The 576,716-nt window shown below is 34.2% G+C and overlaps 2 protein-coding genes across 8 annotated transcripts; both read right to left on the bottom strand.

Annotated features, from left to right (window-relative positions):
* Positions 1–10,144: 10,144 nt before the first annotated feature.
* Positions 10,145–443,938, bottom strand: NTNG1 (netrin G1). Of its 7 annotated transcripts, none has more exons than XM_051993193.1 (8): positions 443,751–443,938; positions 434,211–434,981; positions 220,960–221,600; positions 109,503–109,675; positions 96,692–96,718; positions 71,467–71,634; positions 63,843–63,977; positions 10,145–11,464 (listed from the first exon to the last, which is right to left on the bottom strand). In XM_051993193.1, the coding sequence occupies exons 2-8, from the start codon at positions 434,454–434,456 to the stop codon at positions 11,241–11,243; spliced, it is 1,614 nt and encodes a 537-aa protein (XP_051849153.1). In that variant the 5' UTR covers positions 434,457–434,981; positions 443,751–443,938; the 3' UTR covers positions 10,145–11,240. The 7 variants fall into 7 exon arrangements, with proteins under 7 accessions (XP_051849153.1, XP_051849152.1, XP_051849154.1 ...); XM_051993192.1 differs by having other exon boundaries at positions 442,983–443,938; XM_051993194.1 differs by lacking the exon at positions 443,751–443,938 and adding an exon at positions 442,645–442,818.
* Positions 443,939–546,615: 102,677 nt separating this feature from the next.
* On the bottom strand, positions 546,616–547,937 carry PRMT6 (protein arginine methyltransferase 6). The gene has a single exon (XM_051993199.1). The coding sequence runs from the start codon at positions 547,845–547,847 to the stop codon at positions 546,708–546,710; it is 1,140 nt and encodes a 379-aa protein (XP_051849159.1). The 5' UTR covers positions 547,848–547,937; the 3' UTR covers positions 546,616–546,707.
* Between the last annotated feature and the right edge of the window lie 28,779 nt (positions 547,938–576,716).

Below are 576,716 nucleotides of genomic sequence, written 5' to 3' on the forward strand. Positions count from 1 at the left end.
TAATGGTAACCTTACTGAAATATTGACAATAGCTATTATTTCTGTCCTGCCTCTCCTGATTCAAATGAATTAGAATTATATTTACTAGGCAATAAGAAGGCACTAAAGATTTCTGAGCACTAACATGGTCATATCTGTCTGTCAAGAATAAAAAATTTGCAGAAATACAAAGAATTAGAGGAGGGATTGTGTGGAGGCAAGAAAACTTATTGGTGTCCCAAAACATTTTTAGGTTCAAAAAGGACTTACCTTACAGTACAATCAGAAAAAAAAAAAAGGTGAGAAATATGCAGAGAAGTTGCTTTTATGGAGAAAGGGAGTTGAGGAAGTTCACTCTTTGTGTTAATCTTGGAGGAAAAGCAGATTCTCTATGGAGAAAAGGAGGGAATAGAGATGGAGTTTATAGATTGGGAAGAGTAATCAGATTTTGAAAACTCTCTGGGGAAAATGTGATAGAAAATCATTAAGAAGTAAAGGTCAAGAAGGTAAATCTAAAAGGAATATGTTGAAATAATTGAGAAAGGAGGCTGATTGTTCTAGAAAACAGTAAATTGAGGATACCCAGGACAATAAATGACAGTTGTTGTTGTTATCCAACAGCATAACATCAGGGAGATGAGGTCATATCATGCAAGTGAATTGGATTTAAGTGAAGGAAGGCTGTGCGAGGTCACCTGCTTCACTTTCCCCTCTTCCGAGTCCATTGGCAAGATATAGATCACGACAACTGGAAATGACTCTGGATTCAATGGGATGCCTTGTACAGTTGTACAATTGGAAGGAATGAACTTCAAATTAAGAAAAGTTGTTATATTATGGTGGCAGAATTGGGGACATCTTTTCCTGGCCTATAATTTCTATGCCCTACTTTCTTCTTTTTGAAATACAGAACATTTGCCTATTTTCAGTTTTGGAGCTAGCCATCATATTCAAGCTTTTTCATTAGCTTTAGCTTCAGTTCAACAATTTAATTCAGGGATTTGAAACCAACCGCAGCAGCAGTTGTTAAAATTATTTAGACATTGGGAGACCCACTGCAACCCAGGAGAGACATGGTTGTTTCCTTCAAATATTTGAGAGTTGTCATGTAAAAGAGGAATTGCATTAGTCTTGCCCCATGTATCAGAAATAATAGCAATGGATAAAGGCTAAGATGCTAGGGGGAGCTAGATTTTGGTTAAGTAGAGGGAGTATCTTTTTAACAATTAGAGCTATTGATCAATGTGTAATAGAGTTCCTCAAGGGGTAATAAGCCTCCAGTCATTGGAGGGTTTCAAGTACTACCATCCTACAAATACCTAGGCTCACAATCTTGGGGTCATTTACAAAGCCTCCTTTACTTTTCCTTTACCACAAATATCTAATTAGTTGCTGAATCTTGTTGATTTTACAACAATATTTCTCCCATTGGTTGTCCTCTTTATAGTCACATAACCAATACCTTAGGTCAAGCCCTTATCAATTTTTTCATGGCAAATTGTCTCTCCCTTCTCTAAACCAATTCTTAAAGCACAGGTCTGATATCACTTCTTTGCTCAACAGTCTCCTTTTGGCTCCCTTTTTCTTCTAGGATCAAATACAAACTTCTCTATTCAGCATTTAATACTTATTGTAACTAGCTCCAACCTATCGTTCCAGACTTATTATGCATCAGTGCACACAGTACATCAAACTATTCTTCTTACTATTCTTTATATTCCAGGCTTTTCAATTTATACCTCATGTTAGAAAGGCACTATTTCCTTATCTCTACCACTTAGAATCTCAAGTTTCCTGTAAAGTGAACCTCAAGTGTGACCTCTTCCAGAAAGCCTTCTATGAAGCCTTGAATTGCTTCTGTTCTATTACCTTATGTTTATTTTGAATATACATACATATACACAAATGATGGGCATATATATGCAAACACATACATATGCATATAAATAGTTTCTTCTATAGAAATTAAGCTCTTTTAGGGCAGGAATTAATTTTTTGATGTCTTTGTAGTCATAATTCTTTGAACAATGCCCAGTATCTACTAGATACTTAAAAATACTTACTGACCATTTATTTGTTGAGGAACACATTGGGGAGCTGAATTCATGTTTTGGGTTAGATTAAGGTCCTTTAGGATGCATTTCTGTGATTCTAAGATAATCTTATGTTCCTATGTCTCAAATGTACAAATGAAACTGGAAACCATGTACTTTTTTCAAACTAAATTCACCACAGTATTTTTATCAAGTTAGAAACTAGTTACTATCATTTTAATTACCCCCAAATATTCCATCAGTTCTTACTTTTTCTCTTGAAGAAATATAACAGTTGCTAGAATGTTTTCATTCACATGATAACTTCAACTTGGGAAATTTTCTATTTTATTTCATTCCTGTCTTTTAGAACAAATGTGAAAATAGTAAACATATACATTAATAGAGGCAATGTATTACAGTGGAAAGAGTCCTGAATCTGGATGCCTGTAACATGGATCAAAACCTAGCTTGTTTATCAATTTACCACTAGTTTATTACCAAAGGGAACTCTCTCAGTCTCAGTTTCCTCATCTGTAAAATGTTTAGATGATGTTTATGGGTTTCTCCATTTCTAGATCTGTGATACCCATGTTACTTGGTATATAAGATTTGATGAACACAGATATGGTAGGGAAGAAAATCTGGCCTGAACCAATAATTATTCATCAGGGAATGCAGGTCTAAAACATATGGAAATTCTCTCTCTCTCTCTCTCTCTCTCTCTCTCTCTCTCTCTCTCTCTCTTTCTCTCTCTCTCTCTCTCTCTTTCTCTTTCTCTTTCTCTCTCTGTCTCTGTCTTTTCTCTCTGTCTTGTATAATGTATACACATATATTTGTGTATAATGAATACATATATGTATGACATAAATATATAATTATAATCCACTTGTTTTATTTGGGTATGTCGAGTGCCATTTTGCATTTAGGTATAGAATCTTACTGGGGTAGATGAAACATTAACAAGAACTAGGAGACCTAAGTTCCATTCATGTCTTTGCCTTGAATTATCTCTTTTTCCTTGTATGAGTTCCTTTACCTCTCAAGACTTCGATTTCCTCATCAATGAGTGGATAGAACTAGATAAACTCCAAGATTACTTCTAGTTCTGATATCTATAGTCTTCAGATATACCAGAATTTGTTCAATAAAATCTGACTTGTCAATTTTTAAAAATGATTGATTGCCTACTATGTATGACACTGTTTATCCATGTTTAACTAGATTTAATCATATCTCCAATTACACATTACATTTATATATTCTATAAATGACAGCTTAAAAAGTTTTAAAGGTGGCAGCTAGGCATCTAGGTGAATCAGTGAATAGAATCCAGGATATGGACTTAAGAAGACTTGAATTTAAATCTTTCTCTGACAACTACCATGTACAAATCGCTTGATCTTTCTCAGCCTTAATTTCCTCATCTGTAAAATGGAGATAATTACAGCATCCACCTTATAGTGTTGTGAGGAACAAATGAATTAAGATATGTAAATCACTTTGTAATTTTTAAAGTGCAATGTAAATGATAGTTATCATTATTGTAAAAGTTTCCATATCTATCTATTAATTCAATAAACAATATTTAACTGAAGTTTATAATTATAATTTTATAATTAGACATCATCTTTATAATTAGATATCATCTAAAAGATGTTTACAAATGCTCTCTCATACAATATTTGGACCTCTATTTTCAAGACAAAGTAAAAGAGACAGAGAATGATGCTACTAATCTTTCTGCCTTGAGGTATTCATCAGAGCATGAAAACAGAAGACAATTATTCATGTCTTCATGGGAGGAAAGATGACTTGTAAACAAGTCTCTATTTCCCTGGAGAATGTTTCTTGCAGTGTTTCGGATAGACCAAAGGAAAACCATTCCCAGCATGGGCTACATTGGCTTCAAAGTCCAAATATAAACTAATAGAAACAACATTATGTTTTGGCCTGCCTGGGGCAAAAAGGATCACCCATTCTTAATAGGACTTCAATTGAGTGATTCTCTTCCATTTTCCTTCCATTATTAGGTTAAAACTATGGAACTTTATAAGAGAAAAGCACTGTTGTTGTTTAATCAGACAGTGCCACAGATACATACCATAGTACAGACAGTATGTCTTTGACTTGATACATTCTCACCCCACAGGAATTTCAAAGAATATTTAGACAGATGTAGGTGGAAGAGTAATTATTTTCTCCATTTGCCAGGCAGTATCTTTTCCCTACAATTCACAGTTCCCTAATTAAATAATACTGACATCTCTATTTAAAAAAATGAGACTAGGGTAATATAATGGATGTTATTTTTATTTCTAGCTCTCACAAATTTTCTTTAGACCAACTTGTTAAGTCTCCAGTGTTGACATAATTAGGGTTAATGGAATAATTATCTATAATGATCTACTTCACCAGCTATTATTAATAGATTGTGAAAATATCATATCATCTCAAATGTTACCACTGAAATTTAATTTATATATCAATTGACAACATCTTTTCGGTTTTGGTAGAAAGTAAAGAGGAGACGTCATTGATCAAATACTCCATCATTAGGGCTAAATGCCTATAAACATGGGATAAATCTTGGTTTCTTTGGGCAAAATGTATTCTAAGATAATTGTTCTACCACATTGAGACACATTGAATTATGTAAAAGAAAAAAAACACTAAGGAAATAACTACACTTATATATGATATTGATATAAGCTTCTTACAGAAATCATACTTAGTTATGATATGGATTCCAAGTTTGGTACTAAAATATTGGAACCCTTTGGTTTATTTTATTTCTTCAAATACAAGATAGAGACAGTGGAACTTGTGAAAAAGAAAGGTTTGGCTCACTACTTCCTAAATTGCTGGGTAATTTTTTCTTTTGCAAAACAATACTGACATTTTGAAGGCTATAGTATTTCACTACTTCCAATTATGTGTCAGAATGATTTTTGTCCAATATGATAAGGGATTATGTAATTATATGTTTTAGGGTTCTCAAAGAAGAAAACATTTTAAAAGCACATAGGAGAAGTAATAAAAGGAGAGCACACAATAATAATTCTTGGAATGATTGATAATTTCTCAAAGGAAAAATCTCCCTCAAAGATATAAACATTCATAATAATAATATATGTGTTATATATATAAATATATATGTAATATATACACTATACATATACATATATATACATATATGTATATGTAATACACACAAATATGGAATCTTTCCTAATCCTTCAAAGATTCTCATGCTTTTTATAACATATTTCCTAAGTTTGCCCACCTAAGTTTTCCCAGAAATATCTTGCCCTTTGTATTCATTGCAAAGTGTATTTCCTTTTCAAGGCATAATGTTCATCAATTTGGGATCAGCAATGGATCATTCCCATTGTTGTTGTCATCATTTAAAAAGGCTGAATATGAATGTGGTAGATGAGGAACTATAGCTGAAACTTTTGCGGATGAAATTTTCAGACATCAATAGTCAAGAAATATATAGACCATTTTAGAATGATATCTTATAGAAAGTATAACCAAAACTTCTGCATTAAATTTACTGAAATCATGAGCAGGACTAAGGTTCAAACAACTCTTTAATTTTGTTCTAATGGCAAGTCACTGATTCCTAGAGGGAATATTGGGAAATTGATTTTTTTAACCCGATAGCCCTTCAAATGCTTGAAGAGAACTATTATATTTCCTTAAGTTTTCTCTTCTCCTGGTAACACATCTCCAGTTCATTTAATTAGTCTTCATGTGGCATATCATCACCCTGGTTGCTCACTTTAGGATACTCTCTAGTTTATCAATATTCTTTCTAAAATGTGCTTTCTACAACTAAACATGGTAATCTAAGGAAAACTCAAGGTCCCATGAAATATATTGCTGGTAAAGAGGAAATTGTCTTGATGTTTAAAATATAACATCATAGTACTCTCACCTATACTCAATCTTCCTCACTCCTACCCTTCAAATAGGAGGAAAAGATAGAGAGAGCTATGTGTCTATTGATCTGTCACTGCTGCCTTTCTATTATCTGATCAGTTGCATTAAGAAAAACTTAATTGTCCTGAATGAAAAAAGCTTAGACTTGATAATAGATGATTTTGTCTGAAGTTTTGTGTTTAATTTTGGCCATAACAGACTATAAAGAAGGACAGTGAGAATATATAGAGGAGAGAAACCAAAGTATCATTGAAAATAAAAGGAATACAAGAAAATAAAGATATTTCATTTGGAGAAGGGAAGACTTAGGGGGAAGTTATAGTAGGTATCCTATAGCATTTCAAAACTGATCATGCGACCAAGAGATCAGGCATGTTCACATTGACTCTAAGGCAAAATTCCGAGCAATGAGTGAGTATTATAATAAATTTTATTTAATCTTGATTTTAGGATATATTTCCTTAGTTATGCATATTTAGAATGATCTGCCTTGGGAAGAAGTAGTTTCCCTTTAATTGGAGGTATTTAAATTAAGGCTGATTAATAACTTGTCATATTATAATTAGAGATTTTTTTATGGGAAGTATGTGTTGGACTAGATAGCTACTAATGTCTCTTCTAACCCTACAATAGTGTGATCCTATCTGACATTAGTTTGGGCACACAGTGATAGCTCATTGGTTGGAATATACAGACTGCCTTTAAGGGAGAAATACAAGTCTGATTGAATATAGAACATACTCAGATTTAAAGGTAAAAGAGAACTGAGAGATTATTTAGTCCAATCCCCGTATTTTGTAGAGTTATTTGTCCAAATTCACACAGCTAAGAAGGGTGAGGCAGGATTTGAACTCAAGTCCATCCTTTCTATTGTAGTTTACTGAGAGTTTTTTACTTATCATACTGGAATTTAAATTTCATTCTATTTCTGAAAGAAACATACTTCTTCCATAGCTGGATATTTAGTTCCATTCATTAGATTTCATTATTGTTGTTCATCATTACATGTGAATAGAGGTAATTGGCAATAAAACCAGTGCCATCTTTTTACTAGATAAGCTCTATTTTCATATATAGAATAAAAAGTGTAATAAATTTTTGCCTACATTTCTAACTTAATGAAAAAGGGGGGATTAGAAGTAACAGCTTTCAAAAGGTTGCTCAGAAATAGATACTCATAATCAACATTCATCAAGGGCTTACTGTGAGCAAAGTGATGTTTTAGGCCTTGGGTATTCAAAGATGAAAAACAGTCTACTTAGAAAATTATAATGAATCCTGGATTCAGAAGAAGGGAATTATCCAGTCTAATTTTCTAATTTTCCAAATTAAAAAAAAAATCCAAAATCCCAAGAGGGAAATTCTCTTCCTTAATATCCCATAGGTTGTAAGTACTAGGCTAGAACTTAAAATGTTGGACAAAGGATATGTGGTTGGGGATGTGGTATAATGTTTCTGTTAAAGGGAGCATAATATTGTCTACACAATAGATTTCAAACGCTAGAGTGATTTGTTAGTCTACTCATCTTTGTAGTATTTAACATAATTGTTCAGGGTCGTAAACTAGATTTTGTCCATCCTCAAACAAAGAGTTTACTCTTAACTGGTGTGATCAGGAAAGACTTCATGGTGGGAGTGTCACTTGAACTGGGTCTTAAAGGAAATGAAAGATTACAAAATGAAAGATTCCAATGGGCAGAAACTAAAAGGCAATTGGCTTAGGTGTAGTTTATGGCCTCTGCTAATAAATGGAGGTGGTAGAGTTCATGATTTGATTGGAGAATTGGTAGGAAGCTGCTTTGGTTAGAACAGAGCACATAAATGGGAATAATATGAAATAAGACTAGAATCAAGGATTGACTTCAGATTGTGGAAAGTCATAAATGATCAATTAAGGGATTTATATTTGATAGGACAGAAACCATGTGACCTCTAGCATCCCATTCATATCTAAATCTATGAATCAATGTTCTTATTTTATGCTAAAGACAACAGGGAACAAATGAAGATTTTTGAGCAAAAGAATGACATTTTCAGTCCCATTGATCCTCTCCTAATTTTGTTAAAGTGATTCAATACAATAGTTTGGTAATTACTCTAAATGATTTAATAGGCAGTCAAACAAAGGATCTCATTTTGAATTTTTCAAAAAGTCATGTGCTTTTAAAAAGGGATAGATTGGGGCATCTTGGTAGTGCAGTGGATTCAGCACTGATTTGAGTCAGTAGGACCTGAATTCAAATTTAGCCTCAGAAATTTAACATTTACTAATCCTGTGGCCCTGGGCAATTCACTTAACCCTGATTGTCTTCTAAACTTAAAAAAAAAAAAAAAAACTAAAAGCATGAAGCATTAGATCTAGGAGAAAAAGAAAATTCCATTTCATTAATTATATACCTAAAATTGTATTTTTATTAAATGCAGATTGCATCATTTCTGGAAATGCAGAGAACTACATCTAAATTTGTTGAAAACAATGCATTCCACATTCATTTAGATGATGATACCTGCATAAAAACAAAACTTAGATGAATGATTTGCTATAAGACATTCATTCAACTTTAAAATTAACTTCCAGGATCTCTATATAAAATAAGCAGTGGATGGCTCCTGAGCATTTCAACAAAGTCATGAATGGATAAGGATTGTTAAAGTGCATCTTCACCAATAATTACACAGTCTGTCTTTGGTTTGTGCTAATAAACTTTAAGACAACTGAAATTCCAATTTTAATATTAGAAATCCACTTAATTATAAGTAATCTCTGGTTCCATATGTCATTTGTCTTTGCATTTATTTTCCTGGGTGAGGGTGTAATATAATTTTCTGTTTATTTTCATGATTGTGCATCTAATGTAAGTCTCCAATTTGGGGCTAGTCCTGTTGGCTCTCATCCAAAGCCCTAATTTCTTTCATCCTATTTTATTTCATACATTGACAGAGACTGCTGTTTTGAATAACAAACATCCAATGGACTTGGAAGTGGGATTGCTGGCAGCACAGACATTACCTGTTTACCTTTTATTGCCTCTTTTGAATTGACTTTTCTGGGAACAAAACCAATAAAACAGCCTGTTCCCTTCCATAGTGTTTATCCAGAGCATTTACCAAAAGACATCTCTAAGACATCTAACTTTCTCTCCCTCTTTCCTACTTCTTCTCCCTCTTCTTCCCTATCCCTTCCCTCTTTGCCTCCCTTCCCTCCCTCTGTCTCTCTCTTTGTATCTCTCTCTGTCTCTTCCTCTTTCTGTCTTTCTTCCTCTCTCTCTCTCCCTCTTCCTCTTTTTTCCCTCTCTCCCCCTCTCTCTCTTTCTTTCTCTCTGTTTCCCTCTCTCTCTTCTCCCTCTCCCTCCCCAACTCTACCTCTGTCTCTTCACTATCTCTCTCTATCTCTTCATTGTCTCTCTTTGTCTCTTCGAATTCTTGGCTAGGTCAATTAATCATTTTTTTTTTAATCCCTGTGATGATATTGATAATTTATTGGTCGCCTTCTGGAAATGGAATCCACATTGTTTTAACCTCCTATGAATTTTCATGTCTTTAAAACTTTGTAAGCTTCTGTCATTCCCCTCATCTTTGTCTTAATATCATATAAGATAACTGGCCTAACAAAAGGCAGAAGCAAAAATTTATTTCACCGTGAACACTACTCAAAGCAAACTTTATTTGCCAGAGTATTTGTAGCTACTTGTTGCAGGATATCTTGCACTTGATCTAAATGCTAAATCTGAATTTATTCTGCGTAATGGGACTAATGGCTAATTTCTCATTTTCTTGCAACTTTCCCAAATCTCCAGGTTGCCTCTCTCATGGGCACTAAATGTAAAACATTACATTTTGGGTCTCATAGTTAACCATCCCGTATAATCATGTGCCATTGTCAATCTGGAGAAATCACATGACCTTAAAAAAAAAAGTCCCTCTAAAGTGCTGCCAAAAAGTTTTTATGTAATCTAGGCAGAACCTTAGAAGTTTTTTCATTTGTTTTTACAATTTTCTCAAGTGAAAATGGTCTCATATTTTGCCGACACTGTCCAAGATAAAGAACGACAATTCTTCTTGCTGAGTCCTAAATTCAGCTGCTGAAAATACGTTCGGTCCACATCACAAATAGTAAAAATGATTGTAGATCTGCCAAATAGAGGCTTCTTTTTGTCTTAAGAAATGGCAATAACAATTCCTGATATCATTTATGCAGGAATTTTTATTCTTTAAATCTTCCAGATTAAAGCAACAAGAAAACATTGAGAATGTCCTTTGGTGGAATCTTATTACACTTTTTATATATGTAAACTGATATTCTTTGATGCCAGCACGTTGCTCATACAGAGGGATCTCTGCACAATTAAACAAAACAAAACAAAACCAAATTAAAAAAAGGACAAAGAAAATGTAACCATCTTCTTATCTGATTAGAATCAAATACATTAACAGATTGTCTTGTAACACAAATTGGCAATAATACAAAAAATCTACATTGTACATTATTTCAAGAAAAATAACTTCATTTGAATACAAAAGGATAGATACACTTCTTTTTTTTTTTTTTTCTTTTTTCTTTTCCCTTATAGCCACTCTTGTACGGTAGGTGTATATCAGCACTGGAGTGATGTAGTGCTGCTAAGATACACAAGGATATGACTGTCTTGAGATATTTTTGGAAGGGGCTGTAACACATGTGCATCACTAACATCAGACAAAGAAATCTTTCAACCAACAAGGGTTACTTACAGAGCAACGGTCACTATAGCACAGATTGGAAGGGATTCAGGGACTGAAGCAGACCAATATGGCAGCTTTGACCAGATTTCCTTATACCCACAATGCACTGACAGCAAAGAATGCTTCTATTTGGTTGGTCCACACACTGGGCAGAGAGGTACAAGAGAGCGCACCAGATTAGAGGCATAAATGTTTATGTGTGTGTTTCTAGGTTGTTGGTTTTTTTTAATTTTTTCCCTGTTTTGGGGTGAGAATGGGGAGGGCTTTTACAGCCCCTTCAATCCACAGTAAGTCCTGCAGCTGGCGTTGTGATTTGTAGTAATAATATCAGCAGCTGCCAACTTGTCTGGAGTCAGAAATTAACAGTCTTGACTCGGAATTGCTGTCCACAATTGATTAATATGGCTTAGTTCAGTTAGGCCGCCTTAGTTGTTTTTGTTTTTCAACATGTGTGTGTGTATTTTTCTATGTTAGTAGCAAAAGCTTGTATTAGTTTAGCTTCCCCATGGTATAGTCCTATCAGTTGGCTGAACTTGAGGCCATAGAGTATACTTGAGCCTAAAAGAGGTGTGGGCCAGTTATTCCTAGCAGAGCCACCAGCAAAGTAAGAGAGCCCTGTGCCCTTGCCCCATGGCCAGAGTCTGAGCTGCAACTTCCAGCCTCCTCACACCGTAGCTTCTCGCACAGGATGCCAGTGTAGCCAGCTGGACACTGACACTTCACGTTGTTGTGACACGTCCCTCCATTTTGGCAGTGCAGGAATTCATTGTCACACACATTGGCTGCAAAATGGGAAAAAAACAAAATCAACTTAAGTTCCTTTTGTATGGAAAGCCCTCAATCAATTGATTTTCTTTTTCATCCCCTTCCCCTCATACCCAACATACAAAGAATATGACTTGAGTTTCCAAACAATTGAGATTTGCTACTTTTGATCAAAATTTCTATTTTTAACAGAGATCTTTTTTGGGGGGAGGAAGGATGATAATCTTGGAAAATATTGTTGTTCATTCCAGGCTGCACAATGCAAAATAATCTAATACCCATTGTTTGGCAGTGTCTTCTCTTCATGAAGCTGGAAACTTTTATGAATGCCTGATTTTTCCAAGGAGAAGCTTCTGCTCTAAGACAGCAGGAGTGCTTGAGTCAAATGAATGGAAAAAAAAGAAATGCAAAGTAGCATTGCTAGAATGATTAAACATATATAGGCAATGACTCACACTCCTGTCTGGTTTTACTGACTGACATGCATGTGTATATGTATGTGTCAGAATAGAAACAAAAAGTATGGAGGAGAAATGGTATGGGAGAGCTAGCATGCAACCAAAGTGGGTGTTAACATTGCCTTTTAATCCAGATCGAAAGACATAAAGTATATTTAATTGAAGGAGCCTCAGAAAGAACATTCACATTTGTTCCTGACAGTCTATTAGGACTTTTATTGCCTTGTAAATATAGGAAGTAGAATCCAAGGTTACCTTGATTCTATGTTTCTGTAATATGCTCACAGCAAAAATCCTGATTATCTAGATTTTGCGATTTCAATCAATTAATAGAATCACTTTTAATAAATCAGCAAAACAATTCAGGGGATCTGAATTTTGGTCATGCCCTTCATCAGGCTTCTTTTCCCATCTCAAGACTCCTCATCCTGATATCCTGGTTATCCTCATTAATTCTAAGTTTCCAATTCTTTCAGATAATCAAGGTTCCACTGATTAAGCAGAATATTAAATAGGACCCAGGGAAATTAACACAATAAGAAATAGGAAAAGTCAGGAATACTTCCAGACAACATGTGCTGCTTAAGCATTTAACATATAGGAGGGGGACTGTACAGAAGGGGAAGTAAAGAGTGGGAAGCAGATCAAAGCAAGTCAGTTTTTAGAAACCACTATGTTTTTTCAATATTTCTCAAATCTCTTAAATTCCCTAAAAGACAGAGTTCTCTCCATTTACCCATTCTTCCATCTATCCATCTATATGCCTATCTGTCTGTCTATCCCTCCATCTATCTGTTCAACAGAGAGAGAGTGAGAGAGAGAGAGAGAGAGAGAGAGAGAGAGGGAGATGAGAGAGATGTGAGAGAGAGAGAGAGAGAGAGAGAGAGAGAGAGAGAGAGAGAGAGAGAAGAAAGGAAGCAAGGGGATAAAAAGAGGTGAGTGACCGATTGAAAGAGATACAGAGAGTGATGCAGAGAAACAAAAACAAATAGAGGTAAAAGGAGGGGGGGGAGAGAGAGAGAGAGAGAGAAGGAAGGAGAATGAAAGAAGACATTGAAGAGAATGTGCAAGATCCACTGAGACAGTGTATTTTAAAAATACAAGCTAAACCAAAAAAAAAAAAAAGAATGAAAAATAAAGAAAACATCCCCCCCATATATTACTTCCCAAGATATGATGACATATGACCTAATTCAGTTCATAAATCATGTTTCTTTCAACAATATGTTGCCTTAGAAAAGCAGATTGTTCCCACATCAACTCCTGTTTACTCTGTGTGGGCAAATGAACTTGAGAAATGATGCCTGTGCATAGATACATAGTTAATAAAAAGTGACCAATAAGCATCTTCCCATTTTATTGCCTCTCTCAACAGTTCCTTTCTAGTTTTAAATGAAGTTTTATAACTCATTGGCATAATTCTGAAATGTACCCACACTCAGTAATCTATAAATGTCAACAGAGAATATTAATGGGTCCTGAAGATGAAACTTTTGAAATTCTGATATAACACGTGCTCTTTCAAATTCTAATGTGTACTACTGTGGCCACCTCTCAATGGCAACCCTTATTATTAAGTTAAATCCCCCTCCTTCAGCTGCTTTGAGATTATGAATATAACACTTTGAGATTATGAATATAGAACATGAATTCTATCAGCTCATGTGATACATTTATGCATTTTGGAATTCACTTCTGACCTAGATTAACAATAAGTATGGGTCCCTTACTAAAGTGATGATTTGTTTAAAAAAAAAATCTCTCAGCAGTCAGTACTTTGCTTCTGTGACATATCAGAATATATTTATCTACATGGTACAACCCAGGATAATCAAATCAGACATTAGATGCCAGAATTTAAAGATAAAATGTTCACTGTTTATTCTTTAAGGAAACAGGTCTCTAAGCAAGACATTCCATTTCATTTGCACAATAGTCATGGTGAAATATTTGTTTCATCAATATTGATAATTGCTGGCCTTGAGTAATTGAGTACAAATCAATAGCTAATTAAATGTCTCCTTTTAAAAATCAATTTTTTTCTTCTGATTTTGGTCCTGAATATTAACTATTTATCAGAATTTTTTCTTCCAAGTCTTTCTACACTGATTATAAAAGTAAAAATTCAAAGATTTTTTATATTTAAAAAGTATCCATGGATTAATTAATTTGAGAGTTATACTAAATCGAATAAAATAATGTGCCTAAAAAGTTATCTCAAGCTGCATTATCTTATAAGGTTCAGAAGGAGAGGGATAGTTTTTCCTGTAAAAATTACATGAGAGAATGCTTTTCTCTTCTTGAAAAAGGTATGTTAGACTAGAGGTGTAGAAAGAAACACCCATTTTCAGACATGGTCAATGAATGGATTTGTTTTGCTTCATTTTATATACATACATATATATTATATAATATAATATAGATGTATAAGTTCTGAATTCAAACACCATTTTTAGGAAGTCTTTTCTGATTCTCCAGGTATCACTTTACTCTTTCCCCATATTATCTCTTATTCATTTTGTATAAATTATCTATATCTATATCTATCTCTCTATTATCTATCTCTGTATCTCTCTCTCTCTCTATTATCTATCTATCGTATCTTTCACAATAGAAGGAAAGCTCTAGGAAGGCAGGGGTTTTTTAGTTTTGTCTTTGTATTCTTAGTATTTGGCATATTATAGACATTTAATAAATGGTGACTGCTTGGTTAATTTAAAAAAAAACAAAAATATAAGATTTTTTTTTGAAATTGGGTCTATTGTCTTGCCCAAGATGGAAGTCATTCCTGGGCCTGATTCCATTTCTGATCAAGATGGGAGCTTTGACATATTTCTTTTTTCCATTTGGGAAAGTTTACTCCTCTTTAAGGTAGCTTGGTGGCTTCTTACTCTCTGAAGCTTACACAATCTTAATATTGATATTTTATTGTGTCAGAACTCCCAATCCAAGTGATCTATGAGCTGTATCTTCCTACAAGTACAAATATTCTACTCATGTATCACAAAATGCATCTTGGAGTATTCTTTATTTCTACTGAACTTATTCTAGCATCCTCCATAGAAGTAATGCCAAACTCAAATGAATCCATATAGGCCACATATTGACTTGGAAAACCACAAATTAACATTATTAATGTTGTATTTTAATTTATTTGTTGAACATTTTCCAGTTACATTTTAATCTGGTCTGGGTGGTATTGAGAAGTTTTTTATTTACAAGATACCAAGAGGCCTTGAGTTGGACACTTTTGCTCTACAGGATATATGACTTTTTGTCCCCCAGTGGTTATATTCTTTCTAATCCAGATGTAATATGAACACAGGTGACTAGCCCTCTTGTAATTAGAGAACTTTAATGCTACTGAAAGAACCTTATCTAATCCTAGCACAATGTCTTATTCAATCCTCTAGTTTTCATTCCTCCAAACTCTCTTTAAACATTGAATTTCTCTGGTTGAATGAATTAGCTAGTTGACTGACAAGCGTTTTTCAAGCCTTTCTTCTCGTTGTGAAACTGTGTACCTGCTCTGGATATAAAACAAGACATAAAAGATAGCATCTCTGCTTTCACAGAATCTGCAGTCTAGGTGGGAAGACATAACATCAGACAATAGCTGACATCAGACAGGGAAGTAATATAGCAATGGGAGAAATAGAATTGAATGTGGAATTTCTGAGAGTATACAGATCAAAGAAAGGTTCTTGGAAGGTAATTTTGATCTGGATCTGGAAGGAGGTGATAGGCATATGTGGAAAAAAAGAGGATTCCTTTTGTTGGGAAAGGACAGTGTATGGCAAGGGTAACGAACATACTGGCTTGACTATAGTAGAGAGAATTGGGATTGAGGGGATAAATTTGAAGTGTCTGGGAGTGGCTATCATGATTAATGGAGGAACTGGCTTCAGTTTCCTTCAAGTCTCAGCTAAAGTCTTAGGTTCCACAAGAAGGCTTTTTGAGTCCTCCTTACTTAATCTTAGTATAGTCTCTCTGAAATTATACTGTATGATATATATATATATATATGAAGAATTTTGCAACTCTTAAGTGATGTATAAATACCAATTCTTATTTTTTCTTCATTCAGGCTGAAGAGTTGATTAAAAAGGAGGACACAGGGGCAGCTAGTTGGTATAGTAGATAGAGTACCATCCCTGAAGTCAGGAGGACCTCAGTTCAAATCTGGCTTAAGATACTTAACACTGCCTGGCTGTGTGACTTTGGGCAAGTTACTTAACCTCAATTGTCTCAGCTAAAAAAAAAGACAGATTTTTTTAAAATTCTTTTTTTTAAACAGGAAAATAAATTGATAAAATGATTTTTTTTGCCACAATGAGAAGAAACATAAAAAAAGAGACTGATCTCAAAGTTCAGATCAAATACCATCCCTAACATTTAACATTTAATTACCCTGAAAAAGTTACCAATTTAACCTCTCAGTGTCCTAGGAAATGCTTGAAAAATATAAAGTACAGGACAATTGTTAATTTCCTCTCAATCTTTCACTAGGGTTCTTTCACTAGGGATTCATTAAACCAATGAAATCACATGTTTTGGGAAAATATCCAATAAAATACAGATGTGGGTAAAAAAGAAAAAAATAATATTTCTATAACAAGGATATAAGCTGGTGAAGACCTGGATGAAGTTAGTAGATATAATGTATCTGAAGAGAAAAATTATAGTAAGAATCATCAATATTTGGCAGCTAATTGGAAGATGAATCAATGAATGAAATCAGATTTATGAGTCCAGAAGACTGAAAATATTCTGATATCATTGATGGTCAGTCCTAGTAATGAAGTACAAAAAGCAAAAAATCCTGATTTTGTATTAGAGAAAAATCTCACTTCTTTTTCTTGGTCTATGTGTCAAAGTAAACAATGAAAAGTCTTTCTAGACCTCAGTTTCTTTATCTGTAATAGAAGGAGTTTAGACTAAATGGATGACTTTTAAATTCACACCCATCTCCAACATTCTGTGATTCATGTATGCATTTTCCATTAGTGAGTTTTATGATTTTACAAGGCACAAAAAGTTAGGTAACCTACCTACTGTCAAATATCTCAAAACCTTAACTTCCTCTTGTGCTGATGATTTTTACATCTGATTTTTTACATTTACTTGCTTATTCTCAGTTGGCCAAGTAGGTTGTAAAAGGTTTCCCATGTGCCTGCCCTAGGATCTGACCTTGAATTTGTTGCTGAGTAGTTGTGTGACATTGGTCAAGTCATCTTATTTCATTGTGCCTCAAATATTTTCATCTATCTATGAAATGAGGATAATAAAATATGCCCTTGAGATTTTCTTTCAGGGGCATTCATTGTGAAGATGACATAAAGAAAGCAATATCAGTCCTTTGAAAAAGTTTAGCGCACAAGATAACCACAAACTATTATCCAAAATTCTCCTGACATCCTATCTTATAAAGGAAACTCACAGTAAGTAGGTTAGATGGGTAGATTCATTTCTTTCAAACTAATGAGTAAAACACTGCCTTTCCCTCTGTTCAATTTGAGATGCCTAATTAGAAAGCAGAAAATAAACAACACCTTTCTGACTACACCTCCATCTAGATTAGAGAGTAAAAACAAAAACCCAATAACAAATCTGATTGTGTGTATGTGATCTGTGTGCTTGTGATCTGTAGAATATGTATTGCTAGATGGTTTATTGAATCTTTGAAGGTTCAATGCATTCAAACTGATTATACCATGATAATGCTTTAAAACATATGATTTCTCAGGGAAATTACATTTATACCCAGTCTCAATGAGCATTCTATTATATTAATTATAATATGAAAGAGTGATAACAAAGTGGCAATTGAGCTAGAATATAGGAAACTGTTTATATGTCCTCACACCAAAGGAAAAAAAATGATTTGAAGACAGGAAGAATGGGATTAAAATCCCATCTTGGTCATTGATATACTCTATCGTCAGTCCATGAATCAATTGACTAACAAACACATATTCATTCAGTACCTACTTTGTAACAAGTCCTATTCTAAGTGTTAGGGATATAATTACAAAAGAAAGATAGATCCTGTGTTCAAGGACCTTAAATACAGGTCGAGTCATTTGATTTATTTGAGTTTTAATTCCTTATCTATAAAATGAGAACAACAATAAAATACTTGCTCACAGGTATTAAATAAGAAAGAATGTACATAAAGTACTTTGTAAACCCCAAAGACCTCTATAAATGTCAGTTTTTATTAATATCATTATTGTTTTAGTATCAAGGGGAATTGTGACTTGGTCTGTCTCTAACAAATCTAATCTTCAAAACCCAGGACAAATTTAAACTCTCACTTTCTTAGACAACTTCCTAATATACTAAATTACATTAAAATTGAAAATCTAGGCTAATAGAAGGAGCTTTCACACCCAGAGAGTTCCCATTACTAATGAAATCTTAAGTCAAGATCAAAATATGTATATGTACATGTATGTATATAACATATAGTATTATCTATCTTTCTGTCTGTCTATATGTATGTATAAATGCTACATGCAATACAGGATAAGAAAAAAATGATAAGAAGCAGTAGTATAAAGAGAACTTGGGAAAGTCTTTCTGTACAAGATAAGATTTTAGTTGTGACTTAAAGCAAGGAAGCTAGAAGATAGAGGGAGAAACAGAGAAGTCCAATCATGGGGGACAGGCAGAGAAAATGTACAGAACTGAGACGTGAAGTGTTTTGTTTAAGGAGGTCAGTGCACATTGTAGAGAGTAAAGTGCAACTAGACTTGGAAGGTTAAGTGCAGGGCAGAGGAAGAAAGATAGAGCATGAAAGGCTTTAAATGCCAAATAGAAGATGTTGTATTTGATCTTGGAAGTGATATGAAGCCACTGGAATGTACTGATTGCTGGGGAAGGTGTGAGGTGACATGGTCAGACTTGTGCTTTAGAAAATTCACTTTGGTGGCTGAATGGTAGAGAGATTAGAGTGGGGAGAAAGTTGAGATAGGTAGAATCATTAATCCAGAAATGAGGTGATGAAGGTCTAAGTCAGAGTAACAGCACTATCAGAGGAGTGAAAAGGAAGTATTTGAGAGATATTGCAAAGTTGAAATCAATAGGCCTTGGTAAGAGATAGTGAAAGGTTGAGGATGACATCTAGATTGGGAATCTGAGTGATTGAGAGACAGGTGTGTCTTTTGATAATAATAAGGAAGTTAGGAGAAAAATAATGCATTCAATTTTGGACACATTTACTTTAAAATGTCTACAGAACATCAGAACTATCCAAAAGACAATTGTAAACCCAAGATTTTCAGAAGTCAGCAGATGAATTCGATTTAAAAATCATTAGCATAAAGATGGTAATTAAATCTAAAGAAATTGATGAGATCCCAGATGGAGTTTTATAGAGAGAGGACAAGAGGGTTCAGGACAGAATCTTGCCCTGGAACACCTTCAGTTAGTGTGTGAACTCATTGAAGATCCAGCAAAAGCAACTAAAGAGGAGTGATCTGATAGAGATGAGGAAAAGCAGAAGAGAATGGTGTCCCAAAAAACCTAGAGGGGAGACAGTATCAAGGAGAACAGAGCAATCAATTGTATAAAAAGCTGCAGAGAGGTCATAGGGAATGAGGACTGAGAAAAGACCATTGAATTTGGCAACTAAGCAATCATTAGTCACTTTGGAGAAGTAGTTTTGGAGGATTGCTGAAATCAGTCAGATTATAAAGGGGTTAAAAAATGATTAAAAGGAGAGAAGTGGAGGCGCCTATTGTAGAGAATTTTTTCAAAGAGTTTGGCCACAGAGGGCATAAGAGTGTAAAATGATAACATGGATGAAATGATTGAGAGGTTTTTTTGGGGGGGAGAAGCCTGGGAAAACAATGCATGTTTTTAATAGTAGGGAAGGAGTCAGTAGAAAGAGAGTTTAAAAAGAAGTTATTGAATGGGGATGACAAAGTTGGGCAATCTATTGGAAGTAACATGATATATTGGGATTGTTTATGCAGTTGGATGGGTGGGCTTTAGTAAGGGGTAAAAGTTTTAGGGAAAGGCAACTCCATGTCATAAGATGAAATCTTTATGGTTTCTATGTAATGAACATGTCACACAACTTAAGGAACTGAACTGATGAGAAAGATAGAAGTTGCCAGCTGGACTATCAGATACAATAGGAAATGCAATGTGATAAGGCTTACTCCCAGAGACCAGCTATCATATTCTGATTTCTCTATTATCAATGAACCTCCAATGGCACAGTTCCCATGAGAAAAGATACTTCCTCTTGACCACTCAGTGGAAACATCATTCAGCAAAATTTATGTATTCCAAACAAAGGCAAGATGTAGTCAGATGACTTCAAGGTTGGGATGACTTAAAGATGCAGAAAGTTTTCAATTTTCACTGACCTTAGGGTTAAAAACCCTACAATTATGGAAGAAGAATTAATGCACTTTGAAATGCTACCAGATAAAAATAAGTAAGTTCTTTCTTAAAAGGGATTATTTAATATTGTATTAAAATCATATTTAGACAAGAGTTTCCTAAGTGGGATGCTGAGAAATCACTAGTTTTTTATCCAATATGGTGGGAAAAACATATTTTGAAATTAAATCTTAGAAAGTATTGCTTTCTTGATTCTTTTTTCTGAGGTTAATTGTTAAAGGGATAGGTGGTATAGTGGACAGAACAGTGGGTTTGGAATTAAGATTTATCTTCATGAGTTCAAACCTGGTCTCAGATATGTACTAGTTATATAATCCTGGATGTCATTTGCTTCTGTTAAATCCTTATTTATAAGTGAGCCAAAAGAGGAAATGGTGAACCATCAAAGTGTCTTTACCAAGAAAATTCCAAATGGGGTTAAGAAGAGTTGGACACAACTGAAAAACGACTGAATGTCAAAGTAATTGTCAAAATGGTGAAGGGTGGAGTATAAAGGAAGATACACTCAAGCACAATCTTATATAGAGGATATACTGGAATCAATAGAGAGTTATCATCTGGTGAGATAATAACAGTGCTATTATTTTAAGCAATAATATAATATATTTTGCCATCTTATTAAATAACTGTTATCATTGTATATTTTTCTATTTTAACAACAATTATATTATCTATTTTGATGTAATGTAAACTATAGTCCTTCAGAAAAAACACAAATGATCCAAATTGGTCTCATTCCTAAATCTATTGAGGCCTAACTAAATAATGTCAGTTTTCTCTCATTCCCACACCTTATTTTCAATGGAAAGTCATGAAAAGAGTATTCTAAAATTGACAGTTAAATACATTAATTTTAGGCTTGGATTGCCATAGGTTATATTCTACATATATACAAACACATTCTTACAATGAGGAAATAGCATGTCTAAATTTGAAAAAAAGTATACACAGATGATATTTATATTTTGAAGAGGCTAAAAGAATCAGAAGGAGAGAGAGGGAGAAAATAGAGGGAGTCAGCTTCAGAACAGGATGACCTACTTTCGAGTCCTGTCTCTAATATGTACTGACTGGTTAACTGAATGGCCTATCACACGGCTAGTGTGTGAGACTAAACTTGAACACAGGTCAGGTCCAAATAGATTGGAAGCTTCAAAGAAAACTTGACCCATTTGCATTTCCTTCCTCTCCTTAGATTTTTTTTTTTCTGCTTGCTTACTCATCTTGAGCTAGAAGGACATTCTGAGTTATAGATCACTTACTGTCATAACGAAACCAAGAAAATGTTGACAGTTAGTGGGGCTTGAGTGTTAGACTTAAAGAGTTAGGAAACTTGTTTCAGATATTCACTATCTACTATTAAGATATCCATTTCTCAACCTAATTTTTATAAACTATAAAATAATAATAATAATAATGATAATCCTTATTTTGACTGGTTGTTGTGAAGATTAAATGAATAAACATTTGTAAAGCAGTTAGCACAGTTACTGTCATATAGTAGATATTGTAAAAATGCTTATTCTCTTCCCCTTCTTTTCCCTTTCAATAAAATACCTTTCCTTCATGCAACATCCTATACTTCTTATGTTGTTAAGGATATTTCAACCATAAATATACATGAAATAAATATACATATGTATTTATATGATGGAATAGAATATCCAAGTGGAGATGTCCTATGAACAGTCTGACATTCGGGCCTTAATTGCTTATGGCTTAGAGTATAAATAAGGCAATTTTTAGTTTCATATTACTTTGTCGCTCTTTCAATTTCCCCAAAGTGCTTTCCTTTGTAGAATATAAGCTCCTCAAGAGTAAGTACTTTACCATTTTTTATCTTTGAATTACCATTACCTGGTACAAAGTATTTACTTATTAAATACTTCTAAATGAGTTCAAAGAATGCTTCATGTTGTTATATGCTAGTGATGAAGAGAAACCTCCTGAAAATTTCACCAATAATGATAGTGGCATCACAAGCATCCAGTCACTGATCTCTAGCACTGAAAAATGGAGAGAGGCATGTGTATAACATGAAAGGAGACAGATATATCACCACTTTATATGTGGTTATTGTTTGTTCGCTACAAAAAAATCTCATATTCAAATGCTTAAAGTATTTTGTAGAGTGAAAATTTAATTTTCCCATTCTCCCTTGTCAAGCTATAGCCAAATATTTCCTTAGAGACTTAATTTTTTCTTAAATGTACTTGGCAGGAATAGCTCTAAATATAGTCTAAGCCCTCTTAGGATTTTTAAATTTTAAGTATGAAAAATAGCTACAGAACTCAGCAATAATTTTTTCTTATTTTTTAACCCAACAATCTATTCCAATTCACTCTTGCCTTCAGTAGGCCACGGCATTCTTCTATCTCCTGTTATTGTCAAACCAAGTCAAGGGAGATGCTTTTATGTTAGAATGAAATGAAATTATTTCCCTGGTAATTCAAGTACTGAGGTAAAATATATTGATGTCAATAACTCCAAGGTTAGAGAAAAAAGTAAAAAAAAAAGAAGTTAAGACAATTAAAAAAATGCTGACAAAGTCAGTTAGGAGATGCCTGAAGCCCATATTAAATGTTTTGTTTATCCCTCCTCTCCCCATCATTAGGAAGTACAGGTGGGAATATTCTAAAATGTGCTAGGTGTGGTTAACTCAGAAAAATGGAACTGAGGCTAGATATGATTCCCAGTAATAGCCTCTATTCAGAATTCCAAACCACTTTTGTCACATCACTCATTCCTTCGTGATAGCCTGGATTCTAGAGATCATGATAGCTTCTTCCTCAGGTAGAATATTGATGCCATGATCATAGAATACTATTTAGAGTTGGGAAGGGATTTTGCAATAAAGGAGCAAGAATCTCTTCTATAATATTTCTGGTCATCTAGTTATTCTTGAACATATAAAAGAGAATTCACTGACACCAGAGTAAGCATGTTTTGGTAGATTTTGGATAGCTCCAGATGATTTCAATGTTTCCTGACATTAAGTCCCAATTTGCCCCTCTGCAACATCCTCCTATGATTCTTAGTTCTGCTCTTTTGGGACAAGCAGAACAAGTCTAACTCAGTCTCTCCTTCTTTTACTATCCTTCAAAAACTTGCAGACATGTAGACTCTTAAGTCTTCTCTTCCTTCTGTTCTATCAAATCTTTATATGTCATGTTGTCTTCTTCTGTCTAATCTCCAGGCTATTAACATCCATTCTAAATGTAGCATTCAAAATGGAACACAATTGTTATTTCATTGGCGGTATCTCAGAGCTGTGTAAAGCCAGCCTAATTTGATGCTAATATGACTTACTCAACATGAATAATTGACATGTGCTCCCCATTTCACCCTGGATAGTCATAAGAAAGATTCTTCTTTCCTGTAAAACTTAGAATTGACCTTTTACTCCTTAGACCTAAACCCAAATGGAATGATTCTGTCACAGAAGCAGAGTGGAAGGAAATGAGTTAGTTCCAATGCTGGATTCCTCATTTTTACAATCTAAGGAATATGTACTCCAATTTTCATTAATAATATGTAGCATGAGCAAATTTCCTCCCTATTCTTTCCCTTTTCTAAATTCCTTATTACTGTTAAGATCACCATCATTTTCCTAGTTATTCAGCGTCACAGCCTAAGTATTACCCTTAATTCCTCTCTTGAAGCTGTTCCACATATGTTGCTAAATCTTGTCATTCTATCTTTTTTTCTCTATTCATACAAGTACCACTCAATTAACAAGTGCTGACCACCTCAGGCCTACATTATAGCATTAGCCTTCTATTTGTTCTTGTCAACTCAAGGCTCTTTCTACTCAAGTCCATTCTCCACTAATCTTCCAAAACAAAACTCTAGAATCAAATATAAAATCTTTTTAGGCTTTTCAACTCTATTTTTTCCATGTCCTCTATTCCCAAAACACTGAATCTTTTGCAATTTCTTACACACAAGTTATGTTGGGAGTCCATGACTTTTTTTGCTATACGTTCTGAATGCTTAGCATTTTCTCCTTTTTCTCTCTTGGCTTTTGTGATTTCCTTCAAAACTCAGTTTAAATTCACTTATTTGAAAGAGATCTTTTCTGGTCCTCTTCACTCCCCTCTTCCCCAACCAAGTGCTAAAACTTTCCCTTTCAGTTACCTCCCATTTACACTGTACAGATCTTGTACATACTTCGGTTGTAGTATATAATCTCTTTTGTTAGTCTGTGAGCTCTTAGAGGCCAGAGACCCTGTCTTTGTTTTCCTTTGTCCCAAGCATCAGACATACATTAAGTGCTTAATAAGTGTTTATTGACTTTTTTAGCTAGGTGAGAATTCTGTCCTTGAACTTTAGTCATTGTCACCGTTTATAGGTAACTGTTCAAAAAAGAGAGAAGGACATTCTCACTGAAGACATTTTGTGTGATTTTGGCTGCTTATCTTTCTCCAGTAGAAACATTTATGTTTCTCTGGCATGATTTATTTTGACAATTTCCTCTCTGACACACCTCTCTCTCCCTTTCTCTCCCTCTTCTCTCCCTCTCTCTCTCTCTTTCTCTCTCTCTCTCTGTGTCTTTGTCTCTCTCTTTCTCTCTGTCTCTTTTTCTCTCTTCTTCTTCCTTTCCTTCTCCTTCTCCCTCTTTCTCTCCTTCCCTATTCCTCTCTCTTTCTCCCCTCTCTCTTTCATTCCCTTCTTCCTTAACCACTCTCCCTTCTTTTCTTCTCCTTCTTCTCTCTTTTCCTTCCTCCCTTCCTCCCTCTCCCTTTCCCTCTTCCTGTCCCTGTTCCTCTTCTTTTTCTCTCTCCCTCCCTCTCTCCCTCATTCCCTCACCCCTGTCTCTCCTATCTCATTTCTATTGTCATCAACTTAGATTCCTATAACTTCATGCCTGAAAGTCAACCAACGAGTATTTGTTAAGCACATATAATGTACCATTGTGATTAAAAAGACAAAAGTTAGATAGACTCTTGCCCTAAAGGAAATTATATATTCTACTTACTGAATGAAGGTAACATGTTAGAAAAAGTAACATGTAGAAGAAAATGCAGCATATATACAAACAGACACATGGTGATTGCAAAGGTAGTGATTTAAGAATTAGGGGAGAGAAGTGAAATTTGAGCTGAGACTTAAAAAGATATCACGGATTCTAAGAGACAGTGGTAAGAAAGACCACTCCAGGAATAGATGATAGTGTAGGCAAAGATATTGAATGGAATGCTATATCTAAAGACTAGTATATAGGACAACTTTAAGTGTAAGCAACATAAATAGTGTGTAATCAGCCTAGAAAGTAAGTTGAAGAAAGACTGTGAAGGACTTTAAAGGTCAAATGGATGGTTCTCAAAGGCAAGAGGGAGCCATTAAGCTAGATGAGGACAGGATTGAAAAGCTCTTTCCTATGCTTTATGAATTTTAATTTGGTAATAGGATCAGGACCTAGAAAGTCCTTAGATTATAACAATGAAGAAAGCATTGAAGATTTTGGTGACTTCCTAAGGCCCAAAGTGGCCTACATGTAGGTCTCCCTACACAATGTTCTATCTCCCACCTTAGGGACTTTGCATAGACTTTTCCTCATGTTTGGAATACTTTCCCTCCTTACCTCTGCCTTTTAGAACACTTAGCATCCTTCAAAACTCATCACCTGTTACTTTCCTCAAAAGGCCTTGCCAATACTGCCCAGTGGTTAATGCCTCCTTCCTTTCCAAATCACTACATTTATCTTGCATTTATTTATCAATTAAGATATTGAATCCCCTTATGATACATAAGTTCAGTGAGAGCAAAGACTATTTCATTTTTGTGTTTATATACCTTGACTGTAACACAATGTGTGGAATATAACAGGAACTTAATAATTGCTTGCTGCTTATTAGTTGGAAAGAATAGTTTCATTTGGAAGAAATTAGAATTCAGATTGCAAGAAGATGAAAAATGGTACCTATGATTTTACTGGTGTAGGGAATTATCTGGTTGAGGAAACTTTTCCTTCAATATATATTGGCACGTTCTCTGCAGCTTATTCTTAGAAATTTGTCTAGAACACAGGGAGGTTAAATGGCTTGCTTCAAGTATGAATCTGAAGTTAATTATCCGTCTATGGCTCCCAGACTATCTACTGCCTGCGGATATATACATATACATATGCTTATACATATGCAAATATCTATCTATCTATCTATCTATATATGTGTGTATGTATTTTCATACATATGTACACATATGTGAATATTTTATATATCCATGTATACATATACATATATAACATAAGTAATACACACACATATATATTATATACATATATGTATATATCTACTATAAGGAAAGACACTGGATGATAGCTTACACCTGAAAAGGCTAGTAGGATCAAATGGAAGTTTGGTTTTATTTTGATTTTGAAGAGAGAGACTTCGTTGTACATGACATCAGAAGAGGAGAAAATAGATAAGAAAAGATTGAAAATGAGGGAGAAAGTCATCAATTGAAGAGGCAAAAAGAGAGATAAGAGATATGGGAAGGTATAACTTGAAAGCAATCATTCCAATAACTTCATAACTAATTGATTTTATTCTACTGTCTCCTCCATTTAATTTATCTTGTATATCACTACCAGGTTAATCTTTCTAAAATTCTGGTTGCACCATACAAAATAACTTCCCATTGCCTATAGGTTAATATCAAAATTCCTTTACCTTAAATTCAAGGTCATTTTTATTTTTCCTAACCTTTCCAGTTTTATTTCTTGCCATTCCAAACATGGTCTCTCTATCCAACCCAATCATACTCCCTTGATCATATGAACACTCATTGTACCTTTCCTCAGGCCACCTAAACTATCATGGCTAAAATTTTGTATATCTTTTGCTATGATTCTGATGTTGTGACTCCTTTTATTCTTATCTTGGATCTCTTGTGCTTGTGGTTTTGGACTATCTACCTGGATATTGGATTGTTCTACCATAGACTGAAAATTAACTTTTGTTTGAATATCTTATTTTCCTAATTAGATTATAAATTCCTTGATAGGAAGGACAGCCACAAATGTAATATCCTTTATAATGCTACCTATATTGTAAGACAATATATATTTGCTGATTAACAACACTGTGGGACTGAAGCATTGTATATCCTTAAGTGAGCAATTGAATGGATATGAGTTTTATTGCTGACTTTGTATGAGGTTTAGGGACATTTCTTAAAATCTTTTTTTAAATCAACTTATCCAAAAAATAAGAACTATAGAATTATGCAGAAAAAGTTTCTTATGATAAAGCACTAGAGCAGGAATCCGAGAACATAGGATGACAAGATATTAGATTTACAGATGGAAAAGATTTTGAGGTAATGCAGTTCAATCTCTTCATTTTGCAGTTGAAGAAACAGAGGGCCAGAGAGGTGGTCATCTGTACAGATCACATAAGTGATGACAGAGGCCAGGATTTGAACCCAATTTCCCTGACTCAAATCAAGAAACCTTTCCATGGCACTATGGGTTCTTAGCCTCTGCTATTTGTTACCCATGACTTAGGGCAAGTGACTTTCCTTCTCTAGACCTCAGTTTACTTATCTGTAAAATTAATAATCTTCATTTTGAATGATTTTTATCATTCCTAAGGAGCTCTAAAATTCCATGACCACTTACTACTGATTTTGCGAGCCTATTGTAATAGTTAATAAGCTGCCAAGAAACATTTAAACCTCCCAGGGAAATTCTTTTATTAAATACAAAATATGCTAATTATTAATATCAATAATCTTGAGAATTCTAATTCTTATGTCACACTTTGCTTTCTCAGTCTTGACAAATAGTATGACATAATCTATGTAGAAATGACCTTGAAGACACAAGGCCTGATGGGAACTTTAGTTGGCAAAATGGAAAGAGCATCAGTCCTAGTCCGAAGGACTTGACTCCTAATATGGTCGCAGACTCTTACTAGCTGTGTATCTCTAGTAAAGTCACATAATTCCAATTGCTTCAAAAAAAAAAAAGATACAAGTCTTGGACTCAAGTCTTACCTGACTCTACCTGGCTAATAAGTGTCAAATCACTTATTTCCTCTGTCTTCTAGTGTGGGCAGTTCTCTGAGATTATAATTGACAGAGAAGATGCTGAAAAGTGCTGATTTGAATTGGTAGAGGAAAGTTCCTCATCTGCTTCTTTTCATACTAAAGAAATTTTAGAGCCAGTCCTTATCCTTGAATCTTATTTTTAAAATATCTTGTTTATCCCAAAATATATATAAAATAATTTTTAACATTCATTTTTAAAATTTTTAAGCTTTTTAAAAACTTTTAAAACTGAATTTGCTTCTCTCCTCACCCACCTCATTGATAAATTGAGAATTTGTAATAGGGTAAAAATGTGTAGCCATACAAATATATATGTCCACCAAAAAAAAAATCGCTTAAGAAAAATAAAATAAAAAGTATGCTTCAATTTGTATTCAGATACCATCAGTTCTTTTTCTGGGAATATATAGCATTTTTTCATCATAAGTCTTCCAGAATTGTTTTGGATTATTGTACTGATGAGAATAACTAAGTCATTCCAAGCTGACTATCTTAAAATATTGCTGTTACTTTGTACATAGTACATTTCACTTTGCATCAGTTCATATAAGTCTTTCCAGGTTTTTCTAAGAGCATCTTGCCAATCATTTCTTACAGGACAATAGTATTCCATGACAATCACATACCAGTTTGTTCATCCATTCCTCAATTGATGGGCATCCCATCGATTTCCAATTCATTGCCATCAGAAAAAAAAAAACTGCTAAAAATATTTTTGTATATAGAGCCTTTTCATTTTTAAAATCTCTCTTTTTTATACAGAGCTAGTAGTGATATTGCTAAGTCAAAAGGTATGCATGAGCATGACGAATATGGGTATATATTTAGAATTGCACATGTTTAACCTATATTGGATTGCTTGCTGTCTTGGGAAGGGGGGAAGAAGGTAGGGAGGGAAAAAAGTTTAGAGCAAAAGGTTTCCCAGAAGTGTACGCTGAAAATTGTCTTTGCATGTTTTTGTGGAAAAAAATACTATTGGGAGAAAAAGGTATGCATGGTTTTATAGCCTCTTTTGCATAGTTGTAAATTGCTTTAAAGAGTGATTTAATCAACTAGATTCCAAAAGTCCATTAATGTTTCATTTTTCTCATATTCCCTCGAACCCTGTCTCCTTTCACCTTGTCCCTCCTCCACAGTGTTTTACTTCTGACAGTGTTTACACCCTGCCTCAATTTGCCTACTTATTACTCCCCTCCTTCTCATATCCCTTTCCTCTCCTATTTTTCTGTAATCTAAGACAGTTTTCTATAAACAATACGTAGGGCATTCCTTTTTGCAGTCAATTCTGATGAAACTAAGGTTCACTCACTTGCTCTCTCATGTTTCCTATTTTCCCTTCCATTGTAAAGGTATTCAGAAAGTTTTTGGGGAGATCTCAAGGGAGTCCATGCCTTTTCTCTGCCATCTTGCTTCAGCTTTTTGATTCTTATCATCTTAACACCAGAAAGCTTTAGCATGCTCTCCCTGAACCCAGGAGGCAGAATTAGTAGTAATGGATAACAGTTGCAAAGTAGAAAAATTCATCTTGATGCAAAGAAATCTTTTTAACAAATGAGGTATCTTGTAGCAACATTTCTCTGAATCTTGATCAAGCATTTCTCTATGTGTAAGTACCTTAAGGGCAAACTTATTCACTTTTGTATTTGTATTTCCAAAATCTAGCACAGTGTCTGGAACATAGTAGAGCCTTAACAAGCATTTGGCAATTGATTAGAAACTATGACTAGTATAATCCACAATTTCATTATTTTTCTTTTTGGCTGACATACCTTACTACTGACATCCCTGGATCTTTCTCATACTGCTATCTAACCATGTCCCCTCCAACATGTATTTGGGAAATTATTTTAATGCCATTTTATTTCTTATAAACTTATTCATGTCACATCCAAGCTCTTTCTTGTAAACTGGTATGTTAGCTATCCCTGTCAGCTTTGGCCTGTCTACAGATTTAATAAGCATTGCATCTCTTTTTTGATTAGAATCATTGGCAAAAATGCTCATATTCCAAGTACAGATCCCTTGAACACTTCACTAGAGATCTCTTGCCAAATTTCTATTGGCCCCCTGAGGATTTCTCTTTGATGACAGATATTCAGGCATTCTTAAATCCATCTAGTTGCATTATTGTCTTATCTATAGCTCTCTAACTTTATTTCTACAAGAACAATATGAGATACTTTATCAAATGCTTGGTGAAAATACTGGTAAGTCAAATTTCCAGTATTCTCTTGTTTTATTATTTTAGTATTCCTGGAAAAAAAAGGAAATAAGATTAGTCTGGCATGAGTTGGTTTTGAAGAAGCCATATTGGCTCTTTGTAATTTGCTTTCTATGCTAAATGGTCATTAACCATCTCTTTAGCATTTTATGTTAAGGCCTCAAAGATTTCAAGTTTAAAACTTATTATATTCTAAATCATAATTTTTTATCTCAGTTATTTAATGTGGTCTTATTTTTATGGATCAAAATGGCTAAGAATTTTGATTCTTAGGAAATGCAGAGAAACAAAGTGCCATTCCCCAGCTGATAGATGGTCAAAAGAGAACAATAGATAATTTTCAGAAGAAAAAATCAAAGCTAACTATAGCCATATGAAAAATACTCTAAATCACCATTGACTAGAGAAATGCAAATTAAAACAACTTTTAAATATGACCTCACACCTATCAGATTGGCTAATATGATTGAAAAAGAAAGGATAAATGCCAAAGGAGATGTGGGAAAAAAATGGGACATGAATGCATTGTTGATTGAGTTGTTAAGTGGTTCACCTATTCTGGAGAACAATTTAGAAATATACCCCAAAACTTTGACAATACCAGCAATATTAGATAAATATTCCAAAAAAGGGAAAATACTTAATTGTACAAAAAATTTTAATGCACTTTTTGTGACAGCAAAAAATTGGAAATTAAGAGGATGCTCATCATCATTGAGGGAAATTGAAGGAAGAGCCAATCAAATTGTGATATATGATTGTGATAGAAAACTATTGTGAAATAAGAAATTATGAGTACAATGTTCTCAGAAAAATCTGGGAAGATTCATATAAACAGATGCAAAATGAAGTGAGAACTAGAAGAACATTATCCTAACAATAATATTGTTACAATGATACAATGTGAAAGACTTAGCTATTTTGATTAAAACAATGATTCAAGACAATTCCAAAGAACTCATGATGGAAAATGTTATTTAATTCCAGAGCGAGAGAAGGGATTAACTCTATGTGAAAGCAAACTTGGTTCACTTTATTTTTCTTGTTATGTGTGCACACATATGTATATGCTTTTTCTTTCTTTCTTTCTTTCTTTCTTTCTTTCTTTCTTTCTTTCTTTCTTTCTTTCTTTCTTTCTTTCTTTCTCTCTTTCTCTTCCTCCCTCTCTCCCTCCCTCTATTTCTCTCTCCCTCCCTTTCTTTCTCTCTCCCTTTCTTCCTCCCTCCCTCCCTTCCTTCTTTCCTTCCTTCCTTCTCCCTTCTTCTTTTCTTTTCTTCCTTCCTTCCTTCCTTCCTTCCTTCCTTCCTTCCTTCCTTCCTTCCTTCCTTCCTTCCTTCCTTCCTTCCTTCCTTTTCTTTTCTCTCCCTCTCCTTCTCCTTCTCCCTCTCCCTCTTCTTCCCTTCCTCTTTCCTTCCCTCCCTTCCTCCCTCTCTCCCTTCCTCCTTCCTCATCTCTCTCTCTCTCTTTTTGTCTCTCTTGCTCTCTCTCTCTCTCTCTCTGTCTCTGTCTCTGTCTCTCTCTTTCCTCTACCCTCCTCCCCACCTCTCTCCTTTTTATTTTTCAAAACATGCATGGATAATTCTGTGACATTAACCCTTGCAAAACCTTGTGTTCCAATTCCTTCCTACCCCCTCTCCTAGATGGCAAGCAGTCCAATATATGTTAGATATGATAGAAATATATATCAAACCAATATAAGCATACATATTTATATAATTATTTTTCTGCACAAGGAAAATAAAATCAGACTAGAAAAAATTGAGAAAGAAAATAAAATGTAAACAAATAACAACAAAAAGAGTGGAAATGCTGTGTTGTGAACCACACTCAGTTCCCACAGTCCTCTCTCTGGGTACAAATGGCTCTCTTCATCACAAGATCATTGGAACTGGTCTGAATCATCTCCTGGTTAAAGAGAGCCATGTCCATCAGAATGTGTATTTATTTTTGCAACATGGCTTATATGGAAATATTTTATATGACTTTACATTTATAATTGATACCATGTTAATTGCCTTCTTGAAGCCAAAGCAGGCAGGAGGGACAAAATTTAGAATTCAATATTTTGAAAAATTAATGTTAGAGCAGCAAAGTGGTGCAGTTGATAGAACACTGCCCCTGGAGTCAGGAGAACCTGAGTTCAAATCTGGACTCAGACACTTGACACTTACTAGCTATGTGATCTGGGGCAAGCTACTTAATTCTTGTCCTCATGAATGTTAAATTTTAAAAAACTAATTAGGAAATATTTAATTAAATAAATATGAATACTTTTTTTAAAAGAAAAGAAACATTAAGTATGCACTATGTGCCAGATATTGTGCTAAATTCTTTCACCAATAATATTTCATTTGATCTTCATAGCAATTATTGCGGATAGGTGCTATTATTATGTCATTTTACAGTTGAGGAAATAAAAACAGAAAGAGTTTAAATGAATACCCTGTCACACAACTCTTCTTAACTTCGTTCCTTCCTTCTTTCCTTCTTTGCTTTCTTCCTTTTTTCCTTCCTTCCTTCCTTCTTTCCTTCCTTCCTTCCTTCCTCCTCCTTCCCTTCCTTCCTTCCACATTGATATTCCTTAATTGAGGCCCAGAGTTGTATCTTCTGCATCATTTAGAGTATATGTCTTCTAATTTCATAATTTTTACTTTAATATTTCCCCTGAAGGTCAGTGTAAAACCTACAAACTTTTTCATTTTACTTCAATGATGAATTTACTTCTCTATATAACAGGGGAAGTAGCTTGGTGAGACTATTTCAAGAATTTTCTCTCATTGTATCTTTCAGGGTTCTAATTGATTTTCTGTTTCCTGGAAGTCACTTGGTTCACTACCATTGTCAGCAATGCACTTACATAACATGCTGTGACCCTTGTCCCTTCAGAACAATCAAACACACCAAATTACATCCCCTTTCATGTTATTTATTGATTTTCTATACCTAGAATCCCCAGCTAGTCAATCCCAATTGGCCAGTTGATTGTAAGTTCTGATGTGGTTAATATGTGTTCTCCAATCATATCCTTATTCTTGTTTATTTATGAAATTAATAGATGTGAGGAAGGAAAAAAAAAACTTTAGAGATTGCCAGCAGACTCTAATCTGTAGTCTGAGCTCCCTTTTGGTGCATAGTTTTGAAGCAGGGGAAAAGGATAGAGGTGACAAGGAATCACCCAAGTTGAAGTACCAGAGGTTTTAGCACTACTCTTCTCCAGTGATTTCCTAGTAGAATTTTCCTTCCAAGATACTTTTTTCCTCCTTTGCTTTTCACCTATAGCAGATGAATTAGGAGCTGACAACAGTTAATATTTTAAAAATAGTTACTGTAGTAACTATATTACTTCTTGAATTATTTCTACATCAAGAATTACAAAAGTAACTTGAAATGTATCTCATGGCAATTAGCGAAATGATTCTAAGAATTCAGATCAAAAGTAGAGAAACTTTTTGCAACAAAGAGGTGGGGGGAGAGATCATTCAATGAGAATATTATTTAGGTATAAATAAGTAAGAATTTATTAATTACATACTATATGGCAAGCACTATGCTAAATGCCTTACAAATATCTCATTTGATGCCCACAATAACCTTGAGAAGTAGTTATTATTATTATTATTCCCATTTTACAGTTGAGAGAACTGAGACAGAGAAAGCCTATTTAAGTGACTTGTTCAACCTCAAATAGCTACTATCTGAAGCCAGACTTAAACTCAGTTCTTCCTAATTCCAGACCCAGCGCACTATCCACTGTATTACCTAGCTGCCCAAGTATATCCAAAGTCAAATTTCCTTTGCTTTTGCTCCTTTCTTAGTTTATTTTAGTATATTAAGCCATTCTAGCTGTACCAAATCTAAAATTATATTATAAAGCAGCAGTTATCCAAACCATTTGGTATTGGCTAAAAAATAAACTAGTTGATCAGTGGAATAGGTTAGATTCAAAGGACAAAACAGTCAATAACTTTAATAATCTAGTGTTTGACAAACCCAGAGACCCTGGCTTTTGGGATAAGAACTCACTGACAAAAATTGCTGGGAAAATTGGAAATTAGTATGGCAGACACTAGGCATTGACCCACACTTAACACCATACACTAAGATAAGGTCAAAATGGGTTCATGACCTAGGCATAAAGAATTAGATTATAAATAAATTGGAAGAGTATAGGATAGTTTACCTCTCAGTTTCTACTCTCTCAGAGCTATGGAAGAGGAAGGAATTTATGACCAAAGAAGAACTAGAAATCATTATTGATCACAAAATAGAAAATTTTGATTATATCAAATTGAAAAGATTTTGTACAAACAAAACTAATGCAGACAAGATTAGAAAGGAAGCAATAAACTGGGAAAATACTTTTACAATCAAAGGTTCTGATAAAAGCCTCATTTCCAAAATATATAGAGAATTGACTCTAATTTGTAAGAAATCAAGCCATTCTCCAACTGATAAATGGTCAAAGGATATGAACAGACAATTCTCAGATGAAGAAATTGAAACTATTTCTAGACATATGAAAAGATGCTCCAAGTCATTATTAATCAGAGAAATGCAAATTAAGACAACTCTAAGATACCACTATACACCTCTTAGATTGGCAGGGAAAGATAATGCGCAATGTTGGAGGAGATGTGGGAAAACAGGGACACTGATACATTGTTGAGGAATTGTGAACACATCTAGCCATTCTGGAGAGCAATTTGGAACTATGCTCAAAAAGTTATCAAACTGTGCATACCGTTTGATCCAGCAGTGTTACTACTGGGCTTATATCCCAAAGAGATTTTAAAGACGGAAAAGGGACCTGTATGTGCAAGAATGTTTGTGGCAGCCTTCTTTGTAGTGGCCAGAAACTGGAAACTGAATAGATGCCCATCAGTAGGAGAATGACTGAATAAATTGTGGTATATGAATGTTATGGAATATTATTTTTCTCTAAGAAATGACCAACAGGATGATTTCAGAAAAGCCTGGAGAGACTTAACATGAACTGATGCTGAGTGAAATGAGCAGGACCAGGAGATTATTATACACTTCAACAATAATACTTATGATGATCAATTCTGATGAACATGGCCATTTTCAACAATGAGATGAACCAAATCAGCTCCAAGAGAACAATAATGAATTGAACCAGTACACCCAACGAAAGAACTCTGGAAGATGACTATGAACCACTACATAGAATGCCCAATCCCTCCACCTTTGTCCGCCTGCATTTTTGATTTCCTTCACGGGCTAATGGTACACTATTGCAAAGTCCAATTCTTTTTGTACAGCAAAATAACTGTTTGGACATGTACACTAATATTGTATTTAATTTATACTTTAACACATTTAACATGTATTGGTTAACCTACCATCTGGGGGAGGAGGTGGAGGGAAGGAGGAGAAAAATGGGAACAAAAGGTTTGGCAATTGTCAATGCTGTAAAATTACCCATACATATAACTTGTAAATAAAAAGCTATAAAAAAGTATATTAAGCCATTTCAATACTGTAACACTATCAAACTAGATCTCTTTTTGCTTAGGAACCTAGATTCATAGATTTAGAACTCAAAGAGACCTTAAAACTTAATTGGCCCAACTCTTTTTCATTTTATCAATGAAATCATTGAGAACTAGAGAGATCCAATGGCTTATTCAAGGTCACTGCAGCATATAAATTTCTTGAATATTGGACTGTTGTCACTAATAGCAAGACCTTGGTTCTCAAGTTGCTGGGCAGGGCTACTGCATCCATGGGAATATGAATATTTTTCCATAAATGATTGGAAAATTTTGGGAAAAGATGCTTATGGTTCTGTTCTTAGAAAGGTTCTCTAGGGAAATATGTGGCTTCATGTGACCTCTCTTGTAGATGGACACAAATGTCTAGCATCATGTTACGGATTTTGTGTTTGCTGATTTAAACCACTATCCCATTTACTGCTGACTAGGTTTGGTCAATCAACAAACATCCATTAAGCACCTACAAGGTTCTAGACACTATACTAATTGTTGGCACACCAAATTAGAAAACTTCGACCCTTCTATTTTAAGTAAGTCACAAAAGTTCTTATGAAAATGGCTAACAGTCATCAGGTGACACTGGGCATGTCAATGTTTTAGGCAGAAATGAATTTGTATGGTGAAGTCATAAACCACTTACAGCAAATTGGACTGATAATGCAAACATCAATAGATCCTTACCTCCAGTTCATGAACAGAAAAACCCCAGTAATAGAAAAGGATTGAACTCCGAGTAAGGATGAAAGGGTTTTTTGATGATTTGTCTCTTATTATACACAGGGCTCCTATCAAACCCCACTCCTGGTGATGACAGGTCCATGGATAATATTATATAAAGGAGATGATGGATATGGGCTCAGGATGATTACATGGTGAGCTTGGATAAAGTTTTCTATTTTAGGACTAAATTTGTGAGCGCAGGACTAAGAGAAAGATCTTTATAAGAAATCATACTTCTAGGATCCATTGGCAAGATCAAGAAATAAATGACAAAACTATTAAGTACTTTTACAAAATGACACCAAGGAAGCAAGCACTAATATTCTCAGATTCTGCCTTTGATTAGTACCATGATTAGTTTGGGTCCCATTAATAGTTGCTCACCAAACAATGTGTCGCAGGTGGTACAAGTCTTAATGTTTCCATTTCATGGATAAAGAAACTGATGCTCTGAGAGAGTACGTGATTTGTCCTAACTAATCACTAATAAATGTCTCAGACTGGATTCAAACACAGGTTTCCTCATTCCATATTTAGCATTCATTTGATTAAAAAAAAAGTATGGTGGTGGGAAAAATCCTGTTCCTGTGGCATGGAGAAAAGCATCATACTTTAGAGCTAAAAGGGACCCCACAAATTACCCACACCAATCTTCCCTGTAGAGAGGAAGAAATTAAACCTCAAAAATTTGAAATGATTTGCTCAGAGTGAGATATCCAAACTGAAAGATAAATGATTATGTTTATTTTTACCCTTTCCCCAGCCCTCAACCAGTGTAAGTAGCATTTTAGCTAAAAAACGCTAAACATTATCAAATTAGTTTGATGTAGCTAGCTGAAAATGGAAATCTTCTGTTTTTCAAGTTTCCTTAAAGTCAGATCAAGTTTATAAACTTAGAATCACTTATAAATTTGAGTTGAGTGCTATATCACCCAACAGACTTACCCAGGGAAAACTGACATTTTCCTACTGCCTTCTTTCCCTGCACCTGTACATAGAATCTAAAAGATAAATTTAGAGAAGATTCTAGCTTGATGCTGAGTTTTAATTGATGCCCTTCTCTTATGTAAGACTATACTGACTATCTGAGCTTTCCTGTATCCCTATAATACATATAGAATAAAATAAATTCATCCAAGGACTGGGCTGGATAGCTCCTCAGAGTGAAACACCAGCTAATATTTCACCAAAGTGCTATTATAATGCAACCTTGCTTGAGGGAAGCTTTATGCCCTTTGCAGTTCAACAGAAAGATCCCTCTGGAGAAAGGGTCATTCAACATGATCGATGGACACTTTCTGGCATGTATTTCCACTGCTAGGTTACCTCCCAATTTCTACTGCAGTAGGGAAGTGAAAGCTGAAAGATGTATCACTGTTTTAAAAAAAAGAACCAATCAAATAATCACGCTCAACAATATTTCATCCTCAAGCTTTGCGCTTCCTTCAAGCCAGAGAAACTAAGGTGTTAGGTGTATAAATATTAGGAAGAAGTCGATACCAAACCACAGACTGTGGGATAGGAAGTCATTTCTTATTACAAATAGTTATCTATATTATTTCCCTAGGAGATTTCATTGCATAGATCATTCCTAAGGGAAAGGAACAAAATCTCCCAAACTCCTGCCTTCCTGTCCTGTCTAGTAGGAGCATTTTCTTTTTAGTGTACAGGAGGGAATACCAAATGGAAAATGAATCGCACATTTTTATAGCAAAAGAGTGGAAGAAACATAATGTTTTAAGAAATTGCTGATGACCATAACATAGCATTTATGGTATTTGGTCAACACTGCATTGGGAAGTCTATGGAATAGCTGGTTTTCTGTACAAACTGCATTTTATGGCATAATAGCATATTAGGCTCTAGTTGGGACAATCAATAGCTCCTCTGTGACTTCCTAGAATTTTATTTTTTTAATGAAAAGATTCCTATCCTTTATTACACATAATTATTCTTCCAGGAATTTATTCTGTTGGCATGATACAGTAACTTATGGTCAACTATCCATTTTCCACATTAACAGAAAGAAGGAAAGGACAAATAATCTTAATGCATGACAATTACATGATGTTGCCTTTCTTAATGTGTCAGTTGGGAGAATGATATAGTGGATAGGCAGCAAATCTCTAAGAGTGAGGGAGATATAGCTTCAGGTCCAACTTCTGACCTATACTAACTGCATTGACCATGGACAAATCACTTGGCTTCTCAATGCTCCAGGGAATTTTCTAATATTATAAATTACCAAAATGTTGGCTATCTTCATTGATGGAGGGATGTTGAGGGTCAAATCTCATCTAGAAAGTATACTATTTGGGTGATCTTAAGAAAGTCACTTAAGAAAGTTCTTCATCAAAGGAAGAATTCATTCCTGGATCTAAATGTGGTCCCTGACCTACTATTAACAAGTCATTTAATCTTTCATTGACCCCACACAACTCAGTTTGCATATTTCAAAGGAATTATTGACTTCTTATGATGGAGGCATTTTCCACCTCAAAAAATTATGAACATGGGTGGAATCATATCTCTGGCCCAAAACACGATTATATTAGGTAAATATTAAAATTCATTTGTATTTTCTGAGTGTATATTTCTGGGTGGCTCAGGAATAAGGGTGCCAGTTGCCAGTTTGGGATTAAAAATTTACTGAAGCAATCTCCCAAACAGAATTTTTGTTTCTGGATATTTTAGAGCAGACTACAATTGAAACACTCATCTTTATAATGCCTTCTGCAAGGGGTGTTTTTCACATCATCCATCCTGCTGGTCATCTGTCCCTTTCCTTGCAAAATGTATGTGGGCAATGTAGAAGTCATATCAGTAATTTCAGTAGGGATGCTGAAGAATCTCCTTTCCCATCTTCTACCTCTCGGGAATGCTTGAATGCAAATACTCTCTAATTAAACAATGATGCCCTTTTCTTTGTCTAATATCTTTATTTATTTATTTGCAAGGAAATTGGGGTTAGATGACTTGTCCAGGGTTACACATAGCTAATAAGGTGTCGTGTCTGAGGCTGGATTTGAACTCAGATCCTCCTGACTCCAGGGCTACAGCTTGGCTACATCTCTTTTTTTTTTTCTCCTCTCAGTCTTTTCCTTTTATTTATACAAATAAATAGGTAGACAGGCACTGATATATTTAATGAGTCTTCAACAATGATGCAAGATGAATACTAGCATGAATTGAGAGAAAGTAGTCATTTTAGTGAAAAGCTGATAGAATAGCATAATTTAACATGTGAGCTGTCAAGCACTCAATCCTTGATACTGTAAACTAGTCTCATGGCATGTGGATAAAGGGAAAAATATAACAGTGTGTGTGTGTGTGTGTGTGTGTGTGTGTGTGTGTGTGTGTGTTTAGTTCACACCCAGGCTTGAAAAATTAATCAAATAGTTCCCCTTTATCCCCAATGTAAAAAACAAAAAATCCATTAGTACTAGTCACTATTCACTGCACCAGGTAGTGCAGTGGCTAACTGCTGAGGTTGAAATCAGGAAGACCTGAATTCAAATCCAGCCTCTGACACATTTATTGTATGACCCTGAGTAGGTCATTTAATCTCTGTTTGCCTTGATTTTCTCAAATGTAAAATGGGAATATTATTAATGTTTATATATATATATATATACATATACATGTATATATATATATAATTCATAGGGTTGTTGTGAGAATCAAATGAGAGAATATATATAAAAATAGGTTAGGACACTATTTAGCATATAGTAGGTGCTATAAAAACTTTTTTTCCTATGTAGTGTTAAATATGTATCTATCTATGTATATATATGTACATGAACATATATTTTAATTTTTGATGAGATAAAAACAATATAATAAGTTTAGAAAAATGATTTTTTGGGGATAATCAAAAGAGAGCTGGTTATATAAAAACTTATTAATGCCATGTTTCAAAGGTAGAAGAAGGAGATAGTTATAAACAGGAAACCAATATGCTTAGAAAATGACAGAAATAGCATCTGCCCTGCTCCCTTCTTTCATGGCGCAGATTCATTCTCAAATAGCAGGAAGTGGAACAAAATTAGGCAGGAATTCAATTAGATTCCTTGCTGAAAAAAAAAAAAAGGAATCCAGCTTTAAAACTAAGGGGCAGATTGAACCTGTAGGAGGATACATATAAAGAAAATTGGAGAAGTTGAAATGATAGATTTGGTCCTTTGGTTATCTGTCATGATAAAACTGTTAACAGGATAATATCACATAGAAAAATAACTATGGAAATTATAAGTAAGATTCATTGTGTTGTGTCTCTACTTTGTGGAAGAGACTCTATATGATGTCATTTGGCTCCTAGTAGATCTGTTTTGCTTATATGCTGTTCCTCTACCATTTTAATAAAGATTGTTGGGGTGTGAATTAACTGAAGTCTTGGACTTAGAAACAGGAAAGTATTCCCATCTTACTCATTTCTGCCTATTTGCAAAAGATTTCTCTATTTTAGATCAAGCCAAACGACCAGTTGAAACAAGAACCTCAAAAATACTCTATGTAATTATAAACCATTTCCATGGAAATTGAAACTTTATTGAAAATGATTTTATCTTGCCATTTATTTATTATGAATAGTGCCTTTTACCTTTTGAACTACAAGACTATTGGGCTGAACATAATGTCTGGAGATATCCTTTAATAGCCTTTAATGGCTTCAAAGCATGTTGGATTCAAATTTAAAATAATATGGAGTTCTTTTGCTTCTTCCAGATTTGCAGCTCCTATTTTCAGAAGGCTGCCACTGAAGGAGAACAATGGCACCAAGGTGTCATCTCCATTATTTTGGCTAATTGAGGAAAATAAGAAAATTTTCAACTATCATTTTATTGTAGTGTGTTCTTAATGTTTATCATTAGACATATGGCCCAGATCACTTCCAGACTTTCAGATGAGGTAGTGTCTGAGATGAATAAATCAGTAACTTGGGCTACTGAAGCAAAAAAAAAATAACTTTTGATGGTGAATTAAACTTTTTTTTCATCTTAAGGAGAAATAGCATCTTGAGGGCTTGCCCATTTTCTTTTATCACCAACTAAACAGCTTGGAATATATAAAGGTGGGGGCAAGAGGACTTCATATAATTTCCCCTTACATTACTCCTAACACAAAAGACACAAAATTAATGTTCAGTTTTCTTAGATATTATGGTAAAATATTAGATTCATAATTCCCGAATATTTCAGGAAGCAAAAACATCTTCACACTATGAACTCATAAGTCTATTGATGTAAATAATTTATCCTGGCTTATGTATGATTCAAACTGTAATATTTATATAAGAGTGTTGTAATTTTCTTGTTACAAAAAACTTAATAAAAAATAAATTAGGGTTAGACCAAAAAAGAAATGAGTGGTATTTTTAGATCACCAAAAGAATATGTAAAAAAAAATCTATTTAGCTATCCAGTACTTTACAAATATCTGGGACAAAACACACAAACTGTGTTATTAAATATGATGCCCTTAAAACAATGTTATAGAATTTTCTGTTGAGTGGGCACAACAAATTATGCTCTGATTTTTTATACATTTCTTGGTGCTCGAACACTTTTCCAAATACAAAATCTTCTGTAGCATATGAGTTTGGATTGAGAAACTAGTAACTTAGAAACTGAAAAATAGATTGAGATAGGTGAGTAACATATCACATTTTATTGATGCCTGTTGACCTTTACTCCTAATAGAGAATTAGATAAAGGTACACAGGTTGGGAATGCAAAATACATGAGGATGTGGTTTGCAATAAACACTTCATGTGGAACTTACAAAAACATGGTCTGAGTTATGAGATCTTCTCAAATAACCCATCTTGGTTGAATTATCTATTAGGTTTGTGACACTTCAAGGGAAACTAAGTCATTTCTTCAAAAATATGGGTGGTTCTGAGTGTACCATCATGTTAGTAGTAATAAATGAGCCTGTATATAGATGTTTTTGAATGCTATTTTAGGAAGAACAGATTAGGGTGAGCATAGGAGAATCTGGGAGGAATTCTTGTGGGTTAATATATAAATGCCAGTAGGTATAGAGAACAGGGACAATTCTGTAGTAACTAAAAACTGATTTTATATCTTTTATTTCTGCTGTGTTCAAATGATTGCTTTGTACCATCAACCAGCAGATTGTTCTCTTCCTTAGAAGACAAGGTAGAGGGCTCAAGGAATGTCTCTGCCCTCTCAAGATTATCACAGAGTATAAATAGAAGAATAGTCTCTGTGAAGACTGAGTTAGCACCCTGGATACTTTAGAATCAGCAGGAGTCAGGATAAGCAAAAGTCCTTGGTCTTTATTCTTGGTCTTTAGGGGTAGAAATGAAGGGAATGGACACAGGATCTCTGTGACCTTCCTTTTCCACCTCCACCGCCCAAGTGACTCTGGCTTGTCTTATTCCACCCCCCCAATCCTTCCCACAATTCTCTGTATACATCAAAAAATTGAACCAGCACAGAATAGCAGGAAGGGCCATTTTCCAAGCATATATAATAAAGTATTGTCCAATCAGTAGTTAGCCTTAAGTGCTCGGTTGTTCAACCTCAGTGCATGAACTCAAGAGTTTTAGCCCTTTACACGTTTCAGTGTGAAAACAGGGGGGTAGAAATGGATGTGAAAAGACAAAAGGGAATTCTAGTCTGTGTCATATAACTGGATAATGGATATGTGCCAGTTAGAGAAGAAAGAATGAAAAAAAAGATCAGAGATATGAATTTTGCTCATTGAAGGAAAGATCCACTTTGATGATATTATGAATCCACTGAGGCATCCAAGTATTACCACCCTTTTGAGGAAAAGGCAATATGAAAGAAGAGGAGGAATGACTGCACAAGTGAAGGAAAAAATGATAATTCTTGGTAGGAAAAAGTAGACCCAGGGTTTAAAAGTTAATGAATGGTTTGATGTTAATTAGGAAGATCTCCAGTGTGATGCCCTAAGTGTCTTTGGATTACTTGGACCTGATAGTTTGAGTTTTAGCAATGACTTGACCAATTTCCTTAGAAACTGAGAGGGAGTTGTACCAGGGAAAGTAAGGCCAGATAATTAGTTATAATTAGAATCACAAAAGCACAAATTGAATTCAAATGTTACATCTGAAACATTTTGACTGTGTGACCCTGAATAAGTCACGATCTATCAATGCTTCCAGAAAATTCTCTGAGACTTTTAGCTATAGAATAGGTACTGATTTGCATTTGATAAGAGTTTTCTTACCCAATTGTTCCCTATACTAATGAAATCACAGATTCAGTCCTGACATAATATTTGATTAATGGTTATGTAATGGAGATTTGGCTCCCTCTCATTCTGAGTCACGATGAAGCTGGAACACATGGTGCATGCAATGGGAGAATGGTCAATGATTTCAGTCTTTATTAGTGCTCCATTGATACAATTCTCATATGAATTTTGTAGATGTATAAACATTCTGTAAACAGTTCAGATTTCTTAAGCACATAAAAAGTAAAATTATCTTTAGTTGTCTGAAGTGGCAGAGTAATAACTGGTAAGCGTGGGGATAAATTCAAAAGTCACTAGCTTGCTTCATTTTCTCTTTTGGTGTTGATTTTTATTGTCTCTATTCTAGTGGGAAGCAGTGTTTTAAAGCAGAGAGACTTTCCTTGGGCAGACATATGGATTGTGAATATAGACCTGGATGCTTGATTTTAGCAATTATTCTTTCATTTTGGGGAAAGGAAATTAGAGGCTTCAACATTTTGAGTTTTTCAGTCAGGAAAGCAAATTACTTATAGATCCTAGAATGGAGTCTTTGCTACAATTTGTGACAGTTGGTTCAAGTTGGAGGTCCTAGGGACTGATCTTTGAGATCAAACCCATTGGTAGCTGATACTTGGATTTATACAGCAGGAATGCCACATGTGGATGTAAAATTGGTGGGGCCAAGATTATCAACAAAGTCAACTAGTTCTCTCCAGAGTCTAAGGTAGAATAGAAGAGGGTGTGTTCCTGAAGTGCTGACAGAGATTTGAACCTCTGTTCTTGCTAGACAGATGAAATCAATATCACTTTCTAATAATTTCTTGATGGCAATTAGTTAAATAAAACTTGGATTTATTTACTGGTGGAGTAGAACACATACAAACAGGGTTTGAGGTTTGATCTCTGATAGCATAAGAGGAAAGATACCCCTAAACCCTGAGGGGGTAATCCTTGGAAATTGAGAGGGAGGTGTACCTAGTTCAACTCAGGGAAAGTAAGGCCAGAGAACTAGTTATAATTAGAATCACAAAAGCACAAAGAAGCAGAATCTTAGAGTAGAAAAGGATTTCAGCAAGACCCCTCCATTCTCCAACACAACTGGCATAATCTTTGTTTAAAAAGTCTCATATGAGACCACAATCTTCTGAGGCAGCTAAAAAAGACTATGAATGGTGGCCTTTTATGATTATCCTTAATTTTAAAAAATTCACTCTGGACAAATTACATGGAACAGCTTATCTTCTTTTCTTTGTTTATCCCCCATCTGATTCTTCATAGAGATCTACCCTAATGCATCACAGGGGCTGTGGTAGCTTTCTGCCCATCATGAATACTCAGGAAATGTTTGTGAGCCATCATGATAATAAATCCAGTTCTATTCAAAAAAACATTTATTAAGCATCTGCATAGTACCTATCTCTGGATTAGAGGGAAAAAATAAAAAGCAAAAATTAATTTGTTTACTAAAAAAGAATTATTGCTTGTTCTGACTCTCATTATATAAATTGCTGACACTGACACATTGTCCCTTATTCCTGAGCCAAGGTTGTACAGCCAGTGATGATGATGTTAGTAATGATGATGATATGGTAATAATAAAAGTAATAGTAGTAATAGTATTTAAGAGTTAGAAAGCATGTTATCCTCATGACAATTAGCTATGAGGTAGCTAATGTCAGTATCATTATCTTATTTTACAAATGAGGAAACTGAGGCACCAAGAAGCTCTGGAACTCTTCAAGGATGACATGGTTAGGCAGTTTGGAAGCAAAGAGAGCAAAATTGGAATATTCAAAGTCTTTTACCTGGGCAGCTAGGAATAACAAACCTTTCCTGACTCCCTCTGGGCACAGCATCACTGAAAAACAGGGATTTTCTTCAATTTTATGGGCAACAAAAGGATTTTCCATTCTTTTCCTGGCCCACTCAAATCCCAAGTCAAGTGTAAAGCTGAGAGGAAGCCATTGCACAATCTGTAATAGAGGATAGCTGCTCCATACATGATATGTAAGAATTGGAGTCACTTTAGCCTGCAACTGCCAAGACTTCACATCCCATGCTAATGCTTTTGAGGGCTCTGAAGAAGGGGATATAATCCTTGTATCTTCTGCTTCCAAGGCCATTTGGGTATTACAGGAATGGGATGTCATTACTTGATGAGATCTCACAACTTTTTCTCCTATAGATAATATCACCATCAAATCAAGCTGTTCTATGTTGCTGCTTACAATTAGCTCTCTCATCTCAGATTGTTCTTAACTTCCATTGTGGCTTTCATTACAAATGCACTCAAAGAAAACACATAAAAATAATATGAGACTCTATTGAAGGTAACGTGACAATAACTTTAGTAATGCTTTCTTCAACATTTCCCCATAAGTCTGATTTCAGTGAATCTTTCTGTCCCTTGATAGTTATTGGTCAAAAATACCATAATGCTTTAAAATGTCATTGCTCATCAAGGGAGAAATAGAAATTTTGTCTCTCTGTGGTCTTCAGTGTCTATTGGCTCAGTATGAAAATTTAGACAATTCTTTAAGGTCAATGTGACATATGGTGAAATTGTTACTTATAAGATTTTATTCCTTCTTCTGTTGGAAAAAAACCCACAATTGTAGTTCCTTTACACTAAAAAAAATCAGTTCATTTCTCTTAGGCTTAAAAAATAATATCTTCTACACTGAAAAGAGAAAAAAAATGAGTTTGATAACCTAAGCTGACAAGGATTAGAAGACTACCCCATGAGACAATTTTCTATGGAGGTTTTTACCTTTTCTCATTCTTTTCCTCTCTTTAAAAAAATGTTGTAATAGGATTTACTTCTTGTATGTGAGCTCCCAGAACTGTCAGAAGTTGAAATACATACAAATAGACAGGTTTCATAGTCACTTAATTGATCTCTCTCAAAAATGAGTGAATAAATGATTAGTGCTCAACTGAAACACAGTCTAGCTTTTTTACTTTTTCAGGGATCCTCCAGTTTTAAGACCTGATTGTTGAAAGTACATAAATCCATCTCCAAGATTTAGAACTTTCTAAAACTGACATGGGTTAACTTTTTAAGATTCTAAGTTGCCAAAGTGTGGTCTTTATTGTTTCTCATCAAGAGTATTCTATAGCAACAAAGACAGAAATAAGATAAAAAAAATAAACTTGATAGACTTTTGCTGCTGAGATCAAGTTTGTTGAATGGATAAGAGCTTGTCTTAAAGACTTTTATCTACATTTATTTACACTATAAAACACAATATGCTTTTTTAAAGGAGAATCTTTACTATTCTCTCACCTTTCTACACACACAAATTTGCACACATCTAATACATACACGCAACTGGATTATCATACACATAACAAGAAAGTCAGAATATTGGTTCTATTGATAACTTAAATTCTACTTGTCTTTCAAGTCTCTTCTCTACTTCTACATTCTCCATGAAGTGTCTCTTAACTGCTTTGGCTCTCAGTGAACACCTTCATAAAACATTAAGGCTTCCCCCACATGACTGAACAATTCAATATACATCTTGCATTATTTTCTAGTTATTCAATATATGCTAATCTGGTCATCCAGGTAAATGGCAAAGTTTGTATCTTATGCTTTTGTCTTCCTCAGCAGAGTACTACACACATAGAGGACATTCAACAAATATCTTTAAATTAATTGATTGGTGTCTATTACAATAAATTTTGAGGCCCTCTATGCTAGGATGTAAATACTACTCTCACTCTCACACCCTATGAAGAAAGTTCTGATTCCATTTTCTTGGTGTTAATTGAAACTTCTCCTGGAACTTGCAATGTCAATATAAGCTGATCATCAGTTTGAAATACCTTTCTTTCTATTTCTATCACGACTCAGCTTCATTTCTTTTAAAACTCCCTAAGAGGACTTTTGTTCTTTTCATCATTAGTGGGTAAGGTTGCAAAATATTGTAACTTAATTATGAATGAAGATAATCAACATAAAAATATGATGATAATCATTAACATGAACTTCTCTCTACTTTGGGTATGTATTTTTTGAAAGAAATACTTAGCAATATCCACAATTCTAAGTCTCATTCTATATCTGGAGCTTCTCAGGGGAGTAAAAATACAAGAAAAAGAAAATCAATGTTAATTAATTAAGATACATTTTAGTTAAAGTGCAAAAAAAAATACTTAAGCAAAAAACTTAAGTAAAAAAGGATTAAAAACAAAAGAAAATGCCATAATACAAGATAACGAAAACATGGGATAAAGCTAATCATGTGGGTTAGCATAAAGGAAGCTAAGGTGGCTTAAGTTTTCAGTTCTTTTCAGAAAAATCAATTATAAGGTAGTTAGGCTGCTCACACTGAACAGCAAATCCTTGGGTTTAACTAATAAAAAAGCATTCTTTTTTGGAAGAGTCTCTTCCTACTCTCACACCCTATGAAGGAGTATATAACATTGATTTCTGAGAAGGAATACAGGCTAATTAAGTCAAGTATTATCCAGTAGTCTCACTAAATCAAAATCCAGGTACATACTTAATCTTCATGGGTTGAGATCAGGGATCACATAAGATCTCAGGATTAAATCCTTATAAAATGCTTGCATTCCAAGGTCTAGTTCTACTTTCTTAGTATCAATTGAAACTTCTGGAACTTTCAGTGCCCAGCATAAGCTGTTCATTGAATCTTAGGATCACCGAATCATCGAAATTGATCATTGAATTATCAAATGATAGCATTTTAAACTAGAGAAGACCTTAGAAATACTCCCTTTGAACGCACATTTCCTGCAACTACTTTCCTTTCCTCCCATTTCTTTCAGAGTACAAGATAGCTTTGGGCTGGTCATCAATACAGGAAATGACCTGATGCAGTGGCGGCTATGCGAAGTGGTAAATGTCAAAGCAAAAAGGATACAGGACATGTGATTTAACACATTTTTAAGCACCTACTTTATGTCAGGCATTGTGCTAGGAGTTCAAAATACAAAGAAAGAGGAATGAAACAATAGCAAAAACAGTCATTGCTCTCAAAGAGCTCATGGTCAAATATGGGTGACAACATGTCAACACTCATGTACCTGATAAATTGGGAAATATCTGAGAGGGAATGCATTAAGATTAAGGTTGACAGGGAAAGGATGTTACAGAAGTTTAGCCTTACTTGAAAGAAGCCCAGGAAGCTAGAAAACAAAGATAAGAAGAGTATCAGAAATGTAGGGCAGTTGATTAAAAGTGCTCAGAGTCAGGAGATGAAAGGTCACAGCAAGATCAGCAAGGAGGCCAGTACTATTGGGTTACAGAATGCATGGTTGAAAGTCACATATAAAAATGTAGGAAGCAGTCAGGTTATGAAGTGTTTTAAAAGTCAAAGTGAATTTTATATTTGATCCTGGAGTTTATAGATAGCTATTAGGGTTTTTGGAATAGTGGGGTTGAATTGATAATTAATTTATGAAATTATGAAATGAGAGTAAGCACGTTTGGTTCTTTACATATTGTGGGAAAAGACTCATGAAAGTGGGAAACCTGGTAATAACACTTTAAAACTGTGCAGAAGATATTGGGAAAAATAGTACAGAAAGTGTTCAGACAGAGAGCAAAAGGCACATGTAGGAGAATGACATGTAGGAGCTGGCAAGGGGAGATTAACATTCGCATAGTCAAATTATCCAAGTTACTGCTAAACTCTAAAGTTACCATGTCCAGATAATTTCAAAATTATTAGCTCCTTTTGTTGTTCTCCTGATCTTATTGTGATATCTGGCACTTGGCTGAGTGCCAGATTTATATATCATGATCCAGAAGTTTTTGATAGTAGCACCTACTTGGATTCTATTGGTTCAGCACATACTTCCAAGATATGAATTTGGATTAATATATGATGCAATTTATAAATGATGCTCCTTTGATCTTTAAGAAGATTTGTATAAGACTGCTGCTTTTTGTAATCTTATTTCCTGATGTTACCCCTTTATACTGCTTACTGATAAACTTACTATGCTGACTAGATGGGAGAGGTGGTCAAAAAATCAGAACAAGATACAATTTTAACAGGAGTAACATGGTCAGATGTACTCTTAAAAAGGTTAATTCGACAGCTGAGTGGTCTGGATTAGAGAGTAGAATCATAGAGATCAACCAGCAAACTATTGGAGTAGTCTAGGTATGAATTAAGGTTGAATTAAGGTAATGGCAGTATCAGAGGAGAAAATAGGGAACATATATGAAATATTATGAAGGTAGAAATGACAGGTTTTGGTAATTTATTAGATATGGGGCAGTAGAGAGGCAGGAATTGAGGATGGCACTTAGATTGCAAGTCTAGGAGATCAAGAGCATGGTGGTACCCTTAACATTAATAAGAAAGTTAGGAAAAGAGGAAGATTTATTGAAAAGATAAGGAATTTAGTGTGGGACATGTTGAATTTAAGGTGTCTATGGGATATTCATTTCAAAATACTCAATCAGTACCTGGAGGTAGGAGATTGGAAATAAGGAGAGATTAGGTCTGGATAAATAGTTTTGAGTATCATCAGAAGAGAGATTATTATTCAATACATGGGGAATGGATAAAATTACCAAACAAAAAAGCATCAAGGAAAAAAGAGAATCCAGTTCTGAGCTTTGGGGTATATCTTGAATTAGTAAGCATAACCTGGATGAAAATCTAGAACTGATGGCAACGTAAATTCTTGCTTGGTCTTGCTGCTAATTTGATGTAGCTTGCTATGTGATGGGTTAGTTGTTTCTTGACAAAACCTCTTAAAGAAGTTTGAGTAGAGATGAGGATGAAACTCCTCTAAGTTTCAGTTTGAACTGGAGCCTTCAAATGATGTTGTACTGTGAACATTCCAGGATTCCTACAAATGTTCCTGAAGATCAGTTTGGTAGGAAGAATGAGGTGAATTTCTTGTGGAAATTCTGTTCAGATATAGTCTTTTCCTTACTCAATGATGGACTCAAATTGTTCTCATTCTCATAATCATCATCATTATCATAAAAATACTAACACCTAACATTCATATAGTACTTAAAAGTATGCAAAGTGCCTTACAAACATCCTCAAAATGCCGTTAGGATGTAGGTGCTATATCCCTTTTTACTGCTGAGGGAACTGAGGCAAACAGAAATTAAATGACTTGACTAAGATCGCACAGCTGTGAGCATATGAAGTTGGATGGGGTAATACACCTGTATCCTATATCTGAGGACATTATCAGAGTCTAATAGAAGCAGGATTACAGCTGCTTGATAAATACATTGTTTTTATTGTGGTTTTTTTTTTGTTATTAGATACTATATCCTTTTCTTTTCTAAGAGTAAAATGTTACATGGAACATTTTAACATACGCTTCTACTTCCATGATGGATTAATTCCATGTGTTAAAATGTACCAGTAACTAGCAATCATAGAAACAAAACATTTGTAAAAGAAGGCAAAGTTAGTTAGTGGTTTGTAGATTGAAGTTATTGGTAGATGCACAAATCCATCTATCCTAGACAATGAGTGGCGCTGAATATACTGATAAATGTTTAACAGTAGGCTCTTCAAGTGAAAAAGAGCAACCTATACAAGGGCTCACTTCTAAGTTTAGTATGTATGATCAAAATTTTCTCTATTGCATTCTTAAATGTAGACAATCAACAAAATGATAAATCAAACCCTAATGTGTAGCATTTGCCAATTTCTAAGATGTAAATATTCATGCTGAAAATTTAACAAGTGGCTCAGCCTATTTGAGTTGGCTGCAGTAATTATCTCAAAATAAGAGGCATCAAAGGTTTTCGGACTCTCTAGTAACCATAGGGATTATAGCATGCAGTCAGCACTTCTACCCCAGTTAGCCATGTGCAAACCACCAAGGTAAGTATGAGACATACTAATATCAACTGGTGAGGAAATAAATTTTCTTATGTTTAAATTTATCTGAAAACAAAGGCACTTCCTCCAGAGTTCAAATTCCTTCACAGTAGTGATCTTTAAATATAGATTAAATGAACACTTAAAGAACTTTAGAAATTAGAATCTCACTGATTCTTGAGGAGACTTATTATGTTTTTAAATAGTCTTAATTGGTAGGAAGCTTCTTGATGTCACATCAAAAACAATTCTTTCTCCCTGAAATACACAACTATTGGTCTATAGACTTGGCCTGCAGGGTAAAACATAACAAATTAAATCCTTTTTTAAATACTTCAGTTATTTGTAGCAGACATCTTTTTTTTTTAACTGAATTTTTATTTATATCAAGGTTTTAAGTGCCTATACATCCTGATTAGTTTCCTCTGATTCCAGTTTGTTAATGTATAATGTGCAATTTGTAATGGAGCATCCAGAACTTGATATGTAGGACCAAATCTCTCATATTGAATATATCTACAAACCTGCTTTTGAGGAATGGAAATATTTAAGTCAATTATATTTCGAACCAATATTTTCAGAGACTACAATTTTGTGGAACATTGGGAGAAAATGTCGACAATTCAATTCTTTTTTTTTTTCCCCCTTTGCCAATTGGGTTTAAATAACTTACTCAGCATCACCCAGCTACTAAATGTCTGAGGCTGGAAGTGAACTCATGTCCTCCTGACTCCAGGGCTAGTGCTCTGTCCATGGTACTACCTATATTCCCCTAAATTTCAACAATTCTATTGTAAAAACTAGAAATAAATTAGTGTTCTAGAAAAGTTGATTAATATGACTTATTATAATCATTTGAGTATCACTCTGGTCTTGAGAAGAAACATTGATTAATAGCAAGAACACATTGGTTCTAGTCTTGGCTCTCCAAAGTAGTTAGCTATATAATATTGGAAAAACCTATTAATCATTTTGGATTTGTATTTCATTATTGAGAAAATAGAAGAGATGAACAAGGAGATTTCCCCTAAATCCTTCCATATCTAAATTTACGTAATTTCAGGAAGTTTCAAATGATCAAATTATGTGATTGATAATTTGAGTAATTCAGGTTTTTATCAATATTCATGCTTTTCGTTTAAGTTTTCAGGGAGGCAAGTTGTTGAGTGTTATTGCAAGGAAATGAAAAAACTTTTCTCTGGGTACTATTGACTTGACAAAAAGCATTAAACACCTTTCGATTAACTTAGGGCCAAGATCTTTTCAATTCTAATTAAGCTGGATGATTATTATTTGATTTCCATTTAAATTACCCTTTTCACAAGATGTTCTCTGTTTTTGTCGAGCTGAAATTTAAGTGGCTGCTCTCTCATCTCCATCCCTATTTCAAGCCAAAGATATATAGGTTAAGACTGTTGAGCAGGACACGTTTTCGCAACAAGAGCAGTTTAGCTCATTGCTTCTCAAATGAGCAATTAATAATTCAGAACAATTAACTGAGTTATGAGTTCCTCTTTCAATACGTTTTCAAACATGAATAGATTAAATGGTAATTGTCATCAGATTTTATGTTCTCTTTCATGTGCCCAATAAAAGTTTATCTTTCGGAGCTTACTTTGTATTTCGTTTTGATGTATTCATAACTGAATGCAATATACTATATTAAAATATTTATTATTAACATATAAAATATTAACCACTCTTAAATTATACTGACTAAAGAAAACAAATAGGCTACTTGTTTAACTTTTCATGAATTTCTTCATTTTAATACAATTTGGATCTGTAGGATACATGCCGATAAAAATTGATGAAGCAAGAAAGTTGTTTGAATATTTGCCCACTGTATGAATTTCTTTGAAAAGTACTTCTTAGAAATATTTTTCTTCCTTCCCTCTTAGCCATTATTTTTGTATGGAAAAATATTAGGTGGTGTCAGAGTGACTTATAGTCAAGAAGATATAGGTTCAATCCTGTCTGTGACATGTGTAAGTCATATGACTATGGGCAAATAACTCAATCTTTTAGAGCCCATATCCTTATCTGTAAAATGGGGATAATAATGCTGATATCATCTTGGTCAAAGGATTGTTGTGTGGCTAATTCCTGTTAAATACATTATAAATCTTAATGTGCAATGCATGTGTCACTTTCTAGAATAAGTGGACATCTATATTCATAGATTTTTAGATATGTTCTATGAGCTTATAACAAGAATATTAATACATTTAGGCTTGAATGGATCTGAATCTATTTGGATAGTCTATCTCATGTTGCTGGGTACTTAGATGGTACAGTAGATGGAGTGTCAGGAGTCAAGAAGACTGATTTTCATGAGTTCAAATCTGGCCTCAGATACTTCTTAGCTGTGTAGCTCTAAGCAAATCATTAACCCTGTAGGCTTCAGTGTATTCAAGTGTAATATGAACTGGAGGTGAAAATAGCCCATTTTCACGTTTGCTAAGAAAACCCCAAATAGGCTGCAAAGATTTGCACATGACTGAACAATCACAAAAATCCACTGATGCAGCTCATACACATTCCTTATCATCACCTGTGATTCCTTTATATTGCCACCCTCACATTTGTGAGTTCATTCAGTGTAACTGAACCCTTTAAAAAAAGTTCTCTGGACATTGAATGGATATTAAGGCAATGGAAGATGGCTCTATAAAACTTCTAGAATTATGACTGGCCAATCATTTTTTTTCCAGTCAAGTATTTCTCTGGTGTCATACTTTTGCCACTTCTCCCGAGTACTTTTTTTGCTTACAAAGTAGAAAAACAAAAACAAAACAACAACAACAACAACAAAAGGCTAGAGGTAGGAGAGTAGACAATTAGAAAATCAGATTAAGTGTCAGTATTTTCAGATATTTGTTAACTGAGTTACCCAAGGGATAGAATATGCTAGAAGAAAACCCTTGCCTGCACAGTCTCCTAAGGAGAAGGACCAGAATATTTAATCACACAACCCCATTTTTACCACTTTATAGTCTAATGAGATTTAGTTGCCAAAGGAAAAAGCAAAGTTTTCCTTCCAAGACCATTGTATGGTAATCTAGCAGTCTTACTTTACAGCATATGTTATAGAAATATAACTAAAACAAAACATGACACCAGGCTTGATTGAATGGGCCTATGCATAATTCTCCTAAGTCTCTTATGCATAAACTTCTCTTGGCAAAATCATGAATGGTCCACTTAACCTATTTCAGACTTTTCATGATAGAGTAGAATTAGGTGAACTTTTTATAATGTACTTACAAGCAGAAAACTTTTAATGTTCTTGCAACAAATTGCAAGTTTCATTTTTGCTTTAAGTAGAAAAGGGGATGCAACCTGCCTAGAAAGGCCTATGTATTTCATGGTCCTTGAAAAGGAGTCGTTATTGCAATTTGGGTTATATACTCGGAAATATATTTATGTGTATGTACATATGCATATATATCTATTGAGAAAAATTATTTTACCATTATAATAATAGCCAATTATTAATTTGGGATTCAGGCTTTTTTTTTTTTTTTCTTTTATATCCTCATTTCAGGCCTAGTCACTTTAAGTCAATCTTTGAAGGACATGGCTAATTGATGAGATCATCCAAGTCCTCTAGGTACATTCTAGTTAATTTTGGATGGGATCCCACCCAATTAGAAGACCTTGATTTTGTATAAAATGTAAACAGTATTCAGTCTAGGCAAATTCTTACCCTGAATAAAAGAGTCCCTATCTTTGTATTTCCAGGGTGACCCATTTCTTGAAAGGAGAAAACCATCCAGAATAGATTGTATGGGAATCGATTTCCTGTCCAGACTGCTCTGACTCTCCTGATAAAGCCACATTGAGCTGGAGAAACTGAGACCTTCCAGCTTATCCCACTGTCATTTACTGTCAGAGGCATTCCTTTTTATAAAGGTATTTACTTAAGGCATTCATTGTCTCCACTGGGAGCTCTTTTATTGTGGAGAGAAAACATTGATCATCAACTTGTTGATTGTGAGATAACCAAATTAATAAATTGATTATTAATTATCCTAAAACTCAGTCTCTTGAGATTTTTTTTATTTGTAGCACTGTTTGATATATATATGTATATATATATGTGTGTGTGTGTATGTGTGTGTGTGTGTGTGTATGTGTATATATGCTTAACAGTGTTCATCTACATGTATTAATAGCTGATCATTGATAAAATGTCATAGCCTGAGATCACTCAATCCCAAGTGGGGACACTATATATGCATATATATATATACATAGTATTTATTTACCACCCATGTGTATATAAACAGAGTGAATGATATAATGTCATAACTTGAAATTATTCAGTATACATATGTACACATAGTCTTTCTCCACATCTATCTATATTTACCTAGATATAGGTATACTTATGATATCTAATATAGATAGATATAGATATGTAGATTATCATCTGCATTCTAAAGACATAACTATATCTAAATGTGTATATAAATATATATATTATATATATATTTATATACACAAAACTTATATATACATAACTAGAGGACTAGGATGATCTCATAAATTAGCCATGTCCTTCAAAGATTGACTCCTAACTGTGGCTAGGCCTGAAATGAGAAAATAAAAGAGAAAAAACCTGAATTCCAAATTAATAATTGGCTATTATTATAATAGTAAAATTCATTATTTTACTCTCAATAGTATAGTAAGTATATATAATTATATATATATGAAAGAAAGAGAGATTATGTGTGTGTATATGTATGTATATTTGAATGCATGTATATAGTTTCACTAAGATTGAGTGATCTTAGGCAGATACAATATTTCAGTGATCAACTACCCTAGTTTTCATATATAGAAACACTATATTTTCCATATAATGTGTTAGCATAACATAAAATATGATTTAGCTTGAATACTAACTTCATGAGGTTACTAAGCACAACTATTGGCAATAATTAATAAATTATTATTTTAATAATTTCTTCAGTGTTTTTCTTTATCTGTATACAAATATTATATTCATAATGTGCATAATAAACAATTTCCCTCCAAACGTGGCTTGCAGAACACCTGAATACAACCTAAAATGGGTATTTTTATTGCATTTCTCTATGAATTTTGTCATATTCCATCTTATTTTAAAGGTATAACATATATTGGAAGGTGGGGCACCCAAGCTTAAGACACACACACATTTAACAGAGCACTGTATGTTAGCAATAATCTTTCAAAGAATAAAAGAATAGATGGGGAAAAATCAGTGATATTTTTTATTTTCAAACGCTTGGTGAAAATTTCTTATCACTATGTTTAAATTAGACCAGGGCATTTTCAAAAACTTTGTACCCTTTTTCTCGGATATGAAACTATTAATTACAGAGATGAATCAGTGATAGAGACTGTGCACAGGAAAGGTAAAATATGGTTATATCTCAGTTTATGAACTGCCCTTCTATTTGTCTGGAGAAAGTACAAGCTTAACAGAAATTATTTGGGGAAAATCAATTATTGTGTATTATCTGACGTTCTTTTCATATTAATATGAACATATTGGACAGAATGCTTTAGAAGAAATAAACTTCAGATGAGGAAACGAAGTCCAGAAATGTGAAGCAAGGGAATGATTTCACCAGATAATATGTGGTAAATTCTGGATTCAGATCCAGGTCTGTTCACTCTAATTCCAATATTTTTGCCATTGAATGCCCATAGCTCAAACATAGAAAATTTGAAGATAATTAGAACCAAATTAAGTAGACATTTGACTAGTAACTGAGTCCTGACTCACTCCTAATGTCCTTAGTTTTAGTTGGATGTATAAATGGTATACTCAATTTTAGTCAAGAAAAGTGACCAAATGGCTAGAAATTTCATTGTTTTGCCCAGTATTAGAGCCAGAAAATATAGTTCCTGGTACATTCTCTCTCTATATATTTTCTCAGTATCCATTATATTAGATTATTGGTATACTTAGATTTCTCTAATTTACTATAGGCAGAACTCTGTATTGCTATGTTCCCTCAGTAGTGACTCATATAGAATACAGCAGGGTCATTAGTCATACTGACTTGAGCAATCTTGATCATATTATGACCACCCTGACTTCTTTTTCATTAGCAGCTGATTGTAACAAATTAATGCTAAATTGGTTTTGCTGAAGCTTAGTGTCCTCAACAATCAATACCAGTTTTTCCTGTGGTCTTTTCCTTATAGATTGATCTAGTCATAGTATGCTCCTGGAAGTCCCAACATTTTCCTTAGGGAGATTTGGAGCCTGGTATGATATGGCCTAGCATTTCCAGTTTTCATCATATATCTGTCTATAAACATCAGATACTTTTAAAACAGAGCAAACCAAAAAAACTCATGATTTCCCCCTCACATTTTTTTTTATTAGCCTTCTTCTTACATTCACTTGTACTTTCTCATTCTTTTTATTTAGTTAGTTCGTTTTCATTTCTTCCTTTCCAATTGATATGTGTGATGGAATGAGGAAAACACAAAGAAACATTTGATATGGAAGTACTTAAAATGGGGATGGGGGATGGGGGACGGGAGAAGGGATATGTTAAGCCTTGCTGAGCCACTTAACTACCTTTCTCTAAGATCAACTCTAAGGTGAAGGAGTTGAACACAGATGATCTCAGAGTTCCCTTAGAGTTCTAAATTCTATGAAATCATGTCGATCAAAATTATTATTATTTCTTCTAAAATCAAAATGACAAAATCTAGAAAATATTTTGCTTTCAAATATAACCTTTGTTTAAAATATTATAAAAGTTTATGTGTGTGTGCATTTGTGCACAAGTTATGGTTATAATCATAGATCAATCTATTTGCAAAGGAACCAGGCCATCTACAAATTTGTAGGTAGGATATAGAAAAGTAAATAAAGAACCAGAAGGTCTTTTGGCTATGTTTTTATATGCCCATGTAATCCATATCTCTTGAATTTTATTCATTTAGCTTAGCAAGAAAGATTATCTTTTGGTCTTGGGAACCAAAAATTTTGGTGCAATTCCAAATAAAAGTAATTAACTATTTATTAAATTCTTCATTTCTATTATCCATTATTATACTCACCTTTCTCCTAATCTACACCATAATCCTCCCTCATAAAACCAACAACTTCCCATTACTGTGCAAGAACACAGTTAAATTCGTCTTCTTTACCGGCATATGAGATGTATATGTGTGTGTGTGTGTGTGTATGTGTATACTGGAATATTCCCAAGAAATCATGTAAATTAATAGATATGCCATAAGAGAATATATGAATTAAAGCATGAAGCACTTGGATTATTAATCTTGGGGGAGAGGAGGTTGGGTATTGGGAGAGGAGTAAACCATGAAAGAAACTGTCAGATATTTGAATAACTTTTCTGTGGAAGATGTGCTAGAATTTTTTTTAACCTTTGGATCATGAGAGTAGAGAAGACCAATGACTTAAAGGATGGAAATTTTAAGAATAGTCTTTCCAATGTATTATATATCTGAAGTTTTTCAACTCACCTGTCTATCACTAAACACATGACCCATTATGCCAATTCCAGACAAAGTGGTTGGTAGCATGAATAAATTTTGAGAATGATTTCACTTTTAGAGAGAAATATTGGTATAGAATTCCATCCATCAATGCACAAGGCAATAATGATTTTTCAAAGTGCAAAATCTAATGATATCATTCCACTACTTTAAAAAAATCTAGTATTTCCCCATTTTCTTTAGAATCAAAAATAAATCATTTTTTGGTCCTCAAAACTCTTCAAAACATCATTCCACACTATATTTCCAGACTCTTTACACATTAGACTTTCCCATCCACTGAATAGTCCATTTTAAAAGGCATTCTGACTATTCCTCATATATAACACCATATCTTGCATCTATCTTTCAACCTTTGAACTGTTTCCACATCTGAAATATATTCTATCTTTACCTCCACCTCTCGGAATTTCTGATTTTCTTTAAGAATCAGATTAAGCTCCATCTTTTAAGTGACAGTTTTCCTTATTTCTCCCAGATACTATTGTCTTCCCTTAAAAAATAATTTGTATTTATTTTCTTATATGTACACTTGTCTCTCCCTATAGAATATTAGCTCCTTGAGGTCAATTTTGATTTTGTACCTACAATGCCTGGCACACAAGAAGTACTTCAAACATTTTGTTGGATTGCTATATAGTCTTAAATTGTTGCCTGTGGCTCTTAGAAGTGACATGTCTTGAATCATATAGTCATTATTCATAAAAAAACCTCACATTAGTGAAAGTTTCTCTAATTCAAAAACTAACCATCTGTCTTTTGTTTCAAACTGATGATCTGAATATAAAGCCTGGTCTTCTTTTCATTGATGGGGTCTGGTCTCAAATGTGCTACTGGGGTGGGTTTTTCTTTAATTGTCATGAAAAATATAACAAACTATTTAGAGTAAATACCATTGAGAGGAAAGAAACAAAAACCAAAAATTGGACACCACCACCACCTGTTAGTAAGACAGAATGGTGCATCATCTTTCTGATTCAACTAATTAGATGTCAGAGGAAATTCATTCTTTTAGTTGACAATATAGTCTTTTCTGCAGTTCATATTGAAGCATTATCTGACACATTTTAAAACTAGGAGGCTTGCAAGATTGATGATTTTCAGCATTAGTTTTGATAATATTTTTCTTTAAAACCACCAATAACATTCTTCCCTTGCCCCTGTGACTTAGGAGGTCTCATACAAGCTGTGCTTAAAGGGCTCTTGGAAGGAATCTCTTGAGTAAATATACAAAACATTACAATGCTTCTCAGAGAAGTATGTGTGTCTGCATACCCAGACATATATAGATACACATACATATATTTATATACACATATATGCAGAGAGGTATATATTTATTCAACATAATGCATATATAGTATACATTTGAAAAAATATATTTTCAAAATCCCTTCAGAGGGGGTGCCTTGAAGCTATATAAATCTAGACCATAAATTAATGAAAGGCATTAAACCAAGAAGATGATAAGGAAATTTACCAACATTTAAAAAAAATCAGGGTGAGGTGGTATCATTAATGCTATTAGTAGAGACTGACCTATGACCTTTCTCTTGGATTATCAAGATAGTACTCTCCATAGCTTGACATGGCAGGCTTGGAAATTTAAACACTAAATCATGCTTATGGTCAATATATGTTATAATTGCTGAATCATTCCAGTAAAGCACTAAACACCAAATACAGCCTGGTGATGATAAATACATCTTATACACTGGAGAGATGCTAAATAAGCATATTAATGAAACATGAAAATGATGTGTAAGTGACAAGAAGCAGTGACTGTTGGTAAATGGAAATTACAAGAAGAGTTCACATAGGCTAATAGGCATAATGTAGTTTAATTAGGCTGTTCTGGTGAAACTAACTGGTTAGTTCTTCCCTATATGCGGTATTACATCTTCCACATCCAGACTTTTGTAAAATGTTCCTATGTAATGCTGCCCTCCTCTTTACAGAAAGTTGATGTTAATATGAAGAATGAAACATACAATTGTGAACAATGTGGGAATTTGTAGTGTTTTGCGTGATTATTAGTATTTCTTATAAGGGTCTCCTTTTTCTCTTTTTGCAAAGTAGGAGGGGAGGAAAGTAAAATTAATGATTTCTGATTTTTTAAAATGTAATTAAAGAAAACAGTTCTAAATATCTAGTGTACACTATATTTGCATTTCTGCTACCTAGAATCACTCACTTCCATCAAAGCACATACTAGATTTTGGCTCCTATACGGAGACCTCCTTGATCATCTCATTATTAGCTAATTATTGTTTTTACATTAATCTTATTTTTCATTTATTTGATATTTATTTCTTTATATGTTTATTGCCCAGGTAGAATGTAATGTTCTGGAAGGCAGGGGTTGTTCACATCTCTAAATTCTATGGGCTTATACTTGCCTACATATCTCTAGCACCTAATATTTCACACAGAGAAGACATTTAACAATTAATGTTTGTTAATTGACCATCTTCCAGAGAGGCCCAAGGCTTAATTTTAATTAATACAACTTTGAAGGCCTATGTAAACTAATATCATCCAAAAGATACTGTCTCCAGCATTATAAGTTTTATATGGAAGGATTATTAGAAGGACTAATGTTCTTTAAATATGCTATCAAACTATTTAGACTCTAAATTTTGATTACCAATCATTAAAACTGAAAAAAGCTCAATCTTTACAAGAAATTAAGGATTAAACATCATAAAAATAATATATAAGTTCAGATGAAAAATAAAGAAAAGTAGGAAATTAGGTGCAGACATTTTATTTGAACAATAAACAAAAGTCACAATATTTTTTTTCTGATCCCACAATCTTACTACACATAGGTTAGTTAATATGTGACTGATTTACTCTCCTCTCAAAGTACTGAGTTTTCTACGAATTTATTCATTCATTACCATTGGATCAGGCATTCTATAAAAGAGTATATCTGAAGTAAGTTGCTACATTGTAAAGGTCAACATGAATCTTGTTCTTTGTTCCTCCTCTGTCACCTAATAACTGTTCAAACTACCACATTTCCTTGACTCTTTCTAAGTCGATAGACCCAGATTTTTAGCTTTTTACCAGGTTCTTAACCTATTGCCTCTTACCTCTGATATATGTGTGTTCTTTAACACTTGAGGAATGTTTGTGTTTTTTTTAAACTACTCTCTTGCCCAGATAAGCTTGGCTATTCAGGTTCCTTTGCTGAGTTGAGTGATAATTTTCTACCTCACTGTTTCATTCTGACTTCTTGCATACTCTCTGACTTTTATTCTTTTTCTTGGCTTCTGATCTCCAATCCAGACTAAAGGCTTCCAGACACTCTTTGAATCTGTCCCTTTCTCAGGGCTGTCTTTGCATTTTTTATCTTTACCTTGACCCAGCCACATTCTTATTTCCTACCCTCCTTAGCCAACCCATTGCTGTCCATGGTCCTGATATAAATCTCTCTTTTCAAAAAAGACATTTTACTTTGTTTCATATTGTGGAGAAGCACAAATTCCAAGTCAGTAAAATTGGTGTGGGCAGGATCGATGAATCTGGCAACAATCAACTTAAGATAATTGGTAAAATAGTTTTAAAAAATCATGTGTGAAGGTTGTGCCTGTCCTGAAGGGTTTAAAGTTTGAAGTTCTGAGAATTATTATAGGCTCAAAGATTATTTAGCATAGAATTCAAATACCAAAGAAATTTTAAGGGGCAGAGGAAAACTTATTCCAGCATTTTCTTAATTCTTTAGTCTTTAGTATAATATACTGCATCATAGGGAAGTTTTAAAGACTTCAAAAATATAAAAAGAGATAATATTAAGCCAAATAACCAAAATCTGTGTAAAATTTCCTGAATTGTATGTAGCTTTAAAATTTTTAGAGCTAATATTGATTTTTTTCCGTTTAATTTAAACAAAGCATTGAAGTAGTATTTAGATATTGCACTTTGATATTTGGTTAGAACTTGATAGTGATAAAGAATAAGTGCAGCAATATATTATTCAGTTTTCATTTAATTTATTGACTCCACTTTCATGGAATACTAAGGGGTAATTCAGTTTTAGAAATATATTAACCACATCCACATCAACTTTCATCTTGTGGTGAACATTTCAGTTGAGTCCCTACTATGTCACATAATTTATGTCTGGCTACATATACACACATGTCTGGATTTAATGTGAGCTGCTCTGGATATCAGAGAAGAAAGGTATAGGACTTTCAAAAAAACAAAACAAGAACTAAATAAACCAGCCATGCCATTGATTAATTCTCTTCCTATACATAGATTGGATCCCTAAGTAGCTTTTAAAACTTATTAGCATGTTGGATTTTCTGCTCCAAGTAGTTGCACATCCCAGCAGAGACATGCAGAACTAGCCAAGCTTCAAGAGGCAAAGGTCAGCTCTCAGAATTACTTACGTTGACAGCCGTAGTGCCAGGAATTTCCTGGCAGACACTCATCACATTTACGCCCTGTTGTTCCCGTCTTACACTCACAAAATCCTGTGCCATTACAACGGTCATGGATTGAGCCCAAAGGGTTACAAAAACACTCTGTAGAAACAAGACAACACACATACTGGAGACAGGTCCACATAGCTCATAAGTTACAAGCAAAGGGAGCATTTCCATCCTATTACTTAAAGAGATGCTGACCACTAATGAAATGACTATTTTAGATCCATTTAGGTACTTACTTAGCCTTCTCTAATACTGTTTTATTAGAGGGGAGACAGTCAATTGAAAACTAGAGGGCATAAAACATAATGTACTTTGACTCTAACCCACTATAATGGAGATTCCATTTTAAAGTACATTTTTTTCACTTAGATTAATGAATATTATAGGAGGTTTGTATGTCAAGGATACATCTCCATGTGTGCCATCAGTGGAAAATCTGTTTTAAATTATTTAAATGGGCTTCTCCTGTAATACTTAATATGAAGTTCTTCTGAATATCTTGAAGATACACTTTTCTAGTAGTGAGTACACTATTCATTACTTATTACAAATTATTTTGTAATAATTACTTATTACCAAGATTCTCTTACTTTTGCCTTTGGAACTGTCCTTAGTTAAAGTATTTGTTATTACAATTATGAGTACAGGTTGTACTTATTAGGTGACTTGCCATAGTTTTTACTGATCCCAAAGTAACAGCCTTAATAAAGAAGTATATTTCCCAACTCAAATTAATTACAATAGATTATAATTTATAAATCATATTTTTCTTATGACTCTTTTTATATGACCACTATTAACATGTGAAAGGGAAATGAAATTGATCATTGATGAGGCACTCATTGATGAGATATGTTCTCACTACTTGGGAAAAACTTGTTTAAGTTTAAAAAGATGATTGGAAATTACTTAGATTTCCACAAGATACTTAGGCAAAGTCAATTAGAAGATAGTTTGCCACACTAGGAATAAGTAGCTTAAATATTAGCCCCCCCACTTTTTTGTAACTCTAGGCAAGTGCTTTATGCTTTCTGTAATTTATTTTTCCCTACTATTATAATTATGTATGCCTTATGATTAATTAGAATTCTTTAGATAATAATATACTTAAGGAATATTAATTTAAGTTAGCAAAGCCACTGATAGGTATAACCTGAGTTCCTGTATTGGAGCTAGATCTGAAAATCATGAAAAGAAGAAAGACATGAAAAAGATTGGATGGTAAGACTGTTATCTACAAGTTTATATTTGATCCTTATAAGTATTTTTCTCCTCAACACTGGAATTGTTTCAAAATATAAACTTAAACCTTTTTAAAAATAAAATATTGGCATTTTATATGTCCAGGAGCAAACTGATCATCTGGTTCCTGTTATTTATAATCTATAAATTACAGGTAATATTACTAACATTCTGTCTATTTAAGAAGTTTCATTACCTCTGAAAAAACATGCTTCCATAATAATAATCCAATCAATTAAGTAACAACGGTAATTAATGACTGTAAGGACCTGAATGCCAACTTTCCCTCCCACCCCCAACCCCCTCCTACTGTGAAACATTTGAGCAGCAGAAGGCTTCTCAGTGGGATCACAGGAAAAGTTGGTTATTTGGATGTTACTCAGACATTCTTAGAAATAACTTATGAGTCAAGGTTCAGTATAAAATGCACCTTAAAAATTAAGAATTTGGTTATCAGTAAAATATTTAACTTAAAATTCATATAACACAGTCTAATGGGAAAGGAGAAAAGTCTATTTCTCATTTATAAGTCTAGAAAGGAGAAATAAAGTTTACATTTGATTGGTGTCATACTGCTTTATAATTCCTCTCGTTTACAAAAATAACACTTTATAGTTTACAAAGCACCTTTCATACATTAACTCACTTGATCTCCACAACAGGTCTGTGAGGAAGGGATAGATAGCTGCTATGATTATCCCTCTTCCCCCCCCCCCCATTTTAAAGGATGATGAAACTGAGATTCTGGAAGTTTTCTACTACCATGAAGTTAGTAAGTGTCAGAGATGGAATTTGAACCCAAGGTCTATATGATTCACAGGTCACAATTTTATCCATGATACCATATTTCTGTCTGTTACTCATCTATGGAGGTCACAGTTATTTACCTTACTTTAAAATATTTTTAAAGTGCTTTGCAATCTCTAAAGTGTTATATAAATGTTAGCAATCTTCCTCATAACATTTTAGTTGTTTACTTGACAAGATACTTCGAGATTATGAATAATCTGATTTTTGGATTTTAGGGTAAATTTAATAGTTGATGGTATACTCATGACTTTGAGATATGCTTAGCATATCAGAAATGATCACACATTAACTTGCTGGATATCTAGATCACAGCATTAACAAGACATACTCGATCACATGGATCATGTAGCTCTTGTTGCCACTTTAACTGGATGATATATACATCTGAGAAACATGTGACTATGCCATTTTCATGTAATTACTGTGTCACCACAGGGACATTACATGCATCTTTGAAGATATGATAGTTATGTTTGGGACATGTATGAAAATGGAAATATATAATTAGTGATCATGAAGCATTTATTTTGGTCCACTGTGCATATGAGGTAGCCTTAAAAATTTATATTCCTCAGAAAATAAAAAAATACTAATAATTTTCTATGTATATTTCACCAAAGCCTTGGTTTTATTTTATTTATACACATGATCATATGACAATTGAGGTAAATAAACATTTGGCAAAAAAAATTGCTGTTGATGGACAGCACATAGCAGAAATTCTGCTGTGGGAAAGTGATGGATTTTTGTTTAAATGTTAAAAAGGTGAGGAGTTAGATGGGACTCAAAATTTCAAGCCAATTGATTCTTTTTTAAATGTCTAATTTTATAATAGTGAATTGGATGAATTCCCATACATTTTCATCAGCTCTTTCTTTCTAAGGTAAAATTAAATTTAACTCTCAAGCACTTTCACACAAACACACTTAAGCCCAATTGGCAAATTCCTCTTCTTTTAAGGAAAACCCATTCTCAAAGGCCCTCCAACCTCAATTGGAACTTAGATCATAAATATGGGAAATGCTGGCAGTACATAGGTATTCCTTTAGGTCATTATTTTTTTTTTCCTGATGGGCTACAAGAGTCACTTAGAACTCATATAGCTTCTGAGTGAATCTTTATTTAGAAGGTTCTGTGTACACTTGCTATGTAATGGTCTACATATAATAGGTATTTTAGATACACATAGAAAATATTCAAACTCAGATATGTCATAATTATTCCTCTTTAAATGCATTGATTCCAATAAGAAATAATCCACTTGGGGGTTACATTGGAGTTATGCATTTTTGTTTAGAATGTGTCAACCTTTTTAAAAAAAATTTGTTTTTTAAACAAAATTGGGAGTAGAGTAATAGCATCACTGTCAAATTTCAAGCATACCTAAAAGACACTCTTAATACTTACCAAGAACTAGAGTTGATTTGAATAGTGTCAGACTATGAACAGAAACTTGTATGATTCCATAAAAAAGATTTCCCAGTTGTTCAGAATTTTGCTAAACAAACTTCTTTTGCAAATGTTGAAAACAACTTGCTCTTGAACAGTGTAATTTTCTTTAGCAAATATCATTGTAAAAAGACATGTTAAGCTTTCCATATTGCCATCACCAGTAGAGGTGTTTAAACACACACACACACACACACACACACACACACACACACACGCACACTTTTAATCTCAGGGTACTTAAGTGAGGTTTCTTTGATAGAGACAGAGGCTTTGGCTTGATAGTCAGGCAGAGGTGTATTGTATAGTTCATCTGCAAGTTTGGGGTGAGACCTAACTAAATGATAAAATAGATTAAGTAAAACTAGATGAAATCACTTAACAATTGAAATTGAGAATTAATTTAAGTAAAACCCACCCTAAGTTATTCATGTTTTTTTTCCCTTTTTAACCTAGAAACTTATGAAATTGCTTGAAAAGTTTTAAATTTTACATTTATTTAAAGTGTTTTAATTTGGTTCCTGTTTTATTGACTATCTTGCAAATAAGATGTTTTTTGACTATGACATTTGGATGATTTAACATGAGGCCCAATACAAGTGGAATTCTGGAGATAAGGCTCAAGAAAGGCTCCATTCTTTCTGGTTTTCTTGAATACAAATCATACATATATATATATGTGTGTGTGTGTGTGTGTGTGTGTGTGTGTGTGTGTGTGTGTATCACAAAATATTTGTGAATGTTATAAAGACTATACTTTTGCCTATTTCTAATAGTTATTAAGTAGAGTTGGTTCTGTTCAAAGATCACGTAATTCAGAGTCAGCTTATATTTAAAAAATAATAAAAATGTCTGAGAAACTCAATCTGATAATGCATGTCCCTGAAGTATAAGGAAAAGAGCTTTGGAGAAATGCTTCTTAAGCTGAATATGCTCTTTAGGGAAAAAAATAATCACTTAATTACACTGAGCCTTAATTTTCACATTCTTAAAATGGGGAAAGCAGAAGATCATAACATTTGTTGTGAGAATAAAAGTTAAGAAATAAGAAATGACAGAGAAAATTAATGTAGAATATCATATACTTCAATATTTCAAGAAATCCTTGATTTCAATGAGTTTCCTTTTCATGCTTTCCAGCTACTGCTAACCAACAAACTTCACAATATCTCCACATATTAATAGATAATATTCATGAATTGTGGAAAAAATATGCAATAACAATAATTTGTGGGCAACCTTTTGAGGATGAAACTCTTCAAATTGATTTACATTCAGCATTACTATATTTCTATAAGATTTGTCAGGACTTTTGATTTACTGGAATAGGTTTTTAAGGTCCCAGGGCAATCTCCACATAATGATGAGATATGTTTGAAGGACTTTAATGAAGATCATATGTTTTTGTACTAATTAATTTTAAGTAAACTATACCTTTTATGTTCCTGATTTTAAGTATAATTGAATATTGGAAATGGAAGGGGAAATTAGAAGTCATTTAGTAAGTAGAATTATAAGATTCTTGAAGACAGAAAATGTAATTGCCTTTGTATCACTGTGGTTGGTATAGGCTTAATAAATGCTTAATTAATGGATGAATTAGTCTATTATTCATTGAAGGACTGGTTATTACAGATGTAGAAATTTAACACAAGTGAGATGAAATGATGTGCCCAATGTTACCCAAATGACAAATCTGGAATTAGAACTTAGGTAGGTCATCTGATTCCATAAACAAAGTTGTTTTCCTTACCACAGTGCCATTTCTAAATGATATGTACACTCCAGAAGGACTATGGTGGCCATGACAATATGGATTGATGATTTTTAGGAAAGGAATTATCTTTCTTTTTTCAGCTTGTATGAAACATTATAATAACCTAATTTATAAAAACCTCTCAGAATAAATTCCTTCATCTATACAATAGAGACAATAATATTATGTTCCCATAATAAATCCTACATGAATCAATATTTTTTTCGGAACTTCTTTCTCGACATAATGTTGGCTGACTTCATGTGAATGTTTTTCTTGGAGAAGCTTTTGATTTCACTCCTGTATCTTAGCCACTTCCTAGGATTTATCTGGAGATAAGCCACTTTCATTTATATTTGACAAAACCAATGACATGTGGTTACTACCAGCCTTTATTCTTGCTCATTAAAGTGATGCCTGCTTTTCCCTGAAAGTATTTTTCTAGGTTCTTAACCTGTTTTCCTGTTTCTTAGGTGCTATGAGAATGTCTATCAATTTCTCTCTCTCTCTCTCTCTCTCTCTCTCTCTCTCTCTCTCTCTCTCTCTCTCTCTCTCTCTCTCTCTTTCTCTCTCTCTTTTTCTCTCTCTCTCTCTCTGTCTCTCTCTCTCCCTCCCTTCCTCCCCTTTCTTCCTTCCCTCTCTCCCTCCCTGCCTTTTTTCCTCTCTGTGTATGTATGTGTGTCTTTTCTCTTTTTCTCTCTGTGTGTAGGCATGTTTTTCATTTTTCTGTAACTCCTTTGGCTTATTGGGATATATATTTCATTAATATTATATGACATTTTATTATGATATTTTATCATGATATATTTTTGTTATGATATGGTCCATTTTATAGTTCCAAAAATATACATTAGGTTTGTATTGTCTAAGCGTTTAAGGCTTTAAATATGTCCTTCCAATTTAACTTTGATTTAAAAAAAATATCTGTTACATAATAATCCATTGGAATTACACATTTATGAATTGGAATAGATGTTTATGGAACACTTATTTTATGTTATAGTCTATAAAACAGCCCATTCTATATATAAAATAGATGGATTTCTAGAAATTGAAGTTTAAAGTGAAATTCAATTTTGGAGATATATTTTTTTCTATCCTAATATCTTATCATGGTGTGGAGATGACTTTTAGATTTAGCTGTAACAGTTTTGAGAAGGAGCTTACTTAATGATGGAATGTGACTCTTTTCATAATTTTATAGTTTTAGTGTAGGTTAAGTTAATAGAGTCATAGGTCATTAGATTAAGAGATATTAGGATCCTTAGTAACCATCTGATCCCACTTTCTTATCTGGAAACAGATAAGGGGATCCTGAAAGGTTTTAATGATTTGTCAAAGGGCAAATAGGTTTCAGAAGGCTGGCTCCCAGGAGATTTTTTTTTCTGCCACAGTAATTCACAATGATCCTCATTGCTTTAAAAACAGGGAAACATAGCCAAACTACTAAAATCATATATCTTGACCATATCATTAATCTTTAACATTGGTGGACACTATGAAATAAGACCTTCATTCCCCTATAAAATATGAACAGTGACAGTGATATCTGAGCAGTGCAATGAGCAGGATAGTAGTAGTGATACTTCTGGTATGGTTGGTAAGTGAATTGGATTTAGAGGACTCACTGCCACCAGGTTCTGTTAAAGACCAAGCAATCAATGTAGAGGCAGTGGGCCACAGTTATTCAAGTTCCTAATCCGGCTGTACTTATTCTCTGGCCATTGAGGGAAGGAGAGTAATTTTTTTTGCTTTCTGTCACAATAGTGAGAATCCAGAATCCACATTCATATTTTATAGCAAACCCCAACAAATGAAATTTTTGTCATCATAGATCAATAAACCAAGGGCTAATTATTAATGAATTCTAATTTCAGAAACTTAAATGTTAATTCATCCATATTTATTAAGGATCAATTATGTACAATGTGGAATTGGTTCCCAAATGCATTCAACCTATTAAAGCAAACATTTGCTAGAAGACTTTTCATATCTTGAACTAAATTTAGAAGGCATCATATGAAAAAGTACAAGCAAATTATTACAGAGTTCTAAGATTTTAGGGAGAGCAGGGAAGAATGAACTCTTTACCACTTTTAACCATTATCTTCCGCATAATCATTAAAATGGTTAAAGCACATCTCTCAAACTCAGATTTCAACCGTGTGAGTTTGAAATCTACCTCAGAGATACTTGCATCCAAAGAAAGAGCTCATTCTGGCTTGACTATTCAACAGTTGTGTTGCACATCACTAGCTTCTGATAAGCAGGTCCCAACAGCTCAAAAGGGCCCAGAACAAAAGCCAGAATGAGAATGAAACTGACCTATGCATACATTTTCATCGTCCAGCTGTGCAGAAGCATTTCTGAAGTAGCCCAGCCTGCATAACTCACAGTGTTGCCCTCTAGTGTTGTGTTTACAGCTCACGCAAATGACTGTATTGAGCAACTCGATATAACTGCACCGTTTGGAGTGGCCGAAGCATTCACAGTCTTTCAAGGAAGAACAGAAATGTATACACAAAAGTATACAATAGTAGAGTCATTGCACATCACATGCTTAGATCAAATGAAGCATGAATAAAAGATGGCTGAATGGCAGGACAGATACGGGAAGTGATGAAGCACATGAGGACATATGTTTTGACTGGCATGGAAGGAGCATCTGTTGCAAGCAGGATAGAATAGTCAGAGACATTCATAACATGACTGAGGAGAGTTCTTAGCAGAATAGATGAAATGGAAGCATTTGCAGTTGTATACCTTTTAGGATTTGGGAAGAGTTCAAATTCCAATGATGCAAATGCCCATTTATTTATTTTTTTGCACACTTAAGACAAGGATAATGACTTTAACAACCCCTTTCTCTGGTTTTCTCAGTTTAAAACAGAGAAGGGAGAGAGTTTTGTGAGCTTTGGAATCCTGAGTATTTTGTCACTCTCTTAGCAAGCTCACAACCCTTTACCAAAAAAAAAAAAAAAAAAAAAAAAAAAAAAGCCAAATTTAATTGGGATCTGTACTCTGAACATTTCTCCTTTCTTTCAGCAATTTCTCAATGACTAGAGAAAGACTACTCTAAGTGAGAACAATACTTTATGTGTCTTTATAACAACTAGGAAAAGTTGGAGAATCTTCAAGTGAAAATAACTTTTAAATTAAATATTCATTTGTCTTTCAAGTTTCAAGTTTGGGGTTTAAACTTGTCAGGAAAAGGAATAAGCAGACATTGCAATTCCACGTTAGTGGGGGTTTTGGCTCTTTAGGAGATCTGAAGCACACTGGGGTACTAATAGTCTCATACTCTAAAATAAAATGAGGTAGGGAGACAACCAAAAAAGATAAAATGGATATGATCATAAGACAAGAAGAAGGAATATCAACTCCCTTCCTGTTACTGATGAAAAGTCATGATTTAGTTGAACCCTGCCGAGGGCAACACATGTTTTATTTACAGGAAAATTTATTGGTAGAAATAATTATTGTTAGAAAACAGAAAGATATGTGTATGAAGAAGAAAAGATGGAGAGTTTATGAGGGTAGAAAGATTTCTTTATTTTTTCCCCTATGGTATAAATAAAGGCAGGTGATTCTTCCTCCAGGTAGGCAGAGTATTTGTGTATGTGGGGAAATACCTAGAAAATATACTAATAGTCTCACTTGTCAAACATATATATTTCCCAGTAGTCCTCTGGTAGCCTTCTACTATCATACAAGTACTTTACCAACTAGGATGACTAAGAATGTAAAGCAACAGTTTCATCTTCTTTACAGGGCTGAAGAGGCCATTTTTGCATTCACTTCTTCAGATTAGTCAACAAAGACAAGGCCAAATAGCAAATTGGTTATTTAAAATGCATACCTTTATAGAATCATGTCCATAGAGCTGGAAGGGACATTACACATCATTTAGCCCAAACTTCTCATCTTATTAAAAAAGAAACTGAGGCTCAAAGAAGTTAAGTGGCTTGCCAAATATCACATAAACAGGAGAACCAAGATTAAACCCATGTCAACTCTAAATTCAGTGCTCTTTCCATTATACCACAATAATCTTCACCAAACATCAATACTCATTAACATAGTTCAGGTTAGTTTATTAATAGAATTAGTTATCATCTTAGAAAGAAGGAATCAGAGTCCTGAAGAAAGAGAATATAAGGAAAATAAGGTTTTTTAAGGGTGGTGGTGAAAAGAGAACACGAGGGGTAGGTAGATAGATGGTCATTGGGCAGAGGTACAACATGGGGTCACTAGTTGCTTGGAGAAAAATCTCACAGAAAACAAATAGACTACTTGGTAGTTATATTTAGGATCAACTTATTGGAGATGAAGGATAGAGAGATGAGTATATGCATATTTTGGGGTTGATATCAGTAAATAGACATTTCTGATCTGTTTAATTTTCTAGAAAATGGTATTAGAAATATAAAACATAATGCAAAACATTTGTATCACTTTTTAGGAATTTTTCTAGTGCTAGAACTGCTCCTAGGAAGATTGCATTTTTTTTTTTAAAATGGTGAACTATCCATGTTGCCCTGAAAAGGCTAAAATTTTCATTTAGCAAAAGTTGTTTCAATAAGGAGCTCCTATTCCCTTATTCCTCTCTGTTTCTTACTGTGAGTCTGCAGAGACATTTTATAAACAAGATTACCACCTAGTATATAATATGCTTTATATTGAATTTTTGCATCCTGAAGGCTCCATTATGGTGTTGATATTATCTATAAAGAACTACCTGATCTTAGCAGAATACTGATTAGCAAAACTTGAAAGGAGAAGTTTAATTACCTTAGGAGACATCAATCCTAATCAAAACTTTGTATGGAGTAGGAACTCTGTAAAGATCTTTGAGGTTTAAAATGTTCCATAATTTAAGATGGGAAACAATACCAACAATGTTTTGATAAAATTTGAGCAACACATATACCTCTTTTGGCTCCCAAATAGATCAATAATACACCTCCTGAGGTAAAAAGAGGATAAGAAGGTAAATGTGGAAATGTTTTGGGAAAAAAAAGCAACCTGCAACTGCAAAGTACTAGGTATCATTTTTAAAAATAGGGAACTTAGAACATAGGATCATAGATCTTTATCTGAAAGGGATTATTCTTTCAACTAACTGAACCCTCTCATTTAACATTCACTATATACTCTAATATAACCAGGACAAACATTTACAGTCCTCAAGCATAGTGTATATTAGTTTATCAAATTAATTAGTTACCATGTTAAGATACAATGAGAAGGACCCTGAGGAGATCAATTGATATTTATAATAATGATTCCCATGGTGCTTTAAAACCTGACGCAGAGGAAGACCTCTCACAAGGCATAAGCATCCCCTTAATTTTGCTGTTAACTTTGTTCCTTACTTCCAACCATTCTAGACTGAATTTACAAAGAAAGATTAAATTGTTAAAACTTTGGATGTTAAGAAATCATTCCTATCCTGGCAAATCACCTCTAGGACTGAATTTTGAATTCTTCATAGTTTCTTTAAGTGTAATATGAGAATAGCAGAGAAAACTACTAAAATGGACTTAAATGGTATGGAAAACTAGAAAGTATGCTGTCATCTTCATTATAATCATCAACAAGAGCAATAAATACTTTTTGAATTGCTGCTATGTCTAAGACCCCATGCTAGGCACAACAGGAGATATATGGCCCTTGTTTGCTGGATGCTTACAGTACAGTAGGAGAGATAGAGAATATGAATACAAAGACAAATAACAGAAATGTAGCACAATACTATATGCCAAGTGAGTCATGTAAACCCAGGAAATCAGAGGAGAGTAAAAAAAAAATCCGACAGTAGACAGAGAAATTTTGCAGAAGGAAGATTGGAAATGTTGATTTAATTCAGATGATTAGAAATGAATGTGTTTGGAAATGATTCAGAATGAGCTCAAAGAGATGTGGAGTGAAGAAGAGTATAAGAATAAGAAAGTTAAAAGGTAGCTAACAGTTGGAATCAAATTTCTGTTTTACATCTTTTGTTGTTTTTCTCCCCTTTGGCATCTGGATGGTGAGGTATATGTCATAATTCAGTGGCATATAATGTTTTAAAAATAAACACTCTCGGTTTTGGACAAATGAGGAAAGGCTAGAGTTCTCTCATTTGATCATTTTGATAAAGGAAAAGTAATATTGGTAAGAAGTAATTAGTGCAAATAATGAAGACAGTGTATCACATTATTTGAATTCTAACAATATTTTCACTGGATTGGAATCAATTACCATATTTTTTATAATTATATTTTTAAATAGTGTGAAATTTAAATATATGTAGTCACTTCATGGGATTTGTTTGCACTAATTTGGAACTAGGTGCAAGTAGGGGTCTTAAATATGACCCCTATGATGAGACATCATATTTTCCTTTTCTCAGAGGTTTAGTTTAAGGAAAAAATATATGTTCTTTCACTTTTAAGAACCATGTTCTGACTTAAATCCATGTTTCTAAAATGTTCAAAAAGCTAGAGAGCACAATGAATTATTATTTCATGGAGATGGAGATGTGAGTTGCAGAAATATATTTATCTGGAAGTAATAAAAGGAATATCCTCAAACTCCTGATTTAAGCAGAAGAAAGAGATAAAATTAGGAGTATTGTGGAACCAGCTCGTAATAACTGTAGAGAGTCACTGTTAAATTTTCATTGTGAAGGAAATTGGCAAAAGCTACAAATAAACATTTGATTTACTATTTTGTTGATTGAATAGATTTTAAAAAGTGATAAAATTATTCCTAATTTAGATTTAACTTAAAAGTGTGTCATGTGTACATGTTTTTCTTGTGGAGAGGCAGATATTAAATATTTACTGGCATAAAACTGACGAGGGGCATTGTGTTCCAGGGGATCTCTCTTAGTATTGTACAATTGTACCTGAAATATTTTCATAATAATTTAAAATAATTCTTCCCAAAATTCAATGAAGTGAAGATCTAGAAAAAGTCTACTCCTGAAACCAAAAATTCTATTTTAACCAATTACAATGAAAGGTTTGTTAGAGAGACTTTAGATAGATGGAATATCGTTTTGTGTCTCTGTCTCTCTGTCTCCATCTCTCATCTCTCTCTGTCTCTGTCTCTATCTCTCTGTCTCTCTGTTTGTGTATCTCTTTCTGTGTCTCTTTCTTTTTCTCACATCTCTCTCAGGAACTTTGGATACCCATTGTCTTGTTTGCACAAAGATTTATCATTGGTATAAAAGTCTAGAAACTCTTTGCTAAGGACTATGATGAGCCCAAAGACTCAAATTATAAAATCATTTAGATGTGAATGAATGTATCTATAGGAAAAGTGTATATCTTATTACTCATTAGATAAAGATTTCCTATTTTTGATAGAATGTTAGGATATTCTAAGTTCATTTTATCAAGAAAACACTGATTAAATGACATAAGATCAAAATTTAGGTTAAAGCACCTCTGACAAATACAATTTAAAGTAAGCTATTGTTCTGAATAGAGCCTAAAAAAGGTAAATTTTTAAAAATTCCTTTTGTGCACTTAGTTTTTATTCTGATTTCATAGATTTAAATATTATTAGAGTGATGAGGAAAATAATTTCTGCTTTATTCTCAGTGTCTTGTTTGATTCTACTTAAGACCCTATATTCTCCATGTAACACCAACATCTCACTTATCACATCATACTTATATACATATCCACATATTTATGCCTATGTATATGTTCATATGAATGTGAATTTCAATGCACATTTATCCCATTAATATAGAATTTTAAAAAACTTTCGAGTTTTTGAATCCAGTTAGATTTTTCAAAAATCTCCTTTTAATCCTTCTTGATATTTAAAACTCATGTTTTGTGGAAAGTCAAGAGATGTATTTTAGACAATTTTGGCTTCATTCTCTCTCCTCAATATTTCTTGACTAATGTTTCTGTACAAAACACAAAGGGACAAATTCTGTTTGGATTGGATCTTTGGAAGCAACTTGATTAAATTTCACCACGAATAGTCAGGCTTGTTTTGATCATTTTCACTGACTAGGTCAAATTTTGACAACGAAACTTATTTCTCTGTAATTGGTATTGCATGAAAGATGACACATGCCCAACAATTAAGTATGAAAAACAAAATGCACCTGTCATGTACAACACATTTAAAGGGAAATGGTGACACAAAGGAGAATGTTCCCTGAAGAATCTTCAGCCTATGAGTGGCAGATGTGAGCTGAGCTTGAATGGGCTGCCCATGAGTCACAGATGAGAAATCACTATCTATCATTTAAAGCAGGCAAAATAACTCTTATATTTCCAGAAAATGAAGCAATTATGTAACCTGAAATATTTCTATCACTAAAGTGCCCCAAAGGCCAAAATTATTGGAAGTATAAATTTGATCATTTCCAATATCTCATGGGGAGATAATTCCCTTTTCACTGAATAATGTTAACAAATGGAATTGCATCTATTATTCTTTTCTAGTAAGAGAAAAAAGAGTACATGAAACTCATATAAGTGGGTTTCTTTATTTACCACATAAATGAGTAACCACATTAAAACTCAAACATTCATTTTCAAAACAGGAACCTAAACTGTTATATTCTTATTCACACATCAATCCCACAGAAAACAAACGTGGCAGCATTGTTTTAATTGCAAGCAAATTTAAGTGTGAAACATTTTTTGGTGGGGAGGGGAATGTATGGTTGACATTCTCAGTGCTACTAGATGCATCTACTGGTATCATCCACATGCCTCACTGAGAAGCTGATGAGAACACTTCACAGATATTCTAGATTCATACAGTGCAATGTTTCACAACACATAACACCATGAAATCACTGTATGAATCCAAGAATTCCTACCTCTCTTGTGGTTTGCAACTTGAACAGAAGAAACTGTTGACAAAGCTAATTTGGGAGCAACTGGATAGTTTAAAAGAATGAACAGCAAATTAGAAAGGTACCACATAAGAACAAAGGAGCAACTTTCAAAAACGTAATCATTTGGCAATGAAATTTTAAAACTAAATCAACCTGAAAAGAAACCCTACATAAGTATACTATTTGTAACTGTTGTTTCTGGGTTCTTTTTGTTTATTTTGGCTCATTTGTTTATTTTTTGTTTCATTATTTGGCTTGCTATTATTTAAAAAGATGGGTGCTTCTTGGCTGAAAACTGTTAAACATTGTCAGTAATGAAAATTAAATAGATGGGTATTGTTGAAATTGTGCCATTAGAGGTCAAGAGGAAACAGGATGGTTTAGACATATAATACAGATAATTTAGGACCGTTAGTAGGCCTGTTTTCCCTTAATAGAAGGACTTTTAAAAATTTGTATTCCTTTTATTCCATTTCATCATATTATTTGGTTTGTGAAAACAAAAGCTTAGTATACATACAATCAGTTTGCTTATCTCTGATTGAATAGGCTAGTTACAGAGTTATGGTGTAGCTTCTTAAAAGCTGAATTGAATGGATTGAATCAACTCAGTCAAGATCACCAGGCCAATTTTCCCAGTCCCAGTATGATGGGTTCCCTAGACATTTAGATATTAATTGCAGAAATCCAGTCTTTGACGTCTAGAAGTTCCTGTGACTATTAGACATATCATTTTTGTGGAAATATCAGTCTCAAAATGATGACCTATCTCTTCTCATTTTTTTTTTTCTGGTTACTAGCTGTTAACCAATTTTTCATGAAGGATAGTTTCCACAAGGATAAAAGGTCCCATTAAGATGACAAGACAAAGTACAACTAAGCTGAGATAGTTCTAAAGCAGTGGTGAGGAACCTTTTTTTTTTTTTGCCGAGGTTCATTTGGATATTTATAACATCATTTGCTGGTTATACAAAACCGTCAACTTAGAAACTTAAGCATGGGAGGTTGCTATACATAGCTTTCAGCTTATAATTGCCTATAATTGTTTTGGCAGGACCAGACCAAATGATTTTGAGGGCCTTTTATGACCCATAGGTCAGATATTTCCCATTCCTGTCCTCAACTAAAGTTTCCAATCAAAAACTTTATGCCAATTGGTCAATTTTGAAATAAACCCATTTGTACTCAGCCACAGCAGTGAACAACAACAACAACAACAACAAAAGAACACTACATAACAGCTACTATAGAAGGGTTTTGTGCTGTGACCCTTACAGAATTGAAGCAACATTATTTAAATAGTTCTTTTGGGGATTTTGAACAATATCTAATTTTGGACAATTGGCAATAATTTCAGAGGGTTAAGTGGATTGTAGATTCTCTTATTGTATATTTTATTGAACTATAAAATTCTGTGGAAAATATTCAATGGTACTATATTGAAAATGGTATCATTTAAGTTGCTGGGAAATAACACAACTAAATTAGTCTATTAATCCTTATAGAATTATCCTAAAAGGGACAGAGCTTGATCTGTATTTCTCCTTACTTGTAAACATGTGGAAACTTGGGGAAAATTCATTTACAGTAGATGATTAAGATAATTCTATTTGTTAGTAATATATGTATCTAGGGCAGTCTCTGTTTCATCACTGATCAAGGACTGAAAATGCAGTCCTTCCAATTGAATTCTTCAACAAATTGCTAATATATTTTGTTTTGCTGAGCAACTATTTCCTGGTTCCTCCTTTTGCTCATTTCCTTTTCCATCTGTATTCATTAGAGTTTAAAAGGAACATCCTGTATATAAGAATCAGGCCAAACTGAAGGCCAAAGATATGAGTTTATTTATTTGTCTGCATGAAGGGGAGATAGGGAAGAGGAAAAAAGGGAACTAATGTCATAAAAAAGTCTTCATTTACATTTGTCTACAGACAATGGAACTTAAAAGTTAAAGTGAGACCCAATGCCAATATATCTTGTCTATTTATTACTGAGTTTTAAACTGTGGTTATATTTCATCCCATGACACTAATCACCAAACAGGCTGTCAATAATATTGTCTGAGTCACTGGAATTGGGCAAAAAGATATATTGTTCTGAGGACAGAAGACAGTTTGCCATCAGTACTTTAATAAGTAAGGGAATGCTTACTTTAAAAATATCAAAGACAGATGGTCATATGCTAAACACCTTTGTTAAAATCTACTTCAAAGGTCATGTGTTAAACACCTTTGGTGAGGTCTAGTTCAAAGGAGGAAGACAGATCCAAATTTCAATAATACAGTCTAAAATACAGTATGAATGATCAAGAAATCACAAAGTTGTTTTCCAAAATTCTATTCCACTCCCTGTACAAAGTTTTATAATTTCAGTTCATTTAAAAATATAAAAGCAAACAAGAAACATTTAAAATGGATTTGATGTAGACAATGAAGCATCATGAATTTATCATGTTACTCATAATGTATATGGTACTGTGATAGCTGCATAACTCTGTCTCTTTCTGTATAGATATATTTAAACTGCTTTTTCTAGGGGCAGATGTTCTGTGTAAATATGCTACATGCTTATAATTTTGGTAATAATTTTTTTCTTTAATACTATTGTATATCCAAAATCTTCTTTGCCATAGACAAAGCTCTGGCTTCAGGTTCTTTCTTGTATTTGATTATGCGTTTGTGTGTGTGTGTGTGTGTGTGTGTGTGTGTGTGTGTATGTATGTGTGTGAATGCTTTTGAATGCCAAGGGAAAAAAGAACGCAAAGGAACTTCAGTGATTTTGAGATCAGGAGGAATTTTACAGGTTCCTACCTTGCTTTGGATTAGAAACCTCAAGGGAAGAAATATTCGGCCATATCCTATCAAACTTTGGAGGATCTGCATACGTCAGGAAAAATTAGGATTGTTATTTTCATTTCTAGGATATTGCTGTTGGGTCTAAACAGAAAATTGTATGGACAAAGACACAAACCACAAACATCTGCTCCTTAACTCGTCCATGGTTCACTTAAACCATACATGACGTCCACACTGAACAACAACAACAACAACAACAACAACAACAACAACAACAAGGGAAAAAAAAACAAGCAATTGATGATTCCCAAAACATCAAATGGAAATTCAATATATGGCCTCTTCATCACTAAGGCTATATATTGGTTGTCATGTTTGGATTATGCCAACTTGGAATAAGTTTTATTGTTCTTTTATAATTCAACTGCTTATGGAAAATGTCTGAAACAAGTTGATAATATAATAATTTCTTACTAATAGCTTCCATCTCAGGCAATCCATATCTATGGATATGGACTAGTCTTATTAGTCTTTTCTAAATAAGACTGTTACAGTATATTTTAAGTGTGAGCCAGTATCTTTTAAAACATATGAATCTAGGGAGTACTTCTTAAAAAAGCATACTCTGACAGGGAAAAAAAAATGATTAACCAAAGACTATTGTAATGTGTTTCAATATACTAATTCAATATACTAATACTACCATTTTTCCATGAAAAAAATTTAACCTCAATTTACGGGTTAAAAGTCACAAGTTGCTATTTTAGAGTTGTTTTCCAAATCCACTTGTGTCTGTCAATTCTGAGAAAATATATGATTTGTCAATTTAGAGAAAGTATTAGGAAAGGAAAGTGTACATATTCAGAATTAGAGTTGTAAATCCCTTTAATTGGGGTGGAGAAGTCATGGTTACTTCACTGGATAACCTTGGATTCGAAGTCAGGAATCATGTTTTCAAAAATGGATATGACTCTTCCTAGCTTTGCAACCATGGACAAATCACCTAATCTCTCTCTGAAACTCAGCTTTCTCTTCCATAAAATGAGGCATAATAATGCTTGCATTATCTACATCATTGGGTTGTTGTGAGGAAAGCATTGAATATACTCTGAAATGTTTGTTAAATAAATACAAGTTGTAATCATTATATTCCATGTAGGCCCAGTTCAAGTCCAGCTTCCTCTAATGAAACCTTTCCTAGGCATCCCAACTCACATTTATATCCTTCTCCTCTTCATTTCAATAGCACTAAAGATCAAGCAATAATAAAGTGTCATAGAAAATGTATTCTACTAGCAGATTAAGGCCTAGTTCCTAACCTTGGTTCCATTTTTGTTGTTTGTATTTTCCAGTCATTTTAAAATCTTTAAGACCCCACTTGGGGTCTTGGAACAGATACTGGGGAGTGCTTTGCCATGTCCTCCAAATCATTAAACAAAAGAATGAAGAAACTGAAGCAGACAAGATTAAACGACTTGACCAGGGTCACACAATTAGTATCTGAGGCCAGACTTGAACTCAGGAATATGTCTATATCTTCCTGACTCTAGATCTGGTGTTCTATGCATGCTGCCATTTAGCTGTTCTGTTACTTCTTTGTTATACAATTACTTAGATAAGTTAAAGTACTTGGCACATAGTGGATAATTATTTATTATATGAAGAACTTTTCTTGGAGCTTAAATTTTCTCATCTATAAATTGGGGATGATATTATCTTTGCATGGTTTTCCCCTCAGAACTGTTTTTTGTAAATCTTAAAGTATTATAGACACAGGAGTTGTTACTATTATAAGGGACAAATTATATAATAGGCTAAAAGTGGTCTCTAACCAGGATCATAAAGACATAATGGTTCATGGCTAGATGGCTCATTTAATATATATCATATATATGTGAGTTAACTAGTGACATTTATAAAAGTTAATTCTCCATGTAGATTGGAAGATCCCTGAACGTAGAGAGCAAGCTCTATTCTTTCTCATACATAAATAGTGCAGAGTATAGTGCCCTACTGAGGAGTATAAGGCAAATGGGGTGCTTGATTTGGAATTAGGAAGATCTGAGTTCAAAATTGTCTTTAGACACTTTTGAATGTGTGATCCTAGATAAGTCACTAAACCTCTCTCAATCTCAGTTTTCTCATATATAAAAAGTATTCATATTTACATGAACATTAAAATTATATAAAATGTCCTATTTGATTCTAGCCAATGGAAATATGAAATGAAAATTTGAATAACATGACCTCTTCAGTGGGTTCATTTTTTTTCCACTAATAGAGACTTAATTATAATGGCATTTACTTCATAGTATTGTTTGAGATAATGTGTGAAAAGTGCTTACTAAAGCTTCAAATTCTATATGCATGCTAGCTATTTGTATCATCAATAAGCTCAATAAATACTTACTGTATAAACCAAAAGTTACAAATTGAATACAAAAACAAACACCCACATTTGTTTTTTAGCAATATTCAGTCTTTTTTTTCTTTGCAAAAAATTGTTGTATATGGAATGGGTCTGGTGAAGGGAAAGGAGTACTAGAAGAAATTAGGCAATGCAACAAACTATATCAATAAAATTTTACGAGAAAGTGTTCATCAGGAAAAAAGTACTTATTGTTAGTTCCAAAAAATATTCATCAAATTATTTTTTCCACTAATACGATATAGAAGGCAAACAGGATCATGTCATAGGTATATCACAGGGTTTTCTGTCTTCTGATATTCTTTTACCATTACAAAAGCATTCAAAAAATTGATCTACTAATGTTGTAATATTATCAAAGACTGTATCTATCTATTGTCAAAATAACTGAATGAGGTATGAAAAACTGATCACATTATATTTTGCTTGCCCAAACCTGAAGATCCAGAAAGTGTAAATTATCCCTCCCCTTTTCCTTTATCTTGTTCCCATTGTTCTCAACTGAATCTTGAACATTGTAGAGATAAAATTCCTACATGATATCTGGAAATGTTTAATTTCACATAGGTTTTGATGAAATGTAATCAGTCAGTCAACAAGCATTTTAAAAGTAACCACTATGTGCCAAGCATTGTGCTAAGTAAGCACTAGTGATATAATAATAAAAAATCCTTCTTGCTTATAATGAATATGCATTCTAATGGAAAGTAAAACATATAATAACTAGGGGATACAAGAAAAATATAAGAGATTGTTATCTTTTACTCTTCATTTTTGAAGAGGGCCAATGACATGGAATGTTGTTTGGACTTGCGAGTAAATTGGATCTACAGTTGAAAGTAATATGACAGAGAGGGCAGCAGCAGCTGCCTCCTGCAAAAAAAATAGAATTTGAACTGAGTTTTAAAGGAAGTCAAGGAAACTAATATGGGAGACACACAGTACAAAGCATGGAGATGAGAGTGGGAAACACAGGTGAACTGATGTCCCTAGATGGTAGAGGGTAGGCAATTATAAAGTATATGAAGACTGAAAAAAAGACAAAGTTATGAAGAAATTTAGATGCAAACAGAGGATTTGATATTTGGACATGGAGATAATTGAAAGCTACTTAAATTCAATGCAGAGGGAAGCTGACATCAGGAGGTCAACTCTTTAGAGAAAAATCATTTTGGTATCTAAAATAGAGGCTAGATTGGAATGGGGAGAGACTTGAGGCAGAGAGATCTGTCAGAAAACTATTGCTCAAAAATACTTTGAAAACTTGGGCATGATACTAATTAAAACAAGTACTCTTTATAATAGAAAATAGGTGACAGCTTTGAATAAAGTACGAATTTGCATTTTGAGTGAAAATTGGGAATTATTTACTTAAAGTATGTGAGTGTGTGTGTAAGCAAATGAAATTCTATCCTCCGTCTTAAGATGTTCAAAGAAGTAACTTCCTTTCTGTAGTAGAATCCAGTATAATGTTTAAGTTGGCATAATATTTGCAGCTAATGAGGAGACTCCTTTATCTTAGTGAATTGACAGTTATACAGGATCTCCTTGCTTCTAAGCTTCTTCTCAGAAATGATTCAGCAAAAAGTCATCCTATAGTTAAAGCAAATCAATCCATACATTAGTTCATGCTTCAATTAAACAATCACTCAGTTGAACATTATCTGAAGAACATCTTTAGAAAGTCTATATTTTAATGATGTCATAAATTTATTTATGTTTGTTTTTTATTTAAGTTGTGTTATAGGATGTTGAGGAGCCAATTAATTTTAAGTGTCTTCCAGTATTTGGTCCAACCTGAAGGTTGGGTAGATATTCTCAATCTCTGAGATAGAATATTACAATTGGAAGGTACTTTGAGGCTTGTACCCAGTACATAAAGTTTGTTCAAGACACTTCATGAGGAGTCATTCAATCTCTGCTTGACAATCTCCAATTATAGGAAACTTGCTTTTTCAAGGGGCTATTGACTCCATTTTGAAGTAACATATGAGCATTAGGAAACTTTTTAAGTTAAGTCATAATCCTCCTCCCTGAAACTTCTACCCTCTTTTATTCTTTAGGAGTAAGCAAACGAGGTTTAACCCCTAGAATGACAAATTTGCCAGCAAATGATTATAAAGGCAGAAATTTAAGTTGAAACTTTAGATGATGCTTTTAAATTATAGCTTCTCTATTGGTGTGTGTGTGTGTGTGTGTGTGTGTGTGTGTGTGTGTGTGTGTATAGATCAAAACACCCATATATATATATATATATATATATATATATATATATATATATATGGGTGTTTTGATCACACCCATGGTTATGCAAGTACTCCTTGTTTTGTTACTGTATTTGAAAACAAGATGATCTGCAATGAAACTTTACTCTTATTAAATGTTTATGAGTAACATTTTTGGACAAGTAAATGCCAGACCTGTGTGGCTACTTTGTCTTCAAAGCCTTCCAAAACCTCTGTTAGAACTAACTCTATGTTGGTTAGATAGTGATACAATTTTACAGTGTATTTTGTAGCACTTTTAGGGCATTATGTCCCAGACATGATATCCTAAAAGAAGAATAAAAAATTGCAAAGAAACTTCATAAGTCAATATTTGTATATTATGGGATGCTTCATCCCTTATCTCTCATAAAATTTTATTATCTTTTAATAAAATGCCTTTAAATGAAGCATTTTCTCTTTCCTAAGGTACAAAATGATGCAGTGGTCAAGACAGATTGAATAGAAATTAGAAATTCTGAACTTAAACTCCAGATTTGACATTAACTACTTTGTGATCTGTGACAAATCCTATGACCTTTCTGGGACTAAGTTTCCTCACCTTCAAAATTAGGAGGTTGGACTAGGTGAATTCTATGGTCCCTTTTAATTTCATAATCCTAGGATATTTTGGAGCTTTATTTAACTCTTGGAAACTGGTAGAGAAATGCGGCTTTCTTAATTAATGCTTCAGAAAATCAAGGTTAAATCTAATTATAATGATAAATCTTTTTATAATCAAAAGATTCCAAAAAATATTAGCTGGTGATCCACTATCAATATGATGAAGTAAACTATCAAGAAAATAAAAGTATTTAGTAGATCTTTGGAGTTTTGTTATAATGGGTTTTGGCCTTGGAGATAGATCATTTATTTCTCATCTCTATTACCCCAGTGGATATAAGAAATCCTTATATTAATCAAAGAGGACGTAATTGAGAGTGTGTGCTTCATCCTGTCTCTATTTGTCCATCTGTCTGTCTGTCTGTCTCTCCCTCCTCTCTACCACATCCCTCACATATATACACATGCCAAAAAAAGGAGTTTTTGGATAACCTAATTTGCAATAATTTGATACCAATGAAATATAGTGAAAGGAGCAAGCATTAGATTTGGTGCAAAAAGACTGATCTCAAATTCTGCTTCTGGTGCTTCCAACTTGTGTGATATTGTATGTCAGCTAACATCTATGGATATCATATTTCTCATCTATAAAACAATCGAATGAGATAATTTCTTTAAATCTATAATTTTATTATTCTATGAATTATTAATGATGCAGACATTCCCTCCAAAAATAATTTGTTAACATTAAAATATTATATAACATATATAATGAGTTCATATTTCTGATCCTGTAAATATGGACAAACATAAATATGCATATTATATATATATATATATTATACACATCAAATAAGTCTTTATATTTGTGTGCATGGCATATATTTTTTATTGCTGTTTAATGTTTGAATTGTGCCCAACTCTTCGTGATGCCCTCTGAGATTTTCTCAATAAGATACTGGTGTGATTCGCCATTACCTTCTGCAACTCATTTGACAGCTGAAGAAACTGAGACAGTAGGTTAAGTGATTTCCCAAGGATCACACAGCTAGTTTCTAAAGCCAGATTTAAATTCTGGAAGATGTATATGCACATATATGACCTAATCTTGTATATGTTTGTATGTGTGTATATATATGTTCATGCATATATATGTACATTGTATGTTTATGTATATACATATTATACGATATATATATACACACTAAGGAAGTATAGGTGTGTCTATATGTATATATACTCATATATAGATATTTATATATATGTTCATATATAAATAGGTGGCAAGTAGATAGAATCTTAGATATGGAGTCAGGGGGACTCATTTCCTGAGTTCAAATCCCTCCTCAGACACTTACTAGCTGCATGATCTGGGGCAAGTCACTGAACCTTGTTTGCCTCAGTTTCTTCAACTGTCAAATGATCTGGAGAAGAAATGGCAAATCACTTCAGGATCTTTGCCAGGAAAACTTCAAATTGGATCATGAAGTTAGGCACAACTGAAACAAATGAACAAATGCATGTGGTGTGTGTGTGCGCACGCATGTATGTATGTATATATATATGTGTATATATATATACACACACACACACATACACATATATGTGTGTGTGTATATGTGTGTGTGTGTGCATATATATATATACACAAATGCATACACATATACATAACCATTCATGCATATATGTGTGTAAATATATGTATGGATGTATATATGTATTCTGTGTATGGAACAGCAGAAATTTGAAGCAGTGGGAATTAGGAAACCTGAGTTCTAGTCCCAGTCTTGCTATTTTTAAGATGGATGAGAGTGGACAAATAGAAGGCTTATTAAACTTTAGATTTTTTTTATGTAAAAGAGTTGTGTCAAACAAAATAAATTCTGAGGTCCCTTTAGCTGAAATTACATGAGTCTAAACAATAGCTGAAAAGAGTAAAAGTTCTCATGTAACAAAATACAGAAAATATAAATGCATTCTGAGATACTTCATTATTAAATAGTATTTGCTTTGTGTATAACATATATATGTGTATATTATACATATAATTATATATATATGCATATATACATATACATATGATTTATTTCTTTGAAATTATACATCAAAATATCAAATTAGAAAAAGATGATTCCCATAATATAAGCAGCCTCTGGTTAGCCTCTGGCTTCTGCAGGACTCTAGCAAGTTGAATTGATATTTTTTTTGAAATCATCTGTTCTTAGAAAACTTGACAGCATCGAAATTTCTCTATCTTGTCCTTTATTCTGAAGGTTCCCTTGGTTTGAAGCTCAAAATCAATTAATCTGAAGGGAAAATGACAGCAACTGCTTCATCCTATACTGTGAATAAAAATAATTTAAGGCATTAATGATGAGGACCATGAAATGTCACACCCAATGCTATCAGTCCTTTCTTTTCTATAAATTTTCTGAATGACATATCTGTAGGGGAAAGAAAGATCTCTTTCTTTGGGGGGGAGGGGTTTCATGAAATAACATTCCAAAACTTGCTATTTTTGAACTATAGTTGAGATTAGTCCAAAGCTTTTCTTCAAATTCAATAACAGAAAGTATCTTCAGAACAATGTCTGAAGAGCTGTCACTGAGTTTGTTGGTCAAGAAATGTGTTCAATGACTGTGTTGTTGTGATCCTTAGCTATACATATTGTTACTAGCATTCCATATTTCCCAGTGTTATGCATGATCAACCTCATGTATGAACATGTTTGTGTGTGTGTATGCATATATGCATATATGTATATATATATATATATATATATATGCAAGGGCAACTCACATATGTGTTTTTACATATATATATATGCAAGGGCAACTCACATATATGTTTTTACATCTTCCAGAGTTTAAATCTATCCTCAGACACTTACTAGCTATATGACTCCTGGCAAGTCACTTAAATCAGCTGGCTCAGTTTCCTCAACTGTCAAATGAGTTGAAGAAGGAAATGGCAAATTTTACTTTAATGGAAAGTCTAGTCTATATACCACATTAACTAATATACTTAGGCAATGGTTTGATGGTATCATGAGGAAACTTAAACTTATTCATTTGAATCCAATGAGATACTGTATCAATTTAGCAAATTTTCTAATTTTGAGGGTCCTTGGACACAGTAGCTTCAACAGCTTGCCAAAAGACATCCTTTCTGCCATTTTTTTCACCTTGAAAAAGGACCCTTCAGAAGCACTATTGAAGGGTCTGTGAGTTAGGCTGAGGGAGCTGAGATGTATTTTCATGAATTAGAAAATCACCTGGTCTAATGCTTTTCACATGAAAGTGATTTCATCCTAGCAGAAAAAAAGAAGCTCTCTACCCTTTAAGTTGCAAAGAACCATTTCAGAATTGTAAAAACTCACTGCCTAGTGCTGAATCCATGGAAAATCAGACTAAAACATGAGCCTGAAGTAAAAAGAGAAAGGCTTTTTATCAGGAAAGATTCAGAGAGTTAAGCCTGCTTTAGGAAATTCAGTTATCTATTGTCATACCCTAGAATAGAGCAAATATCTATGAGTCTCAGAAAAAAAAGAGGCAAAATGTCTGGTAGACATTATCCAGGTGACTTTTTGTATCATTCTTGAGGATTCCGAAGGACAATAGTTCAACTGGGCACCATTCCACTACTTTGTGCCACACCGAAATTGAATCAAATTTTTTCTATAGTGTTCCATTTGTTATTAACTCAAATGCCTTTACTAATTATAACCATATAGAATCTAGAATTGTCAGAGTTCTAAATGAAAAGACAGAGAAACAGCTTCCATTATGGACATATGACAGGTAGCAGAGATTATCACAAAAGCATCATTTTTTTCTTTTTTTTTCTTGTCTGAAAATTAAAGAGAATATGAAGCAAAGGTAAGCTTATCACATCTCAAGTATTCTTTTGAATGGTCTCTATCTTCTGGTCAACTAGGAATAACACTAAGTATTCAAACCATGCTGAACTTCACTGGAGGGAAACCTTGAGACCTTGGAGATTCTTTTAGGTTCTTCCTAGACAACAGTAATAGTAAGTATGAAGTTCTCTTTTGAAGCTCTAGGTATCAAGGAAAGAATCTGCATTAGTGTCATTCCCCCTATTATCACTAGAGGGACTTTTCTTAGTCATGACTACATGAAAGAAGACTCCCTGTGATGTATATAAAAAACTTTTGAGGAGAGTCATAGGACTTCAATTCCGCTACATAATAATACATATATGGTCATAGTAAGGTGCTATAACTACATAACATATTTGCACATAGTTGTACCTAAGTTTGCTTATCTTTCAAAATTAAAATGATGCTATTAAATGACCTACTTATCTTAGATCCAAATTAAATAATAGATATGGAGAGAGAATGGAAGTTCCTTGAAGGGCCTGTAAGCCCTCGTGTAACTGTATTCTTAATACCTAGCACTTAATACACAGACTTCATTCCCTTCTTTGTAGAGAAAGCATACCTTAGAATGACACATAGTAAGGATTTAAAATTGATAACTGATCAATATTCCAAAAAAATATACACATGTAGTGAATTATAATCATCAGTATTTGACCTCTGATAAAGCCAGCTGCTTACATTATTTGATATTTTGACTCCAGATCTGTAATTTCACTGGCATAGGTGATTTATGATATGAAATTTCCCTTTACCAATGAATATTGGTAATTTTCTCCAACTTAGAGAATTTCCTAAGACCTTGTGATATTATGTGACTATCCCAGTATCACATTGGGATGTCCTAGGGAAAAGACTTATGCCCAAGTTTTCCTGATTCTGAGGCTAGATCTCATTCCAACTTTCATTTGGATCCTTACATTATTTTTATTTTGGCCTGCATCATTATAAGTTCTATATATTGCTTCTCTGAGATTGTGTAGCTCCTTAAAGATGGGAATTATGTAGTACTGAATTGATTTGATACTTCTCCATAATCCCCATTATATATAACATGGACAAAACACAAGCTACTCAATAAAATTTTTTTTTAGATTATTCCTTGGAGTTTGTAATCCACATATGGGAAGTTGTTAGGATTCAGTCAATGAAAAGATTGCTGAAAGTTGCTTCCATATCCCAAAGTGCAGCTTGATTGATCCATAGATATTATCTCTTGGGAATCTCTCCTTTAACTTTCTGGGAATCTTAAAACAACTCTGCACAGCTTCTACCTCAACTTTTCTTTTGAGGTGTCTGGGGTCATCAAAATATATATCTTACAGTGTCAGCTACATCAAGTAGAAAAATGCTAAAGAGCCAAGTTTTGGCCAGATGGGAATACCTCTCCCCTTCCCCCCTAGGAGAATACTGAATGTCATCCCTGGTTTGATATAGAACTGAAGTGGTAGTTTGTTTGTTTGTTTGTTTGTTTGGTTTGTTTGTTTTTAATCAGTTCTCCACATTCAGCTCCATAATTTAGTATATACTCAGCTAGATGGCTCAATGGATAGAGTGTTGAACCTAGAGTTGGGAAGCTCTGAGCTCAAATTCAACTTCACTAATTGTGTTATCTTGAGTCACTTAATCTCTGTTTGCCTTAATCCACTAGAGAAGGAAATGACAAATCACTTTGGAGTGTTTTTCAAGAAAACCCCATGGTCATTATGGCTCAGGGGTTCACAAAGAGTCTGTCATGAGTGAACAAAAACAACAACCTAAAGTATTAGAATCCTCTAAGGCCTGTCAGAGGTCATGGAAGAAAACCTTTCAAATGAGTTATTGGACTTAGACTTCATTCCATTTCTTTGTAGAGAAAGCTAACTAATGCCCAGATATTGACTCACACTTAAAATTTTTGCTTTACCATCTGTGTTAATTTTTGAATTATTTGGCAAGAAAGATTCTTGACCCAAAGACAATCACTGGCATATCAGACATAGAAAAATTATTTTTTTGTTAGAAATATTTTTGAAGGTTTACATTTTGTAGTCATACCATATATTATCCTCTTAAGTCATGTAGAAAATTTTGGGGGGACACAGTGTCAGCTAAGCCCCACATTCATTCAATTTTAGGAAAAATACAAAGTCTTTGTGAATGTGAAATGTTAGTTACACAAATGTGAAATGAATCTGTGACGATGGTCACTGAGCACATGATAAGACATGATTCCAAGGAAATCTCACCTGGGACTTCAGCCTCCTTTCTAGATCTTTGGCCAACAGAGCTTAAAATGAATGTCATACACAACACAGACTGACATCAGGCTGTACTAGCTCAATGATTTTATTTCTTCCTTTTTTAACATTATAAAAAAATCTAATTAGTTAAAGGGCAATTCAAATTAAACTTTTATTTGGAGGATTGAGAAGCATTAAGGCAATGGAAGACAAAACAAACCCTACAGCTTTCCGGATGACATGAACATGATTACTAATAACCCTTGGGCAGTAAAATGATTAACCTTGTTATTTTACTCACGATCTAGTTTATATGAGAAACCAGGTTGAGGAAAAATATTTAGAGGCTGCTTGGAAGACAAAATTTACAAGGTCTGGAGCTAACATCAAATATTTGCAAATAAAAGAACATCTCTGGGCTTTCCTGACAGATTGATGAATACCTGTTCGATTTCTCTTATTTAATATTAGTGACAATTAAATCATTTAGAGGTTCTGCTAATTTTATGATGAAAGTAATGCTAATTTCAAGAAAAAAACTCAAGAAAAGAGATATATATCATGGGTGAATTACTGCTACAAATAATACAGGAAGTTGGCAAGCCTGGGGGTTGGGAGATTCAGGGAAAAAATCATCCCCTGGCCACCATCATCATTATTTTTTATTCACTGAGGGTAAATAACATCATGTTGGTCTTTTTCTATTTCGAAATAATTTAAGAAAATAATGCACTGCCAGCTTTGTCCAAAATGCTTTATTTATGTCCTGTTTGGCTTGCTATTCAAAGAATGAATTCTATTTATTTAAAATGGCCAATTTTTATTTTGGAAAAAAGTGTTGATTTTTTTTTTGATAGACCATCTACTGAAGTTTAAGATGCAATCTCTAAACTCTGACTCATCTGCCACCAGCAGGTTTCAGAGGTGATAATCACCCACACAAAGCTATTTGCACATCAGGCCAATCCTTCCCAAGTCTAATTATATACTTTATAACATACTGTTTAGCATAATTAGTGAAATTATGCTTACAGGACTAAAGATCAGATAATATGGGTTAGAAGGCAGTGATTAACTTTAACACTAGAAAACCAATACAAACTATTAATTAGATCATCAGTTACAACAAATAAATGTTTTGATAGGACTTTGCTGTTTACAAGTGCTCAGCAAGCATGATATAAATCAAACTTAATTGAATGGTCATTATACTGAGTGAAGAAAAAACACAGATCATAAAGCTCAGAGAGTTGTGGAATTATTTGGGGATTCATTAATTGCTGACAATATCACCAGTAATCTTTCAGCCATGTGGCCAAAACATGCTGAAAAGATCAGCATTAGAATCAAGCACTCTTGGGATGATTGTAAGCCCTGCAACCTAATTGATAGACAACAGCAGGTACAAATGACCTTAATGGGAAAATTGTTACATTTTTGTTCAGATGATCAGAAAGGATGACTATTTTGCATTTGATCTTCATTTACATTTTAAAATCCCAGATGTATATTATAATCACAAAAGATATAAAATCATTTTTGCACGTATATAAAGTGTACATCTACATAAACATTGTATATACATGCACACACATATATACTTACAATATATACCCCAATAAATGTAGATATTATTTATTTCCTTGAGGATATTCTTTGATCACCACATACTCATAGGTTCTACACCTCTTGGGATGGCATCTTCTTTGTACGTTGGTGAAATTCTGTTTATTGATTCCCTCTTCAGGCTAAAGGGGAGAGCACTGGAAAATACTCAAACCTAGATAAAAACCAGTCTCTTTCTCTGATTCAGCCCTTAAAAACTCCATCCTTGTGCTTTCTAGGATGATAATTCATTATCTGAATTATCTGAAAGATATCATTATCATTATCTAAAGGAAAGAAAGTTATATCTTCCTTGCCCTCCTCTCTAACCCAATACAAGGAGAAGCATTTATTCCCCCAAAGAGGAAGAAATGTATAGGAGTCACTAAAGCAGCTTCAAAGAATTTATTCTTTGTAGGATGCTTGAATTAATGAATTAGATAGTTGTAGCCAGGTTGCTTAAAATATGCCAAGGGTATGGGCTTTGGTCTTATCACACAAGGAGATTCTCATATTTTGCTCAGAGGGAAAAAAAGTTGGGAGATTCTCGAAATGTCCCTTACACTATAAGGAAATGAGCTGGGATTGAACTGAAGACTTTGGGAATAAACTGGGTAGAAGGCTTTAATTGTCAGGAATTCAATTTTTCTAAATTCTTGATAATAAAGGTTCATAAGCTTTCCAAAGTCACAACAAACCATCCTTTCAGGTCACCATTGGTTACAAAAAAAGGGAAAAAAAAGAAAACGTTAAAAAAAATTCAGATTTCCCATTTAAGTGTTTATCAAAAGGCCAACATCTGCTGATGCTCAGAGATGGTGAATGTGGTGGAAACAGCTTTATGGAGTGTAAAGCGAGCAGTACAATCAGAGAGCCCATGCAACACATAACTGACACCAAACAGAAAGAAACAACAGTCTACCTCCCAAGAGCTACTTTTCCATCTCTCCATTTCTGAAACTTTTGACAAGCTGATTACAAGTCCTTGTAATAGTTTCAAAAGCGTTCCTTTGCTGGCTCCCTTTTCCCATAAAAGGCATGTGTAAATGCAATTGTTAAGGTCTGAAAGCAGCATAGAGCTGTGCATTTGCAGTTAGGCAAATGCCGAGGGAGACAGGAAAGCAGAAAAATTAGGCTATTAAAACCAAAGGCTTCCATTTGCAAGTCTGTAGCCTTGATGTTGCGCCACTTAAGGTTGTGGAGGGAGATACCGTGGCATTAGGTTGGTATCTAAATGGATGTGAAACACTATTCCGATTTACAAGTAGGCCAGTTTTGATGACATTAAACATGGTGTCTAATCCTTAACAAATCCGGACCCAGGCCTATTCACAAGCTTATGTACACTGGACATATTTATAAACGGAGAGACCTGACTATTCATCTAAAATTAAAGCAACTATTTAATCCAAATTATTGGAGTGTTGCTTTTCAGCTGAATATTGGATGCAACCAATCTTCACCTGCCACCGTTTACATGTTGATCTTCTTTGCCCAACCCAGAGCAGTGACAAAAACCAAAAAAGAAGTCAAGGCCATGGGTTGAAATCTTTAGTTCAATTATCCTGTGTTATCTTAGCATTCTAGGTACTTTATTTCTGATCAGCTATTCAACTCTTGTATAAGGATTGTAGACATCAGCAAGCTAGACAGTGTGATATCTATAAAATACACAAGACACTGCTTTGAAAACCAGCTAGATATTCCCTTAATAAACTCTGCTCTTTGGGAATTGGCCTGTATCCATCTCTTTAGATGTAAAGGAATTGAATAGCCTGAATCTCTCGTGCGAGGTCCATGAAGTCCAACAATACATGCTCTGAAACTGAAGCAGAAAAAATGCTTTTTTTTTTTTTTTTTTGGCAACCCGGTTAGGAGAAGGATTGGGGGATAGAAATGGGAAGGAAAATTTTTCCTTTCAATCTTACACCTGTGTAAGGCTTCCAAAAGGATTTCTAGCACTTTGCCTTCTGAAAGTCAGAATTTAAATTTTGGCTACTTCATTTAATTTTTAAAAAGGGGAAAAATTATATTCAAATCATCCCCTTCTCCCAATACTAACTAAGATAGTGAATAATATCAGGATCATTGTGGCTTTATGAACCGGACATATAGATCATTGTGTTTTATTTGCTTGTTTGTTTTTTTTTTTTCTGCCTTTAGGCATTCAAAAGAATATTAGGCATTAATGTGTTCTTTTTTCTTTTAGGCCTCTTCAAATCTCAAAAAAAAAAAAAAAAATAAAAAAAGCCTACCTTTATAAAATGCATCAAAGTCCTTTGTTTCATAACATTTTCCTTTTTATCTGACTAATAAGTTTCAGTTTTTCACTGGTAGCCAGCTATCTATATAATTCAGACTTTAAAAATAAGAGCAAGAAAACTTGTTTTTATTGTTACCTTTAAAATATTACGAAAACAGCTAAACTTATATCTATTGGCTTCCAATAAATAAGGAGGACAATTTAGTTCATCAAAATGACTCCTGACAGAGATAATTTTTTTAGTTTTGGTCTTTTATTGATTATGAAAAATCATTTGTAAGATTATGTCCTTAAATTCACAAAACTATTTTTATTATATATGTAAATATCTTATACTGATCTCCTCTATCTATTTAGATATTATACCCAGTGAGGGCAATGAGTAAAACTTATTCAGTTTTATTCCCCTTCCCTTTTCCCAGTGTCAAACAGAATGCCTTTGAATTGGATTTATTTAAATTGAATTATTTCACTTGGACTGTCATAAGGACTCTCAACAAAAGTTTAACTGAAAAAAAAATAACAACTATGACTATTTCAAGAAGATAATATCCTAAAATCAGAAATGGATTCTGGGAAAATAGACCTGAGGAGTTAAACAATAAAGCAAAGCTATTCTAGACTTGTTTCATGTTTTTTACTTACTACCAATACTGGAAATACTGGGGATACCTGGGGAGAAAGAAGAAAACAACAGCAACAAAAAACCCATTAGCCATATATTAACATAGGACTAAAAATCATTAACATTATATCAAGAACATTTTCCTTATTCCTATTTTCTTATCACATCCTAAAAGCAACCCTCCCCTGCCCCAAAACCCCTCCCACAGAAATAGGAAATAGAACTATGCAAAGCCTTTATTTCAGTTTTAAAGTACTTATGCGCTTTTGAGGGAATTGGAAGCCAAGAGCCAGAATTCAGCATCAAGTTGTTCTTCCCAGAAGTGAAATGGGCATCCAAGTGCCTTTGGGACTTGTGTATTAATACTAAAAAGCCCATTAGGTCAGTAGAACAGATTTATTAGCTGGGTAAAAGACATAAACCATGTATGTAAATTGGTGGGGTACCTACCCAAATATTTTAACTCAAGTTATAGATTTTTAAAAAATGTATTATAAATTCCATGAGTCAGCTGTTGAAAATCATTTAGGGTTTTATTTGATTAACTACACAAACTACCATTCTTATTTCACTTTTACTTGTCAGTTACATGGATTAAGCTATGTAATAGAAATTTAATTGAGCAGAAGAATACAAGAATGCATTAGGTTGCTCATATTGATCATCCACTTCATTGATTTTTTTCCAGCTCTTACTTCAATTCTTGAGTTGTATTACAGAGGTGGAACCACTTCAGAGTGTGATTGGACTTGGGATCAGATTTGGACCAAATCTAATCTTTATGCTGAGTAAAACTCCTGATGAGATAATGTACTAGTTCAGCAAAGTATACTGAGCAATGATTGGTAACTTATATCATCCTCATTGGTTTTGACAGCTCGTGGCATTGTAGATAGAGCACTGAAGTCAGGAAGATCAGGATTCAAATTGAGCTCCAAATTTTTACTGCTTAGGTAAGTCAGAGCAAGTCACTTAATTTCTTTTTATCTCAGTTTCCTTGCTGTAAAATTGGGATAATGGTAGTATCTTTTTTGCAACATTGTTGCAGAGATCAAATAAGATGATATTTATAAAAAGCTCTTGGCACAAAGTATGTATTATAAAAATGCTTGGTACTTTCCTCTCTTTTCAGTGTTACAGATGCTTGACCAGAGATGGGTATTATGTGGGATTTTTACTGGACTTCTATCTGATTTACAAGTCCTTTTCAAATCTATTTCCCCAAAAGTATGAGTATATGTGTGTGGCTAAGCACCCAGATCTAAATATAAACACACACACATATATGTCTGTACATACCATGTGTTTATGCATGTCTACACATTTGTGTATATCTGTAGGTTTGTATATAATCCATAATATTTACACACGGGTATATATACTTGCAAGTATATTGTGTATACATACACATAAATGCAAACCAATAATATGCATTTAATGTATATGGGAAGAGATAAGACTAGATGGATGGATGGATAGATAGATAGCTTTATGTATATTTCATGAAGGGTACAGTAGGCTTACTGGCCTCTACAATGCTTTTCAGTGCTTAACTTATGATGCTTTCATATATTTAGTCTGGACCTATATATTATTGGTATTGAAATGTCCTGTTTAGAAATGTCCTGCACTGATATAAGATGGCAACTGGTTTGTAAATTACAATCTTAGAGAGTTGCCTGGTCCACTGACTATTTAATAAGAATGTGGACTTGCCTATAAGACTGTCTCTCAAGTCCCCATTCCCAAGTTCTCTAAATATTTCTTTTAAAAGTAAGCATTTGCTTCGCCTGAATAAGATATTTACTTTATGCAATGTATAGATCTATTTTTCTTTGGACTGGAATCATAGAATGTTAGAGAAAGAGAATAATTAAAAGTCCCTTAATCCAACCCATATTTGTCCATGAACTCTACAATGTCTATAGCCAGTAGGTATTCAGTCTTTGTTTGAAGATATGCAATGAGAGGAAACAAAGAGCCTTCCAAAGCAGCCCATTATACTTTTGGAAAACTTGGACAAAATATAAGGCAGTGGAATTTAACTATTAGACATCAAGTGATATCTAAGATTAACAATTATTTCTGAAAGACTTCTAATTTTTTTTTCTTTCAAACTAAGAGACGTAATTCTACTCATTTTGAATGTCACTTCAAACTCAATGCCAATGCACACAAGCTTTGTGGAAGAGATGTTTAATTTCAGATACCTGGCATATGTACCATGACTTATGTCCCAATTAAGCCTTGGATTAATTGCTGACCATTATTTAACTGAAGTTAAGTTTGGGTTAGGGAAAAAAAGATCCTTTCCCTATCATCTAAAATCTCCAGGTTGCAGATTTGAACTCCAGTATATAAACTAAATTTAGACTTGTATAGATTTCTATGGCAGGCTGCTAAAGTCTCCAGCTGATGCCTTGGTAGAATATCTCTGCAGCAGCATGACAGTGTGACCTCGTATTGGGTCTTTTTCCCCCCTTTGCAAATCCCCTGGTGAGGTATGATTGCAGCATCATAACTCCAGCATCAATGGCTAAAGCTCCAAATTTCCCAATGATTGAAAATCCTGCTTTGCTGCAAAGAACAGCAAGCCTTTTGCAATCCTTCAAAGGGAAATGGTGTTACAGTGGCAGAAATAAACTTTTCATGTGTCTCCAACTTCTATGGAGTTAGAGGACTATGCATAATGGAAGACAAAGTTCTCAAGGTACTTTGTCAGATCCATTACAGTGCAAAACTATGAGAGTCTTTGCTATAGCAAGTACTGCAGTGGAATCCTTTATGAAGATGCACAGGGGTTTCATTTCAGAATGGTTACCAGTGCAGATAACAAATGCTGATCATTCTATCCTTGCAGACCTTACCTATGCAAGATAAAAATATATTCAATCATTACTAATAATTGGCTGCTAAGGACTATGTCTTCTGACTTGAGCTTTAATTACAGAATCTTGGGCACCAGAAAGGATCTGAGAAAACATGTAGTCCAATAACTCCTATATATAGGGAGAAAACTGAGACCCAGGATTATATCTAAACTGATATAACTGATCCCTGAATCAGAACCATAGACATACATAAAGTTTAGATAAGTTGGGCAGGCGTACCTTGATACACTCAGCCCATGGTCTATACAAATCTACAAGCGGGAACAAATCCACATCTGTGCTTTGCCCAGTGTTATTTCCATGATACCATAATGTATTACTTTGTGGGCTATGTGGGAGTCATTTCAGTTTCTACTATTATAAATTGAGAATCAGTCAGAAAAAATCAGGATTTAAATTGTTCATGTTAGTACAAATTTTCATAAACCCCCCCCCAAAGTTATTTTTAAAGATCCCTATTTTGGTTATATGAAAATATATCTGGTAAGAACTCAATAGCCCCACTGAATAGTAGACTGTAAAAAGAATCCCTCAGGCAGGAAATAGCTTTCAAATATTTAACAAGCCCAAACTTCTCCGGAATGCCTAATAAATCATGTGATAGTTATACTATACTGGTTCCCTTTAAAAATGCTAGATTTGTTCTGGACCTGTCACCAGTTAATGGATGAACTGAAATCTACCCCCACTACAGTAGCTGTCTCTCTAACCAACAACAATGTAGATCAGAGGGGGTTCAAAAATATTGTATAGATTGATGTTAGGCATTTGGGTGGGGGTGACCACAGTGAATTTTAACCACCATGTATAATTGAAAGAACTTCATGAGGGAAATGACCATCACAATTGATCGCGATAATTAATTCTCAATCAGAGATAGATTGGGGTACTGGCTGTCTATATTGGGTCCATGGCCTTCAGAGATATGGCTATCTTCCCTGAGAGTGACTGAGATAATTCAGTACAGTGCTCCCAAAATGGGAGGATACAAGAATGTTAGAGTTAAAAATTCTGGTTAAGATCATCTAGTTTAGTTCTATATTCAAATAAATGAGTAGACTGAGGCTCAGAGACACTATTAGATTGCAGACTCCTTGTGGGTAAGAAGGATCTTTTGACTCTTTTTTGTATCCTTATCTCTTAGCACAGTCCTGGGCACACAGGAGGCACCTAATAAATACTAACTGACCAAAGTGTCTTATCCAAGTCTCAACTCTTTATGATGCAATGTGATATGCCATTTGCTATTCTAGGTGTTCTCATAGAGAAACTAAAATATGAGTGCTCACAGCTTTGGATCAAAGGCTGACTTTCAAATCTTGCAAAGCTCTAGTGCAGACCTGGTGCATAGAAATGTCACATCAGTTCGTGACATTTGTACACTTTGATCAGCTCAAGTGAACTTTCAGCTTTTGTTGTTGTTGTTCTTGTTGTTGTGTGATCTAAGTGACCCCAATTGGGATTTTCCTAGCAAAGATGGAGTAGTTTTCCATTTCCTTCTCTAGCTCATTTTATAGATAAGAAAACTGAGGCAACAAGGATTAAATGACTTGCTCAGGGTCACACAGGCCAGTAAGTGTCTGAACACAGATTTGAACTCAGGTCTTCTTAATCCCAAGAAGTTGGGTCTAGGTGCTCCATCCACTGCACCATCTAGCTTCCCCTTTCAAATACTTTGTTCACTAAAAGAAGAAAAAAGTTATGTTGTTAATAGAAGCATGAAATTCCAGTTTGGTTTTGTTTTTCAAAAAAAAAATTTTAAGAAATAAATTTTAATACATTAGGTTACAGCTAAAACACTGGAAATGGACTAATGATGGCTTATGACCAGTCATGTTATTGTATCCTACAAACTGTACCAACAAAAAAATGGCAGCAATGGACATATTCAGTCTTAATGAAGTCAATATGATTGTACCCTCCAAATAAACACTGCTCTTACAGAAGGAACGTCATTCTGTTACCCATCACAACTCCCTCTGTGAATCAGTGAATGTTTTAGCAGCTTTCCATCTGGAGAAGAGCAAAAGAGAAAAGCTTTCCATGTTTTAATTTGGGAAACAAAATGATCCCTCTTGCAGTAATTAGATACACAGTCAAATAGCTGGATTGGTCTTTATTACTATCCTGGTAGTTAAATGGTGACCACAGGGAACCTAGATCTTTAAAAGGTCTTTCAGAGTTAGTGAGCACAGCGGAGGCATTTGTCAAGGAGTGTGGTCTAATGGGAAGCTTGCAGGACTTGGAGTCAGGTCATTGTTCACATTCTACTTAATCCCTGTGTGACTGGGGCCAAATCTATTCTTTCACACTCAGTTTCTTTATCTATAAAACAGGAATAACGGTGCTACTTTACTTCTAGGATTGTTATGAGGAAAATATTTCCCAACTCATAGCACCATAGAACTATGAATTATTATTGTGTTATTGTGGTGGTGGTGATCATTATTGTTATCATAAAATCCAGCAGATTTGCAATATGAAGGAAATCTTTTTAAAGCTCTTTCACTGCCCATTCTGTGGTCCAAGTCACAGTTAGCTTTCTTCTGGGTGAAAATTGAATATTCCTGAGAATTGAATTGCTGAAGATTCAATGACAAGAAGCATCTATGAGACTGAAATATCACAAAGTTAGACTTGGGAGTATTATGTTTCTAAAGATTATAGAGGTGAAGAGGACAAATCCCAAAAGAGGAGGATAAGAGATTCATCTCGCCATTTTCCAGAATAGATATATATTGTAGATATTGTGATAGATACATATTGTGAAATAGCTGGAGACACAATTAAGAACAACAACAATAACAACAATAATAATGCTAAATAACAATAATTATACATTTAAGAAAGAAAATTTAAGAGTAATAAAAATATTTCATATTGTACAGTGGGGAAATTAAATATTGGAGAAAATCAATGAATAAGTCATCAGATTTTCAAGCACCTGGTTTGGATAACAATAAATATTGTAAAAAGCATGATAGTTTGATTGATAGGATCATATTTTTAGAGATATCACATATTTAGGTAAGAAATTGAGGGCAAGAGAAGTTAATAGACTTGTCCAAGCTGATGTAGCCAGTAAGAATCTGAAGTGGCATTGGAATCAGTTTTTTCTTTTTTCAAATCCAATATACTAGCCACTACACAGTGCTCCTTCTAAAAGCTAACCCTCTTCATTCATGGACTTTGGAGTAAGGGACAAGAAGTGCATATAATATAATTTGACTAGTATAGCTTTTAGCTCTGTCTCACATGACATCTTTATCAACAGGACTGGAAGAAATGGGAGATCATATTACTCTTGGGTGGTATACATCATACTGAACTGTCTCATCACTAACCTGGAATACAGCGGGCTGAACTTACCAACTGTTGTATGGGGGGAGTAAGGATATCAGAATTAGAACTGGTCTTACTTAACATCTTAATATCTTAGTATTCATACTTAAAATTTTACTTAATACCATGAACTGGGCAATGGAATTTAGGAAATTATGATTAAAAATGGGGTGATATCAATTTCATCTATTATAAATATTTAAAATAATGATTATTAGTAGCATCTATATAGCACCTATTATGTGCCAGATACTATTCTGAGTACTTTACAAATATTATCTCATTTAATTTTTACAACAGAAAAATGTTGAGGAAACTGAGGCAAATAGATGTTAAATGATGTGATAGGTAACATAGTTTTTAACAAGGCAAAAATAGAAATAAAATGGACAATTTAGATAATTGGCCCATCAAATATGGAAGATAGAACTGTAACTCAGGAGAAATTGTGGATATGTTTATAAACTGTTTGATCTTGGGGAAAGTCACTTAATTTTAATGGACTTATTTTCCTGATTTCTAATGTGTAAAAGTTGAACTAGATAACAACTAGATAACAACTATGCAGCTTTAGAATGATCTGCTCAAAATTTGGGAGTCTTCTACCAAAAAAAGTACTAGGGAGAAAAGAAATATAGAGAAAAGGGTTAAGAATAGGGCCTTCAGGAATACTTAAACTCAGAGCAGAATAGTCAATCCGAAAAAGAAACTGAGCAGCAATGAGATTGTTGTTTGTCCTTAATTTTCTAAAATGACCAATGACATTTCAGGTGATGACTTATCTCATGGGTGAATTGGATTTAAGTGAAGCAGAGTTGCACAAAAGTATCAACTTAACTCTTTCAGAGTCAAAAAAGTTCAATAGTCAAGATAAGCTGTCAAGATTGCTGATGATGGCCCAGGAAGCAGAGTATGATTGGCATCTTTGATATCAGCAGAATGAGCAAATGAAAATAATTTGTTCTAAGGAAGTTGAAAGAATAGAGCCATAAATTATTGTGCTATAAAAAATGATGAACAAGCTGATTATAGAAATGCCTGAAAAGATTTACATGAACTGATGTTGAGCAAAATAAGCAGAACCAGGAATACATTGTACACAACAACAGCAAGAATGTGTGATGATCAACTATGAAAAGCTTGGTTCTTCTCAGTGGTTTAGTGATCCAAAGCAATCCCAATATACTTTGGACAGAAAATGGCATCTGCATCCAGGAAAAGGTCTAAGGAGACAATGTAAATCAACACATGCTATGTTCACGTCTTTTTTCTTTTTTCTTTTTTCTTTTCCCTCTCTCATGGCTTTTCCCTTTTGCTCTGATTTTTGTCTCCCACCATGATTCAAAAAGTAAAGTGTATTAAAAATAAATAAACTTGCTATAATAAAGGAATAATTTGGAGCTTGAGGAGAGAGGTTGAATAGCTGCTGTGGAGAATGTGATAGGGAGTCATTCAGAGATAAAGACATCATAATAGTCAAGGGAAGAATGAAGAATCAAAGAAAAAGGAGTAATATACATAATATGCCCTAGATAAGGAATAGAATAAAGTCATTGACTCAGGAAGTAAAAAGGGGATAACGGAGAAAACAGTTTCAGTCAAATGATAAGGTCAGACTACAGATTGTCATGACTCCAGGAGTGAATAGATGGTGATAAATAAAGGTAGTAAATGTAGCTTTCCTTCTCTTCTTAAAAGTATAGCAAGTACAAGAATTATACATTGAGAACTAGATGGTGAATTGGGGGAGGAAAATGAGACATTCTCATATATTAGAGATCAGGAAAGGAGTGAGCAGATGGGAGGAGAAAAACGAGAGAAAGAGGTAGAAGGATAAATGGAGAAAATTCCAAATGGAGATAAAGAGCATAAATGGAAGTCTTAACAAGACAAAAGAAGAAAGCTACCTCTTATTCCATTGCCAAGGAGAAGACAGTTGAAGACATACATAGATTGTAATGTTTTGAGAATAGGAAAAGAGGGAGTTTCACAATGCTTAGTTTCAATTTTCTCAAGATAGTAGGCAGAGACATCAACTCAGAGAAAAGAGAGTCAAGGAATAATTTGGAGCTTGAGGAGAGAGGTTGAATAGCTGCTGTGGAGAATGTGATAGGGAGTCATTCAGAGATAAAGAAAAGAATTGTCGAATACAAGTGAGGGCCTAATTGCTTATCCTTGCCTCCCTTACAGAGCAGTTAAAGGTATCTAATGGGATAATGTATGACAAAAGGTTTTCAATACTGTAAAGTGCTATATAAATACAAGATATTCTCCCTGTATCCCTTTATCTCTTGTACTATATTAAATCTATATTAAAGCTTTGGAACTAGGAACTGGTCCTCAGCTTCCCAGATGTGTGCTGGGTGGATATATATGCTTAGAAATATAATATGCAAAATAATCTGAATAAAACTTAAGGTCATAGTTTCAGTTTGAAGAAACCTTAGAGGCCTCTTAAGCCTCTATATTTTGGCCAAGAAAAATTAAGCAACGAATTCAACTGGACAGAATCACAAAATTACAGAGTTAGAAGAGGCCATTTAGTCTAGCCCACATATAAAAGAAGTCCCTATTCCAATATCCCTGACAAGTGATCATCCCACCTCTGAGGGAGGGGGAAGTTTGGAAACTCATCAGCTCTTGAAGCAGCCCATTTTTTTTTTTTTTTTGATAACCTTACTAAGTAGGTTCAAATCTGCTTTCTCCACAACTTACTACTACTATTTTTGTTTTCATCTGAGGTCAAATAAAACATATCTAATATCTTATCTACATTGGATCCACAGATACAATATCTACCATCTACCTCAAATCTGTTTTCCTGTCCTGAATTAAATCACAGACCTGTAACTGATGCTGATAATAAGGATTCAAGGCCCTTTGGACCTTTGTTGCTTTCTTCTGGATACTCTCCAACATAAAAATATTATTAAACTGTGATGCCCAGAATTGAATATGATATTCCAGAGAACTTCTTGAGAAAGCATAGTAGAATAGAGCTATTACATCTCTATTTTTGAAAGCTGGGCCTCTCTTAATATAGCCATACTTGGATAATCTTTTTGATGCCAGATCACATAGCTATTTGATTGAAGTGTTGGAATTAAAACACAAATTTTCTAAGTTAATTTGTACTCTTATTTTTTTAATCTTAGAGGACAATATGATATCTTGATGTTCTAATATTAAGAAATAATATAATAAGCTAGAGTTAGATTTGATGTTCTATTTGGGGGGTTATGTCATAAATAGAACACTGGCAAACTAAAGGACATTTTGAGGGGAGTGAACAAGAAAATAAGAGAACTGGGTAAAAGAAACCAGCATTTTTGATCACAGGGAAAAAAAATGACTTTGGAGGACTATACAATTATAGGATTTGGGAACTAAAAGGGATATTAGCATCAAAAATCCATTCTGTTCATTTTATTGATATCATGGGCTCTGCAGAGGGTCCAAAATCCCACAGAGAATTAGTACCAGAAAAGACCAGAAGAGAATACAATGATTTTTCTATTGGGATGGGACTCCAAACAGACTAATAATTGTAACACTGTTAACCCTTCAATTACATCATACTCCTCTTTTCAAATATTTGAGGGATTCCAAAGTGGTATCGAAAACACCAAATTAGGACAAAGTAGGGCAAAATATGTGTGTGTATATATACAGGGATTGGGGGGGAGAGAGAAAGAGAGAGAGAGAGAGAGAGAGAGAGAGAGAGAGAGAGAGAGACAGACAGACAGACAGACATAGAGAGACATAGAGAGAGACAGAGAAAATGATAGAGACATAGAGACATACACACACACATGCACACACACAGAGACAGAGACATAGAGAGACACACAGAGAGAGGGATTCTGGCCAAGGCTTAGGAATCATTATTGTCAGTGCTATTCAGCACTGGAATGGGGGCCTCAAAAATAATGGGTTTCCCATCACCATTAGGTATCTAATTTGTAGCAGAGGAAACTGACTTAGAAAGTTTAATTCCTTCTGAATCATACAATGTAAATTGTATTCTTCCTGGACTTCCCAATTTCAACTGCAGTTCTCTATCCACTACCCTTCAGTGCCTGGTGGAGGGTAATTGTCTACCAGGATTCTATATATAAGATTTCTTCTTTACTATAGGAGTATAAAAGAGCTGACTCTAAGATTTTTTTTTCAACTGTAATATCCTGGAGGTTGCTTCTACCCTACTGAGAAATAAGATATTATAGACCCTTATTATATACTTTGTCATCTTTTGATCTCCACATTTTAAAGAAAGTTCATGAAAATGCTTGAAGATATAGAGTAACAGCAAATACTATTGAATGTATAGGAGTTATGGTTTTTTAAGTTAAAATAACTGATAATGATCAATAGATCAAGAGAAAATATGGTTAAATCCCCATAAAATATTCTGGCTAAAAAAGAAAAATAGTGACTCAATTATCAGAATTTGAATTAAAGAGTTTGAAAAAGAAACTGAGGCACATGTTTTGCAGTTAAAAAAAAAAAAGACCCAGGGGTTACAATGGACAAAATGACAAATCCAAAAAGCCCCATGCTGGTGGATTTAATCCTCTCATTTTGTGCTAGGAAGACATGCCATCTTCCCTTCTGTTAACACAATTGAGAATATCAGTGTGCCCTGAAGGGGAAGACTATTCAATACTCTCCAGAGATTTTAAAATGCTGGGATGAAAAACTTGTGTTAAAAAAAAAAAGTCAGTCTGCAACCACAAAGGGTTTCATTAAATAACCTTTTGAAGCCCTTATAACTCTAGAAAATTTTGATGCCTAGCCATTTAAAGATTTCTGAGCCACTATTAACAAACAAATAAATAAACAAATATACCATTATCTCCATCCTGAAAAATCAACTTGTTTGCTCAAAAGAGCTTTAACTAAATTAATTCCATGAACTGAGCTATCAGTTTTTCTTGTTCACAAAAGAAACAAAATACTATTACAGAGTAGAGAATTTTTTTTTTACTTTTTGAAGATTCATCTTTTCTTGCCTTGTAGGACTTTAATCATAATTTCATGCCCCTGCCCTTAGCAGTTTATTACTTGGTCTGTTAAATCTCACATTTAAATTAATAAGTTTCCAGTTTCTATAATATAAATTTTTAATTTAATTTATTATTTTTTAAAGTTTTGATTTATCACACCTGCTGCTTTGAAGTTGATGATAACATTCTGAGCCTGGCCTATTGCTGGTAGGTTTTCTCAATTTCTCATTTAACAGCTACATCTGCCACTTCACACTTGTTAAATATCTTTTTTTCCCCCATCAAATGGGGCACCTTCTCAAGCTTGCTTTTTCTTCTCATTTTAGCAGGGTGAACCTTTGATTTTTGGAGCTACTCAGACCATCTAGACAACTGGACCATTCTGGATGGTACTCCTTTGCTTCCTGGAGCTTCTGAACACCTATTTTCCCATTAATGTGCAGGGAATTGAATTACTTGCCCAGTAATTAGTTGTAATAGGAGTTTTGATGGGACTCCTATGAACATAAGGGCAGGAGGAGCTGTCATTTCTACTTTCCTTTTCCTCCCCAGAGTGCAACAGTAATGTTCTTTATTCAAATGTAGTTTTTAATGACATGATCAAGGTTACATTGTAACCTCAACAAGTTTTGTGTGTGTGTGTGTGTGTGTGTGTGTGTGTGCGCGCGCTGATTGTGGTTGTTTTGGGGGTAAGAGTCTGATCCTATAATTTTATCTATGTAGAGAATTCCCAGAATGGATACTCCTTTCACTTATGTGGCAACTACTCCATAACTGATTCTATTTCATAATTCCATGAAGTTGATAATTCCATAATTCCATGCCTCAAACAGCTGGTAGGGGTCAGAGGCAAGTTCTGAATTCATATCTTGGTTTTAAGAAATCCTATTTCATCCACCAAGAAACAACTAGGGTCTGAAGAACAGTCGTATCACAGGGACAATATAGTCAGTAGCTCACTTCAGAATGGGGCAGAAATGTGGGGAATAAATGTGGCTCTAATTTGTGAGCAGGCAAAAAGCCAGTAGTTCAGGGACTCTTTATCTCAGGTATATGAAAAGGGATTTTTTTTTGGATTATTATATTTCAATATAATTGGTTTCCTCTGAAATTCTGTCTTTTTTTTTTTAATGAATTTAAAACTTTTATTCTGAAAAAGAGTTTCATAGGTATCATCATACTGGCAAAGCAGTCTGTGAAACATAAAAGGTTAACAACCTTTGCCTAGAGGATTTTGGGAGACAAAAATGGATTAGATTGAAGCAGGACTTTGGGAAAGAGCAAATGAGTTTATTTTATTCCCAAATTGAAGTTTTGAGAAAATAATATTTTATTTATATGATATTTTTAAAAATCCCCCCATGATTTCAGTCTTTTTGAAGTGAGTTGGCTGTGGACTAGTTGAGAAGAGCAAAAGGCCCTGAACAGAGTACTATAGTGATGAGATTTTGCAAGGGCCTAAAACTGAAACCCAGGGTTCATGTGCCCTTTGTAAGAGAAGGGTTCAATCCACAGAGTGAGAAGGAAATAAGAAGTACCGTATCTTAGATTATTTCATACTAATAAAGTCATTACTGAGCAAATCTACTCACAGGTGTTGGCCGTGCCTTTGGGGATGGGGAGGTACGAGCCGGGGCTCCAAGGTCTGCCCTGATAATTCTTCTTGCATTTCCCACAGTCGGGGCCTGTAGTGTTGTGTTCACACTCACAAGACAATTTATTGTTGTCAAAGACACACACAGTGGCGTGAAGGTTACACTTGCACCTAGCAAAGAAGAGACAAAGGTGTCATTTCAAGTCAAGGTGTCATTTTAGCAGTCAGTATGGCTCCACTCAACTACCCCTTTTATAATAGACATTTCCTCTATATTTGGGGGGAAAAGGGATAGGGAATTAAAACACTCTCCCAACAGCATTTCTAAGTTGGTGTCTATACTTATTAACACCTTAGTCTTGTAGGTTTATAGATTTAAAACCTGAAGAGACCTTTGAAATGATCTAGTCCAATTTCCTCATTTTACAATGAGGAGCCTGTAGTCTGGAGAATTTAAGGGATTTGCCAAAGGTCAAAGATAAATTAAGTGGAAGAACCAGAATTTGAATCTGTTTTTCTTATTCCAAATCCACCAACCTATCCACAGTATCTAACTTAAAAAGTTTCTAAGTTTGCTCATTCCTGATTTAGGAGGCACAAGGAAAGCAATGATGTCATCTAGATTTAGCAAACCTGGAAGTCAGATTATCCAGGATTATTCTGATGGCTTATTTTTTAAATCAATATAAGTTAAATCGCATATTCAAACATTATTACAAATTAAAAAACAATCACAACAACAATAGCATTAAGCAGCCAATAAACTCAGAGTGTTGTCATTCCAAGCTGTGGGGAGTGGGTGGATGGTTGCGTGGGAGAAACTGAGTCTCAGAATTCTCTTTTCAGAAATGGTTCATTTTTCTATAACATCTCAAGTGCACACAACTGGCTGGGAATCTGACTTCTTAGTCTGACAAAGTGGGCAATTGCAGAGGACTCCAGAAATTCAAGGACTTGCTCTGAACGAAAATGCTTAGAACCCTGAAAAATCAAGACATAAGCAGTGCATACGTTTGGGAGTCTTTAACAAAGGTCTTGCCTTTTTTTTTCCCGTGAGCAAGCTGGTGATATATGAGCAGTAACAATGGAATATGCAATTCCCACAGAAATGGTACTATATCTAACATCTTTGACTCTCAAAATTGCAAAGGCCAACTTGCTATTTGTTGAGGCAGCAGGCCATAAATTGCAGCTCACTGAGTGGTTGGCCAACTATTCAGAAGGAAAAAAAAAAAAAAACTACATTTTACAGAATTATAGAGACTGGGGGTCAGAATAATGAGTGTGTGTATGGATGTGTACACAGGGAAAGAAGGATGCAGCTGCATCTTTGCATTTGTGAATATAGGTGCTCTTAAGGGAATAAAAATACCCAGGACTGTCAAGGCCAGAAACAAAAATGATTACTGGATTTTTAAAAATTCATTTTTTCTTCTTTCTCATAGGAATCTAGGTCACTGTTAGAGTAGAAATCTGAGTTTCATATAGACCAAGCTGTGTGCCCCCTCCCCCCCACTCCCCTTTTGGTAGATGCCATGACTGGGAAATAGCAATATCTCTTTGTACAATGAGGTTATGTATCAAGTACTGGAGTGGATTTCTTTAATGACTCCCCTCCTGGGGCCCTGCCACCTGCTCAGAAAACTGACCAATAACTAGCAGCATGAAGTACATACCAGGCTGAGAATTTTATTGAGGCTTGAGTCACAGCTGCCTAGCTGACTTTTAACTAAAAGGAAGAGGACCTTCAGTGGTATATACTATTGTTCCCTTGGGTAAACCCTAAGTTGCAGTTTTTTAAAGGGTCTGTTGAAAATCACTATACAACTGAGTGCATCCTGTCTATTGTTTGGTGATGAAATCTAACAGGCTGTAATGGTGACAGTTAAATAATATTCACGCTGTTTGGAAATGTAATCAACACTCAAAAAAAAATAACATTTGGAATAATCATTTTTAAAATATGCCTAAGTACTTTCTTCCCTTGACTGTTATACTTGCACCTAGCAGGGAAAGACAGTTAGTTAAGAGACAGAGATACAAAGTCAGGGATGGACACAGATGGAAACAGCAAAAACAGAGACATAGAGAGGAAGATGAGAAAGAGAAGAAGAGGAGGGAAGAGGAAAGGGAAGAAGAAGTAAGCTGTAGAGAGAAAAGAGAGGGGGGAGACAGAGAAGAGGAATAGAGAGAGTCGGAGATGGGCAATGAAATAGACAATATTCAGGAATAAGTAACTCTGACTTATAGTCAAAACTCTGTTACATATAGTAAAATTTCTCTCTAGTCAACACTGACTTCTTTAATTTCCTATGACTCTGACTATGACTGAACTCCTAGGGGGTAGAATCACAGATTATAATGATTTAGCATCCTATCTAAGTCCAAAATTCCCCAATGAGGAGAAAGCAGTTTAATCCCAAAGGATTTACTTGTGACATATTTGGAGACAAAGGATAGAACATTAAAGTAAATAGAATTCTTCAACTTGTAACTGCTAATGTTATTTCTAATCCAGGAAATACTTAGAGAAGTGACTAATACATTGCATTCTAAAACTGATAAGGGTGAAAGAAAATTCATTCTACCTATTGTTTGCTTCCTTTGGCTCTCATTCAGCCAAAATTAACCCAGCCTTTAAGCCGTAACTCAATTTCCACCACATTCATAAACAAGATTTTTCCTACCTACTCCAGCCATGTCAGTTTCCCACTTCTGAAGCCTCTAGGCTACTTAGTGACTTAAAGTAACTTTCAGTGACTTTCTGATCATAAATTTAGAATTAGAAATGAGTAGATCTCACTTAGTCTAAACCCTTCATTCTACTGATGAGGAAAATGAAGCTCAAGAAAGTGAACCAATTTACATAATTTCACACAGATATTAAGTTGAAGAAGATTGCTCCCAGTTTACAACCTTAAAAAGGAGAGAGAGAGAGAGAGAGAGAGAGAGAGAGAGAGAGAAACAGATTTTCAAAGAGACAGAGACAAAGACAAAGAGACAGAGACAGACACACAAACAGAATTCTATTGTAGAAATTGCCTTTATTATTTCCTTTAAGAAATAATTGAAAACAACAACAACAACAACAAAAGAAATTATTATAGAACTTTGTTCCTATGAACATTGATTAAGAGTTGGGAAAATTGTTGTAGATCATCTTGAATAAGTTCCTCATTTTAAAGATGAAGAAAGTGAAATGAGAGATATTGTTTGATGTGACCAAAGCCAGCTAGATGTAAGTGGGAGAGCCACACAAGTCTCTTAACCCCAAATCTTTCACATGCTTCACTCTATCATGTGGAATTCTCAGTCATTGAGATTCAGTCACCTGACCTTTTCACCAGAGATTAGAAAATGAAAGTCCAAGAAAGAAAGATGGAGGATGAGGGTGTAAAATATAAGATGAAGGGATTGGCCAAGATGAACTCTGTGTTTTCTCTTGGTTCTAACTATGACTTCCAAGCAGGTGTGTGTTTGAGCCAGCTCACACTTGCTCCTGAGAACTGATTGTTAAATTTCCAGAGCAAATATTTATACTTCAAAAATCAGCAAACACTACAAATCAGTGCTTAGTTTATTTTCTTCTGGATTGTCTAGACTGAGAAAATGATGTATAGAGAAAATAATGATGCAGATTCAACTTTAAAGTATGTCTTCTGGATATTTTTGAGAACTGGTTGTTAAACATTTACCAGTATATTTCTACCCCTAAACTGAAGATTACAAAGTCAACCTTTTCTAACAGCAAATCTGTGACTCTAATCTAAGTCTTTGAGTTTCAAGAAAGGGCATTTTGCTGTTTGATCATGTCCAAATCTTTATGACTCCATGGAGTTTGCCATTGCTGTGGAGTGGTTTGACATTTCCTTCTCCAGCTTATTTTACAGATGAGGAAACTGAGGCAAACAGGATTAGGTGAGTTGCTTAGGGTAACAAAGATAGTGAGTGTCTGAAGCTGGATTTGAATTCAGGAAGATGAGTCTTTCTGACACTAGGCGTGGCCCTCCATTTACCGTGCTACTTAGTTTCATCCCTCAAAAGCCATAAGCAATTCGTATTTCTGGGCCACACTGACTTTATTATCTTTAATAACTTATTTGAGCACTTACTGTCTGACAAAGCCGTTAAAGTGTGTGTGTGTGTGTGTGTGTGTGTGTGTGTGTGTGTGTGTGACAGAGAGAGACAGAGATGGACTACAAAGACAGACAAATATACACAATAAAAGATTCTAATCACATTATAAACTCCTTGAAAATGGTGTTCTGGCTTAGACTTCTTTCTCTTCTGTACAAGTTTTAGGTACATAGCAACTGTGTCACATAAAATAAAGGAATTGAATACCCCAAGATCTCATATGGAAAATGAAATTTGTCCTTGAATTTTATATATAAAAACCACCTAGTATGAAGTTGGCAGATTCTCCAAGATGGGTGAGATGTCAGAAACTTAATTCAATTCAGATTCATCCTAAGAGTTTTCCAGCTGCCTAACATGTGAAATTTGACAATTATGTTTATTAAAAAAAAAAAGTTTGGATGATCCTAAGGATAGCATAGGGTCATAAAAAGGTTTATAGGAGAAAAAAAAAGAGAAACAAATCATTTATTGATTTCAGATTCTCTCTGAATGGCTTGCATCTCAATGAATATTTAATTCATTTGGAAGGAAGGATTGTATATTTAAAACTAGATGAGATGTTCTACCATCTAGTCCCAATTCCCATATTTTACAGATGAGGAAACAGATTCAGGAAGGTTGACTTGTCCCAAATGAAACAATCAACAAAAAAACATTTATTATGTCCCTACTGTGCGCCAGAGTTTGTGTGAAGCAGAGGGGATACAAATGTAAAAATGGAAATAATGGCTACACTCAAGAAACTTCACACAGGCAGTAAATGAGATTTAGACTTGGATACTGTGATTCCATAGAACACTCATTCCATTGACCAATCTTCAACGTACCTTCCACTATGCTGGATGTTATAAAAGATATAGAGCTACATTAGGATTTGTTCCCTGCCTTCAGGAAACTTGGGGAAGGCAAACAAGACACACATAAAAGAAATAAAGTTTATTGGTGTTTTTTCCAGCTTGAAGTCTACCCACTCTGTCCTCAGGCACCAAAGTGATTTACCAAAATACCAAAGTTCCAAACATGTCATCTTCTCACACAAGAAACTACAATGACTCCCTATCACTTCCAGAATCAAATACAAAATTCTCTGGTGTCCAAAACTCCTTTCCTTAGTCTTCTTACAAATCACTCCTTTCCACATATGCTGATCCAATGACACTGACTTCCTTGCTGATTCCTGAACAAAATGTTCCATCTCTCACTTCTGGACATTTTCTTTGTCCGTTTCCCATTCTTGGGATGCTTTTCTTCATCACTTCCACTTCTTAACTTCCCTGACTTTCTTCAAGTCCCAACTAAGATCACAGGTTCTACAAGAAATTTGTTCTAACTCCTCTAAATTCTAATGTCTTCCCTCTATTAATAATTTCCTATTTATCTTATATATAGCTTGTTTGTATATACATATATACATAATATATACAATAAAATATATTGTTTATAATTATATATAATATATACAAGATGATATATATTATGGGGAAATTATCTATCTATCTATCTACACACAAAATATAGCTTATCATCTGCCTGGGTAAATCGTGAGCTTCTTGAAAACAGTGACTGTCTGATGCTTTTTGTATCTCTAGTACTTGGTACACTGACTGGTACATAAATAGATGCTTAATAAGACTGCCTAATAGAGCAAGGCTAAGCAAAACATGACTAAATGTGGGCATGGCCTAAGAGATTTTACAAGGAACCTTAAAAACCAAAGCTCTTTCACTTTATAAAGTAACTAAGGCTTACTGAGTGGATGTGGCTTGCCCACAGTCACAAAGATAATAAGTAAGAAGCGAGGACAGGAATTGAACCCACATTCTCAGATTCCAGAGCTAACACTTTTCCTGATATACTGCATTGCTTAAAGCAAAAGATAGTATGAGAAGCATGAAAGAGTCAGTTTTCAAGGTTTGCTTCATGGAAAAGGAGGAACATGAAATGGATCTCAAAGATATGAATAGGGAAAATGTTGGGAAATTTATTCAGAGGGAAATAGGTGAAGGCTACAAACAAAAGTGGCCATGATGTATTAGGAGAGCCTAAGAAAGATGCACTCTTCTTCCCTAATAGCCCATGAGTATTAAAAAAAAAAACAAAAAAAACAAAAAACCCAGAAAGGGTTTGATTTTACTCTTGAAAGTTGGCAGTTTCATCGGGTTATCTTTATACCGGAAAAACTCCCTCTAATTAATTAAACTGGTGGCCAAGGTTGCTTGAACACTAAAGTGTGATTTCTAGAGAAACTGTATTTGCTGACAAAGCCTGGCTTCCCAGTTCACTTTCTCAGTCATCATGATGCTGCCGTGTCAGAGCTGAGCATGTGAAAGTGGACACCAAGGTTCTACAATATTGCTCTATATTTAGAAATATTCTCCTTCCATTTCCCCCTGCTCAGTTGATTGCCATCATCCTATTCTGATCACACACTGAAATCTTTTATTGAAAGCATTCATTGGATGCCCCCTCCTCCCCCCCCCCCCCCACTCCAGTGATATAGTGGATTTTGTGATGCTAGAAATTGCTCTAATTTCTTAGTATGGTAAAACCTGCTCTTATGTGGGTGGAGGGTGAATATGTTCGGCTGGTCTCTTGTCTTTTACAAATTCATAATTCAGTCATATGACTATTATTTCCCCAGGCACACAATTCAAGAAAGAAAATCGACTCTGGAACGCCTGCCCTGTAATACCCAATTGGGTCTGGAGAGAGGAAGACCTGAATTCAAATTTGATCTCAGATTCTTATTAGCTGAGTGATCCTGGTCAAGTTATATAATCTGTTTCTTTAACTCTAAGTGATATAATTGTAATAATTGCATTTATATCATAAGATCATTGTCAGAATTAAATTAGATAATTCCTACTGGAAAGAATATAACAAATCAACTCTGCTATCATTCCAGTTATCATTCCTGTGACTGGCCAAAACAAAATCATCAGTCATCATTAGTCTTTTCCTCCTTATATGAGTCCATAGCATCATGAGATAATAGTTTTAGAGCTGGAAATAGCTCTGGAAATAACCAAACTTGAAAAATCAAATGACTTATCCAAGATGACATGGCAGAGAAATCTCAGAGCATAGATTTGACTAACTCATCACTCTCCTAAACCACGGCTGTCTTCTGTATTAGAATGCAAATTACTCAAGCGCAGGGACTTTCTTTTTTTTTTTTTTTTAATAACTTTTTATTGATAGAACCCATGCCAGGGTAAGTTTTTACAGCATTATCTCTTGCACTCACTTATGTTCCGATTTTTCCCCTCCCTCTCTCCACCCCCTCCCCCAGATGGCAAGCAGTCCTTTACATGTTGAATAGGTTACAGTATATCCTAGATACAATATATGTGTGCAGAACCGAAGTTTTCTTGTTGCACAGGGAGAATTGGATTCAGAAGGTAAAAATAACCCGGGAAGAAAAACAAAAATGCAAGCAGTTTATATTCATTTCCCAGTGTTCTTTCTTTGGGTATAACTGCTTCTGTCCATCCTTGATCAATTGAAACTGAATTAGCTCTCTTTATCGAAGAGATCCACTTCCATCAGAATACATCCTCAAACAGTATCGTCGTTGAGGTATATATAATGATCTCCTGGTTCTCCTCATTTTACTCAGCATCAGTTCATGTAAGTCTTGCCAGTCCTCTCTGTATTCATCCTGCTAGTCATTCCTTACGGAACAATAATATTCCATAATGGTCATATACCACAATTTACTCAACCATTCTCCAATTGATGGGCATCCATTCATTTTCCAGCTTCTAGCCACTACAAACAGGGCTGCCACAAACATTGCACAGGGACTTTCTCACCATTTTTGTATTTATATTTCAAGTGCTTCACATGCTAGCTATATGGTACATAGTGGTTAATGCAAGCTTTTCATTTATTCATTTATACCTGGGTGTGCAAAGAGCATTAAATTTAGAATCAAATGGGCAATATTTGTCTTCTAGCTTTGATATGTCCCAGCTGTATGATAATGGATGCAACTCAGCCTTACTTTCCCTGTTTGTAAAAATGGGACTAATTAGAGTTGCATTATGAACTCTACAAGGCTATGGTGGGAAAAAGTAATTCAAGCACCATAAAATATAACATTATTGGTAGACTGATTATTTTGAGCAATCAAATCTTTCATAACAATAGAATCTTAGCATTCTGACATCATCTAGTCCAATTTTATAACATATCTGAAAGGTGGCCATTCAACTACTTTTCTTCTTCTTTTTTTAAATAGCTTTTTATTTAAGTTATATGCACGGGTAATTTTACAGCATTGACAATTGCCAAACATTTTGTTCCAATTTTTCCCCTCCTTCCCCCAGCCCCTCCCCTAGACGGCAGAATGATCAATACATGTTAAATATGTTAAAGTATAAATTAAATACAAAATAAGTATACATGTCCAAACTGTTATTTTGCTGTACAAAAAGAATCAGACTTTGAAGTAGTGTACAATTAGTCTGTGAAGGAAATCCAAAATGAAGGCAGACAAAAATATAGGGATTGGGAATTCTATGTAATGGTTCTTAGTCATCTCCCAGAGTTCTTTTGCTGGGTGTAGCTGGTTCCATTCATTACTGCTCCATTGGAACTGATTTGATTTATCTCATTGCTGAAGAGGGCCACTTCCATCAGAACTGATCATCATATAGTATTATTGTTGAAGTATATAATGATCTCCTGGTCCTGCTCATCATTCAACTACTTTTCAAAAATTTCAAGTGACGGAGAATTCTTTCTTCCAATGACAGTTTATTCTACTTTTGTACAGTTCTTATAGTTAGTCAGATTCTCCTTATATTGAGGCATCAAAATACTGTTACTATGACAAATGATTAATAGTCCACTTCTTTGGTGCAAACTTGTGATTTGAATGGAGTGAGGAGCTTTTATTCTGGAAACTTTTCCCATCAGTACAGATCAGTCAGTACTGACAGTATGCATATGGGCTGCCCTAAAGGAGAGTACATTCTAGTAGGGGAGAGACATAAGAATAACCAGACAAACCAACTCATTTGTAATTTATAAAACATTTGCCAGAGTTTGCTATGTTGTTGTTCAGTTATTTTCAGTCATATCTGACTCTTTGAGACCCCATTTGGAGTTTTCTTGTCCAGGATAGTGGAGTAATTTGCCTTTTCCTTCTCCCATTCATATTACAGATGAGGAAACTAAAGGAACAGAGTTCAGTGACTTGACCAAGGTCACAGAGTTAAAAAAAAAAATCTTATATCAGATTTGAACTCAGGAAGATGAGTGTTTCTGATTCCAGGTCTGCTGCTTTTTGCCCAGAGTACTTACTGAGGAGTTAAACAATTTGCCCATATATTAGATCTTGAACCTAGGTTTCCTAACTCCAACACCTGCTTTCTTTTCTGTATCACTTCTTTTATACATTACCTTGTGTCAATTGGCAAAGGGGTGGGGAGCACTGGGAATTGGATGAAGGGTATCATTACATGTCTATATAACATGTCTGTCATATGATACCCCAATAAAGAAGATCCATATGCTCTTACTCCTAATCCATGTTGTATTTAATGAGTAGCTACAACCAGTCAACTTCAGACATATATAAGAATCTACAGTCTGTGTACATGTTGCTGAAGTTGTAGCTTCTGTCTCAAGATCAAATAACCAGTAGAAAAAAAATGCAGGCAGGCCATGAACACTGATTTTCTGATTTCACATTCCACTCATCCTGCTGTGCCATCTCTACCCCACAATTTTCTGACTACTAGAGGACATCACAGAGTCCTAGAAGTAGAAGGGACTTTAAAAGTCATCTGGTTCAACTCTTACTTGACAGCATGAATCTGTCATATAATATTCTGGACAAGAGGCTGTGCACTTTCTGCTTGAAGGATCTGGTTGCCAAGAACTCAACTAGCTCCCGGGGCAATGTAGTCTATTTATCGACAGATTTGAAATGATGAGAGATTCCCAAGCTCAGCAAAATCAACCTCCTAAAACTTCCACCTAATGATTCAAGTTTTAGTCATTGGAATGAAGCATATGATACCTCAGGCATTTTGGATAGATGAACCTTTCAAATATTTGCAAATGTCTGTACTGCTCCTTTCACCCAAGACTTCCTTTTGCTAGTCTATGAATCCCTTCAAGTGTTCCATCTAGGACTTAATTTTGAGTGCTGTCAATATCCTTTCCAAGATATATTCTAATTTAAAGTTATGGAATTAGAACTAAAAAACAAGGCCTTTACGGTTATTAGTCTTTTGATTACTCCTTTTTTCTAGACTAAAATCATATCAATATTTGTTCTAAATATGGTTGTATTCCTTTCTTCTGAAAGAAATTGCCCTATATCAAACCTAAGTATCTTACAAATATTGCTAATTGTAATAAAGATGGAGATGGGGATCTACATTCAATGTAGTAGAAGACTTGGGTTCCAGATTTTCCTTGTGTCCTTCTATCTGCTTAATCATGCATGTGTCACTTAATTTCTTAGTGTCTTAGGTAGCTCTTTAAGAACTGATGATTTTGAAATTGAGGAAGAAACTTAAATGAGAAGAGAGAGATTTCAAAAATAAAATCCATCTTGAGCAGTTTCTTTCTTTATATTTATCATTTTGGCTCTCTTTAAGGATGTTTGAGACAACCTTTTAGGAAAAGGCAAGAAAATGGGGAGCAATGTTATTTTTATAGTTTTTCACTTTGGAAACAAGTTTCCTTTAACCTCTATTCACAATACAGATCCAATGATCTTTTGAATAAGAAATTTCTTTGTCTGAAGGAATGATGGATTAAGAGTCTTGGAGCTTTCTGGGTAGCCCTAAGCAATCTATTGGCCAGGCATCCTGAAAAACCTTAAACATATGCTAATAGTTTCCTTAAAATTTCACAATAAACCTTAAAAACTCTGCACAGAGAGATATTACAGAAAACAATTCACTGAACTACTGATTCTTTCAAATATTACTAAAAATATTTCTTCCTAATATCCAAGAATTCCTGGAAGTATAGTATGAACTGAAAAGGGGAGAAGAAATTCAAAATAGGAGACAAGTTCACTCTGAATCAATGATGTTACAGCAATCAGTAAAATTCATGGGAACTGAGGTTTCATTCATAGAGACAGAGCTTCTAGGAATATGGAAGTGATAGTTTTAGGGTAACATGCTCTGGTCAGAACTTATTTAGAGTATCGATTTTATGTATCCTCAGTCTTAGAAGGATGTACATTGACATTTGGAAGTGTCCAAGGAGAGTAAAAAGCCTTGAGTCTGTGTCTTCTCAGGTTTAGCCTAAGAAACTGGAGATGTTTAGCATGGAGAAGAAACAACAGGAAATTGTAGGAGGCATATCTTTGTTCATATATATGAAGGACTGTTATATGGAAGATGGGTTAGGCTTCTTTGGTTCCCAATGGCAGATCTATGAACTAATAGTTCAAAATTACAGAAAGATCAGTGTAAACTGATGTAAGGGAAAACTTTCTAATCATTAGAACTTCCCCAAAGTGGTATGGGCTGCCTCAAAAGGTTAGAGACTCCCTCCCCCTACTGCTTATCTTGCCTTGGGAAACTTCTTTTGTGTAGTAGCTGGACTAGATGGTCTCAGTGGTCTCTTCTGTTTAAGATTCTGTGATTCTGACATAATTGGTAATTCAAGGCTTATTATCATGTTGAAATATTATCATGTTCTTTTATGGTTTCTATTTGTTATGGAGGGATCATACTAAGTAATTGAGATTGAGTAATAAATGCAATAATGGAATAATCATGGTGCAGGAGATCACTTTATGACAAGACCAATCAGGATTGAGCTCATGACAAATGTTGATCTGTCCAGCCTTGATAAAGTAAGGGCATATTGAACTATTATATTCAAATTCTTTTAAAATAAACTGATCATTCTGTGTTCCTCCTTTTCTAGAATTTTAATTGGAAGTGTTCTAGCAATCTAATGTCTAGGAAGAGATAATTAGGAAGACTATTGATAAGGCTAAATTCTTTATGCATATTCAGTGTGACTTGTGGTGACTTGTTAGTCACTAAATTTCTTTCACTTTTCCTTCTGTGCAGATCCACTTGAGATTAGCTTTTGTCCTTAAAATCCAAGTGGTAAAATGAAATAAACATTTTTGATTTCTCCTAAATATGTTTGGGAGTCCAATCTGAAGTGGAGAAGAATTCTAAGCTTACTTTTTAAACTTCATACCACAAAATAATGCTCAAAGAATTGGGAACATATATTTTCTCTGCCTTTTCCATGAAATTAAGATTTTAGCTCTGGAATTAGGCATGATCTCATCTAGAACATAAGGAAACTAAGTGAGATTCAGAAAGACTAAATGATTTATCCTTTTATTATCACAAAGGTAATGAAAGGGGAAGTATCAGAATTTGAACTTAGGTGCTGTGACTGTGAAGAGGGGAAAATGACCTCTTCCATTAGAAATACATATAAACATTATTTCTTAGTAAAATGTTCTACCAAAAAAAGTGCTTTATCATTCTGGGGGAAAAAAAAACCCATAAATATGGCCTTTCATACCCATTACCAAATTTCTAATGCTAACTAACTAATCAATGTATGAGCTAACCATCTTGAAGTATAGTTTAAAATCACGTGACTAGCAAGCTTTTTACACCTCTAAAGAATACATCTCTCCATTTAAACATAATATTATTTCCACATTAGGTATAGGTTGTTAATTTATTTTTTTCTTAAGGATGCTTTCAATTGGATTGGCCTAAAGAAATAGTTTTTTGGCTAGGAAAGAAGTTGAATGTGTGCAAAATAGTCTCTTTCCACTAGGGTAATGAGGAATTTGCAAAACCATCTTCTCTTTTATTCAGTACTCTTTAGTTTTCATTACTAAATTCTGGAGGAAATTGAATTAGATTCCCATGGGTGGTATGGAAAATTGGGGAAAATAGCTTCCCTCCCCCAATTCTCCTTTTTCTGAAGAAGAAATAGATAATATCTAGTTGGGAATAGCAATAGCACACCTGATAGACCACTTCACTGCTGTACTCTTTTTTTTCCCCTTTCAAGCAGCCTATTTTTGTTAACAAGCTCTAGAAAAGAGATGAAATTTTAAAGAAATTTCCTCCAAATTTCCTAAATGAAAGGAAACAGTTTCCAATTATAGTGTGTGATACTGCAACTGTGTTGCTAGAAATGATCAATAAAAGTTATAATTGTCACAATCACCAATATGCTGTTATTCTTCTTCATACATGAAGATTAATATAAGTTTCTATGAGCTGAAAACATAGAAAACATGTAGAATATGTGAGGATACTATTTTTTATTTTGTTCTGGACCTTTAATTACATCTGGATGAGCCCATTTTCTTAAACTATATCTATTATATAAAATATAACATTACAGGCAAATATGTGGCACAGTGGATGAAAAACAAGAGTTGGACCAGTTCAAATCCTGCATCAGACACTTACTAGCTATGTGATCCAGCTAAGTCACTTGACCTATTCTGCTGCAGTTTCTTTATCTGTAATATAGGGATAAAAATAATATTTACCTTTCAAGGATAGTGAGAATTAAAGGAGAAATTATTTGTAAAGTACTTTGCAAACATTAAAGAATTAAATTCTTATTATGTAAAATTTCTCCATCCAATTATGTTCCCAATTCATTTCTGATTTGGGTGATTGTTGTCTCTCATTCTTGAAGAGGACCAAAATGACATCCATCACTATTAGAGTGTGTCAGTATGTCCTATGGTGGCTGATCAGACCAATACATGCTTGTAATGCTCTACCATAGGTTGGACACAAGTATTTCAGATGAACATTTGGGGATGGAATCTCTCAATTTGCTCGTCTCATGTTTCTTTTGAGCTGTTTCAGTTCAGCTTTGCTCATAGAATATAACACTTTCTCTGACGAGGGCACACCATGCTGGGCAGTCCTGTGCCACTGTCACCCCATGCCACATAATCAGTTCCAAAGTTTTTAAGAGGGACTTTGAGAATGCCCTTCTGACCACCATATGAGTGCTTGACAGTTTAGCCAGTTACTTGGAGGCACTTAGAGGTTGTTTACTTGCCCATGAATGTCTAGAAGCAATATTTGAATCTAAGTGTTCTTGATTTCAAGACCAACTTCTATGCCATACTATATAAGAATTCTAAAAGAACTATAAAATAATTGGTTCAACTGGGCTAATATTAAGTAGAACCTATAAGCAAGAATAACATATATTTTTGTTATTCTTTAAAGTATATAGGAGCAGACAAAAAAAAAAAAAGTATATAGGAGGGACTGGCTAATGACAGCCCAGTCCTGATAATATGCACAAAGGAACTCACCTGGATATTCAAACATTTGTGTGGGTTCCCTGTATATCCTCTCAGGACAGGCTCTCAGTGTACTATTACATATACATAATGTAACACTATGTTAGGTATACACAACATAGGGCTTCTCCTACTTTGCAGCTTCAATGAAAAACAGGCCCAGATATGTTTTGATTGATTCCTATTGGCCAAGAGATTGATGATGAGCTGTAGTTTTGTGGGTATAGTAAAAGGGCAATCTTCTTTGTGTGAGAATTCCTGCTGACTTCAAATTGTAAAGAGGACTCTGATTTTAGCAGGTTTATGGGAGAGATAGTCATTCCCTTATTAGGCCAGACACCAGAAGCTTGTGGCTTCTTAGCCTATGTCTGGGATGGGTCCACTTTCTGTTTGTGTCTTTTTTTCTTTGATGTAGGACTTTTGAGATTTCTAAAAACACTTTGGCTGTTCCCCTACTTGGACAATCATCTAAGAAATAAAGTCTTCCAAATGCAAGAGGACTGACATTTGACATTGAGAAGCTGTCCCTACTCAATGGAGGCAAAATGTTAAATAGATGATATGCATCCCTTAAAAAGAAAATGTTTGTGTAAGTCCAAAAGAGTTTTAAATGTTGTTCTCTTATTTGACATTCCCTTTATGGGGACAAAACTGCCTGTTTCATTCTTGATTCACATTTGGATTTTAAAATTTTCTTCTTCCCTCTCTACCATAATAGAGGAGCCTCAAATAGAGTCAAATATAACTGTTCCTCAGAGATTAGTGATGGGGATATAATTGAAACATTAGAATCTTAGTGTCCCTTTGAGAAATCAGGCTTGTTTTATTTTTCTTATCATGGTTGATATACATAGCAAAGGAAGCTATATGGACTGGAGGTAAGCATGTGCTGGAGTCAGCTTAAATCAGTTTGTGAAAGTTGATTAAGTTTTCAGTGCAAGCATATATACTTCAGAAATATACAAATGCTACAGATAAGAGCTTGGTTTGTAGTTTTGTTGATTGTTTAGACATTAAAAAGTGATGGGGAAAATGTTAATAATAAAAGTTAAACTTAAAAGTGCGGAACATTAACTTTTTTATTGTTTTAAGGCAAAAATGAGTTCAAAATTTATCACTGGCCAGAAGTATGAATGACCTTGAACTTTGATACATTTGTTTACCTGATCTGAATGTTGACCAAATAGAATGTGGGTCATAAATGGGCTTCCTTACCTATTATTTGTGTATGTGTCTGGGTATACACATGTGCATATTTTTTTTAAGTAGAAAACCAGAAATGGGTTTTGAGGACACAGTACGCTTATAAGGGGGAAAAATGATCTTGTCTCCCCAAAATAAAACAACCCCCCTCACAAAAAAATCCAAATAAATTACAAGGAATTTTCCTAATTCTAATTTACATGGAAGTACCATGATGTAATGGAAAGAAGAACTGCAAAGAAAGAAAAATATGGGTTCAAATTCTATTTTTGACATGTACTAACACTGTGACATTAGGCAAGTCACTTCTCTAGGTAAATTTCTAAGACTATAAAATGCAGAGAAGGTTCTTATCTACACTAGAATAGGGAGTTTCTTTTCCTGGGAGTTCCCAATAGCAATGAAATCCCAGATCTAGTAACTGCTCCAAAAACAAACAAATCTCCAAACCTCAGCATGTCTTCTTCAGGTCAGATTTTTTGTAGTAGTAATAGTAGAAAATGGGAATAGAAAATGGCAGCTCGTAGTACTAGTAGATGGTAGCACAGAGCAGCCTAATTACCAGGTACTTTTGACAGAGATACAATGCTCTGCAGAGTAGTGATATGTCTAGCAAAGACGTGGTATCCAATGGAGATTAGAGGTTGAAGAGGGATATGAAAAGCCTTGCAGTATCAGTGAGAGTTGCCCTAGTTATGGGTATGGCCTGGCCACAGGTTCTTACATGTGTATACCTTAGTTACCCAAGCTCCGGGCGAGCATTTCTTCATGTTCCCTGAACATGTGTTCCCAATATATATATCCCTGATAAACATAACTTGGTAACCAAAATTATTTGTGTGCTTGCCCTCCCTCCTCAATAGTGGGAGAGTATATTTTATATCTCATGTGGGAGGATATGCCTCATACCTACGGATGCATGGAATGGGGATTATGTTTTGTCACTATGTTATTAAACTTTTTTTTGAATATATCCTCTGACTAGATGGGAGCAGTAGAGCTATGTCAGTGTTGATCTATAGACTCAAAATTGGAGTAGATTTTTCTGGTTCCTGAAATTTGAAAGAAAGTGTGATAGATATTACTTACATAAAATGAACTGGTGCTTTTCTCATGGTTCATCATCTATTTCTTAAGCCAATATCCTTTTCTATTTTACTTATTCATCCTTTTCCCTCCTGTTAAATGTCTGAGATCTTTTAAAGATCTTAGTTTAAAAAGGACAAAGTCTCCCACTACATACAAGGCCATCTCTAGTCATCTTGATCTATATCAAGGATCCAGATGGCTCTATAGGAGAAAATGAGACCAGTAACTTAGCACAGCTTACCCTCATTTAAATATGATTCATTTGCATGTCATGGTACTACTTTCTTTATGTCATGGTTCTCTTCGAGAACAAACAACAAATAGCAACAACATGATTATTAAAATCTTGCCTTTGACTGTCCTTTTTTCTCCCTTAACACTTTATTCCTTGGAAATCTCTTCTACTTATAAGTCTTCAAATATTATTTTAATATAGATGATTCATGAATCCACTTTTTCAACCTGACCTCATCCCACATTTCTAACAGCTTTTTCTATATTTTTACCTGAATACCCTGCTGGCACCTCAAACTTTCAAAAATTGGATTTGTCACCATTCAGAAACAATCCCTCTTCCAAACTTGTCTGTTATTAAATACATTTACAAAATAATGTGTTATTGGAAACCTGGGGGAAGGCATGTGTTGGAGCTAGCTCTGCTCCCAGAGCTGATTGTTAAATTTTCAGTGTGAGAATTTACACTTAGAAATCTTCAAATGCTATAAATCATAGCTTGGTTTATTGTTTTGTGGATTTTCTAAGTTTGAGGAAGTGATGGAGAAAATTTTAAAAGTACAGATTAAATTTCAAAATGAATTATGCATAACAATCATCATTATTAATATAAATATTATTTCAGAAGGCAAGCCAATTGGGGAAGATCATTAGTGACTGGAAGATTCATAGGATCATGAAAATGGCATTTAAAGGGATCCAAAGGCAATCTAATCTTTTGTTTGAAAAAATGAGCAAATACAACCATAAGGGGGGAAATGACTTGTACATTATTAAATGACTAGGATGGTGTCTAAATACAGATGCCATCAATTTTTTCTCTGGAGATGGACAGCATTTTTCATCATAGGTCCTTCAGAGTTGACTTGGATCACTAGTATTGCTTAGAATAAGCCATTCACAGCTGACCATCTTTGTACACAGTACACAATACATTTCACTTTACATCAGCTCATATAAGTCTTTCCAGGTTTTTCTGAGAGTATCCTGCTCATCATTTCTTGTAGCACAATGGTACTCCAATATAATTACATACCATGGTTTGTTCAGCCATTTGATGGGCATCCACTCAATTTCTAATTCTTTACTACTAAAAAAGAGCTGTTATAAATATTTTTGTACATATAGATCCATTTCCTTTTTAAAAACAATCTCCTTTTTAGGTACAAACATAGTAGTGGTATTACTAGTTCAAAGGATATGCATGTTTTTATAGCTCTTTTAAACATAGTTCCAATTTATTCTACAAAATGGTTGAATCAGTTTTCTGCTCCATTAACAATACATTAATGTCTCATTTTCCACAATCACTTCTATAAGGGTCTACTTAGTACTAGGAACTTTGCTAGGCTTTGGGATATAAGTACATAGAATAAAACAATTTCTACTCTCAATGAATTCATGTTGCCATGGATTCTTCCTCTTTCTAAGTTAATTACCTCTAGTTCTTTCAATTATCCTTGTATTGTGAGGTCTCTGGTCACCTCATCTTTCTAATAGTTCTTCTCTCCAATTTGTTGATGTCTTTCTTAAGATGTAGCAGTCTCAAATTCAGCCTTAGAGGAGATACAATTTTGTCTTATTTTCATTGTAATACTATCAAGGTTGCAAATGTAGGGACAGCATTATGGCAACTTTACTGTCTGTCCTATGACTTTTATTAGAAGAAAAACAGATCGCTTCTCTACAACAGGCCATGTCAGTATTCAGGGCAATGGGATGGAAAGAATAGGAAGAAAGACTTTAATATTAGGAAGAATGTTTTAATAACTATTACAGTTGTCTGAAAATAGAATATTGGACATTGGGGAAAAATGTTAATTAACAGTGTGACATAATATTCAAAAGAGTTAATGTAGTGGAAAACTGAATGAAAAAAGTTATAACGCTCATATAAGGAATATAGATAATCCCTCTGGACTCTCCTCCACTCAGACCATTTTGGTCCAGAGAGATTATCAATATTCTGTTTTTATCCTAATAAAAATCATAGGACAGACTAGCTAATGGCTGTAATGATGCATGAGTGTTTGATGATCAAGCATAAGCTTGATGCCATAACACTGACCCACCATTTGCCACCTTGATAGTAGTATTGCAATGAAAACAAGACAAAATTGCATTTCTGAAAATATCAAATGGGCAGCACAGTGCAGCCTTTTAATTCACAGTACAGGGAAGTAAAGGTCAATTATCTCACTTACAGGAATGAAAGACATGTAGTAAAAGTCAAGTAGATATGCCACTGCATAATAAATATATTTCAAGCATAAGAATGAGGATATCCTACAGCAAAACAGATTTAAGGTTATGCTTAATGCACTGGTAAACACAGCGACTTTAAAGAATAATGGAAATAATCAGAAATATCCACTTGTGACAATGAAACAGGCCCCTAGAATCCATGAGGTGATATATGTAAAGTGCATTGTACACCATGAATAACATTAAAGAGGCCAGTTATTTTTCTTCTTGTAATTCTTATCATCATTATTATTGGAGAAGCATGGTGTTGGTATTAACTGGCCAATCACTACTGATTATTATCAAAGCTCTAAAAGAAAATAGCAAGTGGGAGCTCTCTGATGGTCTGACATGCAAGTCAGAAGAGTAGCCATGAAATCTAGTACCCAAAGAAAGCACCCAAAAATTCCTAGGATATGAGACTGGAATAGCACGCTCCATTCAGCTGTATCAGATAGATTATTTTGATTTATGGAGGTCAGGAAGGGATGTCAGTCCTTGATTGCAAAGCCACAAGGGAGGAGAGACCTTGAGACCACTCTTTGAGATAAGACAAGTGTGGGAGAAGAAGCCAAAAGTATTAACAATCAAGAAGACCTGGGTTTCAGTTGCTTGCTAACCGTGGTAAAAAAGGAGGTCCTCAATAGGCTCTGTCCTTAGCTGTCTTTTCTTCTCCTATACTATTGTTTTTGGTGATTTCATCAGTTTCCATGTCTTAAATCATCATCTTTATATTGATGGGTCTCATGTTTCCTTGCTCAAATCTAATCTCTCCCCCAATCTCCAGTTTTACATTTCCAACCTGTTCATTGGACACCTCACAATGAATATCCTGTAGACATCTTAAACTCAACCAATCTAAAATTCATTATCTTTCCCCCAAAATTGTTTTCTTTCAAAACTTCCCTGCTACAGTTAAGGACAGTACTGTCCTCTCAGTCACCCTTAGGTGTCATTCTAGGCTCATTATTTTCTCTTATATTCCATATTCAATCTGTTTTCAAGTTCTATCATTTCTTCTCTCCTTTGACACTTGAATCATTCTGGTACAGGCTCTCATTACCTCATGGCTGAAATATTGCAATAGAGAGCAAGTCGGTTTTCCTCCTTCAAGTTTCTTTCTACTCCAGGCTATCCTTCACTCTGTGAGTAAACTGATCTCTTTAAAATGAGGTCTGACCATATCCAGTACTACCACTGTTACCACTGCCACCACCACCATTCAATAAATGACATCTGATCAAAAAACTACTAATCAAAATATAAAATCCTCTTTTGGGCTTTTGAAGCCATTCTTAACCCGATCCCCTCCTACCTTTCCAATCTTTTTCCTCCTTTCCCCCCACAGATTCTTTTATCAATCCAATGATCCTGACCTTTGTGCTGTTCTTTGCACAGGACACTTCGTTTTCCAACTCCTAGTGTTTTTATTGCTTTACCCCAGGCCTACAACTCTCTTTTTCTCATCTTGGCAGGTAATTTCCTTCAAGTCTCTGATTTCCTTCATCTCTCAGCTAATCTCTCACCTTCTGCAGTGCTCCTTACACATAGTGAATTCCCTCTGAGACTAACTCCTAATTTATTCTATGTGTGTATACACACACACACACACACACACACACACAGAGATACACATGCATGTACATTTCTATAAATATATACATATCATTCACATTTCTCTCTAAACACACATAAATATATAAATAGATACACACACATACATAAATACATGCCCTTGCCCTCAAAGAGCTCATAGCACAAAGGAGAGACAACATGAAAAGAACTATACAGAATATGTGTGTGTGTATTTCCATAGAGATAGAAAGATACACATACCCCCTATATATATATATATATATATATATATATATATATATATATATATATATACACACACATACACATGCATATGCACAAACCATATATACACATTCATTCATTTACTCATCCAATCATTCATTAATGTGACAGATATTGTGATAGCCAATAGATATATGGACACAAAAATAAGATAATCTAGGTTCTCAAGGTTCTTGTATTTTTCTAGGGTCTGTGATGTGCAGGAACTATTAAACACTAAGGACAGAAAGGCACTAATGAAACCAAATCTATGCTTATGGAGCATTCACATAGTCATATTTTACAAAAAAAAAAAAGAGTAGATTAAATTAAAATTAAATACAGATAATTTGAATAAGAGCACCAGCAATTTGAGGCATCAGGGAAAGTTTTATGTAGAAGTTTTATTTGAAGGAAATCAAGAGTTTTAGAAAGGAGGGTTGAGAAGGGAGTACATTGGAGGCATGGAAGGAAACTGGCATAAATGATGCAAAATGGAATATGATGAGCAACAGGAGATAGATACTTGTGTATCATATGCATGCTATATTTTTCTATAGAGTGTAAGTTCTCTGAGGGCAGGAACTGTTTTAGAGCTTCTCATGTAGCAAGTGCTAAATACTTTTTGATTATTTAATGAATCAATCAATATTTATTAAATATCTATCTACTAGGCATTCATTGTGCTAAGTGCTGGTTAATTGATATAACTTACTAATTGGTGTCAATTAAAAGTTTGATGATTAAAAACATCCTTTTCTTGCTGGTATTTATGGCTATATCATACACAAGATCTGGATCTGCCACTAGGGTTAGCTGCATGCAAATGCAAATGGTATATACCACTGTGCCATAATCGAGATAACTAGCTGCAATAGTGCATAGAGCACTGGGCCTGGAGTTAAGAAGACCTGAGTTCAGGCAACTCCAGGCAGTTACCACTTGTGTGACTGTGACTCTGCACAAGTCACTTAATTCCAATTTGCTCCAACTACCTGAACTGGAAAACTGGGATGATAATAGCATCTATCTTTATTGCAGTAATGATCAAAGGAAATATTTGTAAAGCACCTGGCATATATCAAGTGCTATAGAAATGCTTATTTTATCATCTTTCCTTTTAGGGTCATTAGGAATATTAACTGGAAAATAGGAGGTGGAACCAAGATGGTAGAGAAGGCACACATGACTTTCTAAGCTCCTCTCATGCCCTCACGACCAACTATTAGATTCAGCCTCAAAAGTAGCACTTGACTGCTAAAATTCATGAAGATTAGAAGCACACAATTTACCAGCCAAAGATAATCTGGAAGATCATCAGGAAAGGTTTGTCTTGAGGGGCCAGGAACAGGCAGGGAGAGACTAGCTTCCGGAGCAGACCAGAGATGAGGGTGACCTCTGAGGCTAGAGATGATTGTCCCATAGGCTAACTGCTCTGCCTTAATTATAAAGCAGTAAACCAGCAGAGAAATTAAAACCAAAGACTTGAAAGGGTACTCTCTAAAAAAATGCCAGAACCTAACAAGATCTGGTTATAACTATCCAAAACCAGAAGTGACTCAGTGCAGACTGTAACACAACCCTGCAGCCACATCCTACAGTACAGGGCTTTTGTGGGGGCAGTTACAAATCTGCACGACAGGGGGGCACAGCCTAGGGCAGCCTCTAATCTGCCCAGAGAGGGGCTTGGCCTGGGACAATAGAACTTCCCCAGCACAACTGTGCTTCCGGGGGCAGGGTATTCATTGCTCAGCTGCTAATACTCAGCTTAGTTGCCCCACTTATTGCAGTAATGATCTGCACACAGGGTGGGCTTTGACTTGGGGTAGTGAAACTTTCACTGCTCAGCGTCTGGGGCAGTTGTTAACCCACACAGCAGGGTTCTTTGCAGGGCACTTTCCCAGCTCAGCCCTGCAGGCCTGAGTTAGTTCCCAGTGGGGAACTCTTTCCCAGAGCACTTCCATGCCTCGCTGCTTTTTTTAAGCTGGTTGGCAGGACAGCTACCCATGCATACACCTATCACTACTCTACAGAGGAAGCTGGCAACCTCCTGCCTCTGAAGGCAAACCCTACAGGCTTTAAAAAACAATGGCTTCTATATAGAAAGAGAGCAGCTTTTCAAACCTGAGGAGACTAATAGCAGACAGTCTCCAGACAATTGTTGGTCCCCAACATAAAAGACTCTCCTAGAAGAAAATATTAAAAACCTTAAAAGAGAACTAGAAGAAAAATGGGGAAAGAAAAGAGAAGCTATTCAAGAGAGCAACAAATTCCTGAAATGTGAATTGGAAAAGGTAAAAAAACTCCCAAGAAGTGCAGGGAAACAGAATTTGTGAATTGGAAAAAGAAAATAACTCACTAAAAAAAAAAAAAATAGTGAAATGGAAAAAAATTCCATAGGAGCAAAACAACTCATTTAAAAACTCAATTGGACATATACAAAAAGAAGTAAAAAAAAAAAAAGCTAATGAAGAAAATAACTCACTAAAAATCAGAACTGAACAAATAGAAATGACTGATTCATTGAGACATCAAGAATCAGTCAAGCAAAACCAAAAAAATGAAAAACTAGAAAAGAAAGTTAAATATTTACTTGGAAAAACAACAGACCTGGAAAATAGATCTAGGAGAGATAACCTGAAGATCATTGGACTTCCAGAAAATTGTGATAAAAAAAAGAGCCTAAATACTATTTTCCAGGAAATCATCAAGGAGAACTGCCCAGAAGTAATAGAACCAGAAGGTAAAATAGGTGTTAAAAAAATTAATCAAACACCTTCTGAAAAAGACCCTAAAATAAAAACTCCAGGGAATATTGTGGCCAAATTTCAGAACTATTAAACTAAGGAAAAACATATTCAATATTATCTTAGAAATGCTAGCTTTTGCAAAAAGAGCTGAGAGATGAAAGGAATTAGAGTTAATGAGGAAATCAAACTATCACTCTTTGCTGATGATATGATGGTATTATAGAGAACCCCAGAGATTCTACTAAAAAGCTTTTAGAAATAATCCACACCTTTATCAAGGTTGCAGGATACAAAATAAACCCATATAAGTCATCAGCATTCTTATATATCACTAACAAAAGCCAACAGAGTTACAAAGAGAAATTCCATTTAAAGTAACTACTGACAATATAAAATATTTAGGAATCTATCTGCTAAGGGAAAATCAGAAACTTTATTAGGAAAACTACAAAACCCTTTCCATACAAATAAAGTCAGATCTAACCAATTGGAAAAATATAAAATGTTCTTGGTTTGGGCAAGCAAATATAATAAAGATGACAATACTACCTAATCTATTTATTTAGCGCTATACCAATCAGACTCCCAAAAACCTATTTTGATAACCTAGAAAAAATAACAACCAAGTTCGTATGGAAAAACAAAAGGTCAAGAATTTCAAGGGAATTAATGAAAAAAAATTCAAATGAAGGTGGCCTAGTTGTACCAGAACTAAAATTTTATTATAAAGCATTGGTTACCAAAACCATTTGGTACTGACTAAGAAATAGACTAGTTGATCAATGAAATAGGTTAGGTTCAATGGACAAAACAGCCAATGACTTTAATAATCTAGTGTTTGACAAACCCAAAGACTCCAGCTTTTGGGATAAGAACTCACTGTTTGACAAAAATTGCTGGGAAAATTGGAAATTAGTATGGCACAAACTAGGCATTGACCCACATTTAACACCGTACACCAATATAAGATCAAAATGGGCTCATGACTTAGGCATAAAGAATGAGATTATAAATAAATTGGAAGAGCATAGGATAGTTTACCTCTCAGACCTATGGAAGAGGAAGGAATTTATGACCAAAGAAGAACTAGAGATCATTATTGATCACAAAATAGAAAAACTTGATTATATCAAATTGAAAAGTTTTTGTAGAAACAAAACTAATGCAGATAAGATTAGAAGGGAAGCAATAAACTGGGAAAACATTTTTACAGTCAAAGGTTCTGATAAAGGCCTCATTTCCAAAATGTATAGAGAATTGACTCTAATTTATTTTTTAAAAAAATGTTTAAATAACTTTTTGTTGATAGAACCCATGCCAGGGTAATTTTTTTACAGCATTATCCCTTGCACTCACTTCTGTTCCAATTTTCCCCCTCCCTCCCTCCACCCCTTCCCCCAGATAGGTTACAGTATATCCTAGATACAATATATGTGTGCAGAACCGAATAGTTTTCTTGTTGCACAGGGAGAATTGGATTCAGAAGGTATAAATAACCTGGGAAGAAAAACAAAAATGCAAGCAGTTTATATTCATTTCCCAGTGTTCTTTCTTTGGGTGTAGCTGCTTCTGTCCATCTTTGATCAATTGAAACTGAATTAGCTCTCTTTATTGAAGAGATCCACTTCCATCAGAATACATCCTCAAACAGTATCGTTGTTGAGGTATATAATGATCTCCTGGTTCTGCTCATTTCACTTGGCATCAGTTCATGTAAGTCTTGCCAGTCCTCTCTGTATTCATCCTGCTGGTCATTCCTTACAGAACAATAATTTGACTCTAATTTATAAGAAATCATTCTCCATTCTCCAATTGATAAATGGTCAAATGATATGAAGACACAATTCTCAGATGAAGAAATTGAAACTATTTCTAGCCATATGAAAAAATACTCCAAGTCATTATTAATCAGAGAAATGCAAATTAAGACAACTCTGAGATACCACTACACACCTGTCAGATTGGTTAGAATGACAGGGAAAGATAATGTGGAATGTTGGAGGAGATGTGAGAAAACTGGGACACTGATATATTGTTGGTGGAATTGTGAATACATCCAGCCATTCTGGAGAGCAATTTGGAATTACGCTCAAAAAGCTATCAAACTGTATATATCCTTTGATCTAGCAGTGTTACTACTAGGCTTATATCCCAATGAGATATTAAAAAGGGAAAGGGACCTGTATGTGCAAGAATGTTCATGGCAGCCCTCTTTGTAGTGGCTAGAAACTGGAAACTGAGTGGATGCCCATCAATTGGAGAATGGCTGAATTAATTGTGGTACATCAATATTATGGAACATTATTGTTCATTAAGAAATGACCAGCAGGATGATTTCAGAAAGGCCTGGAGATACTTACAAGAACTGATGCTGAGTGAAATGAGCAGGACCAGAAGATCATTATTTATTTCAACAACAATACTATATGTGATCAATTCTGATAAACATGGCCCACTTCAACAATGAGATGAACCAAATCAGTTCCAATAGAGCAGTAATGAACTGAACTAGCTACCCCCAGGGAAATAATTTTGGGAGATGACTAAGAACTGAAATAGCCCAGGCAATAAAATTCAGGACAGCAGCAATGAGGAAGATTTAGGATTTATTTGGTACCGAGCTTGGGATGGAATGGTCAAAATTCCATACTTTCACAGCACTAAGGACAGCTTTTATAAACGTTTTTCTTTGTTTGGCTACGTTACATTGGAATCTGTGATTAGCATTTTACAATAGGGTGGGAGTAGGTATTCTGCATAAATAGATCAATCTTGAGCACCGCCCCAGCACCTCCCACCTGGAACAGATAACCTTAAGGGCATTGTTGACCTGGTCTTTTGAAATACAAAAGAAATCCCCAATCTAACTAAGCAAACTTTCTTCTGCTGGCCCAAGGCGGGAAGGAGGGATTTGTCCATTTCAGAACCACTATGTAGAATTCCTAATTCCTCTATTTTTGTCCGCCTGCATTTTTGATTTCCTTCACAGGCTAATTGTACACTATTTCAAAGTCTGGCTTTTTTTATACAACAAAATAGCTGTTTGGACATGTATACATATATTTTATTTAACTTATACTTTAACATATTTAACATGTATTGGTTAACCTGCCATTTGGGGGAAGGAGCAAAGAAGTTAGAACAAAAGGATTTGCAACTGTCAATGCTGAAAAATTACCTATGCATATATTTGTAAATAAAAAGCTATAATAAAAAAGAATATAAAGAAATAGAAAACAAACAAACAAAAAAGGAATATTAACCAATTTTCAATATGTAATCTATTCACTTTTAAATTTAATTTCAGATTCATTTTTCAGTCTGTATTGTTTCTCCAAGATAGTTGAACCAAATCAACAGACTATCCATTGAACTGAATGTGTGTGAACTGGTTAAAACTGATTTGATTGATATGGCCCTAGGACACCAGAATGCAGGTATGCAGAGGCCACTAAACTCAGAAACTGAGCTTTACATCCTCCTTTACCCTCTTGCTGTAGGACTTATATTTAAAATTTTAGGTGTCTTTGCCCCTCAATTCTTTTTTTCTTATTAATCCATTTACTGGTCTTAACCACCTTCCCTTCCTAATGATAAGGCCTGTTTCTATTGGTGTCAAGCAGTTCTTGTCTAAAACTTTATATAATATTGGGCCTTGAAGGTCTCTGGGCTGTCAAGCAGAATGCAAAAGTGATTGCATAGTTCTCTATCTGAAGCTTCCTTGTTACATCTTGTCCTTGCCTGAGGACAATAGGGCCAGTACATTAAGACTATTTTCTGTTGAAATCTGTTCTCCTGCCCTGGTGAGTAGTAATACAGTTTGTTAACTGCTCTCCTTGTTAACTGCTCTGCTGCTTTTCATCTTAGCCCTTTTGCACTATAATATGAAAGACTGGACAATAGGCAGACTTCATCCATTTGGTCTCTCTTATGTGAATTCTTAGGCCAAACTCTTTTGAGTAGTTTTGAATCATATCTAAGAAATTCTGTAATAGACACAAAGTTATCTAAAACACCAGATAAATCTGCAAAATTTTACCATTCAGTGTATTGGAAATTCTATTTAGAATTTATTTTGGCCTTCCCTCATGACAATGTTAAACACTGTGGAAAAGCATATGCCTCCTTGTTTACCTCTATTATCAACTCACTATCCCACTCTCCACAGTGATTCTTCCAACCCTTTTCATGCCTCCTTAAACTTTTCATAACTTTTTCCCCCTGAATTTTTCATACAAGAAATGAATGAAGTAAACTGTGAAAGCTGTCTCACAAGATGGAGACAGTGTTCTAAAAATTGAGTGAAGGTCAGCTGTGCTTTACAAGGAGTGGGATCTTTTCTTTGTGAGACTAAATTGGCGCCACTTTGGCATTGAGACTCCTATATAAGGTAATTTAGTAATCTTAAAGATATGGTTGAGTTAGAAATTTTTCCTCATTTATGACTTAGAATGTGAAGTCATTTGTTCTGGCTAATCAGGGCAAAGATCCATCCTATAGGAAGTGTTATCCCAGGCCCCTATATATCTGTTAACTGGGTCTTTGCTTAACTCTTGTGGGGAGGGAGACACCCTTTCCCACAAGATGGTAATAAAATTCCTTTCTGCCTTGAGAAATTTCCTTAATTTATTTGATTTATTTGAGCAGGTAGTCTTGTCGCACACAGAACTTTGCCTCATATTTTATGAAAAAATAAATTCCCTCTTCCCTCTTCTTCCTCATCTCCTATAATATTCAAATGATTTCTGCTACTATCTCTTCCTGTCTCACATGATGTCTTGCCATTTACCTATTCAAATGATCCTATTCCATCCCACAACAGAGTATTCCTTATCTACATACATGTCTATGTCTTCCCTATCCTAAAAACAAAACAAAACAAAACCCTTACTTGATCTCTCCACTGCCTCTATCATCTTATATCTTTTCTGCTCTTTATAACTAAACTCTTTAAAAAGACTGTTTATAACAGGTGCATGAACTTTTTCTCCTTTCACTCTCTTCTTAACTCATTACAATCTGGCTTCTGACATCATTCCACCAAAACTTTCTAGACAAAGTTATTAATGATCTCTTGGTTGCCAAACCCACTCCTTTTCTCAAGTCTCATTCTCCTTCTTCTCTCTGCAGAATTTGATGCTTTTGATCACTCTTTCCTCCAAGATACACTCTTCTCTCTAGTTTTTCAGGACACCACTCTTTTCTAGTTTTCTTCCTACCTGACAGCTTTTTCTTTATCTCCACTGTGTCCCTCAGGATTCTATCCTAGACCCTCTCCTCTTCTCCTTTTATACTACCTTACTTGGTAATCTCATCAGCTCTCAGGGATGTAATTTCCATCTCTATGCTGATGATTCTTTACTTTTCTGCTCCAATCTCTCTGCTGACCTTCCGTCTCAAATCTTCAACTAACTTTTAGACATCTCAAATTGGCTATCCACTAGATGTCTTAAAATGAGTATGTTCAAAACAGAAGCCATTATCTTCCCCCCTAACCCTTTTTAGTTTCTACTGTCTGCGTTACTATAGAGGGCAATACTATCCTCCCAGTCCCTCAGGTTCATAACCTAGAAGTTATCTTGTATACCTCATTATCTTTCACTTCCATATCCAAGCTATTGTACAGACTTTCACCTTTGCAATATGTCTCAAAAACTCCCCCTTTACTTTTCTGAAGCTGCCACTGCTCTAATGAGGGCTCTTATCACCTCAAGCCTTGATTATTTCAATAGCCTGCTGGTATGCATGCCTGGCTTAAGCCTCTCCCTACTCTAATTCATTCTCCATTCACACACTAAAGGGATTTTCCTAAATTGCATGTCTGATCAAGTCACTCCCTCTATTAAATAAACTCCAGGGGTTTCCTATTTCCTCCAGGAGCAAATACAAAATGCTCTATTTTGCATCCAAAATTCTTCATTCCTCCTCTTTCCAATATTCTTAGCCCTTACTGCTCATCACATACGATTTGATCCAGAGACACTGACCTCCTGGCTATTTCACAAATAGAGATGAAGGATGTCTGCCTTGAACAATCTCTCTGGCTGTCCCCCAAGACTAGAATGCTCTTCCTCCTCTGCTCTGATCTCTTACTGATCTCCCTGGCTTTCTTTAAGTTCCAACTAAAATCCCACCTTCTTCAGGAAACCTTTCTCAATTCCACTTAATTCTAGTGGCTTTTCTCTGTTAAATATTTCCTACCCATCTACCATATTACTAGCTTTGGATATAATTGTTCCCAGTCTCTACCCATTAAAATGTAAGCTCCTTGAACATTGGGATTGGATTTGCTATATACAGACAGTGAGCATTAGGAATACCAGTAAAGTCAACCATAAACAATCCCTACCTTTAGGATCTTACATTCCAATAGGGCAGAAGTTCTTAAACTTTTTCCACATGTGACCCTCTTTTTCCTCTGATAAATTTTTATATGACCCTGGATATATAAGTGTATATAGCTAAGTATATATAGATGTACAAATCAAACATTTACTGATAATCTTATGACCCTCAAATTCAGTTAAGAGATCCCAAATAGGGGCATGAACCACACTTTAAGAAGCTGGGCAACAAGGGAAGATAATACACAAAGAAAAGGGATCTGAAATGACAGAGTAAGGAAGTAGAATTCACATGCAAGGAAAATGGGTGTACAATTTGCAGGAACTTGGAATTAAGCAAAGTAAGGTCAAGGCTGACTTTTCTATGCTCAAAGATGATCCAGGAGTGGAATTCAATATTCAAAAAGGGAGAAAATAGAAAAGATGGCTTAAGTGGAGAAGGCAAAAATATTGTAACTATCTAAAATGAACATTTTAATTAAAATAAACATTTACCATTTAATTCAGAGTAATTTTGCTTATCTCTTAGAGAGCTTTTAAAGGGATGATTTGGATATTTCATTGTCTTCTAAAAATCTGTTCAAGAAAATTTGAATTGCTTCCTTGTCTATATTTTTCCATAATTACTCCATAGGGGATCTAGTCAACCCATTGACCCAGCAAAGAAACTTCTTAGGTAAGCTTTCTCTTTAGGTAGGTCCCATTCCTAGAGCTTAGACTTATAAGAGTATATTATCATTTACTGCAGGGACTGTTTTTGTTGTTATTGTCTTGCCTTTCTTTGTAGCTTTACCATTTGGCCCAGTGCCTGGCATATAGTAAGTACTTACATTCTATTCTGAAAGAAATATAATCTAGCTCTTTAGAATGAGTGAGGTATATTTCTAAATGATCTAAATATTTTAAAATACTTAGTAGGATGGAGAATACACTTATGTTTTTATCAGTATTGAGATCTCCCAGATGATGAAACTCCCTCCACCAAAGCAGGTTAATTTTAGAGTATTGAGAGTTGAACAGTCTCACACAGTCAGTTATGTATTAGAAGCCAACCTTGAACCTTAGCTTTCCTGATTTTGAAGGTTCCCTTTACCTTATGCTGCCTTTCTTGTTAAATTTGATTTAATTTTAATTTGATAAATAGATATCAAGTATTCTGAAATGTATATGTCATAGCCATTTTAGATATGTCTCTAAAGTTTATCAGATAAATACAGAAAAAAACTATGCTTTTCTCTGTTCAGATGTCTCATTTTGTATGAGGCCTATTCTCTACCCACCCCCCAAGCAAACAAACAAAACAAAACATTTTTTTACTTATTTTATTTACTTATTTGTACATAAGTTGTTTCCCTTGAGTAATTTCTTTGAGGTCAAGGAATACTTGTTTTTTGTCAATATATCCCAAGCACCTAGAACATAATACAAGCTTCCTAAATCTTTGTTACATTGACCTGATGAGACATGTTGCCTCTTTGGGATCACTGCTTCCCTTCTTAAATTTTTCACTAGTCATATATCATAAGACATTGTAGAAATTTGCCAGGAACCAAAGCCAATTTGTCTTAGTCTGTATATTTTATCTACTTCCCTTTTATCATGGATAATATCACCCCTTTTTTCTAATTTGAGGGTCCCTCTTCCATTCAGAAACTTTTCAGAGCACTGAGGATGGTTTGGCAATTTGAGGTGCCAGTATTCTGTGTACTACAGAGCTTTGTTCTTCTGAGTCTGGCAATTTGAACCAGTGAATAGCAGCTAGGTATTTTCTCCCCACTAAACCTTAGTATCAATTTCTTATTAACTATTCTTCTAGATCCTTCCAAACACCAGTGCACATGAAAGTAAAAGCTCCAGAGTGGAAACTAACATCAGTAAATGGTGCCATTGTACCAGATTGCAATCCTCTGAAATGTCATCTTTTTCTTTATTCTTGTCTCCTGTTAACTTTAAATTTCCTGTTTTCTGGGCAGAAATATCATCATCTGAACTCTATTTTGAGGCAGGTTTGGGGGGTCTGTTTTCAATTAACAGAAGTCTTACAAGTGCTCAGCAGCAATCCTCAGAAAGCTCCTTTAAGACAGCAATGATTAGCCATCACTTTCTATCTTTATGTGTAAGTTGTATTCCAAAAAAACTACCACCAGCTGATATCCTGCACTTTCCCCCCACTGTGCCACTGAAAAGGAACAATTTGTTGTGTGGGAGGTCTAAAATTGTGAAGATTAAATTACTATGTGAGTGGACATGGTTACAATATCATTCAAAAACATTACTTAGCTCTCAACTACAGTAAATTTTTTTTTCACACATGTCGAGCCACCCAAGTGAGTTGTTGCAATTCTTTGTCACTAGCTATTGTTGGAGGAAAGTGACTTAAACAGCAGTCTAGTTATGTGTCATCAGCACACTGCTGAGGCAAATCACATAAGGTACTTTTATTCATTGGGGAATAGGATACATTTGTAAATATGTTCCTTGTGGATTGTTTTCTGCAGCTTCAGAAACAAATGAGATTAATTTCATAGCATTTTTTAGAATTTCAAAAGGATGCAAAATAAAAATACTATTTGAAAATAATAGTGGCATTATCTAGATCCTCCTATTTCTCTATCACTCCCTTGCTTTGATTAAAGTTGAAAGAAAAAAAAATCACTGTAGTTTTGGTCTCTTCTATCTATAATTCTGTGATCCTAAATAGATTTTTAATGTTTATGAATATGGATCCTGAGGAATTTTGTTAAGTGTGCCTTACAAAGAATACTTCATGCCAAGTCTCATGTAGGGAATATGCAAAATTATGGTTTTCTTATACTGAAAATTCTGCATGACTTCTGTTTTTAATGAGAAGTAGAGTTAATATACACTATGGCATCACACATTGTATAGATCTGTAAAGCACATAACCCTATAAATATACCAATTATATATGCATAAGTCTTCATGATTTCTTATTATCCTTTGAATTTTCAAACTTTGCTGGTAAAATTGAGCTGTAGAAAGTATTATTACCAGGAGCACCAATATGGTGAAAGGACTACTATGTGAGGAAGGACAAAAGACTGATGTGTAAGGCTCTGCCAGAGTAAGTTGAAAAGACTGATTTTCAAGATCCGTGACCACTCAACAACACATTGCTTTTCCCATAGGTATTTTATCAAACATAGTATATGGCTGAATCAAACAATACTGTGGACTTTTGCATAATAAAGTCAAGGTCCAAAGCCAATAAAATCAAGATTGCTTCCTTAGCTAGATTTCCAAACTGGCTGATTAGCCAGTTTCTCAAAATTAGTTTCTCAAAAATAAAAGGAAAAAAATAAACTCAACAACTGCTCCAGGACCACAGATGATACTCCTAATACTGACAAGCTGTTCTATGCATGTGTGCCACTGACCAAGGCAAAGGTTGGTTACATAAGTAGGGATGAATGGCTCAAAAGAAATCCATTCCAATCACTTAGATCATCAAATAATAACCTCACTGACTTATTTTTATTGTTGTGTTTAGTTAATGATTTTCCAAAACGAACCATTTTCCTTGTGACTGTTTAATGACCATGATCTGCTGTCCTTTGCTATTCATGTGTTTCTGATATTTCCCTAAATGTGCATCAAAGGTTGTCTCCTTCTACCCTCCAATCAGATATAAAGAAAACTTGCATCTAATCTCATAATAACTTAATGATAATAACAATTTTCACATTCATATAACATGTTTAAAGTGTTTTACATATATTATCTCTTTGGTGCTCAAAATAATTCTGTGAATTAGTTGCTATTACCAACTCTTCTTTGCAAATGAAAATACGAAGACTGAGAGAGGTTAAAGGATTTGCTCTCAAAAGGTCACAGTAAGAAACAGTATTTCAACACAGACACACACATACCACATCACACACACACACACCACACACACACACACACATCACACATACACATTCACACACATACACACATCACTTGATCTCTGTGTGTAAGGAAGGTTGTAGTGCAGATATTATTACCAACATTTTATAGATGGCAAATCTGAGACATTACAAGATTATGTGATTAGTCCAAGATCATACAATGAACAAACAGCAAATCTGGGAATCTTAACTGAGGATTTTTAATTTCAAATTTAAGGTCCTTTCTACTCTATCATATAATATTTTCTATATTTTCTATAACTTATCCAATTATATAATAATAGTCTCTCAAACTGGAAGGGACCTGAGGGATTATCTTGATCCATTCTTACTTGAGTGGAAATTCCTCTAAAACTTTCCCCTCCCATCTCCAAAAATGATTATATAGCTTTTACTTGATAGGGACCTCTGAATATCAACTTTTCCCTGCCTAAATTTTTTGTCAAAATGGTCCAATGTCAGAAATAAATCTGATTTTGTTAATAGAAATGAAAGAAAAAAGATGTGCCCACATCTTCCTGGTCACTACTCTAAGGAACCTTAGACCTTACCATCAGTCTCAAGACTGAATCATTATATACATCTTGTCTCTTATCATTTGAATGTGTACCTTTTGAGAACAGGGATGATTCAATTCTTTGTACCTCCAGCATTTAGTACAATGTTTTGTACACAGTAAAAACATAATAAATGCTATTTTTTCATTCATTTAAGTTAAGAGATTTAATGATAGGGAAGTTCCTGAAGAAATAACAATTATATCAATAGAATTAAACCAATGGGTCAGTTAGATGAAAGAGTAATCCAATTCAATTAAATAACTTTTAATAGTGCTTTGGATGCACTACTAACCATATTTTAATTACTAATAATAATAACTAATATTTAGAAGTGTTTATAGTAGGCATTGTGCTAAGAGCTTAACAATTAACTCATCTGATCAGCACAAAAACCATGGAAGGAAAGTCTTATTATTATTACAGAAGAGAAAACTGAGGCAAAAAGAGATTAATTGACTTGAGTCACACAGCAGGTAAGTATTTGAGTCTGGATTTGAATTCAGATCTTCTTGACTCCAGGCCTGGCTCTTTATTCACTGTACCAACTACTTGTACCTAAGTGCAATTTAATATATATTATCTGTTATATTTATATGTGAATACATTTTGCTTTGTTCTACTAAGAACAAAGACAACTAAGTCAGTTAGAGGCTTCACTGAAGTCAGGGAGTCTTTCTAATCTTGTATCTTCTATTGTGCCTAGCATAGTGCTTAATAACCAATAAAAATAATAATTTATATTTCCACAGAAAATTAGGCTTATTAAAATGCTCTTTGTATAATAATCCCAGGAGATACAAAGCATCGGTATTGGCTCCATTTACAAATTGGGAAACTTAAGGAGAGGTTAAATGATTTGTTCAATATGTGATAATTCTAATTAAAAATTATATTGTTTGATGTTGTGATTATAAATGATAGCACTTCAATATTGGAACCACTTAGGTTAAGTGGTCCCAATAACCATAAATATAAGAGCAATGGCAAATAACCTGCACTTTTCTATTCTCCTACCCTATTCTTACATTGTCAAAAATAAATAATCATAGTTCCAGGATTGAATAAAGTGCTTTGACCATAGTAAATACATAATATATATTGGCTCCCAGCCAATAGAGCAACTATGAACCAAAATCCATTCCTGGAGTCCCTGTTTACCAATCCCCACACATTTTTGACCAATTTTTAGTCCCAGTTAGGAAACACTCTTACCTGAGTCTGGTAAACAAATTTCAGAAATAACCAAAAGGATTCTGGCATTCCATCTTGGTCTCATCTGCCTCATCTACACTGGTACTGATTACCTATTATCAACCCTGTTTATCTTTAAGGTATAAAACTTCCCTGCTCAGACCCTAATTTGAGTATATACTCCCACTGAGATCTTTGCCACTATTCATTTCTCCTTCCCTCTAGTGAATGATTCTGTTTCCGTGTAGCTAAATATGTATAGCCACAACTTGCATGTGTGTATGTGTGTGCATGTATGTGCATTCTGCCTGTGCTCTATAAGAATAAATAGCTCATATTTGTACTAGTTTCCCAAGTACCAAATTCCTATAAATCCTCGAACCCAGATCCTCACTCTAACCTGAGCTGTGAGGCCAAGAATAGCATCATAGCTATTTGATACACAGAGTGTCAGAGCTAAAAAATAGAAAAAGCAGTAATTATATAGTTCCAATACTAATTACTGCTTTTTCTACTACAACATGCTACTTTTCTTGCCCAGAGGTCTGAGACCTACCTATAAGACATTACAGTTTGACAAGTCATTTTGGATCTGCTATTAGATTCTTTTAAAATGAAAAGTCAGTCTTCAATTTCACTAGCGGTGACAAAAATCTCTTATAAAAGTTACAGAGAGACAACATTAAGTCATGAAAACATGGCTTCAAATACTGTTTCAGATGTTCCTGAAATCCGCATCTTTGGAAAAATCCTTTAATCTTTCTGTGCTTCATTTTCATGATATCACTTGTTCTAGAGCTGGAAGAGAACTCAAAGGTCAAATATTCAAACCACTTTATTTTATGATGAAGAAACTGAGACCCAGATAGTGTAAATGATTTGATAATTTTATCTGTAAAGTCAACAATTATTTTAAAATAATTGGTATTATTAAATATGTAATTCAATATTATAATTTTTAAAATGACATATTGAGTTTATTATTAATGATAAAATTAAACTAAATTTACCACTTTATATGAATTTATAGAAAATAATTATTAAATTTAATATTAATATTAATAATAATACTTATTTCTTGCTACTACATGCCCACCAGTATGGCTAAGTATTGCAGATGCCCAGAAAGAAAAATAAAAAAAATAGTTCTTATTCTCAAGAAGTCCATAATCTAACAAACAACTCTAGAAACAACACATATGTAGAATAAATTGGGGATAATTGATAAAGAGGAGGCATAAAGGGGAGTCCCCTTTTTGGGACTTAAAGGAAGCCAAGTTGCAAAAATGAAGAGAGAGACAGCAACAGAAATGGCAAACAGCCAGTGAAAATTCTAAGAATCAGAAGATAATAGTGTTTTAGGTAAGGAATGGCAAAGAGGACTCTGTTGTTAGATCACAGAAAATATAAAGGAAGTACAAAAAGACTAAACACAAAAGAAAGACACATTATGAAAAAGTTCTGAATGCTAAGAATGATTTTATATTTTGTTCAGAATGTCCCCTAGGATGCAAGTTTGGTTGATTGGAAGGATAGAAGTCCTTCACACAAATAAGAAAGACAGGAAGAGCAAAAGATTTGGGGAAGAAGGGAAGATTCATTCAGTTTGTCAGGAGAGCAGGACAAATTGGCTTTTCAGGGCCTTTTCCATTCTAGATATGAGCATATTATTTGGTGAACTGAACTGGTTTGGACTAATAATAATATTTCTTCACAAAAAAAGGTATCACATATCATGCTCAGATGAATGTCCAAGTATTCAATTTTGTATTTGGTTACATTGCCTTTCAAACACTGAAATATGGTAGGTATAAACCTAAAGATCTATGATTCTGTGGAAGCTTTTCTCACTTTTTGGCTCTCTTTCACCTTTGATCATTCTCACTGGGGACAGTGCATTAACGAGGAACAAACCCATCCTGAAGGAGTAGCTATCTTCAAGTAGTGAGAAAAGAATATATAGTCACATAGTAAGTTACATAGTAACATAGTAAGTATTATGAAACTTACTTCTCATGAGGATCTGTGCTAGGAACTTTACAAATATTATGTCATCTGGGCAAAGTGACTTTCAATTATATGGAAGAAAGACTGAATTTTGACTGTCTGATCCCAGACAGCAGAATTTGGAGCCATGGAGAAAGTTGCTCTATAAGCAAATTTAGTCTTCATATAAGGAAAAAAAAAAAAAAACTGCCTAAGGGAATACTTAAATGTGGAATGCAACTCAGGAGATAATGGGTTCTCCTTTAGAATTATTAAGACAGAAGTTGGAGATCACATGTCAGGGAGCTTTTAGTGGGAATCTATTTTGGGTGTGGGTTGGAATACATGACTTCTGAAGCTCTTTCCCCTCTTCATAAGATTCTACAATTCTCTGATCTCCAAGTTTCCTCCACCCCTAACCTGACAAATTGATTAGCCTATTGCCTAATTCAATATGGTGCATGTTTATTAAAGAATGAATGAATGAAAATGCATGTAATTTCTACTTATTATGTCCAAAGCATTGGACTAAGTGCTAGGGACACAAATAAAAAAATTGAGACTTTCTACTCTCAAGAAGTTCACCTCATCAAGATAGACAAGATTTAAAATAAAATTTAGCAGCAGGCTCCATGGGAAAGTGCAAAATTTGTAGGGATTCAGAGATGGGATAGATGATATAGTTCAAAAGTCCTTAAATTATATTAAGAGATCTGATGAAAGTTCCAATGGACTACAGGTTAGAGAAAGGGTAGAAGTAAGTCCTTGAGGACCTTAGAAAGAAATGGCAGGCAATTCCAATAGTTTTATGATGAAGAGAGCCATCTGCACCCAGAGAGAAGACTGTGGGAACTGAGTTGGATCACAACATAGTGTTTTCATGTTTTTTAAAATTGTTGTCTGCTTGCATTTTGTTTTCTTTCTTATTTTTTCCTTTTTGATCTGATTTTTCCTGTGCACCATAACTGTGAAAATATGTATAGAAGAACTGCACTTGTTTAACACATTGAATTACTTGTCATCTAAGGGAGGATGTGGGGGAAAGGGAAGGGGAAAAAAAAATTGGAAAACACACACACACATACACACACAAGAAAGAAATGGCAGGGCAAATAGTCTTGACTGCTATTCTTCAGTCTCAAAAAGGAAGGGAGTAAGTGATTTGTTTCATCTAAGCTCTGAAAACAGTTAAGCATCCTGAGCTAAAGGAGAAGCCAAAGAAGGATAATGCTTGTGATTCTGGCAAGTTTGAGATGAGTTCTGAGAAAATCTGGGACTGGGGGAAGAGAAGAGGGAAAGGAAAAAGGGAAGACAACTTTGTTGGTGGCAAGTCTTCCATCAGTTTAATTAAGTCAGATTTTTTTGGTCAGCCAGGAATTGAGGAAAGAGGTGAGAGAATAACAAATGGTGGCAACATATTTAAAATATATACAAGCTGTTTGAAAGAGAAGATTGAAATATACCAAAGTTGGCATCCCTAACTCATTATTTCTTGTTTTGGTTCAGTAAGAGCCAAACACCCTTAGTAACATGGGAAGAGGCAGTAGCTACCAGATGCTAGTAGGGTACCCCCTAGCATTTTTAAAGTCACTTTGTGGCACCCAAGAGAACCATAAAAACATCTAGACATATGGTATTACCCTAAGGGCTTAAACTTGCTCAGATGGGAAACATACTTGGATAGGCAAACAACTCATATCCATTTGAAATTGCAGTATCTGAATACCCTATAATAGTTGTTGAGCTCTTTTGTTCCCTCATATCATAGCTTTAATCACTTTCCAATAAGTTCTAGTGAAAAGGAGTGGAAATCCACTTATGGAATCCTCTTCTCTCCAGTTACTGCCCAGGAATTACTTTTCCTTAGGCTGGTATCCTTTTCTTTCCTCAAGATTCTGGATTTTCTCTCCTCTTTTCAGAATTCTGGGCTACCAGCAAGTTGGAATTATACTCTACCTGTTTTCACAATTCTCTCCACCTGAAATCACATGGCTGACAATATGTGTGTCTTTGCTACTGCTTCTCCTGAGTTGTTCGCAGGCATTCTAAGATCAGGGATCCAGGAAAGACAAACTCAACATAAATTTTGAATTTGCTGAATCTTCAAATTGAAACATGGACAATTGGAGACACATACCTGGAACTCAGAAGTGATGTGAACTATGATATGAAATTGGGAGTTAACTATAGGGAGTAATTGAAAACAAAATTAAATGATATTGCCAAGGGAAAACATGCAGAGAGAAGACCAAATTCAGAATTTAAGAGGATTGTTTGTTGTGACTGATTGTTGTCCTTTGCTTTCAAAGAGGACCAATAACATTAGAAAGGTGTTATCTTGAGTTGAATTTAAGTGAGGCAGAGATGCACAACATTATCAACCTCACTTTCCCTTTCCCTTCCAGAGTCATAGAAATCCAATGGCAAGACAAAAGTGAAGATGATTGGCTATGGCCCCACCTCAAAGGGCTTTCAGGAAAAGAGAAGACAACAGAAAAAAAAAAGTTAAGAGGAAAGAACCAGGAGATTCTTTTATCTTTGCAAACAAGGAATGAGGATTTATCCAGAAGAGGAGAATATTTTGGATTTTTGGAGAGGTCATCAGAATATTTTTGTTAACTTGTGAGAGAGCAATTTCAGTGTGTATATTTAGGGGGAACGTGGCAAGGAAGAAGCCTGAATCAAGGAATATGTGTCACTCACTGTCAAGAAGACAGTGAGAGGTGAGGAAGTAGAAGCTGTTTGGCATTGAAGATAAAACTGTTGTGGCTGGAGAGATTAGAGAGAATAGGACTAAGTAGGTATGATATTTTAAACTCTGATAGATAGCAGAGGAAACACAAGAGAACTATAAAGATATGCCTTCAAGGAGTTTGACTTTTCAGTAGAGACAAGAATGATACATAGAGGGGGAAAGACATGAAAAAGTCACATATAAATTGAGTGCGAAATTATGGAATACAGACACTAAGTGATATATTGGTTCAGGGGTTAGAGAAATCAGTATCAGATAATATAATTGGAGGGGGAGGGGGGGATTTATGAAATAAGTCAGACCTGAGCTGGGAGGTTGGATTAAACAAAGCTAAACAGAGGTGAGAACAAGTCTCAAGACACAAATATGATGTTTGTGGAACTAGGAAGAAACCAATTATAGAGTGAGTTATAGAGTTATAGAGTGAGCATTGGAGAATAGAGGGTGATAACATTGACATGGAATATAGGGGGCAAATTTACAAATTATCTTGATAAATAAGTAGGAATGAGCACTTGTTGAATACTGGATAGAAAGCGACCTCTGAAGCTAGAAAGACCTTACTTCAGTATTGCTTTGAAAACATACTTGCTGTGTGACCATGGGCAAATAATTTAATTCTATAATCGATATGATCTTCAACCACAAGAAATGCATTTCTGGAGTAGAAGTGATGGAAACCTTGGGGGAAAATAACCATTTTCTCTCTGCCTGTTATGAGAGGAGAGTAAATCTGGCCATAACCTGTCATATACTCTAAATTCTGGAAGAACAGATTTCAAAGGTTTTAGAGGAAGGATAGACACCCATGGATTAGCATTCTATTGGGGAAGCTAGTCAAAAAGGGATAGGAAGCTTTCAAGGATGAAATTTCATGACACAAGGAGAAAAAAAAAATCTTACTTGGTGGAAAAAATAAGACATATATTGAGACCGATGTAGAAATATGGTTAATTTAACACCCAAGTGGCATTTCTAAATATGTACATAAAATGAAAGCAAGGACACATATTAAAAGAAAAATACAAAAAACAAAAAAAAAAAAAAAACAACCCTCAAAAAACAATGACAAGACATCTTAAGAATAATGTCAAGAGTGTTAAATGTTAAAAAGAGCTGGGACTTGTGACAAAAGATTTTTTTAAAAGTTAGGTTTTTGTTGTTTTAAACACTATACTGGAGGAAGAGGAGTGAAGAAAGGAAAAATGCACTGCATAGGCATGAATGAGGTGTTGATAACTGACCACAGAAAGGAGAATTGTTTTATTATTATCTTACATCTTTTTTCTCTAGAAAGAAGAATTATCATTGTTTGGAAAAAGAAACAAAATGCTTGTTTAAGGTTACACTGGCATCAAGTCACAGAGTTGAGATTTGAACTTGGTCTCTGACATGAAATTGACAACTTTTCCACCATACTGCCCTTCCTCTATCTGAGACATAATAAGTAGAGTGACAGTAAAAGATCTCTAAGGAGCTGCCCTCAAAGAATTCAAGTCATTTGCCCCAAATGAGATGAGTGTTTGGGTACGGGGAAAAACAAAACAAAACAAAAACAATCCAAATAACCAAAAAACAAAAACAAACAAACAAAAACTTGAATGATAAGTCATTGTCAATGAGAAGTGAAAAATCATGGAAAAAGGATAAGGTACTTCAGTATTGGAAAAGAGGCAAATGCTTAGCTTGAAAAAATGAAGGAAAATATCTATGTAAACATTTGGTCGATGATCCTGAATTTAATTTCTTGGCAACATTTTAGGGTATATTAATAAAGAGATGGTTAGTGAACATTTATAAAAGAGAAATAGAGAGTTTCATCTATAGTAGATGACACCATACTAACTTTATTTCCTTTTTGGCCAGGGTTATTAAACTAGCTAATCAAGGAAATCTGTGGATATAGTTCACCTGAATTATAATGAAACATTTGATAAATTGTCTCATGCTATTCTTATAAAAAAAAAAAACAACTAGATAAATGTAGGCTATATAATTATAAATTGAAATGGACTTGGACTCAGTGAAATGGCAAAACTGAATACTCATTAATGATTCAATGTAAACTTGGAAGAAGGTCTCTAGTGGGTTTTTCCAGATGATCTATGTTTTATTCTTTGCTGTTTAATATTCTAATCAGTGACTTGATGAAGGTATTATATGACCTATAGACCTATATCATATGAAGTTCAAGGGAAGCTAACACATGACAGAATCGAGATCAAAAGAGATCTTTCTAAGCTAAATGATTAGACTAAATATAACAAAATGAAATTTAATGAGGATGAATATAAAAATTTTATATTTCAGTTAAAAATCACCTTTGCCTGGATAAGGTATGTGTTGGGAGATATGCTAGACAACAGTTTGCCTGGAAAAGATCTTTGAGAGTACGATGAGTCAATGGTTAAATATAATAACCAAAATGTTTGTGTCATATATGGCTATATTAAAAGAATCATCTTCTATGAATAAGGGAAGAAAGAGCATCTATACTAGTTAGCCCACATCAAGATCATTGGGTTCATTTCTGTATTCCATAGATTGAGCTAATAAATTTATACATTTGCAAGTTCCAGAGGAGACAAGCAGAATATTTAAGGGCATTGAATCTTTGCTTTTAAGGATAATGTGATGGCAATGGGGATGTAATCATGACAATAGATTTGGATAGAATGTGGTGACTTTCTTCAAGTATTTGAAAGGTTGAAACAAAGAATTATACTTTTTCATTTGACCCCACAATTTGGAAGTAGAACCTATGGGAGGGAGATCTTTCTCTTCTTTTCCTTATCCTCCTTCTCCAATCTTCCAAAAAGAAGAAACTGAACGGTGGTTGGGGATTGCCTACTCTTTAGGCACTGATCACACTTGCAAAAATGTATATCAACAAGGCTGTAAGACATAATAAACTGGAGCTCTTTTCACATTCTATGAGTCTCCAAGAGCTCATAAGCCCCAAGCTCTTAAAAGATGGCTGCAACAATCCAAGAGTTGTTTGAAGTAGAATTTGAACCCAATTCCTCTTGACTCCAAAGCCAGCACTCTGTCTACTATGCCATAAGTGGCTCTATATAGCAGATAGAGTACTCATTTTCTCATGCTGTTATTTATTTTTCTCATGTAACTGTAGTAATCTCAGACCCAAACAGAACACAATGCTCTTTCTATAAGCTCCAGTACTGGGCTCAAACAGAAGAGCTTCAATCTTAGGGAACCTGACCTCAAAGAAAGCAAATTAAGTTTTTTTTGACCTTTCTAGCTCATTATGCCTCAAATTTTGGAGCAAACAGAGCTTATAAGTGGCCACAATCTAAGATATTTTCAAAAAGGATTAATTAAATGCCTTTATAATAAGATTATTTGTGACATTTCCATGTCAAAAATTATTATGACATATTAATAAAGGAAGACACTTTACACATATTATGTCTATCCTTGAGGTATATAGACTGTCTCACTTATCTGTATATCTCCTTCACTACCTATATACATTTCACAGAGTTTGATGCTAAATACAGTTTTTTAAAAATGCAAATTTGAATGATTGAATATTGCACAGAGATTGCAGTCTTTCACATTAACCTTCCTTTGTGGTGCCAAATATCTGCATTTATGACAGTGAGAGAGAAGAGAGAGAGAGAGAGAGAGAGAGAGAGAGAGAGAGAGAGAGAGAGAGAGAGAGAGAGAGAGAGAGAGAGAAGAGAGAGAGAGAGAAGAGAGAAGAGACACAGACACAGAGACAGAAAGCAGAGAAACAGAGACAGAAAGACAGAGAAACAGAGAGTGAGAGAGACAGAGAGACAGAGAAACAGAGAGTGAGAGAGACAGAGAGACAGAGACAGAGATAGAAACAGAGAGAGCAGAGTGATAGAGAGACAGAAACAGAGAGAAAGAGAGAAAGACAGAGAGAAAGAGAGAGAGACAAAAAGAGACAGAGAGAGAAAGGAGAAGAAGAATGGTGTACCTTAGAATGTTAGAAGAGACCTTAAGACTTTATTATATCCTTACATGTTGTAGAAGACAAAAACTGAAGTCCATTGATTTGGCTGGTTCTAAATTATAGCAAATCCAGGTCATCTGATTCCCCATTCACCACTCTTTCTGCTCCATTTAAAAGATAAGGAAGTCATAAATCCCCTTTCCTAGTTACTATTATTTTTCCTCTTTGGACTAGGAAATAGTTTTAATTCTGGGATGGGGGAACAATGAAAGGCACTATATCTAAATTTATCTCTGGCATGGACCCTAAAATTACCACCATTAAAGTCACTTCCTTTAGTATAAAGCAAATATGGCACTTAGGAGGAGAAATATATTACTACTTATGTTTACTAACATTTAAAGCACATATTAATTTATAGACTTTGATAGGAAAGTCTCAGAACATAGGAGGTAAAACAGTGAAGAGGTCCTGGATTCCTAACAGATAACATAAGAGGAATTTTGTATTGGTAGAGAGGAAGCCAAAGAGCCTGGGGAAGGATACTATAGACGAGCTTTTTCTGCTCATAATTACAATCCTCTGTAGAGCCTGCCTTTGCATTCAGCACACTTAAATCAGCATCCATTTTCTTGCTAAGACTTCTACAATCTGTGTCAGCAACACTGTGGGATCCAATGTAAAAGAAAATAACAGAAGCCAGCATGATAATTTATTATTAACTCAACAATCATGGAATGATCTTCAGAACTGAAATAATAGGCACTGTCTTTCATTTAGTTCCAGTATTAGGATGAAATCTGATTTATTATTATTTTTTTATATAGCAGCCATAGCCTGAACATCAAAATTGACATTAGCCTTAAGCTAGATGGGGAATGCCAACCATAATTAATAGTTTTATTTATCAAACCCATTTAAAAGTTCATTGTAGCTGGAGCTGGCTTTGTTTTTAGAGTTGTGTGCTGCCACAGGGCAAAATCAGAACTGATTTTTCTTTACAGTTTATGCCATAGTCAATAAGCACAAGTGAAAAGAGCCAATGTGGAGATGTTATGGTCCTGCACTACTCCTACCATAAGGAAAGGATCTTTCAGTATAGGTTCTGAGCATTGAAGCAAAGAGAAATGTTAGCCATCAATCTCTGGGCAGCAAAAGAAAGATTTAAAGTAGTAGATAAAAGGCAGTGCTGGGATTAAAATAGTGATGATAATCATTAGATTGGCCACACTATTATGGAAGTTCAAGGCATGATATCATGTCAATGGCTTCCATTTCAGAGACTATAGATTAGCACCAGTTCCTGTCTTGGCTTGCCATCCTTTTAGTTGTCTGTTCCTATGTGAATTTTTATGGCTTGCTATGGTTTTATTCCATAGTATAATAATTTTCCTGTGTTATCTAGGAGGTTGGAACACAAGAGAACAGATATTCTATTGTTCTTTATGGATAGTGAGAATGAGATAGTAATATGACTTGGACTAATTCACAATGGGAAATCACCTCTGTGAAGCCTGACTCTAGGTTCAGCCAGTTACCAAAAGGTATCTTTCTTAGCTGGAGAGGGATAGCAAAAGAAAAATAGTAATTACTTGCAGCTTACTAAATTAACTCAAATAATATTTCCACACTTTGATGGATCTGTGATTCCATCAATGTGTATATTCTATCCAGGGGTATGCTATTAAATGAGTTTTCCTCTGGGGAGTAGAGGAAGAGAAAAAAAAATGCAAGAAAAACTTTTTAAAGTTTAATCTTCATTAACTTTTTCTCCCATCACTTTTTAGTCTAGACAATCAACAGAGCAATAAATTAAGCCTTGATTTAATAGGCATAAACTGCTATGACTCAGCTTCCAACAAACTCTTGACTCCAAACATCAGTGTAGATCACAATCAATTCATACTTTCTCCCCCTGGGCCCCCCTTTCATAAATTTCCCATGAGATTTCAACCATAAGGTGTGAGGGCTTCCACTTCATTACCCTGAGGTTATGGAGAGAACAATGAAGCATGTAATCTATCTCTCAATTATTCTTAGTACTTGCTACATTGGCCAGCCTATCTCCTTTTCCAAGTACACATATCTCTGAAAACATCTTTTCTTCCATAATTCTTACGTAGTTCTTCACCAAGACTATGTTGCAGCTTATAAACATCCTCCATATGCCTTTCATTTTTAGGTTATTCAGGCCACCTATAATCAACTTTTTGAGGAATATGGTATGATTTACAGATATACTGCATTAGGCTAAAGATAAGCTGTTTCAGATAGAAACTTGGTACCATTAAATGCACTACATAATATCCCTAAGGTATTCTATCTAACCCATGGCCCCACTTCTACCTGGTTCAGTTTGTGACACAGTTTATTTATTCTCTATATGCAGTGATTAACATGTATACCTTGAAAGACCAGTTTTATAGACAGACTCTTTGAGTAGCAATTCTTTATTTTTCCTGGTATGGAAAGGTTGGCCAAGCTGTTCTGAATAATTGTGATCTCATTTGGTTGCTGCCTATGACGTTTCTGACTTGATGACATCATCACGTTGTCTTTTAAAAACAGGGGAATATGGAAAACTTTGCCATCGATAGACAAACCCATTTGGATTCTATGCTACACATCATCCATGACAATGGAAAACAGGTATGCCCTGAGCCCCTTTTTAAATCTTGCTTGATATTTATAATCTGATGAACAAAATTATTTCTGTTGCTAAATTTGCAACATCAGCTTCAATAGCCCCTCCTAAAGAGTCTATGGATACTATTTCTGTATCTCTAACAGGGAGCGAAATCTTGGGGAATTACAGTTTTGCTATCTTCTGTGAGAAGTCTGTGAGAAAACTGGCAGTTTAACTGTCATTTCTGTTAACTACAATGTGGGGGAGAGACCATGTGAGGACAGAAACAAAGAAATAGAACTTCTTTCCTGAGAGACTGAGTAATTTAGCTGTCAGGGAGAAAGAGTCTAAAGAGACATTTACTGAGAGAAAAGCATTTAACTTTTGTCATGCAAAGAAATATTTTGGAGAGAATTCTTGAGAGACTGACTTACAACCAGGGAATGCTGAATGGTGGGACTAGGATTGTAGAGTTGAGAAGTCAGCAGCAGCAATTGATGATTAAATGTGATACATCATTAGTATATGAAAATATGGGCTTGTGTTGTATATTTATACTGCTATTACATTGTACAACCAGCAACACTTACATTTATTGAATCCTAGGAGATTTAGTCTGCGAGAGAGAAGATAAAAATTTTGGGAAAGATAGTTTCTGTATTTTTTTCCATTTTTATATAGCATTTGATGGTTACAAAGTACTTAACAGATAGTATTTCATTTAACCACCACAGCAATTTCATAAAACAGGTGATACTAGTATTATTATCCTCTCTTTACTGAAGATGAAAATGATAACTTTGAAAAAGTTGTTCTGATTAAGGGGACAAAGCTACTTAATGGCAAAGCCAATATTCTCACAGTCCAATGCTCTCTTTTCTCCAATATTATGTTGCTTCTTAGACACTCAGTGGATAATCATTTCATTTTTCTGCAGTGTACTTAATAAACTCACAATGGAGTTAAGTACTATGATTAGTCAATGATAGAAGTTGTACATTTCTACTGACTTATGAAGAAATATCAGAACATATACTTTGATTTAGAATCAAAAATAAGAATTAATAAGAAAAATGAACTAGTATCAGCTAAAGAGAGAGATGGTCACTCCTCCTTGACTACACATCAGATCAGGCAGTATTCTACCTTGTGTAATTTTAACTTATGCATAAAATATACTGTCTTTATCAAATCCATTTTTAAATACTCAATCAGCATAGTTGGACACTGCATTTTCTATATCCCAAACTCACTTACCTGATTATAAGAAATGATATATTGCAGAATGTTATTTCTAAAACTCTTTTGGTTTCCATATGAAACAATTATTAAAGATGCCTTCAATGTGTGTGTATAACTTCTTATTTTTTAAAAATTAATAAACGAAAAAGTACTTATTATGGTTTGCTGGTCATTGATTCTTTTTCAGTCTTTTTTGGGTAATATTTTGATACACATTTATTCCAAGTATTTGCTATATCTCTCTTTCAGAGAGCTTGAAAACTGATCTCATAACATCCTCAGAATTGCATGTAATTCAATACATAATATAAGGAGCTGCAATACAAAAACTGTATATTAGCATCAATAGAACTTTTATTTAAAGGACTAAACAACCAAATCAACACAAAAAAATTCAGTCAGGCTAGAACGATAAGCTAAATGTAATAAGAAATTTAATGGGGAGAAAATTACTTGGATTAAAAAAAATCTGGGCAAATAAAAATAATGTGTTATAAGATAATAGTCTTGAGAAAGAGAGTTGGGATTTGTAGTGAATTACAAGTTCAAAATATATTACTATATCCTGGAAGCTGAAAAAAAAAAGGTTAATGTTACTTAGGATGCATAAATTGGTCAAATAGATTGCTTTAAAAAATACCCCAATGATAGAAATGCCACAATAACAAAGAAGGCATTTGTGCCAAAGTGGTAGGTTCTCATCTATAAAACTGTTAATTTCTTTGGAACACATCTTGGGAAAGCTATTGACAAACTGGAACATGTCTAGAGAAGATTAACAAAGATTGTAAATGACATTAAACAATGTTGTGTAAGAGTTAAATCACGTAGCTTGGAATGGTTAGTCTAGAGAAAAGAAGACTATAGGGAGAGAAGAAAAGGAAGATGGTTTCTATCTTCAAGTATTTTGTGTAGAAAAAGGATTAGACATCTTATTTATCTCTAAAACTATAACTAGAAGTAATGGATGGAAGTTGCTAAGGTAGATTTTTCCTTAATGTAAGGAAAAATTTCCAACAGAGTTATCCAAAGATAAAATGGTTTCTCTCAAATGATTCCTTCTTATGAGAGACTGATTGATGACTAGAGTTCTTCCTTTTCAACTCTCTTTTCACTTATTTCTCAGTCCTTTGCACTCTAGTTTCCAATCTCATCACTCAACGATAACCGATCTCTCCATTGTTGACAATGATTTCTTAATTTTCTAATCTGAAGATCTTTGAAATCTTCATCCTTCTTGACCTCTGCAGCATTTGATCTTATTGATCATCATCTCCTCCCAGATATTCTTCCTTCAAGGATTTTTTGTGACATTACTCTATATTGATTTTCTTCCTACCTGTCTTTTGGATTCTTATTAATTTACCTTTGTTGGTTCTGCCCATATTATACCTAAGACTTTGTCTTTTTTCTCTACTTGGTGACTCCATAACCTCTCATATGTTTAATTATCAGTGCTTTGTAGGTATCTCTCAGTCTATATAGCTATCCTTAATTTCATGCCTGAGTTCTAATCCCAAATGATCAAATGCCTATTGTCAGCCCGAAGCTAGATTTCCCAGTTATCTCACAGTCACCACATCCAAAATAGAACATTATTTTCCCAGGTAATCCCATTTCTTTTATGAACTTCTTCATTTCCATTGAGAACGCTACCATTCTTCTTTCCTTCTAAGTATATACACAGTATAATTCTTAGCTCTTCCCTTCTCTCAAACTATCTTCACAGTATTCATTTACTTGCTAAATTTTGTCATTTCTTTGTATAAAATATCTCTTGCACTTGACCCTTTCTTTCTGTTCCAATGAACACCACCCTAGTTTAAGCCTTCATCATTTTTCACTTACAATATTACAATAACCTAATTGCCTCCGTGTCTCAGATCTCTCCCTTTCTCAATCCATCCACACAATTGTTAAAATGATTTCCCTAAATTATGGATTTGATTGTGCCACAGCCTTATTCTATAATCACTAGTAGTTTCCTGTTATTTCTAATATATAATATATACCCCCTTTTCCTTCTCAAACACTTTTATACCACACCTCAATCTAACATTTCCAGCATTATTTTATATTTTTCTTCTTTCTACACACAGCTGACCTTGCTTTTCCTAATACATGACATTACCTCTCTGATCTCCATGCCTTTTTCATTGATGGTCTTCATGCCTGAAACATCTAACATCTGAATTTTATAATCTTTTTTTTCTATCAATACTGAGATCTAGTATACTCCTCTACAACTTCTTTCCCCATTCCTCCAGCTTCAGGTAGCATCTCTCACAAAATTACCTGGCATTTATTTTGTATATACTTTTCTTAACTTTATTTATGCACACGTTTTCTTTCCTAATACAATGTTAGCTCTTTGAGGGGAGGGATAGATTCATTTTTTACTTTTGTATACATAGTGTACAGCATCATTGTTGGAGCTCCATAAATTCTTGTTAATTGATTGATGTTGGTTCTTTTTCAAGTAAAACTTAGCCTAGATGACTTAAGAAATCATATCTAACTCTGAGATTTTGTGATTCTATGAAGATATTCTGAACACATCATTAATGAGCTTCTTCAACTATGTTACCACTAAAAGTTGGTGAATTCTGTTTCAATGGGAAACAAACACTTACACTGTACTCAGACCCTAAACGTGGTTGCTGTCTTTACTTGGGAGATCTGAATAACTTTAACAGGCCCGTGCTTATAAACCACTTTTTTTTTAAGTGAAAATACTGTGTTTTGATCCACATTCAGTCCCCATAGTTCTCTCTCTTGATTCAAATGGCTCTCTCCATCACAAGTTTGTTGGAATTGGTCTGAATCATCTCATTGTTCAAGAGAGTACAGTTCACCCCAGTTTATCATCACATAATCTTTTTTGCTCCTTCTATGATTTTTTTTAGTTTTATTCACTTCACTTAACATCAGTTCATGTTAGTCTCTCTAACTCTTCCTGAAATCAGTCAGCTAATCTTTTCCATTACAATCATATACCATAACCTATTCAGTCATTCCCCAACTAATGGATATCCACTCAGTTTCCAGTTCCTTGCTACTACAAAAAGGGCTGCTACAAACATTTTTGCATATATGAGTTCTTTTGCCTTTTTAATGATCTTTTTGGGATATTAGTAAATCCAGTAGAGACACAGTTGTATCAAAAGGTATACACAGTTTTGTAGCCCTTTGGGCTCTCCAGAATGGTTGGATCAGTTCACAATTCCACCAAAAATGTATTAATTAGACAACTTGTCCTCAATAATGTTATTTCAGATATCTAAATATCACTTATAGAGAACTTTCTTTTTGTCTTCCATGTAAATTTTAAGTGATTCATAGAAATACTGCTTTCTAGGCTTCCAGGTATGTGGACAATGATCAGAATAATTAAAGGTCCTCAAAACCATGCTGCATGAAGATTTGCTAAAGAAAATAGGGATATTCAACCTAGAAGAGAGACTTAAGGAGACACAATAGCTGCTTTCTAATATTGAAAGGATTGATGTATACAAGGATTAGATTTGTACTGTATAACTTCAGTTATACTTGGAGGCTATGGGTAGAATTATAGAGGCAGATTTCGGCTTAGAAGGTATCACTTCCTGGCAAGAAAAAAGATGTTAAAGTATAGTGGACTGCCTTGAGAGATAATGGTTTACCTCTCACTAAGGAAAAGTCTGACTGACTTCTTGTTAGAAATGTAGGGGAATTCCTTTACAATAATAGGTTGAATTAGATGGCATTGAGTTCCCTATAATTATATTCCAGGATTCCATGGTCCTATTGCTCCTGTACATGGGATAAACTAAAATCTTCCCCAAGTCTAAAACAATGCATAAAATATTTAGTGAAAAAAAGGGAACCCATGAAATTGAAACTCCAAATATTATTTTCTTAAGCAACCTCATTGCTACCCCTATTTATCCACCTACGATAAAGACTGAAGTTCCTGATGGCCTGTTCTCCAAACTTCAACCCCCCCCCTTTTTTTTTAAATTTCATAATAACTTTTTATTGACAAAATCCATGCCAGGGTAATTTTTTTTACAACATTATCCCTTGCACTCACTTCTGTTTCAATTTTTCCCCTCCCTCCCTCCACTCTCTCCCCTAGATAGCAAGCAGTCCTATATATGTTAAATATGTTGCAGTATATCCTAGACACAATATATGTTTGCAGAACTGAACAGTTCTCTTGTTGCACAGGGAGAATTGGATTCAGAAGGTAAAAATAACCTGGGAAGAGAAACAAAAAATGCAAATAGTTTACATTCATTTCCCAGTGTTCTTTCTTTGGATGTAGCTGCTTCTGTCCATCCTTGACCAATTGAAACTGAGTTAGATCTTCTCTTTGTCAAAGAAATCCACTTCCATCAGAATGCATCCTCATACAGTATCGTTGTTGAACAAACTTCAACCTTTTTTAAGGCTACTCTACTTCTTTCTTTTTCCCTTTACTGTTCCTGGTACTATTAACATGCCCTTTCCATTACCTGCTAGAAAAAGGCATTCTTTGGAATTACATTTACAAATACAAGTAACAATAATAGAATGGTGATTGTGATACTAGTTAACATTTGTATTGTGCTTTAAAGTTTGCAAAGTACTTTATATGTGTTATTTCATTTGATCCTCATAGCAACCCTGTGAGGTCAGTGTTATTATCACCCCATTTTGTAGATGAGGGAGCCAAGGCAGAGAAAAGTTAAATGATATACCTGGATCACATAACTAAAAAGTATTGCCTGGAGGCAGGATTTGAATTCAATTTTTTTTTTTCCCTAAGGTACCTAGGTGACATATTGAATACAGCATTCAGCCTGGAGTCAGGTTAATTTTAAGTTCAAATCTGGCCTCACTACTAGCTGTGTGATCCTGGGCAAATCACTTAACCCTGTTGCCTCAGTTTCCACATCTATCAAATGAATTGGAAAAGGAAATGGCAAACCATTTCCCAAGAAAACCCAGATGGTGTTACGCAATGTTGGAAACGACTGAACAACAACTTTTTGACTACAAATCCTGTGTTCTAGCCTTTAAGAAGGATGTGTATGTTTTTAATCAGTTATTGATGTCCAAAATTGTTATGCTGAACATAAACCATGCTTCTTACCACAAATATTTCATCTTTGACCTACCTGTACTGAACATATTCTTGGCCACAAAGTACCTTAGGCATCATCCTTGATTCATTTGCTAACTGTGCATCTACAGAATGGGACTAAATAGGAAAGAAAAACACTTGATGAAAGAGTAAGTGCTCTCGATCGGTTATTTTCTACTATCAAATTTTCACCCACAATCATTCCTCTCAAGACACCTGCATTTATATCAGATAATTTTAAAGAATTTGTGGACAGGTACATTATCTAAATTGTTAACATCTTATCTCAAATACAAGGATGCTGAAATTCAAATGAGCTTATGCATTTAAAGCACTTTGCAAAACATAAGTGCCATATAAATGCCAATTATTATTATTATCTTTGTTGTTGTTTTTATTGTTATAATCATTATCATCATCACCATGGACTGTTACTAGACCCCTAATCTGGTGATAATTTAATTCCTTAAGCCTTCCACATACTCATGCCCTACTTATACAACATTTATAAAGCAATATAGATATGTGTAAAACAGAGTAAATAGTTAATATATAAGTTCTTGAAAATTTGTATATACCCCATTAAGTATAATCTGTATTAATACTTTCCTAAGTCTATATCACCAACAAAACGAGTCAATTCCTGATTTATAAGAATTACAGATTTCTGAGGTGTAAATATTCACAATGAAAATTTAATTATTGGCTCTAAGATATTTTGGTCAATCTCCTGGTCCCCATGCTTTTGCATTTCCAGGCCTTCCCTCCCATGTCTGAAATGCTCTGGTCCTTTCCCTCCATTGCTTAGACTCTTTTTTCAAAACTTAATTTAAATTCTACCTCCTACAGAAAGACTTTTCTGATCTCTACAACTGCTGAGGTCTCCTCTTATATCTTCACCTCAGCTATTTACACATTATTCTCCCATTAGAATGCATGCTTCTTGAGAAAAGGAATGGGTTTTGCCTTCTTTGTATCAACAGGATTTAATACATTTCTTGGTACATAATAATTACTTAATAAATACTTGCAGACTGATAGAGTTATCACCCTGAAGTAAATGTCCAGCTGAAAGAGTGAAATAGATCATTAAAATTCTCTGAAGAGATTAGTGGAAGGAAATGGGTCAAAAAAGGTTTGCTAGATTTCTCATCATTTGGCATGTAAATTATAGGGTAAATTCTTCTTAATTACTACTGAGACAAGTTCTTAAAATTTGTTATTTCCAGATATAACTAAAACCTTAAAAAACAAATGTGTATCCTAGGTGAGGTAATGTTTTTTCATACTCTTCATTTTTTAATAAAAGTATTAATCATTTCCTAGGTGACAGAGTAGATAAGAGTGCTGGGCCTGGAGTCAGAAATACTGATCTTTCTGAGTTCAAATTTGTCTTCAGATACCTACTATCTTAGTGAGCCTGGAAAAGTCATTTAACTTTGTTTGCCTCAGTTTCCTCATCTATAAAATTAGCTAAAGAAGAAAATGAGAAATCTTTCCAGTCAAGAAAATATGGGACAGGATGACACAATTGAAAAAACTGAACAAATACAAAAGAATGCTGTAGCTGAATCAAAGTGGATTTTTTCACTATGATTCAGCCACAAGGCTTAGGGCCATATGGGTTGGGTGGCCATCATTATGTTCAACTCTCTAGGATTCTCTCTAGGATGACTTGACAGTAGTAGAACCATTTTTTCTAGGGCAAGGGCTCTCAACCTTTTCTTTGTGTCCTAGATCCCTTTGGCAGTCTAGTGAAGCCCATGGATTCTTGATCACAGAAAAAATGTGAATTATATAAAGTAATTCTAAATTTCAATTTGTTAAAAGAAAACATTTCTCTCCTCCCTCATGCTTGAACCTAGTGAAATCTATACACATAATGTTCTCAGATTCTATAGTTCTCAGGTTAAAAACTCCTGTTATGGGGGCGCCTACCACCAGATTTTTATTTTGTTTTGTTATTTTTCCCCCTTTATTTATACTTATAAAGTAAAAGGCTCAGGAATTATTTTCTGACTATAGCAAGTACAGAAACAATTACCTGGCATTTCTATACTTGATGTGAGAGAAAATAAGTCACACAGAAAGGTACTCAGTTTTATTAAACACTATAACAAGGTAAGGATATTCCAGTTTCTAGGAGAGTACTGTGGGTTAATATTAGTGATTCCATTTTTTCTGCTTTTGTGTTTATGGAATTTGCATGATATAATGCTTTAGAGTGGAGTGAACCTCCAACTGTTTAGCAGCAATCTATTTAGTTGAAATTTCGTTGTTCAGTTTCAGTTGCATCCAACTCTTCAAGATCCCACTTGGATTTTCATAGCGAAGATATTGGATGGGTTTGTCATTTCTGGCTGCAGATCATTTGAAAGATGAGGAAACTGAGGCAAAGAGGGTTAAGTGACTTGCCTAGGGTCAGACAGCTAAGAAGTATCTGAGGCCATATTTGATCTCAGAATAATGATTCTTCTATCTGATGGTATTGAAATTTACTATAAACAGAGAGAGAAAGGATTTCAGAGGTTGTTCAGTCTGAATTTTTTTCAAAGGTAAGAAAAGAAAATAACAGGAAAGAAATGTTATTTGTCCAGGGTAACACTAGTAGAAGAGCCAGAGGTCTTCAGATTCAGAGGCACTGTTTCTTCCATAGTCAATATTGCTTCCTTTTACTTATTCTTATTCCATCTGGTGCTTAGCTTGGAAAAGCTATGTAGAAAGAATTTGTCAAGCAAATTAATAGTCCAGAAAAAATTTCAGGGTCCACTTTAGCTAATAGTTAGTATTTAAATAGTTTGAGGTTTGCCAAGTGTTATGCATAAGCTATTTTATTCAATCCTCACAAAAACCCTGTGAGGCTGGGTCTATTATTATTCCCATTCAGTTGCATTTAATTGAGTATATGTTATTCATGTGCTAATTATGAGTATTACTCATGAATTAAAACATTTCCTATAATACCTTCTTAACTGGTAGTTGGAAGTAATGATTGCATTTTGGAAACTCATCTTTTAATCCAAATTCTATTGTAATTCAAACTGACCTCCTTAGTCCAAATTAGTGACATTTTAATGTTTTCTGGGAAAATGTTTTATTCTTCATTGCTTTGTATTATTACATATCACCTACCCAAGAATACACATGAGGCCATTAAGTAAAAATTATCATTTTCTAAAGAATTCATTATTTTTTGTTCCTTTTTTCCTCCTTGCTTCACACTTACATCCAGTGATACCCACAATTATTCTTTCTTACATCAACATTTCCATCGCACACATCTCATTACTGTGACTTTCACAGAACCTTTTTCAACCTTCTATCTCGGTCTCTCTGTCTTTCTCTCCATCTCTCTGTGACTCTGTCTCTCTCATCTAATTGCTCCCTCCTTTCCTCTCAATATTCTTTCTTTCCTCCTTCTTCCCTCCCTCTTTGTTTCTCTCTTTCTCTCGCTGTTCCTTCCCTCTTTTATTCTTTCTGTTTCTTCCCTCTACTTTTACTCACATTCATGTAGGTTTTCTAAAAATCAAAATGAGAATAGCTGTATTTTAAGTAGTGCTTTAAGTTTAGCAAATCAGACTACAAATATAATCTCATTTGGTCCTCACAATAGCTTAGGAAGGTGCATGTTATTTTAATCTCCATTTTATAGTACACTGAGTAGACAGAGTTCAAATGACTAGTCCATAGTCATACAGTTAGTAAGAATTTAAGACTGTATTTGAATTCAGGTCTTCCTAATTCATCATTCTGAATTCAATATATTATACCATCTAGCTACCTATAAGTTTTGTTATACTAGAGATCTGATTCCAGAAAGTAATACTGATAATTACTTTGGTAGTTTATGTGATGCTGACTATTCTTATTGTCAATTGATTGAAGAAGTTTTCAATATTTATCTTGGAGAAGAGAAAACTTAAGGGGAATCCAACTCAGTACTAATAAAGGTTCATTCAATTTGATTGGGAAATATAGTGTCTATCTAGAGATAAGAACAAGAAACAATTCAATTAAAATACATTTATTAAATGCCCACTATGCTCTGAGATTACATAAGCAAACAGTTCCTCAGAGAACTTATATTTTATTGGAGAGCATCTGGGATATAGATACAAAAGGTCCACAGATTAAAAACAAATAATGTGACTCCAAGAGAAAAGGCAATAATAATAATTGGATAAAAAAGTCCTAATATAGGTTGTAACATGTAACCTCTGTTTTGAAGGTAGATTTTCTCAGTCCAAAAAACACTAATAGAAAGGGGGAATTTGGAATACATCATGTTTGCAGTCTCCTTTCCCCCTCCCCACTTTATATAACAAATTCAGACAATGCTCAGTACACACACACACACACACACACACACACACACACAAATACATACATATATATATATATATATATATATATAAAATCATTCTTTAAAAGATTTTCATTCTTTCCAAAACAGAAGGATTAAAAATAACTTAAGAAGCCCTTGGGGATGTAGGGAAGAAGTGGGAAATTTTCACACAGAGTTAAGGAGAAAGTGCATACCAAACATAAGGGACCACTTCTACAAAATCATAGAGATGGGAAACAGAGATTGAATGTTGTAATGAGGAAGAGCCAGCATTACTTTTTGACTGGAATGAAGAGATAAGAAGATGGATAATATTAAATAAGGCTGGAAAGGGCTGGGGAATCCATATTTATAGAGGTTTTAAATTCCAGACTAGGTAATAGGGAGCTACTAAAAATCTTTGTTTACAGAAGTTGGTGTTGTGTTCTAAGAATATCAGCCTGAGAGCTGTGTCATGGATAAACTGGAAATGGGAAAGGGTCAGAGAATGGAGACCCATCAGGAAATAATTATAATCCTTCAAATGAGAGCCTAGATTAAGAGAAAAGTTATGAACATGGAGAGAAGGAAAGATTTGATAAGACTTAGTAAGTGATTGAATATCAAAAGTGATAGCAAAAAAAACAATAACTCAGGGATGACTCCTATTTTGCAAATCTGTGAGACTGGAAGGAAAGAGATGTCCTAAACATAAATAGAGTAGTTTGGAAGAGAGAGAAAATTATAAGAAAATCCAGTGTGTCCAAATAGTCTTAGTGAAGTTTTAAGCTATATATGCTAAAAAAGAACCCTAAGATTTTGTGGAGATCTTATGTAGATTCTATATTTGGACATCGAGTTTGATATGCCTAGTAGACATTCAGGTCAAAGTGACCTATAGGTAGGTGGCAAATTTGGGCTGGAGTTGAAGCAAGGGATTGTTGGAAATTACAGGATATTCAGCTCAACATGAAGAATAGTTTCATACCAATTAGAAGTATTTAAAACATACTAGAGTATGTTGGGAGATGATGATTGCCTTGCTTCTGGAATTTTCAAATGCAACCTGTCTGATAATTTCTTATTGATGTTTTCTAGGAGTTTCAATCTTTGATCAGATATTGGACCAGATATGGTTTTAATTTCTCTCAGCTCTGGAATTCTATTATTCTTATTTGGGGGGATTGCCACTATCAGGACAGAGTTGAAGGGGCCAGAATGGGGTACAGAAGAATCCAAGTTATATACCTTTCATTGGTCTTTAAAATATAAATGTCTTTAAGCTATATCTGATTGCTTATTATTTTAGGGAGGAGGAAAGGGGAAGTAGAGGAAGAAAAATTTAGAATACTAGATTTTGTGAAGGTGAATGTTGAAAACTATCCTTGTATGTATTTGGAAAAATAAAATACCATTTAAAAATAGGGTAAAAATTGTGTGTGTGTGTGTGTGTGTGTGTGTGTGTGTGTGTGTGTGTGTGTGTGATTGTTTTACATCTTGGCCTAATCCAAAGATATCATGAGCCTCTGGAGAATTTGGCTCCTTACCAAGGGTGAATAAGGAGAGCTAACATATGTAAATACAGATAGGCATGCATTTGTGAAAAAGCATAATTGAGAAAAGCAGCATCATGAGAAATCATCTATTTTATTTTTTAGGAGTATATGCCTCTCTATGACTATCTTCAATGCAACTTCAACCCTAGAAATTCATTCCTTTGTATTAAAAATATCATTACTAAGAGGCAAATATCTGTGTAAGTGTTAATAGATTGAGTCAGTGAATAGATCATCTTACATGGTTGTGGATTAATGACTGTTGAATTAAATTCAGTCACATTTCTAATGTAATTGTTACTGAAGATACTCATTGAACTTCTATTCTTTGATTTGATCAGTATTCATTAGTCACTTAGTAAGTTGTTTGCTTCTTCCTTAGAGCTAAATAAAATTAATGAGATGAAGCCAAGGGGATTATATTTGGGAAGGGAAAGGAAGTCAAGGGAACAATCTTGAAGCAAACTGAGTTGAAGCAACTCATGAATAGAATCTACTCATAAGTTGAAGGGGCATAAAAGATATTTCCCTAAAAAACATGTTAAGGAAATCATGGGTCTCAAAAAGCTTATGGTTTATCAGTAAATCAGATGGTGTAAAGAGAAATGAACTTGAAGTTCAGGAATCAGTTCTATGTTAGAATAATTCAATTCTAACATTATTACCATTTGTAATTAATATTATGGCCTTTTGGGCAACTAGGTAGAACAGTGATAGACTTATCTTTTTAAATTTAAATCTGACCTCAGACACTTACCAGCAGTGTGACCTGGACACACTGTTACCCCTGTTAGTCTCCGTTTCCTCATTTGTAAAATTAGCTGTAAAGAAAATGGCAAACCAGAATCTCTGCCAAGAAAACTTCAAATGAAATCACAAAGATTTGAACATGACTGAAATGACTGAAAAATGGCCTATGCAAAACTGCTTTCTTGGGCTTCATCTTTGTGATAAGGAGATTGGATCAGATGTTCTTTGAGATGCATGCCATCGATCACTGGTCCTTAAAGAATATAGTTTTGGATTCCTAAGACCTCAATTAAACAAACTGAATGGAGCCAGTCAGCAAGTTTTTCCATCACTTGATTCCAACATTCCAAAAAGAACAATGAATAAAAATAGTGATAGTTGGATTGAAGGTAGGGCAGAGTGAGTAAAATTTTAGTACCTCTGTTTGACAATCATTCTTGATTCTGTGGTCTGCTAATCAACAGAAGTTAAGTTTCCTTTGAAGTTTTAACTCCATAAATCTCGTTTATTCTCTCTCTAGATATATATGTGTATATGTTTATCTATAAATATATAACATATATGTTAATATATGTATATATATATATATATATTTGTATTTGTATATATCTATGCACAAGCACACACACATACACATTTTGCCATTAGCCCATCCCATTGGGCTCTTAGTCTCTACAGAAAGAGTTAAATTCAATTTCTAATTTGAATGCTTACTAGGTTTCACTTGCTTAAGCTCTCAGTAATCCAGTCACCTGTCTAATAAGTTGTCTCACTAGGAGATCCTTACACAAGTAATGTCACTAGTCTACTCCCCTCCCCTACTCTTTACCCCTTTAAAAAGCCTTTCCATAATAAAGAAGTATATAAACAGTCTTGTGGTTTGAAATTGTGCCTGCCATTTATATTGCTGTCCATTTGCCACAACTGGTCTGCCAATATGGTTCAGACACAGTCACTCCATTTTCATTTGCTGTTTTTATGCCTCAGCAATCAATGGCTATCCACATTGCTTGGTGTTCTGATTCATGATTATAAACTGTGATTTACGTCTATCTAGTTTCAGTTAGGAGGAAAATTGGACAGAGGGAATACAATTACTGAGATTGCCATTAAACCAGAATGCCAAAGCCAATGCACATAATTATACACAAGTCACATGCTCTTCTTACTAGAGATAAATGGGAGTTTCTGCCTCTTGACTGGGAAACCAATATTGTGGGAGTTGTAACCACCTGGCTTTTAGATACCAATTCAAGTTTTTACACAATCAGAATAATATATGGGGCAGGGAGGCCAGAATTGTGAGTCTTCCTTTATGGGGCTATACAAATTTGGCTTGCTATGCTGTCACTTTGTCAGTATTTTGTTAACTTACTTTAGAACCAGTTAATTTTAGAATTAATAACAAAAATTTGGAATGGAACAAAACCCTAAAAACACAATAAACTTCTGAGTTCAAGGGGAAGAACTTAGTCAAACAATCATAGCTAAAATTCCTATAGTTTTGATATTCTAAAGCTATTATGATTCTAGGCAAAGTTTAAGGACACATTTGCAATGCCTAAAAATCTGCTGAAATGAGTGTCTATTACAATGAAGGATGCATTGTTAAAAATTCTGGCATGGTAGGGAGATTTTTTTTTTTTTTTTTACTGGAATGGAGTTAAACATAATTTTCTGCTATTATTCAAAATCCAAATCCTAACATAAGTTTATAATCTCATAGATTATACCAATTATATCTGAATTTAGAATAGGATTTCCAAATTCTAAATCATCTGACAACTAAATCTATTAATGAGATAAAAGTAATTTGATACTGGACTGGACAAAAAAAAATGTAAAAACTCAGAAATACGTGGGACTACACTAACTCTGGTCCCTTTCTACCTTATTGTACATTGCTGCTTCATTCTCCAAACAAGAGCTCCAGAAATCATGTGGAGTTATCCACTTGGATCAGTATTCCCTGTAACCACAAAGCCTATTCTTCATTCAGACATTTTCATTGCTGCCCTGAATCATGGATTTCTCCTTCTCTTCCCTTCCACTATTCTAAGAATTCCATTCTTAGAATAAGAATTGAAATTATATTAATAGACTCAGAAAATATTGGGTCAATCGATGGTCATATTCCACTCATTATCTCTATGATTTTCCTTTCAGAGCTCTTTCCCTGTCCCTATATGTTTTGTTTCCTCTAATAGAATGTGAATTTTTGAGGACAGGAACTGTCTTTATTTTGTATTTGTATTCTCAGTGATAAGTACAATACCTAGCACATATTAAATACTTAATAAGTACCTGTTGGTTGACTTTTTAAAAAGGGAAAGTATGACTAGCTAATCATTAATATGAAAATATGTAAGGAGTTTAGTATACAAAAACTGATTGTTAATCAAAAAATAATAAACACACACAAAAAAATACAATGTTAGACAACATCATCCAGGCCTATAGTTACAATCAGTGATATGTTGGAGCCAGTTCATAATGGCTTCCAAGAGCTATCTGTTAAATTTTCATTGTGAACATTTTTACCTTGGTTATCAGCAAACAGTGCAAATTAGGGATGGATTTTTTTTAATTGATTGTCTACATTTAAGAAAATGGTACAGAAAATATTAGTAATGCAGATTAAATTTAAAATTGCCTTTTGTTGGAGGGGATGCAGGAAATGTTGGAGGGGATGTGGGAAATGTTGGAGGGGATGAGGGAAAACTGGGACACTAATGCATTGTTGATGGAGTTGTGAACGAATCCAACCATTCTGGAAAACAATCTGGAATTATGCCCAAAAAGTTATCAAATTGTGCATACCCTTTGATCCATCAGTGTTTCTATTGGGCTTATATCCCAAAGAAATACTAAAGAAGGGAAAGGGACCTGTATGTGCCAAAATGTTTGTAGCAGCCCTGTTTGTAGTGGCTAGAAACTGGAAAATGAATGGATGCCCATCAATTGGAGAATGGCTGGGTAAATTGTGGTATATGAATGTTATGGAATATTATTGTTCTGTAAGAAATGACCAGCAGGATGAATACAGAGAGGACTGGCGAGACTTACATGAACTGATGCTAAGTGAAATGAGCAGAACCAGGAGATCATTATACACTTCGACAACGATATTGTATGAGGACATATTTTGATGGAAGTGGATTTCTTTGACAAAGAGACCTGAGTTTCAATTGATAAATGACAGACAGAAGCAGCTACACCCAAAGAAAGAACACTGGGAAACGAATGTGAACTATCTGCATTTTCGTTTTTCTTCCCGGGTTATTTATACCTTCTGAATCCAATTCTCCCTATGCAACAAGAGAACTGTTCAGTTCTGCAAACATATATTGTATCTAGGATATACTGCAACATATCTAACATTAAAACTGCTTGCCATCTAGGGGAGGGGGTGGAGGGAGGGAGGGGAAAAATCGGAAGAGAAACGAGTGCAAGGGATAATGTTGTAAAAAAATTACCCTGGCATGGATTCTGTCAATATAAAGTAATTATTAAATAAAAATTAAAAAAAAATTGCCTCTTGTATGCTCCCCTTCCTCATTTCCCCAGCTCCTTCCTAATCATTTTTCTCCTTGTATGTCTAGTGTCTTATACAGTACCTGGCATATAATGGGTGCTTAATAAGTGTATATTGATGGATGCATTGTATACAAAAAAAAGTTGATACTCTGATACCTTTATCCAGATCAAACTACACCCAGAATAGTGTGTTACTTCTGGAATCATAGCGCAGGAATAACATTTTAAAATTTTAGTATATCCACCCAGTGGGGGGGGAGGAGGGGACAAAAGAATGAGAGGCCTATAAATAATGTCAGATGGGAATCAACTAAAAGAACTATGGCTATTTAGCCTTAAGAAAAGAAGCCTCAGGGGGAACATGATTGATGTCTTCAAGAATCTGAATGTTGAAGAGACATGAAGCTTATTTTATTTGAGGCCAGAGGGCAGACCTAGAAGCAATAGGTAGAAGTTACAACTGGGCATAATTCTATTTCATATAAGGAAAAGTTCCCTAACAATTAGAGTTGCTGAAATGTGAAATGGGCTGCCTTAAGCAGAATTAGGTCCACAATTCCTGGAATTTTTCAAGTGAAGGCTGGATGACTACCTATGAAGGATGCCAGAAAAGCAAACACTTTACATGTATAGATATATATTATCTATATAACAAATCAGACTGAATATCATTGATATTCTAAGATTGTGTTAGGAAAAAAGCAGATTGTAAGTTGATGATGCTGGAACGGATCCTAAAGAAGTAGAAGCAGCAGTTTTAGACAGCTTGTTCAAGAAGTTATAACAATGAAATAAAAAAATGAAAAAATAGATTAGGAACAAAAGAATGTAGTTCTGTTTGTATAAGGGAAGTGGTAACTGAATCAGCTGATCAATTACCCCATCCCATTTGAAGTAAACTGCAATCATATCAATTGCCTCAGCAGAAGATTGCTATAATCAGTGGTCCTATTCCACTCATTATCTCTATAACTTTCCAATTACAGGTCCCTTCTCTTCCCTGTATCTTATATCTTAACCAGGTGACTACAAGTATTAATCAATCAACCATCCAATCTATCAAATGTTTTAGACTAAATATAAAAAGCATTTGAAAGTCTTTGGAGGAACTGGAGTGATGCTGACAAAAAGTTCATGCTAGTTAGTTGAGGGACTTGTTGATGTCTTTGAGAGACTATATAAAACTAGAAGTTAGTTCCAAAAAAAGGAGTTAAAAGTGAGTGATGAGCAAGGAGAGATCATTCCATACAAAATTCAGAAGAAGAAGCACTTGAGGGAAGAAGAAAGCAAATCCATTTCTCCCCGATCTTTTCAAAGAAGTATCTTGTGAACAGTGTGTGTGTGTGTGTGTGTGTGTGTGTGTGTGTGTGTGTGTGTGTATGTGTGTGTGTGTGCGCGTAGATGTGTGTGTATGTGTGTTTGAAGGATTTTGGACTTCCCATCTTCCCACTGATATTTCAGCAGCATACCCATAATATCAGTATCTGTATAAGCAACCAAGAACAAACTACACACATCCAAAATTCTACAAAGAGCCCAAGGTGAAGACACAGCCTGATGCCCAAGGTGAACATCTTAAAAACTACATTGAAAGGACTTTTAAGAATTGTCAGTTAATCCTCTCGCACATAAGTTCTGAAAATATTATCCAACTTTCTCTTATATTCATTATGTATTCATGGAAAGATATTTCTCAAATTTTGGGGAGATTTTTTTGGAACCAACTATTCCTACTATGCCCCATTAATAGAATATCACTTTCTAAAAGCTAATTGTCTGAATGACAAATTGACATCAATCATGGGGGAATGAAGTAATCCATTGGGAGGCTCATGAGCTATTGCTTTGGAAAGGTTATTCCATACGCCTTAGAGCTAACCATAAGAGTCCTAAGAAAGATTACAACTAGACATTGGAGATCTGACTTGTGAATGAAAGTAGAGATTAAAATAAAAGATGCTGGGCAAGTACTTTATTATTTTGTTATTGTTATTAATAGTAGTAATTGCCATAATTAGTATTTAGAATGGGAGAAATCTGAGCATATTGATAAGTAGACAGGATAGAGACAGTATCAAAAAAAAAGAGATTAAAATGCATGAGAGGCAATTTTAAGATGAAGAAATTAAAGCCAATACTAGTCATGTGAAAAAATGCTCTAAATCACTATTTATTAGAAAAAATATAAATTAAAGCAACTCTGAGATACCATCACCCACCTTACAGATTGGCTAAGATGACAGGAAAAGATAATGATAAATATTGGAGGGAATATTGGAAAACTGGAACACTAATACATTGTTAGTGGAGCTGTGAACTAATCAACCATTCTGGAGAGCAATTTGGAACTATGCCCAAAGGGCTAATAAATCGTGATCCAGCAGTGTGTCTATTGGATCTGCATCCCAAAAAGATCATAAAAAAGGGAAAAAACTCACATGTGCAAAAATTTTTGTAGCAGCTCTTTCTGTATTAGTAAGGAACTGGAAACAGAGGATGTTCATCAGTTGGAGAAGGCTGAATGGGACATGAATGTAATGGAATATTAATGTTCTATAAGAAATGATCAGCAAGCTGATTTCAGAAAGGACTGAAAAGACTTACATGAACTGAGGCTAAGTGAAGTGAATAAATACAAAAGAACATTATACATAGCAAAAAGAAGATTATGTGACAATTAATTGTGATAAACTTGGTTTTTTTCAACAATGAAGTGATTCAGGCCAATTCCAATAGACTTGTGATGGAAAGAGTCATCTGCATACAGAGAGAGGACTATGGGATTGAATATAAATCATAACATAGTATTTTCACCTTTTTGTTCTTTGCTTGCTTGTTTTTCTTTCTCCTTTTTTTCCCTTTTGATCTGATTTTTCTTGTGCAGCATGATAAATGTGGAAATATGTTTAGAAGAACTATAAATGTTTAACCTAGGGGAAGGAGGAAGATCATAGGGTGGAAGAAATTATTTGAAACACGAAGTTTTGTAAGGATGAATGTCAAAAACTCTTTACATGTATTTTGAAAAAAAATGTATGTATATATATATAAAGCTTTTATAAAACTGCATGAGAGATAAGGGATTACTTCTGGGCCAAGGTTCTAGGGGAGCCAGAAGATAATAAAAAAAGAAACTCAGTATATAAAGATATAAAGAATTTTTTCCTTCTGAGATAGAAGGAAGGTGGCTGAGTATGATGATGATGAGAAATCCTGAATTTTGGAGGGAATGCAATTGAGGAAGCTAATTTCAGATAGCCTCAATATAATTAATGAAATGGGAAACTGTTATTTGTTGTGAATGCAAATACATAATATGAATGGATTACTGAGCAACAATATGGATCACAGTTTCATAGATTAAGAAATAAAGTGGAGTCAAAAGTCATCTAAAAACAGCTCATTTTGCAGATGAGGAAAATAAAGTTCAGGAACCTTAAATGGTATTGTAAACATCAGATTTGATCCCGGGTTCTTTTATTTTCAAAGCAGAGCTTATTCTACAGTATCATAAGATTTTCAATTCAAAAATCATTTTAAAAATGTGTAGAATAAATACAATGCTCCTTTTTATCTTAACTGTCATCAATGGAAGCAAATTGATCTTCCTGGTAAACTTAGATGAGATATTCAAATTCTTTTCTGGTTACTTCTAAATATTATTTTAAATATAAAGAAGACACATTTTTTTTCAGAAACTTCGACATTCTTAATACCAGAAAGACTGAATGCTACCATCTATATTTCAAATGTTTACAATCAATATTTTCCTTCATTTTGTATCATCTTCCCATCATAACCACATATACTTGAAAAGTTAAGGACTAGATTGCCAAATATGAATAATTTAGTCATCACTAAGGAAAGTGAATTGTGAATTCCTGCTGGCAAAAAACAATGTATTTATATTCATATATAAAGTAAATCTTCTTTATTCCTCCTTTCTTTTTAGGATTCAATATCAGTCTTTACTATTGAGACATTTTTCTCCCACTTATTTAAGTTGATGATATATTTAAATTGAAAAAAAATTAGATTTAAAATAAGGATATGATTTGAATCCTAGGTCTATTATATTATTATATGTGTGACTTTGGACCAGTCACTTACTAATTAGGGCTTTAGGTCATCTCTTAAAGGACAGAGCTGGACAAAAATAATGTCTATGATCCCTTTTAGCTTTAAATCATATGAACCCAAACTTGTGTTCTGTTTGATCTCAGTGGAAAAATAAGGAATTATGGTGTGATTATGCAGATTATGCAAATTATGGGCTAACTTCTCTGTGGGCCTAGTTGGGAACACCTATTTTGGTCATTAGGAATAGAAAATTTCCATGATGTTGGCCTTCCTAAGCCAACAATTGAGAAGCAAGGAAGAAGTATTGAAACTGATTTACCTCTTCATATCCAAAGTTGGCCTTATTTGTAAATTGAGTAGGTAATCTCATATTCTCTATGATTAAAGGGGATATTTATTTACTTAAACCTAAATACTTTGCCCTACTGATGCAACCTTGAGATCCCCAGTCACTCTTGGAGGGTCATCTTAAAAGCCTTGCTTTTCTTTTTAAGTCTGTATATTACTTGAATATTGCAATCATTTCCTAAACATCTTAACAATTTTTATTCTTTGTCTGCTCTTGTTTGTCTTAATCATTGCTAGACTAATTTTGCTTATTCCATTATTTAGCTATGCTATTCTTATGCTGAGCATTTGCTTTCTAGATTGAATACTATCTCTTGTCCAGATGATATAAATGGGATGGATAGCTCACTAAGTTGCTATATCAGTACATCTATTTGAAATAGACATTGTATTTGGACAATGATATGAACTCAGAAATGAATAGAAGAAAGAAAGCAATCTGTTTTTCATCCAACAAACTTTGCTATTCCTTCAGCTTCTTATTAAAATAAAAGCATATTCTTTAAACACTAATATTCTTTTAGTGATATTATATGGCCACGATTCTTGATAAACTACAATCTCCAAGATTTCTTATACCAAACTTCACCAAAAAAAATTACTGGGCATCATGGAAGCAGGTCACCTAAAATCATGGACCATTTAAAGGTCACTGGAGACACATATGGTAAGCCTAAATAGGCTGTAGCATATTGCAAACAAGAGCTTAGGTACAATAAATAGTCTAAAAATGTCACCAAAAATATAGGTAAAAATGAAACAGTCAAAAAGGGAGAATGAAGGAGAACAACTGTACTGTACATGGACTGAAGTTGTACCTCAGCAACATTAAGAGACAAATGAACTCTCAGGAGAGTTTTTCTTGGAGAAGATAGACAGGAGAGATAATGCCTAGGTTTTAGAAAAATATTATTGGAACAGGCACCCACATTGATGAGCCTATTGACCCAATGAAGTATTTAAATATGTAAAATATGAAAAATTAAATATGAAGAGACATATGTAATGAAATAGCAACAAAATCTGGGAAATATATAAGAAATGAGGTAGGAGGATGATGTAAAGCAGTAGTTTACAAATTACAGTTCCTATCTAGATGGCCTGCCACCTGTATATCAGTTAGATAACAATGGTTTTAATATTTTTAAATACAATAACTTTTCTTAGGCCACAGACTATATAAAAACATAACATGAGGAGGATTTGGCCTATGGAATTTAGTTTGTCCACCTTTGACATAAACCAATAGGATGAATTTGATATTACTGTTATATAATATATATATAAAGAATTAAAAACAAAGAAATTCAATTTTATAAATACATCTTTATATATTTTAGTTTATAGTTTCATGTACCTTTTTGAACTTTCTTTTGATGTTTCAAGGTTTGGCCTTACTGAAAATAGTTAAAGATAAAATAAATCACTTTTATGTAAAAGTAAATGTTAAAATAACCTCAATCTTGTGTTATTCCCATTTATTTCCACAGTGATGACTCTAAAATGGTAGAAAATGGATAGGAGGTATGAAGAGTTAGCTAATTAGAATAGTGGCTACAAATATTAATTTAGTTCTTGATATTGACTGTATTTTTGTCCAACATTCACCAAGTTATTATACTAGAACAAACAAAACAAATTTATTTGAATATGCTTTATAAATGCACAAGAAACATAAATAGTGTGATGATACACAGATTCTTCATAGAAAGGGGGAAGGGAAATGAAAATATTGGCAGATTGGATTTTATTTTGTGCTCAAAGACCAGAAGAAATAGCTTTTTGTAGGAAATTTGATCATTTCACCATACTGTGATCATAATGAGCACAAGCAAATGTTTAGAACACCATGAAAAAACCTATAAACTGAGATAAGATTAATAAGATTAGAGAATGGAAAAAATGGAAAATTTATGAACTACACTCAATCACCACAGACCAGAGACTCACAGATCCACAAATAGGAGAAAAGTCAGAGGCCATGTAATCTAACTTTCCCATTTTACAAATGAAGACATTAAGAACCAAAGAGATTCAATTATATGTCTGTGTTCATACAGATAGTAAACACTGAGAAGTTGGATTTAAACTTAGGTTCATTGTCTCTAGGACCACTATTCCTTTCTGTATCTGAATTTCTCCTAAGCAAGGCTTATGGTAACAGTTCAATAAATAAATAAATTATCCGCTGCCTAGTGATTTCTTTGTGAAATTTGGTATAAAAACATTTTGAGGCAAACGATGTTAGAAATGGGATTTAAGAATAAAAAAGTAAAACAAATTTTGTAAATCATTCAGAAGTTTCATACTTTTACCTAGTTATAATTTTATACAAGAAGAGAATTTGCAGAACATCAGATTGGAATTGGAAGGGGAAGTAAAAAGCTTCTAGTCAAAGATGCTCACCCTTTTAATATATGAAAAAACTGAGGCCTGTAAAGGGTAAGTACTTTGCCTAAGGCCAAAGAGGTCATTACTGTTATAATTGTTATATAAAACTAGGCTTTTGACTAAAGAACCAATTTGTTCCACTCTTATCATGTTGTTATATACACATGGTTTGCAGAAACATAAAATCAAAACTAAAACCAAAACATCTCACAAAGTTAAAATGATTAAATCTTAAGTCAAGAAATGTAGCCATGATTTGAGAAAAGCTATACGTGGTCAGTCAAATCACTGGTTAGAACAAAAGTCAAAATATTTACCAACTAAAAGAAAAAAAAAAGAAGATAATATGCATTTGGTCAGAGAAACTTGACTAAACAATGTTGACTAGAACAAAAAAGGACAAATGTATAGACTTTGATGCTATCATTACTTATTTGAGAAATTTAAGCAATGCAATCACCATGATGAGAAAGCCCAAAGTGTCTAGAAATCACCTTTTTTAGTACATCTTTCATCTCCTTTCTAGGAAGAAAAACAAGGAAGCCATGTAGTAATCAAAGCTTAGAATTAATTTTCAAAATGTCATGAGGGAGGAGAAGCTAAAGGATGCAGTAGATAGAACACTGGATCTTGTGTCAGAAGGACCTAGGTTCAAATCTGGTATCAGATATTACTAGCTGTGTGATTCTGGGAAAGTCACTTAACCCCAACTGCCTCAAAAAAAAAATCACGAAGAAGGTTGATGGGAGATTTATAAGTAGTATTGTCTCAAACAATGGAAAACAGGTGAAAGAGGTGTCTGAAGACACTATTCTTCATCATTATACTTGATTTCCTACATAGAGTTCAAATAAAATATTGGTTCCTTTAAACAGTTACATTCTCCAAAAGTTGTTATGTCCAGAAACTTTTTAATAATTGCACAGATTCCTGGGATGTTACAAACTCACCTCAATTAAATCCATAGTCATTTGAAAGCTTACCCTCAACTAATAACCAAGGTAAATGAAAAATATCTATATTGCCTAGAGGAAAACATATACTTCATTGAGTTATCTATATTAATATCAATATCAATCTATTAGAATCTAATAAGTGATACAGATGGAAAATGAACTAGGTTCACAACTAAATGGGATGAGGAGACATTTGAGAAATTTCATCACAAATTCCATGAACCCAAGAGGCTCAGTCTCAGAAAACAAAACAAACCATCTTTTTAAACAAACAAAATGACTGAGGAAGATATCTGATCTCAGGAAAAACTTTCAAGTATTTATCAAGCATCTATGAAGCAACTACTATATTCCAGGAGATAAGGATACAGTGACAAAAAATAAATTTTCTCTGCCTCCAAGAAACCTCCAAATTATTTGGGAAAACTACATATATAGACAACATGATTCATACTAATGCATGTTCAAAATCAATTCTTTTTTTAAAAAAAAGTTTTTTTTGATATGTGCTATTTTTACAATGCAAACATTTACAAATTATGCTATTTTCACAAGTGGTCTCGTAACAAAGTAGAGTAAAACACCAATGAAACCAATATAGATGGAAAGCAAAAAGCTGAGAAACAAACCTTATAGCAAGTATTTCTGATAAAAGTCTTATTCTCAAATATACAGAGAATTGACTCAAATTTATAAGAATACAATTCATTCTCCAATGGTCAAAAAATGGTCAAATATAAATGGTCAAAGAAAAAATGCTCTAAATCTCTATTGATTAAATATATACACATTGAAATAACTCTAGGGTACTACCTCACATCTATCAGATACACTAATATGAAAAAAAAAAGGAAAAGGATAAATGTTGGAAGGGATATGAGAAAACTGGGACACTAGTGGATTGTTGAAGGAATATTGAACTGGTCCAATCATTCTGGAAAACAATTTGGAACTACAGTCAATGAGCTATAAAACTGTACATACCCTTTGACCTAGCAATATCACTCCTCGATCCATATCTCAAAGAGATTTTTTAAAGGAAAAGGAAAAAAAGAAAATATGTATAAAATATTTATAGTAGTTCTTTTTGTGGTGGAAAAGAATTGGAAATAAAAAGGATGCCCTTCAATTGGGTAATGTCTTAACAAGTTGTGATTGTGGTGGAAGAATATTGTGTTATAAGAACTGACAAACAGGATGCTTTCAGAAAAAAAAAACTGGAAAAAAGCATATATGGACTGATACTGAAGTGAGTAGAATCATGAGAGCATTGGACATAGTAATAGCAACATTGCATGATGATCAATTTGAATGACTTAACTATTCTCAGCAATTCAATGGTTAAGACAATTCTGAAAGACTTATGATGAAAAATGATATTGACCTGCAAAGAAAGAATGATGGAGTTTGAATGCAGTTAGAAGAATACTTGTTAAAAAAAATCCTTATTTTTCTTTTTTCACAACATGACTAATATGGAAATATGTTTTGCATGATTCACATGTATAACCTATATCTAAATGTTTACTTTCTCACTAGGAGGATAAGGAAAGAAGGAAGGAGAAAATGTGGAAGAAAATAATGTTAAAAAATGTTAGATGTAATTGAAAATAAAAAAAAATCAAATAAAAAAGGAAACAATCATTTATTAAGTACCTACAATGTTGCCAAGCACTGTGCTAAGTGCTTTACAAATATTCTTTAATTTGATCCTCATAAGAACCCAGAGAGGTAGGTGCTATTATTATCCCTATGTTCCAAATAAGAAAACTGAGGCAAATAACTATTAAGTGACTTGCTTAGGTCACACCTCTAAGTTCAGATTTGAACTTAAGTCTTCCTTTTTTTAGACTCATCATTTTGTCTACTGCACTTAGTATTTCTTGAGGAATGCCTCCATGATGAATTTACCAAATGAAATGGACATGAAATGAATGTGAAGATTGTAGAAGAAACCCAATGAAAATCGACATTTATTTATTTGGGGGTAAGTGGGTTGGACCCAAGTCTTCCTAACTAAGTTTTGTTTTATTTTGTTTTATTATCCCTAAAACCTTGTACATATTCAGCACATAATAAATAATCATTTGACTGAATTGAATAATGTCTTTTCTTGGAGCAATCAGTCTCAGATTTGGAATGGACTTTAGAGGTCATCTATGCTAACCTGTTCTGAGTCCTCTAAGACATTGATGAAGAGCTTAATACCTTACAAGGCAGCACATTTCCACTTTTCAGAAGCTTTAAAATTAAAAAGCCTTCCCTTCTATCAAGCTAAAACTTGCCTTTCTCCAAGATTTCTTTAAAAATAAAACACAGAATTTAGTTTTGGAAAAGACTTCAATTAAATTGCTAAACAGTTTTCAACATTTTCATTATGTCCAAGCTTATTGGCATAAGGGTCAGGATCATTCTGGGGTTATGGAAGTGTATTAGGGAGTAGGGATATAGAAAACTTGTTGTAGAACAGAATGGCTTCACAAAATACAGATACAAAAGTTCTTAAACATTTTTTATGATATGTTTCTTTTTAGAGTCTGATAAAATCTATAAAATCTTTAAAACAAAATATATCTTTATATTTGAAAGGAATTATAAATTTCATTTAGTGGTTAATGAAAATAAAAAGGTAATTCTTTTTACATTCAAATTCACAGACCACCAGCAGTTTATCCATGGACTCTATGGGGTATATCCATGAACTAAAGACTAAGAATACCAGGAAAGAGGGTTTTAGGTGATTTAAAAAGGAAACTATTTCTGTATAGTTGGATGTAAATAGGAATGACAATAAGAAACACAAGGATTGATTGATACCTCATCCTCTTTGTTCCAGACTATCCCATCTTTTCAAAGTAGGAGTTATATCCATCCTCAGTCTTTCTTTTCTTTTATTACTAGAATTGCTGAGATCTTGATGGTATTTTTTTTTGTTGTTGTTGGGCAAAGCTGATATTTGTGTTTGATTGCAAACTTTACTGATAAATACTTATATGAGGGAGGTACTTATTAGGGCTTTCATGCAATACTTAATTTTATAGGAAAAGAAGCAAAGAAATACTTTATTAACTTTCAAATGCTTTAGAAAAAATGTATCATCATCATCATCAAGAGCACTTTAAGATTTATAAAGCATTATATATGTATTTCTTCATTTGCTCATCATCACCAATATTACTAACACTACCATTATCATTATGATCTTCCACACCATTTTCATTACCATACATATCAGTAAAGGGAGTGAAGTTGGTAATAGACTCAAGAGATGTTCTAAAAGTAGGATCAATAGAACTTGGTGACTGATTTGATCTAGGGATTTGATGAGGAACAGCAATGGGTTAGTCAGTCAATTTATTAGTAAGTATTAAATACTTACTATATGTCAGATATCGCTATACCCAGAACATTCAAAGATTTATATGAAATAGTCTTTGTTCTCAAGAAACTTACATTCTATCAGGAAAAAATATGGATACTTACATACACACACACACAGACACACACACACACATACACACACACATATAAACAAAACGAACACAAATGTAATTGGAGGGGGAAAGGTACAAGCCCTCTAGGGAGAGCAGAACAAGTCTCATGTAGGACTTGGTATTTGGGCTGAGCTTTTAGTTTATCATCATTCTCGCCTGCCTATACTATTCCAATAGAATCCTAATTGATTTCCTTGAGGCTCCTTGAAGAGCCTCAAACTCTTGCTATTTCAATCTACCCTCTATGCAGCTTTTATGTCACTCCCCTGCTCAATAAACTACAGTAGCTTCCTATTATACTTTTTATCAAATATAATTAATCTGGTTTTTTAATGTCACAATCTATCTTCAACCCATCTTTCTAGCATTTTTACATCCTACACTATTGATTTAACCATATTACTCACTTGCTCATAAACTCTGTTTTTCTATTATATTTTAGCTCAGTTACAAATTCCTGTCAATTAGTCCTTCACTATCTACAACCTATCTTGTCAGCATTTTTATATATTACTAAATTTTATTCCTTAATCAGGGGTTTGACCATATTTTTCCCTTGCTCAACATACCTCGAAGGTTCCCCATCACACATCTTGCATCAAATACAAACTCCTTTGATTTTTAAAGTCCTTCCCAATGTTTTTCTAGACTACCTCTTTAGCCTTATTATAGATTATGACCCTTCACATGTTCTTCAAGGCAGCCAAACATTGTTCTTGCAGTTGTTCTCACGTAACATTCCATCTTGTATTCTTGTATCTTTACACAAAATGTGTATCTGTATTGTGCTCAATGATCTCTTTGTGATTGTGAACACAGTCAAGTAGGAATTTGGCATCATTTTCAGAAATAATGAAATATTGTGCTCAAGCAGCTAGATGGCTTTGGAATCAGGAGGACCTGAGTTCAAATTTAGCCTTAAATATTTCCTAGTTGTATTACCAAGTATGACCATGGGCTAGTCACTTAACCCTGTTTACCTCAGTTTCTTTATAAAATGAGCTGGAAAGAAATTGGAAAACTATTCCTTGCTAAGAAAACCCTACATGGAGTCACAAAGAATCAAGATATGATTGAAAGACAACTGAGCAAGAAAATTATGTTGTCACATTTGCTGTTTTCCTTCTCAACCATTCTCTTTCCCCACCAATGCTGATTTTGCTACCATGCCAAATGGGATCCTAGGAGTATATTTTTTTTCTTAAATCAAGGAGAACATTACTGACCATTAAGAAAGGGAGGATGGTTGAGTCAATTTTCTCCATTCATATTTGAAGGAGTTCAGTGACTTTTGCTCATAGCATCCAGTGAGGGAGCATGCATGTACAGTGGTAACCAGAGTAGGACTACAACCCATGACTCCGCTGAAGAATATAAACTATCTTGAGTAAATATAAACAGAAAAAGAACCTTCAATACTCCCATGGGAAAACTTGCACCTGATCCTGAGTCATCCCTGGCATTATGATTTCTTTGTTCTGTTTCTGTGTAATATCTGACCTGACCTGGAGTGGATGCAGGGATATATTTTACCATTCTATCCTTTTGCCATCAAGGACTGGGTCTTCTGAGTAAATTCTCCTAAACAGCATAATTAATCTAGCAAATGCTAAAAAAAAAAACCTATCACTAAGATGGCATGAGTCTCTCTTTTTTCATATTTCATTACTGTCTTGGAGGATCTGCATTCCTATGGGCATATCAGGATAGAATGGATCATTCCCTTTACATTTGGTGAAACAATTGGTGTACTCTGCAATATAGTTTGTCCCCTGCAAATCTTGTATCCTAATAATACAATAAGGGAAAAAGGACTTATTAAGATTCCCTCAAAAATGAAAAGAAGCCTCCTTGTACTATTCATTTTTTCACCCTAGGTGGTTTTCATTTAGAGGAATGGAGCAAGAGAACCCAGACTTCAGAATTCAGACTAGGTTTGGTAGCGAGCACAATATTGAGAAACAAAATAGTAAGAAATGATTTTTTTTTTGTGTGTGTGGGAATAATATTAACAACTCCAGTCCTGTGAAAGATCTTACCTGAAAGTCACGCCATATCTGGATCTGAACTTGGGGTGAACAAGGCTAGGCAGGAACTGAGCAATATTTTGAGTTTATTCATTCAGAGGCTACAGTGATGTAAGGGAGAATATGCCTCAGAGATTTTGGGGGGAGAATGTATGCTTATTCTTGCTAGGTCATTGAAGTAAATACCCTTTAAGACAGAGGAGAGTAGATGGAAGTGGACCTCTTTGATAAAGAGAGCCTTAATTGATCAAAGATGGACAGAAGCAGCTACACCCAGAGAAAGAACACTGGAAATGATTATAAACTGCTTGCATTTATGTTTTTCTTCCCGGGTTATTTATACCTTCTGAATTCAATTCTCCCTGTGCAACAAGAAAACTGTTTGGTTCTGCACACATATATTGTATCTAGGATATACTGCAACCCATTCAACATGTAAAGGACTCTTGCCATCTGGGGGAAGGGGTGGAGGGAGGGAGGGGAAAAATCAGAACAGAAGTGAATGCAAGGGATAATACTGTAAAAAATTACCCTGGCATGCATTCTATCAATAAAAAATTATTAAAAAATTAAAAAAAAAGAGGAGAGTAGTAAAGAATTTTGAAGTTAAAATCCCAGATTTGCGAATTACTGTGTGTGTGTTACCAGATAAGTCACTTCTCTAGGCCTCTGTTTTCTCATCTATAAAATGAGGTGATTCTTAATAACACCTTAGATCAATTTTACTTTTAAATTCATAACTTTTGATCCCAAGAAACAAACAGGCAAAGAAAACAGAGGCTCAAGAATACAGTCCTGGGATAGGAGACAGATACCACCCACCTTGATGGGATGAATAAACACTTCCTATATTAGGTGATTACAACCTCTTATGAATGGAATGCTTTTAAATGAATTACTCTATGCAATTGCAGTCTCCTAAGTTCTTTGAAAGTCTTTTTTTAAAGTTCCATAAACATTATATTTTGAATGTAAATTTTATATTCATTTTGATATTTCTCAAGATTAAAAAAAAAAAAAAACTTGCCATAAATCTATTTTACAAGTGCACCTTAAAAGAAATGCATTCTGGATCCAGAAAAGTCCTCACACTCTAGGTAGTCATGCTGTCACCTGCTGATGTAGCTGTTGGCTGTGTCCTTGACACCATCTATATAGGACACTCCCAGGGTTAAGCTTCACCTGGCATCTTTGCTCCTCTCAAGGGGGTGGGGGAGAGTTATCTTCTTGCTGTCTGTAGCCTCCTGGCATGGAATGCTAAAATGCAATTTTGCCTCTGGCCAGCTGTGCTGAATACATATGTAGAGTCGAGGAAATGCACTTTGTCTATAACCGTCCAGGGAGCATCTCTATAAAAGCTTTGTTCCCTCTCTGGAAATTATTGACTGTATTTTTTTTTTTTTTTTGACATTCCCTTCCAGCACCTGTCCACTGTCTAGCATATCTCGGTGTCAACATCATGCCTTTCCCCTTTGGACGTTCTATGGAAACTACAACAATATTCAGGACAGCAAAATTATGCAGGAAAGTTTGTTCCATATAACCTGAAAATCGACCTTCAATGAAGTATTATGCTAAACATGAAATAACCCCAAAATAATTGGCAGCATTTCACAAATTCCAAATTAGTTTGTCTGGCCATGGCATCTCTTTTAGTTAGGTGAGTCCATTGGACTTTTTGTAACCCCAAGTACTTTTAAGTTGAAATTCCCAGAGAGTGTTTTTTTTATTTTTTAGGCAAATGAGTTTAGGTAATTTGCCTATGTGAAATAAGTTTTTGGGTATCTAATTTGTTAAAAATTCATAGGACCAAAGATTTAAAGCTCTGAAAGCTCAAATGGAATTTTCAGATCATTGTCATCTAGCTAATTTCCCCACACTTGACAGGTAAGGAAATGGAGTCCCAAGAAACCAAAGTGACAAGCACCAAAACCAGAATTTGAATTAATCTCCTGACTCCCAAGTCTAATACTCTTTCTTTTATATCAGATTTTCTTTGGACTAGAATTGAGAAGGTGTTATATACTCCTAAGAGTTTTTCAAATCAGAAAATTTTTACAAGGAAAAGATGAGCAGAAATCTGGGGTGGCCAGAGTATACTAAATAGGGGGTTGAAAGGGAAAGTCTACATGGACTATAGCTGAATACAAAATAGACTGACTATTCTTTGGATTTTAAGAACAAGAATGAACAATTGAGAAAGTTTCTCTCTATTAGCAAACTCTACTACTGTTCAACTCCTTGGAGCAATTTTCATCATAGAAAAAAATATGATTTTACAATAGAAAGTGAGATTGATAAATTGCCTTAGTTCAGCATTGTATCTGTGACTTTATAGTGGTTACAATCTTCCATACCCGACACTTCTCATCACCCATGGAGCACCTTGGCACCATAAATAATATATGGAACTTTAAGAATCTTTCTGTGTACTCCTAGGAGGTATGCAAAGGCTAAGACTTTCAAAATGCTAAGTAATCAGAATTTTAGTAACCAAGGCACAGAATGTTAGTACCTTCTTTGTTCCTTAAATGAATATATACCCACACCCCTTCACTCCCATGTATACATGCATACATAGATATATGTACATATGTATACAATACATATGTAGTGTCCCTAAAGTCTGTAAGTGATATATGACCACAATAACTATCTACTGTCCCCAAAGTCTAGCTTTCCAACTTAAAACTGCACAAAGATTTCTAGGATATTCTCTCTGTCTTTGTCTCTGTCTCTGTCTCTCTCTTTTTTGTTTCTCTACTTCTTTCTCTCTGTCTGTGGTCTGTTTCATTGACTGTCAGAGAGAGAGATCATAAATGATAAAATAGGCATATAGACTATATGCTATATATGGAAGGTTTAATACATGTGTATTTGTACAAATATATTATGTGTATTATTTATGTACCTCTATTAATATTATATTATATATGTGTTATACATACATGTGTAAATACTCATACCTTTATGTACACATGCACTTGAATATTGAGTTAGCTACTTGATCCTCAATGGCAACGAATATCATTTTCATGTTTTCTCTGTCTTCCCAGTGATGAGGAAAGTCTCTTGTACCACTTAATATATACTTAGTGCTTTCAACTCATTTTCCATGTAGTTGATTAACTTATTTAAAAAGTCATCTTTTCTTTTTTTTTCAATTTTCCTTTTTAAAAGATTGTTTTTGTTTTAATAGTTTATTCTGCTAAGAAATTTTCAAAATTCCAAACTGACATGTAATAAGCAATGTTGGTTCTCATAAACATTTGGAAATTACTCATTTCTAAAATTAGATGATTTAAACCAGCTTTACAATTATGTGCCATAAATCACAGATAAATGATAAAAAAACAAAAGGTGTCATTCTTTCCTTTCTATAAATTGGCCTGATCTTCATTAACAGAATTATATACATCACTTTTTTTTTTCTCTCTTGGAATCTTCCCATCCTGTGCCTCTTACAAGACAAAAATATTTTAAGTGACAGTTCTACTTACACACTGGATCCACTCCAGGAATTTCAGTGGTTGGATGATGCTATACTGTCTTTCCCAATAGGAAAATAAAACATTTTGTTTTGATTTGTTTGAAAGTGGATGAGAATTTTTAGACATAAATCACATTTTAGTTGTCTTAATGGAGGGTATTAAATCATAAAGGAGAGTTTTTTCTTGCCCCCATCATCACAAACAAATGCATTCCTCCATTCAAGATAGCTGCACCTCTAAAAAAGTTGTGTAACAATGATAATGTCACATCAATAATTATATCTAACAAACCTTTTCAGGGCTGTATAATTTGGCTTCTATATTCTCTTAGATAGCTTTCATTCTCACAATTTCTAAACAGAGGGATTTTAAAAAAAATCCAAAACTCAATATAAAATTGCACAGCATGGCAATATGGTTGACAAACAGTTTGATCAAGGGTTTTTTTTAAATGAACAGATGGAAAGTGTCTAAGTTCCCTCCCTGCCGGTGTGTATCACCGAACATCAGCCTGTGCACTTCCAACCCCCAAAAGGATCCTGAGGTGGAGAAAAGTGATGTACTATACTTCTCTATAGAAAAGGCTCAAGATAAATTCTACATCTCACAGTTCTTTGTTTGTTAGCTGTCTAGTTCTCCCTGAGGTCCCTACATTGGCCAAAGGAGGGAAACAGATATAATATTGAATCAAGAAGATACCATTTATAATCATAAAATGATATTGATGATATGTTTTCTGAAACACAGTCTCTAACATTAAAACATCCATTATCTTGTAGTCTGAAATTAAGTTGAAAAGTGACTAAATATTCTAACAATAATTATACAACTAATAATCATATAAGTATTAATTTTTATTAGGAAAGAGAACAAAGAAGACAGGAAGATATGGAGATCAGGACAGGAGGAGTGAAAGGGAAGTAAGAAGAGGGGAAATAGAGAGGGATAGTAGAAAAATAAATGAAGGAAGAAAAAGAGAAAGGGAGAGAGGAAGTGAGGAGAAATAAAGAGAGGGAAAGAGGGAAGGAGGAAGAAAGGAAAGGAGGGAGGGGAAAGGAAGAGAGGGAGAGAGGGGGGAGGATGGGAGGAAAGGAGAATGAAAAAAAATGGAGAGGTAAAGAAAAACAAAAACAATGTTTTGGAAACTGAAGTATTACTAAGAGTTCAGCAACCTAATGAAGTGAGAGGAGAGGAGAATTCTTTTTCCTTGCTTGCAACACAATAAAAGGGCTAAAGGTTCACAATTATTGTTAGAATGGATATCTGTGCTCCAATTCATCAAAGTCAAAACCATCATGCTACACCTTTAAGGTATTCCTCATTCTTTTACTGTAGCAGTCTCTCTATCTCTAAATAGTTCCATGTCACTTTCAAGTGCAACAACTCCATTTTGAAACTGGCAAGAGTGTTTTGAAATGGAGTCATCAAATGCAGACAGCCTTCAGGAAGCTCTTCTTTTCATTCGAGCAAACAAAGAGAAATGTTTTTAGTACAAAATTCCCTTTTTAACAAATAAAAGCATGTATTGCACTGCAGGGCTGCCCACCTTCACAAAGCCCTGGCTTCCGTGGGCCCTCAGAAGCAAGCTTGCCATTGTAGAATTTGTCCAGGGACAGAGCATCTGCTGGGCTAATGAGCTCTCCTGCAGCCTCTTCTCCTGCAGGCGAATCCCCTAAAGTACAATCTTAAATCAGATACTGTGAATGCCAAAAATATCAGGGTCAAGGCAGGCAAGCTAGCGGTGCACCGGCAATCAAACCTAGCATTTGGCTTCAGCCGTTATGTGCCTTAAGATTTTCATTCACCTGGTTAATTTCTAAACATGTTGGTTCATGGCCAAGGCTGCATTTTCAGCATTACATCATCTGAGTAATACCTCCAGCTGGATATTAATGTAATAGATCATCATGGCAGCTTTCTCTTAAATACCCTGCTAGTGACCCTGAACCATGAAATGATTAGAGAGAATAGGATGAAGAAAAAGAGGTCTCACCCCTTTGTTAGTACCTAAAACAGGACTCTGAAAGCCTGGGTCTCCTATTTCTCTCCTGTTCTTAATTCCTTCATGTGCCATACCACTACCTGTGAGTCCAGCAGAGGTCATTAGGAAGATGGCACAGCATCTGATGGAGTAGGTTGGCTGAAAAATCATAGGTCCCTCGTGTTGGTAATCTTCCCTAGAAATACAGGATTGTAGATGATGGGAGGTGGAAAGGGCACACAAAGATGATTTTTACAGTTATGCATCACCAGCCAGCAACTTTCCAGTGATCTATAGCTAGGAAGAAATATCATTCAAGATAAACAGGAAAGGGTCTTCAGTCTTATTTATGCTGGCAAAGATGTCCTAAAAAGGGAGCGTGGTCATCAGGTTATTTATTGATTCTTCTAAAGCAACCATACACAATCACAATTTCAAGAAATAGCAGGTCACAGAGGAACTTGATGCAACCCTTGAAAATCTTGACATGAGAGGTGGTGAGCAAAGGAGTTGAACAGTGTTGTTGTGGCTGAGGGTTTCAGTTGTGGAAATGTAATATATAAGGGTAGTGTTTTGGTAGCTGAGAATAACAAAGGAAGCTGTATTTTTTTTTTAATAATTTTAGCAAGGTAGCATTTGAGCCATTTTTGTCCTGATCTGAAAGGTTTACCTTATTCCTTTAGCAAACTCTCTGGCACTGAGCAGATGGCTACCCTATTAGCAACCATTTGCATTTAACATATTGCAATGATTTATGTACCACATGTCACTGAGCAAAGTAAAAGCATCCAGTGGCAACTCATTAGCTGAGTGTAAAGACACATACAGAGCTCAATGTACAGATCTTTCCTGCAAACACATTTTATCTTTCTTTTATTTTTTATAGCTTGCTGTTTTATTTGTGTGGTGCAATGGAAATACTTGCAGTGGGTAGTCATGCATATGACATTCCTCTATCATTAGAGAAACACTGCTATAATTATAGATCTATTACATCCCCTTAACATAGATCCTTCCCTCCCTGCCTTTTGAAACTGTTGTTCACTAGCCTTTTTTCCCTTAGAGTTTACAATGGATACTGATATGGCCACCATGTTTTATTTTTATCTTACTGCAAAATGCTTAGAAATGGCACAAATCCAAAACAAAGTTCTAGATACATATTTCAAGAGACTGATTAGTTTCTGGAATCACTAGAAAAGAAAGTGTATAAGAATTTCACACAAATTGAGGGTTGGAATGGTCTTCCATAGCCAATTAATCTAACCCATTCATGAAAGCCATGATTCTCAAAGTATAGCATGAGGATGCTGGGAGAGATATTGCCCACAGATCCCTTTCAGGGGATTAGTGAGATCAAAACTATTTTCATACTAATACAAAGATTATACGCCAATAAAAATGCTTCTTCCTTTTTCCAACCACATATCTGAATAAAGCTGGATCTTCTTCATATTCTTCACCCAAAATAACATATTGCAACAGACTGCATCCAGAAGTGGATATGACAATCCAGTTGTTTTCTATTATTCCAGATGTTAAAGAAATTTGAAAAATGCAAAAAAAAAAACATGTAATAGACATAAATTATTTAAAATTCAGTAAAAAACAAGTAACATTTTTAGTTTCTAATATGGAAAGCATATTATCTACATAATAATCTACAATAATAATAATATGTAGATATAATCTACATAAAAGTTTTGGGGAGGCACCAATAATTTTTAGGGTATATGGGGGTCCTAAAATCATCACATTGCAGAACTGCTACATAAAAGGAATGTTCATCATAGCAAATTCAATAAGTGATCATCTATTCTCTTTTGAAGACCTCCACAGAGTGAAGACCCATAACCTATCCAGGAAATTCATTATGTCACTGATACCACGCCTAATTTGCTTCTTTGAACCTGGGTGGCACAAAACAAAGAATATTTCTGAATTCAGGGGTGGGAAAACCTGAGATCAAATCCAGCTTCAGATATTTGTTATTTAAGTGTCCTATATCCCATCCAGGCAAGTTATTTAACCTTTTTGATTCAGTTTCCTTAATCAGTAAAATAGGGATAATAATAAGACCTAATTCACAGATTTATTGTGAGGATAAAACAAAATGAGAATATTTGTGAAGTGCTTTGCACACCTTAAAGTGCTATATATTCAAGTTGTTACCATCATCATCTTCTCTTCCTCCTCCTCCTTCCATTTCTCCTCCTTTTCTTCCTCCTTTTCCTCCTCTTTGTCTTCCTCCTCCTCCTCTTCCTCTTCTTTCTTCTGATTCTTCTTCTTCTTCCTCTTCCCTTGTCCTCATTCTCCTTCTCTTTCTCCTTCTCCTTTCTCTTCTTCTTTTTTTGAATTGCTTTTGGATCTGGGCCAAACAGAACAAATCTAATTTCCCTCTATGTGGCAGTAATTCAAATTACTTGAAGACAGTTATAGTGTACTACTTGAATCTTACACAGCTGAAACATGTTCTACTTCCTTGAAATAAGCCTCTAGAAGTTTTACAACAAAGTAGAATGGGATTTCAGTAGTTGAGGACAATTAACAGTAACATCTTTTCTGTGAAATGAGATAATGGTCAATAGTAAGAATGCAGAGAGAAAGCCAGAGGCTGTATGAAAAGGCACAATGGTGGAAAGATCACTGGATTCAGAATCAGTAGTCTTGAATTTGAATCCCTGCCACTTAGAATAAGTGACACATTCTGGACCTCAGTTTCCTCATCCATAAAATAAAAAGATTCATTTATTTAATGAGCATTTATTAAGCACCAACTATATGCCACTATGCTGGATTTTTTTCCATCCCTCTCAGCTCTAAATCTAGTATATTACAACTTCAGAGTTCATTGAGATATGAAAACAAACAGCAAGATAGAAATGGAGTATACAACAGCTCTTTACAAACAGAGAAGTTAGCACCCAATCAAGAAAATGTTTGCAAAAGCTAGTGGTGACTATTGATGAAGTTATCCATTTTCCTCCCACAACTACCAAAAGTTTATTTTGTATTCTTTTCTGGGGTTGATGTGCTGGCCATATCTCCTTCCTTAGTCCTAAGTCTATGTAGTCATTGACCATTTCCATGCCACAATGGAATACAAAGTTGTAGCCTGATGTGAAGGTGTCAAAGGAAGACCTCTTTTGGGGGAAAAGGACCCTGACATGTGCAAAAATGTATGTAGCAGTCCTTTTTGTAGTGGCAAGGAACTGAAAATTGAGGGCATACCCATCAGGTAAGGAATGGCTGAATAAGTTATGGTATATTAATGTAATGGAATATTATTGTTCTATAAGAAATGATGAGTGGGCTGATTTCAGGAAAACCTGAAAAGACTCATATGCTAAGTGAAATGAGCAGAAACAAGAGAACATTGTACATACTAACAAATTTCTATAATGATCAACTGTGATGGACTTGGCCTCTTTCAACAGTGCAGTATGATTCAAGACAATTCCAATAATTTTGGGATGGAAAGGGCCATCCTTATCCAGAGAGAGAACTGTGGAGGCTGAATATGGACCAAAGTATAGTATTTTTACCTTTTTGTTGTTGTTGTTTGTTTGTTTGCTTGTTTTTTCTTTGTTTTTTCCCCCTTTGAGCTGATATTTTTATGCAACATGATCGATATGGAAATTTGTTTACAAGAATCTTGCATGTTTAACCTATATCAGATTGCTTACTGTCTTGAGAAGGGGAGAGAAGGGAGAGAGGGAGAAAAATTTAGAACACAATGTTTTACAAAGGGGAAAACTATGTTTGCATGTATTTGGAAAATAAAATACTGTTAAAGTTTTAGAAAAGTAAGACTTCTTTCAACTCTGGGGCATGCATAAACTTTGTCTGTTGGTTCCCATTCACTTCTTATTAATTTAACTTTGTTGTGTACTAGAGGTAGCCTTATTGCCCCACTGGAGTACCAGCTATGTGCCATTAACTGTGCTAGATTTCTCTGATTCCTCTCAGCTCTAAATCTAGTGTGCTGGAATTAGATTCTTAAACTAACCCTAACCCTCTGAGGTTGGAATGTAAGAATTTTATGGTTTATCATCAGAAAATGTTTTTGTATACCTATTTTGTATACCTAAATGCTTAGAAGTTGAATAAAAATTTCTTGGGAGAAAAGGAAATGGAAATGGAAATGGAAAAAGTTTAAGAAGCCCAATGCAAGAATACTTGTTGTGCTAGGGGGTTTTGCTTGCCCTAGCAGGGGATTGTGATTAAATAAGGGTAATTCCAAAATTAAACATGTGACTATCTCTGGATATAAATAAGTTGAAGTTGAGAAGTTCATGGCTGTTACATAACTTGAAGAACTAAGAAATGAGGCTATTTGAAGAAACATTAATACTATATAACCTAAAATAAGGATAGGAGGAAACAAATAATAGGAAGATAGGTGAATAAAGGCTACAAGTCAGGAATTGAACCCACTGAAATATAATTATGTCTTGATAATTGGCTAATACTATCCACAGAGATTTGGATTCAGTGATTTGTCACAATGAACTTCAAGGAAGGTAAGATTGTTAAATCATAGTATTGAAAGGAGAGTTTAATTATGGAAATAGGAAACAAGAAGTATTCTAGTCTCCCTGTTCAGACAAATCAGTTGAGAACTGGGGCTGTAGGCAAGAGCTAGTAAGGATGGCTATAAATGTAATATCATCTAGGGTAAGCCTATATGGATATGATTATGGTGGTAGCTTTGTTGCAGTAGGTGGGGGGGGACTTGCATTTTGGTAGAAGATATGCATTTGCTGTTTAGTTTAGCTAGATATATTTTTTATTTCCTCACCAGATTTTCTGTTCTGACAGCACCTCTTGTTGGCCTAATAGGGTAACTTAGATTTTCTCCCAACAACCAGAGATGGATGGCACATTCAATGATATCAAGAACCAATTTACCTTGATCTCTTTCATGATCTAACAACATATGCCAAGAGAGTTCATTGTAGAGGCTGAATCAATCAATCAGTATCCATACGAGGGACATCATCTCAGAAGCCGCACCAGCACTTATTGTCTCTTTCCCTTTTCAGCTAAACTCCCTGGGGGGAAAAATCATCTCACTGCCTCCATTTTTGAAATCTTCTCATTCCAGCTTTTGACTTCATCATTCAATGGAAACCGTCCTCTCTAAAGTTTTCACTGGTCTTTTAATCACCTTTCCCAATAATCTTTTTTTTTTCATTCTTATCATTTTTTTGATCTCACTTAAGTGTTTGAGTCTCTTGACCAACTTCTCTTCTTCAATAGTCTCTCTTTTCTAGGTTTTTAAGACATCACTATTTTTTGAGAATCCTTTTACTGTGTACTCCTCAGTTCCCATTGCTAGAACTATATCCATGTAGTGACCAATAACTTCAGTATCCTTCAGATCCAAGCACTCATCTCCTTTTGTTTTTCCATTCTCTCTTTGGTGATCTATACCACCACCCAGGATTTTGATGATAATCATTATGCAGTTGAGTTCCAGATCTCTGTATCTAGTGTAATTCTCTCTCCTGAGTTCTAGTCATACAATACCAACTTTCAATTGAAATTTCTAGCTGGATGCCTTGTAAGCATTTCAAACTTAATATGTCCAAGACAATACCAATTTCTAATACACTCCCAAAGAGCAACCAGTCCTTTAAACTTTTCCATTACCATCAAATGCATCAATTGTATTTACAGAGGTTTGAAAATGTAGTCATTCTTGACTCTATACTCTCAATCTACACTCATAATCAGTTGCCAGATCTTATAAATTTAGTATCCACAGCCCTTTTTATATATGTTCTCTTTTCTCTACACACATAGCTACTATCCTATTTTAGACATCCATGATTTCTCTGGATTACTGGAGTAGCTATATCATTGCTATCTTAATCCATTACTACATCCAGTTTTTCCCCCTCCAATTCATTCTCTATATAGCTGTCAACATTATTTCCCTAAAGAACAGGTCTGATAATGTCATCTTCCTACTCCATAAAATCCATTTTTCATAATTACCTCCAGAATCAATTATAAACTGCTCTTTTCAGTATCAAATGGTCTTCTCACCCTTTTCCTTTCCTACCACTTTGCATGTTACTCTCTAAACAGATGGTACAATACAACCATATCGGCCTAACCTCTTTTTTGCACATATAATTATCCATCCCCATTTATATGCCTTTGCAATAATTGTCTTAATGCCTGGAGTCTTCTTCCTCTTCATCTTTGCTTCTTAGAATCCCTGGCTTCCTCTTCAAGACCACCCAAGCTGAATTTCTGCAGAGTGTTTTTTAGTCTTTCTCTGATCCCCCTAATACCCTCCCCTGCCCTTTTATCTGTGATTCCTTAACTATCCCTTGTCTTCTGAAGTTACCTTATACTAATTTTATATCCATTTTGTATACACCTTTTTAGATATATGTTGTCTTTTTCATTAGCATATAAATTCCTTGAAGGTGAGGCTATTGTCACCTTTTTTTTTCTTTTAATCCCCAGTGATTAAGTCAGTGACCACAAAAAGGGAATATTTAAAAATTTCTTATTATATGCTTGATAATTGTTTTTTATTGACAAAATTCTTGTTAAGTGAATGATTGGCTGAAACTTCATATAGATGGACATTTCAAAAGGTATTTAGTGACTTCCCAAAAATGTTTTAAAAAATAGGTGACTTTTCAGGGCAATTTGATCATTAATTACTTAATTTGATCAGCAAAAGGACTTGGATCCAATTCTTCCTGACATTAAAAATGGCTCTTTTCACTGTCTACCCAGGCCACAAGAAGTATGTCATGGTAATAATATGGTAATATGGTAATAATCAAATTATGGAAGTGTTATATAGTAGCAAAATTGTATATAAAGATGGGCTATTATCATTAGAGAAATGAAAAGTTATACAAAATGGAAAAGCAAATTTACTTTGTTTCTTTCTTATATGGTTTTGAGACAGCTCCTTCCTGTTCCCATTCTTTCTTTTTCCTCCTACTTCTTCTATGTCAAACAGAATCCCACCTCTGCTTCTATGGATCAAGGTAACTAGGTTTGGCCTGGAGCACACATACAGGGAATTGCCCTGAATAAACCAGTGAATCTTTTCTATCTGTGGTTTTCATCTCACAGAATCTATCAATACACCCTGTCAGAAGATTCTCTCAGGCAGTTGTGAAAATAAACATATGTCCAGGTCCTATAAAAAATTAGGGCTTGTGTAAGTGAACTCTCTAAGTCATGCCTGAAAATTAGTCAATCTGCCTCAGGGAACATTAACATTCCAATTCTCCTTCCTATTCTCTTCTTGTCTAATACCCACCAAAATCAGTGTCAAAGGAGAATCCTAGAAACATGGTGTAGGCAGATGTTCATGCATTTATCTGATCTAACAATTTGCAGAGTATAGGGAAGAGAAAAAATTATACTGGTCCACTCTGAACAGAGCTAATGCTAAATTTTAGACTTGTTAAAGGAATCCAGAAAATAACCCAGGGCTGATTATTCATTTATTCATGCGTTTATTCAATTATTTTTTATTTATCTATTTTCCTTCTTGATAGTATTTTATTTCCCCAAACACAAGTAAAGATAGTTTTCCAACATTTGTTTTTGTAAGACTTTATGTTTGAAATTTTGCTTCCACCTTCCCTTACATCTCCCTACCCAAGACAGTAAGCAATCTGATATAGGTTAAATATGGACAATTCTTTTAAACATTTTTCTATGTTTGTCATCATGTGCAAGAAAAGTCAGATCAAAAAGGGAAAAAAAAACATGAGAAAGAAAAATAAACAAAAGCAAGAAAATACTATACTTTGATCCATTTTCAATCTCCATAGTTCTCTCTCTGGATGCATTTTTCATCCCAGGTTTATTGAAATTATCTCCAATGCTGATTCTTAATAGCAACTGAACTTGGATGGTACCAAAAATCTCTGAACTCTAAAACATGTTTAAGCATTATAATTTATTCTATGTGGATTAAATTGGGGTCAGTAAACCTGCTTAAGGGCCAAATCTAGCCTGTTGCTATCTAGTTTTGTTTGACCCATGAATTAAGAATGGTTGGCCAAGTGTGGTGATTTTCTTCTTTTAAAATAATAGTTCTTTCTGGGAGAAAGCAGGTTTCTCGGGAAAGTTTTCTGGAGGCAGCCTTAGTTTCAGTTAAGAGTAAATAATCACCCAAAATGCAGCCAGGAGATAAAAGTTCAGATCTTTTATTGCCTCCAATATAGCCCAGTTAGCTTAGAGGCCTATCTCTCTGCATGGTTCCAAGAGCTCCCTCCGAACGTCTCCAAATCCAAAGGTTTGTCCTCCAGTCCTCCAGCCAGCCAAGTGGAAAATGGAATGTATCTCTCTTGCCTCGGAGAGAGGGCTTCTGGCTCTCCATCTCCAATATAGCCCAGTTAGCTTTTCTTAGAAGTCTCTCTCTCTCTCTCTCTTGATTCTAAGAGCTCTTGCAGCTTTGTCCTTTGCTTCTGCCTCTGCTTTCTTCAGCCTCCAGAGCCAGCACCAACTTGAATCTATCTTGCCTCTGAGAGAGGGCTTCTGGCTCTCAATCTCCCAGAGTGCTCCTCTCCGACCCCAGTCAATGTTCCGAAGTAAAACTCCTCACTCAGAGAGGGCTTCTGGCTGAATTCACTTGAAGCTCCCCTCTCAATCTAAATTCAGCTGAACTCCCTTCACTGGGCCTCTGCTTTCTTTTTATATATCAGAAAGGGGGATTGTGGGTTTTCTCCCATAGTGCTCTCTGACCCTAAGAGCTTCAAGGGAGTTGTGAATTTGGATATCTCATACTAAACCCTGAAATCTCTCAAATGTGTGAACTCCAATGAGTAAAGGTGTATCATTGTATCAATTAGTTCTACTTAGTACCTTGTTTCAGGTTCTGTCCCAAAACATCTTCTTGTAAAATCAGATCAATAATCTATCAACTCTAACAAGTTAACAGTTTGTAAAGATTCCAACAGCCAAGGATTAAATCATATGTTGCAGTCTATTCTTGAAACTACAAACACAACTCCCTTCTGTGAGTTTATTTGGAATATAAGTTCCCTGAAGGTGAGACTGGCTTGTTTTTGCATTTTTATCTTCTGTGCTTAGCATAGTTCCTGTCACACAGCAAGCTCTTAATAAATGTTTTGTCATGAATACAGAGTGATCTTTTCTCCTTGCAGTTGATGTCAAAGCTAAATTACAATAAGTAATTTCCTCAGTACTCCATATTTCACATAGTAAAATCATACTGTAAATCTTTACATACACAGTGGTTAGTAGGCAAAAATCTAATAGAATAATCAATACTGAGGAAAGAAACAATCAGATTGCAGAGGCTTCTTGCTTTAAAATCATCAATGTTAAGCAAATATAAGATGTGTAACCCTAAGAGAGATCCTCTTGCCTCTGCAGAACTCTTATGTTCCATAAATAACATTTATATCTAATGAAAGTGGGATTAACTTTGTATTGAAAATTGAACCTGTCATTCAATCTGATTAAACAACATGGGGCCCTACAAATCTACAAATTTACTCAATTTTTCAGCAGAGCTGGAGTTAATTTTATTGTGTAGAATTCCCATGGCTTATTGCCATCTCCCTTTTACCTGTGCTAAGGAAGAAAGGGTATTTTCTATTGGACTGATTTCCTTTACTATAGTATATCATTGGAGGATTCAAGTAAATGATAAGAGACCAACAGTGATAGAATTTGTCATGTGAAACTCTTCACGCTTGACTCTAGACAACCTTTCTAGTCTTCTAACCTATTACTTCCTTTCAGACAAGCTATATTGTGAGCAAAGTGGATTGTTAATTGCTTTCCTCCCACCTCCCTCCCTCTCTTCCTTCTTCTCTTTCTCCCTTCCCTCCCTCCCTTCCTCCTTTCTTCCTTTCTTCTTTTCTTCCTTCCTTTCTTCTTTTCTTCCTTCCTTCCTTCCTTCCTTCCTTCCTTCCTCCTTCCTTCCTTCCTTCCTTCCTTCCTTCCTTCCTTCTTCCTTCCTTCCTTCCTTCTTCCTTCTTCCTTCTTTCCTTTCTTCCTTTCTCCTTTCCTTCCTTCTTCTGCACAGTACTCTGTTAACCATTTCTTAACTATCCAATAACTAGAATGTACTGCCTTCCCACCTATAATCTGTAGAATGCTAAGCTTCCTTCAAAATTCATCTCAAGTGCAATATACTATGAAAGGATTATTTTGTTCTTCCTAGTTGCTAAAGCCTCCTCCAAAAATTACTTTGTGTATATTTATGATTGTAATCATATGCACACATGCACATACATATGAACACAAGCTTATGCACATATACACATAAATATAAGCACACATATACACATGTGTGTATGTTATATACAATATATGCATGAATAAATGTACACATTCAAATACTTTATATGTACCTAGGTATATATGCGTGTATATGTGTATATACTCACATATAATATTTGTAAACATGTTATTTCCCCAAAATAAGATGTAATTTCATAGAAATCAAAGACATTTGTTTTTATCTGTCATCAAAAAATTACATTTAGGGCATTTAGCCCAGTGCCCTATATATAGAAGTCTCTAAATAAATGTGTATTGAATGAATGAATGAATGAATGAATACCTTGGAAATGATAGCCCTGCAATTGTATTCATTATGTTCCTTTTTTACAATGACCATGGCACTTTCTAATACATGGTAGATCACTGTTTAACTGTGCTTCTTTACCAATTCATGGATTCTTAGGGACAAAACACTAAAAAGATTCTTTGAATGACTAAAAATAATTATTCACAGAATTTCAAAGTTTTCAGAAACACAAGAGACTATTTAATGTAGCCAATACCTTACTAAAAATTCCCTTTATAATATCAATCTATCAATCAGTTAATAAATTTATTTAGCATTTACTATATTCAAGGCACTTTGCTAAGTAAATGGTTAACTCATCTTTGTTTGAAGACTTTTGGTGGGAAAGAAGCCCCTATCTCATGGGTTAAGTAGTAGATTTCTGAAATCATGAAATGTTAAATACTAAGAGTTTCTATAAATATGGTCCAATACTTACAGTGTGGACCCAACTGAACACATTTGTAGGTGAGATCTGATAATTTACTTTGCCTCCCTAAACATGTTTTTCAGGTTTTAGTACGTCTAGTATTTAAGATATTTAGTGATGGTTGCTATCCTGTGAATTCCTGAAGTCAATAAACTTCAATCCAACATTTATTAAGTACCTACTTCTGCAACATACTGTGGTTCCAAATGTTTTTCCTTCTAGACTTCTTTGCTATTTGCACATTTCTTTATATTAGAGACATATTTCATGTACTCAAAATAACTTGTAACTAGTGAGCCAAGATCTGTAGTTTTTTCTGTATCCTCAACAGATACATCTGAATTTTCATTCTTAGTAGACTGAAGGGTCCATGTATCCTATACAGATGATCACCTAACAAGAATCAGGATGGATGTAGAAAAGTCTGGGGTAAAAAAGAAAATCTGAAGACAAAGCCCTGAGGGGAAGCTGAGGCCCTGATTCTTGCCACTGTCTGAATTCTTGAAATGGAGAGGAAAGAAAATGCAGATAATCAGAAGCACTCAGGTACCTCTCTACTCCTCTAACCTACAGCAGTAACACTCCAGTCAATGTATTTTTTTTTTCCCAGAATTATGGGTCAAATATCCTACCTTGTCTTTGTATACTCTGTAGCCCTGTGGAAAAGATAAAGGAGTATAGAATGTGAATTCATCTTTTTCTTCAAATTTTTTTATAGGCAGGAATTTTTCATCTTTATTATCATCAAAGAGGCCTTCATATTTTCCTTTTCATTTTAAACAAGTCAAACAGTTCACAGGATTTGGCCTCAGATCTTAACCTTTTATAAAATTGATTTTGTTATTAATAAATTAGCAATCATCAATAAACATGAACATTTCAATACGTAAAAAGGATTATGTCTATGAAACATGAACTTAGGTTATAAATCTTTATCTTTTCTTCCTTATTCCTAAGATCTAAACTCACGTTGCAATAATTTTTCTTTTTCTGGCCTAAAACATCCATTTATTCAACATGGCAGATGCCCTAAGATAGACAGATGCTAATAGTATGTATAAAAAGATTAAAGTCTAAATAAAAGTTCAGAAATGGCTCTTTGTATTTACTTATATTGTGTTTTGGGGTCATCCAATGATAATATTCCTGCTGCTGTTGGAGAAGAAGCTAATACTTGCCATCTGCTAATTTCTAAAAAAGCTAAAGAAATGATATCTGAACTTGGATGGGAATTAAAAATGCAAAAGAATAATATATTCTTTTGAAAGTGTCTTCTTATGAAGTTTCATTCATTCATTTACTTAACAAGGATTTGTCAAATTTACCCCCAATCCTTTCTTGTCCAACAAGTTCAGTTATTCCTCATTTCTGAGAGTTAACATATTTCCTCACATTTGAAATAAAGAGTTGTGAACTAGATGACCATTAAGGTCCCAACTAGCTCAAAACCCTGAGATTTTATGTGGAAAATAAAGAATTCAAACAGGCAACTCTTCTTAATGTATATAATGTGATGCACAGGCACATATATGGGGTATAGTAGGTTTCCCCGGGTCCACCCTAATGACTCCAAGAAATTTTGTTATTTTTTTGTATCTCATTTTCAGAGTTTGTATTTTAATTCAATTTTATTTGTCATTCTAAAAATAAGTTGTTTTAGTTTCTTTGGTTTGGTTGACAAATGAAAAAGGATATCCTCTAAGACTGTTTTCCATAAATGTTCACTTTAGAAGAAAATTCCCTATCTATACCTGGTCCTGTTAGTCTACAATTCAAATATTATCATGTTTTCTGATGGTTTATTCCCACAACCTAAGAATCATCTCCCCTTTCTATAAATGTTATTTTAATGTAGATATTCATCACCTTATCACCTAAATCTCTGTAATAGCCTTTAAGGTGCTCTCTCCCTGACGCTCTGTCTCTTTCTGCCTCTCTGTCTCTCTCTGTCTCTGCCTGTCTCTGTCTTCTCTCTGTCTCTCCCTCCTTTTCCCTCTTCCTCTCCCGCTTCCTCTCATTCTTATTTCCAGCTCTCCTATTCAAAGTTGATAGAAGAACTATCAGTTACACATAGTCTCTGGACACTTAGCATGCATATCATTTTTGAACCAGAACGTAAGTGGTTTTCCCATGTTAACCTATAATATTAAATTGAATTCTTTATCGTGGGGTTCAGTAGAATGTAAGCTCTCTGAGAAAAGGCACTGTCTTGCTTTGTACATATATCCCCAGCATCTAACTCTGTATCCAATTAATTCTTTTTTCCTGGAATATTGAAATAGTCTGCTGATTGATTTATCTGATTTTGCCTTTTCCAATCCATCCTTAACCCAGATGCCAAAATAGTGTCACTGAAGCATAGGCCTGATTGTATCAATTTTTCATTCACAGACTTTCAGTGGCTCCCAATCACATCTTCTCTCTCAGCTTCAGTTTTGTTATCTGTAAAATGGAGATAAAACCTACCTCACAGGGTAGTAAAAATTAAATGAAGTGTAGATACAAAATTCTTTGAAATTTTTTTGGTGGTTGTTCAGTCAGGATTTTCATGGTAGAAATTCTAGAGTAGTTTCTTATTTCTTTCTCCATTTGATTTTATAGATAAGAAAACTGAGGTCAACAGAGCTAAGTGACTTGCCCAAGTTACACGGAAAATAAATGTCTAAAACCATATCTGAATTCATGAAGATGAATTTTGATTCCAAGCTCAGTGCTCTATCCACTGAGCTACTTAGCTGTCCAATTTTTAAAACCTTAAAGTATTCACACACACACACACACACACACACACACACACACACACACCTGCACAAACAGTGATTTGGGGGGGGAATATGGGAATCCATAAGTTGATTTTTACCTGCTTTTCCAGGCTGGTATTCCCCTTTCAGGGACTATATATTCCAGGTAAACTTTTAATTAAACTTCCCTAGTTTACTACTATTTAGCCCAGCTGCTACATAAAGCCATGACTCCCAGAAATACTCAATTCCCTCCATTCTGAACCTCAGGAGTATCTTATAATCTAATTGATAATATGCATTCTAATAATACCAAATTGACCAATCCTTGAAACTAAGGGCTGTCTTGGGAACAGCAATCTTCCCTGGCTATCTTGTTCTTTTCAGTATAACAAGAAGGCATGTCTCCTATAACGAGCCAAAACAAAACAAAACAGTTGTAAATTCTAGCAAGGAATACTGATGCAAAAAATGTTTAGAAAGTCAGGGGATCCAAAATAGGGGGACTTCAAGAGGCCTTTGACTACTAATTTGTCACTAATGAGTAGAACACAAGTTACTTAGGAGACATAGAATAGATTCCACAAGTACCAGTCATTATTATTTTCTGTACAAGATGAAAAACACAGATAAATAAAATATGAATAAGTATTTAATATTCAGTCATTTCAGTAGGGTCTGTCTCTCTGACCTCAATCATTTCAGTAGTGTCTGTCTCTTTCTGACCCCATTCAGAGTTTTCTTGGCAAAGGTACTGGAGGGATTTGCCATTTCCTTCTCCAGCTCATTTGACATAAGAGAAACTGAGTCAAATGGGCTTAAGGGACTTGTTCAGGATCACACTGATATCTGAAGCCAGATCTGAACTCAGAAAAGTAAGTTTTATTGGCTCCAAGTGTGACACTCTTTCCACTGCATCACCTAATTGCCCATTAGTTAATATTTCTTTTCTCTTATTATATGATACTATTGCTGTAATTAGAATTTGAGAACCTTCTGTATGGAAGGAATAAAAATCCTTTAGCATTTCTATTTATCTTCAAACTGCAGCAGATTGTACCTCTTGGCATTTCATTTTTCTCAACTTTGCTGACAGTTCCACTACAATTTTTCCTGCTTAAAAAGAAAACAAAAAGAAAAATAATCTATTTCAACACAATTTCCTATAATTCTTAAAGAAAGATACACAACATTTCCCAAGGTTCATGAGGAAGGGATGAAAAATCAAGGAAAAAAGATCTCTTTCAAGGCTACCCTTTCCCTAAGATAATCTTTCAATTCTGCCATACTTTGTACCCACAGTGAAAGATGATGCTAAGACTGAATTAAGTAAGATGCATTTACTGATATTTTGCCAGAGAAAAGTGTAGTGTCAAAGACACTACAATTTTCTCACCCCTCTATCATTGTCTGATTTTTCAAAACTCATTCAATTGCCCCGCCAAAGAAGGAAGTTACTATTGATTTCATTAATATGAATTCTTTGGCTTTTTTTTTTTTTTTGAAGGTAATCTCCTTGGAATTACTGCATTCCCTATCCTAAGACAGACAATTAAATTGTGATTTGGCATGTGGTATCCACATGGAATCTCTTAATCTAGAGGATACAAATGATCATGTCATTGATCAGATACAACTGCCAATAAAATGGACATATTCCCAAATGGATCCCCATGTCTGTAGAAACCCTAGGAAAATAGACTCTTTGTTAAATCCAAGATTTGATAAGTGCAGGAAGGCTCTTGGACTCATGGCAGTTAATCAATGTTTTTTTTTTTGTTTGTTTGTTTTTATTTGTTGTTATTGTTTTTAATAAATCTGTTGGTCCCTGCCTTCAAATCTAATGATGGAAATAAGAATTTTTGAAGTTTCCATTATGTAGATTATATATAACTTGCCCTATAGAATGAAAACATAAATCTGAGGGGAAATATTATTTAATTTTTTGGTTTTGTAACTCTAGCAACTAAACAACTATCTCTAGCAACTAACTTTAACAATCAATTAATATGATCTTCCTAATTACAAATGTCCTCTCAGCAAAATATCTTGTATTTATTTGGAATGCATGTATATGTGCAACCATTGACTCTCCTTAAAGAATGGCAGATGTGTGAGGATGAATTTTATTTATTTTTTTTATTTTTTTTTTGTTTGTGATGCCAGTACAGTGGTTCTTAGTAGTTTGGCATTTAGTAGGTTCCTAATAAATGCTTATGGTGGAGGGCTAGATGGCTCAGTGGATAGAGAGACACACACCTAGAGTCAGGAAGACTAATCTTCCTGAATTCCAATTTGGCCTCAGACACTTAACTAGCTGTAGGATCATGGGCAAGTCACTTAACCCTTTATGCCTCAGTTTCCTCATCTATAAAATGCTGGAGAAAAGCATTTTTTAAAAGCTAGGGGAAAAAATAGCAAACTACAATAGTATCTATGCCAAGAAAACCCCAAACTAAGGTCATTGAGAGTAGGACACAACTGAGAAAACAGAACAACAACAATAAATACTTAATGATTTGTTGATTAACTAAAAATACTTTTTAAATTGACATTTATTGACATGCAGAATCTCTTAACCTAGAGATACAAATGATCATGTCACTGGTCAAATACAACCATCAATAAAATGGATACATTCCCAAATGATCCCATGTTTGTAAAAACCCTAGGAAATAGTCCCTTTGTAAAACCCAAAATTTGATAAGTGAATGAGTGCTATTGAGCTGATGAGAGCTAAGACATTGTTTCTTATTATTTAGGGACCCAGATGCAACCATTTCTATAAAATGTTACATTGAGAGGTTAAAAATCATTTCACTATTCCTTGTATGATATTTTGACTAAAAATCCTTTTGTATTTTTTAAAAAAGCCTCTTCCTTAATGACCCACTTGCTTAAAATGAATAAATATATACATACATGGTGTTAGCCCAGGAGAATTAAGGATAAACTGACAAGCTCCTAAGTACTTTTTGGGGGGTACTCTAATGAAGTTTATAATTTATTTTCAGGAATTATTAAGTACAATCACACCATACACTGGCACAAATCTCAGAGGTAAACTAGTTGCTAGTGCTCATATTCTCTTTATAAATCAAGGAATCCTAAAGGATTTAAAAAAAAAAATATGCTACCAAACAGAATGGCCCTCAGTTGTCCACTTAAAGCTTGTGTGCATCATAAATCTTTATTCTAAGGATTTCAACCAGAGTTAAATAGTAACATTTAGGTTTATTTTTAATCACAGTTACTAAAGTCTATATTTATGCAGTCTTATTTGCTGGACATCATTCTTCCCATGGGAAGACAAATCAGTCGCATCAGTTCTTTCAAAGTATAAAGTAATTGCAGGAACTGGGGATTTTAAGGGCGGAAATGAGAAAACACAGGAGACACTTAGCTTTGCCCTGTACTAGATTTCAAGGACTGAGTGCTGAAAAGAGAGTTGCTGAGGTCAGGGGAGAAATAGCCATAAACTTGGAGGGGCTGCTAAGGGATGGGAGGCTTGTACTTTAAATACACAGACAGTCTGAATGTGGGCTGAGCTTCCAGAAGCAGGACATGGGGAGGCGAAAATCCCCAGGGAAAACTATAAGTAAAACCAAAGATAGCAGCACCAGGTGAGGGCCAAAAATGTGAGTGGGGTTTTGGGTGCCAGGAACAGGGGGAAGAGAAGGGAGAAGCATTTATATAGCACCTGCTCTGTCAGGCATCATGATAAGTGCTTTACAAATATGGTCTCATTTCCTCCTCACAAGAGCCCTGTGAGGTCAATGTTGTCTCCATTTTTCAGCTAAGGAAACTGAGGCAAAGAGAGGTGAAGCCCACTTTCACACATCTAAGAAGTGTCTGAGGTGACGTTTGAACTCATCTTCCTGACTCCAAGCTCAGAATTCTATGGATGAAGAAGGGGAAGAGAAAAATGAGAAATAAGGGAGAAAAGGAGAAAGAAAAGGAAGAACAGGAAGAGAAGGAGGAGGAATGGGAAAAGGAGCTAGCATATATATTGTATGTTAATCTTGAAACTTTTGTGTGTTTTCAGTATGTTACCCCATTTGATCTTTAAAACCCTGTAAATGGGATAATTATTCCTATTCAAATTTAGTTCCAGCTTGACTTTTCAAGAGGTTTCCATACCAACACATTAATGATAAACATTTATAAAGCACCAACATTGTGCCATTATTAGTGTGAACACTAATCGAATAAATGAAACAACCCTTTGCATCTCTCTCTCTTTCTCTTTATTTCTCTCTCTCTGTCTGTCTGCCTGTCTGTCTTTCTGTCTCTCTTCAAGTATACAAACTTGTACATATATGAATATATATGTATATATATATACACTCATGTATAAATATATATACATATATGTATTAAATATAAATACACATAAAGAATAAAACAAGTAAAAATAATTTAATTCAAGATTATTTGAAAGGAAAACCCTTAGCATTTGGAGGATAAAGAAATCTTTCTGCAGAAGCTAATACTTGACAAGAGATGGTAGAGGTGAAAGTAAAAGAAGGTTCATTCTAGACATGAAGGCCAATCAATGCAAAGATATAGAAAGGGAACAGGGGATTGTTATGCATGAAGAAGAGGGATAAGGCTGATTTAACTCAACTGCAAAGTGTGAGTATAACATATGGTCAGGTTAGAAAAAGAGGTCAAAGTCAAATTGTATAGAGTTTTCAAAATTAAACCAAGAATTTCTATATGATTCCCAAGGCATTAGGGAGCTAATAGAGTTTATCAAATAAGGAGTAAGGGAAATGATCAGATCACTTTAGCAGCAGTGGAGGACACAGTCCAGACAAATTGGCCTTGTTCTTTCTTATACACCACACTCTAGTCAGCATTTCTGTGTCTTTGTGCCAGCTTTCTCCTATGATTGAGTGCTAGAAGGAACCTCTGAAATCATAAATTTACAGATGAGGAAACTGAGGCAAAGAAAAGTTAAATGACTTGGTCAACATCACCAAGATAGTGAGTTTCACATGGGGATTTGAAATTAGATTTTCTAACTTTGGAGACTTTTCCACTATATCCTACTCTTTTCCCTGTTCATCTCAACTTCTTAGTTCCCATATGCACTATCTCCAACATGAGTCTTTTCCTGATCACTCCTTTCTTAGTTATCAGCTCTTCCCCAAATTACCTTGCATTTGTTTTATATGTGTGTGTGTGTGTGTGTGTGTGTGTGTAAGTTCATATTTCCTTAGATACTTACATGTTATTTCCCTTTTAGAAAATAGTAGACAAGAGTAGTGGGGAAGGGCTTTCATTTTTTTTTTTTGTCTTTTATCTCTATCGCTTATCCTATTGATTGGTTCATAGTAAATGCTTTCTTATCAAGTATTTTGTTATTGGATGCTAAAGAAAGCAATACTTTCTAATTAAGCATTCTATCAAAAAAATGGAATTATTTTCCTTATGTATGACTGAGAACTTAAAAGCCCCTTCTAACTCTGAATCAATGATACTATGATCCATTGTTGGTACTGTTCAAATAGAAGGTGGATCTATAGGAGATATTGTTTGTTCTGGGGAGGTACACATATTAGAAAGGAGATTGAATAAGATGATTTCTGAGGTCCTTTCATATGATTAAGATTTCATTTTTTTAATCGATCAAGATCCCTATCATCAGGAATTACTTTTTAGATATTGATGCTATCATGGGGCAACCTATCAGCCAAGGGTTGATATTTTGGGTTTTCATGTGTCTGACAATTTGGAGTTAGAGTTGTTCAGATAATAAAACAATCATTAGGTGACCTCATTATTTCATTTGGAATTGAATTATAGAGTTTTAAGAGTTTTGACAAACTACAAAATCATTCAGTCTAGCTCCCCTTCTTTTACAGATAAGGTACAACCTGAGTTTCACAGTTCAGGTAGATAGGTACAAAGATTAATGTGAAACACATAACTTCTTCAGTTCTGATCAGCAACTAAGCCCAAAAAATGGCAATGCCAAAAGGATCCTAGAGGATAGACAATTTCCTTTTTTGTGTTATGATATTTGATAAATGGTTTTTTTTAATTGAATTGAATTTTAACTTAGTTTATTTCAAATCATTATGAATTAAATCATGGAAGAATCCAAACTAGTTAAGGTTTATAGTATTGAATTTAAGTTTCCCCTAAGTGTAAATGAGATTCAATTACTAGTATACAGGCAGAGTGCCTTTGCTTATGGGATGGTCTTCCCATATGTACCGAAGTCCAAAGAGGGAAGCACACGTTCCTAAGTTGATAAGGGCAAAATCTGTTTAAGAAAGAAAGTACTTTGGATTATGTTGAAATAAATATTTAATGGATAATAAGCTAAAAGGTAAGGCATTTAAAATAATTCATAATAATTAAATTAAGGCAGTGATTGCAAAAGAGATAAGCAATGGTAAACAGCTATTGTTGCAAGCATGAGCTTTCCTATTTATCAAGAAAAAACAATATGCTTTTTCTTAATTCCTTGGTCAAACATAATAACTTTCCTCTAAATCAATCCCTCTAACCCCATGCTTAATACAAATTAAAACAAACAAAACAAAACAAATTAGAACAATGATGCAATGTTAATAACGGACAGGGATATCTGCCAAATTAAGCGAATACTGACAATTTGTCACTTTCACCTTTCAGATTTAACAATTATTAGAGTTATTTTCAGATGGTTTGAATAACAGTGCCTCTATGGAAACTTTCACTTAAACAAAATAATAAATCTAAGAATTATTTCTTTCAATTATATATTTCTAAATAATTTTTGGTCCAAACTTTTCCATTGAAAGTTTTGAAAGAGAATGAAACAAATTACAAACATCAAGAAAATACCTATTTTTAATGCATCACACCTTTTGTATTCAACATATTCTTCCCCTCTAAAAATAATGCCCCCACAAACATGTACCTTGCTTATCTTTCTTCCTTCTCTTCTCTATGGATTTTATTTATGCATTAGTCGACCTTTTTAGCCATTAGGACCATCTTGCTTCTGCAGTTAATTAACACAAGTACCATAATTTAATACAGTTAATGCTACTTGATGCCCTTTAATGTACCTTCCATTAGTGATATTTTTGTAGTATTACCCTGTAAATTAAAATGAGATCAAGACTAAGAGAGGCTCTCTGTAATTAAGGTACTGGCACATTGCAATCCTTTATTATTCACCAGAGAAAATCACCCTGATTTAGTAGAGCAGGACAGCCATAAGTCAGGAGGAGTTCATGAGGATTATTAGGTTTGTCAAATAATGGAAGTACGGTGGAAATGCTGAAGTCACTGCCAGCTGTGTTTCCTCCCCTGTCCTCACATTATCTTAATAAATACACAATGAGAAGTGAAAACAGTGATTGTATCAATAGCTGCCAGTTGAAGAATGAAAATGTTCATGGGAAATTTAGCTCTTGCCACTAGGAAAATAGGTCTTAGATGAATCTTAGATCAGTCATATGGTGAATTAATTTCACAAAATCTTCTAATTTCAACAGTAATGTCTGGATATAGTAAGAAAAGTGAGACACACTATTGTATCTGCATGATGGCATTCTTCATTTAGGTCTGGAAAGGACATGAGACATCATCTAGTCCCATATTCTCATTTTCTAGCTTGAAGCCAAAGACTAGAGAGGCCAAATCCAAGAGGCTATTTAAGGTCATATGGGTGAAAATAAATAGATCTAAGAGATGAAATCAGGTCTGATGACTCTTCATTGCAACATGCTGCCTCCCTCCCATTTAGCATTTATCAAGGGTTTTAAACACATTTAGCAAGACACAAGGTGACCTCTCCACAACAGACTTCCATCAAACATTTTTTCTTTATGTGATTCAATATTTGCTCATGAATCAACTCCAAAATACATACAGATTTTTTGCAAGTAATGAGACAAAATGGAGACAAAATGTGCTTTCCTTATGGCCAGAATGACTAGAGTTCATTTTGATGTTTACTGTGCGACCTTTGAAGAGATTATGTAGACACCCCAAACCTCAGTTTCTTCATATGTAAAATGGTAAAAATAATGCTACCTGAAATAATATGTCTAAAGTATTTTGCTAATCTTAAAGTATCCAAAAAATTTAAACTAAAAATATTGGGCTTTGTACCAGGGTGTTGACTGAATGACTATTTCTAAAATGACATCCTAAGCTCAGCAATTAGTTACTGATAAAAACCATCAGTAATCCATTCATATTCTGTATACATATTTATAAATTTAACAAGAATCAAAAGAAGAAGAAAAAATGGAGGAAAGTAAGGAGGAGAAAGATGATGACAATGATGATAAGAAGCATGAGGAAAAAAGGGAAAGAAAAAAAAGGAAGAGGAGAAAGAAAAAGATGAGGAGGAAGAAAGGAAGAGAATAAAAACAAGGAAAGGAGGAAGAGAAGAAGGAGAGAATGACAAAGAAAAGCGAAAGGAAGTAGAGAGGGAGGAGGAAGAGAAAGCAAAAGGGAGAAAGGAAAGGAGCATGAGGAAGAGGAGGAGGAGAAGAGGGGAGAAGAAAGAGAATGATAATTTCTGCCTCTATCCCCAGCAAACATAAAACAGCAAAGGATACTTCTGCACATGCAAAGAAATGAAGGAATGAACAAATAAATCATTCTTATATTAAAAACCATTTATTAAATGCTTACTATATTCCATACATTAGGCTAATGCTCAGGGATATAAATACAAAAGCAACAAGTATCTGCCCTCAACAACACATCATGAAATTGTAGGCAGGGACAGATCCTTTTTTTCCATAAAGTTCCTCTAAAGTGAATAGATTACTAGACCCCATATAAGAATGGTGATAGGAATGATTTGAACCTGGCTGATGGGGTGGGTGTGGGAAGCAGGATTTAAAAGAAGTATTTGGGGCAGCAGACAGTGAAATAAGGTATGGATAGGATCTGAAAAGGAGAGCCATACCAGAAGTGAAAGTTCCAGAATTTAAGGGTTTAAAACATCCATGACATAATCACTGGTCCCAGTGGTTGTTGTTCATTTTTCCTTTTCAGAGAGAACCAATGATATCATGAGTTGTGTTTTCATTTGCACATGAATTGGATTTAAGAGATGCTGGCTTGCAAAAAGTCATCAGCCTTGCTCACTCTTTCTGAGTCACAAAAGTCCAGTGACAGCACACAAATCAAGCTAACCAGTGATGGCCCAGGATACAGTGGATGATCTTGGTACCTTTGATGCCTGCAAATTCTAAGCTCTCCACAATGACTGCTTCAGCTACTTTCATGGCCATTAAGCAAATTTTTCTCATCTGCCCATTCTACATGTGAAAAGGCTCCATATGTTTAGGGTAGATAACCCCCTGACTCACTGATGGGTTTGAGACTGTGTGCTGCTCTCGAAGAGCCTTGGGTGAGAGTTGGATGAAGATGTGCAACAAAGTTAGAGAGCAGTCCTGGAAAGGGCTGGGCAAGCCCTTACACAGAGGTGCTAGCATTCCCTGCATGTTCCAAACACCCAGTGATAAGGCAGCTGTGGAAGATGTTAAGAATGTGATAGGGGAATAAGGAGCATGCCTGAGGATGACCTGAAGCATTGAGTGATATGAGGCAGTCACCCATAAAAGGGGCTTTGGAAGAAAGGGCAGAGCAAAATTCTAGATATAAACTAGGATTTACAAACTCCAGGTTTATGAACAATATCAACCCTTCAGTCTCTTGAGTATAATTTGCCATGATCTAATCTACTTTTTAATCCTTACTTCACATTATTTAATTTCACTCTATTTAGCAATTAAACTGAAACACTAGTTTGCCCTAAAACTAAATATCCCATCTCCTTTTTTGATCACTTACAGAGAGGTCCTCCATGCTTGGAATGTACTTTTTTTTAAATAAGTCTCAAAAACATTCTCTTCCTTTTAAAGTTCACCTCAGATTGCTGCTCTTCTATGAAATCTTGCCTGACATCTCCAGATAAAATGATTCCCTCTTTCTAAGTTTCCTAGAATGTTACTTGTCTCCTTTCCTTTGTCCCACCATACCAAACTATATTACATTTGAGCATATATATCCATGTATACATCAAATCCCAGAAGAATAAAAACTTCTTCAATTGAAGTTAGTAAGTTAGTTCTTTCCAGGACCTCCATTTTCTGGAAGAACTCAGGGAAACTATTCTGTATTCTTCTCTCAAGTCAGCTTCTTACTCTTCAGACTTTACCACCACTTCAGCTTCCTTCTCACTATGGAAATTCCCCCAATACATGTGATCATCTCCTCCTGGATTATTCTGGTACTCTTGTGACCTCTTTTTTCCATGGGTGAGGAATCCCGGAATCTGCCCTCATTTTGTGGAATGACTTAGAATATGTATCCTTCTTAACCAAACTTGATTTCTTTCTCCTTGTTTTGTTTTTGACTCTCCAGACTTAGTCATACCTTTCTTCCCTTCTTCAATTCCCTCTTATGTGTCGTCTTTTTTCATTAGATGGCAAGCTCTTTGAAGGCAGGAACTCTTGTTCCTTTTTGCTTATATTACATTTCCAGTGCTTAGCATAGTCCCTAAGCACATAGTAAGCACTTAAGAAAGACTTGTTGGTTTGACTTGACTAACCTCTTTGGGTCTCAGTTTCCTCATCTAAAAAACCAAAGGGTTAACCTATATAATCTCTGAGGTATTTTTTGTTAAAGTTATAACACAGTTTGGAAGTAACTGAGTGTAATCTTATAGATGTTTTACCAGAATTTCATCTACAGACTACCTGGCTTTCAATTGACTAGTGAAGAATAAAGAGCAAGGAAGTCACATAAAAAAATTATTGAAATTGTATTTTGAATGACTAGTTTGCCAAATTATAAATTCATTAAAAACACAAAAACAAAATTATAAACATATCATATATTTGAGTTATTCACTTAAAAAGTTCCACAGGATTATTCTTTTAAAAGAAGACAAATGAGATTTGTTGGAATGGTTGAATTCTTGGAGCTTGAAACCTGATGAATTTCTGTAGTTATTGCTTTTGTTCCTAACTTAGGATTTCATTCTTGTGGTGAATTCTTGGTGTGAAACTCCTAGATTAAATGTCTTGCCTCTAGTTACACATCTACTCTTCCATATACTACACTATATTATACTCTGTCTTGATAAAATGGTTTATCCAAATCTATATATATATATATACATATATATATTTTTAAAATTTATTAAGCATTAGTAGTACACCATGCAAAGTTCCCATGGTTTAGCGTAGTGTACTACACTTCAAATCCATACATTTGAATTCAAACTGTGATGAAATTTTTTATTTGGGCAGATAGGTGATATAGTGGATAGAGTGTTAGGCTTGGAGTCAGCAAGATACATCTTCTTGAGTTCAAATCTGGACTCAATCAATACTTATTAACTGGGTAATCCTATTTGCCTCAGGTTTCTTATCTGTAAAATGACCTGGAAAAGGAAATGGCAAACTACTCTAGTATCTTGGTCAAGATAACCCAAAATAGGATCACAAAGAGTTGGATATAATGGAAATGACTGAACAAGTATACTATGTATACAAAACAGAAATGAACCTGGCCCGGTCCTCAAGGACTTAACATTCTAATTAAGGAAAAAACAAACAAATAAAATGTAGACAAATGAGTAAATACTAAACATATATGAAATATATGCTCTAGGACTACTAACGCAAATTATGCATAATGGGAAGTTGAGTCCCCAGAGGTTAGTCACTCCATCTCCCCTTCTGGGTTTTGGGAATAACCCAAAGAGGTATATGGGTGGTTTTCTAGTATGGTAGTTCATGAGACTTCCCACTGGTACACTTCCCCCACTGATTATCAGTTGATATCAATTAGCCAGACAATTAGCTTTTAGAATTGAGTATTTACTAAGATGGTATAGTAAGAATGGTTAGTACAAAAGGTCACTCTCTCCTCTTAGACTGGGAGACACATTCTCCTACAAATTACATATAGAGTCAAGGTGAAAACAGGTTTAGATTTGAGAGCATGATTGGCAAAATAATAATTCATAGCTTTTAAAAGAGGAAGTCATGAGCTTTAGCTGGAGATCATGAGCTTGAAATCTCTCTCTCTCTCTCTCTCTCTCTCTCTCTCTCTCTCTCTCTCTCTCTCTCCATCCATCTATCATTTATCTATCTAGATTTAAATATAAAAAAAATTATTTTAATACAAGTTATTTCTTTGGTACCTGACATTTCATTTTAAGCACTTAAACATATTCTGAGAAGGGGTTCATAGGCTTTAACAGCCTGTCAAAGGGATCGAAGACACAAAAATAATGTTAAGAACTCCTGTCCTAGAGATACACCTTTAATCTGATGTCAATGACTGACATCAACGACTGACAATCTGATTTCATAACTGTCTGGGCAATCAACTAGTTTTGAATTCCATCTACCCACTTTTACAATCATCAAGACCATAGGAGCCAACAACATTCTTAAGCAAAGTCCAAACTAGATTAAAGTGTAATATTTAACATTATAAATAAAAATACAATAAAATTTAGATGATGTTAATATGTTGGGTTTTTTGCCAATATGTTGTCCTAAAAATCCTTATATATAGTTGTGGTTTTGATTTTAGTTTAATACCATTGAACTAGTTCCTCCTTCCAACTTTGTCATAACCATGTGGAGTTTAATTCCACATCAGGCTTTACTTATGAAGTGGAAGGTGCTACTCAATCATTTTCAGATCCTGCCACCTATACTCCGAATATATTCCTTATCCAGTTCTGAATGGATTGCGCATTCTGACCCTAGAAATCTGGACATCATTACTATGTAAGCTTTTGAGGCCTGTTTTTGCTGTTTTCAGTTGTGTCCAACTCTTTATGACCCTATGGTCATAGCATTTCAGGCTTTCTATCCTGTTTTTTCTGGCTTTTATTTGTATTCTCAAATCTTAGCACATATGCAGTATGTGTTTAATTAATGAATTATTGTTTATTTATGTTATTACTATTATTTCATAAATTTAAAAATACTTGATCCTAGAATTTATCTGAATGAAGAATTTTTCCATCTATGAATTTTCAGGATCCTAGTAAGTAGTTACATTTACACAAAGCAAAAAAATGATGGAATACTAGGTCATCCAAATTCCATCTTAGCTCTTGGTTATTTTTCTATCGTTACTATCTTCACTGCAATGCCAGTGTTTCCTGCTCAATGTAGGCCCATTGCTATATTTCTTCCAGCATCATATCCACTTAAGAGAAAGGCACCATAATCTTGTTTTCATCCTGGTATAGAAACCAAAATGTCATCTCCATCATCAATTCTCATATAAGTCTAGGTATTATTTCATACCAGTATTATTAATATGCTCAATCGCAAAATCAAGAAAATGATAGGTATCTCATCTCCCTTAGTCAGAGGTTTGCCTTGAGAGACAACTAGATGTTGAGAAATCACAAAGATCTAAACTTGGAAGGAACATTAAAGGTCATCTAATCCAAACCCTTCCTTTTACAGATGAGAAAACAGGCCCAGGAAGGTCAAATGATTTCCCCAAGATAACAAGTGGTAATCATTAGAGATACAATTTGAACCCAGTCCCTCTAACTATACTGTACTTTATGTCCCTCTGTTTCAATTGTTTTATATATACAATACATATCAATACAATTTATGTGCCTATCTTTATTTCTTCTAACACAGATTTCAATAAACTATAGCTCAAAGACCAAATCTGGTCTTCTGCCTGTTTGTCTAAAGACAAGCAAGGTAAGGATAGTTTTCATATATATGCATTTAAATATGATAAAATTTTATTGAAACATTTCTCAAAAATTTTAGTTTGAGATCTGTACAAAAGCAGGAAGCAGGGGGCTTGTAGTTTGCCCACCCTGATTTAATATTTTAATATTTAAGGTAATTCATTTTTTTATTCTTTAAAAATCTTTTTTTCTTATTTTTTTGCTCTTTTTGCATTTGAAACTAGATCTCCTTACTCAGGTTGAAAATATATCAGTGCCTAAAGGAAGAGCCTGATCCTATTACTGATTGGCACTACTATTATAGCTATGAACTGATCTCTTTCTGGACCAGGTGGATTCACTCCTTTTTAAGTAGCCTGGTGACTCCCTATTCCTGGGAGTTCCCCATATAATTGCCAAACTCAATTCCAATCCACTTAGCCCAACAATAACTCAGAATTCCCAAGTTCAAATGATTCACCAGTTTCACAGTCTCCCTGGCAGCATGGGTCACAGGTATACACCCATCACAAACCTGACTCTTTTTTCTTTTGTACTTCTATACCTTGACTTCACCCTTCAATTCCCTAGCCACACATACCGCATGCTTTTGCTCTTGGTTAGCTCATGGAAATATACGAATGAAAGAATAAATGAATGAGTGAATGAATGAATGAATGAATGAATATATTTGGTAGATAGCGATGGCTCTAAAAATTGTTGTTGTATTATTAAGCTTCTTTGACCAAATTTTTGGTTCTTATTATAGATGACTCTCAAAAGATTTATTTTTAACTTTATATTAAAGAAAATTAAAAAACTAGGAAGAAGCCATTGTCTACTCAGTCTTTGGTCTATTCAGTATGCTTGAATTTCTGTATAAGTGAAGATGGGTATCAAGTCAATAAAATGTTAAAAACTTTAGAAAATAGACCAAGGCAACACAATTAAACCAGAAAAAACAATAACTATTCCTTACATAATAAACACATTACTTTTTCCTACATGGTTTACTCTTTTTTTAAAAAAGTATCTTAAATGAAAGATAAAAAGTGAGGAAAGACCATTCTTATTTCATGTCTGTTCAATATATATTAAAAACAAACAAACAAACAAACATGAGCAGGGAATGATACAGATGTATGATGTTTTCTTATGCATTATTTCTGACTTGAAAGCAGATCTTATATCCTAAATATCTGTCTACCATCCAAAACACTAGCAAGATCTTTATTTTAAAAATTATTCCATTGTAGATTAATTGACCCCATCTCCTCGTCTTCACTGCCTTAAATGTCTAAATAATCTCCTGACATGGGAAGATACTTTGTCTTTTGTGAGATATCCTCTCCATATGTGTGTATTTCTTTGTCCTGTTTTAAAAGTACAAAAAAATCTATCAAACTTAGTGATCAAAGGACTTAGTTTAAACAATCTTGCTAAATTTGAAGTTTCTCAAGTGCATTCAGAAAATAACTTTGAGATAGCTAAAAAAACATTTTGGAGGAAATTGATCACTGTCACTGGTTGCGGCATGAATATACCGCCATCCTATCTGGAAGAGACAGACCCATTCAAGTCAGTTATTCTCTTACCTTCCATATACCTTTATGTCTGAGATCGCATAAAAGTAGCGGGCCAGGTGTTGCTCATCTACAAATATTTCCCCAGTGGCTGGCCTCAGTAGTCTTATCCTCAGGTCTGTGATGGTAAAGAAATCTTTGAGTTTCTTGGTGGTATCCAGCTGTCCATACAGGGAAGCCATGTTGCGAAGCCGGGGTCCGGCAAAAAATGCAAACCTATCTTTGATTTCAAAGTGGATTATTTTGCTATTGGTCATGTACCCCGTGGAGTACTCTTCTGTGCAAATGATTTCTAATATTGTGTGCTGCGATAAGTCCTTCACGGATTTAGGATCCATGTGGAAAGCATCTAAGCAGTCTGTGGCATAATACTGGTAGGGTTGCCATGTCCGTCCATAATCAAGCGATTTCTCCAAGATCATTTGGTCTGGACGCCCAGATTCAAAGGTAATAACTATGTTATCTGTGAGTTCAATGGTTTTGCTCCAAGACAGAGTAATGTTAACCTGGAGAGGCTTGGGGTACTCCTTCCAAGTAGCAGACTGCCAAAATGTGGAGGGATGTCTTCCTTCAAAATCAAACATCAGCTCAGGGGGATGTGCCAGCTCAGGGGTACTTGCATCACATTCATTATTGCACATGTAGGGGTTGCCCTATGAAAGAAGAACAAAATAGCTTTACCAGGGGGGCACAGGGAATGGAGCATAACATAACATGGCTTTGACATAAGCACTGTTGGACTACCATGAAAAAAGAAAAAAAAGAAGAAGAAAAAAAAACATTTTCAGTTGAGTGCTTTATTTGCACTAACTAGATCCTCCTCTTTAATAAGAAAAAATGGGCAAAATCACCATTTCCTTGCTTTTCCCCCCTTCTGGAGAATTTAAGGGAGGGAGAAAACAGCTCATTTATCCCAAATGTATTTGATTCATAATTTGGTTCCAAGAGTACCAAGACATTGAACAACTGCCTAATGATTAGATAGCTCTGATTCCTTTTAGAAAGATACTACCACAAAGCAAGAAACATTTGTTCCTACCTCAAGTAAATTCTTCAAGAGCACAGTTCATTAGAGAGAAAGAAGGGAAGGAGAGATAGATGGATAAACAGGCAGTCATATCATATATATATTTAGAGAGACAGAAAGAAAGAGAGAAAGAAAGAGAGAGAGACAGAGAGAGAGAGAGAGAGAGAGGAGAGAGAGAGAGAGAGAGAGAGAGAGAGAGAGAGAGGAAAGAGGAGACAGGGGAGAGGGGAGAGGGAAGAGGGAAGAGAGGAGAGAGGAGAGAGGAGAGAGGAGAGAGGAGAGAAGAAAGAGGAGAGAGAGAATGGATTACTTCTTTTGGGGCAACTATATTAAAATTAGTAAACTATAAAATACTTGTGTGCTGCTATAAGGCAAGACTCTCAATGGTGTTTTCATGTTTCTTACCTCTGTTCCTTAAATTTATCATTCTTACTGAGCTTACATTTATACGATAATAATGTCTTCTTTTAAAACATTTATTTTGAAATCATACATTTGACATATCAGATTGCTTACTGTCTTGGGGAAGGAGAGATAAAGGAGGGAGAAAAATATGGAACACAAAGTTTTACAAAAATGAATTTTGAAAACTATATTTACATGTATTTGAAAAAATAAAATAATATTGGAAGAATAAATATTTACTTTGTTCACTAATAAATCACTGGGCATTATATCTATTACAAGCTCTTGGGTTTCATGGAGGTATGCATCATAGTATACTAGAAAAAAAAATTAACTTGCTCCCATTTATGAGGGATCTACCATATCTTTGAGTTTGATAATGGGATTATTGGTTCAGAAATGAAAGAAAGCTTAGAAGTCATTTAGTTAATGGATGAGTAATCTGAGCCCTGCAGAGGGTTTAGGTCATCCAGATAAAAAGGGACAAGGGTACAGACTCTGGATCCAAAATGAATATTCTTTCCATTGACTAGGTCACAACCATCCAAAAGATTACCGAGGTAGGCTGGAGATCAGAGCTATTTTCTGAGAGGAAAATATTACCAAGGATAAGAATGTCTAGCTGCTTGCTTGTCTTCTATGGCAAGGTAAAAGTAAATTATTCTACATTCTTTACTTACTGATGCATTAACTTGTATACTCCCTTCTTATAAAAACTGCTTCATCTTGGATTGTCCAAAAGGAGGTCTATCACCTCTGGTGTGTATACCCTTGCAAACCTCAACATACCAAATGTCTATTCTTAGCTTTCATGAATAAATTAATAGCCAGCAACTTAGTGGTTTCCAGGTTTTTGTTTTTGTTTTTGTTTTTTTAGTGATTGGTGGTTTTTTTTTTTTTGAAGGAAATAGTCAATTTTTAATTTCGAATTTTCAAGTCAGCTACTACCTATTAACATGTCTAATGTCCCACCTCTTCTCCAGTCTGCTAATTAATTATAAATATGGATATAGAGAAAAACCCATCCTGTATTATTGTTCTTTTCTTTTTCTCTTAGAAATACAATTATGTTTCCTCTCCATTACAGGAATGGAAACATTTCCATCATCATGGCAGGGTGATAAGTTGGGGCTCCAATAATTAATTTACGTTTTGGACATTGGCACTTCGTCACAAGCTTGCCCCTGTGGAATGGAAGAATACTGAAATCCTTTTTTTCTGGCCTCCCTGGAGGCAACTTCCTCCTACCTGCTTAGATAAATACATCTAAATACTAAAGCTGGCAACATGTCTAGGAGAGTCCAATATTATTGATGTAGAGTGGTGTTGAGAAAGGGACATGCTATTTGGAGGGGAAAATGTCAGTGTTAAGAATGAATACATTCAAGCAATTGGTGGCAATGGGAATGATTCAGCACCTCTGTCTCATATTTCAGTTCAGGTATTCCCAGTTCTCTTTTCTTTATTACTATTTATAGGTATCCTCTTCAAAATAAAACAAAAGAAGGGGATAAAATTCCATTCCAAGAGGAATAAATCACCCACCTTATTATTATTTAAGGTCTCTTAAACATACCTAGTAAGCCAAACATGAGGCTGTGCAAATCCTATGGAGGCTTTTTCTGGAAAACCATAAATATTATAGAATCTGTTAGATTTATAATTCTAAATTTATGTAAATAAATGCTTAATAAGGAGAGGTCAGATTCACACAGATCACACCTTCACTTGAAATTTACTGGAAGAAAATATGGTCACTTCCAAATCTGTCAACACATAACCATCTGCACAGCCATTATTTCACATCCTCTAATCTTCCTTCTGACAAAAGCTTCTTCAACTGGAGGTCAGGAAGATCAGTTATTTGATTTACCATGTGAGTTCTCAGACATTTATATTAAGTAGGGCTGAAGGATGTCTTTTTCCCCCTTATAAACACAGATGCTAAGTACTAATCAGATATATATTTTGGGGTTGTTGTGGAATTGGGATGGAAGAAGGAAGAGGCACTGGATTCATAGGATTAGGATATCAGAGGCCAATCAGTCTATCCCCTTTATTTTTCAGATGAGGAAATAGGCCCATAAGAGAAATGGGCTTTGAACTTATTTAACTCCTGAGAAAGTACTCTTTCCATTTCATTATTCCTTGAAGGAGTAGTTAATAACACAGGCTAGTTATTGTGCAAAATGTAACTTTAAAATACATGCTAATTTTTTTTAGGAAGGTATGTATTAAATGCATATTCATTTTTTAAATATGAGTTAATTATACAGATTATTTTATCTGAAACTATTCCATGTCATTTATAAAATCCATATACTCAACAGTTGTTTTGGGTCACTTGTGTAAGATGGAAAGTCTTTGACAAAAAGCATTTCATTAATACACAAGTGTTTGTTGGCTTTTATTTCTGGCTTAGAATCTGGCATAACTAGGAAATCCCCAGAATCCTCCTTGACTGAAAAGTTTAATGTCTGTGTCTGGACAGATAGTGTTCTTTCTTTACCTCTAATGGCAGCAAGAAGCCATCAAAACAGGTAATAACAAAGTGAATAAATCTGATTTGTGGCACCCCAAATTCTAAGATTAATACATGGGAATATAGCTAGTTCTATACTAGAAGACAAAAGATTTTGCAAAGACACTGCATATTTTCATATTTTGCTTATTATCATATTTTAGATCATGAAAATCTCTGGTTCCAGAGTAAAATGCAAACATCCTTGGACAAATGGATCCTAAAATACAACACTAGGTGGGGTATGACAACTGGAAAAAGTATATTGTCTTACTTTTGTTTGGGTCATAGATGTTGTTCTAGTAATTACTGATTGTTGCTATTTTTTTTTAAACTTGGAAACCAATCTGCATTGCACAGTGTCAGCTTTTGTCTTAGAGTTTAGACAAAGGCATAATAAGTATGTTTCTCCCAGCTTTATACAAAGTAAACATCTTTTCAAAGAAAATCTAGAGATGTAGCTAGCTGAAAACAAGTGTTTGCAGTAGAATAAACACAGTATAATATTGAGAATTGGAAAGGTGTTTAGGGATTATTTCTTCTAATATCTTCATTTTACAAATGAGGAAAATGACATCATGAAAAGTTAAGTGTTTTACCCAAGGTCACTTACGTCCTTCAAACCTATCACCTTATCCGTTGTAAGGTCTATCCTTGAGACCAAGGCTTCTTAAGCTGTAGATTGTGACCCTATATGTAACTCAATGTGGGGTCAGGAAAATATGATTTCTTATCAGCAAAAGTTTGTTTCTATATCTGTGTTACATACCTATATACCCTTAGTTGTGTCAAAATTTCTTGGGCAAAATGGGATAGCAAATGGAAAAAAGTTAAGAAATCCTTCTCTAGACATCTTATTATCAACATCTTCTGTAGATGACAGAACAATGAAAAAATGTCAGTTTATGTTGTCTTAATCTTATATGCCCAGGAATAAAAGAAGAAAAAGTGAAAAACCCAGTGAACCACTGACCATGAGAATGGGTTCCATTCTTTTTCTCAATTTACATTGGTAGGAATTTTGGTAGCATAACACTACTGAAATTTACTTTTCAGCTGATCATTTCAAATGAACGCCTCTTCAAATGACTGCAAATATACTAAAAAAAAAAAAAAAAAGTGAATAGAAGAGGTCTCCTTTATTTCATTGTGTTCAATACTCTTTTGGGAGATTAATGTTTTGATGACCATTACAATAAGTTACTGAAAGACAGAAATTAAAAGGAAAATAGCTAAGGGAAAAAGGAAACTTATTTTGTTTTCACAAATTAAAATAAACCCCACAATTTTAGTTTGATAACTAAAAAATGCACATGTGTATTTTTGAGAAAAAGAAAGAATGAAAGAAGGAAGGAAAGAAAAAAGAAAGGAAGAAAGATATGTCCCAAAAGAAGAAATAAACTTTGACATTCTCTACAGTTAAAGATGATAAGAAAATGCATGTTGAATATTTTTACTAGATGTGTGACCTTAGACAAGTCACTTAACTCTGATTGTAACCCTTCCCCCCAAAAAAGAAAAAGTGTGTTGAAATATTCTGTGTAAATGTGGGCAGGATCTATCTTATTATAGTCATAGATATACCAAGAAAAGCAATTGTGATTTTTTTTAAAGAGTAAGATTAATTAAATTTTCAGCTTTTTCATATCTATAGTAATCTCTTCTATATCAGCCACAATGACATTTCTAAAAGAAAAAAATCAAATTTTCCAACTTAAGAAAACAAAAAATCTCCCCTGCTAGTTAAGTCTAACAGACTTAGGCACTAGCAAGTATAAGTAATTATTTTGTGGCCAGCAGGCAGCCTTAAATAGATCTTAATTTAAGTCCTAGAAGCAACAGATCTTCAGCTGATCATCTCCAGACCAAGCTGAAAATATTTATTGCAGCACCACTAATATTTACACCATTAAGAGATTTCTAAATAATTCAACAGACTTTGCTTTGAAATATTTTTTATGACAATTAGAAAAAAGAAAGATTTGTGATATTGCTTTTTATTTAGCAGAATATATGACTTTACCTCTGGGACAATCCAAGCTAGCTATTAATTAGCACATTGTAACCAGTGTAGAATGTTGTGACTGCTAAATATGCTTGGGGAAGTTGGGGTGAGAAATGAAAATTTAGGGCATGCTTGAAAAATACTTATTTACAGAAGGTGAGTTTTTTCACAGATAGCACTTGAGTAAAATGATCCCTTTCCACATCAGATCTTTACTGTAGTTTTGTCTATTCTGTCTCTCCTTTTTTCCCCTCAAGTTCTCTCTCCCTCCCTCCTTCCCTCCTCCTTCTTCTTCTCTCTCTTTCTCTCTCTCTCTCTCTCTCTCTCTCTCTCTCTCTCTCTCTCTCTCTTTCTCTCTCTCTCTCTCTCTCTCTCTCTCTCTGTTTCTCTCTGTCTCTCTGTCTCTCTGTCTCTCTGTCTCTCTCTGTCTCTCTGTCTCTCTGTCTCTCTCTCTCTCTCTGTCTCTCTCTCTCTCTCTCTCTCTCTCTCTCTGTGTGTGTGTGTGTGTGTCTGCCTCTGCCTCTGTCTTTTTCTGTGTCTATCTTTCTGTCTGTGATTGTGTCTCTGTTTCTCGTACACACAGGGACACACATACATAAGTACGCATTCTTTCATTAACTATATCAAATTTAATTATTGAATTTGAACTTTGGTTGAGATATTCTTTTTTTTTTCTATGATTCGCCTATTAGATGCCAACAGCATAGAATGCCAGTGGTACCTTAGTGAATTCTCACAGAATAATCATTCAACAATTAAAGGAACTACATATCAGAGAAGCTTGTGCTTACAAGTGGTTGTGAGAAGCCTGGGTGTCAACACACATGAGCTTGTAAGTGATTATGAAAAAGTGAGACCAGCAGACAGCCTCTCGCCCATTTGCACGTGGCTGGTCTAAGCTTGTCTGCTTGTGAAATAAATCCTATGTGGCAATGTGGGAATAAAAAAGACAGCCACAGATAAGATGCCCATTGAAAGTGCCTCCTCAACTTTTCTCACTTAGTCCTAAACTGTAACAACAAAAAGATCAGGATGCTAAACCTAGAAAAGAAATAAAAAAAGCAATAACTATTTTTGCCCCTCTAATTTATTTTAAGGAACAACAAAAATACCTTCAGGATATGGGCTTTCCACTCTAGCAGAAAGTGAGGTAGGGACAGGGTCACCTCATGATTTTGTTCTGTTTTCTGTGTGGTTTTCCTAGTATACTTTCTGATTCTTTGTGATTCTAATCGTAAGAGCAAATGTTCTAATGTTCTAATCTATCTAATGGATAGGCTGAGGTCTTATTGCCATGTAGTGTCTATTCAGAAGGGAGAATGGTGGGTCAGAATGAGCTGGGACTGGAGAAGGGAAGGAAGAAAGGACACTAATCATAGGTAAGGGGAATAAAATACATGTCAGAGCCTGATGATAGGCCCAGCCATTAGCAGCTATCATATTATATTTGTGAAAAAGGCGGCCAGAAGGACAGCTAGGTTGCTCAGTAGATAGAGCACTGACTCTGGAGTCAGGAAGACCTGAGTTCAAATCCCATTTTAGATATGTGACAATTGCTAGCTGTGTGACCCTGGGAAAGTTAATGAATCTCGATTGCCATGAAAAAAGAAAGAAGAAAGAAAAAGGTAGTTAGGTGGCACAGTAATTAGAGCACTGGGCCTGGAGTCAGGAATTATCATCTTCCTGAGTTCAAATCCGGCCTCAGACACTTACTAGCTGGGTGAGCCAGGGCAAGTTACTTAACTGTTTGCCTCAGTTTTCTCACCTGTAAAATGAGCTGGAGAAGGAAATGGCCACTTTGCCAAGAAAACCCTAAATGGGGTCAGGATGATGAGACAGAACTGAAAAACAATTGAGCAGCAATAACATACTTTATTTGTGCTTGTAGCAGGAGGCCATGCTAAGATGTCGGGCAAGAAGGACAAACACAAGAACGTTAGAAAAATAATAACTTATGGAAACATATTTATTTTCAGTAGCTCCCCTCTACTCTTTCTGCATTCCTGTCAAACTAGCCTATTTGCTTCTGCTGCCTCAGCTTTAACTTAAGCAGTCTCCCAAGTAGCTACAAGGCATAGTGGACAGAGTCCTGAAGCCATGGTCAGGAAAATCTGAATTTATATTCAGTCTCAGTATAATCTCTGTTTGCTTTAGTTTCCCTAATTGTAAAATGGGGATAATAATAATACCTACTTCATAGGGATGTTGTGAGAATCTAATGATATAATATTTACATTATGCTTAACACAGTGTCTAGCACATAATAGGTGCTATATAAATGCTTAATCCTTTCTCTTCCTTCCATGCCTGGAATGCTCTCCCTCTTCACTTCTGTCTCTTGCAATATTTAACTTCATTCAAGGCTTAGTGCACCATATACTTCTTTCACAAGACCTTTCCTGATTCCCCTAATTATCAGTGCTTCTATCTCTCTCCCCTCCTCCCTTAACAAATGCTCAAACTTTAAAATATTTATTTAGGACAATTTTTGTGTTTACTTATTTGTGAATACCTCCACTTTCCAATATCTGAATTCTGCAATAAAAAAAAAAATTAGCTAGGATTATAAAGTTTGCAAAACACTTTGTATATGTTGTTTTCTTTGATGATTTGATTATTATTACAATAATCTTGTAAATTAGGTGCTATTATTATCCCTGTCTTACAAATAAGGAAACTGAGATTAAAAGAAATTAAATAATTGGCCTAGGATGATGCAACTAATAATTTCTTCAGCAGGATTTGAACTTGGAATTTCCTGGCTCCTGTTCACTGTACTGCTCTGGATACCTTTTAAACTCCTTGAAGGCAGTAATTCCTTTAATTTTCCCTTTTATTTCTTCACTGTCTACTGTCAACTTTTTTTCAGAGTTTGGTCTAAGAGAGATAGAGTTAGATCTGCAGAAAGTTTCTGCTTCTAAGTGAATGACAGAATGGTCCAGGTAATTCAAAGGTTCATCTAGTATGAACCCAGGTCAACTTTCAGATGAAACAGCTGTCCCAGACCAGTTTTTTCTCTCCTTTTATTATGTGCCCAACCACTAAGGTACTTGATTCAGGTACCTGTCAGTAGTTTCTCCCTCTATATTCTGGCCCTTCTCCTGTCTGAGTCTCTTTCTTGCCCCAAAGCACATGCTTTATCTCTTGGTCACTGGGGTGCTGTTAGTTTGCTTAACTTACCTGATTCCTCCCAAATGGCCTTAATACTATTTTTCCTTATAATTATCCTTCTGGGTCTCTAGGGTGGCCTGGTCATAACTTCAGAGCTCCATGTTCCACACAGTCATTCCTTGGCCTTTGGAGATCATAAATTCCTTTGGCCAAAAGGAGGAACTGTGAAACTGAGGCAGTTAATGATTTTTACTAACCATTTTGATTTGCTTAAGCTCCCCTACCATCCAGAGAAGGTCAGATTGACCTTGGAAATCAGAAGCAGGAGACAAATTGAGCATTTTTTTTGCAGTATTTGCATGCTGAACCTGGAACTTTTCTTGAAATGGCACAGAACTAACTGGCTCATGTTGACCCTTGCCCAGTGACCAAATTGAGATGGCCAAGATAGCCTTCTGAAAAACAACCCAACCTAGGAATAACCTGAGGCCCCTATGTGATCACAGTCCCTTCCCCTTGTGATTTTTATCTTTATAAGTGCCCGCCTGCTTATGTCCATCCTGACTTCAGTTCTAATACACACACACACACACACACACACACACACACACACACACCTGCCTTCTGAGGAGGAATAAACTCAACATATGACCTAACTGTTTTTCTTAAACCAAACTCTTAAAAAAAAAAAAAAAAGTTGACACTAACCTATTATATAATCTAAGCCCACAGTTTAGTGAGAAGGAAATGAGTTGAATAAATCTGAACTGAATTGAATTGAGTCTGAACTTGTTAAGTATAACTTAGTAGGAATTTTTCTTATATATTAATTGGACTATATAGTTTCCAAGGTTCCTTCCAATTGTCAATGCTAAATTCTATGATTCTGTGAATTGTACTACATATAATAAAATGGTAGGAAAAAAATTTTGATTTTGTAGTTTAAGAGTTAAAAAGGAAAAAAAAAATGCTTCTTTTTAGATTGGAAACAGCTATACACTCCCTCCCCACTCCCATCACAGAGGTTCTTTTCTGACATATACAAAGGCTTGTTTCAATCTTCTTCCTGTCTACACCAACACTTTGTGGACTTTTTTACTCAAGAACAAAGATAGCCCAGCTTAACCTTTCCCCAACCTGAATATTGGAAGCAGTATCACAGATTATAGGCCATAATAAACACCTACATAAATCCCTACAGAGGATTATGGTTAGGATTTTCAACCCATAAAGGCCACTGAGGTCAAGAAGGCCAAGATGCTTAAAAGGAGCAAAATAAATTCTCAAGCCACAAGCCACAGAAATTGCAGAGCTGTCCAAGTCATTAGTGGCTACATTCTACACGAGGATTAAATATTAACAAAATCAACAAGGCTTAAAGTAAAGCTCTGAGGTAAAGTTTGTTCTGAGGCAAAAAACATAGGTGGATGATTGCTTTCAAAAAATATAATTCTCCCTAAGCAATCATCAGCAAAATATGTCTAGCAACGCACTATACTTTAAAGAAAGGATAAAACCTAGTGGACCCAAGACACTTGGCTATAGTAGACTCTAACTGAAGTAGAGCTCTTTAAGGGAGAGTAATTCAAGTAAAATAATGGGACTGAAATCACTATGGAGGCTGGATGCTCCAGGCCCTTATCCTCCCAAGTATCATGAGCGATAGGTGAACATTTCAAATCCTAAATTTCCTAATCCAGAGTCACCTAAATAGGAAATCTTTGTTTTTCTTCTAACATCTAAAGCCAGCCAAATCCAAAGGCCAGTTTTTGAAAGTCAACATCTTTGTTGCAGACTAAAACTGTTCTTTGAAGAAGTGAGCACTCACTTAAATATGGATACCAAATAGAGCTTTCTAAAATCAGTGACTTTAAAGGGAATTATTTTCTGTTATTTCCTTACATTTCAGCATTCCCCCAATCATTTTTTCCATCTTCTTTCTTATTGCTCTGCCTTTTTCCTAGTTTCCTTATTATTATTATTTCCTTATCATCATCTGATACCTATAGAGCTGAAAATATCTCTCTCCAATCCAGTATAGTGTTTATTACACATAAAGTATTCTTGGCTCCCAGAATAAATTGTGAACAAAAAATATCAGAAAAGGATTTAGAAATTAAAGTTAGGCACTAGTCCATTTGATAGAGCTTTACGGGGTACAAACAGTTCAAGTTTGAAATTTATTTTTGTTCCTTTGTTGTTAGGTGGGGTCACGGATGGAATGGGAGTGGGAAGAAGGGTTTAGTAAGACCCATGATTTTATTGTAGTAGTAAAACTGTTGATAAAGAAAAATTTTTTCCCCCACTGAAAATTGTTCTTCAATTTAAAGGCTCAGCTAGTAACAGGGTACATTGACAGGTTTTGATAGTCATTTATATAAATTATTAGGGTTCATCTGGTCCATTTTAAAGACAAGGAAACTGCAGATCCAGGAGAATACATACGTTGCCCGAATCACATGTATATGTCAATCATAGTATTTTAACTGAGGCTATTCTCAGCATTGAGGTTTGGCCTAGATGATATTTTTTTCTGATAGAATCCTTCTTTGTTAAAAAGAGGGGCAATTAATAATGACCAAATCTAACAATGTATCCTAACCTCCATTGTTACAATGCTGCTCAGAAAAAGATAGATGAAATTAAAAAAGTATATTGCATTAAGTAATATTAAGTCTGCTTTGGAAACAATTGCTGACATTCAATTCAGAACATCTATCGATGTTTCTTGGGTTACTCATGAGAACAACCCCAAGTTGGGCAACTGAAATGTGGAAAATTATCATGCCCTTTTGCTTTCTTTCTAGAACTATTTTCTTTGATGTTGTTATTCAGTTGTTTTCAGTAATTTTCTATTCTTAAAGAACCCATTAGGGATCTTATTAGAAAAGATACTGGAGTGGTATGTTATTTCATTATCCTGTTTATTTTATAGATGAGGAAACTGAGGCAAACAGGGTTAAGTGAGTTGTTCAACGTGACAGAGCATCTGAGGCCAGTTTAACTCAGGAAGGTAATTCTTCTTGACTCCAAGTCCACTACTCTACCCTCTGTGCCAAAGTAGCTACTAGAACTATTTTCTAGTTTATCTTAGAAAATAACAAATATTAATATATTTAACATCTACTGCTCATCCTGCCATCTAGGGGAGGAAGTGGGGGGAAGGCGGGGAAAAATTGGAACAAAAGGTTCAGCAATTGTCAATGCTGTAAAATTACCCATACATATAACTTGTAAATAAAAAGCTATTTTAAAAAATAAAAGAAGGAACTTCCAGAATAAAAAAAAAAAGAAAGAAAGAAAAGAAAAGAAAAGAAAAAGAAAAAAAGAAAATAACAAATATTTTTGGAAAGGAACATGACAGGTCATCATTTCATTTTATACCTACTTAACCAAGAATCGTTTCCATAACATGACAAGTAACCATTTAGACTTCACTTGAAGATCTCCAGAGAAGGATAATCCCTAGCTTCATTCCATTTTTGGAGCACTTTGTTCATTAGTTTTTTCTTTGCATCAAATCAAAATTAATCTCTTGGAATAATGATCCTAGATCTAACCTCCTGAGTCAAGCAAAACAACTCTAATATCTTCTTTATATGAAGACCTTTCAGGTTCTGGAAACACAACTGTCATATTCTCTCTACCCCACTCCTTCCTATTCCCCCAAGTGTTTGTTTTTTTAAGGTTTCTCTTTAAGACTCTTCCTTCAATGCGTCATCATAAAGCATAAACAAAAAGCAATTTTAAATCCTAGTTCTTTTTTTGTTTCTGTTCCCTTGTTAATTCTATAATCAACAGAGAAAACTAGTAACATATACTTTGAGAGAATTTTGCTTCTTAATTAACAGGTACACCATCTTTAGGCTACAGCCAATAATAATATCTTTTCTTTTCTCCACAAGATTAGCCCACTAAAGTGGTCAAGATTACTCTTATAAAACAAACTGTATATCAATCAATAAAATATTATTGAGTGTTTACTCTGCCTGATACTGTTCTAAGTGGTACAATTTCTCTGAAAAACAAAAAGTTCTTAGATTATTTAAGGACATAAGCCAAGGAAATATGGATATATAGTAAAGTATAAAACAACATGTAATAAAATAGGCTGTAAAATATTGACAAAGAATAAGAGCACATAATAGTGTTTTAGTTTTTATTGATTCTTGATTTTACCATTGTAGATTCCCCTTTATCCAACTTAGCTAGGTGGTATAGGTGGTAATTTGATGAATTCAAATCTAATTTCAGATACTTATTAGCTGTGTGACTTTGGAAAAGTCACAGCTTCAGTTTGCCTCCTTTTTCTTTCTTTTTTGCCTCCTTTTTCTTAATTCTAAAGGGGATAATAATCTCCCAGAGTTGTTGTGAGGATCAAATGAGATGGCATTTATAAAGCATTTAGTGCCTGGAATATAGAACATACTAAAATAATATAAAATTATATGGCATATATTCAAATTTTTTTTCTTATAGGTCTTCCTTAGTTAATGGGTTTTGTTTTTAGTTGTTTGGTAATAAAAGAGTACTGATATGAAAACATAAGCATTTATTAGACCTTTGTTTCTATCTTTGACTTCCTTGGGTTATGATTAGTGATCAAATTCCTGGGTCACAGAGTTCAGATAGTTTAATCATATTTCTTGAATAATTCTAAAATCACATCCAAAACAATATTAGTTTGTGTTTCCATTTCCAATCTAAAATCAATTTATCCTTTTTATAATTTTTATCTATTTGCATTACTTGAGGTGAAACAGCAGAGCTATATTCACTTGATTTTATTTATTTATGCTGTAGTTTATACTTTCATGTGGCTTTTTATAATTTGTGACTGTTCTTTTGAAATTATTTATTCAGAGTTTATTTGACCATTTATCTGATACTGAAGAATGATGTTTTATGTTTATGCAAATGCCATATATACTGTAGATCTCAGACTGTTATCCATGATATTTGATGCAAATATTTTCCCATTATATAATATTCTTCTATTCTATTTTACTTTATTCACATAAAACATTTTAAATGCTATAGAGTCAAAATTGTTTATGTTGACTTTTATAACCTCTTCTATTTTGGGGATAAAGAATTTGATTCTGAGTCAAAATTTGACTGTGATTAAAGTTATTCTATTCCTTAAAAATATCTTTTTGTGTTTTATTTTCTAGTTGGCTACCCTTTTTGAAATTCTTATCATATGTAGTATAAAATCATGGTCTAAATCCAATTTTCCAAACTGCTATAAAAAATATTCCAATTACTTCTTGTCAAAAAGACAGTAACTTATGTTTCTCTACTGTTTTTCATTGCTTTTGATTCTTACTGATCCTGTCTATTCTGCTGACCCATTTTTCTTTTTTAGACTGGTACCAAATAGACTTGCAGATTCCTACATAATATAGTTTGAGGTCTGATAATGCTATTTTTTATTCATTCATATTTTTTTCTGATTACTTACCTTGAAATTTGTTACACTTTGTTCTATCAGATAAATTATGTTGTCTTGTTTAATTTTAGGTAATCTAATTGGCATACTACCCTAAAATCATTTTGAAAGTCATAGCTAAAGCTGGAAGGCATTCAGATGATGATACTCAGAATAGTTAAGGATCTTGAAATCATGACACATGAAAATTTATTGAAAAAATTAGAAATGTTGACCTTATGGCAGCCCTTTTTGTAGTGGCAAGAAACTGGAAATTGTGTGGGTGCTTCTCAGTTAAGGAATGATTGAATAATTTATAGGATATGGATGTAATGGAATATTGTTGTTCTTTAAGAAATGATTAGCAGGCTGATTTCAGAAAAGCCTAGGAAAATTTACATGAACTGATGCTAAGTGAAGTGAACAAAACAATGAGAACATTGTACATAGTAAAAACAAAATTATGTGATAATCAGCTGTAATAAACTTGGTTCTTTTCAACACGAGGTGACTCAAGGCAATTCTAATAGATTTGTGATGGGAAGCACCATCCACATCCAGAGAGAAAACTATGAATATTGAATGTATATCAAAGCATAGTATTTTCACCTTTTTGTTACTGTTTGTTTGCTTGATTTTTTTCTTTTTTGTGTTTTTTTTTCCCTTTTGATCTGATTTTTCCTATACAGATGACAAATATAGAAATATGTTTAGAAGAATTATAGGTGTTTAAGCCATATCAGATTGCTTGCTGTCTTGAGAAGGGGGAAGGAGAGAGAAAGGCAAAAAAATTTGGAAAGCAAGTTTTTGCAAAAATGAATGCTGAAAATCATTTTTGTATGTATTTGGGAAAACAAATATATTTGGAAAATGTACTATTAAAAAGAAAACAAATGTTGAGCTTAGCAAAAAAAAAAAAAATGGAGGAGACATGATGGCTGATTTCAAGTATTTGAAGTATTCTCAAGTGTAAAAAATATTAAATTTCTGTTTTTGTTTCCAGCCAGAATTAGGAACAATTGGTAGAATTTTAAGAGATACAAATCTTAATGATGATATAAAAAGACCCTCCTAAGATTAATGCAAATTGTTGTTTTAGGAGTCAGAGTATATATCCTCACTTGAGGTCTTTAAGTAGCATCTGGATGATCACATAGTAAGTACATTTTAAAGATTTTATTTTCAGATACAGGTTGAACTAGTTGGCTTCTGAGGCTACTCTTCCAATTTTAAAGATTCTTTGATATTCTGATTCTTCCTGCTACTCAATCATCTTCAGGAATGACTACAGGAAAACTTTCCCCTTCCTTTAGCACTTTCTAATCAAATTAGTATTTGTAGATTCTAACTCTAGGTTTAAATTGAGGCATTTGGGGATATTTCTCATGATTCAGGAACATATCGTGTAGAAATCAAGTTGTCCTAGATAGATTATATTGGTCTGCCAAAATAGTTGCAGAAGTGGAGTCACAAAATATCAAATTTTAAATATTGGATTACTTTATATTGCATCTGGGATCTAATATGAGATATTAAAGGATAAAATTTCATTGTGCTTATTGCCAGGATTCTTTCCTGCCTTGTTACAGGACATAGAGTTCCAGTTCAAAGAACAGAAGTTTGCATAGTGAAGGAAAACACTTCACTAGAAGTTGGCCAAATCATGCTTGAAACGAATGATAATGAAATTCTAATGAAATATTGACAGTTATCATTGATCATAAGAAAGAATAATTAAAGTTTAAATGCCTCAAAGAGAATGTTATTGTTGAGTCATTTCATTTGCAGTTTCTTGGCAAAGCTACTAGAGTAATTTGCTTTTTCCTCTTTGCTTCATTTTATAGATGAAGAAACTGAGGCAAACAGGGTAGGATCACAAAACAAGTCAAAAATAGGGACTGGATTTGAACTTAGGTCTTCCCCTCTCTAGGCCCAGTACTCTCACTAGCATCACCTAACTACTCTCCCAGAGAGGATAGATTTAGATTATATTGGTTGTTGATGATAACAAGTGACATCTACCTAGTGCTTTTAGGTTTACAAAGACCTATACATATATTATCTCATTTGAAACTCTCAAAAATTTTATGACCTCAAATCAAAAAAATATGCATTTTATTATTCACCAGTTATGTTCCATGCATTGTATTATGTTCTGAGGATACAAAAAAATACAAAAATTGTACCTGCCATATTGTATGTGAGGCAATTGAGGATAAGAGAAATTAATTGTTTTACCCAGTTATAAACAAAATAAAACAAAACAAAAATGTTACAAACACTACTACATCATTCAAAACAACATTGTATTCTCCCAGAATCTCAGCTTTAGAAGGAATTGCAGAATATATCTAGTTCAAACTGTATGCAACAAGATTCACCTTTATGTCATACTCAAGAAATAGATCTCATGTGCGAAATCTCCAGGGAAGGGCATCCATTTCATCCTGAGGAAGTCTTTCCCATTTTGAAGTCATTCTGTTTCTTAGGAATTTTATATTTTGCTTATATTGATTCAAAATCTGCCTCTCTAAACTTCTACATTCTATGACTAGAACAAATCTGATTTCTTTTTTATATATGAGATTTTTTTTCAACTACTTGAAGACAGCTATCATGTACTCCCTGTATCTTCTCTCTCCTTGAATAACCAACTTTAGTCCCTTTAATGGCTATTCCTATGCTATGACTTCAAGACTTCAGCATCCCAATTACCTCCTTTGGATTTTGTCCAATAATTGTGACACTCTGAACAAATTACTTTGGTCCTGACCAAGTGAAGAAAGACCATCATTATCTTAATCCCAGTTATTATTCCTGTTTCAAAGCAGCCTAAAATTATATTAATTTTTGGTTGTCATATCACACCAACCATTTTTGAATCTAAGTAGATATGCATAAATTTTGAAAGTTGGTCTTTGATTATTCTGAGATCCTCCACTACAATTCCATTTTACCAATAAGGAAACTAAGATAAATGATTTCTTAAGGTCACAAAGCTAGCTGAAATTCCAAGAAATTGGGTCTCTTTATCCCTATGCCAGTAGCCTATTCACTATATAAAACTTCTTTTCATTAGGTTACTATGCTTAATTAAAAATATGGCAAAACTTCAAAATTGGTAAATTATTTAATGCCCTGTTTCTTAGACCTTGCAGAAGTGGTTTCATGAGATCAATATGTGGCTTTAGTTGAAGGGACAGGAGCTTTATCTGCTGACTTCAATGCCTTTGGTAAAGTGTGACTATTTAGTATTAACCCTTTTTTCCTTCCCTTCAAATCTCTGGCCCATTTATTTTTGGTTACAAAGATAGGATTCTTCAGAAGTAGAAAGGCAGTGGATATGAGATAACTTTGAATTCAAACTTCAATTTAATTAAGAATGCACTGTTATTATTGTTATTGCTACTGCTCATGATAGTTCACATTTCTGTAGTGCTTTAAGATTTATAATCTGCCCCCTAGATATTAATTGACATTTTGTGCCTCTTCAGCACAAGGCAATATGCTTAGCAATAAGTTGCTCTTTCCTGGTCACCTTGTGATTTGCTTGGGTATAAGACTTTGGGTATAAGGAAGGGAATGGCATGAGTGAAGGGTTGAGAGCAGTGAGAGATTGTGGGGATTAAAAAAGAGAACAGGATTTCTGGGTGTTGTTGGGTGGATAGTGCAAATCGATTGTAAATTAGAGACAGAGGTCTTCCTGAGAACAGATGTCTGGGGGAAGGGGATCCTGTTGGGGATGGAGGTGGGGGTAGAACGGGTAAGTAACAGGCAACAGATGGTCTCCAACAGAACTGGTTAGAATGATGGTGACCATGTCCTTCTACAGCTAGTAGCTATCTACCCCCACCAGACAACAGCTTTTTTCTACTCAAACTTAAAGGATCTTACTCATCCTTCAGTCTAGTTTTGTTTGCTTGGTATTGGTCCAGGACTGAATATAGCCTCCCACGGTATAATTTTCAGTCCCTAAAAACTGTCAGTGGTAAGCAGCTGAACATACTTGAGCAATGGCATATGATTACTTTCAAGACTGATTATATTACTTTCCCTAAAAATAAAAATTAAAATGCATGCAAAACATTTTTATCTATTTACTTGGCATCTTTTTTATGAACAACAGCTTACTTTGAAACTTAAAAATGTCCTACAAACAACTCATCAATAACGAATTTATACATCACTAATAGCACCTTTCCCCAATATTCAAGTCAGTCCCATTCAACATTTATTAAGCCGTACTATGCAGAAAGCACTATGTTAGGCACTGTGCAGAGAAATATATGGAGTTGGGATAGGAAGGTGTTTCATGACACTCAAAATTAGTGACTAAGGAAGTATTTTCTATTATACTTTAAAAAGGCATTCTGGATTCTGAATGCCAGAGGAATGGGATCTTCTTATTGGCTATCAGGTCAGAGTTTGTTGAGGGGAAGTCAATCTTAGAATCCTCGTCAACTTCCTTTTCCCATACCATGGCATACCAAATCAGTTTATTTTCCTCCAAAAAATCTCTTGCATCCCACCTTTCTGTCTACTCTTCTAGCCCAGGCCCTCATTACCTATTGTCTGGATTACCTCAATAGCCTCTTCATTACTCTCCCTGCCTGAGGTCTCTTCCCACTAAAAATCTATTCTCAATTAAACTGCCTGAATGATTTTCCAAAAATGAAGGTCTGACCACGTTGTGCCTCAATTCAATAAAAATCACTGGCTCTTAATTACCTCTAGAATAAAATGTAAAGTCATTGTTTGGCATTTAGAACTATTTGCAATGTAACTGAACCCATCATTCCAATCTTAATACTCCTCTTCTTTATCCAAGGCCAGTCTTATTTTTTATTAAATTATTTCCTTTGTCTGTGCCTTAGCAGAGGCTGTTCCCCACACTTTGAATTAATTTCCTCTTCATCTCTATATATCTTCTCTAGTTTTTTTCGAAATTTAACTCCAAACAATATTCAGATTTCCTAATTGTCCAGCAGCTTATGTCTGCCATACAAATTACTTTGTATCTATTTTTAAAATCAAATTCACATGTATATATGATTTACACTAATAGAATGTAAGCTCATTGAGGGCAAGGGGAATTTCAATTTTGTCTCTGTATTTCTGGCACAATGCCTGGCACATCCTAGAGGCTTTAATATGTGTTTGTGGATTAATAGACATGATTATTGAACTATTTTCAGGGGCTTTGCAAGATGAAAGAACAGAATTTCTGAAAACTGGGTAATAGTAAATACAATTCTGATCTTCAATAAAGGGAGGAGTTTTCAATGAGATAATGAACTTCTTTATGATAAAGAACTTTGAGTAAAGAAAACCAAGATTGAAAAGACTCAAAATGACTACATCATGAGCAAATCAGGATAAATGAGGGTTTTTTAAACTTTATTTGGCAATATTATCAAGCTGGAAGACCAGGAAACACAATAAACATAGTTGATCTAAAGCTTAATAAAGCATTTGATGATGTCTATCATGTTGTCATTTTAAATAGTTTGGAGCACATCTTGGTAGATCCAGAATGGGTTGAATGGTTGAATATCTCGAAAGTGGTTATAAATAGCTTGATGGTAACATCAAAGGATGTCTATGTTGGAGTACCAAAGAACTCTGTGCATGGCCTCTGCTATTTGACTTTTTTATTGAACATTTACAGAAAGGTATTAAAGGTATGCTCATTAAATCTTCAGAACACCTTTAGCTAGGAGAAAAAAAAAAAAAAACTAACCCATTGATTGAATGTCAAGAATCAAAAAGATTTTGGTGAGCTAGATCAGTGAATCAAATCAAATAAAATGAAACAACAAGGATAAAAATAAAATCTCATACTTGAGTTGAAAAATAAAACTTTACATGTATGGGAGAGGGGAGGTATGGCTAGATAAGACTATCTAGAAGAAATTTGTATTTAAATGAACTGAGGTACCACAGTGGACAGAGTATTGGGATAAGAGTCAGGAACACCTGAGTTTAAATCAAACCTCAGATAATTACTGGCTGTGTAATCTTGGGAAATTTAACTGCTGATTGCTTCAGTTTGCTCATTTGCAAAATAAAGACAATGATAGCACCTATCTACAAGGTTGTTGTGAGGATAAAATAAGATCATATTTGTAAACACTTTGCAAATCATAAAATACTAATTAATGTTATTATTATTGTTTAGCAATAGCATATGGCTGCCAAAAAGTTTATCTAGGGCTATACTAAAAAGACCAGTTGGGATTTGACAGTCTCACTGTATTCAATACTGGGCAGACCATTCCTCAAGTATGAGATTCAGTTGTGAACTATGCTATATAAGCTGGTTGAACAATAATAATAATTTCTGACACTTATGTGGCAATTTATGATTTGCAAAGCAATTTATATACATTATCTTATCTGATCTTCATGAATTCCATGATATCAATGAACATAACTTGCCCAGTGTTACATAACTAACACAGTTGGAAGAACCTGGGTTTGAAACACCAGGACAATATAGCAATTACGAAATTGTTTTTTAAAGTTAATAGAAAAAAATATAAAATGGGAGAAATGGTAGAATTAACATTCCAAGTGGAAATGGGAAGCCTTAATATACAGATCCTTTGAAAAACCTGCCCTTTTTTTTTGTGGAAATTTCACTGTTTCAATTTAGATTGAGCCTTCACCCATAACTGCTTTGGTTCCATGTAATCTTCCCTGAGGTATGAATGAACCTAGAGAGTCATGTAGCTCTCCTAAATGGGTCAGGATTTCATGAGGAGTTTGGCAAATGGTCACTAGATAATATTTGTTGCCCAATGTGGTAGCTGAACAAAGCCTTGATATCTAGGATGTTACAAATGAGGAATTCCAGTAGTCAGGTTCAGACAGTAGTTGTGACACAGCTGAGCAATCATTTCATATAGTCCCCTCAGATGGGTTTGTAGAGCAGCTACATTTACAACTGAAACTAAGAGTAAAAGAAAGCTTTTGTTCAGCTTGTATTTCTTTAGAAAGTCTTTCTAAAAGTTCTCTATCTCCCATAAAGCCAGGTCTTTTTTATTGCAATTCTAGCACTTCATCTACCATACTACATTCATCGACTATCTATCAAACAGTTGGAATAACTACTGGAAATAGTTTGGATAATAATATATACTCAGTCTATCAATCAATCAACAGGCATTTATTAAGAATCAGCTATATGTTGTACACTGTCCGATGTGCTGACGATATGACAACAACAAAAAAATGATTCTTGACCCTAAGGAGTTAATGTTTTCTTATGGAAGGCATTATATACAATATATCATGAAAATCTTCATGTAGCATGTGTCATTTTTGCAGTGGTTGAAGGAAATAAAGAATAAGAGGTTGAGAGAAGAGGGGGAGTGCATTCCAGGAATCCAGAACAGCCAGTTTAAAAGGATAATTATAGGGAAACAAGAATATCATAGGAAGAACACCATGAAAGAAAGCAGGATAGAATTCAGTGTTCAAAGGGGGACTGATGTAAAACAACTCTGGAAAGGTAAATTTATGGGAACTAGGTTTTGAAAGTCTTTAGAAGACAATTAAAGCAAGGACTGTTTTAGTTGTATTTTTTTCTCTTCCTTCCTTCCTCTTTTCTTTCCTTCCCTTCCTCTTTTCTTTCCTTCCTTGTTTCCCTTCTTCCTTCCTTCCTACCTTAATTCTTTCCTTCCTTTTTTCCTTCCTTGCTTCCTTTTCTTTTTTCCTCCCTCCCTCCCTCTCTTCCTTCCTTCCTTCCTTCCTTTCTTCCTTCATTCCTTCCTTCCTTCCTCCCTCTCTCCCTCCCTCCCTCCCTTCCTTCCTTCCTCCTTCCTTCCTTCCTTCCTTCCTTCCTTCCTTCCTTCCTTCCTTCCTTCCTTCCTTCCTTCCTTCCTTCCTTCCTTCCTTCCTTCCTCCCTTCTTTGTATTCCTGATGTCTGGAACATAACAAACATTTAATATATTCTTGAGTAACTGATAGATCCTAAAGGCCATAGATAAATTGAAGTTTATTGAGTAGCATTCGGATCAGAATAATAGATAAGAGCTGACCTAGGAGTAAGGATAGTTTGAGTTCAAATATTACCTCTAACATATAAACATAGTTTATAAAAAACAAGTCACTTTTTAAAATCTCTATACCCCAGGAAAATCTCTTAAGAATATAATTTAAAGAATAGTAACTGATTAACATTAGTAGGAATTTCCTGACTGACACTTTGCTACAACAATGAAATCATGGGACAAGACCAAAATACTAGTCAAATAGATATTAGTATTCTGCATGTCGATGGAAATCTTTTACAAGTTCACCAAAGAGATCTATCTGATCCTGGAAGTTTTCCTTGATGTCTCATCACTTCTTGGCATATAAGTTTTATGTATTTGTTCATTTTTCTGTGCCTCATGTTTGCTAATTGGATAAGCAATAATTTTAGTCAAAATTTAAAATGCATTAGAGCTACAATCAAATCTTCCTTCAACTGTTTATGGCAATTGCTGTTGTAGATACAATAAAACTGCTACAATAAGATACTATAACTAGAAGGGACCTGAGAGGTCCTCCAATGATTTTTCATTATAGCACAGGAAAGTCAATGACAATTTGCAAGGCTGATTTGAGTTGCTCAATGTATCTACAAGGTCAGATTACTTAATTCATCCTTGAAATAAGGGGAACATTTCAAAGAACCAGGTCATAGGTGAATAAAATCAAGAAGCAAGATGGACAAGGTAACAATGATTGGGCTAAATGTTGGCTCGGAGGTGGAGAAAGTAGCATTTAAAATAATCTAATATAAAGAAAATGAGAAGAAAAGAAGGCGAATTGGGTGAGACCAGCAGGAAAATCAAAGTGACATAAATAGCTCCACTGGGCTCCATTTCTAAAAGGTAACAGCACAAATGATCCTTTCTCTGTATCCCAACCAACTCTAATGCAATTATATGACTGGTTTTCTGATGCTGAAAAATGAACAATATAAAATCCACAGGGTGACTTTAATTAAAAGTTATTTTCAAAAGCAAACATAAATGGATTTTGCAAAAGGGCAAGTGAAAATCAGATGCTTTGATGTTGCAGAGATTTCACTTATTGGACATTTACAATTTGATTCCTAGTTATGGTGGAAAACATTCTAGATCCCCATCTGGACACTTCATTGTCTCTGTCAGAACACCACGATTCAAACTTCTGCTCTTCAGATTGGGACCTATTGTGCATTTCACTTTAAGGTAATGATACAAAGCAGAGCAATAAAAAATCTGCACTCTCCAAAAAGAGATGAGAAAATGGATTCTGAAAGGACAATAAAAAAGTGCTTAGGAAGGAAGGGAAGCACTTGGTAGTTGCATTCAAGAAAGTCAACAACTTCCTTCTGTCCCTCTGTAGTTCTCCAATTGCTGTTGACCATACCCCATCAGGCCTCTATTTTCTCTCTTTTTAAGCCATTAAATACCCTCTCATAGGTTCAGCAGAACACTTCTACATGGATGATTTCTAAGTCTTTATCTTTAACCCTGATGTATCTCCCAAGAACTATTTGACGTCTTCAAATACACATCATCTTCCCAAAGTCAAAAATGGTTACTGGTGCTCCTTCAAATAGACATGTTATCATCTTCTCAAGGTGAAAAATGGTTAACTAAAAGCAACACCAGCATTCATTTAGTCACTCATGTCAGACTTCTTGACATTATCTTTGACTTTTCCCTTTCCACTGCTCATCTTGAGTCCAATACTAATACCATTCTAAATCTAGAGTATCTCTTGTGGCAGTTTGGTACTGTGTAACTTGCTATGAAGTTACAGGACCTGGATTTAAATCTACTTTTAACAAAAAAATGGGGACTTGTTAAGGGGCATGTCAATTCTCTGAGAGCTTCCACAGCTGTGGCTCATAGCATCTGAAGGAGTTGCAGGGCAGCCTTTGCTGACACAGGTGTTGAGGACTGGGAATGAGAAAAAATTGGAGGCAGTGGGAAGAGGAAAGAAGTCAGACAGTGCAATGGCCTCTCAGTCAGAGAGGTCAGAGAACAGCAACTGCCTCTCAGTCTCCTTGTATCATCCTCTCACACGAGGAGTACCATTCTGCAGGGCTGGGTTGGATCTCCAGCAGCCACTGTCAGTTGGCTCCTGTGTTACAACATATGGCACCTGAATGTGGGGTATAAGAAGAATAAGAATTATAAGAAGAAGAAGCAGCATTTGAGAGCTGTTCATGAGAAGGAGCCTTCCAGAGTTCCTTCAGCAACCCACAGGGAAGGAAAGGAAGAAGAGCCCAGGGAAGACATTTTTAGTCAGTGTAATTAAATGGGCCAATACATCAAAGGGCCAAGCCAGGAGACTGAGGAGAGACTTAAATGCCTGTCCTCTTCTCCATTTGAACGTTTGTCTCCATGATATCTCACAAGATCAACACTTGCTACAGCCATCCAGAAGTGATAGTGCTGCTTGCATTGCTCAGTGTGCAGACCATGCTGTGTGGGGGGAAATAGCAACAAAAAACAAAAAACAAAAAAAACAGGGAATTGTTAAGGGGCAGCTCAATTCTCCAAGAGCCTCCACAACTGTGGATCATAGCATCTGAAGGAGTTGCAGGGCAACCTTTGCTAACACAGGTATTGCAGACTGAGAATGAGATAAATTCGAAGCAAAGGAAAGAGGAGAGAGGTCAGACAATGTAAGGGTCTCTCAGTCAGAGAGGTCAGAGAGCAGCAATTGCCTCTCATTCTCCTTGTATCATTCTCTCACAAGAAGGATATCCATTCTGCAGGTCTGAGTTGTATCTGCAAGCAGCAGGTGGTTCTCGTGTATTGCAACAGGACTGGGCAAGTTATTTAACTTCTCTGTACTCATAATTCTTTTATGTATAAAACGAAGGGGTTGGGATCATGGTCCTCTAAATTGTCTCTTACATTTTTGTATCTATGATTCTAAGAATTTATTCTGTTCTAATTACTACTACTCTAGAAGACCTCATGAGCACTCACCTAAAGAATTCAGTCTCCTGACAGTTTTTCCCATTTCCATCCTCTCTTCCCTCTTTTTTGTCCTCGGCATAACTATCCAATTGATATAACTTCTACACAGACCTCATTATTTCATTCATGTACTCAAAACCCTTAAGAGGCTCCCTATTATCTACAAAACAAAATTTAATTTCTTTAATTGAATATATTCTACAATCACATGACATTCTATGTTTCCATCTTTATTTTATACTGCTCTTTTCCACAACTCTTCACTCTAGCAAAAATGGACCACTTAACTATTCCTTATATAATATAATCCAAGATTTCCCGATTTCAGGCTTCTGTTCACACTATTCCTTACTAGTTCAATGATGTTCAACATTACCAAACTTCTCAATATTTTAAATGCTTATCCATCCTTTAGAACTCAACTCAAATGCCACCTGCACCATAAAGTCTTCTCTGGTTTTACTTCCTTGAGTGTACATTTAATTTTTTTATGGGTTATCATGTATGAAGTCTAAAGTAGATCATTTACATGAGCATGTATTTTTCACAGTTATTTAAGTGGTGCTGAAACATATTATAAAAGGAAATATAATAGAAAACCAGAATAAAAGATATATAATTTTTAATGTATGAGTGACAAAGCTGGTCCTGCCATGTGACAACTAATCAATAAACAATCCATGTATCCCACAATCCTCTGTGAGGAATTTATGGGAGAACATGGACAAGCATTCCATAGCATAGGCAGGCATGGGTAGGCTGGGATTGGATTACTTGGATTTGGATACTTGGGTTATTTGAATATGTATCATGCCGACAAGGCCATAAGCCATAGAGGTGCAGGTACTGGGTCTTTTATCAACACTTTATCTCCCCCAGCAGCCATTGAAGTATACACATGGAATGGATGCTTAATTAAAGTTTGTTTTGTTGAACTGAAGAACCATTCATCAATAAATGTACTCTTTTGGTTTGGCAGCCATCATTAGGGGCAAATATTATACTGTCCTTTTGAGATGATAGACAGCTTAGGACACTGTAAAGAATAGTGACCCTAGAGTCACAGTGGCCTGGATCCAAGTCCTTCTTTTGACAGTATTATCAGCTATGATCAAATGAGTAATGATAATAACTAGTATTTATATAGTATCTACTACGTGTCAGGAACTGTGCTAAGTGATTTATAAATATCTCATTTTATTCTCAGAACAACTCTGGGTTATATCTGCTATTATGATTCTTATTTATAGATGAAGTAACCGAGGTAAATAGAAGTTAAGTGACTTGTGTCAGGTAGTTAGTGTCTGAGACCAAATTTGAACTCAAATCCTGATTCTAGGTCTATTATTCTATTCACTTTGCGATCTTGGTCACTGAGCTGCCTGCTCAGTTAACCACATTTTTAACTTGTTCTCCCTGGCTGGCTGCTTGCTGTTCCCCTTCTCCTATAAATGTTACCCTCCTTGTTTCTTCCATCCTTTACTTGCCCTAACTATTAAAATGATAGAATCTTACATGAGCCACCCAGAGGATATTTTCTACTAGGTCAGCCATGGTATAAGAAAAAAGCCCCCCAGACTGGCAGTCAGGAAACCTCACTTCATAGATAACTTTGTCAGTATCAACTTGTGGTCCTTGGAGTAAGCCATTTCACTTGCCTGGGATGTATGATAAGGTTTATAAAACCTTTCCTGCTTTGCTCAGGGTTTTGTTGTAAACATCAAATGGTCTTCCTGGAACCAGAAGTAACAGTAGGTAAGACTTAGAAATACAAAAGTCTTTTAAGTTCTCTTTTTGTTCTCTTCCTAGGGGGAGGAGAACATATAGCTCCCTTCTCCCTTTACCTGGGGGTTGAGAACTGAGAGAGGACAAGGTGTTGAGGAAGATGCCAGATGAGCAGGAGAAAACAGTATTTTTTTTAAAAAAAATTTTGGTCTCTCTCTCTCTCTCTCTCTCTCTCTCTCTCTCTCTCTCTCTCTCTCTCTCTCTCTCTCTGTGTGTGTGTGTGTGTGTGTGTGTGTGTGTGTGTGTGTGTGTGTGTGTGTGTTTCTGCGTTTCTGCTTTCCCTCTTAGATCTTCTTTAGGGGTTACAAAGGAGGAAACAAGGGCTTCTAGGCCCAGAACAGTTCTCAGCCAATAATCTAGTTCCAGTGTCTTGTGTGTCTGAGTCTTTAAGGTGACTTAAGAATTGTATACTCAATGTATGGAGGTTATTTTTGATGAATTTGCATATCTTTTACTGAACTGGAAATTTCTTTGAAAGTCAATGTGCTTCTAAGTCCTCATTAAATATTTCTTTCTATCAAACAAAACTGTCTGTTTATTCAGTAGATTTCAGCCAGGTAAGCATCCTATTGTTCATTATTTAAGTATCCCAAGGTCCTGGCAAGGGAAGGGTGAGTTGTATTTCCAAATACTTTTCTGGAATACTGGCCTCAAGATTTAATCTCAAGGACTTTACAATCTAATTGGGGAGGAAAGACCTATAACATATATACACGTAGCAATAAATGGCAAAATGTATATGCAAATGAATATATACCTGGTTTCTACATAGATTTCATTGTCTTTAATTCCTCCCCTCTGCAGTACATGGCATATATATCTTCCTTCTGTTCAGATCATTTTATTCTCAAAACTTTCCATAGCTCCCTATTTCTTAATTTGAACTTCAGAGCTCTTCACCTAGCTCTAGGTTGTCACATCTTTTTTCATATTCTGATAATATATTTTTTAGATACATTAAATTATCCTCCATTCCAAAACATGGGATTAGACTTTCCTTCCACCATGCTTTTATTCACATCCTTTTATATCCATGAAATATTTCCTCCATTTTCCATTGAAATTATATTTTGCAAAAATTTTCCCTTCTTATAAATCCTTTTATCATGTCCCCAAGCTGGAAATGATCTCTTATTTTTCAACTCTCATAATACTTCTTGTGTGTGTATTACAACATTGTATAGTTATTTTGCATTTACGTTTATTATGATCTCCTCTATTAGATTTTAATCCCCTTAACAACCATCCTATTCTTATTTATCCCTACATCTGCAGCACTTAACAATTTGATACATATGTTTGATCAAACTTTTTTGATTGAATGAAAGCAGGAAATAGAAATCATAGAGTGCTGGTATAAGAGAAGTCTTTGTGATGATTATTAAATTTTGAAGGATTAACAGAATTTGGATAGAAGAAAAGAAAGTGGAAGGCATTAGGGGAAGTATAAAGGAGGAAGAGTAAAGTTAGTGTGTTTGCGGAATGGAGGTCAAACAGAGAAGATATCTGGGAGAAAGTCAGTAGACCAGCTTGATTTGAGCAAAGTACTGAAAATAAGGGGACAGTGGAAGAACAGGTTAGAATTTTAAGTTGAAGTTAAATGGTAGAGGACCCTGAATGCCATTGATGGGGCAAAAGGTTGATTTTTTTCATACATCTAACATCTCTTTGAGTTCACTGCCTTCGGGCTTCCAGCTTATCTAAGGGAATTGAAAATATTTCAAAGGTTTGAGTTGGAGTAAGTGACCGCTAAATTCCCTTCAAAATTTGAGGCTATAATTTTATGAGTTCATGATTTATATAAACTCCAAAATCAATAAAAATGTTATTTTTCCCCTATTAAAAGTTCAAAACCTCATTATCATCAATTATTCAGTCATTAGGAAAACAAATATAATTTGTATTGACAAAGAGAAGTTAATTCTACTTAAATACAGAAAGCAGTCCTTTCATTCCTTTTGACTATTCAGTCATTAGGGGGAAAATATGAATGCTATTGACAAAACAAGGTTAATTTCCTTAAAAGAAATACTGATTTCATTATTCTGGAAGCTACTCCCTTTATTTTCTGAATTTTTCACTTGCCATTTAATCATACATAATGCTATCTTATATTATTGCTTAACCCACTTACATGCTTTCTCTTCCAAGCTGAAGAAAGCTACTTTTCTTATATCCCTAGAGTGCCTACCATAGTATCCTGTCCAGAATAGGTGCTCAATAAATTCTACTGCATGAATAAATGAATATAAAATGCAGATTCTAGTTTCTATTGCTAAGGGTTATAAGATATGGCTCTTTTAAGTAGGAAGTTCTTCAAACCTAAACTAATGGCACAACCATGTGACTGCTTAAGCATTTAAGCCTATTGTAAAATATTAAGTCAACTCAGAGACAACACTCAATGGCAAAAGAATAAATTGTGTGGCATATTTCAATAATGTATACTTTTACATCTAGGTGCCAGATAATGTGGATTAACTGCTTAACTAGCTTTTAGCAGTGCTATTTAGAAGTATGTACATCATAGAATTAAATGGACATCAACATAGGTAGATACTTCTCGAAGTAAGCACCCAAGAACTGAGAAGAATATAAAAAGTGAGCCATGTCCCTTTACTTCCAAAAACTTAATATTTCCCTCCTTTTATTCTATATTTATCTATGTAACCTACATAGTTATTTACCTTTTCTCCCCCACTAGAATGGGAGCTGTGAGTTTAGGTGCTGTGGGTTTGCTTCTCTTTATATCTTCAATAGTTAGCATAGTGCCTAGAATTTAAATGTGTGTTCAATCAATGCTTATTAACTGAATGAAATTAAACTTGGGAAGAAAAAAAATATATATATATACACACACACATATATATATACATATATATACATATATACACACACACACACACACATATATATATATATATATATATATATGTCAAGAAAGACAATTAATAGTATCAGGAAGGACAGAAGTGTTCAACAAGTGGGAGCAGGAAACAGAATTTCACTGAGGTTTAATATAGATTCATATTGAGTCAACAGTAATATACCAAGATATTCTTAAGCACTTATGCTCAACATGCTCAAAATTGGAGAGAACCCTGGGGCAGAACTGACCTAGTTGAGGATTGGAGGTGATAACTTAAAAAAAAAAATCTTTCATCACCTTAGAACCAACCAAGATCCAGGACTTTAGGCTGACAGTCATTCAGGAACAAGCTTTCATACCTGTCCTGCTGCTTGTAATCATGCTTCTCTCCCATCCATTTCTTGCTCAGGAATTGAATTATAGGTAGCCTAGACCAATGTTCCTTTCCTTGGCAACAACTCTCTATGTTCTTCTACCATAAGATCATAGTATCATACCCATTCATGTCAGCTTCATCCCTTCCATGTTCATATTCCACTCTAGCCTACCTTTTCCAAGACAGACTTTAGAATCTCTAATCTATTGTTAGCAAGACTATCCTTCAGGTTAGCCCTGCCTGTTTTTCCAAGAATTCATCTGAATATATTTTGTATTTAAATCTCCTCATCCTTGTGGGTTCTCCCCAATAGAACATAAGCTCTTTGAAGGTAAAGACTGTTTTGTTCTTTTATATTGCCAGTATTAAACATAGTTCAGGTGATAGGCATTTGATAAACTCTTATTGGACTGAATTGAAAATGGTAATAGAGTTCAAAGGAAAACATATGTCTTGTTATGAGAATGTATCTTGCTTTATAGAATTGTTCCAGAGGCAGGTAGGTGATGTGTTAGATAGAGCACTAGCTTTGGGGTCAAGAGGAACTGAAGTCAAATCGAGCCTCAGACACTCAGTAGTTGTGTGACCCTGGGCAAGTCACTTAACCCTGATTGTCTTCCTCGCTCCCCTCAAAAAAATAGAAAGAAAGAAAGAAAAGAATTGTTCCATAAAAGTTGAGTGTGTTTTTGTATGTGCTTCACAAAGGTACAATATTTTATAGTTGGAACAAACCTCATCTAACCAAACTACATCTGAATAATCATCTCTTTTACAACATATGTGAAAATTATTCAGTTAGTCATTGCCTACTTAAAAATTTCCATTAAGGAAGAAATTCACCCCCTATAACCAACTCCATTCCACATTTGGAGTTATAGTTTCAGGAATCATATATATATGTATATGTATGTATGTATATGTGTGTATGTGTATGCGTATATGTATGTGTGTATATATACACATTCACACGCATCTATACACATACACATGCTTACATACATGTATATGTGTACATATATGTGCATTATGTTTTTCTATTTTATATTAAACCAACTTCTGTGTCTTCTATTTAGTTTTGGAAATTATTTCATAAGAAATATCTATGGAAGTTGATCATTTGAAAGAAACAGGCAATGAATCAATTTAGAAGTGAATAACTGGATGATAATTGATGTATTTAACAATTTCCTCAACAACAGCAATAATAGGAGCAAGCATTTAGCAAATGTAGTTAGTACAAGCCAGCTACTGTGATAAGTGTAAAGAATACAAAGATAAACAGGAACAGATGATTCATGCCCTTGTGGAGCTTACATTCTAATGAAGGAAAACACTTTAAAAAAAGAATCTCTAAAAGATTCTCAAAAGAATATTCAAGTGGAGAGAGTTCAGAGAGGAACCTTTGTGACTAGCCTTGGTATTTTCAGATGCCTGTTCTGGGGCATATTCTACTTGTCTGTTTATGTCCAACAGACATATGGACATATACAGTTGAATGTCACTACTTTATTTGGATCTGTGAACTCATTCATGGATGTTTCTTTCTAATGGTGATACACATCACGACCCATTTGCACCTTTTCGTTCCCACCTTATCTCATACTTTCATGTCCATGTCATCACATACTTTTTTTTTTCTTTTTTGGCAATTGGGATTAAGTGACTTGCTAAGGTCACACAGCTAGTAATAGTCTGGAGTCAGAGTTGAACTCAGGTCCTCCTAACTCTAAGGCTTATGCTGTATCTATTGCACCTTGTATTAAGTACATTTACTAAATGATTGTTACGGTTGTGGCAGAAATTATTAACTGTATCAATTATCATTCAATAATTCACTTCTAAAATGATTCAGTCCGTTTCTTTCAAATGGAACTTCCCCAGACAAATCTTATGAAGTGATTTTCAAAACTGAGTATAAGATGCAGGCAGAGACTTAGTTTTGGCTTAACATAAGGTAGAAAAAAATCTTTCCAAGGGGTTTCATTCAATATAGCTTCTCTTGTAACATTGAGTAGACTGTGAGACAGCTAGGTGACATGGTGTTTGGAATGCTGGACATAGATTCAGGAGATGGATTCAAATCCTATCCCATACACACACACACACACACACACACACACACACACACACAATGCATGTATGTACAGATGCATATATGTATATATGTGTGCACATATATATTATGTATGTACATACATATATAATGTTTTATATATACACATATATGTGTGTGTGTGTGTGTGTGTGTGTATATATATAAGCTCTGACCATACACAAGTCTCTTCTCTTAAATTACTCAATCTCAGATCCTTATTTCTTAACATAGAAATAAAAACAGCTCCTATTCCATAGAGTTGTGGGGAGCAAATGAGATAATATGTACAAAGTACAAACATTTGATAGTTTGGTTATTTTAAAAATCAATCTCTTTCCTCAAGAGTATGAGTATATCGGTAACTCAAAGTTCCCTTTCCTTTCCCCCTTTTAATCAGTTCCATTTTACCCCAACCTTCAAGACATAGGGGCACAAAGTGTCATAACTTTCAATACTAAATTGATCTATAATCACCACCTCCCTATCTTCACTTCTCACCTCTCAGCACTAGTACCAACAGGGATGCAGAGGCACCCTGAGCAGAGTGACTTGCTAGTGATGCATGTGACTGTGAACTCTAATGGAAGGCAAACCGATGACTTTGTTGAAATTTTCAGATATTTTCTCTGCTCAGGACACCAGCCCTTTCTTTCACTTTCACACAGGATGACACAGTTGAAAGTTTACTTACACCTTCTGTGCACCAAATACTGCTTTCTCCTTCTCTGGCTTCCTATTGAATCTGTTGCATCTATTCCAACTCATTCCTTTCTCATAAATTAAAGCAAATGTGGTATTTGCAAAGCAGGAGAACCAGAGGTTGGTCTTAGGAAATATCGTCATATATAAATCAGGGAACATTTTTAAGAGCCAGCAGCACTTTGTATATAGTTGTGCATGTGTGCTGAAATGACTTCAGCATCCCATTGACACATGGACTCCTTGCTTAATACAGTTGGTCCCTTATAACCTACTGTAATCTAGTTTTTTTCAGTCATGTATGATTCTTTGTGACTTTATTTGTGGGTTTTCTTGGCAAAGACATTGGAATGGTTTGCCATTTCCTTCTCCAACTCATTTTGTAGATGGGGAAACTGAGGCAAACAAGATTAAGTGACTTGCCCATGGTCAAACATATTGTAGATGTCTGAGGCCAGTGCTCTATTCACTGAGTCACCTACTTGTCCTTGTCCCTTCTAGCTCTGAAATTGTTAGTGGTTCCAAACTGTATTTTAGCATTGGCTTCTCATCCTCTGTTTCTCTCTCCCTTCTCTCCCTTTTTCTCTCTTTCTCTATCTGTCTGTCTTTATATAAGTATGTGTGTGTGTTAATTATATATATATATATATGTGTGTGTGTGTGTGTGTGTGTGTGTGTGTGTGTATATACATATATAAAACATAATGTATGTATACGTGGTCTTTGCCTGCTGCTCTTCCTGCCTTTGTTTTAATTGGTGCTATTTCTATTTTTACATATAGCCCAGAAATATTAAGACATCAAAAACTCATAGCATCATAGGCTTAGAGTTAGAAGGGATTCTTCCATCATCATCATCTTTCATAGGAAGAAAGTGAGAATAAGAGTAATTAAGTTTTTCCTTTCCCAGAGTTAGTGTCAGTGGATTTAAAATCAAGTCTTCCTAACTCCAATCCAAAAGCTCATTATCCACTATTTCATATATATATCTATATATCTATATATATCTATATCTATATCTATATCTATATATTTTTTTGCAGGAGAGAAGGGAACATTGCATAATGAAAATACCAGGGAACCAAGAGTGCTTAATTCAAAACTAGAAAATCCTACAAAAACAAACAAATAACAACAACAGAAACAAACAAACCTAGCTGTGTGCTTTTGGACAATTTAGTTAAATGTGTACCATTTTTGCAATACTTTTGAACTATATATCAATGAAGTTTCAAATATAGCTAATCAGAATAACAGATATGGAACAGTTAGGAAGGAAAACTGATTTTGATGAGAAAATAATGAGTTTGGCTTTGGACATTTTGAATTACTATTTGTGATACTAAGGTGTTTTCCTCTCATGCCTTTGTCTTCATGTTGGGGAAAAGATATTTGATAAATAATATTTTATTTGATAAATAATGTGCATTCTCATAACCACTTTAATAGCATGCTGAAATTACAAAATCCATCCAGCTTCCTTGGGCTTTAGTCTCCTCTGAATTAATAGTATGGTTTCACTTTTCATTCTAAAAGTGAATTTATCTATGGCTTCTATATATCAATGAGAATTATGCATGTGTCTTCAGGGAAGAAGACCTCAAAAATACCAAGGAAAACCAAATTCCACTATAAGAATTCATCTGATAGTGTGGATTGTTTATGTTTGAGTTTTCAAGAACTTCTAGTGTTTTCTGACAAGACTATTTCGATTTTTCCTAAAATAAAAATCTGGACTTGAAGAGTGTCCTATTTATCTGAGTAACCTACATCTTTGTTGATGAGAACAATACATTCATATTTTGCATAAATTTCAATCCTGAGGCATAAATGTTTCTTTGTGAATTGAAATGAGAAGGATTACGACTTGTCAAAATGAATCATATCAATAACCATGAGCTAAAGTTTATCAGTAAGCTCTTCTTTGTATGAAAGGCACCTACCAAGAGAAAAGATGCAAAGATCCTTACTTTGTTGAAATATTCACCCTCAGGAGCAGACTTTACACTTCATTTCTCACTTCTTACTTCCACCAATTTATAAAATCCTATTTGCTTGTCTAAATGTGTAGCTCCAACAAATATCCCTACTTCTCTTCTGCATAATCTATGGGATAGTGAATATAAATTACAGGAAGATGGTGAATTGGAAGGCACGCAATTCTCTATGGTGTTCATTAATGGGTACTTGTGACAAGGTACTGTCAGCTTTCATTTACTAATATTCTTGAGACAGATTCTGAGCTCTGAAGTACATGACTAAGGAATAGTTGGGATGGACTCACAGGTGGTAGCATCTTGTCAAAACTGCCACAAAGTTGAAAATTAAGCTAAAAAATCTCAGTGTGGTTCTCTAATCTTATAATTTCAGTCAATCAGTCAACAGGTATTTAAGTACCAACTTTGTGCCGACTGATGGAGATAAAAGAAAGAAGGAAAAATAAACTAATTCTTAAGGAGCTCATAGTTCAATTAATGAATGAGACAATATGTAAACAATGATATGAAAATTAGATATGTGTATATGTGTATGCACACACACACACACACACATATATATATATATACCTATATGTAAAGATATTTACATCTATCTATTCATCTCTGTAGTTATATTCAGTCATTTCAGTCATGTCTGACTCTTCATGATCCCATTTGGGATTTTCTTGGCAAAGATAATGAAGTGGTTTGCCATATGTTTCTCCAGCTCATTTTACAGATGAGGAAACTAGGCAAACAGAGTAAAGTGGGCATGTTTAGGGTCCCACAGCCAGTATGTGCCTGAGGTCAGATTTAAACTCATGAAGGTAAGTCTTCCTGATTATAAGTCCGGTGCTTTATCTTCTATCATCCAACTCTGTGTGTATGTGTGCATGCATGTGTGAATTTATATATGTGTGTGTGTGCATACACATACACACACACATATATAAATTCACACATGCATGCACACATACACACACACACACAGAAAGAGACATATATAGAAAGAGACAAATAGTGAGTGGAGGGAAGGCACTACCATTAAGAAAATAAGGAAAGTCTTTTTAGGACGTGCTATTTTAGTTGGGACTTGAAGGAAGCCAGAGATGCCAGGAGACAGACATGAGGAGAAAGAGTATTTCAGGCAGAGGATTCTCTCAGTGAAAATGCATGGAGTTAGGTCACAGAATGTCTTGTCCAAAGAACATCAAGGAGGCCAGTGTTACTAGATTTTAAAAATATGTGGAGTGGAGTACGGGGGTAGTGGTGGTGGTGATGGTAAGAGGAAAATGTAAGATTGAAAACCTAGCAGTCTTCTACTTTTATCTAGTAAGTAAAGTCTTTAAAAATCAAACTAAGAGAGTACTTTATATTATATCCTATAAATGGCTGGGTACCAATGGAGTTTATTGACTAAAGAGTGACATTGTTGAAGTTATAGACACAAATAATATTCATCAAAAGCAACAGGTAGATGTGAATAAGGACACTGACCTAGGATAAAAGGAAGACCTGAGTTCAATTTTCCTGTTAGGTGCTATTGAGCTTTGTAACTGACCAAGTCATATAGTCTCTTTGGGCCCCAATTCCCATGTACATAAAATGAAAGGGCTGACTTTAAAAACATCTAAAACTTCTTGAATATAAATTTATGTTCAACTTGAATTTGACTTTAAGTCCTCTTTCAGTTATATATCTACGCTCTTTAATTTTTTAATAATAATAGCTTTTTATTTTTAAAAATACATGTAAAACCTTGTATTCCACATTTTTCTCCTTCCCTCCTCCTCCTCTATATAGCAAGTAATCCAATATAAGTTAATCATGTGTAATTTTTCTAGACACATTTTCACATTTATCATGCTGCATAAGAAAAATCAGATTGGAAAGAAAAAAATTGAGAAAGAAAAAAAAAAACCAAGCAAGCAAATAACAACAACAAAAACAACAAAAAGGTGAAAATACTATGTTTTGATCCACATTCAGTCTCCACAATCCTGTTTTTAGATGCATATGATTCTCTCCATCACAAGTCTATTGGAATTGGTCTGAATCACCTCACTATTGAAAAGAGCCATATCCATCAGAATTGATCATCACATAATCTGTTGTTGTGTATGTTCCATTGGTTCTATTCACTTCACTTAGCATCAGTTCATATAAGCCTTTCCAGGGCTTTCTGAAATCATCCTGCTGATTGTTTCTTATAGAATAATAATATTCTATTACATTCATATAACATAACTTATTCATCTGTTCCCCAACTGATAGCCATTCACTGAGTTTCCTTGCCACTACAAAAAGGATTATCTACAAACATTTTTGTACATGTGGACGCCTTTCCCTTTTTTATGTAGATTTATGCTCTAACTTGAATCTGACATAGATTTAGACCTGAAAGGACCTTACAAGTCATTAAGTACCATTGTATAGATGAGCAACCTGAGGCTCCAAAAGATTGTTAAATGATTTACTCAAGGTTACAGGTCACTTAGTAGCAGAGCTGGGATTCAAACCTATATTTGGAGGTTTTTGTAAAAAGAAAAGTCTTTCTCCCAAGCTCCACAATTCCACCAAATGAGTTTCAGATTATTGTTATCCCTTGTCTTCCAGAGTGAATCTTCATAAAAGGGAGCTTTGGAAGATAGCTCTCTGTCTCCCTAGACATGGAAATAACACATCAATAGTTCCCAGAGGCCATAAGCACCTTTTAAGGATCCTAGGGAACAAGCTTCATACATCACAAAGTGTCTGCCAACCTCTCTTGGACCACTCACAGTCTGTCTGAATTGTTTCCTTCCTTCAAGGAGGAAAAGCTGACATTTGTTCTTTATTGTTAATTCTATTACTAATTCCATGGTGGGGAAAAAAGTTCCACAAAGCTTGTTGAAAACGAGAAGGAAAAAAAAAAAAAAGACAAAAGGAAGTCCTTTTCTTTTTTCTCCCCTTTGAGGATCTCTCAGCTGCGCTGCCCGCCCCGCTGCATCTGTGAGCATTATTCATCGTGCCCTAGCGGGCTATTGATTCTACACCTGTGGATTGCATGCAAAAATCATTTTTATAAAATATCCATAATTTCATGACCAAGTCTTAAAATCTCTCATTGTTCTTGACAATTTCGGCCCTGCTTCTGTGCTGTCAGTGTGTCTACTGCCATTTTTAATAAGCACTAGAGCCAGTGGATTATCACTGAATGTCAAGCACCGCAATTAGAATTTCTGATGTTATGCAGAAACACTGTTTTAATATATTGAAAAAAAGGGTTTTATTATTGCCACAGAATCATACATTTCGTTCTCTGGTGTTTGATCAGTCTTTGTCAGGCACATTTGAGCTCTGGAGAATCTTTGTGTGAATACATGCCTTTGAAAAATAGAAGAGATAACATAAACAAGAACAATCATGAATGAAATATCATTTCCTTTCTCTCTTTTAATGAGGAACATTAGCGTATTTAGTTGGTCTTATTTGTTAAGAAGCAGCATCATCCGTAACCAACCTAAACTATGGAAAAGGACACCTTTGACACCACAACAGGTCAAGTAGCCCTTGTCAACATGTACAAGAGTTAAACATTTTTAATGTGCTCCCACTGCAGGATAGAACATTTGGAAAAGGAGAGACATTACTTATTAGTGTAATTATTACATTATTCTGGAGATTAGTGTGACATTTTATTTAAGAAAAAAGTCAAATGACTTTTCAATGGAAAGATACCAGTAAAATCATTAGATATCATAGGTAGAAAGAAGGATAAAATAAATGTGCACAGATATAATGCATAAATATGGTGTCAGTTTCTAGATCACAGAATCAAAAATTTTAGTGGTGAAGTCAAAGATACTTAGATAAAGTCCCTTAATTTTACAGATAAGAAAAACTAAGACATAAGTAGGTTAAATGAATTGTTTTTGATCACACAGCTAGTAAATGTAAGAGATAGAATTTTATGAAAGGACATAATGACTACATGTCCATTAAGTATATCCACAGTGACCAGGAATGTGCTGGCAATATCTCAAAATCCAACATTTTGGGGGTGGGTGAGAGTGGGGACTGTACACACAATATACTCTTAAATTTAACCTGCATTATTACCATTTAATCCATCACTTTGTTAAGTCTAGACAAACAACAACAAAATTGAACCTTGTTTATAGCATTTGCTGATTCCTGAAGCATAAATGCTCACACTGAAAATTTAAGATTTATCTCTCATGAACCAGTTTGAGTTCCCACACATCCATTATGGCACAATAATCCTCAATGGAAATCTAGCATCTAGAAAAAGAAAAACTAGCATCTCAAAATCCTTCCGTGGAATAGGAAAAAACACAGCAGAAATTTAGAGGGGAATGAGACTTTAGAGATCATATCTATCATATCTCTAACCTCATTATATATGTGAGAAAATGGAGGCTCAGAGTAACTTCAAATGTATCACTATTTACATTACACCATGAATAATAAGGTGCTATATGTTGATTCCCACTGGATCCAACTAGATCCATATGGTAAACTCCTCAAAAGCAAATATCATTTCTTAGTTTTCCTTGAAATTTAATAATAGTAACAAAAATGATCCAGTGGCCAGAATGATAATTATATCAAAAGATATACTGTAAAGATAGAGGTTTTCCATCCTTCAGAAACAGACAGATGAAAAAATACCTACATTACAATACAGATTGCCAAACATTTTTATGACACTGACAAATACATTGTACACTATAGTATTATTGCAGATAAAAATGTTGGCCATAACTTACTTGACATAAGACTCATCCATGAAATTTGGGAAGAATATTTTTCAGGGATGCTATTATTCCAAATACTCAAAAGCTCTAAAGTTTGTGGCATGAAAATCTTAGAAACCAAGTGGAATTAGAATGAAGTACACATTATCCCCAAATATTGTTTTCTCTTCTGAGTTGTTATGAATATGTTTTCAGTGAGCCTATAGGAAATAAATTTAGATGCCAGTGCTTTTATAGAATTATAAAAGACCCTAATTTTATCTACCTGCATAGTAGTTTATCAAATATTAAATAGAAAATGATAATAGTGAGATTTCAACTTGCTCCAGAACCATTTCTCTTTGAACGCCATCAAAAAAGATGAAAATGAAAATTGTAATAAATGACATTTCAATAATGTTTTATTTTTCAAAGCATTTAATCATCTCATTTGGGTGTTACAAAAAGTCTGTGAGATATCAAATCTAATCTAATTCAATAAGTATTTATTAAGTACTCAAGCTATTCTGTTGAGTACTGGGAACTTATATATTATCTTTATGTAATAAAGGTATTATCTCCCTTTACAGATGAGGATTCTGAAGCTTAGAAAGAGTATGTGACTTGCCAGTAACAAAATAGCTAGTAGGTGTAGAAGATAATATTTAAACTCGGGTTTTCCTGAATCAAATTCAGATCCAGTATTCTCTCTACTACGATATATTGTCACACAATGCAGAGTTAGAAAGGACCCAAGAGGATAACTTAACTTATTTAGTCGTTAAGTTGCATCTAATTCTTCATGACCCTGTGGACAACTACTGTCTGTGATCTCAGTTTCCCATCTATAAAAATCAAAATGAGCTGGAGAGGGAAATGGCAAACTATTCCAGCATCTTTACCTAGAAAACTTCAAATGGGATTATGAAGAATAGTATACAACTGAAAGGATTGAGCAAAAGCAACATTGCTCTTAAAGTTTTCTTGGCAAAGATATTGGAGTGGTTTGCCATTTTCTTCTCTAGGTGATTAAGTGAATTGTCCATGGTCACACATCTAGTGAGTGTCTGAGAGTGGATCTGAACTCAAGTCCTCCTGATTGCAAGCCTAGGGCTTCACTGAGCCATTTAGTTGCATCTAACAGGTCAACTAACCCACCTTTAAGGCAGCTAAGTGGTACAATGGATAGAGTGTTGGACTCATTTTTATGAGTTTGAATTTGGCTTCAGACACTTACTAGCTATGTGATCCTGGGTAAATGACTTTACCTTGTCAATCTTCCCACCTGTAAAATGATCTGGAGAAGGAAATGGCAAACCACTTTAGTATATTTGCCAACAAAATCCCAATTGGGGGTCAGGAAAAGTCAGATAGGACTGAAAAGATGACTGAATGACAAAACACCTCTGATTGAAGAATGAAGTTGTCTTCAAGAAATGGCTACTTATAGAAGATATATGTAGATCTATCTATCTATCTATCTATCTATATATGTGTATATATATATATATGTATTTTTTTGAGAAAGCTTATTCCATTTTTTAGACAAATCATCTTTATCTTAAATCAAATGTTGCCAGTTTTAAACTTTCCTCCTATTATTTCCATAATCGTGCAGAGAAAATGAATCCTACTCCCTTTCATATAATAATCCTCCCTATACTTGAATGTAGTTAACATGAATACTCTAAGCTCTCCTTCCTCTCAGTCCTTCAAAAATCATCATGTAACATGGTTTGGGGTGCTCTCAAAAGCATTCTCATATCCCTTATTATCTCTCACAGAAACTTGCCCACAATAGATTCTCAAAAAGAATTTTATATTTAGAAAATTAACAGTTTTTCACCCAAATAACTCTAAGAAGTTTTTCCTATGCCTGCATATTACCATCAATCATACAATAAAGAGATGGCTTATTCATAAAGAGAGCAGATGAAAGAGGCATGCTTTCTCCCAGGAATGTCAGTGAGAGATGACATGCCTTAAATCAGCACTCTGACACCTCTACCTAGAAAATTGTTTCCAGACCCTCCATTCCCAAATCAGGGGCCTATCACAAAACTTAGCATGCTAGATTTCAATATTTGCTATTTTTCAGGTAATTGAGTCTAATCTCCTTATTTTATGAATGAGGAAATAGAGGTAAATGGAAATTAAGTAACACAATCTCTAAGTGTCTGATGTAGGATTTTAATTCTGGTTTTCTTGTCTCTGAATTCGCTGTTTTTGCCAATGTACAAAATAATTGCAAACTTACCTTTGTCACCTACCCCCTGCCATGACTGCTGCTTATAGAATCTTTTTTGTTAGAGCCTTTTTCCATAGCATAGAAATCAACAAAATGAACCAGATTGGGGAAAAAAAGTCTTTACAGACAAAATTTGATCCTTTTGATCACACTCCTCCCATTAAGTGCCTTTGATCACACTCAGGCATCTCATTTGGCCTCCTCATTCAATGATGGGAAAAGGATGGATAGAGAGAAAACAATTTCAAGAGAGTTCAAGTAATTTGTTTGGGATTCCTGAGAGAGTATGAGTTAAGCTATGTGATGCTTAGCTGGTGGCCTTCCTGATTTTGGTGCTTACTAGTCATCTTAAATGATATTATAGATGCGAGATTAATAAGCCTTCTTTATTCTAATATTCTGTTTGAAAATAGAGACATTTTCAGAGTAAATCCCCGATTCCTGTTTAAGGTAATAATCATGGGTTATACGTTTTACAATGCAGCTATTTTTAAATGAAGAAAAATCAGACTTTTTTTTCCCTCTAGATCAATCCTGTCTCTAATAAGTTATCATACTATTTGTATGACCATAGCCAACACATTTAACTTTTGAAGGTTACAGACAATTCTCTGTGATTATAAGTCATGAGTGAATTGCCTTTGCTGTGGAGTTTCCATATCAGGCTGTGTTCCATAACAAATAAAATCATAGATCTGGACCAAAAAATTAATAAGTAAAATAGTTTTGTTACATATCTTATAATTGTTTAGAATGTTTTAAGCCTTAAATATCTATGTGAATGTGAATAGTTGCTTTCCATTAATAAAGAACTATTCTCTCTGGAAAAGTAAAATTTTCAAAATAACAAATGTCAATAGAGAAACACAAACTGGGAACAAGTAAGCTACAATATATTTCTAAAAATGGCATATTTTCAAAAAAAATAACTCAAGAAATTTCATTGAGAAAATATATGTGGGAAAAAGGGAGGGGCTATGTTGAATTGAATATAAAGTCTACAGGGTTCTATGAATTCACTCTGGAAAATCTATAGGCTGGACTTATCATGCCTAGAGTCCATGTTGCTGAGAAGACTGAGCCTGGGAGACTACTTGAATTCAAGCGTTCAGAGCTGGAATACGGGGAAAGTTTCTCTAATGTCTACACTAATACTAGTACCAACAATGTGAACTTAGAACTAGAAATTTGTTGGGATGCTTAAAGAGGGGTAAATTAATCCAGGCTGGAAAATAGGGTTAAAGCTTCCATGCTGAATAATATTGGGATCAGGCCCAATAATGACTGCTCCAATGTACCCACTTTTGATAAGAATCTAATTATTTTTATTATGTTAAGAATCAAATAGAGAATGTTCTATTTAATACTTAAAAGTCCTTCACAACATGACACCTATCTCTCTTATCTTCTTAGACCTTATTACCTTTACATCCTATGATCTAATTATTCTGGATAATTTGTTCTTTACATCTGAAATGCATATCTTGTAGAAGGTGAATGTACTCCATCACTTTCACTACATTTTTTAATTTTTTATTTAAGATCAAGCTTATATTTCACCTTTTATAAGAGGTATTTCCTGATATGTCCCCTGCCCCCTTCCCAGAATCTTTCCTTTAAGATAACTTTCATTGACAGCTACTGTATGTATCTTATATGTACACAGGTCTTTGCATATTGTCTCTTCACATTAGGGTTTAAGCTATTTGAGGGCAGGGGTCATGTTTTTTTGCATTTTTAATGCCCAGCACTTAGCACAATACATATGTGGATTTTATAAATATATGTGGATTGATTAATTGATTCACAAATCACAGATTCATAGACAAACCTAAGTAATGGAGAAGGGAATGAATTTTAGTTCTTTGGCATAGGAAATGCCTGATTAAATCACCATTTCTAGTAATCTGGTATAAAATGTATTCATGAAGGAGGAAACTGGGACAAGCCATCTAGTTAGAATACTCCTAGTATAGCATGAATTTTCCACTGTGGTACTAATGGAAGTGGAAAAGGAGACCAAATATAACAACTTCACACAAAAGAAAGCATTTAATATAGAAAATCTCAATCTCCCGATCTCTCCCTTTTCATCATCTCCCTCTCACTGTCTCTCTGCCTGCCTGTCTCTGTTGTTTCTCTGTGTCTCTCGCTGTGTCTTTTTCTGTGTCTCTGTGTATGTGTCTCTGTCTCTCTGTCTCTGTCTCTTTCTGTCTCTCTGTCTCTCTCTCTCTCTTGCATGAATTGGAAGGAATTAAGAGACCCCCAAAAATGAATTGTCCAATCTGAAAATAGACAGATGATTGAGGGTCAGAACTAGTTCAGGATGTCTTCTATTTGAGAACTTAAATGGTTGTTTTATATTAAAAGTAATACTGGACTTAAGGGATTCTGAAAAGGTTTGGAAATAAACCTCAAACTGAGAAATTAACAAAAATCCCTCTGGTGCTTTATTATAGAGAATCACTATTAAATGTTCTAGCCATCAGCTACATTAGTGCTTTTCATGCTCTGTTCCAAAGAAAATTAAGTTTCCACAAGTCTTCTCTAAAAGTTCCTTGAGAGAAAGTTGGGTCATGGCAGACATTTAATTTATGGCTGCTCCATCACCTCTAGGCTTTTTTCTTATGCTTATTCTAAGCACTGGGGGTTGAGATCCCAGTGCATTAATGTATGGGGAAATGATTCAAAGACCTCTAAAATTTCAAAACTCACTGAACTAGGTCATCTTGTCTTATAAAGTATAAGCAAATCAGACCCAGAATCTAATTGGAAGAACTTGAACTAGATAGCATTTGGAAATGCTATATGATCATAATGTTATGCAATTGCAAAAGCTCTAATGAATTAAAAATGCAAGTGACCAAAATGGCAAAGGTTACACATGAATACATGTTGAACACAAATAAACTGTAGTGTGTTGTCAATGGCAAACATACAAGAAGTGGTATAAAAGTCATTTTGAGAACAAGCATGATGAGAACAACAACAATAACAAATCATTATGAGCCAAATAGCTAATCACTATGGGCAATAACAAATGGACACTCATTATCTCAAAATGCTTAGAAGAGATTCTCCATATAGGATCCAGAAAGAAATAGCCAAGAATTGCACAGAATAAAGGGGTAAGTATTCTCAATGTGCATAGTGATGGGTATGTACTAGTGATGACATCACACAATCATAAAAGTAAAATAAGAGGTAGAGGAATACAAACTTGCAGAATGATAAAAGAGAAGGATTATGTAGAAAGAGCTTCTTTGAATCAAGCTAAGTATTGAAGAAAATGCAAGATTTAAACAGGGGACTGTAGATGGGGAGATTTTGTTATTTTGTTTGTTTTCTTTTGTTTTTATTTAGCTTAGGCCAAGAACCAAAAATAAGAAGCAACTACATGGTAGACATAGACAGTAAAAGATAATGTTAATAGTGGCTCCTGGGGCAAATTGAATATAATACAGGGTCTTAACAGGGGCACTTTCTGGAAATGGTACCATGTATTATTATCTTGTATCATTCTGGCAGGAAAAAGTCATACGAAAATCAAGGCTAGGTTTTACTTATTTATTAGATTTAAGGTTGCCTCAAAGAGAGATTGGTTTATTTATAAGAATGCAAATTTAAAAGTCTTCTGGAATAAAAAAAAGGCTTGTCATTTTTAATCCCCATAAATTAGGTATGCTCTCTCCTCTATTAAACACATATTTATATCTTGTTTATATAGCATTTTAAAAATAGTGTTTTATTTTTCTAAATATATGCAAAGATAGTTTTCAATATTCACCTTTGCAAAACCTTGTGTTCCAAATTTTTCTTCTTTCCAATTCCCCTACCCTCTCATAGACAGCAAACAATTAATATATCTTCTTTTTTATCTTGTAATATATGCAATATCAACAATTAGTTCAATAGTTTTGATAGTCATTCAGATTTAATCCTAAGAATAAATAAATTAAGAGTCTAATACAATGTTTCATAATCAAAACCATACAAAAAACAACTCATTACTTTTTTCAATTAAAAATTTACATACTTAGAATTTTTCTATAATATTTTCCTTTTACCTGGGAACATATATCTATACATATATCTATAGACACAGATATCTTCATTTATCAGTGTCAACTAAAGCTAACATTTTAATATACATATGTAATACACATACATATATGTATAATATGTACAAATTATATATATATATATATATATATATATATGCATTCTGACAGCATGGATTGACAAAACTTTGGTACTAGAAGAAACTTTAAAGATCATGTATTAATCTACAGATAAACAATACAAGATTCCGGGGGAGTAACAAATTTGCTTGTTGATAGCAGGCTGATAAATGGATAACATTAAAATGTTAGTATTTGTTGTCACAATATATAGACATATGTATCTGTATATATATACATATATATATGTACTTATATGTGTGTGTGTATGTGTGTATATATGTTTATACCTAGTAACAATCTTAGCACTGATTATCATGGAGGCACCCCACAACTTCATCATTTCACATTAATTTGAGATGCTTTCCATGAAATACATTTTAATCCATGTTATTTGAGAACATGGTGCAGATATTTTAAATCTGAGATAGCAACAGATGTCAAAGAAAATCTATTGCTCCATAATGAAAACTTTATAAAGTCAAAGAGTCCAACCCTGAAATCAGAAAACCTGAGTTCAAATCTGGTTTCAGACACTTTATACTTGTGACTGTGTGACTCTAGGCAAGTCACTTAACCCCCATCACCTCAGCAAAAAAACAAAAAACAAACAAAAAAACCCAAATAAATTAATTAATTAAAGTCAAAAAGTATAAAGCTTTAAAACAATACCCTAAATAAGCCAGAGGGAGAAAAAAAGAAACTAAGCTGAAACATATTCATGTGAATTGTAGACATCTTTGAAAATTATGATATTCTGTGCTCTAGAGAATTTACCAGCTTGGTGATAATGGACATACCAGTTAATGTCTCTAAATTTTATATTCCTCAATTGTCAAAGGAAATAGAGGTTTCGTGATTTCTGACATCCCTCCCAGCTCTAAAATTCTATAATTTCAAGAATCCATGTTATAAAAATCAAACCTGAGATGAATTTGCCTTCTTTTCATAAGCCATTATAAAATTGGTTCATTTCTTCTAGTGTTTTAAATTTGTGCACAATACATAAAACATCCATTTTCTGGAAGGTGGAATACTGGACTTGAATCAGAAAAAAACCTGAGTTTGAATCGTGCCTCAGCTAGGAACTAGGTATGTGACTCTGATCTAATCACTTTTGCTACATAATGCCTAAATTTGTCATCTATGAAATGGGGACAATATCTTTCTTTTTTTTCCCCTACCTCACCAGCAGGTGAGATTACCTCATAGGCTCAAATGAGATTATTTATATAACCTATTTGTAGTATATAAATGTCAGCTGTTATTTTTAAGATTTAGGCCACTCCCACTTGCATCCTTTGGGATCAAATTTGCATTCACAAATACACAAGGGCGCTATGATTTCATCGGGATGGAAAACTTCCACCAACTCAGATAGCTTGGCTGAGGTAACGTGGAGGTTATATATATGCACATGGTCATTATAGCTATTGTCACAGGTGGGATATGAAACTGTCTTCCTGACTTTAAACTCAGTACCCTATCCATTATCCCCTGATTCTTCTGCAGGGGAGTATTTCAAGTTAAATGAAATCCCTAGTTTGTTTGTTTTTTCAGCATATTGCTGAACTATGAAATGAGCTTTTATTTCAGTCACCTTCATCAGTTCAACAGAATGATTTTGCAGCTATCTGCTTGGGAATCAGCTGCTATTACAATTAAAGAAAACAATTGTAAAATGTTATTCAACCATGAGTACAAAAGCTTTAGTGGTTGATGGATTCAGGTCTTAATGGTACGTTGTAGAATGGGCAGATGGTGTGATTACTGGCTTTGCTTCATAACAAAAGAGAAGAAGGTTTACCAAGAGTTTAGACTCCTTTCCATACTGGGTACTGTTAGTGCTACAAAAAAAAGACAAAGTGGTCCCCACCCCAGAGGAATTTATCACTTGGTTGAGCAGACAGAAACATGAAACAATTTGAGATCAAGGCTATAAATAATAAATCTCAAGGTTTTCAAAGAGTTGTAAATACAATAACTCATTTGAACTTTATAACAATCACTGTTTATGCTGCAATTATTTCAATGCCCATTTTACATTTGAGAAAATGAAGACCTTCCACATTCTCTTTTCTTCCTCTCTAGTGTTCTCTCTTATTATGAATTCAAGTATAATTCCCCAGTTTCACCAAAATTTGTCATCATAAATAGATAGGCTATGTGTCCAGTTTTAAAGTTACTCTCCTCTTGTCCATTATGTAAACTCTACACTTACTTTAAGACCCTGCATCCTAACTTCTATATGAAGTCTTATTTGCCCAACACACAATGACTTCTCTTCTCTTACTTTCTCTTGCTCTATCTATCTAGAAAACTCATTTAGTATTTAATAATGCCGGTTTATGTTGTTAGAAATTCTCTTTATATGCTCTGCATTCCTATTTAGGTTTTAAATTACTTAAGGGCAAGATTCAGATCTTACATTTCCCTTTCCTTACCTCCAAAGATAATCCTTTATATTCAGTAGGTACTTTCTAGGTGATTGTTGTTATTATTGATGATGATGATATTTGATGTGTTATAAGAAGTGTTCTGAGACTGGAAGGAGCAATTCTAGGGGAAAAAATCATGAAAAAAACAAAACAAAATGGATTTGGATTTTGTATGTTGTATGGGCTGTATTTAATCGATTCAGCAAATATCTATTGATCATATCCTCAGTTCAAGGCACTGCCCAAAGCACTATGAGTGATTAAAAAAAATATATTAAGTATAATTTATATTCCATTTTAAAGAAACTATACTAGAGTAAGAGAGATAAAACATATGTGCAAAATCCAAAAAGGTAAAACTATGTGGGATAATTTCTCTAAAGTTCAGTGAAGGAAGCGATTGCTTTATGCGTTCATCCAAAAAGAGGTAAAGTAGAATAGTAGAGAAATAACTGGCCTTGTATTTTAAAAGAAATAGACTCCTTCTGGCATATAATGATGCTATAGCCATGAACAAATTATTAATTTCCCAGTGCTCTTAGGTAACTCTCTGAGACCAGAAAGATGCAGAGGAGCTAATCCTCCTTGATAGGAGTACCTCTCCAGGAGCTTCTATGCCAATGAAATCATAGGTCTGCTTAAAAGGTAATAATAATTCAACAAAAATTTTAAATACCTAAAATGTGCAAATATTCTGTGGTTAGTACTTTCAGCGAAAAGGGTTAGCAAAGACTAAAAGTTTCAGGGGATATGGAAAAAGAGACAAGAAACACTAAAATGTATTAATAAAGCTCTTTAAGGTTTGCAAAGAGCTTTACACACAAGAATCTCTGAGATAGGTAGTGCAAGAGTGTGGTTTGAATATACATTTTATAGCTAACGAAATAAGTTGTGATTTGATTGATTATATTTACTGTTAGAGTTAAGATTTCAAGACACACACACAAAGCCTCATGCTAAATTGATCCAATTACAGGTGGGGCAAAATATAAGTCCAATTCAGTTCAAATCAACCATTTTATTCAACAAATACTAATTAAATTCTCATCATAGGCAAGACTGATTTTGCTAAGTATGGGAGATATTCAAACAAAACTGAAATGGTCCCTTCTCTCTTGAGCTTATATTCTATGGACAGGAAGACATGTAAAAATCTTTGCTTTACCTCATTGCTTCCTACTGGGTCCTTGATTTTGTCAGGCTTGGGAAATGAGACTGCATGGGCAACTCATCCTAAAAAGTAGGCCACTATAGACAAAGCCTGACCACCAACTGGCCCACGGATCTCAGAGGCCCTTTGATTTTATGATGACATAACATAGTCAAAAGGAGCTGAAACTTGCAAATATACCAATTACAGATAAAAACGAATTATAAAATTGGTAAAAAAAAATTTTTTTGAAAGAAAAGACTGCATTTGTGGATGGTCATTCTTTACTCTAGTTTTCTTTATATCTGAAAGACTTTCCTTCCTCCAGGTGCCAGGGAGAGTCCCAAGTGACCTATATTTGTCACACAGCTAATAAATGCCTAAGACAGAATGTGAACTCAGGTCTCCAAACTCTTAAATCTAGGCTTCTTCTCTTCCATTTCTACCAAATTACTTACATCAGCTACTTGACCTCCTTCTCTGATTTCTTTTATCTGACACTTGCCCATTTGCCTGACACCTTTAACATCATCCTTTGGACCCTGTTGCTGTAGAATTCCAAGTCACCCACCCATTTCATTCCAGTTAGACCTTGATTCTGTTACAAACCAAAAGACAGGAAAGAAAAAAGCAAACAAACAAATAAAAAAAACAACCAAGGACATATTGAGTTGAAGAAGACAATAAATGCTCATATTTGTATAGTACTTTACAGCTTGTGAAGCTGTAAAAAAAAAAAAAAAGACATCTAAATTTGATTCTTTTCCTAAGAAAACAGCTATCAACATACAAAAATGTAGGAATTGTAAAAATGGTAACAGTCCTGTCTATGCTGCAATGCTTCTGAAATCTTTAGGTACTCATCATGTCTTTGGCTGAATAGAAGAGATTATTTTCTTTTTCTGTTTAAAATTTTCAATAGTATTTTATTTTTTTAAATATATGTAAAGATAATTTTCAAAATTCATTTTGAAAGACTTTTGTGTTCCAATTTTTTTTCCTTCCCAAGAAAGCAAGCAATCTGATATAGGTTAAATATGTACAATTTAAACATATTTCCATATTTGCCAAGTTTTGAAAAAAAAATCAGACCAAAAGAGGAACAAAAAACACAAGAAAGAAAACAAATTTTAAAAAAGTGAAAATACTATACCTCCATCCACATTCAGTTTCCATAGTTGAGAGATCAATTTCCTAGGGCTTTTAAGGGCTATCTATTTATGTTCTTTAAACTATTTAATCATTTAGATGCAAAGGTTCTATTATACAGTAGTCATGTCTGCTTTTAAGACAATAGCATTAAAAGTTAAGTTATCTATCACTCATCAAAATCTCAGTTTTACCTAAAGGATGGATCAGGGATCTCAGCATCCTCTAGACAAATTGATTTGATTTTTTGAGGAAGAGTTTAAATCAAAGCTTTGAAATTATTTATTCAAGGGGAAGAAGGGTCCCATTTGGAACTGTTTAGAGGTTTCTGATTTTTTTTTTTTAGATTTTTAAAATAAAATAGTTGAAACTCATGGAGAATATTTTTATAGGAATGGACCCTGTTTTTTATCTTGTTCCATGTCCTCCAGGCATTCACTTGAATGAAAAGTCTTGGAGTGTGTATCTGAACTTCAGAATACCAGTGAATTCCTTGTTAATCAATACTTTATGGACCAGGGAGAACTCTGTGCTCAACTTCCTCCAGCAAAGAGCCAGGGAAAGTAGAGAAACAGTCTTAGAAAGAATTGTTAGATTAGAATGCAATCTCTTTAGGAAAATAAGAAAGTTCCCCTTCGTACAATTTCCAGAGAAATAAGAAAAACTGGAGTATATCTCATGGAATGTAATGTTAAATTAAAAAGTATGAGCTGTGTTAACTTTCTAAATGTGTTAACTATTGGACATAATATCTGCATCCATGTATCCCAGAGCTTTGGGGATGTTAAAATGACATAATGTACTTAAAGTGCTTTGGATCTTTAAATCATGATCAAATGCAATCAACATTAACAATCATGTTTATTGTTATATATTTATTTGATGCATCATGAATCTGATACTATTATTGTAGGTGTTCACCCAAGCAATGGCTATTGTAAGCAATAGTGACCTGACCTCTTGGGGTACTCTTGTCACTCTCTGCCCCTATATGCACAGAGGAGTCTACCCCACATCCTATGGAATTCTCCCTTGATCTCTCCACATTGTGGATGCTAATAATAAGTATTCTTCCTCATTTGGTTATCCTTCCTAGTTGCACAATGGATTTATTGAAAGTCATCAGGATATAGTATAGTAATATATCATAATAGAGTATAATATAGTAGTATAATAATAATATGATATGGTATAGTAAAGTATAGTAGAAAAAAGGGGTTCAAATTTCATCTTGAAGACATAATACTGTGTGCCATAGGCAAATCACATAGTGAGAAAAAGAAGTTGATATTTGTAAACTTTGAGATTTGCACATTATAGTGGGAATATGTATGTTAGTGTAAGATGAACAACTCTGTTTTGTTTTTAGTCTCCATTTTGTGACTAGTTGTTGATAGTCTAATTTAGGCTACCAGGTTAAACTATACCATTTAGGTATTTAACAGACAAACAGCTTATACAATAACATTAATATTTAGTCATTTCAATCATTTCTGGTTCTTCGCAACCCCATTTGGAGTCTTCTTGGCAAGAGATTCTAGGGTCATTTGTAATTTCCTTTTCCAGCTCATTTTACAGATGAGGAAACTGAGGTAAGCCGGGTTAAGTGGCTTGCCAAGGTCATACAGACAATACATGTATGATGAGATTTGAACTCAAATAAGTCTTCATTAGTCCAGATCTGGTGTTCTAATGCATTATGGCCCCACCTAGCGGCTTACCTATAAAACAACTAATTAGTCACAAAACATTTAATCCTATTGCTACTTAGTTCCTATTTGCATCCACGATTAGTATTTGATTCTCATAGGGTGAGGATGAAAACAAAATTCACAGGGTCTAAGATCCCAGAACTTTTCTTGGAGATAGTAACTGAAACTGGCTTATTTGTAAAGATAAGAATAAAGATGTGTATAAGGACCTATTTCAAAAAGTTGTTAGGATGATTATTCAATCAATCAACAAACATTAATAAAGCACCAATGATATTCCAGGTACTATGTACTAAACACTGGAGATAGAAAGAAGAAAAAAATGGAACAGTCCCTGTCCTCAAGAAATTTCCATTCTCTTGGAGAAGCTTATGTTCTCTCAGAATAAGTTAATGCATATAAAGTGTTTTTAAAACAAAGTGTGAAATACCAGTCATCCAAACGATCATGAAGGGATTTTGCATTGTTTAAAAAGTGCCAGACTCTAAAAATATGATTAAGTTATTGTGCCAAGGAATAGTTTTCTCTTAAACTTTTGTAAGTTAATATACCACCATTTTGTCAGAATGGAATTTTAACCAGAAGAGACGGTTTTAGTTTGAAACTCTGAATCATTGTTTTTTCCGAACAGGTTCTAAACTTGACAGAACGAGGTCTCACCTCCCTATAATTCCTTCCTTTCATTAATGCTACATTCTCAGTACGCATAAAAAATACAGCATGCCCTAGATACTGTAGTCATTAATATACATGCATGAGTTAAAGGTGATTGGGAAAGGGACCTACACTGAAAAGCTCTGGACTTTCTCAGGCTAGTTTTTGTGGTCCCCCCAAAAAGCAGAGTCTGTCACGTCTAAAGACATAATAATGGGTATTCAACAAGAGTCCATTGAAAAAGAAGGTATTTTACTCTATGACAGCCTTACATAGGAATGCTTACATTTTCCCTCTATCATCTAGTCTTAATTAAATATCAATCTAAAGCCAAACAGCTGTCACAATGGACCATATCATTACTAACTGTTTGATATTTTAATTAAAGCTATTTTAAAAAAGCTGTTAGGTTTGCAGGTTGGTCTTATGGAAGATATTTGGTATCAGCCAGCAACTAACATGGTGAGGTTTTTTTTTCCCCCTTCAGTTTTAAATACAACCTCAGAGTACATGACTTTAAATATTCATTAGCTGAGTCTAGAATAAAATGGCAAAGGGAGCCTTGGGCGGTTATAAACAAAAGTAATAAATGCATTAAGGAGACAGATTTGTTTGGGCCTAGTTGGTTTCCCACCAGTTTTGTCTGATAGATAGTAAAACCCATATCCTGAAATGAAAAAAAAAAGTGTTTTGGTTTTTTTTAGAATGATTTCTATCACACAGAGATCTGAATCATGATTCTTACCGAAGATATATTTCTGGAACTCTTAGACTGTACCACCCCATGAGCCCTGCTCCCCTGTATGTTAAGCCTAACATACAGATTAAATAATTAATCAAATTAATTATTTAATAATTAGAGTAAATAATCTGATATCCCTGGATTGGTGGTGCCCTATCCTGAAATTACTTTGGATATATTTTGTATTGACTTTCCTTTAGGAATATTCTCCATTCTCTTCCCCTATTCCCAAACTCTCCCAGAATGTAAGCTTCTCCAGGATAGGGACTATTTGATTTTCAACTGGATTTTCAGTGCCTTGCACATATTAGGTATTTAACAAATGCTTTTTGAATAAATTATAACAAATACTATAACTACTTTTTTTTTTGCCATGGGAGTTATTCTAAATGTTGATTTGCAAAGTAAAAATCAACTTTTTTATATAAAAAGAAATATTTTTATATTGTTATACTCACTTTTATTTCATATGAAAAACAAACACTTCCACTGTTTCATACATTCTTTTGTGCCCAAGCTGAACAGACTTCCTATATTTATTCATTTACAATTTACTCATCATTAGAATTGGTCTTGATGTTATTACATGGTTAAAGGGAATTTTTTTTAAAAAAGATGTTTTCATGGACAAAGAAAAAAATATGCTTTGCAAATAATAAATACAAGCAAATTATTATGCTAGCACATTAGCTGCTCCTGAATATTTACTGATACAGAGAAAACATAATTAAAGAATTCAAAAATCTGTGACTAATCTTATTGAAGAGAAAGAAGCTAATCGCATGTTTTGGAATGGCATATGAATTCAGTTCAACAAATAACAATTAGTTGCCCACTATGTACCATGTACCATCCCATTGGAGATAGAAAAGCAGAAATGAAACATTCCCTACCCACAAGAAACTCATATCTACATCCAGGTTACCTGGTGGTAAGAGGTACCGGCTATAATGAGGTTATAGTCCTAGAGTGACAGTTGAGAGAGACATAAAAGAATGGACTGAAGTCTATGAAACTAATGGGGGGACAAAACAAGAGAATTCTACAAAATCAGCTAAGATAGAAAGATGTCCAAAAAGTAAGAAATGCTTACTTTTTCTGATCTTTTTATATTATTTAGTGAGAAAACAGTTAAGGAAGAAAAAAATCAGATCAGTGAAAGCTTCATTATATATCAGAATAAACTCTATTCTTGAGATTTAGAGGTTATGATAAACTCAATATGGATAGTGGAATGGAAAAGATATTTAACATGATAAAAATAACATAGGTTAGTAACTGAGAAAAGGAAGGGACAACAGACAATTGAACTCTTTGCCAAGTAAAGAAATATGGTAACCATTTGTTTTACTGATTTAAACTCATTTGTAAAATCTTATTGTATAGGCATAGTGGAAAGTTATATATAATATTATTTCATGAGAAGTAACATAAGGAAAAACTATATTTATAAAAAGGTTGACAAAAGATGTATTACTCTAGACTATCGCAAGAGTACTTAAAGCAAAGAATGAATCAAGCAAATAAAATATGGGATTTTTATTAATCCCATATTACATTTTCATATATATTACACATGTATAGTATTACAAAATATTAATATGAATATTACAAAATTTCAGGATAGGAGTAGATAGAGGAACATAGGGACAAAGAGAAAGGGAGGAAAGGAGGGAAAGACAGGAAAAGAAAAGAAAAGAAAGGAGAGAGGGAGAGAGAAGACAAGACAACAGAAAACAAGAAAAGGTAAAAGAAGAGAAAAGAAGCATTTATATATAACCTGTTACATAGTGGGCACTTTGCTAAGTATTTGCCAATATTATTTCGTTTGGATTCCACAGCCACCCAGGGAGTTAGGAGTTATTCTCCTATGCTGAGAAAACTGGAGTAGAGGTTGAATTGCTCAGACTTACACAGCTAGTGAATGTCCAAGGACATATTTTAATGCAGGTCTTCTTTACTCCAGTTCCAGCACTCTATTGACTGTGCTATTTCAATGAAAAATGTTTATTGTCCAGATTATAGTATATAGTTAAATGAAGACCTCATAATGTTCATTCAACACTATGTTCATTTTAAAATTCTGGGCCAAGCCTAACAATTCATCCCAATAATTCAGGCTTAGAAATAGCCCACAATGAAACTTGCAGATCATTAAAAAATAAAAACAATTGTATTTAATAATAAGATTAAAAAAGATACAATTCCTAGTTAGCATAATACTTGAGAAAAAAATGTTATATTTCCTCTGCTTTCATATTTTCCATGGTAATAACAATACTGGAATAGAACAATATCCTGGCAGGGTAACATCAAGAGCACAGACTTCATACAAGATGGAATAGATATTTCCCTAGTCTATTGAGCAGACTATCTCTGAGGATAATCTCTTTCCTTCTTTAAAGAGAATCTACCAACCAGAGTCTACATGAAATCAATAATATTCCTTACCATATATTGTCAGAAAGTATAGGTGGAAAATAACCCAAGTCTAGAATCAATTAAAAAGAAGATAGCAAACTGAGAAATTGCATATTTCTTTTCTTCATTTAACTCATTTCCTTTAAATAAAAGTTAATCTAAAACAAACAAAAACAACATAACAATATTCTTTCTGAAATGCTAAATGACTAGTAAACTCAAAAGTCTAGTTTCCATATATGGAATTAAAGTTACAAGTTGCTAAAAGATTAATGGAAAGATGTGTGATAAGTATAATTAGGCTACAGCATGATATCAATGAAAAACTGAGAAAGAAAAGAAGTACAAAATATATTATTTAAGAAGTATGAATAGTGACAAATAGATAATAGTATTCTACTCATATCCATATAGTTTCAAGATACCTTTGAAAATATATGCACAATTTACCTCTTTCCCCCTTCAATTTACCTCTTTGTATTTATGGAATAATAATTTATGGAAGAATTGCATAAGATGATTTCTGATTTAGTTTTGATTGTACAAGATCAGCTAAGATCAGTAGGGATCATAGATGCATCATAATCTCAAAATAAGTTTTATTTGGCATTCCAAACATTGTGTTGAAATTAAATGCCAGTTGATAAAAATTTTCAAATATGTGTATCTTGAATTTCTTAATTTTTTATAATTTCTTAATGTATAAATAAATTATAATTTATTAAATACCTACAAAATGCCAGGTACTATATTAGACATCGTATCTCTGTCCTCAAGGAGCTTACATCCTAATAAGGGAAGACAACATATATAAGGGAATACAATCAAGGAAAGATGTTTTTGTCTAGAGATTCACAAGAATGATGAATAAAGCCATAGGGAAATCCACTGATTTGTCTTTTTCAGAAACTTTTAATATTGCTTTGATCACCAGTCCCAAAGCAAGAAGTAAAAGAAAAGTGAAAGATGGCATTCCTTAAGTAGAAGTCCATTGCTTCCTCAGATAGTCTATTCCATTTTTGTCTAGTTCTAAAAGTGAAAAAACATTCCTGATATCACATCTAAATTTACCTCTTTACAATTTCCACAGCTTAATCTTACTCTAGAGGAATTGCTCCCAAGCTATTAATAGGATGACATGCATTCAAAGAATCAAAGTAAAAAATGAAAGGAATATCGGTATAGGAAGTCTATGAATGCTTTATAAAATCATTCCCCATTAAAATGCCTGTTTCATATGGAGGAAATGAGCAATACTTCTGATATCAAATAACTAACCATTATGTCTCAAGCACATATTATTTGACTGGAGACTATATATAGATCACACACATACACAATGCATATATTGATATGTATGATGAGTAGGCAAAAGGTATGATAAGAGGCAAAATTAGCTTTGATGTAAAGAGTGACATGCTAGGATATACAAATGTGAAAAGGGATGTCTTGGGAGGCAATGGATTTCCTCCTAATGAAGGTCTTTAAACAAGCCTGGTTAGATACTTATTAGTTATATTCAAAAAGGGAAATTGTTTTTGGTAGATATAATATGAAATAGGTGGCTACTAAGTTCACTTTCAGCTCTGAGATTCTATGATTCTATTGTATAGGGAAACTGCTGGAGAAAAACAAAATCCCTGATGTGACCTTAAGACCTTCAGAAAATTCCTAGGACCCCAACATCAAAGGGATGGGGTCAGAAATGATTGTCTATTTTAATGATCAACAGCTAAAAAACCAAGCTTGATTAAAATACTCACTTAGGCATGCTACACTGGTGCTTCCAAGTTTCCATCTCTCTCTTTCCATTTTTTTTCTTTCTCCTCCTTTCCATCTCTCTCTTTCTCCATTTCTTTCTATAACCACAGCAACATTGACAACTATTGTCCCATGTATCCAGGAATAAGTATTTTTTATAAAAATCCTTCCTTAGTACAAAATAGGAAGGGCAATTGCCACCAGCAGTAGTTTTTCATACTCAGTGCTTAAAGGTCATAGTTAAAAATGCCATTAATTCAGGCTTCATTAATTCAGATGTGTTCATTAGATTGGGAGCTAGATTTTAGCTCCCCCTTTTTTAAAACACTGATTTATGCTGCTCTAAGCTTTCTGAAGCTTTTTATTTACCTACATGAATATATTCTAACTCATTGTTCTATCTATTAAGGTTTTGCTAATAAATTAATAGTGTAAACAACAATTTTTGGAGACTATTTAAATGAGAAAGTAAAATTATTCAAGTAGCCTCAAGTACTAGAGAGAAGCCCCTTTAAATCCAAACAATTAACATACAATAAACAAAATATTCTTTTGCAATTTTTCGTGCAAATTCCTTAAGGACCTCTATCTATTTAGTGACATTCTGTTAGCCTCCTTTTAGTACCTAAAAGTATTAAACTGGAATTGATTCTATCCTTCCTTGTACCTATTCAGTTATTCCATATGGATTTAAGGATTTCTTGAATTTCTGAGAAAACTTTGCTACCTATGTAGGATGTCTACCAAATAATTGACATTTAAATAGCTACAAGGTTTTCAAAGTGTTTTAAGTACATCCATGTACTTGATCCCTTTAGTAATCCCATGGGGGTGATTATGCTGGCATTTCCATTTTATAAATGAAGAAGCTGAATCTTTTCGGTTTTTCATTCTTTTTGGGGTAGAAGAACTTGTCTAGCATAATCAAACAAATAAGTATCGAGGTTCTGTTGAAATACATGTCTTACCAATCTCAGAACCAGAGTTGTATATATCTTAGCTAATGCAATTTTTGAAATCTTTCTTCTTAGGTTCTTCTATTTTTTTGTCTTTTGCATCTTTTCATTCACATGGTTTCCTTCCCATTAGAATATAAATTCAGTGAGGACAGGAACTATTTTTGCTTTGTTTTCCCAGTGTTTAGGACAGTGCCTTGCTGGGACATAGTAAGTACTTAATAAATATAAATGTTTGCTGATTTGAGTTTGACTTTTCGTGCCATTCCTTATCTACATATAGTACTGCACCCAGCCACAAATTGGGTCTCTTGTCAATAGGATACATTGATTCTTGGCTACCACTGTCCTAGCTTTGATAAATTTGCACTAAGTCTGGGACATAGCTTGCTTTATACATGGCAGTTCTACCTGGAACCTCTCTCTTTATTCAGAAAACTGAAAGAAAGAAAAGAAGCCTACACTAACAACCCTATCTAGCCAAAAAGCACTTGCCAAATTACAATTTACTCTCTTGAACTCATTTGGAATGAGACCAGAGCATAATACTGACTAAGAGGTTTGACAATTCTAACTTATCTGGCTGCCTCATGGGGTAAAGCTGACCAATTGCTTAATTGAGCATACAAATGTAGCAGCCCCTTAGACACACTCAATCAATGCAAGATAAAGTGAAAGGAGGCAATGGGCAGTTTAATAATTTTCCTAAATGAGTAGCCTGAGCTTTCCTGGAGATTTGACTTGAGGCTATATAAATGGCAACAAATGAAAAGGCCAGGGTAGGAATCTTTTCCCACAGTCCACCCTAAGGGCTCTGTGACACTACATCAGGTTCTATGCTGATAAAATTCACCAAGGAGTTTCCACCTTTCTTCTGCCTTTTGAGAGAGGATACTAGACAGAGACAGATACTCATACACACACACAGAAAGACAAACGGACAGAAAGACAGACAGAGACAGTGACACAGAACAGAGACAATGAGAAGAGACAGAGAAACAGGGGCATACACACATAAACAGACAGAGGGACAGAAACAGACAGAAACAGGGGCATAGAGCAGAGACAAAGAGACAGAAACGGAGAGATATAGAGAAAAAGACAGAGAGAACCCAGCTATAGCAGGAACAATGTGGAGATGCTGATAAAAACTTCACTTCAGGGAAAACTTCACTGTCTCTTGATTCAGTGCAAGATTTTTTTTTTTTCTCCTTGAGCACAGCTTGCACAAAACTTCCTGTTTCTGTGTGTTCAATAAAACTATCCCTTCCTTGTGGAAAAGAACTTTTATCTGGAAGGAATATCTCCTTTATAACCATCCTGCTTGTCTTTAACATTTTTTGGCTCAATGATAAGGGGAAAACTGACCAGACTACAAGGGCCAGGGTAAGGAGTACTTAAAGGTTTTTTTTTTTTTTTTTTTTTTTTTTAAAGGCCAAAACTTAAAAATGTTTTTTTTTTTTTTATTTGTTTTATTTTACTACCATAGGGAACTTCTGATGAGGAAATTCTCATCAGCAGCTGCTTTGCAACTTATGATATGAAAGAGATGATTCCAGACACTAAAAGATTAAATTACTTGCCTAGGCTTACATTGTCATTATGGATAAGAAGTAGGATTTGAAGACAGGTCTTCTTCCTTCCAAAGCTGGATCTTTATTCATGCTTCCCTGCTAATATAAATAGAGGAAATGCTGATCTGAATCTCTATAAAGAAATGGCTATTTTTGAAATGGCCATTGTATCAACAACAGTAACAGAGGGCTGGAGCCAGTCATCCTCCTCAGAGAGGCTTATGGCTTATGTGATATGAAAGTTCAAGGAGCACTTATAAAAAAGAGAGAGGGTGTGTATAAAAATCCATAAAGTCTTTTAACTTCGTAAGGGCAAAGGATAGGGTGCATCGATTGCCATTAGATTGTCAAGGACTTTACTCTGTGGCTGAATGGCTTAATCCACTCAAAGTTTGGGGTCTGTTCTTTAATGAAGTCATCTCTGTAATGAATGGGTCAACTAAATTCCTCACAGGAACAAAAAAAGTTGGGAGTGAGCCAACTCCCACTAAACTTGGTAGGAGGTGAGATAATCAATAGGGCTCTCCTACCACCTTATAAAAAGCAAAATTTTTATCTCACTCTGAGGTAAAAATGTCTTTAGAAATAAACAGTAGCACAGCAGAAACCTATGTTTAAGGGGATATGAAATCTGATGTTGGAGAAAAAGGCTGTGTGTGTGTGTGTGTGTGTGTGTGTGTGTGTGTGTGCTTTGGGATTGGGAATAAGGTCATACTTAAGGAAAGAGTAGAAACCAATAAAATGGGCAACAAACGAGGTTAAACAATAAGTCAATATCTCCCTTGTCTATTGACATCTATTAAAACCAAATTGAGCTCTTTTCTTCAATTTTTTGGAGAGAGTGAATCAACAAATATATTGAGCTGTTATGTAAAATAGTATAACACATGAGCTGAAGATTTGAAATTTTTAAATATTTAGTGAGAAACATCTGGGTCATGATTTATTATCATCTTTTATTGTTCTGTGAAACATATAATTTTTAAATGCTATACTCCTAAAATATTTGAACTCAAATGCAAAACTATAACTTTTAAAAAATTAACAAAAAACAAGAACCCTAAGCATAATACTGAATTCTACTACCCCACTAGGAATACTAAAGATTGCATCAGAATTGATAAGGTTCATTAAGAGGCAAGACATGCTAAGTATGGAAGTTTGAATACTATGGAAGACTTGGAAAGTCTTTCTTTAGACTTGTCTTGTTCTGGCTAATTATCACAGATAAAAAGGGCTGTAGCAGAAAGCTTAGGGAACCGTCATTAAGTCTCAAATTCCAATAACCAGTTCTCTCCCATCACAATTCAGCGATGCTTCATAGTCACTGTTCTTGATTTGCACTCCCTTAAAAGACCAACTTCTCAAATAATGCCCTAAGTGGAAATAGCATATAATCAGCCATGAACATTAGCACAGGTGCCCTAGCAATTAAACTCATCTGTCTTCAAAGAAATCAGTCTGTGGGGAAAATTAAAAAAAAAATGACCACAGAACTAGTCATGGCTTCAAGCACTTAACAATCATTCACATCCCAGAAAGAACTGGAAAGATTAATGAAACAAAAATAACTTTATTCCAAAAAAAATGGCAATACTCATATTTTCAAGAGTAGGTTATACATCTTATATGCAATGTTTTTCCTGACTTGCCCATTTTTTCCTTTTCTTTCAAAATTTCTTATGCAAAGTGATTTATATAGGATCCAACTCTAACTATATGATCAATTCAGGATTATCTGTGTTGGTTGGTGGCTGCTTTCCTCTTATCACCTTGCCAATCCTGAGCTGTTTCTCTGATCTCAGAAATCACCATTTGTTCAGAGAATGAAACTAAATTAAATAAGCAAAACATAATTTCAGCAGAAGATAGACTGCTACAAAAACTCTATCATATATTCTAAAAACTCCTTGATTTTTTAGATTATCTTCTGTATAAAATTATTCAGACTCCCACGATATGCATCTCTGACCTCCACTATTCCCTAGCTGTCTTTTATATTCCCATCCTTAACGAACACAGATATCTGTTCATTGGTTTAGAACTGAAAGGGAAGTTAATCAAGACCATATGTCTTGTTTATTTTTTTTTAAACTGGAAACTAAGCTAACGGTGGATAAGTATGTTGCTCAAGGCAACCCAGTTGGTAACTATCTAAGGAGATATTTGAACCTCTATAGATTTTCACTACTCCAAATTCTAGTATCCTACTCACTACAGTATGTTAGCTCACATTGTTTCAGTTTTCACCTCTTTTCAGATGACTCCAAATTTTATGGATCCATTTGCAACCATTCTCCTGAACTCTACTTCTATCTTTCTAACTATATGCCGAGCATTTCTATCTGGCTATGATATGAAATTGGAAATACTCAAAACTGAACACATTGGCTTTCCCTGTAAATTTATTGTTCCCAATAACATCCCTATTTCATTTATTAATGACACCAAGATCCTTTTAATAATTAAGTCTGTAAATTTCAAAAAAAGATCACTGGCTCTGGAATCAGAGTACTTGACTTCAAATCTCAATCCTGCTATTCTAAAATCTGTGTGATCTTGGATAAGTAACTTAATCTCCTTGGGCCTCCTTTTTTTCTGATCTGCAGATTAAAGGAAATGAACTAAGTGACCTCTGAGATTCTTTCTAATTCTAAACCTGTGAAGCTGTGATTCAAAGGCCAAATTCGTTTGACCTCCATAATATCTCTTACCTGTTCCTTTTTCTTCATTCATGTGACCACCACCACCTAACTCAGCTCCTTATTTCCTCTCAAACTAATATGCTAGGCCTCCCAATCTCTTTTTTAATCCATCCTTCACATGGCGGAAAAAATAACCTTTCTAATGCATAGAGCTGAACCATTTTATTTTTCTGCTCAAATATTTAGTGGGTCTCTATTGCTTAAAGTTTAAAATATAAAACCCCTCACCTTGAAATGTAAGGCCTTCTGCAATCTAATTATAAGCCAGTTTCCCAGGCACTATTTATTATTCCTCTTTACAGAATCTACATTCTATCTAAAATTTAATTTGCCATTTCATAACACCAAGCAAGTATATAATCCATTCTTCCTCCAACTTCCTTTGAAAGTGCAAATGCACTCCACCCTCATATTTCACTGAACAGAAGATATTAATATTTTCAGTATTACAAAGAAGCAGTTAAGTGGTATAGTGGATAGAGCACCAGGTCTAGAATCAGGAAAACCTGAATTCAAATCTAATCTCAGACACTTACTAGCTGTGTGACTCTGAGCAATTCACTTAGCACTGTTTATTTCAGTTTCCTTATCTGTTAAAATGAATTGGAGAAGAAAATGACAAATCACTTCAGAATCTTTGTCCAAAAACATCCTCAAAGGATTCACACTCACATGCAACTAAAATGCCTGAACAACTACTGCAAGCACTTTAACCTTAAAGTAATATATAAAGAGGTATTATAAGGTATTAACAACAGCATCCATACTTTGCATAGTATAAGTTCTGCCTACAACAAAAGTCAAATCAATCACTTTATAGGAAAAAGTATCTATCTAGATCTAGGAGTCCTCAAACTATGGCCCGCAGGCCAGATGTGGCAGCTGAGAACGATTATCCTGCTCACCCAGGGGAAGTTTCTTTATTTAAAGGTCCACAAAACAAAGTTTTTGTTTTTACTATAGTCGGGCCCTCCAACAGTCTGAGGGACAGTGAACTGGCCCCCTATTTAAAGAGTCTGAGGACCCCTGCTTCCTCTGAGATCCCTGACAGTCATTAATCCCAACTCTACACTATGGCAATGATCATCCAAGAGAAACTTATGGAGAACTTGCCTTTCTCAAAAGACAAAGTAGCAAGAATAGCTGAGCCATTAGTGATAGCCACCAAAGGTATGGCTGAAAAGGAGGGTGGTAGTGGTGATCAGGACTGCTAACTAATTAACGGGAAGAGAGACTGAATTGTTAGGCTCTTTGGCTTTGAATATTGCTAACTCTACTGTGAATATGGCCAATAATCATCCCTTGGAAAAGGCGTTAGAAATTCAACTCTTCCAGACATGATCTGGACTTATCACTTGGCTGTATGCACATTCAGTGTGAAGGAGGGAGTCCGCAACACTATTTGTCTTTACAAATTGAACAGATAAACTAGAGGGATTTCGAGTCTAGCTTCTCAAACTTTGGTTTAAGTCCCCATGTGGGGGTCTTGAAATTCATTTGAGGTCACAAAATTTATTATTGGTAATATTTGATTTGTATATCTATTTTATATACCTCTATTCCTGGGTCACCTAAAAATTTCTTGGGTTAAAAGGGATTGTGAGTGGAAAAACGTTTAAAAAGCCCTGGTCTAGAGAGAGCCCATTGCCTCCCCAACATTGCCAGTTGAACAAGTTGCTGTAAGCAAAAACCATACACATCAATCATCTGCAGCCATAAGCCAAGACAGCAGCTTGCCCTCAAAACCTAGGATGACCCCCTCATTTCTCCCCATCAAGTTAATTCTGTTTGGACATGAAGACAAGCACCAGTTTGATTGATTCCAAGGATTTTGTCATAATTCAGTTGGTTGTTTGCTGTCATGGTGACCAGGCCAGGGTTATCATTTTCAATTTGTGTCTCCTAGTGCATCCCACTTTTAGATAAACTATAATTTATAGCCAATGTTAGGATAGAAATATTTGCAAATACATGGGTCTAAGATTTTCTTCTCCTGAATCATTTGTAGCAAATCTCTGACCCCACTCTCATATTCAGCTTATAAGCACTATTCTGGTGAATGAATAGGCAGAATCATAATTGAACTATTGAAATCCTGTGTTTGATTTTTTTACTTTTTTGTTTTTTTTAATGACTTGTAATTGATATTTTCTGTTTTTTACATCATCATACTTATTTCAAGTATTGCTTTCCTTCTCCCTCCCCTTCCCCAAGAGACATTATGTGTGTGTGTGTGTGTGTGTGTGTGTGTGTGTGTGTGTGTGTGTGTAGCATTTTAGAGAAAATAGATAGAAAATAGATAGAAAGTCGAAAAGCACAATTGACAAATCCATTGAAAAAGTCTGAAAACATGTGCATTGTATATAACACTGAGGGACTTCCCATCTTCATGAAGGAATTAATTAGGTATGTCTTCAAAGTTCTTCATTGATCTTTATAATTGTGTTACATTTGATTTTTTGGTATGCAGTTTTTCTTTCCATTTATATTGTTGTAGTTACTACCTGTCATTTTATTTACTCTGTTTACTTCACTCTGCATGTTCATATAGATTGTTGCATGTTTTATTGTATTCATCATATACTACATTTCTCACAATAAAACAATATTCCATTATATTTATGTACCACCGTTTGTTTAGCCATTCCCCATTTGATGGATATCGAATACTTTGTTTTCAATTCTTAACTATGAAAAATGCTGCTATGAATATTTTGTACATGTGGGGATATTCATGATGCATGAGGGTAGCTAAATGGCACAATAGAAAGAGTTCTGGACCTGAAGTAGAAAAGACTCATCTTCCTGAATTCAAAATCTAGCCTCAGAATTTTACTAGGTGTATGATCTTGGGCAAGTCATTTAATCCAATTTGCCTCAATTTCCTCGTGAACTGGAGAAATAATGGCAAATTATTCTAGTATCTTTGCCAAGAAAACCCCAAATGGGGTTACAGAGAATTGGTCGTGACTGAAATGATTGAACAATGGGGTTATTCTTAATTCTTCTTATTGATGACTTCCTTGGGGGTATAAGCCCAACAATGGGGTCTTTGGTCCTAAAGAAAACTGCATATTGCATTCTGAAAAGATTGTACAATTTCACAATTCCACAAACAATGTATTAGCATGGCTTTCATTCCACAATCTCCCTTCCTTCTAATATTTACTATTACTACTTTGGGATCATTGTTGTCCATTTGTAGTAGTGTGTGAAGTAAAATCTCAGAGTTATCATGATTTGCATTTCTCTTATTATTAATGAGTTGAAGCATTATTACATCCCTTTATAAATACGTGGCAATTTTTCTTCTGAGATTTATTTATTCATATCCTTTGAACACTTATCTGTTGGAAAATGTTTTTTTGTGTGTGTGTGTGTGTGTGTGTGTGTGTGTGTGTGTGTCTGTGTGATTTATTTATCTTAAATGTTAAGGGATCTATCTATCTATCTATCCTGTAACAGGGAAATATGATACAAAGCTGTACTTCCCCCCTCTTACTTGATCATTCTACTTCTTATTATCCTATGTGTCTTGTTTGGGCAAATTTTTTTCATTTTCAAGTAATTAATCTATTTTATATTTGGTAATTGCCTCCATCTGTTGTTTGATTAAAAATACATCTCCTGGGGCAGCTTGGTTGTTCGGTGGTTAGAACACCAGCACCTGAATCAAGAGGAGCTGATTTTAAGTTTGGCCTTAAACATTTGACACTTATTAGCTATATGACCCTAGGAAAGTCACTTTGTAAACAATCTTTTATGCATAGCCCTGAGAGGTATATGATCTATTTTTCTTTTTATATTTTTATAGTATGATATTTAATAATAAGGTCACATATCCATTTAAAATAAATAGTGGAATATAGTAGAAAATGTTCATCTATGCTTAATTTCTGCCAGACTACATTTCAATGTTCTCAGCACTTTTTATCAAATAAGGAATTTTTTCTTAGGTGATTTATGTTTTCTACTTTATCAAACACTGAGTTATTGAATTCTATTGTAATAAAAGTTAATATTTATTTATCTCTTTACTATGTGCCAGACACTTTTTAAAACACTTTACTATTTCATTAATAGTCTTATTAATATTTCACTTAAGAATGAACAACCTGGGAGGTAAGTGCCATTATTTTTACACATTTTACACATTAAGATACTGAGCAAACAGGATAAGTGACTTTCTCAGCGTCACAAAGCTAATAACTGTCTGAGACTAAATTTAAACTTAAGTCTTCCTGCTTTCAGATCTGGAACTCTAGGCACTACTCTATCTAGCATAGTCTTTTTTTCTTTTCTTTTTTTTTTTTCTTTCAGGTTTAGCATTCTTTTAAAAAAAAACCTTGATGTTAGACTTATCCAAAACTGAAAGAAGGATATTAAAGTCTATTATTATTATTCTATTATGATTCATGCTGTTTTATAGCTCAGATAATGTTCTTTTATGAATCAGAACACTAAGACATTTGCAAAATATAAGTTTATGTTATTGGTTGGTTGCCTCAACATAATATAGTTTCCTTATTTATCCATTTAAAAATATTTACTTTTGTATTCTTTAAGGTGCCTTTGTTACTACTTTCTTCCCCTTACTCATGATCTCCTCCTCTTATTTGTTAATACTTTACCTTTGGTATTTGCTTAATTAGTTCCCTTTTCTTCCTGTTTTTATCTGATTATTTAATTCTACTCCCCATTTTTTTCTTTCAGTAGTTGAGTAGATATTTTCCTTCTTCTCCATTCCTTTAACCAGTTTTGTTAATTAGCTTTTTTCTTTTAATTTCTTTTTTTTTTTCAGTGTCCCTTTCAAAAATAGGATTTCTCTCACTTCCTTCATTATTGATCTTCTCTTTCTGGCTACTCAAGACACTTATTCTCTGATTCATGATCCTATAATCGGTATCTTTCTTTTCTTTAAATTCCTCATGTAATCAAAGCTTACAAAATATCCATTTTAGGCTAACCACTCTACACAAATTGTACCAATTCCTTGTAGAGCTTGTCCTGTAAATTTATTTTTTCCATGGTGTTTCACTCATAGAACCATGCCAGTCACTGCAGATGTCAACTTCCCTACTGAGTCTCTGATTAGGAATCCAACAGCAAATATATATCCTTCGATGGTTATCTCCTCTCACTCTTCCTCCCCACCTACTCTGAAATCTTCCTGGGTCCATGTTCCAGTTTTCCAGGTGTCAGTTGGAACAGCAATCCCCCAGACCAAATGAAGTACAAGGTCCTCAAGACTAGCTATATTGACCCTGTGCAACTCCCTTCTGCCATCAAATCAAGGTCTGCTTACTTTTTGTCTCTTTCAGCATTTCCTCTTTCCTACCTATCTAGACTTTTCTCTTTTTTTTTTTTTCAAACAGGAACCACTTTCCCTGTTAGCTGTTTATTTGACCACTGCCCATCACACATTCTTCTCTATCTCCTCCTTCCTTTGTATACTGTCTCATATTATAATGTAGTCTTACAAAAAAAATAAACTAATCAAACAACAAACAAAAAAACCCACTAATGTAGACAAAGTGTAACAGACTCTGTCCATAACGCCTGCCTCTTTACTATTATCTCTGGCTCTCACCCCATCTCCTTATATACATTTAGAAACATTTTTTGTCTTTTTTTTTTTTTTTTTGCCTGTTGTACCAGATCCTGTCCTTGGATGATGCATTTATTCACTCTTTCTGTATCTCTGTTTTTTGGTTTGTCTGGGAAACAAACAAATCTCTTCAATTCTGGTGTTTTAAAAAAAATTTCAAATGTCTCTTTTTTATTGAACACATATCATTTTCATATGTAGTTAAACTTAGATTTTCATGGTTAGTCCACCTAGGATGTATCTTGAACTCCACTGATCTTTGGAACATATTATTCTACTCCCTCCTAAATTTTCTAATGCAGAAGACTTGCATTATTTGTTTTTCTTTTTCTTTGTATTTGAAGATCTTTTGCTGATTGTATGTATTATGCATTGTTTCTGAATTGAATTTTTAAATTTAACAACTAAATGTCTTAAAATTGCAACTTTTTTTTTTTTTTTCTGGAGGCTATCTGTGAATTCTTTCAATTGAAATTTCATTTTTGAGTTGGGACATTCTGGGCAATTCTTATCTACTATGTCCTTCATTGTAATGCAAGATTTTTTGTCCTGTCAAGTTCTTTGGGAACCTATAATTCTTTAGTTGTCTCTGTGCATCTTGTCTAAGAGATCGGTATATTTTGCTTGCTTAGTGAACATCTTTTCTTTTAATGGCGATTTTTGCTTTTCTTTTTTGAGTTTGTCCTTTACATCCACATTTTGAATTAACCCAATATATTGTTCTTTCTTTAGTTTCTTTAGAGCAGGGGTCCTCAAACTATGGCCCGCGGGCCAGATGCAGTAGCTGAGGATGTTTATCTCCCCCACCCAGGGCTATGAAGTTTCTTTATTTAAAGGTTCACAAAACATTTTTGTTTTAATTATAGTCTCCAACAGTGTGAGGGACAGTGAACTGCCCCCTATTTTAAAAATTTGAGGACCCCTGCTTTAGAGGAACTTGCCATTGCAGATTACAGTTTTTCTCTTCTGTTCATTATTTATATTGTGCAGGCCATAAATTCTGTTCTTATAATCAGCATTTCTTTTTGGAAAACTAGGATGCTGGGAGCAATGTGTTGTGATTCCATGTTCTCTTCACATTCTAGAGTTCTCTGTCTTAACAAATTTAGGATCTTTTCCCTCTATTTTGTTTCCTCTGTTGGTATAGATAGTTGCCAGGACTAATTTGCTAGATTTAGAGGCCATATTTTCTTGTTAATATTTTCTTTGTTAATTTATCTATTTATGATCAAAGACTTTAAATTCCCTTCTTCCTGAAATCTCTGGTATTTTCAGTTTCCCTCCATCCACACCCCCACAATTTCCCCTAATTCACTTTCTGATTCTGTTCCTTTTGAAGGTGGCTTTCTTGAGGACTAGATCTCAAAGCAGCTTAGCCATACTGGCAATTCTGGATCAAAGTGACTTTGGGATAATCAGATCTATGGCCCAAGATGATTATTATTCTTTCCCTCAGTCTTCCTAGAATTCTGCACTCCAATACATACAAATGTGGTGTCCTATCATGGTATTCTGATCTGTTTCCTATTTCTTAGTACTATGATCTTGCAATAGCTGTTCAGAGCTTTGCAATGATGATATTTGGAAGTTCCAGTCTGTAACAGGCATTTGATTTGCTATTGGCTGTCTGTTAAAGCCAGCATTTCCATGTCATTGGAAAGAGAAAGGCGAGACCAGAGAATTTTTGTTATTCATCCATTTCAGTCATGTTTGACTTTTTGTGGCCCCATTTGGGATTTTCTTTGGCAAAGATGCTGGAATGACTTGCCATTTCCCTTTCCTATCTCTATTTTATAGAAGAGCAACTGAGGCAAACTGGATTAATTGACTTGTTCAAGGGCACATAGTTGCAAATGTTTGAAGGCAGATTTGAACTCATGAAGATGAGTCTTCCTATTCCAGATCTTCACTACATTCACCTAGCTGTCTGACCAAGAAATATAGATGGTTTTGGTAAGCCTCTGTTTTAGTATAGTATAGCCTGGGAGATGGGAAAGGAGTGCTGAGTTGAGGAGCATCAGTTCATGGTGTGTGTGTGTGTGTGTGTGTGTGTGTGTGTGTGGTGTGTGACCGACTTTCTTTTGGAGACACATGAACTTGTTTTATCTTTGGTGTATTTCTGTTTTGGAGAGTTTTAAGAGAATATGGGAACCAGCAAAAATGTCTAGGTCATCATTTTGTTGCTCACTTGACCTGGAAATCTCCTTTCACATTCAATTTCAAACACTAACTGACAAAAGAGATGTAGAAAGACTTTACAAAGAAAAGTAGAATAAAGAGAAAAATGAAAATTCTGCAAAATGGCATAAGTGATTTAAGAGGAAATATTTAAATGGTTCTGTAGAATGCAGATTTACTTCAACATGTCAATCGATATAGCAGATTTATCAATATGGCAGTGACAATAATATGGCATCCAGGTGGTGCAGGGGATAGCGTGCTGTCTCAGTTTAAATCCAACTTTAGATACTTACTAGCTGCATTATCTTGGACAAATTACATAAGCACTTTTGACTTCAGTTTCCCCAATAGTAAAATGGAGATAATAATAGCACTTACCTCCCAAAATTATTGTGAGGTTCAGATGAAATAATATTTGTTAAACATTTAGCACTATGGCTGGCATATGATAGGTGCTATATTAATGTTAGCCATTGTCATCATTAGTTTTATTATCATGCCTAGAGATAGAATAGCTTTAGTAAAATAGTTGATTTGTATCTAAAGAATATAGAAACTAAAACAAGCATGATTTTATGTTCTGAGGAATAATTGTACAAGATGGTTATAACTTATGTATCCACTTTCAACCGTACAACTCTGCAGAAACCGTTCCATCCAATGTAATCAATGACCTCTTAATTGCTAAATCCAAAAATCCTTTTGTTTTTAAAAAAGCCATTATCCTTTTCGACCTTTCTTAGTCTGACACCATTGACCACCTCATCCCTATTTCTAAATAATTTATCTTCCTTTGGCTTTTTTCTTTTTAAATTGTTAATTGTAATTTCGTATCCCTAATTTTGGATATTCCATAAGCCATTATCTTCATGTCCTCAATCATCTTTTTTGATTTTGATCTCTCTCTGTCTCTCTTCTCTCCCTCTCTCCCTTCTTTCTTTCTCTGTCTCTCTTCCCTCCCTCTCTCCCTTCTTTCTCTCTCTGTCTCTGTGTCTATCTATCTCTTTCTCTTTCTTTTTCTCACTCCTGCATTTCTATGGCTTCATTTACTGTCTCTGATAGATTATTCCTAAATATGTGCATCTACCCTATCTCCCTTGAACTTCACTTTCATATTTTTATTTACATTTACATTGTACATATTGTAGTAACTAAAAGTTCAACATGTTTGAAAATGACTTATGTTTCTCTCAAAACTCTCCCCATTTCCCAACTTATGTATTTTTTTGGTAATATGAAGTACTTTTAGTCATGAAAATCAAAAGTCCAGAATAATATTTGATTCTTTTCTGTTCCACACTCTTTACCTCCAACCAGCTGCAATTTTTTTGATTATATTTCTGCAATTTCTCTTGCACTTATCCCTTTTCTTTATTCACATTGCCATTGCTCTCCTTTACTCCCTTATCACCTCTCATATGTTAATAACCTTATAATTTGCCTCCCTGCTTTTTGCTCTTTTTTCTCTCCAATCCATCATACACAGACTTGATAAAAATCATATTTTTGATAAACAAGTTCATAAGGTCACTATTCTGCTCAAAATCTCCAATAGACCCTTGTTGCCTAGGGTATAAAGAAAACAGTCTGCCATTTACAGAATCTTAAAATCTGGCTCCAACCTACTTTTCCAATTTTATTTCATTGTTTTTCTCATCTTGCCCTCCAGTTTACAGCCAAAATGGAGTACTTATTTCCTGGTTTCATTTTGCAATCTTTTGCTTCAATACAGATGCAGAGTACATCTCACTTAATTCCACACCCTCTCCCATATCAGAATGAACTCTACCTACGTTGAAATTCTTCAAGACTAACTCAGATATTCCATTCTCAATGAATCCTTCCCTGACCCACCAAGTGAACACGGTCTCCTTTTACTTCATTGTATTTTCTGTATCACTTTGTGTTTCTCCTTTGTTTTCATCATATTTTACATGTTATTTAAAAACATTTGACACCCTCTTAATATTAAAAGTTTCATTGTGTGAAAGTACCAATCTTTTTTTCTCTGTATCTGAAGTACCCTGCATAATGCCTTCTTCCTCACTCCCAACTGTTGGGTTCCATGTGCTGTGAACAGGCTACAAGTCTGAATCCACTATATTGGACAGTAGTGCAAGAGAGGAGGTATTTAACAAACGTGAGCTAAATTTTTTAAAATAACAATATTTAGAAAGGTTGCAAAAAGGAAACAGCTTTGATCAAGAAAAAGTCTAACAGTGAGTTTCTATGATATTGTAATAAAATCCCTAAGAGAAGTGTTAAAGCATCATCTGAACTTATCTTTTTGAGTTGCAATTTTTTCCAGAAACACTGTACCCAGAGCATGTAGGAGACCCTGAAGTGTTAAGGAGGAAACTTTCTCCATCTTGAATTGATAAATTTGTTATTTGTACTTCAAGTTGGATTCCTTTTGTGTCCTTGGGAAGCAAGATAGGTGTCAGCCAGTCTGCACTAGCTTGGGAAAATGCTTGTGTAGCTGGGATCCTTTGCAGATAAGCAGACCTGCCTTCCTTTATGGTATAACTGTTCCCAAAATAAAGAAAGTGGCTTTTCCCACCCTTTTTATCCTCTCTTTTTTAGATGGGATTTTGATGCTTTCCCAAATTTATTACACCTTTCCCTTTTCACACCATACCCTTTTAGGTGCAAATATGTGAATTTTCCTCCTTTTGTTATACTGTCATAAATATCCAAATTTCTTTAAGTACTATGAACTCTTGGGTTCCACGAGCATGTTCATTTCTCTTAGAATAAACCTGATTTTCCACATGTCTCATGACATTGTGATTGTTTGTAGGAAGCATTTAAAAGTCCTATGTAGGGAGACAAAATTAGGCTGGGGATAACATATAGCATATCTAAAAATAGAAATAATATGAAATGAGAACCAGGTAAAGCAAGAAAACATTATAGGTCTTTTTAAAGAACTCTAGAAGATTCCATAGTTCAGTCAACCAGACTTACATTTCTGTGACCCTGTGCTTCAGTTATCTTTGTAACACTAAGGATCCATTTAGGGACACTTGCCAATGTGTTTCTTTTATTTGTACTGAGAATTTTTTTTTTTTAAATGGAGACATCTCCAACACTATGATTTATATGATGAACATGCGGTTGGAAACAATTACAAAAATAATAAAATAAAGTAAATGAAAATGTAATGACATATTTGGAATATTATGTAAGCCTGGGTAAAAGTCTATAGATTTCATTTGCAAATAATAGTGAATATTTTGATTTTAGTAGCTAATTCAATATACAAAATGTTTTGATTTCAATTTGAATGATTCTGAATATTGTGACATGTTAATGAATGGCATTTCCCCAACCATTACCTTTACCATACCTTATTTAATCTTTTTCAGGTGTGATTAGTTGTGGACTCCCTTCCATTTTCTATGCTTTATTCCCCACCGCTCCTTTTGATTTTTCAATTGATGCATTTCAAATTCACACCATTAAAAGGCTCTTGCTTACTTTACCCACTACCTCCATCTTTTCAATCCCCTTTCCCCTAAAAAAATCATCTAAGAGATGGTACCACAATTAAACCAATCCTTTTTTTTTTCCTTAGACTATCCACTCTATGGTAATCCATGGAAGATGGGAAGTAAAACTTTGAAGTAACTACCTCCCCTCAACAATCATGGGAAAGTTTTTAAAAACAAAAATAAAATATGTCCACAAATGCAGGAAATTCACTAATGCTAGGGAAATGAAAGGCTCAAACAATTCTATAATTCTAATGGAAAAACTAGCTAAAGAGTAACTCACCAATTCATTCCTCTTTGAGCTCTTACCTGTGGACCATAGTTAATAGTTTGCAGCCAATACACAAAAGGTTAAGATTGAGCTCTTATGATGCATATAACTTTAGACAATGCAAATCTTTGGAATTAACCCTTTCAAAGTTTAGGAAGGAATCCTATCCCAAGCTCAGATAAAGTCCAAGTTCTATCTTCCTATTTGCTCTCATCCCACAGCATCCTCATGTCTTCCATTATCTGCTATAAGAGTTAACCTTATGTCTACTACACTCTGACTAAAATGAATTTGTAACAAGGATTAAAGATAGTTCAACATTAAGGAAAAAGTAAGCATGGTCATATGAACAATAAAATTAGACCTCAAAGTCAATATAATTGTAATAACAAATACTAGGGAAAAAACCTTTTAACGAAAAATAACCATTATTTATGTTAAAACAAACAAACAAACAAAAACGAATTGTCAAAGATAGTAAAAAAAAAAAAAGTAACTTTAAATTTTAAGTAGCCATTTGAACTGTTGTACTACATATCAAAATATTTATAGTAATTCTCTTTGTGACAACAGAGAACAGGAAGCAGAGATGGTGCTCATTAATTGGGCAACATCTGGGAAATATGTAGCACAGGAATATAATGTAATATCAGCAAGAAATGACAAATACAAAAAAAAAATTGCGAGAAACAAAGACAGGCAGCTAGATGACACAATGGAAAAAAGATTAGCCCTAGAGTCAGGAGGATTGACTTCAAATCACGCCTCAGACACTTGGTAGTGTCTGAGATTTTGGGTATGTCATTTAAACCCAATTGCCTCCAAAGAGAATGGCAGGAAGGAAAAACACACACACACACACACACACACACACAGAGAGAGAGAGAGAGAGAGAGAAAGAGAGAGAGAGAGAGAGAGAGAGAGAGAGAGAGAGAGAGAGAGAGAGAAAGAATATGTTTGTGTGAGTGACAGAGACAGACAGACAAACAAAGGGAGAACCATATAAACTGATGGAAAATGATAAAAGTAGGACAAAAAGAATATATGCAATGACAATAATAATATAAATGAAAAGACCATCTAAAAAAGTTGAACTAAGTAAATGAAGTAATACCTGAAGATGATGAAATATGCTTCCCTCTTCATTATATATAAGGGGATTAGCAGGAAAAAGTGACATATTTAATAAGATGGATTTGATATATAGAAATTTTTTGTTTAACTAGGAGTTGTTGATTCTAACTCCACAACATTTTTCTCCCTTCCCCTTCTTTCCATTCATACCACAACCACTCTAGTCAACCTCTGATCCCCTGACATATGGACTTATGTTGGGCCTCCTAATTGTTTTCTCTGCCTCAAGACTCCTCTAATGTATCCTTTCTATAATTACCAAAAATCATATTCTATATCTCATGCCTGCTCAATAGCTAACTACTCACAATAAAATAAATTAAAAAAATAAAAGAAGCTACTACTTCACAATAAAACACAAATTCCTATATTTAGCACTTAAATCCTTTCTTAATCTGACTCCAGCTTATCTTTCCAGGTTGATTCCACAGGATTGTCAACAGTATTAATACTAAAAATAACTAGCATTTATATAGTACTTTCAGGTTTGGAGAGTTTTACAAATATTTCATTTTATCCTCATAACAACTGTAGAAAGGAGGTGCTATCTTCCTTGCATTATGTTGTTCAGTGGATTTTTCAGTCACATTTAGAGTTATAGAAATGGGGAAACTGAGTCATCAGAGGCTAAGTGACTTTCTCTGGGTCATACCTAATTAAAGGCCGAGACTTGATTTGAACTTAGACTTTTCTGAACACAGTTCTAGTACTTTTCATACAGAAGGAGATATTAGGCCTGGAGTTTAAAGGGAAACACTATTATTTGTACTGAAGATTCTTCACATCCAAAGTTGGAGATCAGGAAAATAGTAGCAGATGGAATTTGGCTTGTGCTAGTACAGATTAAGGACAGGAACTGTCCACTCAATTTCTATCATCAGCATCTATCACAGCTCTTGACATGTAGTAGATGGTTGAATTATTGGACAATTGATTTGAAAAATATGATGTCTCAGTCTTAAAAAAATATATTGTTAATATTACCAGTGTAAGGAAGAGTACCATCTATTTACTTCAGGAGACCATATCTGGAATATTATGTTCACTCAAATATCACAGTTAAGGAAAGCAGAGAGAATGACCAGGAAGGCCATGCCAGGAAGATTGTCTCCAGGCTAAGCATTCCTTGTTCCTGTAGCTAATGAGACAGTAAGTGAAGCTGTCAAAATATTCAGATATTCTAACATATGGATATGTTTAAACTTAGGCAGAACTAGATAGAAAACAAAAACCCCAGTAACAGATTTAAGCTTAATGTAATAAAACTTTTTTTAAATTGATCTATCCATGAGTAAAATAAATTAAAATTTTTTTTATCATGATAGAATATCATGGATTGTTTTTCAGGTTTAGGCTAGACTTGATGATACCTGAGGTTAGCATAGTAATGAGAGAGACTTGTTTCAAGGTCCTACATCTAAAGTTTACATCTTACCGTGGAGGATTATTGTCTATGTGACCCTGGGAAGATTATTTAACTTCTCTTTATCTCAGTATAAGCTGAGGGATTTGAATTAGGTATCCCCTAAAATTGCTTTCAGATCTTCATCTATGATCCTAGGATCCTTTCCAACATCGAGGTTTTATATTTGGATGTAATAGAATTGGCTCTTTCCTTCTAACTGCATATATTATTGAGAAACCTTAATAATCCATGGAAACATTGGGACAGAAGAGACAAAGAGATAGCTTCTTATCTATGTTGTTGAGAACCATAGGTGAATTCTATGATGATAACTCTGTCTTTGACTATATCTGATTCATATGAATACAGCAAAAGAAGCCCTGCATGGATTTCCCTCCATCTATTTGGTGGAAAGAGAGGTGATTTTTTTGGATAGACAAATTTTCAGACAAAGTAGAGAAGGATGTTTATTCCCTCATGTGTGCATCACAAACAGCAGGTGAAATTAATTGTACCAATTTAGAATTACCAGGTAATATGATGCTATGATCTTCAAACTGTTTATCTGGGATTGGCTATTTGCTGTAGTTGTTAACAAAACAGTTTGTGTAAAAATGCCATTATGTGACTCTTAGTGAATTTGTCCATGGAATAGAGTAGTTATTATTATTATTATTAAGAGAATCACAGTGTATTTTAATTTGGGGTGATGAAAGTATCCATTACTTTGCAAACAGTGCCAATTTATCCAGTGAAAGCATAAGTGTTTTTTCTCAACTACTACATAAAGTGCTAAAAATACTATGTAGAGCTATTAAAACACTTATGAAGAATAGCCCAGAGCAATGCATTAAACAAAAGAGCATGTAATCTCAGTAAGAGCATTCAAGTTAATGAAATTTATCTCATCACCCCAAATGTAGATGATCCCATCTACACAGGTCAAGCTTTGCCTTACTTCCCTAGGCCCAGGGATTAAGCTGATAATATCCTTCATATAATTATAATGCACCAAGATTGAATCACTTAATCCCCCTTGTATATATTTACAAAATGAGAAGCAAGATCTATTATCCCTGAAATGGTCCTACATAATAAAAATCATCTTGAAAAGGCAGAAAGATACCTAGTTGCCCTGGCCTTGAGGTTACTCAAGCAAATAAGGACCAGATCATGGGGAAGAATTAACTGAAAGGGTATTAACTGGAAGCACAAGAAAAGATGGGATATGTTTTCATTTCTAATATTATGTGGAGACTAATATGATTATTTCTGGGGAACTCCAGTCATTTGGCCTTCAGTATCTTATCACACTACCTTTATTTTTCAGAATGCTGTTGGTTTTTGCTTTCTGACCTCAGATGAGATGTCTCAGTCTATGATTTCTCTGCTCAGTAGCAAAACAGAATAATTTCTCTTCTCTTTGTGTATTGAGATCATGTTTATATTAAGGGACCTATTGGCATGGTTTAATTCAAAGATTTCTAGATTTGAAATAAAAGGAGTTAGATATGAATTTTGTTTCTGGTACTTCTACATAAACTATTGAGCAAGAGTTGCATCAGCATTTCAAGCAATGGGAATACAAAGAAAGGCAAAAACACAGCCTAAAGAAAACATAACAATTATATAAGCAGAAGATATATACATATATATATATATCTTCTGCATATATATATATATATATATATATGAATGAGAAGTAAATTCAGATCAAAGGTACTAGCAGAAACTAGAAAAGGCATCTTGGAATATGTATATTTAAGCTGTCTTAAAGAAAGTCAGAAGGCTGAGTTGAGAACTGAAAACATTCTAGACATGGGGAATAGTTGGTGTAAAGGAGTCAGAAAATTGAAGGTAACATAAGCGAAATAACAAGAAGTAACATTAGAGTCAGATAGTTCATTATCTTATTTTAAAGATGAGGAAGTTAAATCCATAATGAAAAAATGATTTGCTAATTTGCACCTGACTGACAAGATTCCAAGTCCATCAGTCTAAACTCAACATTTTTTCTAGTGCACCATTATCCATAGTCTCTCTTCTTCCTCCCAATTGAGTAGATGAGTATGTATTTACTGTTAATATTAGTTATATTAACCTACTCTACTGCTTGTTTCTTCTTGCTCTAGTAAAGAATGGGACTAGGGTTATGATATATCAGAAGCTTCATCATGGATTGAGAAATCATAAAATTATTTGGTCTGTCTGTGTTAACTGGTTTTTCATGGTTAACCATTTTGGTGATGATGGAGAGTATTCACCAGAGTTGTGACCCAAGGTCAAAGGACCAGTTATCACCAGCTAGCAACTGGACAGAAGATCATTGGTAATGGTGTATATAAAATTCAGAAATGCAAATTGGCAAAATTAAAGCTTCAAATTTCAAAGCACAAGACTACCAGTCTTATTTCTAGTTAGAACTCCAAGAAGTCAGATATCCAAACAGGTGTAAACTCATACAAATAGTTTGCTTCCTATTGTAATTTACTTCATGCAGTGGGGCTTCTCAACCCTTTTGAGCACTAGTATTAGGAACTAGCACCATCATCACCATATCTTTGTTTTTTTATCATGAGACTAAAATGTGAATGACTTTGTATTATTAGTAGTATCTCCTATATTGGAGCCAGTTGACTTCATGCAACAACAAGCATTTGCTGATAATTCCTTCTATTCTATTGGCTACTGGTAGATTTAGGAACAAGTGGTATGAGTTACTTAGCTGCTTCCAGTTTCTGGGATTCAAACAATTTTAGTATATGATAGGTAAGATGAAGACATGTTTGCCTCTTCTAAGCAACAGATAACATAAAAAATTATACATTTGAGCTTATAATGAATTACCTGCATGTGTATTTTTCAAAATCAATGGCTTTAACTTTCTGAGTTACAGGAAAAAGATCTCAGAGATGATAGCTATTACAACTGGTAAAATTCTAGAAAGACTAAAATTAGAAATTTAGACCAGAAGAAAGGCTACATCTTTTTAGCCAGCAAAAAAACCCAAAACAACAACAAAAACTTTTATAATGCTTGTCAGAAATAGATGTCATTCTTATCTGGATGTTTCTAATAATGGATAAAATCAGTATTAAGTTTGGTTGATTATTTTTAGTACTTTACTAATAAGGCAAAAAGACATTGGTTCAATTCAATTGTTTTCAGTGACTGGCAAAATTAATTGCATAGACTAAGTGTTTAATATTGGTAAGTTCCCGTATAGACCCATAAAGTCTTCTGTAGGGGTGTGTATTTTGAAGAATAGGGATGCTCATAGTCCTCATAAGAATAGCAATTAAAGATATAGATTTGAATCATAATCTGCTACTCAATATCTATAAAAACTTACTCAAGTGATTAAACCCCTGGGACTTAATAACTGTCAAATGAGTGAGTTGGATGAGATCAAATGAAGTAACAGATAAAAGTGTGTACAAACCTTAGAGTACTACATATAAATGGTAGTTACCAATGGTGTTTTTATTTATATGTACTCTAAGGGCCCTTCAGAAGGAAATAATTTAACTTAAAATTGAGTAGATGACCATCAGTTGGGGAATGGCTGAATAAGTTATGACATATGAATGTAATGAAATATTGATGTTCTATAAGAAACAATGAACAGGTTTATTTCAGAAATGCCTGTGAAGACTTATATAAACTGATGCTAAGTGGAGGGAGAAGAATCAAGAGAAAATTGTACACAGCAACAAAATTAAGTGATGATCAACTGTGATGAACTTGGCTCTTCTCAACAATGCAGTGATTCAAAGCAATTCCAATAGACTTGTGATGAAAAGAGCCATCTTCATCTAGAGAAAGGATTATGGAGACTGAATGTAGATCAAATGAATGTATTTTCACTTTTTTGTTGTTGCTTGATTTTTTTCTTTATTGTGTTTTTACCTCTTGATCTTACTTTTCTTGATTTGCATGATGAAAATCAAAATATGTGTAGAAGAATTGCTTGTTCTCTTGGGGAAGAGAGGGAGAAAAAATTGAAACACAAAGTTTTGCAAAAGTGAATGCTGAAAAGTATCTTTCTATATATTTGGAAAAATAAAATATTATTTAAAAAAAGAATGAAATTCTATGATTTTATTAGAAATTGGATGGTATATAACCATTATCACTAAAAATCAAAGTGATTTGGTCAAAATATAGTACCAGATCTTTCATTTTAATTTGGTAAAGGAATAATATAACTATTGAATAATCATGAAAATTTGACATATTATAGATGTCAATATATAATGAGTACAAATGAAACAAATTCTGTTGTGTGTCATATGAAAAGAGTCTTAGCCACATATCATGTAAATATGTTTCAGTGCTATTCTTTTAATTATTAAATAGTTTGAGAAAACCACTGAGATTTCCCAAAGCACATTATTCAACTTTCCAAAAAAAAAAAATTCATGACAAGGTTAGTTAGGCAATCCTTTTTCTTCTTTATATCTGAGTTGGCTCACTTATCCCAAGTTGAAATGACACTTGCAAAGTAGGAGTTTCCCAGAGGAGGTAACCATTGCTACTACTCACTCTCAGAGTATTAACTATGCCTTTACAAATTACAGCTTCCATCTCTCAAATTATAGGTCAGAATAAAGAACAATGCAGACATTACTCTGAGGAAGTTTTCTCCATTTGTGCTTTGGATAACAGAAAACTCAAAATTAGCTGCCTTCTCCCTTCCCCAACTAGTTCTTCAAACAATAAAGAATTCTGTTTTCTGTTCCTCTGTATTTTTTGATCAGCTCAGCAGTCCTCCAATCAGATCAACACCCAATAGCATCTGTGAAGCCTGTTTTCCTTCAATCAGCTAGTCTCATCTGTCCTCAGATGAAAGCAGTTTTCTTCGGCTGTGTCTATTTTTGTCTTTTTTCCTTTTCTTTTTTGATTTATCTCTTTTGTCATTTTCTGACTCCTACCACCAAATGATGTGTCTTGTTGTAAAGTGGCTCACCTTTAATTTAGGTGAAAAACCAAAATTCATATTTCTCTCATATATACCATAGATTTTTCAATCCCCATATAATTTCCAAAAACATTTGTAATTAGTTTTTTTCCAGCTACCACATGCAAATCACATATAACAATTACGTGCAAATTGGGAAACAAGCACTAGCTATCTTTGCTTTCAAAGCCCTTTTACTCTGAGCTCCTATTTACTCCCAACTCTTCAGAACTTTCCCTTTTTCTCTACAGTTATTAAGTACTGTTTTCTCTCAGAAGCATTCATATTTCTGACCCTTTCCAAAAATAAAGTTGTCTGCATGCAAAGCAGGCAACCCTTTACACAAGGTTGTAAATATTCTGAAGTGAAAAATGGAAAATTATCTCTTTCAGATCCTTAATACTTGTATCTGTTTCAGAGGTTCCTGGTGTGTGCGCTTTTATGCATGTTCCCTTCATCTGCACCCTTCATTTGTATTTCTTGGACATATGTATTCTCCACATGTATGCCCTTTCCCACTGATAATATAGTAACCTGTGGGGAAGTATCCTATGTGATCATGAAGGTCTTTCTTTTGACTTTATTTGTTATGCTGTCTGATGACATATCTTTTGCTTTCACCTAATGTGCCTGCTAGCTAGCCTGATAAAAGCAAACACATAAATACAGTTCAAGAATGGTAGTTTAAAATCAATATTGGTCCTTAGAACATTCTAAACCTAGGACAGTTTTCATGTGTGAGGGTGCTCTTGGTTCCACACTTTCAGAATGAATTAATGTAGCATTATTTCCCTTACCAAGACAATAAATGTAAGCTAGAAATAACCTAAAATGAGATAATCTACCTAAGGAAATATGCGCTTTCCCTTACTTGAGTTCTTCAAAACCCAGATTTCTACTTGTCAATATGCTGAGATAATATGGGGTGATCAAGAAAACTTAGGAAGTCTCTTCCAACTCTTAAATTCTATGATTCTGGAATTTTTATGTGGCATGTATGGAATGGTTTAACAAAACTGGGAGGAATCAAATTAATTTTCCAAGATTTGGTGACTGAATGTTGAGCTAAGAGCTTTTAAAGAACACACAAAAATTCACTCTACTTGCCTTTCTCCTCCCTTGACAATGTCTGCTCAATTTTCCAGAATAAGAGCCCTTCAACAATTAAGGAGGGTTTGTATTTGTCTGCTAAGTCTGGCCACACTTTAGTTGTAAGAATTTCCTGGTGATCTCAAATTTCAGTAGGTACTCTGAGGAAGCAGAGGGGAGGAGGCAGGTGATGCTCAAGAAAAAGAGTTTGAAAGAATAAATTTCTTTCTAATTTCCACACAAATAGACTGTCTGACACCTATGCCCCATAAGAAAAGGTGAGCATAATTACTAATGTCATAAGAACATTTGGCTGAAAAAACAGAAACTATTCCCCTTGTTACTTGTCTAAGTGACACTGTAAGAAATCAGTTTTTTCTTCATGTCTGGGGATTATGATTGTATTGGCATAATTATATCCATTTTTAAGAGTTGCATCATATAATAGACAAATAAAAGATTCCCAGGTTCCTTTCAAATTATCAGTGTTTACCCTCTAACTAATCATTTTCATGCTTTTGTCTCTTCTAATGAAATTATGTGGAGAGCATAAAAACTATTTATTGATATTTTGTGGTATTTCTGTTTTTTGACAATTTTATGTTCCATTCTTTTTTATGTTTGTAGCCAATATTTTCTCTTATAAAAGTCAATTTGATAATGTTATAGTGCATTTATAAATAAAATACTTCTTAAATTATCATACTTTGATGTAGTAAAATTATTCATCATGGAAATTTCTCCTAGCATTGATATTATATAATAATAATTATTATTAGTTGGCAAAAATAATTTATCTCAGGGGCCACTATCTTCAATGAGGAGCCTTTTCTGATATTTCCAATTGTCAACGGTTCTTCTGCAAAATCACTTAGTATCTGTTTTCTAGTTTCTTTTAAATATATGTAATAAAATATGTAATACATGTAAATATATATATATAATATTACATATGTAATATATTAAATATATGTAATAAACATGTAATATATGTAATAAAATAACAATATGTAATAAATATATATAAATATATGTAATATATATAATATGTGTAATATATATTGTACATATGTAATAATAATATGAAATAAATAAATAACCCCATATAAAGTCTAAATTCTGTGAGGATAGAGACTGTTTCAATTCTATCCATCTCAATTTAATGCATAACACAGTATAACTGCTTTACAAGTTATTGTTTGTTGACTGGTCAGCCCTCTAGCTTGTCATCCTTCCTCCTGTCTCAGCAGTCTAGTCCATCTTAGCCACTGTGGCCAAAGTTACCTTTGTTAACTGTATAGCACACCAGGTGACTTCCCTAGTCAATTAACTCTGGGGCTTTTAATGTAAAATATATACTTCTCTGTTTAATGTTTAAAATTCCTCATAACTTTGCTTCAAACTACCTTCCGGGCTGATCAGACATTACTAATCCATCCCTTCTTATACTCTGGATTCCAACTGAACTGGCCTTCTTTTTGTTCCTCAGGCTTGAAACTCTACCTTCCATCTTCAGGGCTATTGCATTGGATTAACCATCCAATATGCCTAGAATGCAAGCCCTCTTTCTGTGCATTTCACAGGCCCTTTCTTTTTTTAAGGTACAGTTCAAGCAGGATCTTCTATATGAAGACTTTATTGATCCTCCTACTATTAATGCCCTTGCATACACTCACTTTACATTTATACTATATATAATGCACACAAATATACTTTACATTTATGCTACATAAACACATGTGCATATATATATTTTAAATTTACATCACAGTCACATAGATATGAATGTTGCCTTTAAACTATACTACATTGCTACTACTGGGCTTATACCCCAAAGAGATACTAAAGAAGGGAAAGGGACCTGTATGTGCCAAAATGTTTGTAGCAGCCCTGTTTGTAGTGGCTAGAAGCTGGAGAATGAATGGATGCCCATCAATTGGAAAATGGCTGGGTAAATTGTGGTGTATGAATGTTATGGAATATTATTGTTCTGTAAGAAATGACCAGCAGGATGAATACAGAGAGGACTGGCGAGACTTACATGAACTGATGCTAAGTGAAATGAGCAGAACCAGGAGATCATTATATACCTCAACAATAATACTGTATGAGGATGTATTCTGATGGAAGTGGATCTCTTCGACAAAGAGATCTAACTCAGTTTCAATTGATCAATGATGGACAGAAGCAGCTACACTCAAAGAAAGAACACTGGGAAATGAATGTAAACTGCTTGCATTTTTGTTTTTCTTCCTGGGTTATTTATACCTTCTGAATCCAATTCTCCCTGTGCAACAAGAGAACTGTTAGGTTCTGCACACATATATTGTATCTAGGATATACTGTGACATATTTAACATATACAAAACTGCTTGCCATCTGAGGGAGGGAGGAGGGGAAAAGTCAGAACAGAAGTGAGTGCAAGAGATAATGTTGTAAAAAATTACCCAGGCATGGGTTCTGTCAATAAAAAGTTATAATTATTAAAAAAAGACTTCAAAAAAAATAAACTATACTATATACATATACATACATGTATATATTTTTATTTGTAGTCTCCCCAATTATAACATGAGTTCTTTGTGAGTGAGTGAGTACTTGAATGCTTAATACCTAGCACACAGAAAGCATTGAATAAAAATTGGTTGGATTAACTGCTTTTTCAAGGAAGGACCACCTTTAGACTTTCTAAAATGTTCTATGCTTCTTTCAAGTTTGCTGAATTGTGTCTTATGGAGAAAAAACTTCAGGTAAATGTAAAGATTGTTTTTTTGTGTGTCAAAAGGAAAATGACTATGGTGGGTTAATTTTTAATTCATGTTGATATTGACATACCTATTTAGGATGATAATTTTTCTTCCTGATGAAATAACAATAAAATTAAACATCCTATTCTGACTATTTCAGTCTTTTCCAAATAACTAAACAACAAGATCACATCCTAGTATCTGAGGCCTCCTTTTCTTTAGTAAAAAAATTATTTCAAATGTTATCAATGAATATAAACTTTTCAAACATCCATTTATTTGTTTATTTTACAAACATTTTGCAAAGGCAAAGGAGGAGACTGTATTTCATAAAGATAAGTTCTCATAGTTGCCACTTTCTTTCCTTACAGTATTAAAACTGCAAAACAGTTTGATCTCCTGCAATTTATATTGATTCAGTTTTTATTTTTATGTCTCCTACTTTCAGGAAACTTTCATAATTTGTGATTATTCTTCATACTTTTCAACTATCTGGATGTGGTAAAAATGCACAGTATTATAGGATAAAAAGAGTTAGCTTAGAATCAGCAGACCTAAATCTGAATTGTCCCAACAATACATATGATCATGGTGGGCAAATCATGTACCTCTCTGAACCTGAGATATATCTATAAAATGGAAACAACATAGAATACAGAGTACATGTGCATAAAGTGCTAAATGTTACTGTTGTTGATTCTTCATTTTTGAAGAAGGCTGAAGACATCACTAGTCATGATGTCTTGCCTCATGCATGAATTGGATTTAAGTGAGACAGAGATGCACAATCTTCAACTGGAATTAGAGTATTCTGTCAGTATTCTGGGAAATTCATGTCAGTCTCAACAGTTCTAACATCAGTGCGAAGAATTCAAAGTCACATTCCAACATGGAGCACATGCAAGTTTTACATGCATTACTATTATTCTTTTATTCAAACCGAGTAGCTTAGGAAAGCATTCTATTAAAACAAAAGGCTGCCCTACTTTGAATCCCCGAACTCCCCTGGTTCTCTTTTTAAGTACTTTTCTATTTAATTCTTTACAATCTCTCACTGCAATGGAATCCTATTATCTATAGTAAATCCTTTCTGAGCGCCTGCAGTCACCCCTTGAATATAGCAGGTACAGCTCTACTCTAGGACCTTTACTCACATAGATTCCTGTAAGAAAAGAGCCACAAGGGGTTCAGTTATGGCTTATTTGGGGGAACTCAAGTCCCACTGAGAGTTATGTGTCAGATAATGGTAACAATGATAATGGGCAAGGTGGTGGCCATTGGACTGTCAGCTAAAATAGATGTAGTTCGAGAGAAAAAACACAAAACAAAAAATAAACTGTCTCTTGGTCTCAAGATTTTTGAATCTTGGCTGCATGATCTTGGACAAGTCATCCTACCTCCATGGAGCCTAATTTTCTCATCTGTAAAATGGAATTGAATTAGATCATCTTAGCACTGAACATAGTACATGGCACCTGGTGTTGTAGTGCAGGTCTTAGGCAAACTGTAGCAATATCCTTAAGGCTGCTTGGCTGTGTATAGTTAGTATGATGTGTGATAAGTAAGAGGGATGTAGTTAGAAGTGATATATATCTTCCCCTAGGCTAACCTGTCCCAGTTTACTCCATATGAACAGGATGCTAAGGTCATAAAAATTCCTGGCTTTCAGATAACAACCTGTTGGTCAGTGATAACAGAGTTTCTGAGATTAATGATCAACAGTAATGAGATGCTTAAAATTGATGTAAACGCTGAATAAAATAGGGTGCCTACCACTTGATCTAGTGATATTACAGGCCTAAAAACACACCTCCAGATGGTCTCTCCTCCCTCCCCTAACAAGCTGCCAGAGAACTGTGGGTACTGCACCTGTGCACAAATCAGAATCAGACCACTCCTCAATTCCACCTCTATGCCATAACATTAGCATATCAGTGACATGTCTGAAACACCTGGTCTTTCTAGCTTTTCCCCCTATAAATTTACCTTCCTGTTCCTGATTCTTTGCTAACTTCTTTTGGAATTTAGCCCACTTTAATTGGCATTATAATCATAATAAACTTTGCCCCTTGACTTGGAGATAGGTCCTAGTTTCAAATTCTTTTGACATACCTCGTGATGCTAATCTGGAATCCCAACGTTTTTGGGATCTCTTGAACCTCAACACTAGCAAGCATTTAATAAATGCTTATTGATTGAGTGATCTTAAAAAGGAATTCTTCTTGTTGAACATCAGTATGACTAATGACAGCAACAAAAAGTCCAAAAGAAAACATTTTCAATCAATCAGATGAGAAAAGTCTTGTTATTATTAATCAGTGATGTGTGATGCTACATGACCTTATTTTGTTGGCAAAGATACTGGAGTGGTTTGGCATTTCCTTCTGCAGTTCATTTTACAGATGAGGAAACTGAGGCAAATAGAGTTAAATGACTTGTCCAGGGTCACCCACCTAGCAAATATCTGAGAACTCATTCAAGAATATGAGTCTTCCTGATACCAGGTCCAGCACTCTACCCACTGAGCGACCTAGCTGTTCCAAGAAAAGTTTAGGGCATCCTTAAAATCAGAAAATGTAAAAGCTGTAAGAAACCTAAGAGTCTGATTCAAAATTTTCTTTTTTACTAATACAAGGACTTAGCTTCAGAAAGACAGAGTAACTTGCTTCAGCACACTAGAGTCATGTCTCAGAATTCTCATTCCAATGTTCTTTCCATGACACACCATAGGGTTTTCCTCATTTCCCTGAATTTTTTCACCCACAGTTATTTCTCTGTCTCACACCATTTGATTCACATAAACTGTATTTTCCCATCCATTTTTCCCTCGCCAAGGCTAAAGAGATCTGATGGCCACTCTATCTTTAAAGTCGGTGCTGATTTATTTAGTAATTTATTTTAGGAATGCATTGTTCATAGCCTGTTGTATTACTGCTTGGTATTGGAGTATTCTTATGTCAACTGAACCCCCAGGGCTTTGGAAGTGATGAATCCTAAAAGATGTTTTCCCCACAGAAACCACAAGGTAAATGTAACAAGTAATCAATCTTCCGAACAGCAATCAGGCAACCACTTAACGAACATACTACACAAACAAAATAATTAATCTAAGCACTGATCTGAATAGTAATTAATCTAATCAGCCCCAACTGATGTGTTCACTGTGCACTATTCTGCTCCTCACTCGTCACAGTTAGGGAGTCAGAGGCACTGTGAATGCTTCAACCCGTGTAGAAGAATACTAATTTCAAGAGGGAAGCCCAACACAAATGTTTATCCAGCATAGGGCATTCATTTCTTTGTTTGCAGAAAGAAATAACACATATCAATGTCAAAGGAGAACAGAAAGGACAAAGAAGCTGAAATAAAAGAAGAAAACTTTTTTTTTTTTTTTCAAATCATCAACCATCGACAAGTTATTATAACCTGGGGAAAATGTGGAGTAGCGGTTCTTGGATATGGCTTACAGTTAAGATGTGTGCCTAGGTCTACAGGGTAGATAATTCACAGATAGTCAGCAAATTGTTGATTAAGTAGAGTACAGGACCTTGGAGTTAGGAGGACCTGGTTCAAATTTAACCTCAGACACTTACTAACTCTGTAACCTTGGACAAATTATTTAACGCTGATTGCCTCAGTTTCCTCATCTGTAAAATGATAAGGAAAAGGAAATGGCAAACCACTCCAGTATCTCTGTCAAGAAAATCCCAACTGGATTTCCAAAGAGTGGGACCTGAAGGAATAACTGAACAAACAACAACGTCAATTCCAATTAATGAGAGCAAAATCAGAGACTATTAACTACTTCCTCACCTTGGTCCAGAACAAAGCCACAAATTCACTGGATAAGCATGGGCTATCTATATCTAGTTCATTTTGCATTAATCAGGTCAGATTTCAAATTTGATAGTGCTAAGTCAGTGACGCCAAAAAGAGTCATAAATATGCTTTTCAAATGGAAAATTCATCCAAAGACATCCAGAAAAAGATACTGAATGTAAATCAACATATTCTTATGTTCACTTCTTTTTTGTTTTTTAATCTTTTCCATGGTTTTTCCCTTTTGTTCTGATTTTTCTTTCCCAACATGATTCATAAAATAATGTGTATTAAAAATAAACTTGCTACAATAAAAAAGAGGGGGAAAAGAAAATAACCACAGTGTATGGTTGATCTTAGAATTTTTATAACTACAAATACATTTTGAAGAATGTAAATGTATTTGAAATACTTTTAGGTGAAGGAAAGATGAGACTTATTAGGGCAGTAAAACTAGGAGCAATGGTTAGTAGTGAAATTAAGTAGACTTCAAATGAACACAGAATTAAGTTCTAAGAAGTTAAACTGGCTTAAAAAAAAAAAAAGAACAAAAATTCATCCACAAAATAGAATGTGTATCTTCCAATATGACTTCAGGTGAGCCAGTCACATGGTAATGACACCTAGGTGGTATACAGATAGAGTAATGGGGCTGAAGTTAGGAAGATCTGAATTCAAATTTGACCCCAAATATTTACTGTATGACCGTGGTCAATACACTTAACTTACCTTTGCTTCAGTTTTCTCAGGTATAAAATGAGGATAATACATATCTCTCAAAATTATTATGAGGATCAAGTGAGATAGGAATTGACCATCATTAAGCACAGTACCTAGCACATAGTTATAATAGCTAACATTTATATAGTGATTACTATCTCTAAAATCAGGATAGTAGTAATAGCATCTACCTTCAGAATTGTTGTGAGGAAAAAATGAGATAATATATTTGAAATGCTTTACAAGCTTTAAAATACAATATGTATCCTAGTTATTTTTATTATTTTCAATAATAATAATTTATAGAGTACTGTTATTATCAGTTAGCATTGACAGGGTGTTTTAAGGTTTGTGAAAACACTTTATAAATATTATCTCTCTTTATCTTCACAACAACCCTTATAAGTAGGTGCTATTGTCATTCTCATTTTAGCACCTGAGACTCAATTAAAACTTCCTCCTTCTAGGTCCAACCCTCTATGTTCTGTACCACCCAACTGCTTCTTACTGCACAATCATTATTTGACCTTTTGGCTTAAAGAAGATAGTCTTACAGTCAGAAAATCAAACTTCAACTCCTATTTCTCCTGTTACCAATGTTGCTAACTACAGTAATGGTTAAGTTATTTAAACTCTAAATGACCTAGGCTATAGATCTATAAATGTGGAGGAATTATTTATAACTACAAATACATTTTGAAGAATGTAAATGTGGAAGAATTGCCAACTAGAGACAGTATCCAATATTAGAAATTACCAACATCAAAGAAATTACATTCTAGTACTTTTTGCTGATGAAGTTATTGCTATATATGTGGAAGAATATTACTTCTAATCTGTATCTCTAGTTTTATCTCTGAATATACTTAGAAAAATCTAGTTCAAGTTTTCTTCAGGTTCATTTTCTACTCAATTACTTAGTTGTTAAGTCTTTAGGATTTTTTTTTCTTTTTGTATTTGTTCATTCTTGGAGATCCCAAAGTATTATAAATGACGCTGCACTCTGAACTCATCTTGTCTTAGATGTTATGCCTTTATGCTTGTCAAGGACAATCAACTTAGAGTTAAAAAGGACTTTGTGGTCTAGACTTATCTATCTAGTCCAATCCTTTCAAGAGGAAATGGAGATTCAGAGATGTGAAGTAACTCAATAAATGTTTATTGCATCAAACTGATTTAAAGGGAATTGCCTGTGGTCACACTGGTAGGAAACATCAAAAAGAAGTTTTAAACTAAGATTATCTAACTCCAAGTCTTCTTTTCAAGAAGTTAGAAGTTAGAAGGCTAACTCTAACTGTACCAAGATTAATCTCCTTGAATAAGAAGATTAAATGTTTGTTGGTTCAGATCATTTCTGGACCAAATTTTTCATTCTCATTATTTTAATTTGTCTGTTTTTGTTTTTTTATATTGCACCATTCTCTATTCTCTGGTGATATTTAGAATCAATGTCTTTGATTCTACAATCAAACTTGCTTACAGAAGTAAAATGGAAGCTTTCTTCAAAAAAATTTTTTTTAATTGTGTTAATTTTGATCTTTACTCTCAACCCAACCATTGGGTTGAATACCCAAAGAAATCTGATTCTGATATAAATGCAACTAGTTAACTTTCTGTCTATTGAGATGTGGTAAATATTTTTTGTTATGATTGTATTTAGTAGATATCACACCTATACCTTCCAACACCCTTCTTGAAGAAAATCTGTAATATGTAGGTACAGGGCTTTTGACAGTATACAAGTATAATACATGGAAACTCTAAGAATTCTTATCTCAAGTCCCATTCTCACAGACAAGTTTGAAGTCCTAAAGCAATACTATATTTCTTCCATTCAGAGATCTAGAGGACTGAAGAAATAATTCTCTGATGCCATGATTTTAAGACCCCATCAGTATTCTTCTCCTCAATAACAGCTTGAGAATCAGTCAATCTTGAATAACTTTTAGAAAGAATTATTTACCAAGATGGTCTAATAAGAATAGCTTGCAGAACCCCAAAAGGCCATGTCATTTTCTCACAATTATGTATAGAGTCCAGAGAAAAGTAGAGTCATTGAAGAAGAGTAACTCACAGCTCTTCATTTCTATGCTGGTTCTTCCATTCACCAAATTACCAAAAAAAAAAAAAAAAAAAAAAAAAAAAAAAATCCTAAAGATAAAGGTAGTTTCTTTGCTGGACTCCCTCTGGAGGTATGAATCAATGTTGAGTCTGTCCTTGGTTCTCAATATAGACGTTGTCCTCAATTAATCAGGACTTTAGGACTGTGATAAAAATCTGGGAAATTCAAAATTCCCCAGATCCTTTCACATTCAAAAGGTCTGCATCTAGCCAAAATAGAGGAGAGCCAAGGCTGAAGAAAGGGATATCATGGGTTTTCTCCCCTAAGAAGCCATCCTTGCTCCAATTTCTATAATGCCTCTAGTTGTACTGATTGTGACAATATATAAGCAATATCTGTGATGCTGCCACATTTTCAACTGTTACAAAGCAACATTACTTAAGTTCAAAGGATTTATTTTTCACTCAGTCTAAAGCCTAATATTGATTATTTTTAACTTAATTTTAAGTAGGGTAAGATATCTCGATTGAGGAAGTATCATTCAAGTCATTGGTCTCTCTTTTTATTCCATGGACTTTAGTCATATGAGGCAGCTGAGTGATAGAGTGCTCAGCCTTGAAATTAAAAAAAAAAAAATCCAGCCTCAGAGTTGTTTTTACCAATGCAGTTTTTGGAAAAATACTTAACCTCCTCAATCTCAGTTTTCCCATATGGAAAATATAAATTATAATAACAATTACTTCTTAGGGTTGTTATAGAATCAAATTCTATAATATGTGCAAAGCACCTAGAAATGCCTGGAACATAATAGGTGTATAATAAATTATTTTGTTCCTTCTTCATAAAACTTTACTATTTTGACCTATTTTGACTTTTACTATATTGTATATATATATATATATATATGTATAGCTTTTTATTTATAAGTTATATGCATGGGTAATTTTACAGCATTGACAATTGCCAAACATTTTGTTCCCATTTTTCCCCTCCTTCCCAAACCCCGTCTCCCAGATGGCAGGATGACCAATACATGTTAAATATGTTAAAGTATAAATTAGATACAATATAAGTATACATATCCAAACAGTTATTTTGCTGTACAAAAAGAATTGGACTTTGAAATAGTGTACAATTAGCCTGTGAAGGAACTCAAAAATGCAGGCGGACAAAAATAGAGGGATTGGGAATTCTATGCAGTTGTTCATAGTCATCTCGCAGAGTTCTTTCACTGGGTGTAGCTGGTTCAATTTATTACTACTCTATTGGAACTGATATGGTTCATCTCATTGCTGAAGATGGCCACATCCAACAGAATTGATCATCATATAGTATTATTGTTGAAGTATATAATGATCTCCTGGTCCTGCTCATTTCACTCAGCATCAGTTCATGTAAGACTCTCCAGGCCTTACTGAACATCATTGTCTTGAGAATTGTACCAAACATTCCATGAATTGATGTTTCTTTGATTTTGAGAATCAAAATAAACCTGATTCTTTCAAATCCTTTATTTACCATTTCAGCAAAGAACCTATAAATGAACTTTGCTTGGTTACAATTTCTTTATGTCTTGTGATTTCATTTTTAATGATGATAATAATGATAATAGAGCTAAAATTCACATAATATTTTAGAGATAACAAAGCATTTTTCATATGTTGTTTCATTTCATCTTCCCAACAACCCTCTAAGGTATATATCACTGTTATACCTATTTTACATATAAAGAAAATGAGACTGGTAGAGGTCAAGTGACTTGACTGGGATGCTTTCAACAAGTTAGTATCTGGACTAGGATTTAAAGTCAGTGTTTCTTTACTCCATGTCTAGTCTAGGCTATGTACTACACAGCCTAGCTGAAAATGTTTAAATGTATGTGGTTAAGTGGATCAAGTAGTGAATTTGTCAGCTTATTAGTTATTAGAAAAAGATGTCTAAAGTATCAGTGATTAATGTCTTTAGATAGTCAAAGAATTATGGTTCTTAGCATTACCATTGGCCCTTATGTCTCACTTCATGAACATTTCAACTTTACAAGTTGAAGACACACACAACAGAAAGTCATTTTGTATTTTAAGCCATTTTTATTAGATTTGATTTTATTATTCCTATGTCTCTCTCCCTTCCCCCCCAAAAAAAAAAATCAGCATGTGGTGGCAAATTATTTGATGATAAATAAGCCTCTTTCAAAATAATTAGGTTGATCCCTGCACAACAAATACATCATAATTTTTGGGGGTGGAATCAGGGACATAAGCATTTTCCAAATTCAGAGTACTTTTCAGGTTTATGGTAACCTAGGATAACCTCCACTTTACAGGGAAACATCAAAGTCAAACTTTAGTAATGTCTCTAATGAGGAAAATATAGCAATAATTATTTATTATTGTGCATATCTTAGTCATATTTTTTCTATGTAATTTGCTATCCAAAGAAATAGAGGAAGATTTCATTTAGATTCAGAGATAACTCTGAGTTTTGAGAGAAATTGTTTTCTAGTTAATAGTCTAGGCCAATTGTATCAAAATCAAACAGAACCAGGGACCACTAGTTCTTGCTAAGGATCCCTGTGGGTAGCATATTGAGTTTTTTTTTTAATGTAATGTGTTTTATCTACATTTTATTGTATTTTTATTTATTTTCTGTAATAGTTCCTAATTACATTTTAATCTAGTTCTTCTTGACATCTCTTGTTTAGGCCACAGTAGAGTGGTACTTTAACTGAAGATATGGATCTCTAGGTTAATATCTAACTTGTGTGCAGTAACTTCTACATTTTACTGCATTGGAAACTTGAAAATAAGTTTTTTAGAAGCTATATAAGTTTTAGAAAGAATATAGGATTTAATTTTTTTCTTTTCCATAACTCTAAGGCATCTATTGTTATATACAGGCTAGAAACAGAGAGAATCAAGAATAATGATAATGTAAACTATTATTATTTTTGTTATTAATAGTAATATAAGAAGGAGTATGATACGGTGGGATGTGAAGTCTACTGAGTTAAAAAAAAAAACTGATTTTGTTACTTTATTGGGTAAATACGAGTAAGTGACAGCCCTGATTCTTAGTTTTGTTCAAAACAAAAGAATTCTCAATAAACTGGGAAAACATTTTTACAATCAAAGGTTCTGATAAAGGCCTCATTTCCAAAATATATAGAGAACTGACCCTAATCTATAAGAAATCAAACCATTCTCCAATTGATAAATGGTCAAAGGATATGAATAGACAATTCTCAGACGAAGAAATTGAAACTATTTATAGACATATGAAAATATGCTCCAAATCATTATTAATCAGAGAAATGCAAATTAAGACAACTCTGAGATACCACTACACACCTGTCAGATTGGCTAGAATGACTGGCAAAGATAATGGGGAATGTTGGAGGGGATGTGGGAAAACAGGGACACTGATACATTGTTGGTGGAATTGTGAACACATCCAGCTATTCTGGAGAGCAATTTGGAACTATGCTCAAAAAGTTATCAAACTGTGCATACCCTTTGATCCAGCAGTGTTTCTACTGGGCTTATACCCCAAAGAGATACTAAAGAAAGGAAAGGGACCTGTATGTGCCAAAATGTTTGTGGCAGCCCTGTTTGTAGTGGCTAGAAGCTGGAAAATGAATGGATGCCCATCAATTGGAGAATGGTTGAGTAAATTGTGGTATATGAATGGAATATTATTGTTCTGTAAGGAACGACCAGCAGGATGAATACAGAGAGGACTGGCGAGACTTACATGAACTGATGCTGAGTGAAATGAGCAGAACCAGGAGATCATTATATACCTCAACAACAATACTGTTTGAGGATGTATTCTGATGGAAGTGGACCTCTTTGATAAAGAGAGTCTTAATTGATCAAAGATGGACAGAAGCAGCTACACCCAGAGAAAGAACACTGGAAATGAATATAAACTGCTTGCATTTTTGTTTTTCCTCCCGGGTTATTTATACCTTCTGAATCCAATTCTCCCTGTGCAACAAGAAAACTGTTTGGTTCTGCACACATATATTGTATCTAGGATATACTGCAACCCATTCAACATGTAAAGGACTCTTGCCATTTGGGGGAAGGGGTGGAGGGAGGGAGGGGAAAAATCGGAACAGAAGTGAATGCAAGGGATAATGCTGTAAAAAATTACCCTGGCATGCGTTCTATCAGTAAAAAATTATTAAAAAAAAAAAAAAAAGAATTCTACTTCATACAGTTGTTAGAGGTGGGATTTGTGCTATCATTACCATATCTTCCAAGCTTCCCAGAACTGTGCACTATGGATGATTCCATAAGTATCTGCTCAACTGATCTTGGAATCAGGAAAATCTAAGTTAATTCTTATCTCATCTCTGATATATATTGGTTGCGTGAGACCTTTGGCAAGTGCTGATTTCTGGCACACAGTAATCATTTAATAATGCTTGTTGTCTTGCCTTTCTTTGCCTTAATCTTTTAGGTTTCTGGGAAGTTGTACTGAACAATGTAAATACTGATATTTTTGGTAGAGTTTTCCAGGGGTTTCTTTTGAGTCCAAAAAAACCCCCAAAACAAATAATAATTATAACTTCCTAACAATGTTACACCCAGATCTTATTTCTATGAGATTAAGATATCTACGTCTTAGTAGAAGACAGGAGAGTCTCTGGGGATACCACATCTACGAGACTCATTGACTAAATGAACACAGGAGAGAAACTTCACCTTTCTGCACATTTGTAAAATGGGGAACATAATATTTATGCTACTTAGTCATAAAGCTGTTGTGAGAAAAGGCCATTGTAAATCTTAATGAGCTATATAAACATGAGCTCATTTTATTCTTCTTTATGGTCATAAAGGGTTCTATGTTCATTTTCTTATTTTATACTTGTAGTCCTGTGAGAAAGGTCAGGATCACTGAATACAGCATACTTCAGTTGCTTCCTAATTTCACTGATATTGGTATTATCTCCATCAATATAAGCTCTATAGGACTTCTGTCCATGTTCTTAGTATCCAATACTCTGGAGGTTTCCTCTTATACTTTCCCACATTTTGTAATCATCAATTTAGCCCTTGGACTGTTATTTTCCTCATGATGGGGCCATATCATTTTCCGCTTCTATATATTTTTACAGGTATCAATCACTTCACTTTCTTGCACCAGATGCATCACTGCAAAATATACTGACATCTGTTTAGGCCAACCATTAATCTTTTTATTGTTCTTTGGGTTACTTCTAATTTTGATTCTAGAAATTTTAAGTATTCCAACACTTAGAATCATAATAAATTTAGGAGAGTAGCAGATTATATAACAAGCCAAATTAAGTCATCAGTATTTTTGTATACTACTGATAAAACCCAGCAAGAAAAAAAAATGTTCCATACAAAATGACAACCCTATGTACAAAATATTTTGTGTACTTTCTATGAAGCATATAGAAACTATATGAATACAACAACAAAACATTCTTTACAGAAATAAAAATGACTAATAATTATAGATGCATCAGTTGTTTGTGATTAGGATCTTTAAACATAATAAAAATGAAAATACTCCATATTTTAATATATTTATTCTGAGTCATACCCATCAAACTACCAAGACTTTCTTTATAGAACTTGGAGGTTAAGGATTCTAAAAGAAATAGTGAAAAAGCATGAAGGAAGAGAGCATAGAAATAGCGGATTTCAAACTATATTTAAAGTAACAAATATCAAAACTATTTAGTGCCAGTGCAAAAAAAGTGAAGTTGACCAGTAAAACAAAATAGGTACTTAATTTCCTAAAAAAATACAACAAAGAAAAAACAAAGAAAAAAAACATGATAGCCTATTCCAACTAAAGGAAGTAGAGTAAGTAATGAGGAAACCAATTATCACTCTTTGTAGATGATATGATTGTAAACTTAGAGAACCCCAGAGAATCTATTAAAAAGCTATTAGAAATAATCTATAACTTTAGCAAAGTTGCAGGATACAAAATAAATCCACATAAATCATCAGCATTTTTATATATCACTAACAAAATCCAACAGCAAGAAATACAAAGAGAAATTCCATTTAAAATAACTATCAATAATATAAAATATTTGGGAATCTATCTGCCAGGGGAAAGTCGGAACTATATGAACAAAATTACAAAACACTTTCCACACAAATAAAGTTATATCTAAACAACTGGAAAAATATTAAGTGCTCTTGTCTAGGTTAAACAAATATAATAAAGATGACAGTATGACCTAAACTAATCTATTTACTAAGTGCCATACCAATCAAACCCCCAAGAAACTATCTTACTGACCTAAAAATAAAATTCATCAGGAAAAACAAAAGGTCAAGAATTTTAAGGGAACTAATGAAAAAAAATTCAAATGAAGGTAGCCTAGCTGTACCTAATCTAAAACTATATTATACAGCAGGGGTCATCAAAACCATTTAGTACTGGCTAAAAAATGGACTAGTTGATCAGTGGACTAGGTTAGGTTCATAGGACAAAATAGTCAATAACTATAGCAATCTAATGTTTGACAAATCCAGAAACCCCAGTTTTTGGGATAAGAATTCACTATTTAACAAAAACTGCTGGGAAAATTGGAAACTAATATGGCAGAAACTAGGAATTGACCCACATTTAACACCATATACCAAGAAAAGGTCAAGATGGGTTCATAATCTAGGCATAAAGAATAAGATTATAAATAAATTAGAAGAACCTAGGATAGTTTACTTCTCGGACCTGTGGAAGAAGAAGGAATTTGTGACCAAAGAAGAACTAGAGATCATTAATTGATCCCAAAATAGAAAATTTTGATTATATTAAGTTAAAAACTTTTTTGTACAAACAAAACTAATGCAGACAAGATTAGAAGGGAAACAATAAACTGGGAAAACATTTTTACATTCAAAGGTTCTATAAAGGCCTCATTTACAAAATTTATAGAGAATTGACTCAAATTTATAAGAAATCAAGCCATTCTCCAACTGATAAATGATCAAAGGATATGAACAGACACTTTTCAGATGAAATTGAAACTATTTCTAGTCATATGAAAAGGTGTTCCAAATCATTATTGATCAGAGAAATTCAAATTAAGACAATTCTGAGATACCACTACACTCCTCTCAAATTGGCTAAGATGACAGAAAAAAATAATGATCAATGTTGGAGGGGATGTGGGAAAACTGGGACACTGATACATTGTTGATGGACTTGTGAATGAATCCAATGATTCTGGAGAGCAATTTGGAACTATGCCCAAAAATTATCAAACTGTGTATATCTTTGATCCAGCAGTGTCTCTACTGGGCTTGTATCCCAAAGAGATCTTAAAGAAGGGAAAGGGACCCATGCGCAAAAATGTTTGTGGCAGCCCTTTTCATAGTGGCTGGAAACTCGAAATTGAATGGATGCCCATCAATTGGAGAATGGCTGAATAAAATATGGTAAATGTTATGAAATACTATTGTTCTATAAGAAATGACCAGCAAGATGATTTCAGAGAGGCCTGGAGAGACTTACATGAATTGATGCTGAGTGAAATAAGCAGAACCAGGAGATCACTAAACACAGCAACAGGATTATACGATGTTCAGCTCTGATTGCTTTGGCTCTCTTCAACAATGAAATGATTCAAACCAGTTCCATTTGAGAATCAGCTACACCCAGACAGAGAACTATGGGAAATGAGTGTGGACCACAACATAGCATTTCCACTCTTTCTGTTATTTTTACTTGCACTCCTTCTTAGGCTTTTTTCTTTCTTTCTAGATCTGATTTTCCTTAGGCAGCAAGATAGCTATATAAATATGTATACACATATTGAATTTAACATATACTCTAACATATTTAACATGTATTGGATTACCTGCCAGTTAGGCGAGGGGGGTGGGGAGAAGGAGGGGAAAAGTTGGAACAGAAGGTTTTACAAAGGTCAGTGTTGAAAAATTACCCAAAAATATGTTTTATCAATAAAAAGCTATAATAATAAAACAAAAACAAAACACAAAGAATTCCAACTACTGACCTGAGACTTGCTATTATATATAACATGCTAGGGAAATAGGAAAACAACCTGCCTAAAAATTAGATTTAAATCAACCTATCATGCCAATAAGTTCCATAAGACATAATCACCTCAACGTAAAAGATCAAATCATAAACAAATCAAAGGGGCAAGGTAATACAACCATGGATGGGAAAGAATTCTTAATCTAATAAAGAACAAAGAGGATCATTTGTAACATAATTATGATAATCATTACCTAAAATTGAATAATTTTATGAAGACAAAATTAACTCAATATTAGAAGAAAAATAGTTCTCTGGACTAAAAATAAATTATAATAGCAAGTCTAATAAGAATCTAAAATTTAAAATATGGAGGAAACAGAAGAAAATGCATAAAAGCATAATAGAACCACTACTCAATAGACAAATGGCCAAATGAGATAGACAATCATTTATATAAAGAAAAAATGCAAGCTATTAACCATATAAAATTCTCCAATTTATTAATAGTGACAGAAATCAGATTGTCAAAGATGGCAAAAAATGAAAATGACAGAAGAGATATAGAAAGATGTACTATGAATTGATCCAACCATTCTAGAAAATTATTTGGCTCTTTGCCTCCCTTCCCTAAATCCTTAAAGTATACTTACATCTGATCCAGTGACACAAGTACTAGTCATATGCCACATGAAGAATTTTAAAAGTAAATAGGACAAATATATACAAAAATTTTGAAAACAGTGCTTTTTGTTGAGGTAAAGTACGGGCATCAATTGAGGAATGGCTTAAAAACTTTATAGTATATATGAAGGTATTGGGATATTTCTATTGCACCAAATGAAATTATAAAAGTTTGTAGAAACACAGAAAAACTTGAATGAATGGAATCATACAGAACTCCTGGGAGAATTTGTGTTAAAAATATTGATTTTTATGTCAAGGAGAAGCTTGAGTTTACTAAAATGGTGTGTGATCTACCAAGTGCAATGGAGCTCATTTTTTTCTATTCATTTCATTCTGCGATTTGGTACACTGCAATGCTTGTGATGTCATAATGTTCTACTTCAAAGTCTTGTCCATCCCACTGCACATGGATAGATGAGGAAATAAAGTGATTTTGACCAACATCACAAAAATCATCCTGAAACTATATTTTTGAATACAAAGCCCAGTGAAACTATATTATATCCAAGATATTTTGATAAATGCTTCTGGTCATGTTTCTTGTAGAATTCAGAGGAAGAAACTTCTAATTCAGCTCAGTTAACAACTCCTTGGACTGTCTGTCCCTTAATCCTAGGGATCTTTTCATAATGGACAGTGGTCTTTGCCTCCTACTCCAAATGGTGAGTTCATTCTTAGAACCTTCATTTGAAAATGTGGCCACATCATCCACATGTACTTTTAACCTGCTAATTGTCTAACTTCCTAAACTGCTTTTCTATCTTATACTTCCTTTCATTCACTTACGATTAATGTATTGTCTTCCCCCATTAGAAGGTAAGCACTTTGAGGATAGGGATTACCATTATTTTTGCTTGTAATTGTATTCTCAGTGTTTAGCGCACTGCATGGCAAATAGTAAAGGCTTTATCTAACTTAATCTAGGCTGGTTAACTGTGATCATTTTTGCATCATGTGATATCGAGCAAAATTGGGTTGTATTTGGGCTGTAACTTGATTCTCACTAATGGTCTGCATACTTACAGAGTCTGAAGATATAGTTTAGAATCCAGGAACTAATCATACAATTTCCTCAGTGAGTTCTGTATTGGATAAAATATACACATACACATTTCTAGAGGTTCACCTAGTGGGTTCAAGGGGAGGACTTGAGCTTCTACACCAGCCCAGATGCCAATCTAGTTCCATCCATTAGTGATTCATGATATCTTTAGAAATCTTCATCTTAAAAAAACTGTAATGAACTTTGGCAAAATCTCTATCTACTGAGTTAACTTGCTAACTGCCACAATAGTAAGGCTGCAAAGAAATAAGTAAAGACTTCGTTATTTTCCAAGTTCATTTTATTTCTTCAAGAGGAGAGGCAGAGAGAGGGAGAGAAAGATAGAGATGAAGAGAGAAAGAGAGACAGAGAGAAAAAGAGACAGAGATAGAAAGAGATAGTGAGAAACAGACAAAGAAAGGAGAGAGAAAGAATGAAAGAGAGAGAGAGACAGACAGACAGACAGTCTGAGATAAGTGTGTTTTTATAGCCTTTACTATTTACCTGTGTTTATCTTCCTACATGAAACACCAAGCAGAGTAAATAGATAAATTTAGATTTATATGCTTTGATTTAACCAAAATTCACCAAAAGAATTCTTCAAATACATACATTCTCTATTAAAAAACAACTTATAGAGGCAGCTAGGTGGCACAGTGGATAGAACACCAGCCCTGAAGTCAGAAGGACCTGAGTTCAAATCTGGCCTCAGATACTTAATACTTCCTAACTGCGTGAACATAGAAAAGTCACTTAGCTCCAATTGCCTCAACAAAAATAAATAAATAAAATAAAAAATTAAATTAAAATAAAAAACCATATATTCCAAAGTACTTTACAATATTTCTCAGTTGATCTTTATGACAATTCTGTGAGATAGTTGCTATGGGTGTCATATCTGCTTTACATGTTCAACCTTTTGAGAAGCTGAGTGATTTGCCCAAGGTCATATAGTTATTAAGTATTAAAGTCAAAATTTGAATCTAGATCTTTTTGACACTCATTTCATTCATATATGATAACAATAATTTCTATTTGTGTGAGGGATATTAGAACTTAAGTAGCAATGACTCTCAATTGAAGATATATCAGAAATAAAAATTTAAAAATTATGTGACCACAAAAATCAAAGTGAAGCACAATTTTGTTATAAAATTTAACCTAACGACAATTTTTTCAGAAATATATTAACTATATAAGCCAATGGCAGTCATATTTACCTATAATAATAAAAGCCTCATTAATGCTTTGAGCTCCAAAGACAAAAGCGTTAAAGTTACTATTAAATGAAAATAAAAACATAACTGTAAACTGTATTTTGATATGGTCATAATTTCTGAAACATTTACTGCATTAACAATAGTTAATGCATAAGTACAGAAGTGGCTGTAGGCAAAATCATCTATTAATAGTCACAATTTGTTTTGACCTCCAGTTTACCTTAGTACTAGCCAATATGTCTCTTTCATACTATCTATTCCTCACAAGCATCAAATTTTCTTAGGATTTCTCTGTCCCCCTCTTCCCATTCCTCTATGAAAATCTGCACCAGGGAGAAAAAAAAACTAACAAATTCTTTCATATTAAGATTAAAAGATTTATAAAACATAATGTTTTACTTTTCAGATGACAATTCTTTAAAGGAATTAAACACGAATTATACGATTTCTTGGCATCAATAAATTGGATGGAGAATATATTATGGAGAGAAAAGAGAGGTTAGGAAAATCATTTCAGTTTAGTTTAGTCATATCTTGCCTAATGTCATTAACTGGATCCTCCAAAATATAGAGTTGGGCAAAATAATGTTTCAAGGGGCAGTTAGTTTCAGAGTCTTCTGTTCATAGAGTAAGCAATATAGTCTCAGTAAGTGGACAAGTTTTTGGTGACATTAACACTAGAAAATGTCTATTTTCCATTATTCTATATTCCTACCAGTTGAAGTCTCAAGTGCTGATTTCACAGGGCTCTTAACTTTGTAGTGGTTCTCTATTGCCTCTAGGATAAATTTCTCTGGTAATAAAAGCTTTTTTAGCTCCATCCCAATTTTCCAGACTAATTATACACGATTTTCCTTCTTGCACTCTACTATCAAACTAAACTGGCCAACTTGGTATTCCTCACTCATTATCCCATCCATTACTTCTGTGATATTAAAAATATCTGAACTCCTTTTCATCTGTATCTCTCATAATCATTGTCTTCCTTCACAGTTTAGCTCAGTTACCTCCTACATGATAAATTTCCTATTCCTATGAAACTGTTATTACTTCTTCATTACCTTCAGACCCCTTCCTCCAATCAAATTGCTTCAAATTTACTTCACACACACACACACACACACACACACACACACACACACACACAAACAAACAAACACACACACACTAGTTCGGCTATTAAAATGTAACCTTCTTGAAAGCAACAAAAGTTTCATTTTTGTCTTTATATCCTCAGCACTGAACCCCCAGTGCCTATTTCACAGTAGCTGATTAATGTTTGATTGATTGATTAGTAAAAGAATGTTACAATGAAGTTTGCCAATGTCATAATGGGGTGCTATAGTGTAATAATGACCATATCTAGAAATGATGTTGATAAGACAAAGGGAGGTGGTAATGACTTGTATAATTAAGAGCAGACAGTTGTATAAAAGCAAAGAAATAAATAGTTTTTACAACAAAGAAGTAAATTTCAAGGTCACTAAGCATTTCTCTATTATGTTGCTGATTGACAAACAAAATCTACACAGAGTGTATTAACAAATACTTTTTAGTATAACAATTTACACTTTTTAGAAAGTACTATTAAACTTCCCTATAACAAATTATGTTTAAATGTATAAAAATTATTGTGAAAGCAAGAATTATTTTAATTTAAAATTCTCCTGGAAACATAAATACAATAGTCTCAAACCAGAGCGAGAAAATAAGAAGTCAGTCTTATTCTCAGCAATGGTAAAAAGCAGGCTGCTAATGAAATGCCAAATGAAAGAAATGTATAAAGGGATGAAAAACAAATTAAATCTGAAAAATTATTTCAATTTAAAAGCTCAAGCAACATTGGTTAGGAGCAAACATCCTCCCTCCCCCGATATTTTTTTTTTTCCTAAATAAGAGGGACTGGGGTTGATGGCTTACTTCACCATGAAGTAATATTCTGATTTTTCTCTTGTAGCTAAGATGCCTATTTCCTAGAATGAGAAAAATACTTACACTTATGTAAACTGCAGGAGTAAATTATGCATGCCCAATTAATCCACAAGTACTGTACAAAGCTGGGTTTGCTTAAGGGTCTTGATGCATGAGACACAGATGCCCTTATAATCATTTATCAGCCCTAGCATTTGTAGTCATCTATTCCAATTAGGCTGATTGTTCAAGAAATATTCATTCATTGTTTTCAGTGAAGTTCAGTATAGATAAATGCCATGGATTGCTTTCCATGTGCCTCTTCCCCCACCCCAAACACCAAATTCAGTGCATTACTGAAATCTAAAGTGGTGAAAAGGAACATTCTCGTCCTTTGCCTTTTTCTACCTTTGTGAGCAGACACTGTTAGCAAAGGCAGCCAGTCTGTAATAAATCTATCTTATTTACTGCCTGCCTTGCTACAGTTCTATCAGGATCAGAAGCAAAAGTGATAAAATCTTATCAGCAAACAGCTCTGACACCAGCTGTAGGTTCCTTTTTTGTGGGGTAGGCGGATTACACATGAGCTCAACCAAGTCTCCCCTTGACAGAGGGAAGTCTCTGGGACTGGGCACCCTGCCTAACCCATGAAGGATTATTGATTTTAAACACCTCTCTTCTTATCCCCTCATTTTACAAATGAGGGAGCTGAGGCTAAAAGAGGTTGTGACTTATCTACAATCATATAGGGAGAAAGATTTGGATGCAGCTTCTCTAAATCTAAATCCAGTGTTCTTATCCCTGTGCTAATGAATCTTCACTAATTACCTTCCTCAAAAAGAGGGCTGTGAATGTGACATAAAAAAAAGTTTCCTCAGAAGTTTAGAAGCTAGTCCCTCACTCCTCCAAAGACAATGCACACAGCAGAAATAACTGATCATTAAAAGATAAAGACTCAGTAAAAAAGGCTGAAAAGAGATTTTTTTAAACTTTTGATAATATTGGTCATAATAGTAGTGTCTGCATTGAAAGAAAAAGTTTTTGTTGTTGTTTTTAATTTCAAGGAAAGTAATTCTGGTTTGTGCAAAGTAGCAGATGTGAACACAAAGTACCAAATAGCTCATGTGTGGAATTTCAGAACAATTGAAAAAATAGATGGGAAGAGGGGAAATTAAATAGTCAAAACTACTTTGCAAAATTTTGAGAGTGATTGAATTGAAAACTACTATATTGAAGGAAGAATGAAGAGCTCAAATTAGAAAACTTTCATTCTATTTTAATAACTGATTTATATTAATTTTTTTACATCTCTGAAAAAATGTAGAAAGTTCATAGTTGTTATTGTTGTTGGTTTGGGGGGAGTATTTATGTCTACATATATGATAGATTTAATTCTTCATAAACCACAACCCATAACTTAATTTAGAGAACATGCATATTTGTCATCATATTAAGTATATGTTTCGAAGCTAGAAATTGTACCAACATGCAGAAATCCTCTTCAGGCATTAAAAAGTGATATATGGATGCTTTGAAGACCTTAATATATAAAAATGTATGACTATGTAAATATATACTTATATACATTATTGCATATATACACATAATATGGACATGTATATATATAAACATATGAATTTATGACTACATATATTTATATGTGCATAAATATTTATTAATCCTCAGTCATTTATTTTGGGTGAATAATGGGCTGGGCTTAGAATTGGAAAACTATGGATTCAAATCTTACTTTTGACACTTGCTAGCTATGGAACTTGTTAGTCAAATTATATCACTATAGCATAATAGATGGAGAACTAGAAGGTACTTTAGATGCCATTATATCCAACCCCCTTCCTTAGTAGATGAGGAAACTAAGGCACAGATTGCCTAAGTAAAGTTAGGGTAGCAGAGTTAATAAGTATCTGAGGTGAATTTGAATCCAAGTGTTTCTGATTCCAAATATCCAGGAACCCATGTGCTACATCATGTTGCTTGATATTATTTGCTTGAGATCACTCCCTAAAAATGAACCGATAGGCATAGATGAACTACCACTTGGACTGGCAGAAGAGGGGGAGGAATCACCCTATGCTGTTGACATCATAAAGTCTTTTGTTATTATCATAACAAATCAAATAATGGCATCAGAGCCAAAGAGAACCAGTTCGAAGTTCTCCATCTAATAATTATTAGCTGTGTGAAGTAAGCAAATTTCTCTCTGAAACTGTTCCACTTTTTGAAAATGAGGATAATAAATAGTATTTGCCCTAACTACTCTTGGGCAGTGAGGATTAAAAGAAATAATGTATATCAATCATTTTTTAAAACTTTAAGCCCTATGCATATGTAAAATGTGTGTGATATACTCAATAATGGGATTACTAGGTCAAAAGATACAGAATGTTTAGTGATTTTGCTCAGTTAATTCTAAATTGATACACAGAATGTTTGTACCACTCCACCAATAGTGAATTAAGGATCGCATCTTTCATGACCCTTCCAACGCTTACTATTTTCTGTTTTTTGCTATTGTCAAATTCTTAGATTTATTTAATGTACCTTTCTCTTATTATTAGTGGCTTGAAGCATGTTTTCAAATGTTCCTTTATACTTTGGAATTTTTTTTAGCATACTACTTGTTCATCCTTGAACCACTTCTCAATTGCAGAAAAGCTCTTGGTCAGGGATCTATTCTTAGAAGCCATCTTTCAATATAAGAATATGAAGGGTGAGAGTTTAGGTAACTGAGTAGGTATGAAAAGACATATTAACTATCTTTCTAGCAGAAGCATTGTTTAAAGCAAGGCTGTGAGCTTTCTTTTTTTTTTTTTTTTCCCTTTTCGACAATTTATTGCTAGTACTAAAGTTCTGGGCAATCAAAATGATGTTGCAACGAGGACCAAGACTTGTATGAGTACAGCTCCAAAGCTTCAGTAGGAAACATACCACATATAAAGTTAATTGTTCAAGGGAAGCAGAAGAAAAGTAGAGGGTAAAGTAGAACACTCTATGTGATTTTTTTAAAAGTAGAGTTTACAAAATAAGATTTTCACTGAAATCCTTCATGTTCTTAGCAAGGTTTAGAAATTTAACATATAACTTCTTATTTTAAGTAATTATTTCCTTCTAAATGAGTCATTTTCCTTATTTTGTGCCCTGGCTACATTTAATCCTATAGTGCAAAGACTTATTTCTTTTTCCATTTAAGTAATAAATAGAGAAGGGGAGGAGACACAAAATTGTGGGGTTTTTTAAATGAATTTTCAACACCTTTATAGTCTCTAAGAACCAATTAAAACATCATAAACCAATCCAAGATTCACAGAATCTCAGGGTTAGAAAGGACTTTGGAGGTCAATTTATCAAACTCATATCTGAAGAGATATTTCCTTTATAATAAATGGTCACCTAGTCAAAAGGGGAACAAGCCCCTTTGGAAGTTAGTACATACTATTTAGGGATACTTGCAATGAATAGGAAGGTTTTCCCTACAAGTCTATTTTGTACCTAGCATTTAGATAGCTTTTTAATAGTTTGCAAAGTGATTTACAACTATTTCTTATTTGATACAACAACCCATCTTTATTCCCATTTTATAGATAAGTAACCTGAGGCAAAATGAAGTTAAGTAATTCGCCCAAAGTCACACAGTTTGTAAGTGTCAGAGGCAGGATTCAAACTCATCTTCCTGTCTCCAGTTTAGCATTCTATGCATAGGGCCACCAAAACCCAACTCTTTGCTACTGCAATCCATTTCTCCTAGTTCTGGTCTCCAAAGTAAAACAGAACAAATCTAATCTGAGACAATAATCATGTCCCCCATGCTTCTTCTCCTCTCCAATTTAAACAAAAACAGCTATTTCAATCAATCATCATATGATCTTTAAGCACTTTTGTCATGGCTACCTGCTTCTACATACTCTCCAGTTTAATAATATTCTTCCTCAAATGTCATTCCGAGATCCGAACATACTGTTCAAGAGAAATCTATCTCAGGCAGAGTACAATATGATCCTTACTTTTCTACTCTTTTAATATCCCTTTCTTAAATTATCCTAGGGTCATGGAAACTTCCTGTGTTGCCAATTTACATTATATCTTAACGATTGCAGTCTATTTAGTCTCACAAACCATTTCTGCACAACTTTTCCCCCCAATCTTAAACATAAGAAATTAATTTTTGAACCCATGTATAATACTTTACATTTATTGTTGGCTTATCTTATTAAGATAGTGCAGTGAAAAAAGAGTGGAACTTAGAATTTAGGAAGACTTGAGATCAAATCCTGTCTTAACATGCTTATTGTGTGGACTCTGCGAAGTCAATTGCTCTCTTTTTTGTTTCAATATACTTAAGTGTAAAATAGGGATAATAACAATACCTACCTCTAAATATAATTGTGAGGAGCAAATGACATATGTGTAAAATGTTTTGTAAAACTTAAAGAGCAACATAAAGACTAGTTATTATTGTCATTATCCTTCTTATTATTAACTTGCCCAAAACTGTTTGAATCCTAACTTGATAATCCATTATTATTATTTCTACCTTTTCCTCTCCTCCATTGGAAATTTTTATCAATGCACCCTCTATACCTTTGGCTGAGTCCTTAAGAAATGTTCAACAATGCAAGACCAAATAAAAGTTAATCTCTTTGATACATATACCTATCACAATATTTTCATTAGGATCAAATGCATTTATGTTTATACAATATATTGTAAGTTCTTGAGAACTATATAAATGTATTCTCAATGAAATATAATTCTCAATAAATATATTCTCAATGAAATTATCAGAAATTCTAAGAAATCTACTGTGGAAAACAAAGAAAAATTTGAATAGATAAAATTCCAATTTCCCAGATTATATGACATAAAGTTTGATGGCCAATCCATTGAATTAGTCCATCTGTATATGTATCTTGGACAAGATAACTGACAATATGGTGGCCCTAGAAATTAATTGGAGTTAGAGAGCAGGTCCAGATTGCATTTAAAAAAAAGGGTTTAATATTGAAAATTTAAATTTGGAAAAATATTTAAAGGTCACACAGTTCAATCTTATCACTTTTATACCGCTAAGAGAATCTAATAGACTTGTCCATCATCACACAGGTAGGAAATAGTGGAAATGTGAGACAAACACAAATTTTGTTTCCAAATCCTGTACTATTTCCAATGCATCATGAATTTCTTTGATGTAGTATTTTCAGTAATTCTATTTCTCTTTGACATAAAATACAAAAATCTATCTTTTAAACATTACTATTTCTATGTTTCCAGTTATTTAATAGAAACTTTACTTAAGAATAAAGAATTACAACAACACAAAAGACAATGGAGATCTGTACAGTGAGTATAAAAAATTAACAATAATTCATGCTTGGAAAGTATATTAAAAAGAATAATCAAGGAAATGTTTGATTAGAGAATAAGGTAAGCTAGTCATAAAGTAAAAATGAATAAATAGTACAATCTGATTAACCCATGGGTAGCCATGATAGAAGAGCCTATATCTATAGTTTATAGAGCATTTTACAGAGAAAATTCCATTTGAGATTCATGACAACATTATGAAGTAGATATTACTATCCCCATTTTACTGAAGAGGAAACTGAGACTTAGTTTGAGTGATTGTTCACACATGTTCACACAATGGGTCAATTAATGTCAGATAGACTCAAATGCACATCTTTTTCATTCTAAGATAAGCACTCTATCCACTAAACCATAGTGATTCTCAAAATAAACAAATTAAAAATAACACAAATGAACTAGAAGACTTTCAAACTATTGAACAGATTCATTGTGAATATATATGAGAAAACGTAGGCAAGAATCACAGAATCTTGGATCTGTATCTCAAAGAAAACTAAGAGACCCATGGGAGGCTTTACATCCCATTTCAAAAATGAAGAAACTGTGAGCCAGGAAGGATAAAAGTCATTTAAAGCCTTTTAAGCTTTATAAAGGCATCTTCACCTCAAAACCTAAGATGTATGTAGTGGAAATGTTATAATCTCCATTTTACATATAAGGAAGATAATACTTAGAGAAACTAAACTTGTATCCCAATTGAGGCTCAAGCTCATCTTTTCATACTCAGTTTACTTGGCATCTCTGTAGTATAATATATAGAATATTGAAGTTGTAGGCAAGAAGACCCAAGTTCAAATCCTACTTTATGTACTAACTAGCTGTGTGATTCTGAACAAGTCTCTCAACCACTTTCAGTCTGAGTTTCCACATCTACAAAATGGGCATAATATTAGATTTACCTTCAAATGAAAAGATCTATATAAAGGACTTTTCAAAACTCAAAAGTACCATATAAATGATGATAGTAATAGTAGTAGTAGTAGTAGTAGTAGTAGTAGTAGTAATAGTAGTAGTAGAAATAGTAGTAGTTGTCATAGTAGTAGTAGTAATAAATTTCATATCCATCCAGATGACTATAAATACATTAAATATGAAATAGTTTGCTTTTTTATATATGAATGATTCTGAATTTCCTCAAAACTAAATGACAGAGGCTAATGAAGAAAATTCTAGTCTGGAAAATGGCAGATCAGGATTTTCTTTTTCTACATGATTTTAAACTAGTTATATAACATTTATTTCTGTTCCTCAGTTTCTCTTCCAAGATATAGGGTAAATGAAATAAAAATCTATTTTTCGTGTTTTAAAAAAAACCCTAAATGGCAGTCTTCAAATTTGTCTAAGTATTTTCCCTTATTCTATTCTTTGAAATTCACTTTGAAGAATGAGAAGAAAAAGAACACCAACAACAAGAAGAACAAGAACAAGAAGAATATCATACTTGTTTTAAAACATTTCTATACTTTTCATATAAGTATAGTATGTTTTCAATTTCAGGACAAGTATTATTTACTTGGAGTGTACATTTTTGTAAAGAGAGACTTTTTCAACATAGCACAAAAACATCTGAATAATCAAATCCAAAGGTTAGCATAGTCCATTACTTAGGTTCATGTTATTGATAGTATTGATTATTGCTTGAATTTATAGAAAGAAATTCTGTTGACTTTGGAGAATGGAATTGGATAGGTGCTCTAAACTGAAGACACTGTACTGTTTAGTGAAGAAAGTTTGTCTATGTGACAAAACATTACTCTTTCACCCTTTCATTTTGTATTCTTTTTCTGGTAGTTCTAATGGTTGTTCTGTCAAAGAACACATTAGTAATTCATCAAAGGAGCAAATGTCCTTATCCAAGAGGCCAAAGGAATTACTTTGCATTTTATTTCCAGTTCTGATAGCATTATTATTGATTTTATATTCTCCAAAGGGACATGGACTAGACACAACACATCACTGTATTTTTGAACTGTCAGTCACAGATGATTCTGGTCTGACTAAAATGTGATGTCCTCAGAAATATTTGGAAGTATAGAAGTCCAAGTTCAAATTTTCAACCCTGTAATTATCAGACATTAATCAGATTTCCCAAATTAAAGAATAATTTTTAATCTTCTATGAAGGTTGGTTGGCTACTGTTTAATTGTAAAGAAACACGTTTATCTAGAATCATTTTTGGAGGTGGTAACTCAAATGTGATTTTCTTTCTATGGAACCAGAAATATGCTATTTTAAACATTTTCTTTAAATTTTAGAATCATATGATCAACTGTGAAACATTGGCTACTCTAATCAAAACAAGAAAATCCCAAAGGACTCATGATGAAAAGGTGCTTTCCACCTTCAGAGAGAGAGAGAGAGAGAGAAAGAGAGAGAGAGAAAGAGAGAGAGAGACCGACCATGAACTCTGGCTGTAAATTAAAGTATAATTTTTTAACTTTTTGTGTTTTTTAAAAAATATGTTTAGTATGAAAATATGTTTTGCATGATTTCACCATGCATAATTGATTCATAATGTGGGTAGGAAAAGAATTGGAATAAGGAGAAAATTTGAAACTCAAAATTAAAAAAAAAAAAAAAAGGATGTTAAATCCAAATTGCTCTCCAAAAAGGCTGTCATTTCACAACTCCACCAATAATGCATTAATGTTCCAGTTTTCCCACATCCTCTGCAACATTCATCATTATCTTTTCCTGTCATCTTAGCCAAGCTGAGAGGGGTGACATGGTACCCCAGAGTTGTTTGAATTTTCATTTCTCTTATTAATAGTGATTTAGAGCATTTTTTCATATGACTATAGATGAATTTAATTTCATCATCTGAAAATTGTCTATTCATATCTTTTGACCATTTATCAATTGGGGAATGACTTGTATTCTTAAAAATTTGGCAATTATTTATATATTTTTTATTTATATATTTTCAAAATGTGGCCTTTATCAGAAACATTGGCTATAAAATTTTTCCCAACTTTGTGCTTCCCTGTTAATCTTGCTTTTGTTGGTTTTGTTTGTACAGAAACTTTTTGATTTAATTAATCAAAGTTGTCCATTTTGTATTTTATAATCTTCTCTAGTTCTTCTTTAGTTATAAATTCCTCTTTTCTCCAAAGATCTGATAGATAAAGTATCGTTTGCTCTCCTAATTTGCTTATAATATGACCTTTTATGCCTAAATCATGCACCCTTATTTGACCTTATTTTGGCATGAGGTGTGAGCTATAGACCTATGCTGAATTTCTGACATATTATTTTCCAGTGGGGGAAAATGATTTGTAAACTCTCCAATGTATAATATAAATGCACAATATTCTACGAGAAGTTCTAAATGGGGCAGAAAGGAATGGAATTAAGGGACCAATTCAAAGGAAAGAATAACCTTAGCAAGAAATATATTTTTTTTCTTTTGAGATATAAAGAGATTAAAAAGAATAGGAGATTATGAAAATAAATTTTGAACTCTTGAGGAAGGGAGTTGAGCTACCTTTGGATTCATGGAAAGATGTCTGGAGTTGGCAGATATAACATTTATCTTAGGATGGCTTAATAAATTGAATTGGATGAGTTTGCTTTCACCCACTTACCAGTCAGCACAAGTCAGCCCCAGGAAAGATCTGAGTGACAACACTTGTAGAGAAAGTCATGGTTTCTAGAGATCTGAAATGTCTAGTAGTATTCCAATGGTCATAGGCACTCATGCATGCAATATTTTGGTTTGCCCGTCTGATTTCAACTCACTAACTCTCCCTAATCTTCACAAGTAAAGGATTTCAACACAGGGAAAGACACATGATCTTTCTGGATTCTAATTTCCTCATCTCATTGAATAGCTTCCAGATTCTTTACAAGTTCCAGCCTACAGTAGTGATTAATCTAGCAGGGGTCCTCAAACTTTTTAAATAGGGGCTCAGTTCACTGTCCCTCAGACCATTGGAGGCTGGACTATAGTAAAAATAAAAACTTTGGCTTGTGGGCCTTTAAATAAAGAAATTTCATAGCCCTGGGTGAGGGGGATAAATGTCCTCAACTGCTGTATCTGGCCCATGAGCCATAGTTTGAGGACACATGAATAGTGTTCTTCCAATCATGCCTTATCTCTTTGGATCTAAGACCTTTGGACCACTTAGTGTAATGGCCCTGATGTAGCATGAGCATCTCTATTGTGGTTTCAGCTTCCCTAGTCACTGAGTTTCATATAATATTAGCCTTTCTCCAATGGAAATGTACTAGTTTTAAATATGGGTAATGTGTCAAGTGCTAATTGAATGAAGATTATTGACTAATTTCTGAGAAAAAGACATAGTGATAGAATGCCCTTGATTCTTCTAACTTTCCTGTGTTATCATTTTAGGAAAGGTAATCATTTTATGGGCCAGGTAAACAGTGCAGTGGATATAATGCTGGGCCTGGATTGAGTAAGTTTCATTTTCCTGAGTTCAAATCTAGCCTCAGACATTTACTAACTGTGTGATCCTAGGCAAATCACTTAATCCTGTTTGCCTCAGATTTTTCATCTGTAAAATGAGCAGGAGAAGGAAATGGAAAGCCATTTCAGTATTTTTGTCAAGAAAACTCCATATGGGATCATGAAGAGCCAGACATGAATGAAATGATTGAACAACAAGTGGTTCCTTTTCTACTGTAGGCTTAAATTTTGTATACAGAAAAAACAAAAAACAAAAACACAAAACACAAATTGTCTATCTCCAGAGCAGTAAGCTGCCACAAGATGAATGACTATGGTAGCTGAATTAGAAATGTTTCTACTTTCAAAACTATATATACATACATATATATATATATATATATATATATAGCTTAAAGCAAGATAATATAAGGTAATTTTTTTTTTTTTTTTACAAAAAAAGCTATTTTCTTCCTCTATTTAGAAATCAATAAAAATGAAAAGGCCTGATCAAGAATCACAAGAGGAAAGGATGAGGAATGGATCAACAGAGAGGCGCCTCAATAAAGAAGTATCCACATCAGTGATTTCATAGGACATCCATATAATTCAATTCAATGAACATTTACTGGATATCTACTATGTACTAGGCAAAAGGCAGCTAGACATTGTAGTACAGTGGATGGAATAATTGTCTGAAGTCAAGAAGACTTGGATCAGATGTGGATCAGGCAAGATCCTTTACACATCAAAGCCATAAACAATTCTCTAAAACTCTGAATTACAGAGTTATCAAACTGTTATGTGGAAGAATTAGACTCCATTGATAAAATAACAAATCCAGAGTGAAAGAAATATTTTAAGACAGTATTCAAATAGTTTAATTTTATGATCTAATTAAAGTGGGCTATTACTGCTAATGATTCAGATTGAAACAACCTTTACAACTCTTGCACTTGCTTTCCCCCACACACACCAAGAAATCATCCATAAAAATCTACTTAATTTCATTTTGAGCTTTTAAAATGAACATGGTAAAATAACTTAGATTTCTATTTCCTGTAAGCTCCACATAGTGCTTTCCTTAAAATAATGCTTTGTATTTTATATAATTTTATTTATTTTTAATTCATGGGATAAAACAGGCTTTCTATAATATAGTATAAAGAATGATTGCACTTTAAATTGCAAATCTATTATGTACAACTTACTTAAAAAAAACATAATAAAGTTTTTTTTTTCTTTTTTTCCTTCCTTTTCCTCTGATCTATGCTCTAGACATGGCTACCATTACACAGAAATGTCTTTTTATAGTGCTCTCTCTCGGTTTTCCTCCTGTCTGTCTTACCATCCCTTCTCTGATTCCTTTTATGATTTTTCATTCATGTCACTTCTACTAACTGGGAAAACACCTCAAGACTTTTTTCTGAGCAGTCTTCTTTTTAATTTCTTTGCTCCCTCACATAACGATCTTTTCAATTTTCACTGGTTCAATTATAGTATTTATTAAGATTACGTCTGGATCTATATCTCCAATTCTGGTCTCTCTCTGAGCTCCCGATCTGTAACAAATCTATTAATAGACATTTCAAAGTGTATGTCTGTCTTGTAGGCATCTCAAACTGCAGATGTGCGAAACTGAACTTATTTCTTTTCATCCAACATCCACCTTCTGAACATTCTTATCAGATCAAGAATACCACTTTCCTTCTAGCTACCCAGGTCTAAGACCACAGTGTCATCTTTGATTTTTCACTCTCATTCACTTGCTAAATCTTGTTATTTATTGCTTTGCAAGATCTCTGTTTCTGTCTATTCATAGCTACTACCACTACCACCATCAGCCTTGTTTACTCTCATCACTTGGGCTACAGTCCTAATTGATTTCCCTGACTCAAGTCTTCCTGTTCCAAACTATGCTCTACACAGTTGCCAAAGTGATTTTCCAAAAGCACACTTTTGTTCAGTCACCTTTATCCTTCTTAGTCAATAAATTCCACTTACTCTATGACTGGCCTATACTGGCTTGCTTACTTTTCTCACACAGGATTCCCTCTCTCTTTGCCCTCTGCCTTGCACTGGCTATCCCCCTATACTTTAAATGCTTTCTTGTCTTACGCAGTTTACTTGGAGATATTTACTTCTGAAGATATTTTCCAGTTTTCTAATCTATAGGTGCCTTTCCCTCTAAGTTTTCCTTGCATGTAGTCTATGAATATCTATTTTATACATAACTATATATGTGTATGACTTCACCCTAATTATAATTTAAATTTCTTGATTGGGATTAGAAACCATGTTCCTTTTTCTCCTCTATTCTTAGTTTTGAACAGAATGGCTTGCATAAAATAAGTATTTAGTAAAAGCTTTATAATTGGTTAATGAGTTAGTTGATAGTGTGTTTATTATTATCCTCATTTTTCAGATGAGGAAATCAAGACAATGTTAAGTTATTTGTCCATGATTATTTTAGCTAGAGTCAGATTTTAGAAACCCAGATTTACCAACTACAAGTAAGAAACTTTGTACTGATACAAAGTTCTATTGAGATCTTTCTCAATCAAAGTCACATGAACAATTTGGCAAAATTAGGGGCTAGCTATGAAGAATATCAAGGAGAGTAGCACATGCCTCTCACCTTGAGTATCAATAAATCAGAAAAAAAAAGTTAATTTTACATTATCAGAACAATAATATGAGGTTTCTTATTCCTCATTTATACTCAGGACATTGATTACATTTGATAAACACCTAGTTCTCTGTTTCTGGGTTTAAAGGATAGAAAGAAATGTTTATCAGTGGAATCACTAAACAAACAAACAAACAAACTTGTCTCCCATGCTGAATGTTTTTCAAGATTCTATGAGCACATTTTTTATTGCAATACCAGACACAATTGGGAAGATTGATTTTCTTGAGAAAGCTCTTTCATGGCTGGACTTTGAAAAGATAGGCATTGCCTTTTGCTTTCAAAAAAAATCTAGTTATGGAATCTTGCTTAAGGATGTAAGAGTCTCAGTGCCATTGACTGGGCCTGCAAATGTTCCCAGTGGGAAGCCAACATCCACAAAGTTTAATAAACTCTAAATAAAAAAAAAAAAAAAGAATCAATATACGAATATTTAAACTTGGCCAAATCATGTTTTTGGAAGCAAAAGAGCACAATGAACAAAGTAATCATTGCATTCAAAAATAGTTTACTAAGTCTCTGACTTCATAGCAGTATGCCTTAGCTTTTATCTTTTTTTTGCTGATTTTTATGTAAAACTCCTGACAGGGAAAATTGTTATTCTCAGCACAGTCTTACCTGTTTTACTATGACTATCATTTTACATTGATTCATTTTAGGCAGGTGCAATAGTCCCATCTTGGGTGACCTTGGAATAAATGGTAATTTTTAGGGCTCTGGGGTGTTAACATATTCTAAAAAGAAAGATGCAATTTTAATAATAAAAAAATTACTCAAAATTATTTTATTGACTTATAAATCATGAAAAAAACACATTTTCTGATGAGCTTTGTACATGAGCCTAATTCTAGATGCAAATGAAAGTTCAATATTTGAGCTTCCAACTTTGATTTCTCTTTTTCTGCTGTAGTCTGTGCTCCTTGCCTTGTCATTATCAGATAATGTCTATGCAGCTGGATGCCATTAGTTCCCTCCATTTTGACTAGACTATTATATTATAAAACATGAGACTGGGCAATTTTTACTTCTACTCCTTTTATTGATTCTGACTAGTAAGTAGGCAATCAATGGTGATTACAAGATGCAGAGCGTTCCAGAGGAGGTAGAAAATTAAATTTGGCTCATCGCTTCTCTTAACTATACAAACATAATATCCTCAAGATGAACAGCAGGCAGGCTTTAATATAAATAAATACACCAGTTAAGTTCCCAAATCAGCAACACAATTTATGAGAACACTTCAAAATGATGATGCATTTAAAAAGAGATTATATTTTCAAAGGAACTGTTCACTTTAAATGGTTAGCAATACAAGCACATGGCAACACTAATTAGTGGGTGAACAAACACAAAAGAATACTTATTTTAAAAAGGAAGGGGGGAACTTTGAAAAGCAGAACTTTCTTCTTTCCATGGAAATCCCTTTTATAGATTTTATTGCCCAGCATAACTTTTCTATGAGAAGAGGAGCCATTCTGAGGGCTCTCATCACACATAACACCCCCAACATAAAAGTAGACCTTTGACTTTTAGTCAAGTATCTTTCTGCACTGTATTAAGTGTCTCTCATATACTGTCATTTTGGTCAATGCAATGCATTCCTTGTCTCCACTTGAAAAGACATTATTATATAGCTAAAAGGATATAATCATGAAAAAAAAATATGGGTAGCTTGGGAACCCCTCGGGTTTTTCTTTTCTCTTTCTTCTATCCGCTTTTGGCCCTAACATACAGATAAATAGTGAAAACCATGTTCTGACTTATATAAAGCACTAGGACAAACTAACTCATCAAAGATGCATATTTCCACAATGCCATTGACCAAGACAGGAAGCCACTGATGTTCGCTTTAAATCTTTAAAAAATTTCCCAAAGTTCATTTTGTGCACAAGAGTTCACAAGTTTCTGTACAAGATGACTATTCTATCTTTTCTTTCTCTCTCTTTTCCTGTCTTTCTTTCTGCCTCTCTCTGTCTTTTTCTCTCACTTTCTCACTCTCACTTTCTCTCTCTTTCTCTTCCTCTGTCTCACTGTCTCTGTCTCTGTCTGTCAGAAACACACACAAAAACACACCCACACACTATTCTCTGTCTTTCTGCCTCTTTGTTTCTGGCTCTCTGTTTCTCTTCCTTCTGGATCTCTCTTCCTTTCTTTAAGCTATATATAGAAAGTTTTCTCAAGCACTGAGAATTTAAGTGACTTGAGCAAGATCTTGAGGTCGTTATATGTCAAAGGCAATTTGTAAATCCAAGCTTATCTGACTGAGGTTGGTTCTCCTCTCAATACTCCCTGCTATATCTCTTTGTTATGGAGAGAAAAACAAAGAAAATGATGTCTCTAGTTTCAATCTATTTCTTTTGCTAGAGACACATAGCCATTGAACTCAACCCTAAAGTCAATCTGACTTCTGTTGCCAAAGAAAAAAGATAGGTTCAACTGGGGAAAAAGAAATAGCTCCTAAATACGGTTTCCTACTGTAATTTGCATAGTCTGCCAGCCTGAATCAGTATCAGCCAGCCTTTATCCCTTGTGAAGCATGTCATTTAACAACAGAGGTCCTTAATTGAGATCCAGGCCTATAATGATATAATGATAATTTGTCATGCTCCTTGAGTGCACCACAGCAGCAGGAAACTCATGCCCACCCATATGGGGTGAATTGGCTTAGAATAACATTAGTTAACTCAGTATTTACCAGCATCCAGGAAAACAAATCTATCTACTGGGGTGCTTAGTTTTACTTTCAAGGACTAATCTATACATCCAAATTCACAATAGCTCAAGTCACCAGAATAAAAAAAATGTGTGTGGATTTAGTTTTAAAAGAAACATTATTTCATAGAGCTCATGACATAAGGAAATCTTAATTCACTGTTTAACTTAAAAGAAGCAAAACCCACCCAGATTATAATGTGGGAAGTATCTAGTAAGAGACACTGAATCACAACAGACATTTCAACTGTAGTAAAAGAGCTTTGGATGTGGAATCATTAGATATAGCCTCAAATTCATTTATTTTATTTTTTACATCCATACTGCTTTATGAATCATGTTTGGAGAGAAAAATCATAACAAAAGGGAAAAACCACAGAAGAGAAAAAAAAAAAAAAACAGAAAAGGAGAAGTGAACCTAGCATGTGTTGATTTTTGTTCAATCTCCACAGTTCTTTCTCTGGATGCAAATGGTGTTTTCGATCCAAAATTTATTGGGATAGCTTTGGATCACTGAACCATTGAAAAGAACCAACTCTTTCATAGTTGATCATCACACATTCTTGCTGTTACTGTGCACAATGTTTTCCTGTTTCTGCTTGTTTTCCTCAGCATCAGTTCATGTAAATCTTTCCAGATATAGGCTCAAATTCATTGTAAATTTCTCATAATGACTAACTCAGAGTAAGTTATTTAATATCTGAAGCTCAGTTTGCTCATCTTGATAGTGGATTATAATTTTGACCCAGAATTCCCATGGCTAGACATATATGCTAAGAATGTCAAGGTACAAGAAAAGAAGTCTCACTTATGTACCATCATATTCACAGTAGGACTTTTAAAATGAGTAAAGAACTAGAAAAAAAGGAAGAAATTGTGCTATATGAATGTAATGTAATATTACTGTGACATAAGAAATGTTAAATGTTGACCAATCAGAGAAAATAGGAAGACTTAAATGAACTAAAGCAGAGTAAAGTGAGAGTAACTAAGAATATAATATTCCCAGTGACTACAATAATGTGAATATAAAGGACAGTTAGACAAACAAACAAAAAATAAACAAACTTGACATTTGAGTAATTTTACTGGGCCGGTCACAGAGATAGGAGTAGCAAATATGCCTCCTTCTCTTCATTTCAGAAGTAGGAACCTATGAGAACTGAATATTACAAAAGCTGTCAGATCCAGATGATGTGCTGGTTGACTTTGGGGAGATGTTTCCTTTTTAATTTTTTTGAAATAGTTATAAATGAAAGCTTACTTGGTCAGGAAAAGAGAGATTACATTCAGAAATTAATGTGAAAAAAGATATCAATAAAATGAAAAAAATAGGTAACAGCATTTATATTACCTCTTCCATGCTGTTGGGGGGAAAACACATTCTAAGCTCTAAAGAACAACAGAAATGTTAGCTCTTTGCCCTAGACACTGAAGGACTAAGCCAGTATCACTCTCAAAAATTGTTTTTTCCTTATTGTTTATAGTTTGTTCTGACAAATATGGAAATATTTAAAAGGATTGCATATATATATATATATGCTATATCAGATTGCTTGCTGTCTTGGGAAGGGGGAAAGGGGAAAGAGGAAGAAAAAAATTGAAACAAAAATCTTATACAAATGAATGTGGAAAACTATCTTTACATATATTTGGGAAAATACTATTGAGAATTTTTTTTTTAAAAGAGTATTGTTCCATTCTTATACTTATCTGTCATGAATGCGATTATAGTTGACAGATTATCAAGGACAAGCCAGGGAATTGCTAAAATTAATGGAAAACTTGACAAAAATTGTTAAGTGTGAACCTCTCTGCTGACACATTCTCACATCCACTCTGGTGATCTCTAAGGTTAACTCTAAACCTAAACATTGCACCAAGCTTTCCAAGGGTAGCAAGGCACCAACCAGTAGGCACAATCAGAGCAGTGATAAAGGAATCAAGCTATTCTATTCTCCACCAATCACTACCAGGTTATGGACACCTAGTTATTATTTAAATTTATAGGCTAGTTAATTTTCCCACAACAATCCTGATAGGTATGTAATTCAAGCATTTTTGTCCCTATTTTACACAAAGAGAAACAAATCATTCTAAATAAATGGTTTGCATAAAAGCATACAGTTAACAAGTTAGAACTGGAAGTTGAACCCAGACATTCTGGCTTGGAGTCCAAGGCACTTTCCATGACATTATTCTGCCCACAAATTCCAATTTAGTATCCCTCAGGGGGTCAGAGTCCATGTTTGCAAGCTATGTTTGTATTTGGGTTCCTATCCAAAATGCATAAAGCACTTTTTATTTTTTTAAAAAATCAGCAAATAAATATTTTAATATCATCTAAGTCTCTCAAACTTACTCTTCTCCATTAGAAGCTTACTATTGTGAAGAACTAAAAAAATTCTATAATCATTAAAGTGCATTTTTCCGCCATCTGAAAACCAACTCAGTTACTAGGGATAGCAAAACAGTGCCTTTAAAATACATGGAACAGTATTTCTAAAGAAACAAATTCAGTTTTCAGGGTCATTAGCTTATTCCTCAGGGCCTACGTTGCCAGAGTAACTCTGGGGAAAAATGTATTTCCCTCCTTCTAAGAGCATTACCACCAAGTTGTTCCCAGTCCTCAATTGCAATGCCATCTTCATCTCCTATAAAAGTCACAGTATATGTAGAAGCAATACACAATATGACTTAAGCGAGGAATCTCTTGGGATTCTAAAATAATATGTGCATCTAGAAAGCATTCTAAAACTTTCCTTAAAAATGTCAAGGCAAAGCAAACTTGTCAGATGGAGAAGGGAATGAATGAATAAATAAAAAGATAGATAGATGAATGAATGAATGAAAATCACTTATTAAGCACTTACTATATGCCATGCTGCATAATAAGTACAGGGAATACAAATCAAAAGTGAAGCAGTCTTTTTAATCTAGGACTTCACATTCTAACAAGGAGAGACAAGCTATTGAGGGGAGAATTAGTATTCACAGAAGATGAAATAGTAAAGATAGTGAGTAGAATCATAAGGCTTTTGATTACTTATGTAACTTTTCAAAACAATAATAGGGTTAATTTGATTGCTGTTATTAAAGCAAGAGGTGAAAACTGGGAATGGGGAGGAGGGAATAGAACCCCCACGCAGTAAATCATGAAGATGGCATGGCTGAATTATTGGTTCTCCAGTTGGGAGAGTGTAGAATGGAATGGGAATGGAAGCCTGAGAGGTATGGCAAGAAGATAATCTTTTTGACTGGAAAAATATGCTGCAAAAGTGAAAAGAATAATTGAGACAATACAAGGATTATCTTCACAATTTCTCATATAGTTCATTTTTAAGCAAAGGCATTTCAACTTTTATTTTCAACATTTTTTTTTTTTTTTTTTTTTTTTTTTTTTTGCTGAGGCAACAGGGATTAAGTGACTTGCTCAGGGCCACACAGTTAGGAAGTGTTAAATATCTGAGGTCATATTTGAACTCAGGTCCTCCTGATTTCAGGACTGGTTCTCTATCCACTGCACCACCTAGCTGCCCCTATTTTCAATCTTTTTTAAAAAATCATATCATTACTTTAAAAAACTTATCAGACCTCTGGGAAAATACTAAACATATTATAAATTCTTAAAATCAAAATAAAGGGTCTCTGGAAATTTGAATCAAAAATATAGAAGAGAAGAAGAGAAACACCATTCTTTAAAAATTTATGTGTGTTTTTCACTTTCATAACAGATTTAGAGGTTATTTAGACTAATCTTATTTTCTTGATGAAGGAAGTAAGGGTCAGAGAGGCTAAGTTGCAAAAGTCACATATGATTAATTACAGTATGTGTATATTGTAATTAAATAACTAGGGTAATGGACCAGCACAAAATCAGCTTAGCATATGTATGCACGGCATACATGTGAATTTTTTTTTTTTAACAGTGACTCTATCCACAATTTAAAGCACTTCCATGTCTGTGATTTTCCTTATTAGACTCATGAGTGATCCCCAGATTGTCTCATATCTAATATCTAACAATTTTTTTTTTCTGAGACAATTGGGGATAAGTGACTTGCCCAGGGTCACGTAACTAGGAAGTGTTAAGTGTCTGAGGTCAGATTTGAACTCAGTACCTCCTGACTTCAGGGCTGGTGCTCTATTCACTGTGCCACCTAGCTGCCCCTAATATCTAACATTCTTATAATGTTTTAAGGTCAGTAAAGCACTTTTTACATATATTGTCATATGAAATAGATATCACAGGTGGTATTATCACCATTTATAGATGAGGAAATTGAGAGTCAGGAAGGTTCAGAAAGTTAGTCTGACTTGCTATGATAATGGAAGACATAATGCTAACCTTTGTTCTGATGTCTGATTCTCTAAAAGAAATCAGATCTCTGGTATACTGTTCCCTCCCAGGTTCTTCTATTGGAGGAAAAATTGTACATAAAACATAAAAGTATCCTCTTAATAAATCAGAGAGTTTTCTATCTATCCTCAAACTACTATCAGCTTATTCTTATGTTGTAGAAACTTCAGATGGCATATCAACGGAACATGAAGTCCTTAAGGCTTAGGCCAGAAAGTCCACATTAAAGATCAAAATGGCATAGAAGTACTATAGGCATTTGGATCAAAGAGCAACAATTTGTAAAATGATTATTTTAGCATCATTTTTCTTTCTCATAAACATTTTTGTTTTGTTTATTGTTCTTAAAACCTTGGCTGGCTTTTTTTTTTTTTTTTTTTTTTTTTTTGTATTTGCTTGATCTTGGGTGAGTGACTTTACAAACTATTATCTGCCGTCCATCAATGCATCAGATTAACAATCTTGGTGAGGAATGTGGCTCCGAGCTAGCCTAGTCTATCTGGTATTTGATTATATTACTACTTAATTCAGACCCTGGATATTTAGAAATGCCTATTTGTTAATTGTTTCTAAAGAGTTCTAGTTTTTCATACATCTTCACCACCACTAACCTAAACTAATAAACTAGACCATTGATTCCTTAAGGATAGAGAGACATGTCTCACATAAACGTTGTATTACCCACTTTCTATCCCCCAGCATGTAAACAAACATTAAACACTTTGTAAAATTTGTGCAATTTGTTGAACTACTAAACTGTGACCACCAAAATTTATAGATCAGACCTACATAAGCTCCCTTTACTGAGTGGTCAGTTCTCCATCAATTCAAATTTAGCATTCTTGTTGTTCAAAATTTTTAGTTGTGTCCAACTCGTTATGACACCATTTTGGAGTTAGCTTGGCAAAGATACTGAAATAGTTTGCCATTTCTTTCTCCAGCTTATTTTACAGATGAGGTAATTTAGGCAAACAGGGTTAAGTGACTTGTCCAAGGTCACATGGCTAGTAGGTGCCCAAGGTCAAATTTGAATTCATGAAGATGGGTCTTTCTAATTCCAAGTTTGACATTCTATGCGCTATGATGCCATCTAGCTGCTTTTTAACCAGCTTAGGTCATTCACTTTGCTCCAACAGCTCTTAAAACTATATTACCCATATATTTACCCATATTTACCCATTTTTACCATATTTACCATATTTACCCATATGAGGGTAAAAACCCAGATCCCAATATTCCTTTATTTCTCTTTTCAGCCAGAAACTAAGGTTCTTCTGAAGGTAATTAAGATCACTTTTGGTTGGGAATTCATTGATTTGTTGAGCTCACCTGATGATGTGCCAAACCACTTTATCAAGAAAAAGATTATGGAACTAAGATTTGGTCATAACTAACAATACTCTTCATAAAATAATCTGCTAGAACTTGCTGGTCCCACTAGGTCAATCCTTAAAGCCACAGTTTATGCTTAAATGAACTTCTAAGGAGCACACAACCCAGTCCACATTTAGATAAATGAAATATGATTTGGTCCAATTACAACATTGTGTTCTAATGTCATTTGAACTATGTAAAGTGGCCACAGTCTCAGGAGCTCAAGAATAATCTATTCCAAGCTTTGATGACTACCGGCATTATAATCTACTTAAGATAACCTTCTGAGCTTTTCTCCTGACCTACTCTAACATATTATTAATTTCTACATGTTCCTTCTTGCTTCCAGAAATGCTAATTCCATGTCAAACTGGAGAAATGTTCTTTTTCTATTATAAAAGATGAATTTTAAGAAGACCCATTCTTCTCCAAAGGTCATTTGGATGAATCCCTGCAACACTGATGATGTTCTAAACTGCCAATATCCCCTTGGCCTAAGGACTTAGCCTGAGATCTGTGAACTGCTACAGATGATACAAATTATTTAATCAGCAATTTTGACTCCAACATTCACCAACTTACTGAAGGGAACACAAAACAAACCTTGCATTGGGTTTTCAAGGTTAACTAGACATTAAGCACTAAAGGAGAACTATAGTATGAATTCCATCATGATGGATCTTGATCCACAATGTCCTTTTTCAAGGCAACAGGTGCTTCAAAAGCCAAAATGAGAGGACAATTCACTCAACCTAGTCTGAACCAACCAATATTCAATTCCCTCATTCCCCAACATTCCCCAAAATCATGATCCCCCAAAAAGAAGACATATAATATAAAGAGTCCATGGCAATTGTGACAATGTAGGTTAATGGAACCAACCTATTTTCATTAATTAAGTATTTATTAAGCACACAACTATGTAGTAGACATTGTGATTGGTGATAGAAAAATAAATACAGAAATGAAATTGTACTGCCCAAGAAGTTTATGTTTGATTTGCACAACTCTAAAAATGATGTATTAACTCTAGAAAATGGCAAATGGAAACAATACTAACAGACATTGATGGATCTTCCCCCCCTCCTAATTTCAACTCAATATCAACTCCAAGTCCAGATGGCAGAACTGATTGGTTAATGTCTTTGCATTCAAACCAAGTTGCCTAATGCACCAAACTACCACAATCTCAGTTTACTCATCAAACCACCATCTGTTACCTTTTAAACTGTCCAGTTTACCCACCCTAGTGAGAAATGTGACCCTACCTCATATTTATTTGACTTTCACCATCAAATGACTCAGACTCTAGCTTTGAACCAGAATTACTCATTTTTCTCATTGACCAAATTCTGCACTTATAAGATGCTTTCAAAACATTGTGCACTAAACTCCTCATCAAAGCTACCAGACTGTAATCTCTCACATTGGCTAGATAGCCAATTCCAAATGATTCCAATATACAGGAAAAAAAAACAAAACAAAACAGAAATGGTGCAGATTCAGCTCATTTTGAACAAAAGAAATTATCTGGAATTGTGTTCAAGACATAAAGTTGAACAATCCTTAAAACTTATAAGAGAATATTGGTATAGATTATTAGATAAGGCCACTTGCATAATTTGAAAATGCTAACATAGAGAAATCTATTAGAAACCATGAAAATATGAATATGAGAGGGGATTAAGCAATCATTTACTCGATCAAAACTTTTAAATTTCAGCTTTTGGTAGTTGGTCACAAGATAAAATTTGACATTGGTATACAGTGTTTCTTGCTGAAATAACTTGGGGATTACAGTATCCTAGACCCCCGATCATTCATAGACTAAGAACTGGAAGGGATCATTTAGTACAACCCACTTACTTTATTTATTATGAGGAAACAAGGCAGTGAAGAGGTTTGATAAGGAGGTAAGGAGGTAAGCCACATGGTGCAAAGGATACATACAGCATCACCCTAGAGTCAGAAAAGCCAGAGTTCAAATTTGGCTTCAGATACTTAACACTTAGTAGCTGTGTGACCCGAGGCAAGTCACTTAATCCTGATTGCAAAAAAAATGTCTTGAACAGAATCTCAGGACTAGTAGATAACAGAAATAGATCTTAGAGAACTTTAAAAATAAGAAGACATTGTAACAAAATTTGCATGACACATCAGTAAGTAAATTCACTTGGATGAGCCTCCTCTATATAAAATTAATTAAATACTACAGAAATGAATTGATGATGAGCAATATAGTTGAGAAGAAAACGTTCATTTATGATCCAGCATTTATCTCCCTTTACAGAGATGAGTTACAACATCTGCACTGTGTTGCCCCAAAGGCTTTTGAATCTTCATGTTTTTAATCTCTGAGAAAAAGAAAAATTTTTGTCACATTAGTGACAAAATTCCTTCCTTGAATGATACAAAAATAAAAATGCAGGAACATGACATTTATCTTCAGGTACAGTATTATCCTTCCTAGCAGACAATAATTGGAGCCAAATGGCAAGGAAGAGAAAAGACTTAGAACAGTACATTAAATTTAGCATCTGGGTTTGTTAATCAAACTGAAGTCACAAGTATAGACAGGCTCATGGTGGTCCCTTTTATGTCCTATAACATATAAAAATTTATAACATGCAACGCAGATTGAAGCCTACAAAATATGTTCACATACATTAATTTAATGATGCAGATTGGGATAGTACTGGGATTCATGCTTTCATTGATATACAGAATTCCAAATAAGGAAGTTGCCTGTATTAATAGAAGTCAGCCTGTTTTCTCCAAATTATAGTCGTACAGAATTGCCTAGAGTATACTTAAGTGATCTGCCCACGATCATAGAGTTAGAAATGGAACCTGAATTTAGATATTTACACTATGAGGTAGCTATCGATAGGGATGGGATTACATTTTCCTTAAATCTGGCACCTAGAAAACCTATGATTGATGTAAAATGGGTGCTATTTTTCAAGATATGAATAGCTGTGAAGTTGGATACAGCTAGATATAAGTATGAGAATATGTCAAAATATAGATATGGAAATATAGATTAGATAGATGTAATTTCCTTTCAAGAAAAGAAGCATTATTAGAAATGCAGCTTATTCAAATAGTTAATATTTCTCTAAGGCAAATCTATTTTAGAAACCTCTCATCAAAGAAATGCAATTTTGGTTAATAAAATGAATAGTAGGGAAAGCCATATGAGGCCATAAGAAAATCATATAAATGGAACTTATAGACATAGGTGTAGATATGTAGATGATATAGATATTCTTTCCAAAAAAAAACACAGATTAGGGGTTCAGTTTAATGTAAGACAATCCATATTTGGACCAATATGTAAGAAATGATATGGTTTTTCCTATTTCCATTCTATTAATTAAAATTGTGATTCTTTGATAGAGAGCTTTTAAAATAGACTTTACTTAAAGAAATGTTCAAGTATTTCAATAAACTATTGAGAGAGAAAATTCTCCAGTTTAACCTATCTTACCTAAATAATAATTCAGCAAAGAAAAAGGTGACAATTTTTAGTTGGCTTGAATCATTTTCACACTCTCTGCTTAGAGAGCTGGCTTCATCCATATAAATATATAAAACTAAAAGTTATTATCACACCTGGTTTTCCAACCACATATCCCTCCTCCCCCCCACAAAGGACTACATAGATACATTCCACAAAATTTTAAATAGGGTAAGCCCACAAAATAAGTACCATTTCCCCTTTTTTTAGCTCTATTTTTCTAAGTGCATGACCAATATCTTTTTTAATTCAGTTTTTTGTTTATTTGTTTTACCCTCTACAGATGTGTGCTTATTTATGAAAGCGTTCTTCCTGAGATTTGGACAATAGATGGTCCTTTGTGAAAGTCAAAATAAAAACAAAGGCTTTGAGCCCTCACCTGAGGGCTAATCTAATCTTTTTAGATTAGATCTCTCCTTTCTACCATCATCTTACTCAAACCATACATGCTACAAGGCATCAATTTAAAATTTTTCTCTGAGACTATCTTTTATTCCCTGGGGGCATTCTATGAGTTTATGAATATTCACATCAGTGTCAAGATTCCAGATGACCCACGAGGTCATTCAATTTTTTCATACTCCTGGAATAATTAAATAAACCCCTTTGAGTTCAGAAGCTTCTAGTAAATAAAACACAAACACAATTCTCATAAAAAAAAGAAAAAATAGAGAAGTCAGCAATAGAGTGGGAAACACTTAAAATTTCAAGAAGGAAGACTGAATAAAACCCCTTTTAGTAAAATCCTAAGGGGACAACATATTTCTTACCAAAAAAAAAATCTATCTAAACAGTGATTTCTCTGAGAACTCACATCCCATGAGTCTCTTGAGGTGCTCTATTTATAGGATTTTGGAGATAAATTGGCATTTCAAATACCTCAGTAGGAGAACAATGATATCATTGGTGATGATGGTGAGAACCATTAGCTCAAGGAAGCAGGGAGCAAAATATATAGGTAGCTATTTAAAGGTCATGGCCCTGACATTTCATCTCCTGGGTCTTTGTATACAAGTATATTTGTTATAACCACCATTACTGTTCACAGAACAGTAGTATTAGTTTTAGTATTTCATGAAACTGTAGATGATTGAGCTAAACAGGGCTTTACGATTATTTGGTCCAACTCCCTTATTTTAAATTATGAAGAAACTGAGGCAAGAATGTTTAAATGGATTGCTCCAATCTACACCGCTAGTGATCCAAAATTCCTGGTTAGTATTATTTTTTTATTTTTTTACTAAATAGTATCTTCCTAACCTCTAAACAAATTTGAAGAGTGTGCCTTACAAATGTGCTCATTTGAAACAATAGCCATTGTTTTAATATTTCATGAAACTGTAGATGACTGAGATGGACAAGACAAATAAAAAAATTATTTGGTCTAACCCCCTTATTTTAAATAATGAAAAAACTGAGGCAAGAAAATTTAAATGGATTTCCCCAATTTACATAGCTAATGATCCAAGATTTTTAAAATTACAAAATATCTTCCTAACATCTAAACAATATTGAAGTGTGCCTTACAAATGTGCTAATTTTGCTCAATATAATGCTCTAAAAGTGCTAATGTCTTCCTCAAAACATCCTGTATTTCATTATCTATTGTTTATTTTAACTTTCTTTATATTTGTTTATACACACATACACACACACACACACACACACACACACACACGTATTCACCTTTCCCAATGGAATATAAGGTCCCTGAAAGATTATTGTATTTGAAGACCTAGCACCTAGCATTAAATACTTGCTAATTGATTAAATGTGTACTTTTTATTTCTAGTAGGGTCACTGTAAAACTCAAATAAAACAATTATATGTTATTACACCTTTAACCTTAAATATGATTAGATTATCAAGATTATTTATTAATATTACTGCTTGTAAAATATGTATTTAAAGAGTTTTTTGGAATAGTGACATCTGCATTTATTCCACATACCTAAGGCCTCTCTCTTCTAGTTCAAATGTTTCCACTTCCTTTAATCATATTATATAAAAATCATTTGAAAGGATTAGGGGTGTTTTATCTTGAGGAGATAAGATTTGGATGGACCATCAAAACATTTTTAAAATATCTGAATTGGCATCAAATGGTCATGGTTTAATTGTTGTTGTGTTTGTGAAGATCCTACAAGAGCACAACCTGGACTAAGGAATGGAATTAGAGCAATATGACTCAGCAAAAGAAAAAATACTTAGGAAAAAGAGGTGTTCAAAAATGCAGTGAGGCTGCCTTCAATACTAGGTAGTTCTTTATCACTGTAAGACTTCAATGAGTCTGGCTACTCATTACTATGTATAGTGGGTGTTCTACACAAGAGTTGTGATTTAGATATAGGTTGTACAGCATGACTTCTGAGGTTTTTTTCAATTTCCATGGTTTTTTTATTCCTAATTTATTTTTACATCACTTTTGTACCACTACCATAACCACCACCATCAACAACAGCACTAACTTTACATAGCCTCTTAATTGCTTGATATGATTTCTCATTTGAACATTGTAAAGATAATATATCTTGTCATCAATGGCATGTATTTTAAAATATATTTTATTTTTAAAACATTTTAACATACATTGCTTTTTGAGTCATGTTGAGAGAGAAAAATCAGAGCAAAAGAGAAAAACCATGGGAGAGATTAAAAATAAGACTGAAAAAAGAAGTGAACATAGCATTTACCTCCAATCTACTTAGCTCTTTTTCTGGATGCAGATGGTATTTTTTATCCAAAGTCAATTGGAATTACTTTGAATTATTCAATCCCTGAGAAGAACTAAGTCTTTCATAGTTGATCATTACACATTCTTGCTATTATTACATACAATGTATTCCTGGTTCTGCTTGTTTCACTCAGCATCAGTTCATGTAAATCTTTCCAATCCTTTCTAATCAGCTTGTTCATCATTTTTTATGGAACAATAATATTCTATTAGCTTCATATACACTGATTTGTTCAGTCATTCCCCAATTGATGGACATCTACTCATTTTCCAATTCTTTGTTACCACAAAAAGAGCTGCTACAAATATTTTTGCACATATGGATCCTTTTCCCTTGTTCATCGTTTCCTTGGGATACAGACCCAATGATGGCACTGCTGGGTCAAAGGGTATGCACAATTTTATAGTCCTTTGGGTATAGTTCCAGATTCCTCTCCAAAATGGTTGTTTCACAACTCCACCAACAATGTATTAGTATCCCAATTTTCCCACACTCCCCTCCAGTATTTATCATTATTTTTTCCTGTCATTTTAGCTAATCTGAGAGGTGTGAGGTGGTATCCCAGAGTTGTTCTAATTTGCATTTCTCTAATCAATAGTGATTTAGAACATTTTTTTCATCTGACCACAGATGGTTTTAATTTCATCATATGAAAATTGTCTATTCAGCATGTATTTTTGATAGCTTCCTGGAGTCAGAATGAATTCTATGACCAAGGAATAGAAAAAGTAATATAACTTCCCAAAAATTTAAATCCATGACTTTGACCGCAAACAGTTTCAAAAGGAATAGCATCATTCCATATTTAGGTTTCTGCATATTCTGATATGTCCAAGTGGCCTTGTCAGATGATTCAAATAGATGATATTAGTACTAGTAATAAAAGGTATATGACACATTGAGATTTGCAAAGTGCCTTACAAATATTGCTTATCCTCTTTAGAAACTTGGGATTTCATTATGATTATCCACATTTTCCATACTAATATCGTCCACACTGTACACATAAGGAAATTGAAATGGATGGAAATTAAGATGTTTGACCAGGGCCACACAACTAATAAGTGTCTGAGACCAAATTTGAATTTAGTCTTCCTAATTTTAATTACTGTGTTCTACCTATTATGCCATCTATCTAATTATAATGTTATATATTGAATATATATAAGCTAAGATATAGATCATATATATATAGGCTAAGAAATAGCTTAAAGAAAATAATATATACATGGCTACAACAATTTATATGAAAAGAACCAAGCACAAAATCATAAGAAAATCAATTTGCAAAATTCTAAGAAACAAGGTTGATTTCAAAGGAGAGATATGAAAAAAAGTCTTCTCTTGATATGGGGCAGATGTATTAAAGGGATCCACTGATACAAATCATTGCAAATGTTGTCATATTTTTCATTCAAGTTTATTTTATTTTTAGTTCTGAATTATCTCCCATTTACATTGTGCTCCCTTTCCTCCCATTGAGAAAGCAAGAAAAGCAATTTTGTCATTTTCTTTTTAAGTAAAGCTTGGTTACAGATTTTTTTCTTTTCTTTTTTTTTATAATATGTGATCATTCTTTGGTAAAGGGAGGTGAGGCACAGTGGTGTTGGGGGGAATTTAGACTATGTAAAAGTAAGATTTATAAAGAACATTTTCCTTCAAAACAAGTAAGCAAAACATAAGAGAAAAATAAATACTTCATATAGGGTGAGAATATATTAAATATGTATATATTCAATATGAATGTATTAAAATGAAAATGAATTAAATAAATTCAGTGTCTAAAATTGATTGTCTACAATGCATGTACAAACGAAAATGAATTTAGTATCTTAATTTTCTTTGTTGTAGCTGGATATCTATATGAATTTTATATATAGCTTTGATCTTAAAATGTTGCCCTTATAAAGACATGATTATGTAGTTATTCCATTTATCAGAGTACAAAGTCTCAGAGAAGTACAATCTTACACAATAATATTCAGATACAACTTTATTTCCACCTATATGGAATATATTACTGCCACAGGGCATCTAGAATAGATGGGGCAAGTTTTAGTGCTCCACAAGAGATGATACTAGTTAACAAGAAAAATGGACTTGTAGGTGAAAGACTTGTTAAAAACTTAAGGAATAATATTATTTGGGAAAAAAACTTATAGATTTAATATTCCAAATACATGTATGTGCACACACATACACATACATGGATACATACAACACATATAAAAAAATAAAAATCTGTCTGAGAGCCAAAAAGTCAAATGCCACTAGCATACTCTTTCTTCCTGCCAAGTCCCTTTTTAAAAAATACTTCATATTTTATATCTTTTTTTTTTAAAATATCAGGTACCAGTCATTAGTGTCTCACCATGGTGTCCAAAGTGACAATTCAAACAGGTATGTCTCCTAAAAATCTAACATTCCTTTAAAAATTTGCTTTGCTGAGTAGTTCTGGCATGGAGAATGGAACCCAATCATTCCACTTCTGAAGCTGAAAAAGTGACAAAATTTTGTTTGAGTATATCAATCTTTGCCTTCGACCTTAACATCACTGTACCCCAAACACAGCTAAATCAACACATTTTCCAGGAAATGTATCTGTTGTTCTCTGGCAACTGAGGTCCAAATTCATCTCATTTTCTCTGTTGTTAATCACCAATCAATTTTATCTTTTGCCTTGAACTTTTCTTTCCTTATCATGATCTCTAATGTTCCCAGAAGACTCAAAATATGGCCAAATGAATTTTATTTTTGTGGGCTAAAAGATGCCTATCATAAAAGTCAATCATTTCTAGCATCACTGAACCCTCTTGAAGAGCCTAAGATCCCAGGTAGCTGCAATGGAGTAAGATACTATGATAGAATACAACTAAATATAGAAAAGATGAAAACTCCCATTGTTTCTAAATAAATTTTTAAATGACTTTAAATTAAGTTATAGAACATTTGAGTTTTTCTGTTGATACATGGGCCAAGTCACTTAACCTCTCCCTATATCCCAGGAAATAATAAGAATAGACTTCAGTTTTTACTGGTAGAGAGAGCTTTCTCACTGCGGAGCATCCTACTAATTATAGCATTAGTAGTAAAAGAATGAAACCACCTACTAGTAAAACTAGAGAAATAACTAGTTTTTTTTTTTTTTTTTAATGTGTATACTTTCCATGTATATGCATCATCACAGAGTCTGGATTATATAACCCAAGGATAGGAAGATGTGTGATTGCAGCTTTTAATGCTGTTGGTTAGCCACATCCTAATTCATCATTTAACATGATTTCTTGCGACAATTTCTTTAGATAAGTCTGTTGTACTTTCTCCTTGGCTCCCAGATGTTAAATCTGTGATGCAAAAAATTGAAACAAGTGTAATATGCCTGATTGTGCAAAATAAAACCCACTCAAATTAGTTTATGAACTTGCTAAACATTAACTGTCAATGACTTCACAAGAGATTAAAACTGAAAATAGCACTAACTATGGCATTTCATGATATAATGAGAAATTTAATGGCTGAAATGAAAATATTTCATTTGCTCTAATGTAACAGCAATTTTCAAATCATTCTAGCCTGTCTCCTGATGCCTCATACTGTTTTCCCATTGTCTTTTAAAGGAAGGAGTCCACAGTAGTAAAAATACAGCCACATGTTATCAGATGTGTTTTTTATAGATATAAGTCAATGATCTGATGGCTCCAATTGCTGTACCCCAAACACAGCTAAATCAACACATTTTCCAGGAAATGTATCTGTTGCTCTCTGGCAACGGAGGTCAAGTTCATCTCATTTTCTCTGTTGTTAATCACCAATCAATTTTATTGCATGGAGATTAGGATGGAAATTTCCATGCCAAGAGTAGAGGCACTACACTCAAACTAAAACCAGTCATATTTAAACATTAATCTCCTAAAATCAGAGGGTCCTCTTATAAATGACTTCTCAATGGACCCCTAAGTCCATAGTTCAAGACATCTTTGTAAAGTTGGGGGCAAATTTAGAGTATGAAATGAATAGGATTTGTCAATGTTTTGGACTTTTCTGACCACCTCCTCACTGGCTTAATCAGTACTAGCATTTCCCTGTATTTTTTAACAATGAAATTGCCAGGTTCTGCTGACTCTGCTCTGTCGTTTTTTTTTTTTTTTTTTTTTAAGCCTACAGGCTAGGACTCTTGAATTCTTGAAAGGCCAGATCAACATTAGATTTATAACAAAGAAAAAGATACCTAAGTAATGATTTCCATAAAAGATGCATCTTGTCTCAATTATTGGCTCTAGGCACTTTCTAAACTGGAGACTATTATTTATCATCAACTTTCTCTCTTTCTAGTGTATCTTGAATATGACAGTGCCTAAAGCCCAGTCCAGTGACATCCCTTCCAGAAACTGAGATCTGACTGTGACTATGTCTCTCAGATAGATTGGGCTTAGATTTATCCTATGTATTCTAATAATCTGGTTCTATCCTTTGTCCTAAACCCACCTTCCTTATTCCTTATCCTTCTTGTCATTGGATTCCTCAAATTCAGTCATATAGACTTATTTATAAATGTGAACTAAAAGGTACCTACAAAATATAATCACTCTCTGTGAAGGTCCAAAGTAGCAGTGATGCAGTGGGAAACTATGGTAGGTCATAAGTGAGGTAAATATTGAACTTCCATGGTTTCTAAAGGATCTTTTAAGTTCCTTTGATCACTCACCTTAAACCCCTGAAATGGTGATACACTGAGTCTTAAAGTTTTTCTGACTACCCCCCCCTTTTTCTTTATGTCATGATTTAGAATTTAGGCATAGAAGTTTTATAATTCATTTGCAGCAATAATGGCTAATACATAAAATGTTAAGGGTTTACAAGGTAAGTTTTGAGAAAGCACTTTAAGGCTTACAAATGTATGGAATCTCAATGGAATAACAATTATCTTGTGAAATAAGTATTTAGTTACTGAAAGTCTCATTTTATAGGTACAGAAACTAAAATTCAGAGAGGTGACATCTTGTCCATTATCACATACTTGTTAGGCATTGGAGATGGGATTTGAATCCAGATTTTCCAGTCTATAAATCCAGGACTTTATCTATTGTCATGCTGCCCTTTAAAGGAATATTAAATAGTAAAACTGTAGGCAGAGATCCATAAAATAAATATACCTTTTCTATTATAGAAATTTAAATTTACTAAATTGCTCCCTTTTAAACTTTGACCAATCCTTGTATAGGATTTATCTGCAACCATGCCATGAAATACAGTCACAAATTTCACTAGGAAAGCAAGGAGCAGTGAAATATCCCTCATGATTCTTGGTATAATTTGGAACTATGCACAAAGGACTATAAAACTGTTGTTCTACTTTCCCTTGTCAACCGGAATATCTGACCACACCAAATTCTGTCATCTGATAAGCGTTAAAATATTTACCTATTACTATTTAGTTGTGCCCAACTCTTTATGACCCCATTTTTTTTTCTGGCTAAGATAGGGAAGCAATTTGCTATTTCCTTCTCCAACTCATTGGACAGATCAGAAAACTTAGACAAACAGGTTAAATGACTTATTCGGAGTCACACAGCTAATGTCTGAAGCCACATTTGAACTTAAGAAGATGAGTCTTCCTGACTTCAGGCCTGGCACTCTATCCAATGCTACCCAGTTGCCCCTCAAGATAATCTATGCCCCAATCTTAGCTAATTGGAATTATCATTCATAATTGGTTAAGAACAGGACTCTCCTCACTTTATACTGTACTAACTAAAGGATGGTCCTTTTCCTGCTGCAATCTGGGGACTAAAAGGGACCATCATAAACAAGTAAAATATGAGTATCCTAGTTTTCTTAAAAATCTCATTGGATTTTCTTGTGCTTTCTGACAGAAATGGAGAAACTAAGCTAAGACAGCATTCCCTAAATTATATTATATGTATTTTTATTTCATACTATGTGAATTAGAATTTTAAAACAAAGGGTAGGTTTCCCTCATGAAATAGTATGTGTATAATTCCATTATAAACCCTATTGAAGCCACTATGGGTTTATTGAACATTTTTAGTCAATATTCAATTAAAAACACAGTTGATGAGTCCTTATTAGTGTTGCTTTCCCTAAATTATATCAGAGAACGACTAATTCAAAGCAAAAGATATTTAATTAAACATATCAAAATAGGTGGCAAGGATAATTCTCTTCTTTGTTATACCCTAACCTCCCTTATCCACAAGAGTATCCTTTCTCACATATTCACCAGGAAACCATTTCCTCTTACTTTATCATAAGCCTAACCTCACACCTCTAGTTGCCATTTTCAGCAATTTGGAAAAAGAACCAGATACTTTCCTCACAAATGAGTATTACCAATAACCATCAACAACATTCTTATTAAGACTTTTCCTGTCCCATTCTCATGTGACTGCCAAAGGGATACATTTACTGTTACCTATATCACTTCCAATTGCCCCTCTATTTCCTGAAAACAGGAAGAGAAAAGCTAATACCTTTACATAAGTTTAAAGAAAACAGTGTCATAATTGTGCATTGTGAATCTCAGCATGAGAACTGTGAATCATTGGGGTAGATTTGTAGCTTTCTGCATAGGGTGAGAAAACAAACAAATAAATAAAACCTCAGTTGTCACATCTATCAAGGATGATCTGAACCTACATGGTCTGGACTGAAACTAAAAGGAAAATCTAAAAAAAGTTAGAACCCTGCAAAAGAACCTGTTATATAACTCCTCAACTTCTACCACCTGTTCAAATAGCTTTACCTTCAAATCTATTAAAGAGGTAGAGCAAATGAGATTTTTGTTCTTGGTCTTAATAAGTCACCAAAGTATATAACGTGTAGTATATACAGGAGGTGAACAGATTCTCTTCCATTTGTCTAACCTGTCATAGACGTAACTCCTCAACTTCTACCACTGTTCAAATAGCTTTACCTTCAAATTTATTAAAATGAGATAGAACATATGAGGTTTTTGATCTTGGTCTTAATAAGTCACCAAAGTCAATCTCACAAAATAACAGAATTTTTCTCTAAACCGTGAAATATTTAGTGGAGACTACAAGGGAATTCTTAGTTCACCAATGAACTTGCCAGTCTAGGATGAAGTGAAATATTAAGCACATGAACCACAGACCATCAAGAGAACCCTTTGCTCAACAATATTCAAATCTGAAAATTATATATATGAATATATATAAACTGTAAATTTTAACATAAAATATAGTAACAGATATAGACAAAATAAACAAAGAAATCAATCAATGAGCCCCAGAATACAAGCAGAAACAACAGAGAACTGAAGATTTTTGTTTCAGTAAGTATCGATACAAATATTCCAGTGACCTGAAGAGATATTGCCCAAGGCTTCATTTTTTTCTATTTAATTCAAAAATTTCCCCACTGTCCCTGCTACCATGAATATTATAGTCTAGAAGGCCGCTTCTTCTAAATTGGTGTGTATTATACAACTTAGATACACACACATGTATGTATGATATATGTACACACAGGCATTGTTTTACAGATGTTATTTATGTTGTTACAAATTGGTGCTTAAATACAGGTTGTGTGTATATGTGTATATACTGTGCAAATATGTGTATATGTGTACATATATATGTATATATATATATTCTTATATATACTTATCTCTGCAGGTTAAAATCAGATGTGTCATATAACTATATTTGCATGTATATATACATGATATTTTATTGTTAAAAGTTATTAATACCATTCAATTTTGAGTCTTTTTCATAAGAAATGGAGCTTTATGCTCCTTTTAAAATAAAGCTAAGAGTTACCATGGGAATGATTTTCATTACTGGACTACAATTTTACAAATATCTCCCCTCTACTACACATGCATGTGCACGTGCACATATACATATATTGAAGGGAAACTTAGTGTTTCCCTTCTAAATATGGTTCAAATAGTTCTGGAACTCCTTCCCAAGTGCAAAGTGCTTCATAGTACTTTCATTACTATCCTTTCCTTTAGGTTATGCAGGTGCATTAAAAGAAGGAAAATTAATTAAATTTATGGCCATGTTTATGCCCTCCAGGTGTCATGAAATGTACTGGGTAAGACATTTTTCAAGTAATTAAGCAGACATTTACATGTTTTCTAATGAGTTACTGCCCTTCTTTCTTTAATCTGACCAGAAACCTTATCATTCACTTCTTGTCAGATGATAGGATTATTCTTTAGATGAGAAGATCAACTTTCCTCTCACACTGCAGTGCATTAATGAGCACACTGTTATTGACATAGCATTTCTAAATCCTAGCTGTCTCTGCCAAAAGCCTTTCCTGGTGCAGATTAATAATTGGCTGGTCTATGGCAGGTTAGACAAATGGAAGAGAATCTGTTCATTTCCTGTATATGGTACTCTCTTTTTATATCAATTAATCCCTCATTAATTAACTATATTGGGAATTTATTATTCATTCAACAACTGAGAGAAATGTGAGAAAGGGCCCTGCCCTCCAGGAGTTTACAATTTACTTAAGAGACAAATCACCAAGGTGTTTTTAATGTAGTTGGGAAATAAGACTAAGTAGCTGCCCTCAATAAGTTTTAAACTGAATTGAGAAAACAGCCATATGAAATAAACAGGGAACATACCTAGATATTTTCCATAATAATTATCTTCCTATGAATGATATTCAATGATAATAACTGATATTCAGATGGTACTTTACATACATCTTCTAAATTGACCATCAAAACAATTCTATGAGAAAAATAATATGAGTATTGCTAATGTAATTTTATTGATGAGGAATCTGAAGGCAAAAAATTATGTGACTTTCCCTCTAATAATTTTAGTATCAGAGCTGGAGCTGTACCAAGGGCTCTCTTACCTATAAATCCAGGGTTTCTCTTATCGTAGTACATAATCTCATTAACAGTTAAAAGAATGGCATAAGAGGAAGTGGGTAGGATCTGCTAGTACAAATGGTTCATGCTTGCAACCTATATTTGTGTCCCACAATTGTACCTTCAGTAGTTCTTCTATAAACTATAATCTCTTATTTTTCCAATATAGTTAAAGGACATAATATTCTAGTTAACATAAAAAATGTTATTAACTGGCAATCACCACATATATTGTGTATTGCAGAGAAATTTTCTAAAAGTATAAATCAGATTAATTCATTATCGTTAGAGTTGTGAACTGATCCAACTATTCTGGAAAGCAATTTGGAACTATGCCCAAAGGGCTATAAAACTATGCATAATCTTAGATTCAGCAATCCTACTAGTAAATCTGTATCCCAAAGAGATGATAAAAAGGGAAACTGGACATCCATATGCAAAAATATTTATAGTATCTCTTTTTGTTGTGGCAAAGAATTGGAATTGAGGACATGTCCATTAATTGGGAAATGACTGAACAAGTTGTAGTATATGAATGTAATGGAATAAGGACAAGCAGGCAGATTTCAGAAACTGAATGACACATGTGAATAGATGAAAATGAAGTAGGCAGAACAAGGAGCATATTGCATCCAGTAGCAAGAGTATTTTGTGCATATATATATATATATATATATATATATATATATATATATATATATATATATAAATATAACCTATATCATATTATTTATTGTATAAGGAAAGAGAAAAGGGAAGGATAGAGGAAAGAAATTTGGAATTCAAGATTTTATTTTAAAAAATCAACAAGAAGATTATGTAATGATCAACTGTGATATCAACCAGGCTCTTTTCAACAATGAGGTGATTCAAACCAATTTCAATAGACTTGTGATAGAGCCAACTGCATCCAGAGAAAGTACTATGGGGACTAAATGTGGATCACAACATAGTATTTTCACTTTTTGTTGTTGTTGATGTTTCCTTGCTTTTTTTTTTCTTTTTCCTTTTTTTCCATTTTTGATCTGATTTCTCTTGTGCAGCATGATAAATGTGGAAATATATTTAGTAGAATTACACATAAATTCCACATTTAACCTATATTGGATTACTTGCTGTCTTAGGGAGGGGAAATGGAGAATGAGGGAGAAAAATTTGAACACAAGGTTTTGCGAGTAATTGTTGAAAACTATCTTTGTATGTATTTTGAAAAATAAAAATCTATTACATAAATCAGGGTTAAAACTATTATAATTAGAAAAAAAGAAAAATTATTTTGAAAGGAAGTATAAATCAATAAAAAAATTTAAAAAATAAAAAACACTTTGGAATAGGACCTATGATTTAACTGGCATAGGGGCCTCCAAGTGAAGAAACACCTCCTATTGATTGATTAGCAGCTTCTTAGCAAGTTACAGCCATAGAGGATTACCCCAAGCACTAAGAGGTTAAGTAATTTTCCCAGGAGGTTAAATAGTCAATATATGTCAGAAATAGGACCTAAACTCAGTTCTTTCTGGTTCCAAAACTGGCACATGATTCACTGCCCCACACTGTCCTTTTTACATTTCGTATTTTTAAATTTACTGGATGTAATTTAGTGACTCTTTAATAATTCTAAAGGCATATCCTGATCTTTCAGCATCCAGGGACATTATAATAAACATTCATTATCATTATACTGTTCTGTGAAAAAAATTCTGATTACCTGGACTTTATTATTTGGACACAAACACAAATGGTAAGCATTTCTTCCCCAAAATTGGCAAGCATAATGCTGTTAACTTTGGGAAACAATACCCAGTAATGCAAGAGTTCTTGAACTATGGTCCACAAACACCCAAATGGTCTAGTTAAATATCAAAGTCTGTGAACTTGGATAGGAAAAAAAAATACATCATTACTTTCCCTAATTTTGTACCTCTTCAACTGAAATTTTGTATCTCTTTCAATTGAAAAACAAAACCAAATACCTCAACATTATTCTGAGAAGGGTTAATGGGCTTCTCCATACTGCCAAAGCAGTCCCATAATGCACAGACAAATTAAGAACCTTTGATTTAATGGAAAGAATATAGGATTCAAAGCTAAATAACAATTGTCAAATTCTGAACTAAAAAAAATTATTACAAATAAATAGAACAGGGAGAAGGGTAAAGATGATCCAGAATCAGAGTGTAGAAGGGAATTTGGGTGAAAGTCTGATTTCTGGCAAGGTAAGTAAGGTAAAAACTCACTTATCAGTTTGTGAACAAGGGACCAAGTCTAAGATTGTGGTGGTGGAGCAAAGTTGTTGCTGTTGATGTTGTTGTTTGTCCTTCGTTCTTCAATAGGACCATGACATCAGGACGTGATGCCATGACATGTAAGTGAATTATTTAAGAGAGGTAAGTCTAGGCAAGATTACTTGCCTCACTTTCCCTTCTGGAGCTATCTGGATCCAGTGACCAGATAGAAATCAGGATGACTGAAGATGGTTCTAGATGCACTGAAAGACCTTGGACTTTTAAGAAAATGACTTGAATGGAGGCAACATAAGTGCCACCATGGTGCATTGAGCTCTGGGACTATCAGGAATATCTGAGTTCAAATCCACCCTCAGATGTTAACCAATGTGTGACCTTGAGCAGGTCACTTAGTCTCTGTTTGCCTCAGTTTCCTCATCTGTAAAATGGAAATAATAGCACCTATCTCCTAGGGTTGTTATGAAGATCAAATAAGATAACAATATCAAGGTGCTTAGCATGGTGCCTGCCACATAGTAGGTATAAAAATATAAATAAAGATATGTATATAATTTTCTATTAAAAACAGGGATTTCATAATGAGATGAAAATAATATCTTCAGAAAGTATAAAGGTTGCAATAGAAACTGAAGTAACCATATTAAAACCATTTAGATAGGCTTAAATGGAGGGAGAGAAGAACATAACTGACATTTTAATATTGTTTTAATTTTAATATTGTAACTAAATGTACATATTACATACAGGAAAAAATACCTGAAAATATATTTATGTGGCTATACCATAGTATTTAATTCAGGTATCAAAATTAGAATAATATGGAATTTTGGGTCATTTATCATTAAAAATCTTTCTTCTTGATTTCGTTTCTCTTCTCAACTCTGATTTTTTTTTAGTTAGATTTTAGTTTATTTTCAATTACACATTCTCTCCTCCCTTACACCCATCTACCAAGAAGGTTAAAAAAAAATAAAGACCATTACTAATATGTATAGTCATACAAAATAAATTCCTCTTTTGGACCTATGCTGAAAATAAGAGAAGGAACAGAAGGAGAAAGAGGAGGAAGAAGATAAAAGAAAGGAAGGAAGAAAGGAAGAAAGACGGAAGTAGGGAGGAGGAAAGAAGAGGGAAAATTTGTTTTGATCTCTATCCTGAGTCTATCACTTTTCCATCTGGAAGTAGATAGACTATTTCATCATGAGTCCTTTCATTTGTGGTTGACCATTGTGTTGATCAGAGTTCCTAAGTTTTCAAAGTTGTAAAAAGTTTTTAAAGTGAAAAAAAAAAAAAGAGTGGAAAGACACACACATATGTTTATTTAAAGTATTTATGTGCAAAATGAAATCATCATTACTACCACTATCCATTTCTCACACAAGACCCAAATTAAAATATTAACATTATTATTATTATATATTAAAATAGTAACATTGTTCCATTTTCTCTACTTTGTCAATATTCTTTCCCAGGGAGAATACCTTGCAGAGCAGAAAGCAGTTGTTATTTCAATGTTTCCTAGTCTATAAAAAAGTGCCTGGTTCCATATTGGAATTCTTCACAGATATGAACGGAAGTTTTAATGTATTCAAGGCAGAATAAAAATTCTAAGTGTCATGGCTGCTACCTGGAAGAAAGCCTCCTCAGGGTGAGAGGGAATGGTTTTCTGAAGGATTTGGTATTATGATAGATAATAAAGTTGTATCAGATTAGATTGAAGATTTCTTTAATAAAGCCCACAGTTGGAACTTGAGACTTGCCAGAATACCTGAGAAATTAGTAACCAAGTAATTGAAGGTTTTCATCTCTAACTCAATCTCTATACTTTTTTTTTAAGATGCCTGAGAAATCTTTTTTTATTTTTAATATTTTTTCTCAGTAAGGTTACTGGGCAAGAAATCTCTCAAGACCAAATTTTCAAAACTGTCATCCTCATTCAAATGTTTTAAAATGTTTCTACCTCTTCAATCATACTGCAAAGGAGAAGAATGAAAGCCACAGAACTTAGATAAGGTAGGACCAGAGAGGAAGTGATTCAATGTATATTTGAGGTTCATTAGGCTAAAGTTCTGAGAAATTTAAGGCTTCTGTTGTAACACTTACCTGCTTGGATCTGCAGCCTAAATCTTTTTTGGGTGGGTAAAGGTGGGGAGAAGATGGCAGCATGGAAACTAAATTATGCTATATATTTATGATAGCAATCCTTTCATTCAACTATAGTCTCATATCAGTAAGACATAGAATAGAGCAGGGGACCAACAATATCTGTCAAACCAAGTCAAAGTATACCTTGGTATTCAGTGATTTCAATGCAATAGGGAACAAAGTGGCTACAAGTTCCTCTCAAAGTTAGGAAAAAACAGGTTCAAATACTGCTTTGGCAATATATTGATTATGCAGCTTTGGGGAAAATCATTTAATTTTTCAGTGCTGGGAACTTTCTGTTTTAAATTGAAGAAATGCCAGCCTACATTGGTAGAGGGAATTTTCTCACGTGGGAGATTGCTAAATCAGTGAAATCACAAGTTCTTTAAATCAATGAAATAACAGGTCATATCCCAATATTTCCAATGATAAGAAATATGGCAAGTTTTTCAGAATCATTGTGTACAATAAAAAATCATTGTGTACAATAAAATCATCAACTGGTTAGAATAAAGGTTAAAAAATGCCACTGAATAAGAAACAATATGGCTCAAAAGACACATTAAGCAATCTTCGTAGCTCTCTCCAAGATATCTTTAAACAAGATGCTCATTGAGAAAAACAAACAAAAAACAATAAGGAATCACTAAAAATAAAGACATCTATTCTATCACCTTTACCAAGTTTTATTGATGCTCTTATTTCTGTATAAGTCAATATGCCTTTCCTTGTTAAAAGAAGAAAAAAGAAAGAAGAAGAAGGAAGAAAGAAGGAAGGAAGGAAAAAGAAGAATGTAAGCAAAATCAAAAGCGAAAAGGTAGAATAGAATACTGGATTTGAAGTTAGGAAGATTCATCTTCTGAGTTCAAATCTGGCTTCAAACACCACTATTTGTCCAGGCATTCCTTAGTCTACAGATTTCCATTTTGTGTCCAGGGTTTTTTTGTTGTTTTTTGGTGTGTGTGTGTATTTGGTTTTTTTTTTTTGTTTGTTTGTTTGCTATTACAAAAATAAACTAAATATTTATTCAAAATATGATTTTTTTGCATAAATATGACCTTTCATTCCACTCTTCACCTCTTTGAAGATCTGTTAGTGAAATCACTGAGCTAAGAGATAGAGACACAACTTTATCAATAGCACACTAGTGTGCTTATTTTACTGCAACTCCTCCAATATCAATGATTTCAAACATTTTATGTCTGCCAAATTTTTTGATATTGAGATAAAATCTCAGAATTATTTTAATTTGAATTTCTCCTATTATTAGAAATTTAGAAGGATCTTTTACCTGGATGTTAATAGTTTGCAATCTTTAGAAAACTATCTTATCCAGAAAAATGACCAGACTTTAACCAGCTTTTTACTTTATCTCCTTTTAAAGGACAAACCCAGTGTAAAACAAAAAAAAGTCATTTGAAAAACTTTACAGACAAGGGTGATGGAATTGATTTACAATATAGCCTCACAAATAACAAAAAGGAGTAGAGAATGAACTGAGTCTTCAGAAAGTACATGTGACATTCAACTAAATCAGCTTACAGTAAGAATATGTCATAAAACTAGACAACAGATGGACATGAAATGGAAATTTGCTGGCATTTCAATGGCAATTTTTATTCTCATTACTGATAATAGTCAAACCACCACATTTGGACTCTCTTACCTCAGCTGTAAATAAAAGAGAATTGGAAGTTAAGATGACTGTAGGAAAATAAGTACTTGACCTGACCAAATATATAAAGAAGAAATCCATGTTTTTTGGTGTCATATTTTTAAGGGTACTTGGGATTTGAGTACAAAGATAACTCAAATTTTGGCAGATTCCAAAAGAATAGAAAGAATATTATTATTAACAAGACCAACAATAAAAGGCAACCAAGAGAATATGTGACTCATGAATCTATTTGCTACCCTCTATAAGATATTTATGAGGTTGTATGCATCAAAGGCATACTAGATGAAAATATGAGAAGGAAACAAGTAGATTCTTGAAAATAAACTTCCTTGCATCAAAGGCATACTAGATGAAAATATGAGAAGGAAACAACTAGATTCTTGAAAATAACTATATATACCAACTATATCTTCACACAATTGATTGAAATGTGCAGAGGACATAATGTCCCTCAATGGTAATAACTAGTCTATTTTAAATATGCATTTGCTTTCATCAAGTAAAATGCATCTTCAGAGATCATCTTCCAACATGATGTCTCAGATGTATGTGTTAAGGTTGCATATGATTCAATAAAAAATGAAACCACAGAGATTGCTTTATTCTACAATACCCTGATTATCAGAATGGAGACATAAAAAAGACATATATATGCATGTGTGTGTGAATTCTTATTAAAATGTACACAATAAGGCCTGATATTACATGTCTCCCAACACTGTTGAATTTCCTCAGAATAAATTCTATTAATGTTTTGGAATATATCTGTTGAGATCAAGGCTTTTAAGAAATACTAGTTAAATCTTTTTAATGACCTGAAATTTTATTGATGTGGGTATCCCTCTATTGACCCAGATCTCAAACTCTTTACAATTTAATAGATGCTCTTCAAGAGTTTCATTGGCCAGAAAGTGCCTGTGGCCAACCTGGGTATGAGGCTTTCTGAGTTTTTTTAAAGCTATTCTTTGGACAACAAACATTCATTCTATCAGTGGGTCATTGCCTTTTTCAAAAGTTTTTCAGGTTTGTAGAATTGCCTCTTGTATTCCACAATAAGGAATCAAAGAAAAACTTTAGTGAAGGCTTTAAAACACACAAGTGATGTATTTTTGGTGAAAGCTATATTAAAATCTATTTTTATATAAATCTCTATCTTTCTATCCTAAGGGAAGAAAATCTACATTATATTGAAATTCCTTGAGAGCAAAAGTAATATTTTGAATAATTTCATAGAGACCTTAGCACAATATTACAAACAGGCAAGAGCTTTAATACCTATGAACGAACGATCAAAATAATAGCAGTGATGTCAGTGATGATATTGAAATGTGATGAGGCACAGCATTCTGTATAAAATGCTTACATACAAAATTACCAGGTGCTGAGTGTTATGTAAATAAACTAGATGATAACTTGTCTTTCTAAGAAACTACCATTTAAAAATTCAGTCGAGCACTGAAAAGAAAGTGTTCTTAAAGCCCATATTTATATAATATTTTAGAATTCTAGATTTAGAATTACTCTACATACATTATATGAGCAGATCCTCACAATAAGATACTTAGGTGGTACACTTAGGAGCAGGGGCCTTGGAGTCAGGAAGAATTGAACTTGAATAGTGCTCTAGACTTTTACCAACTAGGTGATCTTAAGCAATTCACTTAATCATTTTGTGCCTCAGTTTCCTCATTTGTAAAATGGGGATAATTATAATGCCTACCTGCCAGGATTATTGAGAGGAAAAAATACATTAGTACATAAATGCTAAACATTATTATTATCATTATTATCTAAAACTCCCATGATGTGAAAAGCATTATTGCCAGCCTCATTTAAATATGAGGAGTCTGAAGGTGACTTTCTCAGGATCAGCCATTGAATAAGTATCTGAGGTGGGATTTGAAGCCAAGCTTTTGTAATGTTTTCTAAAACATTTCTATCTGACATGATGGAAAGAGGATGAAATAGGAATTTAGGAGATCTGGCTTCTAGTGATGGATCTACTAAATAACATATATATGTTAGCAATTTCAGTCTTTTTTCCTTATTTAAAAATGGGAGATGTTGGATTCAAATGGTCTCTAATGGTCTCTTTAGTTTTTTTTATATCTGTATGTGGAACTCCCTGTAAGAAAATTCCCTTCTCCAATGTAAATATATCATAGTTCTGCAAATTACAATTTTTAAGAGTAACATGGAACATTACAAAATTAAGTGTGCTTCTCAGGGTCAGCAAATACCAGAGATTGAGGTTAATCTTTACCTCCATTAATGATGTCTGCCCAAACATACTACATGACTAATATAGGGTTGTTGAATTGTTTTTTTTTATTTTTTATTTTTTATTTTTATTTTTAAGACATTTGGGGTTAAGTAACTTGCCCAGGGGCACATAGCTGGTGAATGTCTTAGGCCAGATTTGGACTCAGGTTCTCCTGATTTCAAAGATGATGCTCTATCTACTTTGCTACTTAGATGCCTTTAAATTGATTTCAATTAAATCATCAGATATTGGTACTTATTTCTACTGGGACAAAGACTTGGCAAATCCCACTTGCCAAGAAAATGATAAAGTCCTAATCAATGCAAGGTAATTAAAAAACAAAAATATAGTTTTCCCCCTTTTCTGTTTAGCAGAATTCAGCAAGAAGAGTTAGAAAGAGAAATCTCATTCAAATAACTACAGAATAATAAAATATCCAGGACTCTATCTATCAAGGTACATTTGTGAATCATATGAATTCAAATTAAACACACATTTTTGTAAAAGTAAAATCCGACTTAAATAATTATAGAAATATTATTTGCCAATGGTAGATCAATTAATATAATACATATGTCAATACTACCTAAATTAACTTATTTATTCAATGTCATAATAATAAAACTATCATATTCATATTTTATAGAAATAGAAAAGTAATAAGGCATCTAGATAGTATAGTAGACAAAGCCCAGATGTTGAAGATCTGAGTTCAAATCCAGTCTCAGACATTTACTACCTATATGACCCTAGGCAAGTCACTTAATCTTGTTTGCCTCTGTTTCCTTATTTGAAAAATGAGTTGGAGAAGGAAATGGCAAACCACTACAGTGTCTTTGCCAAGAAAGTCCAAGTGAAATCACAGAGAATCAGATATGATTTAAATTGCTAAACAATAAGAAAATTAATAACAAAATAGAGATGAAAGAGAAAAAGATGACTTTCAAGAGATGAAAAAAGTAAGAAAAAGGGCCTAGTACTATCAGATTTCAAACTATACTATGTTGCAACAATTATTTTTTGAAATAGCAAGTATTACTTGCTAAGAAATAGAAATATCATTCAGTGAAACAGATTAGATACACAACATACAGAAAAAGCAAACAACAGTACTTAAAAAAACACAAAACTCAAGTTACTAGGCAAAGGATTCATGATTTAAAAAGTATTGTAGGAAAATGATAAAAGTGTGTGCAGAAATTAAATATGGATCAATATCTCACACCATATGCCAAGAGAAAGCAGAACTCAGACTTAAAAAATTACATCATAAAGGAATTAGATCATTAAGAAAGTTAACTTTCAACTCTATGGATAGGTGGAGACTTTGTAACTAAGTAAGGGATGGAGAGGATAACAGAAGATAAAATGGACAATTTTAGGCACACAAAATTGAAAAGATTTTGAAAGAAGCAAAAAACAAATGTAACAAAAACTAGAAAGAAAAAAGCAACTGGAAAAATATGAAGCAAGATTCTCTGATAAGGGTCTCATATACAAGTTATAAAAACTTGTACCATATAAAAAACTGGTAAAAATTTATAAAAGCAAGAACCACTCCCAATAAAAGAATGATTAGAGGATATGAACAGGTTTTTTAAAAGAAGAAATATAAGTTATCAAAAACCATATTGAAAGTGTTCCAAAAACTAATACTTAGAGAAATATAAATTAAAGGAAATTCCATCTCACCTTTGTCAGTTGGGCAAAGATGACAAAGAAAGAATATGGCATATGTAGGAAGTATGATAGGAAAATAGTCACAATACTGAACTTTTGGTGGAGCTTTGAATTTTCAGACGCAATATGGAATTTGGAACTATGTCCAAAAAATTAATGAATTGTTTCTATCCTTAGATCATATGTTATCATTTGATCATATATCATGAAAGACATGAAAAAAGTACCCATATGTACAAAAACATATATAGCACTTCTCTTGGCAGTAGTCAAAAACTATAAACTAAAAGGGTATCCAGCTATTAGGGAATGGGCTAAATAAAAATGGCATAAGGATATAGTAGAATATTATTGTACAATTAAAAAGATGAAATAGACAATGTCATAGGAAATTGAGAATACTCCTAAAATGGATAAGCAGTGAAGTGAGAATTTAAAGAACAATATACGGTGACAACATTATAAAGAAAAACAACTTTGAAAGATTTTAGGATTCTGAAGAATGTGATGATAAACATGAATTCAGAGAATGAAGATGAAACATACCTTTTAACACCTTCTGCTAGAGAAGTGATGGACTTAAAATACTGAGTAAGACAGTGCTGTAGACAGAGTTCCAAGCCTGGATTCAGGAAAACTCATCTTCCTGAGTTTAAAATCTGTATTTAGATACTAGCTGTGTGGCCCTGGGCAAATAAGTCATTTAATCCTATTTCTCTCAGTTTTCTCATCTGTAAAATGACCTAGAGAAGGAAATGGGAAACCATTCCAGTATCTTTGTCAGGAAAACTCCAAATGAAATAACAGAGTTGGTTATAAGTGAAAAATGATTGAACAATAACAATGTAGAAACTTGTTTTTCTGGGCTTTGTATATTTCTCGTGACAGATTTACTATTTTAAAAATTATTTTTTAATTGAAGTGGGAAAAAGATATAAAAATGCAAAATAATAACAATAATAGTTAGCATTTATATATCTCTCTTTTTACCAGGAGTTGTGCTAAAAATTTTATAATTATTATTTCATTGAATCCTCCCAACAATCCTATTCTTGTCCCAACAACCAAAATATTCCCATTTTACATATATGAGGATGGAAGTAAACAGAAGTTAACTGTGTTTCTCAAGTCACAAAGCTTGTAGGTATGAGAGGCTGAATTGAATTCTTGACTCTACTGTACCACTTACTTGCATGTAAAAACAAACAAGTAAATGCAATTAAAAATTCTTATATGGAACAAGAAAATCAAAGAAAAAATAAACCTAATTGTTTATTATATGTATTTTAAAAATAATAAACATTGCCAAGAGTAGATGAGGCAGTGATAATAAATGAAGGAACAGAAGGCAGAATTATTCAACTATTTCCCCCTTATTTTCTTTACCAAGAAGAGTACTATTCAGATAGGAGGAAATAAAATTTACTAACAATGAATTATATTCCAATATAGGTGAAGAGATGCACCTAAGAACAATTGATGAGATCAAATCATAAGAATTGATAAACCACATCCCTGCATAAAAGCCCCAAAACAAGCAAAACAAAACAAAAAATCTTGTGAATGTAATTGTGGGAATGGCATTAACGTTATTTGCAAAATTGTGCAAGAAAGGAGCAATGGCATAGTACTGGAAATAGGAAAATATTTCCTATATAGAATCAAACAAAAATAAGGGAAGAAAATTAGAAAGAGCTTTTCATTAATAAGTTTGACACTGATTCTTAGAAAACTTCTAGAGGATCAGCAGAATTGTACAGAAACTAGTAATTACCAAAAATGCATCATGGCCTCTGAACAAACTATGACAGGCTAAAATAATTTATTTTTGTGACAGTTATTGAATGGGCATAGAAAGGGAATTCTATATAACTTGGATTTTCACAAGGCATTTTTCAATCCCTAAAAGCAATTTCTATGGACAAGATTGGAGAGATAAGAGATAGATGATAACACAAGTATACTCAGAGCAATTGAACACTGGATTTAAGGTATTGTGATGAATAAATTCATGTCAACATGGAAAACAGTCTCTTTTTGAGTCCTATTAGACTTTGCCCTGGACTCCTTGCACTTCAAACTTATTAATAATGATTTGGACAAAGGCATGGATAGTGAAATTGGGAATGATATAGAAAAGAGATAATTAAGGATAATTAATACACAGAATGGCAGAATTGGGATTCAAAATGATATTTCATAGCTAGAATAATGGGCTTAAAAAGTTAATGTAGGAGATAAAAGTGTTAAAAAAATGTAGTCACACAGTTCAATTACCAAAAGTCAATTGCATAGGAACACAGGAAAAATGGTTCTAGACCACTTTTGAAAATGACTTGGAGAATCAAGTGAGAAGTAAGCTGTCTAGGATTCAGTTTTGCATTGGTGTGGTCACAGAGCTAATGAGGGTTCAGACTATATTAACAGAAGCTTAATATTGACAAGTTATTTTCATGTTCTATGATCCTCTGGGGTGGCAAGATCACAAATGGATTATATTTTGTTTTAGGTACCTTATTCTAGAATGACAATAGGCAAACCTAAATTTATCCTGAGGTAGAACGAAAGAATGAGAAGCACAGTGAAACACTAGTATGAACAGAATTTATTGGCATTTCCCCCAAACTTATACTCTTCTAAACTTTCCTCTTTTTGTTAAAGTTATTATAATTTTCTCAATCTTTCAGGTTCTTATCTTGAAGTCATTACTCCCCCTTACTATATATACACTATATATACAATCAGTTGCCCAATCTTGTCAATTCTACCTCTGTAATTCTTATACCCAACATCTTTTCTCTAATCTCACTGCTATTACTCTCACCACTTCTCACTTAGATTGCTCAAAAGCTTCCACATTGATTGCCTTTCTTCATGTCTTTTGCCACTCTGATCCATTCTCCACAAAATTACCAAAATGATCTTCCTTAAGTTCATAGCTGATCAGGTCACTTCTCTACTCAACTAACCCCAATAGCTCCCTGTTGCTAGAATGATTGAATATAAATATCTCAGATTAATTTTAAAGTCCATCAAAATCTAGCCCCAATATTGGACATGACTTGCCCTCTAGTGAGCTGTGATTTAGACAACTTGTGCTTCATTCTAATCTTCACATGAAGTATTATATGCCTCTGCACAGGTCATTTTCAGTACCTGGAATGTCCTTAGTTCCCTGTTCTGCCTTAGAGAATCCCTTTCTTCAGCAACTCTTTCTATATGTCTTTTTTATCCAAACTCCAGCTGCTTAGAATAAAAAGCTGGGCGCTCCCTCCTGGAATATTTCTAGAGTTCAGCAGTATCCTCCAAAACAGTTCCCTAAATATCTTATTTTTAGCTAACATATATTTATTTGTGTTTATTCTCCTTATGTTTATCCTGCACACAATAATAATAAATAATGAGTTATTTCCCTGTTTAGAATGTTAGCTCTTTATGAGTAGGAATTCTTTCATTCTCTATATTTGAATCCTAAGGATCCAGCACAGAACATACATGACACCTAACATATATTTAATAAATTATTGTTGATTAAAAAAAAATCATTGGGGCAGCATAGAGTACCAGTACTGAAGTCAGGAACACCTGAGTTTAAATCTGGCCTCAGACACTCAACACTTCCTTATGTGTGACCTTGAGCAGGTCACTTAACCCCAATTGCCTCAGCAAAAAAATAAAAATAAATAAAAATAAAATAATTGATGAAATTAAACTGGGTACATTTAAATTGCATAAGATTAAGAAGATAATAATCATTCAAGTATTTGAATAACTGTGTTTCGAAGCCTTGCTTTGTTTGAACTTTAAGATTAAACTTGAGAGCAACAGGCAGAAGCTTTTTGTTCAGGTGTTTTCAGTTGTGCCTGACTTTTCACGATCCCATTTTGTCATTTCCTTCTTCAGCTAATTTTACAGTTGACTAGTCTAGGGTTACGCTGTTAGTAATTATCTGAAGTCAACTTTGAACTCAGGAAGACTCATCTTTCTGACTTCAGGTCTGGCACTCTATTCTCTCAACTCAAGGTAGAAGTTTCAAAAGAAAAGAAAAAACTTAGCAATAGTCAGACCTTTCCAAAAATGTAGAGCTACTTATGAAGCAAGGAGTTCCTCATCCCTGGGGGATCTTGAAGCAAAGAATTAAATAATAATTTGTTGGGACTTTTGTAAAAGGAATTCCTACCTGGGAACAATTTAGACTAAATGAGTTTGGAGGTTCCTTTTAACTCTGAGGTTGTAGATATTCAATAAATATTTGTTGATTAAATACAAAATGTGGCCTTCTTTTCAAGACTCAGGTTTAAAGCCTACCTCATATACTTACATAACTTATACTAAATATGATGTGTGACCCCTGGCAAGTCACTTAACCTTGGTCTATCTCAGATTCCTCACCTGTAAAATAAGGATAATAATCACAATCTTCCAAACATGTTGGCAGGAAAAAATGATAACATATTAATATGTGGGTATCTACATGCAGAAAACACTCATATGAGTGTGTGTATCTTTATCTCATGTGTATATATATATATATATACACAACTGTTCTTTTCAAACTTTTAAGCATTATATAAATGCTATCCATTATGAATTCATTGTATAATTTTGGATGTATATCAAGGAAAACATAAAACAGAAGTAATAAGTGTCAGAAGAAGACCAGTTAGGGGAAAGGAGGGCCAGATGTTAACTCAATATAGGGAAGAGCTTTATGACAATTACAGCTATCCAAAAAAAGGGAACTGGCTGCTTAGGGAATAGTGAGAGACCCACAACGGTAGCTATTCAAGCCAAAGTCAGGGAATGATCTGTCACAGATGTTTTAGAATGACTGACTGAAATGTGCTCAAAAATTTCTTAAAATAAGATTTTGTGACTTATTTATAAAATACAACATATTCTTTACAGTCAAAAGTAAAACAACTCCATCATAGTTTTGTGTGTAAGCATTTAACATTGTGCCTGGTACATAGTTGGTGCTTAATAAAAGATTAATGGTCAGAGGAAGAAAAAAATCAAAAATAGTCTATCAATGACAGGCTGAAGAATGAGGTCACAAGCTAACTGGGAATAGTAAAAAGAAGGCACAGATCTCCATTTCTCAGGGGCAGCAATGTGTTGTTGAAACATTTCCAGAAAAAAAGGAGCAAAGGATGCAGCCTTCTAGTTTGAGCTGTGCTTTGAATTTACTCTATGATCTAAAATGTGTCATTTAATCTTTCTCAATCTGTTTTCTAATTTAAAAAAAATTAGAATAAATAAGATCTTTTCTAACTTTAGAATCCTATAATTCTTAGATTGCTTTGGTTATCTCTTTATTTCTACAATAAATAAAGTTTGCTATTTTCCTCCTTCTGTTCCCCCTTGGAAATATTTCCACATTCAATTGTGTTCTATTACATTAAAAAAGAACTAGATATCTGCATCTATCCTTCTTTGTTTGGGATAGGAGACCCTCAAAAGGGATGGAATTAGTTAAAAAACATTCACATTGATTTGTACAACACCATCTGAGACAGGATTACCTGGAAGAAACATTTTAAATTTAAATGAATGCAGCCTTAGATGGAATAACTTACTCTTGATCCTCACATGTGTAATCAATAGGGAACTCTTTGGCTGCATCTGATTTTTCACATTTTTCAGCTAAGTCAGGGATTCTAATGCAAAAATCTGCTCAGTTATGTGGATTTGTGAACTGTCTAGAGGGCTCTGGGTCCATTAACCAATGGATGGATTACCATGAGGCATAAATATAAATTTTTTTTGTCTCCAACAGAGATAGCCAGGCCCCAGGATTATTCCTGTGGCTGGAAGAAAAGTGGTACCTGTTTTCCTTAGATTCGTACTTGGAAATTAATAAAGAACAAATGTGTCTCTTGGTATTAATTCAAAACTCTAAAGCAAAATTAATTAGACATCCACTTTTTCAACTTCAGCTTCAGGAACAGGTGAGAAGGTTGGTTTAGTATTCATTCATACAAAATCCCAGTGTGAATGTGCATAATGGAAGGAATTGCTTATGTGGATGTAAAGGGGCTGCAGTATTCTGGGGCAAATTATAGACCTGTCAGTTACATTGGAGACATAATACGCTTGGGGTTCAGTTGAGATGAGGCATCTCCCTTTTCCTCCACCCCTGCTTTTTTCTGTTACGACCAAAGTGAGGAGTGGGGGCTCCCAAGTCCACAATCTCCACATATGATCCTTTTATAAAAATAGCAACACCAAGTGCTACAAGTCTGTTTTAGCTCTAGCATGATACTCAGAGGTAGGTCAAAATTCCAGGACTTGTAAGTTCTTATGAGAGATTGCAATATTTAAAGACAACTTCATACTATTTTGAAGGGAATGCCAAATGTAGCACAATTATTGTATCAAAGCAAATTCTTTCCTTATGCTATATCAAACTACATTATCATGCTGGTCAAAGGACAATCTTCTTAGCTGAACTTTCTTTTATGATAAAAATCTAAAAGAATACACTTTAGGAAGAAATTTTTCTTTTCCAACCACAGTTATAGCTCAACATTTTTCTACCCAATACCAAAAACAAAAAGGGCACAATTCCGCTTCTCTCTTTATGTACTTCATGTCATACCTGTTATACCTCCTGATATTTTTTTTCCTTTAAAGGAAAAAGAAAAGTCAACCTGCCTTTGTTTCTTAGTGAACTTCAATAGAACTTTATTGAATATCTACTACGTACAAGGATTTTCATAAAGTTTTATTCTAATATCTCCTCACGGGATGGAGGTGACCCAAGTTACTCTGAGAATATGCTAATAGAGTGCAAAATCTCTCAGGTTCAACTATGATGGAATGACTTCAAATGAAAAACCGGAAGAAGACAAAACTTGGCTTTTTTAGGACCAGCCTAAGTAATTATAGAATCACATATTTATTAGGCCTACCATTTGGCAGTGAATCCTTTGATTGTGGTTACCTTTCAACCAAAGAAAAATACAAAATGGTGCTCATTTTTGAGGACCCCCTTTTTACTTGCACAGTGGTCATGGGAGATTGGTAGAAAAATAGGATGAGGTGCTAAGACTCACACTTGTATGCTAGCATCTTAATGGAAATTTTGTCCAATAGTAAAAAAGTAGAGATATTGTTAGAGGAACTGAATCATATCAAACTTGAAATTCTCTATGTGATAGAAACCAGAAGGAAAAAAAAATGTTATAATTGAAGAATTCCTTGGAGAAGCAAATTAAGAGATTGGCAGAATTTGTTTTCTCCTGTGCCCAAAGGCATCAATAAACATCATTTCAAGAAGTATATGTTCATTTTCCTCCAAAGAGCTCAATAAATATTCGAAAATATACCACCATGAAAATATGCACCAATGTATATAAGGTACAAAGGATAAAAAGGCAAATAAATCTATGACATATGGAATAAGACCCTCCAAATCAAATTAACACATATGATATCAGATAATTTCATTTCAAAGATATGATTAAGTGAAATGGTGAGAGACAAATTGCAAAATGTTCCTCCAGGAAAAACATCCTCACATTTATGCATCAAAATGTTTTTTTTCTTGCAGAAAAAATAAATTGGACATTGAAAGCTGCAAATGACATCATGAAGCAAAACTGATTATTTATCAAAAAGGAAATGATTAGTTACTGATTGAGAAATCACTCTTGAATCAGCTGATAATCAGACCAAAAATTTATTAGGGCAAAGATCAAAATTATTATGGAGTTAGGAGAATAAGAAAATAATGAAAAGATATGTTTGACAATTAAAATAACTCTATTAAACAAGTTAGTGATCTAAAATGGGATATTTCTGAAATAAAAAACAAATATACTACTGCAATAATTTTATGTAGTTTAACAAATATAAATCAATTGCAATAGTCAAGGCTAACAGTGTCCAAGATGCACTTTTATTAGCAAACACTTTACTTACTTATCAAGCAGACAGATGTGGACACCATGAGCAATGCTAATTTAGAACACAAACATATTTGTAAAATATCACAGACAGATGTTAGAAGATGATAACCAATATCTCCTCATAAAATAGGAAGCAGAAGAGATTAAAATCAGTTTGTAGAATGCTTGGCAAGATACCCAACTAAACAAAGTTATTTCCTATGACACTTAAAAACACAACTGGGGAATAAAGAATAAACAAAATAGAAGAAAACTGGGAAAAAATTACCAAGATATTTATACAAACTTTGCTATCAATAATAGTAGACTTGGAATAACATCATAGTCCAGATATGCTAATAAAGAAAATTGAGATGGTATTGGAGATCAAAGCTGGATTTGACTAAAAGAATGAAGAAGTTCCATAATGGAAGCAAAGATATATAAAACGATCTTTCAAAGGTATAGAAAAAAATCTTGAACTTTTAAAAATACACACAATAAAAATAACCCATATCAATACATGTGCCATTCTACAGTTTATTTGTTCATGCTTCATTTTCTTTTCTTGAATCATTGAATTTCATTTTTAATCTTTGGAATAAAAAAGCATTTCTATAACATAATACAACAAAAAAGATTGCACACGAAACTGAAAATCTACTACACATGCACAACTTGCTATGCCTTTCAGTCATATGTAAAAATTTCCCTTTCTCCCCCTTTCTTCCCTGTATCTTAGAGATGACAACCATTAGACACAAATAATATATGCACACATACAATACATGTATACATATATATACATATACATATATACACATGTATGCATATACATATATATGAAATTATTCTATATATGCTTCTATTTATCATTTCTTTCTCTACAGATAGCATTTTTGTTTATATGTTATTTATAGTTAATTTGGGTATTTATAGTAGCCAAAAAATCTTATTCATTCAAAATTAGTCTTAAAATGATATTACCATTACAGTATACAATGTTCTCTTGATTTTGCTCATTTTGCTCTTCATTATTTTGTGCAAGTCTTTCTATGTTTTTCTAAAATTATCAAGCTCATCATTTTTCATAGCACAGTATTCCATATATATATATTCCATCACAATCATATACCACAACTTGTTCAGCCATTCCCCAATTAATAGGCATCCCTTCAATTTCCACTCCTTTACCACCACAAAAAGAGTTGTTATAAATGTTTTAAGCCATTTCCAAAGAAGACCAATGATATCACAGAGTGATGTCTTGACTCCCATGTTAATTGGATTTAAATGAAATAGAGTTGCACGAAGTCATCAGCCTTTCTCTTTCATAGTTATCAAAGTCCAATGGCAAGACAAAAATAAAAATGACTGGCTGAATTATGATGTAATGAATGACCTTGGTGACTTCAAGGTCTGACCAAACTCTAATAATGAGTTCTTCATTGAACATATTGAGTCTGAGATAACAGTTCAAAATTTATTAGGCAGATTGTCACAAAGGTTAAAAGGTCTGGAAAGATAATATGGTTAGGAATAAAAATTTGGTTCATATCTTTGAAAAGTTGGTAATTAAATCTATGGGAGCTGATGAAGACAAACAATAAGAGTGTATAGGGAGAACAGAAACAGGTCTAGAAAAGAGTTCGGTAGCATAACCAGTTAGCTAGCAAGATAATCCACCTAAAGATAAGCACCTGTAGGAGGAGGACCAAGAAAGAGAGCACAGTAGTCTATGTACATACCACCACACAACCGAGAGACATTTATGGAGAATACAAGATGTCATACTTACTGTCTGTCAGGTATTTTTTTAAAAGTTTGATTTAGTAGAGAAAAGCTTTTTCTTTAAAGAGTCTTTTTCAACAAAGTATCTCTTCCATGTATCACAATTATAAATTGTGGGAAATTGAAAAACAGGTATCACCTGGTTTAACAACTCATTCATAATTTATACAAGAGGCAGGCATAAAAAGGATAGACCTATGCTAATTAATGATTGCCGTTGAAATGGAGAACAAGACAACAATCCAAGTAAAAAGGATTCCTTTGAGATCAGGAGTTCTTAACCTGGGGTTGAACTTTTTTTTCATCATTTTAACAACATCTCAATATAATGCACTCTTTTGCAATACCATGAATTTTAGATTAGGCATTAATGAGCATTTTTGAAAAGGGGTCTGTAGACTTTAAAATTGCTAGAGATTCAGATCTGTGTGTGTGTCTGTCTCTCTCATACACACACAAATACACACACACACACACACACACACACACACACACACACATACACACCACACCATTTAAGAACCCTTGCTATAGATACTCCTGTTTCTGGTTGACATTTTACTGACTTCATCCACTTCTAATATATTGCAATATCTCTTACATGAGCTCCAATATGCCATAAGAGTTTGCTCTAACCATCCATACTTGAAAATCCAAGTTGGTAAAAAGGTGCATAGTATCAGATTATGAATTCAATTAGATGGATACATTATAAAGGTTGTTCTTGGATTGACAGGGTGGACATTACAAATGGAATGAACAATTAGTTGATCTTCTTCTAGCCCACCCCAACAAAAGGAAGAATATAGCATGCTGGATTACTGCAGACTTTCTTTAATTACTCCAAACTTCTCACTGAAATGAATACCAATATTAAAACAGTGTTTTTGTTAGACTGCCAGTCGTGAAAGACTGCAGCCTCTGAAGAATTAAAATCGATTATCACCTCAAAGATCAATAGAAAGTTGCATAGTGGGTGTGAGTCGGCTGCTAGAGATAACAAATGGGAAATTACTAGAAAAAAGAGGAGTGCAAAATATATATCAACAGAGAAATTCATGATGGAAAAGAAAGATGGACTAGTTATAAAACAGGAGCTGAAGCAATGGCTACCAGGTCCCTTGTAAGTATAAATCTATAATCCTGAGAAAGAACAAGGCTTAATTGCAGGTTGGAACAGATGCTTTGCTATTATACCAAGATGTTAAGAGAAAGTAAAGAAGGCACCCTGAAAGTTGGTTGGATCCCCTTGGGGGTTTTCATGGGAATTTATGGGAAGATGTTGACAAGAGATAGGCATAAAGAGGTTGCAATCTGTATAATGGGAGAGAACATAGAAATTAGTGAGTTCACACATCCTTTCCCATAATTGATCATGTGTTAAGTAATGTGCCAGAAAATATAGGAGCTAGAAATATTGAACAAAGCATGTGTTCTCTATCCTCATGGAGTTCATAATGTAGAGAGACATGTGTACATAAATAAATATAATGTAAAATGAATGGTAAATTTTTAAGAGAAGTATAAACCAAATATTTGATGAAGATGAAATAAGGCCAAGAATGATTAAAAATACCAGATAAAATTGCTAGGCTAGGAGTAGTTGGATTGATAAGATTTCAGTAGGCAGAGATGGGGAAGAGGGAATTCTAGGTGTAGAGAATAGTATGAACAAAGGTATGAAGATGGGATGGCATAGAATATTAGGAACGGGAAGGAGTAAGTAGTTCAAATTGACTAGAGTATTCTAACTTAATAGAGGGATTATATGACATTGGCTTGAAAAGTAAAGTGATGCTAGGTTATGGAATGCCCCGAATGCCAGGATAACAAATTTGAACTTAGGTGTTAAGGACCATGCCTAAGTAAAGGGGAGCCTCCACAGCTGTGAATCATATCACCTAAAGGAGTTGCAAAGCAAACTTTGCAGATGTTCCTTGTAGGAAGAAATAAATTGGGCACAAGAGGAAAAAGGAGAGAGGTCAGACAATGCAATTGCCTCTCAGTGGAGAGGTCAGAGAATAGCAACTGCCTCTCAGTCTCATTGTAGCATCATCATTCTCCCACACGAAGAGATCCATTCTACAGGTCTGAGATAGACCTCCAGCAGTCACTGGCAGGTGGCTCCTGTATCACAACACTTAGGAAATCTTTACAGGGTGTAGATCAGGAAGGCAACATGATTAGATATTTGCTTAGGAAAGGCCAATATGGGAGGCAACTAGATGGCACAGTGGATAGAGCAACAGCCCTGAAGTCAGGAGGACCTATGTTCAAATCTGGCCTTAGACACTTAATACTTTCTAGCTGTGTGACCCTGGGCAAGTCACTTAATCCCTCAGAAAAACCAATATGACAACAATGTAACAAAATGTATTAGAGGAAGGAAGAAATTGGACATAGAAAGACTAGTTTAGAGGTTACTTTGATTAATCTTTGATAGTTTGGAGCATGGCAATACAGTGATTATAGAAAGAAAGGGACTGCTACAAGAGAGGATGCTATAGAAATGATCATCATTGGCAATTGACTTGAAACAAAAAGTATATGAGGAAAAACACAATATAATCTTAGGGTTTTAAACATGGCTGATTTAATAAATGAAATGTCAGTGCCAGAAATTGGGAAACCAAGGGATAGTAACAAATTCTGGAGTACTAATGACAAATTTTTGTTCAAATATTTTGAGTTTAAAGTACCAGTGGGACATTCAAGTATGGATATGCTGTGAGCAGTTGCCATAGGAAGTATAAAACTGGGGAAATAATGGATTAGAAATGATAGTTAAACCATCATAATAAAGGAGTTGTCGAAGGAGAAAATGTAGAGGGAGAGAGCATGAAGCCCTTAAAACAGAAAATTTGGAAACACCTACCTTATTTAAAATGATCAACATTTACAAAGTGCTAATAAATATTATCTCATTTGATCCTCATATCAGCCTTAGAAGGAAAGTGCTATTGTCCCCATTTTATAGATTGGGAAACTGAGCAAGACAAAAATTCAGTGACTTGCCTGGGCTTCCACAGATAGATAAATGTTCAGATTGAGGGTCAGTCCCCAGCACCACCTAAACATTTCTAAAATTAAGTCTAGAGAAACAATTAGGAATTAAGGAAAGAGAATAGATTTTGAAAAACAAGAGCACTAAGCAGAGAAGTTAGCTAAGTAGTAAGATACAATACATAAAGCACTCTAATGTGGCTCATTTTTTGGCAATAACCAAGTCCATGTTATTATTGGGGTAACTATTCAAATCTATGGCTCATGAGCCTGCCAAGGTTTATTCTTTTGTCAGATGAAAACAAATGATTATGAATTCAAAGCAAAAACACAATGAAATAGAATAACCAGACAAAAATTGGAAAAAGAATCAGGTCTTAAAAGTTCTTTCACCTATTCTTTTTATTAAAGTGTACTTATTTAAAACTTAAATACAAAATAGAAAAAAAGAAATTTGAAAAAGAAAAACTGTCACATGCACAACAGAATATAGGAGAGAATTCAAAATATGTAATAATACATTTCCATTTCAAGAAAGCATATATTAATAATACAGCATGTATTCAGAACTGTTCATCTTTTCTTTACTTCCTTGTAGGTTTTCTTTTGTTCTCTACTATGCACTTCCCTCCCCCTTTTCTTTCCCCCATCCCCAAGGAGGTTGCAATTAAACATATAGTTATGTACAACCACATACTTCCAAATATACAAATATATAGTATCTTTTAAGACCTATGAAGAGAACAGCTCCTCTAAATGGATTACTTGACCTTTGATATTGTTCTGGTCCCAGATAAAAATGGAATCAACTTACTGAATTTATTCATTGTTTGTAAACCAGAACAATACATTGCTTTAAAAATTACATCAATTGAACTCATGTTTCTGAACCAAGAAATTTACTTAACTACAAACTCATGTCTCCAAATAGCATGATCATCCAAATCCGATGTTAGCAAATAGATACCACCATAAAGCTTCAACACTACTGGTTTGTTCCTTTCAAAGGACATCATTTGGCCCTAATTAAATAAATAACTAAAATTTATTAGAGCTAAAATGAAGCAACCGTTCTTAAAACAAAAAAAAGCACAATTCGATCTATTCATTTGCCATACACATATTGGGCAAGTTTATTGTATCAGTCCAATACAAATGAGGGCTGTTTCCAAAATAGTATTGCTAATGGGGATAATGGAAAATCCCTATACATATCTGTATAGCCAACACAGTAATAAAAAAGTATATAATTTATGTTTATACCATCCATCAAAGGAAGTAAGCATTAAAAATTGTAGAGAAGTGAGGTAGGAGAAGGTACAAAATCTGAGTTCCATAAAAGATAATATGTATCTGTTCAGATAGCCTCAGAAAGCAAAGAAAACTTTAGATGCTTTGAAAAAACAGTGAAGGAATTTGATCTCTTATTGGTGTTGATGAAACAATACAGCATTTCTAGAAAACCTATCTGCTGACATTATTGGTTGTGTCAAAATATTTCTTCCTAACCTGGGAGGCAACATGTTCATTTTTTAAAATTATAGTTACTTTTTTTCTGTCATAGGAATCTCCTTTATTTGGTGACAGGAAGGATTAGATTTATTTTATTTGATCCTAGAGGGGAGAGCCAGGATGAAAATTTCAAGGAAGCAAGTTTTAGTGTCAGGAAAAATAATTTCCTAAGACTTAGAACTGTCCCAAAGTGAAATAGACTGCCTAGAAAGGTTGTAGACTCTCTTATGGAGCTCTTCAAGAAGACAACTCCAAGATACCATGTCTTTCTTGGGATTCCTTTCGTATAAAGGTCCCTTGTGCCTCTGAAATTCTATGATTCTATTACTCTTTTGTGACTGAGTCATAACTACTAAATTCACTTCAATTGCCAATGGACTGGCATCGGTTTACCATTAAACAGGCTTAACAGCAAATTGGGGAGGATAAATCTTATCCTTCTGGGATCTTGTTCAAGATTATGTAATGTTTTCCCCTCACCATAGACCATTTCCTTTTTTGTCACACAGAATGCTTCCAAAGGAAACTGAAATTAGGAATCTGGATCTTCTATGATCAGTCATACAGCTGCCAAAACTGTGAACTCATTCTCAAATGGTTTGGAAAGCCTTCAGAGATATTTCAACAAGCTTTATAAAGTTTTTGTTTTTATAAAGAGATTTTATAAAGCTTTATAGAACTTCATACTGCTTTGATGAAATGACAAACTCTCAAATATTGATTATGATAATGAAGTTATGAAATCATGAACAAAGTGTAACTTGACAAATAAATCAGAAAAGGAAGAAATCACTAGTAAAATTAGCTGATTATTTAATTAGTTACTTTATTACTCCTCTAGAATTGTTCCTACTAGACAGAAAACAGATCTTAGAGCCAAGAAGACCCATCAAGAACTACTTCTGATATATATATAGGCAAGTCTTAACTTCTCAGTGCATTAAGCAATTCAATGAAATTGTAAATAATAAAAAGGTACAAACTTACATTGTTAGAGGGAATCTCCTCAACTGAGAAATCTATCAGTAAAATCACAAATCTAGTCCCTACTAATGACTTGATAGATCCTAACAAATTCTTGTGTACCATATAAATATACTGTTGCTGTAGATAAGGAGGAGGAGGAGAAGAGGAAAAAGAGGAAGAAGATGGTGATGGTAAAGATAATAAAAGAAAACATAAAGCTTTTAACAGAGCATAGTTCCGTACCAAAGAATTCCACCCCCTCCCAAAAAAACAAAAAACAAAAAAAAAAAAAACACCAGTTGTATCAAATTTATAAGCAACCAAAAGCAAGGAAAACACTTGTTCTATTGTCAACATATTGGGATATAATGCAGCATAATGATAAATATACAGGTTTGGGAGGCAGCTGGCCCAGATTCTACTCTGAGGTCTTCCAAAAGCTTCTTCTGTGATCTTGGAGGATTCTTTTGCCCTTTATATGGTCTCAATTTCTTCATCTAGAAAATTACGAATTGGGCCACTTGAGTTGTGATTTGTCTTCTGTTCTAACATTTCTATTATATTCCATTTTTCTATTCTATTCTATTAACTATGTTTCTGTAGGATTGAGGAAAATCCCCCAAAAGCAAAGTGAATAATAAAATATTGACATTTCCTCTAAGATCTCCCTTACTTTCACCATCAACCATTCCCTCTTCCTAAATAATAGATGGGGTACCAAGGTGGCACAGTGGATTAAAACACCAGCCTTGAATTAAGAAAGCTCATCTTCCCAAATTCAAATGTAGCCTCAGATATTTTCTAGCTTTGTGGTCCTCAGCAAATTTGCCTCAGTTTTCTGATTTGTCAAATGAACTGAAGAGGGGAATGACAAACTATTCTAGTATCTTCACCAAGAAAATCCCACAAAGTGTCATAAAGAATTGACATGACTAAAAAAACTTAACAAATGATAGATACTAACTAATATCAATTATACTACAAGTAATGCAAATGCATTTTTTTTTTTTTTTTTTTTTTTTTACATTTCACTGCACTATTTTCCCCCGTATTTTAAATCTTTACTGAATACTAAAAATTCCTATTTTCAATCACAGGGGAAAACAGCACATGGGTTACTGCTATGGGGATTTTTTTCCCCTTTGGAGACATTTAAAATACTGCAGGACAAAAACTCAGTACAGGAAACAATCAAGATTTATCCCCTAGCAATTGCTATTAATATAAAAAATTTTGGAATCTGGTTTCTTCCACGGCATTTTTTCACCTAAAGGAGACAACCCAAATGAGATGCAAATCAGTACTCTTATCTAATGAATAATGTAAATGAGCATTCTGCACACAGCAAGTCAGTCTGAAGGAATCCTCCTCAGCCTCACCTCACATTTCTTGGGGATTTAAGCACCATGTGTCACAAGAAATTAGAGAAAGGAATTGCCAAGTAATCACACAGTCTTGGAGCCCCAAGTCAGCACAGACAGCAAGGTACATTAAGATGCATGGTACAGCAAGGGAGAGAGCTGACATCTCATTAAAATGAAAATGTTGCTATTTTTCCTTCACCTAGTTAATGGAGTTGTATGACACTGTAATCTGCGATTATTTGTGTGGCTATAACTTAGAGGCATCCTCCACAACACTTGGACAGGCTCCGGAAAACTTTAGAAAGCTTTCTTTTCTTTTCCAGGGCAAAAAGCTAACTGCATGTTCTCTTCTTCTTCAAACAGAGTAAGATAAGCATCTTTCCAACTTTTCAGTGGTATGATTGAATCCACTGTGACACAGAGCAACCTTGATTGATTACAGAACTTTCTATCTTCTTTTCAAATATTAAGTTTCTCAAATAACTCCTGAAGGAAGACAAAACATGAAGACGGGCAGGATATAAAAAAAATGGATATTAATTAATTGCAAACTCATGGGTTATTCCACTGAAACTGGATTTAGATATCAGAGAATTTTATTACTCTCTTCCCTACCTGAACCACACCTTCCAAAATAAGCATATCTAAGTGCTATCAATTAATAAGCAATCATAAACCATCTAAGATGCTCCGGACTGTTCTAGGTCCTGGTGATACAAAAACATGATCCTGGCTCTCAAGATGTTTTTAGAAAAGCATATTTAGAATGAATCCACAGTAATTTTGGGGAAGAGGAACTACAGGGTGGAGGTAGAAATGTGAAAAAAATCTTTATTTAAACCAGACAGACCACAGGTTCTTTCTTAATCTATTCTTTTGTTCCTTCTGCCTTTTGTGGAACAACAATGTATAGTACTGGCCCTAAATATAATTATCCAAAATATATTTAGTAGGAAATATTCTTTTACATATTTTGTCCATTCAAATGAATATTCTCCTTCTTATTTCCCCTCTGCTTCTTTTATCTTCATCCCATTTTCTGTGATTTCTATGCTGAGAACACAGCTGCAGGTTACAATCAGAGATCAGAAAAACCAGATGTGAGGAGAAAGAGACACTAACATTCTGACCAATATGACATATGTAATAACCTCTATTTAAAAAGGCATGGACATGTAAAATCCCATTTAGGAAGATTTTCATAACAAAAATTACATAAAAAAGTAAAAATACACTAGTGTTTAAATTTGGAGTAGTATCAATGATGAAGACAGCAATGATAAAAATGAATAAAATGTTTTCATTGGAATGTAAAAAGAGGCAAAAGAAAAAGCTTCACAGTAAACAGATTTTGTTTATGGTTATTCTTTGAAATTATGTTTGGTGTATATTTAATGTTTCCTTCCTTTCAGAGAGATTTTATTTCAGGAGTACAGTTTATATATTCCAGGATAGACTATATTTGGACAAATTCAACAACTTTTTTTTTCTTTCCTTCTTTCGTTCTTCCTCCCTCCCTCTTTTTTCTTTCTTTTTTCCCTTCCTTCCTCTCTCCTTCACTCCATCCCTCCTTTCTTCCCTCCCTTCTTCCTTCCTTCTTTCCTTCTTTCCTTTTTCCCTCACTTCCCTTCTTCCTTGCCACCCTCCCTTTTCCCTTTCTCTTTCTTTCCATTTTACTTTCTTCCCTCCTTCCCTTTTTCCTTTTATCCCCCCTCCATCCTTTCCTTCCTTGCTTTCTTCATTCATTTCTCCCTCCTTCCTTCCCTCCCTTCCTTTCTTTTTTCTTTTCTTCTTTCCTTTCCCTAAGTGCTTCTCTGCCCTTCCCAAGCTGATAATCAGCAGGGTGGATAAGATGTAACTATCACTGCATAACAACGTAGTCTAAGTGTCTATTTGTCTTGTAGGTAATCAAAGCTAAAGTAATATAAAAAAAAATAAAGGAATCACTTCTATCTGGGTAGATCTGGGGAAAGATTTTATGGATGAAGTGGTATTTATACATTGAAAGATTAACAATAATTATAACACTAGAACAACAATAACAAAAACATCTGACATTTATATTAAACTGTTTATTCCCTTTTATAAAATTGTTAGTATGGTATAGAGGAGGGAAAAAAACAGATTCAGAACCAAAAATTTCTGAATTAAAATATCAACTCCAATAAATTCCTCCTCTGTGATCCTGGAAATATGATTTAAGTTCTTAGCTGTTCTAGGCAACTTTTCATATTTTTAAGTCATAGATAGAGTCTCTTGGCCCTGAGCTGCAGTCCCATTTCTCTAACTGCCTTATCAATATCCTTACTTGGAAGTCCACAAAGCATATCAGCTCAAGATATCAGAAGCAAAATTAATTATCTTTCTATCTAAAACTATGTGCTCTTCTTAATTTTCCTATTCTTGTCATTTAGGTTCAAAAGCTTTTACTCTTCACTCCCAACAACCACACATATACAATCAATTGTCAAGTCTAGTTAATTCTACCTCCTGAACATATTTTACTTTTGTCCACTTCTTTCTATTCATATCACAACACACAACAAGTTTAGGTCTTATTACTATTGGACTCATAATATCTTTGTGTGTGTGTGTGTGTGTGTGTGTGTGTGTTTATTTTCATAGCATTGTCTCTCTCTGCTCCAATCACCTCTCCACATCACTTCTAAAGTAATATTTTTAAAGGATAGTTCTGACCATATTTCACTTCCACTCAAGAAGCTCCAATGATTCATATGCTCTTATGATAAAATTCAAGTTCCTTTTTTAAAAGTGTTATTTATTCACTTGTTTTCAAAAGCATATATTACTTCTCATTCCAAATTGAATAGTAAAAGGAAAAAGGCAAAAACAAAATCTTTATAACAAATATGCAGGTCTACCAAAATAAATCCCCATACTGTCTATGTCCAAAAATGTTTGCTTCATTTTGCATCTTAATTTCATCACCTCTTGAACAGAAGGTGGCTTATATTTTTAATTCTCTGTATTCTTGGTTTATATGTTCAGAATGCTAATCCTTCAAAGTTATTTTTCTTTATAATGTTGTCATTTTATGAATAATACTCCTAATTCTGTTCAATTCACTTTGATTTGGTTCATAAAGGTCTTCTCAATTTCCTATAAAGCTTTATAAAGCTTTTTTTTATTTCATTATTCTTTGTGCAATATTTTATTACATGAATATAATAGGAATTATTTGCCTATTCTCCAATAAGTAGATAAACTCTTAATGTCCAGTTTGAGGTTGCTATAAAAAAGATGCTATAAATATTATATCTGTTTTGATTTATATCTATATATATGTGTACATATACACATATATATAGATATAGGTATCTTAATCTATCTTTATAGTTAGATATGGATATATCATTTTCCTCTATCTTTAATGTCTTTGGGAGATAGGCCTATTAGTGGAAGTCTAACAGTGAGTCAAAGCATATGCCCATTTTAGTAGTTTTTGAGTTGTAGTCTCAAATTGCTTTCCTAAATGGCTGGACAAATTTGTGCAAAGTATAGCTATTTTTTCACTATATTTACAACATTTGTTAATTTTCTCTTCTTTATCAATCTGATGATCATAAAGGAGAACCTCAGGTTGCTTTTATGTCCATTTTTCTAATTATTAAAGTAATTTGAAACATTTTTTTCATTACGTAGTCTGGATTTCTTCCTTTGAAAAGTTCTTTTTCACATTATTTAACTCTTTGTTTATTGAGGAAGGACTTTGAGTATTAAAAATTTGAATCAGTTGTTCATCTGTCTTGGAAATTAGACATCAGAGAATTCTCTGCAAAAGTTATTTTCCCAATTAGCTATTTCTTCTCTAATTTTAATGGAATTAATTTTGTTTATACTAAAACTTTTTAATTTTCGATAATAAAAATTATCCATTTAATCACCTGTGATCTTCTCCATTCCTGGCTTTGTCGTGTAGTGTTCCCTCTATCAATGGATCTGAAAGTTAATCTCTTCTTTTCTGCTCTAATTTTGCCTATGATGTCACATTTTAAAGTCTAAATAATGCATTTATTTGGAGTTTATCTTAGTAAATGGTGTGAGATGTTGGTCTATATCTAATTCTTTTTAATAGGGTTCTCTAGTTTTGCTAGCATGAGCCCCTCTATTTCTAAAGTCCTTCACAATCTGGTTACAATCTATATGCTTCAGGGGAACTGGCCAAAGAGCTCCTTGTGATTAAAATAAAACTGAGAGCTCTCCAAAAGTCGAATGGGCTGCCTCTGTGAGTTTCCTCTTACTTAAAATCACAGGATTCTAAAGAAACAGGATAGTATTTTATCCGTGTATTGACTGCACAAAATGTCCTGAGATATCTTCAAACCTGATATTCTGGAACTTGGGGCACAGCAAGTATTGGGAATCAAAAACTTCTGAAAACTTCAAGAAAAAAGCAAACATTTCCCAGGCCTCTTTGTTGGATTGTTTCTTTTCTGTGATAGAAATGATATCTTTTAAAATGGAAGTTTTCAAATAACTTGAGAATGGTTCAGTACTAAAACTACTGTAAGCCAAGAGAAGTTAACTACAGAGAGAATAAAAGGACAGATTTATGGCATGACAAAAGTCTCTCCTGAGGTTCTTCTCAAATACCTTCCTTGAGCTAGCCAATTCTTGCCAACTAATGCATTTAAGATGATTTTAAGACATGAGCTCTTGTTGAACAAAGTTGGGCGGGGAGGATAGCCACTTTCTAATTCCTTAGTTTAGGATCAATAAAGCTCTTAGGGTTATTTTTAAATTTAATACAGCATAAGACCTTAATAAAGCATTATGCTGTGGACCATGGAATCTGATAGGTATGGGAGGTCAAATTGTCTTTTTTGTGCCTAAAATAACAGTGACACACTCTTACTGTAATTCAGGAAGACCACAGGATAGATGGGATTCCTGTCCTCCAACACTAGCTTTATTAAATGTTTCATTCTACACATTTTGCCATTCAGTGTGATAGATTAGAAAAAAGGGTAGCAACAGATCTTAGGCAAGCAGCTTAATTAACTTTTTCCTAGTCAATCTTTTCTAACAGTCAAGCTTTTTAAGCCCCATAGCAACAAAAGACTTTCATCTTGCAAGCAAGAACTGATGATATCTTAAAGCCTCTGGTAGAGATCAGTGTTTACTGATAATAATTGTTCATATATGTATGTGTGTGTATATATACACACAAAATGCATATACACATACACATATATAGGCACATGTGTCTAGATCCACATGCATAGACAGACGAATGTATCTGTATCTGTGCATATGTATATGTACATATATGTGTCTGTATATACATTACCTGGACTTCATTTTCTTTATCTGTAAATTGCACACAATGACACCTACAGCATCAGTCTCAGAGGGTTGTTGCCTGTTTATTGTTCTTTTCCCTATATCACATGATATGCTACATACACATCATGGTGTGCATATTTAACAAATTTGGATTTTGCATATACATGTATGTCTTTGGTCCATTTTGCCAAGACAGATATACTTATTGCCTCCCCGTGGAAAGTAGACTAAAGTACATTTTGATGTTTTGTAATATGATAATGATATCCTTTCAGGATATTGACAGATTATACCCAGAGTCAGGAGAGTTGGGTTTGAAGCCCAGGTATAACACTTATTAACAACACGACTCTAAGCCATCCATTCATTTTTATTTATTTGTTTGTTTTTTTCCTGTGAGGGAATTGGGGGTCACTTACTCAGGGTCACAAAGCTAGCAAATTTTAAGTATCTGAAACTGGATTTCAATTCAGGTCCTCTTGACTTCGGGTCAGAGCTTTAAACACTGCTCCATGTAATTGGCCTGTAAGCAATCCATTCATTTCTGTGAATTTCAGTCTTCTCATTGATGAGAGGCCACATGGTGTACTGGATAGAAGGCCAACATTTGAATCAGGAAGATTTGGACTTAAGCTCCTCCTTAAGCTGTGTGAGCATGAGCAATCACCTGAATTTCTCAGTGCCCGAAGAAACTCTAGAAAACTTCAAGTTACAGATTGGAAATGTGCTAATTAATGTCTTGATGATTACATACTATAACAATCTATTTGGCCTATGAACTTGTTTAAAGCATCTTTTTACCCTAATCTGGTATTTTATAGTACTGATTAGGGGATTTCCACACTGGGGGTCTATACACTGATGAAATTATACATGTTAATATTATCCTTTGCATTTCTTACCTTATAGGATCATAGTTTTCCAGCTGGAATGAATCCTTGAGGCTATCTAGTCCAAGTCTCTTATTTAACAAATAAAACAGAAGCCTCTAGAGGTTAAAAAGGATTGCTGGAATAACAGAAATAACTGTAATTAACTGAATTGAGATTTTGAACCCAGACCCCCCCATTCAAAATTAAATTCTTTTTTGTAAGAAAAAATATTTTCTAAGACTTTAAAGCACTATAGAAACATGAGTTTATTATTATTATTATTTTGAATATTTTCCTATAAAACTAAGCCTTTGTGACTTTCCTAACATACTGGCAAAGAAATTAGAAATAAAAACAAACTCTGATTAATATTAATTACTCCATATGTTCTCTACTGCCTTGAAAGGAGGATTAAGAGCATCGATTGCCAGAAAAATGGGACCCCAAGGATATATTACAGTCCTGAAAAATTCTGCTTAATGTTCTTTCTGCTCTAAGAAATTTGGTAATATCCTTATGGTTACCTAGGGTAACAATCAATTTGGTCCATGAAATTGCTCAAGGCAGCTGCTTACTATAACCTGGCCCCAACAGGTCTCTGTAGGCTTGTGAATTTTAAGATTTCTTTGACTTCAGAATATAGATAATAATATCAGGCAGCTATATTATTTATGATATTTTGAGGTTTGTGAAGTATTTTACAGACATCATGTCCTTTGAGCTTTACAACAACTCTACATGATAGTTACTGCTATTAGCCCCATTTTACAGTTCAGGAAGCAGTATCAGAGAGGTGAAGTTCTTCTCCTGTATCATCCAGCTGTTACATGTCTTTGAAGGATTCAAAACTAGATATAATTATTAATACACCAAAAGATAAAGGTGATTTCCTCCAACCCCAGATACTTGGGTGAGGTTGAAAAATAAACAAGCAAACAAAAAACTAAAACTCCTTTTCTGGTCAGAGAACTACATATAGGGGGAAGTGGGTCATCTTATAAGAAAGAAGAGACATAAAAAATGAAAGGGCAGAATGTACAATCTAGTGATACTTAAATAATAGCCAAGATATGAAAATATTCACCTAGCTCTGTATTTATGGACAAACAGCATTGATATTAGGTGATTAAATGAAGACAACATGCTATAGGTGATTACTATTTTTTCCTAGTTTAGACAACAGATTACATTTGATGCAACAATTATTAAATGCCAACTATATAGCATATCCCAGTGTTCAGATCTGGGCATCAGGAAATAACAATAAAGCTGTCTTTGCTTTCAAAGAACTAATATTTTATTAGAAGATATAAACAGTTAAATGAGTTTGAATGTTTCTGTGAAGGGAGAGAGCAAGTTGTAGGATAAAGGAAAGACTGGAAATTTGGGACTCAACTAAAAAAAAAACATTTTTGATTCTGGGATATCTTTTGCAATCACTTCTCATTTACTCTATTCTATAAGATATTAGTCCATTCTTGCATTTTTTTTTTCTTTTTCTTCTGGCAATGTCTACCAAGCATGAGATAATATAGCAATATTTAAAAAAAAAAAGAAATGCAGAATCCACAATCTAAATATCTCTTTCTTGATTCCAAAGAGAAAAGCTAAATGTTCTTCTCTTTTCCTTTCATTGTTTAAGAAAGCCTACTATGAAGCTAAGATGCCCTTTAAAGATTTCTTACACAATCTCGGAAACCAGATAGAGGTTAAAGGACCACAACATTAATTTTCTCAGGTTCTTTTCCCCCACCACCTAATTTTTTTTCTTTTTGTAGCTGATTATGCAGAGCAAGATCCTCCACATCTTATGCTACTTTGCTAACGAAATATTACCTTTGGTTTGCTAGCATCATTCCACTTAGACTCATGAAATCTTTGCTTTAGAAAAGACCTCAGAGGGTATTTTACCTAACCCTTCTCAAATCATGAATTCTATCTACTGTCTATATAATATATGTAATATCTATTCTGTCCTCATCAAGTTGTCACCCATACTCTGATTAAGCAACTAATATTTATTAAGAGCTTACTATGTGACAGGCACTGTACTAAATACCTTGGAGACAAAGAAGTAGGAGAAAGAAAAAAAGTCCCTCCCCTAAAGGAGTTTATGAGTCTATATTATAATGGAGGAGACAACAGTTACAAAAATAGGTACATCCAATATACTTTTAGGAGAGATGGAAAGCAACCTTAGAGGGAAAGGCACTAACAGCTGGAGAGATGCTTAAATAGAACAAACTCTCAACACCCAGTCAGCTCATTCCATTTGTTTTTTGACAGCTGTGTGATGCAGTGGAAAGAGTTGTGACTCCAGAGTCAAAGAACCCAGGTGCAAATCTCACTTTTGATACTACCTATGTGACCTTGAACCATTCACTTAACCCCTCTAGAAATCAGTTTATTCATCTGTAAAATGACTCACTTGGTCTAAATGTCATCTATGGCCCCTTCCAGTTCTATACCTTATGTTTCCCATACCAAGTTATAATCAGACTCTCTGGTATATAAAAGTTTAGGGAAGGTAGCTGGCATAACGAATAAAGCACTGAGCTTGGAATCAGACTCATCCTTATGAATTCAAATGCAATCTCAGATTCTTACTAGCTGGGTGACCAAGTCACTTAACCCTGTTGTCTCAATTTTTTCATCCATAAAATGAGCTTAAGAAGGAAATGGCAAACCATTTCAGTATCTTTGCCAAGAAAACCCCAAATGGGATCACAAACAGTTGGACATGACTGAAAAACTGAACAACAATAATATAGCACTTTTCCTTAAGTGAATAAACAAATACTCTATGTGTCACAAATATTAGCTGTTTGGCACTGAAGTTATTTATAAGTAAAACAAAGAGCTTATATATTACAGCATTCAATTCATTTAGACATCAAAATTGAAGGAAAGAAAAAAGGGGTTCATTCTATAGAAGCTTTCAACTTCGTGGTCTCTATATATTGCCAACCCAATACTTAGGCCATGAAACACTAGTCCTAACCATTAAAAAAAATACAAGAAAAAGGGAACAAATAATAAAATAGGAAAAGACTATTATGAAAGTAGAGTGCAAGGAGGCTTTAAGGTGCATTAAAAAAAAAAAGGTACTCTGGTCAGGCATATCTCAATAAATCCTTGAAGCACAGCTACATGATTCTTTGATAAATATCACATAATGGCTTAGAAGTGAAGTATAATTTCAAGTTCTACTACAGGGCCATTATGATGTTCTTGTGGACGGTTTAATTTATTACTGAGCTCTCCCGTACCAATCTTATACCATTCACTGAGAGTAGGCGGAAACAGAAAAGTTCTCATACCTAATGAAGTCATTTCTCTAGAAAGAGAACTGCTCAAAAGACTGAAGTTCAAAGCACTGAAATCATATAATGGTACCTCCAAATTCACTCTTTATGAGGTTGTGTAGGAAGCATATTTCATGCTCAATGAAGATTCGGCTGACTGCCTCCTAGATTTTTGAGGCTGTTTATTTTTCTTTTCTCCAAAAATAAATACATAAACAAATTTGTGATGGGGAAAATGGCCAGATTAATATTACTAAAAAATGAAGTTTAAGTTTACCTTTGTCAATATTGTGCCAGGAATGATAGATTTGAAAAGGCTTTAAGAATTTACTGTGTTCAGCTTTGTAGTCTTGGAGTGGTATTTCTGGGCTATGATGAAACAAACTACAGAATAAATTCTAATATGTCATGTAAATTATTGTCTTCATCAAGACATATTCAAAAGACAAACAAATTTGATCAATAATTATTCCAAATTCTCACTGAGAAAACTTTTTTTTATCCCAACAGAATCCAGACTTTTACGGTAGGTATGTCAGAAATAGACTGTCCTTGGGAAGGAAATCCCCAGTAAAAAGGTTTACTCTAAATGTCTCTTTTTGATTATTCTGAAAGGCTCAAAACAAAATACAGTTGACACACTCTGGATGATCGAGGATTGTGTCTAGGATAGCAGTTAGTGTATTCCGGCAGTCCAATTCAAATCTGAAGAATCCTCACTAGAACATACCTTACAAATGGCCATTCAGCCTTTGTTTGAAGAATTCCAGTGAGGGAAAACCCTTTATTTCTCAAGACTATCCATTATAGTATTGATTAACTTTAATGGTTAAAAAGTATTTCCTGACATCAAGCTGAAATCTGCCTTTAGCCATTTTAAACATCATTCTTAGTTCTAGAGTAAAACATCTTATCTAAACAAAAGAAACCCTCTGTTATTCTTGTTTTTCAGGAGAACACAGTACAGAAAATTATACGCCTATATTTTTGTCTTTCTGTGACATCACTGTTAGTTATAGTAGTCCAAAAGAAAGCATTACCATTACACAGCCTGAATTTAAGGGAGTAAATAATGAATATACAGAGAGATAAACTTGAGTGTAGGAACAGAAACAAGATATCACAAAATCAGTCAATATTTAATTCTATTGCCCCCTATACTTATATCTATGCAACAATTACAATGAAAATTTCAGACTAAAGAGAAGTTCTGACTCTAGGATGAAGATGGGGTTTGAACTCTTGGATATCAAGCTTTAGATTGGTGACAACTCTTCAACAACCATATTTATTTGGGAATATTTGAGAGGCTTCCTCTCATAGAATCATACAAAAACCTGATAGTTTTAAAAAGGTGTCTTGGAAGAACTTATGAAATCTGGAAAATGGGAGCTAAGCTCTCTAAATGGATAAATGTATGGTGACTAATGCTGAGGCCTTCTTAAATCACACAAAGCCCTTGATGGAAGCTTGGAGTAACTACAACCAGGAAGGCTCTGAATTCCTTGCAGGAAAACAAGAGTCTCCTTGCTGGGGAAAAAAATAAAAAAAAAAACAATGACAATGTCTCTGAACCAAAAGTAGGAAATCCTTAGTTCCAACTCTAAAACGGTTTCTTCTGATCCTTATATTCCATACAATATAAAGGAGGTGAAAGACCCAGGCAGAAGGAAAGAGAATGACAATTTGTGAAATGGAAAGAATAAATCTACACCCATAACTCTGAGCTCACCCAGGACTAATAAAGGAAACTGAGGAATGTAAAGAACCCATCACCATAAATAGACACAACAAGAAAGGGGAAAAAGCATAGTTACTGAGCATTTTAAAATATCAAGAAATTAGTTTTATTTGTATTAAAATAGGATTTCAGTCTACATTTTTGATCAACATTCTAGAAATTGTCACGCGAAAAAGTATCTTATTCTGAATATTGAAAAAAAAATCAGCCAATTTGATCTGTGAGATTCTCACGTGAATAGAAGGATATTGTATCTTATAAAGGATATCCTCAAAGTCACATAATTCTGCTTGGTGGTACATGTGGTTTCACAGAGAGAAAATGAAAAAAATGATTCATCATTGAAAATTGCTATTATGGTAAGTTATTTAAAGACAAAATGAATGATCTATGATGCTGTTTTCCTTTTAAACAAATTACGTGGTAGAACACTTTTAATTTTGTCATTAACAATAAGGAATTTATAAATTGCAAAATGTTTTTTTAACCTATCCTTTAAGTGTTCCTTTTAAAACTAATCAAGGTTTTTGTATAGATTTTATTCACTTTTGTTTTCCACAACTTGGTAAGTGGGATACAATATTACTTTCTCCATTTTCTTTTGACAAAATTCTTTGGTAAATTTAAGATTTAGTGATTTAAGTAAGGGATTCCTGAATGTCAGAAATGAAAGCAGGCCATGGAGAGAACCCTAGTTCTAGATTCAAAGGACCTGGATCTAAATATTAGCTGTGTGAACTCAGCCAAATCATTTTCACCTCCCTGAGCTCCATGTCCCCCCAAGTCCACATCCCTCATCTATAAAAACAGATACAGGACTGAAAGGTTTCTGATATCCCTTCTAGATCTAGATTTTTTTTTAAATTCTGAATCTAATCTCTAGCTATTAAGAATGACCACTGAGCATTTTAGAACTGAATTATCTACGCCAAATGGACAATTCAATTTAGACATTTTTTTGTCATTGGGTTTCAATGAACTAATCAAAAAAATTTTTATATGTAATTATTTAATTTCTGATCAATCAAGAAAACTAGATTTTAAAAAGTTGACATGTGGCCAGAGCAGTGAGTTTATTTTTTGAATCAAATTGAAGCAGTTCAATCATAAGAAATCAAGAAATTTTCTAACTTGAAGTCGTTTTTCTTTTCATTTTGTTCAAATTTGAACTTGGTGTCTTAACAGTATTCATTTTAGGATTATTGTCTAGGACTTATACTCTAAATCTGAAAATATATAAGGTCTCCATTTTTAGATGCCAAAGGAGTAAGAATGTGGAATATGATGGATATTACAAGAGGTAACAACTGTGTTGTGTTAGTTTGAGTCAAGAAGACCCGTGTCTCAATACTATCCTGATTATACCTAACTTTTATTTAATACCAGAGGTTATCTCATTTGGTCTTCACAACAATTCTAGGAGGTACAGGCTAATATCATGATTTATAAATAAAGTTATTAAGAGGTTAAGTGATTTACTTAGAGTCTTAAGGCAGCATAGAAACCCAAAATTTCCTGACTTCAAATTCAATATTCAGGCTACATTGTCACTTAACTGATTGTTAATATATATGAAGAGTCTAAGCTTCAACACACCAAATGAGAGTGAAGAGATCATTTGGCATCAAATTTTGGGGTTTGGTCATGTGAAGAATTCATAATATCCTTTCTCTTTGGCCTAGACCCTCATCATATGTATATTAGGCAAATATATGTACATACACACACACACACACACACACACACATAGATACACACAGAGTTTAGAGAAGAGGTAACAGACAAAATGAAGATGCAAAAAAGGGAAATGAGATATACACAATAATAAAATTTACCAGGAGTGGTAAATATGAAATAAATTTGGTAGAGCAGATAGTTGGCATGGTAAGTGATTTTAACAATTAACAACAGAAAAGACAACTTCCTTAGTGGAACTCACAATTAACCAAGAAAAAGAGAACACACCATTATGTGGGACTATGCCATTGACTGGTAGGATAAATCCACAGAAAAAATTAGCACCCTAAAAATATTAGGTAGCTATAACAAGGAGAAAGACACCCAGAAGGCAGAACACCTCACTGGGCTAACCCAAAAGGGACTCAGCAAAGATGGCATGGACTATGGGCAGATTTATAGAGGAAATTTAATCTCTGGGGAAGGAACACTGGGAAATGAATGTGGACTACTTGCATTTTTGTTTTTCTTCCCAGGCTATTTTTACTTTCTGAATCCAATTTTTCTTGTGCAACGAGAGAACTGTATGGATCTGCACACATATATTGTATCTAGGATATACTTTAACATGTTTAACATGTATAAGATTGCTTGTCATTTGGGGGAGGGGGTGGAAGGAGGGAAGAGAAAAGTTGGAACAGAAATGAGTGCAAGGGACAATGTTGTAAAAATTACCCATGAATATGTTCTGTCAATAAAAAGCTATAATTTAAAAAAAAGAAATTTAATTTCTGGGATTTGACATCTGATTGGATATAATAAAGTGGGTTTATGTAAGACCTCCATAGAGGGTGGGCCTGTAAGGTTGAGTTGATCCCCACCAGTGCCCTTCCCTGTTTACCTCAGGGAGAAATCTTAATCAGTGCTTCAGGTTTTCTCTGCTAACCCCACCTAGTGTAATACATACACAATAAACAGTGTCTTTTGAGGGGAAAGTGAAAAAGGAGAGGTCCTCAAGTTAGCCCAATAACGAGCTCTTAGGAAAACAAGAACATGTATGACCTTCATAATTACCTTGACCTTGTTTGGCAAAAATCACATTGTTGGCAACACACCTCCAATGAATAGGTCTACTGACAGCTCTAAAACAACTAGAATGTAAATTAGACAGGGCCAGTAATGGTGCCTTTTGCTTATTATAGCCAATCCATGCACCTGTCATCATGTAGGTGAATGAAACATGACTGTGACCAAAATATATGATTCACTTGAATTTGGAAGCTTCATTCAGATACAGACAAAGACTTATTTCTGACTTGGATTCTGCATATCAAGTCATGGAGTCATAGAATCTTAGAGTTGCAAGAATCTTTAGAGGTCATTTAATTTTATCCATACCTGAAGTGCATACTCCATTTACAACTTCTCCAATAATAATACTAATATTTACAAAAAAATTTTCAAGTTTTCAAAGCACTTTATACTTATCTCATCTAAGACTCGTACTAACTTCTATGAACGAGGTAACTTAACTGCTATTATTCAGGTTCAGAGACATTAAACAACTTGCCCATAGTCGTAGAGTTATGATAAAGAAGCCAAACTCAGATTTTCCTGATTCCAAGCCCAATACTGTCTCATATGATATACTCCTAAATACCTACAATGACAAGGAATTTATCATCTCCTAGGGTAATTAATTTCATTTGGAAGAAGCTCTGATTTTGTGATTTTGCCTTTCAGAGAAAAAAAAAAAAAGGTTTTTTCTCTAGTTATCAACCATTATTCCAAATTCTGCCCTCTAGACCTAACATAAGAATTTAATCCTTTTTGCATATAAAGAGAGATGAATAATCCAATATAATTCAACAAAGATTAAGTGCCTACTATACACAAGGCTTTCTGATATACTAAAACAAACAAACAAAAAAATCATCTTTTCTTTAAACTAAATATTCATTCTCTTTTCCTTCAACTATTCTTCACATGGTAGCATTAACTCTATCACCTCCATTACCTCCCCACCAATAACTTGGACTCTGATTCTGAGTCCCTCAAGTCTTAGAGATGAGTTTTGCCTTATCTTGCTTGGGTTTTACAAACATTTCTCCTGGTTCTTTTCCTACATGGGTGATTTCTTCAGCTCCTTTGCTGATTCAACACCCTTATCATTCCTCTGAGGGGGTACTCCAAGTTTCTATATATATTCTCTTAGAGAGTTTATGGCACAAAATTAATGAATATGACTCTAAGGTTTGTCCTCTAGATAGCTTCTCTTTTGGGTCTGTGTGCCATATCAACAACTGGATATTTCAAAAGGGAAATGCCACAGGCATCTCAAACTCAACATATCAAAAGCAGAACTCATTTTCTTCTTAAATGCTCTCCTTATTCCACAGGCAGGAAGTGAGAAATTTTCAGTACTGCTCTTTATGTCAACTTTTGGAATTATTAAAGGAACTAAAATATACTTGGAAAGTACCCTAACAAAACCCTACAAAATAAAACATTTACAGATATTAGTCTTGTTACACTATGGCGCTTTTTAAATGAAAAACAGAAAAAAGGAAATGAAATACATGCAACAATAAAAAGGTATAATAAAAATAAAAAGAGAGATGATAGAGCTCATAATAAATAGGTCAAAAATTGTTTCAAAAATATTTTGAAATCATCAGATACTACTTCACTGATAAAAGGTGATAACAGGTGCAAGCCATTAGATTTGTCCAATGTAAGGAAATGGTTGAAGTCTATGATATGAATAATAACTAAGAAGCAATTCAAAGGCCACCTATGGACCATATCCACATAACCATTCACCAATATGTTGACCAAAAAAAAATTAACAAGTGACTGAGTCATAAAGGTTTGTTGTGGAAATATGGGTTGGTGATGTTTAATTGAAAGCTAATTTGTTACTTCTAGAAACTATGGAGAAAGGTTTTTATTTATCAGATTGAATTTAGAAAGATGAAGATTTTAAACAGAAGATTGTGATTGAATATTTAGAAGTTGACTTGTATCCTGAAAATAAACTTGTATGGAAAAACAACATTTAAAATGATTAGAATTTAGGATTATAATTTTTAACATACAATTACAGAAATATAAAGTGAACTATTAAAGATTTGAAAATTAGTTTCATAAAAAAGTCCATTTAATATTAACAAAAACCCAGAGTCAATAACCCTGAGAAAATTACAAAAGATGCCTTTTATTTAACCACAAAGGAGGTTAATAATAAACACTCAGCACATATAATAAACACAACAAAGAGGTTGTTTCAAATGCCTTTGGCACAAGATATCATCATTTCACTGGCTCTTAGTAGGCACACGCCTGTGGATATAGTGGTTGTAACTATAAATGGTTTATCTCTGGATAGTGCTAATGAAATGGCTTAGATTCAAGAATGGCACTCCATTGGTAACATTCACATAAACTTAACCAATATTATGCAGACATAATATTGTATTGATGGCAATTGAGAACCAGATCACTGCCACCAGAAATTGAAAAAAAAGTTTATCTTTAATGAGCCTGGATTTAGTAATCAACAACATTATGCAAAGCAATGGTCAAAATGGTACAATTGTTGCCCATAAATGCTGAGATTATGCATTTTATGGATCACAGTGATCCATAAAGTTTTTTTTAACAACCATTTTAACAGATACCACTATCCTGAGAGGGGGTAGCAAAGTAGTGCAATGAATAGAAGACCAGGAATCAGGAAAAGGTGAGTTCAAATCCAATCTCATACACTAATTGAGTGACACTGGGCAAGTCTCAACCCTATTTCCCTCAATTTCCTTTCCTGTAAAATGAGGTGATGAAGGAAATTGCAAAGCATTCCAGTCTTTTTGTCAAGAAAACCCCAAAAAATGTGGTCATGAAAAGTCAGATAATGTACCATACCAAGATACCTTAAAAGTAAAGTTTTCAAAAGAAAGACCTACAGAGATCACAATTATGTGGGAATAAGATAAGGTATATATGATCCTAGGGCATCTATCTGCCACTGGAGTTATACTGAGTATGACTTCAGGGAATGTATACTGGAGAAGATACAGAACTATTTTTAAAATTTTTACTTAACTAAAAAAGAATTCACCTACCTATATAAGAATCACTGGAATATCATATATGAAAGTATAATGGCAGGGTTGTGACTTATCTCATAACTATTTCTATTTCCCATAGAAAAAGATGAGAAAAATCAAATCACCATCATCCTCATTATCCTTTAAAAAAAAACAAAGAATATCACACATATACTAGTCAAAGATGGAAAAGGATATATCACCTTCAAACACAGATTATTGTGTGTTTATGTAATTCATACAAAGCATTTGTAACTCACTTTACTATATTTGTTAGTATATACATATATACATGTGTCTGTGAACATATTTTTGTGTGTATATGGGTGTGGAGAAAGAGATACAGAAAGAGACAAATAAAGAGACAGAGACAGAGACAAAGACAGATTCAGAGAAGCAGTGTGATAAAGTGGATAAAAAGATAAAGAGTAAAAATGTATTCAATTGACCATATTGGAAGGATAGGAGTACATCAAAAATAGTAATGCCAAACAGGATAACTACTCCTTGTGCCTTGATACCACTAAAATTAGCTGTAACAGCCTACCAAAAGACCTGAAATGTTGTTTTGGGGGTCTACAAATAGTATCGATTAGTCAGTATATTAATTAATGTGAAACTGCTCAAAAATATTTAGATGGAATGTGAAAGGAGGTTTCATACTAACCGTAGTATAATGAGTGATGCTCACTAAAGTTCTGATACCAAGAAAAAAATAATATGCCCTAAAATAATTCAGAAATATTAATACTCCATCCATTGAAAATATTTCAATGCACCTAGCACTAACTACCAAACTGAAAAATCACAAATGTACTTAGAATGGGCTAAAGATAAGAACTATCTTATCTTTATCTTATTATTATCTTAATAATTATCTTAATTATATGACAATAGTATAGCATAAATGAAATGAAAGGCAAATCATACCAGATATTGCCTAACATTTCATACTGTTCTTAGTCAATGGTAAACTCAGTCAATAAGCATTTATTAAGCACTTACTATATGCCAGTTATTATACTAAGCAATGAGTATCAAAAGAAAGATAAAAAATATAGTCACTGCCCTGACTTTCTATTGAGGGAGATAGCATATACAACTACATTAATATATCTGATATAGTAATACCAAAGGGATTATTGTATCAGTAAAAGGCACTTTTACTGGGGAAGGCACTTACAGTGTGGGAAGGCAAAAAATGTCTCTTGCAGAAAGTGAGGTTTAAGCTGAGTCTTCTAAGAAGCAAGGGAAGCCAGGAATTATAGGAGCAGAAGAAAATTATTCCAGTCATAGAGGAAGGTATGTGAAAAATCACTAGATTTTGGGACTGGATGTGGAAGGTGAGAGACTGAGCATCTTCTGTTGACAAAACAGTAAGATCTGTCTTTGGATTATAGAGTTTGTGGAAGAATGTAAAGCATAATAATTCTGAAAAAGTAGGATAGGACCTGGGGATGAGGGGTTTTAAATGCCCAACAGCATTTTGTAATTGATACTAGAGGTAAAGGGAATCTCTAAAGGTTACTGAAAGAGGGGAAAAGGTGAGATGGTAAGATCAATCCTTTAGGAAGAATACATTGATAGTTTAATGAAGGATAGACTGAAGAGGGGGAGAAACTTGAGATGGGGAAACTAACTAGAAAACTATTCCAATAGTACCGGCATGAAGACACCCTCAACCAGTGTGGTGAGTTTGTGAGATGAGAGAAGGAAAACATGAAAAAATTTAGCAGGAGATTTGAGATGTAGAGTAAGGGTTAACTGTCAAGAATGATACTAGGTTGGAACCCTTAGCAACTGAGAAATAAAGAAAATTCAGAGAGAAAGATGAGATGGTTCAGATATGTTGAATTTAAGATGCTTTTTGACAAGCAGTTTGTAATGTCCAAAATGAGATGCAGAAGAAATAAATGTATTAATTTTCTACTATCAACTGGGAACTGTGATAAACACAAATGTTTTCTCATTTGGTTTACACAGCAACTAACTCTGTGAGGTAGGTGCTATGATTATCCTCACTTTACAGGTAAGGATACTGAGGCAGACAGAAGCTATGGGACTTGTTTAGGAACACATAGCTTGTAAAAAGTTAGATTTGAACTTAATTCTTCCTATGTCCAAACCCAAAGTTCTATTCACTGCACTGCTTAGTTACAGTGATAATAAGTTTGAAGACAAATGCAAGACCCAAACTGTAAGAAGTAACTTCATCTCTAAACATAGATTATTTTAAGTAAGAGCAAAAATCATGGAACAAACAAAATCTGAAGAGAAGAAGTTGAAGAACCTTAAGACATTGAAAATCTTCATTAAACACAAACTCTAGACTACACAAAAGCCCAACAGATGACTAAAACAATGAAGATGTTTCCAATGATTTTGAGAAGAAAATCAAACTATTTACACTAGTATTTTTAAAAAATGTTTTTCAGTTTAACAACAAAATTCAATTAATAGAAAATCTATATTAAAATAGGATAATTTAAAGAAGTTTGTTTTTTTCTATATCATCATGCATAAATTCTCTCACAATAAGTGACAAAGTATAAAAACATTATGAGAACTGGTACATCCTAGTTGATATATACTAGAAAACCTAAACCCAATATCAATTCCATTAAAAGAACAAAAATAATATCTGATCAATGCAGTAGTTACTGAACTACTTTTCATAAAAGCATCACAACATATATATTGCATTTAGTTATTATTGTGAAGCCTTCGATTCAGTTCCACACTCATAGCTTATTCATGTTCTTATTGAACTATACAAAATATCAATAGCATGTTTGCTAGAGCAATTATGTTCATATAGATAATTGACCATGTGTAAAGCATGCCACCAACATAAAAATATAAAAAAATTATACAGCACATGCTATCATTCAAGGAAATAGTTTAAGACCCTTATGGTTCTACCTAGCCTTAAATCCATTATTCTATCTCCTCAAAGGACCTGAGTATGGCTTCAAAGCTAAAGACATCTTATGTCACTTGATGTGTAAAGATGACATAAAATCCCACTAAAAACAAAAATAAATATTAAACATCTCCCTAGTCTCATGGAATCATTATCCAAAGATATTCAAAATCATTTGCATTCGACAAATATAAATATATTAATACACACCTAAAAGAGAAACTGTACATTTTGAGTTTGAATCTGAAGATTATGTCCAACAAATTGATGGATATGATACCTCAAAATATATTAAAAATAAAGATACCAAGCTTCATAAAATTATAACTGCACACTTATCAGTGTCCTAAAATCAAAACTAATTGGAAATAGCATGTCTAAAGCATTTGTTAAGCAGTACCTATCTTAATCTACATTCTTGGAACTATCAAGTAGGCTAAAAACAGATTTAGAAATAAATCTCACAAAACATATAATACTAATTAAAACAAATGCCAAACATCAAGACTTTCATGGAAAAATTAAGACTTCCTTACCAAAAAGGAGGGAAAAAAAGATAGACATTTTTAGCACACAAGATAAGTTGATTAAAAAAAAAAAGACATACAAAATTACCTTAGGAATAAAGTGACATTTCATAAACTGATAGTTAAGACTGACAATAGTTAAACATAATAAAAAGTAGCTGCCTTTCAATTGAAGCTTGTAAAAAAGCTAAGACAATCACTGAGAGTCAAGATACCACATAGGTGACATCCACATAAACTTAGACAACAATATGTGAACAAAAAATACATGAAACGCCTGATTGTGTTTACATTTGGTTGTGAAAACAGAAGTGATTATGATAGTAATTCAGGACCAAGTCCTCAGAAACAAAAATTACCACTACCACCACCATGACCCCACCTTGAAAAATATAAGCTATTTTAAAGGAGCTGAACTTAATGTTTAAAGGAAATTATGCAAAGCAACAATTAAAACTCTGTAATATATCACTTCAGACTACTAAAACATATTCCCTATTAAATACCTAATACTGAATGTTCTATGACCATACTATATGCAAAGCTTTGTAGTATATGGTTTATAGTATGACAATTAGTCATTTGTAAATTCATGAAAGATATTTCTCCTAAAATTAATCTATCAAACATATTGGGAGAGGGGCAACAGAGTTCATCAGCATATAGGAATCCTAACGAGGATGATATATAATAGTTACAAAAAGATTTTCCTCTTGAAATATATTTCATGGACTTATAGATGACTAATCATTATACTACAAATATAGACCTCAAAAATCTTAGAGTAGTTAACCAATAAATCATTTTGGAACCAAACTATTATCACCGACCCAAGTGTGGTCCACAGTTGACAAGACATTAATTCATAAAAATTTAAAAATAATTTAACAGATATTTCCATATCAAAACTCATAATATCCAAGCCACATGAAATAAAAATCTTTCAATCTTTAGAGACCTAGGAAATCATGTCATAAAATTTCAAAGTAGATATATTCTTTTTGTTCTGTGTGTTCTTGAAGTGGTACTGAAGATGTTCAGGAAACTCACAGAAAATGAGCTTACACTATAAAAGCTTCATTTTTTTAAACCAAAAAACATTTATCTACTATTTTAAGTGTGTAATAGTCTATAGAGTATGAAATATAAAAGAATAATTGCAAGATAATGACTAGTCTCATGAAATTCTTTGAAAAAATGAAAAAAGGAGATTGATTATGATGATAACTGACATTTATGTAGTTCTTTAATCTTTAAAATTTCAGAAGTATTATACAAAATAATTATAACTGATATTTGCTTAAAAGTTCACAAAACTCTTTCAATATCACTTGATCCTCATAGCAAACCTGTGAGGTAGGTATTAAAGGCATAGTTGATTAATGCATAGTAGAATTTTTTTCAGAAAGGAAGTATTCTTCATCTATCAACTTCACTTCCTTTAGATTTCAAACTCAGAGATTATATCTAAGAAATCTGAATTGTTAATCCACTCTGAAGGACTTTATAAAAATTTGCGTAATAGGTGGCAGCCTAGATTGGTAAAATTCGAATGGACATTAAAGCAGACCTCCTCCCAACCAAAAAAAAAAAAAAAAAAGTATAATCTACATTCTGCCTGTCATTCTTTCCTATTAATTTAGAATGTTCAAAAATCCATGTAAAAATGAAAAATCTCTTTAAAGTAGTCACATTTTAAGATTTAATTAATGTAAACTGTTAGGAAGTTATTTGAAACTTCCTCCATGGCTGGGGCAGAGGTAGGGAGAAAATCAGGAGGGAAGAATGAAATGCTAACATTTTGTAATCCTTAGTTATCTGGTATGTACTCTGATTAGAAAAGTTTGTGAAATGAATTCTTGAACTGATGAGGGAAGTATAAAAAATAAGCTTTCCTTAATTTACAATTTTTCCTCAGTCTAGTTCCATCAGAGTTAGTATTGTATTAGTGCATGAATAAATCAGTATTTCTTAAATTTATACAGACTCACACACAGAGACATGTACAAACACACCACCAGCACCACCAACACTAGCATTATCACCACAGTCACCACCACCACCACCACCACCATCAAAAGTTCAACAACTTCCACAATCAGAAAGTGGAGATCTCATCAAAAACTGAAAAGTTCTAATTATAGATACATGAGACCAAAAATCTCAAAGTTGGAATGGGCTTAAGGGATCATCTAATATAACCTTTACCTTGATGAAAAATTCCCTTTAAACATTCCTTACAAATGATGATCCACCCTCTAAATGAAGACCTCTACTAATGATGGGAAAATCACTGTCTCCCGAAACAATCTATTAAGTTTCTCTAAGGTTCTAATTGCTAGGAATCTCTTGTGGCAAATATATGGGAAGATACAAGCAAAAGTCACATGGGGTAAATAACTGAAGGGAATATTAACATAGATGAAATATTTGAGTGGAGGAGTCAAATCTTCCTCTCCACAATCTCTTTCTACCCATTATTTCTTGTTCTCTCCACTGAGGTAACAAGAACAAATTTAATAATCTTCCACATGTAAGCTGCGTTATTCAGAAAGGATGCAGAGATGACATAAAAAGTTGCAAAATTGCTGGGAAAGAAGAGCAAAGGATCTAGTTTGACATCAAAGAGGAATAGAATTTCCATCAGTCAATCAGGTAGAGCTTGCTAGCAGAGAATATAAATTAAAGTGAATGATGAGAATCACTGAATTCTACAATATGCAAGGACCTCAGGGGTCATATGGTCTCACCTGAAAAGGCATTTTTTTTCATGAGTCAAGATGTCAAGCACAAAACTCCCAATGGACCCAAAATAGATTAAATACAATCAGGAGCTATTTTACAAAATAAATAAAAATACAATAAAATATAGATAAAATAGCAATCCATTTTAAGTCTAAATCAATATGTAGTTCAAAGAGATCCTTATTTAATAGCCCCCATCTATATTTGAGTTTGACACCACTGCTCCAAAGCATCTTTGGTAAGTGTTTATTCTATCTTCATTTCAAGATCTCCTAGGGAGAGGGACCTACTATCTTCCAAGTAATTTCACCCCACTATAAGATAGTTTTAAATTTTAGGAAGTTTTTTTTTTTTTTTTACAGTTTCTTAACATTTGTAAATCATATCATAAATCAGCCTCTCTGAATCTTCCATTTGTCTGTACACATCAGCTCCACAGACTGACCTCCCAGAGAACATAAACTGCTTTTATGCAAGAACAGTTGCATTTTTGCTTTTCATATCTCCCATGAGAGGCACAATAACATTTACACATAAGGGCAACTTAACAAACATATTTGTTGAATCATTCCTATTTCCTTTCTGTGTGGCAGAAGAAGACAATTCTATTCCTTTTTCCATTTGGCAATATTCTAAAAACTGATATCACTATCTGACTAGTCTTTACTTTACCAACATATATGTCCATACATGTCCCTCAACTACTCCCTGAAAGATGTTTATTCTACTCAGCTTAAAGTACTGATTTTGCCACTTAGTATCTTTGTGTTTGGGGAAAGCACCATACCTTTATGAAACTGCACTTCTTTATCTGTAAAAGGACTGAATTGGACTAAATAGTCCCTAATATTTTGTGATCCTGTAATGTTTAAGGATCCCTATATGCAATGATTTCAGTGAGCCATTGTTTTTCTTTTATTGAATTGAAATTTTCCTTCTTATATCTTCCAACTGCTATTTCTATCTCTGCTCTTTGGAATCACAAAGAATAATTTTAAATTTCACTTAAATTTGTCAAGTGTAAATTTCAAGGCAACTGGAATTTGAATAGAGGCAAAACATACAAAAATCATACAGATTACTATGTGTAGATCAAATTGCTTTCAAGGGACTGTTTCATTTCTTCTTCTGAAAAGTAAGGGACTAGGGGTATATATCCTAAAGAAGATAAGACTTTGGAAGTATATGATGTGAAAACTGTCTTCAAGTATTCTGAAAGGTCATTATGTGGAGTAGGGAATGGATTTCTTCTCACTGGTCCCAGATGGTAGAGCTGTGATCAATAGACAGAAGTTATGAAGAGGCAACTATAGAATTGATGTAAGGAAAGGAATGTATCCAAGGATGTAATGGACTGGTATGTATATGTATATGGAGGGGAAGGGGCTAGCATCTTCCTAATTTGAGGCTCCCAAACAAAGACTGGATGACCATTTACTGCATTTGTGTAATGGGTATTCTTTTTAGGTACAGTTGAGGTTATAAAGACTTTAATATCCCTTCTAACTCTGATATTCTGTGAAATAAGAATAAAAATACAGTTTGGTGCAGCAAGGAAGCAGATTGCGACCTGGTAGCTCTGGTGAATTATGGACTTCTAGGTTTTTTAAAGTTAGTGTTACTAATACTCAATAAGTACTAGTAATAATATTTAAGAAGTATTGATAATTTGCACATATCATCCAATGAAATGAATAGAAAATAACTAGTCATTTTAATAGGTTATATTGTAGTGTGGTTTCCCTGGGGCATCCCATGGCTCCTAGACCATAACTGTATATCTTCAGAAGAGACTAAGCCTCTTATTTTGTAGATGAATTTTTTGTAGATTATTATATAAAAATGAAGTGTCTTGCCCAAGGTGGATTGAGTGACGCCAAGAAACTAAAGGTTTCGGGTTTGGAGGAGGGAATTCAAGGAGCAGAGAGGATAAGGATGAACAAAACAGGAGAGAGAAATCATGCATGAAAGTTGTCTTGGGTGCCGTCAAGAAGATTACAGGCTGTACTTGTTCTTTTGGACGTCCACATGGTGATTTTCAAAAAAAAAATGAGTCATTCTTTTTAGGTGTTTGCTGTTAGATTTTTCTTTCAGTCATTTGTAAATGTCACCCAGAATCAGCCTGGCTTCTGTTTTTCACAGGAGACCAGAGATGCTTATGAGCAGGTGTAGACAGTAAAAAGCAAACTGAGGAGTTAAAATGATGATTCCTGACAGTTTTTGCCAAGGGAAAAAATGTAAAACATGCCAGAATGTTAAAGAGACACAGGATTTACATATGAGAAAAACATGCTTCTCCTTGCAGGAGTGTGGTGTTTACTGGATGAATTCTTCCTTAGCTATAAACATATACTCTAGGTTATAAACTGGCACAGACTGGCAGCTTCTTTCCCCTTGAAATTAATTTAGAAACAAGAGCTTAGATTTTCCTTTCTTAAAATGATACTGAAAGAGGATGAAAACTTTACCCACAATTAGTCCTTCTGTTTGATTGCCGGCTTTCAGAAAATGAAAAAAAGGGGAAGAAAAGCCAACATGGTGACATTTGAAAATTATCTTGCATTCCAGATTGTATCCATATCAACAATCTTACAATTCTACATTAATGTTGCCATTAGTTATACTTTGAAGTTACATAGCCCTTTTCCTCTAGAGATCTCCAAGTACTTTAAATTTTCTATTTGTCATCCTTATAATATTCCTCTGACACTGTGGGGTCCCAAGACTCACAGATCTAATTACATTTCAGTGACAGCCTTTCAACACACCTAATGCCATCCAGAAGGATGAAACAACACCCATGACTGGGATTCATTTTTCCAAAACCAACTTAGCTACCACACTCTGCAAGATGGTAAAGGAAATAAGGCGTTATGCTTTGGAGCACTTCCTAAAGAGGGAATGAATAGACTAGAAAACTCTTGGGCAGCATATTTATATCTTTCTAAAATGGGCCAAGAAAATCAACTTGAACCTATAGAATGTTAGTGCTGGCAGATCAACTATTCCAGCCCCCTCCTTTTATAGATGAGAAAACTGCACCTTAGAGGGAGGAAATGATTTGCTCCATCATACAGCTAGTTAGTGGCTAAGCTGGGAGCAGAAATAAGGGTCCTCAAATGCTGAACTTTTGTTTTTTCCCAGTCTCCTAACACAGTCATGGGAGCAAATGTCTTCCTTCCTTGTGTTATTGTAAAAAAAACTGATAGTATTTTATCTGATGATATTACAAATATATATATATATATATTGCTTTCTCTGTTAAGAAGAATATTCTGTAAAACTTTTCTGTTTTCTAAGGGCTAGGTAGATACATTTCTGTTTTATCATAGCATCGATTATAAAGTTACATGTTACATAAGAAGACCTTTGGATCTGACAATAGAAGACTTGCTTTCAAATCTTAGTTGAGTTACTCATTACTTATGTATAACTTTAGGCACTTCATCTCACTGGACCTCAGGTTCCCAATGACTAAAATGGTACAATTGCAGGAGATAACTTCTGAAATCCTTCCCAAGATTAAAGAATTGCAGGATTTAGTGATAAAAGAGAGCCAGGAGATTTTCTTATTTAAAATGGATATGGTATTCCATCTCTCACTAATTTTATGGAAGAGAAAACAGGCCCAGAAGTAGATTGAATTACTTGCTTTAGGACACACACATAATAAATAACATAGCTGGTATCTGTACCCAGTGTTTCTAACTTCAGATCAGATGCTTTGTACTCAAGAACATGTTGCTATCTGTGGTAACCCATATTCTTAAATAAAGTCCTATTTCTTTTTTTTTCCCTGAGGTAATTGGAGTTAAGTGACTTGCCCAGGGTCACATAGCTAGGAAGTATTAACTGTCTGAGGCTAGATTTGAACTCAGGTCCTCCTGATTTCAGGGCTGGTGATCTATCCATTATGCTGCTTACCTGCCTCTAAAGTCCTAATTCTTGAAAAGACTCTAGTGTGTCAATAACCTAAGTACTGACCAATATCCACCAATTGAGTAAGAAGTTTTACCTTTTCACTGATGGGCATACCTGTTTTGAAAAGATCATTGTAGTGATTGTGTATGATAAAAATGATTCTAGGACTTGGAATCTTTAGGGAATGAGTATATTGAGATTCAGATTTCCTCTGAAATTTTCTATGGCTATACTGAGTGAAAATAAATTTGAAAATAGAATTTGTAAGAGCTTATAGTCATCTTATCTATGATGGGCAATGATGACGATCCATCTGAAATGATAGTGAAATATCACATTGTAAATACCACATTAAAAGAGGAGGGAGAATTATGAGGGCAGACAGTGTTACAGGAAAACAAGAAACCTGTGCAGTTGAGGTTCTGGAGATGCATGTGTTTAAATTGTCTCTATATTCTGTCAATGTTCAGTTTTATCCTTTTGCCATGTCCCCTTTTGTGAGCAGAATTACTTGAGCTCGCAATTCTAATTATTTGAACCACTTACTCTAGCACTTAACCATATACTTTCTTGAAATGTTCTAGGCATTCTAGACTTAAAAGTTGTAGATTCAATCAGACTGTAAGCTCTGACAGAGGAAAGAATTGATCTTTGACTTCCACTCCTCAGAGGAGTTAACACTGTATCTCACTCATAGGAATTAAACCAGTAAGATATAAGCCCTTTGAAGGCAGAATCAATTTCATTTTTGCTGTTATAAATGCAGAGTGACAGACATATATTACGCATTCAATCAATCCATGCAGAATTGGATTGAATGATGGTAATTGTAGCAATAATTATCAAAAAGTTTATCTTACTGCCTTAAAGGCACTTGATCCAAAAAATGGATCAAGTGTTGACCTAGGATCAAGAAGTTCAGATTCTATATCAAACATTAACTAGCTGTATGATTCTGAGAAGTCATTTAACCTCTGCTTGTCTCAATTTCCTCATCTATAAAATAGAGATATTAATTACAATTGCTTCTCAGGGTTGTGGTAAGGATCAATTGAGATGATATTTGTGAAGTGATTTACAAATCTTAAAGTGCTATGTAAATATTGGTGGTAATTGTTATTACATTTGTACAGTGTTGGGGGAGAAATTAGTTTCACTTCCATTATCTCACTTGATCATCAAATAGCTCTGACTAGCTCTAACTGCTAGTCAATTTTGTTTCTATTTTGTCATCCCTATTCTACATATAAAGAAACTGAGGTCAGGATGGCTTAAATGATTTCCCAAAAATCATATACCTAGTCATTCAATAAAAAACACATAGACTTGAATTACATTATTATCTTTTAAGTATTCACAGTTGGTAGTCAATGATCTTCCCTTGTTCCCATCCCTGAGCCAGAAATATAAGGACTCTAGAGGAGGAAATTGCCTATCAATGCATCAGTTTTTACACTGCAATTTATAGTGTTAGAGAACTGCCTGGGATTCTGAGAGAGTAGTTCGTTTGCTCAGTCATATGGCTAAGATGTGCCCTATATAGACTTTGAACCCAGTTCTTCTTGCCACCCAGAAGAGCTTCCTAACATATATCACACTACATCTTATGTTCTCCTCAATCTCAGCCTGAAGAAATAAGCTACAACTTCCAGTTTGGGAGTGTTTTAAGCAATTTTAGGAAGTTTCTATCAGTTTATTTTAATTAAGATATTTTAGGTAAGTGGGTTTGGAGATCTCAAATTCACTGCATCTATACTACTATCTTGCCTAAAAAATACTTAAATCATACTTTTTGAAAGAATAATTTCTGAATCAGAGATGAGAAGTGATTTGATGGATTTGAAGTGGGAGGCTATCTATACAGATTCAAGAAAGATTTAGTGGAATTCATAGATCCTTAGCTGACAAATTAGTTGATAATGTGACAACCAAAATAAGAAGGTTTTAAAGTATGCTTGGGGCAAATCTCTAAACTTGAAAAATGATGTATCAGCAATCAACCATTCAAGTGAACCACAAAATATCCCTTTGTTTTCATTATCAAGAGACAGCATAATAGGGTTGAATGGGTCCCTAGCCTGAACATTTCATATGTTCTTCTGAAAATGGTGCACAGGCAATTAAGGCAAAGAAACAAAGTAGCAAGAAAGAAGGTATTATTATTATTATTGTTGTTTTCCCTTGATTGATTCTCTCTGAGAAGACAGGAGAGAGACACAAGCAGGGGCACATTGATAATTATGAACTAAAGGACAACATTTAAGATGCCTCATTTTATTTGATCTGAAGAACAATGGAAAGCCCAAGGATGTAACATGGTTTCGTGACAAAGAGGATTTTGGCAGCAAAATGTAGGTTTCCAGTATGGATCTGTCCATCACTCTTTTCCAATAAACTAAGCTTTCATCTTCCATTGGTGCTGACACATTGAATCTCGGTGGAAACATTGTTAATAACATGGTCTTTGATGGAATTTGTTTTTAAACAAATATTTATTTGTTCACTTTTTTATTGTTTTCAGAAAGAGTTATTATGTTGTTTTTTAGACATGTCTAATACCTTTGTTAAAATACTGAGCCATTATAATCTCAATGCAAATGCCACAACATCCGAGGGAGATTATTTTAATACTGTTTTATTTTGAATACATTTCATTTACTTTTAAGCCACCATTGTAAAGTTATTTGGGTGATAGCTACATGGCTCAAAGCCAAAAGTTCACAAGGCAATGGTCTGATAGGTCTCTGAAGCAAAGTCAGAGAAGGCAAGGACAATTCACAGACTTGTGAACAGAGCTTTCAGTGAACTTATTCCAAGCAGCATGAAAATAAAGGATACATGTTCTCAGCTGGGTACCCAAGCACCTGGATGTCCATGACTTTGGCAGTGAAGACCATAGAGAATTTTCTATTTCTATTTCTATTGCAGCATCCTCATCTACCTTGCCTTCACTTCACTCCCTTTTCTAAAAGCAGTATAATTCTTTCTCTTTTCTTTTCTTTCCTTCCTTCCTGCCCTTCCTTCTCTTCCTCCTTTCCTTCCTTCCTTCCTTCCATCTTTCCTCCCTTCCTTCTCTCCCTCCCTCCTTCCTTTTATGCCTCCTTCTTTCCTTCCTTCCTTCTTTCCTTTCTTCCTTGCTTTTTTCCCTCCCTCCTTTCTCCTTGTTTTCTCCCCCTCTATTTTCTTTTCTTTCCTTACTTTCTCTTCTTTATTTTCTTTTTCTTACTTTCTTTTCATTTCTTTCTCCTTTATTGTCTCTTTCTTTTTTCTCTCTTCTTTCCTTCTGTCTTCTCTCTTTCTTTCCTTTTCTTTCTTCTCTTTGCCTTTTTCCTTCTTTTTCCCTCCCTTCTTTCTTTCCTTCCTTTCTTCCTTCTTTCATATCTTCCTTCCTTCCTTTTTTTGTACAATTACAGTAAAAATGTTGAAGAAGTAGAAAAGCTAAACTCCTCATATGGTTATGGAAAAACAAGTACATCTAGAATTAGGAAATCTGGTTCAAAAACCAAGGTGACCCTAAATTAGCTATATAATTTGTCTGAGAGTCAAATTTCCTCAGTTTCTTAATCCTTAAAATGGGGATAATAATGCTTTCAGGAGAGCAAGTATAATGTATGGGATACAGAACTGGTCTCAATCAGAAAGATCTGGATTCATTCAGGCCTCTAATCCATATAGCAAATTAGGCAAATCAATTAAACACTCAGTCTCCAGGCAACTCTGTAAGACTAAAAAGTTCTGAATAGTCCTGATCTCAATTAGTAAAGAGAGCTTCTATCTTAAGCCATTAAAATCATGTTTGATTTTTTAAAATGCTTCTCCTACCTCTCGTTTTGTTGTGAATTTTTAAGCACAATACAAAAGTGAATAGTAATTATTGCTGCTTTTTCTATCCATTAGAATACAATCATAGAAAAGGCAACAGGGTATTAAAAAAAGAGGGCTGGATTTGGAGCTGGTGGATATAGAATCAAATCTCAGCTTTAATATTTACAAACTGTGTAACCTTGGCAAGTGACATCCTTAACGTGAGCCTCAGAACCCTTATAAACTGGGAGGATTGCATTCGATGATCCTTTAGTTCTAAGTCTACAATTTTACATGCTCATCTCATCATCTCTGAGAGACATTCCTTAGCTACAGTTTTAATTGTTAATTGTATCCTGCCTATTCTTTCTAAATCCTTAAGTAATGTTACTCATTATTTATAGGTTTTCATCTATGGGACCATTACCTTTATGATATATGAGGTAATATGTATATAGCATTTTGCAGAGTAAGCAGGATATCATCAAATTGAAAACCACTGCTAGGTCATTATTACTGACCAATGGCAAAGACTATCATATTCATATGTGCATATATAGGCATCTCTCTACTCATAAGTTAAAAGAGTAGAATTATTAGATGCTACACTCATAGATAACTACTTTTGGGTCCCCAAATACCTGACACAAAAGACCATTAACTCACGACATTTCTAAAAATTTGGACTTGACTTTAAGCTGAAATTTCAGGATTCCGAGGCCTCTATCATTACCCAGTCACCAAAGCACCTTTTAAACTACAAGAAATAATACTATATTTGGAGGACTGTGAATGAAATGATTGTGTAAACAGTTTTTATTAGCATAACATTTTGTAAAGTTTTATTAACATAAAAAAATTTAAACTCTACACTTTTTCTCAACACCTCTCCTACAAGAGTGATTTTATTAACTAGTCCACAGATACTGATTTCATATTCTGAGCAATAAGTAAATATATGTTCCTTCCTCTCTGATTTCCAAGAACCTATTTCCATTGGTATGAATATGTTATAATAAAAAACAAAAGAAGAATACAGAATACCACAGATGATTTTGTTATTTATACTTGAATGAAAGCATCTATCATATAAGTGCATGAGTTCATATTTCCTAAGGTCATTTTAAACTTAAAAAACCCCAAATTTTAAAAATAATGAAATCACACTAGAATACATTTCATAATGGGCAATTAGTTGGCACAGTGAATAGAGTTCAGGCCTGGAGTCAAGAAGATTCATCTTTATAAGTTCAAATCTAGCCTCAGATTCTTACTAGTTCTGTGACTCTAGGCAAGTCACTTAACCCTGTTTGCCTCAGTTTCCTCATCTATAAAAGGAGCTAGAGAAGGAAATGCAAACCACTTCAGTATCATTGCAAGAAACCCCCAAATGGGGTCACAAGGAGTTAGACATGACTGAAAAACAATGTTTCAAAATTCTAAAAACAAGAATCAATTTTATGATTTTAGTTCTTCTCTAATCATGTCATCATAGACTTTGAGTTAGTAGGAATCTTAAAGATGACAATTCACTGGTACTCATTTTAAAAATTAGACAACTGAAACCCAGACAGGTTAATTGACTTGCCTAAAGTCACACAGAGAGTAAATGGCAAAGGCAGGATTTGATCAAGGGTTTTCTGACAAGTCCATTGTTTTTTCTAGTGTCCAGATGATAAGGTATACTTTTGAAGAGTGAAATTTAAAAAGTTTTAAATAATTATAAATACAAAATAAAAAAATATTTAGGAAGTGACTCCTTTTTGCAGGTAATTGTCATGGATGCTGAAGCTAAAAATCGAGAGTAGCTGCCCACAAAGAGCTTGTTACATTTTACTGAGAAGGAAACATTCTGAATGCAGATAATGAAATAAAATGTAATTTCATGGGAAAATCACTAAGGACTAAGGAGATAGGAAAAGTTTTGCAAAGGAAATGACATGTGAGCTAAGCTTTGGAAGAAGCTAGAGATTCTAAGGAAATTGGGAAAAGGAAAGAAGAGAAAGGAATAAATGTCAGGGATGGAGGACAGCCTGAGAAAGAGAATGGGATTGGGAAATAAAGGTTTAGATCTGGTGAATGAGAGCGTTTGACTTGTTCAAAGGGTGCTAGAAGGGGCATAGGAAAGGGCTTGGGCCTGGGATTTCATTGATCTAGAGTTACAGATTATAAATCTATACTCTTAGATTAGTTAAATTAGCATTTTGGAGAATTGCCTAGAGCACTAACAGGTTGAAAAAGTTGCCCAGAAACATTTCATCAGAATGTGTCAGAGACAAGAGCAATATGAAATAATGCTAAATAAAGTGGGATAATGTCATATAGGTTTCAAATACCTAGATTTTTCAAACTAGGTCCATCAGCATGTAGTCCAGGCTTTGGCAGCATAATACATATATGCATAGACACACATATGTACACGTGTGAGCCCACATTCACACACACAGAGTGGAGAGAGAGACAGAGACAGAGGGAGAGCAGACAGAGACAGAAAGACACAGAGAGAAAGAGACAGAAACACTTTTACTTGACACAAATGCATCTGGTGATACTACTCTCTTGTCACTGATGCTTTTAAGGAATTTCTCCAGCCAATTCCCATGGAACTGGTGCCCAACATGTACTTCCTTCCCTGGTGGTTTCTAAAAGCAGACAAAATCATTGCCCACACTGAAAATAATTGACATGAGTAATCCTCCTGCACAATTAGCCCTAAGCCTTCAAAATCTAAAGTAGTCTTAACCTTAAATGTCACTATGGAAAACATGACAGTTTCTTGTAACCCGTAATTACTATAATTGGGATACTGTAACCCTTCCTATTGGATGGTATGAACATGTCTGTAAATAGAGGTAGTAAGGTGGCACAGTGCCAAGAGAGCTATACTTGGAGTCAGGAAGGAATGAGATAAAATCTTGCTTCATTTACCAGCTGTGTGACATGGGGCAAGTCCCTTAGTCTTTCTTATACTCAGTTTCCTTATCTGCTAAAATGGTATAATAATAGCACAGGACTAGTCTAAGCATCCAATGCGATAATACATGGAAATCATTTCTGCAAATCTTGAAGCATCATATAAACCTTACTTGCCCAAGTTGTTACATAAAGAAATAAATCACTATAATTTGAAGGAGTCTTAGAAACCACCTAATATGACTTCCTCATTTTATAGAGGAGAAAACTAATGTCCACAGGGGTGAAAAAGTCCCCTCACCTCACATTCATGTATCTAATAAGTGACAAAGTAGAAATTTGAGCCTGTTCCTCCTATCTCCCAGACTTGCCACTCTTCCATCTGCTTGTCAGATCAAAAGACCATCTTAATTTTCATTACTCTTTTGTAATAGAGGCCAGAATATGCACAAAGTCTGTTAATATACTCAATGAACTTTTCCTAAAACAAAGGATTCATCATTTTTCAAGTTGCTAAGTAAGTTTCATCTTCTCACTTTTATCTTTACACTTTATGAAATCTTACTTGCATAAGTCAGATACAGGATGATTATTACAATATTCCCCAAACCAGTCAGACATATTCAAACCAAGAAACATCCATGGAATTATATTTGATTATTCATTTTCTCATTTCAGCAAAGGACAGAACAATATACAAAAGAAACCTAAAATATCTTCAATGGCTTCTTTTTTAAAAATTATTTTTAAAATGATTTCAAAAAGATACTTAAAAATTATTTATGAACATGTTATTTTGCTTATTTGTTTTGAAGTTGGGTTTCCTTGTCTTGCCCAGTGAAGTAGCCACTCATGGGATAATTTCACAATTGATTGGCACAGGGTCTTTGAGCTTTTTTGTTTTCAACATAGACCACTATGCCCTTTCTTGGGCATTTTGGTGACAACTGCTCTCAAGAGCTCACCATATTGATGTCAAACAGTATAGTTAATGAGCTTTAGCCTACTGTAGCTCAGCACTTCCAAGCCCAAGTGATCCACCAGTCCCAGCCTTCCTCAGAATCAGGGATTACAGAGCATGCACCACCACATCCAGCACATGAATATTGATAATTGCCAGAATTCTAAATAACATCTCAAAGAAAATCCTTGTATGAAAACAAATGCCCAGTTTAATACAGCATTTAATATTTTAGAAGCCGGTCTTAAAGTAGGTCAAAGAATGAAGCCAACTCTGGTTCTTCCCACAACCCACATCTTTAATTTTCACAGGAGGGAAGCTATAAGGATCTGTACATTACCAGCAAGTTGGAAAGAACCTTGCAAGCAGCCAGGTTCCAATATGCTTTCTTTCATTTTGACTGCTATGAAGTGGCTTTGATAATTTCCTTCCTCTTTCACAAGAAAAGAAACTCTGAAGTACAAAATAATTCACAGAAGACCAATCTATTCATTGGTCTGGAGAATGAAGACCAACTGAGATTTTGTCAGCCACTGTTAAAAGGAGAAGCATTCCTATATGCAATATTTTGTTTTTTCATGTATTTTTTTTCTTTCAGGACTAGCAATCATCCCTTTAAGAGACCAAAAAGGCAACTGTGATCTTTTGAAAAATAATAGGGCTTTTTTGGCCTATTTTGTTGCCCAAGGAGCAGCGGACTTTACAAGAAGGGGGCACCCAGAAGGCTCTGCCCCATGTATCTATCTGATATCATTATTGCTCTGTCACCAAATGTAGCAGTCACTGCAAAGGATATGGCAGAGTCTTCTTGAAGATCTTCTTCTAGGGAAGGAGCATTCATGTTTGTTTTGGTTAACTCACATATAGTGACATATGCAAATCTTGCATACAGAATATTTTATTATGATTTTAAAAACTCAATGAGCTTCAGAAAAGAAGTTAGAATTGGAGCAATCAACAGAAAATAGTTAAATAACTAATGTTTCTAAAGTAAAACTTGCAATAAAGATAAAGGAGAAGAAAATCACTTGTCCATTTTTAAGGAGAAAGCTGTTTTATCTTCTTCTCTCACTTTGTAATATGCCTTTTTTCCCATATATTTCCAGATGACCAAATCAAGACAACAACACATGCAGCATGTCCAAGGTCAGTAGTTTAACCATGAAGGGGACAATCTGTAAGGTCTCACCCAGCTGCAAAACTATGATCTGGGATTAAAGATACCTTTAATCTCCTTCTTTACATCAAGAAGACAAGGCTTTTATACATTCATTGTAAAATCAGATCGAGAAAGCTATAAATATGGAGGAAAATAGAGCATCCTTTATATATAGGTTGAATTAGCAAACAAGTATTTACAGAGTACGTATTATGCACCTAATACTCTTCTGGTCACTGTGGGATACAAAAGAAGAATCAGATTTAATGACAAATAGGAACATAGTGGGCAACTAGGTGGTACAGTGGATAGAGCACTGAATTAAATCCAGCTTCAGACACTTACTAGATATATGACCCTGGTCAAAACACTTAACCCTTATTTGCCTTAGTTCCTCATCAGGAAATGGGCACCAGGTAAAGAAAGAAATGGAAAATCACTCCAGTATCTTTGCCAAGAAAACTTCATGGACTTTGTCCATGGGAATAAAGAGGTAGACATGACTGAACAACAAAGGAACTTTGTAGTCTGATTCAATTACTTAATTTTGGTTAAGGAAAAGTAATTTCCTAAGAAAATAAATGATTTGCCTAGGATAATAAATGAAAAAACCCAAATTTGAATCCAGAACCTAAGCTCAGTTCTGTTTACAGTATATCATATTATAGAAAGCATGATCTCCTAGGAATTTAAATCAGCTGAGAGAGAAGACATAAGACATACATAAAACTTTGGGTTAAAAATGAGTTTTATGTTCAATCTATCAAGACTTCATAATTAAAGTGCGCATGTATAGAGGCAGCCAGTCCCTAAAGACTAAAGAACGCAGGCACACACATCCAGCAAATAAGTATTAGAGCTAGGTTTCAACACAAACTTCCTAACTCTAACCACTACACCATATTGACAAACTGATATAATAAAGTGATAAGTATTACTACAATAAAAAAAAATCAGAAAACATATACTGTTTATTGCATAGTATAGATAAACAAAACAGAGAAATATAGAATTAGAAAAGCAAGAGATAGATCATCATGGGCTGGTTTGTCAGTGAAGTTCACTTAGTGTAGATCTTGAAGGATGGGTTACATATGGTTTAAAACAAAGAAAGAGAAGGGTATTCAGAGTAGTACCAGCAAAAGACAAGGAGGCAAAAAGATAGGCTGAATGGAATGGAAAGTTTGTATTAAGAAGTAATGCAAAATAAAGTCATACAGTTATATTGGTCATTTAGAATTCAGATAGAAATATTTAGTCCATTCAGTCAGAGCAGTAACTAAGGGAGGACAATCATTACTTTGTTTGTTTCATATCAATGAAGTTTTACATGGTTCTGATTTCACTTGCATTCCCTCTGCAGCATAGAAATAATTAAGTTCATCATTTAGTTAATAAAAATATTTAGTTAAAATGGAAAGCTTCTTTCTGCTCTGGTTTTATACCAGGTACAATGCTACTCCCCCTTATTCCCCAGAATCCTGAGAAGGCACCTCATGGTATCCTTCTCATACATACTACACCCCTGCCTCTATTGAATTGCTTTGGATGCTAAAATTATTAGTTACAGCATTCTCAGGATTCAGTAGGCAGGAAAGACTCCTTGAAGACTCTTGAGCAAGAAAAAGTGGTGGTTTAGTAAAAATTAATCTGCCTCTACAGTTTCCAAAGAAGTAATATATTTTGGACTTAGATTTTGCTTTCAAATACAAGTACCCTGACCAGAGAGGAAATTTTTCTTTAAAAAAAGCCAATAAGTAAGTGACCTTAGTGAAGGATTAGAAGGGTGAAGAGGGGAAAATAAAACTGACAGATGTTTTAACACCATTGTCCTGATATAATGAAGGGCAAAGCAATCCAAATGAAAGAAACCTTGTCCCTTACTTTAAAAGTTTACTCATTTTTTGGAAAGATATCACATGTGAATAGGGACTATTTTTATATAGTTATGATGTCTGCTGAAAAATTCCCTTTCATATGCAGTTTTAGGGAAACTGTTATTGATACCTTTTCAATGAGAATGCTAATTTCTCAGAGGCAACCAAATAGCCACCAGATGGCAACCTGAGCTGATCTCAAAACCATCAATTTCAAGCAGGAAACTCTATAGCCTATATAATATTCAATCCCTCAAGCCATCCAATTCTTCTGAAAATAGAAAAGTCTAATGGTTTCTCCTCTGCTTCTAATCTGCTGCACTTTTTGTAAGTTCCATTTTAACAGAGGAAAATATGCTTAACATCTAATATTTAGAACAAACGAAAATAACCAAGTTTTCCACCTCCTGCCTCCCCCTTAATGGCAATTGATTTAGGAATGTCATAAGAACAATCCTTAATAGCACTATTAGGGTTGATGGCTATGCTTATCGAATATGTATGAATACATTAGTATATTTCCTCAAGAAAATTCATTTTTGTTTCAAATTGTGACTGAGTTATTTCGAAAAATAGTCTCCCTTTTAATTATTTCCACAAACATTGTAACAATCTTGCTAACTATACCACAGAGTGCTTTATTTTTGCTCTTTTTTAGTCATATGAGCCTACTTGTAATTAAAGGCACGCGGCATTAATGATGCTCAGAGTCTCAAAGGGAAACATTTAATGTCCACCTCATAATATTATGCCAGAATTATGTTCACAGAAGACTTTTTAATAATCTTTGTTTCCTAATTCCATTTTGATTGGCTGTGAAATTCACAGCAACACTCAGGGGCTCACATTTCGACTGTCATCAGCACTTCAGTTTCATAAATTGTATAAATGCACCAACTTCTCCAGTCTGTGGGCTTCTTTTCAAAGCTTCAGTTTAAATTCTCCAGAAAATTAGCTGCAGGCTGGAGATAATTGCAGATAATTTTACCATTTTTAAGCCACTGGGGCGTTGCATTGAGATGTGACAGAGAAGTTTGTCTAAACACAAAGAGCAAATCTCCGGCTTTTTATTGTCATCTCAGATCTCAGGAAGGCTCATAATGTGATAGCACCATGTATGCAAATTGATGTTGTCATCACTAAAATGATCTTGAATTTTCTGACACAGTCAGTTCTCTTACCTAGTGTTCTTAATTGGCTTGGATGAAGGATAAGAAATAAATTAATACTGAGTATCATGGTTGGAATTATTATACTATGATGCTCTACTTCGAATTATAGATTTGGAACTGAAAGAGATCTTAGAATTCAACTAATCCAAATCCTTAATTTGCAGATGAAGGAAATGGAGGTCCATAAAAGTAAAGTGCTTCGTCCAAACATTAACAAACAGCATAAGTAAGTTTTGAACATAGGACATGTGATTCCAAATTCAGCATGTTTTCCACTATCTTCACACTACATAACCCTTAATACAACATTCATATTCAGACAATAAATAGCCTTCTGTGCATAACCTGAACTGGTTAAGAAATATATAAAGTTCAAAAAAAAGTATAAGTTGGGGCACCTAATCGAATAGAGTTTATCCATTTTATCCACCCTGCAGTAGATAGAACACTGGCTCCACAGACACAAAGACCTGAGTTCAAATCCTACCTCAGGCACTTAATAATTGTGACCTTAAGTTAAGTCACTTAATCCACACTATCTCAAAAATAAAGATAAAAAAGCATAAGTTCTTCAATATATTCAACAATTCACCTGATGATTACTATAGCATCTTTTTTTTCTTATTCCCAGTAATTTAACTATAAATAGCATGGTTCTCTAGAATACATTGTACCAAAGATTATTAAATAGTAGAATCTTAGAGCTGGGGTGGGAATGGGGGTGACAGTAGGAATGTTAGGGAGTATGCATAGGAAAGAAGATCTTAAACAAAATCACTCCTTGCCCTAGTCCCTCTCATACAAAGATGAGTCCAACACAGTAGCAAGACTAGAAATCAAGCCACCTAACTCTTGATGTTGTCCACATTTCACTCCCATGTAGTTAATCCTTTCACAATGTGACCTTCTCCATCCAGGTCTCAATATATCATGGATTAGCATAAGAAACTAAATGAGAATTTGGGGGCATAAATTGTATAAGTTTTGCTTAAGTTGCAGATACTCAAAGACCACCAGAGGACATAGAACTTATAACCAAATACTTAGCCCAAATCTTACAATAAGGTACTATAAACACCCCATAAAAGAAAAAGAAAAACATCAGACTTCTCTGTTACAAAGAAAGGATACAAAAATTTTATGCAGATTTCCCAGGTTGCAGAGCTGCCCTATCTCTAATCTCTTGATGTGGAAAGGGTAACTGTATTTTTCTATAGGTAAACACTGAAATTCACTTTCTTAGATTGAATGAGCTCAATTTTTAAATGTTCCAGCCCTCACAAAATAGTCCATTTGCTTAACTGATACTCAGTTAACTGTTAACTCAGTATCAGTTATGAGAGATAACAGGATCATTGATTTAGAGATGGTGACACTTTGGAGATCCTTTAATCTTACTTCCTTCTCAGTTTATGGACAAGGTTTATTAAGACTCAGTTAAAGTAATTTTCTCAAGGTCACACAGAGCTCAGATATGAACCTACACCTTATGGCCCCAAATGCAACACTCTTTCCAGTTACCCATAATGCCTCATTTTCTTTATTTGTTTTCACTTTTAAATAAATACATTTCTCATTCAAAGTGACTGAAATCACTTGCAAAGAGAATATTAATAGAAATAAAGGAAACACGGGTAATAGATAACAGAGACAAGGTTTATTTTCCCAATAGCCCAGAGACTCTGAGGTGTGTGTGTGTGTGGGGGAAACAATTGCAAATGTTTTAATATTTTCTGAGTCTGGCTTTTAGTTTGGGAATGTTGAACCTCAACAGTACTATATAGCACGTACATGTCGACTCACTATATGGATAAGTCTAGGATGTGCTGTTTATGTGACTCCACACTCAGCTAAACAAGACCGATTACCAGTCCTCGTTCTCAGCATGCCCCCTCAGTCCTTGGACTCGCTATTATTGCTGCTAACAAGGGTGTTACCAATTGGATAAGTGGTCTCTGAAACTACTTTGCAGCAAAATATTTACATACGGGGGCTAAACACACAATTGTGTGTATGGCAGCTACATTGATATAATAGGCCATAATGACTCTGAGGGAACAGTTATGGATGAGCATGTCAGAAAGGAGAGAAGTGAGGAGCCTGAGTAAGTCATAACACAAATGACTTTACTGACTTCCATAAATCCTGGGGCTAAGGAGCACCTAAGCAGGCCTGAGCCGGCACAGTCCTGAGACAGCTTTACAGTCTTGTGTCAGGAATCCTTATGCTATAGAGTTTTATGGAAAAGCCAGAATTGCAGAGGAGCAATTGTGTGCCTATATTTAAGCCATTATCATTGACTTGGTCTATAACTCGCATACAAATAGTCCCAAAGTATTCATTTAGATGATAGATTATTAAATCCATTATGCCAATAATATGCATATTAAGGAGTACAAATTAAGCATTGACAGGTAATGCCTCATAAACCCTGTGCTCTTCCTTGAAAAACTAACTGAAATCCACAGAAGACATAGGCACTTGAGTGATGGCCTAGATTCTAATGGTTATAAAGTCTCTGTGTGGCAGGGTTTCTAAACAGTGAGCCCACAATTACAAATTAATGATTTTGAAGTTTGATATTTGTTTTTTTTTTTTTAAATTTTATTGTTGTTTGTCAGAACCTATGGACTACTGGAAATGAGTCCAATGAAAGATAGGTTTGGAAAACTAGGTCAAAAAAAAGGTAATTTCTTTCCAAGGAGAAAACATATTATTCTTAAGTCCATAAGCAAACTCCTATAACACAGAAAGATTATAGATCTAACAATCCCTGAAAACAGGTTCTCTAGAATCCAAATTCAATGTTCTTCCCCTACTTCATGCTGCTTCCCTCAGAGGAGTTATATAAATGAGACAACCAGAGATAGGAGATATACATAGGTAAGCCACCCACTGATCAAGTTCTATCAGGTTCATGATATTTAGAATTACAGTTAAGAAAAACTCTATTCTAACATTTTTGCTCTTGTCTGCATTCTTCAACAGTTTTTAAAAAGTCATGCTATTATAAGAACTATGTAGAATAGAATATTTGAATCACAAGAAGTATTACAGGGCATTTCTTACACCTTAAGGAGTTGGATATTATACCATACAATTTCTCCTAGGTTCACAATAATGCTTTGAGCTCACCTCCTTCCTTTTGTCAGAAACAATTAAACATATTTTATAAAATAACAAATTTCTTCCTTCTTTTACAGGCTTACAAAAATTGTAATTCTTTGTAAATAATCACCTTCTATGGGAAATCTCTTTTTTTCCGTATTTCAAATTATCTGCTTAGCACAGACCCATTTCCCAGACAGACAAGTCCTCTTTTTGAAATATTTAGACTTCTGAAGCACTTCAGTCATAGTGACATCTAATAGCCAATCTTTTTTTCCTCACTTTCTACAAAATCAGGTCCAGCTTATAATTCAAACAGTCCCCAAAGGCACTCCTGAAAAATGGCAAGCCCATGGTGTTCAGGTGAAAATGCTCTTTATTGCTCAAAATTGTTTCCTGTTAAAAAGCCTTTTTCTGAAATGCTAGGTCTAAGATGATCTTATGCTAATTTAACTCACTGGGGATGGTGAACAGATGTTACTTTGATTAATAGTTTCAGTATTCTGAAAATGCCAGGCCAGGTTCAAAACAATAAAGTCAGGTAAGAAATGTATTAAAAAGCACCATCCTCATATTCGTCATGTTGGAGGAAAATAGAATCACATTTCCTACATCAAATAAAAGCCAGGTATAAATCAAAGTAATAATATTGAAAAAAGTTACCTAATCCCTTTAATTTCCATCATGACACTATATATTATTACTTTTTAGATATATTTGCCTATCTGGCCTTTTATTTAAAAAATCCAATATAGGTATCCTAATGCCCCATTTCTAAAAATTACCCACAAAATCATAAAATTTCAAATTGGCAAGGACCAAAAAACCATCTAATTAAAATGATATAAAAAGACCATTAGTAAATTGGAGAATATGTAAAAAGAGGGCAACCAAGTTGATGAAGGGACTCAAAAGCATTTTATATCATAATCAGATGAAAGAACTGATTATATTTAACCTGGGGAAGAGAAGTCAATGTGATCAAATATTTAAAAGGCTGTCACATGGAAAAAACCTATTTAGGTTTGTAAGTTTATATAGGTTTATAACGTATTCTCCTTGGACCTAAAAAGTAAGATCCAGAATCAATAAATGGATGCTAAAAAGAGGAAAATGTCCTCTTGATATGTCTTTCTTGATAGAATGTAAGCTCCTTAAAGGCAGGGGATGTTTCATTTTTGGCTTTATGTTACCAGAACTGTGCCTAGAACATAATACATGATTAGTAAATGATTATTGGTTGATTGATTAGTAATTAGAGCCACTTAGAAAAATAAAATAGGCTGTCTCCAAAGACATAAGATTTAAATTTTACTGGAGGTCTTTTGTTATCAAAGACAATGAAGAAGGAATTCTTTTACAGGTATAAGTTAAAATTAATGGTCATCAGTAGCCCTCCGAATTCTGAAATTCTGTGAATCTCCTTATTTTAAAGATAATTACAGAAATTAAATGATTTACCCAGGGTAATCCCATTATTCAAAGACAGAACCAGGAATGGAATCCAAGTCTCTTAATTCCCCATTCAATGTTCTGTCCACTAGGACACATTATCCTTTTCCTCTCCCATTCATTACCTTCCAAAGAACAATAGAAGAATGAAGAGAACAATTTCTTAAGTCATTTTGTTTCCCAAATCCAAACCCATATCTGAATTTTTGCCTTGGAATTGCTGGCTTCCAAGAATTAACTATATGTTTGATAGTAATGTCCTTTCCTAAGAAGCATTTTTCTAATATGCCAGTTCTATTACTCTTTTGATTCTGTAGCTCTTGTAGGGAATGAAGAGAGAGGGATCACTAACTAACTAGCTCAAATCCTAGCTGTTTCCTGATAGAGACAAACCCAGGAAGAGGGGAAAACCTCACCCATGTTTAAGGTCTAATCTAAGACTCAAAGTCACTCACCACCCATCTGTACCCTGATCTACTATTACTACTACCACTGCTGCTGCTTTTGCTGCTGCTGCTACTATTATTACTACTTCTATTACTGCTACTACTACTACTACTACTACTACTACTACTACTACTACCATTACTACTATTACTACATGATTATTATAATGGTAACTAATTATATGATCATATTGTTATTGCTATTATTATATTGGAAGGTATTTTAACCATCACCATTCCATTTCCAGGGTTTTACATTAAAGCAATCAAAAAGAATAAGTCTCTTTTAAGACACCCAGATCTGAAATTGGATGTTCAGTTAGTCTTTCTTACAATACACTTCCTATTGCAAAAACCTCTGTTTTCCAGGGAAGCCAACCATGAGTCTCAGTGCATCCGTGATACTGTATAAATTATCATTACAAATTCAGGAAGCCTACTTGTAAAATGATGCTATGCTATACTTAAAGCAAATATGCTACCTGAGGATTTCACTTATTTTATGTCTTCATATTTTGAGCATTTGTGTATATAGGTCATGCCCCCACTTAACCTGGAAATACTCTTTTTAAAAGTTTTTCTCACCATTGCACAGAATGTCTCAGGTGGGTCTCCACAGGTAATGTCAGGAGGATCCAATTTCACTTTCAGATATTTTGTCATGTCAGTAGCCTCTGGCTGGCAAGCCATGTAATCCCAAATTTTCCCTTCTTCTGTGTAAATCTGAGTCTTACATACATCATAATGTCCCCACACTGATGGATAGTGCTGCATCACTGAGGACACAGTAACCCAAAGGGCATGGATTGATAAGAATCTTGACAAATACATCTCTAAATCCTTTGAAAACTTCACCAGGACTGAAACAAAGTTGGTAGATTTGTAATTTTGCTTTCTTGATGTATATTGGTCTGTATATTGTCAAAAGTATATGCACACAAAGTGGCCTCAAAGCAGGTTTCAAAACCAAGAGTGGTGATGTCTTAGAATATAGTGCTTTTTTGTGTAAGTTGAGGACTTTGGTGGAAGCCTATCATACTCATGTGACAGCCTTTAAAACCAGCCCTAGTATCTTTCTTTGTCCCGGACTTATCTCTAGGATTGTTGGATCTTGCTTTGTTTTGTTTTGATTTTTTTCTTATTGTTGTAACAAATGTCCAAGAAGGGATGATAATTTAGCAAAGTGGTAGGTCTTCAGTTGTACTGCCGATAACCCTGAGTGATCCTCCTCTATGTTCACGGCTCACAAGGGATGCCCAGCCTTGCTGATAAATCAGTATCTGAAGCAAAAGGATGAGTGTCTACAGCCCGGTGTCTGTTTCCCATCAATCATTCTTTTCTTCTGGCACCAACATCCTTTTAAAAACAATAAGAGTAAGAGTTATTGTCCCAGAATCAATGCATTACCAAATGTCTGATATGTTGACATTTGGGAGTTTTGATGTAATAGAAAGCAAATTGGTGTAATATGGATAACCTTTACTGTGGCTGTTTTGCTAGAATGAGCAAACCACAGAAATCATTCACATTGGGAAGCATTCTGATATGAAGCATTTAACTCTTCCATAACAAAGGCACGTGTGTGCTGTTGCAGGTGAGTTACAGTTGGAGAGGTTTTGGGGGGCTTTTTGGTTCAAAAATTATATTTCTATATAGGCTAAATGAAGAGAAAATAGCCAGATTTAAACATTTCTCATATAGCTGGCAGGGCTGGAAAATCCTGAAAGAGAACAATGGAGAGAAATGAGCTCTTTTATTACAATGACAAAGAAATGACAACTACGAGTATGCCTTTTGTCTTTTTGGCAAAGGGACCCTAAAGATATCCAAATTCCTTCTACATTTCTCAGCTTTTGTTAGCTTGAATGAAAAACAGTATTGTTGGCACTAGGCTGTCCCTTTGGATTTACTCATCAGTATTGGAAGAACTTAGAATCTTTTGTTTAGCTGTATTTAGTGATAGAGATGAGACTTGGTTCACTGAAAATTATTTAAAAATAAATCTAGAAGAGCAAATTTTTCCCTTTTTGGATTTTCCATCTTTTTTTTTAGCTTTTTTTAGATGTCATTTCTTTCTTTTCTGTAATAGGAATAGAAAATTTGTACCAAAGGCCAACATTATGTCCTCTACTAAAACTTTGATCTCTGTGGCAAAATGCCCAATTTAAAACATACACATAAAAATAGAAGAGGGCAAGTTAACAGGCCATGAAGCAGAATGATAAGACATTTATTCTAAAATAAAATAAAAATCTATCATGTCACAATGATTTAATTAACAGCCATTACTGACAATTCACATTTGGACACAAAGGTGTTCCTAAATCCAAATTACAACTTTTTTTTTTTTCTTTTGAGCTAGCTAGTTGCCAAAACTAAACAAATATTTACATTTTAGATCTAGAAGTAATTAAAAACACTAAAATAGGTTAGATAATCAATTGATTTGTTGTCTATATGCAATTTTGTACCCAGAAAAATGATTTTTATTTTCCAATCCAAAAAGGACCAAAATGCAGTTTATATGAACATCTTAGACCTCTCAAACCATACAGCATTCTTTAAAACATGCAAGTTAATTGTCTTCAAAACAATCCTATAAGAGGGCTTACCATACTTAAATAATGCACCATCTTAAAATGAACTAAGCTACAGACTCTACAAAATGCCAACAGATGGTTGAATAGTGTTTCCATAGCAAAGTAATTTATAATAATTGCTTTATGGATGCAAGTGCAATTTTCATTATATTCCATTCATAAAATGTTATCATACAGCTGCAATTTGCAATACTTTCTATTAGGAAGTGTGTTGAATATTTGAATTTCCATGAAGAAATAATCAGTAGTTTGTCTAAACATGTATAAACTACAAATCTGAATCTGTCACTTTTTAAGATAAAGTAAAATTTGTATGGAGCACATTTAAAAAAAAATTAAACTAATAAAATGCTGTATAGACTTATATGTTGTGACTATTTGAGGATTCTTTCTGTTTTTATTCCCATTTCTAAGCAGCAGCCTCAAGGTTAATGTTTTTAGAAACACACATTTGTCAAACAATTTAATGATTTCTGAAATTGTTAAAAGTGATGTAAAGTAACATTGTTTAGATATGTGCATTGAACATGTTTACTATGTGAATACCTTCACTAACAGATCTTTTAAAGGGAGGAAAAAAGGCACTGCTATACAAGAGTGACAAATCTACTAGACCTGAAACTATTACTCTCCATTCTTAAATTTAACTGTATAACCATATAAATTTAACCATTATATATGAAAAAATCATTAGTGAAAATTGCAGATTCTATCTTGAAGAAGTTGGAATAAGCTGCTTTGGAGTTTGGTTTTGCTAGCATTGTGGTGGTTTCTTGTTTGTTTTATATGTGACAAACACCAAATCTAGGCTTTTAAAACTATAAATTTGAATTATCCCAAAAGTTCTCTTTATTGATTTTCAAAAAGAACTCAAGTTACCCCACTCTTTCATTATTGGTAATTCTATCCTTTCTCCATTTTTCCATCCAAATTACTGTAACTTCTAAGCTTTGTTCAAGCAAAGTAAACAGTGCTCTCACTATCTAAATTACCAAAATAGAAAGTAAATGGACATATTTATATATACAGTATGAGCACAGAGTTTTGTACTTGTTAATGTCTCATGACACAACAATCCTTCAATATAAGAAATTCTAACTGAAAGGACTCCCAGTTATAATGATGGTCATTACATGGAATTATATACTATCACATTGATCTACCATAGTGCCCTGACAAGGGAAAAAATGCAGAGGAGTGCAAGATATTTAAATATTAGGCAAATGTAGGACTGAGCAACAGACATCTCTGACAAGAAGCAGCCAATTATAGCTTAAATTTCTGGCGCATAACCAGTTGTGATTAATAGTTTTCCATTACATTACAGACATATTATTAATGTATTAAAAATGTCAGGCTTTGGCAAGAACTAATACAGCATGGCTGAGTTAGTCTGCAGAATCGCCATTTAATGAGCTCCTATTGACACAGAGAAAGACATTGACCAAAGTATATTAAAGAGCACGTGGAGGGGGTCTTCAAGGCTCTCATAACCCAATTATACTATTTGTCTTTATTATTCTTAATCTTTGTAGTGTCATTCACTTTGTGATCTAGGCTTGGAGAATCGCCTCCTTCTCAAGATTGCATTAGACTTAAAAAAAAAATCAGATCAATTAAAAATTAAAGGAAATTAACTCTCCAAATTTCAAAAAAAACAAAACATCTAAATCTTAAACTGGGGAGGGGAGGAAGGGGAATACCTGTTACCAATTCAGACATTTACTATTAAAAATATAAATCAATAAAAGGAAAAAAATGTTCCCTAAAGAACATAACCAAATGACTTATAAAATCTAAATTTTGAGTCTCTTACAGTCTTGGTCTCCATCAGACAATACAGTCAACTGGGTTAAACTCGAATTTTAGCTGGGCTTTAAAAGTCTAAGTTATAGCCACAAAGGACTGGGCAGCTTGATTATGCAAAGAGGAGTATTCAATGACATATTTTGGCATTTAGCACACTGGGGCTATCCCTTCTGGGCTGTAGCTGCATTAATTACAAAGCAATTCAGGCTTTGAATTTTCTCACGTGCCATATCCTCTAAATATATGCAATACCATAAGAGCTCTCTGACAGGGTCAAATCTTGTGATGTCCATTTCTTTATTCAGCAGCCCTTAAAAACTCAGAGTAATTAAGTAATGTCTTTGGATCTGTCAGCAACCCCAAACACTGAAGAATTGTTTTGGACAGAAACTCTTGCTACCAGGCTATAAGTGCTTGGTAATACACAGATCATTGAATAAATATGTGGCTAAAATGTTCATATATATATATCTTTTCATACATCTCTATCTGACAGATATTATTAATCAGGGAAGGAATATACTATAAAAAATGGCATGCATACAGACATCTTTTTGTTTTTTTAAGATTCATATAGCTGACTCACTTCCACCATGGATGGCTTTCTACAGTGTTCCAAAGGCCCTTTCTTTTGACCCAAATAGAAAACCCAAACTTGTAGCTGCAAATAGTTATAGTTAAAATGATTGCTGGACAATGCTTCCAAAATAAACTGCAAATTCTTTTCAATGTCTTATAGCCAAACATTATGGTCTAGTTATTTTAGATAGCTTCTAGCATTCCATTTTGAATAGAATTTCACACTTGGAGTATGGTTGGGCTGATATTTGTTCTATTGACTGTAGGTTTTGAATTCAGGGGGCATCTGGAATTGGAGCCTATGAATCCATTCCCCATCAACATTAATTTAATAAACTTATGTCCTCTAAAATGGAGAGAAATAGAATAATGTAGTTTGCAATCATATTTTATTAGGAGTATCTCAACTGATAAAAGCATAGACAACTACTTATCAATTATAACTTCCTAAATAGGAAAAAAATATATCAAACTGCCCATGTCATCTTTTAAAAAGATACCTTGAATCATACTTTTCAGTTAGTTATCTTTTGTAATAAAGTAAGCGGTTCTAACTATCTTCATTGGATATAAGTTGGCAATAATACTTTTCTTAATTCTTCCTATTAAAATATAAAGAATTGGATTGCTTTGTGATATTACTAGTATACAATATTTACATCATGGGATATTATAATCATTCACCTAGCCTTTGATCTTGAACATAACTAAAGCACTTAAATAAAGTCCCCATTTTCTTCAGGAGAAAACATTCCACCAAAACTAGATAACATATACTTTGTGGGATGTATATTTTAGATTTTAGCATTAAGCAATCTGTTTGATTATTAAAATTCCTAATATTATTTCAGCCAAAGAACCTAGTAGAAAAGCTGGCTTTCATTCCCATTGAATTTCTCTGGTTGTTCAGCCAAACACTAAATTCTCCTCTTTTCCAGCCAGTGAAACCAGGAAGATCCACATTTTTCAGAAATGGAAGTTTATGGAAATAAGCACCTAAAGTTTGAAACCTAAACTATAGGAGTTGAAGGAGCATTCAAATTTAAAAACTATACTAGATTTTTGTCTATGCTGTGAGATGATATTGATCATATGTACATGAGCACTTCAAATGTCTAAAGAATTATTTTCTTTCCACACAAGCTTTTGAAACTGTCAGTACCTCTTTCAAAATCTTCCTGACACTTAAAATCTTAAGAGGTTATATAAATATGAATGCTATCTCTAGTATGATTCAATGTAAAATAGTTGTCCAAGATAAATATTTACATAAATTTTACATACTTGATAGCAACAATATCACATTTTATCCACCCTCAAAAAAACAATTCTCTTATGAGTTGCCCAACTAAGTTGCCCAAACTAAAAATTCAATGTAAAAACAGTTTGGGGCTTAAACAAATGATACTTTGTTGTATTTTTCAATTTCCCCAGATTCGTGTATTCTTGAATTTCAGAAGAGGAACATCATTGGACTAGTAACCAAGGCATGGAATCCATGGTATTGTGATGTTACCATTCAGTGGGGGAAAATATCATACTTTATGGCATCTGAAAAATAATTCCAGATAGGATCCATGTAGCAATAGAAAGAAATATATAGAGAAAGGGTTCAAATGTGAAGGCCTTCTGTTTTCTTTTTTCTTTTGTTATTGATTAAAAAGGGGGGGTGGGAATGAGAAAGTAAGGTAAAGTGTAAACAAACAAAGCAAAACAAAACAAAAAAAAAAGCTAACAACTTTATCTGCAACACATCTTTTTAGAGGCAGCTTTTTCTTTTGCTATGGTGGAACGGGGTGGAAGGAAGTAGTCAAGCCAAGTTACTGAGTCTAAAATTGATAATAGGTTAGCTAACATCCATGAGTAACGATACTCAGTAAAGACTACCTATTTCCAATAAACTTGGGTTCTTGGGTCATTAATTCTTCTGAAGTTTAATTAGTAAATGTACTTTAAGAAAGATGTGGCTTTTTTCCCTGTTTTCCCAGGCTAAAGTTTTAATTTCTCAACTGTGTAGAGAGGGAGGGCACTTTTAGTAATTTCCATCCTAAAACTGGGCTTTATTTCCAGAACAAGTGATGTGCCAACTTCACCATATGCTTATTGGAATTCTCAGTCTTTCCTATTCCAAAGACTGACACGCTGTTGTGATACAGGACGGCTCCTTTATTTGGTGAGGGGCCTGTGTTCTCTTTTTCTAGCAGATTTTGTGCTTGTTGCCCTGTTTATCCAATCACTTCTATTCTCTCAATTTAAAGTTCTGGTTCCCTAGCATCCTTGTGCCACGAGACATGTTCCTTCACTAACCCTGATGAGTTTGATGTCCTTGGCTGAGGAAGTAGGAGGGGGTAGGGGGAGAAAGCTAGGTTGCTTGCTAATGTTCATTCCAAGAAGTTGATGAGGATGGCTTGAGGTTTTATTTATGAGCCTGAATTTAATTAGATGGTGATGGGGGAAGGGAAGGTTGTGGAATCACATTGAATGCACTGAGAGGAGTTTCAATGACATGCCAATATATGAAGTACTAGATTAATTAGTCACCCGCAGAGGAAAACCACTAAAAAGGCAACGGGGAAAAAAATAATACTTTTTCCCCCTTCCGCTCCCCCCCCCAAATCTCCGCCTATACTTGATGCAATGACAGGAGAGCCAACTCTAGCTCTTGCGAACAAAAGGTCCTTTAGAATAGCAGCAAGTCATCCCCAGTGCAAGGACAAGGTACTCTTAAGTGGATCCTGAAAAATTGGTCCCCGGTTGTGGTACCAAAAGAAACAGCAGAGGGCGCAGTTTCTTTTTGTATCCAACTTTTCCCTGTATGAATCACTTAATTGGTTATTTTGAGCCCAATAATATTCGGTATTATTTGTATTATATATAGATATCCACAGATCCATACAGGGGAGAATAGCATTGTGAGCAATTCAATTTCCCCAGCTGAATCCATCGACTGATTCATTTAATGGTAGTAAATAATCTGAGAAAATATTTCAGCCTGCATTCCGAAGTCTATTCCTCTTTCAATCCTTCTTTCTCTCCCAGCTGCAGGGCATGGGATAGTAATGCTTTAATCTTGCACCAATAAAAGGGATTAAAAGAAAGAGACTTCAAAAGCCTCTCAGCTTAGTCAACGCCACCCGGGATACAAAAGAACTAAACAAACAAAAAAAAAAATGGGGGGGGAGAGATTTTTAAGTCTCCCCCCACCCAAGGCAAAGCTAATTATCAAAATAAACCTGACAGATACTCCGGTGTGTGGTCAGGTATTTTCCTGAGTGACACATTAATGTCGATCCAGCTCGTTAGGTAGAGGGCACAGACCCTGATCCAGAGGTGGGTGAGACCAGTACTTTTATGTTACCTGATGGGCGCACCTTGACACATGCACATACGTGGTGTGTGCGTGTGTGTTGGTGCACACATGCATATCACACAGGCTGTCTTCCAAAGGTGCACTACAAAGTTCCTCTCCCATTCCCCGGAGCCAGCCCTCCTGCCTGTGGATTGCATTACAGATTCTTTTGGTTGGGGGGGGCCATAGGTTGTGGAGAGCGGGGATAAGGGAGGGTTAAAAAAGAAGAAGAAAAAGAAGAAGAAGAAAAAGAAGAAAACGGGCGGGTCGCTAAAGAAGGGAGGGAGGGAGCGAGGGAGGCTGCACTTACCGTGTGGACCATTTGCCCTTGTTACAGTAGGCGGGAGGCGAGCAGACGGCTCCTTGCCGCGGACCTTCCCAGCCTCGTCCGCGTCCAGTGGCGGCAGCGGCAGCATCGGAGCCCGCGGCTGCCGGGTGGAGGCTGCTTTCCCCAGCCGTGCCTCCTCGGGCGAGCGCGGGGACCCGGCACAGGGGCGGAAAGATTAGGAGGGGTTCAGGGAGTCCAGTAGGAGCCGTCGAGCTCGCCCCCACCACCGCAGAGTTGCTCCACTTGCCTCCAGAAGTCCAGAGGAGAGGGCGTGGGACTAGGGGCTGGGGGCTGGGAAGGGGTGGTGGAAAGAGAGCCCTCACAACAGCAATCTACGCCCCGTTGCTTAATTACCTTCGCCCGGTGCCGAGGGAAAAGATCTGGCTCCCGGGAGGAGTTGGCCCTTTCAAAGCTGAGACCCCAGAGAGGGAATTCCTCCTTGGTATCCTCCTCTTCCGAAATGCAAAAAGATCAGTGACTTTGACAGGTAGATAGGGGGAGTGGAAAGGGGGGAAAGGGGTGGGAGGAGAGGTAGAGAGAGAGAGAGAGAGAGAGAGAGAGAGAGAGAGAGAGAGAGAGAGAGAGAGAGAGAGAGAGAGAGAGAGAGAGAGAGAGAAGGAAGGAAGGAAAGGTGCCTCTCCCTCCAAAAAAAAAAAAAATGTAATGATAATAAGAATAAAATTGCAGGCAACCTCAGTCTCCCCAGTTGCTCACTCTTCTTCTGCGACTCCCCGCGCCACCTCTCCCACTTTTCGCCTTAAACTTTTACTGAAGCTTTCCCGGTGGCTGTTGTGTTTTCTTTATTTTCACCCCCTCCTTTTTTCTTTCTTTCCTTTTTTTGTGTTTGCTCGTTTGTTTGGTGTGCGGAGCTGCAGGACGCCTGGATGCCCGGACTCCCCGTGATCAGATGCAGCACTCGGGCGGCTCTGCCCCGCTTAGTACCGCTCTCATTTTATCTCCGATGAAGACGTTGAGCGCACTCAGAAGGGACATAAATCAGGACAATTAGCACTGGCGCCAAGGAGATCCTCTCGTACCAATTTCGCCAGGGCTCCCTTCACGCATTCCTCTACTCAAGTCAGAAATGTCACCGCACATAGCGTTGATGGCTGGCAGACGAGACACTTGGAAAGTCCATTTGATGAAATATACATGGCCCGAGATCCTTCTGGATTGCAATTCCCCCAGCTCAGCCTCCCCCGCCCCCGGCGCCGTGCCCGGACGGACCCTGCCTCAGTGTGGCCAGCGAGCTCTCTCACAAACTTAGGGGCGCACACAAATTAAAGGGAGAGTGAGACAGGAAGACGGGAGAAGGGAAGGAGGTGGAGGAAAGAGGGAGGGAGGGGGGAAAGCAAGCTCAGAGAAGCAGCAGCCCACGGATGGGTGGCATGTACGTTTCACTTAAAAGCGAAATCTTCTGCAACTGGCAGTAAGTAGAAGGATTGCAAACCTTATACTACCTCGAGACCTGGACGCTCCGAGCGGTCCTAACTCCGTCGGGCTCTCTGTTGCTGTTGCTGCGCCCCCACCACTGTGTTTGGAGTGGTTCCTGGACCCCCTTTTCTTCTGGTTCCACGCGAGCAGGCTCTCTCCTCTAGTAAGCAGCCCTAGTAACCTCCCACTAAAACCCACGCCTAGTGTCCACCCCACCCTCCCTCCCTTCACTGTCCCCAATCACGCCCTTTGGCTTGACCAGAAGTAGTCTTTCGGATCCTGGCTTTCGACTACAGTTCCAGTTACAGATTTCACCACTTGGCACTTTAGCGCCGGTATCTGTGTCTTCCTCATTCAGAAACGGAGCCTAATAGGGCACGGTAGAGTGCGAAAGTGGGGCGTGCTTTGCAGGAGCCTTCCCGGTTCCCACCATAGAGATAAAGTCCCCTGTCTTTGGAAACCCCGTATCATCACATCTCAAGGGGTCTTTGGATTCCCTCCCCCTCTGAATACTGGCAGGCAGGGCACACAGAGAGAGGGATATACATTACATCACCCACTCTGAAAGTAAAGGACTACCACTTAGTAGTTGGAAGGACTAGGCATGGGGATGGCGGGAAGCGAAGAATAGATCTTGAAGCCGTGACCCTTCCAAGAGAGTGAATCCCCACCTTGTGACCGGGTGTGATAGTCCATTCTCCTTTCTTCTTTTCTCCCTCACCTTTGAGACTGCCACCCAAATAACTGTGCCAGGGGCTTCCCTCCCATGCATCTTTTTCTTAAATACAGTGTACCAGGGAAATGATTTATTTCTCTACTCTCCACTATGTCTCCCCTCCCTCATCACTAGTTGGCAGCTTGGATAAGATAGAGAAGATATAGGTGGGAAGAGGAGCAGGGAGAGAGAAAGAAAGAGAGAGAGAGAGAGAGAGAGAGAGAGAGAGAGAGAGAGAGAGAGAGAGAGAGAGAGAGAGAGAGAGAGAGAGAGAGAGAGAGAAACACGAAGATCATGGGTGCTTCCTTCCCACCTATCCCCACCCATTTCATCATATGACTTTTACATGGAATTCACAGGGAGGTACTTTTTTTTGATTTAGCAACTCCTCAATCTTCTTCCTTTTTATTAATGGTTATAGAAGGAAAGGAAAAATGATAAATGAATTGTTGATCTTGAAAATAATAATAGTAATAATAATAATAACTTCTCAAATCTTGACATCGCTATTTACAGTCAATAAGACCAGAGCAAATCATTTAACCTTTATAAACCTTAATTCTCTGATCCATAAAATGAGGGATTTGAACTAAGTGACCTCTAACTTCCCTTCCCACTCTAAATTTATTATCCTGACTTTCATGAGACAATTCCCTAAAACTTATCTACGAAATTATAGAGAGAGTTGGTTTGCAGTGATGGAGGAAACTTCCACTTTGAGAAAAATCACCTATTGTTACAGTATCCCTTATAAAATGGATAACTTGTGTTTCTAAACTTTTAACTTCCATTTTCTTTTCTCCCTTCCCTCTTTTTTCTCTTCTTTCTTGCCCTCTTCTTCTTCTCTTTCCTCTTCTTTCTCCCCCTTTCTCTTCTCCTCCTCTTTCTGGCTGCCCCAGAGCTCAGTCTTTTCTGGCTTGTTCCCTTAAAGAACAATCTGAAAAGTAAATATCCACTACTTTATAGTGATTTAGCTTTAAATGTTTGAGCAAAAAGTCACCCTCTCAACTCCAGACTTATCAAGAACTCCTTGACAGTTAATTTTTTTCCCCCTTGTCTCTTCCTTCTAATCATTTGAGGTTGCAAAGAAAGAGATTAGGAGATTCTAGTGTTTTGCAAATTATTTCAGTTTTTTAAAACCATTTTGAATTATAAGATACCCCAAAAAATAATAATAAAACATCCTTCAAAATTACTGTACCAGCAGCCCCCTTTACGTTGTCCCACTGCCAAATTTAATTTGATACTATTGAGGAAGTGGAATCTTCTCTGGCTATCTCAGAGGAGTCATGAGTTCACAAATTTGGAGCTGAATGTGAATCTAGAGGTCATTTAGCAAAACTGACTAATTTCATAGCTGAGTAACTGAGTCCAGATAGGTAAATAACCCAGCTCCAAATGGAAATTGCCGAAGTGTAATTCAAATGGCACATCCTTGGATTACAAATCGAACATTCTGAAAGTTAAATTAATGTGTCGGGTAATCAATTTTCTATTAATCTTTACACAAGTTCAGTCACACCAACCAACATCAACAAACTAGATTTCCTGATTCCTGATTACGTACTGATAGAATGTTTCGGTTTGAAAGGATCTCAGATTATATCTGAATTAGATTCTAATCCAATCCATACCTAAAGACTCCTTCCTTCTATGATATCACCAACAAGTAGTCGTCTAGCCCTGTATGAAGACTGCTATTCATCTATATAGTAAATTTATCCAATGTTTGACTCCATGACTTACACATAGCAAATATTTCATAAATAATGAATTTCACTGTCATTGTTCTTCATCTTGATATTGAATTTTGACTACTCATTTAGTGACAGAGTTACTGTAAATTTTCTACTCTACCCTGTAACTGTCTTGTTTTTTTCTTTTCTCTTTTACAATGTTACATTGCTCTCAGAATCATTGAGATAGAAGAGATCTCAGGAGTTCTCTGCTATTCCTTTTTAAGATGTGTGGAAGTATGTGGCATCCCAATGTGAGAAACTCCCTCATACATTTAGAAATGTAAAGACAATTACAGATTGTTTAGTGCAGGGATTCTTAACCTTTTTCATGTCATAGTCTCCGTTGACAGGCTGGTAAATTTCATGGATTCCTTCACATAAATACATATGCTTTAAAATACATAAAATAAAATGCATATAGTGAATCCATCTAAATTGTGGACTTGAAATCTGTAAAAGAATTCTTTGAGATTCTGTGGATCTCCCTTATCTAATCCAACACCTGATTTTATAGATGAGGAGTTAAGCCTTAGGGTTGTTAATAATAATTACTGATATTTATACAGTACTTAAGATTTTTAAAGAACTTTGTAAAAGCTGACTCTTTTGATCCTTACAGCAATCCCATGAGATAAATCTTGAAAGTTTATTATATCCATTTTACCAATGAGGTGACTGAGTCTCAAAGTGATTAAATTATTTGCCCACTAGCAAAATTGGTAGGAAATAGGAAAGTCAAATTCAGGACCCTGGCTCTATGACTTCAAAGCTAGGATTTCTTCCCCTGAGTTATATACTCCCTCCAGGAATGTAGAATCCAATCTAAAGACTTGGTAAATAACTCATCGCTTTCCCTGAGGTACAGAGAAAGTAAATGATTTACAAGTAGTAAAGTGTTGGAGTGGTGATTTGAAACCAGAACTTTCTGATTTAAGGTTCATGAACTTTATCAACTAAACAAAAATCCATTCTTGGCTACTACTTTCCTATATGTGATGTCTTACTCCCTAGTATGTGCTAAGTACTTTACAATTACTATCTCGTTTGATCCTCACAACAACACTGGGAGACAGTTGCTGTTATTATCCCTATTTTACACTTGAGAAAACTGAGGCAAAAAGAAGTTAAATGAATTTTCTAGGGTCACACAGCTGTGTGTAAGTATCTGGGGCTGGATTATAAACAGATATTCCTGACTCCAGGTCTAGTGTTCTATCTGTGCCACCTAGCTGCTTCTAAGAAATAAAATCTCAGCCCTTCAAATCTAAGCTTCTCTGGAAATAAGAAGCAGTCTTATTTCTGTATTTATATCCCTAGTTTTTAATAGAGTTTTTGGCATACTGTAGATGTCTAATAAAAGCTTTTCACCCATCCAATCACTTTTTTCATTCATAAATTTTTACTATCTACATTTCTTTAGAGTATTTCATATCATTTTGCTTACTTCCTCCCCATCCCCCCCCCCCCTTGCCCCAGCTTCATCTCAAGTGCCTATGGGTTAGTGAGGGAAGTGCTTTGAAAACTTTGAAGTGCTATATAAATGTGGTTTCTCCTACAAGTGACAAATTCCTGACTCCAGCTGCCCTACTTACCCCTCTCTCTAAAACTCAGTTTCTTTATTCACTTATAAGCTACTTATGTTGGTGTTGGAAGAGTGGGAGAGGCAAGGGTCAGTGAACCTTTTCTAAATTACTGCTTTTAAGGCCATAGTTTTAATGAATTGATTTCTCATTAATGATTTCAACCACATCTTATAGTGTAATGGGGTGAGTGTGTAGGTCCATAATTACTGTTGTGTTTTATAACTTGTTAAGAAAGGTGACCACTAGGTAATACCCTTGTTCCTATTTTGGCTAGTTACTGACTGATGCAGAGTGTGTGACCTCTCACACAGCAATGCTTTCTAATAAACTACTCTGCAAATGGTAATTTGGAAATAAATAAAATTAACAGCTCAGTTAAAGCAATGGGGGGAAAGAAAGTTATTACAAAATATGGACTTTGATTTTCTTTTTTGAAGGGAAAATAAATATTGAAGTTTTAAGGATTAGCTATTTTTTATTCATTTTTATGTGCCTTCTCTTTTACTATATTGCAACTTAAAAATACTAGACTCAATTAGGGGTGATGATTTTCATGTGTGGGGCCAAATGATTTAGACTAGCACTTATAGTCCTGATTACTTCTGTTAATTTTTTTGGTTCACCTCAGGACTTTCTGCCTCTTTTATGCTGTGATGAGTGATTGCTACCTTGAAGTGCCCCCTAGCTCCCACCCTTCTGATCTTTGCTGAATGGAAACAGGAATTACAAGCTAGGGGCTAGCTAGTGTGGGAGATGGAATCATGCCAACTGGCCTTTACTTCCTAGTAGGATGTCACCTCCTCTGGCAAGAAGACACTCTCTCCTACAGAGGATGACTAATTCACTTAAATTCATCCTTAGAGCATGTAATGGAAGGGAGGGGGAAGCAAGAGGCAGCATCACTATGAAGCTTAAAGCAAGTAAGGGGGAATATAAATAAGGTAGGAACAAGGGCTGTGTCAATGATTCTGCTACTCTTATCTATTGAACTTGAAGAGTTCAGGGGGAAAGTTTTAGTTATAAAAGCTCTGTGATGTCATTAAATTGTGCTTATAATATGCTCTTTCCCAAGAACTCAAATAATTTGACAAATAATTATTGTAATGAAAATTTATAAACAGCATAGTGGTAGAAATTACTTTTTTAATTTAAATTTTATTTTTATTTTCAGCTCTCTCCCTTACTCTGTTCCCTCCCCTACCATGAAAACAAGAAATATACATATATATACACACACACAATAAGGCAAGCATGTGTCCACATTGACAAAAAAAGCAAGAAAAATAAAGGGGAAAATACATGTTCAATATGTGTTTGGATTTCATTAGTTTTCTAAGTGATGGAAAATATTAAACAGAATGAGAACAAGATATGGAAAGTTGATAGAAAAGGAGGGCTGCAAAATGAGGGGACTGGTACAGGATTCTTTGCAGCTATACAATTACCTGTTCTATAAGAATAAAGTTGTATTCAAATACAGCTCAATCAAATCTCAGGTATCTAGACGAGTAGTGGGGATCATTAGATGGATCCTCTAAAAGAGTGGAACATATTAGCTAGCTAGCATTTTTATGGCACCTTAAGGATTGTGAAATACTCTATAAATATTATTTTATCTCACAATGTTAGAAGTTGAATGTTATTATTATTATTCCCAATTTTATAAGTGAGAAAATTGAAATAAAGGAAAAGTGATTTGATTCAAAATGATATAGTTGATAATAAGACCAGATTTGAATTTAGATTTCCCTCACTCCAGGTCAGATGATCTATATATTATTCCATCTATGAATCAGAATAGAGGTTTGACATATGACAGATCTTGACTCTAAACTCTAATATGTTGGATTATGTTGGAATATGTTGGATTTTGTGATAGGGATAGGGGAATGTGTAGGTGGGAGGAAGTAGAGGATAACTACTCAAATTTACTAACCAGATAAAAAGTCTTCACTAACTTACCCTATGGGGAGACTTGTCTATTGCCAAGGATGGTTATAGATCAGGTTATATAGATAGAGGAGCTCTCCAGTGCTGAAGGACTTTCAGTACAAAATAAAGGGTCCAGGTGGCTATACCAGGAGGGACCTAAAAACAAATTTGTTGTTGTAGAATAATTTATAGGGAAGTAAATTGAGATAACTGTCTAACTCAAGGGTTAGAAAACCACAGCTTAAAGGCTAATCCAGTGATAAAAAATAAATTTGATAAAAACAAAATTAGACTGAGTTCCAGATTGGACCCTTAGGTGTTAGTTTGTGTCCTCTGATCTAACCCATGAGACTGCTATTGCAGTCTTAATATTGGGCCTTTTTTCGCAACATTGGCCTTTTAAAACAAATTAGTCTTACCTCTATTCCTCATACATGATGACTGAGATGGCACCAGTTATCTTAAATGTTTGGCATGTACTACTTCCTCCCCTTACCTCTCTTCAAGACACAATTCCTGCATCATCTTTTGCAGAAAGTCTTTATTGAAACTTCCAAAATGCTTATTCCCTGTTTCTTAAACTATCTGACATTTAGTTGCTTTGTATGTATTTGTTTATTCACTTTAAATTTATATAACAAAACTTTTTATATCTACTTTTTCCTGTTCTACTGAAATGAAAACTCTTTGTAAGTAGGAATTGCTTCCCTCTTTGCGCTTATATCTATAACCAATGCTTGACAGGGAGTAGATGGAGGGAAAGGAACAAGCACATTTTAAGTGCTTACATGCCAGGCAAAATGCTTTACAAATATTATCTCATTTGGCCATTATATGAACCCTGGAAGCTAGGTGTTATTATTACATCCATTTATCGTTGAGAAAACTGAGGCAGATGGAGCTTAAGTGGCTTACTCAGGGTTACTCAGCTACTAAGTTTCTGAGTTTAGATTTTAACTCAAATCTAGTGTTCTATCTACTTTGCCACCTAACTACCTTACTAAATACTTATATCTTGAGTAATTACTATGATTACAAGATTTGCCCTAGTTTTCCTTTTTAGGTATTCCCATCTTTATCTGGACCTTTTAGACACCAAATTTTCCCGACTTAAAAAAAATGTTCCTTTACTTTCAACTTTAATAAAGCCTTTAACCCCATTGTAACTTTTCAGGTGGTGATTTTGAATGTTATCCTTCCCTAATGGAAATCATGGCCTTTGAAACCCTGAAAGAATTATTTTACAGGCTTTCAAAATAGAATGGTGTATAAGAATAGAATTTATATATCTTTGATCCAATTTTATTTTATTTTATTGATGAGGGATCTTTGACCAGAGGGATTATTATTTGCCCAAGGTCACATAAGTAGTATATAACAATGTTTACATTAGAACCCAAGTCTTGTCATTTCATATCCACTGCTTTTTTATTACCCCATGCTGCCCTCTCATTTGCTTAGATTCATTAATTCTAGAATGATTTCTCTGAACAAATATTGACAAGAGGAAGATAGGATAGAGGATTATGCTATGAGAGTAAAGAGAACAATTCAGGCTGAAGCACTGACCAACTATTTTACAGTCACTTCTGTAAAGTAGATAAAGCCAGAAGATCTCATTATCTAGTTAGAAATCCAGTATCTTCTCATGATGATTGTTCTCAAATGTTCCCCACTTCATTTCCAGGTCATATATTTTAGCCCCATAGGGCAATGATATAGAAGTTAGGGATATGGCTGGCTATCATAGCAAGGTAGAGCTACTGCTGGTAAGTAACTGGAGTCATAAGTGCATGGCTCAGGAGATTTGACCTAATGACACAAATGAACTCATTATATTTCCCCAGAAAATTCTCCCCTCTTTCCAACTTCCCTATTGTTGCAGACATCACTTTCCCAGCCAGTTACCTAAGCTCTCCACCTAGGTGTGATCCTCAACTTCTCGGTCTCTCTTATCCCTTAAGTCCAATCAGTTGATATGTCCTCCCAGTTCTGCCTTAGTAATATGCCTCATATATGTCCCTTTCTATTCTCTAAAACTTCCAATACACTAACACAGACCCTTTTAACCTAATGGCTGAACTATTGCAATAGTCTGCTGATTAGTCTCCTCCCTTCAATTTTTTCCCTATTCTTATCCATCATTCACTCAGGTGGAGCTCTACAACTCTGATTATATTACCACCCAACATGCCAAATTCAACAAATTTCAATGACTGTCTATTATATCTTTACCAATTATAAAATCCTCTGCTTGGCTTTTAAAGCTGTTCATAACCTGACTCTTTTCTTTCTAGTCTTGTTACTAGATATTGGATGTATAATTTTCTTTTCTGACTTTTATCAAGCCACCTTAGTTTCCCAACTTTGGTCATCACTATTGATATCAAATATAAGGCAAGGGTTGACAATCACTAATTTCTGTATATAATAATAGGAGTAAATAGTAGTGAGAGAGAGGTCAAAGATCACAGGAGAAATGGTGTGTAGGGGGTAGAGATTTAATATATGTTGGTCTGTTTCATTCTTAGATGATGCATGTAACTCATAAAAACTTTCTCATTATTAGGGCAGTTAGAAGAGGTATATATAGACAGAGGGCACAGATATGAATTGAATATAAAGGGATAATATTTTTTAAAATAAAATTAAGGAGTGAGGGAGGAATGTGCTGGGAGAAAGGGAAAATAAAAGATTGAATGACATAAATTATCTGCTATAAAAAATTTAAAAAACACCTTTTACAATGGAGGGAAGACAGATACAAGATGGAAATGAATAAACCTTATTCTCATCAAAATTTGTTCAAAAAGGAAATACCATACATACTCAATATAGTTATAGAAATCTATCTTACCCTGCAGGAAAGTAGGAGGGGAAGGGGATATATAAGAAGAGGTAAGGTGATAGAAGAGAGGGCATATTAGTGGAGGGGGTGAGTAGTCACAAGCAAAACACTTTTAAGAAGGAACAAGATGAAAGGAGAAAGAGGATAGAATAAACAGGAAGAAATACAGTTAGCAGTAGTAATCACCAAAAGAATTTTGAAGCAAGTTTCTCTAATGAAGGCCTCATTTCTCAAACATATAGGAAACTGAGTCAAATTTGTTACAAAAAAGAGAAATTCCCTAATTGATAAATGATCAAAAGAAGTGAACTAATCAAGTTATATATATATATATATATATATATATATATATATATATATAGTTATACTATATGGAAAAAAAATGCTCTAACTCACTATTGATTGGGGATATGCAAAGTAAAACACTTCTGAGGTAATACCTCATACCTATTAGATTAGTAAATGGGTCAGAAGAGGGAAATGACAATATTGAAGGAAATGTGATAAAAATGAGAAATTGATGTATTTTAGGTAGAATTGTGAACTGATTCAGCTATTCTGTAGAGCAAATGGGAGGAACTATGGCCAAAGAGCTATAAAATCATGCATGACCTTTGATCTACCAATGCCACTCTAGGCATGTATCCCAAAAGAAATTTTTTAAAAATGGAAAAGAACATATATGTACAAAAATACTTGTCATTATTTGTTCAGAGCAAAGAATAGGAAATTGAGGTGATGCCCATCAATTAGGGAATGGCTGAATAAATTGTGATACATGGTTATGATGGAATACTATTGTTCTACAAGAAATAAAGAACAGGTTGATTGGGGAAAAAAATGGAAAGTCTTCCATAAGTTCATGCAAAGTGAAATGTACTGAGTACAAAGTAACAGCAATAGTGTGAGATGATCAGTTGTAAATGACTTAGTTATTCTCAGCAATACAATGATCCAAGACTACTCTGAAGGACTTAAGATGAAAAATGTTATCCATACCCAAAGAAAGAACTGATTGTGTCTAAATACAGATTGAAACATACTTCTTTTTTAAATTTATTTTTCCTGAAGGGTTTTTTGGGGAAGGTTAAGGGGGTGGGTGGGAGGTGATCTATATTCTCTTTCACAATGTGATTTTTATGGAAATGTTTTGCATAACTTCACATGTGCCTTTTCAGTGGGAGCTTGGGTGAGTGGGAAGGAAAGAAGAGAATCTGAAACTTACAGTTTTAAAAACAAAGATTAAAAATTGTTTCAGATGTAACTGGGAAAATAAATATGAAAAAAGTTTAAAAAAAAATAAAAGGGCAGCATCTTTCCCAATATCAAGGCAAGGAAGGATTAATAGAGTTCATCTTTTATACTTCAAATCCCCACCCTTCCACCTTGCTGCTCCCACTGGCAATAGTTGTGAACACCAGCTGTCATTTTGTGAAAAGTAGTAGAAAAGTGTCAGTATTCTATTATGAAAAGTCCTCATGGTATCAAAATGAAGGATAATCCTAAGGAAGATCCTTTAGGTTAGACCTTTCTCTTCCAGAAATAGCAAGACACATTCACAGGCACATAGATCCCCCAAATTTTGTGATGTCAGTAACTAGTGGAATCCCGAGAAAAGATCTCATTGGTTTCCTAACTCAGGGCCTGATTCCAACATAAGGTTAAATATAAATATGAGCTTTAGTTCCCATCTTTAATTCCTGTATTGTCACTTTTCTTGGGAGAAGTACTTATTAAAACTAGAGGGAAGTAAGAAAATGCAGTGAAGAGGTTTTTAAAATCAAGAATGAGAGAAATGATCAGTTATCTGGAGACAAGTTACAAGTTTACCTAAGTCAATGAGGGACTCCAGAAGAGGATTTTAACAGAAACCTATGAGTGTCTTTTAACCTGGCCTCAGGATATCCTGTGGTTGAAATACATGACTACTCCTTGTCTCCTTGACTCCTGGGAAATTTGGAAAATTCAGTTTTCTTATAATTAGATAAAAAATTATTGAAAAATCATTGTCTTCTCTTCCAAGATCATGAAATTCAATCTGCTTGACTAGCTTAGTGTCTGATGTTGTAAGAGATAAAGAAAGCTGTGAATCTGACATTTAACCACATTTCCTGGTAAACTTGTGGAGCTTTGAAGATTAAGAAAATTTGGGTTGATTTATATGCCAATATTTTACAGTGCACAGAGCCCTTCTCAGCCTGGAATTCGAACTATACAGTAGACCTTCCTCCAACCTATTACTACAATCCTTGGCAATAGGCTAAAATCAATGACATTTAGGCAGAAGTTTTAACTAGAGCCTTCACTTCCTGCAGGTGATAAATAGACTGCTAACTATGAGTATGATGTTAACCTAAAGCCCCATTTTATAATGGTAATCATTTTTTTTCATTGTTCAACTCTTTGCATTCATTCATTCATCTCCCATCTCCAATGAATCACCAAATCTTTTCAATTCAGTCTCCAGTCTTATCCTTTTGCTTTAAAAGCTATAGGTTCTTTATCGACTATAGGCAATACAAATAAAAACTCCTCTCTTTGGCAATCAAAAACCATTTAAAATCTGGCTCCAATCTAATCTGTCTTTTCAAACTAAATGCAATAGACCTTATAACAAGACCTGGACTAACTATCTTTAGAGGGGACTTAGATTATTTTTTTAATTTTAAAAAAAATTCATTAAAGCCTTTTATTTACAAAATATATGCATGGATAATTTTTTTCAACATTGACCCTTGCAAAATCCTTTGTTCCAAATTTTCTCTCTTTCCCCCCACTCCCTCCTCTATATGGCATATAGTCCAATACATATTAAACATGTTAAAATATATGTTAAATCCAAAATATGCATATACAGTTATACAGTTATCTTGTTGCACAAGAAAAATCAGATCAAGAAGGAAGAAAAAAACTGAGAAAGAAAACAAAATGCAAGCAAACAACAATAGAAAGAGTAAAAATGCTATGCTGTGGTCCACACTCAGTTCCTATAGTTCTCTCTCTGGGATAGATGGCTCTCCTCATCACTGAACAATTGGAACTATTTTGAATCATCTCATTGTTGAAGAGAGCCATGTCCATCAGAATTGACTATTGTATAGTCTTGTTGCCGTGTATAATGATCTCCTGGTTTTGCTCGTTTCATTTAGCATCAGTTCATGTAATTCTCTCCAAACCTCTCTGAAATCATCCTGCTGGTCATTTCTTACAGAACAATAATATTCCATAACATTCATATGCCATAACTTATTCATCCATTCCCCAACTGATGGGCAAACACTCAGTTTCCAGTTTCTTGCCACTACAAAAAAGGCTGCCACAAACATTTTTGCACATGTGGGTTCCTTTCCCTCCTTTATGATCTCTTTGGGATATAGGGGTTTTAAATTCTTAAGGACCATGGAATTTCAATTTTCCCACCAGGAATAGAGAAAGCTAATATATTATCAGGTATGGAAGGGGTTTTCTACTGTAGAAACATTAAAGAGATCTCAATCTTCCAAGAGGGAGGAAGACTCTTTTATAGGAGTGGGTTGTAAAGCTGCTCCTGAAATGTGGAACAGTAGCAAGAAAGTGACAACAGTGATTGACAATACTGGAAGTTCTTCCAACCCCAAACTATATTTCTGGTGAGATTAAAAAGATAAAAGCTAAGGGAGACACACTAGAAGTATTTAAGTTTTTTTTTTAAGTTATAGAAGCTTATTCTAGTGGCTCGGATGATGGGGAGGAAAAAAAGATACCTGGTGAGGAATGTAAAGGAACTCTCAGTTCTTATTCCCTCTTCCTGGAGAGTTTCAGGTAATGGTACTGACCTGTTTATAACTACATTCTTTTATTCTGTTAAAGATTTTATTTGAACTGATCTAATCTTATTTCTCAAAATTTCTCATGTTTGGTCCTGTCCTTATTTCACTTTTTTCATAGCATGAGGCCACAGATCTGGGAGCTAGATAGGACAGTGACCTTCTGTAGTGCAGGATGAGGATTCCAATTTTTAGTCTATTGTTGGAAAGGTTTTGTTTCATTATTTTCTTTCTATCTAATTAGGAGCACAACTACAAGCCATTAAAGGTTTAATAACGAACTCCAAAGGACAGAATTACTATAAACTTGGGAATTTAAACCACCCCATCAGAATAATTATTATAATACCTAATATTACTCAGGGCAGCTAGGAAGAATAGTGGCTAGAGTGTTAAGCTAAGAAGACCTGAGTTCAAAACTGACCTCAGACACTTAATAACTACGTGATCCTGAGCAAGTCACTTAACTTTGTTAGTCTCAGTTTGCTCATTTGTCAAATGACCTGGAGAAGGAACTGGCAAACCAGGATCTTTACCAAGAAATTCCAAATGGCAAGATGAAGAGTAGAACAAAATTGAAAAATGATTGAACAACAGTTATACTTGTGGGTTAAACTTGTTGTGGCTACTTGTGTTACATTGATATAATATTACTGACTTTCAAACACTGGTTTCTGGACATACTTCACAATTTGCTACCCCTTTACTATGTGACATTTTTATCTTCCACCTTCAAACTTTTTCTACATTCATCACTTGTAACATTCACACTTCTCTTTTACTTCTGAGAATCCTTAACTCCTTTCAGAGTTTACTATGTGACAACTTTTACACAAACCTGTTTCTGATCCTTCTGTAAAAAAGTGTTCTTCTCCCAACAAACTTCTATGCTGGATGAAATTATTTTGTATTTTGCTTCCATTTACCACCTCTCCTTTCTTCTCTGTCTCTGTCTCTGTCTCTACTCTATCTCTCTCTTTGATCTCCTCTCTCTATCCATCTTTCTCTTTCCCCCTCTCTTACTCTCTTCTCTCTACATTCCCTCTCTTCCCCCCTCTCTGTCTTTTTCCCCCTCTCCCTCTGTCTCCCCTTCCCCCTCTTCTTCTTCTTCGTTCTCTCTCTCTCTCTCTCTCTCTCTCTCTCTCTCTCTCTCTCTCTCTCTCTCTCTCTCCCTTTTCTCTTTTTCTCTTTCCTCTTCCCTCTTCCCCCTTTTTCTTGCATAGCTATTGTTCCCAATCCACCCAGGTGGACCTTAACCACCTGATGACAAGAACAGTTTTTTTTTTTTAAACTTGTCTTTTTATCTCTATTACTAACTCAATGCCTAACTGTGTAGTCAGGAAAAACAGAACATTTTTATAAGACATGATTCCTTTCTTCTTAGAGCTTACTGTCTAGTAGGAGAATAATTGAAACAATTTTTCAAAAAGTAGGATCATATCCAGTCTTTTTTAGAGACCTTCTAAAGGATAAATTAAATTGAAATTTCTAAGTCTATGAAAAGTCAGTACAGAAAAAATGGATAAGGAAAAAGCATTCATTCTCCCTGATGATAGAATATCTTCTCTGTTGTCTATGATTTGCATATAAAATGTATTTGTGCTGATATAACTTTAAAAGAATTAGATAAGCTATATGTTTAATGCTCATGATATTGTGGCAGATGAGAGGTCAAGGTATTTACAAAGTGCATTTTGGAAAATGGAAAAAAAGAAGCATTTATTATTTAGTCATACTTAATTTATAACTATCCTTTCTAAAGCTACAGTTTCTGGATCCTTTTTGATATAGTGCTGACTCGAGTTATTCTTCTAATACCCACTTGAACTTGCTGGATGAGTCCCAAAAGGGCTGATCCTATGTCTCTCTTCATGGCTCTAAGAACATCCCTGAGGATTTGTGAGTCAGTTTTCTAATATTTGAGCTCATGAGTCCTCACTAGTATGCTATCCCCCATGATTATCACACATTATCAATTAAGTAGACTTGTTTACCTTTCAGTAAAGATCATTTATTTACCCAAATGGAATTATTAGAATTGGTACAAAATATGTCCCCTTACTTCTACCATCAAAAAAAAAAGTATGTTATTCAATAAATAAATTCAGAATATAGAGCATATATGGCAAAGTGGTGATTCACTGCTCTTGGTTTTTGGAAGTCTTTTCTCTCTTCAGAGGAGTAAATCATAGCTCCTAAAAGTACTATTGCTAAAGTCCTCTAAATGGTCCTCATAGATACAGGGTAACTTGATGGCTATGGTTCATAAAGAGCCTCAAATATGCCTTTTCTCATAACTTCAAGTCTATCTTTGTTTCTCAATGAAAAAATTACCACCAGCTGTTGGGGAGGGGAGGGAGTGTTACAATGCTAGGATGCATGTGAAAAGTCCAAATCACTAGGGCCTCCAAAGTTCAAAAAGTGCTTTTATAACTAAATAATTCCTTCTTAGGAATTTGACTAGAGACTTCCACAACTAAGCTGCCAGATGCTCCTGTCCTCTATTCCAATTAACTCACTAGTTTTCTAGGAGCTCCACAAGGCATACTCAAGTCTCTCAACCATTTCAAGCAGACTTCTTGTCACTCCAGTAATTCAATGGCTAGTAAAGACATTTAACTTGATCTAAAACTTAGTTTATACTCCATGATTGATGGATTCACTTATTCATTCAATGTAGATATTCATGTCTTTTCAAGTCTGGTGAATAATGGATATGTGTTTTGACCTGATTAAGGTATCAGGGTGTAAAATCTTTCCACTTTCTTCGATTGAGGTGGAGTATTTGTCTAGGCTGATCCCAACTTTTATAATAGAAAAGATCCAGTGTCATAATCTCTCTCCTTTTAGTGTATCTTATTGAAAAACACCAATCCCTGGAAAAATTACAGTTTATGTGGCTTTAAAAGTTTGGGGTATTGCTTTTCAGATTAAATTTGATTCAATTCAAATTAATAAAAAATTATGATATGACAACTATGAGCAGGGCTTGGTACTATGTAATAGAATGGTACAGACTTCCATAAAAATAGCTTTGTTAAATCTTGGGTTCTTGGATCTAGGTGACCAGGGGCAAATTATTCAGCCTTGCTGAGGTTATTTCCTCATATGTTAAAATGGGAACAATTTTATCTTCATTACATTGACCAGATAATTACAAAAAGTCCTACTGAAATATTTCGGTAAGCTTTCAGTTTATAGGATTAATAAAATTCTGGTTGATTTGTACTTAAATATATTTTAGTTACATTGTATATAACTTTATAAACTGAAAAGCATATTTTATCTATGTATGACAAGGTTTACTTTAATTAAAAAATATTGTTCTTTTAATCCTTGTCATGAGTTCACACATTTAGTCAACAAACATTCGTTAATATGTACAACATATTACAAGGTATTCTGGAGGCAAATAAGAATTTAATGGAGAATAGGCAACCAAAGATAGTATATAATTAAGTGCCTAAATGTCAAAATGAGTGTCAGTAATAAATACTATAGGATTTGAGAAGAGGGAGAGATTGCTGTTTATTGGAGTGGATAGAAGCTTTCAGGGACAAGTGAAACTTGAGCCAGGTCTTGAAGGATGACTAAATTTGGGATAGGAGAAGATATAGGCACAGTGGTACATGATAAGTCAAGCGCTACACCATATCTCCTCTCCCTCCCCTTTAGGGTTCAATGGAATATCATTCTAGAGAAACTAAGTAGGAATCGATAAGATTAGTCAGGTGGGGGAAGATGAGTCAATCATAGGCTTCCCATGAAGATGTAGATATGTAGACTGCAATAAAAGGCCTGAGTTATGCAAAATCAAAATGAGCTAGACTGATGACCTTGAATTTCAGCTCTACAAATGGAATCTTTCCAATCATCTCAGTTCCTTGAATGTTAGTACTCCACAGATTAAGATCCAGCCCTGACTTCTTTTTTTATACTTACTTGATATACTGCCTTCTTGGCCCCTTGAAATGCTCTGCACTTTTCTTTGTTCATGTATTTGACTATAATTGGGGCCAATGAGCCTCTTTGTGACCTTTGTGACAAGGTTGTTGAGGGCCTTGAAAATAAGATGAGGAGTTTAGACTAATGGGGAACATTTTAGGGAGAGGAAGGATATAAATAAAATACTTTAGGAAGACTAGATTGGAAAAATAGATTGAAATAGAAATATTATCCAGAGGACAAGTACAGGTGCTATCACAATAATCCTATTATAAAGTGTCATCCAAGATGGTTGATAGAGAACTCCTTCCAGAATAAAGTATTGAATTCAAGTCTGCTTCTGAAGCATTCTTGCTCTGAGCACCTAGAAAAGTCAGTTAACTTTCCACACAGCTCTCTAAGAATGTAAGTTGCAGGAAAATCACTGAGGCTGTATTCGTAAAGGCGGTTTGCTTCCTAGCAATTTATTAAGTAAGGAATGTCTCTTTTTTTTTCATAAATTTGAATCTATTTCCTATATAACACGGAAATGGGACCTTTATTGTTTTTGTCCATTAAGTCAACCATAATATATTTCCTAAATAGGAAATAAGCTCTAAGAGGATAGGGATTTCCTTGCTGTTTTTTGTTTTGGTTTTTTGCTCTTTGTGTCTCAGAGGCCTGGCACAGTGCCTGACACATAGTAGGCTTGTGGACTTTAGATGACTAGAAACCCTTTGATCACTCTTTCTATAAATATCTTTCATTATAACTTCCTACTAAATCTTTTATGGTGTTTCTTGAGATCTGAGTTTTTCTATTTCAAAGTGAACATATAAACCTTTCTGCAGCTTTAATTCATCACGATCAGTTTAGTATTCTACAATCCTCTGAAAAAGGTCGTCTGATTCAGATGAAGTAATATTTACTTAAGTGAAAAGAATTTCGGTACTATCATTAATATTTCACATAAACAAATGTTTCTTGAATACATTGGTCAAGGTAATAAATTGTAACTCATTGCAAATTGAGTTTTGATTCCAAACTACTTAAATATGGATTCCATTTAAATTGATGGATAACTAGTCTTAGTCATCATCCTTGGAAAGAAGGATTGATGAAAAAGAAAACTTGATATTTTGTCTACTACCAAAGCATATGTTGGCAAACTACTGGTCCAACAGATCATTACAGAGTCGAAAGGATATGTCATTTTGATCCAGGCCAAACCTTCAGTTATTTCTACCTCACAGTTCAATGCTAAATCTGACCAAATAGTGGGCTTGAGAGAACACTGAACTTAATTTGTATTTTGGGGGACACAAACCAAAATATCATAGTGCCTTGGAAATATAACCAGCCAACATCTATGAGTCTGTTATTATGTATTCTGTGTTCAAAGTTATGACTCCCTGTAATGACCGCGTATTTAAAATCAGCCGGAGTCAGGAACTCAGGTTAAGGGAAAAATCTTCAGTCTTTATTGAAGTGAAGAGGTGAAAAAAGATTGCCATAGCAATATGGGCAGCTGCGACAGGAAGCCAGCTAGCAGAGTGAGAGATGTCTGAGCTCTCCTTCCCTTCCTTTTTCCTTCCCTGCCTCCACCCACCAGAATCGTCATTTCCTATACAATACATCAGTACTTGCACAAAGAGTGGGTGGGGGCCATTCTTTCTCCAAGCTTATATATTAATAGAGTATGGTCCAATTACTATTTAGCCTCATGTGCTTGGGACCTCAGTGCATCAACTCAAGCCTCAGCCCATTACAACTCCCAAGCTTCACCTAATTGTGAAGTCATTAATGAAGCATGATTTATGAGAGCAAAGATTTTCTTTCTTTCCTTCCTTTCTTCCCTCTCTTCCCTCCCTCCCTCCTTCCTTTTTTCCCTCTCTCCCTTCCTTCCTTCTTTCCCTTCCTTCCTTCCTTCCTTCTTTCCCTCTCTCCCTTCTCTCTCTTCTTTCCTTCCTTCCTTCCTTCCTATCTACTAAGATGAAGGTAGTAGTAATCTAGAAAGATCATAGTATCAGAGATGGAAAGATGGAAAGTTCTTAGAAGCTGTCCCATCTAATTCCCTAATTTTGTAGGTAAGGAAACTATTATGCATGAAGAAACTGAGGACCAAAAAGCTTAAGTGATTTGTTCAAAGAAACACAGGGGCTATACTAATTGCAATCCAAATTCATATTATCTGATTCTGGATCCTATACCCTTTGCACTACATGATAATATAGATGTCTTCTCACCTTCTGAAGCTAAAACTGATTAAATAAAGGAAAAGACATTTCTAACATAATGGCATTTCAGAAAGAAATTAGCTCTGAATAAATGATACACTAGCTTTCTTAGATTTGGGATATGAAAAATAAGTTTGGGGATGAAAGTCATATAAATACTTAATTATGAGGGGTACCACATTTGACAGATAATACAGCAGATAGAATGCCACCTTGGAGTCAGAAACTCATTTTTTTGAGTTCAAATCTGGCCTCAAATACTTACTGTGTGACCCTGTGCATACCAATTAGCCCTTTTGCCTAAGTTCCTTATCTGTTGTTATTGTTATGTTGTTCATCCTTTGTTCTTAAAGAAGATCAATGACATCACAAGGGTGATGTTTTGTGCAAGAATTGGATTTAAGTGAGGCAGAGCTGCACAAAGTCGTCAATATCATTCTCAGAGTCACCAAATTCCAATGGCAAGACATAAATTAAGACTTCTTCGTCTGAAAAATAAGATGGAGAAGAAAATGCCAAACTATTCCAATATCTTTGTCAAGAAAACCCCAAATAGGGTCATGAAGAAGCAGGCACTTAACAACAGCAACAACCACATTTGGCATATGTAGGCTACCTTCCTCTTGTTGGCTCATTGTGGTGTTTGATTTGTGGTGTACCACCACAAACCAGCAAAGGGCAGCAGTAACCAACTGTTTTACAAAATGAGAAACTTATAGACATAGCAAAACATTATCCCAAGAAAATCAACAAACCCATAATTTGCTTTAAATACTGCTGTTATAGCTATTGTTCATATATTTATAAATAGTCAACAAGCTCTGCCTTATAATTCTGCTCTTGGATTAAAAAAAATCTTCTAGAAGAAATGTAGAAATTAATTCCACAACTAAAATGATCATTTGTTACTCACGAATAGTTGGTTCTTACAGGGTTAAATGGAAGTCTATAGTTATGCTAGAAGCATTTTACAGGTGAAAGATTTTATACTTTACTATTCTTACAATTACTTCCAAAATATACAAATTATATTCTCAATAATATCTTAGAATAAAAAGGTTTTATGAAGAAAAAGGTTATTTGCCTTTAGAGTAAGAAATGATGAACTCTGTGTGAAGATTGAAGCATATTGTTTTTCTTTCTTTTTCTTGTCTTTTTTTTAGCATGGTTAATATAGAAATATATTTTGCATGATTTCACATATATAATGGATATCATATGGCTTGCTTTCTGAATGGATAGGGAAGGAGCTGGGATGAAGGAGAGGATTTGGAATTCAAAGTTAAAAAAGGAAGGAGCAATAAAAGGGAGGATGAGAAGGAAGTATATGTCACAGTAAGTCTGAAGATAATGTGTCATTAGAAGGTTAGGCTGAGCCTATGCCCCTTGTGACAGATATTATAGGCCCCTAACTAGCACACTCCACAGAAGAACTGAATCCCTCAGGAGAACAACAATGAGAGATTTGGGCTAGCTATATAAACAAAGAAACTACAATGATGGAAGGCACCAGAATCTATCCAAGAAGATAGAATTGGCAAAGAGTCTCAAAGGGATAGCTTTTGTTTTTCTAGAAAATGTTATAGCAAGACTGCCTGGAGTCACCTGGAAGGCTAGTGTGCATAATTTAGAGACTCGGTTTTGGAGAGGCAAGACATTGTAAGAAGCATATTCTAACTGCATTGATATTATTGTTTATCATAAAGTAGAAAGTAGACAATCATCTACAGAGATTGCTGCAGAGCAAAGTAGTAGATCCTGAGATAGCAGATCTAATTGGCCTGCCATGATAGTGCAAAGATTTGATACATGACCCTAGTCTGGCCAATCATGCTGCCTTGCACCTGTGTAGAAAATAGATTAGTGTGGAGAGAGATGATATAGCAAATACCAATTGAAATGCTCTTAAAATAGTCTATGCAAACAGGTGATAAAAACTTCAATTAGAGTTATATCTAAGTAAACTGAGAAAAGGGAATGGATGTTAAAAAATAAATAAATAAAATCAGCAAGGGTTTAGCAATACAATACAATAAACATTTATTAAATATCTACTATGTATTACCCACTGTACTAAGCACTGAGGATACCAAAAAAAAGAAAAAGAAGACAATCCCTTTCCTAAAGAATCTTTCAAATTTTCAGGGGAATATACAAAAGAAAGCTGAAAAGAATAAAAAGGAGGAGTATAGCAGAGGATACGTATCAGAGGGACATGATACTCTATAGAGTCCAAACCAAACAGAATTGCTGATAGAAAGAGAAACATTAACTGGATAGTTCAGATCCCAGCCCTCTATAAAAGAAAGATATGGGAAGAGTTTAATATTGTGTTCTGCTTCTCAGCCCTACAACCAAAGAGAAGAGACTGAGGGAAGTGAGAAAGTATTGAATATTCCAAACAGAATTAATCAATATGATGATTTCAGGTGCTCCTCAGTAAAGCACCTGAATTCCAAATTAAGTAGAGTTACTTCTGATTCTATAACCTGTTAGTTATGGACAATGAGGGAGAAGGAAAACTTTTGAATAATAACTTCATAAGTCCTTCAAGATGAGAATAATATCCATCTTCCTTTATCAATCTGATTGAAGACTAAACCAAATGATCTCATGAGATTGATTCTAGCTTCATGATTTTATGATGGACTTTTGGTTATACATTAAACTAATTCTCAAATATTTCTAAGTATGAGGATCCTTTTTATTTAATATAAAAAACATCACACCATTCATGTGATGATCCTTGTACTACCCATATCCATTGATTAAGAAGATTGCTTAGCATTTTTATAGCTATAGTTGATAAGTTTATAGATAAAAGAACATTAATTGCATTGTTTGCCTTCTGACTATAGAAATTATATAATCTTTCATGATGATGATGATAATATGTTGTGATGGAGGAGAAAAAAGAATGATGAGGGGAAGAAGAGAGAAATAGAAGAGATGAACACAAAAAGTTACTAATAATTTAGTTACAATTTTAAGATGAGATTCTATATTATTATTCATATCTACAAAAATTTGTACAATAATAAGGTATGTGTGAAAAGCATATTGTTTGTTCAATCTATAAAATGCATATGTTTATTTAATTGTTAAATCATATTTTATATTCACAAATCATCTTGTGTGTATCCATTCTCTCCTCTCTACTGCTACAGCCTCCATTTTAATTGAATTCCTCTTCCCTTCTTGCTTAGATTATTGCATCAGCCTGTTTCTTCTCACTTCAGTCTATCTTCCACACAGTTGCAAAGTGATCTTTATAAGGTGTAGGTCAAACATGCCTTCTGTTGCCCCACTCAATAAACTTCAGTTAATCCCAATTTTCTCTGGGATCAAATAAAATTTTTTCCATTTGATAGATAAAGTCTTTTACAATCTGTCCCTTTTTTACTTTTCCATTAATTCACAAATTATTTCCCACTATGATCTCTATAATCTAATCATATCAGCCAGATTGCTTTATGTCACACAAAATGATCCATCTCCTCTTGCTTGCCCTGGTTGTCTAGTGCCTAGAATTCACTCAATCCTCACCTCTGCCTCTTGGAATCCTTAGTTTCTTTCAAGGCTCAGTTCAACTGCAGCCTTCTAAAGAGATCCTTTCCTGATCTCTGCAGTTATTAATTCACTGTCTCTTTAAAACTATCTTGTATTCATTTTGTATATATTATGCATAGAAAATATAACCTTGCCCTTTAGAATATATGCTTCTTTGAATGTGGATTTTGAGCTCTGGTACAAACCCTGGATCTCAGAACAGTGTTTGTGGAATACCTTTTGCATAGTAAACACTTAATAAATGCTTGTTGATTAATTGATTTATTGACTCCATGATTGAGAAACTAGGTCACTGGAAAAATGATGATTATATTAAAAGCCAAATAAAGAGGATTCCTTTATTGTTTATTTTCAGTTGGGTACTTTGTTAAGCACTGAGATTACAAATACAAGCTAAAATTAAGACAGTCTTTGTCCTCCAGGATAACATATTTTAATTGAAAAGATGAAACAGAAAGGGGAGCTGAAATGTGTAGGAGGAATTATAAGAAGAGGAGAAAGTATCCATGCCAGGGTATGATTGAAAAAGTCTGGAGAATTAGAAGTGGATCATGTACTCAAAATGGAGGTTCCAGAAGGAGCTTTTTAATTTGAGAAAGGAGTAGAGGTGCAAGTGATCTTCCAGAGTCAGGAGGAAGCTGAGGTATTCCTGTAAAGTCTGGAGAATTCAGAATCAGTAGAAGAGAAATAGATAAGCAGAAAAAAGAAAGAATGATTTCATTAGAAAATAGTCTAAGTTCCATTCTTTGACAAGATAAATTGAGATGACTGTAACATATTCAGATGAAGATTTCCTCCTGGATCTGTCTTCAATTCCACTTATGCTTAATTTTCTTTAATAATAATAATTATTTGCTCTTTATGTAATAATATAAGGTTTACAAAACATTTCTTTCCCTTTTCAAATAGCATTTTATTTTTCCAAATACAAGCAAGGATAGCTTTCAACATTAATTTTTGTAAAACTTTGTGTTCTAATTTTTTCCTTCCCTCCCTTATATCTCCCTCTCCAAGACAGCAAGCAATATGATGTTAGGATTCTTACAAGGTGCTAAGTCACTGGAATTGATAGACACTCCAGGAGAATCATAAGTCAGGATTCAATCGGGAGATTCAGTGAAGGAGATTCACAAATCATAGCTCCTACAATCCCACCCTCAGAGGAGGCGCCAACCTTTGAGTTCACACCTCTAAAAGAGCATATAAAAGGACAAGACCACTGGGAGCACAGGGAGATTAAGAAGCCAGGAGTCAGAGTTGAGTGAGAGGCTGAAGCTGGAAGAGGCAAAAGACTAGCAGTAAGAGCTCTTGGAACCAAGGAGAGAGGCCTCTAAGAAAACTAACCAGGAGATTTTGAAGGAAACAATAAAGGAGCTGGATTTTAACCCTTGGCTGCATTTGGGGTGATTATTACACAGAACTAAAATGAAGGCTGCCACCAGAAGCTCCCCAAGAAACCTCCTCCCAGAGAATAATCGTATTTTAGAGAAGAGAATACTGCAATCTGATATAGGTAAAATAAGTGCAATGCTTTTAAACATTCCCATATTTGTCATGTTGTGCAAGAAAAATAAGACCAAAGGGAAACAAACAAAACAGAACAAAAAAGGTGAAAATACTATGCTTTGAACTACATTCAATTTCCATAGTTTTCTGTCTGGATGCTATTGGCATTTTCCATCCCAAGTCTAATTGAATTGCCTTGAATCACTGCATTGATGAAAAGAGCCAAGTCCATCACAGTTGACCATCACATAATCTTTTATCTGTGTATAATATTCTTGCACTGCATACTTCACTCAGCATCAATTCATGTAAGTCACAAAACACTTTTGTTACAACAATTTTGTAAAGTAGCAAAATTCTTTTCATTCTCATTTTGCAGATAAGGAAACTGAGGCAAATTAGAGAAAGTGATTTTTGACAAGGTTATATTACTAGTAATTATTGGAACCATTGGTGGATCACTGATCATTCTCAAAAGTCCAGAAATGACCTTGTCATCATTTATTATGGTCTCCACATTTTCATTTCTCTGTGGACATTAGTGAGGAATGAAAACAAGACAATGAAGTATGTGTATCATCTTTAACATGACCTATTCAAATAAGCTGTGGATGCCAAAAAAACTGGGAAATGAAAAAGACAAAGATATTGCCCTTAATTACCACAGTTTCTTGCAAGTTTAACTAATGTGAAATAGCCACCACAACAAGGAGCCCAAATGATACCATAAATCACTTTACCCAACAAATACCTGATCTTCTTGCCAAAAGTATAGATGTGGCAGCCAAGGACAGCACCAGTTTAGAATACAAACTTATTTGTACAACACTATAGGGAAGGATTGTGGAAGATTACAAGCAGTATTGCCTCATAAAACAGTGAACAGCACTGGAAGTGAAAGAGAACAACTCTATACAAATAATAGTCTGGGACCCAAATAAACATTATCCCTAGAACATTTGTAGATGAAACTGACAGAAAGAAAATAAGTAGATGGAAAATAGAACAAATTAATCAATGTTTCTACAATAATCTATTTTCCTCATAAATAATAAAAGAACAACCCCATTTTGAGTACCTAATACTTCAATTAAAGAAGAAGACAAGATTGGAAAAATGATTGATCCAGACTAAATAAACATTGAGGAAATATATTTTTATGGTAACACAGTCTTGAAAGTAATAAGGAATTATTTTATCAGATACCACAGGTAGGGAAATAACACAAGAACAATCACAAGAACAATAAATTAACTAATAATTATGTATGTTATATATATAATATATATGTTATTGCAAAACATTTTACATATATTACCTCATTTAATTCTCAAAACAACACTATTGTTTCCATTTTACAAATGAGGAAACTGAGGCGAACTGAGGCTTATTTTCTTAGGTTCACACAAATAGTAAGTGTCTCAGGCCAGATTTGATTTCAGATCTTCCTCACTCAAGGACTAGTTCGCTATGTATTATGTCACTTAGCTACCCCCTAGCAAATTTCATGGACTAAAATTCCATAAGCAAGAAGGAACAGGAATGAATTGATTATTGATTGAATAAATGATTAGGAATTAACCTGAAAGCAAAAAGAGAAAGACAGAGAGACAGAGAGAGATGGAAGGAGGGAGAGAGGGAGGGAGGCAGAGGAGAAGGGGTGGGAGAGGGAGGGAGGGAGAAGAAGAAGGGAGGGAAGAAGAGAGGAAGAGAGAAAGGGAATTGCAATAAAGAGAAAAGGGTATGTTGTTCAAAGAAATCAATATTGAAGTACAAGTCATTGTTAACCAATTTAGATTAATTTACATACATACAAGATAAAAGCAAGGGGCTATAACAAAGGAAGACTTCAAAAACAATAGTGACAGGAATGCTAAAGCATAAAATTCAACAATCAGTCAAAAATCTTTTATTAAATGTTTACTATCTGCAAAGCACAGTGTTAAGTAGAGGATATACAAAGAAAAATAAAAAGTGTGGTTGCTGTTCTAAAGGAAGCCAAAATCTAATGGAAGAGACAATGTAAAAACAACTATGTACATAAAATATGTATGTAGAGTAAATGGGAGTGTAGAATTAATTGAGGCTAGAGAGAAAAAAATATAAAAATAACAAATAAGAGTATTTTAAAAGTTATATTAAAGGACCAAATAAAAAAAAATAAAAGGATAAAATCACTATTGGAACTGGTTGGGTTAATTGTAATCCATGATGATGAGCAAATAGATAGACCTGCCTAACTCTTGCTTTACTTTTGCTTTCTTGGTCAAGAGGAATGATTGTTGGATTGAAAAAAATCGTTATTATACAGTTGATATACAAGACAACTATGAAAAGAGTAAAAGAGCTCACACATCAGGCTTTAATTAGTTCAACTCATCAGACCCAGATAAAGTAAATTTTATTCCTTCAAACATATAGCTTGGTAGTCAAACTCTGATGTCCAAGGAAGATTAAAATATAATTGGGAAATGTTTAATAAAATAAACAACATAGATAATGTTTATAACCCCAGTCTCGAAGTCTATTGATATGGGACTCTTCCCTCATTGATAGAGAACAATATCTATGTCTGTATAAGTGATGGAACAGAATTGGTAAGAATGGCTCTGCATTCTCTTAGGGTATTTGGATTTGTTTCCAGTCTCTTTGGGTGCTTTTGGCTTCTAGCTTCAAGAGCAAAAAAGATGGAAACCATACTTCAGATTGCTAAAGGAAAAGACTCTAGGAAGAAGCCTTCATGAGAGAAGTAAGCAGCCTCCCTCATATTCTTGTACCTACTTTGCTACATTAGAGACTCTGGAAACTTCCCCTTTGAATGAGATATAGTGCTCTCTCTGTCCTTGTATCTGTCTCTTTTTGTCTCTGTGTCTGTGTTTCTCTGTTTCTGTTTTCTCTCTGTTTCTCTCTGAATTATTTCACTTCTAATGAGAGAGTTCTTTCATTCTGTATTGTCTATAGTATAAATTCACACACACACACACACACACACATATATATGTATATGTATATGTGTGTTATATATATATATATATATGTTTTTGCTGTTAAATTCATTAAATGAATTTCTTTGGTAATTATTGTTCATTGTGGAATTGGTACTTCGTGGAAAGTATCATGAAACAGTGACTAGATTCATTATCCCTTTGAAAAATAATATTTAAGGAAGAAAATAGATATAATTTTAATCCAGTAAACCTTCTTTCTGAGGAAAATTGAATGATCAAACCGTCTGGTCCCAAATTCCTACTTTCCCTCCCAGCAGGAATTAAATTCTCCCTTGCAGAAGGGTAGGAAAGATGAAACTAGAGCTATGTATTTTGCCTCCCTTATAGTCATATGACAGTCCCATGATACATATGAGGGACAGCCCTTGCAACATGTTAATCTGTGGTTTTCTAAGTCAATAAATAGTCTATAGGGATCCATTTCTATTTGAATTTGACATCACTGTTATGATACTTTAAAAACTGGCAGATGTGATTGATCATTAACTGTCCCTGAGGTGTCATAGGATTAGAGAGGGACAATAACATTCTTTTTCAAATAGAAGAAGACAATGAAGATTTTAAACCAGAGGTCAAAATCTTGACTAAAATTTCTTAAAAAAGAAATCTAGAACATATTGTTAAAAGATGGTTATTGAACATGTAGAAAGAGAAATGTTTACAAAGATGACATAGCTTTATCAAGAGCAGATTGCACTAGGCTAACCTCATTTCCTCTTTAGACTGGTCCCGTAACTGTCTGATTAGGGAAATTCTGTAGATAGATTTTAGCAAAATGTTCGACAATGTCTTTCTTATTATTCTTGGGGACAAAATGCAGAGATGTGATCTAAATTGTAGTACAGAAGACAGGACTTAAAAGGAAATATTATAATTGAGGGAATTATGATTTAAGAGAAATTTTATACTGGTTCTGCTTTTCATAGAGATCAGAAGTAAAAAAGTAGATAGATGTTACAAGCTGTCAAATTTGGGTTTAAGTAAAAAATGTCCTTATGATTAAAGCTATTTAAAATTGAAACTGGGTGACTCAGGAGTTGTAGCTTCTTCCTTGTTGGAGGTCTTTAGGACAAAGTCTGATGATCATTTAATAATGGAAAATAATAGTTACCATTTATATAATCTTATAAAGTTTGAAAAGACAATTTGCATATCTGATTTGATCTTTTCAAAAACCTGGAAAGAGGGTTCTATTATTATCTCTATCTGATAGATGAAGAAACAGAGGCAGACAGATTAAATAATTTCCCAGGGTTACACAGCTAGGAAACATCTGGCGTAGGATTTGAACTCAGAACTTCCTTTCTGCAGGCCCATTACTTTATCCATTGCATTGACAATGGTGTTGATGTGGTTGTTTAGGTTATAGAGGGGCCTCTTTTTTCCTTTAAAATTGCTAATTAACGATGAGTAACTTCACATCCTATTATACAGACCTTAAAATTTTCAATAAAAAAATGAATGGATATTCAAGACCCCCACCAAATAATAAGAGCATAAAGTATTTTATCTTGTCTTTGTTGCCCCATCCAGTAACTTGCACAGTGCCCTGAATAGAGTAAATGCCTTTGAAGTTGGTTGTTGTTGTGTACATCAGTGGGGGATAAAGAAAAATCAGCATGACACTTTTAGCCGTGCTCTTGCCTAGGCAATTGCCTAAAGAATGTTATTCCTTTCCTGACCCTACCCCAATACCTCCCCTACAACAATATGCTTCAGTTGCCTAAAAAAATAATCTTGTCTCAGAAATCCACTCCCCAAAACGAGTTAGAAAAAATCTAACATGCATTTGCTATTGTTGTTTTTTTTTCCCCTACATCGACAGCTGGAAATGACTTTTTCTTTCTTAAACCTTATATGGTATATTCTTTGAATTTCTTTTAATTAATTTTAACTAATTAAGCTAACTAATTAACTTAATGATTTATTGTCATATTATATATCATATATGTATGTATACATATATGATATATAATATGTATGTATGGATAATATATTCTAAAAATTAATAATTTATTAATTAACTTAAATACCCTATTTAAGGGAAAAAGCCCTTTGGGCCTCATCATGCCGTTGAGTTGATTCTTGGTTCTTGAAAGCTATTTCTAGAGAGCATAGGCTATGGAATATTCTATCATGCTGAAGAGTTTTCAAATTGCCACCAGTAATAGAACATGTGAGTCTCATCTCCAGTTGGCTGTCCACCCAGTGATAAATTCTTCAGCAACAGCAACTCATTTTTTAAAAGAGATTCAAATGATTCTCAGTCATATGTAATCCCCCTTTCCCACTCAGTGATAGCTGCATTTGGTACAAAAGGGAGAGGATGATGGAGAGAATCAAGTATATTTTAGACTATCTATAGATATTTGCTATCACATTCACCAAATAGATGATTTTCCAGTGACTGAAATACAGAAATATAATTGGAGGAACTAATCTGTATCAAACTTAAAATATTTTCCACAATGGAAGCCAAAAGACAAAAGGAAATTTCAAAAAATGGAAAGTAGAAACATATTGTGGCATGTCATATAAGATTTTTATTTACACCCCATCTCTTTTTTTCCTGCCAAAATACTTCCCAATTTCCTCTACCTTTTGAATCTAATAAAGAATCTCACCAAGTAGTTGATAGTCTTTGAACTGACAGACATTGGGTTACTTAATGTTAATTGTTTCTGATTCTGGTTTACTTAGTTGGGCCCTTTTCTATATTTTGAACTTAAATACTTTTCAATATTTTAACTATTTCAGTAATTGTTTCATTGATAACTCTTTATAGTATATTTTGAGATCCAAAAATGTTATTCTGTCTTCTTCATTTCCACTTTTTTCATATTTTTATTTCAACTCCAGTGTATAAATAATATGCAGCCATTTCCCTTGGAGTAGTACTGGAATGTCCACCACAAACAATCTCACCAATACCATTTTATTACTTAATAGAAAATCTGCCCAGGAGAGTTGCCAGAAACACACAGAAATCAAATAATTTGTCTAAGATTACATATTTAATAAGAGTCATAGGCAGAATTTAAGCCTAAATATCCTTGATTCCAAGTCCAGCACCCAACTAGAATAAATAATGCTAATATTTTAAAATTTTAATTTATTTTTGTTACATTTTAAGTCCCAAATTCTCTCTCTCCTTCCTCCCTTCCTTCCACTGCCTCAGAAGAAGCCATTTCACACACACACACACACACACACACACACACACACATTAAAACCAGACAGAACATACTTCTATTTATCAGTTCTCTTTCTGGAGAGGAATAGCAGCTTCCTTTGTATTAGATGTGAGTCTTTATGATACTCAAAATAACTTGTTCATTCACAGTTGTTTTTCAAACTATTGCAATCACTATATACAACTTTTTCTTTTTCTGCTCATTTCACTGTGTTATTTCATGCAAGTCTTTTTTAAAAACATGATAACACTTATGCATATAGTTGGGACTTTTAAATATGTTGAATAATATTTGATAAAGGTAATAACTGTAGACAACTACCAAGTATTTGGGACAGTAGATGGCCTAGTGAATAGAGCTCTGAATGGATTCAGGAGAACCTGAGTTCAAATTTGTTCTCAGATACTATACTGTGATCCTGGACAGGTCACTTGACCCCACTTACTCAGGGGGAAAAAAATGTGACATAGTTGAAAGAATATCAAAGTCAAGAAAGCTAAATTCTTATGCTGGTTTTGCCATGAGCTGTCTGTGTGACCTCAGGTAAGTTATTTAATATCACCAAATCCAAATATCCTTATCTGAGAAGCAAAGGAGAAAATGATGATTCTAAAATTTCTTCAGGCCTTAATTTTTTAATCTGATAATGGGAAGGGACCTTATATGGTATTTAGTTCAACCCTCTCTTTGATTTGTCTCTGTACTCATGTCCAAGAACATAAACTCATCAACTTTTTAATTTTTTTTATGTGACATATTCCCCCTGTTTTTTTTAAACCAAAGCCTGTGTTTAATCCAATTTGGGCATATACTTTTCATTGTTCCTCATGTCTAAAGAGTAAATACTTATAATCTAAGGATAGGGAACAAAAAGTATTATGAATTTAATATTCTTTGTAGACATCATTTTTCAATAGGTTGGTATTTTTTAAAATATAAATGTTCTTATTGCTTTGTTGCTTTATTCCCAATTCCTGATTATACATGAAGGACATAAAAGAAACTATTCAGAACTCATACTGTGTTGAAAGAAGAAAGAGATTCAGCAACTACAATTGAGCCCGACAGGAAACATAGTTATAGACATGTCGCAGCTGAAGGATCTACCAGCACAAAAGCCAATGTCGTAAAGCCTCCACATTATTAACTTAACTTCATTTCAGTCATCCTGGGTTGGCGAGGTAGTCAACACAACAGCTGCAAACATTTAGCTGGCTTCATTTGTACCCTACATTTTAAACATAAAGAAGCATGTTTTGTGTTGGTTTGGAGAAAAAGAGGGCTTTGCCTGCTTTTGTGCACTAACATTTTATTCCCTTTTTTGTCTTCAGCACCAGGGGCAGACCAGAAAGGCCAACCTGCAGGATGCCTAAAATGTTCCCCTTCCAGAGACAAATGCAACTGGGGGTGGAAAAGAATGTGGCTGACTTGACCATATGTAGTAAACCTGCTTCTGGGTCACCAAGAAATTCTACGTTTTGGTAGGAAGTGATTGTTTTGCTAGCTCATAATTTGTGTATTACATTGTTCAAATTGAAACAATCCTTTTATTTTGTTCTGTTATTTTCTTCAATCCTGTGCTTTGGGGAATGACAGCAGAATTTGTAGGTTATTTTACTTTATAATATATCTGTGTTACATTGGAAACTCCAGATCACAAACTGGATCATATTTATTTCTGAATCACTTTCAGGGTCCTTAACAATTTAATATTGAAATAATGACTGAGTGAATTCTTCTGAAGGCTTCTATTGATAAAGGGAATTAAAAATTGGATAGTTATGCAATGTTTAAGCAGAACGTTTAGATAGGGATTTGGGTGTGGTCTCCTGAGAATCTGAGTTCAAATCCCTTTAGACACTCTCTGTATACCCCATGTCAAGGCAAATTTTTGTAATTTTTGTTGGTTACATTACTATTATCTAAATCAGGTATTTTGTGCTTTGCCATCTACCAATAGGTTCATGATTATGGTATAAGGCTGTGGTGTCAAACTCAAATAGAAAAGGAGGCTATTAAAGCACAGAATCCCTGTGTCCTATATGTTGATTTAGTTTTAAAATGTAATGTTACCTATATTACATTTTTATTTATTTTGTGAATATTTGAACATTTTAATCTGGCTTGGAGTATTTAGGATTCTTGTAGTCCAGAAGAGCCCCATCTTTGACACTTCTAGTATGAGTTGGAACTAAAATTATTTAATTATACTTCTAGCAGTAAATAATTATAAAATATTATCAGTAGAATATTAAATCACCCCTAAGTGTTCACAACACATTTTTGTAGCTGTTATTGAAAAGAGATCAAGAAGCAAAAATATTGAGAACCATTATTCTAAAACCCCAATGTGTTCCATTTTATATTGGTGAAGCTAATTCCTAACCCAGAGGCATATCCCCATGTTAACAAATCCTAGAACTTCTCTGATTCAGTCACTGAAACCTCTACTGTGTAGTATAGAAATGATCTATTGAGGTAATAAATAATTCTTTCTTCCTGTGATCATAGGTTCAGTTGAAAGAGATCTTAGCATTTATCTAATATGATTCCCTGATTTTTATAAATGAGGACTCTGAATCACTAAGAAGTAAAATGACGTGCTCAGGATCACACAAGAAACTTACAGTATAGAAGTGTACACACAACAACATAATTCAAATAAGAGAACAAAAATTATAAAATATAAAAATAGCGATAAAGGAAAAATAAATTCCTGGTTCTAAATAGAATCCTTGATTTGAAAGATACCAGAAATTTCAGCTAGTCCCACCATTTACCTGAAACATTCACTTTTCTACAACATTCCTGGATAGTGGTCATCCATCCTTCACTTAAAGACTCCATTGACAGTAACTCATTACATGCCTAAGCAGTCTATTCTCTTTCTAGGTAGTCTATTTGTTAGGAAGTTTTTCCTTATTTTGAACTGAAATTTGTGTCCCCAAAACTCTTACTAATTACTTCTAGTTGTGTTTTTTTGTTTGTTGTTTTTCCCCATGGTTAGGATCTCAAAAGATACAAGTCATCAAAACAATCCTAATGAAAACAAATACACAAAGATATGAAAGCCTGATGTATGTTCAGATAATAGTAAATAATAGAATTTGCTCATAGAATTTAGTAAATGATATGCATTAGTGTATGAAACAAGACTTAAAAACATAAATTAGCATCAAGTTATAAAACAAGTAAAATGTCATGTTAATGAGAGTAGAATACATTCAATAGGCAAAGGGAGGACATTCAAGTAGGAAGTTAGAAAAACAATTACCTAGATTATATTGTTTTATGCTGATATGCTATATAAATACATTCTTGTCTATTTGATTTTAGTGTCTGCAGCCTATTGTTGGTAAGAGCTTTCAGCTGGACTATCTTGTGAACCAGTCTTTTTTTTTGTAAATTCCATGTTTTTTTCCTATTTTACACTTATTTTCGCTTATATTTCCCAGACACCTTTGATAATATAATGTTCATTTCTAAAATACACAATACTTTCATTTCACAATAAAGAAAGGCACAGAGAGTGTGAATATGCTCCAACATGGGACATACATGAACATGAAATACTATATCTAAAAAATGTATGAGTGAAAAGAAGATAAATAGTCATATTGTGAGCATAATCAACAGAAAGTAGAATGTGCTCCATTGGTTTCCTTGTGATTTAAAGAGAAATGTGAGAAAGACTCCTAGTGTATTGGATAAACCTCTTGCTGTGGACCCACTAGTAAGTAGATATTGATGAGAGTAATATAGAATGGGTATGCGCGGACCAGTAGTAATCAGCATTATTAGGGGGAATATCTGCATAACTAATATTTTAATAAAGCTTTTTATTTTCAAAACATATGCATGGATAATTTTTCAACGTTGGCCCTTGCAAAACCTTGTGCTCCAAATTTCCCCCTCCTTTCCCTTATCCCCTCCTTTATATGGCCAATAATCCAATATATATATCATACATGTTAAAATATACCATATAAATAATATTACAGATCAATGTTTTAATATTGTCTCAACAATTATAAGATTTCTATATGGGCAAATGACAAAATAATTCATAGGGATGCCAATGACTATCCTCAATTACCATTCTCTTAGAAATAAAATGTCTGCAGTCTTTCAACTAACAAATATATATATAAGAAATAGACAAATCACTCCACCATCTAAGGAAGGTCATGCACTACCTAGCATAGCATCCATATGTCACTGAGTACCTATTGTATTTGAAGTTCTCTTGCATGGGCAGAGGATATCCATGAATTACAAGCAAAAGGACTAATTGCAAAAAGGACTGGTCATGTTGGCAGTTGATAGTTTCTTGGGTTGTAGAGTCTGGCATCTTCATTGGTACTTTTTTTACTTATTTGAGTGATACAAAAACTAATAAAAAGACATTGTGGAAATGAGACAGCTGGGGCCTCAGTCGATAAAGTACTGGGCTTGGAGTCAGGAAAATCTGAGTTTGATTCTGGCTTCTGAAATTTACTTGCTGAATCAGTCTGGGTAAGTCACTTAGCCTCTGTTTGCCTTAATCTACTAGAAAAGGAAATGGTAATTACTGAGGTATCTTTATCAAGAAAATCCCATGGACAATATTGACACACTATGGTCTACTAGATTTTGAAGACTCAAATACAACTTAATGAATGAATAACAACATTGAGGAAAAAAAAATCAAGATGAAGAATATAACCAAAAATGATTTGTATACAAGAAGCAGCATTAAAAATGTTATCTGTGAGATTTATGATCAAACAAATCAATCATACAGTGGGAAAAGAGTTGAACAGTCGTAAGTGTTGTACTGGTACTAATGCAATATTAAAACAGTATCAATGTAATATTAAAACACCTAGAACCTTTGGAATATTGAGTTGAACACCCCTTCCTCTCACAGACACACATTTAATCATGGTAGACATGATAAGTGTTGACCAAGATGAAAAGGCATTGATGGTTGTCATATCCTCAACGATAAGGAGTGCCTTCATTCATCATTGAGGTATAGGCTCACTGAGGTATAGAAATATAACTATCTAGCATCATCTACTGGATGTTTGCTTGGGGAACATGAGGCTGCTATATGGTATTAGAAAGAAGTTGGTCATTCACATTATAAAGAATAAGATTTTTATTGAAAAAAATAAGAAGTCTTATTTCATGATCCATCTTTGAATCCTAAATTTAAATCCTGAATTCAAATAAAATATACCATTTCAATTAAAATGTTCACCTATTATTGAAAATCATTGTAAATAATGAAAATATTTTTAAAATAGTCATTCTATCAAACCATGCAGACCCAAGCCAAAAATCCCAAAGGGTGTGAAACAACAAAGACAAGAGATGAAAATGAATCAGTGATGCCGGCTGGTATTTTAGCTTAATTTTTACAGTTACTCAAATATTAATAACCTGAGAGCTGATCTACTTAAACATGTAGCATCTGGAAAAGCCTGTAAAAGAAAAGAGAAAAAAAAAAAAACTAAACAAAGAATCAGCAACATGCAGCCTTTATCTAGTAAAAGAATTAAGTAGATTATCTCAAAATTCCAGAGTTATGTTTTTCATGCCTAAAAAAAACATGCTCTTAGGCACAATTTGTTCCTGTCTTAAACCAGATTCTTATGTGGAAAAATCCTGATTGTGTATTTATTATATTGTAGGAACAAAGGACCCTAGAGTTTGTAGGACCTTAGAAATCATTTCCTTTCTTTATTCTGACAATTAGGTTCCACCACTGAATGAATGCATAATTGTACATAAAATTGTAGATCTTTATTCGACATGGTCAAATGAAGAAAGCAAAATGACCAGCAGCAAAAGGCATAGATGACATGGTAGCTAAATCTATTAGAAAAATTCTGAGAAGACATATTTCAATAACATTTTAAGATTTATAAAGCACTTTCCTCAAAATAAACTTGTAGCATAAGCAGTACAATTATTCTTTATTGCTATAGGAAGAAATTGCAAAATTTCCCATAAGCACAGAGGCAGAAAGAAGCAGAGGCAAATTCCATTTCAGGTTGCTATGGACTTTAAATTCATCCACAATTTCCTGCTATCCTACATTGCTTCTTACTGAATATAGAAATTTACTTTTAATTTTGATAATTAGAAAATTATTTTACTATCCTTTACCAACTCTAGCCCAGTAAAATATAACTTTTGATTATTATTATTTTAGCCTCGAATTCTAAAACAAACTAACTTTTTAAAAGCTTTTAAAAGCAGTCATCAATAGAAGATATTTGTTCTTATGGATACATCCTTAATCAAAAAGATCAAAATATTATCAATTATATGTGAATATGTTATAACTAAAGGCTAAACCTTAGAAGGTTTGACTTTATTCCTACTTTCCAAGTCTTTTTATGCTTCTGTGCAAGTATCCAACAATAATAATCTCGTTCCTTCTAACACAACAGTCTATTCCTAATTCCATGATTTTTCATTGGCTGTCCCCTAATCCAGGAATTCTCTTCTTCCTCAATTTTGCCTCCTGGCTTCCCAATCTTCCTTCACAGCTAAATTCATATCCCACCAAATACAATAGGCAGTTTTTATTCCAATGATTAAAGTGTCCCCTCTGAGATTATTCATGTATAATGTGCATATATATATATAAATTCATATTTAGACATATCATGTATTTATGTATATATGTACACATATTCTGTGTGCATGCATGAATAAAATACATAACTTTTTGCATATTTCTCTCATTAGGATATCAGCTCCTTGAGGTCAGGAGACCATGTTTTTCCAATTTTTTGGCCTATCCAATGCTTTTAAGTAACTGACAGAAACTAAGTACCTAATAGATGCTTATTGACTGATATTTTAACATTGGCTAGGCATTTTCAGGATTGATCCACCAAACCTTACAAGAATAAAAATAAAATTTGACTTGAAAAGATCAATACTGATAATACTCAAAAATTGCTGTCCATTGTTTATTTTTAAACAGGAAGACAACAGGAAAGTCCTTAGTAAAAATTATAAAGCAACTCTCTCTCTCTAAAAAAAAAAAAGAAGAAGAAGAAGAAGAAGAAGAAGAAGAAGAAGAAGAAGAAGAAGAAGAAGAAGAAGAAGAAGAAGAAGAAGAAGAAGAAGAAGAAGAAGAAGAAGAAGAAGAATGAAAGAAAGAAATAGATTAGTCTGGCACAATTTATTCTTGATGAGGCATGAAGGTTTTAGATAGTGACTTTCTCTTTTGAGATATTTACCATTAGAATTTTCTCAGGAGTCAAAGCCAAGATTGTTGGCCTATAAATTGCACTCTTTGCTCTTTGTTCTCTTTCCTTAAAAAAAAAATTAAAAAAATAAAGTATTATCTTTGTCACAATATGATGATATCTCTTAATTTTCTATCTTCTTTCAAGTATTATGGACATGGGCTCAGCAGTAGCATCTGTGAGTTCATTTACCATATAATCTTGTAGTTGTTACGAGTTAAGTGACATAAACTCATCAAAAGCAACCAGATGATCTTTTTTCTTGTTATTTATCTCATGTATGAAATTCATTAAATAATTTTGTTCTGTCATTTCTAGTCTAAAAGGTATTCTCTTTGGAAGAGAAAATAGAAGTAAAATCATAATTGAACTCTGCCTTCTCTCTTTTGTCTGTTATTAATATCCTTTCCATATCTGTAATGATCATATCCCTTCTTTCTCCAAATGCAGCTAACATAACCTTGGTATTATCTTTAGCTTTTTGTGACAGCTTCAGCTTATTTTGAGCTAAACCATTTCTAACCTGCTTTATACAAGACCATATACATATTCTTATATTTATTCTTTGTTATCTGACATTGTCTCCTTCTTGTGTTCACAATATTTAAAAAAATTTAAATTCTTTGGTACCTGTGCATACTCATATTAATCTACTTCTATTTCTCCCTGCCCCTTAGGAATTTTTCCTTTCACATCTTTAAAATTTAATTCTTGAGAATTTCCCATTTCTTCTTGACTGATCTATTCTTGTCAAATTTTATCAGCTGGGATGCTACCAAAACTTCCTATGAACATTTGGAAATATGTTTTCCCCATATATGAGATGAATATCATATATCTCCCTTTCTTCTCTTAACTTTCTTTTCTCTTCCCTTTCTCCTTTCTGTGACATTATTCCTCTCCAGAATTTACCAACAAAAATCAAGTCTTACCCCCATCTCAGGTTTCTTTTATTCCCTCCATTGAAGCCTCACTTCAATTTCCTTTAGAAACCTTTTATTATACCTAACAACCAGAAGTGTAAAGAGTTGTTCTTCAATTACCTTTACTTTGTCTTCCAGGAGAGAGATCAACCTATACTTGGAACACAGGTAACAGTCACTTAGCTTTGATTGAAATACCAATATTATATACTCACTAGAAGTTGCCTTATAAATTTGTACTTTTCTCCATACTGGATGAGAACTTTTTTCAGCTATTTGATTTTTAAAATTTCTATTTATAGATAATTAAACCTCACCCTTAAGCACTGTTTAAAATTCCTATAGCTAATTATCATCTCTTAATAACTTGACAGCCTCATTCAGCTTATTTCTCTCAGTCTCACATACTGAAAAGTTCTCTCACCTGTCATTCTACATAAAACCAACCTCTCTATTTCACCCATTTACTACACACACATATTCACATTTTCATTTTTATGTCTTTACACTTCACTCCTTTTTTTTTCTTCCTGTGCTTTCTTGTTACCTGCCTTCTTTCTCTTTTTTCCTTTTTAGGGGGGTAAGGAGTAAGGATTACTCCTTAATCTTATTTATTGCTTCTTAATCCACTTTAATCCTGCAATATCCATCTTAATCATTGTTGACATTTTTTTTTTCTTTTCTTTCTAAGGACAATGGAGTAAATCTGAACTAGAATAAGGAACTAGAAGTTCTCCCCCATTTGTCCTCCTATCATTTCCTTTCTGGACTCCTTAGTCCCCAAACTTCCAAATTATTTGCTTAGTGTCTTCCTCCTAAATTAATTCCATTTCTCCTTCCTTCACTTATAGAAGATATACACATAATTGAGCTAACATAGGAGAACAGAATTTTGTGACATAGTCTTCAATTAGAATAAATATCTACTCTTTGTAGAAAAGTGTGTTCTCACATTTAAGTAGCACTGAAGATTGTAAAATGTTTCATGTGATGTGTGTATGTATTCATTATAGGATCTTATGGGCTACCCTGAGAATCAGACTACAATTTATAACATTATTTTTATGCGAAAGTTGAACTTGGGCTTGCATTAAAAATTACACTTTTGAAACAAAATATTCATATGTTTGAGAATTTTTATTGTAATAATATCTGATTAATCCCAAATGAAATCATTATTCCAACTTCTTGATAGCGAGCTTTGTGTTTTATCCACTTGTATATCCCAAGTATCTTATCCCTTGATTCATATATGGTAAAGACTCAATAAATGTTTCATTTTAATGTGAATGGAAAAATTGGATTAAAATATACTTGAAAGTGTCTGCCATATTAAATAAACACTCTACACTGAGATTCTCTCCTGAGCTGAAATGTCATTCAAATAGCACTAATATCAAACTTGCCATTGCCTAAAAGAATATTTTACAGAGAATTCATATGAGGCGAACACTCACAAGTAAGTCAGAATAAATTGTACATGTTCTCTCTTAAGAACTTTTGTATTGATTGTAGGACATGGGAGGTGCTGGCAGAGGACTCTCCATCACATTGTGTTCACATAAAAGAAGGTGCTGTGCTCTATGGGCAAAGCAGAATTGCAGTAGCACATAGAAAATGTGGGATATGCAAATCTGGAGACATCTCCAAACCAAATGTTCAAATGATCTATTTGTACCCCATCTTTGCTAGAGCTTTCCATGCTCATATTGGACTGATAAACCACAGCTAAACTCACTGTACCTTGACCCCAATATCTTAATGTCATTGGTGCTCTTTGAGTACAAAGGACAAATAGCATGTTCTTTGTTATTCCATGTGACTTTGGGTAAGATGCTCAGCAAATAGTCATCACTAGCAAACAATAGAAATGGAGAGTGCAGTATGGTGAAAAGAAGGCTAGTCTGAAAATCAGGAAAATATACATTCAAGCCCTACCTCTAATCCAAAACTAGTTGTAAGATCAGAGGCAGGTGACAACTTATCCATACCTTTAGACAACTCTATTAGTTCTATTGCTAATCTTTATTAGTGAAGGGAGTCTTACTTTTGGAATACCTTTGAGGAAATCAGAGTTGCAAATAACCAATTGCAAAAATAATAGTGGTGATGGTGATGATGATGATGATGATGATGACGATGATCTGACCCACTTCACAAGGAAATCATGAGTTATCTCTCAGTACTATAATATTAAAGTGATAACATATATAGGACTAGCCATTTTTAAATAATGTGAATGATTATGTCTCCTATATTGTTGAGTCAATAAGGATGATGGCATGTTATTTTAAAGGAAAAAATCCATATGACTATTTTCAGCATACTGAGGGCTTTCCCAGGGGATTTAGAAAAATAGAAAAGGTACTTTTAACCTGTCCTTTGATTCTTATTTCCAGAATTTTATCTGTAATTGTATCTAAGTCAACTTAGCTATAGCTCTATTTCACAGTCACTTCTCAAGTGTTCTAATTTTATCTTTAGATTCACTAAACACCTGTATTTTTGTCATTTTATCACTTTAATGTTCCAATTAGGTTGTCTGATTTTAGAAGTCTTAATTTGCTGGTTTCCAGGACATTACTCTTCTGAAAACAAGAGCAGATGCCCACCATGTGCCTTACTCTGCCTTTTTGATCTGGAATCATATTCTTAATCATTCTATCAATCAAGATAGAGACCTAAGTATGACTAAAGTTGTATCAGGAATATCCAGGATTATGCTGAAAACCACGTGTCAAAATAATGTGACCAACATTAGTGTAAATGGAAGATCACAAAACTGAATAGGAACCACATCTATAGATGTGATTCCCTTTTCACAGAATCGCAATTATTTAGTTTAACCCAATTCTGATCAAAACTCCTCCTTGGCACTCACATTAAAGAAGCAATCATTCAGCTTTTACATAAAGATGCTTAGTGACAGCAAACTCACTATCTTACTGGTCAGCTCATTCCACCTTTGATAATTATAATTTTTGTAAAAAAATTTAATTTTTTTTAATTTAAAAAATTTTATAAGTATGTTTGCAACATCCATTTAATCATTAGGATATTTTTAATTACATAAAATAGAAATTTGCCTCTTTTAAATGCCTATTAATTGCTTACTCTATCCTTGATTGTCCCAAATACACCTAGAAGATTAGCACACATTTTGTTGTTGCATTTCTCCCAGAGTCTGGAAAGTTCTTTGCATATATTTACGCCCTACTTACTTATTTTTTTCCCTTGTTCATGATTTCCTTTTGATCCTTCATTTTTCAGAAGCAGATTTTTGTTATTCTTAATTGGTTTATGAATATGCTCCTTTTGCTCAATATTATTATGATTGTTTTGATTGACAGAGAGAAAGAATAATATAAAAGAGGCACAAATGACCTCATTTGCTAAAAACAAAGATATGTGTTTCAACATGATACTAATGCTTTGCTTTTTTTGATAGGGGTGAAATTGTGTTGTTGGTTTTAGTAGCTGTGTTCACAGCAGCAACAATGAACAAACTCATTCTCTGAATTACTCCTTCCCCTCTATTTCAGAGATATAATGTTATCTAAGGAAAAAAAAGGGATGCAAATTTATTTAATGCTACATAAAGCACTAGAATATGGACCAAATAAAATAAAAGTTCATAAAGTTAAATGTAAACCCTGCACTTTGGTTTAAAAAAAAAATCACCATTTGACTTTAAAAACTAAATGAGAGAAATTGAATGGAGAAAAATTCCAAAAAAAACCCCCCAAGATTATGAAGAGAAAATCAACCAACTGGAAAAGTTGACCCAGAATTATAAGGAAAAAAAAAAAAGAACTCTTTGAAAATTGTGATTGGGAGAGATTCTGAGATAACAAACTAGGTAAAAAAAAAAAAAAAAATTCCAAACTCTCCAGATTTTCTCCCCCACAAACAAGACAAAATGATGCCTTGGTGTGAATGTAGAGTTAAAAAAATAGGAGTTGGAGCAAAATTGTGGTTTTCCTGGAACAATCAGAGAAGATGGAAAAAAGGTGGTGGGACCTAGGATTGGCTGCATGAAAGGTAAATACCTTCAGACTATTTAGTTCCTAATGAAACACAAGCAGCAACTTCTAGGGCCAGCTGGGTTGGGAAGTAGCCTAGCCCTGCCCCCACACAAATTTTCACCTCCCTGGCTATGTGGGGAATGAGGTGTCTGACTCAGAAAAGACTGAGAGAAACTCAGGAAAGAACATCAGGTCCAGTTCAAAGACAAAGCCCTCAGAGAGAAGAAATCAGCACACTTCTGGTGAGTGCAGAAATAGTGGGGCAGGAAGACTGTTGATTGTGGGCATTTATAGAAGGGTGGAGTTCTTGGTTTTGGGTTCCAGGAGAGAGGGGAGAACCGGAGGACAAAAGCATCATCTCCCTTCTCCTCCCCAATGTCAGGACTAGAGGTAACTATATTAACAAGTTCTTATTAAAAAAAAAAAAAAGAGGGGCAGCTAGATGGCATAATGGATAGAACATCAGCCCTGGAGTCAGGAGGATCTAAGACACTTAACATTTTTTTTTTAGTTGAGTAACTCTGGGCAAATCACTTAAGCCCAATTGCCCTGCAAAAATAAATAAATAAATAAATAAAACAGACAAAAGGATAAAGAACCCAATCAAAAGTTACAGTCGGAATAGAGGAGACTGGAGTTGATTTTCAGAGAAGGATACTGAAGTTTATTATTTTTTTATTTTATTTTTTTTAAAATAACTTTTTATTGATAGAACGCATGCCAGGGTAATTTTTTACAGCATTATCCCTTGCATTCACTTCTGTTCCGATTTTTCCCCTCCCTCCCTCCACCCCTTCCCCCAGATGGCAAGCAGTCCTTTACATGTTGAATGGGTTGCAGTATATCCTAGATACAATATATGTGTGCAGAACCGAACAGTTTTCTTGTTGCACGGGGAGAATTGGATTCAGAAGGTATAAATAACCCGGGAAGAAAAACAAAAATGCAAGCAGTTTATATTCATTTCCCAGTGTTCTTTCTCTGGGTGTAGCTGCTTCTGTCCATCTTTGGTCATTTAAGGCTCTCTTTATCGAAGAGATCCACTTCCATCAGAATACATCCTCCAACAGTATCGTTGTTGAGGTATAAAATGATCTCCTGGTTCTGCTCATTTCACTCAGCATCAGTTCATGTAAGTCTCGCCACTCCTCTCTGTATTCATCCTGCTGGTCATTCCTTACAGAACAATAATATTCCATAACATTCATATACCACAATTTACTCAACCATTCTCCAATTGATGGACATCCTTTCATTTTCCAGCTTCTAGCCACTACAAACAGGGCTGCCACAAACATTTTGGCACATACAGGTCCCTTTCCTTTCTTTAGTATCTCTTTGGGGTATAAGCCCAGTAGAAACACTGCTGGATCAAAGGGTATGCACAGTTTGATAACTTTTTGAGCATAGTTCCAAATTGCTCTCCAGAATGGCTGGATGTGTTCACAATTCCACCAACAATGAGGATACTGAAGTTTAAAAAAAAAGGCCTCTCCTACCCCTAAGAGTAATATTAAATAGTTACTTGCCCCTAAGAAAATTCAAAATTCAAAAAAGATTAAAAATAAAACAATCCAAGAAAAACAATATTATAAAAAGAAAATCAATCAACTAGAAAAGAAGATTTAGGATATTAAAAAAGATGACTCTGAAAAACTAGAATTGGACAAAGCAAAGCCAGTGAAGTTATGAGACCAAAATAATAAAACCATCTTTAAAGAATGAAAAATATAAAAGAGAATGTGAGATATCTCATAAGAAAAACAATAGATCTAGAGAACAGATGAAAAAAATAAGAATAATATTACCTGAAAGCTGTGATAAAAAAAAAAATACTTGATGCAATAATACAAAAAACAATTAAAGAACATTGTCTTAGAGTGTTAGAAAAAGGGGAATAGAAAAAAAATCCTTCATGAAGAGTATCATAGCCAATTCCAAAACCCCCAAATCAAGAAAATATTATAAGCAACAAGAAGTAAAAGAATTCAAATACAACAGAGGTACAATTAGAATCATACAAGATCTAGTAGCAGCTACATAAAAGACCATAGTTCTTTGAACACTGTATATCAAAGACCAAAAGAATGAGGGTGGCCACTGAAAATATCTTACCCAGAAAAGTTAAGCATAATCCTGAATGGGGAACAAAAAGGATTTTCAATGAATTTCCAGATTTTCAAGATTTTGTGGCAAAACAAATGAATACAAAATAACCCAGAATTTAAAAGAAAATTTGACATAGAAGATCTCAGAGAATTATAAGATAATGATCAAAAACTAATTTTAAGGGACTCAATAAGGACAAACTGTTAATGTTTTATATGTGGAAATGTAAGCCATGTCTTGTTTGGTATGTCAGTTTCCTTGAATTGTTCTACCTCAGTTTCCCTGAATTCTTCTACTTCAGTTTCCCTGAATTGTTCTGCCTCCATCTCCTTGTTTGCAATCCCCTTTCCTGACCATTAGAACTGATATAAATTAGGACAGAGATAACTAGCCCTGACCATTAGCATTCCATAGAGCCATAAATTGTAGATAGGTTATTTAGAGATAGGTAAGCATATCTTTTATTTAAAACATCCTGGCTCCTAGGTCCTCCTAAGTTATCGAGAATTTATGGTCCTTATCCTCAACTTGTCAGAACAGAATTTATGGTCTGTTTCTAAAAAGTTCCCACTCACCAGTGCTCTCACCTTCTGCCTTTGTTTACCTTATCATTGAAGTCCTATAAAATTCATTATAAATGAATTTATATAAAATAAAAATCATTGCTGGATACTTTGAGATTTGGGACAACATGGACCCTGTTTTGCCCCCAGCACAATATCTCCCTTTCAAATAAAATGTTAAAAACTCTCTAATCTCTATCTTGCCTCAGTTTCTCTGGCATTACAGTCTAAGATTCTCATTAGTAACGGGAGAATTTGAAAGAAAGACTGAAGCAGCACTGAGTATGATGTGATTCAAAAAAGCAAAACTAAGAACTCACACAGATGATTTAGATGGGGGAGGTAGGCTTGTTGTTCTGAAATCTTAGTCACATAAGTAATTGGTTAAAGAGGAAATATACATACATGCATATATATATATATATATATATATATGTAGGTTTAAAAGTTTTCTAAATTCAGAAATAAATAAGAGCCAAGGGTATGGGGAAGGGAGAGAATAAGAGAGGGAGTTTTTTTAGAGGGAACCATATTCACATTAGATATGGATTAAAAAGAGAACGACATATACATTTAGAAGGGGATTAAAGTTTTCTAAAATTATAAAGAAATAAGAGGGTGAGGGAATAGGGGAAAAGGGGGTATAGAAAAGTGAGTAGAATAATGGCAATGGGATAAAGAGGGCACAACATATATTTTCAGAAGCCTATAAAATTCATAAACTCAGAGAAAAAAGAGGACAAGAGAAACAGGTGGGGAGAGTGGATAAGGAGGCATTCTTGGAGGGGAAGCAGGCTAAATAATAAGAGGGCAAGGTAATAGGTAGAAGTATAGTAGAGGAATCAGAAAGGATAGGAAATAAAAGATACACAAACCAGCAAAGATTAGGAATAAAATTCATTAGGTTAAAAAAGCATAAGTAGTAATCACTGATCTCAGAGAAAGTTAAAACTAAAATAGTTTTAATCAAAAGAGAAAATAGGGAAATCACACTTTATATCAGCAATATTAATCACTATTGTTTTAGACTTTTAAAAAATAACTAGAGATCATAACATAAGATCATGCTGTGGTACAGGGAATGATGAGGTGATGGATTTAGAAAAAGAAAGACTTGGATTTATGAAGGAAGATGTTATCCACTTTCAGAGGAACAGAGGACAAACAAACATAGTTCTGTCTTTTATAGATGTTTATTAATGTATATGTGTATAATTATAGATATCTAGAGATATTTATATATGCATATGTCTATGTATGTGTGTGCATGTATTTACATATCTCTATATATGTCCTTACTTGTAGCCTTTTATGGGAAAGAAGGTATAAAAAAGAATAAAATAAAAAGGCACAGCAAAAAACAAAAGAAAACCTAAAAGGAAACAGAAAAGATAGACAGCTCTGAACACAATGTATAATATTTATTATATAGGCTTTCTTGAAATGAAAATTCATTTCTTTATATTTTGAATCCTCACATTCTGCTGTGTGACTATTTTTTCTGTTTTGTATTTGTTTCAAATTAATCAATTAATTAAATTAAAAATCTATGAAAAACATCAACTGAATGAGTTATTATAGTTATACAACCTTTTCTTTTAAATGATCTGGGAGTTTAACTTTATTTCAGGCTCAATATGTGTCAATAGGTTTCTCAGTAATTAGAGGTCTTTAAGACAGGGTGAATGATCATTTCTTGAATACATTTTGTGACATATAAGGAGTTAGAGAGACATTATTTATGAGTAATACTCTTTTTATTATGTCAATGATCACTCATGGAACCTACTCAAGGCTCATATGTCCTTGGAAGAGTAGGTTTTTCTGAGCTTGGCAATCAAGTCTAATTAGTTAATAATTAATGAGAAAAATAAATATGATAATAAGAAGTAAGCTCATTCTAATGAGGGTGTGGGAACATGATTCTGATCACTCATATTTTGGACAATGATGTCCAAACTCTTAGCCAGATTATCCCTGCCTTGGGCGATCTAAACAAAAGGGGGGGTCTATCTCTACTTAGACCTGGCTGAATTTGATCTGACTAGACTCTCTCCACCTAGATAAGAGGATCTGAGTGAGGTAAATTTTTGAGGCACGTTGTCAGAGATCTTTCTAATAATTAATGATTTAGTAATCATTTTTCTGTTTGGACATTTACTAATTGTATAAACCTTAACAAATTTGTTTGCCTCAGTTTCCTCATTTGTAAAATAGAAATAATAATTATACCTACTTCCCAGAACTGTTGTGAGGGTCACATGAGAATCATTGTAAAGCACTCAGCCCATTGCCTGGCACAAAGTAAGAGCTATATAAATGATAGTTATTCTTATATGTTTCAGAGGAAATCTTATTCACTTATAAGGTTGGACTAGATGACCATTGATAACCCTCCCAACCAAGCTATTCTCTAATTCTCTGTAAGCCTATATTTGACTTTATTTTGTCTTTTCTGAGGGCCAGGTTAAATGTAAAAGAATATAATGGCCTCTTCTCACAAATTACACATGAAGCAAGGGTGATTAGTTACAATATTTATGTGAAAAGGAAAGGATGGAATATAGAGCCATTTTTCTTTTATAATATTTTTTTCTCTCTAATTTTAGATGTTTCTGAAATGGTGGAGAATTGCCCATTGAGCTCAACCCAGCTGTTTGAAAGTTCAGAAAGTAAGTACTTCTCAGCATGAATAACCTGAAATGTATTCTTAAATAAAGTCATTAAGAACATTGTCTTTGAATACATTTCACAGTTTATTCATGCTGTGTAAAAGGGGCCAGAAAATGTGACAAAATGCTACTGTGCCAGTAGACCATTCGAGTAATTAGTTTTTCTGAGGAAGAATAAGTCAAGTCAAGTCAACAAGCCTTTATTAAGTACTTACTTGGAAAAGCAGCATGGTCTAACATGGTCAAAGGCATTAGAGAATGAGGAGGGAAAGTTATAGTGATTGTAGCTGGGTTTGGAACCATTTATCAAATCAAATCAAATTAATATAGCCTCAAATGTCAAATCCATATGTCAATTTGTAAAACATGGAGTTCCATTCAATTCAATTCTACAAATATTATATATAAGACTTTAAGTATGCATAGGAAAGAACCTGAGCATCAGTTCTCAAAGAGTTCACATTATACTGAAAAGAAATAATATGTGCACAATAAAGACAAAGTATACATACAAAACAAAACAATGGAATTTCAAGGAGACAGTCCTGACAATTGTGAGAATTCAGATAATAGATAGGAGGTAACACCTGAGCTAGACATCCAAAATTAATCGTACTAGAGTTTTCACTTTTTTTTTCATTCAATGTGTCTTAAATAGCATGATACATGCTAACATGAATAGCAAGATGGAGGACTAGAAATTTTCTTTGATCTTCGCAGCATCTCAAAACTCACTAAAATAGGAATTATGTGCAAGAGATCAAACAATTTCAGTTGTTTCCGCTGTCTAGGATACCAGTAACAGTTCAATGAACTAACAACACAGAAGGCTAATAATCCCTAAAGCAAAATGTGATCACTCAGAGCTCCCTACTCCACTATCCAGCACTCTCAGGTGAATAGTTGCAATACTCTATGCCCCAACAGAGCGCAGTTAGAGAATTAAAGAGAAGAAACTGAGGCAATCATTTGTGTAATTGTGTAGCACTATACTTAGCCTGAGGAAAAGAATCCAGCATCTAGCTAAAGCCAATTCTGTCCCCCAGAAATTGGGGCAAATTGCTTGGGCAAAGACTCAGGTCAGAAAATGATTGTGTCCAACTGAATTGCCCAGAGTGGAAGGAAACTGAGATAGTTTTGAGGTCTAACCCTGAGGAAGCTGCAATCAAAGTGAGGGAATCAGAATGTGAGTGATAAGGGAAAATAAAGGGGAAAAGACTGAAATGATCAAAGATCTCAGGAGGAAGAAATACAATAGTCACACAACATAAAAGAACAATAGCAATAGCTTACACTTACATATGTTTCTAAATTAATTTACATGCTTCATCTCATTTGAACTTTACAATAAGCCAATGAGGAGAGAACATTTACTAACCAAATTTTACAGCTTGTATAAACAGGTTCAATGGTATTAAATGACTTAACTAGTATACTTCAGAGAAAGCACTAGAATCCAAGTCTTCCTGACTATAAATGCTTAGCACTTTTCACTATGCTATGTTGATTACCAAAATAATATTCTAAAATGAAAAGGTGATGTCTCTGTAGCATTGGAATGTACTGGTTGACTTCTGAACTTCCTTTTCTTTTTAACATGTGATTTTTATCACCTATTCCAGAATAAAAGAAAATCCTGTCCTTGGGTCTCCTTTTTTACATCAACAATAAAAGTTTAGCTTTTGAACTGTATATATGCCTTAACTGGGAAATATTTTAAAAGAGGAAATGTTTTTTCATAGCAATGTATTAAAGAAAACTGAACAATGAAAACTTCTGTGATTTTCTTGGAAGACTCATTTCATGCTACCAGAATTTGAAAGCTTATAATTGGGAGACCTATTTGATTATTTGATGACCACCCATCTTATATACTTATTTGTGAAGAATATATGCATTCTTTAAATTTTTTTCTTTAGTATTTTATTTTTTCTCAGTTGCATATAAAAACAATTTTAAACATTCATTTTTAAAATTTAGGTTCCAAATTCTCTCCCTTTGTCTCTCCTCATCTGCATTCTCCCATCTTTGAGAAGACAAACAATTCATTATCATTTATACATAAGTAATCATAAGGGATTTGATAAGGCTAAACTGTTTATATTTCTTTTTTTTAATAACTTTTTATTGACAGAACCCATGCCAGGGTAATTTTTTACAGCATTATCCTTTGCACTCACTTCTGTTCTGATTTTTCCCCTCCCTCCCTCTACCCCCTCCCCCAGATGGCAAGCAGTCCTTTACATGTTAAATAGGTTACAGTATATCCTAGATACAATATATGTGTGCAGAACCAAACAGTTCTCTTGTTGCACAGGGAGAATTGGATTCAGAAGGTATAAATAACCTGGGAAGAAAAACAAAAATGCAAGCAGTTTATATTCATTTCCCAGTGTTCTTTCTTTGGGTGTAGCTGCTTCTGTCCATCTTTGATCAATTGAAACTGAATTAGCTCTCTTTATCGAAGAAATCCACTTCCATCAGAATACATCCTCAAACAGTATCGTTGTTGAGGTATATAATGATCTCCTGGTTCTGCTCATTTCACTCAGCATCAGTTCATGTAAGTCTCTCCAAGCCTCTCTGTATTCATCCTGCTGGTCATTCATTACAGAACAGTAATATTCCATAACATTCATATACCACAATTTACTCAACCATTCTCCAATTGATGGGCATCCATTCGTTTTCCAGCTTCTAGCCACTACAAACAGGGCTGCCACAAACATTTTGGCACATACAGGTCCCTTTCCCTTCTTTAGTATCTCTTTGGGGTATAAGCCCAGTAGAAACACTGCTGGATCAAAGGGTATGCACAGTTTGATAACTTTTTGGGCATAGTTCCAGATTGCTCTCCAGAATGGCTGGATGTGTTCACAATTCCACCAACAATGTATCAGTGTCCCTATTTTCCCACATCCCCTCCAACATTCTCTTTCCCTGTCACTCTAGCCAATCTGACAGTGCTGTTTATATTTCTAATAGGAAAATAATACTTATGATTCCTAAAAACTTTTCCATTACTAGGACAGTTAGAAGTAAGTATAGACAAAGAGCACCCAAATGAGTTGGATATGAAGGGATAATAAGTAGAAGATTTGAGTTATGAATTCAAATTTTGTAATTCCAGACCCAGTGTTATTTCCACTATATCATTTGGACAGTAATTGTACAATCCACTACTGCTCCTATTCTTTTAGCTTTTTAGCTTGATACAGTCTGTCAGAACTTTTATTTCATTGTCATAACCTCCCAGGATTCAGTGTTACTTCCATACCATGACAAAGTATTTAAGTCAAAATTTATTAGTAGTTTATATTATTACAATGGTCAGACCCTGAATTGCTAAAGGAAGCAATGGGATTTTCTTTCCAAACTATTCTCTGAAGACAGGGAATGTCAATAGATTGCCAATGAAGATCTCATCCCTTATATGATTTTGTAGATTATTAAAATCCTGGAATTCAGCTCTTGCAAGGCTTAAGTTCCAGAATGATTATCATCATCACTGCCCAAGAGAAAAAAAAATATATAAAAATATGAATAATGATTTGAGAAACATCCCCTCAGTTTTCACAGAGCGAAAACAATCTAGTACAAATTTACCGTTAAAAGTTTATTTTTCTTACTATGTTTGTCTCCTAAAGCAAAATTTCCTCCAGTCTTTTTTTCATTTGCTCATTTAGCAATTTTATGTCCTTCTATTGAACAAAGTAGTTTTAAAAATAAGACTCTTAACTAGAGAGCCAACACATTTTAACCTTCTAGCAATAACAAAAGCAGATTAACATTCCAGAGGACTTATCTCAGGACAATTTGAGACAGGCAAGCAACTTCGCAGTTGAAATATTAGAACTTTTTTAATTCAGTGAGATAAACATTGAGAATTATATTGCTGTATGCGCCTTCTAGTAGGATAATGTTTCATTGTTTAATGTTGGTCATCCAAGACCCTTGGCAGTGTTCTTATGGGATCTTTGTATTTGAAAGGCCTTGGGGAAGCCATCTTGTCCATCCCTATTCTATACTGAATGAACCATTAAGCTTCATGTGAAAATGAGAAAACCAAGAGGGCTTAGAGGGTACCAGTGTTGGAAGTGCTGAAAATCACTGAGTTTAACTCATTCTTTTCACAGAAAAGGAAACTGAACATCCAATGTTAAATTTTCTGTCCAATATCAACACTGCTGGTTGGTGTTAGGGTGAGAAATTGAAACCAGATTTATGATTCTTACTTAAGGCTAATTCCAGAGTATCATCCTGCCACTCCAAAGAAAAGTTATCAATTCCACATTCCACAGGAACTGTGACTAGTTCTAAGTGTAATTCTTAAGAAGGGAGTCAATTATTTCTTTAGGAAAGATGTCTAACTTTTGTTGCATAGCAGCCATATGGAACAAATCCATGTGAAGGAGTAGAAAGACTGTTAAATTTGGAATCAAAAAATATGAGTGCTTTACATGTGTTTTAGACAAATCATTTCACTTCTAGCCTCTGTTCTTCATCTGTAAAATGAAGGTGTTGGATGAGGTGATTAGCAAGGTCCCATCCAGTTCTCAATCTATAATTCTATATCATGGAACCAAAAAAGCATGGGTTTATAGTTCTCTATTAATTACTATGGGACTAGGGATAGATAGGTTACTTCACATTTCTTGACTCTACTTTCTAATTTGAAAAATGAAAAACTGGGACCAGAACAGAGTTTCTTAAACTTTTTTTTTCACTCAAGACCCCTTTTCTTCTGAAAAATTTTTACATGATCCTGGGCATTTAATTATATAAAATGATATACAAACTTAACATTTGCTGATAATAAATCATAATTTCATAACCCCCACATTCAATTATGAGGTCCCATATAGAGTCATGAACCACAGTTTAAGAAGCTTGATGCTACATAATTCTTAAGGTCTAAAATTATGATCCCATAAATCTTCTGATTAAGACTGGGGAACTTCAAACTCTAAAATGTAAAGATTCTAGTTCAAATTTCCAGATTGTTAGTGTAGAAAAAAGCTACTACAGAATTATTAAGGAATAATGTCATCTGACTGCACTAATTTACACAGAAAGGAGGATGATTCTCCTAGATTTATCCAATCCATCTAGTTAAATAATAAAGGAAATCACCTTTCCACAATCTTTCCAATTCCCTATACATATATTATTCTCCATCTCCCATCTACTTTGCTTTTCTTATTTTTGCTTTGGGACCAGTGATCTAATCAGTATTGCCAAATTATTAGAAAGTCGATATCAATCTCAACAAATAACTCTGCTCTCATCATCCATGTGCTTTCCTAGACCCAAACTCCCATCCCTATTCCCTTATTAAAATGGAAGTTCTTTGAGGGCAGAGACTGTCATATTTTATTCTTTTTATTCCTAGTGTCTAGTACAGAACCTTGTACATAATAGGAATGAAATAAGGCTTTTTTATTCATTTGTTCATTTATGGCTCCTTTCATGAAGACTTTAGTGCAAATAATACCCACCAATCCTCACACTTGCAAATAAGTAAAATAAGCTATTTTCTCTTGAAAAGATATGGAAAGTGGCTTCAAAATTTAACCGGCTTAGAGAGCTAAGATGCTGGGTTCCTAGTTACCCAAGTATAAACTAGCCAGGACAATAGGTACTAGAACTCCTTCCCATAGCCTTTGACCTCAGTATATCAGGATGACCAACTCTGACATAGGAAAGGTGTGGTCAGCTAAATCAAGGCTACATACTAAATGAACATCTGTTCCTTGCTCTAGATATCCTTCATCAGCTATGACTAAACCAAACTCCTTTCATTAACTATTTAGTGAAAGAAGAGGATTGTTTTATTCTGGCTTTGGTCCTTAATCACCAGAGGACTGATCTGACCTAGGCCTTTTCCTGTACATAAGGTTAACAGCTTGTGAAAGAGAACTCATAACCTTGGATAAACAGCCATAAAAAGTGGGCTTTTCTGCTTTCTATGGGATGCTGGTGTCTTCCCAGACATGAACAGGAGACTTGAGACTAATAATTTAATAGCAAGGACAATGATCAAAATTAAAGTTTTTTATTCCTATATTCTCAGTATGTTTTAAAATATATTATTATGTTGTTCCCTTATCTCAATAGAGTTGAAAGTACTAATTGCTTATATATTATAATTATTCATAGGTCTCTTATGAAATATGTATAAATATATGAGGATTTTTTTTCCTGTACACAGTTATTAGGCAATTTTTAAATTGCAGTACATTGTAAGAGATCAATTATACAAAATTATGAAAATATAGACTAAAACCTGTACTCATCTTCTTGCTAAGAGAGAGAGATTCAAAACCCAAATTCCAATTGTTTTAGAGAAGACTGACATATTTTATGTTTCTTAATTATCTTTAAAGTTCCCAACTGCATTATTGCCAGAAAAGGCTCAATTTACCATGTGCCAATGAAAGAATGAAAGAGAAAACCTCACAGACAAGCAGGATTTCAGATGAGAGAGGGTTCCATTCTTTTGAGCTGTCACATTATAAAACTTTCATGTAAAGAATGTTTCTGACCTTTCTTTGTTCTACTCAAAGTCATGCTATGACTTAGGTTAAGATACATATTCAATAGTGGTATAAAATATTATTTTAATAACATTTCTTTATGCTGTCTTTCTGTATTTATTAGTTTATAAGCCTTTTGGATTTTTATCTCTGGGGAAAAAGGCAAAGAAATGCATTTTATATGTTTATATACATTTATGGGTGTATATGTATATATACACATACATATACATGTGTTTATCCTACCCCTCCTGCAAATATGCAGTTTAGGCTAGTTTCATTTTTAATAACATTTATTTATACTGCCTTTCTGTATTTATTAGTATATAAACCTTTTGGATTTTTGTCTCTGGGGGAAAAAAGACAAGGAAATGCATTTATATGTTTATATACATTTATATGTGTGTGTACACACAGACACACACACACACGCGTGTTTATCCTACTCTCCTCCTGCAAGTATGCAATTCAGGCTGGTTTTATTTTTCTTTAAAAGGTGTTGAAACTGTTCTTGAGATTTAATTGGCTGACAGAACAAAATCTCATATTACATGTATGTGTTTGTGTGTGTATACACACATACAACCTATCAAATAAATAAAATGTATCAACCTTTTCAGATTTTCACTAGTCCATGAAAACTTCAAAATTCTATTAGGGTTACAATAATAATGACCACCTAGCCAAATTCATTTTCTGGGTCCCAAATCTTTCATTTCATCCCCACCTGCATCAGAGAAGGGGAGAATGAATGAATGTACATATATCCACACATTATATGTTTATATATGTGTCTATATATTTATATGTCAATATGTGTATATTAGCCTACTATTCTGATGAATATTATCTTATTGATAGATGTATTTCTTCAAGTGATGCATTGGGCAATGCTTCAATGATCCTACCCATTCTGCCAACTCTTATCCATACAGTACTATAAAATCACCACAGAGGATCCAGCCAATGTGCTTTAGAATCTTTTTTTGATTTTCTTGACATGATGTGAAAACCTATAGGGGAAAATGATTGCTTTTCTCTCTTACTTTGTGAGAAACTCATCACCCCCTCACCATGTGGTACTTTTCCCTGGATAGGCATAGAAGTCTTAAAGCCAGGAAGACATGGGTTTAATTCCTACCTATGACACATACTAAATAAATGACCACAGGAAAGGGTTTTGCCTATAATATCCTTAAACAAGCCTCTAAAAGTTTAATTTACAGAAAAGTTAGTAATTTGTATGTTGGGGGAGTTCCTCACAGTGATACAAATACAAACCTGTTAAAAACGACAATAATGACAATTACTCCCCTCTTAGATCTTTGCACAACTTTTCCTGAGTATATTATTTCACATTCATCATGGTATGGCAGCCCAGTTTGTCAGTGATGGCAGCAACACCATCTCCATTGACTTTCAGCTCTTCAGAGATTGCAATAGTCTATAGCTTTCAGCATTACAACATCATGGGGTGAGTGTTGGTCTTCAAATGATGGACTTTTGTTTTAGACCCGAGCTTAAAGTCACTTCCCTTAGTGTAGTTGAATCTAGTCTCCTTCTGTTCAATTCTGAGCCAAGCCCATTGATCATTTTCAGCATCTGCTCAAGATGCACACATTGATGGATATACTACATCCAATTACACATCATAACCATGTCTGGATATCAAGTATTCTTATTCATTAATTTTTTTTTCCTATATGGAGAGTTAGGTAGAATTTATTTTCCAGAATATATAGTTGTCAAATTTTTCTTCACTAAAGATAGATGGACATTAAAGGCCTTTGATGTCTCTTTGAACAGTTTTTTTTTTTTTTAACTTTAGTGATTACAATAAGGAAGTTACATATTTTGTTTAAATACCACGAGAGGGAAAATAATGTAAATAGCATTAGAAAGATATTACAACAATATTAAACATAATATGAACCAAACAAATCTCATAAGAACAAAAGACAGTTAAATTTTCCACTGATTCATCTTAACTTCTGGAATAAGATTTCTCTAGAATTTTTATTTTTGCAGAAATGTTTTGGGAGAAATTTTTTTGGTTATATTCTAATCACTTTTTTTTGTTTGTTTATACAATATCCTATATCATTTATATTGAAACAAATGCAGCTTTGTGTAGTTAGAGGGCTATTGCAAGCTCAAAAATATCAAGGATAATAGGGATGGAAACTAGTAGAATTATGAATGAAATGGTAATATTTTATAAGGATACCCACATGATAAGATTAGAACCTTCATTCATTAAACTGTGAACAAATATTTTGAGGATGTTCACTCTATATAAAGCAAGGGTTCTTAAAATTATGGTCATAGGTACTGCAGAAAGTTCCAAGAGAGAAAGCAGGGTGAAAAGACAGTAGAATGAAGTATATATCATTCCCATATTTTTTTCTATCTGCTATTAGAGTTGTCAGGAAGATGCTTCAGTAATACTGAGAAAGAATCCTAATATTTTTATTGAATTATTTTGAAAAAGTACATTATTTTATCTAAGTGTGCAATTGTTTAAAGAAGGAGAAATAAAAAGTAATAGAAATATTCCTGAATTAAATCATTATTCTATCTCAACCCATTCTTTAAAAAAATGATAATAATAAGATAATAACAAGGATAATAAATGAAAAAACAATAAATTACTTGTATTTAAACAGTACTTTTAATATTTACAAATGACACATAATAATCCTGTGAATTAAATTGCAGTACAATATGATTTCTATTTTATAGATGAGAAAACTGAATTTCATAGAGGACAAGTGTGACTAAACCTGGATCAGATAGTTCATAAATGTCAGAACCTAGTTTTATAGATATTTTGTGAAAATTAAGAATGTTAACTTCATATAAAACAAAATTGCTTTGAGAAATGATATAAAATTGCTCAATATCCTGATTTTGTATACATATGTACACAAATATACATATATGTATACACACAATTTCTTTTTGTCTCTTTTCTCTATCCCTATGTGCCCAGTGACTGTTTAAATTATAAAATACCACAAAATGGTATGTGAATGTTCATGTCAATGCTTTCTTCCCTACTCAAAGATAACAACCAACAAAAAAAGATATTGAAGAATGTAAGATTAACAAGCCTTACTAAACTGGAGCAGTTTTCTCAACCTGAGATCAGAGCAATATCCATGAAAAGGGACATTAAAAATTTATTGATCAATTTGAATGCTTCAACTTCCCTTCTTTCCTCATCTTCTATTCCCACATCACCCTCATTTTAAGATAAGATCTTCAGCTTAATAAATCTCTGCTACTTGTATCTTATAATGTGGTCTGTATATGCAATCAGAAAATTGATACTATAATATAATTTCTAAATATTTACTTTTTTCTTAAGAGAGATGTCTATCCCCATTTTCCTGAGATATCCAGGGCTACAGGGTAAGAAACATCATCTCTCTTGGAATCTAATTCCACCCCTTTCCCTTCTACATTTACTGATGAATGTATAAACAATAGTTTTACAACTGAGTCACTCAGTTAATAATGTACCAGGAAATAATTTAAAATTGTTTGCCTTAGAACCCAACAATATGAAAACTGATCATTTAAAAAGGTTTTTTGTAAAGTTGGGAGGGGTAACTAGCTTCCAAATAAAAATATACTCTGACTTCATTATTTATCTACTTTGGTGAAGTACAATTTCTCTAAAACTTGGAATATCTTGCTGAGCTATGGACAGATGCAAGACTCTATTTCCAAATTTAAGAATTTCCTTTTTCCTGGATTACAGCCCAGCATTACCAAAGTGAAGAGTTGCATTTATTACAGTTCAAGAGCACCTGAGGGACTTAGAAGAGAGTGTGCATTGATTTACCTTGTGTTTTGGCTGCCATATTTTGGCAGAAAACAAAGGGCACAGAAAATGTTACTTCTTCAAAGTCTGTTCAAGCAAATGCCAGGGAAGACTAGGCTGGTTCAGGTGTTTAGAGTCTGGACGCTGTGACTGGATTAGTTATTCGCTTTAGTGCTTTATCTTTTCTTTTCTAATTTTAATGAGCATATTTGAGTGAAAAATGTCCATGTAAGTCTGGCCACTTTATCATTTCAAAAAGGGGCAATGCAGTTCAATGGGAAGAATGCTAGACGGAAATTAATGGGCCCAGGTTAAAAAATATAACTGGGCAGGAAATTTTCTTCTTCTGTGCCTCGGTTTTCTTATGTGTAAAATGAGGGAAGTATGCTGTTTCATCTTTCAAGTTTTCTTTCAGATCTAAATTTGACTAATAAATGTAAGATTTTAAGACCTTTATAGATTAAGCCCTTTGTGAATTCTTTATTGTTGCAAAAGCTAACCAAAGAGCTCATCCTTATGTAAGGGCTTGTCAATATGATGTGTGGTATTCAGTATCTCCAGCTCTATTGTTGTCTCTACCATAAAGAACAGTTTTCTGCCAAGCAGATATAGTGTTCCCCCAAACTACTCTAATTTACAGTTTTTATACCAGTAGCAAAGGTGACTTTGCTTTGATTAGTTTGTGGGGTTTTTTGGTTTTGTTTTGTTTTGTTTTTATTCAGTGTTGGAGCTCATGCCTTCAATGCAAATTACTCATATGCCTTCTATGCCTTCCTGAGCGCTACAATTCTGTTCTATATTTTGCCATATATCTTCTACAAGTAACATGCTTGTATATAGTAGTAACATGCGAGAGTCATTTCTCTTATTCTTTTAATATCATGGAAGTACCAATAAATCATATGGATTATCCATTAAACATTCCTTATATTCATTGAATAAGTAGCCCATTTTTTTTTTTAGATTATAGATGTCTTTAATGATGTCTACTAAGTTGCTTCTCATATTGAAACCATTATTGATAGCATGACGCTAAAGAACAAACTCTTAAGATTAGAAGAGAATTCTGATACTACATAGGCCAAACTGAACTAAAACAAAATTCTTATGTAGTATATAACTGACGAATTGCTAGCCAGACTTTGCCTGAAGATCTTTAATGAGAAGAAATCTGCTGCTATCTCCTGTGGAGATCCATTTTACCATTGAATAATTCTAATTTTTAATAATAGTAATATCTTATGTTTACATAGTACCAGACACTATGCTATAAGCTTTGCAATTATTATTAGATTTGATCCTCAACTATGTTTGAAGATATCCAATCAGAGGCAACCTATTAATCTTCAAAGCAGACTTTTCCTTTTAAAGATATTTTACTTTATCCATGACAACAATATAAATTTGATTTTTTGAAATATATACCTGCATCTAGCATTGAAGATTAAATGAGATGTCATTAGTTTAAAAAAAAAAAAGTGCTTCACATAATGCTGGTACACCGTAGGTGCTGTATAAATGCTTATTTCCTTCCCTATTCCCTTTCTTTCACTTTCATCTTTCTTTCATGCATTGTCTTTTCCATTCAACTATAAGTTCCTTCAGGGCAAGTACGATTATTTTTGCTTTTATTTGTACTACACTTAACACAGTTTCTGGCACATAGAGATCACTAATAAATGATTTTTGACAGACAATTTTCATGTGATAACCTATCTTCCTTTGTCTCTTCTTATTCTTTGATCATTTATTTATGAAGAAATGACTATCATTCTTAAATATTTGAATCGGTCCTTTGTATAACTTGTATAAAAGACCATTATTAGAAACTTACTGCAAATATTTTTTTTACAGTTAACTGTTTCTCTTCTAATTTTGATGGCATTGATTTTGATTCTTCAAAAAATGTTTTAATTTTATGTAATCAAAATTACTCATTTACTTTTATATGGCTTGGTTTATTACTTGTCTGATCATGAAATCTTCCTCTATCCATAGAAGCAAAAGATGTTTTCTTCCTTTCCCTTCTAATTTGTTTATGATTGGGAACATTATATTTAGGTCATGTATCCATTTAGAGATTATTGTAGTATTTGATGACATTGTGATCTAAATTCTATTTTGGCCAGACTGCTTTTTAGTTTTTCCCATTAGTTTTTTGTTTGTTTGTTTTGTTTTGTTTTTTTAATATTGACTCTTTATCCCAGTCCTTCTCATCTTCTGATTCATCAAACTTTATGCTACTATGCCATTTTTCTTCTGTATGTTGTATACCTAATTTGTTCCACTGTTTGACTTTTCTAGTTTTTAGCCAATACGAAACAGCTTTGAAAACTATTACTTTGGAATGTCACCCCCATTCTTCCTACATTTAAAAATTTCATTTGACAATCTTCACTTTTTGTTCATCCAATCTATCCTATATATATATATATATATATATAGCTTGTTTGTATATAGTTGTTTGCATATTGTCACTCTCATTAAGCTGTAATCTCTTTGAAAGCAAGGATTTTCTTTTGCTTTTCTTTGTATCCTAACATTTAACATTATTCCTGGCACATGGTGGGTCAGAACTTTGCCTTAGAAAGATCAATTTGGAAGCTATATAAAGGATAAATTGAGGATGGGAGAAAGAAATGACAGGAAGACCAATTAGAAGGCTATTTCAATAATATAGCTGAGAGGTGATAAGAACCTGAAATAGGATGGTAGCTGTGTAAATAGAAAGAATGGAATAGATATGAAAGATAGTATAGAGGTAGAATCAGCAGGTCTTGGTAAAAAATTGGATATGCTATTGGAGGATAGGAAAGAAAAAAGTAAATAATGATTCTAAATTTATGAAACTGAGTGAATGGGAAATTAGTTTTTGATAAAAAAAAAATTTAGAGGAGCTTAGAAAGATGAGTTAGGATGAGTTAAATTTTGGATATGGTAAATTTTAGGTGCTGAGAGGATACACAAGTGGCGATATCCAGAAAATAGAGATTCATAGCTGAAAATCAAGCTAGAATATATTTTTGAGTATGATTATTTCATTTGTAGGTCATTCTGTAGTATATGATACAGTAGCATATAGCATATAGTAGGTGCTTAATATATAATTGATAATTATGATATATGATAACATGAGGATGATGAGACTTTATCTCCTGATACCTTATATAGCTATCCTCAGGACTGTATTCTGAGTCCTTTTTTTCCTTTGTTTGTTCGCTATTCCTTAATGATAATAAAAAGGGCTCTCATTTGAATATCCCTTAGTTTCATAAATTTGACTCTTTATATAATATATAGGGCCTTTAATAGAGAATTTTGCTGTAGAATTTTTTGATATCAAGGTATCTTTTACTGTAATGTAGTTTTGCTAAACATTTTCTTAATTACATTTATTTTTACTTTTGCTTTGCCTGAATCATGATTGCTACCCCTGCCTTTTTTACTTCAGCTGAAACATATTAGATTCTGCTCCAGCCTTTTATTTTAACATTTTGTATGTTTCTGTTTTGAGCGTGTCTCTTGTAAATAACATATTGTTGAATTCTAGTTTCTAATCCATCTTACTATCTGCTTTATTTTATGGGTGAGCTCATCCCATTCCCAATTATGATTATTGTACATTTTCTTCGAACTCATTTTCTTCTTCTTCTTTATCTTTTTATCTAGTCCCTACTCAAGTCTATTTTGTTTCTAACCACTGCCTCCCTTAATCAGTTCTCTCTTTTATTATTCTTTCTCCTTTTCCTTTTTCCTTTCCCCTTCTATTTCCACATGGGAAATATATACATATATTCAATTGGGTGGGTATTTATAGTCTTCTATCTTAGAACCATTTCTAAAGATAGTAAGTTACACATATTGTATGACAATCCTTCATTTTTCCTTCCACTGCAAAAGATCTTTCTAGTATATCTCTTTTATGTGGGAAAAATTTCCCCATTCTACCTCTCCTTTCTTCCTTCTACCAACGCATCCCTCTTTCTTATCCCTTTAGTGTTGGAAGAGATCCTTCCAACACAATCAACTCACAGTTTTCTATATAAACTCCTTTTAACTGCTGTAATAATGATAGTTCTTAGTAATTACATGTATTATTTTCCCATATGAAAATGTAAATAGCATAAATTTATTGTCTCCCATATGATTGTACTTTCATGTTTACTTTTTTATGATTCTCTTGAGTCTCATATTTGAATATCAGTTTTCTAGTTAATTCTAGAAAATTAGAATCTTTTCATCAGGAATACTTGAAAGCCCTCTATTTCTTTAAGTATCATTTTTTTTTTCCTCTGAGGGATTATACTTAATTTTACTAGGCATGCTATTTTTATTATAATTCTAAATTGCCTTTAGAAATGTCAATATCATATTTCAGTTTCTTCATGCCTATAAAATGGAAGCTACTAAATCTTGTATGATATTGTAGCTTTACAATATTTTATTTGTTTCTTTCTGGTGGCTTGAAATTTTTTTTGACCTGGGAGACTTGAAATTTGGTTACAAGAGAATTTCTTGGGATCTTTTTCAGGAGGGGATTCTTTCAATTTCAAATTTACCTTTTAGATTTAAGATATGGAATCAGTTTTCTTTAAAAATTTCTTATAATATGACATCTAGACTCATTCCTTGATCGTGTCTTTTAACATGTCCAATAATTTTTAAATTATCTTTACTTGGTCTATTTTTCAGGTCAGTTGCTTTTTCCCAATGAGATATGTCACATTTTCTTCTATTATTTTCATTATTTTGACTTTGATTGTTTCTTGATGTCTCGTGGAGACATTAGCTTCCACTTATCCAATTCTAGTTTTTAAAGAATTATTTTCTTCAGTGAGATTTTGTACCTTCTTTTCCATTTGACATATTCTGCTTTTTAATGAATTCTCCTCAGTGAATTTTTGTGCCTCTTTCACCATTACATCAATTCTGTTTTTTCAAGGTATTATTTTCTTTAGTGTTTCTTGTGTCTTTTTTTTTTAACAACCTATTAATTCTCTTTTCATAATTTTCTTGAATCATTCTCATTTTCTCATTTTCCCCAATTTTTCTTCTATCTTTTCTATCCCTTTCTTTAAATCTTCTAGGAACTTTTGTTGGCCTTTGGTTCAATTAATTTTTTTTTTTTTAATTTGAGGCTTTGTTTGTAGCTGTTTTTGCATTGTTCTCTTCTAAGTTCATGTCTTCTTCCTGCCACCATAATAGCTGTTATGGTCAATTTCTGCATTATTTTCCTCATTTTTATAGCTTTTTTCTAGACTTTGAGTTTTATCTGATCACCTGGGGTTGGGGAAGCACTGTCCCAAGCTTCAGGCTTCTCTGTGTTTTCAGGGCAGGTTCTGAGATCTGCCAGCTTTTGGTGCTTTTAGAATGATGTGATACATGGAGAATTAGAGTCATGCTGTCCTACTGTGCATTCTAGTCTTTACTTAGGAAGATCTATTAATCCCCTGAAGCCACAAGTGCTAGTACTCCTCTGGAACTGTGACTAGGACTCTTGATACTTTGTGACAGACCACCACCACTCCTCTATGCCCTGGAACTAAAAAGTAAAACTGAATATGGACAATATAATTGCCCATCAGCCCCAGTTATTACCAATACTATCAGGTGATTCCCTGTAATATCTTTCTGACCAGTTGTTTGATACTCTTACCATCTCTTGACTGAGAGCTCCTAAAGATGCTGCTAAAGTTATGGCTGCTATTGCTATTGGCATATGTTTGGACTCTATACAGGCCTCCATCCTGATGTCACATATTGTCTCCTGCTGATCTCTTAAGTTTTCTAAAGCTAACAAAATAACATCACACTATGATCTTCTATTGGTTTAGCTATTCTAAAATGTAATTTGAAGCATTATTTTAAAGTTGCTTAGAGAAGAATGTTGAGAAGCCAGCTGAATTGCTGCCTCTAAAGTGTCATCTTGACTATCCCTTTCTTATTCATTTTTTTAAAAAAAATGTAAATTATTTACCTAATCAATTGTAAGATTAATATAGTATCGGGATTTGCATATAACAGGCATAGTCTTAAAGAGGGTGGGTACAAATATGTTACTGTTTAGAACTTTGATTTAAAAAAGACATAAGAGAAAACTCAAAGCATAAAGTAATACACAATTAACAAACACAGTAGCCATTATAACAAACAAACAATACACAACATACATCATCACCATTTCAAGGAAGCACCAACATCTGAATACTTGACTGGGAGGATGGTCACAACTATTTAGTCTCCAGTGGAGCCATTGATAGGGAAGTTTGTACAAGACTTTCTAGGCCAAATCCTCAAAGTCTCCTTTCACTATGAGGTTTTTATACGCTAAGTACAAAGAAGACACTACACTAAGTATTCTCATTTAACAAGTGACTCTTGAGGAGTAACATTCTCATAGGTACAAGAGACCCACCAAAGAAAATATTTGTTCATTCTTTTAGGGGATTGTGTTTACTCAAGGAACTGGTCAGGTTTCTGAGATAAACATAGGCCTGCAATAAAGGATACTCAATGATTAATGCACAAGAAAGGGTTCCATTCCAACTTCTTTGTACTTTTTTCAGGAATTCTATTAGATAACTGCAGGCATGTTTTCATGTTCTCAGCAAAAAGTTACACAAAAGATATGGCTAAGAATTATTTAAGATTACTTATTCATTACAATTTTTTTACATCAATTGAAATCATTATGGGATATATTTATGAATATGTTTAAAAATATCCAAGGTGCACATTCATTTATTTGAAACTACCAGAGAATGTGTCATAAACAAATATTAAAGTCTTTAACCCCAATGATAAGCTGTTAATATAGACATACTTTCAGTAAGTTGAAAGACTTTTATTTAAAATGCCAAAAGAGGAAACCAAACTATCACTCTTTGCAGATGATATGATGGTATACCTAGAGAACCCCAGAGATTCTACTAAAAAGCTATTAGAAATAATTCATAATTTTAGCAAAGTAGCTGGCTACAAAATAAATCCCCATAAATCCTCAGCATTTTTCTACATCACCAACAAAACCCAACAGCAAGAGATACAAAGAGAAATTCCATTCAGAATAACTGTTGATACCATAAAATATTTGGGAATCTATCTACCAAAGGAAAGTCAGGAATTATATGAGCAAAATTATAAAAAAAGTCTCCATACAAATAAAGTCAGACTTAAATAATTGGAAAAATATTAAGTGCTCTTGGATCGGCCGAGCGAACATAATAAAGATGACAATACTCCCTAAACTAATCTATTTATTTAGTGCTATACCAATCAGACATCCAAGAAAATATTTTAATGATCTAGAAAAAATAACAACAAAATTCATATGGAACAATAAAAAGTCGAGAATCTCAAGGGAACTAATGAAAAAAAAAATCAAATGAAGGTGGCCTAGCTGTACCTGATCTAAAATTATATTATAAAGCAGCAGTCACCAAAACCATTTGGTATTGGCTAAGAAATAGATTAGTGGATCAATGGAAAAGGTTAGATTCACAAGACAGAATAGTCAACTATAGCAATCTAGTGTTTGACAAACCCAAAGACCCTAACTTCTGGGATAAGAATTCATTATTTGATAAAAACTGCTGGGATAATTGGAAATTAGTATGGCAGAAATTAGGCATGGACCCACGCTTAACACCATATACTTATAACACCATATAAGATCAAAATGGGTCCATGACCTAGGCATAAAGAACGAGATTATAAATAAATTAGATGAACATAGGATAGTTTATCTCTCAAACTTGTGGAGGAAAAAGAAATTTGTGACCAAAGATGAACTAGAGACCATTACTGATCAGAAAATAGAAAATTTTGATTACATCAAATTAAAAAGCCTTTGTACAAATAAAACTAATGCAAACAAGATTAGAAGGGAAGCAACAAACTGGGAAAACATCTTCACATTTAAAGGATCTGATAAAGGCCTCATTTCCAAAATATATAGAGAACTGACCCAAATTTATAAGAAATCAAGCCATTCTCCAATTGATAAACAGTCAAAGGATATGAACAGACAATTTTCAGAGGATGAAATTGAAACTATTACCACTCATATGAAAGAGTGTTCCAAATCATTATTGATCAGAGAAATGCAAATTAAGACAACTCTGAGATACCACTACACACCTGTCAGATTGGCTAAGATGACAGGAAAAAATAATGATGAATGTTGGAGGGGATGTGGGAAAACTGGGACACTAATGCATTGTTGGTGGAGTTGTGAACGAATCCAACCATTCTGTAGAGCAATCTGGAATTATGCCCAAAAAGTTATCAAATTGTCCATACCCTTTGATCCAGCAGTGTTTCTATTAGGCTTATATCCCAAAGAAATACTAAAGAAGGGAAAGGGACCTGTACGTGCCAAAATGTTTGTGGCAGCCCTATTTGTAGTGGCTAGAAACTGGAAAATGAATGGATGCCCATCAATTGGAGAATGGCTGGGTAAATTGTGGTATATGAATATTATGGAATATTATTGTTCTGTAAGAAATGACCAGCAGGATGAATACAGAGAGGACTGGCGAGACTTACATGAACTGATGCTAAGTGAAATGAGCAGAACCAGGAGATCATTATACACTTCGACAACGATATTGTATGAGGACATATTTTGATGGAAGTGGATTTCTTTGACAAAGAGACCTAACTGAGTTTCAACTGATAAATGATGGACAGAAGCAGCTACACCCAAAGAAAGAACACTGGGAAACGAATGTGAACTATCTGCATTTTTGTTTTTCTTCCTGGGTTATTTATACCTTCTGAATCCAATTCTCCCTGTGCAACAAGAGAACTGTTCGGTTCTGCAAACATATATTGTATCTAGGATATACTGCAACATATCTAATATATAGGACTGCTTGACATCTAGGGGAGGGGGTGGAGGGAGGGAGGAGAAAAATCGGAACAGAAACGAGTGCAAGGGATAATGTTGTAAAAAAATTACCCTGGCATGGATTCTGTCAATATAAAGTAATTATTAAATAAAAATTTAAAAAAATGCCAAAAGAAATGAGACAAATTAAAACTTATTCACTTATTAAAAGTTATCCTTGGGTTGTCCAGTTGGAAAGATAATTGGACTTAATAAACCCTGTTTCCCCTCCCCCCTTTTCTTTTTGATTTGGATTTGAGATTTCAGTGATGTATGTAAGCAGTTCCAAGTGAGGAATCATCTGCAGAAGAACAGCACTGTTAGTCTTATGACAACATTATCTAAGGAATTTTAAGATTAATAGATTTGACTAGGTCACACAATCAGTAGTGTCAGAGTTTGGACTTGAATTCAGGCCTTCCTTATTATAGTGAAACTAACTATAACTATCTACTATACATTACAATGTCTAAATTAGTTTTTTTACATTAGTATAACCAACCATTGCCTAAAACAATTAATTTAAAAATTATACAAATTTTTAAAACAAAGAAAAAAGCTAGTCTCCTAAATTTTAAAAGTGAATGTATATAAGATGTTTTTCCCAAACAAGTAGGATGTAGATAGTCCTACATGCTTTCATGAGCATAAGAGATATGCTTCATTTAGATCACTGCTGCACATTGTACAGACTTAGAGTATTAGGCACACTAGATTTGTACCTATATATTGATTGTCTCACTCCATAATGATGTATTCAGTGAACCAACTACCTTATTTTGACAATTGCATACCACTTACCAGTTGAATTTCGATATAACCTTGGAAATTTCTCTCTCTCTCCTCCTCTCTAGATACATAGTTAGATGATAGAAATATAGCTATATACATATATTTACGTATTTGTATATATGTGTATATATATGTAATATGTATATCTGTATATATACATATGTATGTACATATACATATTTATCTACCTACACTCATACACATACACACACACACACACACACACACACACACACACACACATATATATCCAAGAAATGGAAAATTGCTACATTATCTCTAGCAAGAAAATCCTAAATGGGGTCACAGGAAGTCAAACACAATTATAAAGCAATTTAACAACACTGAATATTAAAAAGCATTTATGAGTGAAAGTAGAGAAATGTAAGTTATTGGACATTAGGTATATGTGTAAATACATGTACATATGTATGTGTATGTGTGTGTATGTATAGATATGTAATATCTATACATAAAAATAGAGTGAGAGAGAGAAAGGTGTATCCAGTAGTAAAAAATGGTAAATATATACAGAGAGAGAGAGAGAGAGAGAGAGAGAGTGAGAGAGAGAGAACGAACAACCTCTTTGAGTTCAACTATTGTTAACTTAAGAAAAAAATGATAGTTATTTTCCTTTATTTCTTTGTGGGGAAAATATGAAGTATTTCCAAAAAGTTCCATTATAATACACCATACAAATGTTTTCCATAAAAATGCAAATTTGCTCTTATATATTACTTTGTATCAAAATATTGATCAAATTTTTTCAGTGGTTATCTGTGAAAATTGGAAATGTTTTTGAAGTTTTAGACTATGAATTCCTTTACTTAGGTTATCTGAGCACCTTGATCTTTGCAAACTTTATGATGTGAATGGCTATTGCAAAGAAGTAGATTCATGTTTCTGCCAATGTATGCTTGAATAAGAACTATCAATAACTACTTATCAATAAAACTGTTTGGCAGCCAGCTGTTTGCAGTGCCTGCAGTTCCTGTAATGTGTTGTGAGCATGATGTTTTAAAATAGCAAAGGTTCTAGTCCATTCCCATTAGCAGTAAACAAAGTTCTTTCTGAAATGTGGCCACTTTTCTTCAAAGTAATGCGTCAACTAATTTTGGAAAATAACCATATACTGATCACTCCTAGAAAGGTTGCCCTTTCTAAATTTTGAATAAAAGTTTTGGAATGAACATACATAATTAGAAGCTACTTAATTTTACTTCTTGATATAAAATTAGAGGAGTGAAAGAGGGAAACTTTTTTTTTTTTACAAGCTATATCTTTTATGCCATATCTGGTATACAATTTGTAATTACAGGATTGTTTTATCTTTCAAGAAGTAAGAAAACCAACAAAGGGCTAGTCTATTTGACATCTGATTTTCACTGGATATGGGGCTAGAAATGAGGGAAACTCCGAGAAGTGACTGCTCCTTCCTAAAGCTTCAAAAAAAGGAGTTAAGCATATTCTTATATTAACTATGTTTTGGAAAAGCATATTTCCAAGAGCTTAAAGAAAGGAATAAGGAGGATCTCATGAAATACAATTCTACATAGGCATTCAGTTAATGAAGGATGAGAAATTATTTTAAAAAATGAAGAAAGAAATAAAAGTAATTTTAATGTGGGAAAAAAATTGGAGGCTGGAGTGGATGTACAGATAACACAATAGCCAACATAATTTTGTAAAAAAAAAAAAAATTTATATATATATATTATATATATATATATATATATATATATATATATATATATATATATATCTCCAAAGAAGAGAAACAAGAGGAAGCAACATAGGTAAAATAGAAAAGCATTATATAGTTTTATAAAACTACACCAGGAGAACTAAAACTTTAATTTAACTGGAGTTAGTAAGTGAACTTGAGGAGGAAAAGGGTTTATTTGATTTTTTTTTGCATTGATTTTAGTTGTATTGACAAAAAGATGATCAAAGAAGGATCTTTTCAGAATGAACTGAGATGATAATTAATGACAAGACAACGTATTGAAAAATGCTCCATTCTTGTTCTCTTTTTGTTTTCTCTGCCAATGGCTGTTGACCCAAAAAATATTTTTTAAATGATTAACAAAGTGTCAATATCCCAGTTAAACAGTAGGAAAGTACTAAGATGTTTTTGATGAATTCAGCTCACTTTCTTAAATGAACTACATGTTTGCCTACTTAAATAAATGACAAATTTAATAACTGAAAAAATGTCAATGGTATTTCATAGAATGACAGAATTTGAGATTTCAGAGTTAGCTGGAGCCTTAGCAACCACCTAGCCTACCAAATATATAAAAAAAGAATTTTCAATACAATACATCTGAAGAAGGTCATCCAACCATTATGATCCAGTGACCATAAACCCATTACCTTCTAAGGCAGAAACTTTTCTTTCAGGACAGCTTTAATTATCAAAACATTATTCATGACATTGAGCCTGTATTTGAATTTTTGTTACTTCCACTTATTTTTCCTAGATTTTTTTTTCCTTTGAGGAAAATATAGAAAATAAAATTTCTTCTAAATGAAAGATTTGAAAGTGAATGAAGCCATATAATCATATTTTCCCCATCTTCTCCAGAAATATAATTTTTTTTGTTTCAACTGTCTTTTGTTTAATTATCAAGATTACATTTGCACTGAAACTATATAAAATAAACATGTAACACTTTTTATACAAATAAACTCAGAACTAAATAACTGAAATAATACTTATTGTTAATGTGTAGGTAAAGACAATATAATTTTTAAATGGCAATTTTACCTAACTAACCTCTTTATATAATGCCGTCTTAATTAAATTACTAAAAAAATTATCTTAATGTATTTTGAAAACCAAAAGGTCAGAAACTCCAAAGAAAACAGATCCTCCCAAAAAAGATGTAAGGGAACAAAATTCAGCATATCAGATATTAAGCTATATTATAAGATTAAAGCATTATTGAAGTACAAAAAAAACAATTTCAATTATTTTACATTATATTTTTTGTATATTACTAAAACCTCTGCAACCAAGGAGAGAAGTGATGAAGAAAATTAGGAGGAAAAAACTTTCATAATTAATATCTCAGATTGGATATGATTGGGACCATATTGCTGTAGTATATTGGGATCATATTGGGAAATGCTGAGCTGGTTGATTAAGAAAAAGATGGAAAGACTTGGACTTATGAAGGAAGATGCTATCTACTCTCAGAAAAACAGATGACAATTTTAGACTATATTTATATCATAGAAGGAATTTGGTAAGATCCCTTATTTTCTCTTTTATTTTGCAAGATTTTGTGCAATATTAAAATTAATTGGTTTTTGATAGAATTTACTTGTAAATTCATCTGGTTCTTGATTTGTTTGCGCTTATTTCCCTTTTGGAGTTCATTTATGTCTCATTTGATTTTTTTTTTTTTTTTAATGATTGCACTGTTTATATATTCTGTTGCTTGTTTCCTTTGTCTGAGTTGTAAAGGGCTGAAACTCTTAAAAGGTGTGCTCGAATCAGACAACCAAGCACTTAAAGCTAATTACCTGTTGATCAATGATTCTATTAGCATATGTCTGGAATTGCTCTTCTCTCAGTTAATGCTGACTCAGTGCTTGGGATTAAGAGAATTGTAGTTAAGGATTAGGGGAGTGGAGTGAGAGAGGTGAGAGAACCTCACTTTGCAGCAGGATCAGGAGAAGGGAGGTTAGTGGTGAGCTTTGTCCATCTCCTTCACTTCTCCTGTTAAAGACCAAGGACTTTTATTATCCTGACTCTGGCTGATCCTGAGGCCTCCAGGGAGCTAGCTCAGATTTTACACTGAGTAATATTTTAAAACAATATTCATCTATGTATTTAAGTTGTCAAATTTGTTGGTCATTATTAGTTTCTAAAATTATGCTTTATTTCTCTTTAAATTTTTTTTAATACTGATAATTTGGTTTTTTGCTCTTTAAAGAAAAAAAATATAACTAAGTTAATAGTTTAGTGTTTTATTGTTTCCCTCCCCCCAATAGCTTCCACTTAATTAAGCTCTCCATTGATTTTTGGATTTTTTATTTTATTCTTTAATTGAAATCTTTAAATTTTCAAGATTTCTAGGGGCTTTGAAGTGTTCTTTTCCCCAATTCATTGACTTAGTTTTTTTTTCCCTTTTTGTATCCAAATATATTTAGGGATGTGAATTTCCTGCTAAGGACTGCTTTGCTTGCATACTAAAATTTTTGGTATATTGATTTTATTGTCATTGTCTTTAATGAAATTATTTATCATTTGTCTGATTTGTTCTTTGACCTATAAGGATTTTAGATTAAATTATTTAGTCTTAAATTCATTTGTAATTCTTTCTTTAATGGTCTTTAATTGAATATAACTTTTTTTTTTCATGTCAATCAATGAAAATATGCTTAACATTGCTTTTTTGTCTTTTTTGGGTAAGGTTTTCAATCACTAACATCTGATCATTTTTTATAAAGCTACAACATTCAACTGAGGAATATAAATATTATTTTCTATTCCTATCCAACAATTTTCAGATACTAAGCATGCTTAGATTTTCTAAAATTCTATTCAGGTCTTTGACTTTTTAAAAATTAGCATATTTAGCTTTGAAAGGAATTCATGGATATCTCTCATTATTAGTATTTTACTTCTATTTATCTTCATAATTTATTTAGATTTTCTTTCAAGTATTTAAGTGGTTGGCTCTTTCTGTTGTTGTTTGCTTGCATTTTTGTTTTTCTTCCCAGGTTATTTTTACCTTTCTAAATCTGATTTTTCTTGTGCAACAAGAGAACTATATAAATATGTACACATATATTGTATTTAACATATACTTTAACGTGTTTAACATGTATAGGACTGCCTGCCATCTAGAGGAGGAGGTGGAGGGAATGAAGGGAAAAGTTGGAACAGAAGTGTTTGCAAGGGTCAATGTTGAAAAATTACCCATGCATATGTTCTGTCAATAAAAAGCTATAATAATAATAAGAATAAAGAATAACAACAACAACAACAAAGAATTTAAGTGCTTGGGGCAGGTAGGTGGCACAGTGGATAGAGGACTAGCCCTGAAGTCAGGAGTTCAAATCTGGTCTCAGACACTTAACACTTCCTAGCTATATAACTCTGGGTAAATCACTTAACCCCAATTGCCTCAGCAAAAAAAAAAAAAAGAAAGAAAAGAAAAGAAAAAAGAAAAAAGAAAAATGTAAGTGCTACAATATTTGATGAGTACATATTCTGAGGCAAATTTTAGTAAATCTTAAAAACAAAAATGCTATTGGGACAAAATAACATAACAGGAAGGATAAGGGAGGTCTGATCCAGCTGTATAAATGTCTCAAAACAGCCTGATAGTCTGTTCTGAGTAGGATGGCTTCATCACTAGAGACCAGGAAGAAAAGCCTATCCTCATAGAATTGTTTATATCATTTACATGGGTCTTTTTTGTTTTTATTTTTTAACCTCTGTTTCTGAGTTTAGCTGTATGATCATTTCTCCAGCCATTTGTTTGTTTATTATACTGTTTCCTGTAAACAATATATTGTTGAGTTCTACTTTTTAATCTATTCTGCTATCTTCCATTTTATAGGTGAGTTCAAACCATTTACAGCCATTAACATTAATTATGCAGTTTTCTCCTTGATTTGCTTTCCAGATCAGTTGTTTATAGGATACCTTACCTTTTATATATCCACCCCATATTTTGTTTTAATATGTCTTGTCTTATAGAGTCAATTACTATATTTCTACATTTTAGGTAATCTTTTACTTGATCAAAGATTGGTAGCTATTATAATAAGTTGTTCATTCTCTCAACAATAGAACTTATATAGCACTCTAATATTTGAATACACTTTAGAAATTTTAAGGCATCTTATTCTCACAATTTCCCTGAGACAGAAAGAAACTAAATATTTTGCCCAAGATCATATAGTTAGGAAACATCTAAAGTTGGATTTGAATTCAGTCATCTTTACTTCAAGTCCAATGCTCTATCCACTGTCATCTAGTTTTTCTTCATAATTCTATTTTCCCCTTTATTGATACTACCATCTAATTCTTTAAAAAAATTTTTTTACTTCCTTTCTTCTAGAAATTCTAGTTGTTCTTGCAACCAAACTACACTTTCTTTGAGGCTTTGCTTTATACTCTTCATCTGGATTAGTGACATGTGTATCTTTGACACCATAAAATTTTCTTCTTTTTTTTATTGATTCATTCTTCTAGACTTGGAACTTTGAATTAGAGCCAGGCTTGGTGTACTTCTAATGGGAGTATATCATGGTTTATCTTATCTGAGATGATACAATTTTATTCTTTCCATATTATGTGATTCTTTCAAGGATTACAGGAGAGATGTGGACCAGTGAGAAATAAATTTTAAATAGATTCTATGTATTCTGAAAAAATGGGAAGGTCTGATCACTACACTCTTGAGATTTCTAAGCTTCAGAAGTTATTTTGTATCCAGGGAAAAGAGCAACAGATACTATTCTGCCATTAGGTGGAATTCAGATACAGTTCTTGGCCCTTGTTAGTGGAAGGTTCTGTAGGTTCAAAGGGACAATCCTGTCAGCTTGTCTCTACTCATTATGCTTTTTGCCTAAGAACAAGTCAGGGATGTTCTCTCTATATCAGAGCAGCAATTCTAAGACCTGTTCTGAGAATAGAGATGAGTTTAAAATTCCCTTTTGGACTCAAAGAGAAAGAACTCCAGTCTGTTCTATAAATCATTGAGTTTGTGTTGTGTCTTCAATCCTCTTTGTTGAAAGCATTGAACTTTCAGTTTTCCTTGGTGGCTCTATTTTACATCCATGGTCTGGATTCATTATATTAGCTCATCTCTGTTTCATTGTTCTATATGTCAAATTTATGATCTTGTTCTGAAAAGTTAACACACTATGGTTTCTCCTAAGATTTCCCAGTCATCCTCTGTCTTCTTAGATTTTTGATAGAGTAATTGTGGGGTGAATAAATAATCTTTACTACTTCTTCTTGTTCCACCATATTGACTGATCTCCCAATTAACTTTTTTTATGAGCACAAGATAATAAGCACATATTTAGTGTTACTTCTCAAATTAACTCTTTTCAGAACTGGCCTTGGATTCAGGAAGACTATCTTCATGAGTTCAAATCTGACCTCAGACAATTACCAGCTGTTTGAGCTTGGGCAAATCATTTAATCCCACTTACCTTAGCTCTTCATCTATAAAAAGAGCTGGAGAAGGAAATGGTAAACTTTAATACCTTGGCCATGAAAACTCCAAATAGAGTTATGAAGAGTGAGAAACAACTAAAACAACTTAACAACAATATTTTGTTTGTTATAATGACCTCATTATACCTTAATTCTCTTCTGTTAACTTTATAGCTTTGTACTTTTCTCTCATTTTAAGTCTTGATCACCACACCCATCATTCTTTCCCATCTCTAATTGAATTGAACCTCATTTTTAGTAACCTTTCTTACTTAACTCTTCTTACCATGTCTTCCCAACTACCTTCTTTTTGCCTTGTTTTCTTTAGCTCCATTTCTTCTTGAATTATTTTCTTTAGCTCCATTTCTTCAGTATTTTTCCTTCTTCATAGTGTATCCTCCTTCTCCTTTAGCTGGTGTTGACCTTCAATTTTTCCCCAGATGCTGCCAAAGCTCTTCATAATTTCTTTCTTATTCTTATTTATCTCAACTCTGTTCCTCTCTATAATCTTTCTTCCAGAAAACCTTCTTTGGAAGCAAAATAACTGTGAAAAATTGTGAATAATAGGAAAAGTACTGACAGACTGAAAAGAGCAAATGTTATCCTAATACCCCAACAAAGTAAAGAGAATAGAATTTACAGGCTGTAAACCAATTAGTTTGATTTAAATTCCTAGCAAAATTTGAAAAAATTGAAGAGATAGACAAATATCTAAAAATGAAAGTGACAATCACAAAGAATTAACATGACCTCATCAAAAATAGGTGATACTGGACTAATATCATTTCTTTTTAGTCATACTTATAAGAACAAGGATAGATAGAAGATATCATACACCTAGATTTGTGTTCTTGTTCAGTCATTTTCAATCATGTCTAATGCTTTTTGACAATCATCCTTGACTCTTCCTGACCCCATTTGGAGTTTTCCTGTCAAAGATATGGGAATGGCTTACCATTTCCTTCTCTAATTCATAAACTGAAGCAAATAGTTTTTTAGTCATTTGTCCAAGGTTACATAGGTTATAAATGTCTGAAGCCAGATATGAGCTCAGGGAAAGAAGTCTTCTTGACTCTAGGGCTGGCACTCTATCCAATGCGCCATCTAGCTGCCCTACATAATAGGAGTGTTTTAGAACAACAATTACTTATTTTACTATGTACAAGAATGTGCAAAGTAGTGCATATAGTTTGCTTCTACTATATATTAATAACTACATTAAACTCTGAGGATACAAAGTCACAAACAGTATACCCTGCTTCCTAAGAGCTAGGGAACATCTCTCATGTTATTCTAATGAAAAAGAAGTTGAAATGTGGGTACATGACAGCAAAATAAATGTATTCATAAGATTATAGATTTGGAACTAGAAAGGACTTTACAAGTCACCTAGTCTATCCACATGATTACAGAGAAGGAATCATGCTGAGGGGAGGCAAAGTAAACATCATAAGGACTGGTCATTGGTAAAGTCAGGATTCATATTTAGGTCATTTGGCTTCAAATCTTTACATTGCCTTAGAGATCTTTATTTAAGACTATTCAAATGGTGAAATTCAATCATTTATGATTAGATTCAACTTGAAAGGTCTTCAAGTGAATGGCAGGGGAACTGGTTTGCCCAGTGCTGATTAACATTTTTATCACCCATCTGGATAAAAGACAAAATCTTCATCCTTATTAAATTTACAGATGACACAAAGGTGGAAGGATCTAGCTAATAGAATAGATGTCAAAGTCCAGTAAGAACTTCACACACACTATATCTACCTCTGATAGCTTATAGTAGGAATCAAGACTGATAAAGCATAGCTAAACAACAGCTTATCTGACAAAAATCTTGGGATTTGATAGCATGGCAAGGTCAGTATGAATCAATATTATGTTAATGCTCCTCCACAAACTAATGTAGTTTTGAGCAGTGTTTAGGGAGTAAAAGCTTCCAGGAATAAAGCAAGAGTCCTGCTATGCTCTGACCTGCCCAGCATCACCTCTGTAGCATGGTATTCAGTGCTGTATGCCACATTTTAGAAAGAATATAGATGAGTAATAAAGTGTTCAGAAAAGCAAACAAATGGCCTAAAGTCAGAAGTTCATCCCATATGAGTATTTGTTGAAGGAACTTAGGGAGTTTAATCTTAGAGGAAACTGGGTAGAGAGTTTTCAAGTATTAGAAAAGCCATCTTGTGGAATGGTGAGTATACTTATTTTGTTTGGGACTGAAGGGAAGAACTAAAAACAATTGGTCAGGAAAAATTTAGACATATATTATGGAACACTTCTGAAAGATTAAGCTATCCCAAAATGGAATAGAATTTTTTAGAAGGTAACCACCTCACCTTTACTGGAGGTATTCAAGCAAAGGATAGATGTTGCAGTCAATATTCTGCTTTGGTATGAGTTGGAGTAGAAGGCTACTGCAATGTCTTCCATCTCACACTATGATTCTGCAATTCTCTAGTTATGTCTAGTATTCAGTACACATTATAATTATTAATGATTCATATTGTATTCAGTGTTTCAGAGGAAAGCCAAAATGGAAGGATTTTAGCATTTTTAAATGATAGAATCATACAATTTTGTATTTCATTTAACTCATTAAAAGTACTTTATATTCTCTTAGCTGTTATGAAAAGTGTGGGTGAGGATGACATCATCACCAATTTCCCTAAATTACACCCTAAACACATTTCTCATGCTACATGAAAGAAATGCCTGCACATGGGCTTATAACTTATTTTTAATTGTTGAAAAGGCACGTAAGCTTTTGTAAAATGTGACATTGACTAATAAAAATCATGGAAATGAATCTTCCTTGTATAACTTCTATTAAGGATCTCAGATTTTAAGAATAGATAATATCTAAGATGAGATATAATGTGTATGATTCTTCATTAAGTTTATTGCAAATACCTCTCAAATGGATAGGAGGCAGGATGTGTGAAATCTTTTAGAAAAGAGTGAGACTTTTTTCTGTCTCCTACAGTTCCATCAAAGGAATTATGGCTGAAAAGTACTATTGACAATAAGAGTTTTCCAGGATCTCAGAAACAGGGGAAGCTACTTGAAGAAGTATTCAGTTAGTTCTGTTTTTGGAACACAACATATAACCCCCTAGTCATGTCTCTACTGTGAATGCTGCAGCAACAGGGAATGGTCTTATAGTTGCTCATTTGTTCTACTCCAGGGAAGGATCTGTCAGTATTCCATTATAAACTCCAATTTTCAGGGGTTTTATAACTTGGCTATTTTAAAATAGCATCAGGCTGAAACTTGCAATGCAAGTAATAAAACATTTTTTCATAGATTCAGATGTCTTTTTGTCAAGATCTATTTAAAATATAGCCTAATTTTTCAAAAAAAGAATTGATCTATAGTTAATATTTGGTGAGATGAATTTTTAATTTAAAAAAATCCTCTATTTAAAAATCTGGATATAATTATATATGATGACAAAGCTCCCTTGCTCAGGTACATATTGGGTATTCACTATAGTTATTCACTATAAACCTTGGAGTGAAGCAATTTTAGCAGGGGCTAAAACTTGCCATGCATATTGCGTCACTGGAAGTTTCTTTTAATAAAATAGCTGTAAATTGGTAAAGGTACTCCTGAATAACAATATGTTCAATATTTATTTTAGAAAGTAATTTGCTATTATTATTATAGACAGAAGCTATTTTGAGAGTTATTATTGAATCAAAACTACATCCTTCTTAGTTCTAGATGCAGTATTTTAAAAGTATTTTCACTGATAGTTTTGATTAAAATATGCCATGACCCTCAGCCTTTCTCTAGTACCTAAAAAACTTTTGTGTAGTTCAGTCAGTGGGGATGTCTTTCCACATGCACAAGTCCTATTATGTTATATGAAAACTGGAATAGACAAGTGTCATAGACTGTTTAGGTAGACCTCCAATTTAATGAGTGTGGAGAACTACTAGTTTTAGAAGTGTGGACTCCATCCACTACATTTATAGTTTGGGAAATTTTTAACATAATGCTGTTAACATTGCTAACTTACAGGCTTATGGAGTTGCCTAAGAGGATGAGGAAACTTAATAGTGGTCAAAAAATGTCAGAGGTAGAATCTGAAACCTGATTCCAACCAAGTTATTAAACAATTACTTCATGGCAGTTCTCATTGTACACCCAAGAGGTTCTGAATTTGTAGCATATAAATTTGGTTTTATTAAGCAGATTCTGATAATCATAGTTCAATATAATTGGCTTCCTTTGTAATCTTATATTTTGTTTTGTTTTGTTTTTCTTACATTGAAAAACATAATTTTGAGAAGGTATCTATACACTTTGTCTTACTGCCAAAGGAGTCCAAGACACAAAAAACATTAAGAACTCTAGTGTAGAATGTAGAAATAATCATGTAGTCATTTACTATAAAATTAAAATATATTACAAACACCATTAGCTAATTAAATCCATCAAAATTAGGAAAATACTAGGGAAAGAGTCAACTTTGCTATTCAGCTAGGTAGCAGAGTAAATAAATTACAAGGCTTGTGTGAAGACCGAGTTAGCATCCTGGATACTTTAGAATCAGTCAGAGTCAGGACAAGCAAAAGTACTTGGTCTTTATTCTTGGTCTTTAGGAGTAGAAGTGAATTGGATGGATGTGGAATTTTCATGACCTCCCCTCTTTGTCTCCCACCCAAAAAGTGACCCTGGCTAATCTTACTCCACCCCCTAGTCCCTCCTACGATTTTCTGTATACACCAATTATCGAGCCAGCCCAGAATAGTGGGAAGGGCCATTTTCCAAGCATATGCTAATAGAGTATTGTCCAATCGGTAATTAGCCTTAAGTGCTCCGTTGTCTGATCTCAGTGCATCAACTCAAGAGTTTCAGCCCTTTAGAGGCTTGGAATCAGGAAGACCTAAATTCAAATCTGGCTTTAAACACTTGCTAACTCTTAGGATTCTGGGCAAGTCACTAAAATGTTGTTTGCCTCAGTTTCCACATATATAAAGTGAGGATAATAATAATGCCTATTTTCCAAGATTGTTATAGGGATCAAATGAGGTGATAATTATAAAGTGCTTTGCACAGTGCCTGACACACTGTGTTAGCTATAATTATTACCCAAAGCATCTGATATTTCTCAAGAATATACTATCTACTAGGCAAAAGGGTAAATCAAAGATAGGGGTGTGTTAAATCTGATTCTACTAGGACAGAAGACAATACAGTTCTCATGAATTGCTAATTTAGGTTAAGTTCATTTGGGTGGAGTGGAATAAGGTTGGGTAGAAAGAATAATATCTGATATTTATGTGGCATGTTAAAATTTGCTAAGTGTTTTCCAGAGATTAACTCATTTCAATCTCACTAGGACCCTACGAGGCAGGTATATTTATAAATTTCATTTTGTGGAGAATGAAATTGAGACTGGAAGAGTTAAGGTGACTTGACCAGGGTCACACATCTAGTAAATGTCTGAGGTGGGATTGGAACTCAGGAATTCCTTTCCCCAAATTCAGCATGCTACCTAACATGTCACATTGCTTCTTAGAGAGGAATCTTTCCCTTTTTATTTTTTTTAACTCATACTCATACTCACACAGGCTACTACCATAGTCCAGATAATCAGTTCTCGCTTAGGTTGGTCTCTTTGCCTTGCCTTTCACCACTCTGATCCACCCTATATAATGTTGCCAAAGTTATTATGCTTAAGTAGAGATCTAACTATGTGAGTCTTCTATTCAGCCAACAGCAACAGTTGCTTCCTATTGCTTCAAGAATAAAATATTAACTTTTTTGTTTAAGCCTTTAAAGTCCTACAAAACTTGTATACAAACTAACTTTCTGGACTCGTGGAATACTATTCCTGCTCCCACATATGAAGACCTGCTAAACCGATTTTCTCTTTATTCCTACTGTATAAAGTACCATCTCATATCTGTCATAGTGGCACTGTGTAGCCCTGACCTCTTATTTCTTAGAAATCCTTCCCCACTTTCCTTTAAGATGCAGTTCAGGAGCTTTTTTTTTTTTTTTTTTTTTTGGAAAAAGCTTTTCCTGATTCCATCAACTCTTAGTGCATTGGCTCACAATTTATTTTGTACATATTTGTATTTATTAATTTTATTTTTTCAAATGAAATCAAAATATTTATTCAATCAAATTGAATCCCATTTAACCTGTTTAAAGCAAATGCCTGGGACTTTAACAAAACAAAAAAATCTTAATCATTTAATTATAGGTTTTTAACTAAGTATGAGAAGTCTTTGGAACTGGAGTTATATTATTTAGAAATCATGTGACTACTTAATGCCATTGTTTCCACACCCCCAAATAAAACTGACTATGTTTTAATGGGGGGGAAATCTTATTGCTGATGAAAGTCATTTTTAAATCATTTCTTTGTGTAGTGTGACCAGAACAAATGTCAAAATTAGCCAGAAGAAAACATAATAATGCAAAAAATAGGGAATATAAGCCAAATCTCAGTCCTCACAGTCAAAAACAAAAAGATTAGTCAAACAAATCATTGATTATAAAAATAGAATATATAGGAAACAAAGGATTTAATATTATCAAAAATTCACATAATTTTACCAATGTAATCTGTGGCTGTAACAGAAATCAAATGAATCTAAAATGTCTTAATCAACAAATATTTGATTTAGTTGACAAATAGGGGAAAGTGGTAGCCAAAGGAAATGCCCATTTAGAATATCAATTCGTTTGCAAAATTTAACTAACAAGACTAATAAACAATTATTATCAGTTTTAATTTCATAAAACAATGGTGTAAAGAAGTTTTAAAGACAGTTTAAAAAAAAAAAACTTCACAAGGCATTAAGGCATTTTTGTTTTTTCTTCTTGAAGAGGATAGTGACACCAGGGAGCTGCTGCTGTCATCCAGCGGACATTTAAGAATGAAAATGCTTGGTCAATAAAATAGAAGACATTGAAAAACTTTACAAAGATTTTTAAAACAAAAAAAACATCAAGGACAGTAGAGCCAGCAAACTTAGACCTACCATCACATTATCAGATATGTCTATAAAAGAAGTAGAAATGAAAAGCAATTGGATTGGATTAAAGTGTGTGCTATAGATTTGTGTGCTGGAGAGTTCACAATTGTGAGGGCATTAAAGATCTGAAAGATAAGAAAATTTCAGAGGGCAGAAAAAAAAATCTGGAACAAAAAAACAACTGGTTCATATTGTACCAATTGCTGAGCTTTATGCCTACTTTTCCATCCATACAAAATTTTAATAAGAATCAACTCACAAGCACAGGTATTACCAATGAGGAAAGAGCAATTGAATACAATTGGATAAAATTGCAAATTTTGTTCATGATTTTTTTTTATTTCCCTGCTTTATCAGTTGACAATTCAATCTACTTTTATAGGATGATAAAACAAACAAACAAACCTTGACTTTAAATAATTCTGTTTATATTAATGGTAAATATCGTATTAAAAGTTTATGAGTCAAGGTTTGTTTTGTTTTTTTTCCTTTGGGGGAGGGGGGAGATGAAGCAACAGAAATGATCTTTATGAAAGCTCTTCTAATTACAGATAAATATTCCTCTAACATGTGATTCTTGTGCATGTCCACATTTCCCACTGATGGCATATCTATCAGATAACTCTTCAAAAATTACATTCTTTAAATTGAGACTAGTAAAATTAAGTCCACTTAAAAAGAAAAAATATATTATTTAGTATGTATCAAAAGTCAGCATTCTATAAAGATCAGATAGAGAAAAAGGATGAATTTGAGAACTGTTTTGATTCTTTGAATCAAAGGGAAAAAATGGTTCACAAATGAGCTGAGGTAGCTGTGAAAAACATGAAGCCTACCGGCTTTTGCTCAGTCTTATTCAGTAGACTTTTTTTCCCTCTCTCTTCCTAAGCTACTTTGTTTAAATCATCCAGGTCCATCTTCTGCTCTTTTTATGTCTAACCTCTCAGAAAACTGAAAGAACTCCAAATGTTTTTGAAAACACTTAAGTATACGCTGTTATTTTGATTTGCTACCTCATCTAATTCTGAGTACCTCCCTCATCCTACTCTATCCCCACACTCTTCCAATTAGTGACTTCCTCCTTTAGTTGCATGTTTTTCTTTTCTGCTGAACATCTGCTTAACCTGATTCTATTTTACTTTTTGCACATTCTTTTTTGGGCATTTTGCTTTCCATATTCTCGTACACCCTCCTCTCCTATTACCTGGAAGTGACTCTGTCCAAATTTCATCCTCATCTGTTGAAATCTGTCTCTTTCTTTAAGGCTAAAGTCAGTGCCACTTTCCACATCATGTAGAAAGCTTTCCTTGAGTCACTCATCCACTCTTCCTCCCTGAAGGTGAAAAAGGTCTACTTTTCCTTTGGTATTTGTGTGATTATATTCTAATTCTATATCATTTTTCTCCTTTACCTTTCAACTATAGTTGATAGCATGGATGATAATTTAACTAGCTTCATATTCCTAATTCTTAGCAAAATGTCTTGCACCTAGTACTTAAGTACTTAAGAAATATTTTTTGAGTTAGTGAATTGTCGACTATTGATCCCTAAACCTTCATCTTGATTGTTGTCTTCACTTTTAGTTTTCTGGAATACTGATATAATTTTTATGATAGAGTCAAATCTCATATATGCTCTGATTTTGGGAGGAATGCTAAACTCTCCCCTGAGAGACCCTCCCCAGGGAATTAAGATAAAATGGTTTCATTCTGTTATCTGAGTGGGTCTAATTGAGTCCCGGACTACTCCTACTTAGCCTGAACTAGAGATCTAGATTTCTATAGACCTCTACTGAGTTGAAAATTAGCTCAGCACCACTCTCAGTAAACTGTCCCAATCTACTAGAAATCAAGGCCTGGGGCAGTAATCTCATTCAATTCATACTTCTATTGAATGATTTAAGTCTGATTTCAGCTCAGGCTATCTCCATCTTCTAGCCAAGATTTCAATTATAAAAGGGGGTAGCAGAGGACCTTGCTCTAGCAGAGCAAGAATCATGCCAGGGCAAGGGATCTCCCTTGGCATAGCTACCTGTGAGGGACTCTCTGCCCACTGAAAGACATACTCTTTCAGAGTTACTCCCTCTTTATCTTTTTCACCTATTTCCCTAATAAGATCTTATTCACTCTCTGTCAGGATTTCTCTGTGAGAAACCTTCTCTGCTAAAGGATTTCTCTGCTAGATCTTTAATAATAAACTTCTTTTGCCATTTTAACTTTTTGGGTTCATAAATTCATTTATGAAGGACCTGTGTCGAAGAGAAGGGGTTCCCACAACTCCCTGCCCTGTGCTGAACCTCATCAATATATATATTACAGTAACATGTAACAATCATTAGATATTGAATGAATATCTCATTTAACACAAAAAAGTAGGTTGATTCGCTAACTGCCATACCAGGAAGATGGAGAAAATTTCATGGAGAAAGTTTACATAAGATCTACATAATACCTTTATTATAGGTTAGACTTAACCCAACCCTTTCTGAACATTTTGTTTTCTTGAGCAACAGAGGCAGAGAAAAGTATGCATGAAGTAATCTTTTCTACTGACCCATGAAATATTTAGTATTATTCTCATAATGATGAGAACCTTAAATATTTCTTGAAGCTTTACAAAACACCAAAGGCAGTGAGGTTTTTATTTCAGATCTAAGTTTTATATAAAGTTAATTCTTAATAGATTTGATGTTTTCTTCAGAATGGAAGTCACACTTTTCCCAACATTTTTCTAATGTATTTAACACGAATATGTAAAATTAATACATCATAGATTTTAAAGGTATTTTGCACAGGGTGATTAATATACTGTTAGTACATTAGAATGTATGTACTATTTTTAGTAGATGTTACAAAGAATTCATGTCTAATGTCAAATCAAATGAGTAGATCTAGAAAGATAAAGATTTCTTAGTGTTCAATGCAATATTGATGCAGTGCTAGTGGTAGTGAAGACATGCGAGAACTGAGGTGGGGAATCACCTCTGATCTGTGCAGGTCCAATGAGAAAGAATTCATAAACCCAAAAAGTCTGAATGGCAAAAGGGAAGTTTATTGACACTGAGAAGCCAGCTTTGCTAGGAAGACAGACTTCTCAGTGGATAAGGTCCCATAAGGGAAAATGGCAAAGGTTAACACTGAGAAGAGAATATCTTCACGGTGGGCAGTCTTGGCAGGCAGCCGTATCAAGAAGAGAGCTTCATTGGCAAAGCAAATTCCTGTTTCGGACTTCTGCAGAGTTCTGGAGTTCAGAATTGTCTTTTATTAGCAGTCTGAGGCTATGGCTTCCATTCAAAATTGAATGAAAATCCCTCAATGTTATCAATGCCCCCAGGACTAGATTTCCAGTTGAAAAAAGAGTACTTATCATGGAGTTCCAAGCCACTCAATAGGAATATCAGACCAGAGCTCCAACTGAATGAGACCACTTAACTGGGAGTTTGAGCTGCTGGGAGTGGTCCCCAGCTAATCTTCAACTCAATAAAGGGTGTGACCATATCTCTGGCCAGATCTCCAACTAAATGAAATCACTTAACTGCCCTGAGGGGTAGATCTCTATCAGGCTTCACCCCCATAATTTGGATAGTTTCAGGGTTTACCCCCGTCAATATCTTTCACTATCTACCCATGATGGTGCAACGATCATATTCCCTGTTTTTCTATTCTTCTGCTTTATGCCTTCTACTGCTAAAAAAAAAACTTCTTTTGGATTGGGCAAATTTACTTTTAGGCAATTTTCTCAGACAAACTTCTGGAATATAACTTTTGGTGCTCATAATTCTTTCTCCTTTCTCTGATTTATCTTGTACTTTGGAGCTTCATTATGATGTTCTATGAATCTATGTTATGAAACAATCTCTTTAGTGAAAGTTCCTTATAAATTCATTATAATGAACTTTCAGGATATGCTAGTAATTAAATTACCTTTTTTTTTTTTAATTTTTGTTGTTAGGAGGGTGAGGGAGGGGGAAAGGGATATATCAAGAAATACTTCTGTACTGGTTCTCTATAGAACAGTGTGGGGTGGGGTGGGGGAGATAAGGACAGAATTTGACCCATTCTAGAAATCCTATTTGATGAAAAAATAAAGGGGTCTGACTTTGAGTGGCCCATTTCTAGTTTGTAAGGACATTCATCTTGAGTAGTCCATTTGTATAATAAAGAGTAAAGATCTATTTGTCTTAGGTTGAGAATTGCCTCTTTCTCTATGTATTCATTTACATGAGCTAATAGAAAAGACTGAGAATTTTAAAACATGGGAACAAGTTCTAGATTGTCAGCTCAGAAGAGAATTGGCTATGAAGGAAGAACTAAGTTCTTAAAAACTCACTTGTATCTTTTGCAGAATGTAATAAAAAGGATGAGAATATTTCTTCCTCTCCATTTCTGCCACTCCATGTACTCACCAGTATGGAGTTTTAAAACAGAGGGACATGATTATAAGAAGCATGTGCTTACACACAGTTTGAGAAGGAATTCAAGGATATGAATTCCTCAACTTCAGTGGAAGAAGTTAGAAGAGATTCTGGTAACTGGAAAAAGGTTTTTGCTAATACTTCAAGAGAATAGTACTGGGGAGATTTTTGACTTATTCTTTGTAAAGATTGTGTTCTTCCAGAAAGCGTTTGGTAATGTTCTATCTATATAGTTCAGTTTAGCCAGGATTGGAAGATTTTGGAGACTGTAGTCAATTGTCAGAGATGAGAGCAGGTCCAATAAGTCCAGATAATCTAAGCATGTAAGTCACATCTCTGCATGGCACAATTCTTTCAAGATCAGAGGTGTGATTTAGTCATCCATATGTGTTCCTCATGCATGAACATTTTATGCATGATCTGTGTGTTTGCTCTCTTTCATTGATGGTATGTATAATATACATACCATAAATTTGGTATGTGTATTATTTAGTATGTATGTTATATTTGGTATATTATATACATCATTTATATTATACATACCACAGGAGGGAATATACATTCTAAGTTTATGGGGAGAAAAGTCCTATTATAATTTTTCTTAATATACAATTTCAGTTTGTTCCCTTTGTTTTAAGCCATCTATATATGCACTGACTGCTGATTAAAAAGTTTTAGGAGTACAGAAATAAAGAGTATCTTAAAATTGTGGTAGTCCTACTCTAGAAGAAACAATCTATGAACATGAATTGGGGCAAAGTTTGTCCCTGGGGTGTTATCGTTCGTTAAGTTATGAAGAAGGGAGAGGAAAGACCAAAGGGGTATAGTAATAATTATTAATCTTCTTAATTCTCCAAAGCATTTACTAGTTTCCTGTCCCAGTTTAATCATAAAGTTTCTCTTTTTTTTTTTTTTAAGAACTGCAAAATATTTTTTATTTTATTTTATTTTTTGGGAGTATTCCCTCTGGAGGGGCCATTCTTCTTCTTCTTTTTTTTAAATAGCTTTTTATTTACAAGATGTATGCATGGGTAATTTTTCGGCATTGACAATTGCAAAACCTTTTGTTCCAACTTTTCCCCTCTTTCCCCCCACCTCTTCCCCTAGGTTGACCAATACATGTTAAATATGTTAAAGTAGAAGGTAAATACAATATATGTATACATCTCCATACAGTTATTTTGCTGTACAAAAAGAATTGGACTTTGAAATAGTATACAATTAGCCTGTGAAGAAAATAAAAAATGCAGGCAGATAAAAATAGAGGGATTGGGAATTCTATGCAGTAGTTCATAGTCATCTCCCAGAGTTCTTTCACTGGGTGTAGCTTGTTCAATTCATTACTGCTCTATTGGAACTGATTTGGTTCATCTCATTGTTGAAGAGGTCACATCCATCAGAATTGATCATTATATAGTATTGTTGTTGAAATATATAATGATCTCCTGGTCCTGATCATGTCACTCAGCATCAGTTCATGTAAGTCTCTCCAGGATTTTCTGAAATCATCCTGCTGGTCATTTCTTACAGAACAATAATATTCCATAATATTCATATACTACAATTTATACAGCCATTCTCCAATTAGTGGGAATCCACTCAATTTCCAATTTCTGGCCACTATAAAGAGGGCTGTCACAAACATTTTTGCATATACAGGTCCCCTTCCTTCTTTAAGATCTCTTTGGGATATAAGCCCAGTAGTAATACTGCTGGATCAAAGGGTATGCACAGTTTGATAACTTTTTAAGCATTGTTCCAAATCGCTCTCCAGAATGGCTAGATGTATTCACAATTCCACCAACAATGTATCAGTGTCCCAGTTTTCCCACATCCTCTCCAATATTCAGCATTATTTTTTTCCTGTCATCCTAGCCAATCTGAGAGGTATATAGTGGTATTTCAGAGTTATCTTAATTTGCATTTCTCTGATTAATAATGACTTGGAGCATCTTTTCATATGGCTAGAAATAGTTTCAATTTCTTCATCTGAGAATTGTCTGTTCATATCCTTTGACCATTTATCAGTTGGAGAATGGTTGATTTCTTATGAATTAGAGTCAATTCTCTATATATTTTGGATATAAGGCCTTTATCAGAACCTTTGACTGTAAAAATGTTTTCCCAGTTAATTGCTTCCCTTCTAATCTTTTGTCTGCATTAGTTTTTTTGTACAAAAACTTTTCAATTTGATATAATCAAAATTTTCTATTTTGTAATCAATAATGATCTCTAGTTCTTCTTTGGTCATAAATTACTTCCTCTTCCACAAATTTGAGAAGTAAACTATCCTATTTTCTTTTAATTTATTTGTAATCTCATTCTTTATGCCTAGGTCATGAACCCATTTTGACCTTATCTTGGTATATGGTGTTAAGTGGTGGGTCAATACCTAGTTTCTGCCATACTAATTTCCAATTTTGTCAGTAATTTTTTTCAAACAGTGAGTTCTTATCCCAAAAGCTGGGGTCTTTGGGTTTGTCAAATACTAGATTATTAAAGTTATTTACTGTTTTGTCCTTTGAACCTAACCTAATTCCCCTGATCAACTAGTCTATTTCTTAGCCAATACCAAATGATTATGGTAACCGCTGCTTTATAATATAATTTTAGATGTAGTACATAGCTAGGCCACCTTCATTTGATTTTTTTTTTAATTAGTTCCCTTGAAATTCTTGACCTTTTATTTTTCCATATGAACTGTGTTGTTATTTTTTCTAGGTCATTAAAATAGTTTTTTGGGAGTCTGATTGGTATAGCGCTAAATAAATAGATTAGTTTAGGTAGTATTGTTATCTTTATTATATTTATTCGCCCTATCCAAGAGCATTTAATATTTTTCCAATTGGTTAGCTCTGCCTTTATTTGTGTGGAAAGTGTTATGTAGTTTTGCTCATATAGCTTCTGATTTTCCCTTGGCAGATAGATTCCTAAATATTTTATTCTATCGGTAGTTACTTTAAATGGAATTTCTCTTTGTAACTGTTGGATTTTGTTAGTGATATATAGGAATGCTGATGACTTATGTGGGTTTATTTTGTATCCTGCAACTTTGCTAAAGGTATGGATTATTTCTAATAGCTTTTTAGTAGAATCTCTGGGGTTCAGTAAGTGTACCATCATATCATCAGCTAATCATAAAGTTTCAATTTGTTTCCAAATTTGCCAACTGCTTACTAAATATGTCCATTTGGTCATCCCACTGACATCTTAAACCCAGTACATCCTATTTTAAACTTAGAGTGAAATACTGCCTCAATTCACTAACTTCTTTGTTTTTATTCATGGCTTCTCTATTCTATAAGATATTCAGGCTCATGAACTTGGTGTTATCTTGAAATCTTTTCTTTTTTTCATCTAACACATCAAAAAAAGTCAACAAATTCTGACATTTTATCTTTGTGGTAACTAATATCTTTCTCTTCCTATTCACCCATTTCAAACGCCCTAGCTTAGTTTCCCATTTATTTTAGATTATAATAATCAGTCTAGCTCTTTTCAATTCACTTTTTACACACCAATCTTAGTATTTTCTCCAATGATCACACAGATTTCACTTCTATGCTCAAAAATCAACTGTGGCATATTATTGTCTACAGAATAAAGTGATATTTTGACCCACTCACTTAAGACCATCTACACTATGGCTCCACTTTATCTTTCAACCTATAAACCTCCTACTTCCTTTTACTTATTCTTTCTCCCAGACAAAATGACTCCTTAAGATCTCTTATAGTTGTCTTTTCTTCCTTTATCTTTGCTATCTTTGCTTATTTCATTCCCTATACCTGATATTTGAGCTGAGCTTTCAAGAAAACTAGGGATTTCAAGAGGTAAGTTGAAGATAATGATGTGAGACATAGGGAATAACCTACACAAAAGTATAGAGATGAAAGATGAAATGTCATGGTAAAAACAGCAGAAATTTAGGTTTGTAAAATATTTAACCTTACAATAGTTTTAGTTTAGAGGAGTGAAATTGTCAGACCTGGAAATAACTTTGGAAGCTGCATAAATGATGAATATGAGAAGGAAGAAACTCAAGGTTGGAGAAAAATTAAGAGGCTATTGAAATATTCTAAATTAAAGATGAGGAGGTACTGAATTAGAATCCTGGCTATATGAGTGAAGAGACAAGGGACTTGAGAAATAACAGGTTAAAATCAAGAAGATTGCAAATAATGAGAAATGTAAGGTGAAGGGCAGTAAGGAGTTGAGGATATAAAACTTAGGTGACAAGAAGAATAAGCCATGGATATGACAAAAGTAGTAAACTTGGGAAGAAAGATTTTGGATATATTCAATTGAATACATTGGATATATAGGCTGCAATGTATTCAATTGAATATATCCAAAATCTTTCTTCAGAAATTTCAATAGACACCTGAAGATATGGACATGGAATTTAGAGAACAAGGTGTATATATATACATGTATGTGTGTATGCATGCATGAACACATATCTGTATTTGTGTGAGTTATCTGACTAAAGATGAAAATTGTTCCTATGTGAGATAATAAAGTTGCACAGAATGATATAGAGAGACATATAGAGTATAAATAAAAAAATTATTTAGGATAGATCCATGGTGTATGTATGTATGTACATATATACATAATACATACATAAATATGTGTATGTACACACACATATATTATAATTATTATTTATTATTATTTTTGCTGAGGCAATTGGGGTTAAGTAACTTGCCCAGGATCACACAGCTAGGAAGTGTTTAAGTGTCTGAGGCCAATCTATGTCCTCCTGACTTCAGAGATGGTGTTCTATCCACTATGCCACTTAGCTGCCCCATTATGTGTATTATTTATAATAAAATATATATCTATGATAGCAGGAACAGTTAAAGAGGGTGACATGAATAGTATATTTATTTTGTATAAATTTTATATGAACTTATTCATCATTCAATCAATTAACAAGCATTTATTAATAAGCACTCTTTATGGGAATACAAATTTAAGTAGAAAGACAGGGCCCACTCTCTGGAAGCATACTAAGAAAGGAAGACAATAAATAAAAGGAAATAAAAGGAGGAGGAGATTGGAAGCACCTGATTAAGGTAACAGAGATGGAGCATGGTTGAGAAATCTAGAGTGCAGCCTGGAAAGTATGAGATATGGCTAGCCTGAGTATCCTCTAGGAGGATCCCCTGGGAGTAACTATAAGCTTTATTACAGCTACTAGATAACACAATGGATAAAGAGCAGATGTGGAGTCAGGAAGTCCTGAGTTCAAATTTGATCTTAGATATTTAATTAGCTATGTGACCCTGAGCAAGTCACTTAACCCTATTTGCCTCAGTCTCCTCATCTGTAAAATGAGTTGGAAAAGGAAATGGCAAACCATTCCAGTATCTCTGCCAAGAAAACCCCAAATAGGGTCACAAAGTCAGACACCACTTAAGAACAGCAGTAGTGGCCATAGCAAAAGAAAAATATGTGTTCTTAAGCAACTGATAAGCATTGGTTTCCCCATTTCAAAAGTGGTCTAATAACTGAAAAGCCTACTTTATAGGATTAGCATGAAGCCCAAATAAGATTATGTATGCACATAATTTCGGAAACAGTAAAGGAGCCAAGTAATCTTGTTATTAGAAGACCCTAAAGAATCTTGAAATACTGCCAAATGACTTCCCGAGCACTTGTGGGATTTTTTGTAGTATAGACCAAAGGTTTTAAACTACTTTCAGTTATACTCAGGGGTTCTGCCCTGAAATAAATACAACCAACTTCTAGCATAGCATATGATTTCATAGTAAAGACTTAAGGGCTTGTTTGGTCAGTAACGTGTTAACTCAGTTGTAACTTAAAACATTTGAAAAACATTTAGGAAAGCCATTTAATGGAAATTGTTTCAATAGGACCATAACCAAGTAAGTTTGTTATAAAGAAAAAGTGAACACTTGAAAATAGAAAAAGGTGAGATATTATAGGAAGGAAGAAGGAGGACAATGAGCTAATACAATTTGAAAGAAAGCAAAAGAAAAAATATATTAACAGTGGATTCATGGAAAGGAACAAAAGGACAGAAGATAAAAACCACCTTTTCTTTCAGAATTTTGTCAGTCAACAAGCATTTGTTAAGCACTTACCAGATGACAAGTATTATGCTAAATGTAGAGACTTAAAGAGAGTCAAAAACAGCCCCTGCACTCAAGGAGCAAGAAGACAGCAAGATCAAAAGGTGGAGGAAAGGGGTAAAGGATTCCAAGCAGGAAGGAAAACAAGTATACCAGGAAAGAAAAAAATGGAAAAATAGGAAATTCCTCTTTTTGATAATTTCTGCAACCAATAATATTACAATTTCAGATGAGAAATATGAACCTTCCTGTGTTATTATTATTTTTTTTTTATATTTTGAAATTGTCATCATTCCTTCTACCTCCCCCCAATTGGTTATGTTATTTTAGACCAACTTGGACTCATGTCCTACTCCCCACTAAGTCATTGTCCAGTTGGTCAAATCCCTGAAACATCATTCTTCCTTCTGCCTATTCTATCCTTTCCCTTCTTGAAATCAAAATTTAAGGATCATCTTTCCAAAAATCTAAAATGAAACCAGATTTACTCACCAAAATCTGGTATCCTTGCAGGTATATATTGGAATTACTTATGTATTTATCTGTTCAATTATCATAGCTCTATAAGAGGTTTTTGGAGCATGTCCGGACCATCTAAGATGAAGGCACTCTGCATCTCATACCTCTGTGGGTGGAACTAACCATCTTTGATGGGCTTTATAATCAGAATAGCAGGGGGAAAAAGTGTTCATGAAAGAACTGACCCAGAAAAAGAGACACTAATGCTATTTAATGCTAGTTATTTTTTAAAAAGGAAGCTTGTTTTGGTTATGCAGCCCATCATAGACAGCTAACCCCCACCCATGTAATAAAGTACACAGAGTGTTTCCATATTATGTGGTATAAGCAGTATATGTGGTATATGACCAGTAAAGATTCCTTAAAATACTTCTGTATTAGATGATTGGATCACGCTCCAAAGACCCCTTACAAATTTGAGTCTTAAATTTATATCTTCATCCTTCATATCTCTAATGAGTTCAATCCCATATCACAAATTACCTGTTAGATACTTGCACTTGTATGACCAAAGACATCTCAAATTCAGTATGATTAAAATGGAATTTTATATTTCCTGTAAATCTACCACTTCTGTTAATCATCCTTCTTATTTCCCAGGTTTATAATTTTTCATTCATTTTCAACTCAACAAAAAACCAAAAGACTATATAGGTGTAGAAATATGCATTTATTATCAGAAAAATTCACTGTCAATCAAATTTTATTAGGGATTCCTTTGCTGTAAGGGAGGATGCTGTCAGGTTGGGAGGCATATTTCATTCAGAAATTTGTTTATGCAAAATGTATAAATAAAAGATTAATTGGAACAATAATCTATGGACAGCTAAATATAGTGGAAAGAGAACTGGTTTGGGAATCAAGCAACCTGAGTTTCTCTTAATTTCATGCCACTTACACTCTGTGTGGGCTGGACACCTCACTAGCTCTCTCTTGGCTTCAGTGCCTTCATCTTTAAAATGAGAGCCTCGAGTAGATAAGGTCTCTGAGGTTCCCATAAGCTCTCTTTTTATGATTCTATGATAATCTTCTTTGCTTCAAAAGATAAAGGTAAAAAGGAAATAAAACTTTTTTTTTCTGTCAACTTGAGATGAGTTAACAGATTGATAGTCAATCAAAAGATTTTGTCTAGAGAACTCTCAAGAGATCACGAAAAAATGTTTTGAAACCAAGCATATGTTTTAAGACATTGCCACATATCCATACACAGGCTATTAATTAGTCTAAAAACTGGTGTCATCTGGAATCTTCACGCTTATTCTGTATCTATAGTGCTGTGGTAGGCAAACATTAGAGCAGATAACACTTGTTTTTGTTTCACATTTTCTTTTCTCACCCACTCTTCTATGTCACTCTCCTCCTTCCTGATTTCTTTCTCCCTAATTCCGATTCTAAATATCTTCATACTGTCTTCTGGCTGTCCAAAGCCTCAGTTACAATGAGAGTCCAACTTCAAGGCTATTTTCCATGGAAATGTCATTTGTCCACATATTTACTCAAATACTACATCTTCCAAATATTACATTTCCCTACCATACCTTCCCTTTATCTCATCATTTAAAAAAAATCCAGAAGGTAGTACTATCTTTAGAATCAAAAAATCTAGGAATAAACCCCAGAGTGGTGTTAGCTGGAACAATTTATTTTCCCTCTGCTCCTTGGTTTCATCTTCTATAAATGAGGACTTAAAAGACATGATCATTAAGATTTTTTTCCCAAGGTCTATGATCTTATGAACACTCTTATCCTTCTACGCATCTCAACTAGGGTTAGGAGGAAAATTCTTGAAAACTTCACTAGTTCTCTCACACCTACCCCTCTCTCTCTCTCTCTCTCTCTCTCTCTCTCTCTCTCTCTCTCTCTCTCTCTCTCTCTCTCTCTCTCTCTCTCTCTCTCTCTCTCTCTCTCACACACACAAATCTCCTCTTTCATTTTTTTTTCTGTCAGTTTTTGTGGGTGTATGTGTTTCTCATATACTTTTGTTCTGTGTCTCTTTCTGTTGCATTCCTCACATAATCTGCTCTGTTTCTTTTAGTATATCTGTCTTGATATCTTTGTGTCTGTGTGTTTCTCATTCTGAGTGCCTGTCTGTCTTCCTGTCTCATAGACTGTATTGCTTTGTATGTTTTGAATGCCCATCTCATACACTTAAACAAACTCTTTTTTTCTGTCTCTTCCTATCTCTTCTATATTGTTTCTTTTTCGTTATCTTTTTCTCTCGGAATCTTTCTCCTTGCTTGTATTTTTCTCTGTCTTTTTCCCCTTCCTTGTCTTTTTTCTCTGTTTTTATCACTCTTTCCTTAGCTCTTCTAGAAGTACAGCAGCCTCTCAAGGGCCTAAAACTTTAGGTTTAGCTTTCTGACCTGGACTAGTTTGCCCCTCCTTAGGCAGTATAATGAACTTCGTCCCCTGGGGACTTAACATGTCAATGCTAGGCATCTGATCTTCTGTCATCCTGGTATAGCTCAGAATCCCCAAGCTCAAGCAATCCAGCAGCTTTAGCCTCCCCCTGGAGCTGCAAGAATTAGAGATTTGAGCTACATGTCCTTTTCATGGGTATAAATCATAGTCATTCATGCCTTCTCATATTCTATTTATGGCTATATTCTCTTTCTTGCTCTAGTAATTTCCCCCCCTATTTTGTGGGTACCTGTGTAGTATTAAGTCTTGTTATCTTTTTCTCTTGCTCTGACTACATGACAAGCATATTTCCTTTTAGAAATATACGATTTCTGAAAAGTGTCTTTTTATGTCATTCACAAATAGGAGCATCTGGGGATCCTTCTTTCACAGGGAATCCTTCTTAAATTTGGATTCTGTGTTGGATATTTTTATAATAGTAGCAGACAACTCCCTGATTTATATTTTGTTTCATATTGATAGAAGATCATCAAATCATCTTTTTTTTTTTTTTCCTTATAAATCATGGAACACTACAATTTCTGAAGATACAAAATTGAAGATCACCCAAAAGAAAATGAAGATGGACAGGTGGACATAGTGAAAATAAGTAGGCTACAACATCCATCTGTACCACATTTTATGAAGGAGTAAGTGTAAAAAGATATAAAAGAGCTGTAAAAGCACCAATAAGGTAGTAAGGTTGAGGGATATTGGTTTGACAACCTTCATTCTGCACTTGTTTTCAGACAGTGTTAAATAACTCAAAAGAAGGAGCCTTTAAACTGGGGCCATAGTCTGTGGATTGATTTCAGTGAGTTTATAAAGTAAAATGGGAAAATACATATGTGTATACATATTGTATTTTATTTTCACTAACTTTTTGTTTCTGTTTTTAGTGCAATATAGGTATTCTTTATTTACATATTTAAAAATACTATTCTAAGAGGGACTCCACGGAATTCATCAGATTATCAAAGGGGTCCATGATACAAAAATGATTAAAATCCTGACTCAGAGGAAAGCCTTCATTGTTGAATGGATACTCTATAATGAATTTGTCAGTACTTAAACAAAAGTTACATAGGACAGGAAATTACGGATAGCTTATGGGTCTATCACTGGAGGAAATACAAACATCAATATGATTATAGATGTGTTGAAAACTGAAGATCTTACATATTATTTCTGGATATAACCTTGCAAGGAAAAAATTGAGCAAAATAGTTTATTCTAATATACAAATATTCCTATCCTAGAGAAATTTGCACTTATAAGAGAGCAGCTGCTTTTCCAAAGAATTATCTAAGTTATTAGAATTTCTTATCTAAGGGAAAAGAAAGACTTCTAGGGGAAAAAAAGGAGAAATTTTTTGTGTTGCCATGGTCTATCTTAAAACTCATATCAAACTACCTAGGCAGTAACTTATTAAACATTCTCAAGCAAGTTTTGTGTGTTAACACAAAACTGTGTTAACAAATGAACTTTAAAAACCTCATAGTCCTTTCTTATAGTCACCAGCCTATATCTATACTTACTATTTCTTGTCAGTATTGATGCATCAGTGATCCTGAACTCTTATGGTCACATTTTCAATAAGTACAATCATATGTTTCTTTGGGTACCAATCTCTTTAGTTCTTGCTAAAGTTTTTCTTCCCCCACAATATTCTCTCCCAAATCTCTTCCCCCACCAATATATATCTATACATGTATAATGTATCTATATTGCCTATTAGAAAATCCTTTCATAATATCGACTTTTCCCTTCTTATAACACCTTAGGCCAGTCTAGTGGAGTTCTAGGAGAGGCCTGAGAGTTTACAACTTAATCACTTTTGATTTAGGGGAATTGTTAATTTAAATAGGAGCAAAAGAAAAATCTGACCTCTCCACTCTGAGAGATGTGTTGGATGGTTTATCTTTATCATGGACATATATGCAATATAACTATGATTTGTAAGACTCTAAAACTTAAAGAGTTAAGTTTTAGAGAGTTGCATAAAATTCAGAGGAGTTAAGTATCATGCCTAGGAATACCCAGCTGTTATATATCAGCAGCAAGAGGTGAATTGTCAACCAAGTTCTTCATGTCTCCAAGTTCCTCTGTCAACTGTCATGTTGCCTTTCTCATTACAGACATATATGTATACACATATATATGTATCTATATACAAAACATTAAATATGTACTGTGTTGTATAGGTATATATTCAAACTGACAATGGACATATAGGTTTTGTTGCAACAAACTTGCTGCTACACATTCGGCTAAAAGGAGGGGAATGTATCAGGGAATGTATCATTTCACAACTTTAGAACTAGAAAAGATCTCAAAGCTTATCTAAAAAAACAACTTAGTTGATTTGTAATTTGCTAGTTGCCTTTCTCATGGACCATTTTAGTCAATCAGAACTTCCTTAAAGAGTTTATACATAGATACAGCTTATAGTTGACCAGAAGAAATATGACTAGTTATTTTGGGGCCCAGAGCAAGTTATTAAGGCAGGATAGGGATGAGAAAATGGGTTGAGAGGAGAAGGAAGAAAGGACTGAAGAGAACTCTAAAGTAGCAAAGAAAGAGATAAATCAGTTAATCAACCAATGAATCAAATCCATGTCCTCAAGTTTATAATCCATTTGGGATTCAAATCTAGCATAATAATACATGCTAAAGAGTTTTTAATAAGGAAACTGGAAACATTTAGAGTTTTTCATTCCTTGACTTCCCTCAGTAGCAATGTGACATCTTCATTGGGGGCACTAAAACAACTCAACCAAAAAGTATTTAGTAATCACTATGTGTCAGGAGCTATGGATAAATCCTAGGGAAAGAAAAAGCAAAATCAGCTCTTACCCTCAAGAAGCTCACATTCTGATGAGCAAGACAAAATGTACTTATTGAGGTATAATCAAAGTACATGTGAAGTAGATATAAAGAATCTGGCAACTAGGTAGAGGGTGGGAGAGGGTGAAAGACAGGAAAGACCTCCTATAGAAAGTCACAGTAGCAAGTCAAGCAGTCAGTAGGAGACAGTCAAGCCCAACTAAACAAACTTAGCAAAGCTAAAAACTTAGCCAACTAAGCAATATCCATCTTGGTGGAGATGCCACATCCATTGGTAAGTTTTTTAAGAACCTCACAAAAAACAAATTTTTTCAGGTACTTCAGTATCAGATGCTTGATTTGCATCCACCACAGATTTCCTATATGTTTTTAATTCATTACCAGTTTACTCTGTATCCACTCTTTCCATTAATACTGTATGCATTTCTGGGAATAGTCTCTCAGAGGTTTATAGGGGATATATGTGGTTATTGTTACAATGCTATCTTACTAAATGTTTTTGATGTTCTTCACTGTTTTCAGCTGCATTTCACTCTTCATGACATTTGAAGTTTATTTGGCAAAGATACTGAAGTGATTTGCTATATCCTATTCCAACTCATTTTTCAGATGAAGAAACTGAGGCAAACAGTTAAATGACTTGCCCAGTGTGACATAGCTAAGTGTTAAGAGGCCAGATGTAAATAAAGGAAGATTTCAGGCTTACTACTCCATTTGGTATGGCACCTAGCTACCCTAATAAATGCTTTTATTTTTACTTTGAGCTAATTGTGTCTGCTGGCTGACTCTTTAGAGTCAGGTACAACAATGGTTCTCACAAACAATAGTTTTAAGAGTGCATACCCACAGAGTACTCTTGAATCTTTGAGAGTAGTCACTCCTTAAGGACGCAACTTGCAAATCCATGAGTGATGAGCTGGGGAAGATATCTCTTAGAAATTTCATCAACTACCATGAGTTTAGCTATCAGTTTTGCTGATGACTCCCAATCAAATCTATTCCTAAATCTTTCTCCTGGATTTATTACATAATAGTTCTCTGCTATTTTCTTTCTCAAATATAGCATGTCCAAAATAGAACCTACCCTACTGCCAAATCTTCACATTTCCCCCCAATCACTTGGATTCATAATTGCAGTCAACCCTCTCTTAGTTCCCACTCGTATCCATATCTAATCTTTCACATGGATTAATGTCTAGTCACCTATATATGTAAAACTATACAGGGATACTAGTAAGTCTACTGGATCTTATTTGATTTGGTAATTAAGATCTTTGAGATACTGACTTGATAAATGTTAGATATCCTTTTGAGATGCCTTTATTTGAGTCACAAATGAAAATGTCAACAGATCCTAGGAGCACTCTAATGGAAAACTCCTTTCAAGATGACATTGATGCATTTGGGATCAAGGAGAGGCCCTTTGAAGTACAAGTTATGGGTAAATGTGTTATTTTTTCCAATTCCTAGCATATGTCCAGGCCCAAAATGTTTGTTTATCCAAGATCTCATAGCAATTAAGTGGTCAACAAGAGCTCATACTGTATTATTTATAGAAAAGCCCACACTAATTAATTATAGAATTAAGAGCTCTAGGTTTAGAATAAAGCTAGAATGTGAGGCAGCAACAACTGCATTCAAATCCTGACTCACAAGCTTACTGTATGTGTGACCATAGGCAAGTCACTTGTTCTCAGTCCAGGTTTTCTTATTTGTTAAAAAGGGATAATAGCATCTCTTCTCTCTCTCTCCCTTCCCAACCCCCTAGCCCTAGGATATTCCTATCCCCAGAGGATAACTGAGATATTTGTACTAAGTGCTTTGCAAACTTGAAATGTCATATAAATGATACCAGAGTCTGCCTAATCCAAACTCCTCATTCTATAGATGAAGGAACTGGGGCCCAGAGAAATTAAAATGATTTGCCTGTTACCACATAAGTAGTAAGTTTTACAGGCCGGATTCAATCCCAGTACTTTTTTACTGCACTATGGTCCCTCTCTTTATTTTTCCAAATACACTTATAGTTTCAACATTCAGTTTTATAAGGTTTTGGATTCCAAATTTTTTCTCCCTCCTTTACCTCCCCTTTCCCCAATTCGGCAATCTGATATAGGTTAAACATGTACAGTCCTTTAAAACATATTTCATATTGTGCAAGAAAAATCAGATATGATCTCTCTCTAGAGGTTTCTATAACTCACTGGCTCTACCTACCACCATACAAATACCAGGAAAGAGATAAATGTTCTGTTTCTTTTATATTGAACCAGAACTGCACAAGCACCAAGACTTGCTACATTTTGGAAATGTTCAACTTCCAAACCAAAATCTTTTCTCTGAAATTCCTTTCCTTTCTCTGAGTCTGTTTTCTCATTTGTGAAAACAATGTTTTACTAAAGACTAGAGAGAGCAAAAGAATAGTGGATTGTTTTGGATTTGGTATGTTAGAAATTGAGTTCAAATCTTACTCTTAATCATAATAGATTGTGTGATCCTGGGCTAAGACAAGTCTTAATCATTTAATAACTTGTTTCGTTGGGGAAAAAAAAAGGGGGGTGTATAACACCTACCTAACATGGCGATTATGAGGATCATTGAATAACATATCAAATGTCTGACAAACCTTAATGTTTTAAAATTCATAAAAAACATAATTCATATTCATATTAAAATTCATTTGTAATATACTTTCCAGTTCCACAACTGCACCATTCTGTATGTGCAAGAAATCACTGTACTTAGTTCAGCAATTTTTTCTAAGCCAGGTTTCTCTGACATTTCACAACTATTTTCTTGCTCTTTGTCTGTATAATGGGAATATGAAGATAAAATGAGATAAAGTAGATGTAAATGCTGAAAATGTAAAATTTTGTTTGAAAAATGTAAATGCTGATCAGTATTATGCTGATGACAGTATTGTTTTTTATAAAATATGAAAACCAATTAGAAAGTATACAGTAATGCTATTCAGTGAAGAGCTACAGTGTGTACATCACAAGTTGATCATATAACAAATAGTTACCATAGCAAAGTTCTCGTTTCTACAGCAGACTGCTTTCTAAAATTTTATATACATGCAGAACACAGAACCATGTAAACTTAAGGTTTAAAAAAAAAACCTTATTTCCCATCAACTGTCGTTTAAACTAAGTCTATCTTTCTATTTATGTACTACTTACAAATAATAACCTATTAAAATTATTTGCATACAAGAATGGTAACAAAAGTATAATTTTTATTGACATTCAGTAAACATGTAAACATGGTGGAATATGAATAAAGATTCTCTCTCAGAGAAAGAATAATCTTACAAACACTAAGACAGCAACTTATTTACAATACTTTTATCTGCAACAAAAAAAAAGATGAGACTCTGAAACATCTAAAGTATTCAAATAAATAAAAGTAATTGACTATTTTGGAATGTAAAATTTGTTCATGTCTAATAATTTTCAGTGAAGATGTTAAAAAAAAAAAAAAAAAAGAAAAGAAAACCCACTTTGTTTTTAATTTCCCTGAGGCTATATTCTGAAGGAGTTTCTAACTTTTCACCAGAGCTGACCAAAAGAAAAAAAGTCAAGTCACAGATAATGGACAAGGTTTATCTCAATTAGAAAAAAAGAAAGATGTCAAAATTTTCACTATGCAGAAAATAAAATTAAAAAATGACAATAAAAAAGAGGAATATACTTCATTACATGGGAACTTATATTCACAAAACTTTACTTTTGGCTCACATAAAAGGGAAACAAAGACTCTAATCCTTAAATTCATGCCTTAAAGTCCAGGCCACATGATCCATCTAAATCAGGAAATTTAAAAAAAGAATCTATCTAAAGAACAAGTATTCTTCTAAAGGATTTGTTTTGCTGTTAATTGGTTGAAACAATATTATCACAGGTTTAAGGGAAAAAAACAACCCAGAGGTCAGAAATTGAGACTGTTCATTCCAGCCCCACTTATCCAATACGAATTATAATAATATATAGTCTAACTCTCTCCTTTTAAAAAAAAAGGAAATTGGAAACTTGTATATTTTCTTAGAAAGATATTAACTGAGCAAGGGAAAAACATTTAGTTTAAATATTTATTACCCTTCAACTGTAGTACCATACAATGCACCATGAAAGTTTCTTAGGTTAGGCTGTGAAACTGGGAAGTAACATTCCACCTTATTTAATGGAATTATGTCCCCAATTCACTTTAGCACCCCACCAAGGAGACAGATCTTTAAGTAGGAATTATTCCATGAACATGGCTATTTAAAATTGAGCGCAACCTTGCTGTTCACTTTATACCTGTCCTTATTGCTACAATGTGCGTTACAATCCAAGAATAGTATTTAGTCAATGACAATTTCTTAGGCAGAACAACACAAGGGAAAAAAGGCCATTGGGAGGGGAAAGAGCTCCCAGATCAAGAAAATATGGCACTGGAGAGATATCAAATTCAGACTGGAAATTCAGAAGGCTTAAGTGGAAGGAGACCTTCTCACATCTCTGAACATTAGCCTAAGCGAGGATGAGAGGACCAAACGGTATCCCCCTTTCTGGAGCTTCTCCCCTTCTTCCCTCCCCCAACATCTTCCCCCCGGCGAACGAAGGACAAAAAGTGCTCTGTGCTACATGCATCTGAGGTTTAAAAAAATCTTTAGTAAGCACTTTTTTAAAAATAGCGTTAAAATCACCAGAAAAGTCGTCTCCTCTCGAGAAGATTGAGGCCACAGCAATCTCCACCCCTCTCCCCAAGAGCCAAACGCGATAAAAGGCTGTCGGAAATCTCTGCTTTGTCCTCACGCCCCACTTCTCTCTCTCCCACCCGCCCTGGGGAAGCTGGAAGGGGAGGTTGTTGTCCGGGCTCAATCCCCCATGCGAAAATCCTTGGTCTTCTCCTCCTGCTCTCCCACTTTGTAGCGGAGCAGGACCCGGAGGTGGCGGGGGTTGTCCCGAGAGGGCGAGAGCGTGATCTCCCCGGAAATGTCCGTGTCCTGCTCCACCTGCAGAGGTTCGTCCAGGTAGAGGAGCGCCTGCTTCCAGTGAGTCTCCGGGTGGAAGGGCGAAGTGGACAGCACCAGGGGCTTCTCGCCGTCCCCCCCGGGGAAGGTGACCTGGAACCAGAGCGCGAAGCCGTGCATGGGGGCTGAGCCGTAGCAGCGGCAGCTGAAGCGCCCGCCCACGCCGGCCTGCAGCTCCTGCTGCAAGCCATCGCGGTCCAGCTGCAGCTGGGCAAAGCGCTGCGGCCGGGCCAGCACTTCTTCGCCCGTTAGGCCCTGCACCACAATCTCCGAGTGACCCATCAGGCAGCGGGTGGCGAAGCCCTCGAGGCAGCTCATGTCCACGCCGTAACGCTGTTTCACCTCCCCCCAGAAGCCCAGGCGCCACTCCAGGGTCCGGTCGTTGATGGGCGCCAGGAAGAGCTCGGCCGAAGCTGGCAGCAGAAGGCCGCCCTCCTTGAGCCACTTGGCGCGCGCATGCAGCACGGACGCCAGCATAGACTCGTGCAACAGCCCGTAGCCCATCCATTCACTGACTATGGCGTCCACGCGCTCGGGCAGTTCTACTGTCTCCACCGGGCCCGGCAGCACGTGCACGCGGTCCTCCAACCCGTTGAGCCGCACCACCTCACGGGCTTGCTGCCAGATGTCGCTGGCCTCCACGGCGTACACGCGCCGCGCGCCGGCCTGGGCGCAGAACACGCTCAGGATGCCCGTGCCTGCGCCCACGTCCAGCACAGTCTTGCCCCGCAGCGACGCCCAGTTGCGCAAGATGCCCAGGCGGTAGGCGTCCGTGCGGACGCGGTCAGCAATCATCTCCTCGTGCACAGACACGTCCGAGTAGCATTCGTAGTACAGGCGGTCTCGCGCGCCCTGCTCTGTCTCCTGGGCCTCCTCCAGCCCCCCCGGGTCGCGTTCCCCTCCATCTTCTTCTTCGCCACCCCCGCTGCCCTCTCCTCCGCCGCCGTCCGCCGAGTCCGTCTTTCTCTTCTTGGGCAGCGACATATTCTCTCAGCCGGAGCCCCACCGTGGGGCCACGGGGCGAACGTCGCCCGTTCGCGCCGCGGCCTCCTTCCGCGCCGCCGGCGCCCCCGCTGACTTCTGGGACTTGTAGTTTGGAGTCACTTCCTTCCTGGCTGCTGTCGGCGTCCGCGCTGCACTTCTTACACTCGAGTCCCGCAAAAACCGTTTCTCCTTTGAACTCCTCACTGTCTTTCCAGCCCTGATTATGGTCTTCTCCTCACGTGCTTCTGTGGGAGCGAGTCCCCTCCTCTTTGTGCTCTTTTGTGGGAACGGGCAAGTCCACTCTATTTACACCCTTTTGTGTTTGGACCTGCACCATCTCAATCAGAAAACTGCGCTTCTTCTCTTGGTGATCATCATTCTAGTTAGGCTGCAGAGAGGCTTAATCCACAAGCTTTCATTCAGGCAAAATGCAGCGTTCTCTATAATACTGAAACAAAGAAAATGCATTTGTAAATAACTTTGCAAACCTTAAGGTATTATATAAAAATGCCAGCTGTTTTTGTTGTTTAATAACAAAACAATAAAAGCATCTCCATACTTCTGCCCGTCTTCTCCCTCCTCCTCTTTTACTGTTTTTAGTGAGAGTCAACAGACTAACCTCTTTGATGATATACAGGAACTGTGTTTTTTTGTTTTGTTTTGTTTTGTTGTAATGTTCTCTTTTGGGTTTTCTTGGGGTCTCTGGGAGCAGCTTTCGGTTCAGTTCAGTAATCACAAGTACAGTCAGGTGTTATTATCTCTTTCAAAGTCATGTCTCCTTTCCTGGGGCCCCGTTAGCTTCTTAGAAGCCTCTCTTCTTGGTTCCAGAGCTTGAGCTTCTGCCGCCAGTCCTTTGTGTTCTATGTCTCTTCCAGCTTCTTGAAGTTCTCTGAATGTGTCTTGGTTTCTGTGGGAGAGGCAGGAGGACCACCACCACAGTCTCGGTCTCCCAGTTCTGATTCTGGCTGAGTTTGTCTGGGCATAGGTGTGAATCTTGTTAAGGTGTGAATCTCTATTAAACACCAAGCTAAACAACCATTGTCTCTATCAATTCCACTGACTTAACACCTTGTGAGACTCCTTTGTTTCAAGTTCAGAGTTCCGGCCCATGACATTTTTTTTTTTTAATTTACATTCTGGAATTAATTAACAATCTTTTTTTTTTTTTTTTTTTTTGAGATGAATGAAATGTCCCGGAGTCAGGCTTCTGGGTTTTAATTACACTAGCAAATAATCAACTGCTGTTACTGGTTTCCCTTGGTAACCAAACAAGACCGAGGCTCGCATAGTTGGTTAAATACCTTTGGAAAAGTGGGTGGTTCTGACAATGGTGAAATCAACCCCGATTGGTGAGCAATCAATTGAGGGAGTAGACATGTATATGAGGAGGTGGACCAAAAGTCTTCAGCAACTTCCCGCTGTGAATTTAACTTGATCTGAACACTCAGCTGCTTCCAGTTTTCACGACAACAGAATCCATCTCCACCACTTAAATTGAACAAAGGTGAGCTTACTACTGTGTGAGCCTAATGCTTTTTAGGGTAGCATTCTAGATTAGATTCTCTTTACTTTTAATCTTTTTTTTACTTTAATTTGAATTTTAATACTTTAAATCAGAAATAAACTCAGTTGATGTGGGCCCTCAGCCTTGTCCTTCAGAGCCTGGCTAAATGACTTACAAGGGCTGGTTGGTCTTTGATTAAGGAAATTAAAAAATTTTAAAAAAAAGAAAAATATCAATGATAGAAAAATAATAATTTCTCACATTATGACACAGCGAATCCTCAAAATACATATTTACTTAAATTACAGAAGAGAGAGCTCTAGAATTGGAAGCATAGAATCTTTCATACCTTCTAACTTAGAGTGATAATTGTGACATCTTTTAAAATTAGGAGTTGGTTCCCAAATCAAGTTGTAATATTTTAGGTACTTTAATCTCTCATCTCTTAAAGTTTATCCATTGAATTGAGGCTTAAGGAATGACTATTCATTTTCTAGGTGGAAAAATTAGGTTAGTTCTTAGAACTGCTGTTTTTGAAGGTAAAGAGTATGTGAAAAAGTTATTCAATATTGTCCTATTCTTCAGGGACTCCTCATGGAGTTGATGGGGTTAATAAGATCCTAACAAAAGGCCAGGTCCTGGCTAGCAACCCAGTATCTAGGTGGGCCATAGGTGTGTAGGGGAGGGCTGGCATTGGCTTTTGTTGAATTTAAGTGGACCTTTATTGCACTGGACCCTAATTGAATTCCTACAGCTACTATCAGAAGCAAGCAGGGAGGAGCACTTTTGTTCCTTGTCTAATTTCTTGATAGTTTTGTTAATTGATATGTTACTATATCAAATCAGTAGATCAAGTTATGATGTCAACACCCAAGGTTATTTTTTCCTATTAAAGTACCTATCAACTGGCATTCCACTTTTTTTTGCTAACTGCTTTTAGGATTAGTACACCAATCAATGGCATAATTTCCCCCACTAAATAAAACAAAACAAAACTTCCTTAATAGGAACTTAAGCCTGCCTTAATAGAATATTTCTCCTTGTTTTTGTATCTTTCTCCTTGTTAATCTCTAAATCTCCTTTTTGGAAATTAGCCCACTGACAGAAGCATAATAAATTCTTTGCCTCTTGATTTGGAGTTGGTCTAAGCCTACACATTCTTTTGAGACACATCATGACATCAGCTCCAAATCCCAACATATATTTGAAGTCCATCTCCCCCATACTCCATCACAATGTTTTGCCATTTTTTCTTCACTTTATTGAACAGATAAAGAAGGATCTTCAGGCCTTTATGAAATGTTTTTGATCTCATCAGGGTTTATTATGGTAGGAACTTAAACATTAATGATGATGGCATGTTTTCCTGCAAGTGGCAAATACATTATCTGTTGTTTTACTTTTGCTAGGTATCCAAGCTTGTTGAGTAGGTTAGTTTTAAAACCTGCACCAGCAAAAGAGCATTCCCATTCATTGTGACCACTCCAAAAAAAAACCAAAAACCAAAAACTAAAAACCAAACCAAACCAAACCAAAATGAAACCAGGTATCCAGTTCCAACTTGAGTAAGGTGGCTGTTATATGACCCAACCTTGTTTCACTCAGGACTGATTTTTGAATATGATACCTTCAAATACCAAACATATGCTTTCCAAAAAGACACACAGAGCACACACAGACACAAGATGGGCTGAAAAAACTGTACAAAGATCCTCCCAAGTTTTCTCCTTATCAGAGAAGGTGTTGTGCTCTTTAAGAAAAGCAAAATTGAAGTAGCTCAAAAGAAATGAGAGATGTGAAAAGTTAATCTATCCCAAATGTTCTTATGGATTATTTGTGCCAGACCTATGGTAGAGCATTGCGATCATATACTGGTCTGATCAACCACAATCAGATACACTATAATTTGACTCGTTAATTATAGTGATGTCATTTTGGTCCCCTTTGAAAGTGAAGAACAACAACAGGTAAGGAAACTAAGGCAAATAGTGTTAATTAACCTGCTCAAGGTCACATTGCTAGTGTTTGAAGCTGGATTTAAACTCACTTTCTTTTTTATTTTAGGCCTGAGCTCTATCCTAGTCACTGGAAAGTGTGATTATAAGAAGAAAAGGCCTACTGTCTAGAGAAACAGTAGAATCATACATATACATAAGTATATGTAATAAAATATCTATATTCAATGCAAATATAAAATAATGTATCACATAACTGGAAACTTTAATATAAATTTAAATATGTACATATTATTAATTATATTATATTTTGTATTACATATAGTATATATTATTAATATATAATGTATATATTACATATGTAATACATAAATACATATGAATATAAATATGTAAATGTAAATATAAAATAATGTATCACGCAACTTTAAATCTTAAATAGAAATTATTCTTTTGCAATTTTTTTTATAATCATTCCAAATGAAATTCTAGTTCTAATGGGAAGGAAGGCATTATATAGCCAGAAGAGACCTTTGAAATTATCTAGTTTATCACCACATTTTAGAGTTAAGGAAATTGCAATCCTGAGGGATTAGTTAATATACTCAAGGTCACACACCTAATAATTTAATCCAGAAATGAAACTCAAAGCTTCTAGTTATAAATAAAGGTTTCTTTCCACTATACCCCAAGCCCAATAGAACTGGGAATAACAGCTTCCACTCTGACCCCCAACAGCTAACCGTCTTGGAAGATGCAGCAACCTCCTGCCCTCTCCTTCTATATTTCCTCAAGTAACTATAGTAATAGAGACAGGAAGAAATTTATGAGAATGCTATGTTTCTGAAGTCAAGTAAAGACTGTGTCCAGAAGTTTAGTAGTCAACTATATTAAAAACTGAAGCTGAATACTGAAAAATGTTAATGAATTTTGTTGCTAGTTATCTTTAAGAACAATTTTAGTAAAATGATGAGAGAAAGAAAATTGTTCACAAGATTGAGATATTTATTAGTGGAGCTTAAAAAAAAAAAAAATTTTTTTTTCATTATATCTCCCTAATTGATTTTGCTTTTTTTCTCTACCTTTCTTTCTATTCATGATGAGAATGCTCAGGCTTACCCTCAACAAAAGCCTTCTTTACCTCTATGAAAAATATATGAACTATTCACCAAGATGCTGCAGTAACAGGAATCAATGAATGAGATGAGACTTTTGATAAATGTAACTCTTTGGACTAAACATCATTAAAAAAATGGAGGGTGAAAGACGGAATCTTCTGGGAGGAAGAAACAAGGATCTGAATCAGGATAATAAACTTTGCTTTAAAAGTCTTCAATATCCAAGTCTGTCTCTTGAAATGTAGCCTACCCCTGTCCTAATGGAATTATAGGATTAATCAAGATGCAGATTCTTGAGGGTGGGGAAGGGTCATGAGATAATAAGGGAAATATTGCCTACCATCATATCCAAACAATTTCCTCTCCATTCCTGTACTGAATAAATCTTAAGTTTAAGGAATATTCTTTAATCACCTAGTAAAGACAAGTTGCTATTCTAAGTGCAGGAGATACAGACAAAAAGCACGAGAGTCCTATCCAGAAGGAATTTACATTCTGTTCCCCAAGTCCTCAAATAGTACAACAAATACAGAAATAAGTACCCCCTATAGTCTGGGTTTATATGTTATTTAATCATTTTAGTCTGACTTTTCATGACCTTATTTGGAGATTTCTTGGCAAAAGCATTCTGGTGGTTTACCATTTCCTTCTCTATCTCATTTTACAGATGAGGAAACTGAGGCAAACAGGGTTGAGTGACCTCCCTCAGGGCAAGTATCTTAAAGTTGCATTTAAATTCAGGAAGATAAATCTTCCTAACTTCAGGCCTGTCATTCTTTCCTTTATGCCATCTAGCTACCCTAGATTTATATAGGATTATATGGGCATGATTTAAATCTTGAAGGTAGTTAGAAAAATCTTATTTTGGTCTCATTTTGTCCCAATTCATAGCTGTCAATGGAAAATTGCAGAATATATACTGATTATATCTCTTTTTAAGTATTTACAGATATGGGCTAAAGAATCTCCAATGCTAGTATAAGCATCCTAGGCAACCATGGGCATTTGGTATAGGACAATCTATATTTCACCCCATTGAATACATAGAAAACACATAAAGGACTTCAAGTGATATAAACACTATAAATAAAAACATTTGATATAATTCTCATCTTTCTAGTAAGTCAATAGAATTCTACTTTTATCCAAGGACCCCACTCATAGCGACACCCAACACTTGGTAGTTTACATTCCCCTCATAAAAGCAATGATCTTGGGTTTGCTAGGGGGAAAAAAAATTCTGGTGCTCCTTTTTTCCTTTCTGCTCCTTCCAATATATTCTAGAGATAATGAATTTCACCCCTGGGACACACTAACTCCTAGATTTCTGGAATGACCCTACAGGGTTTGCTTAGACCATCTTCAAACAAATTTGAGGTTGTTGGAATGCCAACATTTTTCCCCATTGTATTTTCACTGTCTGAATAATTCACTGTGACTATGGAGGGCTTTGCTTCCATATAAATATTCCATTTCTAAATTTACTGATATTTTTGGCTTGCTAGAAGGGATAGAAGTAAATACCTTAGAAATGAGCTAGCTTCAGGCATTCTTAGGAGTAACCTGGGTGAGTAGCAAAATAAGCCAAAGATGTTTATTGTAAATCCCTATGGAATGAATTCAGCCCATCCTATTAGTGCCAGGGTTCTTACAAAACAGGTTGCATTAAGGGAGAAAGTTTGTTTTGGATATATGGCCTTTCTAGATCTAAGGTATCTGTACTAATAGTACATCAGTCAGAAAAGATACTATCTTTTCTAATTTCCACCACAAACTGTACTAATACAATATATCATGGGTGTTCATCTGGAATCACTGATTTTTGTTTGTGATCTAAAATATCTGCACTAGGAATGGCCATATTTAGATATACCACTTTAAGGAGCCAAGCCAATCTTGAAATTTTAGGATCAATAAATAATTAGATATTTGAGGAAGGGATGAGTTTTCATCACAACTAATAGTTATTGAAAGACTAGTACACCTAGAATTGTACCTATATTTGTGAACACATAGATGGACCAAGCTAATTTTGGGGGGGGAGGGTGAATGGGTAGTGATGAACTATGATGAGAGCGCTATTCATTTGGCACAATGAAATAATCTGGTACAAGGCTCAGTATTCTCTTGGGTGTATATAAGATATTGGAGACGCTAATCAGGACAGAATACAATATTACTGCTATATTTATAGAACCTACTGTGTGGACTGTGGAGTTCAGCCAGGATTCAAAGGAGATATTCTGAATTGGGACAACAGACAAATGAGCTTTAAAACACAGTTAGCTATTACCCACTATAATAATTTTTTTAACTGAAAGAAAAATGATTTGGGCATATCTACACATGCCCCAGAAAGCCTTTCTTAGTCCTCTTCACTTATCTCTCTACATTCTCTTGGAAATATCATTCATTTCCACATTTTTGAATCACAATTCTTTGTCTCTCCTCTCCTCCTCCCCCCACAATGGCTTCTATCCTTCCCTCGAGGTCTATATTTTCAACTGCTCACATCATGGCTCTAAATGAATGTCCATTAGCACCTTAAGCTCAAAATATCCAAAACTGAGTTGATTACATTTGCCTGCTTCATAGTGACTTCATTATTTCTATATAGGATACAACTATTAACCCAGTGTCTCAAGTTTGAAAGATTTCAATTATCTTTGATTCTTCTTTTCCTTCACTTTTCACATCCAGTTCTACACATATCCCACTCCCACTATTGTAACAAGCAGCCTAACAGGTTTTCTGCCTTTACTTATTTTTCTCTCCATTCTATGGAGAGTTTCAAGCCATGGCCAGAATAATCTCTTTTATACATAGACCTGAACTTATCCTGAGTAAAATGAGCAGGATCAAAAGAACATTGTACACTGCAAGAACAAAATTATTCTTTTCAACAGTGAAGTGATCCAAGGCTATTACAATTGACTTGTGATGGAAGGTGCCATCCACATGGAGAGAGAGAATTATGGAGACTGAATATGAATCAAAGCATAATATTTTCACCTTTGTTGTTGTTGTTTGTTTATTTGCTTGTTTTTTTTTTTTCTTGTGTTTTTTTTTCCTTTTTGATCTGATTTCTTTCTTTCTTTCTTTCTTTCTTTCTTTCTTTCTTTCTTTTTTTTTTTTTTTTTGCAGCATGACGTATATGGAAATATGTTTAGGAGAAGTGAGCATGTTTAACCCATATTGAATTGCTTGTTGTCTTGGGGAAGGAGGAAAAGAGAAGAGAGGATAAAAAAAAAAAAATTTGGAACACAAGGTTTTGTAAAAGTGAGTGTTGAAAACAATCTTTTCATGTATTTGGAAAAATAAAATACTATTAAAAAAAAAGAATCATTCTGTAAATCTCTCTCCCTCGTTCCATCTTGCCTTTCAAAGTAAAATGACCAGAAAAAAATATAAAGTGGATATTCAATGAGAGCCATATTTCTTTTCCCTTTCTATTTCATTCTGGTCATACTCATGTTCCTGGATGATACAGCACTGTTCACATAATGCAGGGCCTTTTATTTATGTTGTACATACATAATTTGTTAGCATGGCTAGCCAAAGAAATTTGGATAAAATGTATATTAGCCTTAATATTTTCTTATGATAAAACAACTTTCAAAAATTTCACTCTGAGATTCCTTCCCAGTGGTATTTCATTTTTCAATTTATTGCTGTGATTTTTCTCCCTGGTAGACAATCATGTGTGTAATTTCTTTTCTTTTTAAAGCTGTTGCTTTAAAAATGCATTAACAAAATCCTTATGTAACACTATTGAGACTTCAGTTTCTTCCAGATTTCAAGACTTCATTTATAATGCTCAAAGAGTGTTGTATGGGGGAAGGGTGAGATAGAAATGACATGAACAAAACTGTTATAAATATCTCTTTGATATGAATATTCATGAAATGATGTAGTTCTTACCAACCAGCAGTTACTTGAGGGAAATTGCCAGCATGGAAAGGGACATTTTTTGTAAAGAAAATCTTTTCAAGAAAATAAGAAGAAAAGGTAGTGGTGATTTTCAATTTAAACTATCAGTGATCTCTTTTGCATAAACACCAAGCATGTAAAAAGATAGGTAATATGCTATGCTCTTGATGGATAAGATGCCTCAGGGATACTTTGGATATTGCCCTGATTATTAAACTTAATGTTGAAATAAAGAATGGCAACTCTTGATATTCTGACCAGATTATCATAAGTAGATGTACTTATTTATATTTCTATTGTATTGGTTAGGTGGTGACACACCAGAGAAATTCTGTCCAATAATCCATAATTAAGAATTAAATTCTTATTTATCAAGCACTCTTAGGATGTAGGATATGGTGGTTTTATTTTTCTAGTCACAAAAATTCCACTATCTGGAGCATTGTAAACCAGAAAAAAAAAGAATGTAAATTATCTAAAGAATGGATAATAACCTAAATCAACCATGAACATGAAAGTAACAACTTGCTCAAATGCCCCAGGCCTAGAAGGAATCAGGGAACTAAATGATAATCAGGTAATAGGCCTAATGAGAATCGTTTAATAAGCTCTCCTTCTCTTTTCCATTTGCCATCTTCTCATCTGATACCTTCCTTCCCCTTTTTCAATAATTTTTAACATTAGAAAACTCAAAAATGACTTCTTTAAAAGGTGTATTCTATTTATCTATTGATAGGAGAATGTTTGAAATGGGTACCTGGGGAAGGGAAAGAATAAAATTGAAACATATGACCTGAGCCAGTGTAGATTTTCAGGGTCCCATATAATTCAGTCATTCAATAAATAAATATGTATTAAGTATTGTACTTGGTACTGGGTTAGATATTGAGGGAACAGACAAAAAATGAAACAATCTCTGCTCTTGAGGAGTTATCAACCAGAGAAGACAATAGGTATATACATAAAGATTGCAAAAGAGAGACAAAATAGATACAAAGTAATTGAAAGAGGCATGAGCTACTGGAGATATCCTTCTGGAAAGGCCTCCTATAAGAGGCTACATTATGTAGTCTACCGATGTTATTCCTGGGACTAGAGGAAAGAAAACAAAAAATGTTACCAAAAGTCAAGGATTTACAAGAAATAAGCCATCATTCTGCACAATAATTTTAAACTTGAATCATTGCATTTTAAATCAGTTTTATTTCTATTTATGAATTCTAATGCCAGAACTATGTATTGTAATTGGTTTTCAGAGTTCTTTGATAGTAGTTTAGTTTAAATGGTTGCATATGATGTGATTGTTGAGTAATGTCCCTGAGAATGCTTCTATATAAAATAATTTAATCTTATTGAATATAGTGGCTCTTGGTGGGTGTACATTATTCCAATAATGCTAACATCACTTTAAGAAAAATAAAAAAAAACAAAAACAAAATGTCAAACATTTCATTTCAGTGCAATGACAGGCATAGTGAATCTGAAATTAGAAGTCCTTGATTCAAAACCTGTCTCTGCTACCTGCTGCCTAACTTCAGGCAAGTCATTCACTTCTCTGGGCCTCAGTTTCCAAAATAAAACATTAATTAATACCTAAATGTTACATTAGATTCATTCTATATGTTGATCTATGATCCTATGATTAGGTCTTTTCACAGAGGTCCCTTACCATATTCTTTGAAATATTTTCATTGGTAGCAAATTTTTATATTTTGAGGATTTGACTTTTGGAAATAGTTAAAGTTGGATCTGGACAATAATATTTTCCTTCCTTCCTTTCTTTTTCTTTCTTCCTCCCTATCTTTCTTTCTACCTTTTTATCCATCCTTCCTTTCTCCCTTCCTTCCTTTCTCTCTGGATAAAATAAGGGGAAAATTTGCTCATTAGAAAGGAGCAAAGTGCAGATGGTACTGTTAATTGGGTAAGAAATTAAGGAAATGTACATTTATTAAGTACCTACAATGTTCCTTTCAAGACTGAGCTAAGCATATTACAAATAATCTCATTTGATCATCTGATTATCTAATCAAATATCTCACAACAACCCCTCTGAAGTAGGTGACTTTATTATCTCCATTTCACAGTTGAGGAAGCTGGGGCAATCAGTTTAAGTAACTTGACCAGGGTCACATAGTAAATGTTTGAGGTCACATTTGAACTCAGATCTTCATGATCTCAGGCACAGTACTCTGTTGTACTATCTAGCTGGAGGAAGAAGGTCCATATGAAGGCATAATGGTCTAACAATTGTTATGAAGTTAGTTGATGATATGAAAACTACACCATGGAATTTGGTGGCAACTTTTAATTCTAAATCACCAATGAAAATCTTGTCTTTATATAGGAATATCCCCGAATCATGTTAATGATTTGTCAAAGATCACAAATTTAATTAGTCAGACTTTGGCCTTCTTCAAATTATTAGTTTGCCTATACTGTTTTCATCTTGGTAAAGTGGTTCATGATGTACCTTCCGGCTCTGCAGATGCATTCATCCACAGTATAGTCAGCAAACCTCGAAATTAGGATTGATCATATCAGAATTTGTTTTTGCCCATACCTATTGAGTCAGAAGACTTCCTTGGAGCACAAAACATAACACTAGCAAATGTTGAGGTTTCTTGTTTTCACCCCCAGTATGTTATACAGCCTCAAACATGGCTCTCCTCACAAAGAGAGCCACCTTTTTTTTTTTTTTTTTAATTTTCCTTTTACAAGATGAGCTTGATCTATTTTTTAAGCTAATACACCATTGACTGTAGCCTTATACGTTTTGGGAATAGGTTACAGCTTTCTTGTGTTGTATTATTTATTGGGAAGCTCTATTAAGGAAAAAAAAAAAAGACAGTAAAGGTCCTAAAAATTCAAACCTTTATTGAGAGTAAGTTGATTCAATCCATATTCAATTACAAAGATGGATCATTACATAAATAATAGTGAGATGCTGTTGACATTCCATTGTTTCCACATCACATGGAAGAGGGTGAGTGAAAAGCAACATCTCTTACAGGTAACTGCCAAGCAAGTTTGAGTCTGGAAAAGGAGAGATAAATGGTCAGGTTGGATGGTTAATATTTAAAATGTACATTTTACATAGTGCTCCCTCTCTTGTTCCATCCCACACTCTGTCTAATGTCAACTCTTGCAAAGGGTGGCAATGAAATGAATTTGAATAGACTTATGATTAACTAGCTTATTGTGATCTATAATAAGTTCTTTGTGCCTTAGAAGGAATTTCTTACACTGAAGATTGAGAGTGGGTTTAATGGAAGTAATCCTCTAAAAATAACTCATATTTAAAGAAAGCTTTGAAATTTAGAAAGGATTTCCCTCATCTGAATAGTGCAGGTAGGAGTTATTACTCACCCACTTCATAGATTAGGAACTTGAGGCCTATAAGATATTAACGATTTGTCAAAGATTACACATTTAATTAGTGTCAGAATTGTTATTCTTAACTACCCTAGAGGTTTTGTGCATAGAAACATAAGATAGTCTTAGAACAAAGCTGATATAACTTCTATCTTTGTCTTTTTTTTTTTTTTTATCAATTAGGCAGATTTCACTAAAGAGAAAAACCATTCCAAGGATCCCCTGCTTTCACTATCTAGCTGATATAAAATTAATGAAAACGTTTTATATTTTGTTACTAAACATACTCTTGGAAGGTATGTGTAGAAGTGTAATGTCTCTGATTTATGCCAAAATGCCTATCACAAAGATGTGGGTAAACAAAAAAATTAATAAAATGAAAATTTCCTTTCATTGAATTTACATTAAAATACAAATAAATACTTAAAATATAGTAGTGGAACATTTAGCAAAAGCTCTTAAGATTGAACATGTCAACAATGTATATAATATAAATGTAAAGAACAAGAAAAAGAAACAATGCTGCGTAATTCTAATGAGTAAGCTTGTCCTGAAAGAAAGGATGAGAGCATTGATTTACTCCCTTCTTTTCAGACATAGAATGTCAGAAACAATGGATTGCTATGTTGGTTAGATGAATTGAACTAGTTATTTTTTCTTCCGTTTTTATATATATATATATATTTGTTACAATGGATAGCTTGTTGAATAGAATATTCAGGATGAAGGTATTTGGAAATGGGAGGCAGGTAATGTAGAAACACAAGATCTCAATAAGATTAAGAAAAAAATAATTGGTGAATTGTTCATCTTGACAAATGGAAACAAAATGGAGTAACTGGTGTACTTTCTTCTTGCTTTAAGGATCTGATGACCAAAAGGTCAGATAGCCATCATCTATGAATACAAATATAACTGAATGTGGAATATGAAATCTGGGGTCAAATTTCAGTTCCCTAATTATTGTATCTTGGTCAAGTAATTCCACCTCTTTCAGCCTTTGGAGCCTTAGTTAATTTGCAAAATGAGGGAGTTAGCACTATATATATATATAATAGCAATAATGTTTTAAAGACAAAAACAAAACTTTGAAAGACTTAGTTATTCTAATCAAGACAATCGCTAGGATTTCAGAGGACTCATAATGAAACATACAATCCAATTCTGACATGAGAAGTGATGGTCCCAGAATGCAGATTGAGACATTCTGGGAAAAGAAGGACATAACCAATGCAATAATTTGTTTTGATTGACTATACATTTTTTATTTAAGTGATTTTTTTGGTTGAAGTGGGGACCAGAGGAAGAGGATGGAGAAAAAGAAGATAGACTTTTACTAATTAAGATTTAAATAAAAAACATTTTTTAAAAATAATAAAACAATCCCCACCACTAAAAAAAAAAAAAAAAAAAAAGTATGAGTTGACCTAGATGATATCTAATACCCCATTCCAGTTCTAAAGATATGATAAAAACTTGGGTGAAGTAGGGATCTTCAGTTCTAATTTCATTAGTATAGGAAACTACTGTAGCATGGCAATTCCTTGCAATTGTCAATTTAGTAATTCATTGTAACACATAGTTGTTTCATAAAATAGTTTCAACATATAGTTGTAACGTGTAGTTGACCAGTGATTTGTAAGCATTCCATTCCTTCTAAAAATCTAATCAGAACTAAGAGAGTGGGACATTAGAGTTGTACTTCCAACACTAATACCTCCATTTTTTGTTTTAAGTTAACAACTTACGTACAGGTAAACTTGGTAGGGGGGATGTATTTTCATGATATATATTGTTGATTAGCACAAGAATTATGTCAACATGCAACATTGTTCCTCATTAGCCTTGGAATGTGGCATTCCTCACTTTGGATGCTTCCTTTGAATTATTGCATGGAGGTGTTAACAAGACATGTTAAAATGCAACTATATTAGAGTAGTTAAGAATACTTGAAAACTAAATCATCATTCTACCTGAATCAATCAATCAATCTATCTATCTATCTATCTATCTACCTATCCATGTACTTTAAAGCTAGTTATTTAGAGAATCTCCAAAGGAATTATGAACCATTTCAATGAAAACAATTTAATGAAGGTAGATGGAGAAGAACAAATCCAGAGAAAGGGATTATACCTGAAGGGGGATAATCAATCAAAACAATAAATCAAACCCTGATTTGTATATGTTGTATACCTTGCCAATTCCTTAAGCTTAAATACTCAAGCTGAAAATTTAAGCTGGAAGGAGCTGATACAGCAAACCTTGACTAGACCTGAATTAGATTGATTAACTAGATTCTGAAAATTTGGACAATTCACCTAATTTACTGGTCTCAATTTTGTCTTCTGAAAAATGAAATTCTTCAGTTAGGTGATCTCTATGAGATGTCTAAAGTTGTTTGATTCTACGGGAAGACAGAATAAGACCACCTTGTCTCAATATATCTGCCTAAGGCTAGTTATACCTGCATTCAATTCATGCTTTATGGGAAATGATGGTAATGTCCAGGGTAGGGAGAAGAACTGAAAAAGATTACTGACAAAGAATGCTTATTATATAAGCATTCAGAATGTGGGTTTCAGCTTCTTTAGAAATAGATTATTACTTTTAGGTGCTTGAAAAATGGATTTTGATGATCTATTTCAGGATTTTTTTCAAAGAATGAAAGGTAATCCAACAGTTCTGAATTGAATGCACTGGGATGAAGAATTGCAGAGATGTGAATCTGATGCTTTTCATGTGCAACAAGCACATGAAAGTTTGTTTAGAAAAATCAAAGTAAATTTTATTATCTTATTTCTGTGGACCAGAATACCAGGAGACATGGGGCAGCTTCAATTTAACCCTGCTGCCTCCATACTACCAACCAAAGCTGTCACAAACCATAATTCTGTGGAACTGCCTAGGAAGTTTGAGTTAACCTTGCAGTTTAGGACTGACCTGAAATTCAACTGTGGAATCTTTGAGAAAGAAGAACATAGAGTCTGCTTTTTTATTCTAGGCCTGAGCTTCTGAAACTCTTAGAGAATTTTCTTGAGGACTAATTTTAGCTAAGGGCTATTGTGATCTAGGATGCTTTGTTCACAGTCTTGGAAGTTTGAGTTAACCTTGTCCTTAGGTGAATTGACCTGAAAGCTATGTGTAGGTCCCTGGGAAAGGAATACTTGAGATTTACTCTTTGCTTCCAAGAGAAAGGTCCAGAGACCATCCAGGGAACTTTTTCTTTTCTTTTTTTTTAATAGCATTTTATTTTTTTTTCCTCAATTATATATCAAGTCAGTTTTTTACATTCATTTTTATAAGATTTTGAGTTCCAACTTTTTTTCCCTCCTTTCTTTTCCTTCCCCTTTCTAAAATTGTAGGCAGTTTGCTATGTTATGCATGTGCTATCACATAATATATATTTTCATATTAGAGTTGTAAAAGAAGAAACAGATAAAAGAAAAAAAACACAAAAAATAATTAAATCAATTAAGTATGCTTTGACTTGCATTCAGAGTTCATTATTTCTTTATCTGGTTGTGGATAGCATTTTCCTTTGTGAGTCCTTTGTACTTGTCTTGAATCATGTTTCTAAGAAGAACTGAGATGTTCAGATTGATCAACACAAAATATTGCTGATACTATGGACAATGTTTTTCTGATTCTGCTTATTTCACTTTGCATCAGTTCACACAAGTTCGTCCAGATTTTTCTGTAATCTGTCTGTTCATCATTTATTATTATACAGTAGTATTCCATTATATTCATATTCAGCCATCCCCCAATTAATGAACATTTCCTCAATTTCCAATATTTTGCCACTATGAAATGGCTGCTTTAAATACTTTTGCACATGTAAGTCCTTTTCTCCTTTTTATGATCTCTCTGAAATATAGACTTAGTAGTAGTATTGTTGGGTCACAGTTTGGTTGTCCATCGTGCATAGTTCCAAATTTCTCTCTAGAATGATTGGATTAGTTCATAATTTCACCAACAGTGCATTAGTATACCAATTTTCCCTTATCTTCTTCATCATTTGTCATTTTCCTTTGTTTTTTTTTCAATATTAACCAATCTAACAGGTGTGAGCTAGTACTTTAGCAGTTTTTATTTACATTTTTCTAATCAAAAATGATATAAAGCACCTCTTATATGATTGTTTTTTTACTTGAAGCAAAATAGATTCTGTTCCATCCTTTTATCTTTACTTTGTATGTATTGCTCTGCTTTAAATGTGTTTCTTGTAAACAACATATTGTAGGATTCTCACTTTTAATCTAGTCTGCTATCTGCTTATGCTTTATGGAAAAGTTCACTCCATTCACATTTGTGGTTAAAAACACTAATTCTGTATTTCCTACCATCTTATTAACCCCAAATTATACTTTTCTCTTTCCTTTTCCCATTTTCTTCCTCTTCAGTATTTTACTTATGAGCACTACTTGCCTCAAGCAAGCCTCCTCCTTTAGAGACCCACCCCTTTTCTTATACTTATCCCCACTATTTACTATTTTCCCTACTATTTAGTCTACTCCTTCCCTTTGCCCCTTTTCTCTTCCGCTTTTCTATAATGTGAGAGAAGTTTCTTGGTGAAACCAAATATATCTAATATTCTTTCTTTGAGCCAAATCTGATGAGAATAAGTTTCACACAATGTTCATCCTTCCTTCTTTCCCTCAATCATAATAGATTTTCTTTGCCTCTTCCTGAGATGTAATTTCCCTCATTTTATCTCCACTTTCCCACTTTTTTCTGGTACATTCCCCCTTCCACCTCTAGATTCTTTTTTTATATCATAACAGTAAAATCATATTATACATGCACTGTCTATGTATACCCATAACAGAAATACAGTTCTCAAGAGTTCTTTTCTTTTCACCTTATCTCAGATCAAGGAAAAGAAAAAAATGATCTGATTAAAAGAGATAAGGAAGGAAACTATATCTTGCTAAGGGTACCAAAAATAATGAAGCAAAATCAATATTAAACATATCAAGTAGTGTAGCAGATCTCAATCCCACTCTCTCAGAACTAGATAAATCAAACCACAAAATAAATAAGAAAGAAGTTAAAGAAGTAGATAGAATACTAGAAAAAACTAGATATAATAGATCTTTGGAGAAAATTGGAGACAGAAAGGAGTACATTTTCTTCTTGGCAGTTCATGGAACCTATACAAAAATCAACCATATATTAAGACATAAAGACCTCAAAATCAAATGCAGAAAGGCTGAAAGAATAAATGCGTTTTTTTCAGATCACAATGCAATAAAATCTAAATCCAATAAAGGGCCAGGGGAAAATAAACCAAAAAGAAATTGCAAACTAAATAATCTCATACTAAAGAATGAATGGGTAAAACAGCAAATCATAGACACAATAATTTCATCCAAGAGAATGACAAAAATGAGACAACATACCAAAATTTGTGGGATGCAGCCAAAGTGGTAATGAGAGGAAATTTTATATTTCTAGATGTTTACTTGCATAAAATAGAGAAGGAAAAGATCAATAATTTGGGCTTGCAACCAAAAAAGCTAGAAAAAGAACAAATTAAAAACCCCTAATCAAATACCAAATCTGAAATTCTAAAAATAAAAGGAGAGATCAATAAAATTGAAAGTAAAAAAATTATTGAATTAATAAATAAAATTTGAGTTGGTTTTATGAAAAAATCCAACAAAATAGATAAATCTTTAGTTAATTTGATTAGAAAAAGGAAAGAGGAAAATCAAATTGTTATTGATTTTAAAGTTCCCTTTCAGCCTCTTTCCATGAGTTCTTTCTGAGCTTGAAATCCCATTTTTCTTTGGGGTTTTGCACATAGGTACACAAATCCTTTTGAATTTGTATCTTGGTCTTCCCTGTCACCATAAATAGCTTTCTATAGTTTTCCTCCATTCCTCCCTCTCTCCTTTCTTGCCTCCCTCCCTCCTTCCCTCCCTCTTTTTCTCCCTCTCTCCCTTCCTTCTTTCCTTCCTTCCTTCCTTTTCTTTCCTTCCTCCATCCTTCCTCTCTCTCTCTCTCTCTCTCTCTCTCTCTCTCTCTCTCTCTCTCTCTTTCTTCCTATGGGTGTATGAATGGGGTGTTACTGCATTTCCCCAGGACTACAGTGAAGCACATGGTGGTCTGGCATCTTGAAGATGCTTGATTGCATCTATGCAAATGTCTGTGATATCTATGATGTATCTATGATGAATCAGGTGGTACTTCTCAGATCTGGTGTCTGCTGAATTCTCTGACTATACTAAGGCATGTTGGTGTTTTTGATGTTAGTCTTTGCCTGATTCATTACATTGGGAGTCAGGATTTCCCAAGAGTTTTTTGAAATGGTACTTGCTGCTGACTTGTTGGCATGCTTCATGTCCTGGACTGCACTCTCTTTTTGTTCTAGTGAGACAGGTCTTTCTTGCCAAATTTTTTGGGCCCCGTTTTTTTGTTGATTCTGCAATTTCAGAATTTGTTTTGGGGTGGTATTTTATAGTGTTTAGGGGTGATTATGGGAGAGTTAAATGATTTACTGCTTGCTCTGCCATCTTGGTTCCCAATAGTTTCAATTTCCAGAGATGTCTTTTAAGAATACTTTCACATAGGACATAGAATATATTTCTATTAAAGCAAATGTTTTCTCTGAATCCTCCAAATGACACTTTGCAATATATGTGGGAACCACTCTTGCAGTACATTCAAAGCTCTGTTGCAAAGTGAATGTAGTATTAGTGTTGCAGAATAGGTACAAAATGGAGAGAGGAAGATGGGCCCAATTCTATGTACATTTATGTACAATTATGGCATTATTTTAATTTATGTAAATAATATTTTTAGCTATATTATTTAAATTATTATTTAACAAAATGCTTCCCAGAATTTTAATTTTAAAACATCAGCCTGGGATCAGCCTGGACAGTTACCAGACTGACAATTACTCTATTTTGATGTCTTATATAAGTGGGATTACATCTTAATTATTTTCTAGGATTCTTTAAAAGCCATTCATTGAACTGGAATGATATTGCACTGAAAGTCTGTTTATATTGCTTTAAGGATTTGCTTATATACTGTGAGGCCTATATGAAATATACAAACTAGTTAGAATGGGAGATTTGGATGTCAGGTGAAGCTGAGGGAGGAAAAGTCTTCAATCAAGTCCTAGAGAAGGAATTGCTTGGGATTGGGGGAAGAGAAAAAGTTTCCTATTTTTTCCTCTTTCTTTGCCCATAAGAGGATCTTTTAAATTTTAAAGCACCAGATTTAGACTTTTGCTAAATGTCTTATCAACCTCCCTGGACTGTAGAAGCTATTGGAAATGTTGAGCCTCAGTAGTTTAGGATAGACTGAACGTGATGAGGAAAGACAGATTCAAGGCTTTTTGAGGCACTTGGAAGAAAAACTCTATCATAATTAGGGGGGAATTCTTGAATATCCCATAAAAAAAGAAAAAATAAACCCTAGCAACCAGGCTCTGTGAATAATCCCATTTGGTACACATTATTTTTCTTAAAGCTATAGTTCTCTTGGACCTTGTGTGGTAATGTTGAAGAGTTTTTCATAGAGCTGGAGCCCTGTAGTAGAGTTGCAAAGGAGTGTTTTGTATCAGGCCCATAACAATAAGTGATACTAATTTCTAAAAGCCCCTAGTTTGGAGCTTTAGAAGAGCATTAGAAGACTATCCTTCAATAATTCATGGCACTTATAACTCTGAGGGGAAGTATAGCAGCAGGACTGAGCACAGAGTAAATGGATACTTGGATATTGACTCTGGAGTATGTTCTGTATATGTTATATAATTACTTCTAGAGTCTATACCTCATGACTCCATCTTTTCATATTATACCTTTTGGTGACCCTTATAAACACACACACACATGCATATGTATATCTGTAATTTATATGAATTTATATTACATGTGATGTATATGTCTATATATCAGATGTATGTAAAATGTAATACATAAGCTATACTGTGAAAATATAATTGCATATATTATAAATAAACAATTGCATGTGAACTTATTGTTTGTTTTTAGGTCTTTATTATCAATATAACTTATGTATAGATATATGATATATACGCATGCATATTTATATGCATATATGTTTATATCTTATTGCATATCACACACATATGTACATATTTATGTTTTGTTTTTTCCTACATTGAATTTCAAGCTCTGTTAGAGTAGAATTTGTTTCATTTTTTTTTTTTTTTTAGTTCTATTCATGGCACTTAGTATAATGTATCTTAGGTGATAGGTGTTTAATAAATGCTTGCTGCTTGGTTTTAATTGATTTATCAAAAATTTTAGGTCAAGTACACAGAACCAAGACTTTAACTTCTGGGATCTATCTCAATTCCTAATAACTGCCCTTGGTCTATTCCAGGAATGACAAAGACAGATGAAAGATGACAAGTATTATATAATACGGTAAAATGCTATGAATTTTCCAGTGGAAAGATGTAAGTGTTCAGTAAATAAGATGGAGAACATTTATTTGTAGTGATTTAAAAAAAATCTCTTCTTGTCAATTTATTCACATGGAGGTACTCATATACGAGACTCTGGGGAATAGTACCAGATCTTGAGAAGCTTATATTCTGTTGGGAGTACATACAACAGATACAAATAAGTAAATATAAATTTTATAAAAGTAATTTCAAGAGGGAAATAGCAGAACAATTGGAAAGGTATACTTTAGGAGATTATACTTCAACTGTACATATTTTGCTGGAGGTCACAGATACTTCAAGGTGGAGGTCAGCAGGGATTGCATTCCATACATGGAAAACATTCTTAGCTAAAGCTATAGCAGGTCCAGAAGGCAACAGCAGGAATGCAAATATGTCACTTGGAAAGGATTTTACATTGTCATTTGCTTAAATGAGCATAAATTAGTTTATTAGAACTTTTCTTAAATTACAAGGGTGGCACCTTATTTGATTTTTCTGTTCCCTGGCTGCATTGATTATTGTTGTTCAGTTATTTGTTTAATTATGTCAAACTCTTTGTGATTCCATGGACCAACTGTCCAAAAGATTTTCTTGGTAAAGATACTGTAATGTTTTGCTATTTTCTTCTCCAATTTTAGTCAGGGAGTATTAAATGACTTGTCCAAGGTCACACAACTTATAAGTGCCTGAGATAAAATTTGAATTCAGATCTTTCTGGTTTTTCTGACTAGTATTCTATCTATTGCACCATCTAACAGGGTAGGGAGAAGAAGTAAAATAAATTGATAGCAGGGAATGATTATTATATAATCATTCAGAATGTGTTTTTCAGCTTCTTTATAAACAAATTATTACTTTTAGGTATTTGAAAACTGTGTGGGTAGGAAAGATCAATAATGTTGACTTCTAACTATTATAACTTAGTAAATATTCCTGGTATAAGGTGTTACAATATGCTATAAATTTCACTCTCTATAGATGGTGATTATAAGCCTAAAAACAAACTTGTAAGAACATATATGCTAACACAGAGGGCACTTAAACATGTTTGCTAACTGATCTTCCTTAACCATTTTCAACAACTGATGGTTTTTTTACTTTTTCACAAAGAAGAGCTTATTCATTGTATAAACTCTTTGGAAAATGCTTTTCCATAATAGCTATAAATCCTTTATGCTTTAATTTAAACCTGCTTCTTAAATATAACCTCAGTGGAGATGGTATAAAGCTTTGCCACTGTCTCCTGTTAAATAATTTCTCATAGTGTCATATACATAGTGTATTTCAATTAATTGTTTTTTTCTTGTAGATTCTGCTGTTGCTGGTGGTATTTTCTTTCTCTGTTGTCCAAATTTAGTCTGTTTACTCTTTCTTTCTGATGTTTCTCATGATGTTATTCTTGGATTCTCCTCCTCCCCCCATATCCAAGCCCCAAACTTATTCCAAATTTTTACTCATTTCCCATGAGTCTCCAAACTGGACTCCCTAAATTGTATCTTCCCACTCTAACCTAAGCATACAACACCAACAAATCAAGCCAAAACATCCCTAGTTAATGCAGGCAGTTTACCTTCCTTCAAAATGTTTACATAATTATCCTGGCCTGCAGAACAAAGTTAGTTGGAACTCCTCAGCCTCTCATTCAAAATCCTATATTGTCTGACCTAGTTATATCTCTGATTTTATGTTCTAATAATTTCCTCTTACATGAACCCATTTACCTACCTTTGAACTTTCTACTCATCTTTTAAATAGGGCATTTCCATTCTTACTTTAGTTTATATTTATATCTAGTTGGTTTTCTTTCATAGAAAATGTCTCTTTACCTTTTTTCCTAAGCTTCCTTCAAACTTCTACTCAAGTCCTAGGAAGTCTTTTCCCTTCTATAAAAATCTTCCTTAGGTAGACTTACTCAGATCAATATCCATGAAAACAGGTTGAAGTCAGATTATATTACAAAGGATATTTAGTTCCGCAGTTCTCTTAGTCTCAGGCACTGGGCTGAATGACAAATATCCTATCTTTTATCAATTATTATACAACTTTGTTCTTTCCCCCTCCCCCTCCCTCAAAGTCTGATATTCTTTGTTTTTTGATTTGTTTCCCCTCCCTAATTTTTGTTGCTGAGATCTCTGAGAACAAAACAAGGTAAGCTTCCACAGTTAAAGGGAGAAAACAATCTTCACTGCTGCTGCAATAGAAAAAGATGAACACTCTGCTGCACATCATTTTCACTTCTATGATACTTTAGGGTGTCATACACATGGCCCATGGACTGCATAAATCCTGCCACACTCCCAAGTATGACCCAACCAGATTAAAATTAAAATTTCCGGCATGTTGGTGTTTTTGATGTTAGTCTTTGCCTGATTCATTACATTGGGAGTCAGGATTTCCCAAGAGTTTTTTGAAATGGTACTTGCTGCTGACTTGTTGGCATGCTTCATGTCCTGGACTGCACTCTCTTTTTGTTCTAGTGAGACAGGTCTTTCTTGCCAAATTTTTTGGGCACCCCGTTTTTTTGTTGATTCTGCAATTCCAGAATTTGTTTTGGGGTGGTATTTTATAGTGTTTAGGGGTGATTATGGGAGAGTTAAGTGATTTACTGCTTGCTCTGCCATCTTGGTTCCCAATAGTTTCAATTTCCAGAGATGTCTTTTAAGAATATTTTCACATAGGACATAGAATATATTTCTATTAAAGCAAATGTTTTCTCTGAATCCTCCAAATGACACTTTGCAATATATGTGGGAACCACTCTTGCAGTACATTCAAAGCTCTGTTGCAAAGTGAATGTAGTATTAGTGTTGCAGAATAGGTACAAAATGGAGAGAGGAAGATGGGCCCAATTCTATGTACATTTATGTACAATTATGGCATTATTTAATTTATGTAAATAATATTTTTAGCTATATTATTTAAATTATTATTTAACAAAATGCTTCCCAGAATTTTAATTTTAAAACATCAGCCTGGGATCAGCCTGGACAGTTACCAGACTGACAATTACTCTATTTTGATGTCTTATATAAGTGGGATTACATCTTAATTATTTTCTAGGATTCTTTAAAAGCCATTCATTGAACTGGAATGATATTGCACTGAAAGTCTGTTTATATTTCTTTAAGGATTTGCTTATATACTGTGAGGCCTATATGAAATATACAAACTAGTTAGAATGGGAGATTTGGATGTCAGGTGACGCTGAGGGGGGAAAAGTCTTCAATCAAGTCCTAGAGAAGGAATTGCTTGGGATTGGGGGAAGAGAAAAAGTTTCCTATTTTTTCCTCTTTCTTTGCCCATAAGAGGATCTTTTAAATTTTAAAGCACCAGATTTAGACTTTTGCTGAATGTCTTATCAACCTCCCTGGACTGTAGAAGCTATTGGAAATGTTGAGCCTCAGTAGTTTAGGATAGACTGAACGTGATGAGGAAAGACAGATTCAAGGCTTTTTGAGGCACTTGGAAGAAAAACTCTATCATAATTAGGGGGGAATTCTTGAATATCCCATAAAAAAAGAAAAATACAATCAAACCTCAATAACATTACATTTAGAAAACTTAGTCAATATATGGCTAGCAGGATCCTTATGTACAAGTAAAGGTCTTACAATTCCAGTAGAATTGGGATTAAAAAATGCCAATTGCATCCAGAAAAAGAATTATGGACACCTACTAAATTTGGACCAAAGCATAGTATTTTCACCTTTTTGTTGCCTGTTTTTTTTTTTTTCTCATGGTTTATTTTCCCCCTTTTTAGACTGCTTTTTCTTGTACAATATGACAAATATGGAAATATATTTTAAAAGATTGCCTATATGTAATCTATCAGATTGCTTGCTTCTTGTGGAGGGAGGATTTAAGAGAGGGAGAGAAAGAGACAAACAGAACACAAAATTTTACAAAAATGAATGTTGAAAACTATATTCACATATAGTTGGGAAATAAAATACTATCGAAAATTTAAAAAGAGAAAAAAAGCAAATCAATGCCCTAACCTTTTTCAACTTGAATTTGACATTGCTATTTTATATCACTAGTTCATGTCTCCTCTGCATAAAATTCAGCATATTGGAAGGGATGTCCCTTAAACCATGTAATCCAAATTGGAATACAGGAAGGGTTTGACTACATATAGTAGGAAGATTTGGTTATGATTTCTATGCATTATTTTTCTCTTTTTGCATGCACTGTGGCTTTGAATTATATTCTAAGGTCCTTTGCAATACACTTCTTTTTGACTTCAAAGGGAGGACCTTTCTTTTTATGTTTACTAATTTGTTCATATGATGTGAAAATTGAATTTAAAGTATTTAGATATCTATTCTTTGGTCTTTGTAAATGCTAGTTGACTTTGATTAGTTGTTTTTGTACCTAATGCTCCGTGCTTTTTCTGCTTGTTTCATTTATGTTCCCAGCTTGTCCGCTAGCTCAGAGTATGTAATCAACAATAACAATGAATTCTTTGCAAGTTTTTTCTCTTCCCTCATCACAGTCATCTCAAACTCAAATGTGTTGCGTTTCCATTTTGCTTTGGTCTTATGTAAATTGTATATCCAATAGAGTTACTAAATGAAGTTTTGGAGCATCTCACTTATACAGAAATGTAGAGTTCTTCTTTTGAGGTCTGTGTCTTCAAGTGTGTTTGGAAATTGTATTAACAGAATTAAGACAGTTTTTTCAAGAGTCAGAGATATGCATGACAGTAAAAGCACAAAGGTAAAGAAGCTGTGGTTTTGGAGAATGGGAGCTTCTTTCTTTCTTTTTTTTTTTTTTTTTTTTTTTTTTTTAGTTCTATTCATGGCACTTAGTATAATGTATCTTAGGTGATAGGTGTTTAATAAATGCTTGCTGCTTGGTTTTAATTGATTTATCAAAAATTTTAGGTCAAGTACACAGAACCAAGACTTTAGCTTCTGGGATCTATCTCAATTCCTAATAACTGCCCTTGGTCTATTCCAGGAATGACAAAGACAGATGAAAGATGACAAGTATTATATAATACTGTAAAATGCTATGAATTTTCCAGTGGAAAGATGTAAGTGTTCAGTAAATAAGATGAAGAGTATTTATTTGTAGTGATTTAAAAAAAATCTCTTCTTGTCAATTTATTCACATGGAGGTACTCATATACGAGACTCTGGGGAATAGTACCAGATCTTGAGAAGCTTATATTCTGTTGGGAGTACATACAACAGATACAAATAAGTAAATATAAATTTTATAAAAGTAATTTCAAGAGGGAAATAGCAGAACAATTGGGAAGACTAAGAAAGGTCTACTTTAGGAGATTATACTTCAACTGTACATATTTTGCTGGAGGTCACAGATACTTCAAGGTGGAGGTCAGCAGGGATTGCATTCCATACATGGAAAACATTCTTAGCTAAAGCTATAGCAGGTCCAGAAGGCAACAGCAGGAATGCAAATATGTCACTTGGAAAGGATTTTACATTGTCATTTGCTTAAATGAGCATAAATTAGTTTATTAGAACTTTTCTTAAATTACAAGGGTGGCACCTTATTTGATTTTTCTGTTCCCTGGCTGCATTGATTATTGTTGTTCAGTTATTTGTTTAATTATGTCAAACTCTTTGTGATTCCATGGACCAACTGTCCAAAAGATTTTCTTGGTAAAGATACTGTAATGTTTTGCTATTTTCTTCTCCAGTTTTAGTCAGGGAGTATTAAATGACTTGTCCAGGGTCACACAACTTATAAGTGCCTGAGATAAAACTTGAATTCAGATCTTTCTGGTTTTTCTGACTAGTATTCTATCTATTGCACCATCTAACAGGGTAGGGAGAAGAAGTAAAATAAATTGATAGCAGGGAATGATTATTATATAATCATTCAGAATGTGTTTTTCAGCTTCTTTATAAACAAATTATTACTTTTAGGTATTTGAAAACTGTGTGGGTAGGAAAGATCAATAATGTTGACTTCTAACTATTATAACTTAGTAAATATTCCTGGTATAAGGTGTTACAATATGCTATAAATTTCACTTTATATATAGATATAGATGGTGATTATAAGCCTAAAAACAAACTTGTAAGAACATATATGCTAACACAGAGGACACTTAAACATGTTTGCTAACTGATCTTCCTTAACCATTTTCAACAACTGATGGTTTTTTTACTTTTTCACAAAGAAGAGCTTATTCATTGTATAAACTCTTTGGAAAATGCTTTTCCATAATAGCTATAAATCCTTTATGCTTTAATTTAAACCTGCTTCTTAAATATAACCTCAGTGGAGATGGTATAAAGCTTTGCCACTGTCTCCTGTTAAATAATTTCTCATAGTGTCATATACATAGTGTATTTCAATTAATTGTTTTTTTCTTGTAGATTCTGCTGTTGCTGGTGGTATTTTCTTTCTCTGTAGTCCAAATTTAGTCTGTTTACTCTTTCTTTCTGATGTTTCTCATGATGTTATTCTTGGATTCTCCTCCTCCCCCCATATCCAAGCCCCAAACTTATTCCAAATTTTTACTCATTTCCCATGAGTCTCCAAACTGGACTCCCTAAATTGTATCTTCCCACTCTAACCTAAGCATACAACACCAACAAATCAAGCCAAAACATCCCTAGTTAATGCAGGCAGTTTACCTTCCTTCAAAATGTTCACATAATTATCCTGGCCTGCAGAACAAAGTTAGTTGGAACTCCTCAGCCTCTCATTCAAAATCCTATATTGTCTGACCTAGTTATATCTCTGACTTTGTTCAAGTCACAACTCTTCTAAGCCTTAGTTTCCTCATTTGTAAAATGAAGATTTTGGTCTGGATGACCTTTTAGATTCCTTCTACTTCTAAGCTTATCATACTATAATATGATCTTAATATTGTGTCTTAACTATGTCTTAAGGTATAGCAGAAAGAGTATTATAGTACTATTTTTGAAGACAGAGGCTATGGATTTAAATTCTAGTTCTGCAACATCTTGCCTATATGATCTTAGACTAGTCATTGGGCTCTGAAGTCCATTCTAGCTGTAATCTTATGACACATGCATTTATCTCACTGAACAAAATATTTAAAGTTCAAAAACATATACAAAACACCTATTCTGTTGAGAGCTTCAGCTTTTATTATTGAAGAACAAAGGTGAATATGGCAAGACAGAAATCAATAAGTAGTAGGTGGAAAAGTGGCACAGGTTAATGAGACCTTAATAGGAAATGTGTTTCCTTTGTCACACGAACTGCTGGATGCTGAAAATCTGGTCTTTCCTTTCCCTCCTCTCTTCTTGCCATCTTTTCCTCTCCCTCCCTCCCTCTCTTCCTCCTCCTCCTCCTCCTTCTCCTCCTCCTCTTCCTCCTCCTCCTTCTTCTTCTTCTCTCTCTCTCTCTCTCATTTATAACATTTAAAGCACTAAATATATAAAAATCAACTGTTATTTATTAAGTATCTACTCTGTGCAGAGTACTATGTCATGTATTTGGAGAAAAGTTTAAATTAGATAAACTGTACTCTTTGTATTTGAATTTTTCATCTTCAAATTGTCACCTGTTTTTTGCCATTTAATAATATTTTATTTTTTCCCAATGAGATATATATGTGTATGTAATTTTCAACATTCACTTTGAATTCCAAATTTTCTCTTCCTTCTTCTCTTCTCCTCCTCCCCAAGACACTAAACAATTCTGGTATAGGTTCCATATGCACAATAGTATTAAACATATTTCTACATTAGTTATGCTGTGAAAGAAGAATCAGAACAAAAGGGAAAAAAAAAACACAAGAAAGAAAAAAAAAAAGTGGAAATAGTATTCTTTGATTTATATTCAATTTCCATAGTTCTTTCTCTGGATGTGGATAGCATTTTCTATCATGAGTCCTTGGGAATTGTCTTAGATTGTTGAGAATAGTTAAGTCTATCATAGTTGGTTATAATTGTTTGTCAGCTGTTTTGAAGATGCACATTTACATTTTATGAGCCTCAGTTTTTTTTATCTTAAAAGTAGGGATAATAATGCTCTTGGAGAGTGTTGTGGGGAAAAACTATTTGAGAAACTCTAAAATGTAAAAGATGGTTTATTATTATTGATAATTTGAAGAAGGGCATGCTGGTGTCCAGACCTGCTCACTTGAGGATTTCAGTACCAGCCTGAATCCTGATCATGGGTGAGGAGTGAAGGAGCAGAACTCTCAAAGATGGTCAAAAGAGGAGTTTGTTCATTCAAAATTCCCTCAGCCTTATACACCCTAATACTCTTATATAACTATAGCACACTGCACATGCACTAACTATATACTGCGAATGTAGGACCACATATTGTGTGCAGATATTTTTCTTGCCACTTAGTATAACTGCTTTAATTACAACACAGGTTATCATACCCCCGACTTCTCAAGAAAGCTAAGGCACCCCTAGGGAGGATGGAGAGCCAAACCATACATGTCAGCAGGTTCCCTTGCTGGGCTGGAGGGTCTTATACCTCACCCAGAGTTCCCCCACTATTTATGACTTTCTGCATGCTGGGATATCTAGAATCCTTCAAAATATTATCCCAGTAATGAATATTTTCTAAGTTTTAAATTTTATT

Source organism: Antechinus flavipes, chromosome 4, assembly GCF_016432865.1.
Source record: "Antechinus flavipes isolate AdamAnt ecotype Samford, QLD, Australia chromosome 4, AdamAnt_v2, whole genome shotgun sequence".
NCBI classification, from domain to species: domain Eukaryota; kingdom Metazoa; phylum Chordata; class Mammalia; order Dasyuromorphia; family Dasyuridae; genus Antechinus; species Antechinus flavipes.

Bases quoted from the DNA above. Each gene is read 5' to 3' on its own strand.
- NTNG1 (XM_051993193.1), bottom strand. From the start codon at position 434,456: ATGTATTTGTCAAGATTCTTATCAATCCATGCCCTTTGGGTTACTGTG. The intron at 71,635-96,691 runs GTAAGTAAAAAA...CTTCCTTGAAAG, and splicing joins CAGTATTTCCAGTATTGGTA to ACTGTGAATGCTTCGGCCAC. The intron at 11,465-63,842 runs GTAAGTAATTCT...CCCATTTTGCAG, and splicing joins CTGGCACTACGGCTGTCAAC to CCAATGTGTGTGACAATGAA.
- PRMT6 (XM_051993199.1), bottom strand. From the start codon at position 547,847: ATGTCGCTGCCCAAGAAGAGAAAGACGGACTCGGCGGACGGCGGCGGA.